This window comes from Sesamum indicum, linkage group LG1 (genome assembly GCF_026168435.1).
Source record: "Sesamum indicum cultivar Baizhima isolate 11 linkage group LG1, ASM2616843v1, whole genome shotgun sequence".
Classification (NCBI taxonomy): domain Eukaryota; kingdom Viridiplantae; phylum Streptophyta; class Magnoliopsida; order Lamiales; family Pedaliaceae; genus Sesamum; species Sesamum indicum.
The window spans coordinates 20,781,506-21,309,974 of NC_142657.1; the positions used below are offsets into that span (position 1 = coordinate 20,781,506).

At 35.2% G+C, this 528,469-nt stretch overlaps 64 protein-coding genes, 5 long non-coding RNA genes and 1 pseudogene across 146 annotated transcripts; 32 read left to right on the plus strand and 38 right to left on the minus strand.

Moving 5' to 3' along the window:
* The first annotated feature begins 631 nt into the window (after positions 1 to 631).
* LOC105169370 (protein RETICULATA-RELATED 4, chloroplastic) lies at positions 632 to 4,651 on the plus strand. The gene is made up of 8 exons (XM_011089762.3): positions 632 to 1,418; positions 2,282 to 2,350; positions 2,865 to 2,996; positions 3,107 to 3,160; positions 3,252 to 3,296; positions 3,691 to 3,830; positions 4,097 to 4,222; positions 4,304 to 4,651. Exons 1-8 carry the CDS (start codon positions 870 to 872, stop codon positions 4,350 to 4,352), a joined length of 1,164 nt encoding a protein of 387 aa, XP_011088064.1. The 5' UTR covers positions 632 to 869; the 3' UTR covers positions 4,353 to 4,651.
* Positions 4,652 to 4,739: 88 nt separating this feature from the next.
* On the minus strand, positions 4,740 to 10,097 carry LOC148789517 (putative disease resistance RPP13-like protein 1). Its single transcript, XM_088886064.1, has 2 exons — positions 9,947 to 10,097; positions 4,740 to 9,648 (listed from the first exon to the last, which is right to left on the minus strand). Exon 2 carries the CDS (start codon positions 9,632 to 9,634, stop codon positions 5,603 to 5,605), a length of 4,032 nt encoding a protein of 1,343 aa, XP_088742190.1. The 5' UTR covers positions 9,635 to 9,648; positions 9,947 to 10,097; the 3' UTR covers positions 4,740 to 5,602.
* A 2,349-nt stretch (positions 10,098 to 12,446) lies between these two features.
* On the minus strand, positions 12,447 to 19,496 carry LOC105170124 (putative disease resistance RPP13-like protein 1). Of its 3 annotated transcripts, XR_016067911.1 has the most exons (5): positions 19,367 to 19,481; positions 19,227 to 19,299; positions 13,088 to 17,204; positions 12,782 to 12,906; positions 12,447 to 12,677 (listed from the first exon to the last, which is right to left on the minus strand). XR_016067911.1 is itself a non-coding variant. In XM_088886061.1 (3 exons), exon 2 carries the CDS (start codon positions 17,189 to 17,191, stop codon positions 13,133 to 13,135), a length of 4,059 nt encoding a protein of 1,352 aa, XP_088742187.1. In that variant the 5' UTR covers positions 17,192 to 17,204; positions 19,227 to 19,496; the 3' UTR covers positions 12,701 to 12,906; positions 13,088 to 13,132. The 3 variants fall into 3 exon arrangements, 1 of the variants encoding a protein (XP_088742187.1); XR_016067909.1 differs by having other exon boundaries at positions 19,227 to 19,496; XM_088886061.1 differs by lacking the exon at positions 12,447 to 12,677 and having other exon boundaries at positions 12,701 to 12,906; positions 19,227 to 19,496.
* A 430-nt stretch (positions 19,497 to 19,926) lies between these two features.
* Positions 19,927 to 26,824, minus strand: LOC105169380 (glutamine--fructose-6-phosphate aminotransferase [isomerizing] 1). The gene is made up of 11 exons (XM_011089773.3): positions 26,463 to 26,824; positions 25,153 to 25,325; positions 24,684 to 24,792; positions 23,908 to 24,059; positions 23,629 to 23,790; positions 21,638 to 21,998; positions 21,308 to 21,558; positions 21,108 to 21,222; positions 20,760 to 21,015; positions 20,507 to 20,675; positions 19,927 to 20,407 (listed from the first exon to the last, which is right to left on the minus strand). The coding sequence occupies exons 1-11, from the start codon at positions 26,686 to 26,688 to the stop codon at positions 20,324 to 20,326; spliced, it is 2,058 nt and encodes a 685-aa protein (XP_011088075.1). The 5' UTR covers positions 26,689 to 26,824; the 3' UTR covers positions 19,927 to 20,323.
* A 642-nt stretch (positions 26,825 to 27,466) lies between these two features.
* Positions 27,467 to 30,942, plus strand: LOC105169387 (uncharacterized). Of its 3 annotated transcripts, XR_016065999.1 has the most exons (4): positions 27,534 to 27,695; positions 29,061 to 29,339; positions 29,807 to 29,865; positions 30,206 to 30,942. It is a non-coding gene; the product is annotated as an uncharacterized LOC105169387 (long non-coding RNA). The 3 variants fall into 3 exon arrangements; XR_016065996.1 differs by lacking the exon at positions 29,807 to 29,865 and having other exon boundaries at positions 27,537 to 27,695; XR_002286607.2 differs by lacking the exons at positions 29,807 to 29,865; positions 30,206 to 30,942 and having other exon boundaries at positions 27,467 to 27,695; positions 29,061 to 29,452.
* A 2,102-nt stretch (positions 30,943 to 33,044) lies between these two features.
* On the plus strand, positions 33,045 to 35,977 carry LOC105169396 (Plasma-membrane choline transporter family protein). Of its 2 annotated transcripts, none has more exons than XM_088880089.1 (5): positions 33,045 to 33,256; positions 33,331 to 33,666; positions 33,848 to 34,759; positions 34,907 to 35,140; positions 35,291 to 35,977. In XM_088880089.1, exons 1-5 carry the CDS (start codon positions 33,239 to 33,241, stop codon positions 35,465 to 35,467), a joined length of 1,677 nt encoding a protein of 558 aa, XP_088736215.1. In that variant the 5' UTR covers positions 33,045 to 33,238; the 3' UTR covers positions 35,468 to 35,977. The 2 variants fall into 2 exon arrangements, with proteins under 2 accessions (XP_088736215.1, XP_088736403.1); XM_088880277.1 differs by having other exon boundaries at positions 33,049 to 33,256; positions 33,851 to 34,759.
* A 1,079-nt stretch (positions 35,978 to 37,056) lies between these two features.
* LOC105169407 (Acyl-CoA N-acyltransferases (NAT) superfamily protein) lies at positions 37,057 to 39,602 on the minus strand. 2 transcript variants are annotated; one of them, XM_020697393.2, is made up of 3 exons: positions 39,143 to 39,602; positions 37,614 to 37,927; positions 37,057 to 37,203 (listed from the first exon to the last, which is right to left on the minus strand). In XM_020697393.2, the coding sequence occupies exons 1-2, from the start codon at positions 39,440 to 39,442 to the stop codon at positions 37,658 to 37,660; spliced, it is 570 nt and encodes a 189-aa protein (XP_020553052.1). In that variant the 5' UTR covers positions 39,443 to 39,602; the 3' UTR covers positions 37,057 to 37,203; positions 37,614 to 37,657. The 2 variants fall into 2 exon arrangements, with proteins under 2 accessions (XP_020553052.1, XP_011088104.1); XM_011089802.3 differs by lacking the exon at positions 37,057 to 37,203 and having other exon boundaries at positions 37,541 to 37,927.
* Positions 39,603 to 42,369: 2,767 nt separating this feature from the next.
* Positions 42,370 to 43,293, plus strand: LOC148789518 (protein BPS1, chloroplastic-like). The gene has a single exon (XM_088883291.1). It carries the CDS (start codon positions 42,370 to 42,372, stop codon positions 43,291 to 43,293), a length of 924 nt encoding a protein of 307 aa, XP_088739417.1.
* A 2,911-nt stretch (positions 43,294 to 46,204) lies between these two features.
* LOC105169418 (serine/threonine-protein kinase-like protein At3g51990) lies at positions 46,205 to 48,288 on the minus strand. Its single transcript, XM_011089813.3, has one exon. It carries the CDS (start codon positions 48,078 to 48,080, stop codon positions 46,581 to 46,583), a length of 1,500 nt encoding a protein of 499 aa, XP_011088115.1. The 5' UTR covers positions 48,081 to 48,288; the 3' UTR covers positions 46,205 to 46,580.
* Positions 48,289 to 51,328: 3,040 nt separating this feature from the next.
* On the minus strand, positions 51,329 to 65,447 carry LOC105169428 (transducin family protein / WD-40 repeat family protein). Its single transcript, XM_011089822.3, has 22 exons — positions 64,906 to 65,447; positions 62,614 to 62,677; positions 62,382 to 62,504; positions 60,569 to 60,665; positions 60,447 to 60,483; positions 60,231 to 60,336; positions 60,086 to 60,143; positions 58,675 to 58,772; positions 58,420 to 58,539; positions 57,883 to 57,922; positions 57,123 to 57,232; positions 56,922 to 57,049; positions 56,267 to 56,816; positions 56,054 to 56,146; positions 55,098 to 55,283; positions 54,800 to 55,013; positions 53,812 to 53,924; positions 53,536 to 53,721; positions 53,296 to 53,421; positions 52,934 to 53,216; positions 51,921 to 52,159; positions 51,329 to 51,835 (listed from the first exon to the last, which is right to left on the minus strand). Exons 1-22 carry the CDS (start codon positions 65,223 to 65,225, stop codon positions 51,746 to 51,748), a joined length of 3,381 nt encoding a protein of 1,126 aa, XP_011088124.1. The 5' UTR covers positions 65,226 to 65,447; the 3' UTR covers positions 51,329 to 51,745.
* Positions 65,448 to 66,425: 978 nt separating this feature from the next.
* On the minus strand, positions 66,426 to 70,106 carry LOC105169439 (uncharacterized). The gene is made up of 3 exons (XM_011089832.3): positions 69,658 to 70,106; positions 67,673 to 67,984; positions 66,426 to 66,802 (listed from the first exon to the last, which is right to left on the minus strand). Exons 1-3 carry the CDS (start codon positions 69,813 to 69,815, stop codon positions 66,733 to 66,735), a joined length of 540 nt encoding a protein of 179 aa, XP_011088134.1. The 5' UTR covers positions 69,816 to 70,106; the 3' UTR covers positions 66,426 to 66,732.
* An 802-nt stretch (positions 70,107 to 70,908) lies between these two features.
* Positions 70,909 to 75,175, minus strand: LOC105169450 (putative glycerol-3-phosphate dehydrogenase [NAD(+)] 1, cytosolic). The gene is made up of 5 exons (XM_011089841.3): positions 73,815 to 75,175; positions 72,524 to 72,745; positions 71,600 to 71,847; positions 71,271 to 71,410; positions 70,909 to 71,177 (listed from the first exon to the last, which is right to left on the minus strand). The coding sequence occupies exons 1-5, from the start codon at positions 74,482 to 74,484 to the stop codon at positions 71,057 to 71,059; spliced, it is 1,401 nt and encodes a 466-aa protein (XP_011088143.1). The 5' UTR covers positions 74,485 to 75,175; the 3' UTR covers positions 70,909 to 71,056.
* A 2,218-nt stretch (positions 75,176 to 77,393) lies between these two features.
* LOC105169458 (uncharacterized) lies at positions 77,394 to 78,204 on the plus strand. The gene has a single exon (XM_011089851.3). The coding sequence runs from the start codon at positions 77,409 to 77,411 to the stop codon at positions 78,024 to 78,026; it is 618 nt and encodes a 205-aa protein (XP_011088153.1). The 5' UTR covers positions 77,394 to 77,408; the 3' UTR covers positions 78,027 to 78,204.
* Positions 78,205 to 80,876: 2,672 nt separating this feature from the next.
* LOC148789519 (uncharacterized) lies at positions 80,877 to 87,026 on the plus strand. Of its 3 annotated transcripts, XR_016066839.1 has the most exons (5): positions 80,877 to 81,387; positions 81,486 to 81,777; positions 84,086 to 84,469; positions 84,731 to 85,772; positions 86,018 to 87,026. It is a non-coding gene; the product is annotated as an uncharacterized LOC148789519 (long non-coding RNA). The 3 variants fall into 3 exon arrangements; XR_016066828.1 differs by having other exon boundaries at positions 80,889 to 81,777; XR_016066848.1 differs by having other exon boundaries at positions 80,891 to 81,777; positions 84,369 to 84,469; positions 86,018 to 87,025.
* Positions 82,986 to 85,388, minus strand: LOC105169465 (cytokinin dehydrogenase 6). 2 transcript variants are annotated; one of them, XM_011089855.3, is made up of 5 exons: positions 84,782 to 85,388; positions 84,386 to 84,513; positions 84,035 to 84,295; positions 83,659 to 83,921; positions 82,986 to 83,562 (listed from the first exon to the last, which is right to left on the minus strand). In XM_011089855.3, exons 1-5 carry the CDS (start codon positions 85,386 to 85,388, stop codon positions 83,241 to 83,243), a joined length of 1,581 nt encoding a protein of 526 aa, XP_011088157.1. In that variant the 3' UTR covers positions 82,986 to 83,240. The 2 variants fall into 2 exon arrangements, with proteins under 2 accessions (XP_011088157.1, XP_020553574.1); XM_020697915.2 differs by having other exon boundaries at positions 82,986 to 83,583.
* Positions 87,027 to 101,961: 14,935 nt separating the features above from the next.
* IQD11 (IQ-domain 11) lies at positions 101,962 to 104,599 on the plus strand. Of its 2 annotated transcripts, none has more exons than XM_011089861.3 (5): positions 101,962 to 102,255; positions 102,340 to 102,654; positions 102,945 to 103,160; positions 103,644 to 103,775; positions 103,860 to 104,599. In XM_011089861.3, exons 1-5 carry the CDS (start codon positions 102,181 to 102,183, stop codon positions 104,481 to 104,483), a joined length of 1,362 nt encoding a protein of 453 aa, XP_011088163.1. In that variant the 5' UTR covers positions 101,962 to 102,180; the 3' UTR covers positions 104,484 to 104,599. The 2 variants fall into 2 exon arrangements, with proteins under 2 accessions (XP_011088163.1, XP_011088170.1); XM_011089868.3 differs by having other exon boundaries at positions 102,343 to 102,654.
* A 5,458-nt stretch (positions 104,600 to 110,057) lies between these two features.
* On the plus strand, positions 110,058 to 115,127 carry LOC105169482 (uncharacterized). Of its 2 annotated transcripts, none has more exons than XM_011089879.3 (3): positions 110,058 to 110,319; positions 112,690 to 113,888; positions 114,681 to 115,127. In XM_011089879.3, exons 1-2 carry the CDS (start codon positions 110,208 to 110,210, stop codon positions 113,739 to 113,741), a joined length of 1,164 nt encoding a protein of 387 aa, XP_011088181.1. In that variant the 5' UTR covers positions 110,058 to 110,207; the 3' UTR covers positions 113,742 to 113,888; positions 114,681 to 115,127. The 2 variants fall into 2 exon arrangements, with proteins under 2 accessions (XP_011088181.1, XP_011088189.1); XM_011089887.3 differs by having other exon boundaries at positions 112,726 to 113,888.
* A 1,048-nt stretch (positions 115,128 to 116,175) lies between these two features.
* On the minus strand, positions 116,176 to 123,543 carry LOC105170148 (glycosyltransferase-like KOBITO 1). Its single transcript, XM_020696106.2, has 11 exons — positions 123,140 to 123,543; positions 121,919 to 122,068; positions 121,160 to 121,212; positions 120,785 to 120,893; positions 120,568 to 120,702; positions 120,356 to 120,400; positions 119,884 to 120,071; positions 119,553 to 119,694; positions 117,331 to 117,377; positions 117,065 to 117,152; positions 116,176 to 116,971 (listed from the first exon to the last, which is right to left on the minus strand). Exons 1-11 carry the CDS (start codon positions 123,485 to 123,487, stop codon positions 116,687 to 116,689), a joined length of 1,590 nt encoding a protein of 529 aa, XP_020551765.2. The 5' UTR covers positions 123,488 to 123,543; the 3' UTR covers positions 116,176 to 116,686.
* A 3,858-nt stretch (positions 123,544 to 127,401) lies between these two features.
* Positions 127,402 to 129,209, minus strand: LOC105169497 (protein JINGUBANG-like). The gene has a single exon (XM_011089899.3). The coding sequence runs from the start codon at positions 128,948 to 128,950 to the stop codon at positions 127,694 to 127,696; it is 1,257 nt and encodes a 418-aa protein (XP_011088201.1). The 5' UTR covers positions 128,951 to 129,209; the 3' UTR covers positions 127,402 to 127,693.
* Positions 129,210 to 137,503: 8,294 nt separating this feature from the next.
* LOC105169506 (protein kinase STUNTED) lies at positions 137,504 to 143,214 on the plus strand. Of its 2 annotated transcripts, XM_088882483.1 has the most exons (10): positions 137,504 to 137,879; positions 138,137 to 138,216; positions 138,783 to 139,545; positions 139,640 to 139,888; positions 139,984 to 140,144; positions 140,226 to 140,305; positions 140,378 to 140,525; positions 140,611 to 140,760; positions 140,853 to 141,063; positions 143,075 to 143,214. In XM_088882483.1, the coding sequence occupies exons 1-10, from the start codon at positions 137,666 to 137,668 to the stop codon at positions 143,134 to 143,136; spliced, it is 2,118 nt and encodes a 705-aa protein (XP_088738609.1). In that variant the 5' UTR covers positions 137,504 to 137,665; the 3' UTR covers positions 143,137 to 143,214. The 2 variants fall into 2 exon arrangements, with proteins under 2 accessions (XP_088738609.1, XP_088738612.1); XM_088882486.1 differs by lacking the exon at positions 143,075 to 143,214 and having other exon boundaries at positions 140,853 to 141,429.
* LOC148789520 (uncharacterized) lies at positions 143,093 to 143,637 on the plus strand. Its single transcript, XM_088882490.1, has one exon. The coding sequence runs from the start codon at positions 143,093 to 143,095 to the stop codon at positions 143,393 to 143,395; it is 303 nt and encodes a 100-aa protein (XP_088738616.1). The 3' UTR covers positions 143,396 to 143,637.
* A 635-nt stretch (positions 143,638 to 144,272) lies between these two features.
* CHR24 (chromatin remodeling 24) lies at positions 144,273 to 156,964 on the minus strand. Its single transcript, XM_088884233.1, has 25 exons — positions 156,620 to 156,964; positions 156,401 to 156,505; positions 156,210 to 156,314; positions 155,468 to 155,572; positions 155,229 to 155,348; positions 153,667 to 154,571; positions 153,449 to 153,579; positions 153,306 to 153,360; positions 152,764 to 152,892; positions 152,514 to 152,621; positions 152,349 to 152,404; positions 152,167 to 152,257; positions 150,903 to 151,025; positions 150,719 to 150,796; positions 149,358 to 149,564; positions 149,211 to 149,282; positions 148,120 to 148,200; positions 147,921 to 148,039; positions 147,539 to 147,650; positions 147,014 to 147,082; positions 146,259 to 146,353; positions 145,937 to 146,065; positions 145,614 to 145,679; positions 145,395 to 145,524; positions 144,273 to 144,662 (listed from the first exon to the last, which is right to left on the minus strand). Exons 1-25 carry the CDS (start codon positions 156,720 to 156,722, stop codon positions 144,540 to 144,542), a joined length of 3,417 nt encoding a protein of 1,138 aa, XP_088740359.1. The 5' UTR covers positions 156,723 to 156,964; the 3' UTR covers positions 144,273 to 144,539.
* A 4,259-nt stretch (positions 156,965 to 161,223) lies between these two features.
* Positions 161,224 to 164,386, plus strand: LOC105169528 (Major facilitator superfamily protein). Its single transcript, XM_011089939.3, has 2 exons — positions 161,224 to 162,043; positions 163,142 to 164,386. Exons 1-2 carry the CDS (start codon positions 161,779 to 161,781, stop codon positions 164,191 to 164,193), a joined length of 1,317 nt encoding a protein of 438 aa, XP_011088241.1. The 5' UTR covers positions 161,224 to 161,778; the 3' UTR covers positions 164,194 to 164,386.
* On the minus strand, positions 164,298 to 165,168 carry LOC105169536 (dirigent protein 22 pseudogene; annotated as a pseudogene).
* Positions 165,169 to 166,101: 933 nt separating this feature from the next.
* Positions 166,102 to 168,145, minus strand: LOC105170165 (protein trichome birefringence-like 38). Of its 4 annotated transcripts, none has more exons than XM_020696543.2 (5): positions 167,848 to 168,145; positions 167,590 to 167,761; positions 167,204 to 167,379; positions 166,921 to 167,079; positions 166,102 to 166,580 (listed from the first exon to the last, which is right to left on the minus strand). In XM_020696543.2, the coding sequence occupies exons 1-5, from the start codon at positions 168,114 to 168,116 to the stop codon at positions 166,232 to 166,234; spliced, it is 1,125 nt and encodes a 374-aa protein (XP_020552202.2). In that variant the 5' UTR covers positions 168,117 to 168,145; the 3' UTR covers positions 166,102 to 166,231. The 4 variants fall into 4 exon arrangements, with proteins under 4 accessions (XP_020552202.2, XP_088732186.1, XP_088732174.1 ...); XM_088876060.1 differs by having other exon boundaries at positions 167,204 to 167,333; positions 167,590 to 167,772; XM_088876048.1 differs by having other exon boundaries at positions 167,204 to 167,336; positions 167,590 to 167,772.
* A 1,082-nt stretch (positions 168,146 to 169,227) lies between these two features.
* LOC105169544 (uncharacterized) lies at positions 169,228 to 172,302 on the plus strand. The gene is made up of 5 exons (XM_011089963.3): positions 169,228 to 169,384; positions 170,572 to 170,671; positions 171,291 to 171,412; positions 171,539 to 171,660; positions 171,793 to 172,302. Exons 1-5 carry the CDS (start codon positions 169,379 to 169,381, stop codon positions 172,091 to 172,093), a joined length of 651 nt encoding a protein of 216 aa, XP_011088265.1. The 5' UTR covers positions 169,228 to 169,378; the 3' UTR covers positions 172,094 to 172,302.
* Positions 172,303 to 172,557: 255 nt separating this feature from the next.
* LOC105169554 (cytochrome C oxidase subunit) lies at positions 172,558 to 178,860 on the minus strand. The gene is made up of 7 exons (XM_011089975.3): positions 178,147 to 178,860; positions 177,351 to 177,685; positions 176,375 to 176,527; positions 175,447 to 175,539; positions 174,913 to 174,971; positions 173,251 to 173,344; positions 172,558 to 172,899 (listed from the first exon to the last, which is right to left on the minus strand). The coding sequence occupies exons 1-7, from the start codon at positions 178,793 to 178,795 to the stop codon at positions 172,684 to 172,686; spliced, it is 1,599 nt and encodes a 532-aa protein (XP_011088277.1). The 5' UTR covers positions 178,796 to 178,860; the 3' UTR covers positions 172,558 to 172,683.
* A 799-nt stretch (positions 178,861 to 179,659) lies between these two features.
* LOC105170173 (pectinesterase inhibitor-like) lies at positions 179,660 to 180,220 on the plus strand. The gene has a single exon (XM_011090821.1). The coding sequence runs from the start codon at positions 179,660 to 179,662 to the stop codon at positions 180,218 to 180,220; it is 561 nt and encodes a 186-aa protein (XP_011089123.1).
* Positions 180,221 to 186,913: 6,693 nt separating this feature from the next.
* Positions 186,914 to 193,165, minus strand: LOC105169563 (uncharacterized). Of its 3 annotated transcripts, XR_016067662.1 has the most exons (6): positions 193,037 to 193,165; positions 192,859 to 192,944; positions 192,291 to 192,331; positions 192,145 to 192,190; positions 191,075 to 191,161; positions 186,914 to 187,223 (listed from the first exon to the last, which is right to left on the minus strand). It is a non-coding gene; the product is annotated as an uncharacterized LOC105169563 (long non-coding RNA). The 3 variants fall into 3 exon arrangements; XR_016067661.1 differs by having other exon boundaries at positions 192,145 to 192,331; XR_016067660.1 differs by having other exon boundaries at positions 192,145 to 192,944.
* A 5,781-nt stretch (positions 193,166 to 198,946) lies between these two features.
* Positions 198,947 to 207,199, minus strand: LOC105169574 (uncharacterized). 3 transcript variants are annotated; one of them, XR_016066727.1, is made up of 7 exons: positions 206,755 to 207,199; positions 206,153 to 206,549; positions 205,535 to 205,607; positions 204,180 to 204,225; positions 203,110 to 203,196; positions 202,150 to 202,229; positions 198,947 to 199,257 (listed from the first exon to the last, which is right to left on the minus strand). XR_016066727.1 is itself a non-coding variant. In XM_088883400.1 (6 exons), exons 2-6 carry the CDS (start codon positions 206,266 to 206,268, stop codon positions 199,253 to 199,255), a joined length of 327 nt encoding a protein of 108 aa, XP_088739526.1. In that variant the 5' UTR covers positions 206,269 to 206,549; positions 206,755 to 207,198; the 3' UTR covers positions 198,947 to 199,252. The 3 variants fall into 3 exon arrangements, 2 of the variants coding, with proteins under 2 accessions (XP_088739526.1, XP_088739520.1); XM_088883400.1 differs by lacking the exon at positions 202,150 to 202,229 and having other exon boundaries at positions 206,755 to 207,198; XM_088883394.1 differs by lacking the exons at positions 198,947 to 199,257; positions 202,150 to 202,229 and adding an exon at positions 202,786 to 202,990.
* Positions 207,200 to 207,597: 398 nt separating this feature from the next.
* On the minus strand, positions 207,598 to 208,081 carry LOC148789521 (uncharacterized). Its single transcript, XR_016064092.1, has 2 exons — positions 207,977 to 208,081; positions 207,598 to 207,880 (listed from the first exon to the last, which is right to left on the minus strand). It is a non-coding gene; the product is annotated as an uncharacterized LOC148789521 (long non-coding RNA).
* A 79-nt stretch (positions 208,082 to 208,160) lies between these two features.
* MIA40 (Cox19-like CHCH family protein) lies at positions 208,161 to 210,804 on the plus strand. Of its 3 annotated transcripts, XM_011090013.3 has the most exons (3): positions 208,161 to 208,348; positions 209,422 to 209,583; positions 210,060 to 210,804. In XM_011090013.3, the coding sequence occupies exons 2-3, from the start codon at positions 209,534 to 209,536 to the stop codon at positions 210,514 to 210,516; spliced, it is 507 nt and encodes a 168-aa protein (XP_011088315.1). In that variant the 5' UTR covers positions 208,161 to 208,348; positions 209,422 to 209,533; the 3' UTR covers positions 210,517 to 210,804. The 3 variants fall into 3 exon arrangements, with proteins under 3 accessions (XP_011088315.1, XP_011088322.1, XP_020547569.1); XM_011090020.3 differs by lacking the exon at positions 209,422 to 209,583 and having other exon boundaries at positions 208,164 to 208,348; XM_020691910.2 differs by lacking the exon at positions 208,161 to 208,348 and having other exon boundaries at positions 209,423 to 209,561.
* Positions 210,805 to 212,217: 1,413 nt separating this feature from the next.
* Positions 212,218 to 214,948, minus strand: LOC105170180 (U-box domain-containing protein 24-like). The gene is made up of 3 exons (XM_088883300.1): positions 214,241 to 214,948; positions 213,846 to 214,146; positions 212,218 to 213,671 (listed from the first exon to the last, which is right to left on the minus strand). Exons 1-3 carry the CDS (start codon positions 214,946 to 214,948, stop codon positions 212,218 to 212,220), a joined length of 2,463 nt encoding a protein of 820 aa, XP_088739426.1.
* Positions 214,949 to 216,994: 2,046 nt separating this feature from the next.
* On the plus strand, positions 216,995 to 223,257 carry LOC105169607 (Early-responsive to dehydration stress protein (ERD4)). Of its 5 annotated transcripts, XM_011090066.3 has the most exons (11): positions 216,995 to 217,364; positions 217,758 to 217,901; positions 218,374 to 218,437; positions 218,891 to 219,103; positions 219,179 to 219,370; positions 220,651 to 220,770; positions 220,888 to 220,949; positions 221,151 to 221,430; positions 221,678 to 221,956; positions 222,322 to 222,555; positions 222,920 to 223,257. In XM_011090066.3, exons 1-11 carry the CDS (start codon positions 217,078 to 217,080, stop codon positions 223,073 to 223,075), a joined length of 2,031 nt encoding a protein of 676 aa, XP_011088368.1. In that variant the 5' UTR covers positions 216,995 to 217,077; the 3' UTR covers positions 223,076 to 223,257. The 5 variants fall into 5 exon arrangements, with proteins under 5 accessions (XP_011088368.1, XP_011088351.1, XP_011088359.1 ...); XM_011090049.3 differs by having other exon boundaries at positions 220,651 to 220,949; XM_011090057.3 differs by having other exon boundaries at positions 219,185 to 219,370; positions 220,651 to 220,949.
* A 708-nt stretch (positions 223,258 to 223,965) lies between these two features.
* Positions 223,966 to 227,273, minus strand: ANNAT3 (annexin 3). The gene is made up of 6 exons (XM_011090079.3): positions 226,993 to 227,273; positions 226,643 to 226,788; positions 225,727 to 225,954; positions 224,946 to 225,158; positions 224,772 to 224,861; positions 223,966 to 224,335 (listed from the first exon to the last, which is right to left on the minus strand). The coding sequence occupies exons 1-6, from the start codon at positions 227,066 to 227,068 to the stop codon at positions 224,132 to 224,134; spliced, it is 957 nt and encodes a 318-aa protein (XP_011088381.1). The 5' UTR covers positions 227,069 to 227,273; the 3' UTR covers positions 223,966 to 224,131.
* Positions 227,274 to 229,206: 1,933 nt separating this feature from the next.
* On the plus strand, positions 229,207 to 231,760 carry ANNAT4 (annexin 4). The gene is made up of 6 exons (XM_011090092.3): positions 229,207 to 229,363; positions 229,931 to 230,103; positions 230,206 to 230,421; positions 230,576 to 230,797; positions 230,949 to 231,020; positions 231,140 to 231,760. Exons 1-6 carry the CDS (start codon positions 229,318 to 229,320, stop codon positions 231,350 to 231,352), a joined length of 942 nt encoding a protein of 313 aa, XP_011088394.1. The 5' UTR covers positions 229,207 to 229,317; the 3' UTR covers positions 231,353 to 231,760.
* A 573-nt stretch (positions 231,761 to 232,333) lies between these two features.
* LOC105169643 (annexin-like protein RJ4) lies at positions 232,334 to 234,386 on the minus strand. Its single transcript, XM_011090102.3, has 6 exons — positions 234,228 to 234,386; positions 234,015 to 234,160; positions 233,489 to 233,710; positions 232,966 to 233,178; positions 232,746 to 232,835; positions 232,334 to 232,670 (listed from the first exon to the last, which is right to left on the minus strand). The coding sequence occupies exons 1-6, from the start codon at positions 234,298 to 234,300 to the stop codon at positions 232,467 to 232,469; spliced, it is 948 nt and encodes a 315-aa protein (XP_011088404.1). The 5' UTR covers positions 234,301 to 234,386; the 3' UTR covers positions 232,334 to 232,466.
* Positions 234,387 to 238,283: 3,897 nt separating this feature from the next.
* On the plus strand, positions 238,284 to 255,766 carry LOC105169651 (agglutinin-like protein). Of its 3 annotated transcripts, none has more exons than XM_020692806.2 (9): positions 238,284 to 238,649; positions 246,000 to 246,363; positions 246,454 to 246,583; positions 251,477 to 251,792; positions 251,934 to 252,017; positions 253,069 to 253,773; positions 253,859 to 254,010; positions 254,872 to 255,262; positions 255,362 to 255,766. In XM_020692806.2, exons 1-8 carry the CDS (start codon positions 238,626 to 238,628, stop codon positions 255,227 to 255,229), a joined length of 2,133 nt encoding a protein of 710 aa, XP_020548465.1. In that variant the 5' UTR covers positions 238,284 to 238,625; the 3' UTR covers positions 255,230 to 255,262; positions 255,362 to 255,766. The 3 variants fall into 3 exon arrangements, with proteins under 3 accessions (XP_020548465.1, XP_011088416.1, XP_020548467.1); XM_011090114.3 differs by having other exon boundaries at positions 253,087 to 253,773; XM_020692808.1 differs by lacking the exon at positions 238,284 to 238,649 and having other exon boundaries at positions 246,222 to 246,363; positions 251,464 to 251,792.
* Positions 255,767 to 256,477: 711 nt separating this feature from the next.
* LOC105169657 (ATP binding microtubule motor family protein) lies at positions 256,478 to 263,349 on the plus strand. 6 transcript variants are annotated; one of them, XR_016062319.1, is made up of 17 exons: positions 256,490 to 256,706; positions 256,830 to 257,027; positions 257,993 to 258,095; positions 258,210 to 258,253; positions 259,639 to 259,668; positions 259,745 to 259,867; positions 259,964 to 259,989; positions 260,108 to 260,189; positions 260,864 to 260,905; positions 260,983 to 261,016; positions 261,148 to 261,223; positions 261,296 to 261,503; positions 261,582 to 261,673; positions 261,945 to 262,059; positions 262,134 to 262,313; positions 262,688 to 262,818; positions 262,927 to 263,349. XR_016062319.1 is itself a non-coding variant. In XM_011090135.3 (16 exons), exons 2-16 carry the CDS (start codon positions 256,914 to 256,916, stop codon positions 262,733 to 262,735), a joined length of 1,317 nt encoding a protein of 438 aa, XP_011088437.2. In that variant the 5' UTR covers positions 256,491 to 256,706; positions 256,830 to 256,913; the 3' UTR covers positions 262,736 to 263,349. The 6 variants fall into 6 exon arrangements, 5 of the variants coding, with proteins under 5 accessions (XP_011088449.2, XP_088731260.1, XP_011088429.2 ...); XM_011090135.3 differs by having other exon boundaries at positions 256,491 to 256,706; positions 262,688 to 263,349; XM_011090127.3 differs by lacking the exons at positions 262,688 to 262,818; positions 262,927 to 263,349 and having other exon boundaries at positions 256,485 to 256,706; positions 262,134 to 262,576.
* A 141-nt stretch (positions 263,350 to 263,490) lies between these two features.
* RPB5E (RNA polymerase II fifth largest subunit, E) lies at positions 263,491 to 265,513 on the minus strand. Its single transcript, XM_088875136.1, has 4 exons — positions 265,126 to 265,513; positions 264,732 to 264,908; positions 264,192 to 264,305; positions 263,491 to 263,937 (listed from the first exon to the last, which is right to left on the minus strand). The coding sequence occupies exons 1-4, from the start codon at positions 265,393 to 265,395 to the stop codon at positions 263,836 to 263,838; spliced, it is 663 nt and encodes a 220-aa protein (XP_088731262.1). The 5' UTR covers positions 265,396 to 265,513; the 3' UTR covers positions 263,491 to 263,835.
* A 1,112-nt stretch (positions 265,514 to 266,625) lies between these two features.
* On the minus strand, positions 266,626 to 274,449 carry LOC105169688 (NagB/RpiA/CoA transferase-like superfamily protein). 4 transcript variants are annotated; one of them, XM_020693701.2, is made up of 10 exons: positions 274,099 to 274,445; positions 273,855 to 274,009; positions 272,693 to 272,980; positions 272,345 to 272,474; positions 271,108 to 271,215; positions 270,878 to 270,980; positions 270,680 to 270,805; positions 267,948 to 268,141; positions 267,568 to 267,696; positions 266,626 to 267,014 (listed from the first exon to the last, which is right to left on the minus strand). In XM_020693701.2, exons 1-9 carry the CDS (start codon positions 274,149 to 274,151, stop codon positions 267,606 to 267,608), a joined length of 1,248 nt encoding a protein of 415 aa, XP_020549360.2. In that variant the 5' UTR covers positions 274,152 to 274,445; the 3' UTR covers positions 266,626 to 267,014; positions 267,568 to 267,605. The 4 variants fall into 4 exon arrangements, 3 of the variants coding, with proteins under 3 accessions (XP_020549360.2, XP_011088482.2, XP_011088474.2); XM_011090180.3 differs by having other exon boundaries at positions 266,626 to 267,022; XM_011090172.3 differs by having other exon boundaries at positions 266,626 to 267,025; positions 274,099 to 274,444.
* A 1,221-nt stretch (positions 274,450 to 275,670) lies between these two features.
* On the plus strand, positions 275,671 to 281,130 carry LOC105169715 (uridine 5'-monophosphate synthase). 3 transcript variants are annotated; one of them, XR_002287063.2, is made up of 9 exons: positions 275,672 to 276,240; positions 276,930 to 277,272; positions 277,825 to 277,908; positions 278,499 to 278,581; positions 278,660 to 278,747; positions 278,829 to 279,083; positions 279,436 to 279,560; positions 279,924 to 280,144; positions 280,902 to 281,130. XR_002287063.2 is itself a non-coding variant. In XM_011090223.3 (8 exons), the coding sequence occupies exons 1-7, from the start codon at positions 275,801 to 275,803 to the stop codon at positions 279,562 to 279,564; spliced, it is 1,422 nt and encodes a 473-aa protein (XP_011088525.1). In that variant the 5' UTR covers positions 275,671 to 275,800; the 3' UTR covers positions 279,565 to 279,594; positions 279,924 to 280,274. The 3 variants fall into 3 exon arrangements, 2 of the variants coding, with proteins under 2 accessions (XP_011088525.1, XP_011088510.1); XM_011090223.3 differs by lacking the exon at positions 280,902 to 281,130 and having other exon boundaries at positions 275,671 to 276,240; positions 279,436 to 279,594; positions 279,924 to 280,274; XM_011090208.3 differs by lacking the exon at positions 280,902 to 281,130 and having other exon boundaries at positions 279,924 to 280,274.
* A 1,519-nt stretch (positions 281,131 to 282,649) lies between these two features.
* On the plus strand, positions 282,650 to 288,157 carry LOC105169704 (putative ADP-ribosylation factor GTPase-activating protein AGD11). Of its 3 annotated transcripts, none has more exons than XM_020692718.2 (10): positions 282,650 to 283,009; positions 283,135 to 283,252; positions 283,843 to 283,938; positions 284,598 to 284,682; positions 285,671 to 285,746; positions 286,284 to 286,447; positions 286,533 to 286,764; positions 287,046 to 287,162; positions 287,270 to 287,365; positions 287,600 to 288,157. In XM_020692718.2, exons 2-10 carry the CDS (start codon positions 283,204 to 283,206, stop codon positions 287,708 to 287,710), a joined length of 1,026 nt encoding a protein of 341 aa, XP_020548377.1. In that variant the 5' UTR covers positions 282,650 to 283,009; positions 283,135 to 283,203; the 3' UTR covers positions 287,711 to 288,157. The 3 variants fall into 3 exon arrangements, with proteins under 3 accessions (XP_020548377.1, XP_020548354.1, XP_011088498.1); XM_020692695.2 differs by having other exon boundaries at positions 282,662 to 283,009; positions 283,879 to 283,938; positions 287,548 to 288,157; XM_011090196.3 differs by having other exon boundaries at positions 282,665 to 283,009; positions 287,548 to 288,157.
* Positions 288,158 to 289,735: 1,578 nt separating this feature from the next.
* On the minus strand, positions 289,736 to 291,252 carry LOC105169736 (uncharacterized). The gene has a single exon (XM_011090233.3). It carries the CDS (start codon positions 291,031 to 291,033, stop codon positions 290,137 to 290,139), a length of 897 nt encoding a protein of 298 aa, XP_011088535.2. The 5' UTR covers positions 291,034 to 291,252; the 3' UTR covers positions 289,736 to 290,136.
* A 3,645-nt stretch (positions 291,253 to 294,897) lies between these two features.
* Positions 294,898 to 296,713, minus strand: LOC105169745 (protein SENSITIVITY TO RED LIGHT REDUCED 1-like). The gene is given in 3 exon segments (XM_088877551.1): positions 294,898 to 295,055; positions 295,057 to 295,838; positions 296,311 to 296,713. Coding segments are annotated over 2 exon segments (831 nt in total). The 5' UTR covers positions 295,743 to 295,838; positions 296,311 to 296,713; the 3' UTR covers positions 294,898 to 294,910.
* Positions 296,714 to 299,476: 2,763 nt separating this feature from the next.
* Positions 299,477 to 312,092, plus strand: FY (Transducin/WD40 repeat-like superfamily protein). 2 transcript variants are annotated; one of them, XM_011090255.3, is made up of 19 exons: positions 299,477 to 299,862; positions 301,029 to 301,120; positions 303,235 to 303,303; positions 303,498 to 303,602; positions 304,499 to 304,594; positions 304,677 to 304,759; positions 304,836 to 304,907; positions 305,170 to 305,267; positions 305,614 to 305,673; positions 305,759 to 305,819; positions 305,913 to 306,000; positions 306,232 to 306,295; positions 306,904 to 306,982; positions 307,830 to 307,919; positions 309,283 to 309,371; positions 309,694 to 310,226; positions 310,299 to 310,544; positions 311,390 to 311,502; positions 311,707 to 312,092. In XM_011090255.3, exons 1-18 carry the CDS (start codon positions 299,583 to 299,585, stop codon positions 311,495 to 311,497), a joined length of 2,313 nt encoding a protein of 770 aa, XP_011088557.1. In that variant the 5' UTR covers positions 299,477 to 299,582; the 3' UTR covers positions 311,498 to 311,502; positions 311,707 to 312,092. The 2 variants fall into 2 exon arrangements, with proteins under 2 accessions (XP_011088557.1, XP_020551223.1); XM_020695564.2 differs by lacking the exon at positions 311,707 to 312,092 and having other exon boundaries at positions 311,390 to 311,658.
* A 778-nt stretch (positions 312,093 to 312,870) lies between these two features.
* LOC105169771 (two-component response regulator ORR3) lies at positions 312,871 to 314,825 on the minus strand. The gene is made up of 4 exons (XM_011090283.3): positions 313,813 to 314,825; positions 313,629 to 313,717; positions 313,448 to 313,525; positions 312,871 to 313,349 (listed from the first exon to the last, which is right to left on the minus strand). Exons 1-4 carry the CDS (start codon positions 313,922 to 313,924, stop codon positions 313,077 to 313,079), a joined length of 552 nt encoding a protein of 183 aa, XP_011088585.1. The 5' UTR covers positions 313,925 to 314,825; the 3' UTR covers positions 312,871 to 313,076.
* A 1,422-nt stretch (positions 314,826 to 316,247) lies between these two features.
* LOC105169780 (SNF2 domain-containing protein / helicase domain-containing protein / F-box family protein) lies at positions 316,248 to 325,747 on the minus strand. Of its 4 annotated transcripts, none has more exons than XM_011090294.3 (9): positions 325,170 to 325,746; positions 320,020 to 322,632; positions 319,718 to 319,931; positions 318,825 to 319,106; positions 318,682 to 318,741; positions 318,448 to 318,578; positions 318,061 to 318,175; positions 317,587 to 317,758; positions 316,248 to 316,598 (listed from the first exon to the last, which is right to left on the minus strand). In XM_011090294.3, the coding sequence occupies exons 1-8, from the start codon at positions 325,646 to 325,648 to the stop codon at positions 317,594 to 317,596; spliced, it is 4,059 nt and encodes a 1,352-aa protein (XP_011088596.1). In that variant the 5' UTR covers positions 325,649 to 325,746; the 3' UTR covers positions 316,248 to 316,598; positions 317,587 to 317,593. The 4 variants fall into 4 exon arrangements, with proteins under 4 accessions (XP_011088596.1, XP_011088622.1, XP_011088613.1 ...); XM_011090320.3 differs by having other exon boundaries at positions 320,020 to 322,667; positions 325,170 to 325,308; XM_011090311.3 differs by lacking the exon at positions 325,170 to 325,746 and adding an exon at positions 323,535 to 323,794.
* A 321-nt stretch (positions 325,748 to 326,068) lies between these two features.
* Positions 326,069 to 329,814, minus strand: LOC105170188 (protein NRT1/ PTR FAMILY 5.4-like). Its single transcript, XM_020692706.2, has 4 exons — positions 329,546 to 329,814; positions 329,229 to 329,446; positions 328,052 to 328,566; positions 326,069 to 327,144 (listed from the first exon to the last, which is right to left on the minus strand). Exons 1-4 carry the CDS (start codon positions 329,616 to 329,618, stop codon positions 326,283 to 326,285), a joined length of 1,668 nt encoding a protein of 555 aa, XP_020548365.2. The 5' UTR covers positions 329,619 to 329,814; the 3' UTR covers positions 326,069 to 326,282.
* Positions 329,815 to 335,061: 5,247 nt separating this feature from the next.
* Positions 335,062 to 355,274, plus strand: NRPD1B (nuclear RNA polymerase D1B). 2 transcript variants are annotated; one of them, XM_088878916.1, is made up of 21 exons: positions 335,062 to 335,412; positions 336,689 to 336,732; positions 337,873 to 337,965; positions 338,340 to 338,466; positions 338,602 to 338,717; positions 339,261 to 339,314; positions 340,894 to 341,061; positions 343,484 to 343,642; positions 343,731 to 343,886; positions 344,336 to 346,063; positions 346,161 to 346,336; positions 347,118 to 347,190; positions 347,292 to 347,416; positions 347,913 to 348,067; positions 348,231 to 348,505; positions 349,545 to 349,718; positions 349,810 to 349,950; positions 350,031 to 350,276; positions 350,728 to 352,496; positions 352,964 to 353,078; positions 354,579 to 355,274. In XM_088878916.1, the coding sequence occupies exons 3-21, from the start codon at positions 337,885 to 337,887 to the stop codon at positions 355,068 to 355,070; spliced, it is 6,330 nt and encodes a 2,109-aa protein (XP_088735042.1). In that variant the 5' UTR covers positions 335,062 to 335,412; positions 336,689 to 336,732; positions 337,873 to 337,884; the 3' UTR covers positions 355,071 to 355,274. The 2 variants fall into 2 exon arrangements, with proteins under 2 accessions (XP_088735042.1, XP_088735064.1); XM_088878938.1 differs by having other exon boundaries at positions 339,267 to 339,314.
* A 1,754-nt stretch (positions 355,275 to 357,028) lies between these two features.
* LOC105169806 (glycoside hydrolase family 2 protein) lies at positions 357,029 to 369,781 on the plus strand. Of its 4 annotated transcripts, none has more exons than XM_011090349.3 (18): positions 357,029 to 357,126; positions 358,383 to 358,527; positions 359,082 to 359,321; positions 359,416 to 359,562; positions 360,585 to 360,663; positions 361,337 to 361,520; positions 362,741 to 362,806; positions 363,763 to 364,041; positions 364,921 to 365,127; positions 365,240 to 365,543; positions 366,456 to 366,615; positions 366,715 to 366,823; positions 367,233 to 367,368; positions 367,454 to 367,509; positions 367,591 to 367,890; positions 367,978 to 368,100; positions 368,484 to 369,152; positions 369,421 to 369,781. In XM_011090349.3, the coding sequence occupies exons 2-18, from the start codon at positions 358,398 to 358,400 to the stop codon at positions 369,592 to 369,594; spliced, it is 3,363 nt and encodes a 1,120-aa protein (XP_011088651.1). In that variant the 5' UTR covers positions 357,029 to 357,126; positions 358,383 to 358,397; the 3' UTR covers positions 369,595 to 369,781. The 4 variants fall into 4 exon arrangements, with proteins under 4 accessions (XP_011088651.1, XP_011088633.1, XP_020548911.1 ...); XM_011090331.3 differs by having other exon boundaries at positions 357,039 to 357,126; positions 358,377 to 358,527; XM_020693252.2 differs by having other exon boundaries at positions 357,047 to 357,126; positions 358,361 to 358,527.
* Positions 369,782 to 370,467: 686 nt separating this feature from the next.
* LOC105169824 (uncharacterized) lies at positions 370,468 to 378,176 on the plus strand. 2 transcript variants are annotated; one of them, XM_011090370.3, is made up of 9 exons: positions 370,468 to 370,585; positions 370,733 to 370,978; positions 372,131 to 372,415; positions 373,528 to 373,587; positions 373,679 to 373,888; positions 374,703 to 374,821; positions 374,898 to 374,995; positions 377,652 to 377,776; positions 377,868 to 378,176. In XM_011090370.3, the coding sequence occupies exons 2-9, from the start codon at positions 370,751 to 370,753 to the stop codon at positions 378,009 to 378,011; spliced, it is 1,269 nt and encodes a 422-aa protein (XP_011088672.1). In that variant the 5' UTR covers positions 370,468 to 370,585; positions 370,733 to 370,750; the 3' UTR covers positions 378,012 to 378,176. The 2 variants fall into 2 exon arrangements, with proteins under 2 accessions (XP_011088672.1, XP_011088681.1); XM_011090379.3 differs by lacking the exon at positions 370,468 to 370,585 and having other exon boundaries at positions 370,592 to 370,978; positions 377,871 to 378,176.
* A 1,493-nt stretch (positions 378,177 to 379,669) lies between these two features.
* LOC105169843 (phosphatidylinositol 4-phosphate 5-kinase 6) lies at positions 379,670 to 385,703 on the minus strand. Of its 3 annotated transcripts, XM_088885848.1 has the most exons (9): positions 385,213 to 385,703; positions 383,686 to 385,009; positions 382,703 to 382,870; positions 382,240 to 382,405; positions 381,751 to 381,870; positions 381,463 to 381,656; positions 380,955 to 381,100; positions 380,769 to 380,847; positions 379,670 to 380,396 (listed from the first exon to the last, which is right to left on the minus strand). In XM_088885848.1, exons 2-9 carry the CDS (start codon positions 384,861 to 384,863, stop codon positions 380,111 to 380,113), a joined length of 2,337 nt encoding a protein of 778 aa, XP_088741974.1. In that variant the 5' UTR covers positions 384,864 to 385,009; positions 385,213 to 385,703; the 3' UTR covers positions 379,670 to 380,110. The 3 variants fall into 3 exon arrangements, with proteins under 3 accessions (XP_088741974.1, XP_011088702.1, XP_011088692.1); XM_011090400.3 differs by having other exon boundaries at positions 381,751 to 381,867; positions 383,686 to 385,703; XM_011090390.3 differs by having other exon boundaries at positions 383,686 to 385,703.
* A 1,383-nt stretch (positions 385,704 to 387,086) lies between these two features.
* On the plus strand, positions 387,087 to 390,823 carry LOC105169861 (hydroxyproline O-arabinosyltransferase RDN2). 2 transcript variants are annotated; one of them, XM_088886058.1, is made up of 9 exons: positions 387,087 to 387,414; positions 388,146 to 388,792; positions 389,067 to 389,134; positions 389,216 to 389,417; positions 389,565 to 389,662; positions 389,769 to 389,838; positions 389,924 to 389,995; positions 390,109 to 390,222; positions 390,685 to 390,823. In XM_088886058.1, exons 2-9 carry the CDS (start codon positions 388,385 to 388,387, stop codon positions 390,751 to 390,753), a joined length of 1,101 nt encoding a protein of 366 aa, XP_088742184.1. In that variant the 5' UTR covers positions 387,087 to 387,414; positions 388,146 to 388,384; the 3' UTR covers positions 390,754 to 390,823. The 2 variants fall into 2 exon arrangements, with proteins under 2 accessions (XP_088742184.1, XP_011088713.1); XM_011090411.3 differs by having other exon boundaries at positions 387,087 to 387,317.
* On the minus strand, positions 389,932 to 390,939 carry LOC148789522 (uncharacterized). The gene is made up of 2 exons (XR_016067906.1): positions 390,808 to 390,939; positions 389,932 to 390,304 (listed from the first exon to the last, which is right to left on the minus strand). It is a non-coding gene; the product is annotated as an uncharacterized LOC148789522 (long non-coding RNA).
* Positions 390,940 to 393,957: 3,018 nt separating this feature from the next.
* On the plus strand, positions 393,958 to 396,326 carry LOC105169868 (aspartyl protease AED3). Its single transcript, XM_011090424.2, has 3 exons — positions 393,958 to 394,458; positions 395,214 to 395,688; positions 395,794 to 396,326. The coding sequence occupies exons 1-3, from the start codon at positions 394,006 to 394,008 to the stop codon at positions 396,198 to 396,200; spliced, it is 1,335 nt and encodes a 444-aa protein (XP_011088726.1). The 5' UTR covers positions 393,958 to 394,005; the 3' UTR covers positions 396,201 to 396,326.
* A 1,288-nt stretch (positions 396,327 to 397,614) lies between these two features.
* On the plus strand, positions 397,615 to 400,372 carry LOC105169877 (Eukaryotic aspartyl protease family protein). The gene is made up of 3 exons (XM_088885771.1): positions 397,615 to 398,148; positions 399,057 to 399,531; positions 399,717 to 400,372. The coding sequence occupies exons 1-3, from the start codon at positions 397,681 to 397,683 to the stop codon at positions 400,073 to 400,075; spliced, it is 1,302 nt and encodes a 433-aa protein (XP_088741897.1). The 5' UTR covers positions 397,615 to 397,680; the 3' UTR covers positions 400,076 to 400,372.
* Positions 400,373 to 403,516: 3,144 nt separating this feature from the next.
* LOC105169886 (sequence-specific DNA binding transcription factor) lies at positions 403,517 to 405,504 on the plus strand. The gene is made up of 2 exons (XM_011090442.3): positions 403,517 to 404,210; positions 404,943 to 405,504. The coding sequence occupies exons 1-2, from the start codon at positions 403,635 to 403,637 to the stop codon at positions 405,357 to 405,359; spliced, it is 993 nt and encodes a 330-aa protein (XP_011088744.1). The 5' UTR covers positions 403,517 to 403,634; the 3' UTR covers positions 405,360 to 405,504.
* A 1,371-nt stretch (positions 405,505 to 406,875) lies between these two features.
* Positions 406,876 to 408,980, plus strand: LOC105169897 (ARM repeat superfamily protein). Its single transcript, XM_011090452.3, has 2 exons — positions 406,876 to 407,967; positions 408,564 to 408,980. Exon 1 carries the CDS (start codon positions 407,032 to 407,034, stop codon positions 407,956 to 407,958), a length of 927 nt encoding a protein of 308 aa, XP_011088754.1. The 5' UTR covers positions 406,876 to 407,031; the 3' UTR covers positions 407,959 to 407,967; positions 408,564 to 408,980.
* A 769-nt stretch (positions 408,981 to 409,749) lies between these two features.
* Positions 409,750 to 412,879, plus strand: LOC105170202 (disease resistance protein At4g27190-like). Of its 2 annotated transcripts, XM_088880079.1 has the most exons (2): positions 409,750 to 411,813; positions 412,025 to 412,176. In XM_088880079.1, the coding sequence occupies exons 1-2, from the start codon at positions 409,920 to 409,922 to the stop codon at positions 412,039 to 412,041; spliced, it is 1,911 nt and encodes a 636-aa protein (XP_088736205.1). In that variant the 5' UTR covers positions 409,750 to 409,919; the 3' UTR covers positions 412,042 to 412,176. The 2 variants fall into 2 exon arrangements, with proteins under 2 accessions (XP_088736205.1, XP_088736204.1); XM_088880078.1 differs by having other exon boundaries at positions 409,752 to 412,879.
* Positions 412,880 to 412,902: 23 nt separating this feature from the next.
* On the plus strand, positions 412,903 to 417,321 carry LOC148789523 (disease resistance protein At4g27190-like). Of its 3 annotated transcripts, none has more exons than XM_088880074.1 (2): positions 412,903 to 415,026; positions 416,250 to 417,321. In XM_088880074.1, the coding sequence occupies exons 1-2, from the start codon at positions 413,133 to 413,135 to the stop codon at positions 416,288 to 416,290; spliced, it is 1,935 nt and encodes a 644-aa protein (XP_088736200.1). In that variant the 5' UTR covers positions 412,903 to 413,132; the 3' UTR covers positions 416,291 to 417,321. The 3 variants fall into 3 exon arrangements, with proteins under 3 accessions (XP_088736200.1, XP_088736203.1, XP_020550601.2); XM_088880077.1 differs by lacking the exon at positions 416,250 to 417,321 and adding an exon at positions 415,322 to 415,496; XM_020694942.2 differs by lacking the exon at positions 416,250 to 417,321 and having other exon boundaries at positions 412,909 to 416,182.
* Positions 417,322 to 419,067: 1,746 nt separating this feature from the next.
* On the plus strand, positions 419,068 to 422,371 carry LOC148789524 (disease resistance protein At4g27190-like). Its single transcript, XM_088877766.1, has one exon. It carries the CDS (start codon positions 419,255 to 419,257, stop codon positions 422,219 to 422,221), a length of 2,967 nt encoding a protein of 988 aa, XP_088733892.1. The 5' UTR covers positions 419,068 to 419,254; the 3' UTR covers positions 422,222 to 422,371.
* A 2,394-nt stretch (positions 422,372 to 424,765) lies between these two features.
* On the minus strand, positions 424,766 to 439,858 carry LOC105169914 (dol-P-Man:Man(7)GlcNAc(2)-PP-Dol alpha-1,6-mannosyltransferase). 3 transcript variants are annotated; one of them, XM_011090470.3, is made up of 21 exons: positions 439,713 to 439,857; positions 439,535 to 439,620; positions 438,968 to 439,009; positions 438,822 to 438,867; positions 437,782 to 437,868; positions 436,381 to 436,436; positions 435,830 to 435,947; positions 433,358 to 433,416; positions 432,667 to 432,738; positions 432,112 to 432,175; positions 431,918 to 432,021; positions 430,775 to 430,846; positions 430,237 to 430,323; positions 430,081 to 430,148; positions 429,004 to 429,072; positions 428,850 to 428,932; positions 428,051 to 428,150; positions 426,220 to 426,285; positions 425,811 to 425,904; positions 425,644 to 425,738; positions 424,766 to 425,122 (listed from the first exon to the last, which is right to left on the minus strand). In XM_011090470.3, exons 1-20 carry the CDS (start codon positions 439,750 to 439,752, stop codon positions 425,661 to 425,663), a joined length of 1,491 nt encoding a protein of 496 aa, XP_011088772.2. In that variant the 5' UTR covers positions 439,753 to 439,857; the 3' UTR covers positions 424,766 to 425,122; positions 425,644 to 425,660. The 3 variants fall into 3 exon arrangements, 2 of the variants coding, with proteins under 2 accessions (XP_011088772.2, XP_088741297.1); XM_088885171.1 differs by lacking the exon at positions 433,358 to 433,416 and having other exon boundaries at positions 435,924 to 435,947; XR_002287226.2 differs by lacking the exons at positions 424,766 to 425,122; positions 425,644 to 425,738 and adding an exon at positions 426,364 to 426,405 and having other exon boundaries at positions 425,807 to 425,904; positions 439,713 to 439,858.
* A 4,904-nt stretch (positions 439,859 to 444,762) lies between these two features.
* On the minus strand, positions 444,763 to 451,031 carry LOC148789525 (dol-P-Man:Man(7)GlcNAc(2)-PP-Dol alpha-1,6-mannosyltransferase-like). Of its 5 annotated transcripts, none has more exons than XR_016067436.1 (7): positions 450,890 to 451,031; positions 450,712 to 450,801; positions 450,145 to 450,186; positions 449,999 to 450,044; positions 448,927 to 449,013; positions 447,966 to 448,045; positions 444,763 to 445,073 (listed from the first exon to the last, which is right to left on the minus strand). XR_016067436.1 is itself a non-coding variant. In XM_088885183.1 (7 exons), the coding sequence occupies exons 2-7, from the start codon at positions 450,751 to 450,753 to the stop codon at positions 445,037 to 445,039; spliced, it is 315 nt and encodes a 104-aa protein (XP_088741309.1). In that variant the 5' UTR covers positions 450,754 to 450,801; positions 450,890 to 451,031; the 3' UTR covers positions 444,763 to 445,036. The 5 variants fall into 5 exon arrangements, 2 of the variants coding, with proteins under 2 accessions (XP_088741309.1, XP_088741312.1); XM_088885183.1 differs by having other exon boundaries at positions 447,966 to 448,026; XR_016067437.1 differs by lacking the exon at positions 447,966 to 448,045 and having other exon boundaries at positions 450,890 to 451,030.
* Positions 451,032 to 456,730: 5,699 nt separating this feature from the next.
* On the minus strand, positions 456,731 to 463,002 carry LOC148789526 (dol-P-Man:Man(7)GlcNAc(2)-PP-Dol alpha-1,6-mannosyltransferase-like). 3 transcript variants are annotated; one of them, XR_016067418.1, is made up of 7 exons: positions 462,859 to 463,002; positions 462,681 to 462,770; positions 462,114 to 462,155; positions 461,968 to 462,013; positions 460,896 to 460,982; positions 459,934 to 460,013; positions 456,731 to 457,041 (listed from the first exon to the last, which is right to left on the minus strand). XR_016067418.1 is itself a non-coding variant. In XM_088885146.1 (7 exons), exons 2-7 carry the CDS (start codon positions 462,720 to 462,722, stop codon positions 457,005 to 457,007), a joined length of 315 nt encoding a protein of 104 aa, XP_088741272.1. In that variant the 5' UTR covers positions 462,723 to 462,770; positions 462,859 to 463,002; the 3' UTR covers positions 456,731 to 457,004. The 3 variants fall into 3 exon arrangements, 1 of the variants encoding a protein (XP_088741272.1); XM_088885146.1 differs by having other exon boundaries at positions 459,934 to 459,994; XR_016067419.1 differs by lacking the exon at positions 459,934 to 460,013 and having other exon boundaries at positions 462,859 to 463,001.
* Positions 463,003 to 468,631: 5,629 nt separating this feature from the next.
* Positions 468,632 to 474,903, minus strand: LOC148789527 (dol-P-Man:Man(7)GlcNAc(2)-PP-Dol alpha-1,6-mannosyltransferase-like). 3 transcript variants are annotated; one of them, XR_016067332.1, is made up of 7 exons: positions 474,760 to 474,903; positions 474,582 to 474,671; positions 474,015 to 474,056; positions 473,869 to 473,914; positions 472,797 to 472,883; positions 471,835 to 471,914; positions 468,632 to 468,942 (listed from the first exon to the last, which is right to left on the minus strand). XR_016067332.1 is itself a non-coding variant. In XM_088884793.1 (7 exons), exons 2-7 carry the CDS (start codon positions 474,621 to 474,623, stop codon positions 468,906 to 468,908), a joined length of 315 nt encoding a protein of 104 aa, XP_088740919.1. In that variant the 5' UTR covers positions 474,624 to 474,671; positions 474,760 to 474,903; the 3' UTR covers positions 468,632 to 468,905. The 3 variants fall into 3 exon arrangements, 1 of the variants encoding a protein (XP_088740919.1); XM_088884793.1 differs by having other exon boundaries at positions 471,835 to 471,895; XR_016067333.1 differs by lacking the exon at positions 471,835 to 471,914 and having other exon boundaries at positions 474,760 to 474,902.
* A 5,693-nt stretch (positions 474,904 to 480,596) lies between these two features.
* LOC148789528 (dol-P-Man:Man(7)GlcNAc(2)-PP-Dol alpha-1,6-mannosyltransferase-like) lies at positions 480,597 to 486,869 on the minus strand. 2 transcript variants are annotated; one of them, XM_088885123.1, is made up of 7 exons: positions 486,725 to 486,869; positions 486,547 to 486,636; positions 485,980 to 486,021; positions 485,834 to 485,879; positions 484,762 to 484,848; positions 483,800 to 483,860; positions 480,597 to 480,907 (listed from the first exon to the last, which is right to left on the minus strand). In XM_088885123.1, the coding sequence occupies exons 2-7, from the start codon at positions 486,586 to 486,588 to the stop codon at positions 480,871 to 480,873; spliced, it is 315 nt and encodes a 104-aa protein (XP_088741249.1). In that variant the 5' UTR covers positions 486,589 to 486,636; positions 486,725 to 486,869; the 3' UTR covers positions 480,597 to 480,870. The 2 variants fall into 2 exon arrangements, 1 of the variants encoding a protein (XP_088741249.1); XR_016067410.1 differs by lacking the exon at positions 483,800 to 483,860 and having other exon boundaries at positions 486,725 to 486,868.
* Positions 486,870 to 492,511: 5,642 nt separating this feature from the next.
* LOC148789529 (dol-P-Man:Man(7)GlcNAc(2)-PP-Dol alpha-1,6-mannosyltransferase-like) lies at positions 492,512 to 498,791 on the minus strand. Of its 6 annotated transcripts, XR_016065351.1 has the most exons (8): positions 498,669 to 498,791; positions 498,491 to 498,580; positions 497,924 to 497,965; positions 497,778 to 497,823; positions 496,895 to 497,003; positions 496,705 to 496,791; positions 495,744 to 495,823; positions 492,512 to 492,822 (listed from the first exon to the last, which is right to left on the minus strand). XR_016065351.1 is itself a non-coding variant. In XM_088879999.1 (7 exons), exons 2-7 carry the CDS (start codon positions 498,530 to 498,532, stop codon positions 492,786 to 492,788), a joined length of 315 nt encoding a protein of 104 aa, XP_088736125.1. In that variant the 5' UTR covers positions 498,533 to 498,580; positions 498,669 to 498,791; the 3' UTR covers positions 492,512 to 492,785. The 6 variants fall into 6 exon arrangements, 3 of the variants coding, with proteins under 3 accessions (XP_088736125.1, XP_088736117.1, XP_088736135.1); XR_016065344.1 differs by lacking the exon at positions 496,895 to 497,003 and having other exon boundaries at positions 498,491 to 498,576; positions 498,669 to 498,783; XM_088879999.1 differs by lacking the exon at positions 496,895 to 497,003 and having other exon boundaries at positions 495,744 to 495,804.
* A 5,529-nt stretch (positions 498,792 to 504,320) lies between these two features.
* LOC148789530 (dol-P-Man:Man(7)GlcNAc(2)-PP-Dol alpha-1,6-mannosyltransferase-like) lies at positions 504,321 to 510,529 on the minus strand. 4 transcript variants are annotated; one of them, XM_088880033.1, is made up of 6 exons: positions 510,437 to 510,527; positions 510,259 to 510,344; positions 509,693 to 509,734; positions 509,547 to 509,592; positions 508,477 to 508,563; positions 504,321 to 504,665 (listed from the first exon to the last, which is right to left on the minus strand). In XM_088880033.1, exons 1-6 carry the CDS (start codon positions 510,474 to 510,476, stop codon positions 504,661 to 504,663), a joined length of 306 nt encoding a protein of 101 aa, XP_088736159.1. In that variant the 5' UTR covers positions 510,477 to 510,527; the 3' UTR covers positions 504,321 to 504,660. The 4 variants fall into 4 exon arrangements, 3 of the variants coding, with proteins under 3 accessions (XP_088736159.1, XP_088736158.1, XP_088736150.1); XM_088880032.1 differs by lacking the exon at positions 504,321 to 504,665 and adding an exon at positions 504,672 to 507,595 and having other exon boundaries at positions 510,437 to 510,529; XM_088880024.1 differs by lacking the exon at positions 504,321 to 504,665 and adding an exon at positions 508,158 to 508,357 and having other exon boundaries at positions 510,437 to 510,529.
* A 5,753-nt stretch (positions 510,530 to 516,282) lies between these two features.
* LOC105179905 (dol-P-Man:Man(7)GlcNAc(2)-PP-Dol alpha-1,6-mannosyltransferase) lies at positions 516,283 to 522,549 on the minus strand. 5 transcript variants are annotated; one of them, XR_016067596.1, is made up of 8 exons: positions 522,405 to 522,549; positions 522,227 to 522,316; positions 521,661 to 521,702; positions 521,515 to 521,560; positions 520,638 to 520,746; positions 520,449 to 520,535; positions 519,487 to 519,566; positions 516,283 to 516,593 (listed from the first exon to the last, which is right to left on the minus strand). XR_016067596.1 is itself a non-coding variant. In XM_088885507.1 (7 exons), exons 2-6 carry the CDS (start codon positions 522,266 to 522,268, stop codon positions 519,553 to 519,555), a joined length of 231 nt encoding a protein of 76 aa, XP_088741633.1. In that variant the 5' UTR covers positions 522,269 to 522,316; positions 522,405 to 522,549; the 3' UTR covers positions 516,283 to 516,593; positions 519,487 to 519,552. The 5 variants fall into 5 exon arrangements, 1 of the variants encoding a protein (XP_088741633.1); XR_016067591.1 differs by lacking the exon at positions 519,487 to 519,566; XM_088885507.1 differs by lacking the exon at positions 520,638 to 520,746.
* Between the last annotated feature and the right edge of the window lie 5,920 nt (positions 522,550 to 528,469).

The following is a 528,469-nucleotide window of genomic DNA, read 5'->3' on the forward strand; positions in this document are numbered from 1 at the left end:
TTTGCAAGTAAACGAGCTACTATCGACAACTATATCGGATATACTGCTTAATACGTGCAAGTAAACATGGACTAAATATAATAATTGGACCAATAAAGTCAAAGTACAACAAAATAATATTACGATAAACACATATTAATTGACACAAATAATTCATTATAATAAATTTATATTAAGTAAGACAAACACCTAGATATGATGCTTGTCCAAATTAGATCGATATTCCATCCAAACTAAATTAACCCAATACAAAAATGAGCGAGTCTGGCCCAAGCCATCTATTAAATTACATGTCGTTCTTCAGCTCCAATCATATTACCATATTCTCATCTCATCTAATATTCTGAACAATCAATGCCCACCACATTGCTTCTTCTCTTTCCTTTTTTTTTTTTATGAGTGTGGGTCCCACATTCAAATATAATATTAAGATAAAAATCGAAATTTATTTAGTAACATGTAAGAATAAAATTCTGTATAAAAGTACATTAAATATGTTGTAAGAATATGGAATGTCGATTGACTAATATTAAAAGAAAAAAAAAGATGAATTATTATTATATTATTGGGAATATTAAAACAAAAAAAAAATATTTGGAGTGGAGGGGTAAGAGTAAAATATAGGACTGGCTGAGGTTTTCAGATGGGATCATCAGTTTTGTTTCGGTTGCTTCTTTTTCTCTTCCTCAGTCAACTGTCGTTGTCTTAACACCGTTTCTCCTTTCTCCACCACCCAACTGCCACCCTCTCACTCTCACCCTACTGCACTCCCCCACTCCCCCCCCTCCTTCTCTCGCTTTCTGATATACGTACAGTCAAGAGAGGAGAGGGAGGACAAGCAGCCCACTGTAGTTGCCACCACCTTCTTGATGGCGACCGCAGCTTTCTCACACCTCACAGCCCAGTTCACCGTATCACCAACCGGGCACCACCGCAGTAGTTACCAAAACCCGACCTCCCTGAATTATCCATTCTTGGCTACCCATTTCTGTAAAGCCTCTCTCTCCTGCACTTCCTCACCGATACTTGGCTCCCTCCACTCTCCTCGCCGCCCTTCATTTATCACCTTCTCTGGCAGTGGCGGTGGAGGCGATGGATCTGATGGAGGTGGCGGTCGTGGTAGTGGGGGTGGTGGGGGAGGGGATAGTGACGATGATGCAGGGGAGAGAAACAGGGCTGAGGCGATCATGGCATTGGCAGAAGTGGGCAGATCGTTGGATAGCATTCCCAAGGACTTGGCTGCCGCCATTGAGGCAGGAAGAATTCCGGGATCCATTGTTTATCGGTTTTTTGAGCTCGAGAAGTCTCCATTTCTGGGCTGGTTGCTCCAGTTTGGAGGCTTTAAGGAAAGGTTGCTTGCAGATGATCTTTTCATGACTAAAGTTGCTATTGAGTGTGGTGTTGGGATTTTTACTAAGGTTTGTGATTTTCTTTAGAACCATTCATATTTCGATCAAATTCATTCGCTTGATTTGATAATAATGTTTGGTTCATCAATGTCATGTCCCCCTTGTAACTACACTATGATAAGTAAATCTTGGACCAACACAATGTAAATAGCAGTAAGATACAGTTAAATTTTGACCCTCTGTTGGAAAGCTTACGGATCCTGGTCCTGCCACTCCTTTTGTATTATTTACTGGTGGATCTTGTCTTTGGTGTAAGGACAACTTGAAGTTGCTAGTATTGAAGAAATTTGCAGTAGTGAATTTCTGGTTTACGGCTGAAAGATGGGATTTTTGGAAAATTAGCTTATTACATTGTTTCTAGATCAGCTATATGAATACCATGTGATTGAATTGAAAGCATGCTGACTCACATGCATCAATGATATTCCATTTTGAAATGGTCTATCATTTTGTCTAGAGCTAACAGGACATATTGGAATTTGAGTGATACTATATATTAGTTGAGAGAACACAATACTATAATTTGATGTGGGATCGTCTATGATAAAATAGCCAAAGCTAGTGAAATGAAATAAGGAATTTTCTCTTTAGTCTGTATGTATATCAAAATGAAAATCGTGCTCTTTTCAAGTTAGTGAGGGGTTCTATAGAAGTCCAAGATTGATTGCCGGGGTACCAGGTGGTGGTACTTCAATTTGTTAGATGTAAGCTCTTGTATTCATTTTTTTGTCAATTCTCCTTTTGAGTTTTGATTTCTGAAATTTTGTAACTGAAACTTTTGCTGCTCCGCACCCATGTTCAGGCCTTTGTAAAATCTTGATAATTAATCCGTGAAAGCATGTGCTTATTGGTATAAATTGCCTGTATGCCAGACTGCTGCAGAGCTGGAGAAGCGTAGAGAAAACTTCACCAAGGAGCTAGATTTTGTCTTTGCTGATGTGGTATGGCTGCTTTCATGTAGTCTATCTTGAGCATTCGAATGGCTTATCACCATATTAAATTACTTGTGAAAGATTTGTTATCGAACATATTCCATATTCATGCGACGGGCTTATTGGAACATTGTCTTGTCAAACTAAAATTTTCTGCCAGAAGTCTGCATAATTTGTTGTCTTGCAGAATAATTTGGACCCTTAACAAGTACTAGTGAGATGTACACGCATGGCATGCATTATAAGTGTTTATGTTTCTCTGTATTCAATATCTATATGATTTGGTTTTCTATCACAGAACTTGTTGTGAGATGTACTTCAAATGGATATCTAATGGTTGAAGGAACAGTTTCAACATAGAATGCTGCCTTTTCACTTAAAATTCTTCAACTATGCATGTGTCCCAGCATACCCTTCTCTTACTTTCAAGTGTTATTTTGGCCGACTTTTTTGCTGTGATTCTACTTTTTGGTTTTCTTTTATTTGTGTTACTTCTCTAATATTCTTGTAATCTATGTCTTAGGTAATGGCCATTGTTGCAGATTTCATGCTTGTCTGGTTACCTGCTCCCACTGTTTCTCTTCGACCAGCTGTAGCAATAACTGCTGGGGGTCTCAATAAGTTCTTCTATGGCTGCCCTGATAATGCATTTCAGGTTATGTCTTAACATGCCTTCACATGTTGCTTGATGATGAAAACACTTATTTCAGAGAGTGAAGCTAAAAGTACATACAGATTCCTAAATAACTTTTGCTGTTGTTACAGGTTGCCTTGGCGGGTACATCCTATTCTCCCCTACAAAGGGTAGGAGCTATTGTGGTAAGTTGTTTGTTAATTCATTTATAGATTCAATGACCACATTTCTTTAATATGGATGAAATGAACCTGAGACTGTTCTCATCTGACGCAGAGAAATGGTGCAAAGCTCTTTGGTGTTGGGTCCAGCGCATCATTGGTAAGTTAGCACTTCAACTAATGCAGAAGTTCTGGATATGGAAGCTGATACTGAATTTCATTGGTCTGAATTTTCTGAATTTCCACTTTAGAATTAGCAAATTTTATTTAAACATTGACAGCTCAGTGATGATAAGACTCTTTAGTCATTTCATTGCGCATGATCCTAGCCTTAAATCCTGGGTCTACTTGTACGCTCATAGCTAGTATATCATATTTTGCAGCCCTTTATTCTTCAGCAGTAACAGTCTTGAATTTTTGCATCATCTGTCACCACTATTTGTGATATGGAGCACCTTGTAGAGCCCATTGTGAATCTTGTTCTTACCTCAAATATGTTTTGCTGTACATAGATGAAAGAATTTCTTATTAAACTCATGTTGTCTATTTTGCAGATTGGCACCGGTGTAACGAATTTGCTAATCTCTGCACGAAAGGCTATTGATAAATCTTTTGCTGGTGAGGCGGAGGACTTGCCCGTTTTACCTACTAGTGCTGCATATGGTGTGTACATGTCAGTATCAAGCAACTTAAGGTACTTCAAAATTTTTGCAGGAAATCTATTAAGACCCATGTTTGCTTAGCTACTTTCCAGAATATCTGTTGTTTCTGTAGACATATCGATACAGCATTTGCATCTCCGCTGATTGTTTCCCTCCAAACAGGTCTTAATCGTATCAAGATAATTATCAATGACAGGCATAAAAACATTAAAATGGCAAATTGCTTAGTGAAGGAGTTCCTATTAGAAAGTTCATAAATTTTTGCCATGCTCCTTTATCTAATACTTATGTCGTATAGGTACCAAATTCTTGCTGGAGTTATTGAACAACGGATTTTAGAGCCTTTGCTACACGAACAGAAGCTCATACTGAGTGCACTTTGTTTTGCTGTACGAACTGGCAACACCTTTTTGGGGTCACTAATGTAAGATTTTTGTGCTTTAATCTGAAAATACAGCACTTCTTTTTACTTTTACTTCTGGAATTCACACGTCTGTCCTGGCAGGTGGGTGGATTATGCACGATGGATCGGAGTCCAGAGGAGCCGTGCATAGAACATATATGGCATAGACGTGGTAAAGGTGGTTTTAGCTACTGACTGCATTTTTCTCAGATTTCATCTCCATGTTTTCCTTTTCATTTTATGTTTGAGGTAAAATGTTTGTTAAGGCTACAATCAAGCAATCAAAGATTTGTATTCTTCTGCTTAATAAGTTCTTTCTGCTTGAGGAGTTGACATTGCTCCTTTCTTTCTGTTGCGTAAAATAAGATGTAATCAGAATTGTTTGTTCTTGTCTACATTTAAAGTAGAAAATAGCACCTTTCTTCGAGGGCCATTGATGTCCTCCAGTCATGGACCTGTTTCTCCCAAAGTATGCTATTAAAATCTGAATAGTTAGTTTTCTTGAAAGCATGAAACAGGAGAAAGAAAGAAAGGAAAATAACATAAGAAAGGAAAGAATGATCAATAACTTCTAACTTCACAGAATTTGACCAAACTTGCTCAACAAACATGCATCAATCTGAACTAACAAAGCATACATAGTGCAGTTCCCAGAATTACAAACAGATTGGGACAAGAGCCCCAGGAAAAATAAACTAGCAATCAAGCAACTGAGAAGCAAGCCCACAAAGAAAACTACCAAAAGAAACAGAATCCGAAGTTACATCTTATCAGTTGACAATTCTATGCAGAAACATTATCAGCAGCTAAACTGAGGTACAACCTCAATGTCTGAAGTGACATATGAAGTAGCTTCAATCAAAATTCAAGTACCAGGCAGTGCCAAGCAGAAGAACCACCCAATAACTGTGATCGCGGCAACCTTAGATCCGCAGTCAAACAGTTATATTTATTTTATCTTTTATGTCTAGAGCTAACAAGTTGATGCTTACATCAAATAAAGAGATTTAACAACAGGAGTATTTTGAACCTGCAGTTCACATCTGAAATACAGGTTATTCCTGTCTCCTGTCCTTCTTATCATGATAGTCCTTCCCCTTGGTGCCTGAAGCTATTGCAGCTAGCGACTACTGCTGTATGTGTCCCAATGAATTCACTAAAAAGAAGTAGTCTTCATCCACAAACCCACCAGTGGCAGATTGAACTGGGGTGTCCTTTCATACCAGCAGCACAACTTAAGAGAACATCAAGTAACCTAGTTTTCAACACTGTTCAAGTATTGGATACTCATAAACTAAGGAACATGTAAAGTTCACATATGAATCAAGGATTGCATGTGCATAACCTGACTTAGCAAGTCCAGAAAGGCTACTGTGCTTCTTGAGACAAAAATGACTCAACTTAACTTTGCTTATAAATGTAAGTGCCATCTATCTCCACACAAGGGATTCCAGCTATCTTGGGCCAATAATCACCTTTGTCTTTCAGACACCGTTGTTTCAGAAGTGGACAGTCACTTATTTCCAAATGCCAAAGCTTCTCAAGAAGGTTTTCACTTGGCAAGACATTAAGACTAGTACAATTCATGATCGACAGATGCTGCAGAGAGGTCAAATTTTCGAGTACACTAGAAAGGGAACTTAGTTTAGGAAATCTTGCAACAGAAAATTTAATTAGAGAAGGAGGAAAGAGACCACAATCAGCAGCAAGTAACTGCAACTCCTGAAATCCACCACAGATGGAGAATTCTCTAAGAGAGGTTAATCTATGCAAGCCCCAATGTGATAATGGCTTCAGTTTCCTCGAATCCCATATCCGTAGTGAAGATAAATTTGGTGGAAAATCACATTTCGGAAAAGTCTTCAGCCTGCGGCAACTACGTATCTCAAGTGAGATGATGGACAACATATTTCTAATCTGCATTGGCAAGGCCCTGAGATTTGAACAATGTTCGACTGAAAGTGCTCTCAGGTAAGGAGGCAGGCCTTGCTCTGGAAAGTACTCCAGACCACTACAGTTTGATAAGTGCAGTTCAGTAAGCCGTGAAAAGCTATGCACCTGCTGGAGTAGAGTACTGAAGTTCAGCCAATCCCAAATGCTAAGCTCTTCGAGAGTGATTCTTCTGTTTGGTGGAAACATTTCTCCAGAAACTGGCCCCAGTTTATTGCAGTTCTTTATTGAAAGTTTTTTAAGCCTATTGGGGAAGTTACCTGCTGACCAATTCGTCAAAGAAGGGCATTCCTTAATCTCCAATCTTTCAAGGTTAGAGATGTCTCTGGGCAGGGCCTCCAGGGCCTTGCAACTGAGTATCTCAAGGCGTTTGAGGACAGGAGGGATGCCATTTTCTGGAAAGCTGATGATTTTTGGGCAGTTTTTGATAATCAACTCTCTCAAAGACCTGAGATTTCCCAAGTCAGTTGGAAGGGATGTTAAACTTGCACATCGAAATAACTCCAAGATTTCAAGATTGCAAGGCAGTTGCAGCTCCTCTTCCCCCAATGACACAAACATGGAACAGTCTGCAACAACAAGGCGCCTCAGATGGCTGAGATGCTGTAATGAAACTCCATTTGGCCACATGGATAGCAAATCATTGCAGTTGCAACACTCCAGAACTTCAATTGTTGCCATGGACTGCACAAGTTCCCTTGGTAAATGGGATAGCCCTGCAATTGACTCAACTTTCAAGTAATTCAAGGAGTCAAGATTACATAGACTTTCTAGCAATACCATGCTGCATTCCTCAAGATCCAGCTCATGAAGAACGGGAAGGCTCAGAGGAGAAACTCTGACTAACTTGGGGCATTTGAATATTGTAAGCTGATGAAGAGAAGGGAACTGCATCTGGGGTTCATCTGGAAAGCAAGACCACTCCTCCCATTCTGGCAGGTGATCGAATCTTAGAGTCTCCAGTTTTGAGAATGGGAGGTCTGCAGCACGTTTTCTGCAAAACTCAACACCGATGTGTTTGATTTTGGGCATTTCTCCTATGCGCAAGCGTTTGAGCTCCGGCAGCAGTCCAAGTGGTGGTAGAGATGTGCATTTAGTACAACCAATGAGGGTTACACAAAACATTTTGGAGAATGATGGATCACCAATCCAACTAGGAAACCGCACACCTCCATAGAATTCAATCTTGAGTTTTCTCAAGTTTTCATGGGGTTGTAGCACATCCAGTACATGTTCTTCTAAACGAGCATTACGAGGATCATCTGTGTCATTTCCCCATGCTAATTGTAATTCCTCGATTTCCTGCTTACGCCTCACACTTGCTTCCTTCGCATCCTCAACATTCGACACATTTTGCAGCTCTGAGATTGCAACTATTCCACGCAAATGTTTGAGATTTTTCAGTTCCCTTAGTCCCAAGCCGCCAACCTTGCTCAGAACAATTTTAGGTAGCGACTGTAGGCTTCCCAATTTTCCAATTTCAACTGGCAACTCTTTCAGCTGATCAGTGTTAGAGTTGTCAAGGTGCCGCAGGTTAACTAAATCCCCCAAAGTTGGTGGCAACTTAGAGATAAAGCGACAGTTACGAATAGATAAAGTTTCTAAGTTATACAAATCACTTAGAGAGTCGGGCAATGAAACAATTGAAGTCCCTGATAGATTAAGGTACCTTAAATGAATTAAGGTGCAGATGGGACCTGGCAACTCAGTGATGGAATAGCCACTCAGGGATAGCACTCTTAAGCTGTGCAATTTTGGCAGCAGTTCAAGTAAAATCCTGTTTGACAAGTAGAAAGGTGGCCAAACATGAATATTTTGGACAGGCATTGGCAAGAATGTCCTCAGACCTTTGGCTCGGTAAAAGCCCTTGAATTTTCTGAAAACTTCATATTCATGTCGGAGGAATGAAGCATGCCGAGCCTTCTCAGGTATTTTGTACTCATCATTAGTTTCAACTTTCTCGTCAAGCTTATAGCATATCCCACCAGCAACAAATTGAGCCAAGTCATTAATAAGATCATGCATAACAAAATGTGAACCAGTGCTGCTTAATGGTTGGAAAAAAGACCTTGACAGCAGCTCGTTGAAATACTCAAAGGCCAACTGCTCCTTTGTTTTCTGTTCTTCCGGTTCTGGAATAAAACCTTCTCCCATCCACAAAAGAACTAGTTCATACGTATCAAACTCATAGTCCTTGGGAAAGATAGAGCAGTAGGCAAACAATGGCTTCAAATGTGCAGGAAGATGATTGTAGCTCAACCTTAAAACAGGAAGAATATTATTTTCTCTTGGTAGATTCCATATCTTGCTATACAACACATCTTTCCACTCTTCAGGACTTCCTTTAGAGCGTAGAAGACCTCCAAGTGCCTTTGCTGCCAAGGGCAAGCCTCTACATTTCCTCACTAGGGCTTCACCAATTCTTTTAAAACTCGGATGTTCGTCGAAATTACTTTTCCCAAGTGCATGCCGAGCTAAGAGAGATAGACAATCATTATCAGCCAATAAGTTCACATAATAAGAGGGAACAGAACCCACCATTGCTGCAATATTAGCATTGCGAGTAGTAACCAGAACCTTGCTCCCAGGGAGCCCAACAAGAAAAGGGCGAAAAAATGCCTCCCACTTCACATAGTCCTCATTCCAGACATCATCCAAAATGAGAAGGAACTTGTTCATGGAAAATGTCTCCTTCAGACTCTCCTGAAGCAAATTTAAGTCCTTCGACTCAGGACTACTCTGAGTTACTGCATGGAAAAGTGTCTTGGTGATGGTGAGTACATCAAATTCTTCGGAAACACAAACCCAAGCTTTCAGATCAAATTCAGCCGTCATTAACTCATCATTATAGATGAGTTGAGCAAGAGTTGTCTTGCCAATCCCACCCATCCCCACAATCGGAATGATACTAACATTTTCTTCATTGTGCATCATTAGTTTAGATACTTCTTCTTTATCTTTATCTCTTCCATAGACATGGGGTGCAACCGACGTGCTAGGCAATCTGTTCGTGTTTGATGGGCCTCTAACATTCTGACTCAAGTTCAAGTCGTTCCCAGTCTTTTGAATATCTTCCAATCTGCTTGAGATCTCCTCAATCCTGGACCTCATCCTTTTCTTGAACATAAACGCACCAGGCGTGCAATCTTTGCAAGAAGGTATAAATTTCCATATCTTTCCTGATCTTTCCTGAACGCCCTCTGATTTCTCCTTCAAAGCTTGAGTAGCGATCTCATCCAACACATCATCCAAGTCAAAAGCCAAGTCCCTGAGGTGCTCCAACCACAATTTCACAGCCTTATCAGTCAGTTGCTTCTCCTCAGCATCATCAATCACCGCCTGGATAATTCCAAGTGTTTGACTCCACTTCTTGAGCAACTTATATATTCTCTCCCGCCGGGCAAAAGCTAATATCAGCCCTGAGGCCAATCTATCAAACAGCACCTGAAGGAATGCCCCAAGAAAGAGCTCTCCCACTGGCATTTTCTTGTTTTTCCCTTTGTGGAAACAGATAAAAAAAAAAAAAAGGAAACCCAAGAATCAGATGAAAATGGTTCCCAAAATAGAATCAACAAAACAAAGATTTGAACTTGTGTTTTTCAAGAATGTCAATTACATCTATTGGTTGTGTAGGTATATCGAATAATGGGTGGGCAAGAACAGGATAAAAACAGTGTCATAGCAATGATTGGTGAAGATTTATACTAAGAACAAAGCGATCAAGAACGGCAATAGCATATAACCAACCACATAAGGACAGAAACATTGATGTACAATATATAAATTAGTACTTACAAATCTGTGGAGATGTTTCCTGTGAAGTTCCTTTGGGTGCTCCTTCCGGGAAACCAAATGTACAGAAAAGTAGAGGCGTGGAAACTTGAATTTCTATAATGATAATTGATACACAGACTCAGACCGAGACAGCAGATGTAGAGGCAACAAGTCTTTTTGTATTTGTTCAATTTGGCAAGTCAACGTCTTTCTTTAATAATATTTGATCATTTGTAACTTTGTCTCCTTTTTCTTGTTGTAGTTTTTTATATTTTTATTCTTATGAAAATTTCCTGTTACTTTCAAGATTTTTCAGTTAAATTTAGGGTAATTGTTTTCATTTCTTTTGAGAAAAAACTTTAGTTTATTCATTGCTGTAAGTGAAGTTCATCAAACAAAAAAGGAAATGTGCAAAAAACTCTTCTTCACAGTATTTGTATTTTTTTTTTTGGGGGGTGTTTTGTTTTATTTTGTGAAAATCAAAAGAAAAAAACAAGATAAATAAATATGTATTGGAGATATTATGTATGTTTGGATTTATTTTTAAAATGATATAAAAATATTTAAAATATGTATTGCATGTTTAGAAGAGGATGTTTCAATTTCTAGATGTGGGAGGATGTTGTGTTTTGGAAGACAAAAATTACTGTTCATTGTCAAATCATGTCTCTTTTATATATATTTATATATATGTACAAATGTTGTATGTTTAATGTTCATATGATTTGGAGATAAAAATCATTGTATATTATAAAAAGGATTAAATGCAATTTTTGTCCTGTAACTATACCCCAATCCCGTTTTAGTCCTTTATCTTTTTAGGGTTTGGATTTGGTCCTCTATATAATTGAATTGCTCAATTTTAGTACTATTTTGGCCGAAAAAATACCAAAGCCGCCGAAAATTTACACGTGGCTCCTACGAGGACATTTAAATTGAGGCTGGAATCTTATTGGTTGAGATTTAAATGACTTGGCAATTTTTGAATTTAAAAAAAATAAAAAAAATTACATGGCTTCTTTTTTCACGTCACTGAAAAAGAAGATGAATGACGAATCGGCGGCGCGACGGACAACGACGGCGAGAAGATGAAAATTGCAAGATCTTTGCACACAGTTGATGAAAAACAACGGGATTGGTCTCAAACAACTCGTAACGACGAGAGGAAGCCAACAGTGGTGGTCCGAGACCGTGGGTCGGCGTGACGACGGAGAAAACAGCGGTGGAATGTGGTTTCGCGGCGGACGACGATCGAAAGCTTCAAGTGGATGTATCTTTTCGCCTAGTTGATGAAAATTGATGAAACTAGTAGTATTAGAACTGCAATGAGCAGGCGAATCTAACGGTACCAGTTCGCGATCGTGGGTCGGCGTGACGGCAGAGAAAACGGCGGCGGAATGTGGTTCCATGGTGGACGACGATCGAGAGCTTTAAGTGGATGTATCTTTTCGCCTAGTTGATGAAAATTGATGAAACTAGTACCATTAGAACCGCAATGAGCAGACGAATCTAACGGTACTAGTCCGCGACCTTGGGTCGGCGTGACGGCGGAGAAAACGGCGGCGGAATGTGGTTTCGCGGTGGCCATGTAATTTTTTTTTTAAATTCGAAAATTGCCAACTCATTTAAATCTCAAGCAATGAGATCCCAGCCCCAATTTAAATGTCCACGTAAGAGCCACGTATAAATTTTCGACGGTCTTGGTATTTTTCCGGCCAAAATAGTATTAAAATTGAGCAATTCAATTATAGAGGACCAAATTCAAACCCTAGAAAGATAAAGGATTAAAATGGGACTGGGCTATAATTACAGGAAGAAAATTACATTTAATCCTTATAAAAATCATATAGTTTTTATATTTATATATGTGTGTGTTTCTATATATATATATATATATATTATATCAAGAGTCCAAAACCAAACATTCACATAGATAAATTGTAAAAAAATGCAGGCAGATATTGAATATGTTTTGACCTATTTCAAGAATCCCCAAAAAATGAAATTAAACAAAGCTGTTTTTGGAAGTTTCTCCATAGAAATTTTTCCTGTACAAAAACTCATGAATAATTTTTTTTTATTAATTTTCGTTATTTTAAATAAGTTTCTCAAAGAAAACTAGCCTTAATTTTATAACACAATTGAGTTTTATATTAAAGTTTTGCAAAATTTCTTTGATTTGAAATATTTTCAAGGTGGATAAGTCGCACATAGTTTATATCAAATTTAAACTTTATGTATTTTGATGGATTGATCCTTAATAAAATACAAAATTATTCTTTATGCATGTTTAAATATAAGCCATCAGAGAAATAATTAAACCCAAAAGCTCATCATCCATTATAATTATTGTGAAAAGTTATTAAATACATAATTTAAAGTCAGAAAGTCATTATTAAGTTATTAAAGAAATAACTCTATAATACAATATCTATTAATTTAAAAGCAATTATGATTTATCTCTGGGTTATGTTAATTAAACAAAGGTCACCGAATTGCTGTATTTTATATCACGAAGATATGAAGAATAAAAACATATGATCGCCTTTCAGTTAAATTTATAAAAATATTTCATAGTACGACTAGAGTCTTTTTATGTTTTAAATGCTCATAAATGCAGCTACAAAAAAAAAACACTCACGAAAACTTGTTCATTTATCCTGGTAATAATACAGTAAAGATGAGCTATCGCAGTGGATTTGAATGAACAAATTCAGCACAGAGAACAACTGCATCCAGGAGAGTCATAATCCTGGAAGTGGAATAAACCAAGTGTAAGAACAGTAAGAGAGCTTGCTCTAAATTTTTATAGCAAAAATAACTATTACAACCTTGGACATGTATGCAGAAACTTACACTTATTATATCCCGTACTTCTTGCTTATGTTGTCTGAGGCTATCGCTAAAAGAAGAGACAACACGATTCATCTGCAGGGTAATTTTCTTGTCCAAGAATACAAGTTTAATACCACGGTAGCAAACTGCACATACAAGACATGAAATCAAATTATAACGGACAAGAGAACTAGAAATTCTGCAATGTATCTCCATGTTCTTAATTGAATACATGCAGAGACAAAGATCTCAGTTAACACGAAACGTACAGAAATGAACTTGTTGAAAGGGAACACAAGGTGAATTATCGTTTGATAATGAGTATACCTGATTCAGCAGCATGCAAGCAAGTCATTTTTAGTGAGTTGTAACTCAGACAAGACTTTGTCTATAGACATAAGTTCCATCTATCTCCACACAAGGAATTCCAGCGATCTTGGGCCAATAATCGCCTCTGTCCCTCAGGCACCGTTGCCTTAGAAGTGGGCAATCACTTATTTCTAGATGCCAGAGCTTTTCGAGCAGGCTGTCGCTCGGCAAGACATTAAGGTTTGCACAGTTCATGATAGATAGATGTCGAAGTGAGGTAAGATTTTCAAGCACCTTACAGAGTGAAGTAAGGCTTGGGAATCGGGCAACAGAAAGTTTTATCAGAGAAGGGTGAAAGAGACAATCATCATCAGCGAGTAGCTCGAGCTCTTTAAATCCACCACAGATGGAGAATTCTCTGAGTGAAGTGAGTCTATGCAGGCCCCACAGTGCTAGGGGCTTGAATTTCTTGGAATCCCATATCCTAAGTGAAGACAAGTTTGGAGGTAAACCATATTTTGGAAAATTATCAAGCCTCGGACAACTCCTTATCTCAAGCGACACAAGAGATTTCATGGCTCGAATCTTCTTCGGCAAGGACTTGAGACTTGCACAATCTTCAATAGAAAGTGCTCTTAGGTTTGGTGGCAAGCCCTGTTCTGGAAAGTGCTTTAGACCATAACAACTAGATAGATAGAGTTCGACAAGATTCGAAAACCCGTTTAAACGCTGGAGAAGATTACTGAAGTTCATCCAATTGCATAGACAAAGATCTTCCAACAACATGCTGCTGTTATCAGGAAACATTGTCTCCGAAACGGGGTCCAGTTGAGTGCAATTTTTTATTGCAAATTTCTTAAGGGCAATAGGAAAATTACCTGTTGACCAGCTCTTGAGAGATGAGCAGTCCTTAATCTCCAGTCTTTCAAGGTCAGATATGTTACTTGGCAGGGACTCCAGGGCATTGCAACTGAGTATCTCAAGACGTTTAAGCATGGGAGGAATACCGTTCTCTGGAAAGCTGATGAATTTAGTACAATTTTTGATAATCAGCTCTCTCAATGACCTGAGGTTGCTCAAGTCATTTGGGAGGGAAACAAAATTTGGACAGCTAAACAATTCAAGAACTTCAAGGTTGCAAGGCAACTGCTGCTCTCCTTGCCCCAGGGATACAAGTTGCGAACAGTCTGCAACAACGAGCCGTCTTAGGTGGACAAGATGTTCAAGTGGAATCTCAGTTGGCCATACTGATAGCAGCTCGTTGCAGTTGCAGCACTCTAAAACTTCAAGTGCTGCTAGGGATTGCGTAAGTTCCGTTGGTAGATGAGAGAGCCCAGCAATGCCCTCGACTTTCAAGTAATTTAAGGAGTCAAGACTAGAGAAACGTTCTAGCAAAACCTTGCTGCATTTCTCAAGATCCAATTCTCGAAGAAGGGGAAAGCTCAGTGGAGAAATATTGGTTAATTTGCTACATCTGAACATTGCAAGCTGGTGAAGATGTGGGAAGTTTATCTGGACGCCATCAACAAAAGCTGTCCATTTCTCCCATTTTGGCATGTTATCAAATCTTAGAGTCTCCAGTTTCGCAAACGGAACCACAACACCGCTCCCATAGAACTCAGTTCCAATGGATTTGACTTTTGGTATGCCTCCTATCCGCAGGTGTTTAAGCTCTGGAAGCTGTCCTAGAGGTGGTAAAGATGTGCATTCCAAACAGTTGCTGAAGCTTATACTCGACAATTTGCGGAAGGCCGGATCGCCGATCCAACTTGGGAAGTTTGATCCTCTATAGAATTCAAGCTTGAGATTTTTCAAGTTGTCATGAGGCTGAAGCAGGTCTATCACTTCTTCTTCTGAAATTCTATTCTGGGAAGTATTAATGTCATTTCCCCAGGTCAGTTGTAATTCATCAAGTTCGTCCTTACTGATCAGACTAGCCTCCTTTACATCTTCTATGTCTGTCACGTTTTGCAATTCAAAAATAGCAAGTGTTCCCCGCAACTGCGTCAAATTCCTCAGTTCCCTTAATCCCAAGTCACCAACTTTGCCCAAAACAATTTTTGGTAAAGTCTGCAGGCAACTCAATTTACCAATTTCAACTGGCATATCTTTCAGTTGATCGGTGTTAGAATTATCAAGATGCCTCAAGTTTGATAGATTTCCCAAGGTGGGGGGCAACTTAGATATAAAACGACAGTTACGTAAAGACAAAGTTTGCAAATGGAAGAGATCACTCAAAGAGTCGGGCAGCGTAATGATTGAAGTCCCAGACAGATTGAGGTACCGTAAATGTATCAAGTTGCAGATTGAACTTGGCAGCTCTGTGATAGAATAGCCACTTAGAGATAAAACTCTCAAGCTGAGCAATTTCGGCACCAGTTCAACTAAAATCCTGTTTGACAAGTAGAAAGGAGGCCAAACGAGTGAATTTTGGACAGGCATCGGTAAGAATGTTCTCAAACCTTGAACTTGATAGAAGGCCCTAAATTTTCTGAATAGTTCATATTCATGACGAAGAAATGAACCATGGCGAGTCTTCTCAGGTACTCGGTACTCCTGATTTGTATCCATTTTCTCATCCAGACGATAGCACGTTCCTCCAGCCACAAATTGAGCCAAGTCATTTATAAGGTCATGCATCACAAAGTTTGAATCACTGCCACTTAACCGTTGGAAAAAGGATCTTGACAGTAGCTCATTGAAGTACTCAAGACCTAAGTCTTCCTTTCTTTTCCTCACATTTGGCTGTTCCAGAAAACCTTCTCCCATCCATAACAATACCAGCTCATTCTTGTCAAATTCATAGTCCTTTGGAAAAATGGAGCAATAAGCAAACAGATGCTTCAAATGTGAAGGAAGATGGTGATAGCTTAATCTTAAAACTGGAAGGATGTTGTTTTCCTCTGGTAAATCCCATATCTTGCTATGTAGCACATCTTGCCACTCTTGCTTAGTTTCTTTACAGCGCAACAGACCGCCAAGTGTCTTAGCGGCCAGAGGTAAGCCTTTACACTTCTTCACCAGTAGCAAACCAACTTCTTTGAACTCTGTTTTCTCATCAAAAGATGTCCGAGCATGTTGAGCCAACAGAGATAGGCAGTCATCATCAGTCAATAGTTTCATATGGTAAGCTGTACGAGGGGAACCCACCACTGACGCAACACTATCATTACGAGTTGTAACAATAATTCTGCTCCCAGGTCGCCCAAACTGGAAAGGACGAAATAGATGGTCCCACTTCTCATAGCTCTCATTCCAAACATCATCCAAAACAATAAGGAACTTGCTCTTTGATAACTTTTCCTTTAGACTCACCTGAAGCATATCTAAGTCCTTGGACTGACTACTCATGTCAGTCACCGCCTCATAAATTGTCTTGGTGATGGAGATCACATCAAACTCTTCAGAAACACACACCCAAGCCCTGACATGAAAGTTTTGCTTAACATTTCTATCATTATAAACCAGCTGTGCAAGAGTGGTTTTGCCAATACCACCCATTCCAACTATTGGAATAACTGAAACATTATCGCGGCACACCTCATCCCCAAGCAACATCTCAATTATCTTTTCTTTATCTTCATCTCTACCGTATACATGAGACTCATTTACCAAAGAAGTGCTTGGCAACCTAATTACTGATGATCGGTTGGATGACCCTCCTAAATTCTCTCTCAAGTTCAATTGAATCCTTTGATTTGCAGTAAATTGCAGTCTATTTGTGATGTCCTTTATCTTTGACATCATCCTATAATTGGACAAAAGTGCACCCGGCGTATAACTGCTGCAAATAGGGATGAATTTCCAAACCATGCTGGTTTTATTGTGCTGGATCCCCTTTGAATCTTGAATCAAAGCTTGAGTGTTGATCTCATCCAATATGTCATCCAAGTCATAAGCCAAGTCCCTGAGGCCCTCCAGCCATACTTTTACGGCTTTTTCCATTAATTGCTTCTCCTCTGCATCATCAAGCACGGCTTGAATAATGGACAAGCTTTGACTTAACTTCTTGAAATGACTTTCGACTTTCTCCCGACGGGCCAAGGCCATAGTTGCAGCAGAGGCCAATTGCTGAAACAATACCTGAATGAATGCAGATAAAAAAAGCTCCCCCACAATCATTTTCTTGTTTCTCCTACATGGAAAGGATAGAGATTGGAGAATCAAAACTTAGTTCACAAAATAGAAACAAATAGAATATCAACAATTTGTGGGTAATGTGTCTGGATGTGACTTGAACTGAATAGAAATTACAAAGTTATAGAATCACAGTTGTGGCCATTAGGACATTATTACATTATATATAAATTAAATAGTGATCAATAACCATCATTTAATAGGTCATAAGTAACAACTATTAGCAACTCTAAAGATAGGTGGAACCCGTACCTAAGACCTCCGAGTCTTGAACCTTTAGCTTTGCTACTTGAGTTAAGTTTCATTGGCTTATGGACTTTATCTCTACTATTATAAAAGTGTCCAAGTCTTTTGGCATTTTGGATATACACATTATAACCTTGATTAATATAATTACATAGTAAAAGGAACTGGACTAAATAATTATAAATATTACATCAACTCTCCTTTCACATTATAAACTCTTTCTAAAAAATTGGTAATATGTCTTTTTTCTATCTTAACTGTTTGTATAGTTTGAACTTTCAAATGACAACAGCTTGATATAAAGATAGATTTTCAAAAGCTCTCCAACCATATAATATGAGCATATTGAAGATTTTGTATGAAAGAATTATAGTGATTTAAAGTACAGTATTCCACCACAATAATATATTCACAATCTCATTTTTTGTTTCTCCTAATATTCTCATTATTTATCCTATTTATATTATAATTATAGAGAAAAAAAAAAGTAATTTATTACCAAAGAAGAACACAAAATCAAAAGGTTAATTACAGGAGCTTCACTCCTAAATAAGAATGAATTAATAATAAATTTAATAAAATACTTAAGATTAGAAGTTATAATCAAGATCATATTGGTACCAAAGTTTTCATCAATCAATTATTGATAATGAGTTTCATAATATGCTAAAAATACACATAAAATGCTAAATTCATAATATTTGATGGAGTACATTCAATTTGCCATCTTTTTTATATTTTTAAAATAATGATGTGTATACCTTTTGATTTCTAATTTAATTTTAGATATCCATTGAATTTACCATGATATGTTCATTTAATATGTTGTTATATTCCACCTTTGTTTCAATTATGAAGGTGAATGTTTCTTTAAACTTTTGTGCATACTAAAATGTATCCATTGACTTTTCATACAGTAATAACTCTTGAAAGGCGATTAAGTTAGTTGAAACTGCAAAAGTGAATTTCCACAATTTTATTTATATTTATATCTAAAAATTCTTTTGGATTTATGGCTCATTAAAAATTGATCAATTATAATCAAGCATTAAATTAATTATTTTACCAAGCATTAATATATCATAAACATGTATAAATATCTATATCTATATACCATTTCATTTTGTTTCTTAGCACTTTTATTTAATAGTGATAAACTTGGGATGGAAAGTATTAATTTGGCATGTATAAATTCTTTTTAAAAAAAATTCGTGGTAAGTATAAATTGTTCATGTGCATAAGTACTAATAGAATTCTATAATAAAATCATATTTTTATAAATATCTTACAATAAATCAGTTAGGACAGATTTTTGTTTGAGGGAAAAAATAATCTATATATTAGTTTTTTCTCCCAATTCCACACAATAGTGGAGATAGCGAGAACTCTTTCACAAGAGCCAACAGTTTATTTGAGAGTGAGCTAGTTATGCAGGGAGGGTATTTGTGATCATAAAAGTTGCTATTTTTGTTTGTTCAAAATGTAAACCTCAGTTTTGAGATTTGGTAATAATCCCATGACACTCAATGTCAGTTATGAGTCCAAAGAAGTGAAGTAGAATTCAATCCCAACTCCAATTCCAAGAAACCAAACATGCTCGTCTCATGAATTTTGGTGCATGTTACTCAGACGAAAAGATTGATGATGGTGAGAAGAGAAGTAGAGTCCCATAATCATATTCATATCCAATAATTCCTTGTTAATTGAAAACTCAATAGCAACACAGCAGCACAATCGGGGGAAGGGGGGGAGTAACTAGGTATTTATTACTTACAAATTTGTGGAGGCGAGTGCGTGTGCAGCTTCCTTCCTTCCTTCCTTCCCCTTCTGTAGCTGAGCTTCTTTTCCTGGAAAGAAATGATTTGGAATTATTAAGCTACAAACAGTCAGACTGAGACAGACAGACCGACCCACCTCAGAGGGAGGAGAGATAAGACAGAGGTGGTGGTGTTGGATTCTTTGATTCTTTCTATTTATCACAACATTATTATTAGCTAATGAGTCATAAATAATACTCAACTCAACCTCCCTTATCTCCCAACTACTTTCATTTGCTTTGGTTTCTCTCTCTCTCTCTCTCTCTCTCTCTCTATATATATATATATATATATAATCATCACTAATAATTTGATAATATTGACAATTATTGGTAACAAGATTCATAAATAATACTTTTTTATTTCTACATTTATCACTTAGAGCCATCCCTTTCTTATTATTTCTAAAATTGGGAAATCAAATGTATGAGTTGTTAAATTACGAGCAATACAACCACATGAGTTGTTAAATTCTAAAATTAGTGTTGTCTGAGAACTTTTCATTTGCTTGGAAGTTGATTCCGCGTTTTTATCTGAAAACGTGGTTGCCATGACTACTTCTTCTTGCATGGACAGAGAACATTTGCATGCCAACCTGCAGAGTTGAATGCTTCACACAACACTGTCCTCAATAATTGCCACTTCTCCCTCGCAGCCTAAGTCAAAAGTTTTTCATTATTGGACAGCGCTATTGGTAGCGTTATGTTTACATTGATCCATACCTAAGTACAAACACAACATTTTTCTTTTTTTCTTTTTGCAAAAAACAAAGGGCGACCGGGAACGTTGCGTCTCTGTTTCCTGCTGTCAGAAGACAGTTTAGTTTTAGACAGACACAGGATCACGTATGACGAACTACGGTTCCAGATAGTGTTCTTTACATAACAGTTAGCGATCTGTCTTAACAAGATCAGTTGATGTGTGTGTGCAGGAGAAGCTCAACGAAAACATGGGCCTTTGTCACACTCCTCTATCGATCCCCGAGTCGAGGTTTGCTGGAGTCTTGTCTGTTGACAAGGTTTAGAAACCAACTGCAAATCATATGGATCGTTCCTCATTGAGTTGTCACGCTTTTTGCTAGATTCCGAGGCTGATCGACGTTGTATCCCCGTAGAACAGTCAGATGATATGCCAAAAGCTGCAGTGATAGGAAGAGTGTAAGAATAGTCGTGAGACGGTAGATGAGATTCAAGCTATAAGCTAACTGTTCTATGTACAAGTTTAATTACTAGTTTACCTGCAAAGGCACTATGTTAATCACAGGCTGTAGGCAGTCCTCAACCTGCGGAACTTCAATTACACGGCAAGATCCACCGACGCACACAGATGCTGCATCACCTTTAGTACACATCACTATTAGTCGACCTTTCCGAGCATGAAGTTGCTGAATCACTGACTGCTGCTTGCTGTCCATGAAAAGAAGTATAAGTAGCCAGCATTAAGAGTTACATTATTCTTAGCAACAGTTCTTTACTACAAAAAATTCTAACCTGAAACAAGCATCACGGGTGGCGATGACAACTATAGGGAGAGTTTCGTCGACTAAAGCCAAGGGTCCATGTTTCATCTCACCAGCAAGTATTCCTTCACTGTGCATAAGTGCCACTTCTTTTACCTTCAAGGCACCTTCCAAGGCTGTTGCATAGTTGTATCCTCTTCCAAATACAAGAAGGGATTGTTCAGCAATCAGTAATTGAGCAAGATCTTTCATTTCCTGGTCGAGCTTGAGAACTTCTTTTACTTTCTCTGCGATTGTAAACCAGGGGCTAATATCAGTACCACATAAGTATCATTTCCATGCATGCAGCCTGTGGGGCGAGCAATGATGTTAGACTTACTTGGCAAGTCAAATAGGCCGTCTATTATCGCTTCCCGTCTTGCTTGACTAGAAATTGTGTCATCTCCAATTGCAAGAGCCAACATAGCCATGACAACAATTTGGCTTGTGTATGCCTGTTCAAGAAAGTACACAACAAGATGAACTAACTGAGAGTCGGGAGATTAATTATTAAAGGAAGAGAAAACATGCAAATTTAACCTTGGTACTAGCTACACCTATCTCGCATCCAGCATTTATGTGAACTCCACAGTGTGTATTCCTAGCAATTGCACTACCGACAGTATTGGTGATGCCAACACATAAAGCACCATTTTCTAATGCATATTCTAATGCCTGCAAAGTATCAGCTGTTTCTCCCGATTGACTAACAAAGACAGTTGTATCTTCTCGGTATATGGGCCCCTGCCTGTCCACAAGATCACTAGCAATCTCCATTGTAACAGGAATACCTTCAAGAAACACATTAATTTAGTGAAAACTCTAGTGAAAGTATTGCAGTTTACAAAATATATTGGCAACCATGCTAACCAGAAAGTTCTTCTAAAATGGGCCGTGCTGCTAAAGCTGCATTATAACTTGTTCCACAGCCGATGAAAACTATCCTTCTGCTTCTCCTTATAGTTTTGAGGTGATCCTTTATCCCTCCCAAAAGGACACTCTTGGCTTTACAGGATCCTCCACGTATAAGCCTTCCTCTCATTGTTGTTTTAAGGGATTCTGGTTGTTCATGAATTTCCTTCTGCATGTAGTGCTCATACTTCCCTTTGTTTATTTGCTCAACCTCCATCTCCAGAACTGAAAGTGCACGTTGGACTGAAGCAGGCCTTACTAGAGTTTCACCCCCTTTACCTTTAGCATGGTCAAACTTGAAAATGGATGCACCACCATCCTGGAGCCAATGAAGTTCTTTCATGTGTAAGTGGCTCAGAAAGTAACTATTTGTTTAACATTGATCGTCTACATAGCATGCTTCTAAAAGCACTTTCCCGAAACAGAAAAGGGAGACAAACCTTACATTACTATACTTGTAATGATAGCAAATAATTGCAGTGACTTGGTACTTCCCAGTTATAAAAAGTAATCAAACTGTATAAATTCCTAGGTTGATGATAATAAATCATCCAATTTTCATACCTTTAGTTGGAATCTCTTTTTAAGTAAGAAACTGGAAAACATTTGTAAAGTTTGACCACGAACATGCAGGGAATAGCTACTAGTTTTTCAGCACATGAACCAGAAATCAAAATTTCAATTCCGGAGGCAATTAGTAAGAAAATAATTTAATTATCTAGTGAGGATTTAAGCAACTCTTGTCTATGGAAACTTTTAATGTGCAGAAATGAAAAAACTTCTACTGCATACAAGGTTGGAATAGGCATAGGGTTCATGAAACATGAGAGACTTTTCAACATTGAAGACAAGCAACCTAAGGCCTGATCAGGTTGATGAAGGTAAAGCATGATAAACAACAATGGGGATTAACAATCGAACAATCCGCTATTCTGGGATCAAAATAGTGTAACTTTTATTTTCCAAAAATGCTCTCCATTTCACTCTACCAAAAATCTAAATACTACTCAGGATCAAAGAGCCAGCCCCTTCATGCAGTATATCATGATTGTTGGCTGCCAATCATCACTCCTAAGGTCCATTTTCCTTACGGTCCCAATACCAGTACCGTCCACTCCAGACTATACTGAAGTGCTGGCGGTATCATATTACTGCAAAGTTTCATTCTCTTACAAACCTTTGGTGCACACAAAAAGGGTTTCCTTGATAATGGGGGAGCTACTATTAGAGAAAAGGGTCATTGTTGGATTTTTTATTGAAAAATAAAAAATAGTCATTTGGAAACATTCTTATCGCTTAATAACAAATGCTAGCCTCCTCTTGGGATTACTCAATCAAGCATGGGTGGTTTAGCATCCAGAAATCCATAATATAGGATTCACAAGTACAACGAAACATGAAGATGAAGTAGGCTTCAATATTGGTATAAACCAAATGTGCCCTTAACCCCAGGGATATAAGATGCTATACGATCGAGAAATGGCACAATAATCTTTAAAAGTTGGTCTGCAGAAGGACAACATTGTTAGATTTACTGATGGCATGAAAACCATCAAACTGTTGATCTAAACTCAGGACGTAGAAAATGTTTAAAAGATAAATTTAAGTGGAGACACGAAACCAGGTAGGGGAAAAGAAAAATAGAAACAGCAACAGAATTCCAACACAATAAACCCTTGGGTTACTAGGTCTATGAAAGTTGGAAGATTCAATAAGACACAAAACATGTGAAATTTTGTGAACTAATGTAATGCATGTCTGATCAATACATCTTCAGGAAAGCCATAAATATGTAATGGTAAGGTAAGAAAGATAATTGAACTCGCCAAAGCTCTTTATTTGAGAATAAAGCTATCAACTTCTACAATAACTAAGAGCACCGGGCTGATACTTTTTACCATTTAAATCAACTAAGCTGGATATTTTTTTAATAATGTAATATGAAGTACCTTGAGATGAACAACTTCACCATCCTCAATCACCAGCACCTTCTTTGTGTGCTCCACCAGAGCACTGGGGTCACTTGACAAAAAGAGTTCCTTTGGTTCCCCATTGCTTGAAAGAAATTTCGAGTCATTGAAAGATGCTCTGTTGTCCTCTTCTGTTAATTCCTGCAATAAGAGCAATGTTATTCTCCAAAACAAATTTACTTAGGATTACCATCCTCACATTTTTTCTTGTCTTCATTTTGTAGAAAGAGCAAACTTGTGTTTCCAAACACAACTTACTTTAACACCAAGGAGCAATGGACTACCACGTTTGCATGCAATCAATTCATTGGGATAATGCCGGCTTTTGAAAATGAGGGCATATGCTCCTTCCAGATGCCTCATTACTTCGAGCACAACTTGACTGAATGTTACACGCTTGTCACCTACGCCTAACAGTTGAATGATTGGCAGTTTGTCAACTAGTAACAAAAGATTTCTCGTACAAAAGGATAAAGTAAGGGAAAATATATGGTAAAGAACAAGCAACCTGTGAAGTTCTTACAAGAAGAACCTCAAATTAATTCATCAACCAATGAGAATAAAATAAGGGCTCTGCAAATGAATATGATATTATTCACCAAATGAAGACAGAATACATGGAAAAACAAATAAGTCGAAAAACCCCGTATTTTGTCCTGAAGTTTAATGAAAAATTCTTTAGTCCTGGGTGCCATTATAAACTTATGCTTCTGATGAACAGTAAGCATGTCAAAGAAATAAAACACGTTTATTGGAACACACCAATAACTCCTTTAGAAAATATACATACCCAAAAACTGTAAACATTGTTGCAACAACGAAAGGCCGTCCTTAGTCGTATGGATGTTCTTACTTAATGTATATTATCGTAAGAAACAGTCGAAGACATATTCACTTGAATGAGTATTCATAGTTGTCCCTTGTTGCTCTATGTAATTAACAATTATGCAGGGAACGAATACAGAATAATCAAATGAAAATACACTAGATTTAATCCAATAATTATTCTCTTTACAGTTGCGAGAGCAAGATACCTTCTTCATTTGCATTATCAAAGACAAACTTTGCAAGCTTTGGGATGACTTCCGTATCAGTGTCAGATTCAAAGGTGAAACCATGTCGAACTAGCGACTCTTTTAACACCTAAAATCCATCATATGATAGCATAATTCAGAAACACACAATCTAATTAGTGTAAAGAAATGAAAATCATATTTCAAAGCACGAATACAATCATTATCCAAGTCCAATTGACTTAGTAATAATTCACGGAGACGCAACAACCAACAAAATTTTACCTGGATGAGGACACAAGAAATAGAATGTAAGGAGATAGAATAACACTATATATACAGAGAGGAATTAAATATTAGAAACGGTCATAAGTCTAGCAAGCAACAATGTATAATCTGGATAAACAAGCATCTAATATATCTCAAAGCAAGTACCAACTTTCAGTTCTAGTAGCATTATAAACAAGCATCTAATATATCTCAAATCAACCTCATAATTGGTTATGACTCCATTGTGAACAACCAAGAACTCATTTCCTGCATCAGAGCTCTGAGGATGACTATTCCTTGGGGCTGGTTCTCCATGTGTAGCCCATCGAGTGTGTGCAATTCCAGCATGAATCAAGAATGACTCTTGCAAATTTAAATCAGTAGCAGCAACATCTGAAAATATGAACTGAGAGTAACTAACACCATGGAAGGTAAAAGTAAACAGGAACATGGACTGAGAATACTTCGATATTACATAAAAAAGATTACGAGCTTTTACATAACAAGTAGGGAAAAAAATCAGAGCTACCAGATATTAACATCAATAAATACCAGATTTTCTGAATGTTTAATAGATAACCATGCAAGTATTTCCCAGTGTACTTGAAAAGAATAATAGTGAGTAAAAATTTCTAAACATATCCTTAATGCATTCAACCTCTTTCACACCATATCAATTACAGCACCTGAATTGTGTGAATTACTATTTCAGGTGCCTACAACCTGCCCTAGGTTGTAAAATCCCGAACTTCTCATCAGATATATATTCATGTGAGAAACATGTGTCTGTTAGGGTGATTTTACTATAAAAGCATGAATGTTGTCATGCTTACAACTAAAATTAAGATGTAAACATCTATGAATTAGAACTATATCCTGACAGCATCATAAGTGCATTGCTTTGAAAATGAATTATTAACTTAAAACCTACGCTAATTATAGACTTCTTTGCACAGCATATTTGGCATCCGAGCAAACATATCTCAGAATCATTATCCATTTTAAGTAATATCTAAATATGAAACAAGTTACACTAAGAACATAACAAGTGCAAATAGATAAACTCCACTGCCGTGGTATAATGATAGAGCTCAACACCACTAACACGAGGACTCAATGTTACATAACTCCTTTTACAAACTCTCTCATGATTTTAAATGATTATGTAGTATCATAATGATTTCCAAGTACAATCTCTCGTTTTCCTCCAATAATTTGACCTAATGACTACTATTTCATACACTAACTAGCCAGTTGAAATATGATCCACTCAAACAGCCGTGATCCTCATCAAACAATAAACTCCAATTCAAAATCATATCCTGCGAGTTTCAGCCACATCTTGTTTGTATAAATGCTAAACCCATATCACAGCCACTCAACAAATGTAGTATCCCACAACTTTCAACTGTAAAGTCGTCCCAATCACTGCAAATAGAGTATTCACGTAAATATTCACCAAACCTAAAATAGAGCCCACATTTTGTCTTTCCAATCCAAATGAAACCAAATAATTTGGAGGAGATTTACCTTGGTAGACAGATTTGACGAGAGACTCGATGTTCCCCTCCTGCCGAAAGACAAGAGACGGAGGGGCAACACCGGCATTTGAGGAGGTTAGAGAAGAATCAATGGAAATTCCGGCGGAATCATAGCCTCTGTACTCCAAGCGCCGGAGGCCATTGAAAAGTACTTCCAGAATGTAGCGCCTTTCTCTGCTGATGTTGAAATTCAGATAGGCGAAAATCCCGCACATACCTGCGACTCCTTGGATTGTTTGCTTCTGGGAATGAGCAGGCAACGAGAATGTGGAATAAAATTATGGAGGGAGATGAACGGAAGGAAGGGATGTTGAAAATACCCAACTGGATGGTGGTGTTTGGATTTGGACAGAGTACGCTGATTTTGAACAGGTCAGTTAAGGTGGTGGGTGTTCTGACCAATCAGGCTCTAATTTGTGTCCATGTGGCGAAACATGTCAGGTGACTTGGTAACTTGCAAGTGTTTTGCTTTGGAATTGTCAGTTGTTGGAAGTTTCCAACATAGAAATAAAAATTCTATTTAGTATTTTTTATTAAATAAGTAAATTTTATCATCAATTAAAATTAATTAAAAATTTGGATATTAATAAAAAAAAGTATATTTATTATTAATTACCTTATTACATGTCAGATGAATATTTTTCTGACCAAACTACTTGTAGGGGTCAATATATATTTTATCACATGTATTAGCGTTTGAATATGTATTAATATATATATAATAAAATATAATCCTTGAGACTATCCACCTAAGCATCGCATATGCGCAGATGTGGATAGCCTCAACGAGCTCTATTTTGCCAAATAAAATTTAACACTTTTTAAAATTAAATTTTATAATGTAACAATAACTGATTGATAGAAAACTTAAAATTATAATATCAGATAAATTATATTTCGTATATATAAGATACTATAATTAATATAGTCACTGGATGCTTAAAACATATAAACCATAATATTTGAATATTATATCTAGATAACAAGGAAATATTTGATTAGTATATATGGAAAAATATATATATATACTTATTGATAAAAAAATATATATATACCTCTGATACTCGGAAAGGTACTTTATTCGTAGCGACCCCATGTTCGGATTTGTATTTAAAAATTCACGTAAAATTTTTGCTCAAGTATTTGAGTATATCTGTCGCTGATTACTGAAGGAAGGAGAGTGGTTCCCTCAAAGATGACAGAACAGATGGATGCCGACAAGGTAAGCGTTATCGTCTTAATGTCTGGTCATGTGTTTCCTTAAGTGTATATGTTTATTTTGTTGGATTTTGTTCTTGGGTTGTGGTCAGTTAATAACTTGTGTGGTGGTCACCTGATATACGTTCTACTCCCTCTGAAACACAATTTCCCGTTCGTTTCCCCGATTGTGCTGGTTATTGAGGAAATGGGTTGTGATGTGATTGAGTTAAATTCGTTAAGGGAAAAGTGATCAGCACAGTTGATTGGTAGGGAATTTGGATGAATCAGGAATAGGTGAAGAATTTTGAGGGAGTCCTGAAGAAAGGATGAACTCGAAAAGGGGGTTCAGAGCTCCGATATAAGTTCTACGGTGTTCCTTGTTGTGCATTATATAGTGAAACTGTTAATGGAACTATTCAAATACCTATGAAAGTCAATTCTGATTAACTCAATTTCACCTTCCAACAAAGTGTTTTATGTTGCTTTTGCATGCATCAGATTTTATGGCTGTGACTGAACGTCCAAGGATTTATATGATTATTTACTATGTTAAATGACTTTTGATTCTGCTGATACATTAATCTGTCTTTCAGTACTGAGTCATTAATAATCTTTTATGATGGAAAAACATTACCATGGATGGATAAAGAGAATGGGTGAAAAGAATAAAACTATACAAGCAATCCTTCTGCTACGTTGCACATGCTTGGAAGCTTGATATCATAAAACAACTAATTGACTTGACTTGACTTGCAAAATGGAATAGCACATTGACTGAAATGCAGAATTTCTTCTTTAATTAAGAGAACACCTGAACTTCTTAGGGGCTCTTCAGATAAGTGGTGCAACTGATTTTTGTTCCTGGCCCTAACTTAAAGCATTCTTATATGCTGTAGAGATTGCTCTGATTATTAGGTAAACCTTCAAGCTCCATTATATTTCCCAATTGAATGAAAAGTGGTGTAGAACTTTGATGATATATCTCTATAGGTACTTATAAGGAAAAAAAGAAGATATTATGTAAGATGCCAAATTCCAGGATGTGTTTTTGATAACATATACAAGTGATGAAATCCTACACAAATAACTTGGAATATAAAGTAAAAATGGCGACAGCGCCCTCAAATATAAAGTAATCATAACGCCTCAACCCTCCCCCAAATGGCCAACCACCCTTCTCCCTCTGTTCCTATTTCTTACTCTCTGCATCATTGCCAAAACATACACACATGCATAGATATGTTTATACACACTCTTATATATATGCATGTGTTAATATGTGCCTGTGGATGTGTGTTTTTTATGGATATATATGTACTTGTGTGTGAGATTGTTTAGAGGTGGCATCATATGATGAGGCTGAATTTTGGTTGGCCGTGCAAGGTAGGTCTGGGATCAGTGTATAAGCAGTGGCCGACAGTCATGACTGGGATCTATTGCATTGTTGCTGAAATCTTAGGAGTGCCGAATATTAATGCTGAATAGTGGAGATTCTAGACTGGGTGGGGTAGTGTTTGTTGGCAGCTGTGAATTAGCATTGGAGGTGGATGGTAGCTGAGGCACTTGGAAGAAAGAAAAATGGGGGAAAGTAAAAAGAGAGGTAAAGCGAACACCATTCGGGCTGGGCGGAGGTTGGGCCAGGTCATGATTTGGAATTTTGGACGATGTATGTCTTATCTTGTTATTTGATTATACTAAGTATGATTGATAGCTGATAGTTTCTGTACCAAAAATTTTGAAATTGCCCATCCTTGATCTTATTGATTTTCTTATTCTATCCTCAAAGCCTTTAAGTTTTACTAGTTTGACACTTGATTTACCGTGTTTCGAAAATTAAGAATGGCTGGTATAAAAAACCTATTAACTGCTAAAGGTGTTACCTATAATTTTCTTGTACATTTGTTTGCAACATTATTCTACTGTTTCTTTAACTAGCATCTCTCTGATGGCACATGGTTGTTTAGGCAACCATATTAACTTTGTGGTGTGTTCTCGTATATTCTATCAAAATTCATGTGAGACATTGTTTCGTGTTGAATTAATATTTAGATGAAATGATGTTGACGTACTTGCTAAGTACACCTTATGTGAGGTATAAGCCATCAGCGTGACACTGGAATAACATTGTTGTAGGAGATGACAATTAGGGAGTTGCGCCAGTGACTGGAAAGATGGGCAATAAGGACTGTTTGGTAGGCAATTAAATAAGAGAAGTTTTACATGTATGATAGTTTTCTAGCTCTATAAGTGGTTTAGCCTAGAGAGCACAACTCTTTTATCATATGCGTACTGCATTCAGCTTTCAAAATAATAGAGCTTCTTGTCTGAACTTTAAAGTTTTGGGTAACAATTGCTTATCTTTGAACAAATATGCTGAATCTGATGTTTGGGGATGTGTTTTATTTGGTTGTTATAGCAGCTTCCTTTAATGTAGCTAAAAAGCTATGGAAGTTCCGCTTTGCTCCTCTCTTGTTTGAAGTCTTCTTTTTTAGATAGTGCTGTGACAGCCTTTGTTTATGTAATTTCAATAAGGAGTTAAGCAAGTTCATAAACTACTGCAATGAGGTTAAAGCGGCTACTTTTGCCAACAAAGATGGTGGTCAATTAAGTGTCGTTAAACCACAGCCAAATTCCACAAGCAATGCCAAGAAGTGGATGGTAATATACTGCAGATGTAAGATCATGACACAACAGTTTGCAGACACAATTTTGACGTGAGAGGGAGTAGTACTCCTCTTTTGTTACTGCTCCTAAAACATTCACTTGTTTGCTCTTGATTTACTTAGTAAACAGGTTTTTGGTGGTTTATGCCTTAGCCACCCAAGCACAGGCGACTTACATTTAAAAAAACAAAGGGAGATCTCGGCTAAAAGTGCTTGATCCTAGAGGCATTTCTATGAAATAAATTTTCATCTGGCCTTTGGTTCTTGGCTGTTAGCTAAAGGGGCTCTGGTCGTCACACTAGCACAGTTTTAATTCTCTCTACCCAGCTAAAGTGGCTTTGGTTTAGTTCTTTCTGGTGGGATTGTAGGGAGCCACTTTGAATTCCCCTTTTGCAAGAAAAAGAAAAGAAGAATTCTTACAAGGTACCTTATCTATTGAGAGAAGATGCTATTAATATTGGTGGAGATTGAATTTTCCTTTTGTGTTCACTTTATGATATATGTATAAATTTTAGTGTAATTTGGGAATAAAGGATGTAATAATTCTGCATGTTTCAAATGTAAGAATAGTATAATTTGGAAATTATTGTAAGATTAAAACAATAATAGAGTAGAGATGCAATAATATCTGGGCCTGACATGTCTGTTTGGGTTCAAAATTAGTTGTACACCTGTGGACGACAAAGACTTGAGAGAAGAAAGGACAAGATGAGGTGGAATCCAGTCATACCATACCCCCACTTACCACTATAAATGTTTGTTTTCTTGTTTCTCTCCCTCTGTTCTGTTGATGTTGGTTGCCTCCTCTTCTTTTTTTTTTTTTTTCTTTTTCAATATATATCTATACTATATACATATATAAAAAAAATCTCATTTTTACTCCGAGATAGTGATTTTTTACACCATAATACTAATTTTTTAATCTACAAAAAATGTCTTTATATATTTTCAACCAGTCCTAATATCGTTAATTAATTTATTTTAATTAATTAAATATGATATGTTGGTTTATATATTTTATTCTTATTTATAATATATTTTATTTATTATATATACATAGGGATGACGTGTCATAATAACTAGTATTATATATATATATATATATATATATGACGCCTTAGGCTTAGCACCATTTTCAATTAGGGCTATAAAGGAGCTGAGCTCGAGTCAAACTCGGCAAAACATTCTGACGAGCTTTTTCTTTTCTTTTTTCTTAATTTTTTATTTATATTAAAATAAAATAAAATTAGAATATTTATTTATTATGTTAGATTGACAAGCCCAAACTATTTTTAACAAAAATATAATTATAATTTTCTTAAACTATTAAATATTAAAAAATTAATATAAAGCAAAAAATATAGTAATAATAATGAACTTACTAACTTGTTAATTAAATTATTTTTATGTAGAGATAAAATATATAAATTTAATACCACATTTTTATCATTAGCTAAATTTAAAATATGTGATATTAGTAATTATAATATATGGTTGATTTTAAATATAAAGTATTGAATATAAAATTAAATATTTAAAAAATATAAAAAGCTCTCGAGTCGGAACAAAATATTTTAAACTCGAGTCGAGCTTCAAATCAAGTATCACGAGCAAGCTCGATTCTTTATATCACCCCTATTCTCAATACAAATATACTATATACGACGTAGTAGTTGTGTGTACGTATTTATCACATTAAATGAAAAGAAAAAGAGCCATAGATATTTGCAGGTTTGCAATATTATTTATTTTTAATGGTACTAATAAATGTTAATATGCAAGTTTAATTATGTGAAAATTGAGAGTATGGTATTTGTAAATGGATGAGGATATATTTGTCATTTCCGTAAAATGAGAATGAGATATATCAAAGCGGGTCCTCCACAACCATCAATCGTAATTAATAATTATTTTTAGCGATCATCATATTATAAATAATAATTCAAATACCATATTAAAAAAAATCCCTTTTGAAAACAAAGTTTGAGAGTTTAAATGATGAATTTATGCCTTTTTATTTATCTAAAGTTGATTTAAGATTTTGAGAGAAGACAATTTGTGTAACTTTTTTATATTTTTACCAAACAAAACACAAAATTGATTCCGACAAGTTGACCGTTAAATATGAGAAGACCCAATAGCCAACATCCCACCCACCATTTATTCTTTATTTCCCACATGTGATTCAGCAAAATTACATCCTTGCCCTTTTCACCTACCCCCTCCCCACTTTCTTTTCTTTTTATTTGAAATCTTACTGTATTTTGTATTTTATGAAAAAAGGGAAAGCAAATTAATTGAGTTGAATAAAGAAAAAAGTGAAATTCATTAATTGCAGTCAGTCTACAAACACAATTAATTACTTGGATATAATGTATATTATTATATTTATTATATAATTAATTTAAATTTAATTAATTTCCATCCTAGAATTTTCCAAAGCATCCATTTTGCGGTGATGGCATAGACAACTCATTTCGTCCACCAATCACAGCAAATTTACTTTCAAACTCGAACAACACCATAAAGAAATTTGATCCGAATATCCCACGTGTACTTAAAAGACGTGCACACTATAAGCAGCCGCCATGGAGCTCCACGCACCGGATCACACCTCAGCGCCCGAAACTGTTAGCCACCAAAATGTCAACAATCTGACAACATTTCGTCAAATTCCACTGCCTTTGGGTGCGTCCACACCACCGCCGCTTCAACTGCGCGTGGTCTACAAAATCGACATGTGTCTGAAACAGCATCAGGAGGTAAGATGCACCCCAAAAAGAGAGAGATGGGTGTGGCCTGTGGGGGGTGAAACTGAAAGCTATGGCATGGTAGTAGCCAATTGCACCAACCAAAACAATAACAACAAAATCTAACGCCCGCCACCAGCGCCACCATTCCAATGGGTGCCACAGAACCCGTAAGTCTGTTTGTTAAAACTCTCTTTTGTTGTTCTTGGTTCCCAAATTTAATGGTTTGTGATGTGATGTGTAGGTGGTGTTGAACAGAGAAAATGAAGGAGGAGTGGAGGAGGAGAAGGAGAGAAGAAACGGGAAGACATCAGATGAAGAAGAATTGAAGGATTTGGAGAAGGGAGAGATGAATATGGGCCAAGAATCAGTTCAAATCCATCCTCCAACTGAATTTCACATGTCAAGAATGCAAAGATTGAGCACCACAAACCCTTTAAGACTCGTCATGAATAATGCCACAAGAGTTGCTTCTCCTTCGCCTGCTCACCAGCCTCCTCTCCGTTCTTCTTCTCCTTTGCAGCAGCAGCCGCCGCCGCCGCAGCAGCAGCAGCAGCCTCGTTCTACACCTACCCCACAAGTAAATAATCCCCCCTTCTTCCCCCCCCCCCCCCCCCCCCCACAAAAAAAAATATATCTATATATATATATATGTGTGTGTGTGTGTGTGTGTGTGTGTGTTTGTGTGCTTTTTATGGGATGTTCTTGTTCTTGAAGTGTAATTGGATTTTGCTTTGTGGGTTTTGGTTGTTTTTGTGTAGCAGCCATCAGTGGCCTCACTGAATTCAAGAGCATACACAAACAAGATTTCTCTGTTTTTGTTCATTGTGCATATGGTTCTGGCTGTTGGGCTGGTGGGGTTTCTGATATTTAAGGGTGTCCAAGGCCTGATTGAAGAAGGGCGAGCTCAAAGGAGAGAAAAGAGAGTGTTAAAGTATTTTCTACCTCAGGTTGAGGCTGCTTCTCTGCTTAGCATAACACTGGCATTTATGTGGCAGAAGGCAGTGAGAGTGTGGCCTAAATTTATGGTTCATTTCATAATTTGGAGCACTTTTGCACTGACTTTGGCTGCCGGAATTCTTTTGATTTGCTACCAAAGGCCAGCCACCGACGGCATTGGCGTCCTGTTTATTGCCTTTGCTATTGGGAATGGATTGTACGCTTGTTGGGTTACACAGAGAACTAGTTTTTGCTCCAAGATTTTCATCAAAGCGCTTGAACCGGTGTCAAAATTTCCCGACATAAATCACCCCACTTATTGGATGCTCGGTGCTGGATTCTTGTGGATGTCGTTCTGGATTTTAGGGGTGATCGGGGCGTTGAATTTCTATGTCCCGCCACTGATTATAATCGCGTTGGTTTTGAGCCTGGCTTGGACGGCTGAGGTGATGAGGAATGTAGCTAATGTAACAGTTTGTAGAGTGATTGCTCTTTACTATCTCAGAGGAATGCAATCCAGCACTGAGTTCTGCTTCCAACGAGCTTTGTCCAAGAACCTGGGGAGTGCTTGCCTTGGATCCCTTTTTGTCCCTACAATTGAAGCTCTGAGGATCATTGCACGAGGCTTGAATTTGCTCGAGGGAGAAAATGAATTCTTGTTCTGCTGTGCAGATTGCTGTCTCAGGGTCATGGAATCCATCTTCCGTCGAGGCAACGGCTGGGCTTATGTTCAGGTAATCCACTTCTTGGAATTGGATCAATTTTCCATTTGCAGCTCCCTAGTTCTCTATTCAGATATTTCAAGCTTCAATTCACTGCTACATTAGTGTCATCACATGGAAATGGAGGCTCTTTATGGTCTAATAATCAACATTGTCCAGATTGCTGCATACGGGAAAGGTTTCGTAAAGGCGTCCCAAGACACTTGGGAGCTCTTTGAGAAGAGAGAAATGGTTGAAATCGTCGACTCCGACATAACGAGTGCCATTTGCTTTCTCAGCGGAGTCTGCAGTGGCGCAATCTGCACAATCGTTGTGGCCGCATGGACGGCTACCGTCCACCGTGGCTACATCGGTACCCTCTCTGTCCTAGCCGCCTTCATCGGTTACCTAATGGTTGGTGGCCCTCACTTGCACCACTTCCATATTTTTCTGATCTCTCAATTCAATAATTTAATGATGTTCGATCATGTGAACTAGTTGAGCATTTGTTAATTGTGCATCCTTTTGTTCTAATTAACATAATTTATTTGCTACTTTTGACAGACTAGGATTGCAATGGCACTGCCCCATGCTTGTGTGAGTTGTTACTACGTCTGCTATGCTGAGAATCCTGACAACAGGCTGTTCGATAGAACGATACCCGACCGTCTCGAGTTGATCAAATCCGGTCGGGACGTCATCATCCCAACTCCTAGGGTTCCCCGTCGATTTCAAAGATAGCCCACGGCTAAAATTTATTCATCGATTAAAATGTACATATACTATTTAGACGATCAAATAAGTATTCCAAATATCGAATCGATCAAGATCGTGTCGTATCATGTTAGAACTGAACTACGTGAGTATCGACGTAGTTATCGGTATTGGAGAAGGGGACATGTGTAGGATTTTAAGTGGTTAAAGATATTTCCCACACAAGTGGTGGGATGAAGGGGGTGGACACATTGAGATTCTTATCAAGACAGGTACAAAGGGATGAAGGTGTCTTTAGGTCATATGTCCTTTGTGGGATTATTGTTTTGGATATACTTTCTAGGAGTTGCACGATTCTAAGCTTGTCCCCACCATTACTTTAGTGTCCTTGTCTTAGTTTGGTTAGACCATTTATTAAATAAGTACGTGGTGATTGCCTATTGGCTATTTTTAATTAATTAATTGAATTATTACATGTAATAATCATCCAGAATGAACTGGAGTGCTAATTGAAATATTTTGTGGAATATTCTCAAACTTGCATTATGACATATGAGAAATTCCCTTTGTATTTGCATTTTCTTTTTCAATGCTGAGTGGCCACCGGAAATGGGATCTCTTTTTTATTTATTTATTTATTTATTATTATTAATATACGTGGCAGTAGATAAATTACAATTATTTCTCAAAAAGAAAAAAGAAAAGAAAATCCATCCGCCATCAATTTGAGATCGAATTTCCGTTTTTCTAGAAATAGTAATCAAATGATTATATTAATATATGAATATACTCAACAATACATCTGATGATATAATTAAAAATAATCAAACAAATTATAATAAACTCACATAAAGTGAAATAAACGTCCACACATCTAGTAAAATTCAAATTTATTTATGTCCTTAATTACTAGGCTAAAACATGATAGGTAGATTAAATTTCTAATTAGTTTCTTAATTATATCACGATGACATCACATATTCTTATAATTTTTATGTTAACCCCTACAAGAAGGGGAAATTCCACTTTACCCTCTTCTACTCTAATTTTATCTTACTTTATTTATTCTTACCCTCAATTACATTACTTTACCCCCCTTTACTTTTATAAATGCTTCAATTTTGCACACTTACCACAAAAATAAATAAAAATTGTAATTTGGTTTTACGAAGTTTATGAAAAGCGGTCAAAGGGTAATGATAAACATTGGGAGGCATGAACATTAATTGATTGAACGAATGTATTATTAGCATGTGACGCACACACGGAACTATATATTCATTTCTAGTGGTTGCCCACTTCAACTTTGGCGTAATAAAGCTATCAAATGGCGTACTGAATTCTACAGTAATATTAAATACTTAAAGAGAAGTATTGCTCTAGGTAGAATGACCTTCCTTTTTTTTATAAAAAATGAGAAGTAAATAGAGTTAAACATCACATATGCTAGTTAACATTAGCATTAGTGGTACTTCAATGTGATTAAAAATCTTAGTAAAACTAAAGTATATATTGATTTAAGTATTGAATACATATTCAAGATTATTAAAAAATATGATATCATATCCCACAGATATGCAATATGGTAGAATGCCCTTCAAAAGTACTAGCGGAGCTAAGAATGAACATGAAACAACTCAGAAATGTTTCCATAACGTAATTTCTGATTCTCGAATCATTTCTACAAAAGGAAAATGTTCATTGCAGCTGAAAAATCATCTGCAGATTAACAATTTACAGAGGACTTCGCTATGCAGCACATCCTTGCAATGAAAGCATAAAACATGTTTCAGATCAACTTAGAACTCGATAATATGGAATGCTGCCACATTCAAATATGCAATGATACCCGAGAAGATAGAGAGAAATTGACGAATATTTAAAAGCTTTCTAAGTTACACCATGAATACCCTGTAGGAGAAACCTAAACAAATAGGCATGCCCAAACCAATTGTTCAGGCTCCAAATAGTAAAGAATAAACTCCAAATGCATGACTACCACTAAAGAAGCCTGCGCCATCACATAGAGACCCAAAATGTGCCATGTGTTAAAGCATGTGTATGTATCACAATTATTTGAGCTTCCACTGACAAAATAAATTAATAAACAAAGGGCTCTTTCAGCGCAATTTTTATTAAATCAAGCAAAGTGTAGAGAGGATTCGATACTCACATACAGCATTAATAACAAAACTCTGACCCCTGAATGAGTTCTGATCACTCAGTTTTGGCCTCAGTTGATCCAGGCTTTTCATCTGCCTTCGTTTCGGCGGAACAGCATCCACCACCATGATGGTGGTGGTGGTGGTGGTGGTGGTGATGCTTCCTACCCTTGAGTTGCTTCCTCATATCATAAGCATCCTCCCCATCCGCATAATATTTGGCCTCCACATCATGGATCTTGTAGCCTAGTGTCTCAGTGTACAAATTAAACGCTGCCCTATTGCTCTTCCTGACATGCAATGACACATATTCTGCAGCATATACCTGTTAGAGGACCAAAACCATGGATAAGTTGACTGTTAGAAGACAGAAAATAACGAATGTTCAAGATTTATTGCAGTTGCTCCAAATTTTCCAGGGAAAAAATAATATGGAATAAGAACCAGAAGGAAATGTAGCAACATTTTTCTACATTACCGTTACCATAAAATGAAACACTCTCGATAACCCTTGTGCCAAAGAATATAAAAAATAACAAATTAATCTTTCTTTTAAATGGAATAAGCTCAAACTTCTAGCACAGACTAGAAATACAGATGGCGTATCATGCTTAAATATAAAGAATTAGATTAATCACAGTGGTGCAAACTTTGGCAGCACTATAAAAGATTATATATGTTTTCTGGCATAGAAAACAATGGATATATTTATCCTGTTTCTTTTTTGATGGAAAAATTCATTGGTATTGTAGAAGAAATATAATCTGTTCCCCTTGTCATCTCAGAAGACTAATATATTTGTAAAAATTCAAAATCAATTTATATTTTAGAAAGGGGTGCAATAGCTTTGACCAAATTCGCTAGTCACTCTCATTCTCACACTACATTCTGGTTTTACAGTAGATGAAATACTTTAACAAGGACCAATACAAAAGGTGGTCACAAAGAAAATTGCCAACTCTCAGTAACTAAGCAACAGCAGTCAGCAAATTAGAAATGCAAATCCTATATAAGACATAATATTTTTATGATCACTCTAATGATACAATAAGTCAATTGAAAAGATTTAGAAACAGCGCAGCATGTTTGTTGCCAAATTTAACTCCCAACTGTTCACCAGCCAATACACGGGAATCTCAAGCACTGGAAGTCAATTTAGGAGTGCAAGAAGCTCTCAACTCAACCATAAATACACAGCTATAAGCAAAACAGAAATTGAAAGTTCAAGAATATCAACGGCACAAAAGATAAAAAAGTTCGCCTCTCATTAGAAAAATTAACAAAAAAAACCCAATAAAACCAAGAACATCACCTGACCACTTATATAGGTTGTTTTTGTGAATTTTAAGAATAGAAACTTGCAATACTTCTCGATTGAATTGGATTTTTCGTCCATCATAATTTACAAACCCGAGATTATTAGTCTCATAAACACTGTAGTAATAGAATTTCCTTAAGCCTGGCTCCGCCGAAAAATCCACCAGAAACAGAAAAGTAAGCTCAAAGACAACATGCATAACAAGAAAATCGATCACGGAACCTGTTCCATTGCATTTTGAGCAGCAGTCATGAGCTTAGTGGCCAGGCCGAGCTTGCGGTGTGTCCTGAGGACGGCGAGCGAGGTGATGTGGCCGTGGCACTCCGTAGTCTCCTCCTCCATTTTGGCCAAGACGTAGCCCACAATCTTGCCGTTGTAATCCTCCGCCACGTAGAGGAGCTGCGGCCATGAGAGAATGTGGTATAAGTAGTATTTCATCTGGTAGTTCTCCGGCAGGCAGAACAAATTGCAGGCCTGCATCGCCAGCAAGTCATCCACCGTTGCTTTCCTTATGCACACCATCTTCACTCAACTGACGCGTTTCCTGACAGGAGCAAAAGAAATTACGGTTAGGAATTAGGGTTTTGGTCTTGGATTTAGGGATTTGGGGAAGGACGGGGAACTAGTTTGTGAGCTTTGTGGTCTAATTATTTTTTTTTTTCTTTGTAAATGACTTAAGTGATAGCGTAATTGATACTCATCTGCCTATTTATAGCACCCAAATTATACAATTTTTAATTACAAAAATCCTATTTTTTAATTTTATTTTTATTAAATAGAAAGTTTTGGCTGATTGCTTTCAACTGCTAAAATTATTTTTTATTAATTATAAATATTATATCTAAAATCCTTCTATATATTATAAATACTTATATCCAAATAAAAAATTATTATTCGATAGGTAGAAGATGGTGAAAGAAATACAAAATATTTTGACGCAATTGAGAAGAAAAGACGATGGACATCAACGGAACGAGTTTGGGACGGATTTGTCAAAACTCAAGACCCGTTAGATTGGATCCGGTTAATATTTTAAATATATTAAGAAATATATTTTAAAAAAAAATAATCCAATGATAACTTTATAAATATGAGATAATAATATTATTGAAATATTAATATTTTTGTCAATATATAGTGCATGTTTTAAATATTAAAATATTAATTTTTTTAGAATATGTGTTACTTATATAAATATTAAAATATTTATAAATTATTAATATTATTATTTAATTTATAAAAATAATAAGTTATATATTACATGTAAACATAAATAAATTACATAATTTTCTTCCATGTATGTACAAATATATTTCATATAACATAAAAAATAAGATGGGATAGGGGCGAGACCGAGTCCAAACTCGCACTGGGATCTATTTAAGGCTTCAAGACCCACCCGTTAATAATACAAATATTTTCTACTCTTTACAAAATTACAAATACACTTTCTAAGGTAAATCAAATTGACACCCACACGAAATGTATTTATCATTTTGAAAAATAGAAATGGGTGTTTATGTAATTAAGTCCAATTCAAAAGAGTAAGGATGTAAATTACCCTTAATCAATTCGTGAATGTTGACCAAAGACTTTGCTGTATTTAATTTCATGTGTAAATGCTACTATTGATGATGACACATTGTAAATATATAGAGGAAATTAATTTTAAATTAAGGTTGTAACATTTAAAATCCTAATCAATATATATTCTTATCTGCATTATTTTTCAACCATATATATTTTTCATTTAAATACATTTTATAATTTTTAATAATATGTGATAAAAAAAAAAATACATAGTTTCATGCAAAGTTCACTTTCAAATTAGCGTGGAAAGGAATAAGCAAGAAGATTCCGATATTTTTTTGTTTTAGCAACGATTACATTAATATTTTAATAAATTGAGTGATATATTAGGTCCAACAATATATTAATATAGCAAAATATGATGAAATATATTTTAAATAACTTATAAAATGAGATAAAATAACTATACGTTCGGCAGAATTCAAATCCATAACCTCAAACTTGTTTATAAAACTTCAATTTTAAACCATTAATCTAAAACATGGTCGATGGGAAAATCTCAGCAAACACAAAAATCTAAGCCCAAGGCAATCTTTGCCAAACAAACACGGCCTAAGTGTTCATTGGCAAATTATAAACTTTGGATTTGGGCTATTTTTTGCTTCATGAATTATATATAGCTTGGGCTCATTTTCAAAAATTGACATTTGGAAGGCTTATTACTTATGGGGATTTGGCTGGATATTTTAAAATATTTAATTTAATTTTTTATTTATTTGTATCATAATTCGAACTCGTGATAAGTCACAACAAAAAAATGATTTAAATACCATCAGAGTATGAGACGTCAAACTAAGACCAAATTTCCAACTTTAAATCACTCCCTATTCATTAATAATGAAAAATTATAGTACGATTTATTAATAAGTTAATATATATTAAAGGAAATTGGGAATATGGATCAAATTTTTATGATCAATTTGGTTCTTTTACTATAAAAAAAATAAACTACTTTGTATTTTATTTACCACATATACTTTAGGTGTACAAAATTCCACTAAGAAAAGAAACATTTAATAAATATAACTTGCGTATCAAATTAAATACGAGATACGGCATTATTTTAAAATAAAAAATCACATGACTTGTATATAACATTAAAAGATTGAGTAATGTCATTTTATAATAAAAAATTCAATCTAAATTTTCCATTAATCAACATGAATGTGGGTTGACCTAATTATAAATTCGAATGTCTATCTAACATGAATTTTTAATAAATAAAACCACCATGATAATTAATATATAAGGTTAAATTTCTCAAGCTAGGACTGTCAAAATCATCATATACTAATTATTTATACAGACAACTTTATGTATAATTTTGTCACTAATAATTATAAGATGACAGAAAAAATTGATATTATTTAATATATATTTTTAGTGATAATTTTTTAAGAGAGTCGTAATTACGTGGGATTTGTGATCCAAAAGATACTAAGTTTGAAAACATATACATAATCTTATCGGAAACAGGGTTTCTTTGAGGCTTCCGAATATGGCATAGCTTGGAAATGAAGCAGCGTAGGCGGGAGGAAGCAAGCGGACCCCCAATGGTCGCCGAATGCGTGTGTCATGAGAACAATGTTATGCAAATTGGACGCGGATAAGAATATTTGACAGTCAATTTGACACTTCTCAGGGGCTGGATTTTGCTGGTTTTCTTTTCTGCCCATTTTGACATTAAACAAATACACTCTTGCCCACAACATTGCCCCATTCAGTACCCCCACTTGTTCCACAAAAACCATCTACTCCAATCTCTCTCTTCTATGTATATATATATATATAATGATCACACACACACATACACCAAAAACATCTACCAAAAGTTTGTTTGATTTCTTGTTTTGTTTGCTATGGTACTCTTAGTAGAGAAACTTGGGAGAGCCCTCAAGTTTGGATCCAGGCTGGAGGATCATCACCTGAATTCCGAGGCCTTATGGGCTTCTTTAAGTGGTTTCAGGTCGAAAGTTTCGAGTTTTGTCAACCAAATATTGTTCAAGCGTGATAATCCAGGGCGGAAGTTCCTGTCCCTGACGGGGTTCAAGGATTGCTTTGAGATGATAGATGTCGGCAACAGGGCTTTCGCGAAGCTGGTGGTGGAAATAGACTACCCGATGAGCCGATGGGGCGGGAGAGCCACCGAGGAGTATCTAAACTACACGTTGAGCTTGCTGGACTTGCTTAACTCAATCAACTCCTCCGTTTCTCATCTCAGCCAGGCCAAGATGTCGATTTCTCATGCCCTGAACCTGATCAGGAATTCCCCGACAGCCAAGAGCTTGAAGAAGATCTCGGGAAGAAGTACTGGAAAAGACTTGAGGTTTGAAGGGTCGGTCAGGATGGGAGAAAGGTCTGTTTGTGAGAAGGAATTGGTGCTTCTCCAGGCTTTGATGGTATCCAAGAAAATCGCGTTCTTGGCGCTTGGTTTAGTCTTATCAGGTTGCTCTGGTGATGCTAAACCATACATGGAAGTAAGAAAATTCGGTGGAGGGTTCGATGATCCCCTGATAACAGTTCTGGATTCACGATTCTGCCACGAGGTGACAGAAATCCAGCAGGGAACTATGGAAGAAGTGGAAGAGGTAAACAGCGCAACGGAGCGCCTGCCTACGGCGATTTCTGCTGGAAGGTACAACGAAGCTGAGGAGGAACTGAAGACGAGATTGGAGACGCTGGAAAATTCAATCCAGGGCATTCAGAAGCAAGCAAATAAGTTGTTCTCTGAAGTTTTAGCTGCAAGAAATAAGTTGCTGGACAACATTAGGCTCACAGGATAGAATCCGTGAGTTAGAGTTAGTAGTTTAGCTGTGTAAGTTGTATACAAGTTGCAAAATATTTGTTAAGTAAATTATTGTGTATATAGATTCAGAAAAGAGATCTCATTATAAAGTCGAGCCAAACACATCCTTTTCTATGATTGTTTGAATTATTATCGAGCATAAAAAATTATGTTCGGATTTAATTTGATTATTAATCTTAATTCGAATAAACATGAATTTGAATCCAAACAATTTGATATTTTATAAGTATATTTATTATTTTTGCATTAGTCGAATCGAGTTCAAACCGAGCCCAAAAGTTTATCGACAATTTTATTCTTGTATTTAAAAATATTCTTGTATGTATGCGTAATTACCCTGAGTAGCAACGACAAAATCGAGAACAAGACTTAGTAGAAGAATGGATAGAACAATGGGGACACTAAAATTCTTCTTCTCCATTTCTCGTTGAATCTGATTTGTCTGTAAATCAAAAATTTTATCCGTGAAACTAAGTTTATGTGCAATGTGTAGGGTGGATGTATAGATATTTATACTTATAGAAAGAGTTAATATGTAATAAGATGGTTTTAAAATTATTGATATACAAATGTAATAATGTATATTTTTTTATACAATTCTAAAAAAAAAATACACTATTGTTTATTAACAATTAAATTGCATTAAGACCCATAATTTAAGTCACATCAACCTTCATCGTCACTCTTCCCAAAACGTGGTTCAGTCGTTCTGCTAATTTTTAACAACATATTAAAATTTAAAAAATCATAAATATTACTAAAAGACACTGTTACTATTACACTACTACTTCTCACACTGATTCTACTTTCAAATTCCTCAAATACCCTTTTTCTTTTTCACACACATAAGGTGAATATATGTGCTGTGCAGGTCACTTTCTATGCTAATTCAGTGGTATTTTATTTGAATAATGTAATACAACCTATCATCACAAAATTGGCAACTCATTCTTTGCTTCTCCTTCATCTTAAATATGAATAAATTTTTAATTATCCTCCTTAAGTTTAGCACAGTTATAAATATTTTCTCATTTTTAAAAAAATAACATATATTCCATGATTTTGACCTCTGTTTAACAACGATTCGACTTGTGTAGTCCTCGTTAAGTTTTTGTCCAATTTTTGTAGTGAATTGATCAAAAATTACTAAAATGGCAGAAAAAGTGTGCACGAGAAATGTATGTGACTAGCTTAATTAAATGTACTTTTCGACCATTTAGCAAATTTCAATCGCTTTTTTTCCTCAGTATGCCAAATTTTTAAAATTATGAATTCATATAAAATTAAAATTACCAACCCCGATATTTACAGTACAAAAATTACGATGTTCAACGGATGATAGCAACTTGACGGGATTACAGGCCTTTGAGGGGAAAGAGAGAGATCAAGACTTTACAGATGGAATTACTGGTTATTGGCAATTTGAAAGTAAGAAGCTGCCTTCAAATATGATCAATCCTTTTTGTTTTTGAAACATAAAATGGAGCAAACTCCAACTTATTCCATTTCTTTCCAGTACTGAAAGCAACAATGCAGTTGACAAATAAGACAGCCCTGTCTGCTTTGTGCTTGTCACACCTCATAAATTATTCTTCAAGTTGACCTATTTCAACATCCGATACAGATTTAATCAATAGAATGACAGGACAAGACGATCAGCGTAACAAACTCTTTTGATGGTATATCTTCTTTGAACTCGATATTTTAAGTATTTTTCGATCAATGTAAAATAATTTGTTTGAGACGTAACTAATGTTTAAAGGGTGAGTTTATCGTTACAGTTCTACCGTATAAGACCTGGGACCGAAAGGTGCATTTCCTTGCATCTTGTGCTGTCTCGGTGGTCTCCACTACCATACTCCGAAGATGAGTGCAAAACAGAATTTTTGCGATAGAATGAAATCCCAAATGGTCCCCAAATGAAGTACCTGCCTATCTGTTTGTCTGTCTTATTCTTGTGTCAAAAGAGAGGCTTTGGATTTGGACAATGGCGATATTTCCTTAACTGACATGAACCACCGGTGGGGTGGGGTGGGGTGGATAAGATGTGAATAAAGACATGGGAGCAAGGGATGGGAGCTTTTCAGTAATTCTACCAAACAACCTTCATATTCAAAATATTCATGAAGAAGATTAATAATGGAATTTCAGTTCATCAGAGACATTAAGAAATTACTGTCCCGGTGTAAAATACGAACCACCACAAACATGACAAAGATGCGTGACTGTTAAAATGCAACCGGCATGCTGAATATGTATGAGTTCGGTTAGAATGCCGTGTAGATCAACACATGGATGTGACTGTTAAAATGCAACCGGCATGCTGAATATGTATGAGTTCGGTTAGAATGCCGTGTAGATCAACACATGGATGTGACTGTTAAAATGCAACCGGCATGCTGAATATGTATGAGTTCGGTTAGAATGCCGTGTAGATCAACACATGGATAGAAGAACGCAACCCAAAATATACAGTAAAACTGGACTCTTCTTGCATTAAACATATTTCACCAACCGCGATAACTTGAAGATCAATCGTCCTCAACAAGGCAAGTTTGACACAAGCGTAACATTCAATTGTGCAGAATGCTTTTGGCAAGCACAATGAAGCAAGATTTCTGAACAATAGCAGAAAGGAAAAAGAAAATGTTAACAATATTTCTCCGTTTCTTGAGGATACATTAGTGCAACGATGGCTTTGCAAGATTAAAAGAAATAGAGGTTGACTGCATATAAATTTCCCATCCAGCAAACTAAAATGTTTATCGATATGGGACCAAATGCACGTGTCGATAAATGGAGAAACTGATCAATATTGCTATATTATGCATAAGCACCAACAGAAGCACATATTTGTAGTGCAGAAGTAAGAACAAGGGATCAGGGAATAAATCAACATTTAATGACAAAACAATTTCATTGACAGGGTTATTGAAATGATGGTAGAAAAGCTGAATATACAACAATCATCTAACAAATTTATCTCACCCAAAAACCAAAGATTAATACAGCAAGCAGCTTGTACAATTGAATACGTGTAATAATTCATCGTTAGCTTGAAACAATGAGGAATGCTCTTTAACTAGTGCACCAGTGGTGCACCAGAATGTATACTTTAGCTGATACTTGTCTGGCTCCACGGATGAGTAATAGCTTAAACGTCAGAGCAATCGGCAAGGGTTGGAAGCAAGAGAAGCTTACACATATGAGCACTGTGTATCTTCAAATCCGCAAGACAGACTTAAAAACTTGCCATTATACTTTCTATGCTGTGATTGCCAATTCTGCAGCCTGAGTAACAGAACTTGATGTGGTAATCTTATCATCCATTCCAGAAGGTGCACTAGAACTCTCCTGAACTGATTGGTTTGGCTTTAATTTAGACACTCTATCTTTACCAAGAACCATGGACCGAATACTAGTTCCTCCAATAAACCTACCACTTTCAAATCTGAAACTCAATACCCTTTTTGTCGGTTCCAGCTTAGATTCAAATCCATCATCCTCACCATGAAATTCAGACTCGCCATCAGGGCTAGCCATCAATTCCATCAAATTGCTCCGAAAGCCCAAGTCCGAGTACACTCTCCGTGGATTTCTCAATGGCTTCCCAAGTTTAGCATCCCCATCATCAAGAATCCCATTTTCACCCCCTGTCCCATTCGAATTCACCTGACTGCTTCTTGATTGAACCGGTACACCCGCAGTCTCCACCATTAAACAAGGATTAGCTAAACCATTCCAAGAATGAACTGGAACCAATTTACTCAACTCACTCAAACATTCCACCACCTCCTTCATTGATGGTCTTCTCTCCCTACAAGACCTCACACATTTTGCAGCCACCACAGCCAACGTCTTCCTCACCATAGGATCCTTTGGAGGCACAACCCTGGGATCATATATAGCCAACAACTTCCCTCTCCTTATCAAGGGAATTGCCCAATCCACAATGGACGGCGGCGAATGTCCCATATCAATAGCCTTCCTTCCACTAATGATCTCCAAAAGCAATATCCCAAAACTGAACACATCAGTCTTGGTACTCAAATTATCAGGGGTCACATAACAAGGATCTAAATAGCCCATTGTCCCGGCAGGCGGAGTTGATCTCAACCTATAGTCATCCACACACCTCAATGCCAGCCCGAAATCGCCCAATCTTGCATTGAAGTTCCTATCAATCAAAACATTAGCAGACTTAATATCACGATGAATTACAGGTGGGTTCAAAGAATGGAGGGTGTCAATGGCTTTGGCAGTTTGCAACGCCAATTTTATCCTCCTCCCCCAAGTGGGAGGCCGCGAATTGGAATGCAAAACATCATAGAGAGTGCCATTACTCATGAACTCAACTACCAGAAGGCGATCTTGGGAGTCATTCTTGGTGAACCCAACAAGATTGACCAATCTGGGGCTCTGGAGCTTAGATAAAATGTCGATTTCATTCTCGACTTCATTTGGGTTGTCGGAAAGGGACATTTTCTGGGCAGCTCGCGAGGGCTTCTTGATGGCCACAAGACGGCCACCGCGGAGGACGCCTTTATACACAAGTCCATGGCTGCCCCTCCCCAAGAGCTTTCTGTCTGAGAAGTTGTTTGTGGCTAATTCAAGATCTTTGTAGTTGAATTCTTGGATTTTGATGGGCTTTTCCTTTTCCTTCTCCTTGTAATGGGAATTCTTGGAGGAAGAAACTGATGAGGTTGAGGCATGGGAATCGGCAGTTGCGATTGATGATTCAGCTTTACACGAGAGATAACCCATCACTAGTTGAGATTTTAGAATGCAAAAGAAGCGAATTGAACACCACTATATATGGGTGTGTGTAATGGGGTTTTGGAATCGAAGTTGCTCAAAGCTGGCTCTTCTAGTGGGAGCAAGGAAGAACTGTAGATGGCAGACCGCTAGAGAGAGAGAGAGAAAGAGAGATTTGTGGGTTGACCATTACTGAAAATGGAATCCCAAGATCTTGTTTTGTTTGCCAGCGTTAATATAGTTGTTCTTGTAAGATTTAGTTATTATTGTTCCACACATTTTCATTAAATTACTCATCCAACCACACTCCATCAATATCTATATCTGACAAAATTAATTTATAAAAAATAGTTATTTTTGAAAAATTAAATATAACTATAGACATTTTAATCGATTCACGTCCTGTCAATCATGATAGTTACTATAAAAATCTACCATTCTGAAAAAAAAAAAAAAACAATTTTCATTATTAATAAATATGTTTGGACTTTGAATTTTAGTGCAAAACTAAGCATTTTATTTTAACTTTTTTATTTTCTTTTTGCACTAAAATTTGAAGTCAGATGCATGTAATGTAATATTATCCAACATAAAGTGCTTTCATTTTCATGTGTGGTTTGATTCATTTCAAAGTCATTAGTTACTGCTTTTCAAAGCCATTTCCCATTTTACTCTTTTTGTTTCTTTGATAATTTGCAACTTTTTGGTACTCATTGTTTTCCCCATCTTCTCAATTTTATAGTTTTTCTTTTGTCGTATTTTGTAAATTAGTTGCATACATTATTGTATCATAAAAATATGAATTATTAACAATTGTAATAATTAATATATTAAGTATAATGTCTATTAATATTTCATAATTAATCAATAACTACTATTAAAATAAACAACAAAACAGACATTGAGCTCCCGTTTGAACGTGTTCACAAACATTTTTAAACTATTTAACTTAAACTGATTAAAATCAAAATTTAAAAGTAGTTTTCTATCAATTTTCTTAACTTATTTATAAGATTATAAATATTGAGTTATTATCCCAACACTCAAAACTTTAAGTTTTTATCATTTTTTTTTTCGAGCACTTTCAACTTTCCCTACAACTTGATTTATAATTTATTTTAATATAAAAATAAAAAATTATTGTAAAAAGTCTTGAACTTATTAATTGTTGTGTGTGTGAGAGAGTTATAGCAGATGCAGAAAGTAGAGTTGACAAGACAATGTAGCAGTAAATATAAATTTATTACCTGAAGTTAATATTTTGTCACACATTTAGAAGGATGTTTAGTTGGTACGTGGAATTGTCTGTTTGTCTAAATTTATTTAAAGTATTTCATAATTACACGCATCTTATAACATATTCTTAGAACTTATAAAGATTAAGCTTTATTTTACAACAAGATCTTGAATTTTTTGTATCAAGGGAAATTGGAAAATTTAGGAATGTTCGTATCGATGATTATGCAATTATGATTAGAATTAAAATAATTTATTAAAATTTTTTTAAAAATAAGTTTAAAACGCCTAATTTTTGTAAAAGAAACTTATAATATCGTTTTTTTTTTTTATCTTATGAGCTCGTTCTATAAAAATTCAACGAAGTTTTACCATTTTATAAGTTTTTAACTAGTTTACAAGACCTTTTGAAAAGCTTATAGGCTCACACAACAAAACGGAATTGTGTGATTTTGTGATCCTAATTTATATATTTATTTTTAAATACACGAATTTATAAGAAAAGACAAAAATTAGATCATAAATATTTGTGATCTTATTATATTATTAGAGTAATCTTAAAAAAACATGTCCTATTCCAAGAAAAACCAAACAAATATGCAATTCGAAGTAATAAATTGTTAGAAAATTAATATTATGAATTATTACTTTCAAAGTATTGCTTTTTCATAGGGATTCTTACTTCACCAAATTCAAGAAAAATAAAAAAAGAAAAGCCCATATTCCTAAGTCTGAGATTGCTTTTTGAGCACTTTTTGCCATCTTTCTCGCAGTTGATTTGAATCGGCAATTGAAGTTTATGCTAAACTATGCAATCATTTTCATTTTGTCAAAAAGTTGATCAAAAAGCAAACTATATTTATAAACAAAGCTAACACAAAAAAAAGCGTGTAATAAACTATATTTTATTTATTATTAATAGTTTTTGGTTTGGGAATGAATAGATGATTATTAATGAATGCATTCATAAAAATAGTGATAAATTTATTATAAGTAGAGATGAGGGAACAACTGCAGGCAACAGCTTAAAGCTTGATTTCACATAATATGAGATTTTTCATAATTATCTTCTTGTAATCTTTAATTATATTTCTCCTTTTGCTTTTTCAATCTGATCAATTCTTTTGTTCTTACCATTGAAGGGTGTGTTGGTTTCTTGAAAATTACATTTAGACAAAATCAAACTAAATAAAATCTTATTAATTAGCTTAGATGTGTTAATTGCACTCTAATTATATAGGCTAAAATGTTGGAGCAAGGTAGAATTATTTGTTAATATTATTTATTTATTGATAATTTATATATAGGTACAAGTATTTGGGAAGGATAGAAGGAGGAGTCGTACTGATAATTTAAATGTGAGGTTCAATGAAATTAATTAAAAACCATCTCATTAATGCACGGCAAAAGTACATCAAAACAAGGTAAAAGAAGCTCCTTTATGGAGTCCTTTTCTCCCTAGACCCCATTTACTTTGTCGGAGGGATAAATGAAATGACAGAATAATTTAAAATTAAATATGAGAGATAAAAATTATCTATATGTGATTTACGTTGTTCGATTAAAACTTTAGAATAAATATTGTCATGTGGGATCAAATTAATCAAAGCCACAAAATTGGAATTTATAAATGATAATATGTCCAATGTACTAGCTAAAATTATACAAAGTAAAATTACTGTCAGTTGGACATGCCTGCACCATAGTAACAATTTCTACGCATCTCCATATTATTAAATAATTATTTTTGTTATAGAAACAGTACTATACTATGACCTTTTTACCTACTTTGTTTCCCAGAGCCTACCACACATGATAAACCGCTATTTTGATTATCAAACAATTATTGTTAAAGATGAGAACATAAAATAGGCTAATTATCTGAAACCTTCACCAAGGTGCAGATGTGCAATGGACATCTCTCAACCCTGTCCAGCAAGAAATCCAGACAAATGCAATAATATTAGGGCATCAAGCGAAAGGCAACAATCATACACAGCCTGGATACAGGTATTAGAACGTTATCTAAGAAGACTACAATATTTTTATTAATCTAATCAACTGACAAAGTACAATCACAATGGCCTAATTGAAAGACATGGTTAGTTTCCAAAGCCAGACTTCCAACAGAAATTACAACAGTTCATGCTTAAATTAAAATGTATCTGTATCTCGGCACTACACATTATATGAAGAAAAATTGGCAAAAACTATCATAGTCCTCTAAACTATCTTTCATTTTGCTGTTCCGGAAGAATCCCAAAGAAAATTATGGCAATATAGATACCATGGGACAAAAGAAGTAGAAAAATGCAAAACAAAAACCTGCATGCTATCTGACGAATATCAATCTTGTGTACAAATGCCACTTGAAAATGATTTGAGAACAAAAAGTTGATGCTAAATCACAAGTTCTGCCAGCACAGATGGTTGATAATTTATCTAAAGTTCTGCCTTGTCTTGATCATTCTTTTGAGAGTTGCTAACCAGAAGTTGCATTCATCCCAATCGCTTGTTGTGAGCAGCACCTATAACACATGATCAAAATGCAGTTGGCTATCAATCAAGCACAAATAAACAAGGAAAAACTACAACTTTTGGTTTATCCTGTACCTGGATTTGAAGCGCACTAGCAAAATCACCACTATCCAGTGCCTGACAGAGTTGTATAAGCTTTTCTGCAGCATTTTTGGATATGTCTCCACTGTTGAGTTTTGCAAACAAGGCACCCAACTTCTTTGAGTTGTCCTCTATTTCACGCTTCTTGGCCGGATTTGCCCGTGGGCCTCCCAATGCTTCACTTGTCTCGTTAAAAAGTCTTGTTAAAGTTGCGATAACAGGTTTCTGTTGTGCTGTTAGCATATTTGAAAAATAGTGCAAGTCAGCCGGAAGAATACAGATCTTTCAGCAAATAAACAAATTTGTTTATCGTCTGCCCTCGAGAGTTGAGTTCAAGCCTCAAACACCCTATCATGAAGATAAAACATAGTGCAACCTAAAAACAGGCACAAGAAAATCCAATCAGTAGGTCTGCCAGGCAAGCAAAAGGGATTTAAAAATGTGCTGCCAAAGTCAGTTTCTTCACTAGGTTCACTTGTCAAGCTCAAGCTTGATCCTCAGAAATTAAGAGTTTAGAGATTGGAATGGGCAAGCACACAAAGGTTTTACTTGCCAAGCCTAAGCCAGTTCTCACTCCTATGTGTTCTACATCAATCGGGATGGGGTTAGAGACTCAACATCTAAATGTTAATACTGGGAGATACAAAGAGAAACAAAGTGATTCCAACTTCGTATATTTTTTTCTTCTTGTTAGTTCTAAGCCCCACATAGTTGAACTTTTCACATTGCAATACGGAATACATGACTGAATTTCATTAGTTGCCTCACGGAGAGGATATGTCAAGCAGCCAGCAGTGGTAAGCAGCACAATGTACCCCCCACATGGTTTGAGAAGAGGATGAAGAATGGAATCCCATGTCTAACCGTACTGCTCACTCCCACAATCAGCAAAACAGACAAATATACTTGTATAAATTAACCTTTTTATAAGATAAACAAAAACCAGGCAGAGCACAGGAGTCTTTCTTGAATTGCTTATAATCCCCAAAATATCAAGGAGAGTTTACCAGGTACATTCGAAGTATCAACAGTCTGCACAGTAGGTGGGGGAGCAGCAGGAGTAACAGGTGCCTTCACTGGAGCAGGTTGAGTAGGACTAGGAGGTTGCAGTGGATTCATTCCAGGTCTTTGCACCCCTGAGCTACTCACCGGCATGAATCCTCTAGATGGTGGAGTAGGAGTCAAAACCTGCGATGTTTTTTGCGCAGGAGGTGGGCCAACTTGAGATGTGTTAGAACCATACGCAGGAACCCCCGGAGGACCAGCTTGATAAGTAGGGTTGACAACCCCCTAAATAATAAATTTTAGGCAAACTCAGTGTTCTGCTCAAATTTACAAGATGAAAAATGAAAAAGGTGGGGTAGCATACGGGATAGAGCTGGGAACCCAAAGTCGATGGTTGCTGATATTGCTCCACATTTCTTAATAAAGGAGGGTTTGCTGGAACAAATTTTGCAGCAGGCTGCGAATTCACAGGAGGTGGAGGAAAGTTCCCCTGCAAGAATGTTGAAACCACATGTATCGTAATCAGATTCTAATATTGCCACACTAGTTCCCAGAAACATTTCAACCAACTTAATGTACAAACTAAATCATATAGGACTATTACCATTGGAGCTGGAGCTGCTGGATTAGGGACAAATATGGCAGGCTGTGTGGCATTAGGCTGCGGAACTGGCTGATATGTCGGAGGAGCATTGTAACCCCTCCCATATGAAACAGCAGGTGGCTGTTGATAATTTTCACCATATGGACTGCTTGGGACGGTTGGTTGCACCTGGGTTGCTGCAGTATCCTGAGGAAGATAAAAAGCAAACAAAACCTAATTGTAAGAATCAAAATCAACCGCAAAAACGCACTATAGATACTAGAACAAGAACAATACCGGATAATAACGTTGAGAAGTGTCGACAAGCCCATAACTCGATTGATCGCCATATGCAGGTCCGCTTTGTAAATGACTAGCCTCATAAGTAACAGTCTTCTCAATCTCCCTTTCTGCATATATATATCAAAAACCAACAGTTGGAAACATAAAGCTTAGCCAGAGGGCGTTAAGATAAATAAGTAAATCACTGTAATGAATGCATTTACAGGATGCTAGAAACATTACATATTTGTTTCTGTTAATCAAAGAACAATATCAAATAAATAAATAGACAAACATATTGAACTAATATTCAGTTAGTTTCTGCAGCTGCAAAGGGGCAAATTAGGAGTTGGATAATAATTTCAGATTAATATGCAATGTTTCCATAATTGAATTCAACTCAACTGTAACTTGAACTTCAAGCAAAGAATTTACGACATACAAGTTTATCTTAAGGGTGCCAATAAGACATACATAGCAACCAGTTGGATTTTAGTAAAAACCAAACACTCAAGCAAAACCTGTTCAGGGAGGATCCAGTTTTTCGTTATTGAACACAGGTATATTCCACCCATGCTTACACTTTTAAAGAAAAAACAGGATATATAAGAATGGCTTGATCATGAACCTCCAGGATTTACAGCCATTCCAATTTTAATACTCCAGGATAATATTTCAAACAAACTCAATTATGAGAATTTGAAGGTCAATATGCTGCTGAAGCACTAGATTGATAAAAGATTCTCTCAACCCCTCAAATGAGATCAAAACCAAGACATTTCAGCCATAGAGCAATTGCATTTTCAGTACAAACACAACTTCTATAAGTGACCATATGTTTCCAGGGGCACATCTTACAGTCCACAAACACAATCATTTTCTTCCTTTTCTTCATGTGTAGGTGTGGCTGGGTGGTGATGGTGGGGAGGGGTTAAGTACCATACCTTTTAGGCTGACTGCAAAAGGAGAAGAATGGATCAAAAGAGATGGCATAAAGACGCACCTTGCTCAGTCGAACGAGCAATACGATCACGTAAGATGACAAGTTCAATAGACAATTCTTCACTCCCAAGAAGATTCAAGTACTCCATTGCTGTAGTTAAAAGCCCTTGGCTTGCTAATATTTCAGCATATTTCTCAACTAGTTTACATATTGAAGCACTAAACCGCTTCTGTCCAGTAGCCAAAGCAAAGATGATAGTCTTCTCCATCAAATCCTTTAAAATAGAAGTAAGACATATAAGTCCGTCTTCTATCAAACATAAACCATCATCAGATAACTTCTACACATATATGCTTACCTGGAGGCGGTCTACATATGGCTTTCCATCATGTACAGCTGAGAGATTCTTCGACCAGATTTCCACTGTTTTGTCAATATTTCCAGCACATATATAACAGAGTGTTGCAGCAGTTGTATCACCAGCAGCCATGAGTCTAGCAGCAAGGGTGTCACATAATAGAGTCCACTCATCTGTCTGTGCAAACTGAATTATAGCAAACAAAGTTTAGAAATGATCTAGACAGAGCAAGTAGCATTAATGCTAGTAACAGAACATCCCAAGAAGAAAGAATTATGTGTCAGATTCATTGTTCAATTACATTCCAACGCAAATGGACGAATATTGTTGATACACATTACACATTGCTAGTAAAATAGAAGCAGACTGGTCAAACATAAATAGTCAGCATAATCCTTGCAGTTACTAAATAGTATAGGTATACAGAGACGTAACATGGTCATTCAATCATTATGAACGCAAAAGATGGGAGAAAATTCAGAGCATAATTTACACGTGATCCTCATTCCAAAATACATATTTACCAATCTTAGTTCGCAACACATGTTCGTTCTAGAAACAAGTTCAAAAGCCCTGATCTAAACTCAACCCCTATCTTACAGTGGATTCAGGTTATGACACTGATTAGAGTATCCTAAACTAATCTCGGACCAAAAATCTGTGACTGTAAATAAAAATTCAACAAAACTACATATGGAATCAACAAGAGAGCTCTACTGTGAAAAGCCATATTTTCTTAAACAAACGTGTATTTGGTAGGATGTTATGGAGCATCATGTATTTACTCCCTAATATCTTCAGCAGGCAGTCAGCAAGTAAAAGAAATTGCGGTCTCAATCTCAATCGTAAAAGCATTAAGAAGTACAGAATAAGTTTTATCTATTTTACACTGAATGCAAGTATATTTTGGAGCATTATAAACTCCAACTTGGTCTGTCAGGGTAGAAGAGACTTACAGTACAAAAGAGAGCAAGTGTTTCCTTCCATGATTTTAGAGGTCTGGTGTTTGCTAGGCTCATCAGGTCATTGTTCACCATGGCAGCAACAACCTGACACAACAGAAAAAATCAAGGAAACCAGTATAGACAATCAGCAACTAGGAGTGGACTCTTTTCAGAAATAAAAGCTAAAGGTTCACCATGGCAATCCAAAGAATGATGTTTCACAACCTTTAGGTATGGAGAATGTCTGGTCTTCAGGTACTGATCACGTGTGCTCTCCCACAAGGAAGCACCACCAACATGAGCAATGACCAAAGCATCTGCCAATTTATTTGCAGAAATGCATTGTGCAACTGCCCCCTTGTAGTCCCCAACGACCAACGCACGTTGAACAGCATCATCAAATGAAGGATCAGAACTCTCCTCCTGTCCATCAATTTCGTGTTGGGATTCCTTTACATCGTCTTCAGTGACAGACTCACCCTTAGAGTCAGCTAGAGGTGTGTCTGCTCTGGGACTTGGGAGATTGTTAAAGAAGTCTTCCCCATTATCAGTCGCAAATAAGGTAGATTCTTTGTTCCCTGAACCTCCTTCTTTAATAGTTGTACTCTCATCAATGCCAAGAGCATTTACTTGCTCAGAGAGATCATTCTGCAAAGTATTGCTCTCTTCAGCAGGCAGACTGAAACCAAGATGGGTAAGCAGCTTCGACCTTGCAGTCCCATCCTCATTGAACATAACCTTCATAAAGCCCCATGTTTCCTTTTCCTCCTCAGATCTGAACAGGAAACAATAGGTTAAAGACAACTCCTGAGATACTCATGTACACCATATCAACCTAATTCATTTTAATGGCACTAAGTCTGGAATAAAGAGCACATACTCAGATTCTTGAGATTTTCTTTCGCACAAAAGTTTCAGTGCTGATCTGTCCCCATTTTGTATTGCAACCTCAAATTCTGAAGATCGAGTAATCAAACCATGTTCCGTAACTAAGTTGTGCACATAAACCTGGAATGGGAGAAATGGTCACAAAGTAAAGATATGCTGGGAAATGAACAATTTGGTACTTCAAGACGTGTACCTCTGACGGTCCAACAGGAGATTCAGCAGCGTGAAATGAAACAAGCTTGCCTCCGAAACCAAATGAAACTCCAGCTTTTCGCTTGTACCACTTTGGGGCCCTCAGAGGTGCTACAGGAAACAGGAGATATAGAAATCAGTATTTAACAGGGTGCAAAGGGGAAACACTTATGCTACTTTTTTCAACATCCAGGAGAGACAGTCTCCTGCAACATCACAAGTATTTGAATCTTTCAGATATCTTTTCTGCTCCTCTATTTTAAACCCTTCTAATAGAAGTGCCACAGAATTCTTCATTACACGCATTTCATTCAGCACCAGTCAAAAACCAAAAAATGCCAGAAAAATCATCTGTAAAATTACTCCCTATAAGCATATAATGCAACTCAAGTAAAATGTAGCAAAAATTACTACTAAAAACATCGAGCGCTATAAATATCCAAAATTTCAACTAAAAAAAACTCCGTAATGAAGGAAGAAACTTAGACAGATATACACACGCAATATTCTTGATTATGAACACTGTGCGAAGCCCTATCTAAACTCAACACTAGAACCATCAAGTGTCTCCGGCGTTCAATCTGGGGTAAGAGAATAAAAAGGTTCCATGAAGTATCGTACACAATACAAAAATGAAATGACCTAATCAATGCATTTAAAAGGTGCTAACAGCTTTTCAGCAAAGTAATTTTCATCCATGTTTTCCACTTGGAGATGGTCAGACAACAAACTGTTTTACCATCCAAGAAATATGATGATACCTGCTCCAACATCCCCCTCTCCACCATATCGACCAGAACCCTGCAGTTAAAAAGAGAACGTGTCAGAAGGCAGAAAGCCAAGTCCACATTTGTTTGAAAGATTATTAGCAAGCCTAAAAAACGAGAAAAAACTAAAAAACATTGTCATTTTGAATTACTATGCAATCATTTCACACAGTATTTATTCAGAACATTAGAAAAATTCAATTTACATATAGAGATTCTTGTTGCGGGCACATCTGGAGAGAAAATCCACATCTGTCTTCAGCAGGACATAAAATCCCTGTATTTAACTATGAAGATTATCTAGGTCCACATGTTTATCTTGATACAGTAGGAGCAGATTTACGAGAACTGCAAGTAACGGGATCAGTTCTATCTAAGTAAATGCTAAGCAATGAAGCTACATAAACGATTACGAAAATGAGAAGATAAAAAAAAAAAAGAACCGTAACCACAATACCATTTACTGCACCAATAGCAAAAAAGCATCATCAGAGAAGCACTAAGATGAGTTCAACGCAGCAGGGAATTTACCTCTATATTATAAATGCCAACTTTCCCATCAAACGAAGATGCTGATATAACTCCAGGGATCTTAGGATACCAATGTACATCAAAATTCCAGTTGGTTCCAGCAGGTAATTCAGCCACAATCTACAAAGTAATTCACGTTGAAACTGTAACATGTGAAATGCTGCAAAAAGAATGAAGGATAACAAAAGAAAAACAGGAAAAGGAAGTCTTCATACAGAACACCTTTAAGGACAATAAAGAAATCAAAATATTCACCTCTCCAGATACAGTATCCCAGCAAATAGTGCGGTTGTCTTTGGCACAGGTAAGCAGATAAGAGCTATCAATAGGGCACCATGACATGGCAATCACACCTGATGCAAGTGAAAATGAGTCATATGAAATTGTCAGCTACAAGAAATTATAAGTAAATCACAAGCCTACTCACAAGAATATTTAGGACATGATTACCACTTAAAAAGTAAATAAAACATTAGAAAGATAAGAAAAAGGAGACAGACAGTGACAGGTTGGTTGATTCCATCAGTTGTCATGAATATGGGGGAAATGAATATAAGAAGGTAGAGAGAGGAAAGATTCCCCAGAACAGCAATCACTCCCTAGATCAGTGCGGGAATAAATCTATTACATTAATCTCTCACACGAAAAGAATCATCTAATGGTGTCAAAAACAGTCCCCTAATCTTTCCGCGGTAGCAAACGAATACAAAAGGAGTAATGCATTCAGCATAAAGCATTTTCATTCCACGTCAAAAAATTTCAGAAACTATGTCAAGTATCTCCGTAACTGAGATCAAATTCCTACCTTACCACAGAACAGATAAGTTTGTTCCAAACCCAAGGCAAAGAAACTTTTCCCTAACCTAAAACAAACAAAATTCAAATTGGAGTAGCTTGAGCTCAAGTTCACTGAAAGTTTTTGTCCACTAACGGAAGCTCATATAATTTTGTGACAAGCAATCATCTGCTTACCCTGTACCATTAACTGAACAGTATTTGGAAGACATTTCACTAGACAGAAGTATAGACAAGAAAAATATACATAATTTGCTGTTCGTTGAACTAATGTAACCTATCTTCCAATCTTACAAGTTAATGGGTCTGTTTAGCAACTTTTGACACTTTTCATGAGAACAAGTGGAAGTTTGTTCTAATCAAACCCGTCTCAAGCAACATATCAGATCTGAAAACTTTTCCTACGTTATTATTACTCCCCCATTCTGAAGTAAAAAAATTAAATTATGTTACCAGGTTAATGAGAACCCAACATACATCAATGTTAAAACTCGCATTTTTCTTTTCTCCAGAAAGGTTTCTGTGAAGTCCAACAAAATAATTAGCAAAGAAAATTCTTATGGCAGTAACACAATTCCGTTTGCCAAGGAAAAGATGGATTAGATACTGAAACTCGGGTACTAGATGAATGATGGGGGAGATTTGGACAGAGTTTTCGCACATTGAATAATGTTATCAATATAGTTAAGCAAAAGCATTTGCCAGCTCTACACCTAAGAACATTGATCACTTCCACTTTGACACCATGATCAAATCAAGGAAAACAACCCACCTCAAAAAAGTTGGGGTAATCAACTAGAAACATACTGGGACCAAAAATTTAGACAGAATTTGTTCAATGTTCGAAGTGAACTCCTCAGATATAACGTACCTTTGGTGTGCCCTACAAACTCTTTTACTGGAGTCATTATATTCCGCATATCCCACAGCTGAAGATGAACAGAATCCAATTACATGAGCAGTATTACTATACGAAATTTGTACCAAGAAGCTAATTATAACCAAATGTACATTACCCTGAGAGAAGGTGAACTATCTTCATCAGAAGCAACAATGAGCTGAGTAGCAACATCAGGATGCCATTGCAAAACAGAGCACCGTCGTCTAACTGAATCCGAGAAACTGCAAAATAGGCATATCAAATATCAGGAAAGCAGGCAAAATGGATGTCTACAGTCAATGGTTCAAAGTGCAACAATCCAGGTTCACATTCAAGGGCAAAAAAAAGTTACCTTATAACTGGCTTTTGCTTCTTCAGATCCCACACCACTGAAATCACAGGAAATGCCTATTAGTCCAACTGAAAATGCAAGATATAGGTGCATAACATCTCAATGAAAAGCATCCTCCTTACCAGTTGTCCCATTAAATGAAGTGGAGGCCAGTATGTGCTGGACCTTGCTATTCCAGGACAAAAATGAAATTTCACCTTGTGTTGCAGATCCACTACCCTGTAAAAGAATTCAAAAAGTTTAAGTTACTATTCTGATTTTGAGCCTGAAACTAATCAACAAGTCGGCGGCAAAATTTAAGGGCATTAGTCTAAAACTCCATGCATAATGAGAGAAAAAAATTGATCTGGGGCAAAACTAGCCATTTATAGAAGGAGAACAAATATCATAGCCTTTGCTAGTACAAAGAAAAAGGCGACGAATCAATATATGAGATAGAGCACTGCATAGGTTTCATGTGAAATAGTAAAAAGGATTTGTGTGGCATTTTGTAATCAAGGAGCTGATTAATTGATGCTCAAACAGCTATTTTGGCAGTATCACGAAGTATGCTTGTAAAAAGAACTACCTCTCTTTGTCTGTGTTTTAAGAACTAAGAACACCATACGCCAACAGAAATTTCCTGCCTCTCTGCTGGTTTCCTTCACTTTATTTCTTCATTGTTTGTCCATTTCTAATCTGTTTACTTGTCTGGTTTTCTTGTGTTTTGACAACTACTGATAACCTCTGTTCGATTTGTCTGATTTGTCCCACTCATCGTTAGCCATAAACTCACAATCTTATCTCTTCACAGGAATAGCTCCCCTACCACCAACCAGCTTGAGATACTATAAAGTTAAACAATGCTTATAAAGTTAAACCTCCTGCACTGTATGGTGATTCTTTTACAGCTCTACACTGATGATTGTTTCACAGTTTGTGTGATTCAATGTTAAACAATGCTCCAGAAGAGGTGCAATACCAATGGAGGAGCTCCCGCTGATGTCTTGCTGACTATGTCAGAGATCACCAAAATATTGCTTAGAGTATAGTTACAAATAATTTATAGGGCCAGAGAATTTCAGAAATACACGTTAAAGTTTGTGGTACTTGGTGTGTCCAAGAAGAAAAAAGGTCTTTTCTATTGTAATCCTATTTTGCCTTGTCTACGTGGTACCAAAACGAATAAAAAACTGTAAGATTTTAAGAATAATATTGGTAAAGTAGAAAACTTAAGTCCATTGTACATTTTTTCATTTAATTTTGAGACGGCACTTATCCTTATTTAGATTCAGTGGTGGAGATCGTTTTTACCACGACAAATGAATATTTTGCCTCACAGCTTGCCGTGCATTACTCCTGTTTTTCTTTAATGTAGTTAGCACTAGATCCACTGACAGAAACATGTATGGATATCTCACATGTTTGAACGGGTATCACCCACTCATTAGTAGGTGGATAAAACAAGCAGTTAACATTAGGATGAACTTGCTAAGGTGTTCAGGCCCACATGCTCTTCAACTCAAAGGAGAACCAGTTGGACTTGAGAAATCAATACTAGTGAACAAAGTATCAGGCACAGCAATCAGACAATTCAAAACCTCTAAGAAAATCTACAAGGGAGCAAAAGGTTCCCTGCTAAGAAGACAGTCATGGCTCCCTGCTAAACCTATAATATAAAAGCCCGTCATACACAACAAAGGACATTTTCTCGGGATACTACTGCAAGTGAAACTAAGCTGCTGTTGTGAGACTACCAAGGAGGTTTGGTTCATCATTCTTTCCTTTCATTTCGTAATACTTCTTATTAACCCTTCATATAACAGATCCTTCTTTTGCTCTTTGAAACAACAACTATGAATCCATTCTCATAAAAGCCCCACAGACTCCCAGTTTTCCAATGAAATAGTTTTAAAAGCCTTAAGAATAGTGGTAAAGCTATTACTTAATGCCTACCTTGAGTGGTGGAAAATGACTTGGCTCTGATGGTTTTGATACATCCCATATACAAATATCGCCTTCATCAGCGCCAGAAGCAAGAAGGTTTGGGGAAAGAGAATTAAACTCCAGGCCACGAACCTGATTGAGACATGATAAAACAAATAGACACACCATCTCATCACTAACATATTTAAAATGGGTTGAGAAAGATGCATAAAAGTACAGAATATGGAGCACAGAAACGTACAGGTCCTCTGTGTCTCGAAAGATTTGCGACAAAAGCATTCTCACTTGTCTCAGAACCCTTTTTACTGGTTTCAGAACCAAAAGCAAGAAAATCATCAAAAGTAAACAGTTGTTAAGTATATCAAGAAAAACTGAAGCAGCAGCCACAGAATATTAAAATTATAGTCAAAAGTATAACACGTCAAACAAAAATAGGGAAATCACATGTTGATAGCATTTATTATTTTAATACAGAGGACGAAATTAAACATAAGTACTTAATGAGAAAATAGCACAACCAAGTCAGACTGCTTGCAACAAGAAGGTATAATACTGGCCCATTAAACAGTTCTAAAGCATCTAAGAAGAAGCTGCAGCAGCAAAAGTCATGCACTGGATCACACACAGAGTTAGAGTTAAGCAGAGTATAGAATAGCACGTGGCAGATGCGCACTAAACAAGCATCATCACTGCAATGAAATGATGAACATAGTCGGGTTTTCAAGAGCTTGGATGAACCAACAGTTGAAAAATGAATACCAGTTTAATATTCCAAAAAAATTACAAATAGCTCAAATTTGTTTGATATAAAATCCAGTTTAACTTTGAAATGCAAGAAAGGGTTTCTATCATTCAACCAATCCTACTTATAAGAGTTCCTTCAATTTCAGAAGTCAATGTCGACCAATAATGAATTGCAATATAATTTAATCTCCTAGAGAAGAAAGGTTACATTTGATTTTATAGTAGACAAAATTTCTAATAATCAATTTTTCACAAAAACAGAAATTGTAAGATCTTGTTCTTAATTACACTCTTATAAAAAAAAGTTCTCATGCAAAGTCCCACAAGTTTCCTGAAAATGCCAGTTTCATTCCTCTAAATAAGGTTCAAGCTACATACCAAGACATCATCACATCCAATACACCATGTTGCATTAATTTAAATACTCCATCACTTAGTCCAATTTATAAGACCAGTGGAAGTGTATGCAGGGTCAAGCAAACATTAAGCCAGTTAATATTTTCAGATTTTCTTTTCTCCATTAAAATTTTCTTGCAACTATTATTTTTAAATGAAGAACATCATTACCTGTACTAGGATCAACTTGCTAACAAACAAATTGGAACTACAGATGTAAACATATTACAAAAAACAACAAAGATCGTTATTTGTTTGTTAGTAATTGTTCTTTTATACAGCATGTGCTTTTCAGTATATCCATCCTTGCTCCCAGCTGTCTATCTTTCCTATGTGTGACCGTCCATATTTTCCTTAAGTCATATGAAACACGAATTCTAGTGTCAAAATTAAATTAACCGAAAAAGAACATGAGCATCATCGCCCATTAACTGCAAAATACCATGACTTTACTAAAATCAATTGGTTCCAAATTTACCAAGAAGCAAATATATACTTTTGATAAATTATAAATATTAGCTGTCCCTAAGAAAGTGGTATAAGTAGTTGGGTAAAGGCTTTTTGTTTCGTAAGATTTAGATCAGAATTGGTTTTCATAGCCATCATAAACCTCGTTACAGTAGTAGGAGTATGCCTAAATTGGCCATTTTACGAGATTTCGAAGAGCAATTACGGCTTTTATGGTATTTTACCTCACACCCTTAGCCATAACAGACCAAAGTTCTGGTAATTGTAATGCGAATAGGAAAGAATTCTAGCAAAGAGGGCCGAGTGGAATTTTGCCTAAGCTAAGCATTGAACTATTTTATAAAGTGACGATGGAAATTTAAATTATCATTATCACAGATACAAATAACATTAAAACGGAAGTTTGGAGAGTAGGAAAATAAAATCATGCACTCCTTTCTTCAAATCTATCCAACTCAAATCAATGCCACATATAATAACTCGGCTAGATAGAAATTGACTAAACTACAATTTAGCATTTTCGAAATCTAAACTGAAGTAGCAATAATCAAATGAGGAGCTATAAAGATTTATTCCAGGTGGTTGTGCAATTGAAGTATGGCAAAATTTAATCAACAAATTTCAAAGTTTCCCAACTCAAGTTTTTGAAGAAAATTAACAGCATCGAGAAGAAAATAATCGAAACCCAGTTCAGTTGCAATATATACAGTTCTCATTTTATCAAAATCAAGCAATCGTCAAAATTCATTATATCAATTATCTGCAAGTCGCAACTTCTAACTAATCAAAAATAACACCAATCATACAACCATAAAAAATGCAGCCATAATCAACACCCCAGAAAACAAATCACGCAATCATTCGGAAAACACGTGCAATTGGCAACAAGATAAACTCCAGAAAGTTCCAAGTAACTGGAATTCACCAGATCAGATGCCTCGGATTCCAAAGCCCAATGTTGCCATCGACAAGGCCACCGGCAATGAGACCAAGCGAATATTCCTCGGAATTTGCGGGGCCCTTCTCCCAGGAAAGGCGATTGAAGCGCTCAGAGCTCGGGATGGTGCCTGCCAGGACCAGCTGGCGATCGTCGGACACGAAATCAAGCTCGAATATATCGAGATTGGCGGAGGAGCTGAATTGCAGATCCACTGCCCCTGCCATCGTTCCCGCAGCGATGTACGCACCGTCCGGCGCGAACGCCGTCGACGCCGATCTGTTCACCATCTTTATACACCCCGCCATTACAGAAACCTACAAGACTAATCAATCTATATATGTTTATGTATTCAAAAGATGGAGATTTTACATATATAAATCGGAGAATCGTGTGTATAGATCTAGGTTTAAACGAGAATTGGAAGTAGATCGAGAGAGAGAGAGAAGAGAGTGTGAGAGTTTTCTCTCTCTAGGGGTTTTTTCTAATTTTTTGTTAATTTAGGTTTGCATTTGCGTCACTCTTTTTATGTTACAAGTTGATTTGGGGGAATGAGGGTTTTGGTACCAGAGTGGGGCAGAATGGGAATTTAGGTACCCCTGTGTGATTTGTCAGCCAGGTTACGGGGATGCTTTCCACGTAGGACGCAAGTGTGACGTGCGGTGGAGGGACGAAATTGCCCCTCCTCCTTATCCCATTTTATTATATTTGGTATTCTTTTTTTTTTTTGTTTGATAAATTATATTTATGACCCCTAAAATTATATCCAAATACATAAATACCTGTTATCTTTTATAAAATTATAATTACATCCCTTATAATTGTAGTCGTAAATCATAATTACATACCTATGCAGTGAAAAAAAATTTGCGCAAACACTATCAAGATACATTACGCCAACACTTCTACCAAGATGTATCTATTATTTTATAAAAAATAAACAACATTCGTATATTTGAATCTAATCTCAAACTATCAAAATAATTTACCGTATTTTTGCTAATAACTTTGAAGTTTAGTGTTTTTTTTTTCCTTCATATTGTCATAAAAACAGTCAATTTTATAATTTATGAGATTCAAAAAACTGAGAATGACATCAAATTCGCATTGACGAGGTGGTGCTGGTACTGGTAGGGCTGCGGTGACCATAGGCGATAAAAATCTGAAGCAGGCTTCAGATCCATGTGAGAGGCTGTCTGCTAATTGGCACATTATGCTACTTAGTCTACAGAGGTAAGCAATAAGCTCTCACTTATGTCCTTACACATATTCTGACTTCAGATTATTGTTCTGTTAGCCAAAAGATGCAACTTTCTAGTCCAAACATGTGGATGATAAAAGAAAACAAGATGTATAATCTGATGGGCATATGATACCAAGAATGATATGGTGTTAAAGCACACCCGATTACGTGCTGTTGGGATATGACACCGAGAATATTATACGGATTCAAACATTTGGTTCATAGTACACAAAGTAAAAACAAAAAGAACTCACTCTGTAACACATAATCGAAATAACATGGCCCCCACATCTATTAGCATCAAAGTATTCACTAGGAAGGTAAACAAGAGAAATTAAGGCTCATTGAATTGTTGGCCAAAAAACTGAGATTCCTGACTGATGTTGCGCATGATTTGATATCAAAGTGCAGAAAAAGGACGTACATACATTTCCATTCTACACAGGCAAAAAACTGAATGTTGAATACCATTTATCGATCCCCTTGAACCTGAACCTTAGGCTAGAGTGAACAGCTGGCAGAGTAACTTGCTAGCAATTTCTATGGGCAACTTCATCAGCAACTTGCATTACCTATTCGGTTGAAGAATTGGTTTGCTTTTTCACAAAGAGTTTGCTTATGTCTTCCGTAACAATATTGCTCCTGCAAAATATTTTATGTTCAATCAGCCGATATTTAGTTATGGATGCCCAGGAGTTGACCAACAATAAAATGTGAGAAAATGATAAACACTTCACCTGGGATATTCGCAGGTTACTAAGGAGTATTTCCTTCAGCTGTCTCATGCACTAAAATATAGAAAAGAACTACTACCAAAAGCAGAATGCTAATGCTCACAGGTCAATAAATACTAACCATGGTGAGGAAGAAAAATATTCAACATCTTGATTGCAACTTAAAATAAAACTAACAAACATTTTATCCACAAGAAAATGAGATACCAAAGAAGTTCAGGCATTCAAAACTCATGATAAAATTTAGAAAGAAAAATCTTTAAACTGCATAACCAAAGAAATTATACTATTGTGTATATATCAAATGGGTGACTGTGAATATCTATAAGCAGCCCTGTCCAGGACACTAGCTTCCAGGCTTGTTTTCAAACTTGCAAACCGTCCTCCAACCAAATGACAGTTCACTAACAAAAAGCAGAAATAAAATATACAACTGCAACTCAAAGTTCTCTCAGAATCTCAGATTTTAGTGAAAATACCTAAAGAAGGATTAGTGAACTCAAACGACCCATACAGAAAAAAATATAGTGACTGATCAACCAGATTAAAAAGCTTGCTATCTATAGCACGAGTACGAATTGAAGTTAACAGGTCTACTGATACACTTTGCTTGATTCAACAAAAGAAGCAAAAATGCGCCTCTTATGCACATTAAGAGCATACTGAAAAGATTACAGTAGAGGAAACAAGTTGCATCAGATGATTATACAAGTACAATTCGCTAAGCCATATGAAGGTGGAAGACCTTTGGCAATAATAAAAAGTATGATAAACTAACCTTCCAGCTAGCTGAGGTGGGAGCAAACGACCATCTACAGTATCTGGAACATTTTTCGAATGAGGTAAGGTCCCTTTTGGAACTTTACTACGAGGGTAGGTAGAAGATGGTCCATTTAAGTCTCTCTTTCGTGCTGCGCTTTCTGCCATAGCAGCTGCAACTCGGGATGAGTGGTCTGAAGCATTCAGTAGATTAGACGACACAACTGGTGAATTCAAGAGGAAAGATGCATCAGGAAGTTTCAGCTCAGAGGACTGATTGGAGACTATGTCTGTTCGTTTACTTGAGGTTGGCTGCAAATTTGTAGAATTCCTAAAGAGTAAAGTCATAAATAAATAAATAAATAGGAGAATTTTCATTGGAGAACAACAAAAGTGAATCATGCTGCATATTCTATTTCACCACACAACCAAGCCAAAGAATCAGGAATAAGAAAGAGAAAATTGAAACCCCAGCAATCAACAATATGCAAAAGATGTATTTACAAACTCAACAGACATCTACAATAATGCTTTCCAGTGATTCACTATGACTTTTCAATTATGATTCACGAAAACAGGGAATTCAGCATTGAAAATAGCAATACATCAACGATATAGCAGTTGTTAGTTTCTTTACATTTTGTCAGACTATGAAAATTCTTGATGACCATATGCAATACCATCACACACACTGTGAAAAGAATGAATTGAGGATAAAGAAAGGACAAAAGTTCATCAATAAAGAAATTAAAGAAAAAAAGGGAAAGACCTGAGGGAGAATCTGGATATGAACATAAAAATCATGCCATTTTGTTTCTTTTCTTATTGTGACAAACCACAGCTTTGCTTGATCATAAAGTGCTTAGAACAAGTGCAACTTATTAGGTGCAGCTATACCACTTCAGATGCTCCATAACCAGAACTTGGCTCAAACATCTTATCCCAAAGGTGGACCATTTTGACCTCTATTTCCAGACATTATGGACCACTGAGCGCCAAAACAATTATTCCAGGAAGACATGGAACATGGTCAAATTTTCTATGTTTCCTCCCATTAGTGATAAACTTAAGTCACCAACAGAAAATAAAGAAAGAACACGATACTGTTGCATATTTATAGATGCTTGTGAACAAACGACTAAGAATTAGTTATTCATGTTATGTTGTCAGCTTGTCCACCTGAGAACTTAATGACAACCCCACTCAGTTACCAAAGAGGCAGCAGTCAAAAACTTACATTAACATATTTGTTATGAAATTGACAAAATTAGTGCAAACAGCTTGGCTTATTTCAAATGCGTTGACATTACATGCTTAATAAGATAGGACTTTTCACAAATGTTAAGAAGTATTGACTGCTGGTGTATTCTAGTCTTTGATATCATGTAAGATATAGAGCAGCCAAGTTGAAGACAATCTTGAGCTAACAATGATTATTTGCAATCACAAGGAATTTTCAGTGAGTGCAAGTTGCTTTACTGACCCTCATTAACTGTAAACAACAGTGTCATGTGACTCAATGCTCTTTGCATTTCTGACATTTTCTTTCTCTCTTTTTTGTCTCAACCAATATATCTAAGATCCAAGACGAACTAAACTGCGTCTTTTCCCTTTGGTTCAGACAGGCAAAGCAATATCCCTACAAATGGTGTTTCAATTAAGAACTCCCCCACCATTTCTGAAAATTTCATGCAAATTGCTCATTTTTTTAAAAGATATCCCCTTTATCAAGAAAAGAGCTGCAACAGAACTATCCAAACACCATACTCCCAAAAAAAAAACCGGAACAATAACTAGAGAGCCAACCAGAAGAATCAAACTTACTATGTCATAAATACATGGAATAATCATCATTAATTCTTCTTCCAAACATAAACCCCCATCCTTCTAACACATACTGACATGAAACCCCTATAAATTTAACTTCAGACATACACAAGCAGAAGTAACAAAATTCCGAAAAGAAGAAAAGGGAAAAAGCAAAACGAAGTCTTCGTGAATCACCTGCTGCGCGCGCGAACTGGGTCTTCGTGGTCCGGCGCAGGAACCCCAGAACGGTGTCGTTCTTCTGGGTTTTCTTTCACCTGCTCATTTTCCTGCTCCCGAGCAGGGGATTGTGGCTCGTCTTCATCTGAAGAAGCTGCGTAATCCACCAGCGACATAGCCGGACGATGAATTCGTGTCTCCTCTGATCCTCGCAAGAGTTGTCTCCGCTTCTTGCGTTGCTTGTGTAATGAGTTGAGTACTCCACTGCTCCAATCCTATGAATGAGATTTCTTCCTTTAACTATTTTTCCCCCTTTGTTATATTTGTCTTCATTTCTTTTCCTTCATCATTTTCCAAACATTGTTGCAATTTGCACTCATTTCCAACCTGACCCCAATCCAACCTACTTTGATCTCCATGTTCGTCTCATTACGTTTATATTGAGTCATCCTATCATACCATTTCTACAAGCGGTCGTGATGATGGAATGATGGTGAATGGTAAATTATAAAATAAATCTAGTTAATAAATTTATAATGATCAAATTAAATTATAATACATTTTTTGTTATGATGCGTGATATATAATAAGTTTCTGATATACGGATGATAATTGATCCAATCATCATTTAATTATATTTGATCATTCAAATAGGTATGTCTAAATCACTTGAGCGAAACAACGCGTCTATTTAGATAAAATATTATGTATTTTGAATGAAATGATGTATATATTCTAATAAAAAGTTGAAGATCGGCTTTTTTAGTTGAACATATTCATTCAATGATATATTTCTAACTTCCGTAAATAAACCATCTCATTTCATTTAATTCAATCGACTTGGAAAGCATTTTAAATAATGTCAAATTATTAGCAATAAGGGCATTTGTGTTCCAAAAATTGTGTGGTTTACCATTTTTCAAAGTTTTTGGCAGTACTACTTTGAGATTATAAGTTGTTGTATTTTCGAAAATAAATTGACATTTTTGTTAGCACCAGAGTGGACGATAATTATTTAAAAAATAAAGAGTCAAACTTTTATCTTAACTTCATAATACAGAGCTCTCAGGTATCATTAACTTCTCACAACAGAATACATTCAAACTTTATATAAAACAAATTCATTAAGATATCTTCTTACTGCGTTTAATACTTTTGAATTTTAACTCGCACGAGCTTGTGTGGTTGTTCTGACAAGTAGTCAAACCTACTTGAGACGTAAATAGAGACCGGGGGGGGGGGGGGGGGGATAAAATGAACTGAAGAACATCCCGAGAACAATCCCATATTTCACTTAATCTTAATCTCTCACAAACCAACCATGTCCCTAAAGTATTCAACACATTAAAACTTGCTACTACCTCAATCCATGAGCTTTTTCCAAGAACAGGAAGGCGGGGTACTTCTCCCATCAGTATTATTTTATAAGTAGAGAAGGTCTATAGATGGCATGCCTTTGAGCAATCTCGATGCGTTCTCGAGGATCGTTCATCGTTTCGTCTCTCAAGGCTTGAAGAATCCCCTTGCACGACAGCTCCCTAAGAATTCATTTACACAGTAACTCTTAGGCTACATTGCTGATTGATTGACTTCAAACATTCACTAGGCTGATTTATTAACACTCCACGTACCTCATTATCAGTATTTTGTACAATGTCTGCAGGATTGGACATAGCTCGACAGGTGCAATGCGATTGCTTTCATTAGGATGCAGGATATTTAGACAAGACTGACTAAGCAGCTCATAGAAAGCTTTTACAGCAGAAACGCCCTGCAATCAGACAGCATGTCGAGAGGCAATTTGAGTGAGATGGATGTATACTACGAGTAGGCAGAAAAAGGAAGAGCACGTTCCGTAATCAGAACATTTTATTCACCAGAAAACTAATGAACTCAAGTTCCAAACTTCAAGATACAAATGCACATCATAATCACTATTTCAAGAACTTGAAAAGCATACCTGAATCATTCCCTTGCCTTTGATGCTGTCTCCCATATCAAGGTTTATTTCCCCTTTAGCCAACTTCTGACCATACCATGCATTTCGGCCTTTCAACAAGGTGACATAAGTGTCAGCCAAGAGAGGACCTGCAAGCCTCTCAGGTTCCTCGGCCAAAAGATGGGTGATAAAGATCATCTCCGATGTACAGTGAGCAAAGTATACAGACTTGCTTGTCGCGCTCTCATTAGTTAGAGCTGCAACCATCCCTGTCCAAACCAAATGACAACATTAAACCGTGGTCCAATGAGCTAATCCAGGTGAAACTTAGCTTAAGAAGACAACCATTGATTCTTGATTTCAAGATAGAACGTTTAGCCATTAGTCTATATTAATTTTTGGTGCCATGCAGATGTTTCTATATATATGACGTCGTCATGCTTCACATGGAAACTGATTTGAAGAGAACTCCAGAAGGGAGTCCATTCCACTATCCTTATAATATAAAAATCATGGTCCTCATTCTTATGATTTCTCTTTTTCTTTCTTTTTTTTTTCTTTTCCAGTCATTCCAGAAACTGTCTTAATTTATCATCTTTAGAGGCGCTGAGAATATATGCTCAAAAGCATGAGCTTGGTCTCCAAACAAAAGACTCTATGATACACATTAGTATGCGTATTCCAACAATTTCTCTTTTTGGGCATCTTTCAGATAGTATTGTGCCTGCTGAAACAAAGAAGTGATTTTCTGAGATGATTGAAAAAGTAGATTAAGCTGTGCGGAGTTGTCAAGATGAGATCATGATGAAGAAAAGCTTCCTCTGGAAAGAAGTTCATGATATGAACAATAATGAATTTATTTTGCATTCAGGCCATACAAGAATACAATATCTGTTTGTCCACAATTTCCGCCTTTTATTGAGAATATGTGTAAAGGAATCTTACCAGCACCAATTGCATATACATTTTTCAGACCCCCCATAACTTCATGCGTAACAAGGTCTCCATTATCCCAAACAATAAAATGTGGCTGTCGCAGAAACTTTGCCAAAGATTTCCTCCATTTCTCAGCTCCACAAATCCGAGCATTAGCATATTCTTTGTTGTAAATTTCTGATGCAATATTAGGTCCTCCAAGATAGAGTATGTTTTCCATTGGAACTCCAGCTGAAAACATGGAGGCATACATGAGAAATGGAAAAGCAACATTAAACCAAGATTGCATAAATTCACCACATGATAAAGAGAGAAGGATCCTTATCAGTTGTCATAACGATCTAAGACAGGATAAAAGCAATATGTGCCAAATAGTACTTTCAAGGAAATGTGAGTGAGAACTTTTTCCCACTCCACACCCAAGGAGTACAAATATTTTCTCTATTCACACACTAAATTTCTCAGATCATATGCAAAAATTAGTGTTCAATCAATCAGGATTATGTTGTCAACTTGCTAGCATCTATCATACACAACAAAATCTGATGGGCAGCCCAAACAGTAAAATAATTGATTAATAGATAGAATAGAATACCAATATAACACTCTGAAGCAACAAACATATTTTAGCACCGGTGCAGCTCCAGAAAATTGTCAAACTTAGAGAGCAAAGTATGTAGAATGCTGGTTGCTCAATATTGTCGTATGCCTTTTAAATTCTTCTCATATACATTACTTGATTAATTTACCTAACAGATATGCAGGTCGTACTTCAAATAGAAAGCAATGAACAGAGTTACGTCCTATATTACTGCTAATGTCCACTAGAGTACAGAATACCTGTTTGTTTTCTATTTGGAACGATTGTGCTTGAAACTAATCTTGTTAGCCACAGAAGGTAGACTAATAAAAGCGTTGCACTGAGTAAGATGCCTGTTCGAGTAGTATCTTTGTAATGGGCTAAACTGGACCAAGGTTAAGTTGCTACTGATTACTGGCCACGGTAGAGGCTAATGTGATTCACTATTTGTAACAGATAGGCCTTTTTGAAATATGGATGATGACACTCATCTCTAGATAAGGGGAGAAGGATGGAAGCATTCTAGCTAAAACAAGAAATAAAATCCTAGACTTATAGGACGCTTTAAAATCAAGCTGATGCCACAGGTAACTAAGAAAGTAGTTTATAGCTGCCCATACAAGCAAATATTGCACGCCAGAAATCCAATCAGAGAAGACTATTTGGCTCATCAGCAAAACTATCATTTTACAATGTGAACAGGGCAAGAAGTAACCTTACTTGCTCGATTGATCATCTGAGTGGGAGTAACTATGCGGGGTTCAGGCTCTAATTCAGCCTCTATTCCTTTTGCCAAAGAAATGATGACTGGTATGGAAATCCTTTCTTTCCAATACCTACTAATTTCCTGAAACACTTCCCTAGTTTCAGTTGATGGCAATCCATTGACAACAATATCAGCATCCCACACAGCCTCTTGCAAGTTAGTCACAACCTTTAAAGGGCAAAGTGGGGTGTCAATCATATTCAAGCAAAAACCATCTTTCAGAATCTCATCTGCATAAAGAATGCGATCGCCTAGTCTTCCCTCAACATACTTCAAATAAGCACATCGCCTAATCAATCTCCTCAACACATCTTCTCTCGAATTGATGACCTCGAATAAATGCTCTGCTGTGGCTCTATCAACAGATCTCCCAGCTCTCCTCCATATCCTGATCTGAACCTTATCGCGAAAAGTCCCATATGCATCTTGCAGCATCGCAAGAAACACACTACCCCATGCCCCTGCACCAACACCAACGATCCTCAATGGATCCCCATCTGATTTCCCAAATAATTGGCGAAGTTCATCAACCTTGTCTTCTGATGAACCATTTACACTTGGAATTGACCCATTCATATGCACATTACCATCAGTAACCCCAGCAGCAGTTCCAGTTGCCCCCATTTCCTATCAAGCAACCTCCAACTTCAACTATAACAATTCAACACAATAAACAATGCCCTACAACAATCTTAAAGTACCCTTTTTGTTACAAGATTCAGTACAAAAAATACGGCAGCAAATCAAAGCAAGCAGAATTTCAATTGAATACTCCACAGGGTTTTGCTGTATGCAACCCTTTTATAGGATAAATCGAAAATCAACAATATGAAAACTCAGCAGAAAGAACACACGACTTTGAGGGTGGGTTTTACACCAAAAACATAACAGCTAGCTCCAACCAGATAATTCAGCACCGCATTGACCGTCCAAGAACCGACTTCCCAACTCTAGAAGTCTAAAACCAAGAAATCCAGAAAACAGTGCATTTCAGACATGGGTTTTCCCTCGCATGAGTTCAGATTACTTCACCATCTCAGAGAGAGGACATCGAAATGTAGCCGACTTTGACAAATCCGTCAAAGAAAGAGAGAGCTTTGGGAAACCAACCCCACCTAGAAAAAGGGTCAGCTTGTAACGAAAACGTGAGAAAAAGAGAAAAGGGCTGACAATCAATCCGTGTTGTCTTGTAGTTGTGAACAAGGGCTGATGTTTGTTGTTTCTTGAGACGGTTCATTTCGTCTAAGAAAAAAAGTTGTTCACGCGTTTATCTATTGTGAATTGTGATGAAATGGATGAATGAATGGGGAAAGCAAGAAATGGGAATTCTTGAAACGTGTGCAGCCAAAATATTTGTGATAGGATCAAATTATGTCAACGATGTAATATCCGAGGTTCGAGCCAGACAATTCAACGATTTGGATATAATACTTTTTTTATGAAATTTTTCTTATTTTATGCGTGAGTGTAAAAATCTTAAATTTAAATAATTGTAACTTATTAAACTAAATAATATTATAAGAGTTTATTTTGTTCAAATTAAATTTATTTCGAGTGTAAATAGTATTATTTGACCTTTTCAAAAAAATAAGTGTGGAATTTATAAAAAAGTATTGATAAAAAAGAAGATAATAGTATAGTACTGGAGAGACAAAATATATGAGAAAATAAAAAAATAGTTATAACAAGACTATAATATTAAATTCACCACTTTACAATTATATACCATAATAACAAAATTCTTAAATCTTAATCCTCCAATCAAAAAACATTGAGCCCTCATTTATATTCAATTATCGGGCTAGAAACCAACAGTTATGAAGCCCACATTTTTTTCTGTTATGGTTTCAAGCTATGCCAACAAAAATAAATAAATAAATAAAAATCTCCCGCCTCTGTTGTGTTGGGAATAAAACTGGTTTATATATATATATATATATATATTTTAGCCACAAATTTTATAATAGTCTAGTTGTTGGCCTTAGCCCTGAATTCCATTATGTCCAATTGAAGTAACATACGAAAGCGATATAAGAAAAATAATGGAAGACGGTCAAACAACACTTTGGTGTTGATGGAAAAATACATACAAACTCATGTATGGCAAATTGTGTTATTCGAAGTGAAGCCCAAGGACACATTTGTCTTAGGACATTACACATATATCTAACATATGACACACTCAATAAAACTAACCTATCACCATTTAATTTATTAATAAAACCAATAAAGTAAACAAAATTTTACTAAATCATATCTGAACACATCACATTTTTTTTTATCATATTTTAATCTATCACCCATAATCACATTGTTGAATGTAAATAAAACTTAAAAATTGTTAATTGAAACCGTTAGACGAGAAACATATGAGCTTTGGCAAGTCGTCGGCATGGTGTGATTCTTTATTTCATAAATAAAATCTTATTTATATTGTACTTATTCCTAAATTCCCATCCTGAGATTATTATGCAATTTAACACCATCAATCCCTGTAATGATTTTGATGGGAAAAACCTCAATTTTCAAGCAAAATATCATAAATACCCTTAATGAAGGGCATTTCAGTCATTTGGGAGCTTAAGATACGCGCCTCATCAGAAGCAGGTCGCATAAACCCATTTTCACTATGGAAGACCTGACTCAGGGAGGGCCATCTGATCGAAAACGCCCATCAACCTGATGAAGACACGTTGCCCAAGCAACAGTATCTACTTGGGCCTATAAATACCCGGCGCATTATTTATGGAGGAAACTGATATTAGCTATTTTTGATCTATTTTCTCCAGTTCGCATATTTTACTCGAACCACTCTAACTTAAGCGTTGGAGGATCGTTGTCGGGGGCGCTTCCGATGAGCCTCAGGTTCGTGTTTTATCCCCAGGACTCAAACACTCGATCTTACGAGAGTGCATGGCCGTGATCGATCCAACCAGTCAAGGTTGCATATTTCGAGCAAGATCAAACTTATTTAGAATTATCATTAATATTGTCACAAACAAAATAAAAATCCATAATTAATGATGTTATCCCTGAATCCCAGTATGCCATTACACCTGATAAACTACTTCTTATCGTTGATAATATGATTGTGATTTATAAGACTAATTATTTTTTAAAGCATAAATGGTGGGGTAAAATGGACCCACCCATTTTAAACTCGACATGAGTAAAGCATAGGATAAGGTGGGGTGATGTTTCTTGATATGCTTTTATTATAATTACAATTTTATAATAGGAATTTATTTACTTTTTATATGAAGGCGTCTATTTGTCTTCTTCAAATTGAAAATAGAAGATGATGCTAACACTAAAATTAATTGAAAAATAAAATCTTTAGATATAAAATAAATTTATATTATTTATTAAGAAGAAATTTCTGAGGTAATAATCATAATTTATAAATTATAGATTGTTTGAAATGCATTTAATTATACTTATTTTTTTTCAAAAATATTTATTATTATTTTACATTATATATTATTTAATATAATAAAAAAATTAAATTTATGCACGCAGAATCTAATTTAACGTGTTCCTATAATACTATGCGGCAGGAGAAAAGAGGATGTAAGTCGCAAAACCCTAATCCCCAAACCCCACCAACAATGGCGGACGTCAAAGCAGTCGACGAAGGTAGTCAATTCCCTGAAAAACGCAAGCTCGATCTCCCAAATCCGGTCAACAATGCTCTAGAAGAGGAGAAGATTGACGCCGATTCCAACAAGAGGCAGAAAATAGAAATCCCGTCCGGAATTGCGGCGGAGTCGGAAGGACGTCTAAACAACAGCGCGGCTGCGGAAGAAGAAGATGGGGAAGAAGATGAAGATGAAGAAGACTACAATGCTGAGCAGGACGAAGATGGAGATGAGGAAACCGAAAATGTGGATAGAAAGGGGAAAGGGATAATGACAGACCCCAAAGGAAAAGGGAAGATGGTTGAGGAATCTGAGGATGATGATTCAGAAGGCGATGATGATGATGATGACGACTCGAGTGATGATTCTGACAGTGATTTCTCCGATGGACTTGATGAAAGTGATATGGAGGATGATCCCCTCGCTGAAGTTGATTTGGGCAACATTTTGCCCTCCAGGACTAGGCAGAAACATGTGCAGCCTGGCGTCCGAATTATCAGTGATCCCGAAAAGGGTAACGATGCTTAATTGTAAACTTCTTGAGGTTAGGTGAAACATTTAGCGGAAACTGTGTAGCTTTAATTTTGACTTGGTACTACTATATGAATTTCATTAAGTTTGGCCAAGGAAACCCGTGTTGTAGTTTTGTAATGCAGTGAGATATTTTTTTGATCAGTTAATGGGATTTCCCTTTTATTGTGACTGAGATATGGTGATCATGGGATAATATGATTTCCTAGGTGATATTGCTTCGTACTAAAAGAAAATTGCTCCTTTCTTTATGCCATGGTGATTTCTATGTTTGAAATTAGATGTGGGGCTCTTTGTTTCATCCGTTCATTAATCAAAGAAGAGGATTGAAGTTGTGGACAATTCATCTGACTGCAGTAAACTGGTGAAAGAGAAAGATTTATGCACTTGGATAATGTAAGTTGAACTGGAGAATTCATCAGTCATGAATATTAAGGAACTCCATGTTCTGGTTCATTTGTCAAAGTGGTCAATCCCAAATTGAGGAGCTACACTGTCCAGATTCTTAGAAATGCGGTTCTAGAAGCCATTTGGATGCCAAACAATAGAATCTGTTGGGGCCTTTTCAAAATGTGTCCAGTTAGGGGCACTGATCAATGAACTCATACATAAACTGATATCCAGTCTTGATGGAGTAGTTTGCTTTTTCGCTGGAAAGGAAAGCTGTTATTGCAATTCATCTTTATTATGTAAGTGTGCTGAAATCTGGTGATGCGGAATAAATGTTCCATTTTTTGTTTGTAGAAATTTCTGTTCTTGTTTGATGCCATGGTTGCCCATGCTAGGATTTGAAGCCACTTTATCTTACAATCTGAAATTGAAACATTTTATTCTTATAATTAATTGCAACAGATCTTTCTGTGTTTACTCAAAGAGAAGTTAAAACTGAAATTCTAAACATACAGAACTAATTGAACACATGAACATGTACTTTATCATTGTTAAAACTTACAATTGAACAAAATCAAGGTTACCTCTCTTTGAATGCTATATTATATGTAAATGTAGAGCTGGCCCACATTTAAGTTTTTTGAAAGTTGATTTTCCTAAATGCAGATGGTAATTCTTGTGTAATTTGTCAATGATAAAGTGTATTATTTTCCGGCACACCTGACTTACATTAAAACAGTACTTAATTGAATTTGAAAGACTAATATGCATACAAGGAACTTAGGAATTTGTCTTGGCATGTTCAGGACAATGCAGGGAGAAGTGACCAACGAGGACAAAATAACTAATGTTTAGTTTGGCTCATTGGTTTCGATGTGTATTTTGTATCTGCAACTAACATAACACATAATTGTTTCCTGACTTTGTCCAGCCATGTGTTTGTGATCAGTCTTTAATTATCAGTTTGAAGAGAGTATACAACCAACTCTAGTAAGTATATGACAACCTCAAGCGAATTTGAGCAAACTGTGAATTTAAGTTACCACTGGTTGGAAACTACTGACAGTGATTCAATTTTAAAAACTCAACTACATAATTAATTAAGTTAAGCTTTATTTCCCTACACCACACAGACTTATATGCACATGGTGGCTGATCCTTTCAGTAAATCTTATTTGTTACTCCATTTGTCTTATAAAGGACGGCTCAGTTGACTTTCTTTTGGAAGTAAGCAAAGTCAACTTCGTGCCTCTTTCTTCTGAAATTGCTATTCATTTATATATGATGAAAGCAAATCATTAATGTGTAACTTATATCTGTCAAAGCAGTTCCATCTGAAAAAGCAAACAAGATTCTTCGAACCTTAACTTAATAAAATAAATTTTAAAATACAATGGTGGATTGAAAGAGAGAAAAAATCACGATTTCTATTCTATCTATATATAAACTTCTTTCCCTATGTAAGATATTGCATCATGTCTATAATCTTTTAGGTTGACATCTTAGAAGTATTAAATTAAATCAAAGGGCAAAATAAGGTAAAGCAGTAAATGTCCTCCTTTTCAGAGTACAAGATGACCATCTTAGGACAATAAAAATAGAATTGTGGACATCCTTTTTATGGAGGGGACTAGGGAGGGAGTATTTTGAACAATGCAGGGGTAATTACTAGGTAGCAGATAAAAAAATTAATGGCCTTTTCCTTTTTATGGTTATAAAATCTTACACCTATCCTCCCTAGCAAACTGAGTTTGTCTGTGTTCCTTTATGAAATTCATCAATGCAAATGGAATTAGCTTTGTTGGAATGTGAATTCATTTTAAACTGTTACTTCAGTTTCCAGTGGCCGTCTTTAACTTCTGCACTTGTTAGTTCAATACATGTTCAAGTTGATTTCTGTTGGATTCTAAGCATGAGCTTGGGATATTTGTTTTTTGAGGTAGAAGATGCTACACAAAGATTTAGATTACCATTGGTTTGGGAAGTGACAGTGCTGTTTAATTATTTATGCACGACAGAGTTGCTAGATGAACTTCATACTTCATAGGAAAGTCGTCAGGGGAATGGGGGGGGGGGGGTTTGTGGTGAGAGTGAGAACAAACATGGCGGAGGCATTTTCCCTCTTTGAAGATGTTGATATCCTTTATTCCTCTTTTGGGTGGTTACTGGTCATATTGCACGATGTGCATTTATTAGACATTACTGCAATATTTCATGTCATACGCTAGGGTTGATGTTGATAACATCCTATTTATTTCCATTTTTAGCCTGGATTAGGCTGCCAATAATGCTAATTCTGCTTGAGCCGTTCTTGCATCTTTTGGTTATTTGTCTCTTGTTTTTAACCTATATGCTTCTTTACTTTTATCATATTGAAATTAAATAGGGATATTCAAGTCCACACATAAAGTGAAAGAAACTTGAGTCATTCACACTTTTATAATATTATAGATTATAGATTTTGGATCTGAAAACTTTCTTCCTTTGTCACAGTTTACCATGGATGTCCTAATTCTTGGCTGTCGACAGCGTTGAAAATAGTGGATCTAGAAGTAGACAATAGAGTTGTAATTTGGATTATAAGGACATATTTAATGATAGAGACATATAACTTAAAAAACACATAAATATTTGTTAACCTCTCCCAAATCTTAGGATGCAATAAGAATAGATAGATTTGTCTAGCTTTATCAGTATTATCAAATTTTGCAACTGTCTAATCAAATACTGACAAAGTTATAGTAATTTCACAATGAAAAAGTGATGTGAGTGTGACACACTGGAACCAATTGGATCTGCAGTTCATGCAACTAACAGAAAATGAGTACTTCTGTGATCTTTTGCTACTCTCGCTGCTCATAGTCAGTTAAGAAGTGTTAGAATCTTCTTGACGTGGAACTTCTGCTCAGGAGCTTTGGGCCCTTTGGTTCCAAGGAAAGTGCTTGAGTTAAGTTACTTTTCTTTTTGTGTATGTATTCTTCCTTAGAAACTTCTTTGAACTGTGATTTATAACTTAATCATGTGTACAGAATTGATGAAATGGTTCTGCTCTTCTTATCGTGTCAGAACTGCTTTCCCTTATTGGTTTTCTACACAAGATCCTGCTGTGCCACTGTCATCATAAAGTGAATCCGAAATACGATATTCTGGAAAAACAAGCAACCACTGAATACTTTACTGTTGAGCATCTATATACTTTCAATTTAGCAATGATTAAAGACTTTGAATTCATATGGTTTTGAGAGTTTTTTGACTTTTTCTTTGGTGTCCATATCGTCGACATTGTTTTGATACTGTCACCACAGAAGCAACAACAGATAGAGATGCTCTACTGGAAGACAAGAATCCTACATTAAAGGTAAGAGTATATTTTTGTGACTTATCTTCTGGTATGCAGTTCATCCTTCCTTATATCATGCAACAGTATAAAGCACATGAATTCTGCATTATGTTAACTTTTACGTTGCATTTTCTATTATATTCTCTAACATACTGTAGGTTCTGGCAGATTCTGTTTAAATAGTCCAGAAGGTTTTATGATAAGTTTAACTTACATCTTCATAAATTGCTGAGTTATATGTTTTCCTGTTACTTTGAGAAGGATCAAGATATTGCACAAGGAACTTTTGTCGCCAATGCTATGTTGGTTCCTGGATTTAGCGCTCACTTCAAAGTTCCATGTGCAATATCTTGATCCTTCTCAGTTTCCTCTTTATTTCCTCACAAAACTCCAAGATCTAAACATTGTGTAAAATTCCAATGTGAATTTGCTTGATGAGGTTTTGATCAACGTTTGATTGGAATCACTTAAAAACTGGGCGGGTAACGATGGTCAAAATTATAGGGTGTTTTTGTTAGATCTTTTGGAATCATAAAGCTTGATTTTGGAATTTCTTTCTCATCAAGTATTTGCTGAGGCACCATGGATAAACAGAAGCATCTGTTTTTGGCTATTTGCACAAGCTCACCATGCTATTTTAGAAATTGCAAGTTTTTAGGCACTTTGTTTTGTGTTATTAAATTTTCAAAACTCAACTTGAAAGCTGAAACCTATTAAATTGGTCACTAGAGCGAGGAAGTGACAATGTAATTGGATTATTTGATTGACTCAACAAGGAGATTCTGAAGAAGGTGCAAAATTACAATTAAAAAATCAAGCCTATGACAATTTTTTTCAGACATCGAGCTTATGGACCTTCTTGTAATTGCAGCAATCAGTGCTTGCTGCATGGTATTGTACTCATTCTTTAAGTAAATGAAGCATAAAAAGAAATTGTGTATCTCCTTATAAACACATTATGCTGTACGAGAAATATGCTGACTCCTGTTCTCTTGTTTTGCCGTGCCCTTGTTTATAATCATTTTTCATTTTAAAGAAAGAAAATAAATCAATCCAATTTACTTTGGCCCTTGTAATTTTTCCTTCCTTTTAAAAATTGAGACTATTCAGGATCTCTGTTTTAGGAGTTCTTGGACTAACTGGCTCTGCGATCCAGTTCAACTATTAACTTTTATATTTTAAATTTAAAAATGAAGCCCTATGATAATGTTTAATGTAAATGTGCATTACTAATTAATATATTTTTGTGTTCAATAGAATTTTACCCTGTAGCTGAGCCTCCTCTTCATACTTACAGTTTGAGAAGGTGCAAAAAAATATTGAACCTCTAATATTATATCAATATACAATAATTCCAACTCAGCTTGTATCCTAAATTAGATAACCCTTAGGCCTGCACAATATGTTGCTGACAGTTCCTCTTAGCCTTTGAGCTGCCTTGAGATTCAATTGTCGTTCCCCTTTTATACCAAAGTTGTCTGTCATAAAACGGATATAGCCTTTTGGAAAATCCTCTGCCCTGGAGCAAGTATTGCTAGAGGGTCATAAGCTGATTTCCTCTGTACGAGGACTTCCCACCGTGGACCATAGTGAGATCGCCACTCTTCCTGTGTGGTATAATACGGCAGATATTGCTTTACTCCTAAGTGGGCCGCCTCACAAAAATTTAAAATTCTTTTATTTATACTTAGTAAATGTTGTAAGCCATTGTTTTCCGTGGACGAGGGAACTGCATGTGGAAGAAATGCCACCAGGTAGAAAATGTCTTCCTCTGGTGTTACAAATGAAGTTCTGTTATCCCACCTGAAAATATTATGAAAATTACTGAATTAATGGAATGAATTAAGAGAGCTCTAGACATTGATTCATGAATGAATGAGTTCCGTTAATAGGACTTACTTTGATTTATTCACTGGGTAGACAAGTACCGGGCCATTATTTGTGTCTGTTAGAATGCTGCCAAAAACACCTTCAGCAAAGCTGTGTATTTTGCTTCTTGGAACAAGTAGATTGAGCCATGGGTGTGGAAGTTCCCAAAGTCCTTTTGACCGTAGTTTTAGTTCTGCAGCATGGACCCTGTCCAAGAATTCCACGTATGAAACTTCTGTAACAAAGAGTGTTGAGGGGATGTAGCTTAATTGAGATAATAAGGACTTAATTTCCTGCATAGATAAAAAAAAATTGGATATTAGCAGAAATTTTTGGGTATGTCTCTGATCCATTCTATATTTACCTCTGAGGTAATAATGAATAATTGGTCCATCATATGCCTCACCTTATTTATTTTAGTAGCCTCATCGGGGTTAAAATTTTTTGTCAACTCCAGGCAAAATAGTGTCCTTCCATCTGATACAAATTGACTGGCTTGCTCTGGGTCTTCTGGGTTGAAGGATGCTCTCCAGTTGTTGATGAGACCTGTCTTGTTTACTATCACCAGACCTTCTATGTAATCAAAGGTGTTCTCTGCAGATATTAAATGCTCTTGGTCTCTCGCAAAAGTGGAGAAATCTGAATAAAGCACTCTGATCCACTTTACCTGTGAACAGTTTAAATGGAAGCTTATCAAGCTGTTTCAGCTATTCTGAAGGGTTGCAGTTATCTTTTGACAGGATTAGAGAATCTTTACCATCTTTGGTGCTGGTTCTAAAGAGATTCTTGCTCGAGTTATTATACCAAACTGGCCAAGTCCACCCAGGACAGCGTGAAAGAGGTCAGCATTCTTCTCCTCTGAACATACTACCACTTCTCCTTTTCCTGCATCAAGCTTATTGATTTTAGAGTGATGATATTCAGTAATTACATAAACTTAAGAGGTGTCTGTATGTTATGTTTGATCTTTCATGAAAACATGGGCCTTTACAAAAAAGCTGGGCATTGCTGGTGTTGTTTCCATAGTACAAAAATCAAACATGAAAACAAACTCAGTTCTGTGATTGCTGATTCTTTTGAGTACTGATCTCTCTTGACTTAGGCTCTGTATTAGCTTCATTATCATGTTGAGTTCAGCTTTTATTGTACAAACCTGTGACAACTTCAAGCTGGTGGACATTACTGATTTGGGGGCCATGTCGGAATGCCTGCCCGCTAATTCCAGCATTGGACAAAGTACCACCAACAGTTAGGTGTAAGTAATCTGTCCAAGATTTGGGCGCCAAACCATATTTCAAGCACTCATGCAAGATATTGATCCACAGCTCTCCAGCTGGGACATCCACATAAGGGAATTTCCCCCTGTGGACCTGCATTTCTTGGCCGCTGAGTGATTCCATGTTGATTACAATTCCTTGTGGTGCTTGTGCTTGTCCTTGGAGCGAGTGCCCATGGCCTCTCGCTGCAACAGTTAGCCCTGAAGCAGGACCCATTTGCCACACATGCTTTATAGTTGCGGCAATGTCAGATACTTTTTTTGGATGTAGAACTGCCGAAGGTAGGAAATGAAACTGGTTCCCGAAATCTGTTGCAGCAAATTCATTTCCATCAAAACTAAATTGCCCCTGAACATGGAGTGCTTTCAATGAGGACACAACACTAGAGGAACAGAGGCAAAGTCTGATAGCCATGCAGCATACTAACAAAATCGTCGAGAGAATACTTTTGGGCTTGACAAAGGACATGGATGGCCGTCTCATGTTTCTTTGCTTCTAGAAGTAGAAAGGAAGAAACAGAGAGAATGTTTTTCTAATACTTGCTGTTTTTTCAAGTAAAAGCAAAAGTTGAGATGTGGAATAATAGCCAAGGGAGAAGAGTTGGGGGGGAGAATTTAAAGAGAGAGGCTTGGGACTTGGGTTGCAGAGTCAACCTACCTTCAGTATTAAGAATCCGTATGAAGACTGCCTACTTGGATGGATAGTTCTTAAGATTTTCTTTTTAGTTCTTTTTGAGGTCTTTCCTTTGCAAGGGAAAACAATCACTATTGCCAAGTTGGAGGAACAAAAAAGTCGCAAGAAAGAAAAGATCTTCAGAGATCTTCCTGCTTTTTCATACAGTTGCCACCACATTTTCACCTTTTCAAGGTTGTCTTTAATCCTTCTTCATTTACCATGTTAAGGATGATCTTGCCATTTATGGAATATATATGTATAGTTTTTTAAGGTTGTAATCCTCTATTTTTTATGGCTCACAGTAATTCAGACCTGATGACTTGGACATGATGATTTTTATTCCTTTGAATACCGTTCTTCATCTAAAAGCAAACATCGCATATCTGAATTGCAGATTGCGTGAGAGGGACTGACGGATCTTCCTTGTATTGTTTCAGCAGGCATGGCTCACCAATAGGTCCATACGACACGTGAAGTCGAAAGAAATGCGCGTTTCGTATCTTTATTGTGTTGGGACCTCCTTGCCTAATGCCATGGCAGCGCAGCCTATGAAAGTTGAAGGGTAAGGTCAGCTCTCCTCCAAAGTCTGCTCTTTGCCTAAATGCTGACATAGTTTTGAGGCCTTTGTTCCCAACATATGGACCATCAGAATATGATTCTTTTTCTTCGCTTTAGACCGCAAACTAACACGTTTCAACTCACTCACCACTTGTACTTTGTTGAGGTTTATCATCTTCAACTGTTGTTTTCTCCATCCTAAATGCCTTAACTTAAACAGTTAAACCTCTCTTTTCAAACATGCCTAATGATGATGACCAACAATTTCTTACCTTTATTTTTGTTTGCATGTGATTACTATTTGCTCTTCTTTTTCCCACCACTGTAGAAAGAAAGAAATTAATCTATCTTGTGAATTTGGGTCAGTACTTGAGGTAGATTCAGTCTGTGATGGGGTGGGATTGTTGCAGAGATATTATTCTGTCCTTGAAAGCACAAAACAAGACTGGTCCCAAAGGGTCAAGCAACAAATCAGTATTATTCCATGAAACAGAGAGCTGGGAGCAGAGTGATACTGATTCTGCCAATTGCCCATTCCATCTTTCAAATTAATTAAGCACAATCTTTTCACTTACTTAGTGTGCAAATACTTTATTCCTTGTAGATGACAAAATACCCATTACCCAAATCTTTCAGCAGTCATACCCCAAGTTTGTCTCCCACCTTCTGTTTGCGTATGGGGATACACTTATCATTCTCAACTTATATAATTTTCAACTAATAATACTCTGTTTGTTTCTGTCTGTGGATCTGTAACCATCACTCTTTCTCTTCAAATCATAATACCACGCAACATCTGTCCATTTTTCGTAGTATTTTCTCGAAATCTTGGATTTTTTTTTTTATTTTTTGATCAAACTTATGTGGGCTATCTACCTTTCGGTTTATATTCTCACAAAAAAAAAAGAAGAAAAGAATTATTGTGGGGTGGGGTGGGGGTAGGGTATTATCTTCTTGGTGGAATAAGTAATTGGGAACTAGGAGTGAGTTTCTTGTGTCCTCTAGTGGAGTTCAGGTGGAAAGTTTAGGAGAAGACTAGGATTGCAGTTAATTGATGCTATTATCTCCTCTCTTTTTTTTTTCCTCTTGTCACTCAAAAAGTGGGGGTGAAAAAATAATTTTATCCTAAAAAAAAAAACAAATCTATTTATGATCCCCAACCCCTTCATTTTTTCAAACCATTTTGCCCAAATGGGACCACAAATTGTAAAAAAGCAAAGCTACTCTACTAGACAACAAAGCATGGTAACCTCAAAACACAATCCCCATCAATGTCTCAATCAAGATTCCAAGATTATAATATTTGCAAGTGCAATTATTTGGGTTAGATTTTGCACTCATTTTCCTCCGATTATGGGCTATAATAATTTTAAGCACAAGAACTAGTAAACCCAGTCACGGTAACGTTGAAAACTCACAACTTCTTCATCTCATAGAGGGTTTTCAACTCCAACTTCATGTATGTAAGTTTCTTTTTACTTTTATAATAGTCTCAACATGTGTTGTTTATTGTCCGTTATTGACAAAATTTCAATGTATTTTTGAATTTATTAATGTACTAAATCGATTTTTAATGAATGATATAAATACATGTTTACATGTGCGTGTGTGTGAAAGGGTAAATTAAATCGACATCCCGTAAGGATTATGTCTGATTACACAAATATTTTTCACTTTTTGTAGAATTATAAATACACCCCTGAAGTTGTAATTGTAATTTACATCCACACTCCCGTCAAGCATAAAAATTTTAATTAAATCGACACTTTTTTAAAGGCTGAATTTGTAATTTTACAAAGATAGAAGTGTTTTTATAATTAAATTTAATTTTAGAAATGTCAATGTAATTTATAATAAAAAAAGAAATAAAGAGTAAAAACTAGGGATTTGATTTGTGGGTAATAACCTAATCTTTGTTTTGATTACATGCTTTCTAGAAGGAGACCGACCATTATTAAACAAATCAAGAAAAGCTTCATTACCACCTTGTACAGGACTCTCTTAATCTTACCCAATTTCTTTAATCTAAAGTTTGATCACTCACACAACACGTATGGCCATCCTTTCCCCCTTTTATGTGTCCAAAATCAAACGCGCACCATGGGGCGCACGAATATGATTGGTGGTTTGAAGATCGCGGACGGACCAATCCTATTGCGGCAAGTGGGGTTGGTGCCACTAAGCCGGCCGCGACGGCCTGGACCGCCACATCATCATGCCATGGCGACAAGAGGTCGTGCGTATCGACGGGTTGTTAGGGCACATACTGATTTCTAGATTAAATCAAAACCTAAGAGGATTAGAAGAAGTAATCCTGCTTTTCTTATCATGTCCCCCCTTTCCACTTTCGTCCCACTCAAATCAGTGTCTTCGTGTCATGTTTTTACCGCATCGATCGAGAAATTATTATTCTGTTCTGAAGTTGGTGTGTAATGTACATGCGTATTTGATACACGCTCGTTTGTATTAATTTTTCTTTTTTAAGAAAAAAGAAAAATCTTTATAATTTATTGTGGTTGATGGATCTGATCTGATGTCTGTGTGTGTGTGTGTGGGAATCTGAAGTAATGTTGTACCTAGTAAGGGGTGGCATTGGCATATGCACATGTCCAGATTTTTGCAGTTGTTGATTGACAAGTTGGATATTTGGCTGTTTGCACTGACAACTGACAAAAGGAATTATGACATGGATTTTGATTGTTTGTTTTAACATTAAACTACCAATTCATAACCTTTTAATCTCCAATTTGTTTTTATTTTCATACCATAATGAGATCAATTTTTCTTTGATTAGCGCAAGATTAAGGCGATTAATTATGGCTCAGATCGAATAACTCACCGAGAATTCTTTTTTTTTTTTTTTGAGAAAATCGATAAAATTATGCTGAAATTCAAGAATTGTATAAAGTTTCGTATATAATTTTCTACCTTTCTATTGAATGTTTTCTTTTAAATTTTGAAAAAGAATTCAGACATTATGGCTTGAATTTTTGGAAACATTATTTACAAAAGGTTAATTTGAAGAGAATATATATATGTGTGGCCACACAATATTGTTGTCCCAAATGGTCCAAATTAGAAAAACTAAATACATATAATGTTTTTCACATGCAAACTATTACAACGTAAGGACCGATCACTTTCAGTCATATTCATATTTAATAAAAAAGAATATATTAAAATATAATTTCGTTCATTGAAACGATATAATTTTATATTTTATTTATTATTTTATTTCCGACAGAAAATCAATGTTCGGACATAACCTTGCAAATTATGTAAAGTTTTGAACTATTACGTACAGCTACCGATGATTTAGTTATGACCATCAACAACACAAACACACATATAACTGTTATATGTATAATTTACTTAGAAAAGTTAGAAGAAATAAATAAAATCATTCAAAAATAAAATTGATATATATATATATATATATATATATGTTTCTTATTTTATGTGTTCGATTTTGAGGTCCCATGAATGTAATACTTTAATTGTAGTTATATATCTAATTTAAAAGTATTGGTTGATTAGTTATTGATATATATATATATATACATATATATAATTTGATATCTATAGTTAATATATGAATTATTATAATTGTTAATAATTACAATAATAATTATATAATTATAATTGATTTATTTAATATAAGATATGGTTAGGTGTTTAGGACCAATACAGTTTTTAAAAAAAATAAAAAATAAAGTCTATTAATTAAACTAATTATATAATAAGTGCAATACACTTGTCATGCGATTGATTATTTTTTTTTAAACTGCACATCAATTATATAACAAGTGTGAAAGACTTACCATGTAATTGATTTAAGCCTAATTAGACTCAAATCGGGCTAAAATTTCCCTCATGTGAATCCATTTTTCCAATAATTACTTTTGGAATAATTAAACTATAAAACCACATTTTGATAAAAATTACAATTTTCATATTTTAATTCCATGGTAATTGTTTTTCATCTAATTGCACATTGTGACTCATTATATATTTTAATTCCATAGTATCATCATCGACGTGTGGGTATTTCTTCCAATTTATGTGAATTTATTGTATTTTATTTAATTATTTTTAATTATAATAATAAATTGATCGAATATTAATGTTATAATTAATTTATTTAGATAAAAATATAATTATATAATCACCATTTAAAAAAATGCAAGATTCTAAACTATGTTTGACATTTAAAGATTTCAATTTCTTAAAAAAAAAACATGTAAATATTAAAGTTGTAATTTAATCATATGCTAAAATGTGAATTAATTAATACTCCTTAATTGTAGGCCACTTTCACGTGACCAAATTACATTGGAAAACTTATGTATTAAATTCTAGAAGTCGCAAGTGCAGTTGACCGACTTGCCCCCAAAATTATTTAAGAACCTTCTATTTACAACATTTAATTAGTGCTGCCACACGTCCCACTATAAGGGTAAATTAGGAATTTGAGCGGTTTATACATTGTACAATCTCCTCTTCTTAAATCAGATATATTTTGAGGGAAGAATCATAAACTTCATATAAAATTAACGTGAATAATATTTCGTGCAACGAAACACTACATTAATATTTATGATAATATATATATATATATATATATATACATGACATAATATATATCACATAATCATTTTGATAGTCAATTGATGTTTTTTTTTTATTTATGTGATACCATATTGTTTTGTTTTAAAAAAATACGAATAAACAATGAACAATTAATAAAACAAAAAATCACATTGTTATCCAAATTAAGTTCGATTGTATCAAATCAATTATAGAATTAATGGGATATACTTATTATGTAATTAATTATTATTATTTAATTATATATTAATTAAATGATAAGTATATATATTATATTTATGTGCAGGGTAGAATTTCCCAAATATTATAATAAGCATGAAATTTGTGGAATTGAGGAGTAGTGAGCCTCCATTTCCATCTCCATCTCCTGTTTGCTTTAATCATCATGGGATGATCTGCATCCTCCATTTTTGCTCAATTTCGACGATTTGACTCCTAAGTCAACCAACATTAATAACCATTACCACCTGTCGGATTCACACACACTATACATATACATATACATATACATACATATATAGTAAAAGTGAGTGGGTTGGACAAGATTAGCGATCAAGAATTAGCAAACCCTAATCAAGAGACAGAGAAGCAATGATGGGAGGTTTTGATGAGAGTAGTGGTTTTTATTAATGTTTTGACATTGGGAGGCTGTTTCGTCAGTTGGTTAGTTCCAAAACAACAATCGAATTAATATGAATTTGAAATTAAGACTGAAAATTAATTTTATTACATTATTATTATTGATGCAAGTTAATTAGGTTTATATATATAGGCTTCATAGTCAAGAATGGAGGCTTCTTGTCTTGCCAAACATATGCATATGCTTCACTAACAGCCGTCAAATGTTTGTCCATTACAACATTCTTTCAGCTTCACAATCATCATCATCATGCATTACAATCAATTAATTATGCCCCAACATCATCATTTTCATACTTTGATCAGCACAAGTTGCAAAGTTTTACTTCCCACCTATATACATTTGATATTTAACAAGTGCAATATGCGTATTTGGGACACAACCCTACAAAGCAATAATAGGCTCCTAGTTCACATTATAGAACATACGGACTGTTCTCTATATTATAAATGATTAGGGTTTAAAAATCAGGGTTATCTGTCATGTTAAATAAAATTGATGTGAAAATTTAAGTATTGGACATGATTATTCAACATTTGCTGTGGTTTTAGTTATCCAATCCTATCGTGCACTTGATTTAAAATGACTAAGTCCTTTATAATTATTCTAAATGCTCAATTGAGTCCCCAAATCTCTGTAGTTGAAATTCCAACAATTTTTTGCATTAATTTAATCCCTCCCCCACGAGAAAAAATAAGAGAAACCTCAAGATTATAATCCCAAGTCCCATGCAAATGAATTGAGAAATTTGCAACTTTTATATCAATTCATAATGAATAAAAAATGCCAACTTCTTAAATTACATGACTAAAATTGTAATTTAAAAGGTTATGGACAAGTCACATGCAATTTTCAGGCTGAATTGGCTGAAAAAAGACTAAGATTGTCAAAATTTTAAAATTACACAATTAAATTGTTGAAAATCAATTCGTACAATACCAATAATGCCATCCTTCTAAGTTACAGAACTAAAATTGTATTTTTTTTTTCAAATTAATAAAATGTGTGACACCAATAGAATGATAACATTAATATTAGTTTGAAGCATTTATATGGGTCCTATATATATATATATGTGTGTGTGTGTGTGTGTGTTTTCCTATATATTAATTCTTCTCAAACTTTGTTTTTCTAGTATATGTTGAATAAGTGGGTTGAGAGTAATATTGCAACTTTAGGTAAAGGGTTGAGATCTTAAAGAACCCTACTTCCAAAAGAAGAAAGAATCTATGGATATGATGATCACAAAAACAAAAAGCAAATTGACAAATACATAATGTATGTGAATATGTGATATTCCTTGAACCCATGTGCATGCTTCCTAACTATTACATTGTCATCCATTCAAAAGTTCAACAACACTATGTGAATATATACCTTCCACACAATGAGGTTGCACTCATTTAGATTCCCTTATTTGAATGATGTTGGAATAATAATATTTGAATACGATTCGTTATCAAATTATTGACTTCTCGTCTACTCCTTGCTTTCTTTCCCCCTCAAGAACATACAAGAAAATGCATTCGTTTGGAAATACGTACGTTCTGAATGGACTTCTTAGATACGAAACTAAGTTTTTTATATCTTTAAGTATTTGTTTGGCTCGATCTAAATTCAAACCGTTTCAAATCTTTCAACTTTCAACTCTAATTTTGAACTATGTTTTGTTTAACGTTGGTAGATTTCAGATTCTTCATTATTTGAAATTATTTCTCCAAATCATTCACTCCAATTCAAATACATCAATCCAGCCGAAGCCTAAAAATTCATTTTCAAGAATAGAGAATTATTTTTTATATTCATATTCAATTTGCTCATTTGGGATATCATGAGGGGATTGCTTGCATTTTTCCCTATTCACTTATACAGAAGAATAAAAATTCAAATAGCCGTCATTAATTAGCTTCTGTAATAATTTCAAACTGATGTGGACATGAGTTGTATAAGGGATTAAAGGGAAAAAATTATCCTCGACGTGTAATTGCTTTTCAAGTCTTGTATTGATAGAGAGAGCATTTTTGGTGTAATTATACATAAGCCCCTATGGTTTGGAAAATTACATCTAGCACCCTTGAGATTTAATTTCATCTAACAAATAAGTTCATTCACTAGTCAAAGTTCACTGAATTTATTGATATTAAGCAAAAAAATTGAATGAAAATTAATACTTACCCTCAATTGACTTATTACTGATTTATTGCATGTCAAACAATTTATTTTCGATTAAACTACCCTTATAATGGTAAAGATAAATCTTTCCACATGCATTAATGCGTAAGACGTAGGAAGATAATTTGGTCATAAAAAGATTTGTTTGACCTACAATAAATAAGTAATAAGTCAACAGGGATAAATATAGATTTTTTTTTTAATATCAACAAATTCGATAAATTTTGATTGATGGAGCAAACGTCAGAGCTTCTAGATGTAATTGTTTGATAGCTTGCACATATTAATTAATTCCATGTCCTATAGGAAAAGATTAATTAAGTTTCAAATGCTTAATAAAGAGTTATCCAATTAAATGTTTAAAAATGAAAATGGAAGGAATAATTAAGAAAAGGAGGGAATTTATATATATTATTTAATATATAAATTCACTTGGGACTTGACATTTGGCAATTAGACATGTGGCACGTGCACGTTTATCCTATGAAATAAAATAATATTTTATTTTTTAAAATTATGCTTTATAATTATTTTATTCTCTTAAAAAGTTGCAAATAATAAAAAAATATTTTTGCTGAAATAAGATGATTTTTTTAAAAATGTAAAAACTTAAAACTGCAAACTTTAAAAGTTATTTTCCATAAGCATCTAGTCGAAAAAGGTATTTTTCTGAAATGTTGCAACTTTAGGATTGAAGAGATTCAAATTCAATGGATATATATTTTCTGAAAAGGTATTTAATTCTCTATATATAAATGAAGTTAAGTGTCAGAATATACACTTCATATTCATAAATTCTTTCACTTCATATTAGTTTTTGAGTTGTTCTTGAAAGGAGTTTTTAGATTTGTTGTTCGGAAAATCTTGGTTGGTTTGTCGTATCCTAAAAAGTGAGTTTGCTTAACCCGACAACAATAATATAGTAGCGGCAAATTTCACTTTAAAAACTGTGAAATCACACTTCAAAACCTCTTAAATATTCATATTGTCTCAACAGTGACTTCCCAAACCATAAGGGGTCTATATACAATTACACTAAATTTCAGAGGAAAGAAATGCAATTATCCTTATTTTTTTGGAGAGAGGGTAGTGAACTTGAATTAAAAAATAATATATTGAGTATTTACTGGTACTGAGAGTGATAGGGTGTATGTATTTATTATGTAAATTATATGTGAAAATTACTTTCATACCCTTATAAATGAATATTAATAATACATACATCACAAACCAAACTTAACTAAATTATTTTTTTATTTTTCTTTTTTTAACGTATGACTCTTTTTGTATCGTTCGTTGTATTTATTATTTTAAATTAAAGTAAATAAACAATAAATTAATATGAGATGGAATAGGTTTACATTCATATTTGTGGGACTCGTGTAAATATCTTTTTTAATTATAAAATTTCAATTATTTATCAATAATTACACAATTAAAAGAGTTCCTTTTATTATTATACAATCATTAAGGAAATATTAAATGTAAACAATCCTAAAATATATAGAATCACTTGTATGTGCAGTAGCAACTATTAATTATGAACCAACATGAAATTTTATAATAATTAAACGTTGTATACTTGAAGCAACTAAATTTCTTTCGGAGGAATGAACGACTGCTATTTTGGAACTTTCAATAGACGTATAGAACGACATGTATGGTCAAATTATTTTTTTTTTGCCTTCTTTTTCCCAAAAAAGGGCGTAGAAATGTTGCGTCTAAAAAATTCTTAAAATAGTAATTCAATTATATCGATAATCAATCAAGTTTGCGTGTGCATACCGTATATATATCAAGCTTGTCATCAAAATTGACCTCTTCCAATAAATCAAACACTAAGATATATGGTGGAAGACATCTTCGCTTTCACGAATCAAATTCATCAAGTGGTTTTGTCAAAAAAGAAAAATTCGTACCCGACGACTCCTTTACGAGTGTCTATGTGTGTTTCTCAACTTTAAATTAATGTATTTTTCTTTTTTATGTTTGTATATGTCGTTCTTGGTTTTGGTTTGTGCATTCTATGTATTTAGATGATGTGCATATTCAAAGGTTGGACCACTTGGGCACTTACCAAATAGTTGGAACTGCCAACTTGTATTTGCATCTGTCTTTGTCCGAAAATATTGTGGATTGTTACTTTAGAATCTGCAGCATTTGATTGGACTCTCTCACCCCAATCCAATCACTACTTACTACTATTATTTTGTGAGTATATATCGATCCGTCGACTCAATTCATACATAATGGATTAGTGTCTAAAGTCTTACAAGTCATGAAATGTTCAAATTTAATGTTTATGAATTGTCAATTTGTCTCAAATTGAAACTTACACGCATATAATTTACCATATGTGTGTAGTACTACTTTGTCCTCTCGAACCACTAAATTGAATATGTAACTTTACCTCGTCTAACTAAGAACAAATAAGTTTAGTTCTTACTGCTGATTCCCACCAGATATATGGGTGGGCATTTGTCTCACTTTATGTAAATTTATTACATTATTTTTAAATGTATATTGATGTATTGGCTGAATATTGAGATATTAATGTAATCATATACTTACCACGTTGAAAATAAAAAATAATGATATAATTATCGTTTTTATTAAAAAAAAAAAAAAAAGACGTATACGTGCTTACACGATTAACAATGCCCTGTTGCTTTACGCGGCTATATTTATCATCGACATATTATAATTTTCAAAAGAGAAGATTTCAAATTTTCGACAAGTCATTTTCAGTTGATTCGAATAATAATTAACACGTTTTTTCTGTCTTTTTTAGTTGCAAATGTGCTACAAGACTTGTACGCGTCTACTTAATGACACAGTAGCAAAAATCATGAAAATTTGAAACATTGAGATCTAGTTATTGGGACCATAATTTGCTGTCACAGATTTTGTTGGTAATGGGACCAATATTTGATTTTGTGTACGTAAATCTTGACCGGAATTTATAGGCATTTATTTTATTTACTAATTTGAAATTTCAATAAAAATACGATATTATCTAATTCAACACCAACGGCCTCAATTATTAGATAATTTTCTATTTACAGAAAACACAACAAGAAAAAAGAACATTACTAACGGCACGGTAAATAATACCATCAAAATTTGCATTATATATATAGCAAGAAGAAACGTAACTATATTTTTATTGTCACTGGATTATTATTGTACACGTTATTCATTACCTACTAAAATGTGAAGCTTAGATTTAAACAAATAAATTTTTTATGAAAATTAGCAAAGTAATGATTAATATCACTACATATCTTCTTAGTACAATTATTACTAAAAATACAAACAGTCAGACATAAACGTATTTGAAAACAAATTCTGGTAATAATTCATAGCATAACATTGTGCAACTGAGAATAGCAATCACATGTGAATTCAGGCAAAAGTGAGAGACAAATGGGCAAATATAGTACATAGGAGCAGATGCTAATTCTTAGTAATCTGAAAATTGAGGATAACTTTGAGTGAGTCCACATAGTTGAAAACCTTTAGCTTTAGCTTTTGCTTTCAAAGCTTAAATTTGAAGCAAATTATGTCTTCTCAAGTTATCCTTAACCACAGCACTTCTTCTTTTGTTTTTCTGGATATATATTATGTTGTCGTTATCACGTAAAAACGAATCACGTGTTATATGGACAATCTGATTAACATACATAAAATCTTGAAAATAACATAGATTTTTCGTTCAGAATTTTTTTTTATATATATATTTGATCACACAAATATGCCATTTTTTTACCCACATTGTCGGTGTACTACATAATTATTCTTCGTTGCGTATACGATTATTCCATTAGGGGTAAAAAAATGAAAAGAAGAAAAGGAAGAATTCCATGGCTAAAACGCTCCCGTAGAAAATTATTTTTAAGAATCACGTTTTTTTTCTTGATGTATTTGTTTGCAGTTAACCTATTAAAATCATGTTATCGTACATGGTAACTCGATTGGACCGAACATGAAAAAGAAGTCTCTTTACTACCAAAATTGTATAAGATCTTGATAATCTCATGATTTTGTTCATTATTTCAAATGTATTCATTGAAAAACTGAAAAAGAAAGATTGTCGTTATAAATGACTTTCAATCTTCAAATAATTGTCCGTATATTTTTATATTATGCATAATAGAGTATATGTGACAAATTAATTTTTGTAATAATCCAATTTACCAATTGAGATCGATGTCCTTAATTCACAGAGTTATTTGGTTTCTTGATAGTGGAAGATACTTTTGATTTGATGACACAATATATAGCGAGGTGGAATCACAAATATTTAGGGTTTGCTCTAAATTGGCTTTTGATTTCTAGTAGGTAGCAAAATATAAATGAAGACACCTCCATTTTACTTTTGGGGTAATTTCTTGGCTAATCCAACGATGGAACAAAATTTTTAAATACAGACACAAATACTGACTTTAGATGTCACTCAAATCTTTTTATTATTCAAATAAAAAATTTAATTATCAGTTCGCAATAGTATATTACTACGATACGTTTTACTTTTTGATCACGAACAAGTCAATTTTATAAGTTATTTAAAAAAATACAATTTTTGACTAATAATTAGAAGAGACAAGTGAACTATAACCACACAAACACAAAGGAAAAAATGACACATTTTTCTTAAGTTGACTACTAGAGCTTAACAATGACAATTGAATACAATGTCCAATCAAGATTTGACCATATAAAACTTTGGTAATAATTTGCAATAAGAAGTGAATAAGATGTTGCCTTCAAAGTTGGGACAAGTGTTAGGTTGCCAAGTGGTGTCCAATTAGTGGGCCTTGGTCTTTTATGCTTTACACATGTGATCCATGAAATTTGACCTCAACTTTTTTATGGGCTTGGACTTGGAATTCTTTGTCAATTTCAAAAATGCTGCTCATCCAAACTTTAATCAAAGATCAAACCCTAAAGAAGACAATCAAAAAGTTTAGTCAAGATTGTGAAGGGCATTATGCAAGTGTCCAGAAATATACAATAGTTTCTTATGTGTATACAATTTGGGTCCACATTGAAAGTAATATGGTACGTAATACATTGACACGAATACGAATACGATAATTCAAACACGAAAATATAAAAATATCTGATATGATATTTTTAAAATTTCGGAGTGCTGTATAATTTTGATACGATTATTTTTATATGTATTTCATAAGTATTTGTGTAAATATTACTTTGAACATACACGCATGTATATTGTCATGTAACGGTACGGTAGATTTATGGGAACAATAGTCAAAGAAAAATAAATCTTTGTAGAGAAAATTAATGAGATAAAAAGTAAATTTAATTATACTTAAAAATAATTTACTAGGTTTAAAAGTACATTAGATATGTCCTCTACATATATTGGACACACTATTAAAGCATGCTAGAAAATTGGTCATGTTAGAATTTTTATTTAATTATAGACACATGTTTAATACGATGTTTGAAGCATTACTTCTTGATACAATATGTGTGATGTTTTGAACTGTCCGTACATTTTAAAATATAATAAAAGAATAAAAAAAATGAAATAGCATCTTTGGTCATTATTTATACTGGTCCCTAAATTGCGAATATAATGAAACTTGAAAATTTCTTTGATTCAAATAAGATTTATCGAAATCAAACCAATAAGTATAACCATTCCATTTGAATTGTGTAAGAATTATATTCTAAGTGTAATACAGTTAATATATCATTAGCTCAACAGACCTGATTCGAATAAGAATTTCCCGTAAACTTGGGAAATATAAAGATGTAGTGATTAAAGGTGTGATGGAAGCAGATAAAAGGGCCATCAAAGATCATCCTACATATAATGGGCCATTAGATGAAGATTTTATTTTGTCCAATTCATTATTGTCATTCTGTTTTGGGCATTATTGGGCCAATCACTGACTATTTTGTTCAAGCCCATAATATTGGCTTGAACTACTTTTTTGTCAGGCTAATTAATATACTCTTATTTTATTTTTTTATTTTAATTACTTTATTTATTTGTCAACTTCTTCTAAACCCCGCATTGCTCACCCTTTTCAATTTCCACAAATTCTCTATAACTTTTTGTTTTTAATTTAGAAATTTTCAATTTCTTCAACTAAAATATATTTTTAAAAATATAAATTACTTTTTATTTAATTATACATATATACTCATGTGAGTGTGGCACACACACTAATTACTAATGGGTGATTGAGATGTCAGTTGTTCACCATATGATAAGGAAATGTTGCATGTTACCCTTTCAACAATCCCACATGTGGAACTATCACTTTCCCTTATTTCTTGCCCCAAAACCATCAAACATTTCATGCTAGTATACACTACTAAATTCTCATTTGTTTGGACCCGGAAATATCAATTAAATAAAATACAAATGTATGTGCGAAAATGTAAGCCAGAATAATTTATGATTTGGTGAGTGAGTGAAGAAGTATCCGACAGCATATGAGAATGAGTGGAGGAGTGGAACATGCTTCCCATTCATCCCTGTCCTGTCTCCATCGATTTCCCTTCTAATCTACTCACAGAATTACGACTACAATAAAATTTTATCCTATTTTTGCAATAAAAGACTTCACACTGTCTTTTTTTTCATACTAATTTCAAATGAGACAATAGGCGGGATGTCAGTATTGCAGTTTATGATATCGTCATATATTCATTCATCGCTTCGCGACCAACTTAGACACCTTATGAAGTCGTCCTCATCTATATATATAGTCATCACTTACTAATATTTCCAGAATAGATATTTATGCTCATCACCATTTTTACTTTTTTTAATTTTTCAATATTGATAATTATGAATGTGACTTTAATGCTCAACATTTCAATATCATTAATCATGATCAGTATCAGCATCAGTATTACTATCAATGGGGAATATTACTATTACATTTCACAATGGAATGGGGTCTCCTTGCACTGCAATGCATTTCCCTACTCTCCCTAAAACCATCTCAACTTTATCACAACTAGGACCTCACATTTTTGGGATATTGCAGTGTTGCTTTTTTGTTTTATGGTGGACCAAGTGCAATGCTCCAGCTCAAATCATTACCATAGATTTGAGATGAGATGGATCCCACCACACCAGGATCCAACGGTGATGTTGGTCCTGTAGAATAATGCATATGTTTATATGAGGAAGCAGCAGTGAGTGTGAGGGCCCTCAACAGCTGTCCCTCTCTTTGATACCACCAAAGCCTGCCTTGTACTGTTTATTACATTCTCTGGTTGATTGCATTGCACATTAGGGTTTCCCCCACCTCCTCCCAATAATGGATGACTGAGGATGGATTCTTTTCCCTCCACTTAACTGTACCACTAACATATCCCCATCTCTTCTTGACTGAGTAAATAAGGAAAGACCACCAGTTCTTGAATTTATGCTATATCTCCACTGTTGTTGGGGCAAAAGGGGCATATGTCATGTGTGTTTTAATAGAAACCTATATCCATCTATCTTCTTCACTACATTAAAACACCAACCCCATCCTATTAGATCAACTCCTTTTATGGTTTGCATTCTCAGTTTATGGACCTTCTCTCAATTAGCATTTGAAAAAGGGATGTCAATAAATCAGTCGAAACCAGCATAATCAATCTTTCCGTTATAATTTTCATGAGTTAATTGCCACAGGCTTCTATGTGAAAACGCTAATAAGCCAAAAACCCCTGGATGGGCTTCTTTATTTTAGGGGGGGGGGGGGGGGGGGGAGGAATGCCCAGTGGGTCGCACTGTCTTTTCTTTTGTGTTTACGGGATTTTTTGTCTATTAGTATTTTAAAAAGGGATAAAATGTAATTAACCCATAATTTGGGTTTATAGAAAAATCATAAACTACATTTACTCAATGCAGTGACAATAGTGAAAATTGGTGAAATAAAATTCAATAGTTTTAAGTCAAACCGCATATCAAGTAACCCATAGCATATTCAATCTTGACTGATTATCTGGAGCTGCAAAGTCTGAATGAACATTAAATTAATCTTAAAACCAAGCTTCAAATATATGGGATCCTGTATAAATGCTATAAGGAACTTTTCGATGAACTAATCATATCTAGAGTCTATAGTAGGAGAATTATAATTGATGGATTTGTGCCGTAGCAACTTTTCATGATAGGGGACTGTATGGTTGATGGCAAAATGATCATGTATGCTCAAAGCATTTTCAACACAAATTTGAACACAGAAAACCAAAGTTGATAAATAAAAGATAGTTTGCAGGAAAGAAGATTAATAGGCCCCATGATAGCAGAAAGATTCTTATGGTATATATAATTCATAGTTTCCCTCCACAAACTAGACAGACCCTCACTTGTTCCACTCACTTTATGATGCAAGGCCCACGTGCCAAACACATGAAACTCATCATAGAAAAAGATGGGGTAAATGAAATTATTGAGGAGTAGATAAAAGATAGCAATTAAAGATGATGGTTCACTAAGAAAAGCTTTCAGTAGTACATGCATTTATTGGTACTATTTTCTGGTTCATATTAAGGAAGCACACACTATGCATACAGATCCAATGTTTGTGACGTAGGTTTTGTTAGTCTTGAAAATCTACTTTTGAGCAGTAGGCGCTCATGGCAAAGAAGAAGACATGGTTCAGTATGTTGAAGAGTTTCTTCGTTTCAGAACCGAATGAAAGGTTGGAGAAGGTAAATATGAATGATGATCTTTTTCAATTACTAATTGTAAGACATGTACCTGAAATGTTGTTCAATTTCTTGAAATGCTGCAAGAAGGATAAGCAAAAGAGATGGATCTTCCGATTGCTTAAGGTGAAACAGCTAGCTCCATTTTCTGCATCGACACCTGCAAGAGAAAGACTGTCATGGGAAGCAGCAGAACAGAATAATTGTGGGATTGTTGCAACGGATGCTACTGATGTGGGACAGGTACCAGTGAATGGTGAATATGCTCATCAACACGAGGAGTGTCAAAAATCTGCTGAAAGCCATGACCATGCTGATATCCCGCAGCCCTCTCACCAAGACGAGGGGGCATCTCAAGAATTGGCTGCCACCAAAATTCAAGCTGCTTTCCGCGGTTATCTAGTGAGTTTTTTTCTAAAAGGTTCCTCATTTTTGGATGGGTATCTTCCTGGTCAGGTGCTTAAGCTACAATTCAGTTGCAGCATTGTTGAAAATTAGACAAGTCACACTGAGGAATATTGTTGTGAGATGAACGCTCAACAGTGTCTTCAGAATGTACTATGTCAATTAAATCCACCACAAACTTGATCCAAGGCGTTTATTTTGACATAATAACTCAATTATGACATTTTCATGCACAACATAATATACACAGATGATATATTGTTCTACTATCTATTTTGGGGTTCCAGGCTAGGAAAGCGCTACGAGCACTGAAAGGAGTCGTCAAGCTTCAAGCTCTTATTCGTGGTTGGGCTGTTCGGCAGCAAGCTATCAACACCCTCAAGTGTCTGCAGTCCATAGTAAACATCCAGTCAGAAGTTTGCTCGAAGAGATGTGAAAGAATTAAGGACAATTCGCATTGTCAAGAATACAAGTCACAGGATTTTAGGGAAAAGGACATTAAAGTAAGTCGTTAACTGTGCTCTCCCGAGTATTCATATATTTACATAAGTAGATCGATGAGATATATGTATCAGCTTTTCTCTTTATATTAGTCTAGCCTTACCAATGAAAGAAAAGGGTAAATATCACCTGTTTCTTTGCCTTCAATGCCCTTTAGCCTGATGCTAACTAGGTAAAAGTTACTAGGTAAGTTGTTCGGAATATATACCTGGTAATATATTACCAGGTCAATGAGGATCACTCGTAAAGTGCAAGAAAAGTTTGGTAGAGATCACATTATTCATCACACATGCTGAATTTCATAAGCATGGGGCCACCGCCAACAGAAAAATCACCACACAGACAATTTCACCATAACGAGATATAGATTTCAGTTTCTCTTTGCTGCATTGTACTTATCAGTTATATAAGTATTGGACATCCTGTTATTCCATTGTCCATTGGCATCAAGATCTGATTATCAGCAATATTCTGCAAATCTGCAGGTTGATCTGAACAGCCAAAAGAGATGGGATGACAGTACATTGACCAAGGAAGAAGTAAAAACACTCTTTCTGAATAAGAGAGAGGCTTCGATCAAGAGAGAAAGGGTCAAAGAATACTACTTGAGCCACCGGGTGAGTTTCTTCTGTTTCACTTTTGAAGATCATTATAGAATATAAGTAACAAATGAATTGTCAACAAACGAGATATATTTCCAGAGATCAGCAGAAACAGAACGCGAGAAGGTATACGGGAGACGAAGGTATTGGTTAGAACAATGGGTAGATGCGCAGCTGGCCAAAAGCGATAATCCAGGGAATTTGAATAGAACTTCATCAGCAAATGCAAGAAATAGAGATGAAGTTGGTGGCGGCCTACCTAATTTAAGATATTTGCAAAAGCAATATCAAGCAGAAATCTCAGACTCTCCTACATATATCCCAAGAAGATCATATCATCATAGGAAGCAGCGGTCAATAGGAGATGATAGTTCATTTGCAGGTTCCCCTTCAATTCCTGCATACATGGCCTCCACTGAGTCCGCCAAAGCAAAAGCTAGATCACTGAGCTCACCAAGACTAAGGCCACTTAGTTTTGATGTCTGTTCTGAGATTACCTCTCCTTATAAGCATAAGCTCTCTCCTATATCATCTATTAATAGTGAGCTTACAAGCAGCAGTTGGGTTGGGAATCATATTAATTCCTCACAAAAATCCCCACGCTTGAAAGGTCTGGCTGGTCCTATAAAATCAACCATGAGCATAAAGGACCTCCGACTTCGGGGGATTTATTACCAAAATGGTATCGGCGTTGCAGATGATGCAAATCCTATGGGGAAATAAATTGTAGAAACTATCTACTTTTGGGTATTTACTAAAGCTTTATGTAAATTATTGAATTTTATATCTTATAATCAACAAAAGATGGAGTATGCTAGTACAGATTTGAGATTTCAAAACTGGTTTACAATCCATAAAGGTTCGATGAGTGAATAATGCCTGTTTATTTTTTAAAGCATCTATCTAACTTTAATTTCCCTGAAAAAGTCTTCAAGCATCAAATATACTGAAATCTGTGTACTATTTGGTGTTAAAGATTCTTCTTAGAAACTAACTCATATGCATAACAAAGCAACTATTTCATACAAGAACCAAACGCGGTCTTCAACATGAAAAGAGGATGTCCTGAGGACTGGTGAAGGGAGCAAAAGGACTCTGAATATACCTCTGCTCAAACTCTAAAGTAATTTTATCTCTACACGCAAATCACGATTTTGCTTTTATCACGTTTGAAATCTATGATTTCAATTGCAGGCCAGACCGCCATCCTAACGGTTCCTCAACTAACTCAACGGCACACCAGGAGAAACGCATAGGTAACTGAAGAACCTCCTTGATAACCATTCTAAAACACGAAAAAATAAGTTGGACGGCGTTAAAAATTCAAATATTTCTAGCAATGTTAATTTCCAAGTTAAAACATACTGAGCAAGCCTAATTAATTAGTAATCTTAAAGTGAGTATATTCTTTGATAAAACAGTACTTCTGAATATAATTAGAGCTAATGTGGAATGAAAAGAAGCCATAGATTCAAGTTAACTCCATATGGTTCATTACAAGGTTTGAATTTTACCATTGGAACTAAAAGTAGTTAACTGCTATTAAGCATGGACATGAATTCATGCCGCTTTCCAGCAACCTAGAGCTCCAAGGCTCTACATTTCTTTCATGGTTTTCTCATCATCCTCAGTTATTGCAAGGATTTAGATTCAAATCATTTCATCAAATGGAAGTGATTGCTAACATTTTTTACTCAAAACAAAAATTAACATTTATTTTCCTGTGTAGTTTTATCTGTAATTTCCTTTCAATAAATTCTAATCATGCAGTACAGTGCAATATCTTAAACTTCCTGAAGTATTTGTTAATGCTGCACATCCAACCTCATATAGTTCCTGACATATTTGGCATCTACAGATGCAGCCAGCACAACTATCGGTTCTTTTTCTTAATCATAATATGTTGAGAGTAGCCATGCTGAGAACACTTGCTGAAGTTAAGCAGAGGTTGAGAATGCATATTGATAGTTCTAGTTGCCATCTGTTCAAGCATTTGAGCATCTTCTTTTAATCTGCATCCTATCACCAACTTGCTTTGGATATCCCATTATATTACTTTTCATGTATATTTGTAAGCATGTTTTGTAACGCTACTTTCTAGTTTAGTAATTTATGGTCAAAGAAACTTAATAATTCTATGACAAGTGAATCAATTAGGTTGGTTCTCATGATTTATTGCCCTTGACAAGCTAAAAGTATCCAATTGCAATTTACCTTTCAAACTTTTGAGATTTGCACTAAACTTCCCAAAGTCTTAGAAAAGGAAACTGTGTCCTATAGAAAAATAAAGTTTGTATAACATTAACCTGAAAGTCAACATTTTGAGGGGTGAAAGTGCAATTTGCTCTTCTATTTAAAGATTCCTACTATATCTCCCGCTTTTTTTTATTTTTTTGAAAGGGACTTTATCTCCCGCTTCAAGAGCAGCCAAGCCATCACCTCTTGTTAGTATTAAACTAATGTAAAAGACAATCATTGCAGTATTAGACTAATTTCCACCACCATTATAATAATCCCACCAGCTTATTAATAACCTTTACCTTATCAAGTAGTCTAGTAATCTTGATTCACACTTCCTTTCGAAACCCTAACTCATAAGCGCAGCAAACATGGCAGCCCACAAAGTAACCCCAGTGCAGCACCCCTTCCAGAATTTCACGCAATCCCTGAAATCAAAGACCATTAAACCTCAGACAATAAAATGCATACGTGCAGTCAGACCTTCCACCGTTATCATCAGCTCAAAGTTGCGTGTCGCCGTAATAGGTGGAGGACCAGCAGGGTCCTCCGCCGCGGAAGCTCTGGCCTCCGGCGGCATTGAGACATACCTCTTCGAACGCAACCCTGAAGCAGCCAAGCCCTGCGGCGGCGCCATCCCACTGTGCATGCTGGACGAATTCTCGATCCCCTCTCACCTTATTGACCGCAAAGTCACCCAAATGAAGATCATCTCCCCCTCGAACCTTACAGTCGATTTTGGGAAGACCCTCAAGCCCCATGAGTTCATCTCCATGCTCCGCCGTGAAGTACTCGACAATTTCCTCCGCCTTCGGGCCAAGGAACGTGGCGCCACCCTCATCAAAGCCCTTGTGACAAATATAGAACTGCCCATTTCAGAAAAATCTCCCTACATAATCCACTACATTTCCAACAATACCCACAGCTCCCTCGCCGTGGACGTCATTGTCGGTGCGGACGGCGCCAACAGCAAGGTGGCGAAGTCAATAAAAGCCGGGCACTACACTTGCGCCATTGCGTTTCAAGAAAGAATCAAACTGCCAGAAGACAAAATGAAATACTACGAAAATCTAGCGGAGATGTACGTTGGAGACGACGTCTCACCTGATTTCTACGCGTGGGTTTTCCCCAAATGCGACCACGTGGCAGTTGGAACGGGCACAGTTTGCTCAAAACAAAACATCAAACAGTTTCAAGGCGCAATCAGAAACCGAGTCAAGCCCAAAATCCACGGCGGAGAGATCATCAAAGTTGAAGCCCACCCAATACCAGAGCACCCCCGACCCACCAGGGTACGAGGGCGGGTGGCTTTAGTCGGAGACGCCGCCGGCTACGTCACGAAATGCTCCGGCGAAGGCATATACTTCGCGGCAAAAAGCGGCAGAATGTGCGGAGAAGCAATTGTTCGGGCGTCGGAAAACGGGGAGAAGACGATCGGGGAAGCGGATTTGAGGAGAGAGTATCTGAGGAAGTGGGATGAAGAGTACTTCTGCACGTTCAAATTCTTGGACATTCTGCAGAGGGTGTTCTATGGGAGCAACGGTGGAAGGGAGGCGCTGGTGGAGCTGTGTGGGAAAGAGTACGTGCAGAGGATGACGTTCGAGAGCTATCTGTACAAGAAGTTGGCGAAGGGGAATCCATTGGAGGATGTGAAAATGGCGATGGACACCATGGGGAGCTTGATTAGGTGTAACATTGTGGGGAGGGAGATGATGGATTCCTTTGATAAAACAATGACTTTGAGAATGTAATATCAAATTCATTCTATGAATTCCATCAACAATTGATTTTTATCATTTTAATAGAATTATTTTTTTTCCTTCCTTAACCTTAAGAACGAGGTTATGTTTTTATAGTGGAAATTATGTGATTTTTGTTTAAACTTATATTTAAAAATAATGTAACACATATAAAATGTGATTATGATAAATTTTCCCTCAACTAACTGGAACAAATTATATAAAATTCTAGAAATTAAAAATTATTGAATTGTCGTAGAGTCATAATTATTTTTATATCATACGTATTGATGCGGTAGGTCTAGCAACATCATATTGATTGATCAAAAGTCCTTTTAAAAATAAAAGTTAGTATTTCAATACTTAAATGAGTAGTTGGAATTATTTGGGGGAGGAGAAGTTGCACTTTTAGTCTCATATGATGAAGTGTATTGTACTTTTTGTCTTATAACTTATAGACTTAGCACATTTAATTCCATAAAATAAATAATGAACTAAGTTCGGAAAGTATATGATCAAAAGTAAACACACCCTTTCATGTTAAATTAAAAGTACAATTTTTCCATCAAAAAAATAGAAAAAAAAAAACTTGAAGTAATGCAAGAAAGTGGTGTAACGATTGGTGTGAAGTGGTAAAATATCAAAGTATAGGCTAAAGTATGCGTGTAGAGCGTAGAAAATGAGCAGGGAGCTCGTAAATTTTTTTCGTGAGAAAAGATAGTATGTAGGTGTCAGTGATCAAAGTTATTCATTTGATTATACTATGGTCTTTATGTATAGGCACATTTGGAGCAAAAATCTGGAGTTAGTTACGGTGATACGCATATCGTCATAAAACTACATATGTTAGCTAACTAACAAAAAATTCGGAAGAGTATTTGGACTTATTTGGACAAAAATATGACCACTTGAATGTGCCTTGTCCACTCAATTTGAAATTGGGGAAGTTTGTTACCTGCTGGTTATCAAGTCAGTTTTCGCAGATGTAGGTGAATTTTTAGTATAATGTGAGTCGAGATGTTGGCAGTGTGTTTGATGTAAAAAATTCATATTGTCTGTTGAGTCATCCTGTTAAATTAGACAGGTCTTAGGGCTGTGCCAGGTTCAATAAAAATGGTTCAATACCTTTATTATGGACAATAGTCTGGATCTACTGGGCTGCTTCGTGAGAGCCCATCTCTAATATTTTGGGCTTTAGGAAAAATATTTGAGATTTATACAATCACTTACAATTATTAACAATTCATGATAAATTCTAAAAAAAACTCTATGTCTTATTTCATTTGTTCGACTACAAGCAGATTATAAATCAGTCACTAATCACGTCATCAAAACTTTCAAATTAAGGAGTACAGATGTTTTCTTAAACTCACTTCAGCTAAACTCTTTAAAACATGATTTTTTTTCAATGTGAAAAGATGACCTTAATATTTACGAAGAATTTGACAGTTATGAAAATTAAATAACTATTACAAAACGCATAACTATCGTAATCAAATAATAATAATTGGGTAACATATACTTAATAAATATCATAAGATCACGATTAAATAATAATAACTTCAATCAAATATCAATTTAAATAAGTATAATAAATTAAAATAAAGTGTTGAAAATAATCTAAAGGTTAAAAATTTAAAGTTGATAAATGTTAATATAAAAAATGAAGGAGAAATATGATCTTATCCATTAGTTATAATTAAAATAAAACTTGAAAAATTAGAGCAGAAAATATTAATTTACTTTTTTTTCCTAAATCTCAATGTTTAAATATTAAATTAAGGTATCTTTTTCAATTTGAAAAATATTTGGTCTGTTCAGTCAGCCGCTTCTAATTTCACTACAATTCTTTTTTACTTAATTATTCATTATGTTATTAATTAAAATCTTAAAATTCTTTCAATATTTAAATTTTATATTTGTACAGTTGATTATATTATAGTTTCAAATATTATAATTACATAATTAATTATCTGGTATTTAAATATTAATTATTTATAATTGTTATCTTAAATTAATTTAAATTAAAAAATTTAAAAGTAAAATAAAAATAAAGAAGCTCTTTTTAAATTTAATTTAAAATAAATAACAGCGAACTCTTCTATTATAATTACAAGTATTATACTTTTTAAAAAATTAAAAACACACTCTAAAATTATAAATATTTTTTTAAAATTATAATAAATTATCACAAAAGATATTTATGATGATATTTATAATTTTAAAAATATTTATAATTACAATAAATTTTAAAAAAATCACTACTAATTTACTCTTTAATATAAGAGATAAAAGTTATATATCCAAATTGCACACCGAACTCTGAAGCAGACAAATCGGGTCGAACAGAAAAAGGCTGTAGTCTAGGTTTGATGCCGGGCCAGAGTCCCAGACGCGCGAGCCTTTGTAACCGCTGTACTTGCGTGTATATATATCGCTGTAAGTCTTCTCTGTTTCCCTGTCTCTGGAGATGGGGAATTGGAACAGAAGATATCAACCTAGAAAGAAGTTCAGACACTATGAATATGAAGATCCCCCTTTGTCTCCGCCAAGGCCTCATGATACTCGATCGTATTCCTCTGGTATGTGGTGGTGTTCTTGACTTTTTTGTAACTTCTTATTCAATGATTTTGTGTTTTCATATAGTTCATTCATAAACTAGAAACACCAGCAAGAACTGAAAGAGAATGCAGCCTTTCTTTAATTTTTGTGTGTGTGGGTTTTCTTTTTATATATTTCGGAGTGAGGATCAGAGTTTCTAGTTTTTCCTCACTTAATCCTTTTTGCCCAGTTACCCGCGTGATTTTTCTTCAATCATGTTTATCTCTTTTAGCTTTTTAGAACTGTAAGCAAGAATTAAGAAAATGTACTGATGTGTCTTTTGGTAACTGGAATTCCTGGTAGCATTTTTTGGTCCTCCTATTCTTTTGGAAGTTGAGTGAGCTGTGAGTCAGCGAGTCATGCTCTGTGTTTGCTTGGAGGACGAATTAAAGGGGATAATAAAGAAAATGATTTTGAAAGTCACTTAGAGCACCCACTCTTTTTAAGAGCACAAGCCACTGCACTAGGGATTCCCTGCTATGGGCAGGAGGAGGATCAGATTCCTGCTTGCTCTTCCGGAAAGAAAATATTTTCCACAATAATTTTTTACATGGCAATATCTGAAGCATCTAATATCCATGCAGGTTGCAGGGATATGAACCTCTCTTTTAAGGATCAATTAGTTGTCTAAATTGATTTAGTGTTCTAAAAGGGTATTTTAAGTAGTAAGTCAGAATTAAAAGGGTATTTTAAGTTCTCAAAGACTGATGAACTTCTTTCTTCATTTCTTCAAGTGTTATCTGGATTCAGTGAATATCAATAACTGAGCACCAATGAAGTTGTTAGTTTGTTTGCTCTCTCTATTTCTCGTCATTTTCCTGAGCTTGAGATAATTACGGAAGGTACCTACATTTACTGGCCTGTATCTCAGAGGACTGAGCACCAATAAAGTTGTTAGTTAGATTGTTTGCTCTCTCTATTTCTTGTCATTTTTTCTGTTTGTTGCGATTGATGCGAAGGAGTTGCTTGTGGTAAGATATTTATTTGTTTTATTGGTAGCTAGTACATACTCTGATGGAATGGTGTTGCGGTTTCATACACTGGAATTTTTTTATGACATCTTTATCCTGAAATGCTGCTTGATAAGTGGGGAATTTGCTTTGACTTGTTGATTTTTCAGCAATCTTTCTAGCTCTAACTCTAACTAGAGTAGCTTGTTTTGATATGTCCAAATTTTTAACCTTTTGGAGCAATGTTTACTTCCTAGCTGGATTAGCTTGTTTTGATATGTGATTTTTTTTTTAACTGAAAAACATGTGTTGCAGAAACTTGCAAATTTTAGTTTGTTATTTATTAACTTATGCTTCTCTGTTTATCAATTTGTTAGCCTCAAAGGTCTTGGTAGATGGTCTAGGATCCATGTTAATGCAGTTAAGCTGTTCACATGTGGTTTGACCAAGCTTCAGTTAATAAAAGTTTGTTTTGTTTTAGTGTCTTTTAGATAATCATGTCATTAAGTGCTCTGTGTGATCTATATGTATCAGTGAATTGATTGTCTGGGCACTTTTCACATTATTTTCCTTGTTCATAAGCAAAGATGATATAATATTCTGGACTTTCATGTCTTCAATTAGTTCAAATTTGATGAAAAAGCTTTGGCCATGTGAAACTTGAGAAGTTGGGAGATTAGTTCCAACGTGTCTAATTCTAACTTGCTTATTGAACTGGGAAAGAGAATAAAATTTGTACTTGAGTTTAATGTAGGTGTGTGTTCTCACTGCAGTTTCCATTATTTTAAAGTCTTAAAAACTGTGAAGGTGGAAGCTTAGTTGCAGAAATAGGTAGAACTGATTTTACATCTGTGTTGCTCCGAAGTCATTGCTTTACACCCCTGTAAGGTTGAACCTCTTTCCTTCTTGCTTTTCCCCATTACAACTCATAAACAGATACTTTGTCTCTTTTTGTTGCTTACTTTTGTATACTTTTTAGCATTCATGACAGTGTGGTTTAGAGACTCGGATATTCTAATTCACAGTTCCATTTTGGAGAAAAAATCATGCACATTCTGTGGCTGCTATTACCTGAATAACATTTTTTACTTTACACATAATGAGAGAGAATATTTGTAAGGTATTTGATGAAAGCATCAATTTGAGTGAGAATATCCAGTTACTTCCTACAACGTAAATTGTCAGAAATGTTGCAAGATTGATTGGTTTTGAGTATGCCGGATTTGAGTGAAGATGGTTCTAGTTATTTCCTTTGTATTTCTACCTCATGGTGAAATATAATTGAAATCTATAATTTCTTGTTGTTGTAACTGAAGTTAACTTAAACTTTTAGAATATGGTCTTTGATTTTCATTGTATGGCTTAAAATTGTGATGTCCTTTATCTTTATTTGTTCTGAAGGAGTTAACAATAATGGAGTGTCATCTTGGGAAATAGATTATTGCCATTCAGTATGGGTTCCTTGGCGTAAGGTTTTGGCATCAAAAAAGTATATTTACTGCCATCCAAGTGTGCTAAATTGGGATGATTCTGCCGGTAAAGAAGCATTACAGAATGCAAAAGAGCGATACTGGGCCTTGATCAATGGCCTTCCCTGTGGCAACCCTTTACCTGACCCAGATGTATACATTGATGAGATTGATTGGAACCCCTATATGGATCCTGATCTGATGGCTGATCTAGATCTCCAAGTATTTGATCCTGATAACGCTCAGAAGATTGACAAGTTGGAAGCTATAAATGAAGAGGCTGCATGTGCAGAAGTAGAAAATGATGAGAATCCATCTACTTGTGATAATCCATGGGAAAGGAATCATGTGCAAGATACTGGAAGTTTGAAAGATATAGTACAGGGATGGGGTAGGTGGGATGATTCCGTAAATTTGAAAAATGACGACCCTTGGGAGCAAAGCTGTAGCAAACCTGTTGATGCCTTGAAAGACAATGGTTGGAGAAGTGGGAATGACTCTTGGGTTTGGTACCAGGGGATCGATAATACTAGGTCAGCTGCAGTTGTTGATTATGGTTGTGGGAATTCTTGCAACTATATCAGGCAAACTGGGGGGCCTGTAAGACAAAAGGGCCTGGGACATAAAGAAAATAATTCTTGGGGTAGGAGTCATGGGAACACCAATGTTGAAGGATCAAGGAACTCAGATAATTGTGGACATTCCAATGGAAATAATTATTCTATGGGTTCAAAAGAGAGAAGTTGGAGGAACAACAGGGATAAATCTTGGGTTCAGCAAGACAACAGGAAAGAATCTTGGGGTTGGAGGGATTCCGCATACCAAGATAATGAGCCAAAGTCTTGGGATTCACAAAGATCTAAGCCAGGTGGGAGGTCCGTTCGTGGTATTGGCCGGAAGAGGGAAGGTTCTCTGCAGCAAACATCAAAATACAAGAGCTCTAGGTATCATGGTGAGACCTATGGAGATAGTCACCAGCTGTAAAAGAGTAAAAGGAAAGTTTTGTGAGACGGCCTGTGTTGTTTTTGAGGTTTTTCGAGGCTGAAAGCATACGTCATGGATTCACTAACTTAGTATTCAACTTGTACGAGGGTCCATTTTGGTTAAGACTTTAGGTCGACTGGGATGAAGGTAAGACTAATTTATATTATTAATTTTGCCTTCTAACTTGTTTGGTTATTCTACTATTGTGTGTCTTCACTGTGGTATACATGAACGTATTATGGCTGTTTGTACTTGGTCGAAAATGTGAACTCCCCTTTTTTCCTGATCTTGCAAATGGAATATGCATGAGAATCTTCGTCCATTTCAAGGTATTCAAGGTTATAATTAAAATTTTCTCTTAAATCCACAATTCGACGACCTAAATTTTGCGTCTTCATTTGCCACTATTCCTCATATGGGTTTCTTAGTTATTATGAGGATGAAAGGAGAAAAAGTAGAAGAGTCATTAATCGAAATCTAAGTTCGGAATTAGAACAATTAACCAACTTGAAATTAGATTCAAACATTTGAGCTTACACACGATATGAGTGACTCAAGGCTCTGTAAGTGCTTAGCATATTTCTCTCTTTCTTTCCTGGTGCACTGAGGTTGTCGAACACAGTTCTAAAGAAGTGGTTGTGAGTGACATAGCTTAGGAGACATCTTTGTATATTAGACGTACCTCAGGGGTGTCTCTAGTTTTAGACAATTCATCTAAACAGTAATATTTTCTAACAAACATTAGCTCTAGGGAACTCTCATATTATATGGGAGGTGCTTGTATATTGAACAAACATCCACATCATGGGAGGTTGCTGTAGTTAACCCAATCATTTAAATCTTCTTGGATTTCGTCCAGCTTTTCCTCCTTGACATGCAAGTTCGTGATAGGTAAATGCTTTAGGATCATGACATTGTTGTATTTGTTTCCTATGACAGGGGCATGCCTTATCACAGAGGATCGGACAACAAAGTCTTACCATAATCTCGAGAGAGATTTTATAGCTCTATCGATCTGCAAGTGAAGTAGCTGGAACTTGGTTGTCTTTTGTCACATCATGTCGTAACACACAGATATGTGGACTTTCGGAAAGATACTTGATGCTGCTAGTAATTCACTGATTGTATGATTCAGAGACTTCGTTTTGGACAATGAATCATGTGGACAAGCAGCCCCTTGAATGCTTCAGCAGTTGCTTTAGAGTCGTTAGAAACAGAGTTGTAAGAATTGACCACCTAGATGTCTCTTTTGTTCACAACTTTTGTGTTGACAGTACTCTTCAGGGTAAAGTGTTTGTGGAAAGGTACAGAAGAGGCAGAGGCAGATGTTTTGTTCCGAGGATAAGTATTTTGGCGTATAGGATTAAAGTTCATTTTCTCTTTTTAGACTGTGAAGGGAGCAGATCTCTCCGGTAAAATGCTAAGGATACTGAGCAGTATGATTTCCTATTAGCAGACTGAATTGGTTTTTGAAGATAACTAAAAAGAAATTTTATGCAAATTTATTCATTTGATTCTTCGGAAAATCATTAAAACCAAATATGATATTCAGAAAGTCTTTTCTGAAGACATGTAGAAAGAAAAACAACTATATATTTCACATACCTTATTTTTATTAATAATTGAAAGAGTAGGTTGGAATAAACCTATTACGGCTCCTTGGAAGTATGAAAGTGACTGTTCTATGGAATTGGGTTTGGACCGTCCCTGCACAGCTTAGTTGGAATGCGAAGAAGGCCTCCTTGGGGGAAGGGAGCCATTAGTGATACTGTTTTGGAAGAGCTAGAATTCTAACTTTGTATCAAGACCTATAGGCAAAGTGACATTCTCAAGTAGATTAGTTTTTATGGGGTGTAGGCCTCCCAAAAGGTAACAAAGTCCGGCAGCTAGAATTCAAACTTTGTACCAAGAGCTATAGGCCAAGAGACAATCTCAAGTGGATAGTTTTTATGGGGTGTAGGCCTCCCAAAAGGTAACAAAGGCGTGCAAAAGTCCTTGAGCCTACAGAGAAGGCAGAAGGGAGCTTGACTGCAAGAACCACCCTTCGAGCAGGGACAAAAGTCAGCTTAGTAATTCAACATTACCGAGTGACAGAGCCATCGCTTAATAGATAAAAGTTATTCAACTGTTACGAAATGCTTTCATCAAAGCTTGAGACGTTGAAGCTGGACAAATTGCCCATCGCGAATAACCAACATACTTCGGGAATAGAGCCCATTTAACATTTTTAAATTCTTGGGCAGAGATCAAATAGGATCACTGGGTATTTTTAGCAAGTCTAAAAAACGACGGTTTCCTACATGCACAGCTGCACTTGTCGCACTATTTTTGGCTGAATCCCATAACAAAAACTACTGGTTTCTACACATGTAAACAAAAATTCACCAACAATCTGGCGAAATTTAACAGGACTTTCCTGTTCTACAGAAGCATAAAAATCCAAGTTTCATGAGAAATGCATTTCAAATGCTGCTTAACAGCAACTTTTGCTGTCAAGAAATATCTAAGCCGAACAATTTGGTCAAGGCAGCTAATATTCACAGCACATTGAATCAAGTAAAAGAACAGCAGGAACTTGATGCATTTAAGATGCATTTTGCACTATACAACAAAATGAACTCCGGTCATAAATCCCCGATTCCTATACATCATTTAATGTCAACATCTCAAGAGCCTTAAGTTGTGGAGCTGAAAAAACACCTCCCCCCCCCCCCCCACCAGCCCACACCCCTTCCTCCCTTCTTTCTCTCTACTACGTTATAGTGTACAACCTCCGCTTGGGTAAATGATCGGGAATAGCCATTGATCGAACATAGAAAAAACCCCAACAATTTGCTTGCTCAAATCTTCCCTACTCCTACTCATCACAATGAGGACAATTCCTGATTCTCCTCTCATTCCATTGCATATTACAGAAAGAAAAAAGCAGCAATCATGTGGGAGAATCATGCTTCAATCTTAAGGTCACCATCCATCATGCCTGGGGGAGATAACGGTGGGATGGCTACTTCTTGAAATATGCTGGATGTTGTTTCCAGAACTTTTCTAGCTGTTGCCTGAGACTCTGTGTTTCGTCCAATCTTTCTTGAATGAAAGGAAACCGACTCAGCAGCTCTAGAGGAATTACTGCTCTCGATGGATGCTAAGAATTTGTCCTTTGATAGAGATCCTTGGGCAGAAGCAATGATAGATCCAAATACACCAGACTCCCTCAAGCCTTGGATAATTGTCTGAAGTATGAGCAAGAGCAAACAACTTCATTAGATTACCAAATGAATAGACTAGTTCAGCAGACTTCTTGTACACCAAGAAGTAAAGCTCACCATGGGAGCATAGATGCGCGTTAGAATTCCCTTTCTCAACAACTTTAAATTGAGAGTTTTATCAGTCCATACAACATGCTCGCGATACCTGTTACAACAATGAGATTGTTAACTGAAGTAAACAGTATAACAACTCCAGAAAATGTTTCAGAAAAACTACAAGCTATTAGAATCGAAATAAATAGGTTTTAGAAAAATCGGTCTTGCTGTATACAACACAAAATAGAACAAAAACAATATAGGAATCTTAATCGTTTGATCATTACCAGTTTAGCATCTCCTCCTCTGTTGCAGTGGAAGCAATTATAAATGCCTGCAAAGAAATGGGCGATAGTTGATACATGAAATCAGACTGAAAACTGTGGAAAAATATCTATTCAACTAAAGAATATCTGCAGCCAACCCTGGTCAAATGGTAACTTGTATAACATAACTAGGAAGTCTTCATAATTTGGACATCCAAAATTGATTTAAAATCCGTAGTACATGCCATAGTATAACACGTTTAATAAGTTGTAATACCAAAACTCCCTAGCTTTAAGTAGGAGAGTATATGGAAGCACAGATAAAAATATTTTCACATAGAAATACAGATGAAAACGGGCAAAACGTCAGTTTCTCCATATATATGACCATGATGTCTGAGGCACATAGAAACAGATTGAAATACTGTTATATAATGACTTCAAGGGCAAATACATTCTCTATTAACAGTTGAAGGCAATAGCTCATGATATAAACCTGCTTCTAGGAATCAAGTTAAATGACTGATACTTGAAGTGAGTGTCCAAAGAAAATACCAATTAACACCTCAAACATGGACATCAATCAAGAGAAAGCTCAGGAAAATAGGCCATTTGCAAGCCTTAACTGAGATGTCTCACTTTATACTCTTACATTAGTCTTGCTAGACTTACTGTAGCACAGCAGCATTTTCTGAAAACTTCTTTTCATCAAATAATGCAGCATATGGCTTGTGTGATGTACGTCAATGAGTAGCAGTGAAATCTGTGGGGTAGAGCAGGGGGAATTTGATCGCAATTTAGTAGTTCAATGATAATCTGGTAATGACTGCCAGCAAAAAGCTGACAGAGGCATTGATCTGTTAAGGCTGAAAACTAAAAATGACCTAGAAACTTTGGCTTTTCGCTTGGATCCAAATACCAATACACAGGCAATTAAATGGGGATAGAATAAGAAGACACTTGAGGTAGGATCATATGAACAGATAACAAGGGCTTCTGACACGTGTAAACAAGGAGAGATTAGAGGAAAAATGGTGATCAGCACAAAGAAATTGAACACTTTAAAAACTTGAGAAGTTAAATGCCAAATAGCTTCTTGCCAGCACATATATTGTCTATCTTCAAATAAAAAACAACACTTCATTTCACATACTTGCACCATTGATTTCTCTTTTATAATATGTTATTTACAACCTTTAGAATCTTCCAAGAAATAAAGAAAGAACATACTTTGAGTGGCAGTGCATACAATTAAACTCAAAAACCTATTCATGCAATCAAATAGGCTTGCCCATGGGCAGATAAACCTCTTCCAGAAAGAAATCTTAGAGCTAGGACTCAAGCATAGCAGGAGATATTGTTGAAGATCAATGTTTTAAGTCTTATGAATTATGCCACAGTAAACACACATTAGTTACGCATTCATGCGACAATAACTGTTTGTCAAATCAAACACTATAGGATTCTGATTGTTCTGTTAGACTTAACAGGTTTAAATAGGAAACAAAACAAAACTTGAAGAGTAAGTGCTGCAAGAATAGAATATGCACATAAAGGAATGTCTTCTAAGACGTTTTGAGTTGATGTTTTGTTGGGGCAATCTAATTGTTTTAGGAACTCGTGAATACCGCTACACAAGGCAGAGCACATTTAGCATTTCTTGCCCCCATCATTCAAATGGAAGCTTGAGTTATACATATTTATAACCTAGACAGAGTTAAACCAGTTCTCAGCATAAGTAAAAGGAGTAGACTCCACTTCGGTATACCTTTCTGATCTTAAGCTTATTTAAAGGAGGTTACAATTTTATTATATTCTTGGATAAATGAAGAAAATTCTAATTACATGTTTGGAACAGACATCTATATGTTTCTATTAAAATTCAAAATAGCAGCAATGGTTGTCAAGTGTACAGAGGCTACCAAATTTTCTTCTGGACTTTGGATGTAGTACCCCTGCTTCCATGATTTTATATTTCTAAACTTACACAAACTTAAAACTAAACAAGCTTGTTAACCCTTGAGGGATTACTGAGAGATTTCTGCTTAAGCCTCATATCAAGAACCTTTAAGCCACAAATGTAAACATATGTAAACTTGAGAGTTCCTGAAGATAGTAGCAAAGCCTGTTACTTCTGTCCTTCATTTTTATTGACCCAAACAGATTGGGTGGCATGATTGTAACCATACCAGGAACATAAATGACAATAACATATCATAACAATGCAATTGTAAGGCACTTACAGCTCTATCAAATTCCAACATAAAGCATCGCTTGACATCATCCTTTGTAGGCTTACAACCACATCGATCCCGTCTAGAAGTCAAGTCAGAGAACTTGGCATATGTATAATGTAAGACGGCAGCCTCTTCCAATTTGATCTCACTGTCAATCATGTACAGAAATATATGTCAAAAGCCAACTGAAAGAATAGCTGTGTGGTTCCCATGTCAAAAGAAGCCAGATAACAAGCAGAAAGATGTAACGGGTACGACGGATCAAATATGCAACAAATAGGGCACCTAATAGTTGAAAAGATGCGAATTATGAATTGTAGCTGAATAGAAAATATACTTTGGAGTTTTCATGTAATTGTGCCATCTGTGTGCACCATTAGGGCGGAGATGATCTTGTATTCGAGCAGCTGATTTCCCATTCCCATAGGTCAAGAAGTAGTTTGGATTGCCACGGGTTGATTCCTTATACATGCCGAAGTACGTGTCTTTTGTTAAATGGTCATAGTTCTTCTTGAACATTGACACCTAGATGACAGATAAAAATAAGAAATCAGCCAGTTCCGAAATATCAAAGAACTGATAAAATCAGCAAGGACGAGTTAAATAATTATGACTTTATTGTCCCGCAATAAAGAATTGTGTTGTTCCTTGATAAACCCCTCAGAAACAAGCTATTACCGACAAAGATATAATTTTGTAGAAAAAAGAAAGTAATTTCTAAGTTGCATTCTAGTGCGCAACTAGGTTAAACAACTCACAGAGAAACTTAATTCATGAAGTGGACAATGATAAGACATTTACATCATTACCTCTGTGAAAGGTTCCTTGATGTCATCTCGTTCAACGCTGCTCTCCTGAAAAGGACATATAATGGTAAGACTTGAGGAAGATCAAAGTTACCACTCTTGTCCTTTCCTATTTGGAAAAAAAGGCTTAATCGAAATAGGATGCAGAAACAAATATTTTACATCTTGGAAACAGGGGCAAAAAGAGAAAAAGAACATAGAGACCAAACTCTTACATAATTGGGAAAGACAACCATGTCTACATTCTCAGGCACATCAAGTAACAATTGCCTCAAAGAATACTCCCTAGCGCCAGCTGGATGCATCAATTCATCAGTATCTAGATGCAGTATCCAGTCCATGCCAGCATCCTGAAATCAGAATAAGCAAAGATTTATCAATTCTTCACGGGACAACACATCTAAGTTCTTCTGGACATGTAATGACTCTTACCCTTGCCATAACTATTGCCATCTCCATGTTTAGGGATTGCTTCACAAAAAGCTCATAATTACAAGGCTTGTAAAAGAAACTTGACAACCATGTTTCATTCCAGATACGGCTGAAACAGCAAAAAGGGCTCATAAGAGACTGATAACCACAGCTAAGACATGGCATATAAAATTTCTGAAGAACCAACTCTAGAGAGCTGATTGTACATTAGCATATAAGAAAAACGGCCAACTGCACAGGTAAAAAAAATATAACTAAATAAACCTTGTTTCACTGCCTTGGTCCAATATATTTGCCTATGCTCTCAAGTAGATGAAGAACAAACAAATTTACTAACAGCAATGTCTAAACAGCCACATAGCTGGTGTGATGTACCTCTTAGCTTGTTGCTCCTCAAGCTCTTTGGTTCTGTATATCACTTTCACTCCCTGCAAGGTTTAAAAATATCCACCCTTACTGATTCTGAGACACAATTATGAAATTTCAAGCGGAGAACCAGTTATCATCAGACTGGAGGAAGCTGACACAGTATTGGTCAAAAGCAATAATAAGATGACCATTGCCCCACATCTAGTCAGGCAACATCATAAGGTCATAACACCGATGGGGGGGAGTTTGGGAAGGTAACCTAATCTAGGTAGATTTTGAATAAGACCACCACGTTTAGCGATTTTTGGACCATCATTATCCATCAGAACATCAAATGTTGAACAACTCCCTATGAATCCAGTTACAAGAGGAGACAAACATGTCATGCATTCCGCTGCCAGGTACGAAGTATACTCATGGTAAAATAATCGGAATTGTATCTGTGTTTTACTCATAGGAGACAAACCATGGACCATGTAGTCATGCACAATAATTCTTTATTAAACTGAACAAGGCCAACAGATTACCAAGTAATACAATAAGCCATCATTTTCACTCACAAAAACAGAGCCCATTACCCATGTTTGCTGTTACATTTCTTATTAGTCTGTGTCCGCACTGCCCTTCAAAACTTCTTTGATAAGTAAGATAGTCCAGAGTATTGAATGGTACAAACAATTTTAGAAGGTTGACTTGTAAACTACAGAGAATGAAAGTAACTTATTACATGAACCAAAAAATCAAGTTAACAGGATTCAAACTCACAGGAATGGATTCAAGAACTTTCGAAATTGCAGGAGATGCGGCCTTCCCTTCAACAAAAAGGAAAAAGTTTGACACCCCGATAACTTTATGATAAAACATCCAAGGCAGAATCTGCTCCAAGGTAGCAGATGTACTTGTCGTAATACATATCTGCAAATAAGAAAGCATGAATCAACAAGGAAACAGTTGTGAACACTTTATTTCAAAATGGAAATTTAGCAAATAGGTTGTATAACAGGATAAATAAATTATGGAATGCCACAAACTAGGCCTACTACATCTGAATTCAATTCTATTTTGACATATTTTCAACTTCTAAATCTAAGTACCCATAATGCAGTTTTACTAGGAAAGGAAGTCCTTAAATTTCTGTTAAGCTATAATGGGAAACCATAGTCAAGCTGCAAGAAAACTGTGAACTATTCCATCACAACTAAGCACATTCTTTTACTATTACCCCAACTTCTATTACACCTTCAGTTCAAGAGACTTATATACAAGTGACCAATTGGAATGAAAACCATGTGATGCTGAATGCATTTGGGAGCCAATACACATCATTCGCCTTTGAAATCTGCAAATTTTTATAAAAAACGCCCCATCGCCACCCACTGTGGCTCCCCCTTTTGGTTCTTGAAGTCAGGCGCTACAACTTGCTGAAGATATTAAGCAAACTTTGATATGCAACTGCGTGTTTTAAGCATCCCTATGCAAAAACAATATGAAAATTAATTTTAAATTCCATTTATCTATTTCGCATATAATTAATGAAGACTTCTATTGGGCGTGTGCTTTCCCAAATAGTCCGCTTCTTATCAAGAAAATAGGAAAATTTCAGCACAGGATTGTGCAATAGATGCATCAATGCAGACAAAAGAACTGATCCACAAAAAAAAAGAATCAGAAAAAAAATGGGGGGGGGGGGGGGAATAAAAGAAAAGGCTATTCCAAAGCATATAATTAACCCCGAAACTAAATGAATCAAAGAAACAGCTCTGCGACCGTTCTTTTTCCTAAGGAACCATTATCCGAAAATTCGAAAACGTCATAAAACATTAAATCGGCTTCCTTCCATCTAACATTCAAAGCCCGCCCCAAGAGTTCAAATCACCACAAAATCTAAGTCAACTCACAAAACAAGCAAAAACCCATTTCACATCAACGAAAATCCGAAAACCCCAGAAGCGGATCAGCCCCCAAAAAACCCAGAAAAAACAAAACCTTGGGCTTAAGATCGGCGTCAAACTTGAACTTCCAGTCCCTGTAATACGGGAACGATGCCACATTGGAGTGTCCCAGCAGCTTGGAGCAATCAGAAGAATGAGAAGACAAGTGGCCAACTGTAGCGAGAGGCGACGAGTCCATGCCTGGGAACTTGTGCGATTCATCAGGAGACCATCGGGAGATGGGATCATCGACGCCTCCGCCGCGCCACTGAAGAAGGAAGGCGAAGACGGCAAGAGAGAGGGGGAGAAGGGTTAGGAGGAGAAGAAGCTTCGCGGTGAAGGAGTGGTGGTTGGCGGCGGAGGACGGTGGTTGGGGCCGAAGGGAGGTGTGTAGACCCGCCATTGGTACAAAAGGCTGGCCCAGGAGGGGTGGGGGAAGTGGAACTTTTGTAGTGGAGTGTGATGGCAGATTTATACCCCCACCCCCCACCCCAAAAAAAAAAATCAATTAACCAATTTTATGAATTAATTAATTTTATGTAACTTATGTTTTAATTTCATGAAAAATTAATGCACCCTTTTAATGATTAATTAAAATTAAAATCTTGGTGTATATAAATAAATAAATCAGATAGGATTTCAAGGTTGTCCCTAAATTTTGGGACATAGTGTTCATGTATGACAACTGAAAATAGGAAAATAAACAAATAAAATTAATTATTTTAAATACGGTTGTACAATTAAATTTTCCTATCTAATTCTTGATATCATGAAAAATAAAATATGCAAATAGTGATTTTCAAGATTTTTTATTCAAAAGTATTATATTTATATATTAATTAATTTTTATTTTTTATTGTCTTGAAAAATTACGTATAATACTTATTCATAAATAAAATGATTATTTTTAGAAGTAAAGTAGACTAGAAACAGTTAATGCAAAATTTCACTAAGTTAAAAAATATTGTTGCATATTAAAAAAAAACTTCATCTTAAATTGTTTTCTAAAATATTACACAACAACAAATGATGTATTTTGGACAAAATTAAATAAAATTTTACAACATTAAATGACATTATAAATTGTGATTTTTTTCCTTTCTTGCAACATATTTTAAATGGTAATAATAAATAGGTAAGCAATCCCTAAAGTATAATTGCATCAAATAAAGTCCATGGAAGTCATCTCTATACTATTTATTAAATATGTTACCTAAGAAATGTTTAATGATAAAAATAGCCTTAAACATATTTATCTATTCACAAGATATTCATTTATTTAATCAATTAATTCTCTTGATATTCTTGTTTTAAATGTATATTTAATATTATTTCATTCAATTATATATTTTATCCTCGAATTTGTATTATAAAAATTTAAATTTATACATACATATTGAATATACTAATAATTACTTTTTTATTTATTATGATAAAAGATGTATTTTGCCTTTTTTTTTCAAATGACTCAAATTCATTCATATTCAACAAAAATACAGTTCAAAATTAGAATTAAATAATTTGTAATCATTCAAATTTATAATATCCATATAAATTCAAATAATCTTTTACTAAGAATTTAAAATTTATAATTTTAAATCATTCAATCCAAATACAATCTTAATTAATTTTTTTTATTTGTAATAAATTTTATTGGCACAAAAATTATATGGCAACAGACATTTTCAAAAATAGTTTAAAAACTTAACAAATTTTCATATTTTTTCGTTGACATTAAATAATATTTATTATATTGTGGTTACTTATATGTATTAAAGTGAATGACATAGACAAGAAAGTGGACAATATTATCAATTACCAAATATATCCTTAAGCAAATACAGAAACAAAAAGAGTCTGCAATTCCAATTTTAAGGTCAAAACAGTCATAATGCATTTTATCACTCATATGGGCTTCCCGGGACAAAACTGTCCCAGTGGTGGGCTTCTCATTATTTAATATATGGAATGGGCCAGAAAGCTTTGAAGTAAAGAATCATACGCCCAACAGGTTCTGATATACAGCCCAATTAGGAGTTGTAAATGAGGCTTATGTTTTCTTTCAGGGTAAATGCTATATTTGACCACGATCATGTAACGGTTGTTAACCATGGTATCTGCAAGCTCCGAACAAGTTGTCTTTCACACACATAGCGGATGTCTATGCTCCTTGGTTCTTGAAGCGTGTCGTCTCCCCTAACGCACCCTCATCTACCACACTAGCATTTCATCCCATACCTCTGCTCTGCTACACAAGGCTTGCACTGACAACTTGTTATCAGAGCCTCATGTCCCCCTTATAATAGGCTTAAATTTGTCATTTCTCTTACTTTTTCTTGGTGGAAAATCTATATTTTTTTATCTATTTTATTTAACATAATCAATAAAAAATTATTTACTATAATTTTTAATTCACAACTATTAAAATTGCAGCCCATAGTCATTATTTTTTATAGTCAGACCAAGAAATGCTTGATGTTGCTTTTTGGAACAACAAAATTATTGTAAAAAATCCTTGCAAATATATATGCTTATGTGGACAGTGGATATCATGAAAAGGGCATGCAGTATCAACTATGGCAAAGATATTTCATGTACAAGACACAATTGTAATAGATGATCATAACAGTAAAATCCTGCTTCATTAATTTATGATATCCAAGTACAAAATTTAAGAAACAAAAATCTTACACAATCTGATTAGTTTTCTAGGTAAGATATCAGATAGAAGTTCCCATGAACACATTTTCGGCCTACGATTCGCGATCTTCCAAAAGACACACTAAAATATATCAATTATGTCCGTTTCTGCAACTTTTGTATTAATCTTCTTTACACAGATTGAAGCTCTTTTCTGTTTTGTTATAATATCAGCAATCATCGGAAATGGGAAACAGGTCGGATCGCCTGAGAGTACAAACAAACAAATACCAAAGTTGTGGAATGGAAATGGAATGTGATGTATGTGTGCAAAATGGGAGCAAATATTGCAAATCCAACTAACATTCAAATCCAGTGCTGCATCTTTAATTACTTTACACAAAGGAAAGCAATAAACACAGTGAATATATAAAGAACACAGCCGACCGTACCGTACGTGCATGAGGGGCCGGTATGAAATAATTCTCCTCTCTTACAGTTTAAATGGGTGGCTATAAATATAAATTTTTAGACGAGCGGAGTCAAATATAAACGGTAACATTTCAACATATCTAATTAAGCAGATCAGTGAGAAATTTCTAACATGTCAAAAGCTGTGTAAGAAACTTCCTTTCAAACTTCCATCTTTTAATTGGTAACCGGATCCTACAGAACTATATATATATATTTTGCAAGAAAAAAGGAGTACGTACTATCATGTCTGGTTCCTCAAAACTTCCCAGATGGTCCTTTAAGACTTATAAAAATCTAAAAGCAGTGTAGAAAAGGAACATTGATTCGTTGCAAGTTTATATATATAATTCATCAGTTGTTGTCTGTTGAAATCATGGACAACATGCTTAATTCCTTAATTTCTGTTCAACGCTCTCCTTTTGTCCTAACCAAGGAAGAATTGGTTTCTGCAGTCAAAAGTAGTACGTTTTTATAATAATTTAAAAAAAGTGAATAGAAAAGAGACATATATATATATATATATATTTCTTTATGCATTAGTATAATTAAGGTAGAAATAATTGAAACCAACCCATGTCCGCTTTGAGCAAGGTTGCTTCTTGCAATGTTTATTCTTTCCTTTCCTGAGAAGGGTTAATTTGCACGTTAATTCTAAACAGTTGGGGTCTTGTGTATATATGTGGTCCTTTGACTTGTATATCAATCAATCAATCAAACAAAACCAAACTGAGAATTGAAGCCGACCACATATATCAGAAATAGTCGAAAAGAAGCTGCTAATGGATCGACCAACGTTTGTGTTAAGTTTTGTTGGTATTTATAATTTTTTAAAAAACGAAAAAGTAGGTGAGTGTAATATACCCTACAAAGTATAAGTCAATATATATCCAACTAAATGTATTTGAATTGATCTTTCTTGATTCCAAAATATTCATCAATACTTAAAAACCATTGGCCGGTGCAAGAGGACAAATTGACCAAGTGCTGATATAAACCAAAAAAAATAAAAAAATAAAAAGGCATGGTATTATGGAGGAGAGATTCCTTAATCCCTGCAGCAGACAATCTGTTAAGGACATAACAACATTGGAGGTACTGAAACACATCTGCCTATGATTGAGGTGCTAAATGATTAGTAGTAGTTAGCAAACTTCCATATTTTCTGGTCCTTTGTCTGACACTGCTCTGTTCACTTCAATCGGAAACCAAAACAAGGAAGCGAGGAACCCTTTTTTAGAAATTGAAATCCAACTCCTGTCACTGATCTAATTTACAGCTTGAAGCAAAAAAACAAAAAAACATGTATGACAAAGTACCAAAACAAAAAGAACAAAACAGTACCTAAGACTTAATCAAAAAGTACAAAACAATCGCTCAATCTTGTTAAGGTAAATATGCACAATCCTGAAGCCAAAAACCAGTACTAAAACAGCACTGCAGACACTGAAAAAAGAGGAAACCAGTACTGCTAGTTCAACCACAGTAACTACTTCTACTACTTTCCCTGCCAAACTGCCGAATTTTTCTCGACTGAAGATGTAATTCTTGCTGCATCGTGAGAGTAATTGGGAACCCACCAAACTCTGAGACTCTTGTCAAGGCTTCCACTATACAGCATGAATCCGCCGCCAACTCTCACCGGCGACGCCTGCAAACACTTCACCGGCCCCTCGTGCCCTTTGATCACCATATGCCTCAACAGCCCTCCGTTGTTTTCTCTCTTCCAAACACAAATGCTTCTATCTGCCGATCCACTGCACAAGTACTCCCCCATTAGGCACATGCACAACACCGCCATTTTATGCGCTTTCACCTCGCAAATCGCCTTCCAGCTATCGAAATCCTTGTTCCCCTGCCACCCCATCACATAGCCGTCGGAGCCGCCTCCGTAGACGAAGCTTCCGTCTTGGGTCACCACCACGGAGTTCAACGAAATGTCCTTGTGACCTTCCAAGATTCCCTTGAGCGAATGCGTTTTGCTCGTGGCGTCGTCCCTCGCCCACGCCTTGATCCTCCCGTCGGCGGAGGCCGAGTACACGATTCCGTTGCTCGAGACAAGGCCGTTTATCGCGTCGTCGTGGGCCTTTATCGACTCCAAGCACTTGAAATCCGAGGTTCTCCACACTTTGAGGGTCTTATCCCAAGAACCGGAGTATATCAACCCGTCGGAGACGGCGAGACATGAGATGCTATCGGCGTGTTCGATCCACAGACGCTTGTGGTGCCGCCTGGTTTGCACGTAGTTGCTCTGTTTCATGAACTTCCCCAAGTAGTCCTTGGTTGTAGGAAGAGTGTCGACGAGCTTGAAGACATTCTCAGAGCTTCTTGAGACCTTCCACACTCTGATTCTACTGTCTTGATGGGCTGTGAACACCTTGTTTCCGGCTGAGACAAGGGCCTTTACGGAGCCATCCCCTTGCCCGAACTTCGTGAACTGCCTCAAATCCGGCTGCTGCCACACGATGATGTCCTTGCCCTGCGAAGCGCTGAGAATGAATTCTCCACACAACGCCAAGCAAGAAACCGACCCAATGTGGCCGGAGAGAACCGCCAACGATTTGTAAGATTGGGAACAAGAAATGGGGAGGCTTGAAATCTTGAAATTGAGATCTTGAAAGTCATATCTAAAAGAAGTTGCGGGGCTTTCATCTGTATCGCTACTGCTTCTGCTGCTGCTTGTGGTTGAACTTGCAGACAGCAATGGAGTGGATAGGGTGGCAGCTTGGGCGAGAGGATACACAGTGTGAAGCATTTCTTGGACGTAGTAATGAGTTTGAGGGCGTTCTTGTTTAATTTCTGTGGGGAAAAAGAGGTTTAATCAAGAATTGGGTGTGTATATGGAAGGAGAGAGGTATCTATTGAAATCAAAAGAATCAAAGAACTATTGAAATCGTTCTATGTATCTGTTAGTGTGTATATATGTATATAAACAGAGAGAGAGAGAGAGAGGAGCGGAGTTGAAAGAGGGAGAAGAAAAGAAAGTCGAATTTCACGGATTTCTTGCAAGAAGGAAAGATTTTGGTATATAAACTATGGTAAACAGTTGTAAACGGAGGGCGGGGTGGGGGTGTGGGGGTGGCGCAACGGCTACTTTGACAAGAACAAAGACTACCCAACCCAACTCAACTAAAGGGTATTTTGGGGGACCCATCTGCCTTCTAAATTCTTCTCTTTGCTGGAAAGCATAAAAAAGTATATATAAATTCAATATTTTAATAAAGAGTTAATTACACTTAAATCATTTTTTAAAATACTAAATTACAAGTTTACCTGAAAAAGTTTCAACATTATACTTATACCCCTCCAAAATTGACCTTTTACACATTGACCACATTCAATTAGAATTTGAATTGAAAATACCGATGTTAATAAAAAAAACGTTACATAAATTATAATTTTTTTTCACCATTTAACATTTTTCATGTATATTTTTATACTTACAAAATAAATATATCAACCACACATTAACGTAACAAAAAATTCTGGTCAATTAGCTCGGTGCTCCTCTGTAGTAAATGACCAATTGAGGTGCACGGCATGCACCGGCAAGCCTACCACATTGGCCGCGACTAGGGCAAACCATTTCCCTAAAGTCATAGGAAAAATTTCAATTCCAATCGATTTAAATTAATTATATAATTAAGTGTATTATATTTTTTTATAAAATTGATTTATATTCTGAAAAATATTTAATTGATCACATAATAAGTGCAATAACATTAAATGTGATAGATTGATGTCGTAAAATCTAATTTTAGATAATAAAATTTCAAATTTTCGCTCGTCTTCCGATGAGGAAATCAAATATATATCAAGTAACAATGAAAATGAATAAATAATTATAAGTTAAGAAATTTCAAGTAACAAATACTACATATGCACATATAAATTGTCCTATTTTTATTTTCTTTATTTATGTATATTCATAATTGAAAGCATAAATAACGTGCCACATATAAGTTAAATACACACATAATTTGAAAAATACCTACTACGTTGTTTAATACGACAATTAGATGTAAAGTGACCCTAATTAAAGCAAATATATAACAATAAATATTCTTAATAATTCATCAACTTTACCTAATAATTGTTCAATTTTATTATTATTATTATTACTACGTATTTATATTGTATATGAATCGTATAAAAAATCAGAACATAATCTCCTTTATTTAAAAATGATCAATTTCTCTACCATAATTAAACTTATACTTTATAAAGTTTTAGAATTATTAAAGTATATATGTCTCTAGTCTTGATATTAAATAATTCAAGGACAATAATATTGATACAAGTTCAGATAATACTAATATTATTCAAACTCATAATTCCCTTTTTTTTTTAATTTGTCAAAATAAACAGCACGCCTAACTTTTCAAGAATCGGGAGTATAATTTAAATAATTTTATGCATGATTTTAATTAAGAAGACTATATATATATATATGTGTGTGTGTAGCATGTCATATGATAATAAATTTATATAATTAAAATTTAAAAAAAAAAAGAAAGAGGAAAATGCTAATTTACTCAATTGATACATGATGGTAGAGATGGATGAAGGGCAGTGAAGTAATCCATAGCTTCAAGTTTGGTTCACTGGACCACAAATATTGTACAAACTTCAATTTCAAAACATTTATGTAAAAATATACCGTACATTATACTATTGACTTTGGTCGGCCCTTCTCACCAACTTTCTCATAAAATATGCTATTTCTTTTATTTTATTTTATTTTATTTCACATGAGAGCTTTTTAAGTATACCTAATTATATTCACCAGCTTCTCACGTGCAGGTCCTTTTTTGTTGTAAGGTCTGAGGGGTACTTTAGGAATGGCACTTTTGGTTCATTTTGATTTTAATTTTGCAATTTAGAATAGTTATTTAGATAAAATAGTATATTTGGTTCAATTTTACGGAAAAAAAAGGGTTCATATATTATGTGGCTTTTTTCAATTGAAATTGTTATTTTTTTTGACAGAAATTGAATCAGATGTTCTATTTAAAAAAAAATAAAAATTATCGTAACTAGTATAAATATAAATAGCAAGAATGCGATGTCTAAGTATTCATTATTATTATTATTTTAATTTTGCTGATATGTAATATGCGTTTAAAAGAATCAATTAAATAGATAATCAATACTAATTTTCCTTATTACACTGATAATTTCAAAAGATTTGATCATTTGACGACCAGCATGAAACAAATTATGAACATAACTAATTTGTTTCGAGGATATAAAATTAACTTTGTTGCAATATTTATTTAAATTTAATATAAATTTGTCGTATAATTAATTCCGCGATGAATTGGAATTGTTGATTGATGTTGTGCTGGCGGCCGGATCTTGTAACCTGCATTTAGAAACCCTAAATTTAAATTTTTAATTTTTAAATTCATCAATTCAAATGCACTGAGTATGAAGAAACTTGAAGACTTACTTCCACATCTTGTACCACGGATCGGTATTCCGCAATGCCTTGCCATATTCACCACCTTTTCAGGCCTAAATATCCTTGCTATATCCGGTACCCACAAAATCATGCAGAAGAGTGAAATGTCCACCTTTCGAGCACTCGTGCAGCAGTTTGTGCTAGGTTTCCAGAACCTAGGCGTGTACTTGTTCATATACATCGAGCATTGCTTAAGAAAATCGACCATGTCGATCCATTGCTGTTTAAAGGCCAACGACGGAGGAGGAGGGTACTGGCCGAAGGCCGAGCGAACATCAATGACTATTATAAGAAGGATCAGCACCACCCCAGTACGGTTGCTGAGAAGGGCCATGTCTTCTCCCTAATGGCCTCAAAGATCTGCACATGCATGCCTCTATCTATAGGCAATGCGGAAAGAATCAACATTGCCAATTTTTGCATCAATACTCTTGCAATTAAACTTATGGGTGGAGAAATGTTATCTATACGTTTCTACGGGATTGGGTTTAAAGTAATAGTGTTTTTCGTGGAAAGATAAATTAAATGTCGATTTGAATGCTTTGTACGAGGTTTTGAAATTTTGAATTTTTAATGTTTTTATTTTGTTTATTGTATGTGTACTGATTATATTACATTGAATAGTTGTGATTATTTCGTTGAAAATGTGGCATTCTTTTTAGATGAAAATGAATAATCATATTATTAGATGTATTAATATGCCACGGAATAATTAAATAAATCACCAAATACTAATAAAATCAATCAATTTTAAGCTCTCATAATAATCGAACGTTTGAGTTTGGGCCAAGATTTATTGGGCTTTCGATGGCTAAATTCAATGGGTCGAGACACTTAAGGCCCTTTTCATGTCCGCCTGTGGGCTTCCTTTGGCCCACAAGCACTTAGAAAAATTACACTGAATTAGCTGTCGTGAAGCTTAACTGCACATTATCAGACCATGAACTCGTAAAGGACGATAAAATACAGTAACATGACTTGACATGAACTCCCGTAGTGCTAAAATCGTGCAATTATTACAAACTTTTGTTTTCTACTTTTTGTTAATTGGATAAGTTAAAAGATTCTATTTCATGGGGAAAAGCGTATTTCTCATATATATAATTACAATTTACAAGTAATGATGCGGATACGTTATATTTATTGATAAAATAATCAAATACCCTTAAAAAATAAAAACGTCACTCATAAACAAAGACTCGCGTTATCCATTCTCGGGTTGGGTAATCTGACTTGACGACCTGACATCCGATTCGACAATTACCTGACAACTCCAAATTGAAGATCACGCCAAGCGGCTTAGATATTATTTTCACAACCAATAGTTAATACTTTCATCCAATTTCAAACTGATTTAAACATTGAAAAATAAAATATCAATCAAGCCTAAGGATATTTTCTTTCTTCATATTTATTTGATATTTCATAATCAAAGATGTGTGTGTCTTAAACTCAGAGAGTCCCCTTCTTGTCGTTTTAATTCCCACCCCCAAGATTAAGGTGGTCTGCTCAGTCCCCTACTAGCAATTGCACATGCTGCAAAAAATTAAAGAGGAGGAAAAACAGCGAACAAAACGACACACCACACATGGGGTTTGTTTGCTAAGTGACGTATAACGTGAATGTGGTCGAATAGTCAAAACTCAAAAATAGCAACTGTTTTTCCTCCATCTTTTTTTTATTATTGCTAAGGTAATATGTTGTCTTGTGCACATTGGCTGGTGCCATAATCATTTTCTTTCTTTCTGTTCGAGTGTGGGGTTTGTCCTAACATTACATTTAAATTTAAGAATTAAGATAATATTATAGTTTTTGTAAGTTTTTACAAGCTACCAAATATAAGTAGTGGTGATGGAGCAGAAGTAATAAATTTGACGACTAGTCCGATACCCTCAAAATGAAAAAATTAATTAAAGTCTGTTGAAAAACAAAAAAAATTTAAGAAAACGTTCAGAAAGTGACCGAATCAATGGAATTTCGTGATAAACTGTAGCCCCTCACGATAATAATCGTACGGGGTTCAATTTTTCTTAAATGGAAAGATGATGCACGCATAGGTAGATCACCCTGTAATTCCTCTCGAATCGAAATCTAAGGCCGTTTGAGGTTCTATCATCAAACCACACACTTCAAGCATTATACTGAAGAGAGCGTGGATCTGGTGTCCTATCCTCTTGGATGTTCCACACCACCATCTTAGACTTCCAGCTTTTGACTTATCAGAATCCAAACACTGCCAAATTACGAAACCGTCCCAATAAAAATCGACTTTAAACAATTACAGAGATAGGAGTGCTTTGCGGACGACGCAAATCTTGTGTCGCATGGTTAACTTATTTATAATTTTTCATACATTTAAATTTAGTTTTTTGTTCTGAAGATATGAATAGTTATTGGTGGACCAGTTTTTTGTTCTGAATCATATTATACTATATATTGAACGAAATCACTTTTCTGATGTCTTTTTTATTTTTGATCTGCTTTTGTTTTCTTTTTCTTTTTAACTCATTAACTTCCACATTTTTCCATCTATTTATCTAAAAGTAGTAAAAAATATTTTTTAAAATAATTATTTATTTTTAAATAATATTTTTTTCTTTCTCCTACTTTAAATATGCCCTTTTAGAATTATTTATTTTTATCATAATAAGGAATATTGTGGAGAAGCATGTGGATGTGGTGGGAAAATGGTTCACTAGGAAACCGACCATTACGTGGCCCATGCCATCAATGGGACCCATTATCCTCATGCAACTCCAAATCAATGCTCAATTCAGAAGGATTTCATGGGTCCCATGTTCCTTTATTCCTTTCTTTTTTCTTTTTTTTTTCCAATTTTTAATTCATGAAAATATATATTGGGTTTGTGTGTATAATTCATATTTTTTGCTATATTTAATTAATTAATTAATTAAAAGAAACGAAGCTTGATTAGTAAATCTTGGAGCCCGAGATTTCAGAGCACAAATGACATATATGGTTAGGCTTGTTTGGGTGGTTTTCGACTTTAATTTTTAATTTTTTCAAAATAATAAAAACATATTTTATAAACATGTAATTTTTGAAACATTTATATCTGGTTCTTATGTCTCAAAAAATTAATCGTTAAAAAACCACATAGTATATGTCTAAGTGATCGATCTTATAAAGAGCTCTTCGGAACAAGTCGTCCCTCGATTTTGATTTTTGTTCTTACACAATATATACGAAGATTATTGTGATCATATTTTCATTAATTTTTTAAGGTTATTTTCATATTTGCAAAATTATTCAAAGAAAATGTCTTATTCAATCTTAAGTGGGCGTTTGGCGGAACTTATTTATAAAATCTTAAAAGGTCATATATTTAAAAATATTTTTTGAGATTATGAGACGTTAATTCTTATATAAAAAGAAGCCATTGAAATGTTTGGATAAAATAAGACTACGGAGTTTAACAATTGTAATATTTTACTGAGGACAACTTTTTAATTAATTTAAAAAAAAATTGAAATCTCCTCAATACATGCAAAAAGTGTGAAGTGAGATATCTCACATAATAATCATAATACAAGTTTGAGTGCACAAACTATGAAAAAAGAGAAAGAGAAATTAAGTTTAAGTAGAGTAAGATGCCTTACTTTTATGTCACTTATGCTTTGTGAAAAACCTTTCTAACAACTCCTCTCAAAAGAATAAAGTTACATAAGAAAGGCAAAGGAATGAGTAGAGAAAATAGCCAAGAATAAGAATCACTTCTCCTCTATGCATACTTCAACATGGTCTTCAGTTCTTCGCTAAAATTAAGAGCGTTTGAAACGAAAAAAATGGGCAAAAGCTGAAATGGTCAGTATACTGACTTCAGGGTATTTATTATTTTTATTAAGTAGAGAGCTGCAAAAGTTAATCAGTGGAGAGAAATTTATAGCTTTTGACTTAAAAGAACTTAGTTCAAACAGTATAAGTTATAAATCACAAATACTCGTTTTAACTTATTTTCAGTAAAAATATACTTAAATGCCCCTTAAATATTTTAGGGGTTGCCACTATATTATTCTTTGAAAAGGGCATCATTGTCATTACTTTTTGAACATCACTTTTATCATAGGTGTGATTGATTAGGATTGCTTTTTACTCTACTTTTGCTTCTTAATAATCCTTCTAGGTAATTGCTTTTGCCCACTTTATGACCTTGTCATAATGTGTTTTAGTTAATATGAACTATGCTTTAGAGAATTAAATAAAATAAAATTAAAAGTTGAATAGGATCTCTTCGTTTATTTTATCGTATTTTACCGTAATCTATCCATATTCATATATTCGACTACATGCAACATAAACTGCATTATTCAGATAATGTTTGTTGGGAAAGAACATTCCCTGAAACGCTTTTCCACTTAGGTTTTGCGAACAATTCTTTTTCTTTTTCTTTTTTAAATTAAACTTGATTGAATCGAATCAATTAAAGAGCAATACATTTATTATGCGATTGATCATTTTTTCTAAACTATACACCAATCACACTATAAAATATATTATATTTTTTATACAATTAATTCAGATTCAATTATATTCGATCTGAGTTGGGTGGATTAACTGCATTGTCCAATCAACATTGGGGAAAGAACATTTTGTATGGACCAAGCAGTGGTGCCGCAACGCTCCAAGTGTCGTGTCTCATCATCGTGCCTAAATTATTTGCATTGAGAGAATATTTCATGGTAATGTTTGTTATGTGTAAAAATTCAATAAAGATTAATGTCCAAATAGTTAGTACATAAAACATAAATGCTCCAACTTAAATACGTAGGAGTCAGAGAGTGAATGAAATTAAAATTAGGGTTAGGCACAGCATTAAATGGTACATGAGACCATCCTAAGTAAGTCTTGGACCATATACTACCTATACAATTATTGTCATTTTTATTGTTCAAAGTTGAATTGGTAAATTGCCTAACCGATTGATACATGTTAATGACCATAAATTTTATTAATATCATTTGACTTTCATGTTTCACTCCTTTCCCTTTATTTCTCATCTTTTTCAATGAATTTCATCATCAAATTTACTTCATACTTAGTAAAAAGAGTTGAACAATGTCTCTTTAGGAAACCAATACCATTTACTAATTCTTATAGTTCTTGATTTTTTATTTTTTTTGTACTTTTATTTGATTTCCTTTCCTTTCTTTTCCCCCAAAAAAAATTAATTGTCTTTTTAAGTAAAATTCATAAAAAGAAAAAATATAAAAGTTATTTCGTTCCGACTCATTTCGATCATAATTTTTTTTCCATGTTTTAAACTTAGAAGCTTATTTTTTTTATTTATTCTTGATATTATTTTTTAAAAGGGTTAAAATGTAGCAAACCCTGTTATAAAAATAATAATAATAGCGGAAACCTTTTTTAAAAAGAATTAAAAATGCAAGCAACTTCGAAAAAAACTAGCAATTGACCCTCTTGTATTTTTGAAAATGCAACAATTTATCCTCCTGTAGTTTTTAAAATGAAGCAATTTATTTCCCTAAATAGTGGGCAAATTACTTTATTTTAATTAATATAGGAGGATAAATTATTATTTTTTTTATAAAAATATAATCTACTCGTTTGGAATAAATTGCATTAAATACATTCAAAATATGTATATTAGATATAACATTTGAAAAAACAATAGTTTAAGAAATATCTTCACAAATGGAAACGAGACATCACTGCCTCCCAACGGTTCGAATTCGAGATCACACTGAACTCCGGAAGTCCGGAGAACAGCCAATAACTAGCCAACGTAATTACGTAATATCAATGTAAAATTCTTTTTTTTTAAAAAAATAATATTGGTGTGGAGGTTCGTTATTATATATTTACCAAACCCACAAAAAGGGAATGAGTGGCCTAGAGAGAGAAAGTAATGCCTCTGCTTTAACACTTTACAGAGACTTAGACAGAGAAGAGAGAGAGAGAGAGAGAGCGTGGTGTTTCACAGCGGAAACGGCGTCTTCTGTTGGTTGATCGGTCATCTGTGCGAGAATGAGACTGGCAGCAGATGATACTGGAGTTGCGGAGGGTAGTGGTGAAGAGAGCACCGCGGCCGCCGTTACTGTCGGGGATGACGGAGGCGCGGTGGTGGTGGTTGGAATGAAGATGGACTCGCGGAGTAGAGAGTTGCTGACATGGGCGCTAGTGAAGGTGGCGCAGAGCGGGGATCGTGTGGTTGCTCTACACATCCTCGATCCTAACGCTGGTGAGCAATTTCACGCTCTCACAAGCTCTGATAATTATGCGCGCGGCCGCAGTGTTTTTATTGCTTCTCACTTTATGGGTTGTGTGGAATTCGAGGTCTTTTTTGTTTTCTCTTGTGTGGAAATGCAAAATTAGTGTGTCACCAGACACCAGTCACAGAGTGACAATCTGAAATCTCCAACTGCTTAGACAATTTGAAATTCTGAGTTTGTTATTTAGATTCTGATTAGTTCTTCTTTGTGATCTTTTGTGGAGCAGATAAATCGACTCTGCTTGCGCTGGTCAAGACTTTTGATTCGGTGTTGGCTGCTTATGAAGGCTTCTGCAACCTAAAAGAGGTATTTATGATATTCTCCTATTACGCATTACATGATTTCTTTTTTATTTGGATTTCTTCGAAAAACATTAGAATCTCGATGTGCATAAAATTTCTTATTTCCAGAATTTTTTTTGCTACAATTTCTTTAATTTAAATGTTTGTCTTTGGTTTGAACAAATTCTTCCTTTTCGCCCTTTTACTTTCTCGTTCCAGAACTTCTCGTTGATCTTAATTACTTTCATTTTTCTGCTCCTTAAAGGCAATGCATTTAGTACTTGAGCCACCACTGTGTTTTTTCCTTTATTGCTTCATCTTTTATTTCATTCTTTTCATTTGGTGGTGGTGGAGGCAGTTTTACCTTGTGGATCTACAACCAACTGGAACTCCTAAATTTTCTAGAGGTCCGAAGTTCCAACTGATCTAGAATTCTAGATGTTTGGACTTTTTGAGATTTTTTTCACCTCTTGTCTGTCTTCCATTATTTTTTGGTGCAAAGCATGAGGGAACTAGAAGTTTATTATTCTAGCTCGGGAGCATTTTTATGTCCTATTTAGTGGACTTAATAAAATCAGCGAATTTATGCAGGTGGATTTAAAGCTTAAGGTCTGTAAAGGATCTCCAGTACGTAAGATCCTAACCCAGGAGGCAAAATCATGTGGTGCAACGAGTTTAATTCTTGGTGCTTCAGGAGTCCATCACAAAATTAGATCAAGGATCTCTGTTGCCAAGTATTGTGCCAAGAATCTACAAAAGAATGTGTCAGTGATGTGTGTTGATAATGGAAAGATTTTATTCCAAAGAGACTCAAATGCTTCCAAAGTCTCGTTGTTTGGAAGTCTTGATGTGTCAGGATCGAGAATGAAAAGGAGGAAGACATTGCCCAAAAGCCCGTTAAGTCTACCACCAGCCCGAGTTTTATCATCATCAAGCAATGGAAGTGAGGATACTTCAATGGCTCTGGTACCCTTAAGAACTCAAAAGTTGCCCGAATCCAAGTCAGGATGGGCAGTATTGCGCAGTGTGTTTCTACACAAGCGAAGAGTAACTGAAACGTCATCTCCTAAGAAATCATCATTGGTTCAGTGGATATTAAAACTACCGAGTCGACAATCCTTTGCAATTATTTATCCTGATCAGAAACAGATTACCACACCTGATAGGGATGACTGTCATTTAGATTTGGACCCCGAGAATGGTGCTATTGTCCTGTACTCAGCTGAGACTAATTCTACTTATTCATCCAACATTTTCCTGGAAGAACTCAAGGCTCTTGGGGAGAAGTACTCTACGACATGCCAATTGTTTAGCTACCAGGATCTCTTGTCAGCAACAAATAACTTCCTACCTGGTTTGTTCTCATATAAGTCTTCACTCCATTAGTTCTCAGCTCCTTTTTTCTCTTTTTTTTTAATGTCTCATTCACTAATCTTGAATATTTTCAGAAAATTTAATTGGAATGGGTGGAAGCAGCCGAGTTTATCGGGGCTGTTTACCAGGAGGCAGGGAATTAGCAGTGAAAATTCTAAAACCGTCAGAGGATGTACTGAAGCAGTTCGTTTCTGAAATCGAAATTATTACGTCTTTGCATCACAAAAACATTATATCTTTACTTGGTTTTGGTTTTGAGGAGGACAAATTACTTTTGGTTTATAACCTTTTATCCAGAGGAAGCCTGGAAGAGAATCTCCATGGTGAGTATATTATGGTTCGTCCTGCTTCTTATGTGGATTCCTTCATTGGCATCACTTTCAATGGCATGTCTTTTGATCTCTACCTTCTGAATTAGGTACACAGAAGTCTGAAAATTTGTTTGGTTGGGAAGAGAGATATAAGGTTGCTTTGGGAGTTGTTGAGGCGCTGGACCATTTGCACAATACAGCTGACTCAATTATACATAGAGATGTAAAATCTTCAAATATCCTTCTTTCAGACAATTTTGAGCCACAGGTATTTTGTAATTCAACTATTCATCATTGACTGACTTCTGTGTACTATAAACTGTGCTAATGCTAATTTTGGGCCTTACAGCTGTCAGATTTTGGTCTTGCTGCATGGGCTTCAAGTTGTTCGCATCATATGAGTGCCTCAGATGTTGCTGGTACATTCGGGTTAGTGTTGTATCCTCACTTTCATCGATAGTCATTGGCAAATCATTGCATAACAGTTTTGTTTTTGCACAGCTACTTGGCCCCAGAGTACTTTATGCACGGGAAACTAAATGAAAAAATTGATGTCTATGCATTTGGCGTTGTACTCCTGGAGCTGTTATCTGGTAGAAAGCCAATTGATAATGGATTTCCAAATGGCCAGGAAAGCTTGGTGATGTGGGTAAGTATCTTGCTTCTCAATTCCAAATTTAATGTTTAGTAATTCCTTTTCCGTGGAAAGTGCTAAAACTGTTACATTGTTTCAGGCAAAACACATTTTGAAGGAGGGTAAAATTTCAGAGCTGCAAGATCCAAAGTTGGTTAATGCTTGTAACTGGGATCAATTTGAGAAAATGGTCTTAGCTGCAACCTTGTGTATCAGACTTGAACCTCAATCTCGTCCTGAAACTAGCCTTGTAAGCAATTTTATTAGCTTAATTTTTCTGTTGAAAATAGTGATGTGTTCCTCTAGTTAATTAAACTATTTCATCTCTTCTACACAAAACAGGTTCTAAAACTCCTTCGTGGGGATCCAGAAGTTGTGGAGTGGGCTAGGCAGGAAACTGAGACTTCTGAAGACCTCTTCAACGTTATCAACGGTGAACAATCTGCAACAAACATCCAATCCTTCATCAATCTTGCGTTGCTTAATTTGGACGATGATTCTGCCTCTAATAGCAGCACTGAGCAGAATCTCTCGGTGGAGGATTACTTGGGAGGTAGATGGAGCCGTTCGTCAAGCTTCGACTAAATAGTTTCCATAAATTCTCTCATGGCTAGAGTGTGTACATACCTCTAGAGCCTTTATTTGTTTGCATATTACAAGGTCTTGGATGAGAGGATCCCAATGTTCTGACCTCCTCCTCGCCTGAATGTCTACACTATACGTATAAAAGAAGGTAGCGGTGTCACGATTCCTGGTGGTCGCATTTTTTGAGATTATTTGTTCATATAGGAAAGGTTAGCTGGTCCCCAATTCACCATCTTAGTTATCTGTATAGTAGGCAGAGGTAACTACCCATCCACTATCACAATCTTAAGTTGTGAAATGTATCATTCGCCATTGCAAGAAAATGGCTATTCTACCCCCTGATTCCCATCAAGTAAATAGCCACTCAGGTGTTCCTTTCTTGATTTTTTCTGCACAGAAGCTAGTTTATGAGTGTTTTGTTGATACAGGTGGTAGTTTCAGGTCCTTTTCTTAACCAAACAGACATCTTGGTTGTGTTCTTACAACTAATGATGGTTAACATCAAAACCTTGACTCTTACTTGTTTAGTGTTGTTTCAGACAACTGATGGTGGGAGTAGGTATTCTTTATGTATGTGTTATATATAGCATAAGACAACATTGGAATCTAAAGGGATATATCTCTACCACCGACTTTCTTTTCAGTGATTGGAATTCCTTACATAACTACTGAAATTTGTCTCCATCTTTAGCAGTCAGCAACATTGCTGTCAATTGACATCAGTAGCCAACCAGGTTTACAATCAGACACGCGAATTATAATATTTTGGTATACGTATGTGGACATTAGTTACAACTGCAGTTTTATTAAAGTTGGTGGAACATGGAAGGAAGTGGTTATTCCTGAGTAGTCGAAAGCTCGTACAGCGTCGTCAACCTTGCTCCATTCTTGCCTTGTACCCACATATTAAGACGATAAGCAGGAGAAATAAGTTGAGAACCGTACTTCATTAGGTGTTGGTCCAAAACGTCCCTAAATCCCTACTTTTAGGGTTTTAACACTTCTGCTCTCTTTCTTCGTCAAATTCTTCACTGTCTTTTTTCTACAATCACAGATTCTTTCATCCAGGTACTCAATTCTCTCTCTCTCTCTCTCTCTGAGGTACTCGAGGGATGGATGGTCTGAGAAGGCACTGATGCTATTGACCCAATGGTCGCAAGGTTGAAGATCATAAACTTTCATACGCCAACGGGCTTCAGGGATGCTTTTATTAACTTAGGTTTTCCAGTCAAGTTTCGGGTTTTCACACTTTGTGCGTTGGGCTGGTGATTCGTATATCTATCTAATAAATGTAATTCTCATGCTTGGTTTCTCCTCGTTCATCTCCATTTGGAAATCCATCTCATTGGAGTTGACGAGTCCTTGAGTAGTTGGATTAGAGGTTCAAATCTAGCATAAGATGTTTGGATTCTCCAGAACTCGAACTCTAAAATATGAGTCGGTCTTGCTTGTTGTTCCCATATGCCTGGATATATGAGTAGATTGTAGATTGAGTTCACTTTGATGATGCGCGCATTTGATTGAGATTTTCAGCATGATAAGCTTCGGTCCCTCGTTCTTATATCCTGGCACGAGTAAGCTGAATAGAACGGACAAAATTGATTTGCATTTTGCATTGGAATCTAATTTGATTTACTGTATTGTGGAATCAATAGTCTGGTTTTAACATGTATATGTTAGATTTGTGTCAAGATTTTTTAAGGTTATTGATAGAAATGAATGGTATGGTTATGAAAGAACTGAGTTGTATTCTGGAAAGGCTGCTGCATTGACGCCTATGGCAGAAGTATCTTGTGAATATCGAATTCATATTGGACATAGTACGCCCATTCATTCTCCTCCCTGCAATACAAATTGGATAATTTTCTGGTGTCCATGTAAAAGTAAAGAAAATATTAACTGATTCGATTTGAATATTTTTATAAGGTTGTTGCTTAGTGATGAGACATGTGAATCATAATTTGTTATTCATGTATCAGTGAGAGACAGGACAAAGAATGGCAAGCCCTCCAGAAGAAGAATACATTGGGCAAGCTGCTGATGGCCATCAAGAAGGAAGCCCTGTGGCTGCCGGGTGGACAGGGAAAATAGAAGAGCAGTATCGCAAAATCAAAGAACATGCAGAAACCTACCCATATGTGTGGGGTTCATATATCCTTGTATATGGAGGATTTGGTCTGTGGTTGACCTACAGGTGGAGAAAGCTTCGTAGAACTGAAGATAGAGTTCAAGTTCTTAAAGAAAGACTACGCAAAATTGTTGAAGCTGAACAGTCTACTAAGTTGGCAACGAAGTCTTAGCTTGCAACCAAGTTAGGCGGGACAGAACTTTGCCTATGTTGTTCCAATGGAAATGATAAAATTTAGTTCAAAGTGAAAGGATGATGTTCCTAAAAGAGGAAGGGTGTAGGTTATATTATATTTGATTATTTCTGAATAAATGTTATAAGGAAAATTGCTATGCTGAATTTGTTTGTGTTAATTCCACCACCTGTAGCTACCAAAAATTTGTGGTATAGAATTCAGGTAACATTTATTATCCATATGCTCTTTCTTGACATTTCAATTTTGAAACTTCTATTCTTTTGTGAGGTCTAAGAGTAAGATTTCATTTTTGTCAAATTAACTGACTTTTCAAAAATTATCTAGTCAATTAAAGTGATATTTTGCCCTTAATCACTAAATCTGAATACTTCACAAAATATACAAAATCAATTGTTTTACTTACGCAATTCTCACCTAAATCTTTTATACATGTCAAATAGGAATTTTCATTGCGAGACGAAAAATCTTGCACAGTTGAGGAATTTATTTATTTTGGGATAGAAACAGACATTTACCAATCACCTTTCTTAGTTTGAAGCAAAGGAGACAGGATTGTAAAAACAGTATGCTGCTTCCATTGCAACAGATAAAACATATTGATCCCTTATCTTTGGAATATTTATGTTTCTAGTGTAGTGAACTGCTCGAATTTGGACTAAGTTACAGAACCCAATTCATGTAAAGGTGCGGCACGTATTTTATGTTAATTTGCTAGTGTCATAACATCATCATCCTAATAATCGGATGGCCTTTTGAAAGATTGAAAGGCAAACATCAAGACTGGTGATAGGCACCCAACAATGCACCATTTGCAATCACCTCCCTTTGATACTTGGGAGGAAGAATATCAGAATTATAGAATTCCTGGTAAATTTATCATTAGCATTCACTTGGAAACATTTGGCTGAACTTTGACAGTCCTAAAGAACCATCAGAATTCTGCAGACTGACATGTGTTGTTACCAAGAAAGAGAGAGAACATGGCACAAAACCAAATGTTAAATCCTCATAGACTAACAAGAAACCTCATGTTGAAATCCTGTGCCATGTAAATCATACTTGAATGATTAAGATTCATGGAAATCATATTTACATGATGCTTCAGATTTTGAAAAGAAATCTATAACTCAATGACATCTTCCTTGTTTCTTTTTGCCATTCGCAACTGATCAAGCTGAAGGTTCAATGAAATTATTTGCCTGTGTATTTTCTCCCCGTTGTCAGGCAGCCTAGAAACTGCAGCCTGGTGATCAAGATATTCAGAAAGGTGACCAATCATTGAAGGACTAGATAATTGAGGAAATTATAATTTGCACAAGCTTAAGAGTTTCTATTCAAACAAACGATTCATGATCAAATCATATTGCCATGTATAAGCTAATTGTCTTAATTTCACACAGCTTAAACTTCTACCGACTTAATAGAAGCAAAACTTGTATCAAACATAACGATGCCAGGTTTTAGTAAAAATTGTGTCAAGGAACTTCCTATCCATCTAAGGAGCAAACATACAGTTGAAATAATGCTATTCGATATAGATGAACAAAAAGTGTTATATGATTATTTTTTGATAATTGGTTTCTTGATTCTTGAAGATAATATAAAGTTGAGTCTGTGCTTGGGAGTTCATTATAAACTTCCATCAGCTTGTGTTCCATATGTATCATGTCATTACCACATAATTCAAACCTTATTTCTTGACTACATTTTTGTATGGATATTTCCGCAATTGAAATTCATGCCACTAGCTTCCACAAATTATCCAAACTCTTTTCAAATTAATGTAATTCACATTAAGATCATAAATCACTTGTTTACAGGAGAAAGTATAGATCCAATCTCCAAAAGAGTAAAGTAGCCACTTCCATGTACTCCTCAGCCTTAGTCCACTGAGGATGACTGAAGGTAGCTCTACATTTTCTTGACAAGGCAAAGTCGCAGTATAAAGGAAATTCATCAATCTCAAAATGCTTACCTTGTCAGCAAAGATCTGAGATAAGCGATTAATTCTTGCTCTGATTTCATCTTCTGATGGTTCCCTAACATCAGGATTTGAATTCTTCTGGATTTTCTTTATATCCTTGGGATTAAAAGCATAATGCGCTCTGCATGAATAAATGACATTTACAGAATAAAGAATCATTGATGAATTATGATTAAGAGTGACAATGAATTTTTTTCCCAACAGAATTACCCATCAACATTTTGTTCAATTGATGATCGTGTTGGTGGATTCCCCATGAATCTACTCCCTCTTAACCTGTAAACAAGGGGATGAGAATGTTCATTCTGAAGATATTGATAATACATGTATCTCAAGTTTTCCCATGATTTAGGGAGACAGACACCATAGCAACAGGCATACACTGAAAAATCATTTCAATAAGAAATCCAGTGGCTGGAGATACAAGGGTCACCTATCAGGTAACTTATGCAGTGTACTTTACATGACTAAACCATGATCAAACATTGAGATTATATTGTACCCAACAATTTGAATTTAGTTCAAGGAATCACCTTCCTGCTTCCTCCTCTATTTCAACTGCTTGTAAAGGTGCTGCCTTGGAGAAGAGCAAATTATGCTGGCTAATTCCGGCTATATTAAGAGTTTCAAGGAACTCGACATGGGCTCTAAGAGACTCTTCCCTAGATAAAACAGTGACTTTAGAATCAGGGAGGTGAGAATTAAAAATGGATGCTTTGTGCAAATTGACTTTAAGACTTAACTGCACCAGAGCAAATGCATTAATACCACTTGTAAGTCTTGAGGTATAACACAACTAAATTCACACACAATTGTTTAATGGACAAAAGAGGATGCATAACAAACAACCCATACATTGTATGCTGATGATCATGTTCTTCAAGCAGCTGTTGTTGAGTGGGAGAAATATCAAATCCTTGTTTCGGCAAGCTGAAAAGATCCCGAAGATCCTGAAAATTTGAACACAACAATGGCCTCATGAAATTGATAGTACATGCCAACAATAACACAAGTTCTTCCCGTCCAAATAGAACGTAATGTAAATTGGCAGTTATATATAAAGAAATAAAAATGACATCAGCTAGCAATACAACTAGCTATTACCACTCAACGGATAAAATCAGGGAAGTAAGATATTGTATCATCAGATTATATACTTTTTGTTTCCTCTTTCGCAACAATATGGGGCTTAGTGTTTTAACTGACGGGCAACAGATTTTTAAAAGTAACAGTAAGGAGTCACTAAATTGTTTCACATCTCCTAGACAATAATGACACACTTGGCAAAAAAAGAGGGAAATTACAGAAGTTATTGAGAGAAGAGAATGATACGGGAAAGATATGAAGAGAGAGAAAATTGGAAGAGAAAAGGAGTAAAAAGAATGATGAGATAATATAAAAGAAAAGGATAAAATGAATGACCAAATCTCTTAGTACACCAAAAGACCCCTCTCCAATAATAACTGAGTATAGATACAGATAAGAAGGGGTGTTATACCAACAACAGAAAGACAGATATAGGAAAGTACTTATCTCCAGAAAGTGGACACCCAGAACAGATTACACACATCCTGTTTCAGAAGAAGGTAAACATTCAATTAAGCAATTACCTGTTGGCTGAAATAACGGATTTGTTCTTTATGTTCAGTTGCACTTCTGAATAATCCTCCTTTAAATACCTGAATCACAGTTCCAAAGCTTATTATAGAACTAAAAATAAGGGCTTAAACTCAAAAATGCAATTGGGCAGATAATGATGTAAGATGCTATTCTGATGTATAGCAGCTCACTAGATCCAGATAGAGTTAAGCAGGAGCTTCGTTTGGCATATTTATATTACACATAGGCACAAAACAAAAGGGCTGGGAGATGGTTTAATGCCATGGGCCGTTCTTTAGGCGAGTACATCTAGCTTTGGCAAGATCAATAAATTGAATAAAAAGCTATAGTCATTCTCTGCTCAAATTTTTGGGTACAAATTGAATAAAAAACTAAATGCAGCAAACAAGTGCCAAGATGCAAATGGTCGACCACGAATGTAACTACAAAAAGCAAATAATGAATACATCAAACTATAAACACTAGGAAGTTAGGTACAGGACTAATGTAACATGCGAACAATGAAATCTGCGAACCTGCTTTCTATAAATTTTCTCTTCCACAGTGCCACACGTCATTAATCTGTACACAATAACATCCTTCTTCTGACCAATGCGGTATGCCCGATCTACACTCTGATTGTCAGTGCTAGAAAGTTTTAAATGAAGTTAATCATTTCTTACAAAATAATTTCATCAAATGTCATGGAGAATAAGGCAACAAAAAAGTTTATCAATCGACAACAGGGCTTTAAGGAATTGTCAACAGAAAAACCATGTAATTCTAGAGATATAAGTAAAGAGAACGATTTCCCAAAATGATCAATCATAAAGAAGACTGCTTTTCATGTTTTCTTAAAAAAATGATATAGATCATCCTTAAATAAATCAGAAACCAGAATAGCATATAAAACCAAACCTCGGATTCCATGCTGGATCAACTACAATAACACGATCTGCATTAGTGAGTGTAAGGCCCAATCCACCAACTTGGGTGGTCAGGAGAAATATTGGGGCTGCATGCCCTTCTTGGAAATCCTACAGAAATGACAAATGGATACAGAAATGATATTTTTGTATGACATTTTTCCATTTGTATTTATTTAACAGAAGCATACCTTGACAATTTTAGCTCTGTCGCTGGCTTTAGTAGTACCATCTATCCTGATGTACTTGTAGTGATTGGATATCAAAGATTCCTGAGTAGCATGATAATAATTAGAGAATTATGACTTTCAACTAAATCGAAAGAGAAGTTCAGATGCATATGGTGATGGCAAATGTGAGAGAAGGAAATAGAAGAGTCTTAATCAAATTTCTCTTCAAACAGTAACTAAAGCATCATTTTGCTAGTAGGATCCGGCCTCAAAGGCCTCTTGGGACATTTTTTTAGTGGAATATTTGAACCTGGTTATAGACTAACTTGTGATTTTGACGAGAATGCCCAAATCTGAACTATGTTTTACATTTACTGACTGAAAAGGTGTCTGGTTTCCAAAGAATCAGACAAAGTTGATGAATGCCATGGAGTCAAATATGGGATCTTGGAAACCAGATGCCACTCTCATGAATCAGCACTAAGAATGCCCATAAGGATGCTGAATGGAAGTGTTAGAATTATCCAACATGTGATATAATTTGGTAATACCAAAGTCAAGCACCTATAACCACATTTCACTGCATCATGTCACATGATATTCTGGACCGAAGTCTAAAGAACATCACTTGTACCCGTATGTGATATTAAGGTGACATGTGGAGCCCTCTTTTCCCACTTTTTGTTTTTGTACCCGTATGCTCTTTTTGTTTTTAGAGGTATGTGCCCCTTAGAATCAAGTTCCATTTCCTCAAATGAAATTTTCTCCCCATAAATATCATCTCACTTGAAGTAATAAAATCACTAACTCTTGAGTTTTAGAGCACTAGTATTTTGACTTTTTCAACATCTAGAACTCCATGCTGAGGGAATATCAGGTTTGGGGTCTTCATCTAAAAAGTTAATCCAGAAAGCAACAACCAGAGCCAGAAGAACTTTTTTTATAAGGATAAACCTAATTTCAGGTTCTAACGGTCCATACAATGTCTAATTAAGCTTTAGTGTCAACCAATAAGAAGACTTTACCACTGACAAGAAATAGAATCTGTGTACAGATTCACATGGTTCATTGTAACATATCAGGAAAACATGTCAAACTAATTTTAGACTGACCTGAATTAGATTTAGCATCTTCCGCGTTTGTGAAAATATAAGCACATTATGTCCCTTTGGAACTAAATCGCCCTGTAGTAAGCATTAAATATAAGGTGTAAATTATCATGCAAAAGTACATTAGGCGTAATTCAATGAATGCCGTACCAGTAAAGATAATATAAATGATATTTTGCAAGAGATATCATGATTCTCGACAATGTCAAATCTCTCTGCAACATCTGCTATGTGCATTGCCAATCTTTCAGCAACACGATGATCTTCTTGGTCTACAATTGAATCCATCCCTTCTAGGACATCTTCAGCAGCTCGTTTTGTCAATAGAAGCGGATGATCACATATTTTTTTCAGGATCTGCTTCCAAGGGAAAAATAATCAACATAAAACATGATAGCATTAGCACACAAAGTATATAGAATGCAAAAGAGATGTATTCTTAGCATGGTCTGTCTAGTTGGACTAAATGCTTGTCAACCTTAGCCTGCATTGTTTCACTAGATAAATAGCTTTAATTTTAAGCCCTTATTGAAAAGAAAGCAAGTCAGTTATCAAAATTCCATCATTAACATAAAGCTTTATGTTTATATCTGCATGCCATGAAAATATTCAGTAGTCTTGCCTTTCTTGAGCATGTGGTTGTCTAAACTATCCAGTAACAAGAATTGGAATATAATACTCATTTTGAAAGTCAAGACGGCTTCATGATTACAGGGATGGGGAGAATGGGTAGAGATAGTTCATTATTGCTCTTATTTGCACTAAATCTGAAAAATGCAGAAGCGGCCGCAAATCCACAAGGAACCAACTGGTAACACAAGTCATTAAAGAACATCATAGTATTCATGGAAAATGATTTTGACGTTTTGCAAAAGCAAATAAAGAACAAACAAATCAGATAACAGCCCCATGATAGCAGTTTCGACAGAACAAAGCCAAAAAACAGTACTTTTTGAATTCAACACAAAGCTCAAGGATCATAGCTAATTCTCACTCATCCTGGACATATCTTATTCAAATCTATATGTTCCAAGGTCAAGGAGGTGAGCTATTTCACACAGTGTCATGAGCTCAGCCTGGGTTTATGTACTAGTGTACTGGGACCAATGAATTTTAGGTCCTTGTCCTGTTATGACTCTCTACAAGTCAGCAGCATCTTAGATAGGTATTGACCATGGCATACCAGACAAACGGTTCCAACAGAAAGGAAGATATTGGTAATTACAGCAGATTCTATATAATGGAGTTCAAGCGTATATAGTTCATAAAATTTTGATGCTTTTCAGTGTCAAAAAGGTTAGCAATGGTACAAAATCGATGTTTTAGAAATCAACAAATAGTTAGTTGGTTATGACAGGCTATATAACAGAACAGGATAAAAAATATGCTTAATGGACAATTAAGTAACTCATGGCATTAATTTGTTTTATGTCAAAGAAACTTCACAGTAGAGATGGAAGAGAAAATGTTTAATCTAAAATCACCAAGAAAAACCACTTTATGCATATTACCGTAAGTGCAGCAAGAGGGGAACCATCACAAGCTGAGAGGACAATCTCACTCTTTAAGAAAGCTTCATAAAGTTGACGCTGGATTCATAAACATAAGTTATATACTTTCTCAATGAACTTTTCAAAATAAAACAGGGCAACTATTTTACGAAATAGTAAAAAATAGAAAGCACTAAACATATACCTGACATCGAGTTAACCTTAGCCATACAATAATCTCATTCTTCTTGGAAAGTGTGGTATCATCATGAAATACTTCACTTTTCAATCGTCTCAGAAAAAATGGTTGAATGCATTCTCTGAACTCCTATCAACATAACAAGATGAAATCAGATGGGAGAACCAGATGGTTATTCACATGCCAATCCAAGGATTCTATTCAATCAAGCAAGAAAAGTAACATGCTTAAGGAGCAATTAAGTGCGCATCTGAAGATGTATATAAATGTGGCTAACTCTTAAGCTCAAGAAAGATTTAGCAAGCAGAAGATCATATCAATGAAATTTGACCAGATGGCAAATTGGCCATATATAGAGTCAGTGCAAGTATGATAAAAAGAGAAAAGAAGAGGCATAAATTGTTTCTACAGAAAGAAACTCGTACTCATAAGAATGAATATGATTTTCATACAAATGGAACGCATATGCAAAGTAAGTTCATTCAGAAGCATTCCTTTAGTTTTAAGACATTGTCAACACTTAACACGATTCAAAGGAAAAATTGCATTTTTAGCACCACAGAATAAAGGGGTACGCGAATTCCTTCCCACACTTTATGAAATTTATTAAAACATCCTACACACTAAGACCTTGCTTTCCCTCCAAGTTTGAAATAACAACCATATGCTTTCTCCATTAAAAACTAAGAGTATCTGGTTTTGCTAATGCTACCAATCAAATACCAATTCAGAATTGTGGAGAGGCCGATGAAGCTAATGTACCAATACGAGAAGCATTTTCCAAATTTGGAGTAACTCCTAATTCCTAGTACTCCCACAAAAGGAAAGTTTGTACTTGCATATCGGGAGAGGCAGATGTGTAAGAATGGCACATATATAGGAGGAATCAATTTGATTTAGTGAAGTTCAAATAACAGCACATTAAAGAAAGTAAGTATTGTGCACAAGCACACGCTAAAAACAAAGGACAAGTGATGGGCTGGCCATTAGGCTTATAGGCGTAGTTATTGTTTATGCTACCACATAACCTTAAATGCAGCCCTAGTTTGGCATAATAATAAATGTAAGATGATGCATGAGTGTCCAACAATGTTAAAGGATGACAATAACCTTCTCCCTAAAACTGAAGCATCAAGACCGGCAAAAGCTAAGGTTTCAAATGAAAGAAAAATTTTTAAATTCTTTAATTCATTGGATATCCAAACACAAATAAACTACTCTTTTTGTCCACCAATATGAAGAAAAAAATATCTAAAATGTGAAGTATCACCCTTGCAACTGCTGAACCAATACGTTTTTCCCGATCAGAGGCATTTTTCTCATTTCCTCTATTGATGAAGTGCTCGTATTTTTCCTTAAACCTGATGAAATGAGTAAGAAGAGAAAAGAATCAACTTATGCCAAAATAACTCAAAACAACAATTGACTTGGAGCTGGTACACAGATTATCACTCTTTCTTGTCGCCTAATAGCTCTGGACAGCAGAAATTAAATAACGCCCACAGTTCCTATAATGAGGAAGAAAGAGAGACCCACTGTCACATATGCTTCTCATATGGAAAAGAAATACAGAGTGAAAGTCAACTGTATAAATAGAAGTCCAAAGGTGACAACTACCTTCAGATTGTTTTGGAGTGGTGTGCCACTGATAATGATACGGTGAAGACAAGGTATCTGAAGCAAACTTTTTGCCCTTTGTGTGCTTGGATTTTTTATAAGATGGCCCTAAAAATTTGGAAAACTGAACATCTTAAATTGAATAAAAATGAGCAAGTCGGTCTTGCAGAGCAGGAAACATGTCAGATGGAACAAGTAAAGCAAAAATATCTTTGCATGTCATAAATATAAATAAGAAAAATGAAATTACTTCATCAAGAATCATATAATCCCATGTTGTTTCATCTTCGTCTCCATCATCATTGTAATGATAATCTCCACATAAGGATTTCGCATTGTTCCGCACAATATCGTACGTTGTTAGAAGAACACCTTTGTCCTATGGTGAAGACACCAGAGAAATAGTCAAAGTCCAAAAAAGTTACAAGAACTATTGCCATAAAACATACGGCAATAAGGATTTGTTTCACTAATTTCATCAAGGTCCAAAGTACCAACTCTTGATTAGAATTCAAACTACATGCCGCAATATCTTAAAATTGAGCAAGAGATCAATTGTGCATTAATTGTGTAATGGAGATAAAATAAAACTCCGGATTTTTGCTGCCTAAGAATGGTACAAGCTTTTACTGTCAGAAACTACTTTATTTGTTAAAACAAGGGAAGATGCTAATTAAGTAACAGTGCCTAAGCCTGAAATTAAATAATTTATAAGCTTAGTAGAGTGACCTAACCATGCTGGTTGTTTCTATTTCTGTTATATATAAAGCATCAAGAGATTAAGAAGAAAACCTGAAGTACATATTGGAGCTCATAGTGTCGAGTTTTTGTACAAGTTGCAAAATACCTGCAAATGGAAGAAAAGGTTCGAACTAAGCATCCCAGGATAAGTTTACACGTCACAGCAACTAAGAAAAGTAAAGGGAATGCCATACTCTCTCGTCTTCTCAGAGAGCCCAACTGTTGATAGCTCATTAATCCAATGGGCTAATAGTGTTTTAGGTGCAACAACCAATACCCTTCTAACCAAATTTGAGTGGAACAGTCCAGCTATAAAGCTACAAATCTGGAAGGAGATGAACTAATGTGGTCAATCATACACAAGATCATATGGAAAATAAGGAAATGATCATTAAAAATTATTTTCTTTTACCTGCATTGTCTTGCCGAGGCCCATATCATCACCCAAAATACCACCTTTACCCTTACAATGAAGAGACCAGAGCCATTTCAATCCTTCCCGCTGATGAGGGTACAGCATTTTTGCTAATTTACGAGGTAACTTGTACGTCAACTTCGGACCACTCAAAGTGAGGTCATCTACATGATCTTCCAATACTGTGACCTCATCAGATTCGTTATCAGATACATCAATAATCTTCTCTTGCCTCCTATCAACTTGTTTGACTTTGTCTTTTTTACTGAAAGCCACATAATCACCGGTATCAAAGCCTTCTACTTCTCTGCTGTAATTGTAAGCTTGAGATTCTGTTGTAGATGCTGATTTTACATGTGCCCTCATAAGTTTATCATTGTTGAGCCCTTCGCACTTATACAAGGTTCTGTTGGCCTTACCAACACAAGTATCATCCTTACCCTTGGAAATAGAAGTTTTTCCCCCTTGGAGTTCACTGGTGACAATACTTCCAACTTTTGACTCAATTGTGTTATCCACACAATCAGATGAAAGCAGGTATGAAGAAGCAGCATTGTGATATTCTGGGACCCCCTCTTTTATGGTCAAGTCATGTAATTTACTTCTTATTGTGTCCTGGAAATCCTCCATGGGATCTACCTTCTTGGGGACCCTTTTCTTCTCAATTGAAAGAATCTCAAGCCTTGCGCTCAAATCATTCAGTATATCCCTGATTTCATTCCCAGCACTCTCACATGTTTTATTCACCTGAGGAGGTGAATCAAAATCTGAAATGCCATCAAATTTTGGCTCTTCATCTCTTATAGATTTCCTCCCTGCCGCAGACGCGCTATCATTATTCTTTGAAATTCTACAAAGGCGACGCCTGCCTTCAATTTTCACCTTCGTTTGCCTTTCTTCTCCTGTAAATTTTTATAGGTCCACAAATCCCAAAAATGAAACACATTGAAGAATGTACAACTTAAGATAATAGACCATATTGAATGAACACTCAAAAAAATTATTCTTTGATGTACCAATTATATGCCAAACACGGCCACCAAGTATCAAGCATGTTATTAGTAAACGAAAAAGAAAAACGTTGACCATGGAGGAAGGGCATAGCACCAGATCCGGCTGGTGCCATGTCCTACAAGTTCTAAACATGCCAAATTTATAGTTTTTTCATATGTTATAAGTATAATAGTAAAAAATCCTAAAATTAAATAAAAAAAAATAATGTTACCTCACCTAACTTTATTTTCTCTCTCTTTCTCTTTAAAGGTTATGCTCTTTTTAATAATGTCATAATTTACACATGACATTTGAATATGTCCAACACCATACGAATGTTTTTTTCTCATTGTGTTTGTAATTATATTTCAAATATCATTCAGCATTGACATACTTCCATATATGTATTTTAGATAAGTAATTTATATTTTTGTACATGAAATTCATAAGAACTGCGTCCGTACCATCTCCTAGAAATTTCAGAAATTACATCTCAACGTCCTATCATGCCGTCTTTGTCCACATATACAACCAGATATAGTGGATGCAAGAAGTGTCAGTGATACCTCGGAAATTAGAAGCATGATCAACACCACCAGATAATAAGGATCTCTTCTTGGAAGCATTATCTTCTATATCAGATAGTTTACTGCTCTCTTGTCCAATATGCTCGAGTTTCATACCAACTATAGAATTCAATGACATATTAAATCAATTAACAAGGAAAGATAAGATACTTTTAAGCACAAAGAGTATGTATTGCAAATGGCGTTTCAATCCAATTAGAAAACTGCAAAATCTATACCGGAAAGATTGGTATTATGTTCAGACGACCCCGAAATAGTCGGATTTGCCTCACAAGAACTGCTGCCAGCTTCAGTAGTCTTGCTACTTTCACGCGGTTCAAAGGCTTTCAGTGAAATTGTCAGAACCACCAAAAAAGTATTAATTTATCTTAAAGAATATGCACCAGATATCACGGGAAGGGGCAAAGAATCATACAACTGACCCATGCTTGCTAGGGGGAGAACACAAAGATGTGTTAGAATCAAACTTTCTAATAGGTACATGAGTCTATATACTGGTCTTTGATTAGTTATCAGCTAAAATTTCAAATATGCGGATGTTCCAGTATAGGCCCATGATTGATTATCTGCTTCCTTTCTATTTTCATGAAAGAGGTAAAAATCAAACAGTAGTAAACATGCAATTATCTAGATAGCAAGCAAGAGGATTGAATACTCCTACCATCCTTATTTCTATATTCTCATTTTGGTTAATGTGAAATTATCAGGTAGATCTCTATATGGCAAATTTTGTGAGTGTGTTTGTATTTTTACCCTTGGAAAAGGTGACTTCAAAGGATAAACTACAGTGAGGCCTTGCTACTTAAAATATTAGACAACTCTTGTCTAAAACAGGACAACACAAAAGCAAAAGAAACATCAAAAACAAAAGAAGCATAATAATGTATGTGAGTGAAAGACAAATGTCTATATTCGCAGAGATATGAGAAAAGAAAGCTATAAAGAGGTAAGAACAGATACCAAAACTGGGGGATGGGGAATCAAAATCAGCAATGCCGGCAAATAGCTGAGGAGAAGAATCCTTAATCTTTGTTGACACAGGCTCTTCAACATTCACCTCTCCTTCTGAATTCATACAAAAGAAAAATAAGTTCCCAAACACAGACGGACATGATATTACATCTTTATAGAATCAAAGGAAATAAGATAACCTTGAAGAGGAGGAGGAGAAGTGGTATCGAAATCAAACCGGGGAACATCATCATTTCCTTCAGTAGATTCAACTGCCTTCACCTTCCACTGCGTATTATCTTCCACTATATTTCCGAAAATCAAATCACAAAAACGATGAAATAGGGGGTAAAAGTATGATAAGCAGCATATGAAAGCACAAACAACCACGAAATCCGACTATCTATTCGTGAAAATACCTGCGCCCGGTTTGGGCTTAGAGTGAGAAGCGGAGAGATCATGAAGAAACCGATTGTGTAGCTGATTGAGACTCATTGCCTGCTTCTTTTTTCCATCCGCCATTGATGGTCTCTGGTATTGGTAGACTAGAATGGGATTGGAGTAGAAGGTTTTCCCTTGCCTTTGTTCTTGACTTCCCGCTTTAGGGTGGAATTTGAAATTTGGAATTTGGGGGACAAAACCCCTGTTTTGATGGAGGGTTTTGTATTAGAAGCTGTTTGGATTGGAGGGTCAGGAGATGGACTGCAAAGGGATTGGAGAATTATTGGAGTGATTGTGTGTGTGTGTGTGTTCGTTATTTGGATCCATCATTTTTTAAAGATATTAACGTTGAGTTACATTTATGTTACTTGCATCTTAAGTTGTTGAATGGATCGTATTGTTCTCAAAGGGTGTTTGGTCCAGCATACAGAATGTACTATTTGGAAAGTATATTTGCACTCTTATTTCTTAAAATTTGATATAATTATATATATATATATATATATTTTATAACTTAAAATTTTATATTTAATAATTTTAAAATTTACTTTCATATAACAAATGAGTCTTTCATTATTAAAAATTCACTGAACTTGCTGTTAACAAAAAACTGAATGAAAAGTACATTTACATTCAATTTACTTATTACTAACTTACTGCAAGTCGAACGTGTGACTAAGCTACTCTTATAACAGTGAAAATATATCTCCTCATATACATTAACGTTTTATTACATATGAGGGAAATTTGGTAATATAAAGATTATGAATTATGTCAATGGTATAAGAAAATAGTAAATTTATTTATGTCTTATGAATTATTAACTATATACACCTTATAAGATATTATAAAAAAAAAATCAACAAAGTATTTTTTTTTTTTTTGTAAGATCTGTAAGATCAAAGGCATTTTATATGAGATTTTATAAACTTTATTTTAAATGATTTTTATATTTTAAAAGCTCTTAAACATCTTATAAAATATTTTGAAGAGCTTTTAAACTTAGCCAAAAATCCTCTAAATGGATGATAATATTAAGGGATAATTACACGCCATCTTCTGAGGTTTGATATAATTACACATAAATCCCTTGTGATTTAAAAAATTACATCTAACACCCTTAAGCTTTGCTTCCGTTTGGCAAATGAGTCCCTCATTTAGTAAAAATTCACAAACATCACATTAACAAAAAAAAGGCAGAAAAAAATCTATAGTAACCCGTAATTGACTTATTACATGTCAAATAAATCTTTTTTATGATCAAAGTACTCTTATACGTATTCGCACATTAATGCATATAGTGGGGTATATTTTTACCATTTAAAGATAATTTAATTCAAAAAAAATTATTTGACCTGTAATAAGTTAGTAATAAGTCAATCGAGGGTAAATATCAATTTTCATTCAATTTTTTTGTCAATATCAATAAATTTGATGAATTTTTACTAATAGATGGACTTATTTATTAAATGGAAGCAAACTTTACGGATGCTAAATGTAATTTTCTAAACCATAAAAGATCTATGTGTAATTATATTAAATTTCAAAGAAGGAGAACATAATTATCCCTAAAATTAAATTAGGAGTAATAATCTATCATTTACTAAGTGGTGTTGTGAGGATCATTAAAATATCTGTATTTTAAGATAATAAAATGGCCCGAATATGATAGTGATAATGCAACTTTGTGCAATGGAGGGTTGCATCGAATGGAATATATATAGTTTACTTAACTCGTGGCACGTGATAAACATTTGATTAAATTAAAGCAGAATATTTGGGGGATATGATAATTTAATAAATTTCATCCAATCTTTGTTTCAAGTTTGATGATTGTTTAATAATTATTTTAATTCATCAATTTTTACTGGGTTTTCTTTCGTTTTTTACGATGAAATTGATCAAAATGTCATTATGAACTATACATTATAGTTTTACTTATTTTATTTTAATTTCGCGAAATCTTTTTATTAAATAAGTAAACAATTCTTGTTTTTACAAATTTAAAAAAGTTCCATCCATCTTGTCCGTTTTTTTGTTAATTTCTTTTTTTAGTCCTCCATCAAATAATTGTATAATTCCATCAAATATCAAAAGGGTATTTGTATTTTTTTTAAATAACGATGGATATTCATAGCTGCACTAAACCTCAGGAAAACTCATTATAATTTATCTCAATACTAATAATACGGGTAAATTACAACGAGCTAAGTTGATTTTGACATAATTACGAATACCCTCTTGTTGTTTGAAAAAATTACAAATATCCCACCGATAATTAAAAAATTTAAATACCTCCCCAATGTTTGATGAAAATATGTAAAATTCTTAAACGGATGTATGGAATTGCCAACTTTACTATTATTGATTTTTTTCTTTTTTATAAAAAAAATTATGAAAAAATAAAAAAAAGTGATTACAAAAATTTTAAAAATTGTAAAACGAATTATCCACTTAGTCCACAATTTTTTTAAAAAAAAATTAAATTATAAGTCATAGTCCACAAGGACATTTTTGTCTGTTCAACAAAAAATTGGATGAAAACATAACAAAGCCAACAGATTATATGAATTATTAGATTATCGTTAAATTCAGAAAGGTAATAATAAAATTTTAAATAATAAAAAAATATATAATTACACCCAACATCAGAAAACTCATTCTAATAATAATAATAATATAAGTGTGGAAGAGGAATGTGTGTATATGAAAAGAAAGGTATAGAGAGGTAAGAACAGATAGCAGCAAATGCCAACAAATACAAAACAAGAATCAGTCCCTAAAATATATATACAAAAACAAAAAAACACATGTGATGTTCTCTTTTTTCATTCTCTCAACTTTTGACTACTTGATATTTTTTCCTTTTAATTATTATTATTATAAGTTTCTCCAGAAACTTTCGACCTCGGGATCTCAAATTTCTCCTTTTTTATGTCGTGCAACTTTAGTTGGAGTAAAAAGACTACCTATTCTATTCACCCTACCATCAAGAGCAAGCAAGCCACCATTAAACATAAATTGGAACGACTGCGTTTCAAGAGAAACTGGCCCTAAACTTTATAGACTAAAATGCATAAAATTCTCTTTTATTTTAGAAAGTTCGTTAAAAACTTTTTTTTATTTTAAATATAGGCAAAACATTTTTTTCTATTTTTTTAGACGTAGTTCAATTGCCCATCTTCATTAAATCTACTTAAAGACGTTAATTTCTTTTAAATAACTGTCATATTCTTATTTAATATATATTATTTTTTAATTAATCTCAATTTTAGATTTAAAAAAATAAAATATTTGAATTTAATAAATTATTTAACTTTATATTATATATAAATAGTTAAAAATTATAAAAAAATTAATATTATTATATATAAAAAATAAAAAATAAAATAAAATCCTAACTATCCACCACCCCTGCTGCCTCCTCCTCCCCTATCACCACCATCCCCACCCCACCACCCCCACTCCGACGCCTCCCTTCTGTTCCCCATTTTCCCCCGACGTGTACGTCAACCCATCGCACCACCCCTGCCCCCGCTGTCCCTTAAAAATGAGGGAACTCCCTTGCCGTCCCTGTTCAGATCTTCGTGATGATGATGTCGCCTAGATAAAGAAATAGGACGATGGCGACTGTGGGGGGGAGGGGGGGGGGGCGGCTTTCGTCGTCGCCTCTCATTTTTTTTAACATCGTAAAAATTAATTTAATTATTTTTATTTTTATTAATTAAGAATAATTTTAGATAATTATAATAGTTAAATATATATTTCAATTAATTTAAAATAATTTTAGATAATTATATAATTATTGTACTTAAATGAATTTAAATATATAGTTTAGTTAATTAAGAATAATTTTAGATAGTTGCAATAATTATTATATTTAAATTAATTTATAACTTATAACTATTATAATTACTTAATATTTATATTCTTGTACATATTTAAATTTAAAATATAAAATTTAGAATATTAGTTTTTGAATGTATTTTTTATTTTGATATTTAATATAAATATGCTTAAAAATAATTATATTTTTACACTAAAGATAAATATAAAAAATAATTAAAAAATCAATTGAACAATAGTAATTTTAGATATAATATAGTGGTATTTTAGTCAATTAAAGATAAAAAATATCAAAATCCATAAAAAATCAAGCCCAAACACACTTCGAACGTATGCATTTCACCTTCCTTAGTTTCTAATGAAAGGGTTTTTTTTTGCTGAGTTTATTAGAATATAGGGAAAATTTAGCCTATTTCTAAAATACAGAAATTTTTTTAATTATTTCATAAAAATATAAGGGAATAAAATGCAATTTAGACAAACTTTATGGACATGATCTTTCCATTTATTTAGAAGGGACGGGACCCCAACAATTCTCCATATTTTATTTAAAAAAAAAAAAAAAAAGGGAAAGGGCCCAATCAATTATGTGAATACGGCGTCGTCTCAGAACTGGACCACATTTGATCCAACGGCACAGATTGAGCTGATCCAATGGTTAGGATTTAATATGCTGTTGAAAAGTGCGAACTCTCGTGGCGGTATCTTCCAGTTCCAGCTCCATTTTGTTTCTATTTCGGTTGCATTTAATTTCTATTTTTGCTGAGTTAATTCCCTTTCAGTTAGTAGGGTTTTTCTATAAATGTGGAGTCCAGAATTGAGGTTCGATCTGGCTATGCATTTGCTAGTTTTTCTTTCTTTGCCAACCCTCTTCTTTCCTTTCGGTTTCAAGCAACACAACAATATTCTGTCCTCGATGCTTCCACCCGCTCGCTTCACCTTTCCCTAAGATTCGTCCAGGATTATTGTTGATGAATTGATCACCTTGGTGTGCGTGTTTATTGCTTTAATGCTTTTTCTTTCGGGGGCTGATTTATTGCTTGCCACTGAGTGCACACGTACTTTAGATCAGCCGTTCTTGTGACCATTGCTGGTGCCTTTTTCGTCTTTAGGTGCAAAAATCTTCAAGATTTTGTGAGTTTTTCGGAGAAATTCCCCTTTCATTGATACTTAAGACGGAATCTTGAATGGTTTCGAGGTATTCAGAAGACCCTTTTGTGTTCTGATTCTGAAGTTAGGCTTTTGACAGGCAAAACCAGAGTTTTCGTGTGTTTGGTTTTTGAATCTGGCAATGGTGTCTGCTGTGAGTCAGAGTGAGAGTGGTAGAAATAGGAAATTGTTGCTGGGGATTGGGTATTTGGTGCAGGGTTTGAGGTGCTTTCCATGGATGGGGGTCATTTTTTTCCTCAAAGATGGGTTGAGAGTGGAACCTTCCACATTACAGATCCTTCAGAACTCTGCTAATTTGCCTATGGTCGCCAAGCCCTTTTACGGCATACTCTCTGATTCATTCTACATCTTTGGCCAGCATCGTGTCCCTTACATAGCCCTTGGAGGTATGAAATTTTCTCCTTTGTATTTTCTTTTTCTCTTTTGTAATTTAATTCAACTGATTAGCTTTCTGGTCCGCACTCCACACTTTTCTTTGTTATTTGATCTCAATTTCTGTTGCTATATGATGATGGAAACGATCTGGTTCCACTTTGAATTCTTTGTTAGATGCTTTATCGTTCGAATTATTTCTGTTAGTCAAGTTTTGCCGAAAATGCTTAATGTTTAGTTTATCTTGGTGGTACATATACTACGATATAGACACGCTCCATAGTAAAGCTATGCAGTAGTATAGTGGTAATTTGAGAGGAGGGGATAACTAGTTGAAAATAGAAGATTTGTCAAGGTACAAGTGTGGACTCTTTTCTTTTTAAACCATGTGTAACTAATTGACATATCAAAGATGTAAGTCTAATTATTGAGAAAGCAATCTTGAACGAGTTCTTTGTGTCCACGGGTAGAATAAGAATGTGCATAAATGATTGGATGCTCATGCTTATAGATGTAGACGGTTGCAGTGACTCTATGTCAATACAATATTGCTTATCATATGGTATTATGTCGAACATAATGTGATGGTATTAATATTATTCCATTTGGTTTCATATTATATTTAATCCTTAAAGTCTAAGATAGTTGACTAGAATAAACGTATTTGTAGGCTTTAATGACCAAGCTATACTATTTCTTCCATCTTGAGCAAACTAGAGTTCTTTTACTCATTTGATCTTGATTCGTCTTCCCTCTGCTATAAAGTGAGACCACGAGAGATTATCTGAAAGTCTCTGGATCGCTGCCTCATAATGATGACAGATCTTAATTTTATAAAATTTGTGTATCTTTGGGACCATAGAGATGGTGATTCTGGAATTCCCCAAGTAAAATCTAGCAGGAACCATAAAAGACTCTCACCTGGTTGGTTTTGGTGGCTGTCAGTGATGCATCAGCCATTTTTGTTTTATTTTTTATATTTTTTTAGTTTCTTAAAAAAATTGTGTTGGTGGGATGGAGGTATGGTGTGGCAATGTGGAAGCTGATACCAGATGAAATCTGAAGATTTTACTTGGATCAATGTATTGTTGGCTGACACATGTGTTTTGCAGCCTTTCTGCAGGCACTGTCATGGATAGCTATTGCAATTTCTGGTAAATCAGGCATATCATTTTTTTCAATCACGTTTTATCTCCTCCTCAGCAATCTTGGTGCTTCCATAGTTGAGGTTGCCAATGATGCCATGGTCGCAGAAACTGGAAAACAACCCCCTTCCTCCAAGAAAACAAAACCATCTTCATCTGGTGAGCTGCAGTCGTTTGTTTGGATGGCCTCATCCATTGGTGGTGTTGTGGGAAATCTTATAGGTGGTGTTGCTATCGACAAATTTTCCACTCAAATGATGTTTTTTGTCTATGGCATACTCCTTTGTTTTCAGTTCTTAATAACACTATTCATTCGTGAGAGCTCCCTGGACCTCCCTAAAAGTCCATCACACGTTGGTTTTAAGAAGCAATTTTTGGAACTCTTGAACGCAATGAAGAAACCAGAAATCCTCTATTCAATAACCTGGTTTGCATTCTCTTATGCTGTGATCCCGGCCTTAACAGGGACCATGTTCTACTACCAAACTCAACATTTGAAGATTGAATCGTCGGTTCTTGGTATATCAAAGGTGTTTGGGCAAGCAGCTATGCTGCTGTGGGGAGTTGTTTATAATCGCCATCTTAAGTCGATCTCGTCAAGAAAATTAATCACTGCTGTTCAGGTCTCCATGGCAATTTTCATGATATCAGATTTTCTATTCGTGAAGGGTGTTTATCAGCAGATTGGTCTCCCAGATTCAGTCTATGTTGTACTTATCTCAGGTGTGCTTGAGGTGCTGTACTTCTTCAAGATCCTACCTTTCAGTGTTTTAATGGCAAAGCTTTGCCCGCCAGGTTGTGAAGGTTCTGTGATGGCATTTGTTATGTCTGCTATAGCACTTGCATTCATCGTGAGTGGCTACTTTGGTGTTGCCTTAGCATCTTATGTTGGAGTAAATGGAGATGATTTCTCCGGCCTGCCACAAGGACTATTAATACAGGCTGTGTGCACTCTTTTGCCCGTTTTCTGGGCATCGTGGATCCCTGAAGACGTGAAGCTGAAAGGAAAGCAGAACTAGAATACTGGTACACGTTCCATACAAGTAGACTCCTTATATGGGTGTAGGGGTTTTGTATGTAATTTTCCTTAAGGGGATGTAATAAAAATAAAATGCGCTTCAGATTATAAATTAAAAGTGAGGGTGAAAATAAAACCAAATGATCTCTCTGTATGCTTTTTCACAAGTACTAATGGAAATTAACTTACTACAACGAAGTTCTGTCCGTACAGAGTACAACTCAAGAATTAAACCACAAAATCAAACAACCTGAGTTAGAACAGCCATATGTAGAAATTGGTCTTTCTCAGAAGTGTACGACGGACACATTGTATTCCACAGAGGCATCCCTGGTCTTGGGATCAAACCAGACAGTGTGTGCCAATGCATATCCCCTGGCAAACCTGAACACCCCACTCCCACCGACGATCGGCATTTCCCTCTCATCATCAACCACATGGTTCCTCCCAAGCATGCTGACGCTGCTTCCATTATACAGCCCTTCAGTGAACACAAATGTCACAATCATCAAGAATGCTATGTCGTTCTGAGCTGCTGATGAGTACATCCCTTGAGCTCTCCCTATGACCTTGGAATCACGCTCTGGACCCTGGGTCAACACATCGTCCATCATGAATGTAGTGCCAAAACCATACCCGTCTCCGATTATCTTCACTGCAGTGGGATTATTGCCACTGACCACATCCTGGAAGTAGAAATGGAGATGGGTCGTTTTCTCCATACGCGACACGGTTATGGATTCGAGCAATTCATTGTGGAAGTCACCATTGGAAGAGCTTATTGAGATTGGGAAAAGCAGGAAGTTGAAGATGAAGAGAATGTAGCTACAAGAAGAGGCCATTTTGTGTAGTTTGTTCATAGAATGGAAGTGGCCAATTCATACGTGATTTATAAAGAGGTCACATGGGTGCTTTTAAGCAATTTTTCATGGGTGCTTGATGATGTGCTTTTTGTAGGGGAGGAATGATTGTTGGCATTCACAAAGACCATCACTCCCAACATATAAAAAGTTAGAAAGCTTGCTTACTTTTGAAGTAAATATTGCTTTTGTTCATTTTAGTCTAAAGACGAGGGAAATGTATGCTTCAAGTTTACTGCTAGATTTTGCTCTGTCTTTCCCACTGCATGCAGCTGGAGGGAATCCATGACTAAATAAATGGCATACCATACTTCGTGGACTTGTATGTGATTTGCTAAATTTCAAGGGGCTAACGGCTCAAATTCCTAACTCCAACCCCTAATCCTTGTCAAACCACGGAATTGTTAAATCATTAAGAAAAGAATTAAGCACTTGTCAAAAATCATCTGACTGATTGAATTCACACCACTTTTTTCAAGAAATCTTAAGAGTTCTATCCTCATTTGATCAGATTTTTGCACAAGCAATCATATCGGCTATGGATCCATCACGCATCACTTTGCGTCCTTTCAAGCTATCGGATGCAGACGACATGCTAGTGTGGGCGGGCGACGATAGAGTGACAAGGTCCTTAAGATGGAAAACTTTGACTAGCAAAGACGAGGCCTTGGCCTTCATCGAACAAGTGTGCATACCCCACCCTTGGCGAAGGTCCATATGCATCGATGACCGTTCCATCGGCTTCGTGTCTGTATTCCCGGGGTATGGGGACGACAGGTGCCGAGCCGACCTAGGCTATGCAATAGGGGTGGAGTATTGGGGACAAGGAATCACAACAAGAGCTGTCAAAATGGCAACTGCTCAGGTGTTTAACGACTTTCCTGAAATAGTAAGGCTGCAGGCTTTTGCTAGTGTGGAGAATAAGGCCTCACAGAGGGTGTTGGAGAGAGCTGGATTTGTGAAGGAGGGATTGCTGAGAAAGTACTCGTACCTCAAAGGCAGTATTCAGGATGTGCTCGTTTTCAGCTTCTTATCAACTGATCATTCTTGATTTTCACAGGTTCTTGCATTAGAAATAAGTGGTTGTTTGCAGTTGGAAAATTCTGGGATTGTTTTTACTATGTTTATGGTTATATAGTACTTGTACAAGTATCAAACTATTCGAACTTGAATTACTTTCTACAAGTAGTCTGAAGTAAAATAGTTGGCGGCATCGGGAGCGTCCCCCGTCTGATCTTGTTGAAGTAGTTGTGTGTAGAGGAGGTGGTTCCATGTGTCGGGGACTCCAGCAACACACCAGTGGGTGCAGTCCATGCCCTTGAACCCATTGTGTGTGCCGGGGTGCCCGTCCTTTCTCAATTGGGAAAGAGTCGTGATGTCCAACAAATGAACTGATGTTGTGTTGCTACTCAGAACGTCTTTCAAAATTTTTGATGCCAAGGGCTCGCCAGCAGGGTAGCTCGACCCTGTCATAGGCCTTGTTTGATTCGAGCAATCCCTCACTCCCGGTTCATTCCATTCCTCGCCTCTGCAAAGCCAGAAATACGGTTAGTGATTGGAAAAATGATGTCTAGTTTACATTAAATGCAACAGATCATCCTGCAAAAACACTCTTACCTGGAAAAGGAAAGGCAATCCAACCCATGAACTTAAAAAAGGAGAAGAGCAATGTGACCTCCCGATGCTGAACTTATGTTAAAAGTTCAGGCGTCACATTGTCTCCTTTTCGTTGTTTAGAAGGATTTCAATTCTGTATTTTGAAAATTTTTATGCTAAAACATAATGCATTTATGAATTATGCAAACTTTCTTTTACAAACTTACTTATTTATACATTAAATAACACGTAACATTGGTTTGTTTTATTACCTGTAGTGGGCGGGAGAGACTCCCGTGAAGAAAACTTTGGTTTTATAAGGATCTACGTCTGATTCCACCCATTTTGCCCATCTCATCAAAGCTTTGGTAAAAGCAACCGTACGATCCATGTCCTCCACTACTATTCCTTCATCTTCAATATAATCCCACCTGCAGTATCAAATCCAACAATTCTTTACCATCTAAATATTTCAACTTACTGAAAATATTCTCGTCTTTCAAAATTATAATTTTATCGCTAGGGATTAAATAATGTTCTTGAGTAGGTACGTACGGTTGCTTAATTCCTCTACGGTGCCACCAAAGCCAAGTGTTGAAGACTAAAACGTCGAATCCCTTCCATATTTCTCCGCTCTTGAGAGAGTCCAGCTTTAAAACTCGACCAAACTCTTCCATTTCAATGTCTACTAAATAATGCGAATTGAAGTATGTAACTGAAATTCCATAGTCCTGAAAAAGAAATCCTTATTCTTGACATATATATATATATATATATATATCATGCAAGTTAAGATGATTTATAGTAGGAATACGTAAATACAATATATGATTGATTATTTTTTTTTTAAATTATATAATAAGTATATTATTTACTTATTATGTAATTGATTCGAGGATGATAAAACTATAATTTGGTGAGTAAGTAATGTGAGGGGGAACCTGAAATGTGAGTGTGGAGATTAAGTCATTGGCGTGGTGAGTGACATTCGATCCATACGAGGCTGTGTAGAGAAGACATGTAAGAGACTGCCATTGATTTAGGGTAATGGAGTCTCCTACAAACATGATTTTCTTCCCCTTGAGTTTTCTCATAAACTTGACTCCGTCAAATCTGTTGGAATTCTTGCAAGAAATGCAAACTCCAGGTCAGTGCAGTTCAACTAAAGATAGAATGAAAAGTAGGGTAAAGGTGGGTACTTGGGTAAATCACAGGCGTTGGGTTGCCATCTGTAGTGGAGGTAGTGATGATCAGATCTGCCATACTTGATGCAGTCAAATTCCTTCCTGATGAAAGGACATGCGGTTGAGTTGAAGAGAGGGTAAGTGTGGTGATCATCATCATACACCCACTCCCCTTCATACACATTGCACCCCCTCTCACCATTAATTCTACTGCACACTAGTACAACATATAATGCTGCACCAGCAAGAATTACCACACCCTTCATCCTCATTATGATCATCATGATGAGAGTGAGAGTGAGAGTGAGAGAGAGAGAGAGTTGATGATGATGATGAATTTAATTATGTAGGTAAACAGGGAGGATAGCTGATTAATTACACTAATCAGAACATGATTAAGGGGTTGACTTCACCTCTACAAATACTAAAATATTATGTTGAATAATGTACTTAACCATATCATTATCATCGTCACATGTTTCATTTATTTAATTGTAATTGCTTATTTCTTAATAATTATACAACTTAAGATGGGGTTTGGATATATGTACAAAAAAATAAATTAATTACAAAAAAGCATCATCTTTTAACCACCAAATTCACTGTGTATAACTAAATTGGTCTCATTTATTTTTGTAAAATTTGATTATTCCATTTATTTGATTTAACTTTCGGCTACGGGTTCAATATTTGAATATTAATTTGAGAAAAAATTGAATATTTTGCAACGCGTGAGCAGTGAGGGACTCATTAAAAGCAAATACATTAGGCAGTAGAGCATGTTCAAATTAAACTAACGCTTTATATATATATATATATATATATATGAAATTTAATTTAATTTATATTCCCACATCGGATCGTGTGTACATCAATCAACATTATTATAAATTATAAAATTATTGGTCTGTCTTTGCACGTCTTTTTGCATGACACGAAATAAAATAATGAGGGTCAAATCTCTTTATTCATCTATTATTTTTTATTTTTCGTCTCAGCTCTAATTTTTAATTTTTCAAACATACTTTATATTTAAATGCGTTTGAGTTTTAGTATGATTTCTTCTATTTGTAGATTTTAATGGAAGCTAAATAAGGTAGATTGAGTATTTCGTTAGTAAGGGTAAAATAGAAAATTTTGTATACTTTAATAATTTGTAAGTAATTAAAAAATATAACATACTCCAATTTATATTATTTTTTTATTACTAAATAAAAATAGTTAAAATCACAGTAATGCAAAATTCATTATTTTGCAGGAGTATTTGAGATCCTTAGGGTATTGATGGGCCTGACATTGTTAAAACCCAATAACAATATGGGCCGAGTTTGAGTTGGGTCGGGTGTATTGTGTGGGCTTAAATTTGGGCACAATCTGGGCTGATTACGGGCCACGAAATAGAACCTGAGAGAACTCAACAAAGGGGTGGGACGTGGTGATTCTGATCGTTTCCGCCTCTAATCAATAACAGTTGCAGGAAGTTGCGAGGAGCAGTTATGCTCACAAGTGTTCGACAGAAGTTCTAAGCATAAACTCTTGAGCTAAAATGGAGGTAATCCGTTCCTTCCCTATCTGTTTATGTATGCAGAAGGTAGTACTTGTTATTTTCTGAAAGAGTTCGACGTTTTTAGACCGTAATTTCATATGCAACAGTGTTTAACTTATTGATTCTTAATTATGAGCCTAGTGCTAAGAGAATTCTGGATTTTAACAAAAAATGTCTGAGATTTGGCGCAAAGGATTGGGTATCTGCTTCATGATTTTTGGAGAGGGAGATGGATTTCTATGATATTGTTTCCTCCTTGCAGCTAGTAGTACTTTCTTACATGATGCTTCTCACCTTGCAGTTTTGACAATTCCACATTGTAGAGCCTATATATCTATGTATTCCTTTGGTAAAGAAACTGATTTTGCGACTGAGCTCCTATTTTCACTCATAAATTAGTATCGTCAAAGAAAATTATCATAAGCAATTACTTTATGCTTACAAGTCACCAGTGCTCCCTTCTTGAATTTTCCTGGGATAGGTAAGTGGTGTAAGGTGCTGGCTGCCAGTGGCGCGGGTGATGATGATAGCAGAATGTGCTGGATCACGGCCAGTTAATGGACAAATAAATTGGCATATAGGTTAAAATTGGACTTTTTTGGATTAGCTGAGCCAATCCAACTATTACATTCATTTGGTCATCATGTTTAAAAGGATATATAGCTCTCCTCTCCAACCAAGTGTTATATCAGCACAACCATTTTGCCTCTACTGACAGGATCAATTTTCATTGTGATTTATTCTTTCTGATTTCCTCTGGAACTCCAGACCTGGTATATCACCATATTCTTGGATTTTCATTTATGATTAATTTGCTACTTTTCAAGTTTATGCATCGGCACCACTCTATATGGAGAGAGACAATATCCTTATTATGTAACTTCTATTAGCAATTATGTTTAGTAACTATATACACATGCAAAATCAAGAAAGCAACAATTGTTAGATATTTAAAGCAGCAAGAAGTTTCCCTGCCTTCTGTCAAGTTGTGCTTTGCCATCAAAACCAGTTCAAGATAGGGAGTGAAGGTTGAACCTAATTGCAATTAATTCATGATATGTTTTCGCATCTGGGAAATGTTGCCTCCTAATCTTGCAATCTCTCTCTCAGTAGGTTCTGTAAATTGTTGGTCAAAGTATTCATTGTTTCTTCAAAACAGGTTCATGAATATTTTCATTGATATATGGATGTAGGGGAGTATTGCTAATGAGCTCTATTCAGAAGTTTTGCAATCATCAAGTGTTAAATTAGATGGAGGATCAAATGCAGTCGAAGCGAATGACAATTCTTATGGTATGTAGTTCACCAGCTACTTATATATTTCAGCTTCTGACATCATTTTGCATATGAATCATTTGTATCTAGATAAAATTTCAGAGAATTGGTGAGACATTTTGGACATGGTTTGTTTATGATCGAAAACTTGGTAATGCCAAACAAAGAAAAGGAGAGAAAACTTGGAAATAATTAGAATAACGCACACAATTCTATCCAACCCACATCACTAGAGTATGAATTGTGGAGGTACCAACCTCATCTAGAATTTTTTTTATCTCTTGAAAGACTTTTAGGTGTCAATTATAGAATTGTAACTTCTATTTTTCTGAGCGGATAAAGTATTTCCTTGGACATCCTTGGGTGCTCAAAATCTGTCTACCAGAGTCTCAACTTGGTATATGCAAGTGATCTAGAATCCTCTGAATTGAGATAAATAAGAAGGTTGGCCGTCTTTCTACGGACAGAGATCAACATTAAAAACCAGGTATGGATAAAGCTGCAAAAAGGAGTTGATATCACAACATGTCAAATGAAATTTGCTTGCTTGATGCTTTGAGTTTGTCTGAATATGTACTTAATTCCGGAGACTTTATTTATAGTTCTAACATTTCTATCCTTTACTTTGTTGGTCTAGAAAATGATCCCGGAGATTTGTGGTATGATGATGGATCTTCTTGTGAAGATTCTGTTGAGAAATTGAATAGAGCATCTGATATGGACAGGGAGTGGCAGAGGAGACGTGATCAATTCCATACGGTATCCTAAAAATTGTATCTGATTGCTTTCTTTCCCACACGGAGTTAATGAAATAATTTGTTTGTCTTTAATGCATTAATTAATTCCTCATTTGTTCCCCTAATGTTGCTGTTTCTGGTGAGCTAGTTAGGCTACCGTGATGGACTCATTGCTGGAAAGGAAGCTGCTGCACAAGAGGGGTTCAATATTGGCTTTAAGGATTCTGTGTTTATCGGGTACAGTTGGGGTCGTGTCAGAGGGATGACGAGGTAAAAGGCAAACACTGTCAACTTGTGATGTTCATGTAAACTGTCATTAACTACAGAATGTTCCTGTACTCACTGTCCATAGATCTTCACTTTTTTATTGATTGTGTTTTCTTTTCATTTCTACCTTTCAAGTGCAATGGCTTGCCTACCCAGTGAGTTAAGGGAAAAATTGGTCGAAAGAGAGGAAGCAAGAAACAAGTTCAAGTGCTTGCATGAATCTGTGCAGTCTCTGTCAACAACAGATGCATTGAAACTGTTTTATGAAGACCAAAAGAGGAAGTCATCAAACCAGGAGGAAGCTGAACCCAGTTCCACCACGATAGAATTAGATCTTCAGAATCCAGATGTCAGTGTTCTCAAGACTTACAGTGAGCAGCTGCACTCACTTCTCAGCGAAGCTCCTTTGTTTGAAGAGACCTTTAAAATAAACTAGTCAAGATTTTTCCGTTACTCCTCAAATATATATCGAAAAGCATCTCAAAGACTTCGAACATAATTTGACTCATAGCCGTTCAGCAGAAACTGATCTGGTAGTGTATAAAATTACATTAATGAAGACAAATTCTTTCTTCAGGATCAGACTTTTGATTTTGTATCTGAGATATTACAAGATATTGCTAATTACATCCACATTTCCATTCACGTTGTTTAGCTATATTTTGATAAAATGTCATATTTGAATAGCTAATTATCTAGCCAGAATGGGTTTCATACCACTGACTTGGAAGTTTACATGCATATTCTATTCTCCCGTCTCTACTCAGTATCTGAATAATCTCCTCAAGCTATGTGGAAAGAGCAGTTCATCATACCTCCTGATTATTTCAGTATCTTATCATTGTCCAAAAGATTTTTCGCCTTTTGAAATAAAAACATTTTCACCAACACATTCCGAAATTCACTAAATACTAATATGAACACTTTTTGTAGGAAGAAAGTATAGATAACTTGGTATCGATAAATATCACGAACCGAAAGATTATCTAGGACCTATTTACACTTCAAAAGAAAAAGAAAATATATTTATTGGAACCTAGAAGCAGCAATTAGTAACACAATAACAACGGGAGAAACCAGAAAAACAACATAGGGGAGGGCTTGACTCAATCCACCTTCATCCACCTGATCCTCTTTCAATGAATAATTTGTCTTTTCTTGTAGAAATGCTTCAAAATAATTTTGATAACCAGTATTGAGAGACGAACGGGTCGAGCTGGTAACCTTCATCATTTCCATTGCCTGCCAAATACGAAGTGACTGTGCCATTATTACTCCAGATAAGCCCTTGATCTTTGTACCATAAATCAATAAATTGAAGCACCGTATACCTTGAATTTGTAATCTTATTTTTACTTAGGATTACGCTTCAGCGATATTTTCTGCTCATGACTTAGCAGTTCAAGAAATACATATGTATTTGGTTGCCATTTAAGGTCATTATCTTACAGAATTATTCAGTTCCTTGACAGCCAGAAATGAACAGTAGAGTTCGGGTCCAAATTCAATATAACAAACAGCTCCCATTTGAGTTCCATTTCTTGCTAAGACTCTCATTTGTTACATATAAAATATTTAAGTGTGTTAATGTACCTGGAAGCTAAAGAAAAATTGCCTAGCCTTCTTGCTCACTTGAGGACTGGGGTGAGACTGAAGCTTCTCGTACATCATGCGTGCTTCATTGGGTCTGTCATTCAGTGTTTTATATATGAAGCATCAGTATGGAGTACCAAACTTAGGGTGCAGAACGAAACAGACAAAAGGGTCTTATGAAGAACAGAATGAATTATGCACAAAAGATCTAGTTCCATAAAATTCCAATCAAGGATATAAAAGAACAATTACATAAAGTGATGTACTCAAGCTTTAATAGGGTGAACATTCTGGTGGATAGTGCCAAGTTTGGCCAAGGGGTGAGTCTAATTCTACATCAATAAAACTAGAACTTTGAGCAACTTAGTTGTGTTGGGGGCCTGTAAAGAGAACTAGAACAGTTTCCAGGAATTAAGTTTATTTGATTAATCACACCACTGGAGGGATGGGGCCAGTGGGCTTAACAATGCTTATTTATTGAGGACAGGCAAAACAGATCTGATAAGATAATTTCGAATTAAGTAGAATATAAAGAAGCATAAGGAAACAAAGACGTGAAAGAAGAATGAAGAGAAAAGAAATAGCTTTACCACGCAAGGCTTGAAGCAAATTGCCATCAACAACATATCGTTCTTAGTATCTGTCTACAATATAGGGATACTCCTATGTTTCATAAAGGATGGAATCAACTTAGGAAAGATAAACATGAGTTATGCCAAAGCAGAAAGTAGAGGATGTAGTCCTGTAAGTTTTGACCAAAAAGCTTCTCTCTTGCATATGAAACTAAGAGTGAAGAGGTTAGATTTCCAAAGCCCTTTCATTTGCACAATGTAAATTCACCAATCAAGCTAAATTTGATAAAGCTGAGAGTGGAGGTAAAGTTCTACCATGCAACTGCTTAGTATTTTAAGCAGCACAATTTGAGGAAAGCAACGCTCAACAATTTAGATAGTTGAGATTAGTATAAGTTTGATGAGAACATCCTACAAGAACAGTTCTTTTCATTAACTGAAGTCATTCTCACCACCTGAAGTTTGTGCTAGTAGTAGAGGTATTAACTAACATCATCTTATTGGATACAAAGCTCCATTTTTTTTTTAAAAACAAGAAGCAACCATTTCTGGTAGAGTTACTAAATTTCTGTCAGCTTGTCCTTGAGGGAAAATTTTGTGCAATATCTTGAAAACAAGTTGAAGCATGAGCCATAAGAAATATCTGACAGACTTAGTAATAAAGAAAATCTGTCTTTAGCATCAAACAAAGGTAGTTATGATTTTAGTTTAGGGAAAAAAGAATAAAGTGCCTGGCATCTTAATGGAGATTCGGTATTGGAAAATGAAGACACATGATAATGTTTTTTCAATCATCCACGGACATTTCATCTTAATAATAGAAATGCTTGGGCATCAAAATGAGGGAAGCTTCTATATTAGTGTATCACCGAGAGATATTGAAGTGATTTTGGCACATTTGGTTTCCATGAAAATTTCAACTTCCTATGACCGAAAGTTCTTTTTTTCCTCTTTTTCTTCCCATTTTCTCCAAATTCCTGACGTGCATCAGCCGAAGTTATTTTCACTCATCATCTTGTTGAATTGTCCTACATACATGTTCACGCCAGTAGCTGCTAAAACAGAATATGTATTAAAGAAGAAAATACACCTGCTGAGTGAGTCCTGACATATAGACCACTGCAGAGCTGCTAATCCATGAAGTTCACTCTGCAAAAAATGTGTAAAAACATTGAATACCAAAAAGAAAATAAAATGCCTAGAGCTAGGAGGAATTAACCGCTAAACATTACAAGGTAAACATGATCAATAAGAAAAGCTGTGAGCTATATTATCTTTCAAAGTTCAAGTGTCCAAAAATAAAGGTACATTGAGGTGAAAACTCATACAAATTCAAGCACGGGTATACACAACCATCAGAATCAGTGCAAAGCCACAAGGTAAGCACACAGGAATCTTGTTTAATGTTGGTTCTGTGGGATGTTTATGCCCTTTAAAAATGAAGAGAAGACCCATATCATTGCTTCACAAAACTTACCAGCAAACTGAATGACAGCAAGTGCCAGAATACACTATTATAGCAAGATTAGGATGATTCTCATCTTTGAGGTTCATATATGTTTGGGGCCAAGGACATAAATGCAAGTTATCACAGATGCTAGTTGAACATCTATCAATATGTCACCTGGAAAGCCAACTTTTCCATGACTTTTTCATAAAAGGGTAATGCCTCCTCCAGTTCGCCAAGGTCCATCAGTGAATCACCATCCTTCAATGCCTAATTATGACAGCACTATAACTAAGAAGAGAGATATGATTATAATTCCAATTATGAAAACAACGTAAACGATGCATGTGAAATTAAGAGATCCATACATATGCATACTTAAAATGCTATTCTATGTTACAGAACCATCCTGAGCACAAATCTGACGGACTCAATCTACTAAACATCAGAAAATTCCCTCGCACTCCATCCGAATTATATAACCTTTGCCATGAAATATTTGTCAATGTTTAGGCACAAATCAGAAATCTATGATATAAATACTTTCCATATTTTTAAGTTCAATGGTTTGACATTGTGACACTATTATACTTCAATTTGAAAATAGTTTTACATGCTTCCAGAAAACAGAATGATAAGCAAGTAAAGAAAAGATTGCATCTGGGGCCCATACCCTTGATGACTCGAGAAACATGAGCCAAAGATATTAACAGAGTACCCAAATTCTTTTGCTTAATATCAATTACTACTATTACACAACGATTTTTTCCTACAGCACAAGTTCTTCCCATTACCAAGCTGAAGTTGGTGTTTGATGCTTCAAATCTCTGACATTAGCCTCAAGTTAAGCTGAATCCGAGATATAGTTGAATTATGTTGTAGAACATGTTTAAAGACTCTAGTTTGAATATCATTGGAAATGGATCAGCTTGTAATTCCTCAAGGTACTCCTATGTTCAACTTATACTCTACTATAATCTTTGGAATCCCATGCTGTCATACATATTTCCATTTTACAACCTGTTTTTCATGAACTCATAGCACCATCAATATTAAGTTTTGTTAGCGGCTTTGTCTAGAAGAAAAGATTTCATTCTTCGTGTACCTTTTCACATTCAGATTTCAGCTTTGGGTCAATCTTTAGGCCAATTTTGCTCTTGTAGGCAGCTAGCAACTGCCTTGTACGTGCTTCTTTGGCAGCTCGCTCATCTGCTGTTTCAAGCGCCTCCCCAGGACGTATGGTTCTCCCGCCACCATACTTGAAACCAGCAAAAAGACAAAATAATTAAATTTCAGATGCTTACTATACAGAATGAAATACTTTGGAGGAAAACAATATAGATCAACAGCCTAGTGCATATTTATCGAGCAGCAGTAAATATGATGCCGTAAAACATATTTGGCATTAGGTACCTTCCGAAAACTTTAGATCTACTCTCAAGACGATACGACATAATACTAGATGTATAATTGGAACTTCCAGTAAATTCTTCAATTTGAAGAAACCGACTTTATTGAACTGTTTATGAACAGCTTTATGAATAATATTCTTTATCATTCTCGCAATTCCCCATCCTTACGAGCACAAATGCAGAAAATGTTTTGGTGGGCATGCAATTGCTAAAATTCAGTGGATTTGTATATTTGTAAGTGTATACTTTCAGCATTTAAAAGAGCTAGAGTTCCAGCATCAGCAATAAGAAAAACTTGAAGATGAAAACTAAGGAGCTGTACCTTTGTGTCTTCTACAAATCAGAATCAACATTAGTACAGGACGAGATTAAATTCTTCTTTGGTAGATAAGTTGATCTTAAACCTTAGCTCGATAAACAAATTCGAACTGCATTATTATTTTCCAAGAGAAATACAAACTAATTTTACTGGGAGTTACTTATCATCCAGGATACACAAGATAAAGCCAAATAACATATTTAAAGTTTATTGGACTGATAAGTGGTTAATTAATTATGTACCTAACTATACATAGTGTTCAAGAGCACAAACATGGAGAGTATGAAGTAACACCAAAAGTCTACTATTAAGCCTTTTCAGTCGGATCATAAGAAATTGATGTATCTTACTGTTCGCGAAATGTCGCTTGGCCTTGGAAACACTCCCCACGTGGACACCTTTGGCTTATAGAGTTCAGCATTATCCTCTTCAACTGGGATTGGCTTTGACGCTGCTGCACCAAACTTGCTCGTATCTCCAACAAGTATCTCCACTTCAGGCAACTCCCCTTCTGGAAAAGGGTCTGAAATTGGAACCAAGCCAGCAGGCAAACTTCTACCACTCTTCTTATCCGAGAAGCCAAGCCCCACAAAATCAATGCTCGAAATTGAGAAATCCTCCTTTTTACCATCATCCCTAATTGATTGCTTATCTCCAGGACTTCTCTCATTTACTCGATTAAATCCTATAATCAAATGCACATAAAAATTCAGGCTAAACCCATTTCATCTGTTTGTATCAGAAGTAAAAACTCAGAACATTAGCACAATGTATATCTCAGCTAGAATATTTGTTAATACAAAAAGAAAAGAACCACCTTGTCTTTCCTCCCACTAATTTCTGCTTATAAATCTTTTAATTACACTAATCAGAATGGATAATCAAGCAGAGAACTCAAACCAAATGACAATTGTTAATCTTATGCAGAAGTTAATAAGAATCAACGATTCCTAAGTAATAGTCTTTGACTACGTACTGGTGCTGGCATACTTATCCAAAACCAAGAATTACTCTCAATACAATAAAGGAATTTTTGCAGAAACAGAAGAAACTTAAGTGAATGTCTAAATGAGACATTGTTAAACCAATCAAATCAAGAATTATCTAAATTCCAGGTAAAATAACAATTAAGTTCTCCAAGAATACCTGAAGTTAATGTTTCACTTCCCTCATCTTCCCCACCCACAACACCCTTATTCTTCCTATACTCCTTTGCTTTCTCTAATGATAATTTAACCGCCAAAGGAACCTCCTTCTGTCCACCATCATCCTTGACTTCATCAGCTTTCAACCCATCATTTTCCTCCATTTCAGCCGACTCCACACCTGAACTTTGAACAATCTCTGGAACAGCCTCTTCACTCTCTACAAGACTTTTGCTTTTTTTGTACTCCTTTGCCTTTTCCAGTGCAAGTTTAACAGCCAAAGGAACCTCTTTACTCACATCCCCATCCTGAAGTTCATCAGAGATTGAACCATCGCCATCACTTCCATTCACTCTAGCATATGGCTCTAGAAGTGGGTTCTCAACAATCCTCGGAGCCGGATTACTGGACTGTGTGGAACTCTTGTACGCCTTAGCTTTGGCAAATGCAAGTTTAACCGGGTCTTCTTCCTGGGGTTGGGTTTCCGGTGAATTTTCTTGAGAATATGGTGAAGATTCTGCAGAGGAGGATGAGATTTTTGAGTTCTTGAAGGTGAGGAACTTAGTGGGCTGTGAAGAGAAAGCAAGAGTGTTGGTCTTCTTGATGGGAACAAGGGAAGAGAAGAATGGAGGTTGTGAGAATGAGGCCATTGAATGAAGATGAGTACTTCTTTTTTCTGGTTATTTTTGGTGCTGGACTTCAGCTACATAACTCACACCGAAACAATAAACAAATAAATACAAAATCAAGATATTATAAATCTAAATGAAGGTGATAAGATTTTTATTTTACTTTTAACTTAAAACAAATAAAAATAACCAAATAATAAATTCTAAGTTTATTAGCTTATCATTCCTAATAATACATAAGAAAATAATATATATGTATTCTTTTCAAATATCTTTTCTTATTCTTTCGAAAGCTTATATACAAATGAATTACATAGTAATATTTACACACCATCAAAATTATAATTATAAATATTATAATTACAAACATGATGGAGATACAAAAGGGTATAATAAGCATTATGAGGGAATATCAAGACGTGTAAGATGTGTATGCATTCATACTACATGTATTTACAATAGACAACGAATTATTATTGCTTTTACGTACATATATTTATATTGTCACTACAGATATATTACTAATTATTATAGTGACAGTATTATGCATAATTTTGTGTCACCAATAATTAATTATATTGTGATAAGATCAAAATTATGATGGTTTGATATGTATCTTCAATGTCAATTTTCTAATGGACGCGGATTGATATATTGTGATTAATATTATCTTTTCATTTGTAGTATGCAAAATCCCCGCAAAAATAGGAAAACATTATGAAATAATAAATACTATTCCTTGTAAATATGTATAGAATTAAAATCCAGAATCCATGTTCTCAAGTTTTCCCAAATCAAATCCTTGTTTGTGCACTATCCAAACAGAGGCTAGCCAATGCCCCTATGCACTCAAAAAGTCACACACAGTACATAATATCACTAAGCATGGCTGCAGCCAAGATCAACTCATTGCTCATCTTAATTGCATTGGCTATGGCTCCAACTCTTCACCAAGCCAATGCTGCCGATATCACTGCAGGACTATGCGGACAGACGACTCCCAAAGCGGTCTGCGTGTTGCTAGTTGAGGCCGATCCACGAGCCAACCTCAAAACCAGCCCCAATGGCATAGCTACTATACTAAGAGACAAAGCCTCAGCCACTGCTTCAGCAACTTCTGCTAAGATCTCTAGCCTTTTGAGGGGAGCTACCAACAGACGTGAAATCGCGGCTCTTAAGTCATGTTCTGCTGGCTATAATAGGGCCATTTCCAGCTTGAGGTCTGCAGATTTTAAGGTCATAGACCGTCGGACGTATGCAACGTTGGTGGCGGCCATCAGCAACGCTAACGATGAGCCCCGCGATTGCGAGCTTTCGTTCCAAGAACCGCCGGCTGTTCGCTCTCCTATATCGGCAGAGAATGAGAGGTTGAGGGAGATTTGTGCAACCACTTTGGAGATTATTAACCTTCGAGTTTGTAGGACTCCTTTTGTTGATCTATTTTGAAGGAATTAAGTAACATATGGACGAGTCATTATTACATTGTTTTATTTACATTTTTATGGACAAAATAACAACAAATTTTCTTAGTTTATATATATAGTTATTTTTAATTTTTCAGAGGTATTTTTTAGGAATAATTTCTATTCTTTCAATGCATGATTAATAAATTACATAACTTTATTATTAAAATATAATTATGAATCAAAGAATTCCTTTGTTCAGCAGGTAAAATGAAATTTGCATAAGTAGGCTTGACTGACATGACTCATTCAAATAGTTATAACTTCTTAAAGATAAGTCCAAATAGCAATCTATTCTTTTTTTGTTAGTAATCTAACCATGCAACTTTCTAACGATGTATCACAAGTTGCTACAACTCTTAAATTTGCTCTTCATCGGCCTATAAATAAAGGTCATTGTGCATTTATGAGGGTATCAAGTATTATTCATGCAATCAGTCTTTTCTCTTGATTTTCAGCAAGCTTCTCTCCCTATTTTGCTCTCCAACATTATTTCCACTTTAAATTGGTAATTTGTCAAGTCGTTTCAACTATTTTATTATTACTCTTATGTTATTTCAAAATTTTTAATTATCTTTTCAGTAAATCCATTATTGATGTAAGCATCAAAATTGTTTGTAGGTTAGTCCTCATTTTCAGTGAAGATCCTTCAACCATTGTGATATGTCGGATCTTGGTACACATTATAGGCGCCATTTGTGGGAGATTTGAGCTAGAGATGTAAGAAATATCCAACTTAGAAAATGGATGTGACAATGGCTTTTTTTAAGGAAACACTTCTGTCCTTGCTGCAGTAGGTTTTGTAGTTCCACTTCCAGAACAAACACTAAGGCATATCAACACCCCTGCTCTCACTCTTGATCCGACAGCCTTACCTGCTACAACCAATCCCTCTTCCTCTAGCAACTTTTCTAGTTCATCGTAAGACCATCAACTTAGCCCTTCAAGGTTCCCAAGCTAAGGGAGCAGTACAATCTTCTCACCAGGAGAGGCTCAACACACAAGGAAATCAAATAACCGACAGGCCAACTCCAGCAGGACAGACCTACACTAGTTGATCCCGTCTGCAAGGAGATGGCCAATCAAGAACCTCCATAAATCTAGTGTTCTCTCAAGAAAGAAGTGGTGGAACTCTGCCCAGCTATTGGAGCGCGTATTCCCTTCAGTGCAAATATTATGGCGTAAGAGCTCCTAGCTCACCTAAAGACGCCCTAGCACCAACTTGCTTATAATGGCACCACACTCCCTGCTAAGCACATCCACGATAAAAGATGAGATTATGAAGCCACCTCTTCTCTAAAAAATAGAAGGGGACCACGAGGATAGTTGAATCCCATCGACCCAGCACCGAGCATTTCACCCCACTTATCACTAGCTCAGCATGGATGCTAATGGCCATAAACAAACACCCTATTTTGTAGTGGTCCAAGGGTGCAAAGGAAGGACCACAACTTCCCACATCTAGATACTTTTCAAATACCACGTGGAGTACAGACATGAAATGAATAGATGTCACCAACTGAGATAGGAGATAGAAAGGTTCATCCAAGTAGGTTACCTAAAGAACTACATCTACAAAAATTAGCATTGTGAACTGCAAAAGAAAAGCTCTAGCCATAGATATTCCTGTAGAAACGAGGATCAACCTGTTGATCCCTCTAGGAGGCAGTGCCGAGTGCCATAAGGATAAGGCTCATACTAAGGAGCAAAACACGAAAACACACCGGCCAAAGAGGTGATCTACATGATAGTCGAAGACCTACTGATGGGACTCCATGAAATCTAGGCGTGCACATCATTGTGCTGCCCAAATGATAATGGAGATTGACCATAAAGTACCAGCAAGGGATCCCGCGATCCACTTTGGACTTACTAATACTCAGGCAGTTCATTAAGCCCATAATGGTTCTCTCGTTATTTCTACTGCCTTAGCTAACTATACGATTCAACATATTTTCGCAAATTTTGCAGCTCAATAGATATCCTAAATTATGAGGTCTACCGACAATACGTAGTTTTTTTCCTCACCCGTCAGTAAAATAGAATTCACATTTTGGGACTATATAAATACAAATTAAGAACGTAGATGACGTGTGAACTAATTATGATAGTTGTATTTTGTGGTGTTTTATTTGCGAATATACACATATATATATATATATTTTTTATTTATAATCTTGCATATGAGAAATTAACTGTGTTTGTTGTAACGATGAGATTACGTATGTATATTCAGCAAGAATTGTATTATGTGCATATTTTTATATATAAATTAGGGTTTACTTTAAGTATAATATTTAGGGGAGATACAATTGAGTGCCATTAGAGGGTGCTACAGGGTGTTGTAAGGATAGTGCTAAACAAAGAATAAAAAATTTGTATTTTCACAAAAGTACAGTGCTAAAGATGTATTTTTCGAGTTTCACATATCAACATGCTCGTATAGGGTACGCTAAGGGTAATGGTGAACTAAATTAACTTAAAGAACTCGTATCTTTTACTATAATTTTTTCTATTTTTTACTCTTTCTGATGTATTTCCTTAATTTCTGATGTATTAACAAAATTAAAGATGTATTTCCTTAATCCATACATTAACAAGCCCCTGGCATGGTGTCAAGGGCCGCTGCACTCTAGGTACCCTTAACGCACACTCGGCTATGCAACCACTCAACCCAACCGACCAACAACTTTCGTCGACAGACGCTGGACTTGCGCAGTCTTAGAGTTTTAGGCGTAGGTCTTTTGTCTTGTACATGTTGTAAGCTTGTAAATAGTTTTGTTTGCTCAAGAGGACGTTTTGGGTCTTGAGGTGCGATGTTCAACCTTTTCTGTATCTATTATTGTCAATAAAAAAAATCTTGTTAAAATTATTATAAGGGGGAATAAGTTATCGAAGCTTGGTGTAATTATCAAGGTGATCCCCTTGCGCTAGCATCATTTGTACAATGTATATGCATTCCGCATTCATAAATCCACATTCTAAAACATGTGTTCAATTTGCTGCTTATTATTGTTGCTGATGTCGCATTCTATGTTGATATTCTTGTCGGCACGCGGTGCTAGTGTCGGCGGGAGTTTTGTTATTGTGTTGCTATTAGGCAAAAGTAGTCATTTACTATGGACTGCTAACCACACGGTGTCGTTTCCTTTGCATTGCGGAAGACACCTCGTGAGAAATGTTATTAGAGTCTCGGTGCCTTCATGGGATCGAGGCGGATTGATGCGACCCAAGTAAATTCTACTGCGAGAATGGCTGGCCAAGATGCTGAGAGCCCGAGATCAGCGGTCCCACCTAGTGGTCCAAGAAATAGCAGAGCATCATAAGAAGACGGGTTTGATTTGGTAGAGATATATGTCCTCACCTGCTTGATTTGCCAACAGGATAAGGCAGACCATCAGAAGAAGTTTGGTTGCCCAATCACTAGCCATCCAAAGAGACTTTGCAGAGTGTCTCTATGGACTACATTTTTAGATTGCCTAAGGTGGGAGACTTAGGCTCCATCATTGTTGTGGTAGACCGGTTATCCAAATATGCCACTTCTTTCGCAGCCACAAAACATGTCACGGCGGAAGGGATGACTCATCTCTTCTTCAAGCATATGGCCAAATATTAGGGCTTGCCCAAGGATATCGTTAGTCATTGAGACTCCCATTACACTATCATTTTATGGATCGAGTTGTTCAAACTCTCGGATCCAAACTTTCAGTGAGCTCGAGCTATCACTCGCAATCTGATGGCTAGAGTGAATGTTTCAATTTTATGATGGAAAAATACCTTCGGCACTTTGTCCGCGGTACTAAGAAGGATTGGATGAAGCTCTTGGATGTTGCTCAGCTGCGTTTTAATGCCCAAAAGAGCTCTTCCACCAATAAGAGCGCTTTTAAAATTATGACTGGGAAACAACTAGTCCTCCATCACACCCTCGGCTTCGCATAAGGTGTGAGATCCTCTCTCGCTCGAAGTTTCTCTATGGAATGGAAACAGAATAGTTGACATCGCCACAAGTTACCTGGAGAAAACTCAGAAGTAGATGAAAAAGTATGCAAATAAAAACCACCGCTATCGAGTTGAATGTAGGAAACCTTGTGATGGTGAAGGTCCAAGGGGGAGAAATCCTTGGTTTATACAAAAATATATCAACCCTTTACATATCATCAAGCGTATTGGAATGGTGGCGTACAAGGTAAAGTTGCCTCCCTGGTGAAAAATCCACAATGTCTTCCATGTGAGCTAGTTAAATAAATATTCAACAGAAAAGGAGGACGACGCCCGTAATCAACCCAGATGCTCACCACTTGAATTGACGAAGATGAAGGAGAAGATGGTTGAAGCGATCATGAATCACCAAGTTACGAGGACCACAATGCGCAATTATGCATAATACTTGGTGAAATGGAAGGGATGCAGCAACGAGGAGAACACTTGGGAGTTGGTGACGAAAGAGTTGTATGCTAAGTTAAGCAAATGTGGGTAGATGAGGTAGTTTTTTATAAAACAAAATAGGCAAAAATTTCTAGCCCAAAACCCTCCCCAAAAGGAGGGGTCCAAATCTATATCCGAAGGCATGACAGAAACCAATGACCCCCCTCCCCTATAAAAGAGTCATATGAATGATAGCGGGAGGACCAATGGAGGCAATTCACACCATGCCGAAACGCACGGATGAGAGAGGCACATGACATAACCGTGAAAGAGGTATTGGATATGGAGGCGATAAAGGACACCCCCTCATCCAATTCGGACAAACTAAACGATCGGCGCCTAAAAGCATTCCATTATGATTCTCTGATCATCACTGCATTATTAGCCAACTATGAAGTAGGGTGAATTTTCATAGATTCAGGGAGATCGGCGAACATATTATTTAATGAAGTCTATGACCAGATGCAGTTGGGGAACATCCGCGTGATAAAGCTGAACACCTCCTTGTATGGTTTCGTGGGGGAGGTGGTGCACCCTCGTGGCATGATCTAAATCCCAACAGTTATATACTTCAACATGCCCTCAACCTAGGGTAAGGATAGTATTGAACCAATTGAATAAATCTCCTATTTTTGTGTCTCTGAGCTAGCTGCTTAGCTTCCCTCCACATACATATGGGAACATATTTGCATCCATATGGCGGCCACGCTAGCCTTTTCTCTAGGCCTATGGTAAGCCTCCCGACTCCTTCTCCAGGCCTGACTAAACAGACCTTCCTAGAAGACCCCAACTTAAGCTCCTTTTCTTCCGGCCGAGTGTATCCTTGGGTTTCGACTACCCTTTCTCGATGATAGCCCTCTCCCTTAGGCTGTGCAAATTTTTGGGGCGTCATTTATAATAGGACAAAAATAGAACATAAAAAATGTATGTTTCGAATAGTGCACATTATCACGCACTAAGAATGGGATATGGCGTGTGACGTGTTGAACGAATTCGTATTTTCTAACTACAAATACATTTAGTTTTTAATTCACTTAAGAAAATAAATGATTAAAATATATAATGCATAATTAGAATGTTAAATATGTAATTTAAAAGCCTCGCACATCAATATACTCCTAGCATAGGATGGGTTTAGGATAGTATTCAACAAATAAACTAAAAAATACGTATTGCAAATTTCACTACATTTTACTCTTATTTAGAGAAAATAAATTATTAATATATATAATGAAAATTATTAAAGTGTTAAAAATCAAATTTTCAAATTCTACACATTAACATACCACTAGCATAGGGTGCCCAGAATGTTGTGGTCAACAAATAAACTTAAAACACTCGTACTTTTGATTATAAATTTCTCTATTTTTTACTTTTCTTTGTGAGCATAAATTAATGAAGTATATAATGTAAAAAGTAGAGCATTAAAGATGTATTTTCAAACTTCACACATCAACATGCCCATAGTATGGGATATGCCGAGAGTAATGCTAAACAAATAGACTAAACAAACTTATATTTTTTATCCTGCTTAGCAAAAATAAATCAAATAAATTCAACAATACAAAAGACTAGAGAGTCAAGTATGTATTTTTCGAACTTCACACATCAACACACCCTAAACAAAGGGTGTTCTGATAGTGGTGTTGAAAAGAGAGATTTAAAAAGCTCGTATTTTTTACTACAATTTTCTCTAGTTTCTTACTCTTTGTGAAAATAGATTAACAAAATATATAAATAAAAAAATTAGAATATTCAAAATATATTTTACAAACTTGACACATCAATATGCGTCCAGTAGAGACGTGTGCTAGGTAGAATTGACAAACATATAGATGAAAAAGGAACTCGTATTATTCTACTACAAATTTTTTTACTTTTAATTCACATTAAATAAGATATATAAAACAAAGAAAGCATTAAAGATGTATTTTTCGAATCTCGAATTTGTCCATGCCCCAATGCTGATGGTACTTCAGAACGAATAAACTAAACAAGTTTTTTTAACATTCAATATTGTGAAACATATATAAATTGTACAATTAAAAACTTATGTATTATCTATAATGTTATTTATATTCATACCTTGTAAAAAATAAAAATATTTCTCAATTTTATTAAATTTTCTGTTATTGCCATTCAGTATAAATTAAATATTTCTAAAAAAAATTATGCTTGACAACATGCACATTTTACAAGTTGGTAGAAATAAGAAAATGTACGAAAGTTAGAAATTTTACTTATTTGGACATAAAACGAATAACAGTCTTTATTGCTTTAGGTATACAAGTACAATCTTTCATATCATATAAAGAATGCTGAAATTCTACAAACAACGAGTGCTAATTTACATTTAAAAAAAATCTTCTAAAACCCATTAGGCATATTCGGAAGATAATCTGAAACAGGTTCGTCGCTATGAAACAAGTGCAAGATAGGTTCGTCGGGCGAACACTTTTGTTGATATCAACTTCAATGGTGTCGTATGATACGCCACTTAGACTGCATCAGTCGATGACCGATATTAGCTTAAACCATGCTTCCTTTGCTCTAATGTCAACCTGAAGAAAACAAAAGGACGAGTTTTTATGAGTAATACACAACGCAATTGTAGCATAGAATCTATGGTCTATCCATACTCGTTTATTAAACCTAAGGGCGCTAGAGTCTATATTTGGTTTTTCAGTTCTATGCTTATCTAAATAACATCGTCTCACTAAGAATAGTACGGAAAACTAAAGGTCGAAATAGGGATTTAAACACTCAACTAAAACTGCTTCACTTTGATTGCTTAAAAAAATGCATTTTAACATCATCTAGAACCAAAGTACTGTATCTCTCTCTTCCCCATTGTCATTTTCTAACAAAAAAGCAACCGTTGTCCCTATCATTCCCTCTACAAATTTTTTCCCCATATTTAAAATTCAAGAAATGACAAAACTATTGGATTTTTCTTTGTACGCTACAAGAACTCGATGTGTGACTAATTTCTACTGAACCTTCACATTCTCACCATTCTCATTTGGAAGACATAGGATTATGAATTTTGAGACAACTTTAAATGTGTTGGATGCGGGAGACATTAGAGTTGAGGCCTACACGGGAGATCATCCTCCACTATTTTTGTTGATTTATTCTTGATTCATAAATTGTGTTAGGTTCCCATGTTGCTGCCTCAAAACTTTTTGTTTGTCAAAACATTTATGATTCTTGTACAAATTTTACAAAACCACCATATTTGTTCACATTATTGACATCTGGACTTTGTAGGTGCATCACAACAAAATTTATTGGAATATTATTATTATACAAAAACAAATTAATTCACTTGTGAACTTAGAAAATAAAATAGCACATACTAAATTGATGAATATTTGTCTAGATGCCAAGTATATTTATTATTATCATAATACCTGTGACTACGTATCTTAAAAAGCTTTTTCAACATCTTGACAAGTACAAGCATTAATAATACAAATCTTTTGTTATCATTTATCACAAGAAAATTAATTATGCACTTCTTTGAAAACCAAAAAATATATTTTACATCAATCCATTTTTCCAAAAATAGGAAACGACGTGCATCTTAAGTTTTTCAAACAACTAAAAAAAATATTTTAAATCAATTATTAGTTACAAAAGTAAAAAGTTTAACACATTTATCAGGAAGTGAAAAATTACGACATTTCATGCATTTTCAAAAAGCAAGTAGATGAATAATGATTAAATACATTCCAAACTTTGTCCATTTATACTTCGTTTTCTTTGAAGAGAAATTAGTACACACTTCATACCGATTTTGAAAACTTCATTGGGTAACAAAAAAACATTTGGTATGAGAGAACAAATCTTTGAGTAAAAAAGAAAACTAAATTGTGGGTAATATAAATAAAAAGAAAAAAAGTTCTCCATTTTAATAATAAAAATAAAAAAAGTTCTCTATTTTAATAATAAAAAGGAAAAAAGTTCTCCATTTTAATATTTATTAAGTTACCAAAAGTTTGTGTTCCTTAAAAATCATTTAACAAAATTTGAAATTACAAATATTTACAAAAAATTACACATCTTGGAAGAGAAATTTAAATTTGGCATCTAGACAACCATTCAACATTTTAGCATATAGCATTTTATTTTCAAGGTTCACAAATCAAATAATTCGTTGTTGTATAATATAAACTTTCCAACATATTTTTCTATGATACACCTGCAAAGATGATGATGTTAATAACACAAACGACTGTGGTTTCTGTAAAATCACACAAGGATAATAAATGTATAACAACAAAAAATTTCGAAACCACCACATGAAGAAAACCCAACTCAATAAATGAATAAGGAATAAGTCCACAAAGAGAGAGGAGGTTTGTTCTCCAATTTAAGTCTCAACCCAATGCTTGCATCCTCCACATTTTTTAGCAACCTCAAAATTCAATGATCCCATTATTTCCAAATCAAAATGGTGACAGTGAGGGATTTCCACAGAAATTAGTGCAGTAAACTCGAGTTTTGTAGTTTACAAAGTGTAAAATCAATAGTTTCAACCTTTCTCGATTTAAAAATATGGGGAAAAAATCAGGAGAGAAGAATGAATTAGGCACTGGTTACCTTTCGTTAGAAACATGAAGAGAGGAAGATGAAGATACAACTACCATTAGGTTCTAGAATGTCGTCAAAATGCATACTTTTAGCAACCAACGTGTGTTTCAGTTGAGTGTTTAAATCCGAATTAAGCCTTTTGTTTCCAGCACTATGCTTAATGAAACGAAGCCATTTAGTTCGCACATAACTTGCCAACCAATATATTCTAGCCCCTCTGTGTTTCAATAACGATTATAGATCACCTACCTATACATACTTATATGCTTGACTTGCATAATCAAATACATTGGATGTTATATGCTAACTAATGCTTCACGTGAAGAACCAAATAAATGCATGTCACATGTATTACTAGAAAATGATATACCAAGTAAGGTGAAACCCTTTTATAATTGTATGCTACATGCGTTGGGCGCAAAGAAATAGCCTCCATAGTACAGTTCAGGCATTCTTTGAAAGGCATAAGCAACAGAATTATGAAAAAACTAACACACGGAAGAAAAGAACATCGATAAATCATTCAGGCATTCTTTGAAAGGCATAAGCAACAGATACTGCATAAGGAAGAAACCTTTTCGGATGCACATCACAAAAATAATTCTGTGGGTTCATCAACTAGGGGACTAGCAATTGGTTTACGAAGCTTCATCACAGTCGAGTTAAGATCTCTTAAAGTAAAGCTCAAATAGAAGAAACAGAGAGGGGAGGGATGGCACTTAGATTTCAGAGAATCACATTCATGCATCAAGACCCACATAGGTGAAATTGATTGGTATCAAAGATAATACTAGGAAAAGCATATACATCACTTACTGCTCCTAAAATAGATCGCAGATTACGTTACCTACGTACCTTTCCAAAGATTTCAATAAGGACAAAGAGTGGCATGACAATGAAACCCATAGAAAGGGGGCTGCATTAACCATGATCACCTATAGGCGAAATAACCGACATTTTCCGACCACAAAATCATTTCATAGCTATAAATATAATAAATTCAAAAGAAAAGGAGGTCATCACATCCACAAAACTGATAGAAAATAGAGATTTTAAAAACTCTAAAGTTGTCGAGACAAAGCAAAAGCTAGCCAAAAAAGTGAGTTAAAGATTTCTCAATGTGAACTATCCAATTGGTTAGTATAGAGTTACCATGAATTAAGTGAAGTATCATAAATAATCAATTCAGTGAATATAGTATACAACATAATAACCCAATCAGCCACATAATTCTTCAACCGTTCACTCGTGATAATTACTAAAATCGATTGTCTTCAGATTAGAAACTTTTCCTATATGTTTCCTGAGTAAACAGAAGATAAATCCAGTATTCTATCACATGTGCAAAATTCAATCAAATTGTATTATGCCTCTACGGCTCTACATTAAAAGCGGAATGCTTTGTGAAACCAGTTTCTACCTTTATGACCCAATATTAGCATGCCCACATTCTTCCAACAGGTTATGTTTGCATAAAGTAAATCCCTCGCCAGTCACCCAAAGGTCCATTGGAAAAAGTAAATGAATCAGGTGCATATACAAGCACAATTCAGAGTGAAAATAAGCACCTACAAAGACATTGTCTTTTTCTAAACGGTCATTGGAACTAAAGTACTTCAGTACACACCATAAGTGAATCTACAAAGATCTGAAAGATACAAAAAAAAAATACATACAACATGTCGCAATGCACAAACCTATAGAGAAAAAGGAGAATAATAACATCTCATGTTCCCAGGTAATATCTTGGCAAAGAAGTGTAGTATCAATTAAATAAAACATAAAGAAAGGCACATGCCACAGGATAAGGTATTACCTGCGTAAAGGCTGTATATTTTTGGCAAGTGTAATAAACTTGCTGCTAGGACAAATGGAGAGGCTAAAATTGATACGAACAGGGCACCTGTACAAAAAGTAATTGTTATGCTAGAAGAATCATAACCTCACTGGGTGACACTAACGTCCCTATATTATTTCTAAATACGAAGGTTAGGCTTCCTCATAACCAGGAACTTCTATGCAAGAAGCGGCAAAAAGTAAAACATTGCAGTGATCAATTTCGAGAATCTTGAGGAGCCCCCTTCTAGATCTCAAATTGACAGGGCCCAGATCCTGAGGGGGAACATTAAATTATAGTCAATTTGAGTCTGAACCAAACGCTAGAACTGGTATGGGCCAGAAACTACACCGCACAAGATAAGAGAAAGTCATTTACACACAAATGCATTTGTTAAAAAGTCAAATAGATAAAGGAACCTAAGAGAAAGTCATTACACGCAAACGCATTTTTTAAAAATCTAATAGATAAAGGAATTTTGAAACCAACGACACAATAGAGGGGAAAGGACAGCCATTTGCTTGAAGGGATTATATTTGCAAGTCAAATATTCACTATGTCCTAGTGAGTGTTCCACTGTCTTGATAGCAGAGGGTATATCAGAATTACTGTCTAAAATGATGGGTACAATTTTTGGGTGGATAAGTGGCTCAAGAGAGTCTTAAGTAGTGCTACCATCTAGGAGTTGCCTATGGTTCAGAAAGTCGCAGCAAATTGTGTGCCGTCCAAACCTAATTTCTATCACTGTGATGAAATTCATTACGGTATGTAGCTTCTCGTAATTCAGGTGTTTTTCCATGAAACTCATGTATAGAAATTCAAAGGATTCCCCACGAACGTTCCCCAGCTGAGCTATGAACTCAACATTAACAACAGTAAATGGGCGAGATGCCTGGCGTAATCAAAGTCTTGAAGTTTCTACAGTATATAGCTATGAGTATCTAATCAAACAGAATTTACTAAGCAAGCAACTGATGGAGCACCTTCAAACTACATCTAATCAGGAACAATGCATGTTACCATTGGAGTACTAGTATAAGAAACCATACCTATAAATGTACGAGGAACAACTCCAGGAAATTCCAAGTGATCATACTGACATGGCCCACAAAAACAAACACAGACAAACAAAAATTAATAGAATACTCCACCAAAACAGTAAATTTTTGTAACCAAGCAAAAGATCTAGTTTTACCTTCTCTATCTGATGCGATGTTATAATATGTCGTGCATTGCCTAAACGATAGAAGCACACATCTTTAAGATTCTTGGTCCTCAATTTTCATCAAGACCAAACAAATAAAAGAAACCACTTATATCCGAGAAAAAAGTAAAGAAACCCAAAATCCTCAAAAACCCGAAAACAAAAATCAAACAAATATTTGACCGAACACATTGTTGATCCGATAAGAGATCAAGAAAAGAAGTTTTGAAAACCCAAAACCCCAAAAATAAAAACAAATAATCCGCGAATTACATAACAACTGTAAGATTCTTGGCCATTTCTCAGTTTTCATCAAGACCAAAAAAATAGAAGAAATCCAAATATTTCCAAGAAAAAAGTAAACCAAAACCCAAAATCCTGAAAACCCGAGAACAGGTTCAAACCAAATATTTTTCATCGAACATATTCTTGAAAAAACAAAAATTCTGAACATCCCGAAAAGAAAATCAAGAAGATATTTCCAAGAAAAGAAGCGTTGAAAAACCCAAAACCCCAAGAACCCTGACATAAAAACAAATATCCGCGAATTACATCGCACCTGAACATTGAAGCTTTCTCCGACCTTTGTGTAAGGTGCCATGAACACATAAAAAGCGGCGATCGAACCCAACAACAGATCATAACCTTATTGCAAACCATTCGCAAGCAAATTCATTAGCAATTTAAGTAAACAGCCAGAACTGAAACGTGATTAAGGTTGCTCTGAATCGTCGTACCATAAAGTTGCATGAATTTGGAATTGAGAGCCATTCTCATCGCTACGGAGTGCGAATCCAGAATATGGTGGTGAAGATGGCATGACTCATGAGTGGTACACGCTTTTAACAATCGCCCCCAACTTATCCGGTTAATTCAAATCGTACCGCAAAGTTACCGTATTTAAATTACGTTTAGCCCCTTCAACTCTTCAAATTAGCATTGTCCCCCTTCAGTTATATTTATATGACACACTACCCCTCTCAAATCTAAAAATAGACACTTTAACCACTGTCTGTGAATGGCCTGTTAAAAAAATAAACAAATTTTGAAAGTAAAACAACAAAGATATAATATGAAGAATTCATTGGGAAACTTTTGAATCGATATTAATATAATTGTCTGTCACCATGAGAAACTAAATATCATTATTGGCCTTAAAAAGGAGAGACATATTTTCTTTTTTATGGTATAAAATAAATTCCATTAATATAAATAAGAAAAAATGCAAGCAACTCCCTAATGATATCGCAAATGAGCCAATTATCTCCTTATGAAAAAATAAATAGCGATTTACATCCCTATATTTGTTAAATACAACAATTTACTTCCCTATATTTTTTAAAATGAAGCAATTTTATCTCACTGTATAAGGAGGTAAATTACTTCATTTTAAAAAGTGAGGGAAAGTAAATTGCTATATTTTTTTTATAGGAGGGTAATATGCTCATTTTCAATATCACAACGGGTAAATTGATATTCACCCATATTAATAATATGCAACATGTTGCCAAGATAGCTAATCTTTCTCATTGAATCGGAGGAGGAGAATGTGTTCGAGAATTGGGTTCTTGGGGCGGGGGGAGGGCTGATCTTCTAAGTTAACGTGGTTATGTTCTTCCTCCTATGACCTAGTATTTATATATTTATTTATGGAGAAGCATTGGAAGTAGTGTTGACTCCACCGTTGGCGGTGGGGTGGGGGTTGGGGTATGGTGGGCGAACTGATATCATAGGAAATCAAAATCTAAATTATGCTAAATATTTTTTGATAAAATAAAGAAAAAAAATCTTACTAAAATAGAGTAAAATAAAGAATTTATTGGCGTAAATTAAAACAAAAAATCACTTAATTTAAGAATGTAAATCATGTTCATAAATTAATAACTTTTGCTATTAGAATATTACAAATTTATATTAAATTTATAGGTTAATTATACATAGACGTCATCTGAAAATGCGACATTAAACTTTAACTCGTAGAGGTTTTAAACTTATGCTTATGTTCCCTTAAAAATTTCTTTCCTCGCACCTAACAACTTTTTATTAGGGTTTTCACGAAAAAAGCTGAAAATCTGAAGCTAACAAAAAAAATTACATAAAATTTTAATTTTGTCCTTCATGTAATATTTTTATGTATATTTTTATACTTTGAAAGGGATAAAGATAATATATATATATATAGATATATATGTGTGTGTGGGGGGAGTGAGGTTAAAAATATTATATTTTTTTCTTATAAGTACAAAATTATTTATATAAGAATGTTAAATGCGCAATAAATTTTAAAATTTATGTAAATTTTTTTCTAACGTCGAGATTTTTTGTTCAAACCTAACAAAAATGGATTCAGATGTAAGCAATGAATTTTTGAAGAAGCGTAAGTGTAATTTTAAAACTTATTAGGAGAAAGATATAATTTTACATTTTTAGCTTAACCCTAAATCTATTTTAATATTTAATATAATGATAAGATAATTATTTTTCCCCAGGTTAATTGAATATATTTTAACTAATCTGGTTTTTTTTTATTATTATAAATAGTGTTTATTTTAGTATATTTGTATTATTAAAATACTTCGATAACTAAAAATCAATCGGTTCTAACTCAACAATTGCAGTTTCGGCTTTGAACCGGTTAGTATCGGTGCCAAGGCACAAAAATATTATATTTTAAAATTTTAATAAAATTAAATTATAAACCAAGTGTTTTTACAATTATACTTGTAAATTTTTAATTTATATAAAAATTTATTGCCCTTGGATTTACTTACCTTTTTTTTAAGTATATGAACTAAAGAATGAAGTATATGTCATCATGCCACTATTGTAGCACCCTCTAAAAGACTATGACTATATCTTCCCTAAATATCATATTTAATTATATATGTAATTGTGCACATAATGCAATCCCTGCGGAGTATATATATATATATACCCACACACACAGGTAATCCCGCCATCACCACAAGCGCAATCGACTCTCCATTCACAAGATTATATATACACATATAAAACATAACAAAATAATATTTTTATAATTAGTTTGCACATCACCCATATTTTATGACTTTCTACACTCCAATAACGTGATTTTCATTTTTACTATTGACTATGAAGAAAACTGCATAATAGCTCGACCTGACTAAAATGCAAGGTTTGGACTTAGCCCTCGCTGGTTAAAATTTATATCTGAAAAAATGTTAGCAGATGAATTAGCTTGCAACTCAATAAACAAAGAACTTGCGCTATCTTACATCAAATATAGTCCGGACAAAACAAAATGAACAACATATATATAATATAGTTAATTTAATCTCAACATAATCAACTTTATCACATATCACAACCAACTCATCACAAGACAATACTCCTCTTTTCCTAATCTGTTTACCAGAAGGTGATGTATTTTTCTTCTCCATCAACTTAATTTCACCATTTATTATATAATGTTTTAGTAAATCCCCTTGACATGTTATGAAGGGCCATCAATCTCATTTCGCATCATAGCTTTTTTCATATATCATAGTTTTTTTTATATCGCATCATAGTCTTTTCTTTTCAACTAGTAGACTTAATGCAAATAATCGGTCCAACAGGCCAAGTCCAAATGGCCCATGAGCAAGGTATCATGCCCATAGCCCATCTATTATACTAACATGGCAGGCTAATAAGCCAAATTCAATAGGATAACTCGCCAGATATTAGAGATGACAAGTTATACGTATTTCTAACACCATGAGACATATCATGTCAAAAATTTTTCAACAAACTCCTAGAGTGATGGTGGCTGACTTGGCATCAACAGGTAAAATGAAATTTGCATAAGTAGGCTTGACTGACATGGCTCATTCAAATAGTCATAACTTCTTAAAGACAAGTCCAAATAGCAATATGTTCTTTTTTTGTTAGTAATCTAACCTTGCAGCTTTCTAACGATGTATCACAAGTTGCTAAAACTTCTAAATTTGCTCTTCATCGGCCTATAGATAAAGGTCATTGTGCATTCATGAGGGTATCAAGTATTATTCACGCAATCAATCTTTTCTCTTGATTTTCAGCAAGCTTCTCGCCCTATTTTTCTCTCCAACATTATTCCCACTTTAAATTGATACTTTGTCAAGTCGTTTCAACTATTTCATTATTACTCTTACGTTATTTCAAATTTTCAATTATCTTTTCAGTAAATCAATTTTTGACGTCAGTATCAGAACCGTTTGTAGGTTAGTCCTCATTTTCAGTGAAGATCCTTCAACCATGGTGATGTGTAAGATCTTGGCACACATTATTGGCGCAATTTATGGGAGATTTGAGCTAGAGATGTAAGAAATATCCAACTTAGAAGATAATCGCTTTTCTTAAGGAAACACTTCTCTCCTTGCTACAGCAGGTTTTGTAGTTCCACTTCCAAAACAAACACTAAGGGATATCAACACCCCTGCTCTCACTCTTGATCCGACAGCCTTGCCTGCTACAACCAACCCGTTCTTCCTCTAACAACTTTTCCAGTTCATCGCAAGACCGTCAACTCAGCCCTTCGGGGCTCCCAAGCCAAGGGAGCAATACAATCTCCACACCAGGAGAGGCTCAACACTTAAGGAAATCGAAGAACCGACATGCCAACTCCAACGGGACGAAACTACACTAGTTGATCTCGTTTGCAAGGAGAGTGCCAATCAAGAACCTCCATAAATCTAGCATTCTCTCAAGACAGAAGTGGTGGAATTCTGCCAACGGGTAAGGAAGGAGGTCCCGCTATTGGAGCGCGTATTCTCTTCAATGTAGATATTATTGCGAAAGAGCTGCTTGCTCACCTCAAGACGCCCTAGCACCAACTTGCTTATAATGGCACCACACTCCTTGCTAAACACATCCACGATAAAAGATGGGATTATGAAGCCACCTCTTCTCTCCGAAATAGAAGGGAAGCACGAGGATAGTTGAATCCCATCGTCCCAGCATCGAGAATTTCACCCCACTTATTACTAGCTCAGCATGGATGCTGATGGCCATAAACAAACACCCTATTTTGTAGTGGTCCAAGGGTGTAGAGGAAGGACCACAGCTTCCCACATCTAAATACTTTTCAAATACCATGGGGAGTACAAACATGATACGAATAGATGTCGCCAACTGAGATAGGAGATAGAAAGGTTCATCCAAGCTGGTTACCTAAGGGACTGCGTCTACAAAAATTAGCATTGTGAACTACAAGAGAAATGCTCTAGCCATAAATATTCCCGGACACGAGGATCAACTTGTTGATCCCTCTAGGAGGTAGTGCCGAGCGCCATAAGGATAAAACTCCTACTAAGGAGCAAAACACGAAAATGCAACTGCCAAAGAGGTGATCTACATAATAGTCGAAGACCTACTGATGGGACTCCTATGAAATCTAGGCGTGCACATCATCTTGCTGCTCAAATGATAAAGGAGATTGACCATAAAGCGACCAGCAAGGGATCCCACGATCCACTTTGGACTTACTAATACTCAGAGAGTTCATTAAGCCTATAATGGTGCTCTCATTATTTCTATTGCCTTAGCTAACGATATGATTCAACATATTTTTGCAGATTCTGCAGCTCAATAGATATCCTATTTTATGAGGTCTACTGACAATACGTAGTTTTTTTTCCTCACCCGTCAGTAAAATAGAATTCACATTTTGAGAATATATAAATACAAATTAAGAACGTAGATGACGTGTGAACTAATTGTAATAGTTTCATTTTGTGGTGTTTTATGTGAATATATATATATATATATATATATATATATTTATAATCTTGCAGATGAGAAGTTAACTGTGTTTGTTGTAAAGATGAGATTACGTATGTGTATTCAACAAGAATTGTATTATGTGCATATTTATATATATAAATTAGGGTTTACTTTAAGTAAAATATTTAGGGGGGGATACATTTGAGCACCATTAGAGGGTGCTTCAGGGTGTTGTAAGGATAGTGCTAAACAAAGAATAAAAAATTCGTATTGTCACAAAAGTACAATGCTAAAGATGTATTTTTCGAGAGATAGTGTTGTTGAAGAGAGAGATTTAAAAAGCTCATATTTTTTACTACAATTTTCTCTAGTTTCTTACTCTTTGTGAAAATAGATTAACAAAATATACAAATAAAATAATTAGAATATTGAAAATGTATTTTACAAACTTGACACATCAATATGCGTCCAGTACAGACGTGTGCTAGGTAGAGTTGACAAACATATAGATGAAAAAGGAACTCGTATTATTCTACTACAAATTTCTTTACTTTTAATTCACATTAAATAAGATATATAAAACAAAGAAAGCATTAAAGATGTATTTTTCGAATCTCGGATTTGTCCATTCCCCAATGCTGATGGTACTTCAGAACGAATAAACTAAACAAGTTTTTTTAACATTCAATATTGTGAAACATATATAAATCGTACAATTAAAAACTTATGTATTATCTATAATGTTATTTATATTCATACCTTGTAAAAAATAAAAATATTTCTCAATTTTATTAAATTTTCTGTTATTGCCATTCAGTATAAATTAAATATTTCTAAAAAAAATTATGCTTGACAACAATGCACATTTTACTAGTTGGTAGAAATAAGGAAATGTACGAAAGTTAGAAATTTTACTTCTTTGGACATAAAACGAATAACAATCTTTATTGCTTTAGGTATACAAGTACAATCTTTCATATCATATAAAGAATGCTGAAATTCTACAAACAACGAGTGCTAATTTACATTTAAAAAAAAATCTTCTAAAACCCATTAGGCATATTCGGAAGATAATCTGAAACAGGTTCGTCGCTATGAAACAAGTGCAAGATAGGTTCGTCGGGCGAACACTTTTGTTGATATCAACTTCAATGGTGTCATATGATACGCCACTTCGACTGCATCAGTCGATGACCGATAGTAGCTTAAACCATGCTTCCTTTGCTCTAATGTCAACCTGAAGAAAACAAAAGGACGAGTCTTTATGAGTAATACACAACGCAATTGTAGCATAGAATCTATGGTCTATCCATACTTGTTTATTAAACCTCAGGGCGCTAGAGTCTATATTTGATTTTTCAGTTCTATGCTTATCTAAATAACATCGTCTCACTAAGAATAGTACGAAAAACTAAAGGTCGAAATAGGGATTTAAACACTCAACTAAAACTGCTTCACTTTGATTGCTTAAAAAAATGCATTTTAACATCATCTAGAACCAAAGTACTGTATCTCTCTCTTCCCCATTGTCATTTTCTAACAAAAAAGCAACCGTTGTCCCTATCATTCCCTCTACAAATTTTTTTCACCATATTTAAAATTCAAGAAATGACAAAACCATTGGATTTTTCTTTGTACGCTGCAAGAACTCGATGTGTGACTAATTTCTACTGAACCTTCACATTCTCACCATTCTCATTTGGAAGACATAGGATTATGAATTTTGAGACAACTTTAAATGTGTTGGATGCGGGAGACATTAGAGTTGAGGCCTACACGGGAGACCATCCTCCACTATTTTTGTTGATTTATTCTTGATTCATAAATTGTGTTAGGTTCCCATGTTGCTGCCTCAAAACTTTTTGTTTGTCAAAACATTTATGATTCTTGTACAAATTTTACAAAACCACCATATTTGTTCACATTATTGACATCTGGACTTTGTAGGTGCATCACAACAAAATTTGTTGGAATATTGTTATTATACAAAAACAAATTAATTCACTTGTGAACTTAGAAAATAAAATAGCACATACTAAATTGATGAATATTTGTCTAGATGCCAAGTATATTTATTATTATCATAATACCTGTGACTACATATCTTAAAAAGCTTTTTCAACATCTTGACAAGTACAAGCATTAATAATACAAGTCTTTTGTTATCATTTATCACAAGAAAATTAATTATGCACTTCTTTGAAAACCAAAAAATATATTTTACATCAATCCTTTTTTCCAAAAATAGGAAACGACGTGCATCTTAAGTTTTTCAAACAACTAAAAAAAATATTTTAAATCAATTATTAGTTACAAAAATAAAAAGTTTAACACATTTATTAGGAAGTGAAAAATTACGACATTTCATGCATTTTCAAAAAGCAAGTAGATGAATAATGATTAAATACATTCCAAACTTTGTCCATTTATACTTCGTTTTCTTTGAAGAGAAATTAGTACACACTTCATACCGATTTTGAAAACTTCATTGGGTAACAAAAAAACATTTGGTATGAGAGAACAAATCTTTGAGTAAAAAAGAAAACTAAATTGTGGGTAATATAAATAAAATGAAAAAAAGTTCTCCATTTTAATAATAAAAATAAAAAAAGTTCTCTATTTTAATAATAAAAAGGAAAAAAGTTCTCCATTTTAATATTTATTAAGTTACCAAAAGTTTGTGTTCCTTAAAAATCATTTAACAAAATTTGAAATTACAAATATTTACAAAAAATTACACATCTTGGAAGAGAAATTTAAATTTGGCATCTAGACAACCATTCAACATTTTAGCATATAGCATTTTATTTTCAAGGTTCACAAATCAAATAATTCGTTGTTGTATAATATAAACTTTCCAACATATTTTTCTATGATACACCTGCAAAGATGATGATGTTAATAACATAAACGAATGTGGTTTCTGTAAAATCACACAAGGATAATAAATGTATAACAAAAAAAAATTTCGAAACCACCACATGAAGAAAACCCAACTCAATAAATGAATAAGGAATAAGTCCACAAACAGAGAGGAGGTTTGTTCTCCAATTTAAGTCTCAACCCAATGCTTGCATCCTCCACATTTTTTAGCAACCTCAAAATTCAATGATCCCATTATTTCCAAATCAAAATGGTGACAGTGAGGGATTTCCACAGAAATTAGTGCAGTAAACTCGAGTTTTGTAGTATACAAAGTGTAAAATCAATAGTTTCAAACTTTCTCGATTTAAAAATATGGGGAAAAAATCAGGAGAGAAGAATGAATTAGGCACTGGTTACCTTTCGTTAGAAACATGAAGAGAGGAAGATGAAGATACAACTACCATTAGGTTCTAGAATGTCGTCAAAATGCATACTTTTAGCAACCAACGTGTGTTTCAGTTGAGTGTTTAAATCCGAATTAAGCCTTTTGTTTCCAGCACTATGCTTAATGAAACGAAGCCATTTAGTTCGCACATAACTTGCCAACCAATATATTCTAGCCCCTCTGTGTTTCAATAAACGATTATAGATCACCTACCTATACTTACTTATATGCTTGACTTGCATAATCAAATACATTGGATGTTATATTCTAACTAATGCTTCACGTGAAGAACCAAATAAATGCATGTCACATGTATTACTAGAAAATGATATACCAAGTAAGGTGAAACCCTTTTATAATTGTATGCTACATGCGTTGGGCGCAAAGAAATAGCCTCCATAGTACAGTTCAGGCATTCTTTGAAAGGCGTAAGCAACAGAATTATGAAAAAACTAACACACGGAAGAAAAGAACATCGATAAATCATTCAGGCACTCTTTGAAAGGCATAAGCAACAGATACTGCATAAGGAAGAAACCTTTTCGGATGCACATCACAAAAATAATTCTGTGGGTTCATCAACTAGGGGACTAGCAATTGGTTTACGAAGCTTCATCACAGTCGAGTTAAGATCTCTTAAAGTAAAGCTCAAATAGAAGAAACAGAGAGTGGAGGGATGGCACTTAGATTTCAGAGAATCACATTCATGCATCAAGACCCACATAGGTGAAATTGATTGGTATGAAAGATAATACTAGGAAAAGCATATACATTACTTACTGCTCCTAAAATAGATCGCAGATTACGTTACCTACGTACCTTTCCAAAGATTTCAATAAAGACCAAGAGTGGCATGACAATGAAACCCATAGAAAGGGGGCTGCATTAACCATGATCACCTATAGGCGAAATAACCGACATTTTCCGACCACAAAATCATTTCATAGCTATAAATATAATAAATTCAAAAGAAAAGGAGGTCATCACATCCACAAAACTGATAGAAAATAGAGATTTTAAAAACTCTAAAGTTGTCGAAACAAAGCAAAAGCTAGCCAAAAAAGTGAGTTAAAGATTTCTCAATGTGAACTATCCAATTGGTTAGTATAGAGTTACCATGAATTAAGTGAAGTATCATAAATAATCAATTCAGTGAATATAGTATACAACAGAATAACCCAATCAGCCACATAATTCTTCAACCGTTCACTCGTGATAATTACTAAAATCGATTGTCTTCAGATTAGAAACTTTTCCTATATGTTTCCTGAGTAAACAGAAGATAAATCCAGTATTCTATCACGTGCAAAATTCAATCAAATGGGATTATGCCTCTACGGCTCTACATTAAAAGCGGAATGCTTTGTGAAACCAGTTTCTACCTTTATGACCCAATATTAGCATGCCCACATTCTTCCAACAGGTTATGTTTGCATAAAGTAAATCCCTCGCCAGTCACCCAAAGGTCCATTGGAAAAAGTAAATGAATCAGGTGCATATACAAGCACAATTCAGAGTGAAAATAAGTACCTACAAAGACATTGTCTTTTTCTAAACGGTCATTGGAACTAAAGTACTTCAGTATACACCATAAGTGAATCTACAAAGATCTGAAAGATACAAAAAAAAAAATACATACAACATGTCGCAATGCACAAACCTATAAAGAAAAAGGAGAATAATAACATCTTATGTTCCCAGGTAATATCTTGGCAAAGAAGTGTAGTATCAATTAAATAAAACATAAAGAAAGGCACATGCCACAGGATAAGGTATTACCTGCGTAAAGGCTGTATATTTTTGGCAAGTGTAATAAACTTGCTGCTAGGACAAATGGAGAGGCTAAAATTGATACGGACAGGGCACCTGTACAAAAAGTAATTGTTATGCTAGAAGAATCATAACCTCACTGGGTGACACTAACATCCCTATATTATTTCTAAATACGAAGGTTAGGCTTCCTCATAACCAGGAACTTCTATGCAAGAAGCGGCAAAAAGTAAAACATTGCAGTGATCAATTTCAAGAATCTTGAGGAGCCCCCTTCTAGATCTCAAATTGACAGGGCCCAGATCCTGAGGGGGAACATTAAATTATAGTCAATTTGAGTCTGAACCAAACGCTAGAACTGGTATGGGCCAGAAACTACACCGCACAAGATAAGAGAAAGTCATTTACACACAAATGCATTTGTTAAAAAGTCAAATAGATAAAGGAACCTAAGAGAAAGTCATTATACGCAAACGCATTTTTTAAAAATCTAATAGATAAAGGAATTTTGAAACCAACGACACAATAGAGGGGAAAGGACAGCCATTTGCTTGAAGGGATTATATTTGCAAGTCAAATATTCACTATGTCCTAGTGAGTGTTCCACTGTCTTGATAGCAGAGGGTATATCAGAATTACTGTCTAAAATGATGGGTACAATTTTTGGGTGGATAAGTGGCTCAAGAGAGTCTTAAGTAGTGCTACCATCTAGGAGTTGCCTATGGTTCAGAAAGTCGCAGCAAATTGTGTGCCGTCTAAACCTAATTTCTATCACTGTGATGAAATTCATTACGGTATGTAGCTTCTCGTAATTCAGGTGTTTTTCCATGAAACTCATGTATAGAAATCCAAAGGATTCCCCACGAACGTTCCCCAGCTGAGCTATGAACTCAACATTAACAACAGTAAATGGGTGAGATGCCTGGCGTAATCAAAGTCTTGAAGTTTCTACAGTATATAGCTATGAGTATCTAATCAAACAGAATTTACTAAGCAAGCAACTGATGGAGCACCTTCATACTACATCTAATCAGGAACAATGCATGTTACCATTGGAGTACTAGTATAAGAAACCATACCTATAAATGTACGAGGAACAACTCCAGGAAATTCCAAGTGATCATACTGACATGGCCCACAAAAACAAACACAGACAAACAAAAATTAATAGAACACTCCACCAAAACAGTAAATTTTTGTAACCAAGCAAAAGATCTAGCCAACGTGTGTTTCAGTTGAGTGTTTAAATCCGAATTAAGCCTTTTGTTTACAGCACTATGCTTAATGAAACGAAGCCATTTAGTTCGCACATAACTTGCCAACCAATATATTCTAGCCCCTCTGTGTTTCAATAAACGATTATAAATCATCTATACTTATATGCTTGACTTGCATAATCAAATTCATTGGATGTTATATACTAACTAATGCTTCACGTGAAGAACCAAATAAATGCATGTCACATGTATTACTAGAAAATGATATACCAAGTAAGGTGAAACCCTTTTATAATTGTATGCTACATGCGTTGGGCGCAAAGAAATAGCCTCCATAGTACAGTTCTGGCATTCTTTGAAAGGCATAAGCAATAGAATTATGAAAAAACTAACACACGGAAGAAAAGAACATCGATAAATCATTCAGGCATTCTTTGAAAGGCATAAGCAACACATACTGCACAAGGAAGAAACCTTTTTGGATGCACATCACAAAAATAATTCTGTGGGTTCATCAACTAGGGGACTAGCAATTGGTTTACGAAGCTTCATCGCAGTCGAGTTAAGATCTCTTAAAGTAAAGCTCAAATAGAAGAAACAGAGAGTGGAGGGATGGCACTTAGATTTCAGAGAATCACATTTATGCATCAAGACCCACATAAGTGAAATTGATTGATATCAAAGATAATACTAGGAAAAACATATACATTACCTACTGCTCCTAAAATAGATCGCTGATTCCGTTACCTACAGACCTTTCCAAATATTTCAATAAGGACCAAGAGTGGCATGACAATGAAACCCATAGAAAGGGAGCTGCATTAACCATGATCACCTATAGGCGAAATAATAAACGACATTTTCCGACCACAAAATCATTTCATAGCTATAAATATAATAAATTCAAAAGAAAAGGAGGTCACATCCACAAAACTGATAGAAAATAGAGATTTTAAAAACTCTAAAGTTGTCGAGACAAAGCAAAAGCAAGCCAAAAAAGTGAGTTAAAGATTTCTCAATGTGAACTATCCAATTCAATTAGAAAGACAACTACGTGAAAGCAGATTGGGTTCTGGAAAGTCGAAAAAGACAAACAAACAGTATGTGACAACACACTCCTCCATTTATGAAGGGTTAAGATAAGATATAGCATTTTCACACTGTAATTTTACTTTGTTAAAAAATGACAGAACTTAAAACTTAGAAACCAAACTTGCCTGGATGTAAAGCTTCTTCCAAGCACATTCACGCGGCTTTTTAGGTGGCAATAGACCCCACCGCATACAATATCTACAAGCAGCAAATATTTATAAATTTTCTCATTGAAGTTCATAGATGAAAATATATATGTAGACGATTGCAAGTTTCTAGGATGCACAGACCAGACATAGCTGCCCATGGAAAACAGCAGAAAGGGAGTGTCTTATCAGATTGTTCATCAACATACAAGTGCAATACGACCAAGCAGAACATGAAAAAGATGTCACAAGAGAAATAATCATGCATGAAAAAAGCATTAGTAGAAAGGTAAGAAATCCCCTCTGTTGGACCAAGCTCTGTTTTTCTTTTTCTTTTTACTCTTTTTGGTTTGTGGGTGGGGTGGTTGGGGCTGGTGAAAGGGGAGCAGAGGAAAGAGTACTAACAGGCGACGGCACAAGGATTCGTCCTCAGAGGCAAAATTTAGGAATCTACAAACCATTGAGCAAGAAACAAGGAACTGCAGTTCCATTATAAGAAAAGTATAAAGTATGTCAATAAAAAACCACTCAACAGAAAACAACAAACCCCAGGTTGAATCACACACATTGTGCAAAATATTGGACAAATCCAGATACCTCAGAAGAGAGAAATTTGAGGATGTGAAACAACAACTCAGGAGGAATCCGACTGAACATCCCCGACTCAATCCTCCAAGGCAACTGTCTATTCTCAGTGCTACGTTTTCCATCATTTTTATTGTTGCCGCAACTGTATTATTCTTTTTGGGAGGTGATGGTGCAGCTTCAATTTCACTTTCCAGCTCAACCGATGACAAAGATGACGACGATAATGATCTTACAGCCCTCAATAATCCTTCATCGCTAAGTTCACCCTCCTCAATTCTAATTTTCTTTGCTTCTTGTTGCTCATTCTCCTCCTTTTCACTTAGCTCACCCTCTTCAATACGCAACCTCTTTCCATCTCTTTCTTCCTCTCATGCTCATTATCGTCTTCCACTGTCTCCGCCTTTTCCTGAAACACAATACCGCATAGTTACTTGCATGGACAGGCAATTTTTGTCATAAATTTTTTTCCTAAAGAATTGTAATTTTCTAGTGAAGGGAATTCAATCCAATTTCCAAAGGCAACACAAGAATTCACAAGAAGAATAATCAGTTGTACCATATCAAAAATCAAAATCTGAATAACAAAACTGAAAATAAGAAACCGGGGTGACCTCTCTGAATGCCAAGAAGCCAGGAACACAAGATGATGAATTAACGAGTCATTTTTTGAGAAACTCCAGTGAACCCCACCCACGTACTTGAGGACTGCGAAAAAGCAAGAAATTGAGTGAATCTTGGATTGGCAATTTCAGAACCTCAGGGTCCTCTGCCATTGTCACCTTCAATTCTTGAAATCAAGAAATCGATTTATGGAGTTTCTTGTTTGGGTTAATCAGAGACCACCATGTAAAATCTTGAGCGGAAACGATGGAAGGAGAGGGAAGAGTGCTCATTGAAAACTGTAGAGCAAGAATCAAGAAAGAAATTTTCTGTAGTTTTCCGTTCAGTGTTCTTCAGAAGAGGCGAAGTGGAAGTGTCTTCTTCATGGAGATGGTGGAAATCAGAAGAAAAAAGAAAGAGGAGACTGTTCTTATACCGCCCACGAATGTTGTTTCTGATATTTATGCTTATATTCCCTCTTTATTTTTTTGATTAATTCTTTACTTTTTTTACATTTTATTATAAATACTAAACAATTATTATTCATATAATATTTATAGGTAAAAAATATTATACATTTTTTACATATGAAAGTATCAAATATTCAGGACTATTTTAATATTTATATGTTTTTAGAATTGAGATACATGATTTTTGTCCTAAAATATTATTAGTTAATTTGTTTTTTTGTTGAATATATTATGAAACTATATTGTTTATATAAATTATAGTAAATAAGTTTACATGATATTTTTTCCTAAATAATATTAGTTAAGGTATTTTGTATTGAATAATTTTTTAAAATTATTTATGTAAATTACAACAAATAAATTATATAAATTAAAATAAATAAATTTTTAATATTTAATATGTTTATATTTAAATATAAAAACACATAATTAATTTAATTCATATATTAAAACTTATAAAATAAAAAATTCAAAAAAAGAGAAAAAAAAAAAAAGATGTAGAGCTATAGCATCATCGTCTTCGTCAAGCACTCCCCACGCTGCGTGTATCTGCTTCCACCTCGCAAGCTCCCTCACCATTGATCTTTTCACTTATTCGCAACTGAATTGGATTTTCCTATCTCCACGACCAATTTAGGCGGCAACGAGCGTCGTCGCCTACCCGGATCTAGGCACGAGGTGGAATAATTATAAAAGGCCCAACAGTCATTATAATAACAATAATTTATATCAATAAGGGTATAACGAAAATTTAAAAAAATACCGTTAAATAAAACAAATGATTAGAGGAGCGTGTGCAGGATTTTTTTTGCATATATATTTAACACAGGAATTTTTAACTGAATTTTCATAACACATGAAAATTTTAAGAAACCTTTGAAATAAAATATTTATATTATATATTAAAGGAGAGCATCTTTTTGGTATTTTTTTATTTTTAGTATGCTTTTTTTTTTCTACTCACTAATTCTGGGCCCTGCTGAGAATTAAAGAAAATAAGTGCGGGCAGTGAGACGAAACAAACACAAGCCCGCCTAGCGAATCAATGTTCGACCTCCTGCCTCTCTAAAATCACATAGATATTTCTCTTGCTCCAAACTTGACGCATCAGGATCATTGATTGCTTTTGCTCAAGGTACAACATATATAGTTTACTGATTCTCATCAATTGGCTGGAATGCAATGTTGTTTTTCACTTTTTTTTTTTTTTTGGGGGGCGGGTGTTAATGTAGGGATCACATTTTTGCTGGTGAAAATTTATTTAATTGTTAATATCTCTGATGAGCGCAGTAGTGAAATATTGTGCCGATGGGTTTCAGTCCTCATTTAGGAGGGATTATGAGATATTTTGTGCTTTTTATGGAACGGGTCACCAGCTGTTCGATGAATTGTTCATTAGAGGAGTATTTTCAGTAACTTCACATTTGATTTTCGGGTGTCTGCGGATAAATCTTAGTATTGTTTGAAACTGCTGGAAGGGATGAGTAGTTATAATCCATCGGCTGGTGATAAGTTTGATAGAATGAGCTATTTGCTGGATGACTGAGAAGAAAAGAGGGCCATGGAATAAGTCATGTCTTGCTTCGCGATAAGGTGCCATAGCTTGTGAGTTGTGAATCATGGCTTGCAAGTTTACAGTAGAGCTAATTCCCCCTGATAGGAGTTTTACAGAATTTATTTTTCGTAAGACTTGCCTAGTTGCTTGGAAATATCATTATCATAGGTTTGAGATTGACTTAAAATTATATCAGTTGGTTGCTTACTTGTTTTTCGTCGAGCTTCGGCTCATAATCATTTGCATTCCCGATGATGATTTGATTCAGAATTTCATTCCTGGGTGTTGGCTTGCCTAGATTAAATTAGATATCAAAGCGTAGAAGTTGTTTCCACAATATGGAAACTAATGCCCCCAGAAGTTTTCTACATGCTGAAATCAACTTTGTAAAATCAATTTTGGTATTGCCACGCTAGGTCATTGGTATTCACAAATTCCAGTATTTATTTGGGTCCTGGCTAGTAGGTAAATTATATTGTACTGGCAACTAGATTTCACCTAGGTATTTTGAAGTTTGATTTAGTGAATGGAATTTTTCACATTCCCAGTGTTCATATTGCACGAGCACCTCTTTCTGAAACTCAAACCACAAGGAAAACCTATAACCTTCACCTCTTCCTTTGTCCCTGTTAATTAATTCCTGATCATAATAGGTCATAGGTGCTGCCAAGCATCAGCAACATCCTAAGATGGGTTGTGGGGAATTGCTGATTACGAACTGAGGATGTTCAACACTCTTTATGGTGTGGTTGGAAATTTTGTTGGATGCATGAATTACTGACATCATCAAAGGGTAAACTTCAACTTACTGCCTGGTAATATCTTAGATTCTTGTTCAATTCAAGAACAAAGTCTGAACTGACATTTAGAACCGGACCAATTCATTTATTGTTTTTTTTAAGTTTGGCTAGTTTCGGTGCTGTGTTTTGCTGAATCCGGAATTTCAATCAAACGAATCTTTGATTTGGTCAGTAGTCCAGTTACCATCTGTAACCTCTGCTTCTGGATGGAGAAAGTGCAATATCAAATAGATTATGTAGCCAGTTTCTTCTTGAATATTTGGCTAATTGTTCAAAATTAACCGTTTTGGCAAATATTTCTTCCTTCCAAATTTCGTCATCCATCTAATTTGGCCTTTGTGGACACCTAACTAAGTGGTTGGCCGTCTAAATACCAACTTAAACTGCTCATACAGCTTCAGAAGCACCACTGGAGTACATATCTTTTATGATTTTAGCATTCAGATCTCATTTATTTTTGGATGTCATAATGTAAGTCCTTGATCCTTCAGGTTGGTAATGGGGCAAGCACAGAGCGCTGTGGCCGTAGAGGATCAAAGCAGTCCAACAACCTCAACTTCCAATTCAACAGAGAATTCCACACAGCCTTCACTCGATTCTTTAATTGCTGAAGCTGCTGCATACGGTGATGAAGACGACAATGGATCTCTGGAAGCAAAGGCTCAGAAAGCGTTAGAATGCCCTTGCATTGCTCACTTGCGAAGTGGCCCATGTGGCGTCCAGTTCTCTGATGCTTTTGTTTGTTTTCTCAAGAGCACAGCTGAAGAAAAAGGGTCCGACTGCGTGCATCCCTTTGTGGCTCTGCAGAACTGCATAAAAGCAAATCCTGATGCGTTTTCTAATGATATTTTAGAAGATGACGACGTGAAGAAAGAGGAAAAGCCAAGCACAAAGTACACTATCCGACCTCCCCTTTGGTCTGAAGAATCAAAAGCTCCAAAAGGGTAGCCGCTTTTGTTATATCTTCTAGCTAATTTTCTATTGTTTTATGGCATTACAACATGGAAGTTGAATTCTTGGCTAGTAATGCTTTCTTTCACTCATTTGCTCTCTTTGCTAAGCAAATATACTTGAAAAGCCATATTGTTAACAACGGATTGAGCCACTTGAAATTGGTCAGGTTTCTTCCCATCTTTTCGTGGAAATAAGTTGCAGTCAAATGTAAATTACTATACAAGTTATCTTTTCACCCTTGTTTAACATCTTGGAGATGAGGAAATTGACATTTTATTTTCATCAAGGAACAGTTAGATACGTACATACAATCTATTATTATATCTAAATTTCAGATTTATAAGTTGGTATAACAAAAGAAGTCAGTATATAAAATAGGCTAACACGAGGACCAACATCTGAAATACTTAGATCTCCCTATGAACTGTTATATTGAAAATACTTACTAATACTGACAAATATGCAATGTAGTGAACAAGATGGAAAAATCTTTTGAAGTAGCACTTTCATGATGTTTCTACTTTAACAGCCCCAGACGTACGGAAAGATCATCAATTTTGTTATATGTTGAAATCATCTGCAGAGTTTCCTGATCATGTGGTGTTAATTAAAAAAAAAGGTTCTTACTTTGAGGCGATTTATTATTGAGTATTTGAAAAGAAAACCCAGAGAGAGAGAGAGAGAGATGATGTTTATGTATACTCCACCAATAACCACAAATAATTCTTTCATTCTATATAAGTTTCTAGAAAATACAAAAAATTCTCGTGTGATAGAAACGGCAAAAGCTTTTTCCAAAGATTTAGAAAAAAAAAATTAATTCGTTACTTTACTTATATATATATAAATTGCTTAAATTAAATAACTGAAAAAGGATGTGAATGCAATCTATATAGATTGGAAAAATATATATTTGGATTAATTTCATTAATAAAATTCTAAGTCAAACAGCCTAAAGTGATGGAAACATCCTAAGAACAAGCTACATTTCTACTTTAACTAGGAAAAGATTCATGATATGTTTCACATTCTATTGTTTTTTACATTAATTAATTGATTACAGTTAATGATGGTGCTAATTTTCTGTTTGAAGTTTGACAATAATTTTAGTTGAGAGAAGCTTCCATAAAATACGTTGGAGCTGCGTGCATGCTCCTTTTTTATGTCAATACTTTATTTTAGGGTAAAATACATTTTGCCCTCTAAACTGTTGGTTATGTACACCACCAACCAACATCAGCACTACGTACGTACGTGCATGAAAATCCCACAAAATATTATGGAGCAATATGTATTTTTGGGTCGTTGCATGGACCAAAAACTTGGATGCTCAGCTGTTTGATTAAACGGTTGTATAATTAATTTTAAATTATTTTATTATGAGGAAGTTAATTTTTAAAAAAATATGATCATGATATTTAAATTTATAATTAATTATATAAATGTAGATTATAAATAAAATTTAAAATTAATTTAATTTTTAATGTCAATAAAGGAATAAAGATTATTATGGTAATTAATGAAAAATAATTTCAATGGGCTTAAAAGCTAGATGGAATTTTTAATCCATAATATCAAACAATACATAATGATGCTATGGACAGTACAACATATGTTTTTACACATGCAAAGATGAGAAAGTGCCAAAATTGAGTTTAACACAGAAAACATAACAACCAAGAAAGAGTTAAAACCTCAATACTTAGTAGATTGAATTTGAAACTGTTGAAGTTGTGCCAATAGCTTATCTACTCTTGGTTTCAGCATAGGATCACCCTTCTGTGCTACATCAGTGAGCACCACTTGTGCAGATTCACCACACTCTGCTCTGTGACTCTCCACTCTCAACACTCTTTCCAATATATAAAGTTCTTTCTCTTGAGATTTCAAGCTTCCAGACTCGACAACTTTGATAACAAGACGAACCCCCGACGTTTTAATTATGTAATCGCATCCCCTCTCCCAAATTTCATCATGCAAAAGAGTCGAAATGCAATTGAGAACTGCTTCATCTGCACCTCTTTCGTTACCGTCTAGAACTTGAGCTAATGGGGGCATAGCTCCGGCCTTGACCAAGCAAAACGTGCTTTTAGCGGAGCAGTAGCCATCGTGAACTTCACAGAGAGCATCTTCCGGAGGGGGTATGCAGAGCCACTTCATTTTTCGGGACTTACTCAAATGAAATGAGTTTTGTGATAATTGAGCTAAACAAAATGCAGCATTGCTCTTAGCATTTTCTGAGCTGATTGAGAGCAGTTTGAAGAGAACAGGAATTACTCCATTCTCAACAGAATAACGCTGTAGTCTTTTATCAGTAGGAACCGTGAAACGAGTGAGTATACCTGCGATGCTCTCAGCCAACTGCATTGTTGTAGATGTGGGATTCGCATGGATTGAACTCATAACGGAAGCCATCACGTGCATTAAGTTCGATTCCTTTAGTAGATCAGTGATTTTCCCATCACTTATAGGCAAATTGCTAAGTATCCCAAGAGCAGACGCCTTTTCAGAATCTGATGTTGCTGACATGACTATTCTTGCAATGATGTTTATGTTTGTATACCCCAGTTGATCTGTGAGCTCTTCTTTTGCATCTTTAGACAGAGTGTGTACTAATTTGAGGGCACCGCTCCTGATTTTAGCATTCGTATCTGTGAAAAAGGTTACGAGCAGCTGAATGGCTCTGTTTTCCTTCATTCTCTTCCTAACCTTAGATGCATTTGGATGTGCAGCAATGTATATCAGTGCTTCCAAGAGATGATTTTGAATAACTGGACTAGATAGAGTTAAAAGCGAGAGCATCTGATGAGCAACGTCTTGTTTGACGAGTATACACCCAAATTGTGCTACCTTTGCAAGAATTGCTGATGCTGGTTCCCTCAACGTCATCAGCACAGAAGTTACAGTGAAAAGGAGCTGGAAAAGTGATGAAACTATGCCTGAATCGATCAAGACACGGATATTCTGCTTCAAGTTGGATAAACTTTGCAGTGCGTTTAAGGCTGAGAGCTTGGCCTCAAGATTACCCGTGTTGAACATTTCAACGAGGGGTTCAATTGCTCCAGCTTCTCCAATGGTAGCTTTATTCTGGTCGGTGAGCTCCATTCTTGACAGTGCCGTTGCCATTAGAGCCTTACTCATGTCTGAACCTGGAAAGACGACACAAGTTGAAGTAAGAACTCCATTTCAAATTCTTGATCCTTCGTTTTTCTTAATGCTTTTTTGGGCCGAAAGACGTCAAATCCTGTTGGAGGTTCTAAAACCAAAAGCAACTGAATAATCATAAGGAGGAGTGCAAGAGGGAAAAGTGAACTAATAGTTACCTTCCTTTAGGTACTTAATCAGAGGTTTAAAATAACCGGCCTCAGCCATATGAAGAACATGTTGAGTGTTGCTTGATATAGCATTTAGAAGTTCTTTTGCATAACACGAAGCCTCTTCGTCGTCTCCCTTACAAATGGCAACTATAGTAACAATACAACCTTGGATTCTACCCATTCTTCTTCTAAATCCTGCATCTTCCGAGAGACTCAACAAAAGCCCCAGCGCAGCCCTCTGCTCCTCCACGTCCCGTCCCAGCAACTTCACTAGTCCTGATAAAATCTGCCAATCCTTCATCTTTTCCTGCACGCTTTCAAAAAATGCAACTCGTATAACGACTAAAAGTCAAAAATACAAAAGATCAACTCATTTGTACTATCCAGACATTCTAGAGTACCTTGCTTTCGACATTCTTGGTAACAAGATATCTTAGTATATAAATGATGGTCAGTCTTTCGTCTCGTCTACACAAACTCAATCGTTTGCATAAAACCTTGATGAGATCTTCATAGTTAACTGTATCGTTCGAGATCAAACCATCCATGATCAATGAATTCAACCCTATTAGTCCATTCTTAAATTCTTCTGCATTCCCATACTTGATCTGCACCATTGCATCATCAATGCTCAACATAGCATTTCCCTTTTCTGCTTTGTCCTCACTGAAAAATTCTGATTCTCTCTCCGAACTCACATCGAACCTCACGTTCATCATTTCCTTGCACAAGGCCTCCATCTTTTGCTTGGTAGCCATCGGCACCTCACGGCCGGCGAAGAGCACGACTCCTAATGACCTTCCGAGATTCTGAATCAAATACTCTACGTGTTTGGCGGTGGAAGAGTGGATCTTGTCACCGTCCATCACTTTTTTCGCGTGTTTATAATCAGCTTCGAGTGAGTTCATGGCTCTGGCAATGGCGGGCAGGTCTGTTACATCGAGGCTATCCTTCATTTCATCAAGAATCGAAGAGAGTTTCTGGATGAAGACTGAGAATTCTATGGTGGGCTCTGTTTGCATTGAAGATGATGATCTTGAGTTGAGGGTTGAAGAACCAAATTCAGAGGCGCATGAAGAATGTTGCTCTGATGAAGCTGATTCCTCCATGTATTCGAGGCTATCTTGAAACTGGATTAGTAACACCGGAAAGTGATCAAGAAAAGAGTGCTGCTTCTCTGTGTGCCTGTAGATTTTGTACCATAATTGAGGATTTTGGTTCCGGGTTCTTGGGAACAGATTCTTTTGTTGTTTAGGATCGAGAGAGAGAGATTTGTATGGTTGCAAAGGTAGGGGGAGCTTTCATATGATTTTCAGTCCAATTTCAGTTTGACTTGTGAGGGTGATAAGTTAATTGGGTGGGGTGAGAGACTCAAAGGGCTTCTACTTTATAAATGAAAAGGTAAACTACAATTATTTTAATAAAATTTGACATAATTATAAGTACTTTTTTATTATTTAAATATTTTTTAATTTTAATATTTGTCTAACAACAAAATTATTTCATTAGATTTTCTTTTGGATTATAAATTATAATTATATATATTTTATAATTTTTTAAAATATTGTTATAAACTAATATTCTTTGTAAATTATTTATTTTACCCACTTTTCAATTTTTTTATAAATTTTTAAATAATTTTTTTTGAAAAAAAGTAAAATAATAGTACGTACTTCATCGTCTTTAACTATATAATTATTTTTCATTTGAGGTGGGTATTTGTAATTTTTCAAATAATGAGAGAGTATTCAGAATTATGCCAAACTTGAGGGAGGTAGTTGTAATTTATACTAAAAGAAAAACTTCATTTTATTTAGAGTAGATTACGAGAGTCGCTATAGTTACAATTACTTCTCATTGTTCGTAATTTTTTAACCAACGAGAAAATACAGATAATTCTAATAAATATCTCGTTGTAATTTACTCGTTCATATATCGAGCTTTAAAATAAACGTAATTCATAAAAATATTTTTCTCTAATTTATTTCTTGAATTAATTAACTCCCTCACCACCTTTGCAGCTTAATTTTTTCAAACTTTTCAACTTCAGCTTTTTCTCACTTTTTAATTTTAATGTTTAGACTCTTCCAACTTTCAATACTACTTTTAACGCTTTTATTTAATTCCTTTAAGATGTTCACACCTTTCCTTCTGGATTTTAATTAGAATATATATATATATATATATTAATTAATGTGTATAAAAAAATATGCTATTAATTAATTTATATTAAATCAAATAAAAGATATAATAAAATTTAGAATAAAAAATCATGTCCATCTTTCTAATTTTCCTTTTTGTTATTTCGTAGACCAAAAATAAATGTATTTTAGTTTGTAACACAGGTACTTTAATATTTATATTTTATAATTTTTTGGGACAGTATTTTGTTACTTTATTTATTTAATTTTAATTTTTTTTATTAGAGTTCACCTTCACTAGCATAAAGGTAAACTTTGATGAAAAAAATTAATTATAAAATAAAAATAATGCAAAATTAAAATGTTATTTAGAAAATTAAAATATAAAATACTGCAAAGATGAGCTAATAGGACTAATAATCCAATTTTAAAAACCCATACGAGTACATATATATTTTTGGATTATTTCGTCCCCTAATTTCAGATCGTTCTCGTTTTAGTCCCCTAACTTTAAATCATATCTTCACCACATCATCTTTTTCAGTCAATCACAATGCAAACCCCAATTTAAAAAGTCACATGCCTGGTATGTGACTTTTTCCGGTGAGTGACTCAACTTCCCGACCAAATTTATACCAAAATTGAGATTTTTTTAGTTTTACGAGATCAAAATGGACCCTAGTAACTTAGGAGACTAAAACGAGAATGACTTGAAATTAGGGGATGAAAATTGCGTTTAAGCCTATATTTTTTTTATGAGAATAGTGAACTTAAATAAAAGAAAAAAATTAAATCATAATGATTAAAAATGATATAAATAAAATATTAAAGTAGGAAAATGGCAGATAACTTAAGAGGGTTAAAAAATATATTTGAGCGAAATTGTTGAATCCGTAGATGATAAAATTTGTGCTAGGAGCCAAAAATGCATGCAAGAAGCATGCAATGACGTTGAGTGGAGTGGCCACCCTCTAACTCCGCCACGTTTACTACACTGTTTGATGGATCGATCAAAACTTCAAACCAACCACAATTTGCATCTGCAGCCAATTATAACAAATCCTGCAGAGAAGAGAAGGTGAAGAATTGATTGAGGGATGAATGCAGAGAGCTTGGCGGTTTCAGCTTCCATCAACATTGGCTTAGCTCTGTTGATCCTAACTCTCTTTTCTGTACTCAGAAAGCAGCCTTCTAATGCTCCCATATACTATGCCCGTCTCCTCTCTCAGCACCACCAAATTTCCTTCGACAACCGCTTCTTTGGTTTTCGCCGCCTTATTCCCTCCGTCGCCTGGATCCGCCGTGCCCTTCATGTTACTGAGGACGAGATTCTTGATACCTGTGGTCTTGATGTCTTGATCTTCATTAGGCTCTTTAAATTCGGGTGACCCACATCATTTATGCTCTTTCTATTCCAGATTTTATTGGGAGAATTGTTCTTTTTTAATTATTCTACCATCTCAATTGTTTCTCACTTGATGTAGATCAATTCCATTTAATTCTTGGCTTCCCCCCCCCCCCCCCGGTTTTTTTGTTGATTTATTTGAAAATTTTATCCTTTTCAAACTAATCAATCGTGTCATGAGCTTTTTAACTTATTCTGCATTATTAACATCGATCTGAAGCTTCTCTCGCACGTTAAAGCATTCCCAATGTGAAGGGTAGACAGGAACTTACGATCTAGGGCATTTCTAGAAAGTCTTAAAAGAGAAATGTATTTTTAGTGGCAGGTGCAGTGCAGTCTGCGACTTTTATTCCATATCAAGTATCATTGCAGGATCAATTTCTTTTTGGTTTGCTCTGTAGTTGGATTACTGGTCCTGGTTCCTCTTAACTATATAGCCGGTGATGGACAGCCATCGAGACGTTCTCATTCCATGGATGCTTTCACCATATCGAACATTCGCAAGGGCTCTAACTGGTAATATTGCTGGAGATGTGGAGTTTATGTTCTTACATTCCTAAAAAATTTCACTTTTATGTCTCTGAAAGTATCATTACAACATACTTTCTAAGATTGAGTATTCTATTATTGAGTTACTTGCTGTGTGAAGCATATGCAATATGTTTGAAACCACATGCTCTTGTTCTCCTGTTCCTGCTCAGAATACTCCTATCACTCATTCATTTAGCTAAGAAAGTTTTAGCATGCAATGATGTTTTGCAACCTTCTATTGAGTTGCCAGTGTTCGTGCTTGTAGTGAATATGTCATCTTGATTATATTACAGTCACCAGAATCACTATTTTTGTTTTATTATTTCTATTTGGTTTTAGGTGAAAGTGAAACCATAACTACTTTTCAATGTTGTTCAATTTAGCATGTTGGTCGAAATGTGCAGTCATACACGTCTATTGATGGATGCTTATTATCTCGGTGACTGATGTTCGACAGGCTTTGGGTGCATTGTTCGTGCTTGTACTTTGTGTCGTGTTATGGATTATACCTTCTTTACAAGGTAACCATTTTTTTTTATACTTCACTTTCTCATGCATAGGCTCTTTGCTGAAATCTGTAGCCCATGATTGTTCTCTCTTTGTTACTTGATTTGCCACATTCAGATTACAAAGCCACTTGTACAAGTTTCCAGAAAACCCAAGGATAAGATGACAATGTTATATAATGTTAGATGTTAGAAAAGGATGTATTAATATGATCATTTCTGCACTTCTTCTGAGCACTCTTTAGCATTTGCTTATTTTTTCCATGGTCTTGCTCTATTAGATGGTGTTTTGCGTAAGATACTGCTATTACCACAGAACTGTCTTGAATTTAGTTCAGACATTGCTTGGCAACAATTTGAGCTCTTTTAACTCAATTAATAAACATGCTTTCCCAGTTATGTTTTCTGAATTTGACTGCCGTATAAGCTGTTACCAAAATGTGACTTTGTTTCCTCTTCTATTTCCAGGAGTATGATAATATTTTGCTCATGAGGATTCATCAGCTACATAATTTGAGGCATCAACCTAATCAGTTCACTGTTTTGGTCCGAGAAATTCCATTGTGTGATGAACACAAGGCTCGTGACTGCTCTGTAGACCACTTCTTCTCGAAATATCATCCGCATTCATATCAGTCTTATCAGATCCTATATGATGGAAAGAGTCTCGAGAAACTATTGGTGAGTTTGCACTGTCTTTGCTGTTCTTTACCAATATCAATAAATTTTCAAGTGTATTTATTCAGACGTATGCAGAGCCAGGCAAAGTCTATGAGGAGAAAGATTGAGAGCTTAGGGCATCATTCACTGACTGAAAAAAACAACAGAAACTCCCCTCTTTCAGAGGCACTGAAAAATGATGCGGAAATAGAGGAACTGAAGGAAATGCTTCAAGAACTTGCAGAGAGGATAAAGCACACACAGAGTAAAGAAGTACTTCAGGAAAAGGTAAATTTATCACTGCTACTGGACCTTGGAAAAGGTAAAGTTTAAGCCTCAGGTATATTGTGTTGTCATTAACTATGATAGACTCACCTCAATACAATCTTTTACAGCTGTTAATCGGAATACAGAATATTTTCGCTACAGTAGGTCTGCTTCTGTCTATAGTCAGGCATGTGCAAGATGTTGGCATACAGATAGTATTCTTGGTGTGCGCTCTTTCATTGCATACAAGAAATGTATCACGCCCATTGAGTGAGGATATAGATAGCAAATTTCATTGTTCTTCAAGAAGAATGATTAGGATCAGCCTAGACCTTGTGGTTTATGGTCCTTTCAATCAAATTCTCAAAATACTATTTACAGATAATAATGAAAATTGCCGTGGTGACTTTTTCAGGAAGTATAATCTCTGATAACTATTTTTTGTCACTCTGTGTCCACTGAGCTTTACTAGTACTTGAATTCCTGGGAGATGGGTTACCACAATCAGGCACTAATCCTTTTGATATGCAGTAATAGATTCTACCGTTTAAAAAAAAGAAGAGATCCAAAGATATTAAATTTACCATATTATGCACAAATTGAATTTGTCACCTACAGAAGTACAAATCTTTTTGCCTGCTGTCTTCTCCATGCTTAAACCAGTGCAAACCCCAAATCAACAAGTTGGCAGTTACTAAGTCTATAACATGATGCTAAACCAACTGCAGAAGTAGTATCAAGATATCTAGAGCGTAAAACAAATTTACGGCTGTAGTTTTGAAGGTCTCTACATATGATTCTGTGCACGAGGAGGAATGCTTACAAGTTCCTCACTGTAGAACTGGTTATAGCATCTACTGAACATAAATCTGGTAGAAAGATTCGGATGATTGGATGCATAAAAGCTTCTCCACTTGACACCCTGGCTAGAAGATGTGATGAATAATTCCATTTAAACTACAAGAGCTAAGATAACGAAATATGGTTGAAGCTAAGGAACATTGATACATAGGTGAGCAGAGGACCATCTTTGAAACCGACTCCGTTTATCAAGTCTTCAGACAATCTTTATTTAAGTTGACCTGACATGTTTCGGAATCTGAATTTTATATGATCTTTTATGCACTGCAGCCTAATTGGATTTCGATAAGGAGTTGGCTCTTTTATCCATAACTATATGGGTTTCCACAATGCATGCTCATAGCACTTGCCAAAAGCTATTAAGCATAGAGAGTTACTAGTCATTGTCTCAAGTGCGTAATGCAATTATTACTTGGATTGCATTTTTTTCCATTTTCCAGGAGTTGCCTGTTGCCTTTGTCACATTCAAATCACGGTGGGGTGCTGCTTTGGCAGCCCAGTCTCAACAGATCTCAAACCCTCTTCTATGGATAACTGAAATGGCTCCAGAACCAAGAGATGTACTATGGAGTAATTTGGCAATTCCATTTAGATACCTGCCTCTTTACAAATTTGGGGTTTATGTATCGGCATCACTACTTACAATCTTCTTCGCTGTACCTGTCACGGCCGTTCAGGGAATTGCAAAATTTGAAAGATTGAAGAAATGGTTTCCTCCCGCCATAGCCGTGCAGTTGATGTAAGATTAAATGATCTTGGTGAAATGCTTTACTATTTTCTTTAGTTAACATATATTAGCTATTGCCTGTGCCTTCAGCTTTAAGCTTAGAGCTTCATCTGGCTTCTTTTGAAGATCTTGAGTTTCATTTTTGCCGAATAAGTAAAATGGGAACAAAGCTTAGCCAAGTATCTAACCTCTGAAATTCTTTTACCTTGTTAGACCTGGATTAAGGTCTATTGTGACAGGATATCTTCCGAGTGTCATTCTGAGTGGTTTTATATACGTCGTTCCATTTGCTATGATAGGAATGGCAAGATTAGCCGGTTACATCTCAAGGAGTACGAAGGATATAAAAGCATGCAATATGGTTTTCTATTTCCTTGTCGGAAACGTTTTCTTCTTAAGCCTTTTATCAGGATCATTACTTGATCAGATTGGGGAATCTTTCAGCCATCCAAGGGATATTCCTGGTCGTCTTGCCAGTGCTGCTTCTGCTCAAGTAAGTCGGTCGACACTTGTAGTTGTGATTTCACTTATTAGTATGATTTGCAAAGGGAATGCAACAAAGAGCTCTTGGCAGCCGCACCATGAGTTGCTGATCTGATCTTAGATTTTCTTTTCCTTCATTTTGTACTAATAGGCGGATGCATTTATAATATGCTCGGCTGAGCATAGAATCTTTTTCATTAGGGATTTATATGTATAACACCATGTTTTTTTTGTCTCTTTTCTCATTTTACGTTCAGGCAGATTTTTTCATGACGTACATCCTGACCAATGGGCTGTCAGGATTTTCTCTGGAGGTTCTTCAGCCTGGATTGCTTATCTGGGATGCAATGAAGTCAAATACATGGGACCGAGGGAAGAAGAAACAACCTTATCTTTATTCACTACCTTATTACCGAGTAATTCCTTCTGTTGCTCTTTGCATATTGATTGGCACGGTGTATGCGGTTGTCTCACCATTGCTTCTCCCATTTCTTGTTGCCTATTTCTGTCTCGGCTACATTGTGTTCATAAACCAGGTTAGCTCTCTGCCCTGAAGTATAAAGTTATCCTATAGTTTTCTGCGATATATCATATCCCTATCCAACTCTTTCACTTATAATTGACATATCCAAGGCGATATTTATTCTTCGAAGTCACAAACAGAAAGGGATTTTCCTCGATTAAGTTTTTTATAGTGAAAGTTATCTTGACCTTTTATCATTATTTTTGTGCATCAGAAATATTGCTCAAGCAAACTACGAGTATTTCGTTGAGTAACATGTTGCCTTTAAAAATTAACTATGTTTTCTTTGACTTCCAAGTTTTCCAGTCATTCTAACAGCGTAGGATATTAAAGAATACTGATCATGCTGGTGATAGAGATTTTTGTTGAACATTGCAGACTCAAGATGTGTACATAACTACATATGAAACATGTGGTCAATATTGGCCTTACATTCATCACTACGTTCTCATTGCAATCGTTATCATGCAAATAACGATGATTGGCCTTTTTGGATTGAAGTTGAAGCCTGCAGCATCTTTTGCCACCATACCTCTCTTGGTTTTCACTATATTCTTCAATGAATACTGCAAGGCCCGTTTCCTTCCTATGTTCAACCACTGCTCGGTTAAGGTAAAATTTTTCTTTGTTTAAACATAACAATTTTATTGCTGTTTCGTTGACTTGATAAAGCACATATCAGACATTTAAGCTCTGATCTGATTTTTGTTGATTTATGTGCTATGAATTCAACCTTTGTTGATTTTGCAATAGCTAGGGGTCAGGACGTAATTTATATTAGAAACAAGGAAATTAGACATTCTCAGAGAGAATTTTGGTACGCCCACATTTCAAACAACACATGTTGGCTTTTCTTTTGATGTGCTATTAGGTTGAACTAATGCATTACGTTGGGTAGTGTAACAATTTAATACTAGATGTTTTACTCCCATCATTTTCATGATCCAAACTATATTTGAACCGACTTTTTTGGCAGGACGCAAGGGATAGGGATGAATACGACGAGAAGACGGATTTGATGGAAGCTAATCTTCAAAATGCCATCGACGCGTATTGTCCTCCCTGTTTGCGCCCTCTTGATCTTGAAGACATGGAATCAAGTCGGTTGCAGCCATTGATATCCCCCAGATAAATCATTCTGCCTCATCTTTTACATTCCTGATTGTGCATTGCCTGCTTCAAGTTTGATTGGAGTTTGAATTTTGACACTGTTAGCTGCTGCTTTTAGAGCCTCAAATGTTTTTGTAGACTCGCAGAGAGAATGTTGAGGATATTTGATCCTACCAGCTACTCAAGATTGATTTTCTTTTATCATTTTTATTGGTCGGAGTGATTAATATCTAACAAAGATTATAATACAACAACTCCTACTATGCAGTAGACCACGCACATGGTGCGATTCGAACCCATCCTTTAAGATGATGGAGCCTTAATTTCGCTTACTGAGGGTTTCGCTGGCAGTAATCCATGGTGTTACTCTGTGAAAGTTGTGTTTATCTATATATCCCAACTTTTTATGAGAAAAATGATTTTAGTATTAAAATTCACGATTATATCAATGCGGATTGTGTTTAAATTTTAAAACTGTCTTTATGCTTTTTTAATTGAAAACTTCTACTAAGTAGGCTCTAGTTTTTAAGGCAAAATTATACTTTTACGTTTATAGAATTAGGTATTCAACATTTTTAATTTTTTATTTTCTGGAGTTTTTAAAATGATCCAAAATTTGAGAACATCCGACGCATTTAATCCTATATATTACAATATTTTTAAAATGATTCCAAAATAGAAAAAAGTCAACATTTCTAGTTCCATAAACTCCTTAGAGAATTAAATGGGTCGGATTTTCTTAAGTTTGAGACAATTTTAGGAATTTTATAAAGTAAAGGACGATATATATTGAATTTTTTTAATTTTGGAATCATTTTGAAATACTATGAAACGATTAAAAATGTTGAACAATCCTATCCTACAAAATTAATAGTGTATTATTTTGTCAGTTGTTAACTAACGAAGTTAAAATGACACCGTAAAACATGCTTTATTTACAACCAACAACGAACAAGAAAACCATAAATTCTTCAACTTACAGTACCAACATGAACCATTCCTGCATATTCTAATTTAAACGCACTCTCAAAGCCATCAACTCAATAAACTGCACACAGATAGGACAGAACAAAAAGAATCAGATGTTTGCTCCAAGCAAAGTCACGAGGAAGTCCTTATAGTCTCCGGAAGTGTCGTCTATGATGGCATTGTCCATGCTAGATTTGTTGGTGTTGAAATATTCTGCCCTGACATTCATCAAATCGATTTCAGCTCGACAGACGATAGCTCTGGTCAGTGAATCTTCGTCAGTCCCCAGTCCTACAATCGACGCTTTTATGACCTGGACAGTCCAAAGCATAAAGACATGGTTATTTCAAAAGAGAACTTCAAAAAAATTTCTTTCTTAATTTAGATAGTTAAAGGTCGGTAATCCAAATTTCATGTGTTGCATGTTTTTGAGATTTCTCCTAAACATTTAAAACACTCCAAAATCCATGAGTTTGCATAGCGCTTTTCAATAGACACTAAAAGAGGGTGTCAGAATTGCATGGTATTTCCAGAATATAAAGACATCGAGAGAGCGAAAAAGTCGTAATCACCTCAACTTATTTGCAATAACTTCCAACTTATGAGATTTATAAGCACAACCTGTTGTTTCAAACACTCTTAGTTTATACTCAGCCAAAAGTTATAATTACTAGAAATATTTTTTTGTGGAACACCCCCCAAGTAAAGTCGACATTATGGAACATAAGTGGAAGATGCTTTTTAATTACCTCAGCAAAGTGTTTCTCAGGGGAGTCTATGCACCAAACCACCACTTTCATAACAGACTCCAAAATGCCCTTTCCGCAGGCCATAATCTCCTGTGAAATGAAATTCCAAGCTGTGAAAATCGAAACAAAGGAAGACGAAATTTATCAATCATCTGCTACAAAGAAAAGCCAAACCTGGTCTATGGATTTCCCGTAGTTATTTTTATAACACAGAAAGGTTTGTGCAAGCTGAAACATATTCCTTGTGCTGAGAACTCGTACAACCTCATCATCGTCTAATTTCTTTGCTTCAATGGCCTTACGCAGTATAGCTGCCTCCATATTGGCCATATCATAATCTACATGTTCTTTATCATATCTGTAGGAACTCACCAAACTAACCAAGATCTGTTGATAGTAGGGTCCAAGTGAGAAAACAAAAAACAGACCTTTTTCATTTTTTCCAAAATACGTCAGTTCAGTGTGTTCTCACTTATGTTTGTTTATCTTGTACTGATACAATAAACAAAACCAAACATATTAAAAATTCTCAAAAACACACTCATCTCTTTCTCTTTCTATTTTCTGAAAATTTTCAAACTAGAACCAAACAGAGCCAAAACCTTTAATCTGCATGACAGTATGAATTATTATAGTTTCAGGGTAATTACACCAAAACTCCTAGGATTCATTTTGAGAAATTTTTTAGTCTTTAAAAATGACAATTGACAACTATATTCCACGAGATCATAGTCAAGATAATGGATCCAACCTCTGACGACCAGATGACCAAGCAAATTTATATACAATAAAACAACGAGCACATTGTAAGAATTTCTAACTCTTGATTGCTATGCAACTGAGTAATATCTGTAAGAAAGTACATAAGCTGAAAAAAGTTGAGAGGAAGAATTAGAACTGTGTGTTTGTTTATTTATCTCTTGGCTAAATTAAGAATAAATAAACTGCTGTACACCTTTTGAACAGGAGGAGAGACGTTGGATATGATGTCTTCTTCAAGCGAACAGTTGAAAAGAGAGCAATAAGCTTGCCTTACCGCAACCAAATGGTGCGGTGATGAAGCACATGCTATCTCTACTATTACTTGTAATTGGATTATGCTTTTCTTTCTTGACTTTAATGCCTCATTTGCAAGCCTTGCATCTCTTTCAGCAGGATCATATGTCCATAAGATTACCGCTTTCTGTATTTCATAAAACATTAAAATCAACCATGCACCAATTGAATAGGTAATGAGTATTCTATCAGATACTAACACCTGGAGATTGCTATTTTGCCCTTCAGAAAAAAATCTGATCTGTTTGGGATTAATGTTGATTTCTACATCTATGTTATAAGAATAGGGAAAATCAGTGCAAACTCTCTAAAATAAGTTTTTATATCCGAAAAATCCATTCAACCGATGTTTCTTTCCAAACAAACAACTACAGACTTTTACCTATTTCTGGATGAAATACCCTTGAACTTCTCAAAGACTTTTTATTTATGATCTTCAGTTATCAAAGTTTTTTCTTTTTAAAATATGAATTTATTTGTAGTAAAAACTTAATTTATGAACTTTAGTTAATTTAGTCCATCCAATTTTAGAAAGTGAAACTGTCTCTTCTATAAATTTTACATATGAAAGTTCAAGAAAATATATTTCTCAAATTATCTTTAACACAAATCACTAGGAACAACCCTAAGAAATTCTATCAAAAGACTATCAGATTCACTAATTTTTTAATTCAAGAAGGCCTATCGAGGGTAATTTAACAAAAAGATTAACTGTAGTTTTCTGGAATGATAAGTTGATGGAATGGATACTCAAATCAACCGCATAGAGGGACCTTTTGCAAATTAAAATGGAAGTAAAGGTTACAAATGTGTACCCTAAAATCACCAGATAACTCAGAGATAAGACAATCAATAAGAGACTTATTGTAAAGCTGCTGATACGTCTCTCTGATCTTCTTCCTCTGGCCTGCATTTCTGCGCCCCAGAATCCTTATTACCGCCTTCTCGTCTGTTCCCAGTCCTATATACAAACCAACAAAAAACACCAAAATACATCGTAACTGATCCTATACTTCACTAACAAAGCCATCCACACTGTAATCCTACACAGAGGCGAAAGTCTGAGCATCGCGTAGTGTGTGTAAAGAAATAAAACACACCATAAACAAACACAAAAATGGGGGGGGGGAGTGTGGAAATTAATAGAAGAGGAAAATTAGGGTACCCTGGAAAGCATTATTGAGTCTTTCACAGTCTTCAGCTGGAGATGGAACGACGTCTGGGATTCTGAGTGTCGCCATTTCTTCTTGCGATAGTTCTTCAATCTCCCCTTCTTCTTCTTTCCTTCTTTGTCGAATTTATGGGAAAATTTTCGAAGGAAATGGGAATGTGTCACTGCTGTGGCGTTTGCAAGTGTTTCGGTTTCGTTCTGAGTTTCATTATCAGTTTCTTAGTTTCAACTGTTCTCCCCGGCAGGGCCGGAGAAATTAGACTTGCGGATGAAACTACTCTTTTTTTTTTATTGTTGTTGGACCTTTATGCCCCTTCCTTTTCTATCATTTCCTTCTACCTCCCCAGAGTCAATACTTACATTATTTAGAACAAATTAGCTCCTCTAAAACATGATACAAATACAGAATTGTCCAAAATATCCGTTTGCACCTAAATTATAATTTTACATATTATTTTAAAAAAAATAAAAATTTTTATTTTATAATAATATTCGTTGAACATCAAACTTTAACATTATAATAATACCAATAATATTTCAAATAACGGAAAATTTTATAATTACATCAAATTTTATAAAAACCGAATATAATTTATCCTATTATTTTAAGCTAGTTTTTCTATTTAAGTTTTAGTCTTATCAAATCTAAAGTTATATTTATAAAATCAAAGCATATAAAGGAAGAAACAGAACAATCATTTATAAAAATTTGAATTGTTGTGTCTTTTCATCTTGTTGGACTTTATAATAGTTAATAATTAAAAGGGAGCACCCACACTTTCATCTGACACGACAGGACATAAATAATACACCACTGCTACCATTTTTTTTTATGTAATGTGATTCACATTTCTGTGTTTTACAGCTGGCAACATAAATTGTTCATATATACATATAAAAGTCAAATAATTAATTATTGAGAATTGATTATATATAGATAGGTTGATGTGTACGAAGTGTGAATAGTTATTTACAAAATTAATTTTATTAAACACATAAACGTGCTTAGCTGTTGGGTAGCTGTAATAGAAAATCAATCAATCATATATTTCTTACTTTTGAAAAGTAAAGTACGTATCAAATATCATAGTCATGTTAGAAATTTTTGTTATGGATAATTTTATTTTTGGTTTACTAAGTCACTGATTATTTGTAATTTTCATTTCATCTCGACGAGAGAAAAAAAAAAAGAATAACATAATATTGATACTATCCAGATATTGTTTTTGTTTTTTTTTAATTGGCATACTTCTCATTGCAGGCAGATGAGAAGGTCGAAGGTTGAATATATCCAAATAATTGGCGATTGTTTTGTAAGAAAAGTCGGGGCTAATTAATAAAAGTGGTGGGGTCGTAATTATTAAATGAATTTTTAATTGAATCAAATTAATTATATAATAAGTGACATATATCTTCACGTAAAAAAATATAACAGTAGAAAGTTTCCTTGTGATCTTCAAATATAGGAAAATGCTGCCTCGAATTCGGTTGTGATTCACACATTGCCCTTCATGAGATTTGGGCTCAATTTTTAATAATAATTAATTTTATATCTTAATTTATGAACCGTTAGATCTTATTCGATATACATTTTATAGTGGAAATTTATAGAGTAGAAATCAACAATCATATTTCTTTAAATATGAATTGAATTGAAGGATCTAAATTATAGTTGAAGGTGGATCCACTAATAATGTGGACAGGGAAGTTGAAGATGAGATGCATATGTAACATCGAACATGATAATGTGGATAATATTTGTTGTCCACATCTTAGTTGTCCTTACAAAATTAATAATATGTAAAATGAAGCTTAGGTGTGTGGACAAGGGAATATGAGGCACATGAGTTTTCATGTTTTTTATGCACCACATCTATCACACTGGAAGCCCACCTCCCCTCATTTTCCAATTTATTATATGAAAATATAAAAATCAAATGGAAGCTTCTTCTTACCGGATATGTGTAATAAATATGAAATCACACTATGCACATTCCAATAAAATACTTATATGTAATTAAGAATAATTAATTTAATAATACTCCTAAATACTTTTTCTGTCACCGGATTGAATGAGTCACTGAGACACTCATTATTGTAATACATAAGACCAATTAAATCATTATTTACTACAAGAAAAAGGGGACTTGACTGCCATGTCTCCATTACCTTGGGGTATTTTGGTATTTGTAGCCATTTGATGGGCCAACTTACACGAATTGAAGTACCTAAAATAACCTCGCAACGTGGTATAAATCCGTCACTGCCAATTCATTATCCTTCAGACGAACCCAAAAAGGATCTCCCAAAGTTTGAGCAATGGCAGCGTCAGACGACGTCGAATCTCTCGCCAGAGCTTTCTCAGGTTATTTCTCAATTTTCACTATTTATTTTTTTCATAATTAATTCCATCTTGCATTTTTCTTTTCTCTATGTTTCTTTTTTATTTTAAGGAAAAAAAAAACCTCTATCTAATTCTTATAAAAATGGCTTACATGAATATTCTCAAATAATTACACTATCGACTCTAACAGTATATTACTGTCTGAAACTTCAGCTTGTGACCACGATTAATTAATATTTATCATGATATTAATTATAAACAAAGCATTTTAAATTAAAATTAATATTTTGATCCCGAAACAATGATCAATAATTAGTGTGCAGTCCTGAATCCTCGTGAGGGACAATCTAATAATTTGGGTACAATACTTGTTTGTTGGAGATCGCATGTACGGATATTGAATATGTATGTAGAGTGTGTGCAGTCGTAAATTAAAATTAATTACAAGCATAGTAAAAGATGATATGTATAAGATGGTACCTAGAAATTCAACTACGCTATTTACAATTGTAAGTTTTTGCGGGACTGGACATCTCATCTGAAATTGTGTGTGCTAAATAGTTACTAATTATGAGGTAAAAATGTCAGGTGTTGGTGTGGATGAGCAGGCGTTGATATCCGTTCTGGGGAAATGGCATCCGGAGCAGAGGCAGCATTTCAGGAAAGCCACACGCGATTTCTTTGTTGAAGATGAACGCCAATTCGAGAGGTGGAACGATCGCCATATCTTGCAGCTCCGCCACGAGTTTTTACGTCTCAAGGTACCTACTTACCTACCTTGTTAATTTCACGTCAACTACATTTTATAAGCTCTCAAACATCGTTTCTGAACCCATCTAAAACATGATAAATTATAATTTGAGGATGCGATCGTGGCGTGGACCATGCATCCATGGGAGAGAGACGCCCGGCTGTTGAAAGAGGCGTTGTACAAGGGGCCTCAATACAATGTGCTGATAGAAATCGCCTGTACCAGATCGTCCGAGGAACTCTTGGGCGCACGAAGAGCCTATCACTCCCTCTTCCATCACTCAATCGAGGAAGACGTCGCGTTCCACGTCCACACCCCCGAGAAAGAGGTCACTTAAAATTTATAGAAATATTACAAATTTTTGGCGAGGAAAGAATTGCTTATAGCATATTTAATTTGATTATATATATATATTACACTAAGAAAAAGTGCAGAAAAAAATTAGAACAAAAGCTCTAACTATGGTTTTGTGTGTTGGGCAGCTTTTGGTTGCAGTTTTGAGTTCTTACAGATATGAAGGGCCAAAAGTGGATGAAGAGACTGCGAAATTAGAGGCGAAGACCCTCTCAGATGTCATAGGGAAGAAGGGTCTTAATAAAGAAGATGAGGATGTTGTGATCAGGATATTATCCACCAGGAGTAAGCTCCATCTCAAGGCCATTTACAAGCATTACAAGGCTATTACAGGAAACTACTTAGACGAGGTACGAATCTAACCATGTTCGTTAATTCTGACACTCAACTAACGGGCGAAAAAATGGATCATTCCCTACACTATAAATGACCACAAGACGGTCCGGTCAAAGTATTTTCTTCGTAGTTTCTGAATTGTCTTGGTTGTTATTTATGTGAAAGGATATCGAGGGAGACTCGCGTCTAAAAGAGACTGTCCAATGCTTATGCACGCCCGAAAAGTACTTTAGCCAGGTGAATTAAATTTCACGCCCTTTAAAAGCATTGTTCTGGATCGATATAATTTATTTATTTTTTATTTAAAATGATTGTATTATTATTATTATTTTTTTATATATATAAATTGTTTACAGGTTCTGGATGCGTCGTTGAGATACAACGCGGACGAGATAAGCAAAGAAGCGTTGAGTCGAGTAATTGTGACGAGAGCGGACGCGGATATGAAGCAAATCAAAGAAGAATACCATGGGAAGTACGGTGTAAGCCTGGGGAAGAAGATTGAAGAAGTTGCCAATGGAAACTACAGAGATTTTTTGCTGACTTTGATTGCAAGATCAGGAGAGTAATTTGAGTAGTTGTTGAGAAAGTTCTGCTTGAACCTCGATCGGCTCTAATTGGAATCCATTTTGCTCCGGTCATCTTTTTTTCCTTGGTCTTTTGCTGTATGATTGCTTCTGAGTATTGTTTGAGGTGAAAATAACATCAACTTTGGCTTTGCAATCCGCGCCGGTTTGAGAACGTGTGCCGCGATGCACGTGCTCTTTCTAATACTTTTCTTGATGATGTTAGACAATGGATTATTTGTGCTGAACTACCATTTTCTGTTAGCTCATGTGGTATATATCGCTTATGTCGGATCCCTAAACCTGTCGGGGGTGAAACTTTATAATGATTCATGATTGTATTGTACTCTTATACTTTTTTTCTATTTAATAAAATTTACATTTATCGGAAAAAAAATTATTTTTTGGTCATTTTGAGTTGGAAGTTCCAATTTTGAGATTGTTGGACATCTTACAATATATTATTGCGATAATTACAGTGTTTTTTCATAAAATTTGGTTTAATCATACATGAACTCGATAATAACGGTTAAAAAATTCATAATCATTTTATAAATTTATTATTTTGCCCTTTCTTATATATCACACCAACATTTTTGAGGTTTATTCACATTAAGGCACATCTTTAAGGTATGTTATATTACAATTATCCCTTCATATTTGTTTGTTTGATATAATTAGACCCCTATAATTTAATATTTATTCAAATAAAATAATCAAATATTTAAAGGACTTTTGACAATAGGTCACTAAAGTAAATTTCTCGAATTCAGATTTTAAGTCCATAATATACTTAGATTTATATCAATTTTTGTCATTATTTTTTCTCCTCCTAAATTTCACTTTTCTTATATTATATTTTTATTACAAATATATATACATATAAAGGGAATTACTGCTACCTCCCCTAAAATTTTTGACATAATTAACCTCAGTAACCTATTAATCTAAATTAAGATTTAAACTCATAAAACAAGGGAAATATAAAAAGAAATATAATTATTTATTCCTCCGAAATCGAATAGCGAAAACATAATAGGCATCCATAGCCACCATTTTCAGTTCACAAACTCAAATAAAACATAGAAAATTAAATTAAAACAGTCCCCAAATTACATTAATCTTGTTTTCCGAGCAGAGTGAGGAGGAAGGCGTTGTAGTCCCCCGAAGTCTCTTTAGCAACTGCATGATCAAGACTGATATTGTTCCTCTTCTGGTAAAGCTGCTTAATCTCCTTCAGGTCTTTCTCAGCTCGCGTTACCACCACGCGTGTCAGTGACTCTTCATCGGTACTGGGGCGGTTCAGAGCTTGGCGAATTACCTATAGCCGCATCAATAATGGAGTTACTTTAATTCTTCAAGATAATGCAATGGATGTCCTGTGGTCAGTAATTACCTTCTCATAGTACTTTTCATGGTCAGTGAAGCAACGGATAGCAGTACGTAAGGCAGACAAATAGTCACTACACGGGTCGCCTCTCAAATGCTGAAAACAAAATATATATATATATATATATCAGCATAAATATGTGAATTTATTTTTTCCTACTTTTAATTTTAAAATTTTGAAATAAACCTCATCAATAATGTCGATTTTGTACCATGATCATCTTTACCTTAGTAATCGATGCACCATGATCATCTTTATAGTGATTTAAGGTTGCTAGGATTTGGGCTTTGCTCCTTGTCGATATGATTCTGACAACTTCGTCGTGACTGAAAGCTTTTTCTGTAATAGCTTTATGGAGAATATCAGCCTCAGAATTTGCCAATTTTGTAGTGATCTCTTCTCCTCTGTACCTGTAAATGCCCACCAAACCAACCAAAAACTGCACACAACACACTCAATATTACTAAATTATTCAAAATTACTACCCCTTTTTTTTCCATCATTATTTCAGGTTATCAAGTGCAATTGACCCTCCTGTAAAAATACTAATAAAAAAGAAAAACATCTAGTCGAAAAAGCGATACGGGCTCGTAATTTTTTTTTTTAAAAAAAGAATAATGGAAACCATTTTCATCATTTGGTGGGGCCCAAAATATACTTTTTTTTTAAAAAAATAAATAAGAATGGTCTTTAGGAAAATAAAAGAAACTATAATTCTTTGAGGGCAATTATTATTAAAAAATGCACACCTTGCGAATGTCGCCTGAGGTGTGTTGAGCCAAGTCTTCTTCCAAGGAACGCTTGTAGCGTGCTTGGTAAGCACGCTTTGTAGCTAAAAACTCCTCCGGCGAATGAATGCATGAAATTTCAATGATTACGCGGTAATCAGGCACCGGCGTCTTCTTGATTGCGACGTGCAGGAGTACAGCATCTCGATCTTCTGGATCCAATATCCATCGATACACAGCTCTCTAGTTCAAATTCAAATTGCATCATCAAAAATCGTTAGTGTTATTCTATATTAACCAGAAATTACAAATTATACGGTAAATAAATATATTATTTATATCATCAATATACAATTTCAAGAAAATAATCAATCATATCGATTTAGTTCGGTCAAACTTGACTTGAGTAGGAATCTTTGCGTTCACCGAGCGTTACATACCCTTAAAAAGTATGTGTCAAGCATTCAATTACTCAGTGTACTGCACATTAATTGGGCGTCAACATCTACAAAATCCGAAATTAATTATAAAGAGAGATATATAGTACCTCAAAGTCTCCGGAGAGCTCAGACTCAAGGCGCTTGACAAGATCTTCCTGGTACAAGTCCTCGTACGCTTGTCTGATCAGCTTTCTCTGAGTCGCATTTCTCCTTCCAAGTATTGAAATCACGGCTTTTTCATCAGTTCCCCATCCTGCAAAAATCAAATATTCAAACGTGTTGATTTTGATGAATGAATCATTACATATATGTAAATATACCTTGGAAAGCTTTTCTGAGAGCTTCAGCATCAGCAACAGGAGAAGGGTGCTCAGGGAAACATATAGTAGACATGTCTTTTTGCCTTAGAACAATTTCTTCTTCTTGTTCTAATTGTGCACTTCTTGCTGTGTCTTCATGGCCGTATTTATAGGAGTGCGGCATTTAATGTTGGAAGTAACGCCAGGAGATTTAGGTTACACTACTCAATAAATATACACTGTTACTAATATATTTTTTTTTAAAAATAAATTACAATATACTTGTTGAGATTCGTTATAATTACAAATATTTATTCTTATTTCAAAAGTTATCAGTATCTTTTGATATTTGATGAAATTATGTAATTTTTTGTGGATGCTTGAAATTGTAACTTTGACCTTATTGTATATATTCTTTTATAAAATTGAAAAATTGTAAAAATAGTGGACAATGTAGACGAAAAATTTATAAAAAAAAATAATCCACCCACTCTGTAAAAGAATTTCAAAAAGTTTTTACAAATAAAGGAAATTAAAACCCATGGTCTACAATGAAATTTAGATGAAAAAACCAAATATATAGAGATTAATAAATTTGACTAATTATTAAACTGTCGTTAAATCAGACTGGATATTGATAGACTTTCAAATAAAAAAAAGTGTTTATAATTACACAAAAACTCATAAAAATTTATTGTAATTGTAAATGTTTTTAGGTGGAGGGTTGGTTGCGGAAGTTTGGATGCGTGGTATTCAATGTGTGGAAACTGGAAAGTAGAGTTGAGTCTATCAGGACTCTGACTACATTTTTGGAGTCGTTGGATTGAATTTTTTATTTTTAATTTTATTGCATCTCTTGTTTAATTTAATATGTACATATGGTGTGAGTAATTCTTTAAATAAAATAAATTATGTAATGTTTATATAATAAAATAGAAAATTTGATTCTAGCAGAACTTGACAAAGATTTTTTAATGTTGTAAATTTGATTTAGTACAAGGGAGGACAGAGATTGGAATAATGTTAGGATGAGGACAAAGAATGGGATGTGACCAAATTAATTGCTGCAGCAGGTGGGTCGCGGCCTTTCAAATGTAGCACCTGGTTTTTCTACCGTAGGTGGTCTACATATTCCTTAATTTGTAAGAAATCATTTTATATTTAACGTTATACGTAAAAATGATTGATTACATCATTTAATATATTTAAATATTCAAGAGTCGAAATCTTTTTAAGAATATATTTATAATTCCACAAAAAAAAAATACGATTACAAACAAAATATCCATGTGACATTGTTCAATTATTAATCGAAATAAATTAATTAAAAATACAATCATTAATGTCGACATTAATATTTAATAAAGACTATTACAATATTTATATTCTGCTCAACAACACCTAGACAACAACTCCTACTTCGCCAACTGAGCCATGCCTCGTTGGCGATATTAAGTCTCTATTGATGGATCAATTTTTTAATAAAACTTTGTTAATTATGGTCCATAGAAGGCAGATGAAGTAAGGAATATAATTTGCATCATTTTATTATATTTTTAAAGCAGAATCAAGAAACTCCAATTCTGAATTATTTTTAAAAAATTATATGCTATATTTTCCTCTCAAGATGACATGAGGATAAGGTGCATATAGGGGAAGGTATATGCTGTCCTTCTTCCGGACATTTGCAATTGTTTAAAATTAAATGTTTATTATTTTTAAAACTCCCACACCGCAACCTGCACTGTTGTCGCCCTAGACATGCCATTTTATATAGAGCCTTAACGATATATTAAAATATGTCTATAACGACGACCTATGATCTTATGAAAAAACATGATACAATCATTAGTAAAATAGTTCTTACGATTTTAAACTGTTTTTTCAAATTACCTACGTGGAACTGAAAACACGATTTCATATGGAAACCCAAATTGATGAAATCGTTTCTTTTAGCACGACCCAAACATAGTATTAAAATATAAGCTTGCGGGATTTTCAATAAAACAATCTTAATGTTCTTTTTTTTTTATATATATAATTTTGTAAATAATATGGAATTGTTTGTGTATTTAGATATAATTTTAAAAATACCAACGTGATTTATCCTTATTTATATTTATCGAGAGTTGAGTTGGTCCAAAATTAATATATAATAATGTTAAATAGATTTTGTATTCTTAAACTATGCATTTGGTCGCATTTATATTCCTAAAGTATGAAAGGTAACAAAAACACCCCTAACAAAATAGTTTAGCATTGATAGGACAAAAATGCCCTTCTTACAACCCCTGTACTTTTTATTTTACTATTTAAAATATATTTTATTAAAAAAATCTCCACCAAAACTACTTCTAATGGTTTAAAATTTTACTTTTTTTTTAAAAAAAATAATATTAAAATTTATAACCTTTTATAAGGTTACGTACTCCAAAAAAGATATTATAAGCTAAATATATGCAAATATATTTTACATAGTAAATAATTTATGTCAAAAAAGTACATATAAATATGTGTAAATACAGAATGCATATATGATATTATAGAAAAAGTATGTGATATAACTTATAAATTTTTATTCAATTACATGCCCACATAATAAAGTATATCATATCATTACTCAAAAATTGTATAATATTATATTTTTTAAAAATTCAATATATATAACAACACAAGCAAAAATTATATAAATCTTTTACCCGTTATGTAAACAATATAAAACTATAAATTTATAGAGTTTATACAGATTCTATATGTTATAATAAAAATCATAAGTTTAGGATAGTGTTCATTTTAAATAATTCAAATTATATTTAGGAGAATGATTGTAATAGACATATTTTAGGAGCGTAAATAATAAGGTCATTATCGTCACAAAAAAATTGGTCCATATTACGAGGGACTATTTTGTTACATTTTATGTATAATTTAGGATGCAAAATGTATTTAACCCTATATAATATACCAAAACAATAATTTTCCAAAAATAATAGGGTATAAATGTATGGTGGTTTAAGAAGCAAAGTACGACTCGTATTTTTTTCCCATCCAATAAATTATAAACCAAAATGTTGATATACAAAACGGGGTGGGTTTGAAAATGTCCAATGAGAGTGACCTTCTTCTCAGTACTGACCACAAACCCATTTTGGCTTGTGCAACATACATACCTTTTGATGGAGTCTACATCCACTAATTTGCCGCTAATACAATTCAATTTTTCTCATTTATATTCCACCTTTTTACCCTTAGTTCAACACACACACACACACAAGAAAAAAACACTTTGACCTCCCCCAATCCACACACTCATTGTACGAGATATTATTCACTCTAATTTCATATATGCTTTATATATAATTTTTAAAGAAAATATTGCTAGAGTTGAGAGACGTTAGGGCTTATAAGCTATTCAAATTTATAATTTATAATTGATGTGCGATGCTTGCCTATATTATTAGTTATTTGGACAAGGAGGGGGTTAGGATGGGAACATGGCTTCACTCCGCAGATGGTGTCAAATGTTGGGGCTTGCAATTTGATTGGTGCTCCGTTTGTGAGGATTTTCAATTCTAGCTTTGTATGAGCATCACATTTTGTTCCTGAAAAGACAAGTCGCTGTAAGATTGGATGGGACTAAGACGCTTTCCTTTGTGAAGCGCCTTTTAAAAGTAATTGTTAATCTCATATAAAATAAAAATAAATAATACGTCATACCACAGTGCACTGAATGAGTTGCAAATCAAATCAGATTTCTAAAAAGTTGGTTATCTAATAATATGAAAATCTGGAATTATTTATTATATTAAAACATTATCATGTGAATCCTAATAATGAGTTTAATATTTGTCATTTTGCATGTGAATCCTAATATTATTTGTGAATTAATTTTCCAACGAACACAAGGGGGCATTTTGGTACTTCCTGGGCCTTCAAGTCCATCCTGACCAATGACAGGGCAGCAATAGATACAACGATCCTCGGCCACAACTTTAGATACGGCGCTGTCACACGAGTCTGAATTTCAGCCCCAAAACACACCCTCTTCACGTGGTAGTGGGGCCCACGTCCCTCTCCCGGTCCACTTGCACACCCCCCTCCCCTTCCAATCTCTCCACGCCACTTTCTCTCTCTACCACTTCTCTCTCGAAATCTCTGTTCTTCTCGTTTTTCACTGCCTTCTCTGTTTCGAACAACAGGGAGACTTCTTTTATCTTTTAATTCTGGTACAGTAAAAGTATTGGGATTTTACTTGGTGTTTCTTGATTAATGCCCTCGTTTTTCTGGTTTCACGGCGTGTTTTTGGAGCAAACTTGAGTGGAAAAGAGTTGGCGATGTTTGGGCTACATTTGAAGCAGTACCTGTTGAAGTTGCGTTTTCGTGTATTTGGAGCTTCTATTTTCTCCTGGATTTCTAGCTATGTTTGATTGGAACGACGAAGAGGTTTCTCCTTTCTTTTGTTTTTCTTTTCCCTTCCTTTATATTTCCCATTAATTCTGGATTCTTCTTACTTCTGTTGCTCTACTCTTGGATATATTTTCTTCTTTTGCCTCTCCGTATGCAAAAATTAAGAATATTTCTGTGGTTTATTTGATGCCATCTCATAATTTTGGGCTCTCTTCTTTATTAAGACTGAGCAAAGCCGATTGAAACAAAGTTATTGGATGGTTTTGGTTTGGAAAGTTTGATGAAGCAGAAGCCTATGTTTTACTTATTGTTGCTGTTTCTGTTGTTTAATTTGTTTCCAAGAGAACGGATCGGGAGAATTAGTGCTCGTGTTGCCAGGATTATGTGTTTATATGTTTTAGAAATCAGGGAGCTTGCTTCTGTGACATTTTCATTTCCTTGAGAATGTCTGCGATGAGTAAGAAAAGGTAGTATGCTAAAGCATAGAATTGAAGGAGGACACAGCCACATAACTTGTTAAGATGGAAATAGGACCGGATATTTTGTAAAAGCATAATTAGGAACATAGATACTGCTTTTCAGGACAAAGAGAGTTGTGGATGTTTATGTGAACACAAACAGATTGGAGTGATGACAGTCTGTGCTATCGTCAACCTCTCCACTAATTCAGTAGATTCGCTTGATAACTTTATTGAGCATGCTTTTCTTACGTTATAATCCCATGTTGCTTTCATTCCATGCTAATTGGTTAGAGTTTGTTAATATCGTGTTATATAGTTTAGGATGCTATCAGAAATCCGAGCAGTTGGAATCTTCGGTGCCCCCCGGTTCCCAAGCACGAGCTTGACATTATTGGAGTTGCTGGAGCTCTTCTGGTTAAACCTTTCTGAGTATTAAGCCTAAGTTGTGCTTTAGGGGAAATATAAGAACTGGGAACTATAGATAATGATGAACTTACCTTCAAAGCGAAGTGTACCATTGAATTTATATACTAAACTTAGGGGTACTCTAGGAAATTACAATTATATTCCTGTTGCTCAAATAAGGTGTATCAGATTCCAGATCGTGCTTAGATATTACATGTTAATGCTCTAGTGAATTAGGATCACAGTCTTTACATTAGGATTAAGGGATTGTTTGAGCTTTTCTAGACTAGTTAGTGAATAGGTACAAAGTTTGGAGAAAATGTTACTTCTCACAGTAGTTTACACAACGTTTGCCTTTGACAAAAGAGATAGTGGAGTTGTTGACAGCCTTTCTTGACTTTCAGTAGTTAAGAGTGTTCTTGGTAGAAAGAAAAGGAGGCATCTTTAAGTGTTCGATTAGTTGAATAATCCACCTAGTCCTTATATAAATAGGTAGAGTTTGAGAGGCCAAATGAGCAAGAGAAAAAGGACAAGCAAAACACTGCAGAGATAAAAATTTGTCAAATATAATTGGGTAAATCACATTTTGCCATCCGAACTACGTTTTTACATTTTGCCAAAACTTTTTTTTTTTGGGTCAACTTACCACCTTAACTTTGCGAAATTTCACCTTGCCATATATGACATTCTTTTTGTTGATTTTTTGTCGGAAAAACATCACATGCTCTGCATATGTAAAAAATATCACATCACATAACCTTTAAATATCACATGTGCACTGCATGAGATGTTTGTTTGACAAAAGACTTTGTTGAAAAGTAGTTATAAATGGAAAAGGTCCAAAACTTCGTAAAGTTGATTTGTAAGTTGACATACAAAAAAGTTTAGATGCCAAAAAAATGTGAAAATACTCATAGTTCGGATGACAATATATAATTAACCCAATATAAATTGTGAGGATGTGTGGATGCTAGTTAGCTTAAAATTAGGGCTGAAAAGTACGTTAAATTCTTTGGCATCGTATGGGTTCATGTTTATCACCATTTTGAGTATGCTTTTCGCTTGAATGCACAAGCAGTAGAGGTGGGGAAGAGTTGTCTCCCCTTATTTCTTATTTTTCTCCTTATTCATTGGGTAGCACTATAGATTCAATGTCAATGTTGGGAAGTGGAGATGGAAAAGTGAAGGGTAAGAGAACATGGAAAATGAATTATGTATTGTTTGTATTCAATGTATATACAACGTGAGGAAGTAGAATTAGTCATATCCCTACAATCATTCCTAATTTACATATAAAATCTCTTGCTGAATCTTAACACTTCTGCTCAAGTTGAAGCACATAAAATAATCAGGCCTAGCTTGTTAAAGAGAGAAGCAGCTTGATTCCCAGTTAGTGCCTTTGTAAATACAGACATCTAGCCAAACAACTAATTTTAGGTGTAAGACACCAGTGGAAGGGCATTTAGCCCAGAAGCAAGAAGGTTGATCAGAGAAAGGAGACCCACAAATAGTTTAGGTGTAGAACACTAGTCCATCAGAAACAAGAAACAAGAAGGCTGATGAGAGAAGACCAATACACAATTTAGGTGTAGAACATCATCAGTAATGGCTCGACGGAGTGGGTGATGCCTGCATTGCCAAGCTGAGAAGCAGAGAGATGAGGTTAATATGCTTTAGAGAATGGACGCTTGGATACTCAGGGACAAGGTCATGTAAACTAGTGTTGGCGCCGCCATGCGTGCTGCGGGGAAGAGGAGTGCGGGGCACCGGCGGTACAACGCTAGGATTTTATCTCTCTAGTGTCAGCAAGGTTCGAGTAAGCTAGTTTTTTTTATTCTTATAGGATCTTATTCTAATACCATGTCAGAATTTTAAATATGTGAAGAGAGAAACAAAAAAGACGAAGATATTACGTTGTTCGACCATATGGGCTACGTCCACAAATGGTCAAAGAGCTAAATTATGTTATTTTGTCTCTTAATTTGAGAATATAACCTACACTTATTTATATAGGTGAGTTACATATATAAATCATATAATCACAAGAATCACTTAGATAGTTTTGTGATTCTCTTGTGATTTTACAGTTATTTGGATAATTAATTCATGATTCTCAACACCAACAGATTGAAGAATATCTCGAATCTTATTAGTTGTAACACAAATCCATAAATAATAATAAAGTTCATTAATATTACAACAAATTCTTTTATTGATATTAATATGTTTTTTATAATTATTCTTTAAGAACATTTCATACTTTTGATACATGTAAATTAGGGGGAATTACAATTTTAGTTCTCAAACACTGTCACTTATTCACTTTTGATCCTCATACTATTAGGGACAATAATTTTGAATCTCAAACAATGCATCTTTTAGTTTTGGGATTTTTTATCAATTGGCAATTGATGGAATTACTCACGTACATGGCACATGAGGCAAGGCAGTAGGGGAGGGAAAATAACAACATTTTCCTGCCTAAAAATTGCTTTTGTTCAAGTTTTGACTGAAAGCACCCGTTTATCCCCATTTTCAGAAGTTGTGGACAGCATTGGCAAAGAGAAGCACCGGAAAATGAATTCAAACTTTCTTGTAGGAACAAATTTTGTAACCATTCTCACGCAAAATCAGAAGCTAAGCTCCCTTGTGCAATGGATTTGAACTCCCATTGTTGACATCATGGAGATATCATGCTTGTCCATAATTTTGTTTGAGCTTGAACTCATTTTTGGATGCTTGTTTCTACTCTCTATGAAACCTTTAAAACTTTCGAAAATGGGTGCAACCAAAACATGAAGAACAACAATTTTCAGGGGGCAAAGGGTTGGTATCCCCCCCGCGCCCGGCCACATCTACCTCATGCATAGGGGTGTTCATACGGGTTTAGCAAACTGGTAGGGCTTATCTTGTTAGTTATTAGTTATTACTTAAAATAATAAATATTATTTTGTTTTAAAAATAAAATGATATTTAATATTTTTATATATTTAATTATGTATTTATTATATTTATATATTATTCTAATATATATAATATATATTTTTTAAAAAAATCGGTACTTGGTAAAATACACCGGTACTGAATACCATCGAAATTCTAAAATACATTGTACTCAAAATCGAACTGATTATGATCACACCTACCCACATGATGTGCACGTGAGTAATTCCATCAGTTATAACGGCCAGTTGATGGAAAATCCTGAAAATATCAAAATATGAATTGTTCGACCAAAATTGTCGTCTTGTGATAGTTTGAGGAGTAAAAGCGAATAAGTCGTAATGTTTGACAACCAAATGTGTAATTTCCCCGAGTAAATTACATAACTTTTATTAATATATTTTTTATAATTTTCATACATTTATAATTATTTTAATTCTTTAATGTTATTGATTGCACTTTTGACTCTTCATTCTTAGCACATATATTTATGCATATATACTACATGTGGACATATAAATTTGTTCGACATTTATTTGTACTTGTCAATTTTTCTTTTAGTAGTTAAAATTGTTAATCAATAATCTTTATATTTTTTATATGTAGTTATTATATTTTTGTGATTGCTTACAAAAAAAAAAAGGTTGAGAGTTTCAAAATTTTCACTAACATTTTGAAAAGAACAAAAGTTGTTATATGCATGTAAACATGTTACTAAATTCTGGTATTTTGGAAGATAATATTTAGATTTCAATACTATCTACCTAGCTTATCACATGATTATTGTTACAAGTAGTTAGTGGTCATGAATCTGAAATTCACAAATGCCTACATTTTATTTATTAATTCTTTATAGTTGTTGTTAATATATCTTGGTAATTCAAATTATTCACATAATAATGTAAAAATATGTTAGAACTATGTAGGTAATATTATACTTTGCTAATATTTAAATCCTTCCATAAAATGAATGCAATGCAATTATATTGAATTGTATCATGAACAATTCGATAGTAGTAAAACTATGAAATAAATTAATTTAAATGTTGAGTTAGGATTGGCTTGTAACGGAAAAATGAAAAATTTTACAATAAAAACGAGATACTCATAAAAATACAAAAAATTGATGCCCCTTTATTTTTATTTGAAATTTCACATTCTCATTTCTATCATTTAAAAAACATGCTTCTATTTGTTTTAATATATTTGTAACAATATTTCATTCGTTCTTATTTCTATTGTTTCCAACATCTAATAAATAGAGTTGATATAATTAAGTGGGGTCCACCTATTTTTAATACACTCAATTGAAAATATTAAATTCTTATACTATTTAAAGGAAACATATCTTGCTCATGCATGAGGATAAACAAAGAAATATGTTATATATATATTTTAAATATATTAATCCACACTGGTCTTTCTATACAAAAGAATAGATAAGTTAAAAGTTCTTCTATCAAATGATACTTTTGTTATGAATCTTTATTACATAATTGACTAAGTAATACATGGAATAAAGAATTTACTTACAGTCTACCCTACAATAAGAAATGAATGAAATATAAGTAACTCATCTAATAAGTCTATAAGTTTAACTTTATATTTTTTTGTTAAAGTGAGTTTTAGTTTATTTCATGTATGACTATATTATAAAATATTTTAATGAATTATATTATCTGTTTTACGTATGATTGATATAAAATAATAAAAGAGATAAGTTTTATAAAGTCAAGTAGATCTTTCATTCCCTCATTTATATCATTTAAAATAATATAAATATTTTTTTGACAAGTCTAATTTAGAATTTTAAAGTTACATTCATATGCATGGCTAAATAATATTCATATGGGGAAGGCATAGTTTTCTTTTTTCTCTCAAATAAAAAGACCTCATTGGCGCTAAGCATGAGGGAATGCTAGACGTTTGGTAATTTCTCCTCCAACCAGGATAAAAGATCCCATTGACGCGGCTAATCCCAGGCATATTGTATGGACGTCTGGTTGCACAAATTGCATAGTATCATAAATACCTACTCGAGATATTACCCATCCGCCAGGAGAGTTTATAAACAAATACAGATCTTTGGTATCATCCTCAATACTGAGATATAGCATAAGACCCATGAGTTGATTTGAGATCTCGCTCTCAACTTCTTGTCCTAAAATAAGTAATCTTTCTCGATAAAGTTGGTTGAGTGTATCTCTTAAGAACCGTACATGCACCTTTTGATGCATACGTTTCAAAAAAAAAGAGTCAACTTTTACTTTGAATTGAATTCAAATAAAAAGAAACTACTTGGTCTCCATAATCTTTTCCTTACAAGAGTGTGGGCATAAAATATATGGAACTTATTTGTACTTTTGTAACAACATATAGATGAATATATATATATATATATCTATATACAAATTATATTTGTGTAGCATGGATATCTGTAAACATAAAGATAGATTACATATATACATTCTGAAAAGAAAAATATATTGATATCCATGCATCAAGAAATGTATTTAAAAAATAAGTTAGAAATTTAATATCACATATATAAATCTATATAACTCATGGAATTCGTTATTTTATTACAAAACAAAGACCAAGCTCTTAATGTATGAAAGTAATGTATTTTATTAAAAAATCAAAATTTAAATAAATTTACGTTTTCATCCTTAAAATGATAATATTACAAGGACAACTTTGTCTAACCAAAAGTTCAAAGAATGGTGCTTTTATAATCGAAAAGATAGATATGTGCGTGTCTGTGTGTGCTAGAACAACTTGGTAGCAGAGTATATCTCTATCACTGTGCATATGGAATTTATAACTTATTTATCTGATACTCCGACGCCATTGATGGGAAGTAAACAAAAAATTATCACAAAAAACTCCACCACCTTCCCTTTGAGAAGATCAATATTCGGGGATATAGTAGTTTCGTATTTGTTATACTCCTTACCTCCATCCACATCATCTAAATCTTGGAAGGGACTGGTTAACGTGAGAGAGAAGTCTTGTCATGTTCTGCAGCCAAAGTTTCATAGCGCAGACAGACCCTTTCCAGAATGCTAGGAAATACTGAGATTCTTGTCTTCAAAAACAATTGTCCGCTCCCTTTTTTTCTTGTCTGTTTCTATATTATTTTCCTCTATTCTTAGGCCTCAACTCAATTTTCCCACATGCTCTGCCGATTTAACTGTACAGTATTATAAACTGATTTCCTTTCACTATGAATGGTGGCGTGATTTTGCACTGGCCCTTCTTTCCATAATTTTTGCTTATTTGCTGCAACTTGTGTGACTACAATATGAGCGATTCAATGCAGGAGTATGTCTTTAAATTGTCTAGATTTCATCTACCTGGTTGTTGCAGTATTCTATTTGGTCATTGCTCATTACAGCCTGCATGTAGATACATTTTATTTGGTTTTGGTTTCAATGGGTTATGATGGTCCTCTCCAGTCTTATTACCGGACCCTGGAAAGCCGAAACAGTTGTCTTATTTAGGATTTCAGCCAAGATTTTCACTTGCGACCTAGATATCCGAGGTCTTACTATTGTGTTTCTTCTGTATATTCCAGTTAACAAACATCATATGGGGTGAGGGTGGAGAAAGTGATGATCACATTGTTCCGTATCCTGATCAAATTGAGGAGAAACCTCCAGTTTTATTTGGGGATCCATCTAAGAAGGAAACCAATCAGCAAATTTCAAATGTTAGTCCTGTTGAACAGAAAAAGCCTATTATCAAATCTGAACATGAAGTTGAACTAGATGGCAGTTCCAAGTATGACATTAGTGAGCCTGCAACGGGATTTGGTATGGATTCATGGCCTGAGGGGCCTGGTCCTTCCTCATCAAATGCTGCAAAAGCTGATCAAGGGTCTTTGGGCACTGCTGCATCAAGCAATATAACAAAAGGTTCAAAAAGTGGCTCCTCCAGAGGTGCTGCATCAATTTTATTTCGGAAACCATTTTTTAATTTTGCTAATGAATGCATGCCATATATTAATCCTTTTATTTTATCTTAAGTAGACGATACACCTCAATTTGATAAAGATTCTGAGATATTTGAAAATCCACCCGAAGATGGAGAACAAGGTGATTTCGTTGATTATGGCTGGGCAAATATTGGAAGTTTTGACGATCTGGACAGGATATTTAGGTAACTCAAAATCCTTACATGTCTTAAATTAAGATCCAATTTTCTTAAGCATTATCGTATTGTTTTCTCCAAGTTTTGTTATTTTAGCATTCTATGGTGACACTCTGGTCTACTATTTCATGTAACAATGCGTCATCTTATTTTGTCTGCACTCAAGTCAATGGCAAATAAAGTAGAAAGCTCCAATCGTTATTGTTAATATCCATCAGATACATCCCAATAAAGAAACCAGGAAAACATAGGGAGCTTCTGTGACTTTGCTAACAAAATAATATCCTATGATTTCTGAAGGATTGCGCTTTAGTTCCTTCCATAAAATGTAAAAGAAACCTGCCTCTGATTGCATGGCATTAGCTTGGTGGAACTTTGTCACCATTAGCTGCTTCTGTTCAATGCATCACTGGCAAGGGCTACTGTCTGTACTTTAAACAAAATCTCAAGCATATTTCTTGTTATGGCATCTACTGTTGGTCAAATTGATATTAAACTTGCATGCTACTGAGCTCCACCCAGAGCCTTAAATTTGAAAAAAACTCGACTAGGAGACAGACCCTCAAGTATCTTAGTCAATCAATCTATAAAATGATAGTGGATGCATTACCTGCTTCAACTTTGTGACAAGCAAAATTACATACTGCCATCATAGGTGAAAGGAAAATATCCAACTTCATTATATTTTGCGAAATTTGAAATTTCAGGCACTGATTTCAGTTGAGCAAATACCAGACTCAAGGAGCACAGAATTATTAGGTTGTTTTATGTGGCTGCAAGGGGTAAATTGGATCAGGTGAAAATATAATTTCTGGAGATAGATGACTGTCCATACCGTTTCACCCAGTAAGCAGTTGAATAGTTCAACCATCAAGTCATAAACGCAAGCTATCGGAATTAGTTTAATACTTAAAGAATGCTTTGCGTTCGAAAATGTCTGGAACAGTAAAATGGATGACCACAAATCTGTGCTACTTAATTTCACATTAAGCAAATTTTGAAGTCCGGATGCTTGAATTAACAAATAGGAAAATGGAAAGACTAGTGTAACATCTCAAAATTCTGATAAATTTGAGTTCCTACCACCGACTTATCTTAAATCTCGCTAGAACGGAAGCCTTTTTAACTAACAATGACTATGGGTTTCAACTGCAAAGTAAATCATATAACAGATTCAGGTCCAATGTACTTTGTTCGCTTATATGCCTCAAATGCATGTCCAACAGTTATGACTTTCCTTTTAGCGGTGTCAAAATCTGAATTTGAAGCTGAAGCTAGATTAGTTACTTTTCTTGTTCATAGCCTTTTGATAATTCCGTATTTTTATTCTCTCATCTTTCATGGTAATGCACCTATAGAGCATGAAAAAGTTCCACATTCAGTTTTATCGTATAACTTTGTGCTAGCAACCTATGCTAGGAAATGAGGTTTGTCAATTTTGTGAAACACCGATCATTAGTCTAGATGCTGCCATACTTCTTAAAACAAACTTTACAAATTTATTTTCCTTATAACATTGTTTCTCTGGAGGACTTTACCAGTACCTGGTACCTGATAGCTAGTACTTGTTCCTTCCGTATGCAGGATTAAATAAATCATCTGGGAAATTAAGTGTGCCTAAGAAAGATCATGTGAGTATTTGTTGTTGACTTCTACGTGTACCAACCTCAAAATTATCTAATTAGTCATTCCAATATATCTTGTTTTCTTCCTTATTGAAACTTCAAACGTTATCCCTTCACATGCACTTATATTCACAATTTAAAAATTTGTGAGGTATTCTGTAGTTTAATTAGATCTTGAACCACGTCACTTACTCCTTTTCATTCTTACTTGATGAGCATAAAGAAAATCGTTACAACATTTTACTTTGTTTTATACTAAATTTCACAACCTTTTAGAGATTAGTAAGGTGCACATGCATTCCTTGTGGATAATTAACATTTGTCTTTAATTCTTAAATATATCAAGTTTTTAAAATAATAGTTATAAAGATTATAAACGTGTTACATAGTTCGAATTCTTGTGAAATTTTTTAATTAATAACAATTATTTGTTCATTCCTAATATAATAATTACTATATGGTTTCAAATAATTGGAACTATTTAGATTCTTGTTCCAATGTCCTTAACCAAGTGTTTCATTGTAATGCTTGTGATTATTCTTGTTGATTCTATTTTTTAGTTTCTTTCACTTGAATTTTGTTTAGTTTCATGTTACTAAGTCAATTATTTTCATGTAATTATTGACAAATATAGTTTTTATGAAAAGTTGAGGAGAAACTGCATTTGGTAAAGTGCAGACACCCACCTAACATATGGGTTCATTTGCACTTTGCCCTCCAACCTTTTTTTTTACACTTTCCCATCCAATCTTTTGATTTTGTTGCATTTTGCATTTTTCGGGAAATAATGATGGAATATTCCAGGTGTATACATGCGTCTAAGGGCGATTTTGGGTTTGGTGTAATTATAATGGTTGAATGCAGACAACCCCTTAGCATATGGGATCATTTACACTTTGCCCCCAACCTTTTTACAGAACAAAAAAATAAAATAAATTAAAAATTAGAAAAAATATGGAGAGGTCTGAAAAATGGAGAAAAAAGGGGAAATCCAGTAAATTTTGATGCTAGATGTGCAAATAAACCATTTCATATTACAAGCCAAATGTAATGTTGGCACGGACTGAAAAATGCACACATATGCTTGATGGTGGTGCCTACAGAAATACACATGATTTTTTCCATTTCTTTTTTAGGTTTGATTTTTTTCTTTTTATACAATAGTAGTGTGTTTGGTTTTGTTGTAAAGTTGTATTCTTTTGTGATTTTTCATTTGGGTTGTTGAAGTTCAATTTCTTCATTTGGGTCGGTTAGTTTTTCTTAATTTCTCATCTTTTTTTTTTTAAATCTTTGTAATGTCTAGCTGATTTTGTGGTTGTGTTGAAGCTTTTTGTTTGTGAATGAAGTTTAAAGTTTTTTTGTTTGGTTCAAGGCTTTCACACATTTGATACTGCAAAAAGTTAATGTCTTTTTTCTTTTATCTTGTAATGTGAAATTATTTATCTGCAAATTATGTATTGAATTTTTTCTCCATTTTTTGGATTTCTTCCCCACTTTTTCCTAAATTTTTATTTATTTTATTTTTATTATAATGTTGGGGGGCAAAGGGCAAATGATCTAATTGTCTACATTTAACCCTTACAATTTTATCCAACCCAAAATCACCCTCTAACGCGTGTACACATACGAACGGAGTATGCCAGATGACCATTGTTTTGTTGGAGAACAATATTCCTTTTTCCCGAACTGGGCTTCAGGTACCACAGGATTCTAAACATAGCATCTAGATGTACACTCATTAGTCTATGCATAAACTGACTCATAAAACTTACCGCATAGGCAATGTTAGAGCATGTATGGGAGAGATAAGTTAGTCTTGCAACCAACCTCCATTACCAGCCAACATCAACAAGTTGCCATCATCCTCATTGATTTTATGATGAGCCTGAATATGAGTACTAGCAGGTTTACATCCTATATCCCTGCATATCAAGCACATAGTGTTGTTGCCTTGTTTGATATGGAAATTTCTATTCCAAGGCAATATTTTAGGTTTCCTGAGGATATATATGTATATTTTTTTATATCTCAAACCATTACTTCTTGAATTTAGTTATTTCTTCATGTTTTTCATGTATCATGTCTATATCAACAGTGTATTCAATTAAAACAATGATCCTACAATTAATATGATTGATGTGTATCACTTTGTTTCTAATCAAAACTAACCATAGCTTCTGTAAATCTTAAGATACCATGCAAAACCTTCTTCAAGTGGCATACCTTTCCTTCAAATTATTTATTAGCAAACCATCTCCATACACACTTCTTCTAGTTTGCCATGTAGAAAAGAATCTTTGACATCCGATTGCTCAAGGTCATGCGCAAGATTGGCAGCACATGATAAGCCAACTCTTATCGAATTCATTGTGGCCACAGGAACAAATCTTTGTGGTCATGTTTAAAGAAACTCTTATTGAAGACATCAATTGCTGGAGATCATGTTCTGTTTACAGTGCAGAATAAAAACGCGATTTAGAATGTTGAAAAATGAAATAAATTTTGAGTATGCAAGTTTCTATCAATATATTGTTAACAAAGTTATGCATCATTCTTCCCGCACATCAAAAAGAATGAAATCCTTTCTAGAGATAATTTTATGAAAAAATATACTATTCTTATAAACAAAAGTACATGCATATAGTACTAGCAAATGTGTCTATTTTATCTATTTTTGTTTATTCATATTGGATTTTGTATTTAGTAATATTCCACGTGATCTTATATTCTTCTTTGAAATATATATATAACAAAGAAACTCAAGACAAGTGCAGAACATGCACATTTTTACTAGTTATTAAATGTGTATCTCTCATTGTTTGCTAGTCTACTATCCAATTCATTTGTGTATTTTCTTTGAGTTGTCATTAAGCTCTCAACAAAACTTGGGACTAATTTCAATTAGACAAAGCTTCATGAATTGTGTCCTTGGAGAAGATGGACATTTACAGCTGTACTTTATGGGTGAATCTATGACCACAAAGAAAATTTGAGCTAATTTTCATTCTTATATTTTATGTTATCATTGTTGTTGTATATTGTTCAATATTTTCGTTAAGCTTCCCTTCTGATGGATTCAATAGTCTCTTAATATTTCCCTTCTAGTGGGTTTTCTATGTAGCCTGTAACATGATTGACCATTTAACAATAACCTAGGAGATGTAATTATATGGGGAAGCGAACTTTATTAGAGCTTTATTAACATTTAGAACCTTAGATACAGTATTTCCTGACAATGTCCATCTGACTTAGTATCCTCACAAGTGATATTTTGCAGCAACAATGACCCAATATTTGGAGACATTGGAGTCGGAAATACTGATGAGCTGTGGTCATCTTCCAAAGATGTAACTAGTAGTCCTCTTGGACCTATTCCTTTGTCTGGTGATTCTTCTGATTTGCCACTCGGAGCACTGAGGACGTCAACCGATCGATCTGAGTCTAAAGCTCAATACATGTTAGATCCCAGCCAATCTTTTATGTCTGAGTATGACAAATTGAACGAGATCACTTCACATACTCCACAGGATGTACAGGCAAGCATAGATACTGTAGAACATTCTGGAGGTAAAAGTGAGCTAGTTGAGGAAAAGGTACAAAGGACTAAGTCATATGTTTAGTAGTTTTTTCTCTTTCTTTTGAACTCAAGAGCTTGGTTCAGGTGTCTTCAGCTTGTACATTTACTCATAAATTAACTTTGTGGTAATTATTTGTCTTTTGCTTTCTTTCCTCAGACTTTTGTGACGGGTGGAGAGATCCAAGCATGCCAGCAACTTAATGACAGAACTACTCCAACCCTTGGTGAATTCGCGGAGAAAGTAAATATCTCCACTCTTATTATTGTCGAATGGAACTCTTATCTATTTAAACAAAAAGACATTCTTATGGTTCACTAAAATTTTATTCTCTGTTTGGAAAGCTGCTCTTCTTCTTTCCTTGATCCTCCCTCTTCAACTAAAAAAGCCAAACAGAAAAGAACAGTTCCATCACATTTATACCTTTTTGCTTTAAAAGAGAGGTTCCATGAAAATTATGACATATTTAACTATAGTTGATTTCAGTTGACAGTCCTGTACTTTGTTCTCCTAAGTCAGCAATTTGATTTTCATGGAAAAGTTCACTGGTTATGAACATCAGTTATCCCATTAACTGTATAGTATTTATGCTATTCTGGTAGTTCCTTGTACTATTGGGATTAAAAAATCTCAAATGTTTGGGAACTAGAAATAAGCTGGCAAAGTATATGCTGAAACTTGGTTCGTAGTTTCTATGGGGGAGAAGAGAAGATGGAAAATACAATAGACAATTCCCTCTAATAAAACAAGATTTAGTGATACAGGCAAATCATTCTCATCTTTAAGTAGCTAGTGTAGATTTTGCTCCGTATTATGTAATTGTACTGTAATCTGTTTCTTTTCTATTTATCTTGTTTAGAGCATTTTTCCGTCCAAGTAGGTGAACAGGCAAGTGTGGGATATGGTATTACGTAGTTGGCTATTTTCCTGTTTGATTATCTGACTCTAACAAAAATCTTCAGCATGTCAATTCATTTTTCAAGTTGGAGAATACGTTACGTCTTCCGAAAAAGAATTTGAACGGATGTGTTAAAAATCATGACCAGAGAACAGCATCAATAGACTAAAAGAAATATTGGCTAATGTGAAGCCGTTGGAGCAGAAACATTGAAATCTAAATTCTTATACATCGAAATGTGAAGATTTTTCAGCCTGATCCATACATGGCAAGAAATTTGAGGGAGAATTTTAACGAAACAGTGGTATCTCCTCGGGATGCCTCAACAAGCACACACACTTTTCTGTTGATTTTTATCTTCCAATTTTTAATTGAAACATCAGATTGTTGCTCTAGTTGTCTTCATGTGTTCAGGGTAATCGGCAGAAGAGACTGCTGAAGGGTCAGAAGTTGGACAAAAAAAGCGAAGTCAGACAGCTGCATGACTTAAGTGGTACATGGACCTCATCTGGGAGCCCATTGCAACAAGTTAACATCCAGTATGCAACTTCAATGGTCAATGCATGTCCACCTTTGGCACTAGCTCAGCAGATGACACTTCAGCGGCCGGAGCCTTTTCAACAGAAAAACTTTGCCAGCGCACCTCTGGCATCTCCATTGTACGGGAATATGGTGAACCACTATCCTGCGACTTCTGTCTTGGCACAGTTCCGTCCTGGGGAAGGAAGCCGTGAACTAGTGTCCTCTTATGAAGTTTCTCCGGCCAATGCAAATTCTTTAAAGACTTCAGAGGATGCTTCAGTTAAGCCTCCAGCAATGACTCCAAAAGAAAAAATAGAAAAGCTAAGGAGGCGGCAGCAAATGAGAGCAATACTTGCTATTCAAAAACAGCAGCTGCAATTTGGTAATCAGGTAACAGTTTCAGAACATTCTAGCATGGAAGGAGGGAAAACAGAGGTTGATGAAAGTTTTAGCAGTTTTCCTTCCCTTGAACCAAACTCGCCCATAGAACAGGATGATTCTAATACAATCAGCATGGCTTTTGACAATTACTCAGTGGAGGAATCAGTACTCTATCGGCTTCAGGATACCATTGCTAAGGTCAGTCCTAGATTCTGGCTGATTATTTCTGTCATTTCTCTTATAAGTTCGGGAAACTCATGAATAACAATTGACCATTTTACAGTTGGACATACGGATAAGACTTTGCATTCGGGACAGTTTGTTTCGACTAGCCCAAAGTGCCATGCAGAGGCAGTATGCTAATGATACAAGCAGTGCCAGCACAAGCAGCAGAGATGAAGTGCTCAGCAACAAAGATATAGTTAGCCAAGAGAGGTTAGTAACTTATCTGCAGCATTCATCTTAAAGAATACCAATTATTATTACACTTGAAATTGATTATACTGTCAGTCCTTGGGTCTGTTTACTTGTGATGAAAATATTTGATAATATGACTAAAAGCATATGAACACTTTTGCCTATTTGAATCAATTTAAGAGTGGGTGAGAGTAAAAGCAGATGCTGAAAATTGAGAGATTGTGTGCAAATCTGGAAAGTGTATTTGTTGTCCGTTTCTTCCAAAAATTTGTGAGATAGGTAGTAATACATAGAATTGATCAACAACGACTCAAGATTAGTGCTTCTTTAAATTATTGGGTAGGCTAGAGCAGTTATACTTTGCAAACTCATAAGCATATAGAAAAATTCAACTAAATCAGTAAGATCCCTTTCCACTATGAAATGAATATCACCCCAAATGACTACATAATTGAATTTTATGCAAGGTAGCATAATTAAGATTTGCTTGTCTGAGCAGCTACAATGGACAAATTACCAGTGTACTATCAAGCTTTCATTCTTCACCAAATCTGACCAACTCTTAGTGCTCCAACAATGTCATTTTAGTTTCAATGGACCATGTACTCTGTATGTTCACCCTCATCGACTATCAACGTAAATCAGCCAATGTTTCCTGTTCCTGAAATTATAGGTAGTGCTCTCATCCTGTTTGACCTGTCCTGATGGAAGTTTCATTAGTTCCTCTTCCATTTACTCTTTGGTGGCTTTTCCATGTCTGCTATCCTATACAGGCTGTTAAATTTACATAAACACATGCAGGCATTGGTGTTGGGGTAGAAGAGTAAATTTACTAGCTTGTACAAACTCACTTTTCTTATTCCTTCATTGCTTTCACAGGTTCCCTAAGATTCCCGATGTAGAGACAGATACCAATCCAATAGATCGGACTGTCGCACATTTGCTCTTCCATAGACCAATGGATTTCTCTGGTAAACCTGGTGAGACACCTGAGTCACCTCTATCTGCCAATATCCCTTATGAAAGGAAAGCAAATCCGTTGAAAAGCTCAGCAAAGGGGTATTTTCCTGAAACTTTCGAGAATACTCAGATGACATCCCCACAAGGATCAAAATCTCCAGGCATATTCTCCAAAACCGATCAATCTAGAAATGCCCCCTGCTTCATCCCATCTGAGAATGCACCAAAGAATGAAAATGCAGGCCAAGGACAGAAGATGATTGAAACCTCCAAATGAAGAAAAACTGTGCCTCTAAAATGTCTTATCAGGGTAATTCCTTCCTTTATCTATTCCATCAACTTTACCTTGAATATTATGTCTCTACTAAATGGATCCTCTTGTAATGTGGCGCTTACTTTTCATTGTCAGCCAACTGGATTCTCTCAAACCTGGTTGCGGAATAGTCACATCTGATAAGTCGATGGGATTTATGTTCTAAGTTTCTGCAAAACATGTTGAAGTGTTTGTGTGGTTGCTTTCACATTTCCCCCCGTCAAGATCTGTAAACCTATTATGAAGACCTCGATAGACGTGTATTCATTTTTTTAGTGTCTTTAAGTTTGTATCTTGTCTTGGAAGGCTTAATGCGGTGAAGCTGCAAAAACTTCAACCAAACAAGTTTCAGCTTACTATTTGCAGCTCCTACGATGTGGTGTGTGAATCCAACTTAACTAACATCCTCAGCATCTTTATGTTTTGTCTGTAACATTAACGTAGTTCGCCTGCCTAATGGCTGCTCAATGAATTGCAGCGCATGTTGACGTATTTCCATTACTCGTCTCTCTTTGTTTCATTAGCGTCCTGCATGTCTAGAAGATTTACAGAAGCATAGAGACATGATATTCTATTAACTTCTTGTACTGCATTCATGATGCTGACAGAACTAAGAGGTTGAAAATGCAAAAAGCATATGTTGCACCGATGAAGTGACTGCTGGAAATAAAAGAATGAGCTATTTCTAACATTTATGATGCCTTTTCAATTTAGCTTTAATATAAGTTACTAAACAGTAAGTTTCTCGTAAAAATTAAGAAATAAACATAGTCCAAAGTAACAAAATAAGAAACATCATATTCAATTTCGATAATCAGATAAACTATTCAGGTAAAAGTAAAATATGTCGACTGAGATTTACAATTTTCTATTTATATAGTGGTTCTTATTTTCAAGTTACTATACAGGAGTGAAATACATTTATTAGATTTCATTTTTTTGAATGATTGATTATCGTTCTGTTAATATTTCTATTTTTATTTGGCATTTTCTTTCCAACTACTGACAAATTATTGAGATGCCCCTATGCTTGGATTTCCCAATATGGGTCAAAACCAATCCAATATTTTACGTCTTGTCTAGTCTAGGTGTGATTTCATTGTTTGTGTTTTTGTGTTTTCTTTTTTCTTTTTCACATCGCAAGTGCATGTCTAATCATACATATATATACATATTTCAATCACAAACAAAATGCTAAATATATGCTAAATATATATACACTTATATATATAAATATATATAAAAAATATATGATTCTAGCTTTTGTTTTCCAAATTTCAACGTCAAACATACACCTGTGGTGGGAGTAGGAGAAGTCGAAGTTTGAGCAAAGCCAAACCCGGGTGACGATTTACAGAGCGGGGGCCCAAAAACACAGCAGCCGGAAAGTTCTAGTGGAGCCTCCGGGATTTCAAATCCTTCTCTCCGCATTTCTGCAGGGGTACCTCTCTCTCTCTCTAGATACTTCCGTATGTACCATTATGTGTGTTTACAGGACGCGTGAGTTGTTTTGCAATAGCATTGATGGCAGAGATTTTGATTCTGTAAAGCGTAACTGATGCAGAATAGGAAGTTGTGAATGAACTGATCGCGATCAGTCGGTGGTAGTTTTTGTATGTATGTCTGATCTACACAAGGAAAGCGACAAATGCCGAACATAAGAGTCAGCGCACTATTCAGACCTCTGAGTTTGAAGGAAAAGTTCGAACACGGTGATTCCGTCAGCATTCGCGCCATTGATACTGTATCCTTCATATTCAAGGTAGAAAACTCTTTGTTGCCTTCTTTTTTAAGCTATTACCGCTAGTGTTCTTGTTTTATACGTGAGATGATGGCCGCTGCTAATGCTCTTTTGGATCTTTATATAGATGCTGCAGATGTGTATATGTACGATACTGTATGTATGCCTGCTCAAGATGAGAGTGGATTACGCACCTAAACTCCAGAGGGTTGTCTGATATCATATGTATATGCATGTATCATTTTATGAAGACATGTGTATACTTGACTTTGAGGATTGTAAAGTTATTGGGATCATAATCATGAACTCAAATATTAATGGTTTTTCCCCCAGAAAAAAGAAAGAAAAATCAAGAAGCAAAGCTCAAAATTCTGAAACAATTGATCTGAAGGTGATCATAACTCACATGTTAATGCTTTTTTCAGAAGAGAAAAAGAAACAACAACAAAGAAATAAAAGAAGCACATGTACAAAATTTACAATGCATGAAAACTTAGACAAATTGCTTATTGTCTTTCTTCTGCCAAGCACTTTAACTAGTCATCTTATGATAATATCCCGCACCCCCCCCCCCCCCCGCACACACACACCCAGCCACCCACACATACCCCAACTAGGCATAGGTGGTGTTCTATAAAATTAAAATAAAAAAGTGGGACAGTTTTGAGAAAGACATTTCCCCTTCCCACCGCAATTAATAAAGTCCAACTTCCAATTTCTGTATTTACATATGCAACCTCATTGTGAACAATGTAGACATATAGTTGTACATTGGAAATTTATGTGTATTGATGTTATGTGATTTTGTTAGATGAGATGTGGTGTTATGGCTAAATACTTGTGGCACTATTCAGATCATGTTACACTTATCATTTTCTATAAGAATATAAGATCATATGCACATTGACTGATAATATAACTGATTAAGTATTCAAGGAGAATTCGGGTATTGCATTGTTTAACATGCTTGAATTGATCCATGCTAGGATGAGAAGGAAGAAGAAATTAAGTTCCATTTTGATAGGGTATTCTTTCAAGGATCACAGCAAGCTGACATATATGAACTCCTTGCTTTGCCTATCGTAAAAGGTTCTATCAGAATTTCTTCCACAACATTTTTTTTTTTGTTTGGTATTCAAGTTTTTTCTAAAGCACAGGCTAAAATTCACTTCAAAATCACTGGACATAATTTATATGGAGCAGGTGTCGTGGATGGAGTGAATGGGGCGATTATAACATACGGACAGGTATATTCCTGTGGACTCCTAAGACTTTCAGGTTAACTGGATCATGTTAAATATCCATAATTTCAGATTAATGCAGTAAAGCATTCTGAGGAAAACAGAAGAGCGTCTTGTATTGTTTTCAACTTCCCAAGAAAATATTTCAAGTGACTTGATATTCCTGTTAACAATGAGATCTGTCATTTCTGTTCCTTTGTTGAAAATCCAAAAGTTCAACTGAGAGCAGGTCTAAATAGATCTGGATATATAATAAGGCTTAAACCTGAACCTGATAGTCTACGCCTACGGGTCCAACCTTAGTTCTTGTACCAGATCGTATACTTGTTGGGATGACAAACAAGTATTTCATTCTCCAAACAATTATTACTGAGGAGCAGATTTGAGACTTTTGCGGGAAGCCATGCCAAGGATAATACCTACTAAAGTTGACTTGAATGATCATGAGCTGTTCCACTAGAAATATTCTTGTTATTGCTTCGACTCATATTCCCCAAAGAGTGGATCCCGCTCTAATAGCTCTGAATAAATTAAATACATGCATTAAGATTTACTTTTTATCACTTCTTGATCACCTTATGTCAGCATTAATTTATGATGCTTTGCTGTTTTTTCTGCATTATCTTATAGTTACTAAAGTAGAAGCAACATATGAAATACAATTCTTTTTTTGGCTTACTTTGTCATTACTATCCTCTCAGTGGGAAAATTTAAATTTTGATTTTATTGGGAAATTGGAAGATCTAGTTGGAAGGCGTGTTACTAGTTTCAAATTCAGACTTGTCCTATTCTGTAATTCGCTGTCAGTGAATCACAAAATTGATTTGTCAATGTAATTGCAAGATCACAACACAATATCTAGTTGATTGTTGTGATACTTTGATTTGATTTTGGAGTGATCTCCTCCAATTGTTATTTGTGTGTATGTGCAGCAATCTCAAATAAATCGAGAAGGAATATGTTACAGGCCTTTTAGGCCTTTGTCTCTTGATGTAGGCCAAATGGCAGAACTTCGCGACTGAGATGAGTAGCCATCATGAGCTAACTGTAACATATGAAAGAACTTTCTGACTCATGATTTCTAGTTGTCTTACCTGTTGACTGGTAATCCTTAATATCAGTGAAACAAACAAGAATTATGTGTCTCTCTCCTTTATACCTTTTTGTTCGCACTTTTGTTCTGCATGAATGAACTGGCAGTTCTTGTTGCATGGTTTAGCATATACCAAAATGTCAAATGGTCATTGTGCACTTATTGCAACAAGGTATCTGTATTGGCCTTGTCCTTTAATAAGGTCAAGTATATATTCGGTCCTTTCCTTGTTCTTCCTTTCTACTGATGCTGTTTTAACCAACTTCGTAAACCTTGTTTTGCACATATGTTTTGCCAGACAGGAGCAGGAAAGACGTACAGTATGGAGGTAAGCTTTTCACATTGTAATGTGAATCAAATACCTTCATACATAGTGCTTACGTATCTGTTTTCTTTGGTTTTAGGGGCCAGGCATTATAGGGTGCAATGAGGAACAGAAGGGTTTACTGCCACGGGTGGTGGATGGGCTTTTCAATGCTATCAAACTTTCAGATGATATGACCCGTTACACAATCAAACTATCAATGGTATGAAAATCCTAATTGAAACTACTTCTCCTAGAACTTCATTTTTCCCGATTATATTCCTCATGAAGTACTCATGTTACGATATAATGCTTACAGGTAGAAATATATTTGGAGAGAGTCAGGTTTGCATTGCTCAATAAAGCATTAGCAGTTGCCTTATCTGCTCTGAAGTTGGATATCAACTATATTTTGGGGAGATCAGAGTTCATTTTGAGTTAATGGGTACCTTTCATTCTTTAGGGACCTTTTTGATCTATCAAAGGACAACTTACAGATCAAGGAGAGCAAAGTGCATGGAATATTTGTGAGTGGAGTAACAGAGGTAGTAATCCCCCCTACATCCCTCCTCTGGACTGCTTGAGCACAAGATAAACATAACTTTTAGCCAGAAAGGGGACGTGGTTTGGAGAATAGTTGTGTGCACGGTCATTCTCTGGATGTAGTGTCCTTTCCAGGCAATAAAAGGAAATGGGCCACAAGCCTGTTTTTCGACCTGAAATTCTCTCTTAGCAGCTATCTTTTGCCTGCTAGCACAACCCTGCTGGTCAAACTACTCCATGAGATGGGGTGGTTTTCTAATTGGAGTAGGCGTGAATGGCAGGAATGTTCTGGGTCTTATTTAGGTATGTAGATATTCGTAAGTGTAATATATTCCAAGAGGTAGTAATATTCCCTTTTTGAATGGGATTGATTAGAATCTCAAAAAGGACAACGTTGATAATTTGGATGAGATTTCCATCTATATGATGGACTCATCTGATTATCGAGCACATGATAAGAAATCCAAATTCTATCGTGCTTGGGACAAGGATGGTTTATAGAGCTGAGTGGACTAAATCTTTCATGTGCAAAATAAAAATTTTGAACTGCTTTAAATTTTACTGTGCTGTTAATGATTTTCGGTGTTCATATTTGCGTAAATCTATTCTGTTTTCTGTGTTATTACCTTCATGGCTTTGACATTATAATTTCAAAAGCTTCATTTTCACTTTCCAGATTTCCATCTCAGATTCTGCAGAGGCATTACGAAGTCTTTCTGTAAGATAAAGTTCCTTCTATTCCCCATGATATTAGTCAATGTTGTTGAAATGCCAATGCAGTTAATCATTGTGCAGAGTGGGATAGCAAACAGAGCTGTGGGGGAAACCCGTATCCTTTATATTTTTTACTTGAATTTAGTTTGTATACATTCGTTTCTGTTGTCATGCCCAAGTTTGCACATCAATCATGGATTTTTTTGTCATCTGCTTTAGAAGAGTTTGTAAATTTAACACATATAGAAATGAATATGGCCAGCAGCAGAAGTCATTGTATATATATATTCTTGATCCAGCAGGAACTGAAGAACGAGAAAAGGTTGTTTATTGCCAAAATTTGCAATTGTTTAGATAAATGGAGAGTAAATTATGCATTTGGAAATTATGACAGATATGGAAAGTTGATCCTTGTCGATCTGGCCGGGTCTGAGAAAGCAGAGAGAACTGGAGCTGAAGGCAGAGTACTTGAAGAAGCCAAAACTATCAATAAATCATTATCAGCACTTGGGAATGTAATAAATGCATTAGGTTCACCAGGGAAGGGGAACCATATACCCTATCGTGATTCTAAACTTACCCGGATCCTGCAGGATGCTCTTGTTAGTTCCTCATGTTAACCTCATCATATTCTTAATATTCAGTTAATTATGTGGATCAACTTACCGAGCAGTTCACAGGGAGGAAATTCCCAGACAGCACTGCTTTGTTGCTGTTCACCTAGCCCCTCAAATGCATCAGAGAGTCTGTCAACTCTTCGCTTTGGTGCAAGGTATACAAATCTACTTTTGAACGTTTTCTGAATTCTTCAAATATCAGCCAAGGAGTTAAAATTGCATATAAAACCGAATGAATTGAATTTCTAATAAGTCCATCTACATTAAAACTGTGCTTTCAAATTCGTAGATTTTGCCATTCAACTCCAGTAGTTGGCATCAATAAGTGGTAAAAGAAATATGTTGTGGGAAATAACTGATACTTGTGCATATTTTCTTATATGTACTACTGAAGTTGAGCATTACCTTCTTGTCTTCTTTGAGCAGAGCAAAGCATATAAAGGCGTTACCACATGTCAGTCTTAAGGAAGATGAAGATACCAGTGGTCTTGGAGCCCTGCCTTTGACGAAAAATGAGTCTTGTGAGAGAATATTGGAAAAGGTTGAATTTGTTTCAATTCTTGGCCTGAAACGTCATGGTTACTGTATCTAAGCAACTTTTCCTCATAAAATTAGTTGAGTCAGAAAATGAAGGCCGAAGATGTCGAGCTACTCGAGCAGTTGTTCATTCTAGAAGGAATTTTCTTTGATCCTAACTCAGTGGAAGAAGTGGAATCAGCTTATGATGATATGACATCCAGAACAATTTCAACACTCCACAAAGCTGTCGAAGAGCTTAGTAAAACAGTTGATGAGGTAACCTATTGGATTTCCAATGTCATTTTTAGTGTCTTTGGGAAGCAGAACTAAGGAAATATATACACCAAAAATTTGCAATGGGCACTACAGGTTTGCACCGTGCTTTAAGAACAAGCTGAAGAAAGAAAACTTGACTAAATCATATTCTAATTTTCTATCCAAATGGTCAACCTACAGCATCACATCTCAAGTGTACTTGTCTATTCACCTCCTCTGTAAATGTCCGGCACATCAAACTTGTGCTGGTGGATGTTTTTGCATGTTCTGTACATTGATTTACATTTACTGTCTGCACAACACAATCGGCATCATCTTTCTTTTAGCTCCTAAATCTACACATCTCTATTCTCTTGTTTTTAAACTTTACACAGCTTAAGAAGGAGAACCAGGTTCTTAAAGGCCTCATCAGAAGCTGCTGACACTGTCTTCCAGTCCCTGAGATGATCATTTTCACAACATAGTGGCTTCCCAAGTCAAATAACTCTCTTGCTTCTTTTAAAGAGTTGAGTTGATGCATAAGTTGCTTTTGACACTCTTCAATGTTCTTGTTCTTTTTGAGTTCTCACTTTCTTATGCTCTCTCTGTGATGACCTGTCCTTAATCAATTTAGTATAAGTGGTATGTTAGCATGAGGTGCCACCAGAGGGGTTTGATTAACAAGCTCAAGAACCACTTCCAAGTCTACCATATTCGATCTTCTTAACTCTTGTTTCCATGCCAAGTTCGGATGTCCAGCACTTGTGCTTAGCTACCATGTATTTAGCCCTTCCCCTCGGTCATCTCTCAAGAGTCTCCCGGTAGGCAAGAGTCCATGAAGCAGCTGTTTCCACCATCCTGGTGCAGGTTTAGTTTCCCTCCAGAAAATCATTGTATGTGGGCATCACTCTTAATTAGGTTGTTGTACTTGGAAAGGCTGCTTCTATATCCGAAGCCAACTTCGTATAGAGAAAATCAGTATTCCCTTCAAATATATACAACACTGTAAGATGCCAATGGAGGATATGTTAATGGCATTGTTGTTAAGACTTTCTCAGGATTCCGTGCATTATGCATCTCGCCCGCAGCTTCTGAAGAGAGTGCATGAGTAGGTCTGCCACTTTGGAGTAGTTGCAAGATTCTTATGTCCACCAGACAGCTAGATTTAATTAAACTTTTTTCGTTTTACCCTTACTGGGTTGTTGCACTTGAAATTCAAAATATTGTTTTGGCACTTAAAATGAGATTAAAATTTACAAGTACAAAATGACGCATAGATCATAGCCCCCTTGTTCTGCTAACTCGCTGGAATAAAAATGGCCGAAATACCGTTTTCAGTTTTTCAAAATAATTACACATTCCCGTTTCTATTAATATAGTTAAGTTTTCCAACGAATTGCTTGTAATAACGTTGTTGCACTTAAAATAACGATTGGATCTCCACTGTTAAAATGACCAACAAAAAAGTGATATCCTTTTTCATCAATCGAGAAAGAAATGTACTTCTGGTTCGGCCATCAGTGAGTAGAGCAGCAGGACGGAATCACATAACACAACGATATGTGACGATTAAACCAGTGACACCACTAGAATAAGTTACCTTTACCACCTGGCCACCTGCATCATTTTCAAGCATCCTTGGAAGCTGGCAACGAGTGAAAAACATGTTCATGAGAAACCCATACAACATTATAAATGTACATTTCATGCTTAAGCAACAAGGTGAGTGGGACAACTAACAATCACATAGAAGCACTTTGCACAAGAAGAGTAGCTTACAGGACACATTAACCCGTAAGGAACAACTTAGATTCAGACATCAACCCGTAATGGTTTCTAAATTACCACGCAAGTAGCAGAATCCAAATTTTGACTTTCAAATTTCAGAAAGAAATCAACCTGCTTGTCTTCAATGTTATGTTTCTTGAGAAGCTTTTCCTTGTCCTCAGGAGTCAAAATCTCATGCTTTGTTGCCAGAAAATGCTTTGTGATGTTGACCAGAAAATCAGTAATCTATAAAGGGCAATGAATTAGATTTTTTATCAGCCACAAATTTTAAGGAGAATGAGATGAGAGAAGTGCTTTTCCAACTACGTGAGAATAAATTTAGAGGCTGAGTTCCATGAAGCTATAGCAGAACAAGTCACCTTGCAAAAGTCCAAAGACTGGGTAATATGTTCTTTTAGATCATTAAGTGAATATGATCGAACCAATTAAAGTTAGGACTAAGTTAACAATGACGGCCTCTTCAGAAAACATGCAACTAAAACCAGAACATTGAATCATGACAATGAAGTACAGCAGATCAAAAGGATAAAAGTGGGATGTTTGTGATATTTCTTTCTATACTAGATCTCAACAATCAACACTTCTGTCTTCTGAGTTTTGCTTTACAGCATCATATGAAAGCACTGCAGTGAGTAAATTCAGTGAACTTACTGGAAACGTCTCAACTTTAACTGGATACTCATCCAAAACCTTTTGAGCATGAAAATTCATCTTGCTTTGCAGGATTAAGATCACCCTGTCCAATGTTTCTTTGTTCACAATCTGACTCAGTATACCAACAATATTTCGCTTTCTGATCTCAAAAGTTTCACAAAATATGGCGAGAATCTGTACGTGAAAAAGGATTTATCACTAGTAGGCCAATATACAGTAATGCGATTCAGCAAAAAGAAAAATAAACAAGGAACCTCAGATCTCAAAGACAGATTCTTCGTACCTTCTCTTTACCTTATTACTACCACATCGTCTGTAGTATATATACATCTTGCATGTACATACATATTATATATACTCTTACACCATGCAAAGAAACAGGGAGGTATACCTTCCGCGATGGATCAGAGGCTCGGCAAGCAATGACGCGGAGACGTCCGGCCTCGGGCTTGTCGCCGAATACCTCGCGGAAGTCGGCGAGACAGCGGCAGAGCTCCACCTCCACGTTGGCCACCACGTAGCCTCTGTCCCGAAGCATTTCCATAAGTGTGCGCCGTGCCAGATAGTAGCGCCGGCTTTCTACGCTACCGTTGTCCACCATGCTTAATATGCAGGCGGTGCCACAGCCCAGTCCGCCGTACACGGCGGTACTGTTGGCCATTTGGTTTGATTTTATTCTCTTTTTTGTCTTTATGGTGTGGAGAGAGAGAGGGAAATGGTTTATGTGTTTTGACAGCAGTGGAATGTGAGGCGACGCATTGTACTGCGCGGTAAGACGAATCGAGGTGCGATATTGTTATGACAAAAATGCCTTCTCATTTATCTCTTATACTTTACTCCCTAAATTATATTTTATTAAAAAAATTCCGCCTAAACTATTTATAATGATTAAATTTATTTTAAAATAATATTTAAAGTTTATAACTTTTTATAAATTATGTAAGAAAAAGCATGTGATGTAAATTATAAATTTTTATTCAATTACATGTTCACATATTAAAAATATATCATATTATTACTCAAAATTTAAATAATATTATATATTTATTATATTATATATTTGCATATTTTACAGTGTCTATATATATGGTGGGTGTAATATTTTAAAATTGTATAAATAACTTATTTTTAAAAGAAGTTCAGTATATATAACAACACAAGCAAAAATTATATAAATATTTTACCAATTATGTAAAAAGTATAAGAATTTTAAATTTATAGAGTTTGTACAGATTCTATACTTTGTATAAAAATGATAAAATTTAGATAGTTTTTACTTAAAAAATATTATAATAGTTCAGATTATATTTAGGAGAATAATTCTAACAAAATATTTTAGAGGTGTAAATTATAAGGGCATTTTCATCATAGAAAAAATTGATCCATATCTTATTGGACTATTTTGTTACGTTTTATAATTTAAAGATATAAATGCACTTTGTGCATAATTCAGAAGTGCAAAATATATTTAATCCCATTAATATATGGATACTTCGCATTTCTCACTAAAAAATTATATTGTTTTTTTTGCATTAAACTATAAAATAAAACCTTTTTAAATGGACAGTTATTGGTAGTATACACTTTTATTCTTTCTCAACGAATTTTATTATCGAAAAACTATCAGTCTGAATATGAAATATTCTTTTGTTAAGTTAATAGAACTACCCTTTAACTATGTGCCAAAAACATCACACACCACTTTATTTATAATTTCATATAGTACTTATGATTTTTTGATCGATATTAGTTGTTTAAAAGAATGATAGATGCCCCCCCCCCCCAATGGGAAGTTATCAATCAAAACCATGCCATAACCAACAGAGTAATGAACGCACGATCACTTGAGTGATATATAATCTCCGGACACAAGCATTCAACTCTGGTTAAATGAGCCCAACATTAAATAAAATTAGTAAAAAACAGTAACACCAGCCATGTATATTGCAACACTCGACTTTTCCAGTCATCCACTTTACGTGGGTTCTTTCTGTGATCAAGATTGTCATGGGTATCTTAATACATCCGGCACAGCACCCATACAAGGCGCCTCTGTGGTCTGTCATCATCAAGGCATATAAGCCTACATCTCAGACACTTAACATTTTATTAGTGTATCGACAGCACCAATTCATCACAATCAAATCATCACCAAAAAAAATCATCAGAGGCATTTTCAGTCTTCTGGGGTATGTGCTCTTCCTCTATGCATCAGTTGCTTCCAGCAAGCATCTACTACGAGGTCAACTATTTCACATCCTTGAATTTGATGAAATTTTCCTGTCCTTCTACTATTTAGATTCCACATGCAGATAAGAAAAGGAAATTTGAAGTATCAATGCATCCAACCAATACTACAGTACTAATAACAGACTACTAGGGTCGGAGTTCATGATGTGATAAAAGAATAATCTGACTAGAAATTATGCAGAAGAGCTGAGAAGCTAGAATTAGACAATTAGTTCATTTGAGAAAGTAGTGGGAAAAGGGAGCGGGAAAATTAAACAGTGGAGGGGGCAGTTTTGGCATTCAAGTTCAATATTGAAGAGGCAAGTTGCTCCTTCCACAGTAGTTCATAAGGAGACATTAATGAAATAATTAGAATGTAGGAATGGGCTACAAATAAAATGCGTAGCAGACATCACCATCATTTTTCTGGGAAGCTTAGATACATAAAAGCAGCAATGTTTTCATCGATTTGCTTGGCCAGTCAAGCAATTTTATTTCAACTATTTAAGTCTTGTTTCTGAACTAAAAAGCATTGGATAGTTCTCTATTTTCAGAAATTGAAGCCATTTGCTTTTGAACTAGTTAAATGTAATGAAAGACTCACCAACATGTTTCCATAACCAAGCTAGATTAAGCTGAATTTCAAGAAGCAGATTTCCCTCGCACTACTAAATCATCAGCAGAGTAGTAATCAGCAATGAGCCGGTACATGTATGAAGGGTTGTGACCACCTCTGTAACAAACACACAGGAACTAATAAGAACGGCTAGCAGTGAAACTTTTGCAGATATAATAGATATCTGAACTATAATATTAGAAACTTCATCACATGATACCTGCGATGTCCATTGTTTAAACCAGTTTCATACAGAAGCAATACCACTTATACATTTATCATTTGAATCGGAAAAATCAGAGCCATAACTTACTTGAAGATCAAAGTTCTCCAACCATGTAATTTGAACTTTTGTAGGATGAACTTACGTGTCAGTAATAAATAGGCTAACAAGATTTGGCGGTACATAGTCAAATGCAGGATTGACAACATGGAGAAGAGGTGAACCAGTGCCACTCCCAAAATCCAAACAATCAGAGAATTCTCCAAAGTCTAGCAGCTCAGATGGGGACTTCAGTTCATTCAGCAGGACCTCTGGGTTGTGAGGGTATAATGGGCACAACTGTATAATTAGAAACAAAAATACCGATGAAGCAGATGAAAGCTAGGAACATAATGACGGGAAACTATGCTGCATGACAAAAGCATCTACCAGTATGAAGAATAAGCAACATCAACTCGACCATAAATACAATTATCCACATCCAATTAAGTGTATCAGTTGGTTTACAAATCATGGTGCTGAATAAAGAATTAATAAAGCAAGTGGAAATCTGATACCCTTCAAAAAGCTTCAAGATACTATCACATCATTCTTACAGAGTTTGATTAACCTATAGTTTTCAATAATTCAAGCACAAAAACATGGCTATGGGACTTCTAATATCACATAGAGCTTTCTATCATTAATATCATCTGTTTCACAGGCTGGGGATCAATTCATTTCAAGCTACACATGCAAGAACTTCTGCATAAAAATTCATGATCTAAGTTCTAGTTTTTTAGTAAATCCAAGAAACCTTTCTAATTGCTATCAAGAAAAGGGACCTACTGTTCCATTTACAGCAAAGAAAAGTAAACCACCCACAATAAAGTGCTCCATGCACTTGCAGCAACCAACTGCAAGCACATTGATCATAAGCTAAAATTTGATCAGCTGAGACAACAGTCTTGCAAAATATGCTTGTCGGATTCCACATACATAAAGACAGGAAATTGGTTAAAGAGCCACATGTTTGAACTTCATTGAATTATGGACAAAGACAAAAAGCATGCCAAAAGAACTCCATTGTATAGGGCAGAGAATAATTGCAGTTATAAACAGGCTCATTGTTGATAAAAGTTGTAGGTAAAGGAAAGAAATAAAAAAGGTTTGGGAAGTAGTTCCACCACATTGATCCATCTAATGATTGAGCAGAAGGGTAGATGAGAAATTAAGTATCCAGCAGCATTTAAAACAAACAAAGAAAGCATCAAAAGAGTAACCAATAAATTGCATATGAGATGATCATTCTTGGTTTCCCTTAAGATTAAATATAGAGAACATCTACTGATCTACATATCCTTAATCTATTTGGCGCAGTGTGCACAAACTTGCCCTTTTGTCAGCAAAAGTTTAGTTGAATACATGGTGGCCTCCAGCAAGGAGATCACTCTGACCCCCCAAGTAGTGCAAACTATTTATTTGCATGAGGCATAACCAAGTTCAAGTCAGTTTGATAATTTTGTGACTCAACAATAAGAAACAAGCAGCAGAACAAATTTTGCATGGGAATAAAATAAAAGATTACATGAGGACTTGGAATTAAGAGGTCGATTTGGATTCTCCAAATCACACAAAAAAATCTAATATCTCTCAAAATAAACCAGAACTAATTAAAAGTGTCACTGCTTTCCTTGGGATAAACGGAAGGAGTTCTTTTGGTGTTTTCTGACCTCAAGGCAGGGGAAACTCTCACTCTTCCAAGGGACTGCTTTGAAAGATTTGTAATACAGTAGGAATCTTTTCTTCAATTTTGGCTTTCACTTGTTTAATTACAAGAATTTAAGGACATCTTCTAGCCTCTAGTACATCCTAATGTTGTTTACAATATCAGATATTATAAATCCATTTATTTGCAATTCAATTCAACTTGTGCATTAAGAAAAAGGTTAAAATCAAAGAAGTCATTTTCAAAACCTTCAAAGTTCATAAACAGCCAGCTCATAAATTTTGCTTGTCAAGGAAAGTAAGGACTTAAAGTGTATCAAGATCCATCAGATTCAGCTCGCGAAACTGAGATTACAAAAATATACTCAAAAGCTCGAATAAAAGATTTATAATTCAAAGCTTCAATTCCTAGTATGAAACACACACCAGTCATTTAATAGTGGGAGTACAAATCCCTTCCAAGCATTTTATCACTTTCATGTACTGTTGTAGTTTTGATTGAAGTAGTTCATCATGTTTCATGTATGATTATAGTCACTTGTTCATCAGATTATATCAACAGTGTGTTAAATTTGCTTACGGGTTCATAAATTTGTAGTAAAGAAACTTGAAAGGAGAGCCGATCTTATTTCCACTTATATCAGTTTTTTGTTTCCTTGGAGCAAACATGCTTTTGAGACAAAGTTTCAGTAGAGCAAGAGGTCTGAGTTATGTTATCCTGGTGATGTTTTCTTCTTCTTAAACTATAATAATTGTCTGGTTGCCTGATCCCTATATTTCTATCATCCAGTCTTTCCTTGTCGAAAAAGAAGAATTAAGTATATTGATGATCAGTTGGCAAGATCTTTAGGTTAAACCGTTAAAGAGAGTTAATCATCACCAGCTCTTATTCTTACAAGTAAGAGTTCCAAAGCTGGCTGACAAGACCTATGCAGAATTCTGCAGAAACGATACTTTGGTACGTTGTCTCTAGAATATTCTGTAAGAATCTTGAGGCATTTTGAAGGTTAGTATCTTGTTCCGCTTACTTGCACGATTATGCTGTCCCACATCAAAGTCAAACCTTAGTCAGTGGCAACATTATTGATCCAAACAGCTTTCTTTTCTCTCATGGCAAACAAACTCAAACACTCACCCAAATCAGAGGACTAGAGCTTGCAAATAGAATACCTTATGAACCCCAGCAAGTACAACAAAAGGTACAGCATGCCTTTGAGCTGCCAGGGCTACCATATTCAACCCCACAGGTGCTATGACCCCTCCATTAGCCATGACAGCATGTGCTCCAACTATAACCTTAAATGAAGAAATTCTGGATTAAAGGCAGAAGAATAAACAATTAAAAGGTCTGTTACAAGTACTACATACCATGTTGACACGGGAAATCATGGCAAAAACTGCAGAATCAGTAATAACAGTAGTCTGTAGCCCCCTTGCAGCCAGTTCTTTTGCAAGAGCATGCCCCTGGTATCTGATACGGTAACGAACAACATAAAGAAAAATGAGATTAGCAAGGGGAGAACTTGATAATTGTATAACATATTAACATAAAACCCAAGTCATTTCTCCATGGCAAAAAAATCACAGAAACACTCGACCTGGGAGCACCCTCGGCGACAAACACACGGAATGACCTCTTTTTCTCCTTTGCAGCACAAAGAAACTCCATCACTGTCCTTGAACTGCCTAAAGTCAAGATCACCTCACTGAAACATACACAAGCAAACTGATAGTTTGCAATTTCATATATAAAATGCACGAACAGAAAGATTGCGGGAGACCAAAAAAAATGGATAGGCATCCACACTTCTTGGTTGTAAATGCAATTTTTAACTGGTATGTTTGAGTTTGACACAAGTGAACAATTAAACCACTCCAGCAGGAGTTAAGGATTAAGCCTGACTTGGCATTCCAGAGGCCCAACTCAAAGTTTAGTATGGGATTGAGAAAGAAAAACCATGACAATTAGTAGAAAAGCAAATAACTTGATCTCATAATTCATGAAATGGCAAGAAGTTTTATGCCATTCTCTCATACGAAAGTCTAGCAATTACCATCTAAAATTTGGAGGTTTGAATTATAAGTTGCACAAGTCTGATGCATTAATCCAATCATTGACATGAAACAGCAACATCTTTGGTCACATGGATTTTTGGTTAGCATTGTTTGCATTTTCTATTCTTCTTTTGATTTATAAGTAAACACAATTTGATTTTTGAATTAACAATTTATACATCAAATCATTTTTTAACATTAAATATTATTTGAATGTAGTAATATCTTGTTACCAATATCTACTTTTTAATGGGAAATGGCACAGTACAACATGGAGCAAACTTTGAACCTCTCTGTGCTGCACCAGGAAACCACTCATCTGTCCAATAACTTATTATCCTAAATTAATTTAAGTCCAATTAACCTTGATAGTAAAGGAATAGAAAGAATATTTTTTCCTCATGCCTCTAGTACCCAAATTTCTATATAATACTAAAAAGCCAAAACCAAGCCGTGATGCCAAGGCATATTTTTAGATCATTGTACTTGAAAAGTACTGGTAGAGCCAACTTTTAATTCTTGATGAGTAGATGTCCAGATTACTATGTACAAAGAGTACAGGTAAAGCCCAATGCTCATTTTTCATGAAAGCACGTCAAAACTACCTCTTCAGGATGTAGATGTAGGTTTTACATTAATTATAGACTTTAGTTTACACAGAAAAACTGAAACACCAAAAAAGGGACTACTATCTACCTCAACTAAATACACAAGCACCTGAAAATGATTAATGTGCAAAATGGAACAAATTAACTATTGTACAGGGACGTGAATGCGTACTTATGATGTATATGTTCCACTGCTTGTTCAGCAATCTGTTCATGGCAGGTGGAAATATCTTGAATGAGTTCATTAACTGCCTCTATAACATTGTGTTTCAGTTTCCGAGTCACTGAATTTTTATCAGCAGCTGAAAGCAAGATGCGTCAATCATCAAATTAGAGGACAATACTATTGAAAGACATGACCAGAAATGCATCCCTAACTATTTGTTAGCCACAAGTATCTGAGAAAATAAAAATAGAATGAGTGATTCTATGTTCACATAAAAACTTCATACTGATCACTTATCTTGCATCTGATTACTGATGATAAAGTATTTTAAACAATGAGATCTGGAGAACATACATTTACTTTTTCCTTCTGAATCACCCCCAGAAGAAGAGGTGTGAGGAGCAGCTACTGAGTGAGGTATGTCCTCAAGGAGAGTCTGCAATGAGGGGGGTCTCAAAGCATTTCTTGCAGCAGCAGCAACAGCAGAAGCTGAAAGAACTGGATGATCATCATGCTCAGTATCATCTTCATCATCACTTTCAGCTGCCAAACTTAACCCTCCTACAGCAGCAGTAGTTAGAGAAAGATCTTCTTCACGTATGATATGCAGAACACGTCGTACGACATTGCCAACAGCCAATTCTGAAATTGAAGTCAGCCAACACCATTAGGATATTGAAACTGAAAGCATGTCGAAATGAAATGGGATTTCTTGATATTTGAACAGTCAAATAAGCCTCTATCTACCAAGAAACGCGTAAGCAACAGAAACTATATGCCCCTTTTTGGCATCAAAAACCAAACTTGTATGACAGGATTGTTATCTGGAACCCAACATATGCTAGAATCTGCTTTAATTGGTATATTACAAAATTATAATTTCATAGCCTAACTTTGGTAGTGTTATACGGAGTGTCTAAGGCAATAAGCAATTCAACATTCTTGTTGTCTGGCTATCTACATAATTTCTTCTAGTCACATAATGCCAACTTATTCTTGTTTAATCAATCCTTTTAACAGACTTTCTATAAGTTCTATTTTCATAAAAGCAAACATCAAATGATTAGGGACACCCAGTAAAGACAGTTGATTACTTGAATTGATTTATTACTTATCAAGTACCTAGTTAGGACCCTAATGAACATGAAATAGTCCATGAGCTACCAAAATATACAACGCTGTTTTCCAGATAGAGGGGAAACGGCAAACTTTTTCCCCCGTATGCATCACCAATGTCCAAATAGATTCCAAATATGCACACCATCGTTCTGTAGATTGGTTCCAACAATAAACTAATGTAAGATAACAGCAAACACCGAATGTCCTAAGAAAAAAGGGCTTTTAGTCGCCTATTTTTTGGTAACTATAAACACTAAAACCATGGTCAATACATAAGTACAGAAAAGAGGGGGGAAGAAACAAAAACAAGAATTGGAGTGACAAATAATCAAGTAGCTAAGAGTATTTCATTTCATAATCAGTTTAAGAAAAACGTCGAGACGAAGAGTTCACGTACCAACAGGATTGGCGGCAATAAGCTTCTCCCCGACAGTCTTAACAGCGTCAATAAGAGACCCAGCCTGGTTACTGTGCGGCAGCCTCTGCTGAGATATGAATGAACGGAGCAATTCCGCAGTTAACTTCGCCGTAGCTTTCGAGCCCTCGACTTTACTGCAATTTCACAAAAACCGAAAAACAAACTAAACAAAACAACCCGAATGCAGTCCGGAGGAATCACGAAAAATCGATTATACGTGTACCGTTTCTTCAGCTTGGTCACGCATTCGTTCACGAGGGAATGCACGTCCGGCATGATTTCCTCGGGACAAAATCAAGTCCAGATAAACGTTATAGTTGTTGGATTTGCGAAAATTTAGGGTTTAGGAGTGTGCAGATTGAACCAATAAATTGGAGAAAGGAAGCGTTAAGATTGGCGATCAAATTTATAGCTTAGCAGTGTGGGGGTGGGCGAGGGGTAACGGAGCTTTGAGCAAGTTAGTGAATGAGAGTGTAGAGGTGTTTTTTCAGGCTTGCGATGGGGTTTGGTGATGATTAAAGGTCGGGTACGGATATGATATGTATTTGGAGTCGGAGCAGCATCGTGAATTTGGGCCGTGTTTGCCTATCACCAAAATTTCCAAATATGTTTGTTTGTAATGTTAGACAAAATTCTCTTAAAAACTTTTTCTCATCATCAGAAACTTGGACTGAAAAGTATTCATTAGTTGAATGTTAAGAGTTTGAAGTTAAATTCAAGCTAAGCATAGGTTTGCATTTTATAAGATTGGACTTATTTCTCTTCTAATTTACATTTTTAAATGTTAATTTCAAACAACAAATTAATCTAATTGAGTACGTGCAATTTATAGAGTTAATTCATAGATTATATAGTATGTGTATTTACCCCACACTAAAAAAAACGAGTGAATGTGACTGAGTTTGCAAATAATATATGGAGTTGGGGTTTTGAGAATTAAAACAAATTATAACTTGTCTCATATTAAAAAAAAGAATTCAAGAAAAATAATTTTTTTTTATGTGTATTTACCGCACGCGCTCCATTCGCCTGCCTCCACTTCGAGTATTAGGGTGAATGTCATCATATATATTTTTATAGCAAAGATAAACATCAATATGTAAAATACATCAACTTTACCCAACCCTATTATTATTTTGACGCAATTTACCAAACCCTATTGATGAGGGAAATTACATAATTACAGAAATACCCCCTATTTTTAATCAATTTACCTGCAACCTATGATTGCGCAGGTGGGCCCCAGTACACAGGTGCAGCAGCGGCGGTAGCAGGCCTGACAGGGATGACGTGTCCCGCTCTAATTGGGGCAACGTATCGCACATATAGAGAGTACCGTACAAGTATAAATACCCTCATTTATGATATTTCAAACACGTTTTCATCACTTACTTTTACCGCCATATTTGTGCTCTAATTCGATCTCATTTTCGACCCTACCTTTCTAACTTAAGCATTGGAGGGCCATTGCCGAAGGCTTCTCGGCTAGTCTGACGTTTGCTGTGTTCTCAGGATCCACTCCAGGTAACTTAAAAAGAAGGATTTAGCGATCACGACCCGGCGATCCGACTTTGCGACCCCGATCCGAAAATCTTAATTTTGAGCGACCTACATCACCTATATATTAACTCCCCATATGCCTTGAATTTGTTAATTAATTAAAAAATATTGATATATTACTGTTTAATAATATAGTAATATATGAATTCATTTAAAATCCTAGTTGTATTTAAAAGAAAAAATCCCAATATGCATTAAACTCATTACATGAATTAGTGCCCTGCATTCAAACAAAATGCCCGAAACGGCGAAAAGACAAGCAAACAAACAAGTCCCATCTCACCATTAGTGATGATGAATCACACTGAACAAAACCCTCCTCACTTTCACCTACACTACACTTCCAATGTCATCCTCCACCAACAATGGAGTCGTTAATCCTGCAACTCCACGACATCGCCGCCGTGAAATTCGGCAACTTCAAGCTCAAATCCGGCATATCCTCTCCAATCTATATCGACCTGCGCCTCATCGTCTCCTTCCCTTCCCTACTCCGTCAAATATCCCATACTCTCGTCGCCACCGTCCCTTCCTCTGCCCGCTACGACGTCGTCTGCGGCGTCCCCTACACCGCCCTCCCCATTGCCACCTGCATTTCTGTATCTTCTAATATTCCAATGCTCATGCGCCGAAAGGAGGTCAAGGACTACGGCACCTCTAAGGCTATTGAGGGGGCGTTTCAACAAAATCAAGTATGCCTTATTGTTGAGGACCTCGTTACTAGCGGCACATCCGTGCTCGAGACGGCGGCGCCTCTCCGTGCCGCCGGCCTCAAAGTCACGGACGCTGTCGTTATGATTGACAGGTGAATATATGTGATTAATGGATTGTTTAAGTTCTTTTGCTTTGATTTTGGTGAAAGAGGTCTCATAAAATGCCGCTAATGTTTCATTGTCCGTGTTAAGTTTCGTGCTAGTTTTATAGGGGCATAGAGCCTCATTGTTTGCTGTTAACCTTTTTGTTTATGCATGTGCATAGTTTACAGAATGGAGTGCAGGTGCCGTGTTGCGTGCTTGTATTATTATCTTGTAGTTTCTTGCCTACTATGGTTAACACCGCCTTTAGGAAATTCTACCCACTTGTGCATTTAACTCCCAGGCTGGTGTTTTGAGTCATTGCATTAAGCATTTCACTTTCCTGATGATCGTTATCACGCATCTGTCCAACAGTTCACACATTGAGCTGGGCACTGTCCAAGTGTAGCAGGAAGTTTCACGTTGATTTTATAATGGGAATAATTCTTGTTTATAACAGAATGGTCTGTTGCAGTGACCTGTATTATTGACATGAATTTGCGGATTACTACAACATTTGTGAGCATGATTTTGTTTATGCATGTATGAATGTCCACCTCTATTCAATGCGTCATCAGCCTGGTCCTCTTTCTTTTGGTCACTAACATATTTCCACAGGCATTACTGTTCGTTCTTTTCTGCATGCTCAAGTATCATGTTATATTAAAAGTTCCCGTTTGCTTGCTAATAATTTGGAAAGGGAACAAGGAGGGAGAGAAAATTTGGCAGAAAATGGGATCACACTGCACTCAATGGTGAAGCTGAGTGAAATGGTGAGGATATTGAAGGAGAAAGGAAGAGTTTCAGAGGAGACAGAGAGGATGGTCATTAAGTTCTTGGAGGACAATCAAAAGGTGTCAGCACCATTGGCAGCGCCGGGTGAGAAAAAGGTCAGAGTTAGACTTCCATTTCGAGAGAGGGCAAAGATGGCAAAGAATCCAACAGGATGGAAGTTGTTTGAGATTATGGAGCAGAAAAAATCTAACTTGTGCTTGGCTGCTGATGTTGCAACTGCGGCGGATTTGCTTGACATTGCAGACAAGGTGAGGAGAACTGTGAATGCCAATCCTTGTATTTATTGTTTATTTATTTATGATTCATCTATTATGCATGAACTTGTGTGTGTATGTTGTCTGTTTCAACTACTCTGATCAGTACATTCTGGCACGTGATGGTCCCTGTTTCATAAGACGTCCAGGAATTGATTCCTTATGAAAATAGAAGTTTTACATCCATCCCTTCTGTTGTGCAATCCTGTAAAATTTTGCCTATGTATGTCTAGTTACTGATTGCACGTATAAACAAAAGTCTGTGAACAAAATTTCTATATTCTGGAAACTTCTAGGTAAAAAATAGAAAGATTTTATGTCATCAATGTAAATGAAGTTATAAATACATCTACTGACGATGAATTTTAAGTTGTATAGGAGCTAGAACCCAACATATGGAGCAAACCATTCTTGTAACACTGTCTTATAAAAGATCAGGAGTGATTTTTGAGCAATCATTAAGTTCAGATGGTCTGCCATCGGTCCATCTAGTTCTCTGTTCCTGCCATTGATCTTGCTGACATTTTGATTGGATATTTCTTGCAGGTTGGACCTGAGATCTGCATGTTAAAAACCCATGTGGATATATTCCCTGATTTCACACCTGATTTTGGATCTAAACTTCGATCGGTATATTCCTGTTCGTTAAAAGTCATTGCCACCATTGGAGTAATAAAATAAAGCAACAATTCTATAGGAAAATAATCAGCTTGGAAGGTGGATATTTATTTTTCAGTGTCATAAGATGATGAACCATTTTCGAACATATTGCTCATTGTCATATTTCACATGGACTTAGACTGTTTCACACCTTCAGTGGCCATAAAGGTTTACCTGCCAGAAATAGATAAAAGAAAAGAAGAATCTATGGTATTATGACATCTTAGAGCTATATTACACTATGCATGCCATTATAAGTGCACTTAAAAGTCTGAAAAAGTTTCCGTCACCCAAACTCCACCAGCTAGTCCAAACCTGTTGCGGATGAAGTAAACATCCCATGTTGTTATAATGGTCTTAATAGGATAAAGATTACATATTCTTCACTTTTCAATTATTTTTTAATATTGATAATTTGTTAGGGTTGTTTCCTTTATGCTCATGCCATGCCCAAAAGCTACTTCTACCTTTTGGTGATGAGTTGTCTTTTTCCAACTGGATAAAGTTTGTCAATGAAAAGTAAATCTGGGCAACAACTAATCGTGCTTAACCTTCTGAAGATTGCAGATAAACATAATTTCTTAATATTTGAAGATCGTAAGTTCGCTGACATAGGCAACACCGTCACCATGCAGTATGAAGGGTGAGACATGTTTCTTGTTTTGCATTCTTCGAGATTCCTCTGTTGCTTTGCTTCAGATTTCTCATTTGTGTTTTACAGAGGTATCTTCCATATATTGGAGTGGGCGGATATAGTAAATGCTCATATCATTTCTGGCCCTGGAATTGTAGATGGCCTAAAGTTGAAGGTGTGGATTCGCAATGCTTTTGCTTCAGTTTGGGCCATGAGATAATTAATTAAGTTATTCCATTTCTCATGACTGCTGTAGGGTTTGTCACGGGGCAGAGGTCTGTTGCTGCTTGCTGAAATGAGTTCCTCTGGTACCCTTGCCAAGGGCGACTACACAGCTGCAGCTGTGAAAATTGCTGAAGATCATCCAGATTTTGTTATTGGCTTCATATCTGTCAATCCAGCTTCATGGCCTGGTGGACCAGGAAATCCGTCCCTCATTCATGCAACTCCTGGTGTCCAAATGGTAAAAGGTGGAGATGCTCTGGGCCAACAATATAACACTCCATATTCTGTAAGTAACATATACAGCTTGACATATTACCTTTCTCTCGTCACTACCTCATAAAAGAGCAGTACACAGATGTGCGAATTTGGGTCATGAAAAGGCCATGCATCAATTATTTCAGCACTTGCCGACTTGTATATAAAAAAACTGCAAGTGTGAAATTTCCCTGTTGGACATCATTTGCATCTCATACCTTTGATTGACACCAATCTTTTGAGTGAAAGTATTCTCAACTAATTGTAGGTTCTCTTTGAATAGAATTGGCTACTCATTTAGAAAGTTAATTTATTACCTTGTGCTCCTGTTCCCTTGTTATTGGTTAATCCTAGCTCAGAAAAAAAAAAATACATTGTTTCAGGTCATTTCAGAAAGAGGCAGTGATGTCATTATTGTTGGCCGTGGAATCATAAAGGCAGCAAACCCTGCAGAGGCAGCTAGGGAATATCGGCTCCAAGGATGGGATGCATACTTGGCCAGTTGCAAGTAATAATTCTGGTTTGCTTCTACGTTTGTCTTTGTAAGACCTCTCAGCCAAGTGCTAAGAGTAGCATTTCATGATAGGTCGACTTCATTGCCTGAGAGAAGCCTTGAAGTGGCTTCACTTATCATTTCAAACATTGGGGCTATCTGCTGTTTGTACATGGAAATTTGTTGTGCTTGATCATTTTTGTTTAATATGCAATTGATTTACCAATTGAAACAGATTACATGGTCAGTAGAATGATAGAGTGATTTTCTGATATAAGATTTCTAACTGATAGTCCTGATGGTGTTTGACAAATTGCGGTCAGTATTTGTTAGTTTTAAATGCATATGTAGATGGTCTTGAACTCTCTGATGATGCAGATAAAATGAGCTTCAAGTGTGCAATGGCTTTTGAGAAGACATTCTGGCAGCATAACTGGACATACAGAAAGCATGTAGCAGCCAGGAGTTGCAAGGACAGCGAGCTCATCCGGCTCAACTGCATGAAGGCATATTTGAAATGATGAACTTGAGCTGCCTGCCATTCATGCTCGGCTTATTCCGACTAAACTCCATGAAATTGATAAAGGCTTGATTCTAAGGTAGTTTCTTTCTTCTGGTGGCTGTGATGTGTTATTTCCTCGTGGAATTATGTGAGATCGCATGGCTTGTAGATATCCTTACCTAATGTTTTTTAAGGTGTCTATGCAAGACAAGGTTTATTGGCTTTTATCCAAAGGTTCGAGCTTGATTTTGGGAGTGATACCACAACAAAAGATCATCTTCCATAAGTTTTCTGTAGGCTAGGCCGCAAATAAATAATTTGAACTGAGAAGCTGGTCAGTGTGCGGCACAATAATTTCTGTGACCCCATAACAGCTGCAAAAGATGTGAGAGGTGATAAATTATTGCCCAGGTTGTTGGCATGCGACTGATATCATAAACAAAAGCAGCCCGTGTTCCGTGAAGCCTGAAGCAAGAGAGATTGGGGTAAATATGAAGTGGAATTTTAAGCACAAGTAAATTTGGGCTCTGGGTAGTTGAAGTTGAATAAATTTGTTTGAATTTGAGATCCAAAGAAAGCAAAAAAGGAAAAATGTGGATGTGAGCTTGTAAGGGTTCCACTTTTACTCAGACAAAATTGGATTGGCCATACAGCTTAAATCTCATGTAGATGTAGGTCCATTTGCTAGTCTTTTCCTGCTTCAGCTTAGTCCATATATATATCCTGAATCTTCTAGCATCTCTATCCTAAAAACATGGGTCTCAGTTCTGCTGCACCAAATTAGCCTATCAAAGCGGAATTTGGAGCCCTAATTTAAACAAAATAGTTTAGATGTGGTGGGTTGTTCTTTGCAGGAAACTTCGACAAATGACCCTACTATGACTATCAACCACTTCATACACCCGTATTCCACACCAAAGGTGAATAAGTCTTCATTTGGTGTTTACTTTCTGTTATGATCTCATATTTTTAGATTCTTGAAGGAAGTAGACTGTTTTCAGAAACATGAAAATGAAAATGTGGCCACTGTAAAATAACTCATTAATATTCAGTGAAGTATTTTCTATCACATTTTAGCTGACACATCTTTTAAATTATAATTAGACTGATTGACTTTTTTAAATTCTAGGGATAAAAAAGGTGGTAAAGTACTTTCTTTTAAATATTATTTGAGCGTAAAATTAAAATGTAATTAACATCACATGTAAAGGGTGTTGTGGAAGAAATTAGATATATTATTAAAATTAATGTGGCATATGGTTTTTGAAAATAGTGGAGCAGGTCTAAGGATGTATTTTAAGAACAACATTGTAAATGGAAACACGTTCTACAGAATAGAAATATACAAATTTTATAAGTTGAGATGGAATATGTTTTACCATCAATCACGTTATATGTATTCTCAAAATATTTGCCAAACAGGTAGTTTGAAAATAAGTGAAGCAAATGCATCTTGATAATTCCTAGTCTTCATCAAATATTAAGGGATGCTAACAGTTTCCCAAATAATAAGAGTTTTTTATAATTATGCTAAATTTTTTATCATCATGTCCAATTTACGCAAACACTATCACTTTTTTTTCCCCAATGTATACATACACTCTCAATAAATTTTGAATCAAATATATTTATAATAAAATATTAAGCTCCAAACTATTGGATGTTTCCAAGGAAAATGAAGATAATTTGATAATCTTTTTATCTATATAAAAACACAAAAAAAAAATTTAAATACTATACTGATGTTTACGAGATCGTACTGCCGCAGATATGTTTTGCTAATCCCAAATTATTAGCACGTCTTTAATCGGACAAAATACGTATGTCGATTAATCATATTGCTGTCATATGTAGTCCAACTTGCTTATAATCATATTGATCTCAACAGATATATCAATCAAAGTGGTTTGATAATTGATATTCTTGTTTTGGCATAAGTACAAATAAGGTAATCAATATCCATTAGTTCATCATAATTATATTTTATTATAATCAACTTACATATATCAATCAATATTTATTCTCTTTATAAATTATATATGTTAATTTCATAATAAATATTGTTATATGAATTTGGTTTGAATTGAAATTTTTGTTGTAGTGGCAAAACTTAATCAAGAATATTATTTTCTTCTTATCCAAGTCATCCATGATTATAGTAATAAATATGTTGTTTTCGTCAAAGCAATGCAATTTACAGGTTATTTGCATCCATCTCTCTTGAATTATGATTCTTGATACACGTCGATTTTGACCTATCGAGATTGAAAACAAACTTTTCTTTTATATTTATTGATCGAAGATTCTATTATTATTTTAATTAATAAATAAACAAAAATGTATATACTATATAGTAATTACTACTTTTTGAGGTTATGGGTGTTTTAGTCTTTAAGTACATTTTAATAGAATCTTTAATTAAAAAATGTAAGAGCGGATGTAATTTGTAAATATTAGAATTTGAATGGAGGTGGATATAAAAAACTAAAACATCAAGGGGGGTGTATGCAAATAACCTTGAAAATGGGCATAAGTAACACGCGCTTAAAGTGCGCGTTCGCTTGAAAGACTCAAGTGTATTCACTTGTCAGAGACCGGGCAACCACCAAAAAAGATCTTTTCGCGACCCACTTGTGATTTTTCATGGATTATCCACCACCACTTCGCTTTTTGTTTTGTCGTCCAATACAATACAAATATACAATTACAAATTTCCTTTTACAATACCGAAAACCCGATTTTCAAAGATCAATCGGCTCATATATTTCTTCTTTTATTTGCAAATTCGTCACCTATATTGTTCATCTGCCTGAATTCATTGGTTTTCAGCAAGTTGTCGTTCGTGTATGTAATTAATCCATGCAAACACTTATGGTGGACGTGCGTGCAAGTTTCCAATGATTTAATCTGGAATTTATGTCATCACCAATCTTCATTAACAGCCCATCTTCTTCTGATCATTGTAAGATTTTCGTTTTCCGTTCCCTTTTTTCATTCTAGTGTAATGTTTCTTGGCGATTTTGAGGTGAATGTTGCTAAGATTGAATTTCTGTCGATTTATAAAGTTGCTCTTTTGGATTAATGCAGAGAAGGAGCAACAAAATTGTTTGATCATAGTGTTGCTTCCTGATTTGGGTCTGAATTTCTGGTGCTGAAATGTCTATTGAACAAGGCAATAGGGAAGGGGAATCAGGGCATTCTCGAGGTAGTTTTTCTTTTTTCTGTGGTGAAAGTAACTTATGCTCTCTGGATTTCTTTAATTGGTCTTTAATGAGGGATGCATGAATGGGTAAGCTTAGTGTGATAGGGATGAAGATGTGGGATGTGATGAATGCTAACAATGAATTTCTTCAGTGCTTGAATTGATTGTTTATTTTGGTGCTTTTCTGGTGGAATGATTTTCTTTCATGATTATTAGACTAAAACTTTGAAGTAGATTGTTATTTGGTTATCTCAGGGAAGGGAATGATGGAAACTGTAAATGGCTTCCATCAGGAGTTATTGAACTAACCTTTTCTCTTGTTGCATTTCTAATCGTAGATGTTAATCAACTTTTGTGTGAAATTGTCTGTTTTATCTAATATGTTAACTCCTTAAGTGGAACTGTTTTGAAGTGTTGGTCTTGTTGAATATTACATGTTTTTATCTCTCAGTTGCATCTGAATTCAGAAGTCACTTTTCTTGCTTGGTTGATTCTTGCGTCGGTTTCTTGGAGATACTTTATAGAACTATATGCCATATATTGGCGACATGAGTTTCCTAATTACCAGAATACATGTGCATCAACTTAATCAGGGTCTGGTTCTCGTTCTCGTCTCTATGAACTCCTAGATATGGAAACCTCCTCAGACTGTGATGACAGCCCCAGGAACTGGCAAAATCTTTTTTGCAGTAAGTGAATTTCTAGTTTCTTGTTTCCTGCCTTACTGATTTCTGTACAGCAGATGAAATATAGTTGTTTCTTCATTATTTGTTGTGTGTTTTCTCTTGGCATGCATCAAAGGTCAACATAAACTGTAAATACGTCCACTTTGAGAAAATTGTAATGATCGTATACATGCAACGTGGAACTGGTAGAAAGAGAGAGATACAGTTACACCCGAAGAAACACATAATAGTGTCCTTTCTTCTTCCTCTCCCAATGCATATGTGGTCCCAGATGCTTCTTACTATAGGTCAGGAAATGAAATATTGGATGATATCTAATCAGAACCATACTTGCCTTTGTTATACTCTAAAGCATTTAAATTATAACAAAGATAAAGGCTCTGAGATGACATTTTATATGCACTCCGAACAGAAAGCTATATATGTGTGCTTGATGACTACTGCCGTTGTCATTTGAAATCTAAACTGGCGTATTAAATTTCCATTTGATTCTAGTATTTTGTGATAAATAATGCACCCCTTTTTTCCTCTCCATTTATATGTAAGAGCTTAAGTTTGTTTTTGTGCAAATTTCTTCTATTCCCAAAAGATAATCTTGAGAAGTTAAAATGGCAGCATGCCACTTCTAGATTCTGATTTTACTTACCCTTATTGTGGGTCAGGTCCCGAAATGAGGCTGGAGAGTCTGTTATCTGAAGCTGGCAACGGATTCTGTGCCGATTGTGGGTCCCCAGATCCAAAATGGGTGTAAGTCCCTTATTTACCAATTTTATTCGGTTCCTATATATTTCGTAATGTGCTGGAGAGTCTGAAGTATTTAGCTGAAGTTATATGAGTAGAAAGTTCCATGAAGTCGTATCTCCATTTCCAATAGTATTAAGATCCTCTGAAAATTTACAGATGGGATCTTTTCAGTTTTATGATTCACCTGTGATATCGTCTCGACTTTCCTGTTTTGACAGAGAATCATTCTCTTTGGTCAGCCCTCATGGTTTTGTCTTTAGAAAGAACTTTCTTAGGTAAGAGGATCCTTGGGGTTTACATATCACCCAAATTACCTCATCTCCATCCAATATGGGATAATAGTGACACATACAATATTATAAGACCCAAACTAGAACCTCAGCAAGGAGAGAAAGCATCGTTCTTAGAGATGGCGCCAATTGATGTGGCCTATCTTTATGCATCACAAATAGAAGTCCTAAATGAGGTATTCTTTGTTTGAGTCGAAGCCTCACAAATTTGCCCTGAACCACTCAAGTCTCTTGTGCCTATCTGTATGCAAGATGCTCATCACAATCTTAGCATCATATATCTGGGGGAAGGTATGCCCTTGCATGAGGTATTGTTGGCTTTTCCCTGAGCTTGCAGTCTTACCCTGAGAGAGCACCTAATCACGGAGAGAGGAACCTTGGGGTTATTGTGTCTTCCAAATATGATGTCTCAATCTAATGTATGACCATAATGGCACACTCAACGTCAATCTGTATTTTATAGTTCTATCTAGTTTTTCTGGATATTGAAATCCTATTCATTTCTGCCAGCAATGAATTTAGATGAAAGAACTGATTTCTTTAACTTCTACGAGTTATTTTGGTGAGGTCATGTAGTTATCACTTATCTCATTCTTGCTACTTTCCCCTATACATTTTCCTATAATGAGATCCTTCTGCTTTTCGGTTATACTTTTCTATAATGAGATTCTGTAACTTATATTTCAATCTGTGGTCACCAGATCTTTAAACATTGGAGCATTCATTTGCATAAAGTGCTCTGGCATACATAGAAGCCTTGGAGTGCATATATCAAAGGTCAGAACTCATCACCCATCAATTTGACCCTCAAGATTTATAAAATGTTGTTGAGTTGAGTTGAGTTGATACAAGTGTTGCCAAATAAAAGGTTCCACAATGTCGTCTTCTTGTATTTTTATAGCTTCAAGCACCCTAATTTAATTTTTTCCATCCTATGTAGTCCTCAGGTTTAGCGAAATGCATAATATACACAATGGATGTTCTTGTCCATTTTAAATTTAGCCTCCGCAAACATTTATTACATCATAGGAATTGGTGATCTCTTAACATTTTCTATCAAATGTATTATAAAGAACGGCAAACTCTTTTTAGAGATACTGTTAACATAGTTACTTTTTTCTTAACTTTTTGAATCAGATATTTCTAATCTTTCATGACGAATGGGACAAATGTGTGATGTTGGATCATGGTCGTTAATGATATTGTTTTCTGAGCCTTCTTGATTGCATCCGGTTAACACAAGTTCCTCTGCCAGCACGAATGCATGCTCATATTATCTGAAAACTTATCATCTCTCCCATGTCCACATTGCAGGTTGTATCTGTCAACCTTGATGAATGGACCAATGAGCAAGTTGATGCTTTGATTGAAATGGGAGGAAATAATGCAGTAAACTTGAAATATGAATCTCACCTTCCAGAGAACTATACTAAACCAAAACCAGATGCATCTGCAGAGGAGCGTGCTGATTTCATAAGGTACTAAAATCACAACATATTCTCTGAGATCTTTCCACGATTAGCATTTATTTTTCTGAATTAGATAACTTTTTTGAGTGCTCAGGAAAAAGTATGAGCAGCATCAGTTTATGAACAGCACTTTACACTTGGCTTGCCCCTTTCCATTACCATCATCCTCCGACTGCAGTTCTTCAAGCTCTTATTCTGAATCTGCACTTGAGAGGAAACACAATGAGAAATACTTTCCAGGTGGCCGCATCCATGGTTTGGGGCACGCATTTCGCTACAGCTGGAGAAGACCTGAACACAAGTCAACAAAGAAGTCTCACTCAATGGTAATGGTTATAGCAAGAAATGAGCTTATATATGGAAAAAAGTGCAGTTCTAATTCGCAGTTGCAAATTACACAACGACCAAGAACGTTTATTTCTTTCTTTTTCTCTCTAGATTCTTTCATTGACAAGAAAAGGAAGAGCATTCTTAGAGAATCATCACACACGCGCTTGTTTTAAGAAATTGAAATCTTTTTCAATTATTATGCTATTACAAAAATGTGGTTTTCAATATCTCATTCATCTTTATGCTAAAGTTGTCAATTTCCAATTACTTTGTATAGGCAGGTATGGTCGAATTTGTAGGATTAATTACCGTGAACATTTTGAGAGGCACCAACCTAGCTGTCCGAGATATGGTGTCTAGCGACCCATATGTCATCCTCTCACTTGGAAATCAAGTAAATCTCTTCTCCTCTAATCCTCTTATCAACTCCATGTTCAATTCAGAAAAGTGATCTAAGCTTTCGTTCTTCTTTTAACAAGAAGCATATATTTCCTGTTGCAGTCAACGAAGACACGGGTGATAAAGAACAACCTCAACCCAGTTTGGAACGAAAAGCTAATGTTGTCAATCCCAGATAGTGTTCCTCCCCTGAAGTTGGTATGCTTTTTCATGCATAAAGATCAATGAAAATATTCTCAGTATGCAACTCTAATAAAGTAGAATGAATCTAGCAACACTTGAAACAATTGGTGGCATACTGATTAATGGCTGCTATCATAATGCCATTTATCGATGTTTACATAAAACTTCATGGGTAGAACTTTTCTTAATCTTGGCAGCTAGTATATGACAAGGATACTTTCTCAACGGACGATTTTATGGGGGATGCAGAGATTGATATTCAACCACTGCTTTCTGCCGCAAAAGGTTTGGAGAGCTCCTCGAATAGTGAGCCAATGCAGCATGAAAGCCATCAAGCAAGCGAAGATAACATGCTTGTGAAGGGTAGTATTATCACGTTAGAAGATGGTAGGGTGAAACAGGAAGTCGCTATTAAGTTGCAGAATGTTGAACGAGGAGTGTTGGAGATTGAGCTTGAATGCTTACTTCTTGCTCAATAGCATGCAAAAGAAACCAAGATGAAAGCAACTGTAAGTCTTTCCGGTTTCTCCAGCAAAACTGCAATTCAAGACGACACGTATAGCGTGGCAGAAGTTTTTGAACTCGAGAAATATTGTGTACAGTTCCTATTATCTTCTTTCTTCCTGAGGCCATTTTTGTTCATCTGTGATCTAGATTAGTTGATGGAGAATTTATGGGCGTTTCCACCTGAATTTGTGCATCTGATGTTGCTGTATAACATCAAATTGTTTGCTGCTGTACAGGAAAATTGTGCTCTGTGGATTGATACCAGATAACTAATGTTAGTGAGCTGGGAAATTCTGTCTATTGATGTTATTTTGTGCTAACACCACCTCTACCAGTGTATCAATTCCTCTAGAACAGAAAAAGCCAGTAAAAATTGCGAGGCTAAACGCATGAGCCTAATTCTATGAGCAAAGAACACAGACGATCTGCCGGCGAGCCGTAGCTCAATTGTAGATGAGGCCCTATAACTACAAGGCCATGGATTCAAATTCTATAAACGTGTGGAATGTTATTCTATTTCAATAATAGATATCGTTCTATTTTAATAGTAGGGGACAAAGACAATCTCTAACTCTATTTTCTCCCCAAATTAATTTGTCAAAGTTGCTTTAGTGTTAAAAGGTAAATATTTTTAGTGAGGAATTTTTGATAAATATAATAGTGTGTCTTTCAATGTAGGTAGCTCCTCTTTGTCTTCTACATTGAAGCACTTGTAATGTGGTGCAAGTCTTGTTTCACATATTTCAGATTCCATCCATTTCAAATTTTACAATTAAATATCACAAGTTAGTTAAATTGGGCATCGAAAGAAAAGAAAAACGTGCCTACGTTTCGATGTGCGCAAAGCCGAGCTATGAGCTATTGGAATTGCGTAATCGCATTTTCAGCCAAATAAATTGACATCATCATGAAAACGCAATTGAGTAAAAAACCTTACCGTTAGAAATATATAAGTAAAAGACCAAAACATTTATTAAATTCCACAACATGATATCAATAATTTTTGAAGATTTAATTCTGCCCAACTCACTTTCTTATTTCAAAAGTAAATTGTTTTAAAATAATTCTCAGCGAAAAAGTTTCTTCTTAATAAAAAAAAATTAAGAGAGTAATCTTTCCTCAGAAAACTTAAAATAAGATATTTAACAAAATTTAGAAGAAAAAATCCAATTCGATTATAAAACTAGAAAAGGCTGTGGTCCCTTTTGCTTATTTTATTATAAGAATAAAAAATAGGGAAAGTCAGAACATAAAATAAAAGATTATGGAAATGAGGGGTGAGAGAGAAGCTTCTTCCACAATTTGCACACACGACGTCCAGGGTACACACTACACCATTACCAATACAAACAAATTAAACAAAGTGATGAATAAAAGCAAGAAAGATGATCTATGTTGTTTTTATTATCATTATTACTTTTCTTAATTTTTTATATTTAATATTATTTGAACATCAATAGGTGAAAAATCTCGCAAAACATCCTCAACTTTTATCGCACTCAAAAATCGCATCGTTCGTTCTTATTTAGATGTAAAGCAAGCAACACATACGAAGCTAAAGCAAGAGAAAACATCAAGTCAACCAAGTATAAGCTAGGATATAATTCAAGATTTCAAGCATGCCTTCGTATCTCACCAATTCGCCGTTCATGTCCAGTTTTCCCTGTATCAGACTTCAAGCACACAATTTCAAGTGCAAGATTGCAATCAGCACATGGAATATATATATCCAACAATGAGTAAACCGGGGTGGATGAAGATTCTAATAAGCTGCCCCTGACAAGTTTAATCAAAACCAAACACACACACCGCGCACATTTATGTATTATCATTGTAACATTACCGCATATCTAAGAACAATAACGGCACAGAGTCCTCTAAGAGAAAAAGAAAGTAGATGATGATGCATCGATCATTCTTGACAAAAACCAGAGGTCCAGTCAAGTCATCAACATTATTAATCAATACAATATCGTTATCGTTAAATTCCATCATAAGCTGCAAAAATAATGCAGCTTATCAACCATAAGTGCAAACCTCAGCACCATGGCTACCCAAATATAAGCAGTGAGCTTTACAAACCAACAAGGCGAACAACCGATATTCACCTAAGTTTACAATACAACTACTACTATATACACAGCTGATTTCCTCAGCATGGCATCTGGAAATATATCGTGAATCATAACATTCCAACACCCAAAAAACTATAATCGCGCATCATATCAACACACATTTTTTTCCTAATAGTAATTAAAAGCCCACTCACATTTGCTGCTTCATGAGCAGCAGAGCGGACACCGGACCAGCCCATTTTCGTTGCACTCTGTACACCTTATTGGCTTTTCCTCTTCCTCATCAAACACTTTGCGACTTCCATTGCAATTTGTGCATGGGATAAACCTCATATCATCACATGCATCACAAGGCTTTGGCGGTCGCAGAGGCAAACCCTTGATCAGCCTCACCAGCTCACCAGCCTCAAGCAACTGCTTTACCACATCGGCTCCCCCAATGTATTTCCCCTTAATGAACACCTGAGGCAAGCTCACATTATTTTCGCCCAACACTCTTTGTAATTCTTTCTTATAGGCGATATCCATTGAAATATCCCTCTCATCAAGATTTACACGAAACCCTCGAAAAATCATACGTATACTGTGGCAGTCCTGAAACGTTCTCCGTATTCCTCGGAGGCTGGTGAAGTAAATTACGACCCTGTCCTCGGTGCCGGGCAGCCGGAATGGAGAATCCGAAACCGGAGAAGGGATACTTTTGGAAACGAAATTCGAAGAATCCGATGCTGTCAACAACAGCTTCGGGGGTTTTGTGGATGTGGGCGAAGGTTGGGGACTCGGAGGGTTTGAGGGGTGTTTTGGGGATTCAAAAATCGAACATAATTTTCTGACCTTGCCCTTCAACGAATTCCCGGCGGAAACCATCGAGCCAAAGGGGGAGCTGTAGAGACTCTTGATTGAGCCGGTGCGCTGGAACGCCGGGGTACTATAGAGGTTGTACAAGGGCTTATTGGTAACTTCCACCGCCGCCGCCGCCGCCGCCGAAGACGGAGAACCGAAAGTCACCGACCGATTGAAAATCGACGACGTACTGCTCTTGGTGTCGGCTTTTTGGGATTTATCCAGGTACTCCATTCCTTGATTCTTGCAATCGGCCATTAAAAAAACAACAAAGAATCGATAGAATTAGAGGGGTTTGCAAGGGGCTTTACCGGGGTTTTAAAGATCCAAAGCGGCGGCGGAGGTGGGTGGGGCGGAGCTGATTCCTGGCTGAAAACGGAGACGTGGATTGGAAGAAATTCTAGAGAGAGAAAAAAAAGAAATGAATAGCAGAAGGGAAGAGAGGTTTTGAAAAAGTTGGAAGGAAATGCAGAGATGGTGTCGCTTTATGCCGACTATTGAAAAACACGCAGGGACAACGCGGGGCCGAGGGGGTGGGGGTGGGTAGGGTATATGCTTTCGGGGTTGGGGGGGTATTGGGGGGTGGGGTTTGGGGGGGGGGTTTCAGAGTATTTATATATATATATACATCCTTCCTTCATGTGGAATTAATGGATTTGTTGTTTTATCTATATTTTATCTCTACTTGTTTTAATTAGGGACTGTTTGGTTATTACATTTCCATATTATATTATAAAAATTCAATTGCCACTCCCTCACACCCTTTTGACTTTTATTCCTAACCACTGTATGTGCCACTCCATTTCTTTTTATATTTTAAAAAATTCATCATTATTTTTAAAATAGGTGTCCTAATTAAATAATTAAAATATATAATAAAATTATGAAAATTTATTTAATAAATGAGAAGAAAAAAAAAGAGACGTGAAAGTTGAGAAAAGAGAGACAAAAATGAGAACAATAGAATAATTAAATAAATAAAAATTGACATATTAAAATAATTAAAAATACAAAAAATACACTTTTTTATTTATATAAAGGTATAAATGATAATAATTAGAAGTGTCCTTACTCATCTCTTTTCCGGTGTCATTTGGGAATTGGAGGGCCAAAATTCATAAATAAATGCGGCTATTATCATGCCTTCAATGTAATGTATAGAAAATTTTTACCCCAACTTAGTTTTCTTAAATCAATCAAATCACAAAATAAGTATCATTTTTTTTAAATTGTATATCAATTACATAATAAATGCATTATAATTGACATGTAATCAGTTCAAATTTAATTAAGTAAAATCCCAACAATAATTTTTCTGTAATCGTAAAACTTGGGAAGATAAAAGGTGCATTACCATATTGAAGAGAGAGACTAAAAACAAAAAAGAACGTCAATATATATATATATATATATATATAATATTTTTTCTTTTTTCTTTTTGTCTTTCGTGACAAAGTAGTAAGGAATAATAGATAGAGGAATTAAGTCATATCACATCGACTGCCCGTGTTATGCGTTAAGATTGTATTAGTTCCAAAGTATATTATTTAATTGTCATAATCTTACATTTATTTTTAAAAAATCAAATACTCAAGAAGATAGATACTCCCTTGTGAAGAATCCCGAGACCCTTTCTCCCAGTCGATGTGTCGATGAACTTGTAACATTATCTCATACTTAATTTACACGCGCCCTTTTATTATGTGGGTTCCCCCTTGCCGTTCTAGACACTTGTACACGGATTCCTTTTCTAAGTAGGGTACTGGTTCTAGTACGAGTATCCATAGACTCACATCGATTCCAGAAAAATTGATTATTATAGAGGAGAAATATCCCCTTTATAAACACCTCTAAGATCTCTACCCCAATCGACATAGAATGGTGAACTTATAACATTATGGGTATACATGCAATATATTCGTTTTAAAGTTTAAATCATAACTCCTTGTTCATCCAAGCAAGAATAGGTGGTTTGAGTGTGTTATGGACAGTAACTGAAGTTTTTCGAATTGGTAAATTATGAAAGAAAATTTTATTTTAAAATAAATTTAGTTGAATCGAACCAATATTATACTTACTACGTGCTGGATCGCTCTCTTTTAATTGTATATTAATCCTATGATAAGCGCATTATAATTCAACCAAATCTAATTCGGACTAAAATTTCTGAAAATTACTAGTGTTTGCCCATCCTAATTCATAAAAAATGTTTAGCAGTTATAATAACACTGAATTCAAAAGCAATCATTTGCGCATCATAAAAACCAAAAACAAGTAACTGTTCATTTAAGATATATTTATGATGATAATAATATTGGAGTGGTTTTGAATTAAATAATGGGTGCTGATTCAATCAATTAAATTTATGGTCAATTAACTTAACGTATATAATTTCTGACACCATCTCTCCTTATTCAAATCTTGTGTTCTTCAGCCACTTACTTTTTTGATGTAATTACTTGTATTGTTGCATTGCAGTTATATATATTAATGGGCAATAATGTATCTAATGAATTGGAAAATAATTGGACCAATACACAAAGGAATAAAAGGGGCATCGATCGGACCACAACCCGCATCAATTTTATTTAGTTGGATGAGGGGAAATGGGAAGTAAGAGACAAATAATAGTGCAACTTGCTTTGTATAGATGACGTGTAATTCTTAATAATAATGATTGGTATTTTTAAAAGAAGTTGTTCTCGAACCAATTTTCTTATAATGATCATTACAAGGGCTTTATTAAATTTAATTTGAATGGTTTTTGAGTATTAAATAAATGAAATTCATATACAAGAAATTCAAATTATTTCCTCACCCAAAAATCGATGATAAAAAACACAAATGTGTGATTATAACGTTGAAGAGAGGTAAGGGATGTGAAGTGATGACTTTTGTAATCCAATTACACTGTATATGAGCAATAAAACTTATCCATCAATATGTAAAAACAACAAGGCATGAAGACAACCAATTTTTTTGTTTTATTCACATTTGAATTTGAATTTCTTCTGAATTTGTTTAGAATCGTATTGGTCCCATTTACTTCCCCATTCTCCAAGGCATTCTCATAAATGCAATATGCCCTCCACAAACTGAAAAACTACCAAACCACCGCTGTAAATATACTGTTTTTTAATTTCAATAAATTATATCAATTTTTTTTAAAATTTGATATAATTAAAAATATTTTTTATTATTTAAAAAATTATCAATATCCCAAATATATAACATAGTTATGTATCACTTAGACAATAAGGTAGATATACAACTTTATCCTTACTGTTTTTTTTTTTTTTTTTGCTAAAAAAATTACAAAATCATACAAATTAACAGAGATTCAATATTCGTCAATAATGAATGAAAGAATAAAGTGTCGAGTAGGTACCAATACCATTAGGGCCGTTTACTTGGGCTGACAAGCTTGAATAAGATTATTTATATAAACTAATGGTTTGTTTACTTTATGGGTCGGGGGCTCAATATTAAAACCATGGGCCAGTACTATTTACTGAAGAGGCTTAATAATTCTACACACCTCTTGAGGTGGGCAGCTATCACCCCATTCTGGACAAGGAAAAGTTCTTTGTGTCCATATTTTTGCTTGGTGGATTAGAAAAATTCCTTCGTCTACCCATCGCCTGCCAAGAGTGACTCCCATTTAATCTAATTATTTGGTTTGTGTAATAGAATTAAGCGTGATAGGATTAGATGTGATAAAAAATTAAATGATTACTAATTCTATTTTGCATTATATGATGTTTGGTTTGATGTATTGCATATAGGATGTCTCATTTAATAAATTAAATTATTATTTTATTCGTCAAATTTTAATCGGAGAAAAATGAAAGAAATTGGGAGGAATTAAGTCGTAGGGAGAAAAAAGAGAAAATGGGAGAAAGAGGGGAGAGAAGTGGAGATGAGGAGAGAGAGAGGAGAGGTTCCAAGGGTAAAACAGGCTTAATTCATAATACCACTGTGATTAATAAAACTGAGCCTGATTTTAATATCGGGCTCTAATAATACTAACCAAACATGTGATTAGTCATGATAAACGAACCAATCGGGGCAAAGCAAACATGGGCTAAGAGTATAATTATGCCTACCATATAAATCAAGGTCTTAATCTAAAAACTCAACTGTCATTTGCCAAATGCAATTCTGCCTCAGTAACAGGGTTGAAAAAATGCCAACTTGAACCATGAAAGGCTCGAAAAGAATCATCAGAAAAGGTATTGACCCTAAACTCTTCAGTGAATCTCCTGACAGACAAGATATGGATCTAAACTCTTGCAGATTGATACATGCTGCTCGTACGCACTAAAACTATTCCCAAACAATAAAAGCCGCTTCAGTCGATCCACCCTCCAATTTGCTTCCAAGAGATTGTCATATAGCTCTGCCTCACAATGTGGCATGAAGAACATTGTAGGTTTTAGCGCCCGTCGGCGACCTTGCTCATTGATGGATAGCACGGAACAACCCAGAGATGTCAAGACCTTAAATTCAGTCAAAGAAATTATCGGATCGAATATTTCTATTGCTCCAATCCAATCAAATTTCCTCTTCATCAAAAGTGCAAGACTGAGCTGCAATCGAGGGGGTTCAAATGATTCAATGCTACCAATACCATATATCACCATCTGCACCTTTTCTTCTGAACCCAAGGCCTTGAGAAACCTACTCGTCATTTCAGGACTTTGCATTTGGTCGAAGAAAGAAAGACAGAATTCAGTATTCTCAAGTTTCTGTATATAATTCTGCATCTTTTGCATCAAGTTTGATTCTCTTTTGGTGTCTGTTTCAACATCTATTGGAGCCCAAGGTTGCTTTTCTTTTTGTTTTTCTGGAATCACAAACTTGTGAGAACTAAAATTCCTCTTCCCTCGGCGCGGCAAGACAACAGTCCAATCGTCTGCTGGAGCAGAATTTTGGAGGGGGCAGAGAACTCTCGCAGAAGAAGACATAGTTACAGGAAATGGACTCCTCCACAAACCAGGAGAGGAGCAGCAACAGTCAATTCCACGAGCATGCCAAACTTGAACTTTGTAACAGCAGAAGACCTTATAGTATGAATTCAGAAATCACTAAAACGCATAGCTCATATTCAGAAAAATGTATCAAGGCAAATGAAATATGCAACAACAATATAAAGACAAACGGAGCATCACGTAAAGCTGGTGCATTAGACCTGTGTTACAGATGCTTTTGGCAGATCATAAATGACTAATTAATCATGGAAAAATGCGTAAAGTATATTTCGAATGAACTCATAATATGTATACGGTCGACCATTTTTGGTTGGCGAGCTGGGGCTCGAGTCAACTTCAATTCAAAACAAAAACAGAAAAATATCGAAGAGCAGCAAAAATATGGGGTTACAGAAGAACCTAAGAGCCATAATTTTAAGAGCAAAATATGGGTGACAAAAATTTGGCGCACATATGAAGGCAAATATACAGAGGAACCAAAGATCCAAGGTTTTCGAACTTTGTACAGGCTTCGTTTGAAGTTCGTATAAATCAAACAAGTGACCTTAAGAGATGCAATGGAAACCTGTTCGCTTCGTGCTTGGCCGACACCATAGCAGTCGCCTTCCTTATTGCAGACGACGGCCTCAGATTAGTTCAGACGGCAGAGGAAATGAGAAAAGAAGGCGCTAGAAGAGGAAGACGTCGCTCGTCGCGGAGTTCCCAAAATAGAAGGTTGACGGCTCAAAATGTTCGCCGTGGAGAGAGGAGTCGAATGGTGGTAATCCGCCGGCAAGTAGACCCACCTCTTTTGGTTCCGTCTCCGGCGATTTCGCACCCCTCCTTGTCGCGTATTTTTGCCGGCACCTTGTTTGATTCTTCTCTGCCGTCTGTGGTCCGTTTCTCGTTGCACTGGTAGGTGGATTTGGGGTTAGGGTTAGATTTTAAAATTGGGGGAGAAGAGGAAGAAGGAATGTTTTTTTTTTTTAAAATAAAATTATATTGTTATAAATAAATAATATTAAGTATTATTATTTTAATTATTAAAAAATATTAAAAGTATGATATAATATTTTAATTTATTGTTATAAATATAAGTAATTGTTTTACTAATTGTAATAATTAGTAAAAGTAGAAAATATATATACATTAAATTATTAAAATACTTGCAAAGAATTTTGTATAGTTATTAATATTAATTAAAAAAATAAATATAAGTTATTTTTAAAAGTTGTTGATCTCATTATCTACAAAAAATAATAATAATTAAGAGACGAATTTCTTAAACCAAAGTACAAAACAGCCTCATTATACATATATAATAAAATAATTAAAATTATTCAATCATCATTAATTACTATTATTATTATCATTAGACTAATTCATGAGAATCACCAAATTTTGACATATCATGTTATAAATATACCAAAATATAATATGATATTTTAATTTATTGTTATAAATATAAACTACTAAGTAGTTTATTAGTAATATAATTAGTAAAATATAGAAAAAAAAATCATACTAAATAATTTAAAATTATAAAAAAAATATCCATTATTTAGAATAATGCAATTGAAATACATAAAAATATTTTATAATTGAGATTATTATATGTTTACAATCTGCAATAAATTTATATATTTATAAATGGTTAATACTATATTGATGTAATTATCATTTTACATTGTTGAACAATATTGGTTAATCAGGCCATCAACATTCAAATCAAATCATTAGATATAATCAAACTTATTGAAAAATGCATTTGGTAAAGTTTTAAACTTATTGGATATACGGATGTCGAGATATCGTACTCAAAACATAAGAGTAATTATTCAAGACGGTGTATCGTTGAATCAAGTCATGTGATTTTAAATCATACCGTCTGATATCATCTGATAGATACAATCTTATATATATATTTAAATTGGATATGAATCGGATACCCAAAATTTAAGATGTCGTAATTATTAATCAACAAAGCTGATTAAACAAAGAAAATTACCTCAACAGTCGAAATAATCAACTAATCCGGTTGATTCTGAAACGGCGGATGGCATCCACTTTATTATTTTTTAAAGTTTTTAAAATTTATTTATTAAAATTTTTAACTATTAATTAATTAATAATTAAATTTAAATATTTAACTACTTATAATCATTCATAATTTAAAAATTTTGCATTCAAATTTAAACATTCCAGTGGTTAGGTGTTCTAAAAGTTCAAACCGTATATCGAAAATTCCAATTTTATCGTATTTATACACAAAATATAAACACTAACTTTGAACGAACAATACAAACAAGTTATTCAAATGTTGGTTTGAGAAAAGTGTTCAACATGCATTGATGAGATGCCATCTATTTGAACAATGTGCCTCGATCATTATAAAGCGTCCATCAATATAGACTTGAATTTGATACTCATGCTGTCATCAAGATTGCCACCCGAGATTGTGGCAAATAGAGTTAAATTATGATCCATTTTTCTCGCACTTAAATTGCACCAATAATTAACAATTGTTATGATTTAATGACTTACAAATTATGATTTTTTTCAATCTCTGATAGCAGAAAAGTATTGGGATGTCGGAATTTGAGTTGACACACGACATTACTCTTCACGTGTCTATGCGTTCTAATCAAGAAACCATACTACATGTATATAAAATAAGATGAACTGACCACAAATCCGTTAAACAATAAATTCAAAACTGACAACAATCTCGACAAAATGAAACAACTTCGCTGCAGCCTAATGTGTCAAGGTTGTCGATAATAAAATATTTTTTGTATTAGTTGATTGTATTTTTTTATATGTAAATTTTAAATTTATTAACAATTATAATTTTTTATTATTAATTATTTAATAATTATAAATATTAATAAAATAAAATTTTAAAACTAAAAAAAAGTATACTAATGAAGTGGATCCCATCCACTTGAAGTCGTGTAAGTTCTCATTAAAAAAAATTAAAATTGAACGACTTGCATTGTTTTTGTTAATAATTTTAAAATTGTATTAGTTTTAGTTATTTAAATAAAAAAATTCTCTATTTTTAATTTATTATTTTTAAAGATAAATTATAGATACTCTCGATATTTGTCATAACTATAAATGCTTTTGTATTATTAACAATTACCCACTACAATTTGTCATGAGCTGTTTGTTAAATAATTGTTAATTTTTAAATGTATTTGTAATTATGTTATACCTTATAATAGTATGTTTCCCCTCTAATAAAATATAGCCATCTTGACACGCTGTCTCTGTGTGCATATAATAAATAATATTTTATATTTTAAAGTATATTATAAGTAAAAATAAAATATATAAACAACAAATCATATTTAAATGAAGAGAAAGAAACAAAAAGAAGATCAATTTGAGTATTATCAATATAACAAAATAATTTATATAGTGAAGTTAAAATGATAAGGAGTCCTTTTGTAACAAAAATAATAATAATTATAATTTATTTTTAACTAACTTGGTATTATATTTAATATTTTTTTTAAAAGATTAATTATTTATATTATATACTTTTATATTTTGATAATACATATTTAAATATTTTATATTCATACTCATTATATTTAATTGGTAAAAGAGTATAGTTAAAATATTTAATAAATTTCTTTAACAATAGGGGTAAAAATGTAACTTGGCAATAGAATTAATCTGGCACAAGCAAATTACTCCTGCAGTATCACCAGCACAGTTCAATATTCGTTAACCCGAAGATTCAGAAGTTCCCAAAAACCTTAAAAACCCTAAACTGAAGATCCTCAATCCCTCCTCTTTCCATTTCACATTTCACCATTTTTGTTCCCAATGATGTACGGTGGAGATCCTCAGCATCACCAGCGCCCGCCGCCGGGGCCGCCAATGCCCCCACCGCCGCAGCACCCGAATCCTCACCAATTCCACAACCAACAACAGCCACACGATTTCCCGCGGGGCCCCCACCCCCCGCCGGGTCCGCCTCCGCCTCAGATAATGCGTCAACCCTCTGCTTCCTCCACCACCCTTAACCCTCCCCCACCTGATTTTCACCACCACCAGCAGCATCCACCTGCTCAGCCCCCTTTCTCCATGCAGCCGCCTTACGACGGTGGGAAATGCAATTCTTTCTTTTTTTTTTTTTTGTCGTCTTGTTTGATTTTATTGTACGAAAAGTTTACTTGTAGAGCTTGGTACTATTTCTACAGACTAACTGCCGAAGTTCACAATGCATATCACTTCAGTAAATGCCAGTTTCCTTCGGTATTTTATGTATGTATATATATGCGCAAGGCGCTTTGGTTGAACTCGATCCTGCAATACATTCTTTATGATTTGGCTTTTATAACATTTAATTTATCCAATGGTGACTTTTCATAAACTCTCTAGTGGATGATGGACAAAATAGGAGGAGTCCATACCTAATGTTACTATTTGCTTCTTGCTCTAATTATAGTAGTACAGTTAACATTTCCAGCCTACACAAATGTTTATGCTTCTAGACCTGTGAACTATTTATTGAGGGAACTTGGTTGATGAGAAATGTATTATAAATCATTTCAGTAATCTTTTTCAGTGTGACAAGTGTAACTACACCTCTTCTGCCCTGCTTGCTTGCCACGGTTAGATAATAATCACTCTGATTCAGCAAACATCCAGGGCACGCCAGGAAAATTTAGGAAACTGTATCAGTTACATGCGTCATCTTATTACATAATAAGGGTGGTTTTCTGAACAAGCTTTCTCGCTCATGACATGTTGTGTCTCATTCAGGTCCAAACCCAGACTCCCTAAGAATTGCCTATTACTTTCTTCCTAACTTACTAAAGAAGCTGTGCTTGATGATATAACCTTGAGGAAATGCTTTTCTGCATTAGCTTTTTGCATGACTTAGGAATGGATTTTGCTGTGTGAATATTTTACTTGGATAATGTTAAACCAAATCTAGGCCAGAATTGGAACAGATAAAATTTTGATATTCTTCTGGCCTACAGTTGTCAAGCTAAGAGCAAGGAAACTGTATTAGACTGGTTCCTACCATACTAGTAACTAGATTAAGAGTTTGCTAAACACTTTATCAGCTTTAACAAATTTAATGAGTAAGCTTACTTGCTTGGTCATTGAAGCCGTGTACTAAAACAGGCCATACATATTTACTGGGTGGACAAATTGTAAGCACCAAATATTTGTGTTTGGATGTCACTTGTATCAGAGATGAGCTTTTGTTGGCTTGTTTGGTGTGGTTGTAGTCCTTACTGTGCTCTCAACATGTTGCAGCTCATGCCGACAGTTTTGCTGCAAAAAGAATGAGAAAAATTGGTCAAAGACGGGCAGTTGACTATACGAGCACGGTTGTGCGGTATATGCAGGTGATTATTGCTCTGGATGCTTTTATATGTGCATATAGAGGTCTTGGCAGTTCGGATTTGGTAGTGATGCTAATCTTTCTGGTCCACCTCAACCTTTGTGATGTTGAATTTATTTTGCCAAAGATTAACCTGATCATTGTTGAAACCGCCCTTTGCTGTGTGCTTAGATTGGGACATTTTTATAGTTCTATGTTTCAGCTCAGTTTATAAGTTTTAATCCTAGGTCTTATTCTTATTAAATATTATTTTTAAATTTTCAATTTATAAAATTGGTTTTCAATTTTTTTTTTTACTTCAATTCAATTTCAATGATACTCTTCATTCATCTACTAAAACCTAATGCAAAACTTGAGATATATGCTCAAGTGTTTCCTGAGTGGATTTTGCTTTTTTACTTTGAAATGATAATTAAGAAACTTTAGTCCTTTTATGAAATAAGTAGGTCAAATATTGTTATCCATTGTTTTTTATCTATGTAAAACTTTACTTAACCTTGTTCATATTTATTTCCCTCATATGATTGAATTTGCTTATGAGTGAAATCACTAATCTAACAACATATAACTAGGATTAAATATAAGAACAAATCGCTTTTAGCATAATGTAAAATCATTAATAGTTAAGTATGGTTGATTTAAGTCATTTTGCTTCCAAAATGTTGTCATCATGAGATCTAATCTGAATGAAATCCAAATCCTATGGCTAGGTGTACGAAAGTGGGTTTAAAGATGGGAGTTGCCGGAAAATGTTATAGAAAATGTGATGTGTGTTTGGACTCTTTTAGAGAGCTTTTGTAAATATCTTTTTGATGTTAGTGGTGCTATATCAAACTTTTATTGATTTGAAGATGTAAAAATTTATATTTAATTGATGTAATGACTTTAAAAATATATATAAAAGCAATACATAAATATTATTATTATTTTATGTATATATGTATCTTAACAATAGTTTTAGCGGTAGAGGTCTGAAAAGTGGTGATATGTTTGTTTTTGTTTTGAGAATGGGAAATGCTTATTTGAAAATGGAACCAAAGATTGCCTAATATTTCAAGTAATTGATTGTAATCATCAAAGTTTAGTTTTAGATATTAGTTATACAACTAACTCAAATGCTATATGCAATGTAACACTTAGTATGAGCATATGAAGATATATAATATGTAAGTTATAAATTGTGCTTTGTTGCGGTCCTTTGTGGTTCGAAAAAACTTGAACCAAGGGATACTGTAATTTTGTGTTCTTCTTTTAACCCAAGACTTTCCAATCAACTTGCTCAACCACCAGTTATGTTGAGGGTTGGGTTGATCAGGTGGGCCCTTGTGTGATTTTGTTGTATTTCTCATTTGGATATCCCTGTATTATCTTGATATGTCTGTTTCAACTTGCGTACTAACAGCATCTTCAAGAGTGTAATTAAATGTTGGGGCGTATTAATTTGAACTTTGAAGTACCATATTCCTATTTATCCGTAGACATCACCTACAGCATAGTTTCTAGCTTATTGTAATTGATTATTAACTATAAGCTAAATCCTTCTGATTGTGTATCTTAGGAAATGTACGCTCCCTTCATCCTTATCTTATTCTTGCTGAGATGACCTGGGATGAAAGTCTTAAGGAATAGTCATGCAGGAGGTAGCTTTGTGGAGTTATAATCTTATTTTACTTTGTTAGGTGTGTAGCACTTGAGTAAAATTCTTGGGATATTGAGTGTGATTCTGTATTCGGGTTGTTTGTACTTCCAAGAATCCAAAGATATGGATAAGAAGAGAAGTGAGTGTCCTTCTACATCTTTATCTGTCTATCTTGAAGGATAGATTCAATTGATGTGGGAATTAAACATACAATCTGGTGTACTATATTTTGGTTAGTGAGTTGGGGTACCATCATGCTTTCTGTACTTTTGCAGTTTGTTCTCATATCAAGATATGTTGCCACAGAGAATGTGTAGTCTGAGAACTGTTGCGTTGGACTATGATTATTTGTTGTCTAGTGCATGCTTGTTCCAATTATTATATTAAGCTGGACCACCAGTTGCAATTTAGTTGTGTATTTTTGGAGTCATTAACTCTGAATATCTTTTAATAAGCTTATTTATCCTTCTATGTGGCAGATTCGCATGTTCCAGCGAGACTCAAGGGATAGGACTGTATTGCAACCTACGCCAGCGGCTGCTATTGATGTTTGTTATTACCATCAAGCTTCATTATGATTATATTCAAATATGGGCATCATCTCATCCATTAGATTATCTTTCAAGAATAAAATATTCTTCAATTGTATATGAAATAATTATTTTTGCTGTTTCTTCCACTCCATTTGAGATCCATCACTGATGTTACTCCATATTCCGCTTCTTGTTTATCATTGATGCAGATGTTGCCTACTGTTGCCTACTTAGATAACCCATCCACCAGTTTTGCAGCAAAGTTTGTACATACTTCGTTGAACAAAAACCGATGTTCAATCAATCGAGTTCTGGTGAGCAGAAAAAACCAACCTCTTTTTTTACTGTTCTCTTGGATCTCTGCATCTCTGCCGTTCTGTGTGTTTATATGCAGGCACACATAAACCTGTGATGTCTTTACCTGGATACTTATGTTGGGTACTTCTTATCGTATAGTCCTACTATTTAATTTAATTCCTCTTTATGAATATATTCATACCTTTTGTACTCCAATTCTTTGATTGAATACTGGTTCCTCATGATGTTTGTCTTTATTTCAATAAGGTATCCTAGATTACATCTTCATAACTGCTCATTGTAGAAGCATGTGCTATAGAATCTATTTCATGCTTCACAGGTGTACACTTAGATCTAGAGATTTTAGGATGGGAATAAAGGTAACACAATCATATGAGAAGAATAAAGATTTTAGGCGTACACATCAAAGTTATGGTTATGACAACCTTGATCTTCTTTCTTGCATGAAATTTTAGTATGTATAAAAAATGAGGGTGTGGGAAACAGGAGATGGAATGCTTTTAGAACTGAGATGTCATGTCTGTTAGATGACTTGTAAATGTTTTCTCAGTTTCCTAGTCAAATTTGCTTAACTTCTTGTCATACTGTGGTTTCTCAGCCTCTGATTGCTTCTTCCTTTTTCCGGATAATTTTGATCTAGAGCACAGTTTATTTGTTGTTTTGATGAATATATTGTCATGTTAAATTGGTCAATTGAACTGCAGTAGTATTATTCCTAGGAGCTATATTAACTGAAAGTTGTGGACATGCAAGGAGTTGCTCTAATAAATAGTGTCCTGTTTAGTAATAATTTTTCTAGACTGAGTCCATATCTCTTGGAATTCTAGAATGTGGTGAATACAAGGCTTTCCCACCTCTGGTTTAATGTGTTTGGATCCGAATTTGATGACAGTGGACTCCTAGTGGGAGACGTCTTATTACCGGATCTCAGAGTGGGGAATTCACACTGTGGAATGGGCAATCTTTTAATTTTGAAATGATACTACAGGTATTACACTTTATAGCTTCTTCATTTAGTTTAGCGCTTCAGCTGAGCAGAAAGATCTATAAGTATGTTTCTCAATATGCAGGCTCATGAGCAAGCAGTCAGATCAATGGTATGGAGTTATAATGAGAACTGGATGGTCACTGGGGATGATGGTGGTTCCATAAAGTAATTTCCTGCTTCAAACAATTATTATAAGGTTTCTCCTCAGCTTGCTTGACAAATGATGTATACCTGGTTGCAGGTACTGGCAAAATAACATGAATAATGTCAAAGCTAACAAATCTGCGCATAAAGAATCAGTTCGTGGGTTAAGGTATAATATCGTGCCTAGCTGGTTATATAATAATGACTTTCTCTTTATTCTGTATCTTGGAATGGGCTTCATTTTGCTCCTCCAACATATTTTGTGAACAACCTATATTAGGTGGCAATATTTTCCTGCTTTGACTAATCCCTTTATTATTAGGCTAGTTAAAAATTATGGGCTTGCTGTATTTGTAATGAAAATCATAACAACTTAGTAATATGTGTTATGTAATGCAATTCTAACTTTTTTCCGTTAATGTTCAAACCAGCTTCTGTAGGACAGATTTGAAGTTTTGCTCTTGTTCTGATGATACTACTGTTAAAGTCTGGGACTTTGCTAGGTGCCAGGAAGAGCGCTCATTATCTGGTAATGTCCTCAAATTTCTATTCATTCAAGGGAAACTTTGGTCTTATTTATATTAAGGATTCGGCTGTGGAATGACTTGCGATGTGTGACTATTTGACGAGTGAAGGGAGGCAAAAATTTTATATAGGTTGTATTAAGAATTAAGGGCTATATCCATTTCATTGATATCAGAAGTTCATTTGACTTTTCTCTTTAATATTTACTGATCTGGCACTCATTAATAATGTATATTATGTTTCTTACCTGTTACTTTTAGATGAATAATTATGCAGGCACAAGGCTTTTGATGATAATGGGTGCATAATATAACCTAAGAATTTATCTTGTCTCCTTTGAACTCAGGCAGGCCATGGTTGGGATGTAAAATGTGTTGATTGGCATCCTACAAAGTCATTATTGGTTTCAGGTGTGCGCTTTATTTGTACAGGTATAGTGGGACTTTTCGACTTGCGAGACCCACATTATTTACCTGTTTCATTGCGCTTTCATAGGTGGGAAAGACAACCTTGTCAAACTCTGGGATGCCAAGTCAGGGAGAGAGCTCTGTTCATTGTAACTGCTCATTGTTCTTCCTTTAGTTTATTGATCATAACTTTTAAAGGATCTGTTTAGCTGAATCTAATTGTACACTAATTGTGCTTGCAGTCACGGCCACAAGAATACGGTTCTTTGTGTGAAATGGAACCAAAATGGTAACTGGGTTTTAACATCTTCAAAGGATCAAATTATCAAGGTGGGCCTATTATCTTTGTGCTTCACAATTGACCTTTGAAGGGTTTCCGTTTGCACTTGCTTCTCATTTTCTCTCTCTCTCTCTCTCTCACACACACACAATGATACAACTTGTCTTTTCTTCTTTCTTGGTGTTGGCGGGGGGTGGGATTGAAAGTAAACAATCTAAGTGATAGAAATTTTGCAATTTGCTTTTTTTCTCGCCGGGAATGATGATTCTCCTTGTTTACAGCTTTATGATATAAGGGCGATGAAGGAGCTTGAATCTTTTCGTGGACATCGTAAGGATGTTACTGGTATGAAAGTTCTTGTATTTCATCGAGAGATATCTTATTTTCTCTGGAGAATGCTTTTGATTATGTATTCTATCGGTGGTAAAGACTGCTAGCTAATTAGTCCACTTAATCTCTTTTCTTTGACATGCGGTGTTGAGATCACATAATGACTTTGAGATGTATGGTTGTTTAAATTGTTGCATTCAATTCTTTCAGCAAGCATATAGTTCATCCAATGTAGAGTAGTTTTTGTAGTTTCCTCTTGATGATTGTTATGTGAAAGTTGGTTAGCTTTAAAATTTGTGGTTTGAAGTGAGGTTTGTGGTTTGGGATCTAGCATTAACCTTCTTGGAGCAACTAAAATAAGCTGGAGCTGTATTTAGAGAATTCTGATTACATTATGCTTTATTCATTGTAGGTCATTGTTTCTGATTAGCCATTGTATTTACTGATGCAAGAAAAGGATTTGTGTTTTTTATTGATCTTTGAAAAAATATACCTCTTGCTACACATATATGCTATACATCAATGTTGTTTCTTGGAGTCTCTGATGTTTGTGGACCTAGTTTGCTCATTCTCTGTGGTCTGTGTTATATTTATGACTTGTGCTTATATTTTCATTGTCCTAGCATTGGCTTGGCACCCATTTCATGAAGAATACTTTGTTAGTGGGAGCTTTGATGGATCAATTTTTCATTGGCTAGTTGGGTAAATTTCTTTGCACCTTCTTTCAGTTTTTATCAGTTCCATTTGTTGTCAAAACTCTCGAACATCAAGTCTTTCATATTCTTGTTTGTGTATAACTTTAGTTTTCATACACATTTGTTGGAAGGCTTTCAATAGACCACTTTTAGTGAAAATGCATTGCTATCTCCAATTTGGAATTTATTGTGGTTAGAACCTTGTATTGGGCTTTTGAATTTCTTTCTGGAATAGAGGTCTCCCAAGGTTAGTCCTGTTAAGTTATATAGCTAGACATGTCTAATGTATGGGCACAATGAGTTGTTTCTATCATTTGGTTACATGCCAACATTATTTGAAACTGGGAAATATATAACCAACTCATGGACTTGTTTTATAATGTCGCTTATACCATGTCAAATCCTCTGGAAATGGAGTATCTTTTAGTAGGTTCTTAAGTGCACATCCATCTTCTATACTCGCTCCATCAGAGAATATATTTCTGCGTATTTGAAACTTAAAGCTGGATCATGTATATTTTCACGTGAACATTGGAATCATTTATGGCACTCCCAACACTCTCTTGGAGGGAAGCCATTCTGTAAGAAATTATTTGATGGATGAAGTTGAGAAAGGAGAAGGTTACATGTGGATGCTTTTCTTTTGCTTGTTCTTTTTGCCCATCTTTTCACTTTTCTTTTCACCTTTTTGGAGAAAGAGGAAAAACCTGAGGTATAATCTTGTTTAGAGTGATTAATACTTCAGGCAAACTAATCCATCTGAAGTACTCGCATGATTTTGTTCATTGGCTGTGCAAGTTGGCAGTAAATCTTTGGTACTTGTTGCTCACGACCATCTAATTTTCTATGGACAGGCATGAAACTCCCCAGGTTGAGATACAGAACGCGCATGATAACAGTGTTTGGGACCTTGCATGGCATCCCATTGGATATCTTCTCTGCAGGTGTTAATACTTCTTTAGTTGGGTGTGTAAGAGCCTTTTGGACGTTTCACGTCATGCGCCTATGATGGCTCTAAAATAGAACGGCTGATTTGACTCAATCTCATTTCCTTGTCATCTTAACTCTGATTTTTGTGCACATTATTTCAGTGATTTTATTTTTATTGCTATCTTATGAGTGGTGGAGCTCAGAGGTATGCTTGAATGGGCTGTCATTCTCAGCGATCTAGTCATCCATATTATCTATCCTGTTTATAGTTTAAATCATGATAGACTCCCAAAATTGTTGCAATCATTTTAAACCATTATTATACTACTAAAGTACTACATTTGTAGTGAATCCTGGTTTGGAAGACTACTATCATTTCACTGATAGAACTTTTTTCTTATATTTCTGTATTTGAAGTTTTCCTTCATGCTTTTCAATTATTTCATTATGAAGAAAAGATCCACATTTCAATTGGAATATGTGTAAATTCTTCAGTCTTTCTCTTCTATAAATAATACAAAAAGGAGAAGCAGACCGACTTAATTTGCCAGAGGAGGTAAAGAAAACAGAAGAGGCTAACTTCTAATATTTGTGCTTAGCCAGATGCTTTAACATTCATAGTTTTCACATAGGTTAGAAGCTTAGCAGCACAATGTTCTACAACCAGATCTATTGAAAGTTCAACCAACAATCTTTGGATCCAGTGTTTAATACTTAAGGGGAAAATATGTTTAGTGTGTTACATTCATCTTTGCGTGGTTGGATTTTTGAATTATTCAAGGAAAAACTGATTTTGTTAATTCTTCCCTTTGGGCTTTGGCAAGGTTATTTCCCTTCTGCTGTTTTAATAACTTCCTTTCCCTTCTTGAATGGCAATGTTCAATTTGTTGTGGCTTGTCTAGGTTGTACCCCTGCATTTTGCTTTGGTTCCTTTTCTATGTTCATAATTTGTTTCAGTTTGTCCTTTTACCCGCTTCTGCATCCATCTCTCTCGTTTTTCCTTGTCTCCCTATATGTAATGGTAAACCAAATAAATGAGAAGATAATACAGGGCAAAAACAAAATAGTGACTAATTTCAATGAAATAAATGAAAGGATTAATACTATAAGTGACAACTTATTTACAGACTAACTATATGGTTTGCTTCATATAGAGTATTATACTGGAGTGTTTACAAGGGATTGTCAAACTGAATTCCTCTTAGCTGATAAACCAACCTGAGCTATGTTTTGTTATGCAACAAGTATGAGTACTGTTGTAGAGTCCATATTATGTTCATCTAGATTCAATATATTTAATTGAGTAGCACTACAGCAATATATTCAAGATGCTAAGGTGGATAATTTGATTGACTGACTAAATTGTTGTTGATACAGCGGTGGCAATGATCACGCAACAAAATTTTGGTGCAGAAATAGGCCTGGAGATCCAGCTCGTGATAAATTCAATACGGGATCCAATCAAGGTTTTCTCTAATTATGTCTTCTTAAGGATATTATACCATTTTACTATTTCTGGGTCAGCTTATTGTAGAGCTCTCAATGTTATTACTTGAGTTCATTAAGATCTTTGCTATTCGTATAAGAAGAATCTTTATGATGGACCTCCGATCCCAATTTATGCATTTTGGTGATGTTCTTCTCTGTATGCATTTTTCTGATATTTAATTTGTATTTAGCATATAAACCATAGCATGATTCTCTTACTATTTCAGGAATCTTTACTCTAAGTGAGTTTACTTTTGACTGGTTCATTCATTCTCAAATAATGATTTTGTTTATGAGCAGCTTTTGCTGAGCAGAGCCCTGCTCTGGGAGGCCGAGTTCCTGTTCCTTTCCAGGTGCCTGAGGGCCCCACAACTCCTGGACCATTTGGAGCTGGGTTGGCTCGGAATGAAGGAACGATCCCTGGCATTGGTGTTGCCATGCCACTAACTATTCCATCTCTTGATTCATCTGCTCAAGGAGACCAGAACCCACCTATATCAGGTTCAATGCCCTTAGGGGCTCCTCCTCTGCCACCTGGTCCACATCCATCTCTTCTTGTGGGCAACCAACAGCAGCCTTATCAACAAAATGCTCCACCAGGCCAGCACCAATCCCTACCTCAGCAAATGTCCTCTCTGCCATTACCGCCACCAAATTTGCCTCAGATGCAACCTCCTTCACATTTACCTTTGTTACCACATCCTCATCTACCTCGCCCTCCACATCAGCTACAACCACTTAATATGTCTGCAAATGCACCATCTTCAATGCCAGGATCTTTGCCTATCCAGTCAATGCCTAGTTCAATCCCTGGGCAAATGCCTGGTCCAATGGTAAGAGTTAAAGCTTTAATTGTCTATCTAATCATTTTGATCTAGCATTGATGGATATTTCTCGGTATTCAGGGGATACAGGGTGGTATGAATCAAATGATTCCTCCATTGCCCCAAGGCCACTTTATGGGAATGAATCCTATACCTTCTGGATCTGGTCCACCTGGAAATATGCCTCCAGGCGGAGTTCCAAATGGATTACCTAACATGCAGGGGCAATCAAATCAAGGTGGTAATCAAATATATCAACCAGGGGGTGGCTTCAACAGGCCACAATCTGGGCAGATGCCAATGATGCCAGGAATGAATCCGTACCAGGTTAGAAAAATTGTTTGACTGCTCCAGCCTTTAAAGTTTCTAAATATTCACGCAGTCTTTTTGGATTCACCCGATGTGCTAGGAATATCTCTTTCAGTGCCAGCGTGCCTTTGATATTCATTGTTTACTGCTGGAAGTTGACTGACTTGGTTCTATGTACCTTGTGTTGTGTAATTTTTCATGTCTTGTTCTTGTCCTCTTGTTACATGATTGGGGATGGGGTAGTATTTATTAATTCTCCAAATGGATGGAGATCTATGATCAAGACCTCATTTAACTGTTTGTAACTATGCAGAGGAACTGTAGATGGTATTTATTGATTGAATTTAAACTTTGTCATAAGACTATATGTTTTCATCTGGGAATGGGAGTTTGTATTGAGAGATGATTGTTTTTCCATTTTACATATGACAGACATATCTCATCTGGAAGTAATTCTGCTAACATAATGTTACGCATGAAAAGGCAGATGTAATCACCCCACACCTCCAGAAAGAAAAAAATGTAAAAGACAAAGAAACCACCACCAGAAAGAAAATGTAGAAGAAAAAGAACTTAAAGGTTTTACTTGCCATGTCCGAGCACCCCGACACAGGTCTTGTACAATAGCTAAAAATATTGATTGATCCTGTCTGGCAATTGGACATGGTGTGCAGCTGACTTATATGTGGTTTGCTTTCTGTTGACTGCCTTTGTTTTCGAATTCTGAAATAGCAATGCTGATCTAATTACACTTGTTTGTTATCCCTTTAAAACCTTTGAATGCATTTGTTGTGGGATAGTTTTCTTTTGGGTCATTATTGGTTGTATTTATGTTTGATACATAGTATACTTGTTTCTGGCAGTCTGGAAATCCAAATACTCCTGGAATGCAATCAAGTTTTGGTATACAATCCGGGATTCCTCCACCACTGCCTCCTGGTCCCCCACCACATGGTCAAGCTCATCAGTAGACCCTGTTTGTATATCTTTTTCTTTTCTTTTCTTTTTTCAATTTTTGTTAGGAAAATAGTCACAGGATCCTTCTCCATCTGTTGTATTATAAATTTATCGCTCTGATGAAATTTTGCGGATATAGCAAGATGCGATGTGATGTTGGTGCTGTTCTTTTAAACCAGACTGTTGTGGCTGCTGATCAATTTATGGTTATATTACTTGTCAGGTGGAAATTGAGGATAAATTTATGGCGATGACTCAATAATGGATTCAGATGCACTTCCCTGTGCCCCAGTTTGTTAGGGAAGGAAATCATAGTGTCTTAGAGAGTTTGCACACTAGTGATAGGTGTGGAATCGAAGTAAGAATGACAATGAGCCCCTGTTGCCAGCCATGCCAATTAAATCATTGCGTATAGGAACATAAAATTAAGTAGAGTTTAGTGTATACGGATTTACTGATAGATGTGTATCCTCTGATATAGCTGTTGTAGGTGAAATGTAAGTTATGATAAAACTTCCATCGTAAGCTATATTTTATGAAATAACATGTATTTGTTACTTGGAAATAATTTTGAGGTTAAATGTTTATTTGTTGGAAAATGTTTTGAAATTAAGAGTCTTTTGATTTTTTGAAAATAAGATTTTATTAGGAAAATTCCTAAAGAGGAGATTTTGTCAAAAACACACACCACCAAATAGTTGGATACTGCAGACTTAATTTCAGGCGAGGTGAGTATAAATTATTCAATTTCTGGACAATGCAACTGTATTGACAATAATATATATATATTTGAAATGATCTTGACAACTATGATATATGACAAAGTATATGTTAAAGCGTGCAGCATGTGAATAATTGAGATTTTGTGGAGATTTGTTCAGATAAGGTGTGAGGAAAGCTCACTGCAAAATAATATTGTAACATGTTACTATTAAAAATACGTAAAAGTCTGCACCATGGAGATTCTGTTGGGATTTTCCAACACTCAAATTAATTATTATTCCAACTGTATTGCACACTTTATTAATCATTGATTAAGATACTTAGTTGTTCATAAAACGAGAGCTTTAATTAATTAGGTGATAAGAAAATGTTGACCTCTCCTCTTCATCAATTTTCTTTAATTTCTCTGCAGCATTAATAATAGATAAAAAAAAAAAAATAAGAAGAAAGTTGGAAATAAGAGTATGTAGCTTCTTAATGTTAAAAATCTAATCTCTATATTAAATAGAAAATACGAATTTCCAATTAGATGTTGCACTATTTTTTTTAATGAAATTTTGAAGGGTTGTATAAATTAAAATTGATTAAATCATTCTGAAAAGATTTTATTATATATAGCTCTAATATATGGAGAAGTCTCAAATAAAAGATCAAAATTAATGGCTAAATGGAAAACGACCCTTTTAATTTCTCTTTTTGATCTAAATGAAATTTACACCGGAGGCGAGTGATACGGACTTATCTACTCTATAAATTCAGTAATATATGATTCCACCATCCTATAAAAATCAGTACCATGACTAAAAACCCTAAAAAAAAAAAAAGAGGAAAAAATGTAACTGAAATTTCAAGAAATTAATTTTCACTGTACTATAATTCCAAGTCATGATGATTGTTGTATCTTGTTCTTGTCCTGTCAGGTGAAAGGCATTCTTCCACAGGCTTTCTCTTGTGATTGTGAGCATGATTTTGGCTGCTCTTTCTTCCTCTCATCAAGTGGGGCCTAAGTTTATTGACATCAGATTGCTGAACTGGCTTCAGGAAGAACTCTTCTGCCCCTTGCTCCATGCAGCTGTTGATTCTTGATGGCACATTTTCTGACGACATTATCACAACTGGGATGTCCTTAAACAATCTTGATTCCTGAGAATTCAACATTGTTTCATTAATTAGATTGTACTTCTTTCTTGATAAATAATGGCCATGTTTTTGCACAAGGCATATATTGATTTTGTCAGTACCTTGATCTTTCTCAGGAGATCGTAACCGGTGATTGCTGGCATGCAGTAATCTGTGATGATCAAATTCACTTCTACTTTCTGCAGGTGATGGCAGATTATATTTGATGATCAGCCTCAAATCAATCCTTTTTCAATAGAGAAAATTAAAAATGTTGAATGAAATTTAATATCTCATACGTACATGATGATGGGAGTTTGAATTTGTGTTTTCATCATCATCAAGCAATCCAAGAAATTCTAATGCCTTCATTCCAGAATCCACAGCAGTAACTGCACATACACATATGACAAAACAAATCAGTAAATATTCACAACCAAGTAAATAGGGTTGGTTTCTTGAATTTCAAACTAGTAAAAATACTGACCTTGATATGAAGAAGTCTTGAGGAGTCTCTCAATCAACTTTCTGTCTATGATGCTGTCATCAACTGCTAGTACATGAAACTCATGTGTCTCTGTGGCCACTCCTCCACCCATTGTATACACCAATTTGATCAATTGATGAGTAGTAGTTGTTGCGGGAAGAAGAATGAGAAGTGATGATGATGAGAAAGGCAGAAGAAGAAGAACAGAAATGTTTAGGTGTTTGGTGTTGGTGATGAGGAATGTGGGAATGAATATAAATGTGGGGGAAGAGATACTCAAAAGATATGAACAGATTGGAAAGAATAGATAAATATATCAGCACCACCACCCGCTGAGATCATATCATATCATTCAGAATCTTGAGGATTTTCCAATGTTGATATTTGAATTGCAGAAGAAGGGAGGGATCTTCAATTATTAGAAAAATAGTTATAAGGAGGGGTCTTGTATTCAAATAAATAAAATTATATATTATAAGCACAGCAGTGGTTTGGCCCTTTGGCAACTGCCCAAGGCTCTTTGCCTCTTGACCTTACGCTATTATTATAATAACATCCCACCCCACTGGATATCTCCCATGCATGTGCCCACTAATTTCGACCCTTTGCATTATTTCTTTATTTCTTTTTTTCCCTTAATCTAAAATTTAATATGATAATGCATGGGGATATTGATGTTGACACTGTTACGCATCATCATCATTAATCAGATTTTATTCAAGTGGTAATATAAAGTATTACTGCTTTAAGATAGTTTTTTAGAAACGAGAAAATCAAATAAGATTATATGGTGTGTAGCTTATATTAAAGCATCAGTTTGATTTTGAAAATTCAAAATTCAAAATTCGCCACCTTTTCAATGCAGATTTTTTTGCCATACCATATTTATCACAAGAGCATACTTTGCACACTTTGATACATTAATTCATTCTTCTACAGGATAAATTACACAAAGATCCCCACAGTTTGGTTCAATTATAACTACTTATTGAAAATTATCAATATTATCTAATGTTTGACAGAACTGTGTAATCCGGCAATGTCAAATATCACTCTTATGTTTATTTTAAAAATGAAAAATCAGAAATTAAAATAATAAAATGACCATTTTACCCTTAACCGTATAGGAGTATATGTATTGTAAAGGATCTTAATGTAAATGTTAAAAATATGTAATTTTTTTTCTATTGATCTTTCCAAAAAAAAAAAGAAAAGAAAAAGGGATAAAAATAACATGAGAAATTAAAATGATGGAAAGATTATTTTATCCTTATTCATATGTAATATGTTGGGATTATAAAGGATGTTAATATAAGTTTAAAAAATATGTATCTTTTTTCTTTTAATATTTTAAAATCCAAACTATTCTTCTAAAATTTTTATCTTATCCTTTCCACTACCACCATTTTAAAACTGCTCAAGAAAACCCTTTAGAAACTTCGTCCCTGGTATGAATCTTCCGGGGATGTTATTGGGTCTTCACAAGAATTTAAAATAACCTCTTATTAGTCTATTGGTGAAAATAAACTAAAGAAAACAATTTTATTTTACAGCTTCATTCACTTTTAAATTGCTTAAATTAAATTAATCGAAACCAAAAATTATTAGCAACTTTTCACCAACTTATGCAACTCATTGATAAAATCATAAATAATTTTATTATCTCTCAAATGCTCCAACTCCAACTTTTTTTTTAAAATTTTGAATTATTATTTTCAAACACTCTGAATTTTAATTATTCACATAATTTATTTCCACCGTAAAAACAAAAATTATTACAAACACTCCTTTATTAAACACTCTTTAGTTAAAAGAGTGTTTCCGCAGTGAACTTTTGGTTAAATCCATGAAAGTACCGAGCTGATTGACTAATGTTAGGCAGGCGTAATAGCAGGGCAGGGCAGGGCAGGGCCAGGGGGGGCGATCCAGTTGGCATTATGGCAGTGTGTGAATCCATTTGATATTGTGTTTTTGTTTGATTCTTTCAAATTCAATTTCTTCTATCAAAATGTAGGCATATGTGAACGGAGAAAGATAACACAGTTCGCTATTTGAAAATTAATGGGACTCAGATCCCACATTGATATATTACATACTAGCGTGTGCTGGCACTCACAATTATGTCTACAAAATGAATTAATTTTTTTTTTAAAAGTACTATTTCTACATTGATTGGATAATAAAAAATATTATAATAAGTTATTAAGAAAGAGAGGAAAAATAAAAGAATGTGAAACTGATAAGAGGGAGATGAGTAAGAAACTGGTGAAATAATTTTAAAAGTACGTGGAAGTTGATGAGAGGGAGATAGAAGAAGTTAGAAGAGTGAATTTTTTTTAAAAAAAATGGTGAAATATTTACAAAAAACAAAACAAAACAAAAACTAGCAGACACCAAAACAGAGTTTTTCAATAATAAAAGAGTTTATAAGGGGGTTATATGGCTTTCTGCACTCGAATTTCAATTGCTTACTGAATGAATATTCTTTTGGTAGTTCCAGGACAGGACACCATGATAACAGTGTGATTGCATTCTCTAACATCAAACTAATAGACACGTTGAACCATCAACAATGAGTCTCACATTTGCTGGAATTATATCATATTCAACAATGCATCTGAAAAGCAAAAAATCAATTTCTTCCTTCTATCTAGTCTTGCTACCAATGAAATCAAAAATCAGCAGATGCCTTCTGAATGCAAGCAGCTAACCTGTTGTTGGTTGTCCTCCACCCGGATTGTATATATATGTCAAGAGTCAAAAAGAATCATTCATACAGCTCCGCCCTACGAAGGAGAGAGTTGTGAGTGTTAGATTGACTCCTATGTAGATGGTGGTACCGTGTCCAGATGCAGAAAATAAGACATACCTAGACAATAATGCTAAACTAACAAGAGAACATAAGGATCTTTTCTTTTTTTTTTTGGGAACAGAGAAGAGAACATAAGGATTGCTCCACATTATTTTCTTGGAACGGGAAACTCACAAGAATAAGAAAGAAAATATGGTTCAGAAATTGCAGCAAATAATCATACGGTACACTGCAGTCAAAAGAAATCATACAGTGCACCAGAAGCAGTGTATTAAATTATTTCTTACAGTTCGTCGGCTTATCACAATGTAAACGGTGAATCTTAAATCACAAGTAATCTAGCAAAAGGCAACAGAAATGAAAGTTTCCAAGAGAAGTGAACGCTAAAGGGAATATCTTCAGCTACTTCTATAAGCTGAAGTTCTCAATCATTATGTTTCCGAAACAGGTAATATAAATTGATTACGGACTGAAGGAGGCTATTCATACCCCTTCCCTCCTACATGGAAATGATATTACAAATTACATTTCAAAAATGACCAGATCAAAACTTTTTGTATTATCAGAATCTCAGTTCTAGTGTGGGCATTCTCTTTTATGTTTCCTCTGTTCCTCCTGGAATTCTGAGGGTTAAGTAAGGATGTTTTCCCACCACTTGGTTTTCTGAGCACCATCAAAGAAGACGAAGTTAGACAGTAACGGTCCTTTAAAAGATTGAACTTAAAATGTAATATTCCTTCTACTGACGGTGAATCTTTTCTCTAGAATCTAGTTAGGAAAAGGAAAGGGAAATGAATTCTGAACTGGTTAGTTATTTGCACTATACCATCAATATTAATAGTTTACAAATTAACAAATAAATAAAATTAGCATCGATTCGTTAACCTAATAGCTTATATGTCAACCCCAGAATCAACCGATCAAAAGCATTAAGGGTAAGAAAGTATGAAAGAGATCCAAACCTAAAGATTATAACTTATCCAGCTGTTCTATCGTGGAGCTGGTGCGCACAAAACTAAGGTGAGTCAAGTAATTGCTCTCAGCAAAATCATGTAATGTGCGAAATGACCGTGTCCCGTCAAGACCATTTGTACCAAATTCTTCCTTCAAGAACCTTCTGCATTCATCACCATCCTAATGAGGGTGCACACAGTTAGTTGATGACATTTAATTATACAAATGACAGTTAAGACAGATTATCTATTCTGAGGTTGGGTTAGAACAATTTAATCAGGGCATTATACAAGCAATCAAGGGGGTGTAATAACATCAAGGTGTCTTAGTAACAGACTCCTAGACAGACCAAGGCAAAAAATTTTGTCAAGTGAGGTAGCTTAGAATTCATACATTAAGTCCTTCCCCATCTGTCACAGCTCAAATAGAAGATGCTTTAGTGCTTAAGCATTCAAAAGACAAAATGAGAAGGAGAACACCACCTGTAAAAATTTCAACATTTGCTCTTCGATTGTGCCAGTCATTGCTAATGTCTCCACATGAATGGGACGTGCAGCACCCATTCGATGAGCACGACTAATCACCTGCTCCTCCATGCTGATGAATTTTTATAACAATGAAATCCAATCAATATATGTATAAGATAGAGATATAATAGGTTTTACTGTTCTCAGCAAAGTTAAAACTGGATGCAAAAGCAGAAAGACTTGCAGATAAATAGTTCATGGAAAACAAGGATATTAGCTTGTAAGAAGAAGCATTGACATGCAATTATGCTGGGAGACCTGCCTTAAGCAGACCTAACATGATGTTAAAACTTTATCAAAGTACTGGTTATACTTGTCAAGACATACAGATTCATCTATTACCTTCTATCCCATATAGGTTCCATTAGATAGACACGAGTCACAAAGCTTAAATCAAGACCTAATGCTGCACTTCCATCCATCAAGAGAGCCATACAATTTGCATCATGCTGGAAAGTTGCTAGGGATTTCATCTGAATTCCATCCATCAAGAGAGCCATACAATTTAGCAACTAAGCAGCATCAAAAGTATGAAGCCATCAGAACCACAGGAAATAAGGAAGCAAACAAGATTACCTTATTAATAGAGTGCATGGGACTATACATTCCGGCAAATTGGATACCAGCTATACCCAACTGGGAAAATATTTTGAAGAGATATTAGCTCAGTAATTGAAGAGACTATCAATAAGGATGGAGTATGTCTGAATATACATTACCTGCTGTTCGATGACATGGATATGCTCAAGAAACTGTGAAAAAATAATAACTTTCTCAGAAGGTACATGGCTCCCCTCATTTCTGGCTTTATTGCAAGCCTCCTGATCCAGTGATATGTGGAAATAACTCCTGTTAGAGGAGAAATTAAGTTCATTAGAGATAACCTCTCTCTTGTCTCCATACCCAATTGTCCTATTCATTTCCTGCAATTCTTTTAACCGGCGAACTAGATATGTAACTTTGCTGCTGGATGTTGACTGCCAATCAGGATTCCAGTCATCCTGTTTCAAACAGAAGCATCTTTTAAACCATCACAACCAGGTCAGGGCATATCACAAGTACATGATGAAACAATCATTAGCAAAGTATAATTTGCAGTCACGAGGACATGTAATCTTCTCTTCAGTTCATAAAAGACCACCCAGAAATTCATTATGCCTTTATTTATGAAAAGTGCATCTGACAGTACCTTGCACACATTTGTAACAAATATGAAATAATGAATCCTCAACTCTGTGAACCAAATGTAAGTTAATATTCCATCAAAATGTTAATTGTAACCTTCTCGCGGATGCAAGTGATATTTCCACTCTAAATCAGAAATGAAGAGGACAGGAAAAAGAGTACTTTTAACTTAGAGAAAGAAACTTTACAGGATTAATTCTATGTGATTTAATTGGTTGAAGACCCACATCCTAGACAGTAGCAATTTTCCCATTTCTTAATATAAGAAAATTAAATATGACAAGGTACTTCTTATCTATGAATTCAAAGTTGGATGAGCATTGGCCTAGGAGATGAATGCTACATGCGTCTATGCCTAAGCGACACACAGAAAATAAAAATAGGGAATGGTAGATTATATCAAGTATATACACTAGCTCAAGTCTACCTGCTTATATGAAGGCTGTAACTCAATGAGATCCTTTGGCACAGGCCACTTAGGATTAGGATTCTCTGGACGAGCTAATTCTTCTGGACTTTGCATTTCATATGAGTTACCACAACCAGGAAATGTACACCTTTCACTGTCTAAAGCAACACAATCAAGGCATAATAGATGCCTACAAGGTGTAATGACGGGTAAACGACACCATTCTCTGCACCTAACAATATAAATACCAAGCAAATTATCATTATGCCCCTAAGTTAACTGAAAACAACATCTCCACAATGAGAAAGCCCTGATCCTACCTCATACAATTGCCACCATGCAAGAGACTGTACTTTACAAAAGCATACTCCTCTGACGCAGGATCCAGACCATTATCTACTAGAATATCCATAGTTTCTTGAATATCTTGGCCAGCATCTGTTACTCTGACATGTCCAGCCACACAGCAGGATAACCTCACATTTTTTATAGTCGTAGCTCGAAATTTCCATTGTTTTGGGTTCAATAAACTCTCAACATGAGACGAATCATTCCAGTCCGCCATCAAAATATTACGCCTAACTGTTTCTACCAACTCATTGTAACTTTTTGCATGTTCTTCTGAAAAATCCACAAATGTTATCTTTTTTATGCAAGGTGGGATTGCTTTCAGATCTATTTTCCTTGCACTAATCATGCATCTGTTAAGCAACTGCAGCAAGCGCGACCTGCCCTCTTCCATCTCTGCCTCAAATGGCCTTAGGATACCTGCTTCCCATGATTTCTGATGTTGGCCATAAGTCTCTTCTTTGAGGAACTTTAGCATGGGTTGAAGATAAGATAGCTGACTGTTAGGAGTATTGGGAGTTGGCGTACCTGTCAACAACCAGCGGTTAGTGGCAGTTAGTGACACTGCCATTTGCAATTTGTTTGTCAAACTGAGACTTGAGCCAAGAGTATGCCCCTCATCCAACACGACCCTAAGCCAATGAACTTGCATTAGTACGCTTCTTTTACGGGGCCCCCACTCAGCACTCAAACGATTGAAGGTAGTTATTACAACATCATAGTCCCAAGCCAAACAGTGACCAGAAGGCTTTTTCTTTTGATCACCCCATATATAGACTCTCAACTGACCTGGTCTAACATGCCTTTCAATCTGAGTCCTCCAGTGATCAACAAGATTTGAAGGGACAACAATCAAAGTTGCACTTGACAAATACAACCTCAGCGAGTCTAATGGCTCACAGAGAGCAATCCTAAGGGAATTCAAGTCAAAGGCCAGGTTCACAAGACTCTTGGGATAGTACCACCTCAAAACACCCTTTTCCACTTTTTTTATAAGGCCAAATGCTTGAAATATTTTGTGATAATCACGAGCAACTCTCGTATCAAATAGGGAGGTCCCTACGATCGGGCTCACTAACCCAATTGTTTCCATTTCTGCAAGCTTACCTGGTGAAAGTTTAGCCAGCCACATCAAGGCTTTCTTTGTCTCAGAATTGAGCAATGTATAGTGGTCCTTTAGCACTCCAATGAAAAATGATATGTTCTCCTCCTGACCCCCAGAGGACCCCTTGGCGTGGAAGCCTGGTAGGTATGTGATAGGCTCCCTACAATCCCAGGATTCTTCAGGAACATTACAACTCTGGTAAGAGGGGTCACCATTCATACTACAAAACCATGCTCTGGAAGTATTCGCTAAACATCCATCTGCAACCTTCCGCCACTTGCTACAAGCATCACACTGGACCCAAGTTTCATTATATTCAAGATCGTCTGTTACTGTCTCCTTATCCCTCTTCCTAGTCAATGATATCCTGCAGGCCAAACCAACTTGGTTACCCCGAGACCTTTGTTTGTCATTAGAGGCGTGCTTCCTATTCTTTGAGCATCTCTCAGAGGTAAAAGATGGCTCCTTATACGCAGCTAGAAGATTTCTCCTCGCATTACTCCAGCTCCTGCTGGACTGCATACTGATAGTTGCAGGTGTTGAGCATGCAGGTTCACACAATTTAATTGTTTTGTTAGAACATGAATCAGTGGGTTCCACTATTTGCTCCCTGGAAACAAGAGGCCAGGGTGACTTTGACTCGTAGCCACTACAAATCCTTTTTGGGGTGAGTTCATCTAGACATAATTGTCCCCTCCGAGTTTTATGACCCAAAATGTTCTTCATACTAGACACATTACCCTTAGTTATTTTGTCAGCACGCGCTTCATAATAGCCACACCTCTGATTCCCATCATGCATACACCAGATCACTTGTACTGCATCTGGTGGTTCTGCCAAGGTTCCTTGTGTCTTCAGAATAAGAGAGATAGCAGTGATAGTCTTACCCAATCCAGGTTCATCACAGAACATTCCACCACGAAAATCCCTAATTGTAGGAACTATACCAGCAACAATTTCACCAGAAACCACATTGATATTAAAATCAAAACCATCTTCGGTCCTGAAATTCATACACAGGGGATGTTTTAGGACTTTACAGTCCTTCTCACGCTGTAACATCCACTCAACTGCAGCCTGCTGATGAGGATAAAGTTTAAGCTTCATGCATGGCATGATGGATGCTGCCAAGAACCTTAAATGACGGCACGCCAATGAAATCTTAACAAGGTCAATTGGGCTTAGTATAGTTAAAATATTAATCAAAATATCATCTGACAGCACCCAGATACCAGATTCACACGATGAGACTGCTGGTTTTACTCTTGAATCATCACAGTCCACCTTCTTTGTCACGCAGGGTAAGCTCTTAAAAATTTCCTGGAGTTCAAAAAGCTTTTTCTTCTTAAGATTGTCAGGTGCACTACAATGCCATCTACAGCCAAGGACGTGACAGTCCGTTACACTCCAAATGCTATAATAATCATCACCATCCAATTTGACAGACTTCAGCATCAAGCCTCTAGCTTCCCAATCACAGCTGCCACCAAGATTTATAAACTACATTAGGGTCAGCTGCAAGGTAAAACCATTTACTTCAGGACAATTTTTCGAATGGTCAGTGAATATTAGCAACATATTCAGCCGTGACTGAGATAAAATTGCAGCTAGGGGTCATCTTACAGCACAATATCATGCAAGTCACAGAAGACCATCATCAGTGTCAAAATTGGGCCAGTTGGCATTCGCAAATAGAGCCAGAAAGAAACCATTACATCTGTAACCTAGTCATACGACATTGACCTGGCTTTTCATGCTATTCAATTACAAAAGCAATCCAACAACCACTTCCAATTCCACTAGAGAAGACTCAATAGAACAAACAAGAACAGTAAGATAATCACGAATTTGGACAGAAGTATGTCTTTGTCCCACATTTTGAGATGAAAGCAGGCGTATAATTGTTCTGATTTTCAAGAATGTAAATAAATATGTAAACAATGTTACAACAGATAATATATGTCTACTTATTTCGGAAAAGGCCCAAAAGGTCACATTTGTTCGAAACTCCTATGATTGAATTGAGAGGCCGACGCAGTTTTTATATCTCTTCTTGTGGTGCACTGATACTCCTAAAACCTGTCCCACGCAATACCAGATACTCTTAGGAGACTCAACATATAGCATACGAGGTAAGTGTCTGATACATTTATTAGAGTCCCATAAACTAAGGCCAACCCCTTATTCAACAAGAAGTTGTGTATTCATTCCAAGTCAAAATGAAACAACATGTTCAATGAAAAAATCCTTTTTCTTTCTTTTTTTCCAAATTCCAATTTGTATTTCTTTCTAGCAATGGAAAGACTAAATCTAGTACCTGATCAGTTATTCAGAAATTACAAGCATAATAGGAGCATCTGTCAACAAAAGGAATCGCCCTACCTCAGAAAAGACAGATTGTTGGTACAATTGCTGCAACCAAAAGCACACTGCACACTAACTCAGTCACAAGTAGAATGCTGTGAGACTTGCTGACAAGAGTGATATTCCGTTTCAAATTGGAAACAGAGAAGAGAGCGGGAACTAGAAAGCAACCAACTTCCATGGACGGCTGAACTTAAGTCAAATTTATCGCTTTCTTCCTAATAAGAAGAATCATTTTCTATATGATCTCATGTCAAAAAATTTCAATGCTCCTTTTCGTGCTTCGCTCCATCATAGAAGAAGCCAACTGCACAAAACAAGAACGTATTGCAGTTGTAAGTGATATTTTGGTCACGAGGCCCTACCAATTATAATTACACAAAAGGGGCTCCTCCTTATGATTCTATAGATGGTTTCCAAAGTGCAAGGGGTAAACTCAAACTTCCCTATTCAGGCTACATAATTGCTCTTGAGACATTCCGCCATAAGAACAAGATAATAAAAGAACTCACTTTCTTGTAGCATGCATGGGTTCAAAACCTGTTTTTCCTGAATTCGACTAGATCCTAGGAATAGGTCAAACTAATTGTCTTGCAAGTGCAAATCTGTATATTAATCCTGTGATTGACTTGATCTCTGACCTCTTCCATGACAATCTGAAATGACAGCAGGAGAGAGGGACCTTGATCTATCAATAAAGGGAGCACAAAAAGGGCATTAGATGGTTTCAGTTTTCGAACAAAAGACACTTGAACGTAGGAGACTCATTTCAATGCTCTCCATGACTTGAGCATTGTAACAGTGCTCAAGGCTCATTTGGGCTACGGCTATCATACAAGACAAGGGAATAAAGATCATTGCAGATAATTAAGAACCATTCCAATTTTATACTTAATACAATCCAATGACGAGAGTGGAGTTGCCATGGCATAAGTGAAGATAGAATCATCCCCATAATATCTTAGTGACTTTATATCAACACTTTGAGAAGTAGCCTTAGGCTATTCAATCAAAACAAGCGATCGCAAAATACTACTTGTGTTTATTCATTATCTTGCCAGCACGGTTTCATGATGCGCACAAATATCAAGTGATATCCAATAGCTCAGTCTGGTTGGACCGGGTGTAGAAGACCTTGCCTACCAGTAACCATCAATTTATAGTAGGTCAGTGGTCCTTTTGACCCAATCATCTTGGTTGAAGCCCATGCAAGAATTTAGCTATCGCAACTGAAAACTATCTATCTTCTCGAGGAGTGGGGCGCCACTCACAGTTGCTCCAATGGTTCCTAAATAGTTCGAGCAAGGAGACTTTCCATATGAAGAAAAAGTGCAGCAAATCTACAAGGCTCAAGCAAGAATCCAAAATCCAATATAAAACTCTTTATTAGTATTTTCCACATTGAATACTTAAAGTAGATTTAAATGAGGTAAACAGAGGCAAATATTTCATTTCAGGAAAGCAACAGTTTGTGACGCTGCAGTAGAGCCTACCACCAATCTCTCTCTACAAAAGTACTATTGGATAAACCAAAGAAAAACAAAATTCAACCAACCATCATAACAGCTAAGCTGCCAACAAAACTCGATTCCACCAAAAAAGGGAAAAGAAAATTGCATAAGAAAAAAACAAAAAATAAAATAAAACTCGTACCTTAAGTGTTTGAAAAGAGCGGCAGCAACGGAGCTCGACCGCGGGAACTGCCAACCAGACCACAAATCTGTCGGCAAGTACACATCCACCAGCACCACAGCCCTAACTTCCCTGCTTCCACACTCGGCCTCTGTCCTGTGTGGCAAAATCCTCGTGATTCGGGCCACAATTTTCAAGCACTTGTGCGTTACGAGGGCGTGCAGCTGGTGCACCACGCTAATCGATCCGTGGACCATCCCAATTCTGCTCCAACGCTTCTTGACAGACGGCGTGGCATTGGAATCGCAAGATTCCGGCTTGCCGATGGGGGTCAGGCGAACGTCGCTTTGGGTGGCGAAGTAAACATTTGGGGGTTCGCCGCCAATGCTGCAGAGAGAGTTGAGGGGAATGGAGGAGGAGGCGTCCGCCGGAGCTGTGAGAACGGCACATAGGTAACCGCAGAGTTTATGGTCGGGCGGTAGCTTGGCGTCGTTTTCCATCTAATTTATTTTAGTGAGAGATATTTCTGGTTTTTCGATTCTGTGGATTTTCTGGGAAACGATGATTTGGAGAGAAAGAAGGAAACATTTATACCGGGGGGCGGGGGCAGTTATAAGAGGAGGCTGACTTACAAGGAGGACCTCCTTTCAAATGACTAAACTGCCCACATGGAATCCCATATTAATTTGTGTTACGCCCACACTGTATTAAAATTCCATAATATGTATATACGATAGCTTGTTGTATGATTAATTATTTTTTAAAATTTTATATTAATAATAATATAAATAATATTATACTTGTTATATAATTTGTTCAGATTCGATAAATTCAATATGTATTGGAATTTCTCTTTTTCGCTTCTTTCTTGTGTATCCCAATTTAGAAAATTATTGATTTATAGAGTTTATCGAAATAAATTCGTTCTAATGATATATTATTAAAAATAAAAGATACAAAAAAAATATTGATTTTAATATTTGTCTACATTCTTACCAAACACACAGTTGGACACATTTTAATTTATTTTGGTATCTTCATATCACATTATAAAGTTCACAAACATCACTACTTATACATCAAAAGCATTTCTTCACATATATGATCTTTCCGTAGAAGTTGAAGATGCATTTCCTAATAGGATCCTTTCTCACTAGAATGACCACCTTGATCATGCCCAATCCTCTTGTAGACGAACCTTTTTGCAACACACACATAACCACAAAAATTGGCAGCACTCATTGCAGCCAGAACCCAATAAAAGTACTCAACATTCCCTCTATTAATGTTGTCCCCAAGCCACTCATGCCCACACCTTGAGCTAATCCCTTGCACAATAGTTATCAAAGCACTGCTCAAAAAGCTCCCCACTCCGGTCACAGTAATATACGCGGCAGCACCGATGCTTCTCATCCCCACGGGCATTTGCTCGTAGAACAACTCCTGCAATCCAACGACCGTGAACACGTCAGAAAGCCCACACAGCATGTACTGCGGGAGCAGCCACCAGACGGCCATTGGAACCACTGATTTTGGCTCGTCTAATAGCCCTTTTTCTCTTGCAATTCGCACCCTTCGGCCCTCGATGCATGCTGCAACGGCCATAGTCAGCACTGATAGTAGTAAGCCAGTGCCAATTCTTTGGAGGATGGTTATGCCGGAAGGGCGGCCTGTGAGGGCCCTGGCAAGGGGGATGAGGGCTCGTTCGTATAGTAAAACGGAGGCGAGAATCGTGAGGCCTGTGAAGACTTGGAAGGATGCTGCAGGGATTTGGAAGGTTGGTGTGATGGATCTGTTGAGGGTGCTGCCTTGTTTGGTGAAGTATGTGCCTAGTTGAGCTATTACTATTGCAAACATGAGGCAACTGAACCAGATGGGAATCAGTTGGAAAACTAGTTTTGCTTCCTCTACTTGGTTAACAGGGCACAGCCTCCAGGGGTTCCTTTTTTCACTTGAAGCATCAATGTCGTCTATGATCATTGCTTTGTCCAGGAACCTGGCAGAATTGTGATCAATATGTAATTATATGCTTGTCTTCCAATTATAGGCTTGTAGACCTTGTCGACCACTCCATCAAAAAAATAAATAAAAAAAATTCAAAAATATGCAAGTCGTGAATGATATCCGTGACTTCTATATTTTTGTTACGATTGAAAAAATTGTACTATTTGTGTTATTTTTTATTTTTCTGATTTATATTAATAAATAAGCCAGTACTCATATGTACACAAAAATTACACCATCTATTCTATCTAAAAAATATAAACATAATTTATATATATATATTAAATATAACAGAAGTTTCATTAAGATTTATAACAAAAAAAATCCAATCTAGCTAGCTCTATTTAACAATGACATTAATCTTTTAAAGATCATAATAAAAAAAATTAAAAGCATATAATAAAATATGAATTGTCGATATTATCTACTTTATAAGCAATTATTTAACAAATTAAATTAGAATAAAAAATGCAGACACTGCTCCACAACTGTACCTAATTATGATGGATTAACGGCCGTGCCCACATAGGTGGAAAGAAAATAAAAATTCCACACTAGAAATCAAGAAGATTTGACGTACAACACGCCCTAAATTCTCCATTTTTGGGCTATATTTAATTAACATATAGTATTCATATAAAAAGCCCTTTAATGGGTTGACTTTGTGACATTACATATTTGTTTCACTAATGATTATAAGTAACAACTTTTATATTAGAATAATTATTATTATCACTAATAAATAAAATTTATTATCATAGAAAAATAAATATTTTATTACTTTAATATTACGCATAATTATTAATAACAATTTTGTCATTTAAAATTTTTATTAGTGGGTGTTTTTTAATTTAAAGTAATGATGAAAATGAGTGTGTGTAGATTAGGGAGAAAAATACCTGAACTGGGGCGTACGAGCCAACGCCTGAACCCCGGCACCACCCTCCATGTTCACATCATCTTCATCGCAAACACCACGCCCCTCCCTCTCCGACAACCCCCTCTTCCTCGCGGCGGCAACCACCACTTGTGCGACCCTCGTGAACGGGCTCCCCACCGGAGCCTGGCGGCGATAACCCCCACTTCCAGCCAAGAACACGATGAGCGCCGCTGCCACAGCCACCGCCAGCATCCCGAACCCCAAGCTCCACCCCACATAGTCCTCCACGTAGATCACCACCAACACCGCCGCCGTGGCGCCGCACACTATTCCGACGTACCACCAGTTGAAGAAAGAGCTCTTGGCCGCCTTCTCTTCAGGTATATTCTCGTCAAATTGGTCCGCCGCAAACGTCTGAACGCATGGCTTGTGCCCGCCTTCGCCTATGGAGAGAATGTAGAGCGCTATGAAGAAAACAATGTGCCGAAGTGGCAGAGGAACTGCTGAGACTGCTACAGTCAGCAGAACTAGGCCCTGCATTGAAATTAAATACTTATGTAGTTAAAATTTTCGTTTTTGTAAGCATGTTTTTATGGGTAGGACTGAAACAAAAAAAACGTTAAAATCATTTCATTAAAATCAATAAATAATTTTTTTTGCGATAAATTTTCAACTTGTGTTCGATTAGTTAAAAATAATAAAATCTGCTGAAAATGTTAAATTACTAGTCTCGACTCATGTTTAATTTAATTAATTAAAATTGGTTCGAACTCAATTTGATTATTATATATATAAACATGTAAATTATAGTATGAGATGCAACATTAATTTATTGTAGAAAAGAAAATTAAATAAATAAAAGAAATGTGATGTATTACTGTTCCATTGATCTCATCCACATGAGTGTTTACTTAGAAAAAAAATTAATAGGAAAAACCGAATGATGATCCAATATTTAGTGAAAGACTTTTTAATTATACCAACTTTACTTTTTGAAAATTAATGAATTCAACTAATGAGAGTTTGTTGAAAAGTTGTTCCTAAGAATAAGGAGTCAACCAGACATTGAATAGTGCGAGAAAAAAAAGTTGTGCAGTGCTACACAAAAAGCAAATTAAAGACGTGATTTGTAAAAGTAGGAATGTATATATATATATATATGTATATACATATATATTTGTATAATAATAACATACAATGAGGTAAATGATGGATGAGAGGAGGATAGTCTTGAACCGGCCGACGTAGGAGTCGGCCAGAAAGCCACCAACCACCGGGAAGATGGCGGAGACGCCCTGCCAAGTGTTCACATTCTTGGCAGCGGTGGCGGTGGGCTGGCCTAGCACCTTTGTTAAGTACATGAACAAGTTCCCGGCCACTCCATAATATGCAAATCGTTCTGCCACCTCCACGACTAGTTTAAAATCGATGAAAAAGATTAAATTAGTTACGTGTGTATTTCATCACAAGAATCGAAAAAAAAAAAGTAATTAGAAGAGAAAACGTAACGTACAAATAATGAAAATGGCGGATTTCCAACCACCTCTGGACGTGGAGGGTTGCTTCATTGGGAAATTGGAAGCCATGATGTAACAACGGTGATAGTAGGAATGATGTCTTACTTCCTAGTATGCTTTCTTTTATAGTCGAAGGACACGAACATTGGTAATGGGAGGGTACCCCACATGAGTTGTGGGGGAGGTTGGGGTGGTCAGAAAGCACTGAGATGGTAGTGAGATTTGGGGAGAAAAACACTAGTGAAAGGAGAGAATTAATTTGATTGGGAGGGAGAGTGACAAATTGTGTGGAGGTTCTGGTCTGAAAATGGGGTTTTAGGGGGTGATTGAACGTCAATAGGAGGGGAGCAACAGCAAAAGGAAAGAAAGGGGTTTTGATGATATTGGATGGATGTCTTGTCTATGTTGTTTTTGCTATTCAGAATCTTGGGGAAATTATGAAATCTTTGCATGGTGGACTTTTGAGTACTCCTAAATATCGGCTTCCAGCTCTTGTAGGAGCGTAGGCATATGACTTATGTGCATAATTAGATTCCAATTGTCTTGATTGAAACTTGAGTTAGATATGAAATGTAATAATTTTTATTTTTGTGGTGAAAATAAATTATAAAAATAATTTATAAATTAAACAGTACTAAAGATCGACAGTATTTCAAAATAAAGGTTAAAAGTGAAAAAAAAAATTTGAAATTTGGGTGTTTGGAAAAAACAGTTCAATACTTAAAATTTATTAATAATCTGCAGAAGTTGGCAGACATTGCTCATAACTTTTTGTTTAAATCAATTTAATTTGAATATATCATAGCAAAAGCAGTAAAACCAAAAAAAAAATCTTTTAATAATAAATTGATAAACGCTTAAAATAAGTGTTTGTGAAAAACATCCCTTTAACCGAATTGAAAATTTGGTTCTGTTGCGTGTTTATTCCATAAAAAAGAGAGAGAGAGAGAGAGATTGACGACTGAATCCCTTGAAGATATTGCGTGCGTTGTTATTTGGTGTCTTTAGTGGGAAGTTTGACTTAAGTACTCTTAAGATAAATTAGGAATAATCAATTATGAATATTAAATATTTATATGATCAATAATTACTATTACAACAGACAACAATTATTATTAAATTTAATAGATTAATAATTCAAACCCATAATTTCATGATCATAAATGCCTCAATTTTGCCGATTTAATTATAACTTGTTAAAAAAGAAGTCGAAAATTCGATTTGAGAATAAGAAAAAAGGGAAATTAATCTAGTTACATAGAAGTAAATCCATGGTTAATGGTGTGTAATTGATTGCTCACCTAAGAAAGAAAAGCCAAATCTGCACTGACCGACAAATGCTTGAAACCAGTCAGTCAGACAAGATGCGAAAGGGGTTTTTGGCTAAACAATTCACTTTTCCAAAGTTTTTTAGTAGATATGATGTTAAAATTTCGACTATTTTAATGAAATTTATCATAATTATAAATATTTCATCATTTTTATAAAATTATAAATACTTTTTTGTGACAACAAATATAGAAGAGTATTTGTAATTTCAGAAGAGAGATTTATAATTTTTAAAAAAATGATCGAATATTTGTAATTATAAGAAACCTTACAAGAGCCTGTTGTGAGTTACTCTAAAAATTAAATGTCACACAATTTTACACGGATATGTTAGAAAACTCGTACTTTTTTTTTTGGGGTCCAAAAACATTATAAACTTATGAATATTACATAAGATATAATTTAAAAGATTTATATATGAAAAATGAACATAAATTGATCCGATACTTACTTTATACAGCACTAATCAGCCATTAGTGGTTCACATAATTACAATTATTATACTCACAATGCTTATTGACTATATAATTATTAATTATTTTATTTTGCAAATTACACATGTTTTGTCCACTGCCGACTACCTAGTTGCTTAGTGATGATGGTAATTAAATTTAAATGTCTTCAAATTAACAGAGGTGATTTAGGCCTGGCCGACACCATCCACCCCTATTTGCTCTCCCGTTTCTTTTACGTTGTATTTGGATCGATTGATTTATGTTTTAAAATTTGAAATTCTTAATAATTAATAAATTTATTAACTTTGTTCAGATCAATTTACGACATAAAGAATTTTAAATTTTTAAACTTTTAATTCAAATCAATTTGACGTTGAGTCATTTTAAATCAAATCAAAATCCTCCCACCCGCATCGAATAAAATAAAATAAAATTTGACAATTGGAAAACATAATTTTCTTGTATATGTGAGCTGATCGAATTTCGTTGTGGGCTAAATACAAAATTATCTTAAACAAAAATAATGACTACTAATAATTGTGAGAGTTATATGAATAAATTAGTACTTTTTTATTATATTAATTAATGGTAACAAAAATTATAATTTTTCTAGATAGTACTGAGGATGATATTTTCAACCATGATTTGATGCAATGAATATTTTGGAGATCATACCTCCACCCTACCAACTTTGCAATTATCCTTACAAATGATATGCATCATGGTTTCTAGATTTGCAATATGGCCCTGATTGATAACACAAGGTGCCAAAAATTTTAATAAATAAAAAAGTAAATGAGAATTGTTAGGTTGTGATCCGGGTCGAATTATGCGATATCCTGTGACGATCTCACTGTAGATAGTCTAACTCTTCCGAATCAGATTTTGGGTACCCTGAGAATGAAACACGAACCGTGAGCTCGTCGGGCACGTTCCCGACAATGACCCTCCGATGCTCAAGTTAGGTTGATCGAGAGAAAAGTATGCGATCTAAAAGTTCGAGCTCAATTAATGCACAACAGTTACCTCATTTATGGCGTATCAGAGTCTATTTATAGAACACAGTTGTACGTCGAGTATTGGGCCACGTGGCCTTATCCTATCGGTGTGCGTTCTAATCGAACGGTTGTCATTGTCCGGGTCTTCGTCCAGTCTGTACGATCCGGGTCGGGTCCTCCGCGACCCGCCCGCTGTAAAACACGCGGATCCTGATCGCGTAATGACTAAAATACCCTGAATGAAGGTTAGTTTGGTCTTTTTGCCGGTGAGATGTGTGCATACCCATTAGGTTGGATTAGACGGGATATTCGAGCGTAATCAAACTTAGTACGCCCCTCGCTCTTTCTCTTACACACACTCATGTGCATGTGATCTTTTAAGTGTAATTTAGGCGCGACTGTAATAATAATTGGAACAAATACATGCAAGGGAGCATCATGATCGTGAAGATGGGTCAAGACCTTTCACAAGGCACTAACAGGATATGTGTATATGCAGTCTTTTCTGGGGGCATATATAGCGATATGTGCAGCTAAGCAAGAGACAGTGAGTGTGATGAGATGCATGTATTTCTGGTCTCTGGAATCCCATCAATACTCATCATCAAGGGTCCATACGTACAATTCTGAGTTCAAAGAACAAACATTTCAAGGTGTCTGCCAGCCTGCATGCAACATATCAGATCACAAAACTCGCATATGTGTACTCATACATATATATACATGCACACATTTCCAAGGGGGTCTGAACATGATCAACACCATCCACCACTAGGAGTTGGTGAAGGTTGTTGCTGCTCTGTTTTAATTATTTTATGGGATGTTGAGTGGATGTGTCACTTTAATAATAATAATAATTAAAAAATAGACATGAAAATGTTAAATAAGGGGGCGCATTTTTATTTTGCTAACTTCAATATTTTCTGCCCAAATTCTAATGAAATTGGCTCAAATATAAATAGAAAATTTGCGGACGGAGTGTTAGTGTAATTTCAATTTCTTTTTTTCAAAAAGTATAATTTTATATTTTTAGAGGGGTTTCAAGTGCAATTAATCTTTTAATATGTATTGATATTAGTTAGGTCCACATTCTTGATAATTGCTTGGTCTATTAAGTGGGTGTTTGTTGGAGCTTTTTTCAAGTACTTATGAGTTTTTCTCCAAAAATAAGTTCAAATTAAGTGCTTGCACAAATTGTTTATGCCATTCCATACGCTAAATTTCATAAACTTTGTAGTTTAATTCCACCACGATATTTGGTTTTGTTTTTATTTCATAAAATTAAATCAGATTCGCGGCAGTATTTTATTTTATTTTTATTTTCAATAATTAGATTTTCAGTGAAAAATGTGCGTTTTCAATCTTGTATGAGTTTTTGTGGACACAAGAATATGTTTTGATTAGTTGATAAGTTGTGTTTTATGTTGTTGTAATGTCTAATCAATGATTTTTTTTTATTTTATGAAAATAATAGATTTATTTTTTATTATTAGTGGTGCCAAATCAAATATATATTATATTTAAATTGAATTTATAGGTGTGTGTATTTTATTACGAATTGATAGTGATGTTATGCCAAATCATTATAAAAATAATATACTGTAAGTTTATAAATTTAGTGACTTAAATTATATATATGTAAAATATAAAAAATAATGATTGAGATAAAAATGATAGTAAAATAATTTCAGTGAAAACACCTATAAATAAACAAGTTTTTTACTTACATCAATGTTTCAAAAATAAAAAAATAAAAATAAAATCAAACCAAACAAAGCTAAGATTTGGAAAATTAAATTTTATATACCAAATAGTAGGAGTGAAACATTTACACCAAGTTCAAATTTGAATTTCATACCTAAAAGTTAGTGCCGAATAACTTTTTGAGTAAATTTAATTTTTTCATTCGAATTATATCTATCGTTATATTCTGTTAAACTTTTTATTTTCGTGTCAAATTACTAATTATGCCATACAAGATCATATGTTTGTCGATTTTTTCTACAAGAAAAACAACACATATAGTGCATATAGGACGTGCGAGGGCAATGTAATGATATATTTCCTAATATGTGCACTGCATATGATGTTTTTATGGCAGAAAAAAAAAACTCATGTATGGCAATATGCAAAATTTATAAAGTTGAAATAGTAAATTGACACAAAAGAAAATTTAGATGATAAAGTATAAATATAATTATAACTCGAATGATAAAATATAATTTACCCTAACTTTTGTCTTATATAAACTATGTAAGTGAATAAAAATACAAGCTAAGACGCTTATGAAATTGATATTGTATTGACGTGATATAATAACTCATATTGTAATTATTGACATAAATTATAATAAATTTTTCTGAAATTTGTTACAATTATAAATATTCAATTGAAATTAATAGATATATTGAGACAATATATTATAGAGGTATTTGTTAGACGATTGTTAATTATATGAATATTTTGAATGGGATATTTATAATTCAAACATTAGAGTATTGTGTAATTTACTTTTAGGTTTTTTACCCCCAAAACAAAAAAGACAAAAAGAAATTTCCTAATATATTGACTTTGGCCATCAGGAAAGGACCTAAAAATCCTCATCATTTGTTTAGGAACTCCAAATCCCACAAGGGCAGTAGCGTAATTCTGGGGACCTTCCACAATCTTGACCACAGTCAGTACTGTTTTCCACTGTTAACAAAATTCACCCACAGCAAAAGAGAGAAGAAATATGAATGAGAGCCAAAACCCAAACCCACATAGACATAGTCACAGTCACAGTCACAGAGCAGGAGGGGAGAGGAGAAATTGAAATCGAAAGAAAAGTGAAAATTCCTTTGAACTGCATGCAGAAAAGCGCAAGACTTCAACAGTCTCTACTAAAACCCCTTTCGCATTCTTTCTCTCCCCCCCTCTTTCTTTCTCTCTCTAGCCTTAAAACTTCAAGAATTGGCGGACCAATTGCCTGAAAAGGGTTTTGATTTTTTCTCGTCAGGCGCTTTAAATTTGGAGTCGCATTTCGAAGAGGGCTTCTTGTGTTTGCTGGGTTTTAGTCGCATTTCGCTGTTACGGGAATAGGTAGAATTTGCACATTTGTTCCTGTATTTGCAAGTACATGTAGTCATTCTGGATATTTATGTTTATGGGGTTGTGTAAGTTGTTCTTTTTTAGTTTGTTTGTTAGTAGATTGTTGGGTCTTTTGAGTTATTTGTACTTTCTTCAATTATTATTATTATTATTATTATTATTTTAAAGTTTGTGTTTCGTTCTTCATGGAGGATGAGAATCATTTTCAACTCGCCTTCTTTTGTTTGTGCAATATTCTTGAAATGCAAATAGTTTCGTCTGCTTGCATGTGGATTTCTTTCTCTTTGGACTGAACAATGTTAAAGATCTCTTGTACTGCATTCGACTCTTCTTTCACTTATTCTTGAATGAATGTTTGGGAACTTTAATTTGCATATATTTTAAACACATAGATGCGAATTGGGTTGTCTGTGTATGTGTATAACTGTATTTTTCTCTAATTCCATTCAATTGTTTTGCTCCAGTAATTTTCTAATTTTCTTTTTTTCTGTTTTGTTTTCTGCTTTACGTCTCTTATACCCTCTGTAACCTTTGGAGGTTTTTCCTATGTGTACTCTAATATGAAGTGTATTCTGGTTGTGTTTTGCTGCATGATGGCAGAATTTTAAGCATCTGAAGGCTGGTTTTAGTTTTGGCTTTGTTAAATTCTCGTTGCAACTTTCTCTTCTCTCGTATTTTATGTGTATTTTTCCGTTCTTGTCATTACTGAATTTGTATGTGTGGCATGTGCAAAGTGTACATTGTACATTTATTTAGGTCCTTTTTCTTAATGATGTTTGCTGTTGAGCTAATGAGAAGCTAAGTGTTTGATAACTGTATGCTGTAAATCCTGTGTTGACCTGGTGAAATTTCTTAATTTGGGACTGAGGACAGATATTCATGACAACTCTGTATTAGCTGCAAATTTAACCCCTTTTTCAACTCATTTCTTGATGGGGAAAGTTCCAACTATGCTGTTTCTTTGGGTCGTCTGAATATTCAGTGCTGTTTAGTGGAAAAGAGCTATGAATGCTTTACCTTGCTTTGATTTCTCACCTGTTTGGTGAGTACTACATTTGGTTTTCCAGAAAATTTGAGAGAAGAAAAATTGTAGTTCTCCATCTACCGCGACCATGCGATATACTATCTTCTTGTCATTCTTGTCCAAATAATGATATTAGCTTCTGAGGTTCTTGTTGGTCTTGGTCGCCACTGTTAATTTTACTGTCTTTCTGTACTGACTGTGGTTACAATGTAATCCTTGGTGTTCTTTTTCTCCCCGGCATAGGTGCTAAAAGTTGGACTGGAGAAGTTGGCTTCTGACATGCTGAGGTAACATTTCCAAATATGTGGTTTCCTGTGTTTGTGTTCCCATTTTGAATTACTGTTACATATTTATTATGTAATTATTGCTAGTTACATTTGGAACAAAGTTTATACAGTTGAGGGTATAATGTCATCAAGTACTTAGATGATGCACCTGGCTTTATTAGATACTTAGTCCTTAGCCAAGAAATGCTTTCAAGGATATACTGACAACCTCGGGAAGATGTATCATTATTGGGGTTTTCTTCTTCTTTACCCTTTTCCTTACTGCATTGTTCAATGCCGATTCTGTGTATAATATATCGAGTCAATATAGTTTTCAAAAGCACTGAGACTCACTACTCGCTTCATAAAACATGCTGATTCCTGAGTGGATATACGCAGTTTTCCTCACTCAACTTCTATCTGCATCCACTTCAACCAAATCCTTATTTACCAAATGTAATGTTTATCTCAAGTGCTTCTCTGTGATCAGATCCACTCTCCACCTTGTGCTTTTTTGGCATTTCATAAAACAAATTAATATGCATCATTTTTTTTATTAGAAGACACAGGCGCTTATGTGAGTTCTTTGTTTTGATTCTTTCTGTTCGGCTTTGGCATAGTTTTTGCATTGTGTGTTAATTTTTCTCGGGATAGCATTCGGATTTTCTTGGTAGATGATGCATGTTTGTTATTCTTTTGGTATTTTCAAGTGGAATTTATTTTTTTCTCAATATTTCTGCATTTCTTGGATATTGAGATAATCTGAAAATGAGATCCGTATAATTGTAATTGTTAATAAAAAAATACTATACGTTTTGGTCAAATAGCATTTGGGTGGCTAAATAAGGGTTATTAAGGTCATTTACATTCTTTTGCTTTATGCTTGTGGCAGAATTATGTGACTTTAATACTTAATCTCATTAGGTCCATGATTCCATCATCTTATGTTCTGAATAACTGATGGACAGGATTAGTAATTCTATGAACCAACACGCATATCTTTGCTTAATTTTGGTACAATGTTATGTGCCAAAGGTTTTATGCTTAAAGGTTAAAACTTTGTTTATACTGCACCGAAGTCATGCACTTTAAAATCTTTCCATATTGTTGCATACTTTCATTATAGTTGGTTTCAGAATATATTTTATCTTCACTTTCCAGGTGTTGAAGGAAATGGAAGACTCTTCAGCACCCACAACTTTCGAGGCGAAAATAAAAGGAATAAGATTTGGTTTGGCAACTCGTCAAGAAATTGTAAGTAAATAGTTTCACTTAACTCTCAGCCTTTGATTTTTATACCATCTTGATTTGTTATTATTTTTTAAAACATTGAACAATTTGGTTACCTGCCACATTCGGGAAAAGGACTTCTGATGGCTCTAGTCTTCAGTGTTCTGTCTTTATTCGGTGTATGATGATATAGAGTAGTACTTCTTCATTATTTTACAGCTGACAATTGTTTTTGATGAATCATGAATATTATGGTAGTCGGTAGACATACGAAACCTAAAAGATTCAAGAAAATTCTATTTCAAGTGAGGATATAGTTTACAATAGATTTCCATAATGATTGCTCCATTTTTGAGTTGGTTGGAGAATATTTGATTGTCTTCCTATCTCTTGATTAGTGCAAAGCCTCGATTAGTGACTGCCCTATCAGCCATGCTAGTCAACTTTCCAACCCTTTTCTTGGCCTGCCTCTTGAAACTGGCAAATGTGAATCCTGCGGGACGGGTGAGGCTGGGCAATGTGAAGGTATGCGAATCTATTCCTCATGCTTTCTACTCATGAGAAAGAGAAGATGTGTATATCTATAATGATAGCTACTTAACGTAGTTTTAAACAAGTGCAGTTTCTCTTAACGGTGTCATTTTCCTCCTAACCTTTCAGGCCATTTTGGATATATTGAATTACCAACTCCAATATACCACCCTGATCATGTTGGCGAGCTGAAAAGAATGTTGAGTTTGTTGTGCTTGAAGTGTTTGAAGTTTAAAAATAGGAAGGTATTGTATCTGATGACATACTTTGTTTTAGTTTTGAAACTCAATTGGTCCTAACTAGATAATGCTGTTCATCAAAAGTTGGATTATCTCGACTATACCAACTATTTTTGCTTATGGTAAAGGTTTTCTGCATAACTAGTGCAGTCTTAAAGTCCGTTTATATTTAATGACTGTTAAGATATGGATACTCTATTTCATATAGAATGAGCTCTTGTTTTGAAGTGTTAAGGTGAAATGATTCGTGTTAAGGTGAAATGATTCTTTCTACTTTTTCTAGATAGATTAACTGGAGTTAAGCTTACTCATTAGGAGCTGTGAGTAATCTTGTGATAGTAGTCTATGCTTTTCCTATTTTCTTGTCTATGGTATCCTAATTTTTTCACTATAAAAGTAAAGAGTTCTGGAAGGGTTAATTGTCATTGCACTTCCGCAAACTGTTTTATGTTTTTTGTCTCTTTGGTGTATTATCACCACTGAGATATTACTAGTAATAATCTTGTCTGTATAGTCTCATAACCAGCTTACTCTGTTCATTATTTTTAGTTTCAGGTGAAGAATATTGGTGTTATGGAAAGAGTGTTATCCTCATGCTGTGAGGTATGTTTTTGTACGGCCTTGTGTTTTAATCCTATCGTAGTACTATCATGCATATAAGCACAACTCGCTATGGTTTTAGTGCAAACAATAATTAGTTATACATTTTTTAGGAAGTTTAAATATCTTTCCCATTATGGGTCCAAGATTATGTTGAGTTAATGGTGTCAAATAAAATAAAAGAATTCTGATGATACAACTGTAGAATATGTTACTGAAAACTACAAAGAGCAGATGGTAGGTAAACTTGGGGCTTCATGAAGCCTATGTGTATGCCCTTAGACTTTACTGTAAATTGTAATCCAGAACTTGGGTAATCTAGGGATAATTTATGATGTACAATTGTGTTATATATGGGTGCAACTAGTCTTCCTAGCCTTTGCCTGCCCTGAAAATATGACAACACATTATTCCCACTGAATCTCATTTACATTTCAATTTTTGTGTAACTGGCAGTCTGTAACTTGAGTAATCTTTATGATAAGAAGAAAATTCTTAGCCATTGTGCATTGTTCATCTTGAAACCATGGACTTATTTCTGCAAATCCCAAAAAATTCATGTTCTATTCAGCACTATATAATCATGACAATTAATGGAGTTTGTGAATCTTGTATGCCCTTCATCTTCTATTCTGAACATAGAGAAGCATTACTAGTGGGTCAGATATCACTTAAATAACTCATAAGCAATGGAAGTAATCACAATAACTGAGCCAGGTAACAGGCCAGTTCTCCACACACTCGTTCTCATTTGATCTAGTCTTCCTTCGTTTACTGTTTTCTTGCCTGGTGATTTTCTTTCTAAAGGGCATGTAAACATCATAATTTGGTCCAACTGTTGCTTTGTTGAAGAATGCATTACTTTTCAGTTTCTAGAATACTTTCGAGATCTCAATGTGAAGATTCATTACGTTCTGAAAATTTGGGTAGTTCAGCTAACTGAAATATTGTAGGCAATTGAAGTTTATCAACTACTTCTAGAACAACCTTGTAGCATGCTTCCGTTTTAACTTTGTAACAGTAGTTGTAATATCTGTGGAGGATATCTATGGTCATCTTAGTTAAGCTTCTGTCTGGTTGACTGTTTTACTATTATGAACATTCAATACCATCAAGTTATTCTGTATGCTTCCGACTGCAGTCACTGCGCTTTTACGATGTTGTTGTAGTCTGCTTCCTAATTTCACTTTGACCACTCTATGCCTTTGATTATGTCTTTCATTTGCTGAGAGTCCTTAAAAAGGCCTGGCTCAATTTCCAAAATTTCAAGTTAAGTTCGTCAAAGAGTGTTTTTCTATTTGGACCCATGACACACTTTCCATACTGATCTTTTTTTTGAACCTAGCAGTTATAGTTTGATGCTTGAATATTGAAGGCCTTCTATTTTTTTGTTAAAGTGAGGCCATAATATGTCATATGTGTTAAATAGGAAGAAAAGAAAGGCTTCTAGATAAAATTAGTCTAAAAGAGGCCACGATATGCTAGCTAAGTGGACAAATTTTAAATTAATCTTGTAGTAAATACAGTTTGCAAAAGCATTTAGATAAAACTATTATTGTGCCTCAAGGGTTTACTCATGCAGGAGACTTCACAAATCTCAATCAATGAAGCCAAGACTTCTGATGGGGCTTACTATTTGGAGTTGAAAGTACCATCAAGATCAAGACTTCAAGAAGGGTTCTGGTATTTCTTGGAAAAATACGGATTTCGTTACGGAGATATGTATTCTCGACCGCTACTTCCTTCTGAGGTTCTGCTTAGCACACTCCTTTATATCACCGTGACACTTAGTGTGCTATGTTTTTAATGAATTCTCCTCTCTGTTTTTTTCGTAATTGCATTTGTAAGCTAGTTATATGGTGTGCAGCTGTCATTTATTAGCTTTTTGATTGTAGAAGTCCCTGTATTTGTGTCCTTGTGAGTTTGGATATCGGTATTATAGCAGACAGAGACCAGCCTTTAAAAGGTCAGGAGCATTAGGCGGTGTATAAGCCCCTGGGTGAACTTTGAAATTTTAATGTTTTTAAAATTGAAAGCAACATTTAGAATTTTAAACAAAAGGAATAGTAGGAAAAATATTTTGAAGTAAATATTGAGTATAAAAGGCATAATATACGATAAGAAGAAACTTAAAGTTGCAGCGCCTGGGATATGTAAACATAATAGTAAAAATTTTTTGTTAATACCAAACCAAGGGAATGTTTTTTAGAAGGATCTATCACAGTATCACATGAGAAATTGTAGTTTTTTCTCATTATTTAACAAAAACAAAAATTTGGTAATACGAAGCAAAAGTAATTAGACAAAAGTAAGAAGTTGTAGGGAGATAACTAGTCTGAAAGAGAATAAATCCTTCTAAATCAACATGAAGCTTGAGAAATGTTATGTGCCAAAAAGTTGGAGAAGAGTAGGACGAAAATTGTAGAAAAGAGTCTCTTTATTAATTATTTCATCTTGATTCTATGAATTTGATTAAGCCTATCCTGAGTTGAAAAAAAATTGTTTCTTTTCCTGGTTCCTTTAAGGCAAGGCCCTAGTGACTCGAGGTGAACTTCTTTTCCACATTCCTTTAGGGCATGGCCCTAGTGACTTGAGGTGGTTTGGGTTGCAAAGGCATACGGCCAAGCTTGGACCGCAAAGTATCCGAGCATGCGCCAAAATGCCTGCAAGCATTGCCTCATGTTGTGAGCATTGCCACATGTTGTGCGCTTTGTGCCATGGGGAAAACGCCCTAGGCGTACCCTGGCTGCCTTTTGAAAAACTGACAGTGTCAAAGACCTAAAGGTTTGAAGGTGATTAGAAGCATCATCACAACATTTTGGAATATAAGCATTCACATTATATTTCTAAGAGAAATCTGTGAAGCGCATGGCTACATAGCCACAACAAGAAGATAGCTGCTGTTATGTTGCAAATTTTGTGTTCTAAACATTTTATACAGTCTTATAGTGTGGGTTTCCTGTTTATGAAAGGAGTACAACTGAAGAAAAGATGTACTTTATTCTCAGTTACAGAAGCAAACAGCTGGTCAAACAACTAAATAAGTTTGAGGTTCACTTGAGTTTGAATTTGTCGTATAGTTCATGAGGACTGGATTTGCTTTTTTTGTTGAGCTTGCGCATTTTAGGACTTTCAGATTGAGGCAGTCTTCTAATATTTTCTTACTCCTAGTTTCCAATCATTTACAACAATGTTCACCGTGGCTCTATGTTGAATACAGTTGCATCTAAAAGTTTAAATTGTTAGGGAAATGATTTTGATACTTGATATCTCTAACATGCCCCCCACATGAGAAAAATATTCTTTTTGTGAAGTCTAGCACATGAGATCCAAGTTAGGACCACTTGTTTGGCTTCGCTTTGATTCCATGTTGAGGGACCACCTTATCTAGAAGTTTAAAATATTGAGAGAAGAAACATTTAGCTTTTGTTGGTTTTGTTTTCATTCTCATTTTTCAATTCCTAGTATTTCCAAGTGAGATTTTTGTTTGTTTCTGAGTTGGGTTTTGTGTGAGAAATGAAAAAAGATTTGGTTTGGTATTTCTGTGATAGATTCTTTCTGGAAAGATGTGATAGAATGAAAATATGATTGGATTAAGATGTTTTGCTTTGCGATAGTTTTCTTGTTTTTAATGAAAAAATGTGAGAATGAAAATATGATTAGATTAAGATGCTTTGCTATGGTTTTATTATACAAAAGAATGTGATTGGACAAAAATGTGTCTGGATTAGGATGTTTTTACACGACTTCTTCTGTACTAGAACACATGATAGGTTGTGATAGTATTTTTGGACATAAAGATGTGATATAACAGATTTGTTGGAATTTATGGTCCTATACCACGGCAAATGGCCAACAAAAAACATGATCTTACAATCTGAAATACTATAGAAATTGGTAGTTGGCCTTTGAAATGAGGCCAAACAAGGTTTAATATTTCATCTCTAACAGTCTAATGTGGTTTTGCACTTACAAATACATGTAAAATGAGATCACCCTCCACTTATATTCTTTGGCTTGCAATATTGTCTACTACAATCTTTTTCTTTCCCTTTGAATGAAATTGTTCAGATGTGTGCCATGTTATCTGTTACTTTTTAGATATGGAAAATCCTTAAGCAGCAGCATTGCGAAGCTAATCCTTTTTGTTGCCTTTTCTTGTCACAAAAAAGGTGATGGCAATATTGAGAAAAATCCCCCAGGAGACCAAAAGAAAGCTTTCCGCTAAAGGTTACTTCCCTCAAGATGGATATATCCTCCAGCACTTACCAGTTCCTCCAAACTGTTTGTCCGTGCCTGATATTTCTGATGGAATCAGTACAATGTCTACGGTTAGACATTTTCATCAGATTTAGTTCCCTTCTCGAACCCTTTTGTCTTATCAATATGCTCTCTCATTGTCATCTTATTGATATACAGGATTATTCTATAACATTGCTTAAGAAGGTGTTGAGACAAGTAGAAATCATAAAAAATTCAAGGTCTGGGAAGCCAAATTTCGAATCTCACGAGATTGAAGCTAATGATTTACAAGCAGCTGTGGCACAGTATCTTCAATTTAGGGGCACCGGCAAGGTACTTCTTTCTTTTGTATGCTTTTTTTGTTTCCCATGGAAGATTCAGGAGCTTACTCTTTTCTTTTGTCGTCTAGGCTGTGTCTTTGTATGATTAGCACCCTTTATATATTTGTAAGATTTTTATCTCTGGTTAGATTTATGTAGTTACTGCATGATGCACAACATCACGATGAATGACCTGGTGACTTGTGGCTTTTTGTTTGGTTCACTTCCTTGCTCTTTTTAGCTTGTTCTTTTTTCGGGCTTCTGTATCTTGACTGAGTTCTTGTGTTTTCTGAGAGGTTGCTCATGTGACTCTACTTGTGATGAGAAACAGACCAACCTTGTGCCTACTATTCTGTCCTTTGATGATTATATGGTTATGTCTTGGTTGATGTAACTGTTATCCAGACGATGATATTTTGCTGTGTGTCTATGTTGCACATCAATTCTGACTGACTTCATTAGGCATCTCGTGATGTGGATACTCGCTTTGGGGTCAATAAAGAAATAAATGCATCCTCTACCAAAGCCTGGCTGGAGAAGATGAAAACTCTATTTATAAGGAAGGGGTCTGGATTTTCTTCACGCAGCGTGATAACAGGCGATCCCTTTAAAGGAGTATCTGAGATTGGCTTGCCATTTGAAATAGCCCAAAAGATTACATTTGAGGAACGCGTAAATCAGCACAACATGCAGTTTTTACAGAAGCTAGTGGATGAAAAGCTCTGCTTGACGTACAGGGATGGGCTGTCCACATATTCACTGAGGGAAGGTTCAAAAGGCCATACATTTCTGAGGCCCGGTCAGGTTGTGCATCGAAGGATAATGGATGGGGATATTGTGTTCATCAATAGACCACCAACTACACACAAACATTCCCTACAAGCCTTGTCAGTATACGTTCATGACGATCATACAGTTAAGATCAATCCCCTTATTTGTGGGCCGCTTAGTGCTGATTTTGATGGGGATTGTATCCATTTGTTCTATCCACAGTCTCTTGAAGCTAAAGCAGAGGTTGTGGAGCTTTTCTCAGTGGAGAAACAACTACTTAGCTCCCATACTGGGAACTTTAACTTGCAGCTGGCAACTGACTCTCTTCTGTCACTCAAAATCCTTCTCAGAAATTATTTCTTGAACAGAGCAGCAGCACAGCAACTGGCTATGTTTGTGCCCAGCGTGCTGCCCAAACCTGCAGTGGTGAAGTCTGACAGTGGCCCTCTTTGGACTGCGTCGCAGATCTTGCAGACAACTTTACCTTCTTCCTTTGATTGTTCTGGGGAGAGACATATAATTTCCAAAAGTGAGATACTAAGCCTAGAATTTAACAGGGATGTGATGGCATCCATTCTCAATGACATAGTCACCTCGCTTTTCTTCTTGAAGGGCCCAAAGGAGGTTTTGAGGTTCTTTAATTCTATACAACCTTTATTGATGGAAAGTCTTTACTCCGAAGGCTTCAGTGTTAGTTTGAGAGATTTCTTTCTACCCCGGGATGTTTTGGAGAGCATCCAAGAAAATATTCAGAAGATTTCTCCATTGCTGTATCATTTGCGTGCTTCGTATAGTGAATCGATTGATTTGCAGTTGGACACTTACTTGCGCAGTATGAAAATTCCGGTTACTAATTTTGTGCTTAAGTCTTCTGCAATTGGCCACCTAATAGATTCAAAAAGTGAATCGGCACTGAGCAAAGTGGTTCAGCAAATTGGTTTCCTGGGGGTGCAAATATCGGACAAGGGGAAGTTCTATTCTGAGATGTTGGTCAAGGACATGTCATCTCTCTTCCAAAAGAAGTACCCTTCTTGTGATGATTATCCCACTGAAGAATTTGGCTTGGTTGGTAGACCTCTCTTTCGAGGACTGGACCCATATCAGGAAATGGTTCATTCAATCTCAAGCAGAGAAGTAATTGTCCGCTCAACCCGAGGATTAACTGAACCTGGGACATTATTCAAAAATTTGATGGCCATCCTTAGAGATGTTGTGATATGTTATGACGGTACTGTGAGAAATATGTGCAGCAATTCAATCATCCAATTTGAATATGGAGTTAGTAGTGCCAATATTGCGAGTGAGTTTTGTGCTGGTGATCCTGTTGGAGTCTTAGCTGCAACTGCCATGTCCAATCCTGCATACAAGGCTGTGCTGGATTCTTCTCCAAGTAGCAACTCGTCCTGGGAAATGATGAAGGTAATTAACATTTGTGATAAAGTGTTTTACTTCCTACATGTCTTATGCTCCTTTTGACCAAAATTCCTTATAAAGCTACCTTTCTTTTTGAACTCAGGAGATACTGCTTTGTGGAGTCAGCTTTAAAAATGATATTTCTGACCGCCGGGTAATTTTGTACCTGAATAGTTGTGATTGTGGCAGAAAGCATTGCCAAGAGACTGCTGCACTCATAGTCAAGAATCAGTTGAAGAAAGTCAGTCTGAAGGATACAGCAATTGAATTCCTCATTGAGTATGTCCCTCCCTCTCCTTGTTTATAATTTTCTGAAGTAATAGCACAACCTAACATCATCAGTATCTGCTTTGTGATTTTATTAACATTTTTCTTCAGAATTCTCTCATACCGGTTAATTGGCTTCGACCTCTTTGTTGATGTCAGTTTAATCCATTTCCGACATGCGGCTCCTATCCTGGCAGTTGCACCAACATTCTGTTCTCTGGTTACTTTCATGAAGATGCATAGTTCTAGAACTTGGTGAAGGGGATGGGTCTGGGAAAAATGAGTATACTGGTCATTTCCTTACCATGTAAAACATTGTTACAGAAGTTATTCTTTACATCTCCAAAATATGGTTGCTCATGCTGTAACAGAGTTTGTTTGTATCATCTTGTTGCATATATATATATATATATGTTAACTTATCGCAGGGCAAATTCCTCTTTTTTTCCTTAATTTGTTCCAAATTTGCTTTTCCATAAAATTATTTACAATTGAAAGAAATGAACATTTCAACTGAGTACATGAACTCTGGGCTGATTAGGTTGTTAGGTTCATTAAGGGGCTTAGGTGAAGAGAAATTAAGTAACAGATTCTTCCATGTTTAAATTGCATCATATCCAGATGGAGTTGATTTTCACACTTATTTTTTGGCCTTACAGGCCATATACTCAATGCAATGTTCCTCGTATATTGATCTTTTTCAATAGTGGCTCCAAACACAGTACTACGCCTTTTGAGAAGAGATTCTAATAGGTACATGACATAAATTGATTTTCTTGCTTTCTTGTTACAGATATAGATCTCAAATGGCACATGACAGTACTGAGATTGATCCTGGCCTTGTTGGCCATATCCACCTGAACAAGGTTGTTTGCATTTTCTTGAAGATATTTATTTTTTGTAAAGCATCTGCTGTCTTAACTCTGTGGCTGATCTTTTGCATGCTGGTTTCTGGTTGATTGAGCAGACGCAGCTGATACAATCAAATATTAGCATGCATGGTATTCTTGAACAATGTCAAGAGACAATCAGTCGGCATCAGAAGAAGAAAAAAGTTGGAAACCTGTTCAAAAAAATTGATTTATCGTTTAGGTAATTTAATATTGAAGGTTTAAATCATTGTTTAGTTCATCCTCTGCAATTTGATGTGTGAACCAAATGAACCCCTTAAAAATATCAGTATGGCCTATTAGCGCAAAGATGCGGTTGAAGTCCTACTCTATGATTCAGAAAAGGGTTAACCTTGATCAGAATTTCCTGTCTTTGCATAGTTCAGTAATTTCTGTAAGTGTAATATGGATGTTTTATTCCCCATATTTATAATAACAATTATTGCCTTGTGCAAAGGATGGACGAAACATAATGCATATTTGAAACTAAGATGTAGGTTCTTGAATTACTTAAAACTTAAATATAGTAATGATTGCTCATATATTAGAAAAGATATGAACTTGAATGTTTAGCAAGTATCTACAATGTAAATATTTGTTGAAGAATCATTTTAATTTTTTTATTAATTAAATTCAAACTATCTTGTTCGGTTGGCTAAAACAAAATCATTTCCATTCTTATGCAATACACTTTGCAGTGATTGTTGTTCCTTTTGCCAATCTTCGAAAAGCAAATGGACTGATCTTCCATGCATCCAGTTCTCTTGGCAAGCACGTGGCGACCTTTTAGAGAGGGCTTCTGATATTCTTGCTGATACAGTTTGCCCAGTCCTGTTACAGACAATCATTAAAGGTGTCACAGACAGTTGCTTGCTTATGCTTCAGAACACTTTTACTGTTTCCTATTTGCTATTTAATTTAAATTAATATAATGTATTTATGAAGGATACTACTGTGGATTCTCTGCTCTGAGACTAAATGTAATCATGTGAAGCATATGTCATAACATTGTACAGGTGATCCTAGAGTTTCAACAGCGAATATAATTTGGATAAGTCCCGACACAGCAACCTGGATCAGGAGCCCATGCAAGAGCCCAAAGGGTGAATTGGCTCTAGATATTATCCTTGAGAAAGAAGCTGTTAGAAAGAGTGGAGATGCATGGAGGGTAGTGATGGATTCTTGCCTTCCAGTAATCCATTTGATTGATACACGACGTTCTATCCCGTATGCTATAAAACAAGTACAAGAACTGCTGGGTATTTCTTGTGCATTTGAGCAGGCTGTTCAGGTATCATCCATCCATAGCTAATATAATATATAGTAACTGCTTTTTAGTGCTGGCAATTTGTTTAGACCTCACCCCCCCGGGCATTTTCTTTACACATTGTGTTGATCTCACACACTGATCAGCATATTTTAGCAAGCATTCTCATTTTTAATATGGGTGTTTGCTTGTGTTGTTTTGGACATCAAAGCAGAAATTATTTGTACAACTTATCTGGTTTTTGTGTTACTCTTTCAAATTATCTTGTTCTCATTAATATAGCTGTGCCTGTACATAGTACCTTCTGATTTTGTTCTTAAAAGACATTACTCATAACAGCTGTACTTTGCAGTGCCATGCAGTTAGTCATGGGAACATGTGAAGAAATGAGTTGAGCAAGTTAACATGTTGAATTAGAAATTTTTATCTTCTGATATGAAGTTCATGTGAAATATTCTAGATTTTACAATTGCTGGTTTATTATATTTACTACTAATGTGGCTGCTCTTTCCTAGAGCAAGGACTAGGTATTCTTAGTTCTGTGTAGCATCTCTCTGTTGGTTTCCTCTGTGCGCTGCATATATCTTAGTCTATGCTTTTAATTGGGATTAACAGTTAGCAAGGTCTTCTAATATTTTTACTCTCTTCCTGTCCAGCTATTGTTTAACTAGGTTTTTCCACTGTTTGTTTTGGTAGTAAATAATGAAGAGGAAATAATCATTTTAGAGACGCCTATTTGAGGCAAGAGGGAAGACTTATATCTACTCAGAACTAGGGAAAACATATTGCTTGATGAAATTAAACAAGTGGACTCCAAGGCTGCTACTCTTGTCTTATTCCATGTGTTTGTTGTGGAAAGACAATTCTATGTGAAACTGTGTTCTTCCTTGAATGTTCTTCTTTTGAATGGTAATTTCATGTTTCAATTGTAACCCCTGTGAGAAACTTGGCTTTAGTTACTTAATACATGTAACAGTATTTCTTGTTAGTCATGTAATTCTATTAATTACTCTTTTTTCCCTCAAATATTGGCAATGTACTAACCTTTTGTACTGTTATGTAGCGTTTGTCTACATCAGTGACAATGGTAACAAAAGGTGTGCTCAAAGATCATCTCCTTCTGTTGGGTAATAGCATGACATGTGCTGGAACTTTGATTGGTTTTAATGCTGGTGGTATCAAAGCTTTGTCTAAATCACTTAGTGTTCAAGTACCATTCATGAATGCGACATTATTTGTAAGTAGCTTTACTCATTCCATGTTCTGTTACTATGTATTGGGTGTCATTTTGTCCTTAGTTAAAAGGAATTTCTTTTCCTATTCTGCAGACCCCTAGAAAATGCTTTGAAAGAGCTGCTGAAAAGTGCCATGTCGACAATTTGTCAAGCATAGTGGGTTCTTGTGCCTGGGGCAAACATGTATCAGTAGGTACTGGGTCGCCATTTGAGATTCTCTGGGACACTAGAAAGGTATTGGTTGCTGCAACTCTTCTATCGACCCTTCTTCTGATAAATATACCAGGAGACTCATATTTTTGTTATTTTCTTAGGCTGAGTTGAGCCCAGATAAGGAAATTGATGTCTACAATTTCCTTCATCTGGTGAATAGCAGCTCGAAGCCAGAAGATATGGCCACTAGTTGCCTGGGTGCAGAAATTGAAGATCTAGACCAGGAAGATGATTTTATGGAATATGACCCGTCTCCTGTGCGAGATCCTGGTCTAGATAAGCCCACTTTTGAAGATGGAATTGAATATAGGCTCAATGGAGATGATAATGACGGCTTATCTAAGGAGGTAAATAAATTCTTCTTGAAGTTAAGTTTATATATGGTGTCTCATGTTTAGCTATAGTGTATGAACAGAAGTCGAGCAGGATGATACGCATTCCTCAAACGCTTATGCTTATTATCATTTCCAGCATGGTAGCAGAGCTTACTACTCAGATCTGTTTTGCTTTTACATGCAGATTATGGTTTCATTATATTCATTCTATGCATACTTTTGATTTAACCTTTTGCATCTTATGTTCTTATGATTTGATTTTGATATGATTTGATTGGAAATATTTGCTTGGCTAATTATTTGTATGACTGTAAATGTATCATCTATATCATGATGATTGTAATTCAAAAGGATTGCAAGTGTTTTGGGCATTTTTCTCATATATTAAGCTGAGTGGCCAACCACCACATAAATTTACTCATCCTGCATTGGTAATTAAATTTATACTGACTGTTGTATACAGGACGCCAAGGAGCCTGAGGGTAGCTGGTCGTCCTGGACTAAGAAGGTTGACTTCGAAGAAAATGATTGGACAAAGAAGGCTGGACAAAGCACTTGGGAGAAAAATGTTAATACTGAGGAAAATGACTGGACGAAAAAGCCTGAGCAAAGCACTTGGGGTAAAAAGGTTAATTCTGAGGAAAATGATTGGAATAAAAAGGTTAATTCTGAGGAAAATGATTGGAATAAAAAGCCTGAGCAAAGCACTTGGGGTAAAAAGGTTAATTCTGAGGAAAATGATTGGACAGAAAAGCCCGAGCAAAGCACTTGGGGTAAAAAGGTTAATTCTGAGGAAAATGATTGGACTAATAAGCCTGAGGAAAGCACTTGGGGTAAACAGGTTGCTTCTGAGGAAAATGACTGGAAAAAAATGGGTGAACAAAGTGCTTGGGCTGAAGAAGCTCAAAATGGCTCGGCTTGGGGGAAAAAGGTGGATTCTGATGTTGGAAGAGGTTGGGCAAAGAAAGATGAGGAGAACAAGTGGGACAGATCAGGTTCAAGTGAACGTCGTGGTCAGTCCAGTCACAGTAGGGATTCCAACAAAGGGGGTTGGGGAAAGGCCAGTACACCTAAGACTAATAATCAGTCTAGTTGGGGCAGAGATACTACCCAGGCAGAATATGTCTCTGCAGAATCTCAAGAAGATGGCTCGTGGTCATCAGCTTCTGTTGCTCGGAGAGAGACAGCTCTGGATGTATCATCTGAGCCTGCTGGTTGGAACAAATTGGGATCTGGTACAAGCTCTCTTGAGGTGTTAGACGATCCCTGGGGGGCTAAAGTGGCTAATCAAGCAACCCACTCAAAGCCTTCAAATGCTTGGGGCTCTTCAAAAGATGTGGGTAAGTTCGATTCAGAGCCTGCCACAGAGCAAAAGAAAGAGTCTCCATCCAATAATTGGAGTTCCAGTCAGAAACAATTGAATGACTCCACAGTTGATAAGGTTTGGGGTTCTCCACATGTTAATACTCCCAGTGAAAAAGATATGCAGTCTCAGTGGGGGAAGAAAGGTTCTTGGGAAGCTAAAGTGGCTGATCAAGCAATCCATTCAAAGCCTTCTAATACTTGGGGAGCGTCAGATGACTGGGGTAAGCTCGGTTCGCAGTCTCCCACTGGAAAAAAGAAAGAGTCTCCATTCAATAATTGGGGTTCCAGTCAGGAACAACCAAATGACTCCGTAGCTGTTCAGGGTTGGGGTTCTACAAAAGTAGACACATCTGCTGAGAAAGATGTGCTGTCACAGTTGGAAAAGGAAAATCCCTGGGATAAAGTAGGTGATCAAGCAACCGAGTCAAAGCCTTCTAATGCATGGGGTTCTTCAGCTGACTGGGGTAAGGCTGATTCACAGTCTCCCTCAGGACAAAAGCAAGAGTCTTCTTTCAATAATTGGAGTTCCAGGCAGAAACAATCAAATGAGACCACTGTTGGTCAGGGTTGGGGTTCCCCAAAGGTTGATAATTCCAGTGAGAAAGATGTGCGGCCTCAGTGGGGTCGCGGCAAGGGTCGGGGATGGGGTCGTGGTGGACGCTCCAGAGAAAGTTCACAAGGTAGGGGCTTCACTAATGATGGAGAATGGAAGAACAAGAAACCTCGTGCTGTTGATGATCCCAATGCACCGGCCCTTTTCAGTGTAACAAGGCAGCGTTTGGACTCATTTACAGTTGAAGAACAAGATGCTCTTTCAGAGATTGAACCAATTATGAAGAACATCAGAAAAATAATGAATCAGACGGGGTAAATTCTTTATTTATCTCTAAGCTTGAAATTGCATCATATCTATTTCCAATTTACTAGGGTACAGAATGCTGAATATCTAGACTGAGTAATATTGTCACAACTGCAGAATTCGAAAACTCCTTCATCTTAGTAATGCTAGTACTGTTTAATCCAGGATGTTTGAAATGCTTAATGTGGACTATGTGTTGGGTGGGATTCAGCAGGCATAAAAAAAGCGTCTGTTTTTATGCATATGTGAAAGTCTTATCTCCCTCAAATCTCATGTAGTTTTGGAAATTGGTTTTCTGATCTTAAGAACTAAGTAGGTAAATTCTACAGAACTTTCTTCTTTCATCTTCTGCTTGTGGGAAGGATAAAGAAAAGTTTAGGAAGATAGTTTCCTATGCTGACTAGTTTTTTTGCTAGAATGTGGAGTTTCCTTCTAGTCACACAAAGTATTTCGCTTAACTGTCTCATGTCTGAAGGTACAATGATGGTGATCCTTTATCTACGGATGATCAGACATACATTATCGATAATGTGTTCAGTTATCATCCTGACAAGGCGTTAAAGATGGGAGCTGGAATAGATTATATCATGGTATGGATACTTAATTTGCATTAAACTCACTGGCATTATCATATTTTTGGTGCCATTTCTCAGCTTCTGTGTAAATTGAACTCTCATGTTTTCTGCTGTATTTCCATTTCTTCTGAAAACATTTTACTTGTAATTTCTTAAATTTAAGAATCATTATAAAGAAACTACACTTCTGTTTGAGCATCCCAAATCGATAACTTGAACTTCGACCTGATCTTTTTCACTCATAATTTTCATAATATGGCTTGTTTGCATTAGCATTTAAATGAATGCTAAGAATTTTATTCAATAAATGAATCGCCAGTTGCACTATTGATGCGTTATATTGTTCATACTTTGTGAGGCTGACAGTTTTCTATAACTCACACATACCATAGTTTCATGTTCAGGTATATTAGTTCATGCACCCTCCACAGTTGTGTTTAACCATGGATCAAAAAGGTTTTCATCGTTGTGTTCTTCATTTAACAATCCTTCTTATCATTAACTGGTCAGAGGAGGAACAAGACCTATCGTTTTGCAATTTTCCTGACTGCATCTAAACTACCGTATACGATAGTAAGCCTGCATTTTACGGCCATGAGTCGCAAGTTATTAGAGACCTTTATAATTCCCAGACATATTAGGATTTTGATCTCTGTGCTAGTGCACAACTGCTTCTCACAAAACATAATTTGAATCATATTGGTAGAAGCATTATCATAGTCACTCAACAGAATACACTGCAGGTTTTTATTTGCTCTGGTTACTGAACATTAGATGAAATTCTCCTGCTTGGTGCTTTCTAGATGAAATAATGCAAGCTTTACTTCAGATGGCTATAAGATCACTTATGCTGGAATAATGCCGTTTAATTGTGCTGAGATTTACCTGGCTGTTTGAATAGATTTCAGTAAACCTTTTATGCGTTTCTTATCCCATTTGGCCGATTTCAATTTCCAAAATTACCGAGTCTCTCTAATCCTTGAAATAAGGGATCATCACACTGGCCTCTCTTGTAGTTTAGTGTAATTACATGTCGAGCCCTGTGGTTTGGAGAATTACATGTTGGTGTTTGTTTCCCTCTCAACAAATAGATTCATCCGTTACTCAAAAGTCATAGAATTTGCTCATTTTCTCGAAAAGAATTGAATCAAAATCCATATTTAGCCCAATTGACTTATTGTAGGTCAATTTTATTTTTTTTTGTAACCAAGCTCACGAAATATTTGTTAGACCTATGAAAGTCTATTGGGGTAAGTATGGATATTCATTGAACTTTTCTGCTATCAGCAGATTCCATGAAGTTTACTAACAGATGGATGTATTTGTTGGACGGAAAGAAACATCACGGGTATTAGGTGTAATTTTTCAAACTTTAAGGAATCTATTAAAATTACACCAACCATAGAGAAAGGCGGTGTAATCATCCCTTAAAATAAAGTTAACTTTGGCATTTACCTTTCTAATTTTCTTTTCTCGGATGCTTGTTTTAAGCTGACTTTGGGGCTCATGTCACAGGTCAGCAGACATGGAGAGTTCCAGGACAGTAGGTGCTTCTATGCTGTTTCTGTTGATGGCAGCAAAGCAGATTTCTCCTACCGTAAATGTCTGGAGAACTTCATCAAGGGAAAGTATCCTGACAAGGCCGAAGCTTTTATTACTAAATACTTCAAAAAGTCACAACCTCGTGCTGGCTGGAACCGGGATCGGCCTCCTCGAAGTGAAGCTGGAACCCCCAGCTGGAATAGGGACTCCACTCCTGCTCCAGACGAAGCTGGAACGCCATTGTGGAACAGGGTTCAAACTCCAGTCCCAGACACTCCCGGCTGGAATAGGGACTCCACTCCTGCTCCAGACGAAGCTGGAACCCCAATGTGGAACAGGGTTCAAACTCCTGTCCCAGACGATACTGGTACTCCTGGTTGGAACAAAGATGAGAGTCCTGTTGCTGATGAAGCCAAAGCTCAGACTCCTGCTGCCGAAGAAGCCAAAGCTCAGTCTCCTGCCTAAACATAAATTATTAGCAAGTAAAAGGAACAGCTGATTTTTTTCCATTTTAGTTGCTGTTCTGGTGTTTATTTTGGCTGGGGCTGTAGTTATAGTTCCTACTTTCAAGTAGTGGATGATGATGTACAGTGGCTTTAAGCATTGGGTGGAACCTTTAGGGACTGGATTATGTATGAAAAAATTGTTCTAATTTTTTGGGCTGCGAAATCTTGTTATGTTTTCTTTTTCAAGCACTTGATGTACAGATTTATGATTTACTAACGTGTTTGAAAAGTCAGAAATATGTTGTATTCATCTGTTCCTTTCCATGGTTTAACTGATTTTAAAAAAATAACAAATAAAAGTGAAAAAATAAATTCATCAATTTCACAGGCGAAAAGTCCTCAGTTATTATATTACATATATTCACTCCAAAAAGTTCAACTTTTAAATTTTCTACCAAATTGTACTTTAGTTTATTTTTTTTGGGCCGCAAATCCATTTTAATAAAATAAAGCTCCTCAATATCTTATATTTATATATTAAAGTTGGCTATTTTTGTACTCACATTAGTGCTGAGAATTAAAATATTTGAAGTAATTAATATGTAGAAAAAAGTTAATATATATATATATATTCTATATTATTAAAAGAAAATTTTTTGTCGTATCAATTTTTAAATATTCTAGTTTATCTTTTATTTCATTTTTCCCCTTTAAAATATTTTGGTCAAATTAGTAGTTTCAATATGTTTTTTATAATCTCATAATTATATTTATTCTTTTCTTAATTACTCATTACTCCATATTTTTCTCACCTTACTTCTTCATATTTATTACAATTCATCATTATAATTTTTCTTTCACAAATTATATGTTCGTAAAAATTACATGCCACGATAATTAGTATTTAAAAATAAAATTTGAAAGGTTGGGGTGGTTGGTTGGTGGGGGGGCCTAAACTAAATCCATCACTAACAACAACAATAATAGTACTTAGTAACAACACTGGTCGTAGCAGTAATGAATTGCATAATTGTCATATAACTGATCAGGTATTCTTCTTATTGCGATAAATGCAAAAAAAAGTCCCTATATTTTAGTGAAAATGCAGAAAACCCTCAATTAATATGAAAATGTTCTAAAAGCTCCTTCGTAATTAGTATGAACCAATAATTCTTATTATTTCATAATTTATTTACTGTATTTTATTTTTTATATATCATATATTTACAAACATAAAACATAACTGTTTGAAAGATTTATACAAAATTTGGGTTATCAATCTATAAATATTGAGATTTAGTGGTTATTAATTATCCATATCCAACGGTTCTCATTTATCTAACAAAAATTAATGATCATTAAAAATAATAAAATAAATGGCAAAAAAAGGCATAATGATTCATTCACCTACAAAATTGTAAGCAAACTTTTATTTACCAAAAGAGGGAATTTACGTTATTTTAATATCATAAAAAATCTTTCGTATTTTTATCAAAATACTGGGAGGTCTCATGCATATAACCGTTCTTATTCTTTCCTTATTTTAGCTCTTATTTATAAATTTATGCATGTCTTGATGACTTGGAACTTTTAATATATATTTCTTACCCAAACTTGCTCTAGATATGGACAAGCTCGAAAAAAAAAATATTGAGTTTAGGGTTAAGTATTTTAAGTTATAATCCTCTTATAACTTTTACGACATTTCTATTTAAATATATTGAATAGATAATTAATTAAAATAAAATTCTTATTAATTAATAATTAATAATTATCCTGTATTTGAATAAGTTTATGTTATGCTTTCTAAATGAACACCTATTCAAGTAGATTATAGATTTTTAGTTTGGTTGGGTGTATGCATATACCACACCAAAGGGTTCTTTTTGAAATTAGGGGAAAGTTGAATGACCAATCTAGAATTTCCTAAAAAGTAGATGGCTTAACAAGTAAATGTAGCTCAACCTCGAGCTGCAAGATCATTATTTTAGTTGACATCTGCAAACGAGGAACACACTATAACTGATCCACTACCCTTTCCACTTCAACACCTAGCTCTGAGTGCCTTCTAACCGGTACACTCTCTCTCTCTCTCTCTCTCACACACACACACACACACACACGCACAGCTCATATTTCTTGATGTTTTCAGGGTGCCCATACGAAAATTTGGTGTGATTTTGATGCTGTTTGTGGTCTATTCGGACATCCATTAGATAATAAGAGTTGCTGAATAAAGGGAAATATTTGATGCTAGTGATGCATGCTTCGTTATCATAGTTTGATACTATATTGAGGTACATCCTCGGTGAATAAATGCTAAATCTGCGCCGGTTCGTTTGGCTGTATATAAATATGCAGGTTTGAGTGAATTTGTGTAGTTAAAAAGTTGTGTGGTTAATTATCTTATAACTACAAGTACTGTGTGATTTAAATGTGTAATATTACATGGTACACTAGCGACAGGAAATGATTGGAAGTTTTTGCTTCGTTTGATTTTTCTGTGTCATGGATCAATAGCTAAAGCGTTTCAGCATTAAGATCAAGATTTCTTGTTCTTGGATTTTTAATTATTTCCATCATAATAAATGAAAAATAGTTAAGATAAAGAGATTGTAGTGAGAAATTTTACTACAGCATTGAGGGCACTGCTATAAAACCTTTTTAAATGCATCTATATGAACTCCAGTGGAGTCTTTGGAATTCATTCATGTTTGCAACTATAGTTCAGAATATTTGCTGGTATTGATCATAATATCCAATTATATTATATATGTTGCTGACACCATGATGACTAATCTCCTGATACAATACAAACAATGTAGATTAAAACCCAAAAATAAACCTAAAACTATGTCTGCTACTTGGTGGTTGGAACCAAATGCTTGGAAATCGTGTAGGATGTTTAAATTCATGCATTTTTGTGCCAAGAAAGCATATTCGAACAGTTTTTTGCTTCTTTGAGATCCTTCAGGACAAAAAGCGCCATTTTAGATGATTTGTAGTACTATTACCGCCAAATTGTTATCATCCTTCAAGAAATGGAAAGCATTAATATGTTTCCCTGTCTATCGCTCTGGATTTGCGTGGCAAATCAACGAGCCTTTAATGAGTCCGGCTTCTGGATATAATCATACGCCAACACTTACTGATGCAAATCCAATTGGCATTACCTTGTGCAAACTTATCCTCTTAGTGGATGCATCATCATCATAGAGTAATACCCCTGCGTATGCAACTTAAGATGCCTACTACATATTGCGGTAAACTGTCCCCTTATTGTTATCCCTTTTTATCATTTACCCACAGATCTAATGCTATGCAGCAACAGGTTCTGGTCTTATAGATGGGCTCATTAGTTGGTCAACTTGCTTTACCTTCAAATAGTGGTCACAAAATATGGGAAGATCCGTCTTTCATCAAGTGGAGAAAGAGAGATGCTCATGTTCCACTGCACTGCCATGAATCTGTGGAAGGTGATTGTCTGTTTTTATTGCGTTTACCTAAGTTACACTCAGCACCTAGTAGAAAGTTTTTCCCTGATTTGCAGTATGTGTTTCCAAGTTAGTTACTTTAAGAAGGTCAATATGGTCTTAGAAGCATATCTTTCTTAAGGTGTTACTTATCTAAATTTTCATGTTTCTCTAACTGAAATAATCTACAATTTGTATGTTAGTGTTCTCTTGCTATGTTTATTCCACAAGCTTGTATTTTTCTGTGCATTTTTTAGTTTCAAAGCTTTACCCCTGGTAGCTTAAGGAAGAAAATTTTGACGTAAAATGATATTTGTTTCTACTTTGGTCTAACTTAGCTGTAGAAGTAAGTGAAATCTGTAGTCCGTTCTAGCGATATATTAGAACATACTATTGATACTCAAACATTTAACATTGTGGAGCTCAAAATTGTAACAGTAACTACGAGCAATTTTTGCATTTCCATTACTGTCCTTAATCTTTTTGGTTCAATGTCTTCTAACATTTAACATTGTGAAACCCAAAGTTGTTAAAAATTTGATGCTGTTACTGCTTAGGATCTCTAAGGTACTGGTATGAGCGCAACAAAGTGAGTTTGTTGGTTTCGAAGACGGCCGTTTGGGATGATGATGCTGTTGCTAAGGCACTTGATTGTGCTGCATATTGGGTCAAGGACCTGCCTTTTGTAAAGTCTTTGTCCGGCACTTGGAAGTTCTTTCTAGCCTCTAGCCCTGTTAGTACACCTCCGGAATTTTATGACAGTTCATTTCAAGATGCTTCATGGGCTAGTATACCAGGTAGTATCTTTATATTAAGTTATAATAATATCACATCCAGGACAACATTTTTACATGCATGTTCTCATACATCTAGTTCTGTCATTTTGAACAGTTCCCTCCAATTGGCAGATGCATGGATTCGACAAGCCAATTTATACAAATGTCGTATACCCATTTCCTCTTAATCCACCTAAAGTTCCCGAAGATAATCCCACAGGATGCTACAGGACTTACTTTTACCTTCCTAAAGAATGGGAAGGTGAGATTTCAGGGTGAAACATGAATTCAGATAAGCCTTTCTAGTGCTCACTCTCACCTTCCTTTTTCCTTAATTTGCTCGTATGTTCTGGCAAGCTTTTATCTTTGCAAATGATTATGGGAAACATTAATCTTCTTAATCTTTCCCTTATTTACGATGGATTAAAGAAAATTCATACAGTCTGGTAAGGCAATTGGTTCAAAACTAAATTTGTGTACCAAATACTTTTCAGCTGCCACAATGGTGATTTGTCTTTAATACGACTCAATAACTTTTACGTATAGTAGATTTTGTCACTCAAACTTCTATTACCATGCTCACAGGGAAGTCTTTGGACTTTTGCTAGATTTTAGAAATTATAAAAAAAAAAAAAAATTTACTTTAAGGGGTCCCACTCCACTTGTTTGGCTGCTCACTTGACTTCAGTATTTCCATAATTAATGAACTTTCATACACCCAGTTGATTGTGGGTAAAAATGAACATCTGATCAATATTCCAGCAAGTACTTCTTATGATTCAATTTGCTTCAGTAAAATGCAAAATGAATGTGTTAAACTCAGTATTCAATCCAGCTATTATTTCTGAACAACACTAAAAATATTAAAGCATTATCATTTATTGCAAAACATGATAGAACCAATTGATGGTAGCTTTTAAGGATAAAACTTATTAAAGTTTGAAAAATATATTCGCTGAATCATGAAACGAATATGCTATGTCAGCCATTCATGATAATTGAAAAGTATTGCTTTCGACTAAACCATTTTAAATTAGATCTACTATTATAGGCTAGTATTTCCAGAATTAGTTAATCCTCAATGATAGAGTATAAATGCATTTTATCTGAAGTTAAATGACAGTTGAAGAGTTAGTTTCAGAGGTAAGTATACATCTTATCAAAATATTGGTAGCAAACTCAAACACACTAGCAATTGGTTTTCCTTCAAAATGAACTACATACTAGCACTCTGATATGCTATTATTTTTGGCTGCCAAACATACCATCAAAATGTCTTTGCAGGTCGGAGAATATTTTTACATTTTGAAGCAGTTGATTCTGCCTTTTTTGCATGGGTAAATGGACAACCCACTGGATATAGGTTTGTCGTGCATTCTGTTAAAGCTTTTTAGAATTTCATAGCTATTCAGCAGCTCCATTCTGCATTTGCATTTGTTGTACCAATAATGTTGCCTTTTAATAAGTTGTCTTTGGTGATAGTAGGGTTATTATTTATTATTCTTGCAGTATCTACATAAAATCTTTCTTGAATGGTAACTCACATCAGGGGTATCTATTGAAGTGCAAGTGTATATTTTGTGGCTGACACATCACAAGGAGTTTATCATCATATAAACAGAAACTAGACAAATATGGTATGGGAGCAGAGAAAAGCTAAGAAGAAAAGTTTCTTGCTTTCTTTGTTTTGTTGCTAGAATTTTTTTCTTGACTAGCAGATTCATGGGCTTGTTAAATTTAATAACCTGTATATTTTCCTGAAAGATGAGCAAAAGAGTTGTTTGTTGGTTGCAATCACTGCTAAAGATATATGACTAATGCCCTTGTCAACAGCAATTGACGAAAATTATGTGCAAGTATAAAAGAGGGAATATTAGCTCAGGAAGAAAACTTCCATATTTAGTAGCATATATTTTTTTTTTCTATAACATTTATACATACACAGATGCACACACTGATGTATACATGTGTATGTATAGTATTCTCATAAATATGTGTTGGTAAAACCCGGAAACTCTTCTTCTGCGTATCGTCAGTCAGGACAGCAGACTACCAGCTGAATTTGAGATCACAGATTTCTGTCATCCATGTGGATCTGACAAGATAAATTGTCTGGCTGTTCAAGTGATGCGATGGTGTGATGGTTCTTACCTTGAAGATCAGGATCACTGGTGGTTATCTGGCATCCATCGTGATGTTCTTCTGCTTGCTAAACCTAAGGTTTGTACTCAGCACATGGGGGAGTTATTCATGTTTAGCATCTACATTGCTTTTCCTTAAATGAAATCATTAAGAGTTTTGGCACTAACTTTATGGATGAAATATCTGTGAAATCACGTTATTTACAGCAGAAAGAAAAACTTATGGTCGTAAATGCTAGTAGCTGTGCCACCAAGTCAGTGTTTCTGGGCCTAATCTGGATGAAACATGGAAAAGTTTCTCAAGTTTGTTAGTATATAGACCACTTCATATTTTCCTTTTTTTCCTGGTGATGCCTAGTAGCTGGAGCATGAGACTTGAACCTAGGACTTTTGCTTGGTCTACTTGTAGTAGTATATTGAATAACCACCTCATTGGAAAGTTTGAGCTTGTATAGAAGAGAGCAATTTAATAACTTTAACGGTTAGAAATGCTATCTATGCTTCACTGTGGTGGTACTTGCCTCCACTTCAATGTGGCAGTCCTTGGGTCCAAGCCCCAGTTGCCCCTAGTTGCGTCTCTACAAAGAAAGTGGAAAAAGGGTTTTCTAGAAATGTTCTTAAAATTCAAATAAAGTCTTTCAAAATAAACAATCCAACCTTAGAAGTGTTTTGAATCGTTACAAAGGACTAAAGACAAAGGAGGAACCTTGTGCTAAATGCAGAAAGTAGTATTTATAGTAGTATTTATAGTGTTTCTTAAGTTCGCTAGAGTTACTTGATTTTTACGAACTCTGTTAAGTTTTTTAAGTCTGGATAAGCCATTATTGTTGGTTCCTGGTCTCCACTTGATAAAGCAAGAGCATTCTTAGGAACTTGTTGAGAGTGATAAAGAGTGTTGAATTGTGTCTGTTATGACCAATGTTTTCATGTACTTCAACTCATTGAGAATCTGTGTGATATTATGTCTACTTGACAATTTCAGTTTGCTCAGCTTTCAATCATGTAATATCTATACTTTTTTACACCCTGCCAAAATGAATTTCGGTTTCTAAAAGAAGTACTTAATCAAACTTTACTTGTCATTGTTGCCTTGACTAGCCCACTATTCTGACATTGACTAGCCTTGGTTTTTATATTTCAAACATCTTTTCTCAATTTCTCTGTATTAGTTTCTTTATTATCTTCTTTCAAGAGAGGATTTGCTACATATTTCAGTGTAAATTGTGGACTTCTGATTCGCAAAGGTCGTTATTGACTAGTGATGAAATCATTTGATCTAAGTGTGCAATGAATGTGCAGGTCTTTATTGCCGATTATTTCTTCAAATCAAACTTGGCTGAAGATTTTTCTTGTGCAGATATACAGGTATATATGTCTGTGTTCTCTTCATAGCATATTCCGCACTCACTGAGAATGCTTTCAAGAAACCGTCTTTGGATTACTATCTGATTTGTGCATAGACAATCTATAAAACGAGGCAACTACTTCTTCAAAGGAAACTTATTATCACTTTCTCATGTAGGAAACTCATACAACATTATACTTGACATGGAAATTGAATACCTCTAGAAACTTCTCTTTGCACTGTTTCGATGCATATGATGCAGGAGCTTGGTCTCTTAGAGTTTGAGGAATTTTTCAGTAGACTATCCAATTCTATGAATTATCAACCATAAGTGTTATAATTAAAAGCACCATGAAATGGCTATGATTCCATCTGAAAGGTTAGCGATCAAAACGCAATTTACCTAGCAATGATTAATGAGTTATCTAACTACTGAATGATATAACTAAATCAATTTTTCTGACTTTCTAGCAGCTGAATATCTGAAGGATTAACTAGTTTCCTTTTGGAAATCTATTAGCATCTTCTGGTAACCAGTAACAATCCTTGCATCTGATTCCGAAGAGTCTGAACTCTTTGCCTTATGCATTCGGTAGAAGTAATGAAATAGACAAAAAAACTGGAAGGGAAAATGTTGGAGTATCTTTTCTTCCATATGTGATTAGGTAACAATTGAATACAGGAGAAGGAAGTTTAAGATTACCTGTTACTTCAATGCAAACAGCACTATAAAAGCGGTGAGCTCTTTCCACTTGACTTGGCATAGTAATATTATCTGCCTGGAATGATCCAAGTAGTTGGTTCTACTGGAGACAAAACTCACTATCCTCAACCCCTTTGGAAAATGTAAACCAACTAATGAAATTTGTAGATGATGTCTTGGTTTGTAAAGGCTGTTCCAATGCAAAGTCATAAGCAATTGAAAGGAGCATATGTTGCAAAAGTATGAGTTGGTTTTTGTTACTGTAATTTGCAGGTTGAGGTGAAAATTGACTGCTCAGCATTGAACATTGACAACTCAGTAGAAACTGGGAACTGGTTCAAAATAGCTGAAGATAAGTTCATCACAAGCTTTACTATTGAAGCTGAAATTTTCGAGACGGGGAGTTTGTACACCAGCAATGGACATGCCAATCTGCCATCTACAAGTGTGGCTCATCTACAACTAACTAGTTCAGTTGATTTTTATCTTGGGTTCATAGGATATCAACTTAAAGGGAAACTGAAGACGCCTAAGCTGTGGACTGCTGAGCAAGTAAATGCCTTTTGACATAGATTTTATTCTTAACTTCCTACCTATGCTTTCTAGCTAATTGTTTTACCGTATAACTATTTACCTTCACGTGACTCTGCTTTTGCAAATTGTTTAGGACAAAACGATCTGGTCTCTGTCACTCTGTGCATATAGAGAACTTTAGAGGCATTATGAATCTTCTGTAATTGCTTGTTGTTTATTCTGTATTGCTTATGCTACTGAATCCCATTCACCAAAATTTACACAGAATGAACTCGAGGAGCTAAATGTCGGTTCTGAGAAGCTGGACATTGTAGTTGTATTTAATCAGGAATATACTTCCATAATTCTTAAACATGGAAAAAAGTTATCTTTTAGCCTTTACTGGTCTGAGTAGCAGAAACTTTAGTTGATGCTCTAGTGTCGAACTGAATTTCAGATTGTTTCAGAGTGTAGTGCTGATGTAATGGTTGATGCAACCAGATTATAAAGAACATGTTGGCCTGAAGGTGGCTAGATAATGTAGACGTAATACGAGCAACTTTTTCAGTCCAAGCATATAAATGGCATTGCTAGTGTAACTAGCTTGTATGCTCCTCCATTTCATCAACTTCTCTAGTAGTCAAGGTCATTTTGAATGGAACATATAAAGTTATGCTTTTACATTCTAATTTTGTTTTTTGTTCTTTATTTTACAGTATGTGTGGGTTGCTACTATAAATGGAAATGTTTTCTGTTGATTGCAATTCCTCATGTAATTTGCTGTTGTTTTTTGACATCACTTTATTTTCACTTGAATCCATTATAATTAACATGATTCTTCCTACACAGGCTGATTCAGTTGCGCATTGTTTACAATTCCACTTGTCCGATCTCTTATTACTTATTTGTATTTGACAGCCAAATCTGTATACTCTTGTTGTCACCCTCAAAGATGCATCGGGACATGTAGTTGATTGCGAATCATGCCAGATTGGCATACGAAAAATATCAAAAGCCCCAAAACAAATGCTTGTAAATGGAAAACCAGTGATGATAAGAGGCGTGAATAGGCATGAACACCACCCTTGTCTAGGAAAAACAAACTTGGAGGCGTGCATGGTCCAGGTGGTTGTCCAAGTCTTCTCCTTATCTACTCTGCTTCCAGCATTTTCATAAATTTGAAGTGCCCTCCAGCTTACGTGATTTGTTTTTTCTTTTTTTGAATATATTTATGTAGGATTTGGTTTTGATGAAGCAAAGTAATATGAATGCTGTGAGAAACAGTCATTACCCTCAACATCAGAGGTGGTATGAGTTATGTGATCTGTTTGGCATCTACATGATCGATGAAGCCAATATCGAGACACATGGTTTTCATCTTTCCTCAAATGTAAAGCATCCTACAGGGGAACCAATTTGGGCCTCTTCCATGCTAGATCGAGTTATTGGAATGGTCGAAAGGGATAAAAATCATGCGTGCATCATTTCTTGGTCTTTAGGAAATGAGTCGAGCTATGGACCTAATCATGCTGCACTTGCTGGTATCTCTTAATTAACTACATTTTTTCTTTCTTATTTTATGCTCATAAATAACAAATTACCAGGTTCCATTATCTAATACTAATATGAAACTGACAGTCTGGTCTCTCAATACATTTGGGGAAGGTGGTACCTGGGACCTGATGTTGGATGTTGAGCATCCTGCTTGAGTTATGAGTTGCTCTGCGAATAGCTTCATACTTATGTATGTCCTGCAACATGTAGCATATTGAAAATTAAAGTCTGGGGCATGACAACTTAATTTGAAGTCCTCTTAGAAGTTATCAATAGTTATAAAGAATGTTACTATTGTTGGCATGGTTTCTAAAATCACTCGCTCCCAGCATACCAAGTGCTAAAATGTTGATACATCCTAGGCTGTTTCCTGGGAGCATAAGGGGCAATGATCTTTCCCATGTTCAAGTATGTAAGACACAAGGATATATTACATAGACACCTTTGAGGTTTGGATGTATTACAACAGGCTCCCAATTTGGAGAATGATACCAACACCCCTGCAGTCATGTTTTTCGTTGCAGATGTCCCATGACCACCCAATGTCCTGGAACAGCTCTAATATAAGACATGCAATCTGTGTAATGTAGAAGGTTTTGCAAAACAAAAGTACTTCAAACTTTATATTAAAGTACAATTTGTTGAAATGTTATGATTGAAATTGTAAAACTTCGCTGAATCTGCAGAAGTTACTGTAAGCATACTCTTCTTCACAATCACTCGTGTGTCTAATGATCTGATGGGAGATCGTTTTAATCTATTTGTATAAAACTTTTTAAGTTTTCATATTTTTATAAAGGACATATATTAGTTAAATCCAATAGTTCCAAAGTATTCTGGTGAAGAAGAGCTGATATAGTCATTTTTTGAATGGTTTTCTCTGTTTCACATTCTTTCAGGTTGGGTACGGGAAAAGGACTCAACTAGGTTCTTGCACTATGAAGGTGGGGGAGCCAGAACGTCTTCAACAGATATTGTATGCCCCATGTATATGCGTGTTTGGGACATAGTTAAGATAGCTGAAGATCCAGCTGAAGTACGTCCACTGATATTGTGCGAGTAAAGTCTTGAGTTTTTCACTGAGCATCTCTGAAAATCCCATGAATTTCCCACCCAGTCTCATAGGATATTCTAATTGATCTGCTACAAAACTGACAGGTATTCACATTCGATGGGAAACAGCACCGGAAATATTCGTGAATACTGGGAAGCAATTGATAACACATTTGGTCTACAGGGAGGTTTCATCTGGGATTGGGTTGATCAGGTCCAATTAGTAAATTTTCACTGAGTTTCTGTAACTTATTCCTTATGTTTTGGTCTAAACAAGAAATGAAAAAAAATATAGTTTTCCCCAGAAAGATATATATAATTATCAGTTTCATCTCATTTACTATTTTGTGCCTCAATATTAAGTAATATCATATTGTCTTTATCCAAATCAGAGAGACTGCCCATAGAACAGTTCGAAACAAGTGCTATCCATTTCAATTTGGTTGTTTGCTAGTTGTTTTCATTATTCATATTGGTTCCTTGATAAGGCAGCATGTTTTACCACAATATGGGAAAGGTGTAACCAGTTAGTTTTTTTAATAACATCAGTTTTAGGTGTCCTTGATGGTAGTCTTTAAGTAAGTGACAGGTCCTGTTTATTCTCTTTATCCCCTCTTGTTCAGGCATTACTGAAGGAGGGCGCAGACGGTAGGAAACAATGGGCATATGGAGGTGATTTCGGGGATACCCCTAATGATCTGAACTTCTGCCTCAATGGCCTTGTATGGCCAGATCGAAGTCCTCATCCTGCTCTACATGGTAAAATGAATGCTCATCTGTCATCATAACTTAGTATTATCTGGTCTTGATTCAATTGTTTGATTTCTATGTCATAATTTTCCAGAGGTCAAGTTTGTATACCAGCCAATCAAAATTTCGATAAAGGACGGGATAATTAAGGTGGTATCTCACTAACCACATTGTTTCCTAATTCCTTTGCTCAGAATTTCCTAATCCCGGAAGCTGAAATTTAACTTGTAGATTACGAATACGCACTTCTTTGACACAACAGAAGCATTAGAGTTCCAGTGGATGATGCTTGGTGATGGTTGTGAGCTGGGCTCTGGAACTCTCAGCATACCAATCATAGATCCTCAGAAAAGTTATGACATAAAATGGGATGCTGGCCCTTGGTACACTCTGTGGTGTACTTCAGATGCAACAGAAATGTTTTTGACATTTACTGTAAAGCTTTTGGGCTCAACCCGTTGGGCCGAAGCTGGTCATGTAGTTTCATCCTCACAACTCCAGCTGCCCGTCAAAAAAGAAATTGCTCCTCATGTAGGTGTTCTTTCTGTAGTTGATGTTTGTCTCGGAATTATTTCCTGTTACTTTCCACAAAACGTTTGATAAATATTATTGTCCCAGATCATTGAAGGTGAGCACGGAGCTTTCTTTACTCAAGTTCATGATGATATAATAGAAGTTAATAATAAGAACCTGTGGGAGATCAAATTGAACAGAGAAACTGGAGCTATTAAGAGCTGGAAGGTAACTTATGACGTCAGGTTTCACTCGATTACCAACTATGGTGTACTGCATGCATTTATATTGTGGTCAGGTCGATATTATCATATACAAGCACAGTAGCAAGTGCAACAATTTGTTATGGGGATAACTTCACTCAGACTCGACAAGGTTTGGTATATTAACCAAAACCACTTGGCATTGAAAATTACTTTACACTCCCTTAGTCGCATTTTACATTATAGATTCTCCCTGAAAACCAGCTGGTAGGAAATCTGTAATGTAAAACATTACTGCAAGGAGTGTCAACCTAATTCTTCTAAATCAAGGTTTCTTTTTTTATAATATGGAGAAACCTTGTGCATGAATTTTATTAAGACCTATGATGCTATTGGAACGAATGGCAGGTGGATGGAGTCCTGGTGATGAGAAAAGGTATACTACCATGCTTTTGGAGAGCACCTACAGATAATGACAAGGGGGGTGAGGCAGCAAGTTACCTTTCAAGATGGAAAAGTGCAAAACTGAATAATTTAACATTTATGAAGGAGAGCTGCACGGTTCTAAATGCGTCGGATAATCTATTGAAAGTAGCAGTAAACTATCTTGGCCTGCCAACTGGTGCAGACAAAAGCTCATCTCTCTTTAAGGTTGACTTAGTATATTCAATTTATGGTTCTGGAGATGTCATTCTGGAATGTCAAGTAAAACCAAATCCTGATTTGCCACCTTTGCCAAGAGTCGGGCTCGAATTTCACTTGGACAAATCAATGGACCTGATCAAATGGTACGGGAGGGGCCCTTTTGAATGTTATCCTGATAGAAAAGCTGCTGCACACGTTGGTGTGTACGAGCAGGATGTGGGTAGCTTGCATGTGCCATATATTGTTCCTGGAGAATCCTCGGGAAGGGCAGATGTTAGGTGGGTGACGTTTCAAAACAAGGATGGTTGTGGTCTTTACGCTTCCACTTATGGAGGGTCTCCACCGATGCAAATGAATGCAAGTTACTACAGTACTGCCGAGCTTGAGAGGGCAACACGGAAGGAGGAGCTGGTGAAGGGAGAAGACATCGAGGTATTATATGGCCCTTTATTTCTCTTGAATTATATCGTCATCCATACATAGCCATCTTGAAATTTCACGTTCCCCTTATTAGAAAGTCGGGACTCTTCGTCTTTGGCAATCACACTCGTAACCTGTGGTGTCCTCCATACGGATCCGACCACATGCACGATTGCTTTTACCTCCAGACTCAAAGTCTTGGAACCTCCTACGACTGCACATATTAGGACAACATATCAAAGTACTTTTAAGTTTGTTCGGTCTGTTTTGTCTTGTATAGGTGCATCTGGACCACAAGCACATGGGTGTAGGTGGGGACGATAGCTGGTCTCCTTGCGTCCACGACAAGTATCTTGTGCCTGCTGTGCCTTACTCCTTCAGCATCAGACTATCCCCAGTTACTGCAACTACTTCTGCTCATTCCATTTACAAATCCCAGCTCCAGAAGAACTAGACACAGGACTTGTTTACCATGACCTGCCACATTCTACTGCTTTCCTTACATCCTGCTGTATGGTTCACAGTCTTTTGTTTTCTTCTTCTGTTGATCGATCTTCTGTAATAAGGTGAACCATGAATCAAATCATTTAGCTTTATTATTTAGGTTCCACGGAGAATAATCTGAGAGAGTATTTGGCTAAGCTTGTTTAAAATATTTTATAAGCTCGTACATCTTATATCATGTTTTCAGAGTTTATAAAGTGCTATATATATTACTTTAAAAATAAACTTTGTTTAAATAAAATAAATTTATGGTTAGGGCTAAAACAAAATCAAAATATTCGATACTCGATTGAAATCGATCGATAAAAATTCGTTTGAACTCGATTTGTTAAACTTAACAAATCAAACTTGAACAAAAAATTTTGTTCGGTAACTTTTGAGTTCGGTTCGATCTCGATTTGATTAGTATAAAAATAGTAAAAATATACTTAAAAATATTAAATCACTCGAACTCGACTAAAGTTTGATTCAATTAAAGCTTGTTTGAACTCGATTAGAATAATAATCAAATCAAATTCAAATGTAACTTTTTAAACTCGATAATAATTCAAACAAGTTTGAATAATAATGTGTTCAGTTCGCCTTGAATTATTCACTTTCCTAATTATGGTGCTTATAAAATGATAATAATAATTATTTAAATAATATGACCAAAATTAAATAATGTTTTTTCTTTTGAATTTGGCGAATTGAAAATGACGCTCTTTTGCTATAACCGTGATACTATGAATGTAGTGCATTTTAGGAGCATTCCAAAGTATCTTTCTAGCCGCCCTAAATTGATAAAGAGGTAGTCTACCTCCAATTGTGTTCAACCAAATGCATTTTTATATATATTATATAATTATATAATATTACGTTCAAATAGATAAACTTTATTTATTTATTATATAAATGATGCACAGTAATAAGTCACGTTTATGCCCACACCGACCCTTCTGGTACTCCTCTTCCGCCCTTGTAAAATGCCAAAATTACTGAGATCAGAGATTTCAGACACAACAAAATAGATATTTGTTTTTTGTTTAATTCAACTTGTGGCGTTCATTCCACAGATTAACTTCAAATTTTGCTTATTAATTCCTCAGAAAGAGTAGATAGCAATCATGGCTTTTGCATGGATTTTCTCCACGACGTTCACCATTTTATCCTCCTCGAGATCAACATCATCAATTCCCGATTGTTGTCCATGGAAATTGTCCAAATTCCAGTTCCGTCAATCGAGCCGAGTTGTGAATTGTAGCTGTAAGAGTAGATTATCGGCAGCAGATGAGCTGAAATACGTGCTTCATGATGCCCTTGATTTATCTGGGATCAATACTGCTCATGCGAGGGTATTCTTTTATTTACTATTTTTGTTATGGAACTTTTTGTTGCTTTTAATTTCTGCATTTTCAGTTCTTTTATGTGATTTTTTAAATTTGAAATGTTCGGGTTTGTTGGAGTTTGGATAGACATGGTAAATGGATTGACAGAAATGTAATCACATGATACAGTGTTTCATGAGATCAATTTTTCTGGGATTAATGACATTTTTTGTTGATTCAAATAATTATGTATTTTGTGGTGAATTTCAGGGCATCTCCAGAAGTCTTTTCATGGATAAATCGTTTTTGTTTTGATCAGTACTCGGTAGCTTGATATATTGGCCCTTTCAGTTTTTAGTTTGATGAAGTTCCCTGGAATACGCACTTTTCGAGCTGAGAATCAAATTGATCGCTGACTAAATACTTTTACATTATGCAGTAGTTTTTATGTTTATTCATGACATATATTTGGTTCAGGTTGTGAATTACATGCTTGCAATGCAATACGTACCCAGAGTGCATACCAAAAAATCTTAACAAACCCATATGGATTTTCGCATCAAAGGAACATAACTCAAATTTCGAAAACTAGTACAGATTAGTTGGTATTGCTACGTATTCAAGTTTCCAAACCTTTTTCCTTGTGGCGAGAAGGCAAACCATAGTGCTTTGATCTGATATTTTCTTATTACCTGAGCTTTTATGCTATCAGTATTGTGAAATGAAACAATCGTACCTACATTTTATTGCTAATAAAAGGAATGCTAACAACTTTTCCATTTTACTTATTATTATTTAGGATGAAAGACAGAAAAAAATATTGGAAGTTGTTGTAAGAACATGCATCCATGGCATGGTGTTGTTTTAATTGGTCATTCTTCGACTTTAAAGTTGTCGTATAAAAAGTCTCTGATTATTATGAAGCTGAGTTTCAAATCAGGATTCTTATTCAAGAATAATGTGCATCTGCTGTATTGCCTTCTTTACTCATAATATTTGCATTTTAGTTGGAGGATGAGAACATATGACCATAAGATTGTTATTGTATTTTGAGTAACTGCCTTTCTGAAACCTTATCAAGTAAAGCTTAAAGAAAAAGAAAATATCTTTTCTTTAGTAAAGTTTGACCAACAAAATAGCTGATCAAAACAAATATTTCATTCTATCTCTGATGAACAGGCTGCAAGGCGTGGTTTCTGCTTACAGATTGAAAAACTATCTGACATTGAGAGAGAAACTAGCATAAGTATAAATAGAAAGGTTGACCTGGGGAGAGCAGCTCTTCATATAGCAGCTGAGGATGACTCCCTTGTTTCACACTCTTCTGTTCCGCTACCGGTAGATGATTTTATTGAAAGACTGGATAGCCTCTCGATGGACTATTGCTCTCATTACAGCTCGTCATGTAGATCCTCACCAGAGAAATTTCTTGAGTGTTTAGAGAGATATCTGTATGTTGATAAAGTAAGTTAAACTTCTATTTATAAATAATTGCATTTGATTTTATATTGATCTATTCTATTTCATGTCCTTACACTATGAAGGCTACAACTCATTTATGTCCCCTGATGTTGTTGAATGACCACCTCACCTAAAAGTTTGAATTGTTGAGAGGAGAATTATTCAATATTTGTAGTATAGCCCTTCATGTGTAGGTAGTACTCTTTTCTGTAAAACCTAGCATGTGAAACTCTTTTTAAAAATAAGTGGCAGTAGTGATTTTGAATTCAAGACGTCTTGTTTGCCTTGGTTTTGATGACATGTTGAATGGTCATCTCATCTTAGAGAAGAGAATCATTTAATGTTTGATATTTCTAACAGATATCTTAGGCATTTCCTCTCATCTCCAGAATCTGTTGCATCATTGAAGTGTTGGTTAGATTGAGAAATAGATAAAGGAAGCTTGTATCATGGGAAAAAATGAGTAATAAAAAAATTAAAATTGCGAGTTTGATGAAATTAAATATATGAATTGATCGAGTATGTTATTCCAAAAATTATCTATGGTTTGGATCACATGAGGACTTCTGTAAAGAGAAAAGCTATAATTAACTTCACTCCAAAAAGATAACTCTGCTGCATTTAGGCTAAAATTGGTAATGAATTCTCTAGCTCACGAAATGAAGATGAATGCATGAGACTTTCCTCGGAGTTAAAGCTTAATCTCTAAACTTCGTGCACATTTGTCTTACCTATTACTCTGGGACTTATATATTACAGAAAGTTGTAAAACAATAGATCATTAACTTTTAAATCTTTTTTCTTTTCATTGCTTCCTATGTGAAATTTTCTTGGCTCACTTGTTTAGCTCATAAGAAAAACAGTTCCTCTGACAGGTAGGCTTTTTGGCATCATTTTCTCTTCTTCCTCATAATACATTTGAACTGCCTTGGATGGAAACATAGTGTCTCTTCTTGTTTCTGCTCTGGAAGTAATTTGCTGTGTCAAAGAAAATGAGCATGTTCTGAGATAATTGCTCTCTTAATGCTTCCTTTTTTTATCATCCTTATTACTATTTGTATATTTCATGCTGCTATTACAAATTCCCAGTATAACATGGCTTTATCCTTTTTCAGGGCTTTCGGAGGGCAAATGCCAGAAACCAAGTAGAGCAGCGTGCCCTGTATCTCAACTCAGTATGTGTCTATTCACCTTCCATGACCAATTGTTTTTGGCTTTTATGTGGGCTATGGTTCATTACTCCTGAAAACTACATCTTCTCCACAGGTCTTGACGCATCGTTCAGGTTCTGTTTCTATGCTTTCCCTTATTTACTCAGAGATTCTAAAGATGCTTCGTATGTGGGACGTCCTAGATTTTGATGTGGAGATCTTCTTCCCTCATGATTCATATAGTTCTCCTAGAGGGTATCAAAAACAAAAGAGCAAGGAATCTGATCAACCACATATAATGACATCACAATCTTTATTGGTAGAGGTAATTCTTTTACTTGTCTGCTTGATCTTGTAACTTAGCTGTGCTTCCTTCACAGAATATCACTGACCGAATATCACTGTACGCATATCCTTATGCTCATACATGCATTATCTCGGCTCTCATGCTAGACCTAGAAGGTGGAAATTTTGCAACTCCACTTGTGGGCTATGCCAATCTTTAATCACACACTACTGCTTCTTACATCCATCCTTGCCTAGAAATGGTATGGAGTGTATTCAACATGCAATATGCCTTCCATATTGTGTTTCTGTGGTCCCTGTTAACCTAGAATACTGCTAGATATCCTTGGCTATAACTCTAATCTCGAACCCCTGGTGAGCGGGAACCTTGAAGTTGGCACATCTCAGTTTTCAAGTGACCTGTTTATCCTTTATAGCTCTGAACCAGTTGGCTTTAACAGTCTGAGTTTGCAACCAGTTTAATTTTCTTCAAGCATCAAGAAAGAACGAGAGCAAAATGAAAGATCCTTGATACTCCTGCCATGTTGAAATTTAAATGCTTGGCAATAACCTTAGTTTTAAGTTAATTTCTGTGCGGAATAAACTATGACTCTCATCTTATGATTTTTGCTCTATGATTCTTTAGTTTGTTGTATGACGCATGATCTTTTCTCTTAGTTTCTACTTGGTTTGTCCTAACATCAGATTTTACTCAAGAGATTATGAAAGGACATGCTTGAGCTCCTGTAAAACTGATACCGTATTTTCCTCTAGTTCTCAACCTCTTTGCTTATACATTTTGCATGTTAACCATGATGATAATTGTGATGTACAAATGTTATTGACATCTGCAGATTTTGACAGATTTAAAGTTTGCTTTCTGGCCATTCCAACTTGATCATGCTAGAAGTCCATTTCTAACAGCAGCAAAAGCTGCTCAGGGTTTCACGGATTCCAACAGCACTAAAGAAAGGTACTATTAAGATATTTTAGATGAGTTACTTTTATGTTTCATTATGACCTTTCTATCCACTTTTTCTCCAATGCAGTGCCTTTGAGCTTGCATCTGCCAAGGCTGCTCGGCATAGACTGCAACGAGGTGTTTGGACTAGTGTTCGTTTTGGGGATATCCGGCGTGCATTATCAGGTCAGTTTTATATATTGATTGCCATTTTCAGTCCCTGTGATTGGTTATCATCCACCGCCACCCTAATGCTTCACTGAACATGCTGAATGATTATGCTAACATAGGTTTGGTAAAGGAATTTAAGAGATTAAGAAAGTTTAGAAATAAGTTTTAGAGTGAGATATCAAAAAATTGTGGTTTGTGCTTTATTTTAAGAATCTCTCCTATTGGGAAAGTTTATGCGGAAAGTTTCTCTCTTCCTGCTGATATTCAGAGCCCAAAATTTAGTTCAGACTGTTTCTACTCTTTTTGGCCGACAAAGGAGATAATTTAAACCACAAATGTAATTGCAAATTAATGTGGCTGGGTTTGGATCTTAGACAGCCCCTCAATTTGATTAATGGCAGTGCTGTGAAGTAGAAAAAACATAAATTTTCTGAGCAGGCCTCAAGTTTCAGTAACAAGTGAAATGGACTCTGTGTTCTATTCATACAGTAAAAATGTAGCATATTTTGGGGATACCACAGTTCATTAAAGATAGGGAGCAACATGCGAGTAATATGTAAATTGTTCTTTGGAAAGCTAAGGCAAAATTTGGTTCTATTTCTCAGTACTGTTTTCTTCTCCCAGATTCAAAGCACATTTATTAATACGGGTTTTTGTTTTATTCCACCAAACACATCTCCTCTTTCTTTAATTCGATAAGCGTGATTATTACTACATACACACATACAATATGTATTTCTATTGTTACACAATTTATTGCTTATACTTTATACATACTCCAATGACTACATCAATAGGAAAATATGCTTGCAGTATCTTAATATAGATTTATCTTTTCAGTTATTAATATAATATTAATACATAATTATCTAAAATTTGATGTGACACCTATAATTAGAGAAAAGCTAACTTGATATGACATCTTAGTAGAATATGTCTGTCCAAAAATGGCTTATCGAAACTTATTTTCCAAATACATCCCATCAACTGGTTCGAGCAACACACCTAAATACAACGTTCGCAGTTCTTATCCCAAAAATAGCCTTTTCCAAGAACATTTCTCTAAGACACAAAACACTGAAAGTTCTCTTATTTGGCATTAAATTATTTTCCTATGGACCCTTCTATTACAATTAGTTAAACATCCTTGGAGGTTACTCCTAATTGTAAATACCTTCGCTCTGATGTTTTTGTATTATGTATACATTTCAAATGTTTTTATTTAATTTTGTATTTAGACCCCTCATGGATCATTCTAGTAAAGTCATGAAATGTCCTAATATCTTGGCACATTTTTTAGTCCTACATTAAGTTAATTATCCAAATCCAAACTCATTTGAACACCATACATCTAGATTTTTATTTTGAGCATAATATCTTCTCCTCCTCAATTAACAATTCATTGGTTATAAAATGATAGTGGATAATGTGATTGAAGAATAAATACTGGAGATATGTACTGTTTGTTTGTTTATTTAAGTACTAATATTTTAACTAGAATAATTTAGAATGTATTCATCAATAAATTTTGTGGTAAGTTAGAAACATTTACATTTTAAATGAAGATAGTATAAATTGGATTAATTTTTTAGGGGTTTGTGTAAATTGGGACAAATTTTATCGGAGGTTGTAATCCTGGACATAGCTCATTGCTGTGTATGTGTTGCCAGTTTCACTAAATAATGATGCCAAGGATAACATTGGATTCTCATTAGTAATTTTGGTTGGTGTTAATTCCTTATGAACACTAACTGTTGTGGCATGAAAAGCGTACAACTTCAGGGAGGTGGATGTAGTTTTATGAACCTGTAGGGTCCATCTGTATTTAGACAAAACCACATGGGAGGTTTATTTGGTTATTTCTGGCCTGATTGTACCTAATTGAACTGTGGGCGGGTGATGCATGCTCAATATAATATACCAATAATAACAAACAAGCAGGGTATGTATGTACATGATTGAAGTAGGGATTACAGTTATATATGACTGAAGAAATATTCCTAGAATACATCATAGAAAGTCTTTGCTCTTTTGTAGGGCAAAAACAGTAATGTTTAAGTCCTGCTAGCAATTGAGGTAAGTGTTCTTGGGTCAGTCAATATTTATGGTCCATGGGATATCACACCCATTAGATCATGCTGCTACTGTAACTAATCATGATTGGGGACATGATCTAACATAGGATTGCCCTTGGTTACATGAGAAGGTTATTTGCGTACAAGGCTGTGACAGATGTAACTTTTTGAGTGATAGTGATCAAGATATTTTGCCCAAGTTAGCTGGTATTTATAGAAATGCCTCAATACTGTATGTTTCACCAAGAAATGTCAGCGCAGTAAATTAACTTAACATATGAAAGTTTTGTCTGGTATTTTATGCATTTCTACTAATAATATGTTTCTGGTGTTTTTACCTTCTGAACAACTGAACAACATGACATAAACCATGTCAAGGCTTTGGAAGTCCTATTGAATTGAATCATGCTTCCACATAGCACACTTCATGTTCTTGAAAGCACTCTCAGAAGTTGCTTCTCATTAAACAATTGCAATGTTCAGTTTATTAGATCCTTACTTTTCACAATCATGGTTTCCGAACTCATTGATCACCTGTCAAGATTGCTTACATTGCTCCACTGTTATTCCCATTTTAAAATTGTACATCTTAACAGCATGCGAACGCCTTATCTTACTCAAAACTGATCCAAAGGAACTAAGAGACTATGCTGTTCTCCTGTACCATTGTGGATTTTATGAGGAATCACTGCAGTATCTTAAGCTTTACCAGGACACAAAGGTAGAGCTTCTCAAATCAAGCTAGAATGCATTTTCTTTTCCGCCAATTTACTGAAATAATTGATCATTCACTGATATCTTCCCCAATTCAGCAGCAACCTGATTCAACTAACGACTTGGAAGAAGATGCCGTAGAGAAACTAATAATTCGCCTGAACCTCATTATGATGGAGGAGGGTTGGTCCAGGCAGCCAAACAACAAAGGTATCCTTTTCAACAATTCTGAACCATGGTAATTTTGGCGCCTAAGTCAGTCTTATATGGTATCAATTTTGAACCTTACCTGAGGAAAAATGTTGTAAAGAAGTGTAAGTAGTTATGCAACTGATTATGTGGAGACTCTGGATGTAAATAATAGACTTGACTTGTACAAATGACAAGAATACCAAGCGCTTTAGCTAGTTCCAATCTCTTACTTTACCAATGATTGCAATATTTTTGCAAGTCGACAATGGAAAATTGCAGACTACCCCCTTGGATACTATCAACTGAGGCTGGAGAATGTCATAAGATTGAAAATCTAGCATCAGTTGGGCAGTGTTCAAGTAGATAGTATACAGTATTAATATATTAAGTATTTTCTTCTTGTTCTTCCTTTGGTTGGTCTTTTTTGGGTTGTGTACACTCAAAGCGCATTGAGAAATATTATTTAAGCAAAACAAGTTATGAGAAGGAGCAAATGTAGTTCTGGCGTAAACCTGATTAAGATCGTTTTGCACAAACATACACGGGCAGCTACAAAAAGGTTGTGGTTGGAATATCTTTTCTGCCAAAAAGTTTGGATCATAAATATGTTATCGCCGGGTATAATAATATATTTTTTAAAACCAGTTTAATTTTTTCTTACAAGTCTTTTGTAGACTCATAATTTATAGTTAGAGAGCTTTTGAAACCTAATTTTATATCGAATTGGTTTTCAGTTGAAATTCAAAATATTTAATAAGATTGTTTTAAAAACATACATACTATTAATTTTTAGATGACACTTGGAATACAAAATGACATTTACGTAATTAGTAAAATATATGCGCATTGCACCAGTTTGAAGTGTTTTAGAAAAACTCTAAGCTTGTGTAAAATAATATTAACTATAAAATTTATTAAATCAAGAGATGTTGTATTCTTGTGATGAAGTATCATGGACGAGTAACAACAAATTTTACTGGTGTCAAGTTACATCTCGGTTGATAGATTTAAAATTTTTAGTGCAATTTTTTTAAATTTATTTAGATTAATTCTAATTTAAAATAAATAAAGTTTTCATCTCTAAATTCAAATTATGTTTTGATAGACAGTGACGAATTTCATATAATTCCAATATAGAGTTATTTGACACCATTTTATCAAATCATTCCCTCAAAATTCTTCAATTCAAATATAACCGTAACTATTAAAGTGGATATACTTTTCATAAGTATTCTTTAGGGACAACTTTATTCTTGGAGAAATTACAATTTTAATTTCATAAGAAGGGGTTCAACACTTTTAATTTTTTACTTTATAAATGTGTCGAATTTTTTTAATTTTAATATCATTTTAAAAATTCCGTAAAGCAGATGACCAATTCTGCTGAAACCTTCTATCATATGGATTAAAATTATAATTTTTCCCTTTATTTTATCTTTTTTAGTATATGGAAGAAAATCTTAACCAAATACATTTTTAAGAAACAAAAATGTTCCTACCCGTAAATATTACTGTGTTTATGGTTTCAGTGAAAAACAATCCTTTTCTGTCAGAGAAACTTCAAAACTGGGAATTCAAGCTTTGAAAGAGAGGAGCTAGAAGTTAAATAGGCAGAATTCCACGCAGAAGATGAAGCTTGTAACTGGTGGATAACAATATACTATTACTCTTGCAAAACACTGAAACAGAAAGTAGAGAGGAGTCCATGTTTCTCTGTTTAAATGTGTATATCTCATTGCCATTCCATTTTCAACCTTCTGTACAAGCTTATTCACTGCTGGAATCCCAGAGACTTCTTACATTCTGGGACCAAAAAATATAGGTACACAAAATCAGCCCCGCACTCGAGCTTTCGCCCGCTTCTGTTCCGTTTATACACAGCATTGAGTGCCTCTGCTCACATTGTTGTTCTGTAACTCAATAAAAATGTTTAGCCTATCTCTTCCTATAAATACAATAACAATATGGAAAAGCTAACTGTAACAGCGTGCACAATGGAGGCACCTTTATCCAACAAGGCCGAACTTTCTAGGTAAATGCTTCTCTTTCTTGCGCGGTAAGAGAAAATGGTCATTTGCAGCAAACCAACTTTACAACTGAGGCCTACCAGATGCAACTGGGATGTATATATTCCAGTTAGCTTTCGATTTCAAGCGTCTTCTGTGAAAATTCTGAATATGAAATCACGGAAGCGCTTGGAGTACTGTCGGGGGTCGACAGCAGAAATCGCACTTGGATTGTATTGGAATGACTTGTATGCATGTTCAAGCTTCTTGGAGATATCATAATCTTGTAATATGTCTATTATACCAAATACTAGGACCACGTCGTAATACTCCCCCGTTGGCTCCCCCACCAGCTGAGCCTCACCATTATTCCTCACCGTTACTTCAGCTCGTGCAGGAATGTTTGAACCTAATCTAGCTGATGGCCACCTGCCAAGACTCGAATGAATTATTACTGAGAAACAGGAAGTAAGATGATTGTTGAATTTAAAAAAATCTGATCCTGTTTGAAGATAATGGACAAGTTTTGAGTTATGAAAAGTTCACGTCTACTCAGCTCGCTTATCTAAATTATCAAGAACCAGGCTGTTATGTGAACTTTGCTCAAGTATTCATCATGTTAACTTAGCAACTGAGATGCGGAAGAAATTTTTTTTAGGCTCTACAAATGAACATCTTAGAAAAGATCCTTTAGAAAAACTGAAGTAGTTTGAGAAATTAGGTGTCGAGATGATGAGCGATAGCAGGTCAACATCACAAAATTATCAGAAAAACTTTACAGTTATGATAAATATGGTTTACCTGATAGGATAGGAGGGAGTATCCAAATCTGTCGTGGACAATCGTGGAGCTGCTCCGTCAATAGTTTGGTCTCCGTTCCCTACATAATTGTTGAAAAGTCTCATCATGTAAGAAAGTATTCTTCAGACAATGAGAAAGACACAAACAAGGGGGAGAAATAATGAAAGGTTTTATGCATGTATATACCAATGGGGCTTCGATCTGCGGAAACATTAACATCAGCATGTAGTAGCTTCCCAGAACGAGACATATCTCTGAAGTGAACACCAACCAGAAGACTATAATCCATAATCCTCTCATGTTCAAGAAAGTCGCAGTCTCGGTCCACTTGGCTGCACATCCGAACTTTCATGTTATAGCACATGTAAAAGTCTTAGCCAAAATTTAGAACCTCACAATTCAAATGTAGTTGCAAAAGTTTAATCGAATTCGTCTCATCATTAGATAAATCAATCTTTTCAAGATTATTTATGCCTTTCCCTTCATAGATACAAGCTCTTTCTCTCGAAAGTAATGTCATTCCAGATAACAGCATTTTTCAACCATTTAGATTTTGCAAGAGCAATCAATGAATGTTCTCATTCTCCCCCCACCTCCGGGTGGTTAACTTAAAAAAAAAAAAAAAAAAAAGAATGTTCTCATTCTCTGTCTCCAGACATGTAAATTTGCTACAACGAGACTATAACTTATTTACCTGCAGAATTCTTGGAACCAAGACTTCGGCATTCGGAAGATGTAGTTCAAATCAAGATCCTTGAGGGTGGTTGTTGCTTCAATCTCAGATTCAGGTTTGTCAGTTAAGCGACCATGGGAAGAACCTTTCAAGTCAAAACGTCTGTGGATGGCATATTGAGTACAGAACAAGTTTCCCATTATAACAAACCGCACCTGCTTATAGATCGTATGATAGCGAATTAGAAGCGTCAATAGGATGGAAGTTTGAAATAATTCAATTTGACAAAGGGAGTGTAATCAGTGATACCTTCTTCTGTGCAGCACCAGTCAACTTCACACAGTGAAGACCAAAAAATTTGGTTACCAGGGTATTCTCGCAGGCCCGAACATGGTTATAATAAGCTGAAAGCATTCTTATAAGCACCTGCTATGGGATCATGAATTTAAGTATGTTTCACATAAAAATTTCAGAAGTCTGAAATTACTTTATAAGATGTGTACATTTGGGGAAAATAAGAAATATGCATGGTTGACGGGGTAATCAGCAGCAAATATGGTAATTACTCAGAGACTTGAAGATCTGAATGTTATACAAAGATCAAATAAAATTATTCCAAAATAACTATACATGGAAGACATTTTCGAAACATTTTATACGAGATGATGCTTCTTCAACTTGGCACCTACAGATCAGAAATAGAGCTTTTATCCAGTCAAGTTCACAAGAACCAAGAGACACATACATTTTCATGAAAAATGTCAGTGTTATATCTTGGGAATCCTAATCGGAACTCACTTTTGCTTCGGACTTCTTCATTGTTTTTATCATGTATTTGTCATCGTTGGTCAAGTAGAAGAAGCTTCCGCTTTTTCCAGGTGAGGAAAGCTCCCGAAGGGCATCGTTTCCACATAAGGATAACATGTAATCTGCTGGATCCACCTTAAATAATTTTCTCAGTGTCCTGAAAGCAAATTATCATATCTAATAAGGTAATGGGTTGTGGGAAAGTATGCTCAGTAAGATATATCCATCTTAAGAAATGAAAGAACATGCCCGTATCTACTTAAACACAATGTTAACATTAACACCAGAGACAAAGAGACATACAAAGACATAATTTACATGTGAAAATACAAAGGTTAGGAAAGAAATAGTCCAGAGAATTTCTCTACAACACAAAGGAAGAAGTTAAAATTCTAGAAGACTCATAGATGAAGTGATATTTATTGGCTTGCAATATTATATGACTGTATCTCACCTGAAAACCAATGGGCAGTAATCCTTCCATCTGAATTCACATGATTGGTGCGGCGGAGTATGTTTAGATCCTTGTGGCGGAAATCTCGTCCATGTTTTATCCCTGGGATCAAAAGCTGTAGCTTTGAGATCGAGGGATGTAGCTGGAGCAGGTTTCCCAACAGAATGCCTGGATAACAGAACGAATGAGCTCCAGGCAGAAAAACAATAGCGAAACAGAAATACGGATCAAGCACTACCATTTTGGGATGTGGTAATCAATAGGATGGAGAAATCATTTCTTTCAGGATTCATGTATAACACCTAGGGCGCAACTATAGTGCAGACACTAACGAAAGTCTCACTAGGCTTCAGTGGCTTGTACCTCAAGATTTATGAAAGAAACATTCATGGAGGAACCTTTTTGCAGATTAATAACCTAAGCCTCTAGCAGAAATCTTCCATTCAGCTTCTCTTTAGTGAAACCCAAACTACAAGCAGTGTGTCAAGAAGATGATAAAAAGTTGATTCCTTCAAACAAGCAATTTTTCATTCAAACAGGGGGCACTTGAAGATAATATAGATATTGAGAAAACCATGTGGAACAGAAAGCTTCAGAGAAATGTTCATCTCACAAATAACAAAATAAGATTATACACACGAAAAATTCCAAATAATATAATGTTAGAGTTGTCTTAGTTTACCCTTATTCTCATCACTTATATATGGTTAATAAGATGCTGGCATCCAGAAGCAACAGGCATCTGGAAATGTTACATTACATTGAATAACTTACAAAAACATCCAGGTTCACTACTTTAGTTCATCTTTTTTCCACATCCAGGCCCATGCATATCAGCAAAAACTCCAATCTTACTTTTTTTTTCTGTTTCTTCATATTCAAAACTAAGAGATGTACTAAATATGAAAAGCAATCCATGTTCATCCTTTATATAACATACTGAGATTTAAAGACAAAAAAATGCAACCTAAAGACATGGATACCTTATTCCTAGCTGCAAATTCAGCATAAGCTCATAATTCTTGTGGCCTTTTGATATTGTGAGCCCCTGCTTCTTTGTTGGCTTTAGTACGATATGAGGTCGTGGATACCCACTGGACATATCTAATTCCTGAACTCCCGACCTTTCATCTACCTCTCTTCCTGAATCTAAACATTCACTACTGCCATCGAGACTAGAATCCGATTCGGAGCCCAAGCTATGCTCAGCATTGCTCAGCGACCCATCCACAGACGCTCTCCTCCGTCTTGAATCATTTGTTTTATGACTCCTTCCTGATGAATGCTTCTGCGAGTCCTCCCCTTCACAAGGCCAATTAACAGTTTTTTGTGAAGGGAAAACAGTGATATTCTCTCCAGGATTGATCGTACAATCACTTAACTTCACCAAGTATACTTCTTGAGGATCCCAGTCAAAACTACCCGACTGAGAATTGCATGGATAATAAGTCCCACTCTGCTCCTTTGGGTCCTTACTCCAGACACCTACATAGAAACTTCCATCAACCCATCGGAACGTCCCATTCCCTCTAGGCAATCCATCCTCCCAACTACCTTCATACCGATGGCCGTTAGCCCATGTCATTGTTCCGTTGCCATTCATCTTGCCATGCCTCCAATGCCCAATGTACTGGTTCCCATTGTTCCATAGATACTTCCCATTGCCATGAGGCTGTCCTCGACGCCAATGCCCCTCATAATGGTCCCCATTGGCATAATTTCTTTCCCCCTTACCGTGCATCATATTAGACACCCAAGTGCCTCTATAGGTATCTTCCGATGAGCCCGTATAGGTACCCTCACCATCCATGTAACCGTTCTTGAATTGACCCTCATAAGTGGCACCGCAGGGCCAACTGAACTTCCCTTTCCCCTTAGTCTTCCCTCTGCACCAGTTGCCGACATACATACAGCCATCTGCCCACAAGCACTTGCCATGGCCGTTGGGGCAGTTGTCTGCCCACTGGCCCATGTAAACGTCTCCATTGGAGAAGACCTTCTCAACATGATAAACCTCACCAGGGGGATGAATCTCATCATCATCCACATGGGCAACTGACATTGCTGTAAACAGGCTGTTTGCCCTTTTCTTTGCAGGTGCTTGAGATTTCTTCAACTTTCCTTCCCAGGCGTTGACAATGCCATTCAATGCTCTGCTCATTCTCTTCCAAAATGTCCCACCTTTTCCCTCTTTCTATCTTTCTCCAACCTTAATACCTCATTTTCTGACCTTCTCCCCTTAGCCCAAATCAAAATTTCTTTGTGTCAAGGAAATGAGCTCAAATAGCAAATCATCATCCATGTTTCCTACAACCCAAATGACCACAATCAACTAAAATCTAAAACAACAGACTTGCTTCTCTCTAACATGTTTTCTGGCTCATTTGCTCAAATTGGTATCTTTTTCATGTGATTAAGAAAAAGGCAGCTGCAAGTTACGGAAAACTAACAAGAAAATGGGATAACAACTCCCACCAAAAGGAGAACCTAAAATCAAGAACAACAAGAACCTTTCTTCTCCTTCTGATTTCTTGAAAATGGCTGGCCTTTCTGCTTGTAATTTCCCTCAAAATGGGTGTCAAAGATTTTTCAAAAACAGGAGCTGTTTGATTGACAAGAAAAGCAAAAGACAAGACACAAACCTATTTTCTTCTGAATTTACTCTTTTCGTAATTATGAAAAATTTGTGTTTCTTCCTTTCTTTTTTCCCTGTTTCCTTTACTAAATAAAGCTTTTCACAATCTGTTAATTCTTTCTGAAAATAAAAGATTCAGCAAACACAATAGTATTAATTCTTGGTTTCCGGATTTGGCTCCTAAATTTGCTTACACGCCTAACAAATGGAAGGATGAGGAGAAGACAAAATGTGGGTGTAAATTGTAATGTAATCATTTCTCTCTGTGTTTGCCATATTTTGTTTGGCCCCTTCACAGACAACATTAACAATCACTTTCCCGATGCCAATTCCCATACAAGAGAAACTCTTCCCAATCCCAATACTAATTTTAGTTTCTATATCATTTTCAAACACAACTACTTTTACACCCTCTAAATATATCACTCTCATCATATTATACTAACGAACCCCTTTAAGGTATGATATAATTACAAATAATCTCTTTTTTATTTGATAAATTATCAATATCTCTAATATTTGATAAAATTATGTATCTTTTAATAAATGTTTGAAATTGTCAACTTTACTCTTATTTTTTTAAGAGGTGGATGGAAAAACTTGAAAATTATAAAAAAAAATAATGTCAACATTGTCCATAAAAAAGAATCTGATAAGTAAATATAATTTATAATTCATAAGGGCATTTTGATCATTCACCACAAAAATTGAATAATCAAGCCTAATGAAGACTAACAGATTGAGCTAGTTGTTGGACAACCGTTAAAATCAGAAAGTATTGATAATTTTTTAAATAAAAAGAAAATATTTGCAATTATGTCAAATTTCATAAAAAATTATTATAATTTACCCTAAAATATATCAACCGATAATATAATACTAACTTAATGTGAGTTCACTTTAAACGTAAGGATAATATTCACTGCATGATAAGCTTTAAATAGCCAAATTGTTTACTTCTCTAAGAAAATAATAAAATTCTGTTTAAGATCATATTAACCAAAAATACGAATGCTTATTCGCCTGTTTGTTTGTGTTTATTGATAAATGAGCTGAGTTTGATCCTATGTTTAAAAGAAGGGGTGAAAAGTAAATTAGAAGCTTCGCACTTAGGTTTCCAGATATTTGATGGTCGTAAATTATTCATTTGGTCCAGATATTTTAAATGCTAATTACGATTGTGGCCCTCCACCCTTTTTGTCTTCTCATGCATAATTGCAATTTCTATATAAAAATAGTAGACATTGTATTATACACATATATAAAAATAAACAAGTCTTATAATTTTATTTAAAAAAAGTATATTTATGGAGAAAGAAGGAATTGAAGCTTATAAGTTGTTTACACTCTTCGCGTGCAATGAAGGTGAAATACTTGTCTGTATCTGTCATTAAGATTGAATTTAAATAATAAAGTTTAGAATTGATGAATAATGAGATTTACAGTTTGTTTATTATCAATATTTGTAATCTAAATATGATGTAATGGATTAGCTCAACATGCACACAAGAAAGAAAATTTACAAAATTAGTATCTTATCAGATACTATTTAATTTTTTAAATATACTATTAATTAAATGCATATTAGCATCCAATGCAAGAGATTGTTAGATTAATTGGAGAGATTTCTTTTTATTTCATAATTAGGATAGGTGAAAAATAATTAGGAAAAAATAGTGTCAATCAAAGTCAAAGAAATGGACAACTTAAGAAGCCTCGTGAATCGGTTGCTCGGAATCGGACAACAGACAACACACCCCGCACACGCACACGTTTTCATTTGCTCATCATTGGCGTGTGTGATAGTACGAGGAGGCTCTAACACTTTTGTGATCTTTGCTCTCAGACAAATCTATCGCCCACTTCTACGCATTCTTCTGCTGTTTTTTCTGTCTCATTCGCACTTCTCTTTCTTCCCTTCTCTCACACCATTCCTTCTCCTCTCTCTCTCTCGTTTTCCCTCCCAGTTCTTGATTGAAGGTTAAGTTCTACTCCCATTACTCTTTCTTGGATGATTTTCGGTTTCTTGATTGGCCCGGAACTGAATTTCCGGATATCTTTTTCCGATCTGTGGGAGGTTTGAGTAAAAGCTGGTCTTTTTTGTTAATATTATTGGGCTTCATTTGTATGACTTGTTGTTGTTCTTAGAATCTTGGATGGCTCTGCTTTCTTGAAGTTTATTGACTAGGATTAAGATGGTGGGCTGTTGAGTTTATCTGGAATTAATGATTTTGATTTGACAGCAGTTTCATGGGTTTTGCTTGGAAACTTATGTGAATTTTCATGTTGCATGGTGTTTTTGACCGGTAAATATTGGATTGCTTTACTGATTGGATTATTATTTGGGACCGGTAAATATTGTGAAATTTCATAGGTTTATGGTGTTTTAAGGCCATAGATATCTGATTTCGAAAGTCTAGAGTCCTGACGCTGCAATGCAGCTTCAATCGTTGGGAAGAATCAGGAGGTTGTAACTTTCCTACTCTTGCTGGGATTTATTTTCAACGACTTTTTGCGGAGAGTGGCAGATATATAATCTGCACCTTTTCTGGTTGAATCTGAATATAGGGTCCCAACATTGTATTGGTTTATTTCTTGTATTGTGAAAAGGATGGTTAACATGCATAAGCAAATGAATTCCAGTTCAATTTTCTACACTTTATTTTGACATTTGGGGTTTGGTTGATGAGATTGTTTCTGTTTGGTGTGTTGATGAGGAAATCATTGGTATTCATTGTTGTCTTTGTTAACTCTGGCTGCTTAATGCAATTCTTGCTTAAAGCTGATGGAATCATTGTGAATTTGCAGATGAGTTATTTGTATCTCTACGTTCGACAGATTGAAATGGTATTTGACAAAAAAAGTCACAGAAGGCATAATGAGAGCGAGTATTAGTATGTCCAGTTCTTTTCATTTTGGGGAAAGAGAAGCTGCATGACAGCTTGCTTTCCTTGTGTTCTTGAAGGTATTTGAAAGAGAAAACTAGTTGGTTTTTGGTTCAGGTGGATCATTCTTTGATTCGAAGATCACATTTAGGGAAGAAAAACATGAGGCAAGCGGTACCAGTTTTCTTGGTAATCTTGTCTATTGGCGTTTTCTTCTTGACATATAACTTCATTACGATGATTGTACATTACCGAGACTCCAGTCCTAGAAAATGGACTTCTGGTGAAAACTCGAGTCAGCTTCTCACTGATCCAGTCATTGAGATGCCAGAGCATGCAAAAAGAACAAAGAATCAAAGGCTGCTTTTTCATGTTGCCCTGACAGCCACTGCTTCGCCCTATAGCAGATGGCAGTGTCGTATAATGTACTACTGGTATAAGAAGAGGAAGGATTTGCCTGGATCAGACATGGGAAAGTTTACTCGAATTCTTCATTCTGGAAATCCTGATAACCTGATGGACGAGATCCCTACAGTTGTGGTTGATCCTCTTCCTGAAGGTTTGGATCGGGTGAGAATTCATACTTTGTTCTCGGTTGTTTTCCTGTACTCTATGACATAACACCGGCTTTTCTTTTTGTGAAACCACATCCGTTTTGGCTAAATAGGTTACTAATTCTCAGGTCTATGGAGTTCTTGGAATTTAGCTCTCACTTTCTTTGTAACTGTGAAGGGATGATTGAACCCATTCCCTGCCTATTTCCCATACACGCGAAGTTTTGCTTTTAAATTTATGGACTAGGCTATAGTGGGTTAACTTATTGTAAATGTGATGCTGCATCCAGGGTTATGTCGTCCTGAACAGACCATGGGCTTTCGTGCAATGGCTGGATAAGGTGAAAATTGAAGAAGAGTAAGCTTGCTTCTATCCAAATGATATGAATGGCCGTAATTCTCACGCCAGGTCGAGATCTTAATTTTTGTGCTGCTGCAGATATATATTGATGGCAGAACCTGATCATATATTTCTAAATCCACTGCCCAACTTGGTCTATGAAGGATATCCTGCTGCATTCCCCTTTTTTTACATCAAGCCCTCAGAAAATGTGAAGATTATACGGAAGTTTTTCCCAGAGGAAATGGGTCCAGTAACAAGCATTGATCCCATCGGGAATTCTCCAGTTATAATTAAGAAGGTGATCATGCCGGCCACTACTTATTACCGACGAATATGGTTTCATTTTTTCTCTATATGGGTGCACTTGCTGAAGAGGGCTTGAGTATCTGATCATCAGTTTCTTGGTTATAATAAAGTTTAACGAAATCTGGATTGACTTTCTCAGGATTTGCTGGAGAAAATTGCACCTACCTGGATGAACGTTTCGCTTAAAATGAAAAATGATCCAGAGACAGATAATACTTTTGGATGGGTGCTAGAAATGTGAGCATGTTTGCGAAACATTTCCTTTATGTTTTGAGTCAAAGCTCTCATCGTCAATTTTTAGCAGAATTTCTAACTTTTCTGTTGTCCATTGTTGCACGAAAAGGTATGCATATGCTGTGGCCTCTGCTCTTCATGGAGTGCAGCATAGTCTCTACCGAGGCTTCATGTTGCAGGTTTTGTTTCTGAACCATATCATACGTCATATTAGTCTCGTTCTTTTCCTTGCATTGAGTTGATTTCAATTGTACTGCATTTCAGCCTCCATGGGACTTGGAAACCGGAAATAAGTTTATTCTTCATTACACTTACGCTTGCGACTACAACATGAAGGTAAAGTAATTTGTTCTTCTACTTTTGTCCAATAAAGAAGAGTTCTTTTTCACCTACAAACTATCAGTATGCGCTGCTGAGCCTGAACGTCACGCTAATGGCTTTCTCATCAGGGTGAACTAACTTATGGGAAAATCGGAGAGTGGCGTTTCAATAAGCGATCCTACCTTCACGGGCCTCCACCTCGAAATCTGTCATTGCCTCCTCCTGGTGTTCCAGAAAGTGTGGTATGTGAACGCAATTTGTCTCGTTTGAATCATGCATGATTCAGTTGTTTAAATTATTCTTGATGATGTTTGGTTTCAAAGCCTTATACATAAAAATTCTTCCGGTTAGACATATGATTACAAAATTTCGACGTTGTAGAGTATAGGAGTACAACAACAAAAGAAAAACAGAAAGTTTATGCACACTATGTTTGGATTGAGGGGTGTGGGGTTAGAACTTTCAAATCACTAATAACAAATTCTTTGCATTTGTTTGTGTGACTCCACATTAGAAATGATTTCAAATACGTTTTTGAACCCTCGTATTTCATATAATAATAATGGATTTCAAATTCTTTTAATATGGAGCCATTTGAATCCTTTCAGCCAAATGTAACGTTAGATTTTCGTCCCGTCTATTCGTTTGTTTTTAAGGCATGGTGAGGATGGTCATATAGTTGTGATTCTGTTTGTTGTTTGCAGGTGACTCTTGTAAAAATGGTGAATGAAGCTACTGCCGACATCCCAGATTGGGATACGGCACAAAAATGAAGACAAACAGCTCATTAATCAAAACTTTGCCTTAGAATGAATGCAAATACTTACAGAGTTTAGGTAGAGAGCCCTTGTGTTTGTTTTTTTTCTGCACATTTCTTTCTTACAGTGGAATGCACCCCATCCCATATGAAACTAGTGCCAGTGGTTTGAGGTTGAAGTGAAAATTGGAGGAATTTGAAAACAAAAGTGAAAGGAAAATCCATCTTGAGGCTGCTTCCTCCAATAACTCCTGCGGTACAAATAGAGGTGGACCTCATCATCCACATTCTTGTTCATGCATCATTCTAGAGTTTATTGATTTCAGCATTCAATTACCCCTCACCCTCCACGTGACGTTACCAGCTTTTTCTCACCCATTCATCCATTTCTCCACTCAAACTTCCCTTGAGCCCATGCTGTTCAAAAACGGCCCAACTGGATGAGGCCAGCTCAAAGACCCACGTGTTTGCCCCACAGGTGACCTACATAAGCATCATCTTTCAACAGCTGATATTACTATACTACACATACTCAGTAAAAAATCACATGAAATTAAATAAAACTATATATATATGTGAAAGTACTCCTAACTTAAATTTTTGGATTTTTCTTAAAAAAAAATAAAAAGAATCAGTGATGCAGCATAAGTTGTATTGTCTTATTAGTCATATATATACAGAAACAAATCACATGCAAACCTTTCTCATTCTGTAGTGGTCAGAGCAGTCAGTGGTTTGACACCAAATTTTGATTCTTTCTATGACATCAGAATAATAGTAATTTTCAGTCAAAAGTGAATTTGCTTTTCTCATTCTGGATTCGCATTCTTTTTTTAATTATTTTTTAATGTTGTAGTGCAATAAAATCAGATCACATCTTGGTCTACATAAAATAATTACCACTTTGGAGACATATACATATGGGGGAATCCTAAAAGTGCCCACTATTCTCATATTGGGATCCATTTTTAAATTGCAATATTCATGACTTTTATAGTTATCAAAATTTATTTAAAATTTGTATAGGATGTAAAATTAATATTCGGATCTTACAATTAAAAGGTTGTGAGATTAAGTGACATAGATATAAGTATTTAGTTTATTTTTCATAATAGTACGCCGTTTTCTTTGTTTACTTCAATTTTGTTGGTTGATTTAAAATTATTGATTGTATGCTGGATGTATTGTATTTATAGTACATTGGTTGATTTAAAATTATTAATATAGTTTCATAAAAAAGTTTTTGAAAAAATTGCATTTTTAGTCTCACACGATAAGATGTGTTACATTTTTTGTCCCATGACTTGTGGGCTTAGCTCCTTTAGTCCCATAGGATAAATATTGTAGCATTTTTTTATAATAAAAATTATGTCATATTTGATACCATAGGATACTAATTATGAAACATTTTGTCTTATAAGATATAAACAACTTTATATCCTGTGGGACCAAATGTACCACAATATTTATTCTATAAGATCAAAAATATTACAATATTTATCCTATGCGACTAAAAGTGAAAGCCCGTAAACTGTAAGATCAAAAGTACAATACAGGCTATCGTGTGGGACTAAAAGTATAATTTTTTCAAAAAATTATTATTTTTTCCATCGTTGCCATCCACCACTACATATATCTTAACGACACAATTTACACTACATATACCATTTTTTAAATCATATTGTTTACCAAATTTTCACCCCAACTTCAAATTTGGTAAACTACAAAACTCTGTATATTTGATAATAAAAAAAAAGGTAGGAAAAAATGGGAAAGAATTAATGACTGGTTTTTTTTTTATTTATTTACAGAAGTTAGGAAGAAAATGCCAATTGGGGGCAAACAAAATAGGAAATACATAAAATAGTTTTAAAATTATATCTGAAAAAGTAATTATTACTAAAAGAAATGGTAAAAGTAGAAGAGCAGGTGGAGTTTACCAGGCAAATAGATGCTGTAGCTTTCAGTACATGTGACTCTGACAATAGTCGCTTTTACTCCAACAGCGATTTCTTTTCAGCTACGAAGTCACCTCTTTTCCATACTGTCTTTGTCCGTTGCGGCGTTGCCGACTATTTTACGCAATTCATGTGGATGAATAATTTACACAAACTGTGAAGTATATTTAACTTATATGCTAATTATATTATTAACTTAAATATTAATATTCTTATATGTAACTTAGCAATTTATACTTAAATTGGTGCCTTCAATACTTTTGGTCTGTTATTTTTTTCAAAAAATTTAAATTATTTTATTAGTTTCTCATTTCTCTCTCTTTCTTTAAATATGATTTTAATTATAATCAAATTAAATATGTGCATAACATGAATCGAATGCTAGCATATCAATATTTGATCAATACATCATTATAACTAAATAAAATAAAATAAATTATAATAAATTATTAATAAATAAAAAAAATACCAACAAATTTAATTAGACTCGAATTCATAATATTTTTTATATATATATTTTTAATTTTTTCTTAATAGGATTGCATGCACTTAATTAGGTAGTGGAGCATATGATTACAAGTCTCATGCATAAAGTATGATATTTTGCTAATTCTATTTTTTTTTAATTATAATTGATTGTATAAATATGTGGTAAATCTACAACCATGATTTTTGTAATCAACCAAATTAACCTAATCTCTTCATTAAGCAATTAATTAAACATGTTTTAATTAGTTTAGTCTCATAGCTCGTTTTAATTAGGGGCGAGCTTATAAATTCTTTAAAAAAATTATAAAACGTGGTAAAATGTTTGGTAAATATTTTGTAAAAGAGAGGATTTAAAGGGTACGTAGTTCCTAACTTGTTTTTGTGATATTAAAAGATTACTCCTTCGAATTAATTATCAATTTTCGAACAGCGCCAACAGTTTATAAATTTAGTTATTTTATTTTATCCTAACATTTCAATAACTAATGTAAAAATAAAATTTAAAGTCTTATAAGTTCTAAAAATATCTTATAAGATGTGCGGGTTTAATTATAAAACTTTTTAAACAATTAAGTTTAGCCAACCCTATGTTCCATATATTGTATTAGCCATATACATACCCCCAAAAAATAAAAATAAATAAAATAAAATTACTTATCACATACATAATGATTAATTAAATTTAGTCGCAATTAATTAGTGGAAGCAAGCATTAAATTCCCCAAAAAACACATAGTAATACACATTTCAACACTATAAATTACCTATCTACCAACACTAGCTACCTACATCAAAGAACCACAAATATTATATCATCAAACATGAAGAAGGCTCTTCATCTCTTCTCACTAGCCACTCTATTGATGCTCTCCCTAGCCCAAGCTCTCTTCCCTCCAAACACAAACATCAAAATTTACCATGCAAACACCCTACTCATCTCCCCATTCAGCCCTACAACGCAACTCTCATGGGAACACACTGTGCTCCAAATGCAGTCCAATGACAATGCCAGGCTGCACTACTTGTCCAGCCTCGCCTCCGCCCGGCCCATTGTGCCGATAGCGGCCGGCATGACCATCACTCATAATCCTTCCTACATTGTTAGGGCCAGAATTGGGACTCCGCCTCAGACGTTGCTCATGGCGGTGGACACCGGGAACGACGCCTCCTGGATTCCGTGCACAGGCTGCGTTGGATGCTCCGCCGCCAGTTTTGATTCTGCCAAGTCTTCCACCTTCAGGACCGTGCCTTGCCATGCCACGCAGTGCAGTCAGGTATGTACATATGTAATTAAGTGTCACTAGATAGCCTTTTAGCATGCATGACTTGTTCTGTTCTGTGGCTTGATCATCGTTTTTGTTCTGTTCTTTTGTTTGTCTTTTGGTCCTGTTATAAGGAAACTTTGCAGCAGGCATTGAAATACTAAACGGGATGAAATTTCTTGGTAAATACATATGCAGTGTGTATTTAACTAATTATTTATAATGATAATTTAATGCACTACAATTCTTATTATTAATAATTATGTTGTGATAATATCAAAATAATATATTAATGCTTAAGATATATTTGTAATTAGTGATAATTTACTGTAGAGAATTTTTCTTTTTGTTGGGAAGAAGATAAATTGATTGTAAGTCTTCAGGTACAAAAGACTAATCATATCACTAGCTATTTCTTCCACTCTCCGAGTCCCAATTAACAATTAATAATTAATTCCTTCTAGTTTTTGCCTTGTGAATTGAAATCATTTGCCTGTGTAATCATGTGACCTGCTTTGCAATCAGGGGGCCAGCACTATCCAATCTTCCTTGATTGGTGCATGTAGCAACATAGCAGCACATCTTATATGACTCTTTATCTTGTTACATTATATTACAATCTCCACATGTTCATCCATCAATGATCACTGTGTAAAATCTTTGCACATAGATTAACTATTACTCAGTCTTTTGACAATATCTTTGACCATAATATAATGATCATGCATGATCTATACCTTTATTACTTCAATTTAAATTTCATTCAGGTCCCCAGTCCAAGCTGCGGAGGCGCCACCTGCGGCTTCAACTGGGCCTATGGCGGTTCCTCCTTCTCCGCCAACCTTGTACAGGATACTTTCGGCCTCGCTCCCAACCCCATTGCCGGCTACACCTTCGGGTGCATCCAGACAGCTAACGGCACCTCCCTGCCGCCTCAGGGTTTGTTGGGCTTGGGGCGAGGCCCCTTATCTCTAACGTCACAAACTTCTGAGCTCTATCAGTCGACATTCTCCTATTGCTTGCCCAACCTCAAGTCCGCCAACTTCACTGGATCGCTGAAATTGGGGCCCGAAAACCAACCGAAGAAAATAAACTGTACTCCGTTGCTTAGGAACGAAAGACGATCGTCCCTTTACTATGCCAATCTCACGGCTATTAAGGTTGGTGGGCGTGTTGTCTGCATTCCTCCTACCGCTTTTGCGTTCAATGCCAGCACTGGTGGAGGTACATTCTTTGATTCTGGTAAGTTCTTGATAATTATTGATTTTTTAATCCTGAATTAGATTTTGAAAATAACTGAAGAATTTTACCCCTCACGTTTTTTCTCCTCTTTTCTCGATGGAACAGGTACTATGTTCACGAGTCTCGTGAAGCCGGCGTACACGGCGGTGAGAGACGAGCTCCGACGGCGGATGGGCAATGCCACCGTGTCTTCTCTGGGAGGCTTCGACACGTGCTACACCGTGCCCATCGTGGTGACCACCATAACGTTCATGTTCCCCGACCTAGACGTGACGCTCCATCAGGACAACTTCCTAATCCGGAGCAGCTACGGCACCACCTCGTGTCTCGCCATGATGGCGGCGCCGGACAACGTAGACTCCGTAGTGAACATCATCGGCAGCTTCCAGCAGCAGAACCAGCGCATCGTGATCGACGAGCTCAACTCCAGGGTGTGCGTATCCCGTGAACCATGCAGCAAGCTTGTTCCCCGGCTGCCGGTTAGATCAGGGACCTTCAATGCTCATAATTGAGGAATTTCGATCGGTTTTAGGGTTTTTTTGTTTATAATGTATGGATTTGGGGCATAGCGGTGAAGAGGCTGGAAAATCTGTAAAGACTTTGTTGATATAAAATCAACTGATAAATAATTGCATAAATATTATTTAAATTTAAAGTATAAAAAATATAAATTATAAATAAGCTAAAATTTAAATTTAAAGTACTTAATAAATAGAAAAACATACTGAATATAAAAAAAAATTAATAAATATTATTTTACTAACTAAAATTATTTAAAGTTGTTTGGTTTGGGTGAAGAGTGGAAGTATAAAGAAGTGGAAGTAAAAATAAATATATAACAAATAGTTTGGTATTTGGTTAGAAGGAAAAGATAGAGGTGAAGTAAAATTCGGTATATATGAAATCCATCTAGAGGCCGATTTTGTTTTTGTCCAAATTGAGCGGAAAAGTGGAAGTATAAAGCCAAAAAGACAAAAAAGTAAGTTTTTATTTTTATTTATTTTATTACACATATATATCTATATATGTAATTTTTCTCCAATTTCTTTTCTCCTTCTGGTTGATAATACTGTATATAATTATCAGAGCAAAGATAACAAAATCGCTAGAAATTGAATATTTTCATTAATAAAATTTTTGATATACTAAAATTATATTAATATAGTATTCATTCATTTATTTTTTAATACAAAATAAAGAGAAAGAATTATTCAATAAAATTATAAAAATGAATGTTTGTGGTGAATTAAATTATGCATATGCCCATATGGCATTGTGAGAATGGGGAGTAGTGGAAATAGAAATTAACATCCCCTGCCCAAACCTGAAATTAAGTTGAATTGAATCTATAAAGGTCTGTGTTTTTTATTGGATTTAGATGGGAGTGTGTGCTGTACTATTCCCAAATTCAAACTCAACATTCTCCCTTTCACACTTACACCCAACCATATCAAAACAAAATCATTGCACACACATCTCACATCTCTCATCTCTCTACTCACTAATTTTGCCACTAACCATAACAAAATACTGTACCACTCCTTTGCTCTGCAATCAAAACTCATAATCTCACACTCAAAATACAGTAAATAATTAGGATATATACAGTCTGGAACCCACACATTTGTGCATCCGGATTCATAACATAAATTCACATCTCTAACATTATTTCTATTTGTAATTATAAGTTCATTCGTTATTTAGTGTAAAAGATTTATATAAATATTTCATAAAATACATTATCTTGCATAATTTTATAAAAAATAGAAATATTTATGTATTTAAATTTAAATTTAATGGGTATTATTAGTATAATTTATCTTATATATATATATATATAACACATGAGAGTGTAATAAAAAATTTGGGATACACAAAAAAACACACATTCTCACACTTAAAACCCACACTCCCAACTATAAATAACCCACCTACTTACACTCCCTACTCCATCCCCACAACACAAAAACCAAGCCTCCCTCCTTTGCTCCAATGACCACCACTGCCCTTCTCTTCTCACTCGCCATCCTCTCCTTCTCATTGGCCCATGGCCTGCACCCCCGCAGCTGCGATGCACCCGAGCAGGGCTCCACCCTCAAGGTCTTCCATGTAAACAGCCCATGCTCCCCCTTCAGGCCCAGAACACATCTCTCATGGCAAGACACCCTCCTCCAGATGCAGTCCAACGACAAGGCCAGGCTCCTTTACCTCTCCAGCCTCGTCGCCGGCCGCTCCATCGTGCCGTTAGCCTCCGCCAGGGCCGTGGTTCAGAACCCCACCTACATTGTCAAGGCCAAGATCGGCACCCCTGCTCAGACCCTGCTGATGGCCGTCGACACCAGCAACGACGCCGCCTGGGTTCCCTGCACCGGCTGCGTCGGCTGCTCCTCCACCACTTACAACTCTGCCAAGTCCTCCACCTTCAAACCCCTGAAGTGCGGCGCCCCGCAATGCAGCCAGGTACGTTCATACACATAAGCTTAATCCCTGTACTGCAATGTCACGCGCCGCCGCTAGTGGTGTGGATTTTTTCTTGTCTGCACGGCGGAGGGTCAACGTAGCCCGTGAGGTGAAGGAGAGTTAACAATAGTAATAATTTGATTGAGATGAGGATGTGAGGAAAAGTGTAAAGGTGAAACTGTTTTTGGCATGCTGACAGGTCTGTCGGGATATGTGGTAAAGTTATTTTCAAAATAATCAGAACAGAAACCTTTTTTGAAAGAGGTGATAAAGTTACATCAAGAACAAACAATCATTGCTAATTCTTGAAATGCAAGGACAATATAATTAAGATTTATTAAGTTAAAATCATTCTTAGCCCAATTCTATTATATATTTTGTTTATTTAGTACATACATGTTGTGTAAATTATTATTATTTTTAAATAGAATATAAAAAAAATTATATTTAATTTATTCTTTGAGTTCATCATCGACGATTCTTCTTATGAAAAAGAATTAATATCCGTCTTTAAATACTGCTAAAATTAGTATGTCGTAAATAATTTTCTCTTTTGGGCAGGAATAAATCTGGGTTGCTTCAATTTCGATCGCCATTGCAGTCGGATTATACTCTTAGGATCATAGATTGCTCACAGACATATTTATAAATTATTTGTCAATACAATTGCAACATTTATGATGCAAAGGATAGGTAGGAATTCAAAATTTTGATTTTTCAAATTAAAAAAAAATGTAAATCACGTGAGTTGGGAATTATTTCCTGGGGCCGAGAAGATCCAATGTTAGCTCTGGCCCTTGATTGGGGCACCGCACACTGCAAGTCCCTGTCTTCATTCATTACCCCAAACAACAATTATCTTTCTTGAATTATTACATTTGCAATGATGATTAATTTATTACATTCAGGTCCCCAATCCCAGCTGTGGCGGCGCCACCTGCGGGTTCAACGTGACGTACGGCAGCTCCGCCGTGACTGCCACTCTGGTGCAGGACAACATCACCCTCGCTACTGACTCCATCCACGGCTACACTTTCGGTTGCGTCCAGAAGACCACGGGATCCTCCTTTCCGGCGCAAGGTCTGTTGGGATTGGGGCGAGGCCCATTGTCTCTGTTGTCTCAGGCTGGTGGTATTTACCGCTCCACATTCTCCTACTGCCTGCCCAGCTACAAGTCTGTGGGCTTCACTGGATCGCTGAGGCTGGGCCCGAACAGCCAGCCCATCAGAATCAAGACCACTCAACTGCTCAAAAATCCAAGGAGATCATCCTTCTACTATGTCAATCTCATGGCTATTAGGGTTGGTAGGAGAGTTGTGGACATTCCTCCTAGTGCTTTTGCCTTTGATCCCAACACTGGAGCTGGCACCGTCTTCGATTCAGGTAATAAAATGGCCTTAATCAATAAAATTTTTTTGCTCGAACTGAGTTTGACCGAATTAAATTAATAACAAAAGTGTGATGATGGAGTGTAGAATCAGGCTAGAATTTCCAAACTTTGTGTGGGTTGATTTTGTTTTTTCCATTTCAGTAAATATATGAGATGAGATTCTGCTTTTCCTGAGCAGGCACTGTGTTCACTAGTCTTGTGAAGCCGGCGTACACGGCGGTGAGAGACGAAGTGCGGCGGAGAATGGGCAACGCCACCGTTTCCTCCCTGGGTGGCTTCGACACGTGCTACAGCGTGCCCTTCAACGTGCCCACTATTACCTTCATGTTCTCCGGCATGAACGTGACGCTCCCACAGGACAACTTCATCATCCGCAGCAGCTCCAGCACCATCTCCTGCCTTGCCATGGCAGCAGCACCCGAAGGCAACGTCAACTCCGTCCTGAACGTGATCGCCAGCTTCCAGCAGCAGAACCACCGCATTCTCATCGATGTGCCCAACTCCAGGCTGGGGGTCGCACGTGAGCCATGCAGCTAGATTAGCAAATATGTGGGGTTAATTTGGAATTTTTGTTTGTTTTGGAGTGAGAACGAACTTTAGTGCCGACAGTCGGAAGAATGGAAAGTTGAGAATTACTAAAATCAGAAACATTGATAGTTTTTTAGGGTGGCTGTGGTTGTTGTACTAAGAGGAGTTCGTCACGGGTTGGTTTTGTGCTACTTTGGAAGTAATATGTTGTTGTTGGTGTGGCATTACGTAAAGCGTCACGGGTTCTAGCGACTACCTCGAGATGCTTAATTCCCATTGGTTGTCATAAACGTGTTCTTCTTCTAAGTTCTATCTATGATATAATTAATTATGGGATGATCAGATCACCCCACCCTCTTCACTCAAAAATCGTGAAAAGGGAATGACACCGCGTCTCAAAATTAATTAAAATTCAACTTCTTGTAAGAATAAAAATTATAAATTTTAAACCGAACTATAAAATAGGAAAAGTAATGTTTCAGTCCACTATATGCTTGAAATCTTTTCAATGTTGCTTTTCTGAACTACACCGAACCTAAATGCAACTTTATTTGAGGTTGCAAAAAATTGTACATATAAGAACTGTAGAAGTTTTTTTTTTTTTTAATTTTAATATTATAGCATTATTAAAAATAAACTAAAATATCTATATTTCTAGAATTCAAATTTATAATTTTTTAATTATGAGACCACAACTATCGAAACAAAAAAAACTAATTGGCAAATACCATAAAAGTTGAACAGTGGCTTTGGGCTTGAGAATGGAATTCACAAGCTATGAAAATTTTGAAAATAATTGAAGTAGGGATTTCTTTAGCCCAACATCTCTGCTTCCCCCACTGGGCCACTCTCTATAGCTCTTCAAACTCATGTTTCTTCTGAAATTATTACCACGTAATTTTTAATAATGTAAGGGCAATTAATATGCATGAATGAATTTGAACGGGAAAAAATAAATTTAAGAATAAAAATAAATACATAGAAGGAATAATTTATTAAATTATTTTTATGTTTGATATATACTAAAGGAATAAGAAACGAATTAAATAAAAAAAATCTGAATCTAATGACATTTGATCGTATGTTCAGTCAATCACAAGAAAACTTATAAATAAGAAAATATACAGTGCACACATATGTTCCCCCTCCCTCCAAATTCCATTTACTCTTGGCCTGTCGAGGGAGAAACTACCAATTGAGCACTGTTGTATTGTACGATCTTGTTTTATTAATAAAATTTACATTTACCAAAAAAAAAAAAATTCATTTACTCCCCTAATTTATAGGTTATTTACACAAGTTAATTTTGTCTTTTACATAATTACAAAATATCATCATTAACAATCAAAAAGTGCGAATAGTTTGTGTAATGATGTTGAGATTTTTAGAGGGTGTATGTGTGTAATTTTTTAAAAAGGCAAGTGATGGTTTATGTAATGATGTTGATATTTTTTATGGGTGTATGTAATTATTCAAAAAACATGAATAGTTAGTATAAATAGATCGTAAATCAAAGAATGGTAAAATAAATTATTACCTATTCTTTACAGCACAGTTTACAAGAAAAAATGCCAACTATGATTATTTCTTTTTATTACAATGAGTGTAAAAGTAAAAGAAGTTTGAAGGCAACATCTCTATTTGGTTGAAAAGAAATGACTGTAAAAGCAATTTTTGCTACTAATATTGATGTCAACAATACATACTCACACACAGAACCACATATGTCAACAGTGCATAACTTATCCCACTCAGAAAGTTAAATAGAAAAGTGAGTGCTAAAAGTATATCTATATATATATATATATATGCTACTTTTTCTTGTTGCCAAAAGCATATATGAATGAAGTGTCCTTCATCAAAAGTGGAAATATTATAATGCAAATCAGATTTGATCGAAATCATTTCATTAAATTTACAATTTCAAGAGTAGCGAATCATAAAGTAGAAGTTTTATTTTTTATGTAAATAAAAACTTCACAGCTCTGAACCCCACACATAGATGAAAGGTCGTCGGAGATTGAGAAAATAAAGACAAACAAAAAGAAGGCTATTTGTGTATGAATTGGATGCTGGTTATGTTATCTGTGTTAAACGGTCTTTTTTTTAATTTACTTTTGTATTTACGTAACAGTATCACAACAATACGTGTATGATGTATATTTTCACTTTTGAAGTATAATTCAATTTAGTTATATATTTAATTTTTAAAAGTTATATATGTATATATATACGTATATGTATTTCTTGATATAGAAGGGGTGGGGGTGGGGGTGACAGGGGCACGTGAATGGGCACCACAAGGGATGGGTGGATGTCATGGTTGGCTTCATATCAACGCGAGCTGCCAAAATGCCCAAACTCATCAGACTCCCACAAATGCACTAAACCAACACATACACATACAAAAGGATGACACTAACCTTGAAAAGTAGGTCAGAAAGTTGGATTAGTATCATTACCTCCTTTGACCAAATCCCCACCTTTTCTTCTTTCATTGCCCATTCCCCACTCCCCACTCCCCACTTCCTTTTACCCATTTAACCCACCTTCATTTTTTACCATATAATAACAACACTTTTTTACCAGAAAGTTTTACAAGCACTAGCTACTTATCTATTTATTTCATTAAACAAACAAGTATTCAAGGTCTCCAACTGGGACCTTCGTATCATCTAACAGGGCCCGTATTTATCACAGTTTTAAACTAATATGTATGGTGTACTGCACACTATGAATCACATTTTAAAATAAAAGTGCACGTGAAATCGTACAATTAGACCAACAATTATAAATGTTGACTTTCCACGATTAGGTACAATTTTTGCTATCCTTACTATTACACTCTCTATTTGAGAACCATAATCCAAGCAAGAACTTGAGCATTGGAGAACTTCTGACTTATCCCTAACACAGTTTTATTTTAGATAGTTGGTGCACTGGACTTAGCAAGACACCCCAAACACTTGCTAAAATACCTTGGTTTCAACAGGTCTATAATGGTGAGTGTAAAAGACTACTAATTATGTGTAGTAGTGATGATATGATAGGTGAGAATAAAGAAACAAAAAAACACATACAAATATGACTGTTTTCCCATTTTTACCTCAACCTCTACACAGGTCTAGTGGAACACTACTTTTTTGCTTTATCAGTGTTCCCATTTCTCCAATTGTAGTCTATATTATCCAAATGCTAAGTGGCCTAAAAATATACGTGCTATATGTACAGATTTTTTTTAATAGAATTTATTTTTTTTTTATATATATAATATGTATATTTTAAATTAAAAAAAAATCGTATATCTGCCCTCCTTTTCTCTTTAATACTTCAGTAATACGCTATACATGGGTATGTTTGAAAAATAAATAAGTAACTTGAAATGACCTAATTGTCCCTCAAACTTAGCCCCAAAATGCTAGTGGCTCAGCTCTCTTGGATTACCACACTGTTTAGGGTTGGTTGAGTTCTTATTCCATGTTAGCAGCTAAAAAAGAAAGAGTTGAAGTAATCTCATCAAGGGTGGATGGAATGAGAGTGAGAGGGAGAGGGAGAGGGAGAGAGATCGATGGAGAGAAATGATGATCAAGTACTTCCCAAACATCAAGAAACCTCATCATCTCTCCTCTCTCAAAACCCTAAACTCGAAATCCCCTCAGCCTCAGACTTTCCTAGAAATCATCATGACAGGCTGAAGAGGGATGAGTGGAGTGAAGGCGCGGTTTCCAGCCTGCTCGAAGCTTACGAGGCTAAATGGACCCTCAGAAACCGGGCCAAGCTCAAGGGCCAGGACTGGGAGGATGTGGCCAAGCATGTTTCGGGTCGGGCCAACGGCTCCAAGTCCGCCAAGACCCAGACCCAGTGCAAGAACAAGATTGAGTCCATGAAGAAGAGGTACCGGTCGGAGTCTGCCGCCGGTGATCCCTCCTCTTGGCCGCTTTATCCTCGCCTTGATCTTCTTCTTCGTGGGAATGGTACTGGCCCAGCTGCAGCTTCGGCTTCTGCTGCCAATCCTCCTCCTCCTCCTGTGGTGACGGTGGAGTTGCCATCATCAGCACCGCCACCTCCGGCGCCGGCGGTCTTGGAGCAGGGGAGCGTCGGGCAGGACTCGCATGGTACGAGTGGTGGTGATCGGCTGGTTAAGGTCAGTGGATATTCACTCGCCATGCTTGTATGCAGGGGCTAGAACCGTACTGCCATCCTAGCAAAACCCAACTAGTTCGGAGTAAAATTCACATAATTAAAACACACATATTACGGGGAAAAATCTTATTCAAATGAAATTAATTAATCACAATAAATGTGATATATACCAACCATACCATAAATATTGATATATAATTGATTTAGGTTTAATTGAATTCTCCCATATTCACAAAAAGAAAAACAAAATAAAGGAATAAACCATGAGGGTGAAATTCATATATTGTTAGAAGAAATTATGTGTTAGAAGTCCTAATATATATGTCTTTGTGGCATGATGATGATCAATATTTATAGTTAATTAATTTAAGTGTGATGTATATATATATATATATGCTTGATATATATTAATTAGTTCAACTAAGCATCATCCAAGAAATTAATACTATATAATATATCTTTCTTTCTCATCAATAAAAGTCTATTTTTCGTCCTGGGACAACAAATTTTTATTAATAAATCAATTGGAGTTCATTGTTTTTCTATATATTTTATTTCCAATTCTATATAAAGAAAATTAAGACGAATTAGAATTTGAATGTCTATATCCGAGTTATTAGTTATGTCTTTCTCATCTCTCAATGTAAAAATTGTCGAGTTTTTGTATTCTGAAATTAAAAAAAAAAAGGGATGAAATACATATACTTGAAGTATTAATGCATGCAAAAAACAGGAAGATGGCTGCAATCACGCCGGCGCCAAACTAAGCAATGTTCAAGAATCTGAAAAGAATCCGATTGACGACACAGACAGTACTACTCCAGCAATTTACGCCGAGAAGGAAAATCCCAGCAGAAAACCCTGTTTGAAGGCTGAGCGGAAGGGAAAGGCAATGAAGAAGCGGAAGACTAGGGAAGAGTATTGGGAGATAGGGGACAGCATTCGATGGCTGGCGGAAGTGGTGGCGAGGTCGGAGCAGGCACGAATGGAGACGATGAGGGAGATCGAGAGAATGAGGGCTGAAGCTGAAGCCAAGAGAGGGGAAATGGACCTCAAGCGGACGGAGATCATTGCTAGTACTCAACTCGAGATAGCTAAGCTATTTGCGAGAGGATCAGTTGATTCTTCTTTCAAGATTGGGAGAAGTTGACATGACATGATCCTTACTGTTTTTCTTTTTTACGTGTATTGATAGCGTTTATGTAGTAGAAAAATGAAGGGTTAATTGTTAGTATAGGTAGTTGTAATAGGAGATCATATATATGTGCATTTGAGTATGCAGTAAGTTTGTCTTAGTGTGGGATTGAGATTAAAAATAACTCGACTTAGATTTCATTATAAAATAATTCGACTCAAATGGTTGAGCCATCATCAAAAGAGCTAATTATTTGAAAAGTGGTTCATACTCTAGTCTTAGTGAAGCTCAGCTGAGAAATGAGGTGAAAGAAAATGATGGGCAGGCCCAGGCTGCTGCTAGTTATGGGTTGAGGTTGAGGTTGCCTATTATCAGTCACTCCTGTTTTACAAGGCAGCTGTTTTGTCAACTGAAAATGTGAGATGGACTTTATGCAAAATTAGTTGCCTTGTCAAGTCGGAACCATCTTCAAATCATTTGTTAATTTTATTTTATTTGTTATTACTTATGACTTTATACATTTGAAAAATCCACTTGTGGTAGTAATTTCCTTGTTAATTGAAGACAGTGATGCCATTGCTATTTGTTACATATTGTTATTCATTCTTATTTTGGATGAGTTATATAAATTTGTACTAAAAATATACATGACTAAGCAGATGAAATATTGAAAATTATATACTTTCAATCTTTTTCACACACGGTCAATATAGTATGCGTATCTGCATCATGCAAAAATTGTTGTAATTTTAATGAATCACATGAAGAATTTAATGAATTAGGTTGAGAAAATATGAAAAAATGATTTGTCCCACATAGAAGAATGATGGGAAAAGTGAAAGAATTTGATAAATATATAAAGGATCATGGGGGGTTGATTAAATTGTACACAATGCAATACTGATACGAAACGTATATTTTCTTCAAAATAAGTAGTGCACTCTGCAATTCAATTATTTTTCGAATAACAACTCTCATTGTAAGTTATCTGTTTATTTTTTTTATTGTAAATAATATATCTAACTATTATATTATATTGTTCTAATGTGGCTGTTATTACTTTTGATCTAAATCCAATTATTAAATTCAAAACGTTATTTCTATTATTCGAAATTGAAATTTTTTTAACAAAAATAAGAATAGAGGTTCTTGATACATCGAATCAGATTGTGTTTGAATGAAAATATATGTATATAAAGAAACGCAGTGACAAAATATATTTTATAATTAATAACTCAAATTAGGAGTCAAATATTTGAAATTCTTGGTAAAATGAATTTTTTAACTCGATTCAATCAACGTATTTTATAGACCTTCTTCATATCTATTTAGATATTAATTTAATTGTTTTGTAAAAATTAATTCAAAATCCTCATTCATGAAATTATTCACTAATTTAGACATCCTCCTCGTCCATGGAATTGTTCAGTAGTCAACTGTTAATCCAAAGTAAAAGTTAAAAACCACAAGAAACACACACCTACTTAGACGACCAAACCCCATATTCCTAATAATTGTTCACATTAATTATAATAATCAGTCGAAAAAACTAGTTGGAATACTCATCTCAAAGTCAACATTGTACACCCAACTGAAATAATCAATGTGCTGCAATCTTTCCTCTCAAAGGTTGCAAGAACAGGACAGACTACCCAAGATCGTACGAAGTTTTGAATGATCATCAGCTATGGATGTCGTGAAGAGGAGAGCCGTCAAGAACCTGGTCTCGAAGCTCACCTCTGTCTCGGAACAAACCCGCACTGAAGCCCTCTGCGAGCTACGTTTGCTGTCCAAGAACGACGCCGAAAGTCGGCCTTTGATTGCGGAAGCCGATGCCGTACCCTTAATCGCCGAATCCCTTTATTCCCCTGCCGTAATTCTGCAAGAAAACGCGACCGCCACGCTTTTGAACATCTCAATCTCCTCTAAGGAGCACCTCATGTCGTCGCAGGGTTTCCTCGACGCCCTCTCACATGCCCTCCGCCATCCCGCCTCCCCTTTCGTCGCCCAATGTGCCGCCGCCACGATTTTCAGCCTTTTGAGCCTGGAATCGTTTCGCCCCATTATTGGGCACAAGCGGGATATCATTTTCGGGCTCGTGGAGATTGTGAGGAATCATGGATCGGCTGCGAGGTCGATTAAGGATGCTCTCAGAGCCCTTTTCGGGGTGGCGCTGTATCCGTTGAATCGGGCGCAGATGGTGGAGCTTGGGGCGGTTCAGGCCCTGTTTTCGTTGGTCGTGAAGGATGGGAGAGTTGGGCTGATTGAGGACGCCACCGCCGTGATTGCTCAGGTGGCCGGGTGTGAGGAGAGCTGGGAGGTGTTCAAGAAGGCTTTGGGGATTGAAGTGTTGATGGACTTGTTGGATAATGCGACTGGATCGAGTTACAGGGTTAAGGAAAATGCGGTTTCTGCATTGCTGAATTTGGTTCAGGTTGGGGGAGAGGAAGTTGCAAGTGATGTGAGAGGGAGGATGGAGGCGAGGGTGGTCGATGGAATTCTTGATGTGGCGGAGAACGGGAGCGAAAAGGGGAAGAGCAAGGCCTTGGCGCTTTTGAAAGTTCTTGAGGCTCAGGACGCGCGGTTTGAGGCCTTGACGAGCCACTCTTCATGAAAGTTTGAGGTTTTGTTCTACCGTGCTTGTAGAGATGTGTTTCAGTGTATTTTGTGTCTGTATATCATGTTATAGGATGAAAAAGTTGGTGAATTGAATCACTTTCTATCAGGACTAATGCCACGATGAATCATGTTTGGTTTCAACATACTAACATGCTAATATTATGATCATGATTTGTGAAAGGTTGAGAGATTGCATAAGAAATGTTTTGTTGTGCTTAGAAGAATTACATTTTAACACAATTTACGTATCATCAAGCGATTAAGCTTTCGTTATGTTGCCTGTGCTCGTTCTATGGGTATGATGTTGCTGTATGATTTTGATTCTTGCCGTGTGGCATAGCTACTGAACACACGATCCGCCAAATGAGATAAAATGCTGATTAAACTTGTGGGATTTATTCTGGAGGGTGCTTGATACAATGATATCGTCCTTAATTAGAAACTGCATTTGTTGTCATTGATTCCCTCGTCTGTTTTTGCCTTATTCTAATCTGTCTCGGCTTAAGTTGTCAAACGTATGCTAGATAAGTGCTGTTGTTCTTGGGGGAAACGTCTGCAGCTTCTCCACCATTTTAACTGAAAGCATCATACTTTCTTCAGGCGTTAGGCATTGTAGAAAGAAGAACAGTAATTGAGGAACGAAAGCCTCAGAAGAAAATGTGAAACAAGGGCCTGTCTTTTACATGGAAGCTGGCGGAGGATGAGGCGTTAGGTTAAAGACAAAAGGAAAGGGATCAGCGTCGATAAGAATTGTCTAGTCCTGTAACGTTCTCGCAGTTTTCAACTGAAGATTTAATATTTGGATAGCTGAAACATGGGGAATGAGTTTTTTCTTACTTCACATAGAGAGAAGCATGAGTAAGAAGTTCACGTTAGAGCTCAGAAATTGCTTCTATGTCTTTAGTAAAGGTTCAGACATTCGGAACCATTGGGTCTGATTCTTTCTTAGGGAGTTTTCCTTTTCTGCATTTCTCAAATACATCGATATGACATGAATGCAAGAGAAACATTCATACACCGAATGGAAGGCATAGTTTAGGCGCTTGCAAATAGCCCAAGACGTCGAAGAAATGAAAATAAATCCAACATAACTAGCTTGGGTTGAGTGCAGTGCTGTGAAATTTTTTTACAACCATTCAGACGACCCTTTATACGGTCTGAACATAGGACGAAGCCGGGAAACTGAAGTTTGTGGTTTCATCTTGAAATACCATATATAGGGCGAAATGAAAAAGATAGATACTGCAGTATGCAACTGTGCAGGCAAGACTATGGGAATCATCTCATTCTTGGTCCTGCTCTGGGCATCAGGCTCAGATTCTCAAGTTATACTTGTGAAAATTAAATTTTTTTAAGACAACAAGAACTAATAACGTATCATCTTTAATCTTTTCTGTATAGGTAAAAATTGACCTAATTCCTGAATGTTTTTACAGCCACATGGAATTTGGGAGTTCTTACGATCCTAAAACCCATTACAACCTTTTCTTTTTTTCTTTTCAATATTGCTTACAAATATTTTTCTTTTTGATACTTCTACACCGTACAACAATAAAAGAAGTGCTTGAACAAGATCATTTTTACGCAATAGATGTTCGTAATTTTCATCTATACATGTAGAAAGATAAAATTAAAATAAAAAACAGTGACTATTTCCTCATCTTGAATTGCTATAATCCCATAATATAATTATTTTATTATATCTATTCCTTTTATTATCTATACTATTATAAAAGAAAATTTCGTAATTATATAGAAATTGAATTTCTACTTCCAAGAAAACGGTTCACACTAATGAATGCAACCGAACGTAGACTCATCATCAGTCAACCAATGAAGTCACAGTAATCTCTTTCGAAAGTAGTATAGTATAGCTGTTGGAATTTTCAGATTTAGAAGCGCTCTTCCAACTCCTCCTCCTTCTGTTCAAGGTTTCAGCACCCGAACTACTATTCCATGGAGGTACTTGGTGCAGTTGTTGGCTCACTACTGGCAGAACCCTGTCGTGCTCTATGCACGTTTCTGCGTGCCAAGCTCAGGAATTCCCTCCACTTCACCGCCAACTTAGTAGCTCTGGACAAAGAAACGGCCGATCTGATCGAGTGTCGAAATCAGTTGAGGGAACGTCTTGCCTTGGCTGCTGCAGCGGGACTACAAGCACCATCTCAAGTCAGGGACTGGCTGGGACAAGTCAACAGATTGGAAGACCAAGTGTGTTATTTGAAACATGATTTGGCTTTAAGAGCTGATAACTCTGCTTGTTCCTCTTGTCTCTGTTGCACCACCTTGTCTGATCAGGTCAGCCGTCGGCTTAGGAACGCCAGAAAACTCATTAGTGATGCAGGGGAGTTTCTAGAAAGTGCGGCTGGTCCAGACACCTCTACAGTGAGAAGTGAATACATCCCAGCTCCAATTATTGATGATCAAGCGACAGCGTCAAGAAATATGGCCAAAGTCATGGATCTGTTGAGCACCCAGGAAGTTAAAAGGATCGGCATCTGGGGTATGGGAGGGGTGGGGAAGACTACCCTCATCAAGAACATCAACAACAAGCTCACTACCCCTTCACCAGTTTCAGATTCTTTCTGCATCGTGATATGGGTCACGGTGTCTAACAAAACTCCGGAAACTGAGTTGGAGCTGAAGAAGGTCCAGAAACTAATTGCGGATAGACTAAGGCTGAAACTAACTGAAGAAAGTATGGAGACAAGGGCTAGTAAGTTGCACGCAAGGCTTATGATGGAGAAAACATTTCTCCTCATTCTTGATGATGTTTGGAATCCAATTGATTTGGATATTGTTGGAATCCCAACGCCTGAGGTCCACAAGGGTGGCAAACTAATCCTGACAACCAGATTCTCTAATGTTTGTTTGCAGATGACAGAGGTCACACTCAAAATTGAGGTGTTAAATGAAGAAGAAGCATGGAGATTGTTCTGCAGAAGTGCAGGGGAGGTAGCCACTTCGGAAGAATTGGAGCCACTCGCAAGGGCTGTCACAAAGGAATGCGCTGGACTACCCTTGGCTATCGATGTTGTCGGAACGTCCTTAAAGGGGAAGAGAATGATTCAGCTCTGGAATGATGCTTTAAATGCGCTGCGCAGGTCAGAGCCTCTACTAAGAGGTAGGATTGAGGATAGAGTTTACAATCCTATCAAGTGGAGTTACGACGTACTGCCTGACGAATGCATTAAATCTTGTTTTCTATTTTGTTGCTTGTTTCCGGAGGACTACCAGATTGATGTAAGAACGCTAGTTAGATATTGGTTAGCTGAGGGTTTGCTTGAGGAGCACCATGATATTGAGGAAGTGATGGACCGAGGAGTGGCTATAATTGAAACCCTAACCGAGTGTAGCTTATTAGAGCAGGACGCTTGGTCAACCGTGAAGATACATGATGTCATTCGTGATGTTTCTGTATGGATTTCATCTTCACTGGAACAAGAGTGCTTATCCCTTGTTAGATCAGGAATAGGCCTACACAAGATGAGAAAGGTTGAGCTTCTGACGAAGTCTTACAAGAGAATTTCGTTTATGGATAATCAATTGAGAGAGCTGCCTAATGGTTTGGGAGAATGCCCAACAATATCAACTTTGCTCCTGCAAAGGAATAAGATGCTGGAGGAGATTCCAGAACAATTCCTGCTAGCGTTCATGTCGCTGAGGATCTTGGATTTAAGCGAGTGCGAGAGTATCAAGTCTTTGCCACCTTGTTTGGATCAACTTGTTGAACTTCGGGCTGTGCATTTATATCATTGCAGTAATCTTGAAACATTGCCTCCAGTTGGAGGGCTTGCCAAACTCCAAGTGCTTGTTTGCTGTGGGACAGGGATTTCCACATTGCCCCAAGGTATGGAAAAGTTGACCAGCCTGAAACTATTAGATTTATCACATAACATGCTAACAACTGTTCCTGTTGGAACTATTTCTTGTTTGTCTAATTTGGAATACCTGGACATGAGAAGGAATTCCAAATTGAAGTTTATTGGAGATGTATCAACTCAATTTGAAAAATTGTTGTCCAATGAGCGATTGATTGATTTGTTCATTGGGGTTAACAGCTCAGCTTGCATTCTAGAAACAACCGATGCTCTTCTCAATGGGATTAAGAAGCTTAAGAATTTGGAACTTTTTATTGGTCCCAGCAATACACCCAACATTTCAATTGGTGGCTATTCCTTGAAGCAAGTGCATTTGGGGGAAATGCATCTATCAGGACAACGGATGGAGTGGTTGTTTGCGAGTATGCATGCCATTATTTTCAGTCGTTGCAACGGATTGGGTACCATGTTTGAGAAATTAGTAGCAAACAGCGATGAAGTTGGTGGTTTTGATACTGTGGAGATACTTCACATCTTTGGTTGTCCAGACTGGGTCGGAGTTGGGAGTAATGCAAAGTTTGACATGCTACCAAATTTAAAGGATATATACATTTCTACTTTCACCAATATGTCTTGCATATCGGATTTGGCATTGCCGCTCGGGTTAAAATTTTCCAGGCTGCAGTACATGCGAATCTGCAAGTGTTCACAGCTGAAATATTTAATCTCCCTAGGCACCAAAATACACGCACTGGAAAACCTGCTCGCAGTCTTTGTGAACGACTGTGAGCAGGTGGAAGAACTCTTCAAGTTTGATCAGAATTCCGGGCTGGATTCTGTGTTCCCGAACCTCAAAAGAATTGCATTGAGAGATTGTCCGAGACTGAGGTTTCTGAGTGAGCTGAATATAGCGTTTCCACATTTAGAGGAGGTAGTGGTTGAGAACTGCCCTCTGCTGAAGAAGTTGCCCGTTACACTCCAAAATGTTGGAACCATCAAGGAAATTAGAGGAGAGCTTAAGTGGTGGGATCAGTTGGAGTGGGAGAGTGATGATTTCAAGAAACTTTACATCCCCGTTTTACGCCTCTATTGACTTTTATTATCTATATTATTATAAAAGTGAACCGCGTGTGTAGCGACGTAGTTAGAAATTGAACTTCAACTTCCAAGAAAACTGTTCACACTAATGAATGGAACCGAACATAGACTCATCATCAGTCAACCAATGAAGTTACAATAATCTCTTCCGAAAGTAGTATAGTATAGCTGTTGGCATTTTCAGATTTAGAAGCACTCTTCCAACTCCTCCTCCTTCTGTTCAAGGTTTCAGCACCCGAATTACTCTTCCATGGAGGTACTTGCTGCAGTTGTTGGTTCACTACTGGCAGAACCCTGTCGTGCTGTATGCACGTTTCTGCGTTCCAAGCTCAGGAATCCCCTCCACTTCACCGCCAACTTAGTAGCTCTGGACAAAGAAAGTGCCGATCTGATGGAGTGTCGAAATCAGTTAAGGGAACATCTTGCCTTGGCTGCTGCAGCGGGACTACAAGCACCATCTCAAGTCAGGGACTGGCTGGGACAAGTCAACAGATTGGAAGACCAAGTACGTTCTTTGAAACATGATTTGGCTTTAAGAGCTGATAACTCTGCTTGTTCCTCTTGTCTCTGTTGCACCACCTTGTCTGATCAGGTCGCCTGTCGGCTTAGGGAGGCCAGAAAGCTCATTAGTGATGCAGGGGAGTTTCCAGAAAGTATGGCTGGTCCAGACCCCTCCATAGTGAGAATTGAATACATCCCAGCTCCAATTATTGATGATCAAGCGACAGCGTCAAGAAATATGGCCAAAGTCATGGATCTGTTGAGCACCCAGGAAGTTAAAAGGATCGGCATCTGGGGTATGGGAGGGGTGGGGAAGACTACCCTCATCAAGAACATCAACAACAAGCTCACTACCCCTTCACCAGTTTCAGATTCTTTCAGCATCGTGATATGGGTCACGGTGTCTAACAAAACCCAGGAAACTGAGTTGGAGCTGAAGAAGGTCCAGAAACTAATTGCGGATAGACTGAGGCTGACACTAACTGAAGAAAGTATGGAGACAAGGGCTAGTAAGTTGCACGCAAGGCTTATGATGGAGAAAACATTTCTCCTCATTCTTGATGATGTTTGGCATCCAATCAATTTGGATCTTGTCGGAATTCCAGCGCGTGAACTCCACAACGGTGGCAAGATAATCTTGACAACTAGATCCTCTCATGTTTGTTTGCAGATGACTGAGGTCACACTCAAAATTGAGGTGTTAAATGAAGAAGAATCATGGAGATTGTTCTGCAGAAGTGCAGGGGAGGTAGCCACTTTGGAAGAATTGGAGCCACTCGCAAGGGCTGTCACAAAGGAATGCGCTGGACTACCCTTGGCTATCGATGTTGTCGGAGCGTCCTTAAAGGGGAAGAGAATGATTCAGCTCTGGAATGATGCTTTTAATGCGCTGCGCAGGTCAGAGCCTCTACTAAGAGGTAGGATTGAGGATAGAGTTTACAATCCTATCAAGTGGAGTTACGACGTACTGCCCAACGAATGCATTAAATCTTGTTTTCTATTTTGTTGCTTGTTTCCGGAGGACTACAAGATTGATTATAGAACGCTAGTTAGATATTGGATGGCTGAGGGTTTGCTTCAGGAGCACCACGATATTGAAGAAGTGATGGACCGAGGAGTGGCTATAATTGAAACCCTAACCGAGTGTAGCTTATTAGAGCAGGACCCTTGGTCAAACGTGAAGGTACATGATGTCATTCGTGATGTTTCTGTATGGATTTCATCTTCACTGGAACAAGAGTGCTTATCCCTTGTTAGATCAGGAATAGGCCTACACAAGATGAGAAAGGTTGAGCTTCTGACGAAGTCTTACAAGAGAATTTCGTTTATGGATAATCAATTGAGAGAGCTGCCTAATGGTTTGGGAGAATGCCCAACAATATCAACTTTGCTCCTGCAAAGGAATAAGATGCTGGAGGAGATTCCAGAACAATTCCTGCTAGCGTTCATGTCGCTGAGGATCTTGGATTTAAGCGAGTGCAAGAGTATCAAGTCTTTGCCACCTTGTTTGGATCAACTTGTTGAACTTCGGGCTGTGCATTTATATCATTGCAGTAATCTTGAAACATTGCCTCCAGTTGGACGGCTTGCCAAACTCCAAGTGCTTGTTTGCTGTGGGACAGGGATTTCCACATTGCCCCAAGGTATGGAAAAGTTGACCAGCCTGAAACTATTAGATTTATCACATAACATGCTAACGACTGTTCCTGTTGAAACTATTTCTTGTTTGTCTAACTTGGAATACCTGAACTTGAGTGGGAATTACAAATTGAAGTTTATTGGAGATGTATCAACTCAATTTCAAAAATTGTTGTCCAATGAGCGATTGGTTGATTTGTTCATTGGGGTTGGCAGCTCAGGCTGCATTCCAGAAACAACCGATGCTCTTCTCAATAGGATTAAGAAGCTTAAGAATTTTCAACTTTTTATTGGTCCCAGCAATACACCCAACATTTCAATTGGTGGCTATTCCTTGAAGCAAGTGCATTTGGGGGAAATGCATCTATCAGGACAACGGATGGAGTGGTTGTTTGCGAGTATGCATGCCATTATTTTCAGTCGTTGCAACGGATTGGGTACCATGTTTGAGAAATTAGTAGCAAACAGCGATGAAGTTGGTGGTTTTGATACTGTTGAGATACTTTACATCTTTGGTTGTCCAGACTGGGTCGGAGTTGGGAGTAATGCAAAGTTTGACATGCTACCAAATTTAAAGGATATACACATTTCTACTTTCACCAATATGTCTTGCATATCGGATTTGGCATTGCCGCTCGGGCTAAAATTTTCCAGGCTGCAGTACATGACAATCTCCAAGTGTTCACAGCTGAAATATTTGATCTCCCTAGGCACTATAATACTCGCACTGGAAAACCTGCTCGGAGTCGTTGTGTCCAATTGTGAGCAGGTGGAAGAACTGTTCAAGTTTGATCAGACTTCTGGGCTGGATTCTGTGTTCCCGAACCTCAAAAGAATTGCATTGAGACATTGTCCGAGACTGAGGTTTCTGAGTGAGCTGAATATAGCGTTCCCACATTTAGAGGAGGTAGTGGTTGAGAACTGCCCTCTGCTGAAGAAGTTGCCCGTTACACTCCAAAATGTTGGAACCATCAAGAAAATTAGAGGAGAGCTTAAGTGGTGGGATCAGTTGGAGTGGGAGAGTGATGATTTCAAGAAACTTTACATCCCCGTTTTACGCCTCTATTGACTTTTGAGGAATTTTATCGTAAATTATGATTCTCCTTATTTTTGCAATTGTATAGTAAATTTCTTTCTCTTCATTTGATGAACATATCTCTATATTATTGTGCTTGTGATATTGATATAATTTAGTGGGAATAATAATGAAATGGCATGTTCAATGCAGCTGAGTTGGAGAAGCTTTCTATCGGCATTTCTACCCGCTGAAGAATGGAAAGAAAGGTCAAATGAAATACATAAATATGCCTTACAACCAATGTTGCAAGTGTTACCATCAAAGTGAGATATAAATACACAAAACTATGACATGTAAAGAGATGAGGCACTAAAGCGGGATAGAAATAGCGGACTAACCAACAGAGTTATTTGGCCTCAACTTTTTTCAGAATTAAGAAGTTTGAGACAAGTACAACGCTCTCAGAAACATTCTTTTACATCCATCACAAAGCATTAATACTAGTAGATGAACTCAAGTGTACTGCTCAACACAATCACAGCTGAAACTGAGATATTCAGTGCTATGAATTAGAGTTATTCTTGCAGAAAACTTGAAGCTGCTCTCCCTTGACCCATTGATGATACCGGCTTCGTCTTTGTTCCCTACTCTGTTAAATTATTTGTTCAGGACAGAAAGGAGCTGTTGAATAGTAATTTTGGCGCCCATTGGCGAATTAAAAAAGACTTCTTCGATTCTGCCGAAAGTAAAGCGAATCATTGATATTGCATGTGTGTGAACATCGAAATTATTAATATGAAATTCTTGACTGTTTCTGATTTATCATAATAATGTAATATGACATACTTGACTTAAGTCCCTGAATGCTGTTCATTGATAAAGTTATAACCTATTACATACTACTACACTCACCAGCTAACAGTCTTGCTAATTACTCTTCTCTTGAATACTCCTTCCTTGTTCTAGTTTTGAGCTGTATAATCAGTGCTTGCTCTTCCATGGAGGTACAATCTGCAGTTGTTGGTCCACTACTCGCAGAACCCTGTCGTGCAATATTCACATTTCTGCGTGCCAAGATCAGGAATCCCCTCCGCTTCACCCCCAACTTAAGAGTCTAGACAAAGGAATGAAGGATCTGATTGTACGCAGAAATCACATGAGGGAACATCTTGCCTTGGCTGCCACAGCAGGACTACAAGCACCATCCCAAGTTAGGGACTGGCTGGTGCAAGTCAACAGATTGGAAGACCCGTTGCGTTCTTTGAAACATGATTTGGCTTTAATAGCTGGTAACTCTGCTTGTTCCTATTGTCTCTGTTGCACCAACTTGTCTGATCAGGTTGCCTGCCGGCTTGAGGAGGCCAGAAAACACATAAGTGACGGGGAATTTCCACAATGTGTGGCTGGTCCAAACCCCTTTATAGTGAATACATCCCAGATCCAACTATTGATGATCAAGCCACGGCATCAAGAAATATGGCGAATTTCGTGGATTTGTTGAGCAGCAAGGATGTTAAAAGGATTGGCATCTGGGATACGGGAGGGATGGGGAAGACTACCCTCATCAAGAACATCAACAACAAGCTCACTACTCCTTCACCAGTTTCAGATTCTTTCAGCATGGCGATATGGATTACAGTGTCTAACAAAACTCAGGAAACTGAGTTGGAGCTGAAGAAGATACAGAAAAAAACTGTGGATCAGACTGAAGCTGATGCTAACTGAAGAAAACATGGAGACGGGGCCTATTAAGTTGCACGAAAGGCTTATGAAGGAGAAAATATTTCTTCTCATTCTTGGTGATGTCTGGGGTCCAATTGATTTGGATCTTGTTGGAATCACAGCACCTGAAGTCCACAAGGGCAGCAAACTATCTCGAATTCCAGATTCTCTAATGTTTGTTTGCAGATGACTGAGGTCACACTCGAAGTTGAGGTGTTAAATGAAGAAGAAGCATGGAGATTGTTCTGCAGAAGTGCAGGAGATAGCCACTTTGGAAGAAGTGGAGCCAGACGCGCTGGAATGATGAAGTTTAAGAAATTTGAACTCTCTATTGGTTCCAGAGATGGTGTTTTTATGGTTGAAGAAGGTGCAATTATCTGGAATCCATGTATGGGGAGAACGGATGGAGTGGGTTGTTTGCGAATTCAACTTCCCTTTATTTCCTGTGTTGCCGGGGCTTTTAGATATGATGTTTGAGAAGTTAGTAGCAAACAGCATGAAGTTTTGATACCGTAAAGTTACTTTCCACCAAAGATTTTAAAGATGGGTTTGGAGTTGGGAGTAATGCAAAGTATGACATGCTACCAAATTTAGAGGAGATACACCTCAATAATCTCACACATCTATCTTGCATTTCGGATTTAGCGCTGCAGTAGTGTGACTGATTGTCGAGAGCTGAAATATTTGATCTCCTTGGGCACTATCAACAACAATTTGCAACCTTGTTTTAGGCCTCATTCATGCCCAAAATGCACTATTGCTAATGCTAAGTGATGAAGAATTTAGCTAAATCCAAATACGATTCATCAATAAATACAATAATTATAATTACTTGTAGTATAAATACTATCGATCGGTATATTGCTCTATCTCATTTCCGACTTCCTCCTATTTATTTATTGCTTTCATTTTGCTCTGATGATTACATTTACTTAAGTTTTTGTTGCTTAATTAATTACTTGTAAGAATATTGAGACGACTGCTTATACATACAAACAAACATCGATTACGAATGTAATTTCTTATTTTAAAACTTACAAATACCCCCACCAAATGAAAAATAATTATGTTGCCCTAGAAGGTGAAATGTACATTACCATATTACACTTGACAAGATCATTTTTACGCAATAGATATTCATAATTTCCATCTATATATGTAGAAAGATAAATTTTTTTTAAAAAAAAGTCACCATTTTTTCATCTTGAATTGCTATATTCCCATAATATATCTATTCCCTTTTATTATCTATATTATTATAAAAGTGAACCACATGTGTAACGACGTAGTTAGAAATTGAACTTCAACTTCCAAGAAAACTGTTCACAGTAATGAATGGAACCGAACGTAGACTCATCATCAGTCAACCAATGAAGTTACAATAATCTCTTTCGAAAGAAGTATAGTATAGCTGTTGGCATTTTCAGATTTAGAAGCACTCTTCCAACTCCTCCTCCTTCTGTTCAAGGTTTCAGCACCCGAATTACTCTTCCATGGAGGTACTTGCTGCAGTTGTTGGTTCACTAATGGCAGAACCCTGTCGTGCTCTATGCACGTTTCTGCGTTCCAAGCTCAGGAATCCCCTCCACTTCACCACCAACTTAGTAGCTCTGGACAAAGAAAGTGCCGATCTGATGGAGTGTCGAAATCAGTTAAGGGAACATCTTGCCTTGGCTGCTGCAGCGGGACTACAAGCACCATCTCAAGTCAGGGACTGGCTGGGACAAGTCAACAGATTGGAAGGCCAAGTGCGTTCTTTGAAACATGATTTGGCTTTAAGAGCTGATAACTCTGCTTGTTCCTCTTGTCTCTGTTGCACCACCTTGTCTGATCAGGTCGCCCGTCGGCTTAGGGAGGCCAGAAAGCTCATTAGTGATGCAGGGGAGTTTCCAGAAAGTATGGCTGGTCCAGACCCCTCTATAGTGAGAATTGAATACATCCCAGCTCCAATTATTGATGATCAAGCGACAGCGTCAAGAAATATGGCCAAAGTCATGGATCTGTTGAGCACCCAGGAAGTTAAAAGGATCGGCATCTGGGGTATGGGAGGGGTGGGGAAGACTACCCTCATCAAGAACATCAACAACAAGCTCACTACCCCTTCACCAGTTTCAGATTCTTTCAGCATCGTGATATGGGTCACGGTGTCTAACAAAACTCAGGAAACTGAGTTGGAGCTGAAAAAGGTCCAGAAACTAATTGCGGATAGACTAAGGCTGAAACTAACTGAAGAAAGTATGGAAACAAGGGCTAGTAAGTTGCACGCAAGGCTTATGATGGAGAAAACATTTCTCCTCATTCTTGATGATGTTTGGAATCCAATTGATTTGGATATTGTTGGAATCCCGACGCCTGAGGTCCACAAGGGCGGCAAACTAATCCTGACAACCAGATTCTCTAATGTTTGTTTGCAGATGACTGAGGTCACACTCAAAATTGAGGTGTTAAATGAAGAAGAAGCATGGAGATTGTTCTGCAGAAGTGCAGGGGAGGTAGCCACTTTGGAAGAATTGGAGCCACTCGCAAGGGCTGTCACAAAGGAATGCTCTGGACTACCCTTGGCTATCGATGTTGTCGGAGCGTCCTTAAGGGGGAAGAGAATGATTCAGCTCTGGAATGATGCTTTGAATGCGCTGCGCAGGTCAGAGCCTCTAATAAGAGGTAGGATTGAGGATAGAGTTTACAATCCTATCAAGTGGAGTTACGACGTACTGCCCAACGAATGCATTAAATCTTGTTTTCTATTTTGTTGCTTGTTTCCGGAGGACTACCAGATTGATATAAGAACGCTAGTTGAATATTGGTTAGCTGAGGGTTTGCTTGAGGAGCACCATGATATTTGGGAAGTGATGGACCGAGGATGGGCTATAATTGAAACCCTCAAGGAGTGTGGCTTGTTAGAGGAGAATGCTTGGTCACAGGTGAAGATACATGATGTCATTCGTGATGTTTCTGTATGGATTTCATCTTCACTGGAACAAGAGTGCTTATCCCTTGTTAGATCAGGAATAGGCCTACACAAGATGAGAAAGGATGAGATTCTGACCAAGTCTTACAAGAGGATTTCGTTTATGGATAATCAATTGAGGGAGCTGCCTAATGGTTTGGGGGAATGTCCAACAATATCAACTTTGCTCCTGCAAAGGAATAAGATGCTGGAGGAGATTCCAGAACAATTCCTGCTAGCGTTCATGTCGCTGAGGATCTTGGATTTAAGCGAGTGCGAGAGTATCAAGTCTTTGCCACCTTGTTTGGATCAACTTGTTGAACTTCGGGCTGTGCATTTAGCTCATTGCAGGAATCTTGAAACATTGCCTCCAGTTGGAGCGCTTACCAAACTCCAAGTGCTTGTTTTCTGCGGGACAGGGATTTCCAAATTGCCCCAAGGTATGGAAAAGTTGACCAGCCTGAAACTATTAGATTTATCATACAACACGCTAACAACTCTTCCTGTTGGAACTATTTCTTGTTTGTCTAACTTGGAATACCTGGACTTGAGAGGGAATCGCAAATTGAAGTTTATTGAAGATGTATCAACTCAATTTGAAAAATTGTTGTCTAATGAGCAATTGATTGATTTGCGCATTGAGGTTAACATCCCAGGCTGCATTCCAGAAACAACCGATGCTCTTCTAAATGGGATTAAGAAGCTTAAGAATTTGGAACTTCTTATTAGTCCCAGCATTCATAGTCCCAACAATCCTGTTTTTCCCGGGCATTATTCCGTGAGGCGAGTGAATTTGCATGAAGTGCATCTATCAGGACAACGGATGGAGTGGTTGTTTGCGAGTATGCATGTCATTACTTTCTGGGATTGCAATGGGTTGGGTACCATGTTTGAGAAATTAGTAGCAAACAGCGATGAAGTTGGTGGTTTTGATACTGTGGATACACTTTACATCTTTGGTTGTCCAGACTGGGTCGGAGTTGGGAGTAATGCAAAGTTTGACATGCTACCAAATTTAAAGTATATACACATTTCTACTTTCACCAATATGTCTTGCATATCGGATTTGGCATTGCCGCTCGGGCTAAAATTTTCCAGGCTGCAGAACATGACAATCTCCAAGTGTTCACAGCTGAAATATTTGATCTCCCTAGGCACTATAATACTCGCACTGGAAAACCTGCTCGGAGTCGTTGTGTCCAATTGTGAGCAGGTGGAAGAACTGTTCAAGTTTGATCAGAATTCTGGGCTGGATTCTGTGTTCCCGAACCTCCAAACAATAGAAGTGAGAGATTGTCCGAGACTGAGGTTTCTGAGTGAGCTGAATATAGCGTTCCCACATTTAGCGCATGTAGTGGTTAAGGAGTGTCCTCTGCTGAAGAAGTTGCCCCTTACACCCCAAAATGTTGGAACCATCAAGAGAATTGAAGGAGAGCGGAAGTGGTGGGACGAGCTGGAGTGGGAGAATGATGATTGCAAGAAACTTTACACCCCTGTTTTATACCTTGACTGATTTATCAGGTATTTTTGTGTAAACTGTGAAATTCTCCTCATATTTGCAATTGTACTATAGTTAATTTGAGTGTGTTGTATGTTTTTTCTTTTCTTCGAAGTTTATATGTTTACTCATATTTGATTAATTACACATTCTTTCTTCCCCAAATTTACAGTATTCATCGTGGCTGGAGTTGAACATATGGATTCAATTGAGACTTGAAATATAGAAAATTTGGAATTAAGTTGAGCTAAAATATTATGAATTGGAAAAGCTTGAACTAATCTCCTGTATCTTTACTTTGCTGTCTTAAAATGTAATGACCCTCAAAAATAATTTAAACCTCAATGTAAGAACAAAGTTCGATCAATTCATATATACACTAGTCCAAATCCATACAGCCCAAAAAAATATTAAATAAAAATCTTTTCCAGCCGCCCATTGGAAGTAAGTAGCATCAGCTTTTAATTCTTGAGGGTCAAATGTTCCCACTACTGGATTATTAAAGAATGACTATATCATCCATTGAGAAGAAAGTAAAGGATGATGATATCATTCTCATGCAAATAATGAACATGAAATTGTTCATTGTTTATATTAATTTTGCCCCCTATTATTATACTACAACCAGCAGCTTTGGCCGAGATTCTTGCTTAACTTATCTCTTTCCTGAATAATCCTTGTTTTTCACCTGTAGACTTAGTGGTCTTCGTCTTCCATGGAGGTATTGACTCCAGTTGCGGGTGTAGTGCTGGCAGAACCCTGCCAAGCTCTATTCACTTCTCTACGTGCCTAGATCAAGAATCCCTTTGTAGGGAGGGAAAAACAACTCCTTGTGGTATTTCTTCAAATTTTCGAGACCTATCATATATTAAAACAATGGAATACACAACTATGAACAAGCAGAAAATATCACAAAGACAGTAAATATGATGCACAAGGCTCAGAGAGCCAAATCCAAGTATAGGGATAAAGGTTACAAAGCACCGCACCCGAACAACCCACGGTTACACCACACAGGTACCACTAAAAAACTCCGTTCACTTAGAACACCACAAGATTCCGATCACTGAGATCCACAACTAAGGTTCCCTCAAATTCACTAAGAACTTTTTCGGTAAGAGGTTTAGAAGAAAAAGAAGGAGAAGAAGTCAACAGGTTAATCTGGCCGAGAGGCCAAAGCCTCCATTTTGGGAGATGTGGAGCCAATCGCAAGGGCTATGACAAAGGAATGCGCTGGACTACCCTTAGCAATCGATGTTGTCGAGGCGTCCTTAAGGGGGCGGATAACGATTGAGCTCTGGAATCAGAGGTAGGATGGAGGATAAAAGTTTATAATCCTATCAAGTGGAGTTACGACGTACTGCCCAACCAATGCATTAAATCTTGTTTTCTATTTGCTGCTTGTTCCCAGAGGACTTCAAGATTGATGCAGATAAGCTTGTTATGTATTGGTTAGTCGAAGGTTTGCTTGAGGAGCACCACAATATTGAGTAAGTGATGCACCGAGGAATGACTATAATTGAAATTCTCCATGACTGTAGCTTATTGGAGCAGGACAATCAGTCAGCCGTGAAGATACACGACGTCATTCGTGATGTTTCTGTACGGATTTCATCTTCATTGGAAAAAGAGTGCAAATCCCTTGTTAGGTCAGGAATTGGTATCCACCAAGTAAGAGAGGATGAGCTTTCATCCAAGTCGTACAAGAGAGTTTCATTTATGAATAATCAAATTAGGGAGTTACCTAATGCAATCAGAGAATGTCCAACAGTATCAACCTTGCTCCTACAATGGAATAAGGAGCTGGAGGAGATTCCAGACCTATTCCTAGCAGCGTTTATGTCCCTAAAAGTCTTGAATTTAAGCGGCTACTCTATCAAGTCTTTGCACCTTGTTTAGATCGACTTGTTGAGCTTCGAGCTGTGGTCTTAGTGAATTGCTCGAGTCTTGAAACATTGGGCAAGTACTTGTTTGCAGCGGGACAGAGATCTCCACATTTGCCATTTAGATCTATCGTTCAACCTTAAACTAGAAGCCATTCCTGCAGGAGTTATGTCTGGTTTGTCTAAGTTAGAGTACGTAGACATGACAGGGAAGGAGCAATTGAAGTTTACTGGGTAGAGAGGAGAGATTTCAACCCAATTTAAAGAAATATTGTCCCTTGATCAATTAATTACTTCATTCATTGGGCTAGAGAGCTCTTCTTTGCCTGTAGAAACTACCAGTAATACTCTTGTCAATATGATGAAGAAATTGAAGAAATTCAAACTCTTTGTGGGTTTCATCAGTAGGAGGGCAGAAGCCATTCTTGCTGTTATTAGTATGGTCCAACGTCGCAGTATCGACGATAATATCGGAGGGTATTGTTCCACATCAATCATGACGAATCTTGATATTATCAAACAGTAGGAAGCAGATATGTTATGCAGTGCTTAAAAAATTAGTAAAGTTATAAAAAAAATATGCATCACAAATTACTATAAAATATTACAAACCAAACGTTTTATAACATAAAATATCGGCAAATTAATTAATAGAAACAAGAAAACAAGCACAAGATACAGCAGAAGTCGTTTCTTGATTGTCTTGCCAAGTGCAAAAAACTCAGGGATCATACACAGAAAAAGAAAGTAGTGGAATATGACTTTTTGTTACAACAACCAAACACAGTATTGATAATCCAGACAAGGACAATGAAAGCGGCAGTGCATATAAATGTTGCACAACCTAGACTAAACTGTCCGAGATTCCTGATGATTCTAACTCCAGCTGATTCCAAGGCACTAGAATTAGAAAACATTTGTAGGGTTTGACAAGCTGAAGCTGTAAAGATTTCTGCAGGTTGATCCATGGATAGGTCGTCCCGAGAGGTAGAGGGAGGTGAAGTTGTGGAGTTGTGTGGTGGTGGTGCTATGACTAGCCATTCATAAGAGCAACAAAACAATTAGTAAATATATAGTTAAAGGAGAATTTTAGAACATGAGGCATGTCAAAGTAGTAGTAGAACAAATGCAGCAACTATATTGTCCTTTATTAGCTTTCGAAGGAGGTTAAAAAGGGTGCATGCCTTTAGAAGAAGTTTTATTAAAAGGCAACTAGTCTAAATAGTTTCCGTCATAATAAAATTACAGTAATTTATTATTTTAATAGTTATATTGATACCTCCTGTCAATAATACTTTTAGTAGAGAATGTTGAAAGACTCAAATCAATTGGGGCATTAGTTATGTGAAATTCTAAAAGTTATCAACTCAGATTAGGTAAGAATCACAGAAGCCTCCATAATTCAGCAAAAAGTGGTTCTTAGCAACAGCAGGCCCATAAAATATTGAAGACCTATGGAGTATTCAAGGTAATCACTAGCAACTAACAGATTGCTGCTTTCCAGAAGCAATAGTCTTTCTTTTAGAGCAACTTCAATTTTGGTTGAGCTTTTACCTCTTCAATCAGTAAAATTAGCATCCAGGCCAGGTACGATAGATTACTTCCTCGTTTGCCTCATTTCCATGGACATAAACCTTGGGTCTTTTTACCTGTAGTATATAAAGAAGATGGTTATGCTACGCTAGACCATCCTGAAGGATGGTGGAAGCTTCTCCACTTACCAGTGACATGGGGGGAAATCCAACATGAAGACGCGCCCCAGAAAAACCCTTTGTGCTAAATAGACACTTGTAACCATGGATGAGAGCATGTTCGCTGCAATACAAACAAACCCAAAAAGGGAAAGGCGGCTCTGTTATTATGTTGTGACAGCAAAATGAATAATTGATCCAAAAAGGAAAAACTAAGATCCTTATATCATGTCATGAATAATCAGAGAATCTTGAAGAAAAGAATCTGTGTCCAGTTTAACATATCCGAGTTGTCTAAAAATTGCATAGCCATGTTATTTAACAGATACCAGTATCACTTACTTGACCCAGATTTGGACATATGTTTGTATATGAAAATGTTTATTTGAAGGGTAAAAGTACCTTTCAAGATCATGACAGAGAGAGCGTGGAAACTCACCTCAAAAGGTAAGTAAAATTTCTACCCTGAAATTCTTGCAACAGAATCCCTTCTTCTTTTGAGTACCTGAACCGCAGCATAGTCAAATCATGAACAGAGAGAAGTTTAGAACAAGTAGGGCATCAGAATATTTTCTTGTCAAACCATCAGTTAGACACTTCATTCTTATATCCTTCTGACAGCAGCCTGAAAAAAGTCCAAAAATAGAGGACGGACAGTAGGAGAATTAGGGATTTTTTGGCAGAGAAAGGGTAGCATGAAAGATGAGCGAAGAGAAGGAATATATCCACACACTTCAAAATCAGTGAAGCTGAAAAAAGATGAATGTGCACCATGTCTTCACATGTGTGTGTGAGAGACGGAGAGACTGAAAGAATCTAACAAACCTTTTCTACAAAAATTCTGCTTCAAAAAGTTCTTTTGCCACCATACTTAAGAGAAGAGGAACAGGAGATGATAAAGTTTACAGGTTGCTGGAGCTGATTTATAACTAAAGAGGATTCTAAACCACCAGTGCACTATAGGGAATTCCCAAGAGTGTCTTAATTAGACACATAAAAAGATGAAGTGCTACGAAGTATTGAAAAAACTTGTCCGCTAGATTTCACATAAATGAAGAGTAATAATCAAGTATCACTCAAACAACTACCTATCATCCTAAAATCTATCTATCATTCTAGATTACCAAATATGAAAAATCTATCTAACACACTATGATGGTGTTTGGATTTGTATTTTGAGTATTTTGTTTTGATGTTTTGGAGATAGAGAGAGAAAAACAGAGAAAAACAGAGATAAATAAGTATGTATTTGAGATAAATAGTATGTTTGAATTCGTATTTTAATATAATATAAATAAATGGTGTATGATTGATGTTGGGATTTGGGAGACAAAGGTTAGTGGTGATTGTCAAATCATGTATTTTTTATATATATTTATTAATATAAGTGTGCGTGTATATAGTATTTTATTTGTTAGTGAAATATAGTATATATATGTATGTTAAATAATTTTCTTTGTTGAGGACTTTTTTTAACATTTTAAATAATAATTACAAATTTAATGAATAATTAAATGCATTGTAGTATTGTCTCCAAAATAATTTTGTTAGACTTTATATTTGGACTGAAAATATAATATATAAAATTCAAATAATAAATATTTTGTATTAAGTATGCATTATTGGTATTTTGAGTACAAATATTTAAATAGTGAAAGTTCAAAAATTAATTAATAGTTAAATGCACTATAGTAATGTGTTGAAAATTCATTCGTTAGACTTTATATTCAGAGTGATAAATTTTAATAGATAATTGAAGTAATAAAAAAATTGAATTAAGTATGTAGTATGGTATATTGTCCTCAATATACAAAATTGTTAAAGTATTTCATTGAGGTAGAAAATTTTTACATATTTTTTATCACCAGCATTGATATTAAACATTTTTAATCATTAGTTTCATAACTTAATAATAATTTCTTATACATAATTATTAATTAGATTTAACATACATTATATATTATATGATATAAAATATATATAATACAAATAATTAAAATAAACAAAGAAAACTCATTTGCTTTGGAACTCATAGACCAACAAAAATAATTTAAAAATGTTGCCCTTTTTTGGGCTAAAAAATAAGGTGTGTTTTTATCAATCCAAACATTGATTTTAGTTTTAGCGCATCTCAGGAATGGGCCAAAACACAAATCCAAACATAGTGTATAATTCTTAGATAGACCCACCTCAAATTTCAACAGTCAGACTGAACTATAAACATATATTTAAAAGAAAAAGGAGCACAAAAAGAATGCTTTTGAACATACCGCCACGGTTCATTATTTTCACAGAAGCGCGAGATTCCATTCATTGCTGAGAAGGTGTCGATATGAACCCACACTTCCTTTGAATTGTTTGTTAAATGCCCTGTGAAAACAATATCATGTTCTTGTAGATATTTGCTGTTAGGCTAGCACTTATGATTCATGTCCAACGAACCAAATCCATTCAATTATGTGTGCGAATGAGAGAGAACGAAAGGGGGCCAATAATGTTCACAACTGTGTTTAAAAGGGGAAACAAAAATGAAAATTATTTAATTTGAATCAGTCTGGAAACCAATCACATTTTAATGAGTTCTATATTGATTAAGGGCTTCTGTCGTAAATCAGTTTCTTTTAATCCTCAGAAATCCTTTATGGCTTATGCAATTGATTTCACCACTTGCACATGCCTTTCTGATGTTTACCATACATAATACCATGTGTATATGATTTCAGGGCAATTCACTATCTTTTATTTTGAGATCAAAATTAAATGTTTGAACTAAATTTCAGTGGAGATCACAAATTTTTATGATGACACCATTCTCAATATTCATAATCCAGGCTAGAGTTTCAGTTACGGGTTTCTTGTGACCAAATATCAAGATCCTAAGTTTCTCCCCACGTATATATCCATACAAATAGCAAAACTGAAGCTAAAGAAAGCACTAGCGAGTGACAGTAAATATCAACAGAAGCAGAAAGCATTTAGATACTGTACGGTTAAGGGCTCCCAACAAATACCCAATTCTGTGTAGTGGGTAGGGTAGTGTGTGCAACAGAGGGGGAAGAGAGTGCTCACCCATCTTATGCAAAGCTTTTAGGGCATGACCGCTAGGATAGTTCTCGTACGATGCCATAAATGTCAAGACCGTACACCCTAGACTACATAATGTGAAGTCAGCAGAAACAGGCTAGTTGCTTAAACAATAGAACTAAACATTACTTCATTTAACCTGATCAGGAACAACCCCAGCATGGCAACATGAAGATATTTCCAGAAACTCTTCTTCCTATTGTTATAGCTGGAGAAAATGAAGACAAAGAAACCAAACAAAATGAGTTAGACATAGAACAAGACTTATGAGATATGACGAAGGATGTTCAAGGAAAAAGACCAGAAGAGACAGAATGATAATTGTAAGACATCTAAACGAAAAGAAAAAGTCAAAAAACATCAACATGCCTAATCTTCTGAAAAACAGACAATAAGTTTCATAAATTACTTCATTGACAATGAATTTGTGTTTAATTACAAGGTTTCTAGAGGTATACCAATTGACCAAATCCAAATCATACAAATAACAGAAGGAACAAACCAAAATAATACAGCTAAAATTGGATAAGGAAGCAACATGACAATAGTTATAAGACTAAGGAAATCTAATACGCTCTAGTTTATTCTACATACAGGTAAGCAACAGGTGAAGGACTATAACTAAATAAAAGAAGTCAACTAAATGGATATAAGAACGCCATAAAGCAATCAATATTGATAAGGAGAGAAATATGCTAAGCATAATTGTTTCCGTCCTCACTCTACAACATACACTAGATTTATTTTGATTCTTATATACAATGGTAGGGTGATGGGACATAAAAGTTTCAAGACTGACAAGCCTATATGCTTGATATGATGAGAATGAAAAGCGGAAAAACTGTTGATTCAAATAGAAAAAGTCAATGTCGTCTTTTTACATGAAATAGGCATATTAACTTAACTTCCTTACTGAATGATAACATGTTCAAGTAAAAGAGACGAATATTCATTAGAATGTGTCCGTGCAAGTAAATTAATGTAGATTAATTAAAATGTGTTTGTCTTGAGAAATCAAACTTGATATTTCCAAGGGTTTTCATGCATCATCTGAATCCACTCACTCGCTACATTGCTCAGTTCAGGTTACAGAGGTAAAAATATGAAACTCCCTAAGATAGATACTGGCATCAAAATCAACAGATGTGTTAGCAACAATATAAAGATACTCCCTGAATAGTAAGTTTTTCAATATTGATTAAAAGAAGCCACCTACATTCTGCTAGCAGCGATTGCAGCTGATAAATTGAAGATAGGAAGAGAGCTAATAATGAAACGGAGTTCCTGCAGCAGGAAAATTATCACCAAAAAACTGTCAAAAGAGTTCAAAAGAGGTGAAATGTTGCCTGACTGCAGACTCTGAAGGGCATACCTTATGTGGAAGTTTTGAATAAAGCAAAACAAATGATAAAACAGGAATAACATAGAACCGAATCCTTCTGTCAAGTAAAACACCAAGCTGCAACAAAAATATACCACATCAAACTTGGGCAAAACAAAAAATCCAGCAATTTTATGTTTTGCAAGAAAGTAAGTCCATCAAGTAGGATTGTCTGTTCCATTAGAACTTTTACTTACAAAGCTTCTTAACTCACAGGTAGTTTCCTTGACAAATCAAATCAAATTACTGTAAATTAGCATTTAAAGACACCAGGAAGTTCAATAACACAAAAGCGGGATTGCACTTTGTCTGTTATATGGTATAGTCCATAAGTTTGAACCGAAATTTAGAGATAGGAAGCAAAACAATTTTTTTACAAGCAAAAAACCCTAAAAAAGTTGAGATGCACTTTCTTCAAATCAGAGGTACACTCCAGGTGTGCTGTTTGACATATATAATTTCAAAGGCACCACTAGTCCAAGACTTTACACAGAAATTACGCACCAGGATAATAAAATCTTACACTCACCAGAAAGAGCGGATATGCTGCCAGCAAGGAACGGGGAAGTGCTGATGTGAAGTACCAGAGAAATGAATGTGTCTGAGGAAATGATATTAAGGAAGAACAAATAAACTTCTTAAACTACATACTAAAAGAATAAAGAAGTAACACATAACAATCATCTAACTATCTAAAGAACAATAACTTTTTATGTAACATGTGAAGTCAAACAAAGAAAAGGGATGTTTTTCTTTTGCTTCTTAGATCATATTTCCTATGACTAGCGGTAGAATTGGCATATTAACAAGCAACAACCAGCCGTAGTGGATCCTTATGACCTCAGCCAGCAAGTCACCAGTTTTGATATTGGTCCTAGAGCTGGTTTGTCCCAGAGCATTTATGTCCCCTCTCTCAGGAATAGATCAAACCCTATGTACACTAGCTAGGAGTTCAAAACCAGCAACACCGAAAATCCAACGTTCCTTGTGAATGTGATGATCTGACGAGATCCTGTTTTACACGAGCTTAAGACAATCTAAATGTCACAAATATAGGAAGCTATAAGGTTGCAGATGCCATTTTGTCATCTGAAATTTGACTCGCATCTATTCCCAAGCACCTCTTGCCAAAACTCATCCAACAACTATGCATAAAAGGTGCAAAATAATGATGTTATTAAACATAAGTTAGCATATTCATGACATCATAAACAACGAGTATCACTTTTAACCAAACTACTGCCTCAAGTTTCAAAAATTTGAATCAAGATCCATCGCCCTTACATATGTGACAGGAAGCACAGACATGACACAGAATGCTTTGTCTGAACCCAGCTACGATCTTTTTGTCAATGAACAAGATATTGAGGAATCGACCAAGCTAAAGCACATTAGAGGTACAAACTCAGGCAATCAACTATAATCTCAAGAGACAAAATAAGCAGGCGTCAAGTTCTGGTTGATGATTAACATGGATATACGCAAACAAAACCAAGCTTACAACCATGCATGAATTTTAATTGTGTTACAACATATAAAAGTCCCATCTTATAAGAAGCAATGAACCGGAAAAAGACAAACTGAGCCTGCAGAGACTCTATCGATTCTAGACAAACATTCAATATTCTGCCAGTGATTCATGTTAAAAGATAAAAAGTTTTTCAAAGGATACACCCCATTCAGAACTCCGATTCAAGACTGAGTTGAACCAAAAAACTTCCAGTTCAGGCCACAACAACTTCCTCCATAGGACTGAATCCACCAGAATTGTCAGACCTGCAATTCATGATTGTAATAGTTGACCTCATTGTCACAATGGTATCTGGAGACATAACAGATGCAGAAACAGTAGGTTCAAGTACAAACCTATGCAAAACAAAGCAGTTACTAGGCAGGATAATATAGCTTTTCGTAATGAAATTGACCTAGACTGCAGGTCATCAATTCAAGACAGAGTTAGAGAAACAACTACACCATTGGGCTAGTATAGCATTTCATAGACAGACAGATACCAAGAATAACAGCTTCCTCATGGATAAGAAATCACCCAAGAACACAGTAATGCCAATAGCTAATATTTAGGTAATTTACCCAAGCTCATCCAACCTAAAATAGCTAAAACAACTCTGCAAAAATAACTATTTCTTAGAACTTGTCTTAGTCTTGTAATGCTGCTGCAGAAAAAATATGAGTAATGTAAATGGTAATTTAGCATAAAGATACATCAGATTAACTATCCAGCTCTTTAATAATTGACGGCAAAAAAGGATCTTGTCAAACAAAAGATAATGCAGAAATATGAGACTTTCATTGCCCGAACTAGCCAGACAAGACAATGCAGCCACTATTAAGAGCGCGCAACAGAGAGAAAAAACATAATGGACAAAGAAAAGTATATCTCCACACAATTAGTAAGCATACCAGCAGTAGCTCCAGGCCCAAAGGTGAAACAAGTAACAAGATGTCACATCTGAAAACGATGGTAGCAAAAATCTGCCCATTTAACACAAACCATTCAGTCAGACCAGAAAATGATAAAGATGCAAGGATGTTTCATTTTATGAATCATGTTTATCCACATTATTGTTTTTTCCCTTTCTGATTGAAAGTGCTTAAGAGAACTGGAGATCCGAGGAAGAGGGAAATAAGCAGAAAAGGACAAAACCAGCTATGACATAAAGCACAAAAGGGATCTATGTATTCCACAGAACTGCTTCAGGAACAACCAGAGTTGTTTACTAGCTCCTGGAAGTTAAAGAACGTTAATATTTGAAGTCTAAAATCAGAAGTACCTACCCAGACCAGAAAATCTATGAACTCAACGAGCATAAGTGAGCACAGATAAGGTTGCCTACAGATCAACGAAAAGCTACTGCTAAATAGGTTACATAGCCTATTAATCCAAAAGCTGGGTGAATAACACAAAAGCATTGTAGGTGAGAAGGTATATGAACTATATCTTGGTTAATTGAACAGAAACATGACCTGCAGGGATTAAAAGATCGCAGATAAAAGCGAGAAACGGCAAGCTACTTCAATGCTAAATATCAATAACACACTTGCAAAGTATCCAAAAAAATTTGTGAACTTGTAAGAATATGGTCAAACATACCAAATAGTTTAATGCTGCATAAAAACTTCCCTTAAACCAATAATCATACGCCAAGTTAACTGCAAACAACCAAGTAAGATGAGCCACAAATACTGCCCCAGAACGATTTTTATGTTAAGACATTAAAAAATGTCAAAGTTCTATTTTGAATGAGAACTATAAAACTGGAGAGAAACAAATTGCAATCCCCGAAGACAAAATTGAGTTCATCAATTAAGTGGTCCTCCTAATGAGAGTTTTCCATCGTCAATTAAGTGTTCCTCCTAATTGAGAGTTCATCCATCATGTGTAGGTTTCATATAATAAAAAATCACAACCAAAGAAGTAAAATAAATCCTTGGAATCAAAGTCAACTTAGACAAGCATATCCAGATACTGATTCTACTTAGTAATAATAACAATTAAAATAATCTCTTAAATAGATTAAGTTCAGAACAAGCTGAATAGGAATACATTCTCAGGAAATTAATTATTTAGGAAGCAACTAATAGTTATTTTTGTTGATGTGGATTTTGGTCTAAGTTGGCTGCTTCAGTCAGAATGATGATTTTAATACCATGTATGCCTGGTTTGGAATACATGTGTTGCTAATAGCAAATTGCTGGAGGAGGCAGACACTATGGTAGTCAAGTTGGAATGATCTATGATTTGCGGTGCACCCCTATCACTCATTGGTATGATATGAAAGGTTAGTTAAGTTATAAATATGTTTCCCAAAGATATTTCATTTAATGTTGCAATCTCAATCAGCAAATATCAACCAAGACTTTGAATGTTGCTGAGTATTTGCTCAATGCAAATGCCCGTGATATTATGCGGTCTATGAGTTTATTGTAATCTGCATTTAAAACTCAAAGACCTTCCCATGTCCATCTATACTCTTTACATGAACCTTACAAAGCTGGTTTGACAATTTAAAAGGCAGGTACATGCTTTGCAATCTCAAAGATGTTTATTTTAACATAAAAATTTTAATTGTAAAAGCAGCTAGGTCCAAATCAGATTTGTAGGTCTCATCTAAGTATAAAAACAAGACCTAGGAAGCTCATCTTGACTCCTAACTTCAAACTACCAAGTACCAAGAGTATATAAATTCCATTCTCGCCTAAATAATCCAATTATCCAAGTCAAGAATGACATTAGTTTTCTACATGGAATAAGCAAACCTCAGAATTGTTGCTTGAGACTTAACGATTGAGAGAGCAATTGAACTAGAATAATTTAGGGACATATCTATACCTCAATCCTCCCTGTCATACATATGAGTAAACTGCTGTTCTTCAAAGATCATATTCAATTGACACCAACATCATTCAGCTCTACCAGAAAAGATAGATTTGGCAAACATGAGGCACTCATATTCCGACATGTTTACCATTATAAAATCCTCTTAACTCATATAACCAGGTTAAGAAGTATTTGAAGTCTAATGATCATAAAAATCATAATTGTAGGATACACCACAGGTGGAGCCAGATTAACTACTCAAGAACTAAGGGGATCAAAACAAGATACCTTTTTTTTAATTTTGTCTAAAAAGTTAAGAGAAACCAGATGAGGTCCCAAGCAATTTACTAAATACCAAGGAAAAAAAAATATTAGAACAATTTCGGGAGGGAAGTTGAATCCTTTACCAAAATTCTTTAACCAAACAAAATCAAAATTGCGGCCATTGCAATCCCGCCGGACTAAGTTCTTGGGCCAACTAATTGAAACCCACTTGTGAATCATATCTGTGAGGTCCACAACAAAATCTTCTTCATTACCAGACACCCACAACTAGGATCGCAGTTTTTCAACCAAGGGTGCTTCGCTGAGTAACAAGCGGTAAAACACAATCTTTCTTGGCGATGAAGAAGAGAATTTGGAATGGGTAACCGTACAAGACTTTGGATCATATTGAACAAAATAACCATCAGTTTCCTAAATAACTAATTTCTTAATTCTATCCTATTATTTCTCATTCCTCATCATAATGGTAAGTTCGCAATTTTACTTGCCTTCACAAGGTAGTATATTTGTACAGTAGTCTTCTAAAAAATAGGAGAGGCACCACTAAATGTGATCTCACCTTTGGAGTTTTATGAAAGGTTGCAAAATTTCAAGACAAAAGTACAGTTTTCTTTTCTTTTTCCTTTTCTCTTTTTTTTTTCCCCTCTCTTGTATTATTACACAAGGAAAATGCAATTGTAGCTGGGAATAACAAAAAGTAATGCTATTTAAAAGAGACATATTCTGGACCATCCTTTTAACCAACACAGATGTTTACCTAAAGTCTCCTTTAAAAATAACATTCCATAGCATGAATCAAAGATAACTAAATGATTATGTAACTGATTCCAAATTCTATGTGCCTGCCTCTCTACAGCAACTCAAGACTTCATATTTGGTTCTTTAGATTGCTCAACAGTGCCAAATATTTCTACAAGCACAATTGTTTTCTTAAAAATGGGCCAATGAAGGTAATATTACCTAGACCAAACGCCAATATGTTAGGAAGGGGGCGTGTGCAGTAGAACAGCATGTGAAACTGAAGAGCAGTCAATATTACAAAAAACACTTCAACCTGAGAACCAAAATTTTTCCGGATCTGCAAAAGTTTAGAGGTAACTTTGCATCAGTAACTACCGTACCCAATGAGAACAGAAGTGATTCAGAAGATCAGGAAACTCTGCAAGAAAGAGCATAACTGGAATCCCAGCATCAGAGATCTAATTCATAGCAAAAATGTCCTCAGACATATCAAAATAGTAGAATAACGGATGCAGCTTTCTGAAAGACTATGAGTATAAAAACTCATAAAATGCAGTAAAACACCAACATCTGATGAATTGATGGAATCACTTCTTTCTGGCATAAACATCTTTTGAGGGTATCAAGTAGTAAATTGCATCACATGTTGACATGGTAAATACCTTATCACAGCAATAACAATCACATCGTACGCTCTATAAGTGCAATTAACTAATAACGTATGAGATAATAAGAACAGAGGAGTGATGAAAATTCATTTCAACTTATACCTGAATGCGGAAGAGGCGCAGTGTAGACAGGATAATGCAACCTAACACCAAACGAACTGGCCAAAAATACAGATAATGTGAATCGGCATAGTAATACAGACAAGAAATGGATGCAGAAAGATCAGAAGATAGAACTGGTTAATGTGATCAATCCATCATGCTCACTCATTTAAGACACCGAGTGATCCAAAAAAGTAGAAAGGGCGTAACAAAAATCTGGGAGCCAGAAAATGGTAAATAAAATTATTTTAGGGGTTGAAAATTGTTCAACCGTGGAAAGAAGTGAACATTACGCCCTAGCTCGACCAAAGTACTAAATGATTTCACTTTTACCAGTAACATAGAAATTAATAAAACAAATATGTAGGGAATATGTTTCGAGGATAAATGAGGAAATTTTCTATTTAACAATATCGGCTTTTTGGTTTGTGATGCACAATTTACGATGATACAAGCCTAGATCTAATATTTATAATGTTTTGGCCAGAGACTCTCGTCATAGCAATTCCAATTATTTGATTAGTGCAATTGAATTGCAATTTTTCATCTGAGAAGTTTGAAAAATTGACCCCCACCATTCCATTTTTATCATTTTATCTTGGGGACTTAATAATAAATCTTAATGTGTCTCACAACCGAGTTCATTTAAAGTTTGGTCCTGGAAAGACTCGGATGTTTCTATTTTTGCCTAGAATCCACAATGAAGCATATGGATCCTTAATTGGTTAGTATAGAGTTACCATGAATTAAGTGAAGTATCATAATAATCAATTCAGTGAAGATAGTATACAACAGAATAACCCAATCAGCCAGATAATTCTTCAACCGTTCACTCGTGATAATTACTAAAATCGATTGTCTTAAGATTAGAAACTTTTCCTATATGTTTCCTGAGTAAACAGAAGATAAATCCAGTATTCTATCACATGTGCAAAATTCAATCAAATGGTATTATGCCTCTACGGCTCTACATTAAAAGCGGAATGCTTTGTGAAACCAGTTTCTGCCTTTATGACCCAATATTAGCATGCCCACATTCTTCCAACAGGTTATGTTTGCATAAAGTAAATCCCTCGCCAGTCACCCAAAGGTCCATTGGAAAAAGTAAATGAATCAGGTGCGACAAGCACAATTCAGAGTGAAAATAAGCACCTACAAAGACATTGTCTTTTTTTAAACGGTCATTGGAACTAAAGTACTTCAGTACACACCATAAGTGAACCTACAAAGATCTGAAAGATACAAAAAAAAAAATACATACAACATGTCGCAATGCACAAACCTATAAAGAAAAAGGAGAATAATAACATCTCATGTTCCCAGGTAATATCTTGGCAAAGAAGTGTAGTATCAATTAAATAAAACATAAAGAAAGGCACATGCCACAGGATAAGGTATTACCTGCGTAAAGGCTGTATATTTTTGGCAAGTGTAATAAACTTGCTGCTAGGACAAATGGAGAGGCTAAAATTGATACGAACAGGGCACCTGTACAAAAAGTAATTGTTATGCTAGAAGAATCATAACCTCACTGGGTGACACTAACGTCCCTATATTATTTCTAAATATGAAGGTTAGGCTTCCTCATAACCAGGAACTTCTATGCAAGAAGCGGCAAAAAGTAAAACATTGCAGTGATCAATTTCAAGAATCTTGAGGAGCCCCCTTCTAGATCTCCAATTGACAGGGCCCAGATCCTGAGGGGGAACATTAAATTATAGTCAATTTGAGTCTGAACCAAACGCTAGAACTGGTATGGGCCAGAAACTACACCGCACGAGATAAGAGAAAGTCATTTACACACAAATGCATTTGTTAAAAAGTCAAATAGATAAAGGAACCTAAGAGAAAGTCCTTACACGCAAACGCATTTTTTAAAAATCTAATAGATAAAGGAATTTTGAAACCAACGACACAATAGAGGGGAAAGGACAGCCATTTGCTTGAAGGGATTATATTTGCAAGTCAAATATTCACTATGTCCTAGTGAGTGTTCCACTGTCTTGATAGCAGAGGGTATATCAGAATTACTGTCTAAAATGATGGGTACAATTTTTGGGAGGATAAGTGGCTCAAGAGAGTGTTAAGTAGTGCGACCATCTAGGAGTTGCCTATGGTTCAGAAAGTCGCAGCAAATTGTGTGCCGTCTAAACCTAATTTCTATCACTGTGATGAAATTCATTACGGTATGTAGCTTCTCGTAATTCAGGTGTTTTTCCATGAAACTCATGTATAGTAATCCAAAGGATTCCCCACGAACGTTCCCCAGCTGAGATATGAACTCAACATTAACAACAGTAAATGGGCGAGATGCCTGGGGTAATCAAAGTCTTGAAGTTAATCGAACAGAATTTAACTAAGCAGGCAACTGATGGAGCACCTTTACACTACATCTAATCAGGAACAATGCATGTTACCATTGGAGTCCTAAGAAACCATACCTATAAATGTACGAGGAACAACTCCAGGAAATTCCAAGTGATCATACTGACATGGCCCACAAAAACAAACACAGACAAACAAAAATTAATAGAATACTCCACCAAAACAGTAAATTTTTGTAACCAAGCAAAAGATCTAGTTTTACCTTCTCTATCTGATGCCGATGATATAATATGTCGTGCATTGCCTAAACGATAGAAGCACACATCTTTAAGATTCTTGGTCCTCAATTTTCATCAAGACCAAACAAATAAAAGAAACCACTTATATCCGAGAAAAAAGTAAAGAAACCCAAAATCCTCAAAAACCCGAAAACAAAAATCAAACAAATATTTGACCGAACACATTGTTGATCCGATAAGAGATCAAGAAAAGAAGTTTTGAAAAACCCAAAACCCCAAAAATAAAAACAAATAATCCGCGAATTACATAACAACTTTAAAATTCTTGGCCATTTCTCAGTTTTCATCAAGACCAAAAAAATAGAAGAAATCCAAATATTTCCAAGAAAAAAGTAAACCAAAACCCAAAATCCTGAAAACCCGAGAACAGGTTCAACCAAATATTTCATCGAACATATTCTTGAAAAAACAAAAATTCTGAAAATCCCGAAAAGAAAATCAAGAAGATATTTCCAAGAAAAGAAGCGTTGAAAAACCCAAAACCCCAAGAACCCTGAAATAAAAACAAATATCCGCGAATTACATCGCACCTGAACATTGAAGCTTTCTTCGACCTTTGTGTAAGGTGCCATGAACACATAAAAAGCGGCAATCGAACCCAACAACAGATCATAACCTTATTGCAAACCATTCGCAAGCAAATTCATTAGCAATTTAAGTAAACAGCCAGAACTGAAACGTGATTAAGGTTGCTCTGAATCGTCGTACCATAAAGTTGCATGAATTTGGAATTGAGAGCCATTCTCATCGCTACGGAGTGCGAATCCAGAATATGGTGGTGAAGATGGCATGACTCATGAGTAGTACACGCTTTTAACAATCGCCCCCAACTTATCCGGTTAATTCAAATCGTACCGCAAAGTTACCGTATTTAAATTACGTTTAGCCCCTTCAACTCTTCAAATTAGCATTGTCCCCCTTCAGTTATATTTATATGACACACTACCCCTCTCAAATCTAAAAATAGACACTTTAACCACTGTTTGTGAATGGCCTGTAAAAGAAATAAACAAACTTTGAAAGTAAAACAACAAAGATATAATATGAAGAATTCATTGGGAAACTTTTGAATCGATATTAATATAATTGTATGTCACCATGAGAAACTAAATATCATTATTGGCCTTAAAAAGGAGAGACATATTTTCTTTTTTATGGTATAAAACTATCCCCTTATGAAAAACTAAATAGCGATTTACATCCCTATATTTGTTAAAATACAACAATTACTTCCCTATATTTTTTAAAATGAAGCAATTTACCTCACTGTATAAAGAGGTAAATTACTTCATTTTAAAAAGTAAGGGAAAGTAAATTGTTATATTTTTTTTATAGGAGGGTAATATGCTCATTTTCAATATCACTGCGGGTAAATTGATATTCACCCATATTAATAATATGCAACATGTTGCCAAAATAGCTAATCTTTCTCATTGAATCGGAGGAGGAGAATGTGTTCGAGAATTGGGTTCTTGGGGCGAGGGGAGGGCTGATCTTCTGAGTTAACGTGGTTATGTTCTTCCTCCTATGACCTAGTATTTATATATTTATTTATGGAAAAGCATTGGAAGTAGTGTTGACTCCACCGTTGGTGGTGGGGTGGGGGTTGGAGTATGGTAGGAGAACTGATATCATAGGAAATCAAAATCTAAATTATGCTAAATATTTTTTGATAAAATAAAGAAAAAAAATCTTACTAAAATAGAGTAAAAGAAAGAATTTATTAGCATAAATTAAAACAAAAAACCACTTAATTTTAGAATGTAAATCATGTTCATAAATGAATAACTTTTGCTATTAGAATATTACAAATTTATATTAAATTTATAGGTTAATTATACATAGACGTCATCTGAAAATACGACATTAAACTTTAACTCGTAGAAGTTTTAAACTTATGCTTATGTTCCCTTCAAAATTTCTTTCCTCGCACCTAACAACTTTTTATTAGGGTTTTGACGAAAAAAGCTGAAAATCTGAAGCTAACAAAAAAAACTACATAAAATTTTAATTTTGTCCATCATGTAATATTTTTATGTACATTTTTATATTTTGAAAGGGATAAAGATAATATATATATATATATGTGTGTGTGTGTGTGTGTGGGGAGTGCGGTTAAAAATATTATATTTTCTTTCTTATAAGTACAAAATTATTTATATAAGAATGTTAAATGCGCAATAAATTTTAAAATTTATGTAAATTTTTTGCTAACGTCGATATTTTTTGTTCAAACCTAACAAAAATGGATTCAGATGTAAGCAATGAATTTTTGGAGAAGCGTAAGTGTAATTTTAAAACTTATTTGGAGAAAGATATAATTTTACATTTTTAGCTTAACCCTAAATCTATTTTAATATTTAATATATTGATAAGATAATTATTTTTCCCCAGGTTAATTGAATATATTTTAACTAATCTGGTTTTTTTTTTATTTTTATTATAAATAGTGTTTATTTTAGTATATTTGTATTATTAAAATACTTCGATAACTAAAATCAATCGGTTCTAACTCAAAAATTGCAGTTTCGGCTTTGAACCGGTTAGTATCGGTGCCAAGGCACAAAAATATTATATTTTAAAATATTAATAAAATTAAATTATAAACCAAGTGTTTTTACAATTATACTTGTAAAATTTTAATTTATATAAAAATTTATTGCCCTTGGATTTACTTACCTTTTTTTTAAGTATATAAACTAAAGAATGAAGTATATGTCATCATGCCACTATTATAGCACCCTCTAAAAGACTATGAATATATCTCCCCTAAATATCATACTTAATTATATATGTAACTGTGCACATAATGCAATCCCTACGGAGTATATATATATATACCCACACACACAGGTAATCCCACCATCACCACAAGCGCAATTGACTCTCCATTCACAAGATTATATATACACATATAAAATATAACAAAATAATGTTTTTATAATTAGTTTGCACATCACCCATATTTTATGACTTTATACACTCCAATAACGTGATTTTCATTTTTACTATTGACTATGAAGAAAACTACATAATAGCTCGACCTGACTAAAATGCAAGGTTTGGACTTAGCCCTCGCTGGTTAAAATTTATATCTGAAAAAATGTTAGCAGATGAATTAGCTTGCAACTCAATAAACAAATAACTGGCGCTATCTTACATCAAATATAGTCCGGACAAAACAAAATGAACAACATATATATAATACAGTTAATTTAATCTCAACATAATCAACTTTATCACATATCACAACCAACTCATCACAAGACAATACTCCTCTTTTCCTAATCTATTTACCAGAAGGTGATGTATTTTTCTTCTCCACCAACTTAATTTCACCATTTATTATATAATGTTTTAGTAAATTCCCTTGACATGTTACGAAGGGCCATCAATCTCATTTCGCATCATAGCTTTTTTCATATATCATAGTTTTTTTATATCGCATCATAGTCTTTTCTTTTCAACTAGTAGACTTAATGCAAATAATCGGTCCAACAGGCCTAGTCCAAATGGCCTATGAGCAAGGTATCATACCCATAGCCCATCTATTATACTAACATGGCAGGTTAATAAGCCAAATCCAATAGGATAACTCGCCAGATATTAAAGATGACAAGTTATACGTATTTCTAACACCATAAGACATATCATGCCAAAAAATTTTCAACAAACTCCTAGAGTGATGGTGGCTGACTTGGCATCAGCAGGTAAAATGAAATTTGCATAAGTAGGCTTGACTGACATGACTCATTCAAATAGTCATAACTTCTTAAAAATAAGTCCAAATAGCAATGTGTTCTTTTTTTGTTAGTAATCTAACCATGCAGCTTTCTAACGATGTATCACAAGTTGCTAAAACTTCTAAATTTGCTCTTCATCGGCCTATAAATAAAGGTCATTGTGCATTCATGAGGGTATCAAGTATTATTCACGCAATCAGTCTTTTCTCTTTATTTTCAGCAAGCTTCTCGCCCTATTTTTCTCTCCAACATTATTCCCACTTTAAATTGATACTTTGTCAAGTCGTTTCAACTATTTCATTATTACTCTTACGTTATTTCAAATTTTCAATTATCTTTTCAGTAAATCAATTTTTGACGTAAGAATCAGAACCGCTTGTAGGTTAGTCCTCATTTTCAGTGAAGATCCTTCAACCATGGTGATGTGTAAGATCTTGGTACACATTATTGGCGCAATTTGTGGGAGATTTGAGCTAGAGATGTAAGAAATATCCAACTTAGAAAATGGATGTGATAATGGCTTTTTTTAAGGAAACACTCCTCTCCTTGCTACAGTAGGTTTTGTAGTTCCACTTCCAAAACAAACACTAAGGGATATCAACACCCCTGCTCTCACTCTTGATCCGACAGCCTTGCCTGCTACAACCAACCCGTTCTTCCTCTAACAACTTTTCCAGTTCATCGCAAGACCGTCAACTCAGCCCTTCGGGGCTCCCAAGCCAAGGGACCAATACAATCTTCTCACCAGGAGAGGCTCAACACTTAAGGAAATCGAAGAACCGACATGCCAACTCCAACGGGACGAAACTACACTAGTTGATCTCGTTTGCAAGGAGAGTGCCAATCAAGAACCTCCATAAATCTAGCATTTTCTCAAGACAGAAGTGGTGGAACTCTGCCAACGGGTGAGGAAGGAGGTCCCGCTATTGGAGCGCGTATTCTCTTCAATGCAGATATTATGGCGGAAGAGCTGCTTGCTCACCTTAAGACGCCCTAGCACCAACTTGCTTATAATGGCACCACACTCCTTGCTAAGCACATCCACGATAAAAGATGGGATTATGAAGCCACCTCTTCTCTCCGAAATAGAAGGGAAGCACGAGGATAGTTGAATCCCATCGTCCCAGCATCGAGAATTTCACCCCACTTATTACTAGCTCAGCATGGATGCTGATGGCCATAAACAAACACCCTATTTTGTAGTGGTCCAAGGGTGTAGAGGAAGGACCACAGCTTCCCACATCTAAATACTTTTCAAATACCATAGTGAGTACAAACATGATACGAATAGATGTCGCCAACTGAGATAGGAGATAGAAAGGTTCATCCAAGCTGGTTACCTAAGGGTCTGCGTCTACAAAAATTAGCATTGTGAACTACAAGAGAAATGCTCAAGCCATAAATATTCCTGTAGACACGAGGATCAACTTGTTGATCCCTCTAGGAGGCAGTGCCGAGCGCCATAAGGATAAGACTCCTACTAAGGAGCAAAACACGAAAATGCAACTGCCAAAGAGGTGATCTACATGATAGTCGAAGACCTACTGATGGGACTCCTATGAAATCTAGGCGTGCACATCATCTTGCTGCTCAAATGATAAAGGAGATTGACCATAAAGCGACCAGCAAGGGATCCACAATCCACTTTGGACTTAAATAAGATATATAAAACAAAGAAAGCATTAAAGATGTATTTTTCGAATCTCGAATTTGTCCATGCCCCAATGCTGATGGTACTTCAGAACGAATAAACTAAACAAGTTTTTTTAACATTCCATATTGTGAAACATATATAAATCGTACAATTAAAAACTTATGTATTATCTATAATGTTATTTATATTCATACCTTGTAAAAAGTAAAATTATTTCTCAATTTTATTAAATTTTCTGTTATTGCCATTCAGTATAAATTAAATATTTCTAAAAAAAATTATGCTTGACAACAATGCACATTTTACTAGTTGGTAGAAATAAGAAAATGTACGAAAGTTAGAAATTTTACTTCTTTGGACATAAAACGAATAACAGTCTTTATTGCTTTAGGTATACAAGTACAATCTTTCATATCATATAAAGAATGCTGAAATTCTACAAACAACGAGTGCTAATTTACATTTAAAAAAAAATCTTCTAAAACCCATTAGGCATATTCGGAAGATAATCTGAAACAGGTTCGTCGCTATGAAACAAGTGCAAGATAGATTCGTCGGGCGAACACTTTTGTTGATATCAACTTCAATGGTGTCGTATGATACGCCACTTCGACTGCATCAGTCGATGACCGATATTAGCTTAAACCATGCTTCCTTTGCTCTAATGTCAACCTGAAGAAAACAAAAGGACGAGTCTTTATGAGTAATACACAACGCAATTGTAGCATAGAATCTATGGTCTATCCATACTCGTTTATTAAACCTCAGGGCGCTAGAGTCTATATTTGGTTTTTCAGTTCTATGCTTATCTAAATAGCATCGTCTTACTAAGAGTAGTACGGAAAACTAAAGGTCGAAATAGGGATTTAAACACTCAACTAAAATTGCTTCACTTTGATTGCTTAAAAAAATGCATTTTAACATCATCTAGAACCAAAGTACTGTATCTCTCTCTTCCCCATTGTCATTTTCTAACAAAAAAGCAACCGTTGTCCCTATCATTCCCTCTACAAATTTTTTCCCCATATTTAAAATTCAAGAAATGACAAAACCATTGGATTTTTCTTTGTACGCTACAAGAACTCGATGTGTGACTAATTTCTACTGAACCTTCACATTCTCACCATTCTCATTTGGAATACATAGGATTACGAATTTTGAGACAACTTTAAATGTGCTGGATGCGGGAGACACTAGAGTTGAGGCCTACACGGGAGATCATCCTCCACTATTTTGCTTGATTTATTCTTGATTCATAAATTGTGTTAGGTTCCCATGTTGCTGCCTCAAAACTTTTTGTTTGTCAAAACATTTATGATTCTTGTACAAATTTTACAAAACCACCATATTTGTTCACATTATTGACATCTAGACTTTGTAGGTGCATCACAACAAAATTTATTGGAATATTGTTATTATACAAAAACAAATTAATTCACTTGTGAACTTAGAAAATAAAATAGCACATACTAAATTGATGAATATTTGTCTAGATGCCAAGTATATTTATTATTTTCATAATACCTGTGACTACGTATCTTAAAAAGCTTTTTCAACATCTTGACAAGTACAAGCATTAATAATACAAGTCTTTTGTTATCATTTATCACAAGAAAATTAATTATGCACTTCTTTGAAAACCAAAAAATATATTTTACATCAATCCATTTTTCCAAAAATAGGAAACGACGTGCATCTTAAGTTTTTCAAACAACTAAAAAAAATATTTTAAATCAATTATTAGTTACAAAAATAAAAAGTTTAACACATTTATCAGGAAGTGAAAAATTACGACATTTCATGCATTTTCAAAAAGCAAGTAGATGAATAATGATTAAATACATTCCAAACTTGGTCCATTTATACTTCGTTTTCTTTGAAGAGAAATTAGTACACACTTCATACCGATTTTGAAAACTTCATTGGGTAACAAAAAAACATTTGGTATGAGAGAACAAATCTTTGAGTAAAAAAGAAAACTATAAATTGTGGGTAATATAAATAAAAAGAAAAAAAGTTCTCCATTTTAATAATAAAAATAAAAAAGTTCTCTATTTTAATAATAAAAAGGAAAAAAGTTCTCCATTTTAATATTTATTAAGTTACCAAAAGTTTGTGTTCCTTAAAAATCATTTAACAAAATTTGAAATTACAAATATTTACAAAAAATTACACATCTTGGAAGAGAAATTTAAATTTGGCATCTAGACAACCATTCAACATTTTAGCATATAGCATTTTATTTTCAAGGTTCACAAATCAAATAATTCGTTGTTGTATAATATAAACTTTCCAACATATTTTTCTATGATACACCTGCAAAGATGATGATGTTAATAACATAAACGAATGTGGTTTCTGTAAAATCACACAAGGATAATAAATGTATAACAACAAAAAATTTCGAAACCACCACATGAAGAAAACCCAACTCAATAAATGAATAAGGAATAAGTCCACAAAGAGAGAGGAGGTTTGTTCTCCAATTTAAGTCCCAACCCAATGCTTGCATCCTCCACATTTTTTAGCAACCTCAAAATTCAATGATCCCATTATTTCCAAATCAAAATGGTGACAGTGAGGGATTTCCACAGAAATTAGTGCAGTAAACTCGAGTTTTGTAGTTTACAAAGTGTAAAATCAATAGTTTCAACCTTTCTCGATTTAAAAATATGGGGAAAAAATCAGGAGAGAAGAATGAATTAGGCACTGGTTACCTTTCGTTAGAAACATGAAGAGAGGAAGATGAAGATACAACTACCATTAGGTTCTAGAATGTCGTCAAAATGCATACTTTTAGCAACCAACGTGTGTTTCAGTTGAGTGTTTAAATCCGAATTAAGCCTTTTGTTTCCAGCACTATGCTTAATGAAACGAAGCCATTTAGTTCGCACATAACTTGCCAACCAATATATTCTAGCCCCTCTGTGTTTCAATAAACGATTATAGATCACCTACCTATACTTACTTATATGCTTGACTTGCATAATCAAATACATTGGATGTTATATGCTAACTAATGCTTCACGTGAAGAACCAAATAAATGCATGTCACATGTATTACTAGAAAATGATATACCAAGTAAGGTGAAACCCTTTTATAATTGTATGCTACATGCGTTGGGCGCAAAGAAATAGCCTCTATAGTACAGTTCAGGCATTCTTTGAAAGGCATAAGCAACAGAATTATGAAAAAACTAACACACGGAAGAAAAGAACATCGATAAATCATTCAGGCATTCTTTGAAAGGCATAAGCAACAGATACTGCATAAGGAAGAAACCTTTTCGGATGCACATCACAAAAATAATTCCGTGGGTTCATCAACTAGGGGACTAGCAATTGGTTTACGAAGCTTCATCACAGTCGAGTTAAGATCTCTTAAAGTAAAGCTCAAATAGAAGAAACAGAGAGTGGAGGGATGGCACTTAGATTTAAGAGAATCACATTCATGCATCAAGACCCACATAGGTGAAATTGATTGGTATCAAAGATAATACTAGGAAAAGCATATACATTACTTACTGCTCCTAAAATAGATCGCAGATTACGTTACCTACGTACCTTTCCAAAGATTTCAATAAGGACCAAGAGTGGCATGACAATGAAACCCATAGAAAGGGGGCTGCATTAACCATGATCACCTATAGGCGAAATAACCGACATTTTCCGACCACAAAATCATTTCATAGCTATAAATATAATAAATTCAAAAGAAAAGGAGGTCATCACATCCACAAAACTGATAGAAAATAGAGATTTTAAAAACTCTAAAGTTGTCGAGACAAAACAAAAGCAAGCCAAAAACGTGAGTTAAAGATTTCTCAATGTGAACTATCCAATTGGTTAGTATAGAGTTACCATGAATTAAGTGAAGTATCATAAATAATCAATTCAGTGAATATAGTATACAACAGAATAACCCAATCAGCCACATAATTCTTCAACCGTTCACTCGTGATAATTACTAAAATCGATTGTCTTCAGATTAGAAACTTTTCCTATATGTTTCCTGAGTAAACAGAAGATAAATCCAGTATTCTATCACATGTGCAAAATTCAATCAAATGGTATTATGCCTCTACGGCTCCACATTAAAAGCGGAATGCTTTGTGAAACCAGTTTCTACCTTTATGACCCAATATTAGCATGCCCACATTCTTCCAACAGGTTATGTTTGCATAAAGTAAATCCCTCGCCAGTCACCCAAAGGTCCATTGGAAAAAGTAAATGAATCAGGTGCATATACAAGCACAATTCAGAGTGAAAATAAGCACCTACAAAGACATTGTCTTTTTCTAAACGGTCATTGGAACTAAAGTACTTCAGTATACACCATAAGTGAATCTACAAAGATCTGAAAGATACAAAAGAAAAATACATACAACATGTCGCAATGCGCAAACCTATAAAGAAAAAGGAGAATAATAACATCTCATGTTCCCAGGTAATATCTTGGCAAAGAAGTGTAGTATCAATTAAATAAAACATAAAGAAAGGCACATGCCACAGGATAAGGTATTACCTGCGTAAAGGCTGTATATTTTTGGCAAGTGTAATAAACTTGCTGCTAGGACAAATGGAGAGGCTAAAATTGATACGAACAGGGCACCTGTACAAAAAGTAATTGTTATGCTAGAAGAATCATAACCTCACTGGGTGACACTCACGTCCCTATATTATTTCTAAATACGAAGGTTAGGCTTCCTCATAACCAGGAACTTCTATGCAAGAAGCGGCAAAAAGTAAAACATTGCAGTGATCAATTTCAAGAATCTTGAGGAGCCCCCCCTTCTAGATCTCCAATTGACAGGGCCCAGATCCTGAGGGGGAACATTAAATTATAGTCAATTTGAGTCTGAACCAAACGCTAGAACTGGTATGGGCCAGAAACTACACCGCACAAGATAAGAGAAAGTCATTTAAACACAAATGCATTTGTTAAAAAGTCAAATAGATAAAGGAACCTAAGAGAAAGTCATTACACGCAAACGCATTTTTTAGAAATCTAATAGATAAAGGAATTTTGAAACCAACGACACAATAGAGGGGAAAGGACAGCCATTTGCTTGAAGGGATTATATTTGCAAGTCAAATATTCACTATGTCCTAGTGAGTGTTCCACTGTCTTGATAGCAGAGGGTATATCAGAATTACTGTCTAAAATGATGGGTAGAATTTTTGGGTGGATAAGTGGCTCAAGAGAGTCTTAAGTAGTGCTACCATCTAGGAGTTGCCTATGGTTCAGAAAGTCGCAGCAAATTGTGTGCCGTCTAAACCTAATTTCTATCACTGTGATGAAATTCATTACGGTATGTAGCTTCTCGTAATTCCGGTGTTTTTCCATGAAACTCATGTATAGAAATCCAAAGGATTCCCCACGAACGTTCCCCAGCTGAGCTATGAACTCAACATTAACAACAGTAAATGGGCGAGATGCCTGGCGTAATCAAAGTCTTGAAGTTTCTACAGTATATAGCTATGAGTATCTAATCAAACAGAATTTACTAAGCAAGCAACTGATGGAGCACCTTCACACTACATCTAATCAGGAACAATGCATGTTACCATTGGAGTACTAGTATAAGAAACCATACCTATAAATGTACGAGGAACAACTCCAGGAAATTCCAAGTGATCATACTGACATGGCCCACAAAAACAAACACAGACAAACAAAAATTAATAGAATACTCCACCAAAACAGTAAATTTTTGTAACCAAGCAAAAGATCTAGTTTTACCTTCTCTATCTGATGCCGATGATATAATATGTCGTGCATTGCCTAAACGATAGAAGCACACATCTTTAAGATTCTTGGTCCTCAATTTTCATCAAGACCAAACAAATAAAAGAAACCACTTATATCCGAGAAAAAAGTAAAGAAACCCAAAATCCTCAAAAACCCGAAAACAAAAATCAAACAAATATTTGACCGAACACATTGTTGATCGGATAAGAGATCAAGAAAAGAAGTTTTGAAAAACCCAAAACCCCAAAAATAAAAATAAATAATCCGCGAATTACATAACAACTTTAAGATTCTTGGCCATTTCTCAGTTTTCATCAAGACCAAAAAAATAGAAGAAATCCAAATATTTCCAAGAAAAAAGTAAACCAAAACCCAAAATCCTGAAAACCCGAGAACAGGTTCAACCAAATATTTCATCGAACATATTCTTGAAAAAACAAAAATTCTGAAAATCCCGAAAAGAAAATCAAGAAGATATTTCCAAGAAAAGAAGCGTTGAAAAACCCAAAACCCCAAGAACCCTGAAATAAAAACAAATATCCGCGAATTACATCGCACCTGAACATTGAAGCTTTCTCCGACCTTTGTGTAAGGTGCCATGAACACATAAAAAGCGGCGATCGAACCCAACAACAGATCATAACCTTACTGCAAACCATTCGCAAGCAAATTCATTAGCAATTTAAGTAAACAGCCAGAACTGAAACGTGATTAAGGTTGCTCTGAATCGTCGTACCATAAAGTTGCATGAATTTGGAATTGAGAGCCATTCTCGTCGCTACGGAGTGCGATTCCAGAATATGGTGGTGAAGATGGCATGACTCATGAGTGGAACACGCTTTTAACAATCGCCCCCAACTTATCCGGTTAATTCAAATCGTACCGCAAAGTTACCGTATTTAAATTACGTTTAGCCCCTTCAACTCTTCAAATTAGCATTGTCCCCCTTCAGTTATATTTATATGACACACTACCCCTCTCAAATCTAAAAATAGACACTTTAACCACTGTTTGTGAATGGCCCGTAAAAAAAATAAACAAACTTTGAAAGTAAAACAACAAAGATATAATATGAAGAATTCATTGGGAAACTTTTGAATCGATATTAATATAATTGTATGTCACCATGAGAAACTAAATATCATTATTGGCCTTAAAAAGGAGAGACATATTTTCTTTTTTATGGTATAAAACTATCCCCTTATGAAAAACTAAATAGCGATTTACATCCCTATATTTGTTAAAATACAACAATTACATCCCTATATTTTTTAAAATGAAGCAATTTACCTCACTGTATAAGGAGGTAAATTACTTCATTTAAAAAGTGAGGGAAAGTAAATTGCTATATTTTTTTTATAGGAGGGTAATATGCTCATTTTCAATATCACTGCGGCTAAATTGATATTCACCCATATTAATAATATGCAACATGTTGCCAAAATAGCTAATCTTTCTCATTGAATCGGAGGAGGAGAATGTGTTCGAGAATTGGGTTCTTGGGGCGGGGGGAGGGCTGATCTTCTGAGTTAACGTGGTTATGTTCTTCCTCCTATGACCTAGTATTTATATATTTATTTATGGAGAAGCATTGGAAGTAGTGTTGACTCCACCGTTGGCGGTGGGGTGGGGGTTGGGGTATGGTGGGAGAACTGATATCATAGGAAATCAAAATCTAAATTATGCTAAATATTTTTTGATAAAATAAAGAAAAAAAATCTTACTAAAATAGAGTAAAATAAAGAATTTATTGGCGTAAATTAAAACAAAAAACCACTTAATTTTAGAATGTAAATCATGTTCATAAATGAATAACTTTTGCTATTAGAATATTAAAAATTTATATTAAATTTATAGGTTAATTATACATAGACGTCATCTGAAAATACGACATTAAACTTTAACTCGTAGAAGTTTTAAACTTATGCTTATGTTCCCTTCAAAATTTCTTTCCTCGCACCTAACAACTTTTTATTAGGGTTTTGACGAAAAAAGCTGAAAATCTGAAGCTAACAAAAAAAACTACATAAAATTTTAATTTTGTCCATCATGTAATATTTTTATGTACATTTTTATATTTTGAAAGGGATAAAGATAATATATATATATATATGTGTGTGTGTGTGTGTGTGGGGAGTGCGGTTAAAAATATTATATTTTCTTTCTTATAAGTACAAAATTATTTATATAAGAATGTTAAATGCGCAATAAATTTTAAAATTTATGTAAATTTTTTGCTAACGTCGATATTTTTTGTTCAAACCTAACAAAAATGGATTCAGATGTAAGCAATGAATTTTTGGAGAAGCGTAAGTGTAATTTTAAAACTTATTTGGAGAAAGATATAATTTTACATTTTTAGCTTAACCCTAAATCTATTTTAATATTTAATATATTGATAAGATAATTATTTTTCCCCAGGTTAATTGAATATATTTTAACTAATCTGGTTTTTTTTTTTTTATTATAAATAGTGTTTATTTTAGTATATTTGTATTATTAAAATACTTCGATAACTAAAATCAATCGGTTCTAACTCAAAAATTGCAGTTTCGGCTTTGAACCGGTTAGTATCGGTGCCAAGGCACAAAAATATTATATTTTAAAATTTTAATAAAATTAAATTATAAACCAAGTGTTTTTACAATTATACTTGTAAAATTTTAATTCATATAAAAATTTATTGCCCTTGGATTTACTTACCTTTTTTTTAAGTATATAAACTAAAGAATGAAGTATATGTCATCATGCCACTATTGTAGCACCCTCTAAAAGACTATGAATATATCTCCCCTAAATATCATACTTAATTATATATGTAATTGTGCACATAATGCAATCCCTACGGAGTATATATATATATACCCACACACACAGGTAATCCCACCATCACCACAAGCGCAATTGACTCTCCATTCACAAGATTATATATACGCATATAAAATATAACAAAATAATGTTTTTATAATTAGTTTGCGCATCACCCATATTTTTTGACTTTATACACTCCAATAACGTGATTTTCATTTTTACTATTGACTATGAAGAAAACTACATAATAGCTCGACCTGACTAAAATTCAAGGTTTGGACTTAGCCCTCGCTGGTTAAAATTTATATCTGAAAAAATGTTAGCAGATGAATTAGCTTGCAACTCAATAAACAAATAACTGGCGCTATCTTACATCAAATATAGTCCGGACAAAACAAAATGAACAACATATATATAATACAGTTAATTTAATCTCAACATAATCAACTTTATCACATATCACAACCAACTCATCACAAGACAATACTCCTCTTTTCCTAATCTATTTACCAGAAGGTGATGTATTTTTCTTCTGCACCAACTTAATTTCACCATTTATTATATAATGTTTTAGTAAATTCCCTTGACATGTTACGAAGGGCCATCAATCTCATTTCGCATCATAGCTTTTTTCATATATCATAGTTTTTTTATATCGCATCATAGTCTTTTCTTTTCAACTAGTAGACTTAATGCAAATAATCGGTCCAACAGGCCTAGTCCAAATGGCCCATGAGCAAGGTATCATACCCATAGCCCATCTATTATACTAACATGGCAAGTTAATAAGCCAAATCCAATAGGATAACTCGCCAGATATTAGAGATGACAAGTTATACGTATTTCTAACACCATAAGACATATCATGCCAAAAAATTTTCAACAAACTCCTAGAGTGATGGTGGCTGACTTGGCATCAGCAGGTAAAATGAAATTTGCATAAGTAGGCTTGACTGACATGACTCATTCAAATAGTCATAACTTCTTAAAGATAAGTCCAAATAGCAATGTGTTCTTTTTTTGTTAGTAATCTAACCATGCAGCTTTCTAACGATGTATCACAAGTTGCTAAAACTTCTAAATTTGCTCTTCATCGGCCTATAAATAAAGGTCATTGTGCATTCATGAGGGTATCAAGTATTATTCACGCAATCAGTATTTTCTCTTGATTTTCAGCAAGCTTCTCGCCCTATTTTTCTCTCCAACATTATTCCCACTTTAAATTGATACTTTGTCAAGTCGTTTCAACTATTTCATTATTACTCTTACGTTATTTCAAATTTTCAATTATCTTTTCAGTAAATCAATTTTTGACGTAAGAATTAGAACTGTTTGTAGGTTAGTCCTCATTTTCAGTGAAGATCCTTCAACCATGGTGATGTGTAAGATCTTGGTACACATTATTGGCGCAATTTGTGGGAGATTTGAGCTAGAGATGTAAGAAATATCCAACTTAGAAAATGGATGTGATAATGGCTATTTTTAAGGAAACACTCCTCTCCTTGCTACAGTAGGTTTTGTAGTTCCACTTCCAAAACAAACACTAAGGGATATCAACACCCCTGCTCTCACTCTTGATCCGACAGCCTTGCCTGCTACAACCAACCCGTTCTTCCTCTAACAACTTTTCCAATTCATCGCAAGACCGTCAACTCAGCCCTTCGGGGCTCCCAAGCCAAGGGACCAATACAATCTTTTCACCAGGAGAGGCTCAACACTTAAGGAAATCGAAGAACCGACATGCCAACTCCAACGGGATGAAACTACACTAGTTGATCTCGTTTGCAAGGAGAGTGCCAATCAAGAACCTCCATAAATCTAGCATTCTCTCAAGATAGAAGTGGTGGAACTCTGCCAACGGGTAAGGAAGGAGGTCCCGCTATTGGAGCGCGTATTCTCTTCAATGCATATATTATGGCGGAAGAGCTGCTTGCTCACCTCAAGACGCCCTAGCACCAACTTGCTTATAATGGCACCACACTCCTTGCTAAGCACATCCACGATAAAAGATGGGATTATGAAGCCACCTCTTCTCTCCGAAATAGAAGGGAAGCACGAGGATAGTTGAATCCCATCGTCCCAGCATCGAGAATTTCACCCCACTTATTACTAGCTCAGCATGGATGTTGATGGCCATAAACAAACACCCTATTTTGTAGTGGTCCAAGGGTGTAGAGGAAGGACCACAGCTTCCCACATCTAAACACTTTTCAAATACCATGGTGAGTACAAACATGATAGGAATAGATGTCGCCAACTGAGATAGGAGATAGAAAGGTTCATCCAAGCTGGTTACCTAAGGGTGTGTGTCTACAAAAATTAGCATTGTGAAGTACAAGAGAAATGCTCAAGCCATAAATATTCCCGTAGACACGAGGATCAACTTGTTGATCCCTCTAGGAGGCAGTGCCGAGCGCCATAAGGATAAGACTCCTACTAAGGAGCAAAACACGAAAATGCAACTGCCAAAGAGGTGATCTACATGATAGTCGAAGACCTACTGATGGGACTCCTATGAAATCTAGGCGTGCACATCATCTTGCTGCTCAAATGATAAAGGAGATTGACCATAAAGCGACCAGCAAGGGATCCCACAATCCACTTTGGACTTACTAATACTCAGAGAGTTCATTAAGCCTATAATGGTGCTCTCATTATTTCTATTGCCTTAGCTAACTATATGATTCAACATATTTTTGCAGATTCTGCAGCTCAATAGATATACTATTTTATGAGGTCTACTGACAATACGTAGTTTTTTTTCCTCACCCGTCAGTAAAATAGAATTCACATTTTGAGAATATATAAATACAAATTAAGAACGTAGATGACGTGTGAACTAATTGTAATAGTTTCATTTTGTGGTGTTTTATGCGAATATATATATATATATATATTTATAATCTTGCAGATGAGAAGTTAACTATGTTTGTTGTAAAGATGAGATTACGTATGTATATTCAACAAGAATTGTATTATGTGCATATTTATATATATAAATTAGGGTTTACTTTAAGTAAAATATTTAGGGGGGGATACAGTTGAGTACCATTAGAGGGTGATACAGGGTGTTGTAAGGATAGTGCTAAACAAAGAATAAAAAATTCGTATTGTCACAAAAGTACAATGCTAAAGATGTATTTTTCGAGAGATAGTGTTGTTGAAAAGAGAGATTTAAAAAGCTTATATTTTTTACTACAATTTTCTCTAGTTTCTTACTCTTTGTGAAAATAGATTAACAAAATATATAAATAAAATAATTAGAATATTGAAAATGTATTTTACAAACTTGACACATCAATATGCGTCCAGTACAGACGTGTGCTAGGTAGAATTGACAAACATATAGATGAAAAAGGAACTCGTATGATTCTACTACAAATTTCTTTACTTTTAATTCACATTAAATAAGATATATAAAACAAAGAAAGCATTAAAGATGTATTTTTCGAATCTCGAATTTGTCCATGCCCCAATGCTGATGGTACTTCAGAACGAATAAACTAAACAAGTTTTTTTAACATTCCATATTGTGAAACATATATAAATCGTACAATTAAAAACTTATGTATTATCTATAATGTTATTTATATTCATACCTTGTAAAAAGTAAAATTATTTCTCAATTTTATTAAATTTTCTGTTATTGCCATTCAGTATAAATTAAATATTTCTAAAAAAAATTATGCTTGACAACAATGCACATTTTACTAGTTGGTAGAAATAAGAAAATGTACGAAAGTTAGAAATTTTACTTCTTTGGACATAAAACGAATAACAGTCTTTATTGCTTTAGGTATACAAGTACAATCTTTCATATCATATAAAGAATGCTGAAATTCTACAAACAACGAGTGCTAATTTACATTTAAAAAAAAATCTTCTAAAACCCATTAGGCATATTCGGAAGATAATCTGAAACAGGTTCGTCGCTATGAAACAAGTGCAAGATAGGTTCGTCGGGCGAACACTTTTGTTGATATCAACTTCAATGGTGTCGTATGATACGCCACTTCGACTGCATCAGTCGATGACCGATATTAGCTTAAACCATGCTTCCTTTGCTCTAATGTCAACCTGAAGAAAACAAAAGGACGAGTCTTTATGAGTAATACACAACGCAATTGTAGCATAGAATCTATGGTCTATCCATACTCGTTTATTAAACCTCAGGGCGCTAGAGTCTATATTTGGTTTTTCAGTTCTATGCTTATCTAAATAACATCGTCTCACTAAGAGTAGTACGGAAAACTAAAGGTCGAAATAGGGATTTAAACACTCAACTAAAACTGCTTCACTTTGATTGCTTAAAAAAATGCATTTTAACATCATCTAGAACCAAAGTACTGTATCTCTCTCTTCCCCATTGTCATTTTCTAACAAAAAAGCAACCGTTGTCCCTATCATTCCCTCTACAAATTTTTTCCCCATATTTAAAATTTAAGAAATGACAAAACCATTGGATTTTTCTTTGTACGCTACAAGAACTCGATGTGTGACTAATTTCAACTGAACCTTCACATTCTCACCATTCTCATTTGGAATACATAGGATTATGAATTTTGAGACAACTTTAAATGTGCTGGATGCGGGAGACATTAGAGTTGAGGCCTACACGGGAGATCATCCTCCACTATTTTTGTTGATTTATTCTTGATTCATAAATTGTGTTAGGTTCCCATGTTGCTGCCTCAAAACTTTTTGTTTGTCAAAACATTTATGATTCTTGTACAAATTTTACAAAACCACCATATTTGTTCACATTATTGACATCTGGACGTCGTAGGTGCATCACAACAAAATTTATTGTAATATTGTTATTATACAAAAACAAATTAATTCACTTGTGAACTTAGAAAATAAAATAGCACATACTAAATTGATGAATATTTGTCTAGATGCCAAGTATATTTATTATTTTCATAATACCTGTGACTACGTATCTTAAAAAGCTTTTTCAACATCTTGACAAGTACAAGCATTAATAATACAAGTCTTTTGTTATCATTTATCACAAGAAAATTAATTATGCACTTCTTTGAAAACCAAAAAATATATTTTACATCAATCCATTTTTCCAAAAATAGGAAACGACGTGCATCTTAAGTTTTTCAAACAACTAAAAAAAATATTTTAAATCAATTATTAGTTACAAAAATAAAAAGTTTAACACATTTATCAGGAAGTGAAAAATTACGACATTTCATGCATTTTCAAAAAGCAAGTAGATGAATAATGATTAAATACATTCCAAACTTTGTCCATTTATACTTCGTTTTCTTTGAAGAGAAATTAGTACACACTTCATACCGATTTTGAAAACTTCATTGGGTAACAAAAAAACATTTGGTATGAGAGAACAAATCTTTGAGTAAAAAAGAAAACTATAAATTGTGGGTAATATAAATAAAAAGAAAAAAAGTTCTCCATTTTAATAATAAAAATAAAAAAGTTCTCTATTTTAATAATAAAAAGGAAAAAAGTTCTCCATTTTAATATTTATTAAGTTACCAAAAGTTTGTGTTCCTTAAAAATCATTTAACAAAATTTGAAATTACAAATATTTACAAAAAATTACACATCTTGGAAGAGAAATTTAAATTTGGCATCTAGACAACCATTCAACATTTTAGCATATAGCATTTTATTTTCAAGGTTCACAAATCAAATAATTCGTTGTTGTATAATATAAACTTTCCAACATATTTTTCTATGATACACCTGCAAAGATGATGATGTTAATAACATAAACGAATGTGGTTTCTGTAAAATCACACAAGGATAATAAATGTATAACAACAAAAAATTTCGAAACCACCACATGAAGAAAACCCAACTCAATAAATGAATAAGGAATAAGTCCACAAAGAGAGAGGAGGTTTGTTCTCCAATTTAAGTCCCAACCCAATGCTTGCATCCTCCACATTTTTTAGCAACCTCAAAATTCAATGATCCCATTATTTCCAAATCAAAATGGTGACAGTGAGGGATTTCCACAGAAATTAGTGCAGTAAACTCGAGTTTTATAGTTTACAAAGTGTAAAAACAATAGTTTCAACCTTTCTCGATTTAAAAATATGGGGAAAAAATCAGGAGAGAAGAATGAATTAGGCACTGGTTACCTTTCGTTAGAAACATGAAGAGAGGAAGATGAAGATACAACTACCATTAGGTTCTAGAATGTCGTCAAAATGCATACTTTTAGCAACCAACGTGTGTTTCAGTTGAGTGTTTAAATCCGAATTAAGCCTTTTGTTTCCAGCACTATGCTTAATGAAACGAAGCCATTTAGTTCGCACATAACTTGCCAACCAATATATTCTAGCCCCTCTGTGTTTCAATAAACGATTATAGATCACCTACCTATACTTACTTATATGCTTGACTTGCATAATCAAATACATTGGATGTTATATGCTAACTAATGCTTCACGTGAAGAACCAAATAAATGCATGTCACATGTATTACTAGAAAATGATATACCAAGTAAGGTGAAACCCTTTTATAATTGTATGCTACATGCGTTGGGCGCAAAGAAATAGCCTCTATAGTACAGTTCAGGCATTCTTTGAAAGGCATAAGCAACAGAATTATGAAAAAACTAACACACGGAAGAAAAGAACATCGATAAATCATTCAGGCATTCTTTGAAAGGCATAAGCAACAGATACTGCATAAGGAAGAAACCTTTTCGGATGCACATCACAAAAATAATTCCGTGGGTTCATCAACTAGGGGACTAGCAATTGGTTTACGAAGCTTCATCACAGTCGAGTTAAGATCTCTTAAAGTAAAGCTCAAATAGAAGAAACAGAGAGTGGAGGGATGGCACTTAGATTTAAGAGAATCACATTCATGCATCAAGACCCACATAGGTGAAATTGATTGGTATCAAAGATAATACTAGGAAAAGCATATACATTACTTACTGCTCCTAAAATAGATCGCAGATTACGTTACCTACGTACCTTTCCAAAGATTTCAATAAGGACCAAGAGTGGCATGACAATGAAACCCATAGAAAGGGGGCTGCATTAACCATGATCACCTATAGGTGAAATAACCGACATTTTCCGACCACAAAATCATTTCATAGCTATAAATATAATAAATTCAAAAGAAAAGGAGGTCATCACATCCACAAAACTGATAGAAAATAGAGATTTTAAAAACTCTAAAGTTGTCGAGACAAAGCAAAAGCAAGCCAAAAACGTGAGTTAAAGATTTCTCAATGTGAACTATCCAATTGGTTAGTATAGAGTTACCATGAATTAAGTGAAGTATCATAAATAATCAATTCAGTGAATATAGTATACAACAGAATAACCCAATCAGCCACATAATTCTTCAACCGTTCACTCGTGATAATTACTAAAATCGATTGTCTTCAGATTAGAAACTTTTCCTATATGTTTCCTGAGTAAACAGAAGATAAATCCAGTATTCTATCACATGTGCAAAATTCAATCAAATGGTATTATGCCTCTACGGCTCCACATTAAAAGCGGAATGCTTTGTGAAACCAGTTTCTACCTTTATGACCCAATATTAGCATGCCCACATTCTTCCAACAGGTTATGTTTGCATAAAGTAAATCCCTCGCCAGTCACCCAAAGGTCCATTGGAAAAAGTAAATGAATCAGGTGCATATACAAGCACAATTCAGAGTGAAAATAAGCACCTACAAAGACATTGTCTTTTTCTAAACGGTCATTGGAACTAAAGTACTTCAGTATACACCATAAGTGAATCTACAAAGATCTGAAAGATTCAAAAAAAAAAATACATACAACATGTCGCAATGCACAAACCTATAAAGAAAAAGGAGAATAATAACATCTCATGTTCCCAGGTAATATCTTGGCAAAGAAGTGTAGTATCAATTAAATAAAACATAAATAAAGGCACATGCCACAGGATAAGGTATTACCTGCGTAAAGGCTGTATATTTTTGGCAAGTGTAATAAACTTGCTGCTAGGACAAATGGAGAGGCTAAAATTGATACGAACAGGGCACCTGTACAAAAAGTAGTTGTTATGCTAGAAGAATCATAACCTCACTGGGTGACACTCACGTCCCTATATTATTTCTAAATACGAAGGTTAGGCTTCCTCATAACCAGGAACTTCTATGCAAGAAGCGGCAAAAAGTAAAACATTGCAGTGATCAATTTCAAGAATCTTGAGGAGCCCCCCCTTCTAGATCTCCAATTGACAGGGCCCAGATCCTGAGGGGGAACATTAAATTATAGTCAATTTGAGTCTGAACCAAACGCTAGAACTGGTATGGGCCAGAAACTACACCGCACAAGATAAGAGAAAGTCATTTACACACAAATGCATTTGTTAAAAAGTCAAATAGATAAAGGAACCTAAGAGAAAGTCATTACACGCAAACGCATTTTTTAAAAATCTAATAGATAAAGGAATTTTGAAACCAACGACACAATAGAGGGGAAAGGACAGCCATTTGCTTGAAGGGATTATATTTGCAAGTCAAATATTCACTATGTCCTAGTGAGTGTTCCACTGTCTTGATAGCAGAGGGTATATCAGAATTACTGTCTAAAATGATGGGTAGAATTTTTGGGTGGATAAGTGGCTCAAGAGAGTCTTAAGTAGTGCTACCATCTAGGAGTTGCCTATGGTTCAGAAAGTCGCAGCAAATTGTGTGCCGTCTAAACCTAATTTCTATCACTGTGATGAAATTCATTACGGTATGTAGCTTCTCGTAATTCCGGTGTTTTTCCATGAAACTCATGTATAGAAATCCAAAGGATTCCCCACGAACGTTCCCCAGCTGAGCTATGAACTCAACATTAACAACAGTAAATGGGCGAGATGCCTGGCGTAATCAAAGTCTTGAAGTTTCTACAGTATATAGCTATGAGTATCTAATCAAACAGAATTTACTAAGCAAGCAACTGATGGAGCACCTTCACACTACATCTAATCAGGAACAATGCATGTTACCATTGGAGTACTAGTATAAGAAACCATACCTATAAATGTACGAGGAACAACTCCAGGAAATTCCAAGTGATCATACTGACATGGCCCACAAAAACAAACACAGACAAACAAAAATTAATAGAATACTCCACCAAAACAGTAAATTTTTGTAACCAAGCAAAAGATCTAGTTTTACCTTCTCTATCTGATGCCGATGATGTAATATGTCGTGCATTGCCTAAACGATAGAAGCACACATCTTTAAGATTCTTGGTCCTCAATTTTCATCAAGACCAAACAAATAAAAGAAACCACTTATATCCGAGAAAAAAGTAAAGAAACCCAAAATCCTCAAAAACCCGAAAACAAAAATCAAACAAATATTTGACCGAACACATTGTTGATCCGATAAGAGATCAAGAAAAGAAGTTTTGAAAAACCCAAAACCCCAAAAATAAAAACAAATAATCCGCGAATTACATAACAACTTTAAGATTCTTGGCCATTTCTCAGTTTTCATCAAGACCAAAAAAATAGAAGAAATCCAAATATTTCCAAGAAAAAAGTAAACCAAAACCCAAAATCCTGAAAACCCGAGAACAGGTTCAACCAAATATTTCATCGAACATATTCTTGAAAAAACAAAAATTCTGAAAATCCCGAAAAGAAAATCAAGAAGATATTTCCAAGAAAAGAAGCGTTGAAAAACCCAAAACCCCAAGAACCCTGAAATAAAAACAAATATCCGCGAATTACATCGCACCTGAACATTGAAGCTTTCTCCGACCTTTGTGTAAGGTGCCATGAACACATAAAAAGCGGCGATCGAACCCAACAACAGATCATAACCTTACTGCAAACCATTCGCAAGCAAATTCATTAGCAATTTAAGTAAACAGCCAGAACTGAAACGTGATTAAGGTTGCTCTGAATCGTCGTACCGTAAAGTTGCATGAATTTGGAATTGAGAGCCATTCTCGTCGCTACGGAGTGCGAATCCAGAATATGGTGGTGAAGATGGCATGACTCATGAGTGGAACACGCTTTTAACAATCGCCCCCAACTTATCCGGTTAATTCAAATCGTATCGCAAAGTTACCGTATTTAAATTACGTTTAGCCCCTTCAACTCTTCAAATTAGCATTGTCCCCCTTCAGTTATATTTATATGACACACTACCCCTCTCAAATCTAAAAATAGACACTTTAACCACTGTTTGTGATTGGCCCGTAAAAAAAATAAACAAACTTTGAAAGTAAAACAACAAAGATATAATATGAAGAATTCATTGGGAAACTTTTGAATCGATATTAATATAATTGTATGTCACCATGAGAAACTAAATATCATTATTGGCCTTAAAAAGGAGAGACATATTTTCTTTTTTATGGTATAAAACTATCCCCTTATGAAAAACTAAATAGCGATTTACATCCCTATATTTGTTAAAATACAACAATTACTTCCCTATATTTTTTAAAATGAAGCAATTTACCTCACTGTATAAGGAGGTAAATTACTTCATTTTAAAAAGTGAGGGAAAGTAAATTGCTATATTTTTTTTATAGGAGGGGTAATATGCTCATTTTCAATATCACTGCGGGTAAATTGATATTCACCCATATTAATAATATGCAACATGTTGCCAAAATAGCTAATCTTTCTCATTGAATCGGAGGAGGAGAATGTGTTCGAGAATTGGGTTCTTGGGGCGGGGGGTGGGCTGATCTTCTGAGTTAACGTGGTTATGTTCTTCCTCCTATGACCTAGTATTTATATATTTATTTATGGAGAAGCATTGGAAGTAGTGTTGACTCCACCGTTGGCGGTGGGGTGGGGGTTGGGGTATGGTGGGAGAACTGATATCATAGGAAATCAAAATCTAAATTATGCTAAATATTTTTTGATAAAATAAAGAAAAAAAATCTTACTAAAATAGAGTAAAATAAAGAATTTATTGGCGTAAATTAAAACAAAAAACCACTTAATTTTAGAATGTAAATCATGTTCATAAATGAATAACTTTTGCTATTAGAATATTACAAATTTATATTAAATTTATAGGTTAATTATACATAGACGTCATCTGAAAATACGACATTAAACTTTAACTCGTAGAAGTTTTAAACTTATGCTTATGTTCCCTTCAAAATTTCTTTCCTCGCACCTAACAACTTTTTATTAGGGTTTTGACGAAAAAAGCTGAAAATCTGAAGCTAACAAAAAAAACTACATAAAATTTTATTTTTGTCCATCATGTAATATTTTTATGTACATTTTTATATTTTGAAAGGGATAAAGATAATATATATATATATATGTGTGTGTGTGTGTGGGGAGTGCGGTTAAAAATATTATATTTTCTTTCTTATAAGTACAAAATTATTTATATAAGAATGTTAAATGCGCAATAAATTTTAAAATTTATGTAAATTTTTTGCTAACGTCGATATTTTTTGTTCAAACCTAACAAAAATGGATTCAGATGTAAGCAATGAATTTTTGGAGAAGCGTAAGTGTAATTTTAAAACTTATTTGGAGAAAGATATAATTTTACATTTTTAGCTTAACCCTAAATCTATTTTAATATTTAATATATTGATAAGATAATTATTTTTCCCCAGGTTAATTGAATATATTTTAACTAATCTGGTTTTTTTTTTTTTTTTATTATAAATAGTGTTTATTTTAGTATATTTGTATTATTAAAATACTTCGATAACTAAAATCAATCGGTTCTAACTCAAAAATTGCAGTTTCGGCTTTGAACCGGTTAGTATCGGTGCCAAGGCACAAAAATATTATATTTTAAAATTTTAATAAAATTAAATTATAAACCAAGTGTTTTTACAATTATACTTGTAAAATTTTAATTTATATAAAAATTTATTGCCCTTGGATTTACTTACCTTTTTTTTAAGTATATAAACTAAAGAATGAAGTATATGTCATCATGCCACTATTGTAGCACCCTCTAAAAGACTGAATATATCTACTCTAAATATCATACTTAATTATATATGTAATTGTGCACATAATGCAATCCCTACGGAGTATATATATATATATATACCCACACACACAGGTAATCCCACCATCACCACAAGCGCAATTGACTCTCCATTCACAAGATTATATATACACATATAAAATATAACAAAATAATGTTTTTATAATTAGTTTGCACATCACCCATATTTTATGACTTTATACACTCCAATAACGTGATTTTCATTTTTACTATTGACTATGAAGAAAACTACATAATAGCTCGACCTGACTAAAATTCAAGGTTTGGACTTAGCCCTCGCCGGTTAAAATTTATATCTGAAAAAATGTTAGCAGATGAATTAGCTTTCAACTCAATAAACAAATAACTGGCGCTATCTTACATCAAATATAGTCCGGACAAAACAAAATGAACAACATATATATAATACAGTTAATTTAATCTCAACATAATCAACTTTATCACATATCACAACCAACTCATCACAAGACAATACTCCTCTTTTCCTAATCTATTTATCAGAAGGTGATGTATTTTTCTTCTCCACCAACTTAATTTCACCATTTATTATATAATGTTTTAGTAAATCCCCTTGACATGTTACGAAGGGCCATCAATCTCATGTCGCATCATTGCTTTTTTCATATATCATAGTTTTTTTATATCGCATCATAGTCTTTTCTTTTCAACTAGTAGACTTAATGCAAATAATCGGTCCAACAGGCCTAGTCCAAATGGCCCATGAGCAAGGTATCATACCCATAGCCCATCTATTATACTAACATGGCAGGTTAATAAGCCAAAACCAATAGGATAACTCGCCAGATATTAGAGATGACAAGTTATACGTATTTCTAACACCATAAGACATATCATGCCAAATAATTTTCAACAAACTCCTAGAGTGATGGTGGCTGACTTGGCATCAGCAGGTAAAATGAAATTTGCATAAGTAGGCTTGACTGACATGACTCATTCAAATAGTCATAACTTCTTAAAGATAAGTCCAAATAGCAATGTGTTCTTTTTTTGTTAGTAATCTAACAATGCAGCTTTCTAACGATGTATCACAAGTTGCTAAAACTTCTAAATTTGCTCTTCATCGGCCTATAAATAAAGGTCATTGTGCATTCATGAGGGTATCAAGTATTATTCACGCAATCAGTCTTTTCTCTTGATTTTCAGCAAGCTTCTCGCCCTATTTTTCTCTCCAACATTATTCCCACTTTAAATGGATACTTTGTCAAGTCGTTTCAACTATTTCATTATTACTCTTACGTTATTTCAAATTTTCAATTATCTTTTCAGTAAATCAATTTTTGACGTAAGAATCAGAACCGTTTGTAGGTTAGTCCTCATTTTCAGTGAAGATCCTTCAACCATGGTGATGTGTAAGATCTTGGTAAACATTATTGGCGCAATTTGTGGGAGATTTGAGCTAGAGATGTAAGAAATATCCAACTTAGAAAATGGATGTGATAATGACTTTTTTTAAGGAAACACTCATCTCCTTGCTACAGTAGGTTTCGTAGTTCCACTTCCAAAACAAACACTAAGGGATATCAACACCCCTGCTCTCACTCTTGATCCGACAGCCTTGCCTGCTACAACCAACCCGTTCTTCCTCTAACAACTTTTCCAGTTCATCGCAAGACCGTCAACTCAGCCCTTCGGGGCTCCCAAGCCAAGGGACCAATACAATCTTCTCACCAGGAGAGGCTCAACACTTAAGGAAATCGAAGAACCGACATGCCAACTCCAACGGGACGAAACTACACTAGTTGATCTCGTTTGCAAGGAGAGTGCCAATCAAGAACCTCCATAAATCTAGCATTCTCTCAAGATAGAAGTGGTGGAACTCTGCCAGCGGGTAAGGAAGGAGGTCCCGCTATTGGAGCGCGTATTCTCTTCAATGCAGATATTATGGCGGAAGAGCTGCTTGCTCACCTCAAGACGCCCTAGCACCAACTTGCTTATAATGGCACCACACTCCTTGCTAAGCACATCCACGATAAAAGATGGGATTATGAAGCCACCTCTTCTCTCCGAAATAGAAGGGAAGCACGAGGATAGTTGAACCCCATCGTCCCAGCATCGAGAATTTCACCCCACTTATTACTAGCTCAGCATGGATGCTGATGGCCATAAACAAACACCCTATTTTGTAGTAGTCCAAGGGTGTAGAGGAAGGACCACAGCTTCCCACATCTAAACACTTTTCAAATACCATGGTGAGTACAAACATGATAGGAATAGATGTCGCCAACTGAGATAGGAGATAGAAAGGTTCATCCAAGCTGGTTACCTAAGGGTGTGTGTCTACAAAAATTAGCATTGTGAACTACAAGAGAAATGCTCAAGCCATAAATATTCCCGTAGACACGAGGATCAACTTGTTGATCCCTCTAGGAGGCAGTGCCGAGCGCCATAAGGATAAGACTCCTACTAAGGAGCAAAACACGAAAATGCAACTGCCAAAGAGGTGATCTACATGATAGTCGAAGACCTACTGATGGGACTCCTATGAAATCTAGGCGTGCACATCATCTTGCTGCTCAAATGATAAAGGAGATTGACCATAAAGCGACCAGCAAGGGATCCACAATCCATTTTGGACTTACTAATACTCAGAGAGTTCATTAAGCCTATAATGGTGCTCTCATTATTTCTATTGCCTTAGCTAACTATATGATTCAACATATTTTTGCAGATTCTGCAGCTCAATAGATATACTATTTTATGAGGTCTACTGACAATACGTAGTTTTTTTTCCTCACCCGTCAGTAAAATAGAATTCACATTTTGAGAATATATAAATACAAATTAAGAACGTAGATGACGTGTGAACTAATTGTAATAGTTTCATTTTGTGGTGTTTTATGCGAATATATATATATATATATATTTATAATCTTGCAGATGAGAAGTTAACTATGTTTGTTGTAAAGATGAGATTACGTATGTATATTCAACAAGAATTGTATTATGTGCATATTTATATATATAAATTAGGGTTTACTTTAAGTAAAATATTTAGGGGGGGATACAGTTGAGTACCATTAGAGGGTGATACAGGGTGTTGTAAGGATAGTGCTAAACAAAGAATAAAAAATTCGTATTGTCACAAAAGTACAATGCTAAAGATGTATTTTTCGAGAGATAGTGTTGTTGAAAAGAGAGATTTAAAAAGCTCATATTTTTTACTACAATTTTCTCTAGTTTCTTACTCTTTGTGAAAATAGATTAACAAAATATATAAATTAAAATGTATTTTACAAACTTGACACATCAATATGCGTCCAGTACAGACGTGTGCTAGGTAGAGTTGACAAACATATAGATGAAAAAGGAACTCGTATTATTCTACTACAAATTTCTTTACTTTTAATTCACATTAAATAAGATATATAAAACAAAGAAAGCATTAAAGATGTATTTTTCGAATCTCGAATTTGTCCATGCCCCAATGCTGATGGTACTTCAGAACGAATAAACTAAACAAGTTTTTTTAACATTCAATTTTGTGAAACATATATAAATCGTACAATTAAAAACTTATGTATTATCTATAATGTTATTTATATTCATACCTTGTAAAAAGTTTAAATATTTCTAAAAAAATTATGCTTGACAACAATGCACATTTTACTAGTTGGTAGAAATAAGGAAATGTACGAAAGTTAGAAATTTTACTTCTTTGGACATAAAACGAATAACAGTCTTTATTGCTTTAGGTATACAAGTACAATGTTTCATATCATATAAAGAATGCTGAAATTCTACAAACAACGAGTGCTAATTTACATTTAAAAAAAAATCTTCTAAAACCCATTAGGCATATTCGGAAGATAATCTGAAACAGGTTCGTCGCTATGAAACAAGTGCAAGATAGGTTCGTCGGGCGAACACTTTTGTTGATATCAACTTCAATGGTGTCGTATGATACGCCACTTCGACTGCATCAGTCGATGACCGATATTAGCTTAAACCATGCTTCCTTTGCTCTAATGTCAACCTGAAGAAAACAAAAGGACGAGTCTTTATGAGTAATACACAACGCAATTGTAGCATAGAATCTATGGTCTATCCATACTCGTTTATTAAACCTCAGGGCGCTAGAGTCTATATTTGGTTTTTCAGTTCTATGCTTATCTAAATAACATCGTCTCACTAAGAATAGTACGGAAAACTAAAGGTCGAAATAGGGATTTAAACACTCAACTAAAACTGCTTCACTTTGATTGCTTAAAAAAATGCATTTCAACATCATCTAGAACCAAAGTACTGTATCTCTCTCTTCCCCATTGTCATTTTCTAACAAAAAAGCAACCGTTGTCCCTATCATTCCCTCTACAAATTTTTTCCCCATATTTAAAATTCAAGAAATGACAAAACCATTGGATTTTTCTTTGTACGCTACAAGAACTCGATGTGTGACTAATTTCTACTGAACCTTCACATTCTCACCATTCTCATTTGGAATACATAGGATTATGAATTTTGAGACAACTTTAAATGTGCTGGATGCGGGAGACATTAGAGTTGAGGCCTACACGGGAGATCATCCTCCACTATTTTTGTTGATTTATTCTTGATTCATAAATTGTGTTAGGTTCCCATGTTGCTGCCTCAAAACTTTTTGTTTGTCAAAACATTTATGATTCTTGTACAAATTTTACAAAACCACCATATTTGTTCACATTATTGACATCTGGACTTTGTAGGTGCATCACAACAAAATTTATTGGAATATTGTTATTATACAAAAACAAATTAATTCACTTGTGAACTTAGAAAATAAAATAGCACATACTAAATTGATGAATATTTGTCTAGATGCCAAGTATATTTATTATTTTCATAATACCTGTGACTACGTATCTTAAAAAGCTTTTTCAACATCTTGACAAGTACAAGCATTAATAATACAAGTCTTTTGTTATCATTTATCACAAGAAAATTAATTATGCACTTCTTTGAAAACCAAAAAATATATTTTACATCAATCCATTTTTCCAAAAATAGGAAACGACGTGCATCTTAAGTTTTTCAAACAACTAAAAAAAATATTTTAAATCAATTATTAGTTACAAAAATAAAAAGTTTAACACATTTATCAGGAAGTGAAAAATTACGACATTTCATGCATTTTCAAAAAGCAAGTAGATGAATAATGATTAAATACATTCCAAACTTGGTCCATTTATACTTCGTTTTCTTTGAAGAGAAATTAGTACACACTTCATACCGATTTTGAAAACTTCATTGGGTAACAAAAAAACATTTGGTATGAGAGAACAAATCTTTGAGTAAAAAAGAAAACTATAAATTGTGGGTAATATAAATAAAAAGAAAAAAAGTTCTCCATTTTAATAATAAAAATAAAAAAGTTCTCTATTTTAATAATAAAAAGGAAAAAAGTTCTCCATTTTAATATTTATTAAGTTACCAAAAGTTTGTGTTCCTTAAAAATCATTTAACAAAATTTGAAATTACAAATATTTACAAAAAATTACACATCTTGGAAGAGAAATTTAAATTTGGCATCTAGACAACCATTCAACATTTTAGCATATAGCATTTTATTTTCAAGGTTCACAAATCAAATAATTCGTTGTTGTATAATATAAACTTTCCAACATATTTTTCTATGATACACCTGCAAAGATGATGATGTTAATAACATAAACGAATGTGGTTTCTGTAAAATCACACAAGGATAATAAATGTATAACAACAAAAAATTTCGAAACCACCACATGAAGAAAACCCAACTCAATAAATGAATAAGGAATAAGTCCACAAAGAGAGAGGAGGTTTGTTCTCCAATTTAAGTCCCAACCCAATGCTTGCATCCTCCACATTTTTTAGCAACCTCAAAATTCAATGATCCCATTATTTCCAAATCAAAATGGTGACAGTGAGGGATTTCCACAGAAATTAGTGCAGTAAACTCGAGTTTTGTAGTTTACAAAGTGTAAAATCAATAGTTTCAACCTTTCTCGATTTAAAAATATGGGGAAAAAATCAGGAGAGAAGAATGAATTAGGCACTGGTTACCTTTCGTTAGAAACATGAAGAGAGGAAGATGAAGATACAACTACCATTAGGTTCTAGAATGTCGTCAAAATGCATACTTTTAGCAACCAACGTGTGTTTCAGTTGAGTGTTTAAATCCGAATTAAGCCTTTTGTTTCCAGCACTATGCTTAATGAAACGAAGCCATTTAGTTCGCACATAACTTGCCAACCAATATATTCTAGCCCCTCTGTGTTTCAATAAACGATTATAGATCACCTACCTATACTTACTTATATGCTTGACTTGCATAATCAAATACATTGGATGTTATATGCTAACTAATGCTTCACGTGAAGAACCAAATAAATGCATGTCACATGTATTACTAGAAAATGATATACCAAGTAAGGTGAAACCCTTTTATAATTGTATGCTACATGCGTTGGGCGCAAAGAAATAGCCTCTATAGTACAGTTCAGGCATTCTTTGAAAGGCATAAGCAACAGAATTATGAAAAAACTAACACACGGAAGAAAAGAACATCGATAAATCATTCAGGCATTCTTTGAAAGGCATAAGCAACAGATACTGCATAAGGAAGAAACCTTTTCGGATGCACATCACAAAAATAATTCCGTGGGTTCATCAACTAGGGGACTAGCAATTGGTTTACGAAGCTTCATCACAGTCGAGTTAAGATCTCTTAAAGTAAAGCTCAAATAGAAGAAACAGAGAGTGGAGGGATGGCACTTAGATTTCAGAGAATCACATTCATGCATCAAGACCCACATAGGTGAAATTGATTGGTATCAAAGATAATACTAGGAAAAGCATATACATTACTTACTGCTCCTAAAATAGATCGCAGATTACGTTACCTACGTACCTTTCCAAAGATTTCAATAAGGACCAAGAGTGGCATGACAATGAAACCCATAGAAAGGGGGCTGCATTAACCATGATCACCTATAGGCGAAATAACCGACATTTTCCGACCACAAAATCATTTCATAGCTATAAATATAATAAATTCAAAAGAAAAGGAGGTCATCACATCCACAAAACTGATAGAAAATAGAGATTTTAAAAACTCTAAAGTTGTCGAGACAAAGCAAAAGCAAGCCAAAAACGTGAGTTAAAGATTTCTCAATGTGAACTATCCAATTGGTTAGTATAGAGTTACCATGAATTAAGTGAAGTATCATAAATAATCAATTCAGTGAATATAGTATACAACAGAATAACCCAATCAGCCACATAATTCTTCAACCGTTCACTCGTGATAATTACTAAAATCGATTGTCTTCAGATTAGAAACTTTTCCTATATGTTTCCTGAGTAAACAGAAGATAAATCCAGTATTCTATCACATGTGCAAAATTCAATCAAATGGTATTATGCCTCTACGGCTCCACATTAAAAGCGGAATGCTTTGTGAAACCAGTTTCTACCTTTATGACCCAATATTAGCATGCCCACATTCTTCCAACAGGTTATGTTTGCATAAAGTAAATCCCTCGCCAGTCACCCAAAGGTCCATTGGAAAAAGTAAATGAATCAGGTGCATATACAAGCACAATTCAGAGTGAAAATAAGCACCTACAAAGACATTGTCTTTTTCTAAACGGTCATTGGAACTAAAGTACTTCAGTATACACCATAAGTGAATCTACAAAGATCTGAAAGATACAAAAAAAAAAATACATACAACATGTCGCAATGCACAAACCTATAAAGAAAAAGGAGAATAATAACATCTCATGTTCCCAGGTAATATCTTGGCAAAGAAGTGTAGTATCAATTAAATAAAACATAAAGAAAGGCACATGCCACAGGATAAGGTATTACCTGCGTAAAGGCTGTATATTTTTGGCAAGTGTAATAAACTTGCTGCTAGGACAAATGGAGAGGCTAAAATTGATACGAACAGGGCACCTGTACAAAAAGTAGTTGTTATGCTAGAAGAATCATAACCTCACTGGGTGACACTCACGTCCCTATATTATTTCTAAATACGAAGGTTAGGCTTCCTCATAACCAGGAACTTCTATGCAAGAAGCGGCAAAAAGTAAAACATTGCAGTGATCAATTTCAAGAATCTTGAGGAGCCCCCCCTTCTAGATCTCCAATTGACAGGGCCCAGATCCTGAGGGGGAACATTAAATTATAGTCAATTTGAGTCTGAACCAAACGCTAGAACTGGTATGGGCCAGAAACTACACCGCACAAGATAAGAGAAAGTCATTTACACACAAATGCATTTGTTAAAAAGTCAAATAGATAAAGGAACCTAAGAGAAAGTCATTACACGCAAACGCATTTTTTAAAAATCTAATAGATAAAGGAATTTTGAAACCAACGACACAATAGAGGGGAAAGGACAGCCATTTGCTTGAAGGGATTATATTTGCAAGTCAAATATTCACTATGTCCTAGTGAGTGTTCCACTGTCTTGATAGCAGAGGGTATATCAGAATTACTGTCTAAAATGATGGGTAGAATTTTTGGGTGGATAAGTGGCTCAAGAGAGTCTTAAGTAGTGCTACCATCTAGGAGTTGCCTATGGTTCAGAAAGTCGCAGCAAATTGTGTGCCGTCTAAACCTAATTTCTATCACTGTGATGAAATTCATTACGGTATGTAGCTTCTCGTAATTCCGGTGTTTTTCCATGAAACTCATGTATAGAAATCCAAAGGATTCCCCACGAACGTTCCCCAGCTGAGCTATGAACTCAACATTAACAACAGTAAATGGGCGAGATGCCTGGCGTAATCAAAGTCTTGAAGTTTCTACAGTATATAGCTATGAGTATCTAATCAAACAGAATTTACTAAGCAAGCAACTGATGGAGCACCTTCACACTACATCTAATCAGGAACAATGCATGTTACCATTGGAGTACTAGTATAAGAAACCATACCTATAAATGTACGAGGAACAACTCCAGGAAATTCCAAGTGATCATACTGACATGGCCCACAAAAACAAACACAGACAAACAAAAATTAATAGAATACTCCACCAAAACAGTAAATTTTTGTAACCAAGCAAAAGATCTAGTTTTACCTTCTCTATCTGATGCCGATGATGTAATATGTCGTGCATTGCCTAAACGATAGAAGCACACATCTTTAAGATTCTTGGTCCTCAATTTTCATCAAGACCAAACAAATAAAAGAAACCACTTATATCCGAGAAAAAAGTAAAGAAACCCAAAATCCTCAAAAACCCGAAAACAAAAATCAAACAAATATTTGACCGAACACATTGTTGATCCGATAAGAGATCAAGAAAAGAAGTTTTGAAAAACCCAAAACCCCAAAAATAAAAACAAATAATCCGCGAATTACATAACAACTTTAAGATTCTTGGCCATTTCTCAGTTTTCATCAAGACCAAAAAAATAGAAGAAATCCAAATATTTCCAAGAAAAAAGTAAACCAAAACCCAAAATCCTGAAAACCCGAGAACAGGTTCAACCAAATATTTCATCGAACATATTCTTGAAAAAACAAAAATTCTGAAAATCCCGAAAAGAAAATCAAGAAGATATTTCCAAGAAAAGAAGCGTTGAAAAACCCAAAACCCCAAGAACCCTGAAATAAAAACAAATATCCGCGAATTACATCGCACCTGAACATTGAAGCTTTCTCCGACCTTTGTGTAAGGTGCCATGAACACATAAAAAGCGGCGATCGAACCCAACAACAGATCATAACCTTACTGCAAACCATTCGCAAGCAAATTCATTAGCAATTTAAGTAAACAGCCAGAACTGAAACGTGATTAAGGTTGCTCTGAATCGTCGTACCGTAAAGTTGCATGAATTTGGAATTGAGAGCCATTCTCGTCGCTACGGAGTGCGAATCCAGAATATGGTGGTGAAGATGGCATGACTCATGAGTGGAACACGCTTTTAACAATCGCCCCCAACTTATCCGGTTAATTCAAATCGTATCGCAAAGTTACCGTATTTAAATTACGTTTAGCCCCTTCAACTCTTCAAATTAGCATTGTCCCCCTTCAGTTATATTTATATGACGCACTACCCCTCTCAAATCTAAAAATAGACACTTTAACCACTGTTTGTGAATGGCCCGTAAAAAAAATAAACAAACTTTGAAAGTAAAACAACAAAGATATAATATGAAGAATTCATTGGGAAACTTTTGAATCGATATTAATATAATTGTATGTCACCATGAGAAACTAAATATCATTATTGGCCTTAAAAAGGAGAGACATATTTTCTTTTTTATGGTATAAAACTATCCCCTTATGAAAAACTAAATAGCGATTTACATCCCTATATTTGTTAAAATACAACAATTACTTCCCTATATTTTTTAAAATGAAGCAATTTACCTCACTGTATAAGGAGGTAAATTACTTCATTTTAAAAAGTGAGGGAAAGTAAATTGCTATATTTTTTTTATAGGAGGGTAATATGCTCATTTTCAATATCACTGCGGGTAAATTGATATTCACCCATATTAATAATATGCAACATGTTGCCAAAATAGCTAATCTTTCTCATTGAATCGGAGGAGGAGAATGTGTTCGAGAATTGGGTTCTTGGGGCGGGGGGAGGGCTGATCTTCTGAGTTAACGTGGTTATGTTCTTCCTCCTATGACCTAGTATTTATATATTTATTTATGGAGAAGCATTGGAAGTAGTGTTGACTCCACCGTTGGCGGTGGGGTGGGGGTTGGGGTATGGTGGGAGAACTGATATCATAGGAAATCAAAATCTAAATTATGCTAAATATTTTTTGATAAAATAAAGAAAAAAAATCTTACTAAAATAGAGTAAAATAAAGAATTTATTGGCGTAAATTAAAACAAAAAACCACTTAATTTTAGAATGTAAATCATGTTCATAAATGAATAACTTTTGCTATTAGAATATTACAAATTTATATTAAATTTATAGGTTAATTATACATAGACGTCATCTGAAAATACGACATTAAACTTTAACTCGTAGAAGTTTTAAACTTATGCTTATGTTCCCTTCAAAATTTCTTTCCTCGCACCTAACAACTTTTTATTAGGGTTTTGACGAAAAAAGCTGAAAATCTGAAGCTAACAAAAAAAACTACATAAAATTTTATTTTTGTCCATCATGTAATATTTTTATGTACATTTTTATATTTTGAAAGGGATAAAGATAATATATATATATATATGTGTGTGTGTGTGGGGAGTGCGGTTAAAAATATTATATTTTCTTTCTTATAAGTACAAAATTATTTATATAAGAATGTTAAATGCGCAATAAATTTTAAAATTTATGTAAATTTTTTGCTAACGTCGATATTTTTTGTTCAAACATAACAAAAATGGATTCAGATGTAAGCAATGAATTTTTGGAGAAGCGTAAGTGTAATTTTAAAACTTATTTGGAGAAAGATATAATTTTACATTTTTAGCTTAACCCTAAATCTATTTTAATATTTAATATATTGATAAGATAATTATTTTTCCCCAGGTTAATTGAATATATTTTAACTAAACTGGTTTTTTTTTTATTTTTATTATAAATAGTGTTTATTTTAGTATATTTGTATTATTAAAATACTTCGATAACTAAAATCAATCGGTTCTAACTCAAAAATTGCAGTTTCGGCTTTGAACCGGTTAGTATCGGTGCCAAGGCACAAAAATATTATATTTTAAAATTTTAATAAAATTAAATTATAAACCAAGTGTTTTTACAATTATACTTGTAAAATTTTAATTTATATAAAAATTTATTGCCCTTGGATTTACTTACCTTTTTTTTAAGTATATAAACTAAAGAATGAAGTATATGTCATCATGCCACTATTGTAGCACCCTCTAAAAGACTATGAATATATCTCCCCTAAATATCATACTTAATTATATATGTAATTGTGCACATAATGCAATCCCTACGGAGTATATATATATATACCCACACACACAGGTAATCCCACCATCACCACAAGCGCAATTGACTCTCCATTCACAAGATTATATATACACATATAAAATATAACAAAATAATGTTTTTATAATTAGTTTGCGCATCACCCATATTTTTTGACTTTATACACTCCAATAACGTGATTTTCATTTTTACTATTGACTATGAAGAAAACTACATAATAGCTCGACCTGACTAAAATTCAAGGTTTGGACTTAGCCCTCGCTGGTTAAAATTTATATCTGAAAAAATGTTAGCAGATGAATTAGCTTGCAACTCAATAAACAAATAACTGGCGCTATCTTACATCAAATATAGTCCGGACAAAACAAAATGAACAACATATATATAATACAGTTAATTTAATCTCAACATAATCAACTTTATCACATATCACAACCAACTCATCACAAGACAATACTCCTCTTTTCCTAATCTATTTACCAGAAGGTGATGTATTTTTCTTCTCCACCAACAATTTCACCATTTATTATATAATGTTTTAGTAAATCCCCTTGACATGTTACGAAGGGCCATCAATCTCATTTCGCATCATAGCTTTTTTCATATATCATAGTTTTTTTATATCGCATCATAGTCTTTTCTTTTCAACTAGTAGACTTAATGCAAATAATCGGTCCAACAGGCCTAGTCCGAATGGCCCATGAGCAAGGTATCATACCCATAGCCCATCTATTATACTAACATGGCAGGTTAATAAGCCAAATCCAATAGGATAACTCGCCAGATATTAGAGATGACAAGTTATACGTATTTCTAACACCATAAGACATATCATGCCAAAAATTTTTCAACAAACTCCTAGAGTGATGGTGGCTGACTTGGCATCAGCAGGTAAAATGAAATTTGCATAAGTAGGCTTGACTGACATGACTCATTCAAATAGTCATAACTTCTTAAAGATAAGTCCAAATAGCAATGTGTTCTTTTTTTGTTAGTAATCTAACCATGCAGCTTTCTAACGATGTATTACAAGTTGCTAAAACTTTTAAATTTGCTCTTCATCGGCCTATAAATAAAGGTCATTGTGCATTCATGAGGGTATCAAGTATTATTCACGCAATCAGTCTTTTCTCTTGATTTTCAGCAAGTTTCTCGCCCTGTTTTTCTCTCCAACATTATTCCCACTTTAAATTGATACTTTGTCAAGTCGTTTCAACTATTTCATTATTACTCTTACGTTATTTCAAATTTTCAATTATCTTTTCAGTAAATCAATTTTTGACGTAAGAATCAGAACCGTTTGTAGGTTAGTCCTCATTTTCAGTGAAGATCCTTCAACCATGGTGATGTGTAAGATCTTGGAACACATTATTGGCGCAATTTGTGGGAGATTTGAGCTAGAGATGTAAGAAATATCCAACTTAGAAAATGGATGTGATAATGGCTTTTTTTAAGGAAACACTCCTCTCCTTGCTACAGTAGGTTTTGTAGTTCCACTTCCAAAACAAACACTAAGGGATATCAACACCCCTGCTCTCACTCTTGATCCGACAGCCTTGCCTGCTACAACTAACCCGTTCTTCCTCTAACAACTTTTCCAGTTCATCGCAAGACCGTCAACTCAGTCCTTCGGGGCTCCCAAGCCAAGGGACCAATACAATCTTTTCACCAGGAGAGGCTCAACACTTAAGGAAATCGAAGAACCGACTTGCCAACTCCAACGGGACGAAACTACACTAGTTGATCTCGTTTGCAAGGAGAGTGCCAATCAAGAACCTCCATAAATCTAGCATTCTCTCAAGATAGAAGTGGTGGAACTCTGCCAACGGGTAAGGAAGGAGGTCCCGCTATTGGAGCGCGTATTCTCTTCATTGCATATATTATGGCGGAAGAGCTGCTTGCTCACCTCAAGACGCCCTAGCACCAACTTGCTTATAATGGCACCACACTCCTTGCTAAGCACATCCACGATAAAAGATGGGATTATGAAGCCACCTCTTCTCTCCGAAATAGAAGGGAAGCACGAGGATAGTTGAATCCCATCATCCCAGCATCGAGAATTTCACCCCACTTATTACTAGCTCAGCATGGATGTTGATGGCCATAAACAAACACCCTATTTTGTAGTGGTCCAAGGGTGTAGAGGAAGGACCACAGCTTCCCACATCTAAACACTTTTCAAATACCATGGTGAGTACAAACATGATAGGAATAGATGTCGCCAACTGAGATAGGAGATAGAAAGGTTCATCCAAGCTGGTTACCTAAGGGTGTGTGTCTACAAAAATTAGCATTGTGAACTACAAGAGAAATGCTCAAGCCATAAATATTCCCGTAGACACGAGGATCAACTTGTTGATCCCTCTAGGAGGCAGTGCCGAGCGCCATAAGGATAAGACTCCTACTAAGGAGCAAAACACGAAAATGCAACTGCCAAAGAGGTGATCTACATGATAGTCGAAGACCTACTGATGGGACTCCTATGAAATCTAGGCGTGCACATCATCTTGCTGCTCAAATGATAAAGGAGATTGACCATAAAGCGACCAGCAAGGGATCCCACAATCCACTTTGGACTTACTAATACTCAGAGAGTTCATTAAGCCTATAATGGTGCTCTAATTATTTCTATTGCCTTAGCTAACTATATGATTCAACATATTTTTGCAGATTCTGCAGCTCAATAGATATACTATTTTATGAGGTCTACTGACAATACGTAGTTTTTTTTCCTCACCCGTCAGTAAAATAGAATTCACATTTTGAGAATATATAAATACAAATTAAGAACGTATATGACGTGTGAACTAATTGTAATAGTTTCATTTTGTGGTGTTTTATGCGAATATATATATATATATATATTTATAATCTTGCAGATGAGAAGTTAACTATGTTTGTTGTAAAGATGAGATTACGTATGTATATTCAACAAGAATTGTATTATGTGCATATATATATATATAAATTAGGGTTTACTTTAAGTAAAATATTTAGGGGGGGATACAGTTGAGTACCATTAGAGGGTGATACAGGGTGTTGTAAGGATAGTGCTAAACAAAGAATAAAAAATTCGTATTGTCACAAAAGTACAATGCTAAAGATGTATTTTTCGAGAGATAGTGTTGTTGAAAAGAGAGATTTAAAAAGCTCATATTTTTTACTACAATTTTCTCTAGTTTCTTACTCTTTGTGAAAATAGATTAACAAAATATATAAATAAAATAATTAGAATATTGAAAATGTATTTTACAAACTTGACACATCAATATGCGTCCAGTATAGACGTGTGCTAGGTAGAGTTGACAAACATATAGATGAAAAAGGAACTCGTATGATTCTACTACAAATTTCTTTACTTTTAATTCACATTAAATAAGATATATAAAACAAAGAAAGCATTAAAGATGTATTTTTCGAATCTCGAATTTGTCCATGCCCCAATGCTGATGGTACTTCAGAACGAATAAACTAAACAAGTTTTTTTAACATTCAATATTGTGAAACATATATAAATCGTACAATTAAAAACTTATGTATTATCTATAATGTTATTTATATTCATACCTTGTAAAAAGTAAAAATATTTCTCAATTTTATTAAATTTTCTGTTATTGCCATTCAGTATAAATTAAATATTTCTAAAAAAAATTATGCTTGACAACAATGCACATTTTACTAGTTGGTAGAAATAAGGAAATGTACGAAAGTTAGAAATTTTACTTCTTTGGACATAAAACGAATAACAGTCTTTATTGCTTTAGGTATACAAGTACAATCTTTCATATCATATAAAGAATGCTGAAATTCTACAAACAACGAGTGCTAATTTACATTTAAAAAAAAATCTTCTAAAACCCATTAGGCATATTCGGAAGATAATCTGAAACAGGTTCGTCGCTATGAAACAAGTGCAAGATAGGTTCGTCGGGCGAACACTTTTGTTGATATCAACTTCAATGGTGTCGTATGATACGCCACTTCGACTGCATCAGTCGATGACCGATATTAGCTTAAACCATGCTTCCTTTGCTCTAATGTCAACCTGAAGAAAACAAAAGGACGAGTCTTTATGAGTAATACACAACGCAATTGTAGCATAGAATCTATGGTCTATCCATACTCGTTTATTAAACCTCAGGGCGCTAGAGTCTATATTTGGTTTTTCAGTTCTATGCTTATCTAAATAACATCGTCTCACTAAGAGTAGTACGGAAAACTAAAGGTCGAAATAGGGATTTAAACACTCAACTAAAACTGCTTCACTTTGATTGCTTAAAAAAATGCATTTTAACATCATCTAGAACCAAAGTACTGTATCTCTCTCTTCCCCATTGTCATTTTCTAACAAAAAAGCAACCGTTGTCCCTATCATTCCCTCTACAAATTTTTTCCCCATATTTAAAATTCAAGAAATGACAAAACCATTGGATTTTTCTTTGTACGCTACAAGAACTCGATGTGTGACTAATTTCTACTGAACCTTCACATTCTCACCATTCTCATTTGGAATACATAGGATTATGAATTTTGAGACAACTTTAAATGTGCTGGATGCGGGAGACATTAGAGTTGAGGCCTACACGGGAGATCATCCTCCACTATTTTTGTTGATTTATTCTTGATTCATAAATTGTGTTAGGTTCCCATGTTGCTGCCTCAAAACTTTTTGTTTGTCAAAACATTTATGATTCTTGTACAAATTTTACAAAACCACCATATTTGTTCACATTATTGACATCTGGACTTTGTAGGTGCATCACAACAAAATTTATTGGAATATTGTTATTATACAAAAACAAATTAATTCACTTGTGAACTTAGAAAATAAAATAGCACATACTAAATTGATGAATATTTGTCTAGATGCCAAGTATATTTATTATTTTCATAATACCTGTGACTACGTATCTTAAAAAGCTTTTTCAACATCTTGACAAGTACAAGCATTAATAATACAAGTCTTTTGTTATCATTTATCACAAGAAAATTAATTATGCACTTCTTTGAAAACCAAAAAATATATTTTACATCAATCCATTTTTCCAAAAATAGGAAACGACGTGCATCTTAAGTTTTTCAAACAACTAAAAAAAATATTTTAAATCAATTATTAGTTACAAAAATAAAAAGTTTAACACATTTATCAGGAAGTGAAAAATTACGACATTTCATGCATTTTCAAAAAGCAAGTAGATGAATAATGATTAAATACATTCCAAACTTGGTCCATTTATACTTCGTTTTCTTTGAAGAGAAATTAGTACACACTGCATACCGATTTTGAAAACTTCATTGGGTAACAAAAAAACATTTGGTATGAGAGAACAAATCTTTGAGTAAAAAAGAAAACTATAAATTGTGGAAAATATAAATAAAAAGAAAAAAAGTTCTCCATTTTAATAATAAAAATAAAAAAGTTCTCTTTTTTAATAATAAAACAGAAAAAAGTTCTCCATTTTAATATTTATTAAGTTACCAAAAGTTTGTGTTCCTTAAAAATCATTTAACAAAATTTGAAATTACAAATATTTACAAAAAATTACACATCTTGGAAGAGAAATTTAAATTTGGCATCTAGACAACCATTCAACATTTTAGCATATAGCATTTTATTTTCAAGGTTCACAAATCAAATAATTCGTTGTTGTATAATATAAACTTTCCAACATATTTTTCTATGATACACCTGCAAAGATGATGATGTTAATAACATAAACGAATGTGGTTTCTGTAAAATCACACAAGGATAATAAATGTATAACAACAAAAAATTTCGAAACCACCACATGAAGAAAACCCAACTCAATAAATGAATAAGGAATAAGTCCACAAAGAGAGAGGAGGTTTGTTCTCCAATTTAAGTCCCAACCCAATGCTTGCATCCTCCACATTTTTTAGCAACCTCAAAATTCAATGATCCCATTATTTCCAAATCAAAATGGTGACAGTGAGGGATTTCCACAGAAATTAGTGCAGTAAACTCGAGTTTTGTAGTTTACAAAGTGTAAAATCAATAGTTTCAACCTTTCTCGATTTAAAAATATGGGGAAAAAATCAGGAGAGAAGAATGAATTAGGCACTGGTTACCTTTCGTTAGAAACATGAAGAGAGGAAGATGAAGATACAACTACCATTAGGTTCTAGAATGTCGTCAAAATGCATACTTTTAGCAACCAACGTGTGTTTCAGTTGAGTGTTTAAATCCGAATTAAGCCTTTTGTTTCCAGCACTATGCTTAATGAAACGAAGCCATTTAGTTCGCACATAACTTGCCAACCAATATATTCTAGCCCCTCTGTGTTTCAATAAACGATTATAGATCACCTACCTATACTTACTTATATGCTTGACTTGCATAATCAAATACATTGGATGTTATATGCTAACTAATGCTTCACGTGAAGAACCAAATAAATGCATGTCACATGTATTACTAGAAAATGATATACCAAGTAAGGTGAAACCCTTTTATAATTGTATGCTACATGCGTTGGGCGCAAAGAAATAGCCTCCATAGTACAGTTCAGGCATTCTTTGAAAGGCATAAGCAACAGAATTATGAAAAGACTAACACACGGAAGAAAAGAACATCGATAAATCATTCAGGCATTCTTTGAAAGGCATAAGCAACAGATACTGCATAAGGAAGAAACCTTTTCGGATGCACATCACAAAAATAATTCCGTGGGTTCATCAACTAGGGGACTAGCAATTGGTTTACGAAGCTTCATCACAGTCGAGTTAAGATCTCTTAAAGTAAAGCTCAAATAGAAGAAACAGAGAGTGGAGGGATGGCACTTAGATTTCAGAGAATCACATTCATGCATCAAGACCCACATAGGTGAAATTGATTGGTATCAAAGATAATACTAGGAAAAGCATATACATTACTTACTGCTCCTAAAATAGATCGCAGATTACGTTAACTACGTACCTTTCCAAAGATTTCAATAAGGACCAAGAGTGGCATGACAATGAAACCCATAGAAAGGGGGCTGCATTAATCATGATCACCTATAGGCGAAATAACCGACATTTTCCGACCACAAAATCATTTCATAGCTATAAATATAATAAATTCAAAAGAAAAGGAGGTCATCACATCCACCAAACTGATAGAAAATAGAGATTTTAAAAACTCTAAAGTTGTCGAGACAAAGCAAAAGCAAGCCAAAAAAGTGAGTTAAAGATTTCTCAATGTGAACTATCCAATTGGTTAGTATAGAGTTACCATGAATTAAGTGAAGTATCATAAATAATCAATTCAGTGAATATAGTATACAACAGAATAACCCAATCAGCCACATAATTCTTCAACCGTTCACTCGTGATAATTACTAAAATCGATTGTCTTCAGATTAGAAACTTTTCCTATATGTTTCCTGAGTAAACAGAAGATAAATCCAGTATTCTATCACATGTGCAAAATTCAATCAAATGGTATTATGCCTCTACGGCTCCACATTAAAAGCGGAATGCTTTGTGAAACCAGTTTCTACCTTTATGACCCAATATTAGCATGCCCACATTCTTCCAACAGGTTATGTTTGCATAAAGTAAATCCCTCGCCAGTCACCCAAAGGTCCATTGGAAAAAGTAAATGAATCAGGTGCATATACAAGCACAATTCATAGTGAAAATAAGCACCTACAAAGACATTGTCTTTTTCTAAACGGTCATTGGAACTAAAGTACTTCAGTATACACCATAAGTGAATCTACAAAGATCTGAAAGATACAAAAAAAAAAATACATACAACATGTCGCAATGCACAAACCTATAAAGAAAAAGGAGAATAATAACATCTCATGTTCCCAGGTAATATCTTGGCAAAGAAGTGTAGTATCAATTAAATAAAACATAAAGAAAGGCACATGCCACAGGATAAGGTATTACCTGCGTAAAGGCTGTATATTTTTGGCAAGTGTAATAAACTTGCTGCTAGGACAAATGGAGAGGCTAAAATTGATACGAACAGGGCACCTGTACAAAAAGTAATTGTTATGCTAGAAGAATCATAACCTCACTGGGTGACACTAACGTCCCTATATTATTTCTAAATACGAAGGTTAGGCTTCCTCATAACCAGGAACTTCTATGCAAGAAGCGGCAAAAAGTAAAACATTGCAGTGATCAATTTCAAGAATCTCGAGGAGCCCCCCCTTCTAGATCTCCAATTGACAGGGCCCAGATCCTGAGGGGGAACATTAAATTATAGTCAATTTGAGTCTGAACCAAACGCTAGAACTGGTATGGGCCAGAAACTACACCGCACAAGATAAGAGAAAGTCATTTACACACAAATGCATTTGTTAAAAAGTCAAATAGATAAAGGAACCTAAGAGAAAGTCATTACACGCAAACGCATTTTTTAAAAATCTAATAGATAAAGGAATTTTGAAACCAACGACACAATAGAGGGGAAAGGACAGCCATTTGCTTGAAGGGATTATATTTGCAAGTCAAATATTCACTATGTCCTAGTGAGTGTTCCACTGTCTTGATAGCAGAGGGTATATCAGAATTACTGTCTAAAATGATGGGTAGAATTTTTGGGTGGATAAGTGGCTCAAGAGAGTCTTAAGTAGTGCTACCATCTAGGAGTTGCCTATGGTTCAGAAAGTCGCAGCAAATTGTGTGCCGTCTAAACCTAATTTCTATCACTGTGATGAAATTCATTACGGTATGTAGCTTCTCGTAATTCCGGTGTTTTTCCATGAAACTCATGTATAGAAATCCAAAGGATTCCCCACGAACGTTCCCCAGCTGAGCTATGAACTCAACATTAACAACAGTAAATGGGCGAGATGCCTGGCGTAATCAAAGTCTTGAAGTTTCTACAGTATATAGCTATGAGTATCTAATCAAACAGAATTTACTAAGCAAGCAACTGATGGAGCACCTTCACACTACATCTAATCAGGAACAATGCATGTTACCATTGGAGTACTAGTATAAGAAACCATACCTATAAATGTACGAGGAACAACTCCAGGAAATTCCAAGTGATCATACTGACATGGCCCACAAAAACAAACACAGACAAACAAAAATTAATAGAATACTCCACCAAAACAGTAAATTTTTGTAACCAAGCAAAAGATCTAGTTTTACCTTCTCTATCTGATGCCGATGATATAATATGTCGTGCATTGCCTAAACGATAGAAGCACACATCTTTAAGATTCTTGGTCCTCAATTTTCATCAAGACCAAACAAATAAAAGAAACCACTTATATCCGAGAAAAAAGTAAAGAAACCCAAAATCCTCAAAAACCCGAAAACAAAAATCAAACAAATATTTGACCGAACACATTGTTGATCCGATAAGAGATCAAGAAAAGAAGTTTTGAAAAACCCAAAACCCCAAAAATAAAAACAAATAATCCGCGAATTACATAACAACTTTAAGATTCTTGGCCATTTCTCAGTTTTCATCAAGACCAAAAAAATAGAAGAAATCCAAATATTTCCAAGAAAAAAGTAAACCAAAACCCAAAATCCTGAAAACCCGAGAACAGGTTCAACCAAATATTTCATCGAACATATTCTTGAAAAAACAAAAATTCTGAAAATCCCGAAAAGAAAATCAAGAAGATATTTCCAAGAAAAGAAGCGTTGAAAAACCCAAAACCCCAAGAACCCTGAAATAAAAACAAATATCCGCGAATTACATCGCACCTGAACATTGAAGCTTTCTCCGACCTTTGTGTAAGGTGCCATGAACACATAAAAAGCGGCGATCGAACCCAACAACAGATCATAACCTTACTGCAAACCATTCGCAAGCAAATTCATTAGCAATTTAAGTAAACAGCCAGAACTGAAACGTGATTAAGGTTGCTCTGAATCGTCGTACCATAAAGTTGCATGAATTTGGAATTGAGAGCCATTCTCGTCGCTACGGAGTGCGAATCCAGAATATGGTGGTGAAGATGGCATGACTCATGAGTGGAACACGCTTTTAACAATCGCCCCCAACTTATCCGGTTAATTCAAATCGTACCGCAAAGTTACCGTATTTAAATTACGTTTAGCCCCTTCAACTCTTCAAATTAGCATTGTCCCCCTTCAGTTATATTTATATGACACACTACCCCTCTCAAATCTAAAAATAGACACTTTAACCACTGTTTGTGAATGGCCCGTAAAAAAAATAAACAAACTTTGAAAGTAAAACAACAAAGATATAATATGAAGAATTCATTGGGAAACTTTTGAATCGATATTAATATAATTGTATGTCACCATGAGAAACTAAATATCATTATTGGCCTTAAAAAGGAGAGACATATTTTTTTTTTTATGGTATAAAACTATCCCCTTATGAAAAACTAAATAGCGATTTACATCCCTATATTTGTTAAAATACAACAATTTACTTCCCTATATTTTTTAAAATGAAGCAATTTACCTCACTGTATAAGGAGGTAAATTACTTCATTTTAAAAAGTGAGGGAAAGTAAATTGCTGTATTTTTTTATAGGAGGGTAATATGCTCATTTTCAATATCACTGCGGGTAAATTGATAGTCACCCATATTAATAATATGCAACATGTTGCCAAAATAGCTAATCTTTCTCATTGAATCGGAGGAGGAGAATGTGTTCGAGAATTGGGTTCTTGGGGCGGGGGGAGGGCTGATCTTCTGAGTTAACGTGGTTATGTTCTTCCTCCTATGACCTAGTATTTATATATTTATTTATGGAGAAGCATTGGAAGTAGTGTTGACTCCACCATTGGCGGTGGGGTGGGGGTTGGGGTATGGTGGGAGAACTGATATCATAGGAAATCAAAATCTAAATTATGCTAAATATTTTTTGATAAAATAAAGAAAAAAAATCTTACTAAAATAGAGTAAAATAAAGAATTTATTAGCGTAAATTAAAACAAAAAACCACTTAATTTTAGAATATAAATCATGTTCATAAATGAATAACTTTTGCTATTAGAATATTACAAATTTATATTAAATTTATAGGTTAATTATACATAGACGTCATCTGAAAATACGACATTAAACTTTAACTCGTAGAAGTTTTAAACTTATGCTTATGTTCCCTTCAAAATTTCTTTCCTCGCACCTAACAACTTTTTATTAGGGTTTTGACGAAAAAAGCTGAAAATCTGAAGCTAACAAAAAAAACTACATAAAATTTTAATTTTGTCCATCATGTAATATTTTTATGTACATTTTTATATTTTGAAAGGGATAAAGATAATATGTATATATATATGTGTGTGTGTGTGTGGGGAGTGCGGTTAAAAATATTATATTTTCTTTCTTATAAGTACAAAATTATTTATATAAGAATGTTAAATGCGCAATAAATTTTAAAATTTATGTAAATTTTTTGCTAACGTCGATATTTTTTGTTCAAACATAACAAAAATGGATTCAGATGTAAGCAATGAATTTTTGGAGAAGCGTAAGTGTAATTTTAAAACTTATTTGGAGAAAGATATAATTTACATTTTTAGCTTAACCCTAAATCTATTTTAATATTTAATATAATGATAAGATAATTATTTTTCCCCAGGTTAATTGAATATATTTTAACTAATCTGGTTTTTTTTTTATTTTTATTATAAATAGTGTTTATTTTAGTATATTTGTATTATTAAAATACTTCGATAACTAAAAATCAATCGGTTCTAACTCAAAAATTGCAATTTCGGCTTTGAACCGGTTAGTATCGGTGCCAAGGCACAAAAATATTATATTTTAAAATTTTAATAAAATTAAATTATAAACCAAGTGTTTTTACAATTATACTTGTAAAATTTTAATTTATATAAAAATTTATTGCCCTTGGATTTACTTACCTTTTTTTTAAGTATATAAACTAAAGAATGAAGTATATGTCATCATGCCACTATTGTAGCACCCTCTAAAAGGCTATGAATATATCTCCCCTAAATATCATACTTAATTATATATGTAATTGTGCACATAATGCAATCCCTACGGAGTATATATATATATACCCACACACACAGGTAATCCCACCATCACCACAAGCGCAATTGACTCTCCATTCACAAGATTATATATACACATATAAAATATAACAAAATAATGTTTTTATAATTAGTTTGCACATCACCCATATTTTATGACTTTATACACTCCAATAACGTGATTTTCATTTTTACTATTGACTATGAAGAAAACTACATAATAGCTCGACCTGACTAAAATGCAAGGTTTGGACTTAGCCCTCGCTAGTTAAAATTTATATCTGAAAAAATGTTAGCAGATGAATTAGCTTGCAACTCAATAAACAAATAACTGGCGCTATCTTACATCAAATATAGTCCGGACAAAACAAAATGAACAACATATATATAATACAGTTAATTTAATCTCAACATAATCAACTTTATCACATATCACAACCAACTCATCACAAGACAATACTCCTCTTTTCCTAATCTATTTACCAGAAGGTGATGTATTTTTCTTCTCCACCAACTTAATTTCACCATTTATTATATAATGTTTTAGTAAATCCCCTTGACATGTTACGAAGGGCCATCAATCTCATTTCGTATCATAGCTTTTTTCATATATCATAGTTTTTTTATATCGCATCATAGTCTTTTCTTTTCAACTAGTAGACTTAATGCAAATAATCGGTCCAACAGGCCTAGTCCGAATGGCCCATGAGCAAGGTATCATACCCATAGCCCATCTATTATACTAACATGGCAGGTTAATAAGCCAAATCCAATAGGATAACTCGCCAGATATTAGAGATGACAAGTTATACGTATTTCTAACACCATAAGACATATCATGCCAAATAATTTTCAACAAACTCCTAGAGTGATGGTGGCTGACTTGGCATCAGCAGGTAAAATGAAATTTGCATAAGTAGGCTTGGCTGACATGACTCATTCAAATAGTCATAACTTCTTAAAGGTAAGTCCAAATAGCAATGTGTTCTTTTTTTGTTAGTAATCTAACCATGCAGCTTTCTAACGATGTATCACAAGTTGCTAAAACTTCTAAATTTGCTCTTCATCGGCCTTTAAATAAAGGTCATTGTGCATTCATGAGGGTATCAAGTATTATTCATGCAATCAGTCTTTTCTCTTGATTTTCAGCAAGCTTCTCGCCCTATTTTTCTCTCCAACATTATTCCCACTTTAAATGGATACTTTGTCAATTGTTTCAACTATTTCATTATTACTCTTACGTTATTTCAAATTTTCAATTATCTTTTCAGTAAATCAATTTTTGACGTAAGAATCAAAACCGTTTGTAGGTTAGTCCTCATTTTCAGTGAAGATCCTTCAACCATGGTGATGTGTAAGATCTTGGTACACATTATTGGCGCAATTTGTGGGAGATTTGAGCTAGAGATGTAAGAAATATCCAACTTAGAAAATGGATGTGATAATGGCTTTTTTTAAGGAAACACTCCTCTGCTTGCTACAGTAGGTTTCGTAGTTCCACTTCCAAAACAAACACTAAGGGATATCAACACCCCTGCTCTCACTCTTGATCCGACAGCCTTGCCTGCTACAACCAACCCGTTCTTCCTCTAACAACTTTTCCAGTTCATCGCAAGACCGTCAACTCAGCCCTTCGGGGCTCCCAAGCCAAGGGACCAATACAATCTTCTCACCAGGAGAGGCTCAACACTTAAGGAAATCGAAGAACCGACATGCCAACTCCAACGGGACGAAACTACACTAGTTGATCTCGTTTGCAAGGAGAGTGCCAATTAAGGACCTCCATAAATCTAGCATTCTCTCAAGATAGAAGTGGTGGAACTCTGCCAACGGGTAAGGAAGGAGGTCTCGCTATTGGAGCGCGTATTCTCTTCAATGCAGATATTATGGCGGAAGAGCTGCTTGCTCACCTCAAGACGCCCTAGCACCAACTTGCTTATAATGGCACCACACTCCTTGCTAAGCACATGCACGATAAAAGATGGGATTATGAAGCCACCTCTTCTCTCCGAAATAGAAGGGAAGCACGAGGATAGTTGAATCCCATCGTCCCAGCATCGAGAATTTCACCCCACTTATTACTAGCTCAGCATGGATGCTGATGGCCATAAACAAACACCCTATTTTGTAGTAGTCCAAGGGTGTAGAGGAAGGACCACAGCTTCCCACATCTAAACACTTTTCAAATACCATGGTGAGTACAAACATGATAGGAATAGATGTCGCCAACTGAGATAGGAGATAGAAAGGTTCATCCAAGCTGGTTACCTAAGGGTGTGTGTCTACAAAAATTAGCATTGTGAAGTACAAGAGAAATGCTCAAGCCATAAATATTCCCGTAGACACGAGGATCAACTTGTTGATCCCTCTAGGAGGCAGTGCCGAGCGCCATAAGGATAAGACTCCTACTAAGGAGCAAAACACGAAAATGCAACTGCCAAAGAGGTGATCTACATGATAGTCGAAGACCTACTGATGGGACTCCTATGAAATCTAGGCGTGCACATCATCTTGCTGCTCAAATGATAAAGGAGATTGACCATAAAGCGACCAGCAAGGGATCCACAATCCACTTTGGACTTACTAATACTCAGAGAGTTCATTAAGCCTATAATGGTGCTCTCATTATTTCTATTGCCTTAGCTAACTATATGATTCAACATATTTTTGCAGATTCTGCAGCTCAATAGATATACTATTTTATGAGGTCTACTGACAATACGTAGTTTTTTTTCCTCACCCGTCAGTAAAATAGAATTCACATTTTGAGAATATATAAATACAAATTAAGAACGTAGATGACGTGTGAACTAATTGTAATAGTTTCATTTTGTGGTGTTTTATGCGAATATATATATATATATATATTTATAATCTTGCAGATGAGAAGTTAACTATGTTTGTTGTAAAGATGAGATTACGTATGTATATTCAACAAGAATTGTATTATGTGCATATATATATATATAAATTAGGGTTTACTTTAAGTAAAATATTTAGGGGGGGATACAGTTGAGTACCATTAGAGGGTGATACAGGGTGTTGTAAGGATAGTGCTAAACAAAGAATAAAAAATTCGTATTGTCACAAAAGTACAATGCTAAAGATGTATTTTTCGAGAGATAGTGTTGTTGAAAAGAGAGATTTAAAAAGCTCATATTTTTTACTACAATTTTCTCTAGTTTCTTACTCTTTGTGAAAATAGATTAACAAAATATATAAATAAAATAATTAGAATATTGAAAATGTATTTTACAAACTTGACACATCAATATGCGTACAGTACAGACGTGTGCTAGGTAGAGTTGACAAACATATAGATGAAAAAGGAACTCGTATTATTCTACTACAAATTTCTTTACTTTTAATTCACATTAAATAAGATATATAAAACAAAGAAAGCATTAAAGATGTATTTTTCGAATCTCGAATTTGTCCATGCCCCAATGCTGATGGTACTTCAGAACGAATAAACTAAACAAGTTTTTTAACATTCAATATTGTGAAACATATATAAATCGTACAATTAAAAACTTATGTATTATCTATAATGTTATTTATATTCATACCTTGTAAAAAGTTATTTATATTTATAATGTTATTTATGCTTGACAACAATGCACATTTTACTAGTTGGTAGAAATAAGGAAATGTACGAAAGTTAGAAATTTTACTTCTTTGGACATAAAACGAATAACAGTCTTTATTGCTTTAGGTATACAAGTACAATCTTTCATATCATATAAAGAATGCTGAAATTCTACAAACAACGAGTGCTAATTTACATTTAAAAAAAAACCTTCTAAAACCCATTAGGCATATTCGGAAGATAATCTGAAACAGGTTCGTCGCTATGAAACAAGTGCAAGATAGGCTCGTCGGGCGAACACTTTTGTTGATATCAACTTCAATGGTGTCGTATGATACGCCACTTCGACTGCATAAGTCGATGACCGATATTAGCTTAAACCATGCTTCCTTTGCTCTAATGTCAACCTGAAGAAAACAAAAGGACGAGTCTTTATGAGTAATACACAACGCAATTGTAGCATAGAATCTATGGTCTATCCATACTCGTTTATTAAACCTCAGGGCGCTAGAGTCTATATTTGGTTTTTCAGTTCTATGCTTATCTAAATAACATCGTCTCACTAAGAATAGTACGGAAAACTAAAGGTCGAAATAGGGATTTAAACACTCAACTAAAACTGCTTCACTTTGATTGCTTAAAAAAATGCATTTTAACATCATCTAGAACCAAAGTACTGTATCTCTCTCTTCCCCATTGTCATTTTCTAACAAAAAAGCAACCGTTGTCCCTATCATTCCCTCTACAAATTTTTTCCCCATATTTAAAATTTAAGAAATGACAAAACCATTGGATTTTTCTTTGTACGCTACAAGAACTCGATGTGTGACTAATTTCAACTGAACCTTCACATTCTCACCATTCTCATTTGGAATACATAGGATTATGAATTTTGAGACAACTTTAAATGTGCTGGATGCGGGAGACATTAGAGTTGAGGCCTACACGGGAGATCATCCTCCACTATTTTTGTTGATTTATTCTTGATTCATAAATTGTGTTAGGTTCCCATGTTGCTGCCTCAAAACTTTTTGTTTGTCAAAACATTTATGATTCTTGTACAAATTTTACAAAACCACCATATTTGTTCACATTATTGACATCTGGACGTCGTAGGTGCATCACAACAAAATTTATTGGAATATTGTTATTATACAAAAACAAATTAATTCACTTGTGAACTTAGAAAATAAAATAGCACATACTAAATTGATGAATATTTGTCTAGATGCCAAGTATATTTATTATTTTCATAATACCTGTGACTACTTATCTTAAAAAGCTTTTTCAACATCTTGACAAGTACAAGCATTAATAATACAAGTCTTTTGTTATCATTTATCACAAGAAAATTAATTATGCACTTCTTTGAAAACCAAAAAATATATTTTACATCAATCCATTTTTCCAAAAATAGGAAACGACGTGCATCTTAAGTTTTTCAAACAACTAAAAAAAAATATTTTAAATCAATTATTAGTTACAAAAATAAAAAATTTAACACATTTATCAGGAAGTGAAAAATTACGACATTTCATGCATTTTCAAAAAGCAAGTAGATGAATAATGATTAAATACATTCCAAACTTTGTCCATTTATACTTCGTTTTCTTTGAAGAGAAATTAGTACACACTTCATACCGATTTTGAAAACTTCATTGGGTAACAAAAAAACATTTGGTATGAGAGAACAAATCTTTGAGTAAAAAAGAAAACTATAAATTGTGGGTAATATAAATAAAAAGAAAAAAAGTTCTCCATTTTAATAATAAAAATAAAAAAGTTCTCCATTTTAATAATAAAAATAAAAAAGTTCTCTATTTTAATAATAAAAAGGAAAAAAGTTCTCCATTTTAATATTTATTAAGTTACCAAAAGTTTGTGTTCCTTAAAAATCATTTAACAAAATTTGAAATTACAAATATTTACAAAAAATTACACATCTTGGAAGAGAAATTTAAATTTGGCATCTAGACAACCATTCAACATTTTAGCATATAGCATTTTATTTTCAAGGTTCACAAATCAAATAATTCGTTGTTGTATAATATAAACTTTCCAACATATTTTTCTATGATACACCTGCAAAGATATTGATGTTAATAACATAAACGAATGTGGTTTCTGTAAAATCACACAAGGATAATAAATGTATAACAACAAAAAATTTCGAAACCACCACATGAAGAAAACCCAACTCAATAAATGAATAAGGAATAAGTCCACAAAGAGAGAGGAGGTTTGTTCTCCAATTTAAGTCCCAACCCAATGCTTGCATCCTCCACATTTTTTAGCAACCTCAAAATTCAATGATCCCATTATTTCCAAATCAAAATGGTGACAGTGAGGGATTTCCACAGAAATAGTGCAGTAAACTCGAGTTTTGTAGTTTACAAAGTGTAAAATCAATAGTTTCAACCTTTCTCGATTTAAAAATATGGGGAAAAAATCAGGAGAGAAGAATGAATTAGGCACTGGTTACCTTTCGTTAGAAACATGAAGAGAGGAAGATGAAGATACAACTACCATTAGGTTCTAGAATGTCGTCAAAATGCATACTTTTAGCAACCAACGTGTGTTTCAGTTGAGTGTTTAAATCCGAATTAAGCCTTTTGTTTCCAGCACTATGCTTAATGAAACGAAGCCATTTAGTTCGCACATAACTTGCCAACCAATATATTCTAGCCCCTCTGTGTTTCAATAAACGATTATAGATCACCTACCTATACTTACTTATATGCTTGACTTGCATAATCAAATACATTGGATGTTATATGCTAACTAATGCTTCACGTGAAGAACCAAATAAATGCATGTCACATGTATTACTAGAAAATGATATACCAAGTAAGGTGAAACCCTTTTATAATTGTATGCTACATGCGTGGGCGCAAAGAAATAGCCTCCATAGTACAGTTCAGGCATTCTTTGAAAGGCATAAGCAACAGAATTATGAAAAAACTAACACACGGAAGAAAAGAACATCGATAAATCATTCAGGCATTCTTTGAAAGGCATAAGCAACAGATACTGCATAAGGAAGAAACCTTTTCGGATGCACATCACAAAAATAATTCCGTGGGTTCATCAACTAGGGGACTAGCAATTGGTTTACGAAGCTTCATCACAGTCGAGTTAAGATCTCTTAAAGTAAAGCTCAAATAGAAGAAACAGAGAGTGGAGGGATGGCACTTAGATTTCAGAGAATCTCATTCATGCATCAAGACCCACATAGGTGAAATTGATTGGTATCAAAGATAATACTAGGAAAAGCATATACATTACTTACTGCTCCTAAAATAGATCGCAGATTACGTTACCTACGTACCTTTCCAAAGATTTCAATAAGGACCAAGAGTGGCATGACAATGAAACCCATAGAAAGGGGGCTGCATTAACCATGATCACCTATAGGCGAAATAACCGACATTTTCCGACCACAAAATCATTTCATAGCTATAAATATAATAAATTCAAAAGAAAAGGAGGTCATCACATCCACAAAACTGATAGAAAATAGAGATTTTAAAAACTCTAAAGTTGTCGAGACAAAGCAAAAGCAAGCCAAAAACGTGAGTTAAAGATTTCTCAATGTGAACTATCCAATTGGTTAGTATAGAGTTACCATGAATTAAGTGAAGTATCATAAATAATCAATTCAGTGAATATAGTATACAACAGAATAACCCAATCAGCCACATAATTCTTCAACCGTTCACTCGTGATAATTACTAAAATCGATTGTCTTCAGATTAGAAACTTTTCCTATATGTTTCCTGAGTAAACAGAAGATAAATCCAGTATTCTATCACATGTGCAAAATTCAATCAAATGGTATTATGCCTCTACGGCTCCACATTAAAAGCGGAATGCTTTGTGAAACCAGTTTCTACCTTTATGACCCAATATTAGCATGCCCACATTCTTCCAACAGGTTATGTTTGCATAAAGTAAATCCCTCGCCAGTCACCCAAAGGTCCATTGGAAAAAGTAAATGAATCAGGTGCATATACAAGCACAATTCAGAGTGAAAATAAGCACCTACAAAGACATTGTCTTTTTCTAAACGGTAATTGGAACTAAAGTACTTCAGTATACACCATAAGTGAATCTACAAAGATCTGAAAGATACAAAAAAATAATACATACAACATGTCGCAATGCACAAACCGATAACGAAAGAGGAGAATAATAACATCTCATGTTCCCAGGTAATATCTTGGCAAAGAAGTGTAGTATCAATTAAATAAAACATAAAGAAAGGCACATGCCACAGGATAAGGTATTACCTGCGTAAAGGCTGTATATTTTTGGCAAGTGTAATAAACTTGCTGCTAGGACAAATGGAGAGGCTAAAATTGATACGAACAGGGCACCTGTACAAAAAGTAATTGTTATGCTAGAAGAATCATAACCTCACTGGGTTGACACTAACGTCCCTATATTATTTCTAAATACGAAGGTTAGGCTTCCTCATACCCAGGAACTTCTATGCAAGAAGCGGCAAAAAGTAAAACATTGCAGTGATCAATTTCAAGAATCTTGAGGAGCCCCCCCTTCTAGATCTCCAATTGACAGCGCCCAGATCCTGAGGGGGAACATTAAATTATAGTCAATTTGAGTCTGAACCAAACGCTAGAACTGGTATGGGCCAGAAACTACACCGCACAAGATAAGAGAAAGTCATTTACACACAAATGCATTTGTTAAAAAGTCAAATAGATAAAGGAACCTAAGAGAAAGTCATTACACGCAAACGCATTTTTTAAAAATCTAATAGATAAAGGAATTTTGAAACCAACGACACAATAGAGGGGAAAGGACAGCCATTTGCTTGAAGGGATTATATTTGCAAGTCAAATATTCACTATGTCCTAGTGAGTGTTCCACTGTCTTGATAGCAGAGGGTATATCAGAATTACTGTCTAAAATGATGGGTAGAATTTTTGGGTGGATAAGTGGCTCAAGAGAGTCTTAAGTAGTGCTACCATCTAGGAGTTGCCTATGGTTCAGAAAGTCGCAGCAAATTGTGTGCCGTCTAAACCTAATTTCTATCACTGTGATGAAATTCATTACGGTATGTAGCTTCTCGTAATTCCGGTGTTTTTCCATGAAACTCATGTATAGAAATCCAAAGGATTCCCCACGAACGTTCCCCAGCTGAGCTATGAACTCAACATTAACAACAGTAAATGGGCGAGATGCCTGGCGTAATCAAAGTCTTGAAGTTTCTACAGTATATAGCTATGAGTATCTAATCAAACAGAATTTACTAAGCAAGCAACTGATGGAGCACCTTCACACTACATCTAATCAGGAACAATGCATGTTACCATTGGAGTACTAGTATAAGAAACCATACCTATAAATGTACGAGGAACAACTCCAGGAAATTCCAAGTGATCATACTGACATGGCCCACAAAAACAAACACAGACAAACAAAAATTAATAGAATACTCCACCAAAACAGTAAATTTTTGTAACCAAGCAAAAGATCTAGTTTTACCTTCTCTATCTGATGCCGATGATATAAAATGTCGTGCATTGCCTAAACGATAGAAGCACATATCTTTAAGATTCTTGGTCCTCAATTTTCATCAAGACCAAACAAATAAAAGAAACCACTTATATCCGAGAAAAAAGTAAAGAAACCCAAAATCCTCAAAAACCCGTAAACAAAAATCAAACAAATATTTGACCGAACACATTGTTGATCCGATAAGAGATCAAGAAAAGAAGTTTTGAAAAACCCAAAACCCCAAAAATAAAAACAAATAATCCGCGAATTACATAACAACTTTAAGATTCTTGGCCATTTCTCAGTTTTCATCAAGAACAAAAAAATAGAAGAAATCCAAATATTTCCAAGAAAAAAGTAAACCAAAACCCAAAATCCTGAAAACCCGAGAACAGGTTCAACCAAATATTTCATCGAACATATTCTTGAAAAAACAAAAATTCTGAAAATCCCGAAAAGAAAATCAAGAAGATATTTCCAAGAAAAGAAGCGTTGAAAAACCCAAAACCCCAAGAACCCTGAAATAAAAACAAATATCCGCGAATTACATCGCACCTGAACATTGAAGCTTTCTCCGACCTTTGTGTAAGGTGCCATGAACACATAAAAAGCGGCGATCGAACCCAACAACAGATCATAACCTTACTGCAAACCATTCGCAAGCAAATTCATTAGCAATTTAAGTAAACAGCCAGAACTGAAACGTGATTAAGGTTGCTCTGAATCGTCGTACCATAAAGTTGCATGAATTTGGAATTGAGAGCCATTCTCATCGCTACGGAGTGCGAATCCAGAATATGGTGGTGAAGATGGCATGACTCATGAGTGGAACACGCTTTTAACAATCGCCCCCAACTTATCCGGTTAATTCAAAGCGTACCGCAAAGTTACCGTATTTAAATTACGTTTAGCCCCTTCAACTCTTCAAATTAGCATTGTCCCCCTTCAGTTATATTTATATGACACACTACCCCTCTCAAATCTAAAAATAGACACTTTAACCACTGTTTGTGATTGGCCCGTAAAACTATCCCCTTATGAAAAACTAAATAGCGATTTACATCCCTATATTTGTTAAAATACAACAATTTACTTCCCTATATTTTTTAAAATGAAGCAATTTACCTCACTGTATAAGGAGGTAAATTACTTCATTTTAAAAAGTGAGGGAAAGTAAATTGCTATATTTTTTTTATAGAAGGGTAATATGCTCATTTTCAATATCACTGCGGGTAAATTGATATTCACCCATATTAATAATATGCAACATGTTGCCAAAATAGCTAATCTTTCTCATTGAATCGGAGGAGGAGAATGTGTTCGAGAATTGGGTTCTTGGGGCGGGGGGAGGGCTGATCTTCTGAGTTAACGTGGTTATGTTCTTCCTCCTATGACCTAGTATTTATATATTTATTTATGGAGAAGCATTGGAAGTAGTGTTGACTCCACCGTTGGCGGTGGGGTGGGGGTTGGGGTATGGTGGAAGAACTGATATCATAGGAAATCAAAATCTAAATTATGCTAAATATTTTTTGATAAAATAAAGAAAAAAAATCTTACTAAAATAGAGTAAAATAAAGAATTTATTGGCGTAAATTAAAACAAAAAATCACTTAATTTTAGAATGTAAATCATGTTCATAAATGAATAACTTTTGCTATTAGAATATTACAAATTTATATTAAATTTATAGGTTAATTATACATAGACGTCATCTGAAAATACGACATTAAACTTTAACTCGTAGAAGTTTTAAACTTATGCTTATGTTCCCTTCAAAATTTCTTTCCTCGCACCTAACAACTTTTTATTAGGGTTTTGACGAAAAAAGCTGAAAATCTGAAGCTAACAAAAAAAACTACATAAAATTTTAATTTTGTCCATCATGTAATATTTTTATGTACATTTTTATATTTTGAAAGGGATAAAGATAATATATATATATATATGTGTGTGTGTGTGTGTGTGTGGGGAGTGCGGTCAAAAATATTATATTTTCTTTCTTATAAGTACAAAATTATTTATATAAGAATGTTAAATGCGCAATAAATTTTAAAATTTATGTAAATTTTTTGCTAACGTCGATATTTTTTGTTCAAACCTAACAAAAATGGATTCAGATGTAAGCAATGAATTTTTGGAGAAGCGTAAGTGTAATTTTAAAATTTATTTGGAGAAAGATATAATTTTACATTTTTAGCTTAACCCTAAATCTATTTTAATATTTAATATAATGATAAGATAATTATTTTTCCCCAGGTTAATTGAATATATTTTAACTAATCTGGTTTTTTTTTATTTTTATTATAAATAGTGTTTATTTTAGTATATTTGTATTATTAAAATACTTCGATAACTAAAAATCAATCGGTTCTAACTCAAAAATTGCAGTTTCGGCTTTGAACCGGTTAGTATCGGTGCCAAGGCACAAAAATATTATATTTTAAAATTTTAATAAAATTAAATTATAAACCAAGTGTTTTTACAATTATACTTGTAAAATTTTAATTTATATAAAAATTTATTGCCCTTGGATTTACTTACCTTTTTTTTAAGTATATAAACTAAAGAATGAAGTATATGTCATCATGCCACTATTGTAGCACCCTCTAAAAGACTATGAATATATCTCCCCTAAATATCATACTTAATTATATATGTAATTGTGCACATAATGCAATACCTACGGAGTATATATATACATACCCACACACACAGGTAATCCCACCATCACCACAAGCGCAATTGACTCTCCATTCACAAGATTATATATACACATATAAAATATAACAAAATAATGTTTTTATAATTAGTTTGCACATCACCCATATTTTATGACTTTATACACTCCAATAACGTAATTTTCATTTTTACTATTGACTATGAAGAAAACTACATAATAGCTCGACCTGACTAAAATGCAACGTTCGGACTTAGCCCTCGCTGGTTAAAATTTATATCTGAAAAAATGTTAGCAGATGAATTAGCTTGCAACTCAATAAACAAATAACTGGCGCTATCTTACATCAAATATAGTCCGGACAAAACAAAATGAACAACATATATATAATACAGTTAATTTAATCTCAACATAATCAACTTTATCACATATCACAACCAACTCATCACAAGACAATACTCCTCTTTTCCTAATCTATTTACCAGAAGGTGATGTATTTTTCTTCTCCACCAACTTAATTTCACCATTTATTATATAATGTTTTAGTAAATCCCCTTGACATGTTACGAAGGGCCATCAATCTCATTTCGTATCATAGCTTTTTTCATATATCATAGTTTTTTTATATCGTATCATAGTCTTTTCTTTTCAACTAGTAGACTTAATGCAAATAATCGGTCCAACAGGCCTAGTCCAAATGGCCCATGAGCAAGGTATCATACCCATAGCCCATCTATTATACTAACATGGCAGGTTAATAAGCCAAATCCAATAGGATAACTCGCCAGATATTAGAGATGACAAGTTATACGTATTTCTAACACCATAAGACATATCATGCCAAAAAATTTTCAACAAACTCCTAGAGTGATGGTGGCTGACTTGGCATCAGCAGGTAAAATGAAATTTGCATAAGTAGGCTTGACTGACATGACTCATTCAAATAATCATAACTTCTTAAAGATAAGTCCAAATAGCAATGTGTTCTTTTTTTGTTAGTAATCTAACCATGCAGCTTTCTAACGATATATCACAAGTTGCTAAAACTTCTAAATTTGCTCTTCATCGGCCTATAAATAAAGGTCATTGTGCATTCATGAGGGTATCAAGTATTATTCACGCAATCATTCTTTTCTCTTGATTTTCAGCAAGCTTCTCGCCCTATTTTTCTCTCCAACATTATTCCCACTTTAAATTGATACTTTGTCAAGTCGTTTCAACTATTTCATTATTACTCTTACGTTATTTCAAATTTTCAATTATCTTTTCAGTAAATCAATTTTTGACGTAAGAATCAGAACCGTTTGTAGGTTAGTCCTCATTTTCAGTGAAGATCCTTCAACCATGGTGATGTGTAAGATCTTGGTACACATTATTGGCGCAATTTGTGGGAGATTTGAGCTAGAGATGTAAGAAATATCCAACTTAGAAAATGGATGTGATAATGGCTTTTTTTAAGGAAACACTCCTCTCCTTGCTACAGTAGGTTTTGTAGTTCCACTTCCAAACAAACACTAAGGGATATCAACACCCCTGCTCTCACTCTTGATCCGACAGCCTTGCCTGCTACAACCAACCCGTTCTTCCTCTAACAACTTTTCCAGTTCATCGCAAGACCGTCAACTCAGCCCTTCGGGGCTCCCAAGCCAAGGGACCAATACAATCTTCTCACCAGGAGAGGCTCAACACTTAAGGAAATCGAAGAACCGACATGCCAACTCCAACGGGACGAAACTACACTAGTTGATCTCGTTTGCAAGGAGAGTGCCAATCAAGAACCTCCATAAATCTAGCATTCTCTCAAGATAGAAGTGGTGGAACTCTGCCAACGGGTAAGGAAGGAGGTCCCGCTATTGGAGCGCGTATTCTCTTCAATGCAGATATTATGGCGGAAGAGCTGCTTGCTCACGTCAAGACGCCCTAGCACCAATTTGCTTATAATGGCACCACACTCCTTGCTAAGCACATCCACGATAAAAGATGGGATTATGAAGCCACCTCTTCTCTCCGAAATAGAAGGGAAGCACGAGGATAGTTGAATCCCATCGTCCCAGCATCGAGAATTTCACCCCACTTATTACTAGCTCAGCATGGATGCTGATGGCCATAAACAAACACCTTATTTTGTAGTGGTCCAAGGGTGTAGAGGAAGGACCACAGCTTCCCACATCTAAAAACTTTTCAAATACCATGGTGAGTACAAACATGATAGGAATAGATGTCGCCAACTGAGATAGGAGATAGAAAGGTTCATCCAAGCTGGTTACCTAAGGGTGTGTGTCTACAAAAATTAGCATTGTGAACTACAAGAGAAATGCTCAAGCCATAAATATTCCCGTAGACACGAGGATCAACTTGTTGATCCCTCTAGGAGGCAGTGCCGAGCGCCATAAGGATAAGACTCCTACTAAGGAGCAAAACACGAAAATGCAACTGCCAAAGAGGTGATCTACATGATAGTCGAAGACCTACTGATGGGACTCCTATGAAATCTAGGCGTGCACATCATCTTGCTGCTCAAATGATAAAGGAGATTGACCATAAAGCGACCAGCAAGGGATCCCACAATCCACTTTGGACTTACTAATACTCAGAGAGTTCATTAAGCCTATAATGGTGCTCTAATTATTTCTATTGCCTTAGCTAACTATATGATTCAACATATTTTTGCAGATTCTGCAGCTCAATAGATATACTATTTTATGAGGTCTACTGACAATACGTAGTTTTTTTTCCTCACCCGTCAGTAAAATAGAATTCATATTTTGAGAATATATAAATACAAATTAAGAACGTAGATGACGTGTGAACTAATTGTAATAGTTTCATTTTGTGGTGTTTTATGCGAATATATATATATATATATATATTTATAATCTTGCAGATGAGAAGTTAACTATGTTTGTTGTAATGATGAGATTACGTATGTATATTCAACAAGAATTGTATTATGTGCATATTTATATATATAAATTAGGGTTTACTTTAAGTAAAATATTTAGGGGGGGATACAGTTGAGTACCATTAGAGGGTGCTACAGGGTGTTGTAAGGATAGTGCTAAACAAAGAATAAAAAATTCGTATTGTCACAAAAGTACAATGCTAAAGATGTATTTTTCGAGAGATAGTGTTGTTGAAAAGAGAGATTTAAAAAACTTATATTTTTTACTACAATTTTCTCTAGTTTCTTACTCTTTGTGAAAATAGATTAACAAAATATATAAATAAAATAATTAGAATATTGAAAATGTATTTTACAAACTTGACACATCAATATGCGTCCAGTACAGACGTGTGCTAGGTAGAGTTGACAAACATATAGATGAAAAAGGAACTCGTATGATTCTACTACAAATTTCTTTACTTTTAATTCACATTAAATAAGATATATAAAACAAAGAAAGCATTAAAGATGTATTTTTCGAATCTCGAATTTGTCCATGCCCCAATGCTGATGTTACTTCAGAACGAATAAACTAAACAAGTTTTTTTAACATTCAATAATGTGAAATATATATAAATCGTACAATTAAAAACTTATGTATTATCTATAATGTTATTTATATTCATACCTTGTAAAAAGTAAAATTATTTCTCAATTTTATTAAATTTTTTGTTATTGCCATTCAGTATAAATTAAATATTTCTAAAAAAAATTATGCTTGACAACAATGCACATTTTACTAGTTGGTAGAAATAAGGAAATGTACGAAAGTTAGAAATTTTACTTCTTTGGACATAAAACGAATAACAGTTTTTATTGCTTTAGGTATACAAGTATAATCTTTCATATCATATAAAGAATGCTGAAATTCTACAAACAACGAGTGCTAATTTACATTTAAAAAAAAATCTTCTAAAACCCATTAGGCATATTCGGAAGATAATCTGAAACAGGTTCGTCGCTATGAAACAAGTGCAAGATAGGTTCGTCGGGCGAACACTTTTGTTGATATCAACTTCAATGGTGTCGTATGATACGCCACTTCGACTGCATCAGTCGATGACCAATATTAGCTTAAACCATGCTTCCTTTGCTCTAATGTCAACCTGAAGAAAACAAAAGGACGAGTCTTTATGAGTAATACACAACGCAATTGTAGCATAGAATCTATGGTCTATCCATACTCGTTTATTAAACCTCAGGGCGCTAGAGTCTATATTTGGTTTTTCAGTTCTATGCTTGTCTAAATAGCATCGTCTTACTAAGAGTAGTACGGAAAACTAAAGGTCGAAATAGGGATTTAAACACTCAACTAAAACTGCTTCACTTTGATTGCTTAAAAAAATGCATTTTAACATCATCTAGAACCAAAGTACTGTATCTCTCTCTTCCCCATTGTCATTTTCTAACAAAAAAGCAACCGTTGTCCCTATCATTCCCTCTACAAATTTTTTCCCCATATTTAAAATTCAAGAAATGACAAAACCATTGGATTTTTCTTTGTACGCTACAAGAACTCGATGTGTGACTAATTTCTACTGAACCTTCACATTCTCACCATTCTCATTTGGAATACATAGGATTACGAATTTTGAGACAACTTTAAATGTGCTGGATGCGGGAGACATTAGAGTTGAGGCCTACACGGGAGATCATCCTCCACTATTTTTGTTGATTTATTCTTGATTCATAAATTGTGTTAGGTTCCCATGTTGCTGCCTCAAAACTTTTTGTTTGTCAAAACATTTATGATTCTTGTACAAATTTTACAAAACCACCATATTTGTTCACATTATTGACATCTAGACTTTGTAGGTGCATCACAACAAAATTTATTGGAATATTGTTATTATACAAAAACAAATTAATTCACTTGTGAACTTAGAAAATAAAATAGCACATACTAAATTGATGAATATTTGTCTAGATGCCAAGTATATTTATTATTTTCATAATACCTGTGACTACGTATCTTAAAAAGCTTTTTCAACATCTTGACAAGTACAAGCATTAATAATACAAGTCTTTTGTTATCATTTATCACAAGAAAATTAATTATGCACTTCTTTGAAAACCAAAAAATATATTTTACATCAATCCATTTTTCCAAAAATAGGAAACGACGTGCATCTTAAGTTTTTCAAACAACTAAAAAAATATATTTTAAATCAATTATTAGTTACAAAAATAAAAAGTTTAACACATTTATCAGGAAGTGAAAAATTACGACATTTCATGCATTTTCAAAAAGCAAGTAGATGAATAATGATTAAATGTCCATTTATACTTCGTTTTCTTTGAAGAGAAATTAGTACACACTTCATACCGATTTTGAAAACTTCATTGGGTAACAAAAAAACATTTGGTATCAGAGAACAAATCTTTGAGTAAAAAAGAAAACTATAAATTGTGGGTAATATAAATAAAAAGAAAAAAAGTTCTCTATTTTAATAATAAAAAGGAAAAAAAGTTCTCCATTTTAATATTTATTAAGTTACCAAAAGTTTGTGTTCCTTAAAAATCATTTAACAAAATTTGAAATTACAAATATTTACAAAAAATTACACATCTTGGAAGAGAAATTTAAATTTGGCATCTAGACAACCATTCAACATTTTAGCATATAGCATTTTATTTTCAAGGTTCACAAATCAAATAATTCGTTGTTGTATAATATAAACTTTCCAACATATTTTTCTATGATACACCTGCAAAGATGATGATGTTAATAACATAAACGAATGTGGTTTCTGTAAAATCACACAAGGATAATAAATGTATAACAACAAAAAATTTCGAAACCACCACATGAAGAAAACCCAACTCAATAAATGAATAAGGAATAAGTCCACAAAGAGAGAGGAGGTTTGTTCTCCAATTTAAGTCCCAACCCAATGCTTGCATCCTCCACATTTTTTAGCAACCTCAAAATTCAATGATCCCATTATTTCCAAATCAAAACGGTGACAGTGAGGGATTTCCACAGAAACTAGTGCAGTAAACTCGAGTTTTGTAGTTTACAAAGTGTAAAATCAATAGTTTCAACCTTTCTCGATTTAAAAATATGGGGAAAAAATCAGGAGAGAAGAATGAATTAGGCACTGGTTACCTTTCGTTAGAAACATGAAGAGAGGAAGATAAAGATACAACTACCATTAGGTTCTAGAATGTCGTCAAAATGCATACTTTTAGCAACCAACGTGTGTTTCAGTTGAGTGTTTAAATCCGAATTAAGCCTTTTGTTTCCAGCACTATGCTTAATGAAACGAAGCCATTTAGTTCGCACATAACTTGCCAACCAATATATTCTAGCTCCTCTGTGTTTCAATAAACGATTATAGATCACCTACCTATACTTACTTATATGCTTGACTTGCATAATCAAATACATTGGATGTTATATGCTAACTAATGCTTCACATGAAGAACCAAATAAATGCATGTCACATGTATTACTAGAAAATGATATACCAAGTAAGGTGAAACCCTTTTATAATTGTATGCTACATGCGTTGGGCGCAAAGAAATAGCCTCCATAGTACAGTTCAGGCATTCTTTGAAAGGCATAAGCAACAAAATTATGAAAAAACTAACACACGGAAGAAAAGAACATCGATAAATCATTCAGGCATTCTTTGAAAGGCATAAGCAACAGATACTGCATAAGGAAGAAACCTTTTCGGATGGACATCACAAAAATAATTCCGTGGGTTCATCAACTAGGGGACTAGCAATTGGTTTACGAAGCTTCATCACAGTCGAGTTAAGATCTCTTAAAGTAAAGCTCAAATAGAAGAAACAGAGAGTGGAGGGATGGCACTTAGATTTCAGAGAATCACATTCATGCATCAAGACCCACATAGGTGAAATTGATTGGTATCAAAGATAATACTAGGAAAAGCATATACATTACTTACTGCTCCTAAAATAGATCGCAGATTACGTTACCTACGTACCTTCCCAAAGATTTCAATAAGGACCAAGAGTGGCATGACAACGAAACCCATAGAAAGGGGGTTGCATTAACCATGATCACCTATAGGCGAAATAACCGACATTTTCCGACCACAAAATCATTTCATAGCTATAAATATACTAAATTCAAAAGAAAAGGAGGTCATCACATCCACAAAACTGATAGAAAATAGAGATTTTAAAAACTCTAAAGTTGTCGAGACAAAGCAAAAGCAAGCCAAAAAAGTGAGTTAAAGATTGCTCAATGTGAACTATCCAATTGGTTAGTATAGAGTTACCATGAATTAAGTGAAGTATCATAAATAATCAATTCAGTGAATATAGTATACAACAGAATAACCCAATCAGCCACATAATTCTTCAACCGTTCACTCGTGATAATTACTAAAATCGATTGTCTTCAGATTAGAAACTTTTCCTATATGTTTCCTGAGTAAACAGAAGATAAATCCAGTATTCTATCACATGTGCAAAATTCAATCAAATGGTATTATGCCTCTACGGCTCCACATTAAAAGCGGAATGCTTTGTGAAACCAGTTTCTACCTTTATGACCCAATATTAGCATGCCCACATTCTTCCAACAGGTTATGTTTGCATAAAGTAAATCCCTCGCCAGTCACCCAAAGGTCCATTGGAAAAAGTAAATGAATCAGGTGCATATACAAGCACAATTCAGAGTGAAAATAAGCACCTACAAAGACATTGTCTTTTTCTAAACGGTCATTGGAACTAAAGTACTTCAGTATACACCATAAGTGAATCTACAAAGATCTGAAAGATACAAAAAAAAAATACATACAACATGTCGCAATGCACAAACCTATAAAGAAAAAGGAGAATAATAACATCTCATGTTCCCAGGTAATATCTTGGCAAAGAAGTGTAGTATCAATTAAATAAAACATAAAGAAAGGCACATGCCACAGGATAAGGTATTACCTGCGTAAAGGCTGTATATTTTTGGCAAGTGTAATAAACTTGCTGCTAGGACAAATGGAGAGGCTAAAATTGAAACGAACAGGGCACCTGTACAAAAAGTAATTGTTATGCTAGAAGAATCATAACCTCACTGGGTGACACTAACGTCCCTATATTATTTCTAAATACGAAGGTTAGGCTTCCTCATACCCAGGAACTTCTATGCAAGAAGCGGCAAAAAGTAAAACATTGCAGTGATCAATTTCAAGAATCTTGAGGAGCCCCCTTCTAGATCTCCAATTGACAGGGCCCAGATCCTGAGGGGGAACATTAAATTATAGTCAATTTGAGTCTGAACCAAACGCTAGAACTGGTATGGGCCAGAAACTACACCGCACAAGATAAGAGAAAGTCATTTACACACAAATGCATTTGTTAAAAAGTCAAATAGATAAAGGAACCTAAGAGAAAGTCATTACACGCAAACGCATTTTTTAAAAATCTAATAGATAAAGGAATTTTGAAACCAACGACACAATAGAGGGGAAAGGACAGCCATTTGCTTGAAGGGATTATATTTGCAAGTCAAATATTCACTATGTCCTAGTGAGTGTTCCACTGTCTTGATAGCAGAGGGTATATCAGAATTACTGTCTAAAATGATGGGTAGAATTTTTGGGTGGATAAGTGGCTCAAGAGAGTCTTAAGTAGTGCTACCATCTAGGAGTTGCCTATGGTTCAGAAAGTCGCAGCAAATTGTGTGCCGTCTAAACCTAATTTCTATCACTGTGATGAAATTCATTACGGTTTGTAGCTTCTCGTAATTCCTGTGTTTTTCCATGAAACTCATGTATAGAAATCCAAAGGATTCCCCACGAACGTTCCCCAGCTGAGCTATGAACTCAACATTAACAACAGTAAATGGGCGAGATGCCTGGCGTAATCAAAGTCTTGAAGTTTCTACAGTATATAGCTATGAGTATCTAATCAAACAGAATTTACTAAGCAAGCAACTGATGGAGCACCTTCACACTACATCTAATCAGGAACAATGCATGTTACCATTGGAGTACTAGTATAAGAAACCATACCTATAAATGTACGAGGAACAACTCCAGGAAATTCCAAGTGATCATACTGACATGGCCCACAAAAACAAACACAGACAAACAAAAATTAATAGAATACTCCACCAAAACAGTAAATTTTTGTAACCAAGCAAAAGATCTAGTTTTACCTTCTCTATCTGATGCCGATGATATAATATGTCGTGCATTGCCTAAACGATAGAAGCACACATCTTTAAGATTCTTGGTCCTCAATTTTCATCAAGACCAAACAAATAAAAGAAACCACTTCTATCCGAGAAAAAAGTAAAGAAACCCAAAATCCTCAAAAACCCGAAAACAAAAATCAAACAAATATTTGACCGAACACATTGTTGATCCGATAAGAGATCAAGAAAAGAAGTTTTGAAAAACCCAAAACCCCAAAAATAAAAACAAATAATCCGCGAATTACATAACAACTTTAAGATTCTTGGCCATTTCTCAGTTTTCATCAAGACCAAAAAAATAGAAGAAATCCAAATATTTCCAAGAAAAAAGTAAACCAAAACCCAAAATCCTGAAAACCCGAGAACAGGTTCAACCAAATATTTCATCGAACATATTCTTGAAAAAACAAAATTCTGAAAATCCCGAAAAGAAAATCAAGAAGATATTTCCAAGAAAAGAAGCGTTGAAAAACCCAAAACCCCAAGAACCCTGAAATAAAAACAAATATCCGCGAATTACATCGCACCTGAACATTGAAGCTTTCTCCGACCTTTGTGTAAGGTGCCATGAACACATAAAAAGCGGCGATCGAACCCAACAACAGATCATAACCTTACTGCAAACCATTCGCAAGCAAATTCATTAGCAATTTAAGTAAACAGCCAGAACTGAAACGTGATTAAGGTTGCTCTGAATCGTCGTACCATAAAGTTGCATGAATTTGGAATTGAGAGCCATTCTCATCGCTACGGAGTGCGAATCCAGAATATGTTGGTGAAGATGGCATGACTCATGAGTGGAACACGCTTTTAACAATCGCCCCCCAACTTATCCGGTTAATTCAAATCGTACCGCAAAGTTACCGTATTTAAATTACGTTTAGCCCCTTCAACTCTTCAAATTAGCATTGTCCCCCTTCAGTTATATTTATATGACACACTACCCCTCTCAAATCTAAAAATAGACACTTTAACCACTGTTTGTGAATGGCCCGTAAAAAAAATAAACAAACTTTGAAAGTAAAACAACAAAGATATAATATGAAGAATTCATTGGGAAACTTTTGAATCGATATTAATATAATTGTATGTCACCATGAGAAACTAAATATCATTATTGGCTTTAAAAAGGAGAGACATATTTTCTTTTTTATGGTATAAAACTATCCCCTTATGAAAAACTAAATAGCGATTTACATCCCTATATTTGTTAAAATACAACAATTTACTTCCCTATATTTTTTAAAATGAAGCAATTTACCTCACTGTATAAGGAGGTAAATTACTTCATTTTAAAAAGTGAGTGAAAGTAAATTGCTATATTTTTTTTATAGGAGGGTAATATGCTCATTTTCAATATCACTGCGGGTAAATTGATATTCACCCATATTAATAATATGCAACATGTTGCCAAAATAGCTAATCTTTCTCATTGAATCGGAGGAGGAGAATGTGTTCGAGAATTGGGTTCTTGGGGCGGGGGGAGGGCTGATCTTCTGAGTTAACGTGGTTATGTTCTTCCTCCTATGACCTAGTATTTATATATTTATTTATGGAGAAGCATTGGAAGTAGTGTTGACTCCACCGTTGGCGGTGGGGTGGGGGTTGGGGTATGGTGGGAGAACTGATATCATAGGAAATCAAAATCTAAATTATGCTAAATATTTTTTGATAAAATAAAGAAAAAAAATCTTACTAAAATAGAGTAAAATAAAGAATTTATTGGCGTAAATTAAAATAAAAAACCACTTAATTTTAGAATGTAAATCATGTTCATAAATGAATAACTTTTGCTATTAGAATATTACAAATTTATATTAAATTTATAGGTTAATTATACATAGACGTCATCTGAAAATACGACATTAAACTTTAACTCGTAGAAGTTTTAAACTTATGCTTATGTTCCCTTCAAAATTTCTTTCCTCGCACCTAACAACTTTTTATTAGGGTTTTGACGAAAAAAGCTGAAAATCTGAAGCTAACAAAAAAAACTACATAAAATTTTAATTTTGTCCATCATGTAATATTTTTATGTACATTTTTATATTTTGAAAGGGATAAAGATAATATGTATATATATATATATATATATGTGTGTGTGTGTGTGGGGAGTGCGGTTAAAAATATTATATTTTCTTTCTTATAAGTACAAAATTATTTATATAAGAATGTTAAATGCGCAATAAATTTTAAAATTTATGTAAATTTTTTGCTAACGTCGATATTTTTTGTTCAAACCTAACAAAAATGGATTCAGATGTAAGCAATGAATTTTTGGAGAAGCGTAAGTGTAATTTTAAAACTTATTTGGAGAAAGATATAATTTACATTTTTAGCTTAACCCTAAATCTATTTTAATATTTAATATAATGATAAGATAATTATTTTTCCCCAGGTTAATTGAATATATTTTAACTAATCAGGTTTTTTTTTTATTTTTATTATAAATAGTGTTTATTTTAGTATATTTGTATTATTAAAATACTTCGATAACTAAAAATCAATCGGTTCTAACTCAAAAATTGCAGTTTCGGCTTTGAACCGGTTAGTATCGGTGCCAAGGCACAAAAATATTATATTTTAAAATTTTAATAAAATTAAATTATAAACCAAGTGTTTTTACAATTATACTTGTAAAATTTTAATTTATATAAAAATTTATTGCCCTTGGATTTACTTACCTTTTTTTTATGTATATAAACTAAAGAATGAAGTATATGTCATCATGCCACTATTGTAGCACCCTCTAAAAGACTATGAATATATCTCCTCTAAATATCATACTTAATTATATATGTAATTGTGCACATAATGCAATCCCTACGGAGTATATATATACATACCCACACACACAGGTAATCCCACCATCACCACAAGCGCAATTGACTCTCCATTCACAAGATTATATATACACATATAAAATATAACAAAATAATGTTTTTATAATTAGTTTGCACATCACCCATATTTTATGACTTTAAACACTCCAATAACGTGATTTTCATTTTTACTATTGACTATGAAGAAAACTACATAATAGCTCGACCTGACTAAAATGCAACGTTCGGACTTAGCCCTCGCTGGTTAAAATTTATATCTGAAAAAATGTTAGCAGATGAATTAGCTTGCAACTCAATAAACAAATAACTGGCGCTATCTTACATCAAATATAGTCCGGACAAAACAAAATGAACAACATATATATAATACAGTTAATTTAATCTCAACATAATCAACTTTATCACATATCACAACCAACTCATCACAAGACAATACTCCTCTTTTCCTAATCTATTTACCAGAAGGTGATGTATTTTTCTTCTCCACCAACTTAATTTCACCATTTATTATATAATGTTTTAGTAAATCCCCTTGACATGTTACGAAGGGCCATCAATCTTATTTCGTATCATAGCTTTTTTCATATATCATAGTTTTTTTATATCGCATCATAGTCTTTTCTTTTCAACTAGTAGACTTAATGCAAATAATCGGTCCAACAGGCCTAGTCCAAATGGCCCATGAGCAAGGTATCATACCCATAGCCCATCTATTATACTAACATGGCAGGTTAATAAGCCAAATCCAATAGGATAACTCGCCAGATATTAGAGATGACAAGTTATACGTATTTCTAACACCATAAGACATATCATGCCAAAAAATTTTCAACAAACTCCTAGAGTGATGGTGGCTGACTTGGCATCAGCAGGTAAAATGAAATTTGCATAAGTAGGCTTGACTGACATGACTCATTCAAATAATCATAACTTCTTAAAGATAAGTCCAAATAGCAATGTGTTCTTTTTTTGTTAGTAATCTAACCATGCAGCTTTCTAACGATATATCACAAGTTGCTAAAACTTCTAAATTTGCTCTTCATCGGCCTATAAATAAAGGTCATTGTGCATTCATGAGGGTATCAAGTATTATTCACGCAATCATTCTTTTCTCTTGATTTTCAGCAAGCTTCTCGCCCTATTTTTCTCTCCAACATTATTCCCACTTTAAATTGATACTTTGTCAAGTCGTTTCAACTATTTTATTATTACTCTTACGTTATTTCAAATTTTCAATTATCTTTTCAGTAAATCAATTTTTGACGTAAGAATCAGAACCGTTTGTAGGTTAGTCCTCATTTTCAGTGAAGATCCTTCAACCATGGTGATGTGTAAGATCTTGGTACACATTATTGGCGCAATTTGTGGGAGATTTGAGCTAGAGATGTAAGAAATATCCAACTTAGAAAATGGATGTGATAATGGCTTTTTTTAAGGAAACACTCCTCTCCTTGCTACAGTAGGTTTTGTAGTTCCACTTCCAAACAAACACCAAGGGATATCAACACCCCTGCTCTCACTCTTGATCCGACAGCCTTGTCTGCTACAACCAACCCGTTCTTCCTCTAACAACTTTTCCAGTTCATCGCAAGACCGTCAACTCAGCCCTTCGGGGCTCCCAAGCCAAGGGACCAATACAATCTTCTCACCAGGAGAGGCTCAACACTTAAGGAAATCGAAGAACCGACATGACAAGCCAACGGGACGAAACTACACTAGTTGATCTCGTTTGCAAGGAGAGTGCCAATCAAGAACCTCCATAAATCTAGCATTCTCTCAAGATAGAAGTGGTGGAACTCTGCCAACGGGTAAGGAAGGAGGTCCCGCTATTGGAGCGCGTATTCTCTTCAATGCAGATATTATGGCGGAAGAGCTGCTTGCTCACCTCAAGACGCCCTAGCACCAACTTGCTTATAATGGCACCACACTCCTTGCTAAGCACATCCACGATAAAAGATGGGATTATGAAGCCACCTCTTCTCTCCGAAATAGAAGGGAAGCACGAGGATAGTTGAATCCCATCGTCCCAGCATCGAGAATTTCACCCCACTTATTACTAGCTCAGCATGGATGCTGATGGCCATAAACAAACACCCTATTTTGTAGTGGTCCAAGGGTGTAGAAGAAGGACCACAGCTTCCCACATCTAAATACTTTTCAAATACCATGGGGAATACAAACATGATAGGAATAGATGTCGCCAACTGAGATAGGAGATAGAAAGGTTCATCAAGCTGGTTACCTAAGGGTCTGTGTCTACAAAAATTAGCATTGTGAACTACAAGAGAAATGCTCAAGCCATAAATATCCCCGTAGACACGAGGATCAACTTGTTGATCCCTCTAGGAGGCAGTGCCGAGCGCCATAAGGATAAGACTCCTACTAAGGAGCAAAACACGAAAATGCAACTGCCAAAGAGGTGATCTACATGATAGTCGAAGACTTACTGATGGGACTCCTATGAAATCTAGGCGTGCACATCATCTTGCTGCTCAAATGATAAAGGAGATTGACCATAAAGCGACCAGCAAGGGATCCCACAATCCACTTTGGACTTACTAATACTCAGAGAGTTCATTAAGCCTATAATGGTGCTCTCATTATTTCTATTGCCTTAGCTAACTATATGATTCAACATATTTTTGCAGATTCTGCAGCTCAATAGATATACTATTTTATGAGGTCTACTGACAATACGTAGTTTTTTTTCCTCACCCGTCAGTAAAATAGAATTCACATTTTGAGAATATATAAATACAAATTAAGAACGTAGATGACGTGTGAACTAATTGTAATAGTTTCATTTTGTGGTGTTTTATGCGAATATATATATATATATTTATAATCTTGCAGATGAGAAGTTAACTATGTTTGTTGTAAAGATGAGATTACGTATGTATATTCAACAAGAATTGTATTATGTGCATATTTATATATATAAATTAGGGTTTACTTTAAGTAAAATATTTAGGGGGGGATACAGTTGAGTACCATTAGAGGGTGCTACAGGGTGTTGTAAGGATAGTGCTAAACAAAGAATAAAAAATTCGTATTGTCACAAAAGTACAATGCTAAAGATGTATTTTTCGAGAGATAGTGTTGTTGAAAAGAGAGATTTAAAAAGCTCATATTTTTTACTACAATTTTCTCTAGTTTCTTACTCTTTGTGAAAATAGATTAACAAAATATATAAATAAAATAATTAGAATATTGAAAATGTATTTTACAAACTTGACACATCAATATGCGTCCAGTACAGACGTGTGCTAGGTAGAGTTGACAAACATATAGATGAAAAAGGAACTCGTATGATTCTACTACAAATTTCTTTACTTTTAATTCACATTAAATAAGATATATAAAACAAAGAAAGCATTAAAGATGTATTTTTCGAATCTCGAATTTGTCCATGCCCCAATGCTGATGGTACTTCAGAACGAATAAACTAAACAAGTTTTTTTAACATTCCATATTGTGAAACATATATAAATCGTACAATTAAAAACTTATGTATTATCTATAATGTTATTTATATTCATACCTTGTAAAAAGTAAAAATATTTCTCAATTTTATTAAATTTTCTGTTATTGCCATTCAGTATAAATTAAATATTTCTAAAAAAAATTATGCTTGACAACAATGCACATTTTACTAGTTGGTAGAAATAAGGAAATGTACGAAAGTTAGAAATTTTACTTCTTTGGACATAAAACGAATAACAGTCTTTATTGCTTTAGGTATACAAGTACAATCTTTCATATCATATAAAGAATGCTGAAATTCTACAAACAACGAGTGCTAATTTACATTTAAAAAAAAATCTTCTAAAACCCATTAGGCATATTCGGAAGATAATCTGAAACAGGTTCGTCGCTATGAAACAAGTGCAAGATAGGTTCGTCGGGCGAACACTTTTGTTGATATCAACTTCAATGGTGTCGTATGATACGCCACTTCGACTGCATCAGTCGATGACCGATATTAGCTTAAACCATGCTTCCTTTGCTCTAATGTCAACCTGAAGAAAACAAAAGGACGAGTCTTTATGAGTAATACACAACGCAATTGTAGCATAGAATCTATGGCCTATCCATACTCGTTTATTAAACCTCAGGGCGCTAGAGTCTATATTTGGTTTTTCAGTTCTATGCTTATCTAAATAACATCGTCTCACTAAGATTAGTACGGAAAACTAAAGGTCGAAATAGGGATTTAAACACTCAACTAAAACTGCTTCACTTTGATTGCTTAAAAAAATGCATTTTAACATCATCTAGAACCAAAGTACTGTATCTCTCTCTTCCCCATTGTCATTTTCTAACAAAAAAGCAACCGTTGTCCCTATCATTCCCTCTACAAATTTTTTCCCCATATTTAAAATTCAAGAAATGACAAAACCATTGGATTTTTCTTTGTACGCTACAAGAACTCGATGTGTGACTAATTTCTACTGAACCTTCACATTCTCACCATTCTCATTTGGAATACATAGGATTATGAATTTTGAGACAACTTTAAATGTGCTGGATGCGGGAGACACTAGAGTTGAGGCCTACACGGGAGATCATCCTCCACTATTTTTGTTGATTTATTCTTGATTCATAAATTGTGTTGGGTTCCCATGTTGCTGCCTCAAAACTTTTTGTTTGTCAAAACATTTATGATTCTTGTACAAATTTTACAAAACCACCATATTTGTTCACATTATTGACATCTGGACTTTGTAGGTGCATCACAACAAAATTTATTGGAATATTGTTATTATACAAAAACAAATTAATTCACTTGTGAACTTAGAAAATAAAATAGCACATACTAAATTGATGAATATTTGTCTAGATGCCAAGTATATTTATTATTTTCATAATACCTGTGACTACGTATCTTAAAAAGCTTTTTCAACATCTTGACAAGTACAAGCATTAATAATACAAGTCTTTTGTTATCATTTATGACAAGAAAATTAATTATGCACTTCTTTGAAAACCAAAAAATATATTTTACATCAATCCATTTTTCCAAAAATAGGAAACGACGTGCATCTTAAGTTTTTCAAACAACTAAAAAAAAATATTTTAAATCAATTATTAGTTACAAAAATAAAAAGTTTAACACATTTATTAGGAAGTGAAAAATTACGACATTTCATGCATTTTCAAAAAGCAAGTAGATGAATAATGATTAAATACATTCCCAACTTTGTCCATTTATACTTCGTTTTCTTTGAAGAGAAATTAGTACACACTTCATACCGATTTTGAAAACTTCATTGGGTAACAAAAAAACATTTGGTATGAGAGAACAAATCTTTGAGTAAAAAAGAAAACTATAAATTGTGGGTAATATAAATAAAAAGAAAAAAAGTTCTCCATTTTAATAATAAAAATAAAAAAGTTCTCTATTTTAATAATAAAAAGGAAAAAAGTTCTCCATTTTAATATTTATTAAGTTACCAAAAGTTTGTGTTCCTTAAAAATCATTTAACAAAATTTGAAATTACAAATATTTACAAAAAATTACACATCTTGGAAGAGAAATTTAAATTTGGCATCTAGACAACCATTCAACATTTTAGCATATAGCATTTTATTTTCAAGGTTCACAAATCAAATAATTCGTTGTTGTATAATATAAACTTTCCAACATATTTTTCTATGATACACCTGCAAAGATGATGATGTTAATAACATAAACGAATGTGGTTTCTGTAAAATCACACAAGGATAATAAATGTATAACAACAAAAAATTTCGAAACCACCACATGAAGAAAACCCAACTCAATAAATGAATAAGGAATAAGTCCACAAAGAGAGAGGAGGTTTGTTCTCCAATTTAAGTCCCAACCCAATGCTTGCATCCTCCACATTTTTTAGCAACCTCAAAATTCAATGATCCCATTATTTCCAAATCAAAATGGTGACAGTGAGGGATTTCCACAGAAATTAGTGCAGTAAACTCGAGTTTTGTAGTTTACAAAGTGTAAAATCAATAGTTTCAACCTTTCTCGATTTAAAAATATGGGGAAAAAATCAGGAGAGAAGAATGAATTAGGCACTGGTTACCTTTCGTTAGAAACATGAAGAGAGGAAGATGAAGATACAACTACCATTAGGTTCTAGAATGTCGTCAAAATGCATACTTTTAGCAACCAACGTGTGTTTCAGTTGAGTGTTTAAATCCGAATTAAGCCTTTTGTTTCCAGCACTATGCTTAATGAAACGAAGCCATTTAGTTCGCACATAACTTGCCAACCAATATATTCTAGCCCCTCTGTGTTTCAATAAACGATTATAGATCACCTACCTATACTTACTTATATGCTTGACTTGCATAATCAAATACATTGGATGTTATATGCTAACTAATGCTTCACGTGAAGAACCAAGTAAATGCATGTCACATGTATTACTAGAAAATGATATACCAAGTAAGGTGAAACCCTTTTATAATTGTATGCTACATGCGTTGGGCGCAAAGAAATAGCCTCCATAGTACAGTTCAGGCATTCTTTGAAAGGCATAAGCAACAGAATTATGAAAAAACTAACACACGGAAGAAAAGAACATCGATAAATCATTCAGGCATTCTTTGAAAGGCATAAGCAACAGATACTGCATAAGGAAGAAACCTTTTCGGATGCACATCACAAAAATAATTCCGTGGGTTCATCAACTAGGGAACTAGCAATTGGTTTACGAAGCTTCATCACAGTCGAGTTAAGATCTCTTAAAGTAAAGCTCAAATAGAAGAAACAGAGAGTGGAGGGATGGCACTTAGATTTCAGAGAATCACATTCATGCATCAAGACCCACATAGGTGAAATTGATTGGTATCAAAGATAATACTAGGAAAAGCATATACATTACTTACTGCTCCTAAAATAGATCGCAGATTACGTTACCTACGTACCTTTCCAAAGATTTCAATAAGGACCAAGAGTGGCATGACAACAAAACCCATAGAAAGGGGGCTGCATTAACCATGATCACCTATAGGCGAAATAACCGACATTTTCCGACCACAAAATCATTTCATAGCTATAAATATAATAAATTCAAAAGAAAAGGAGGTCATCACATCCACAAAACTGATAGAAAATAGAGATTTTAAAAACTCTAAAGTTGTCGAGACAAAGCAAAAGCAAGCCAAAAAAGTGAGTTAAAGATTTCTCAATGTGAACTATCCAATTGGTTAGTATAGAGTTACCATGAATTAAGTGAAGTATCATAAATAATCAATTCAGTGAATATAGTATACAACAGAATAACCCAATCAGCCACATAATTCTTCAACCGTTCACTCGTGATAATTACTAAAATCGATTGTCTTCAGATTAGAAACTTTTCCTATATGTTTCCTGAGTAAACAGAAGATAAATCCAGTATTCTATCACATGTGCAAAATTTAATCAAACGGTATTATGCCTCTACGGCTCCACATTAAAAGCGGAATGCTTTGTGAAACCAGTTTCTACCTTTATGACCCAATATTAGCATGCCCACATTCTTCCAACAGGTTATGTTTGCATAAAGTAAATCCCTCGCCAGTCACCCAAAGGTCCATTGGAAAAAGTAAATGAATCAGGTGCATATACAAGCACAATTCAGAGTGAAAATAAGCACCTACAAAGACATTGTCTTTTTCTAAACGGTCATTGGAACTAAAGTACTTCAGTATACACCATAAGTGAATCTACAAAGATCTGAAAGATACAAAAAAAAAAATACATACAACATGTCGCAATGCACAAACCTATAAAGAAAAAGGAGAATAATAACATCTCATGTTCCCAGGTAATATCTTGGCAAAGAAGTGTAGTATCAATTAAATAAAACATAAAGAAAGGCACATGCCACAGGATAAGGTATTACCTGCGTAAAGGCTGTATATTTTTGGCAAGTGTAATAAACTTGCTGCTAGGACAAATGGAGAGGCTAAAATTGAAACGAACAGGGCACCTGTACAAAAAGTAATTGTTATGCTAGAAGAATCATAACCTCACTGGGTGACACTAACGTCCCTATATTATTTCTAAATACGAAGGTTAGGCTTCCTCATACCCAGGAACTTCTATGCAAGAAGCAGCAAAAAGTAAAACATTGCAGTGATCAATTTCAAGAATCTTGAGGAGCCCCCCCTTCTAGATCTCCAATTGACAGGGCCCAGATCCTGAGGGGGAACATTAAATTATAGTCAATTTGAGTCTGAACCAAACGCTAGAACTGGTATGGGCCAGAAACTACACCGCACAAGATAAGAGAAAGTCATTTACACACAAATGCATTTGTTAAAAAGTCAAATATATAAAGGAACCTAAGAGAAAGTCATTACACGCAAATGCATTTTTTAAAAATCTAATAGATAAAGGAATTTTGAAACCAACGACACAATAGAGGGGAAAGGACAGCCATTTGCTTGAAGGGATTATATTTGCAAGTCAAATATTCACTATGTCCTAGTGAGTGTTCCACTGTCTTGATAGCAGAGGGTATATCAGAATTACTGTCTAAAATGATGGGTAGAATTTTTGGGTGGATAAGTGGCTCAAGAGAGTCTTAAGTAGTGCTACCATCTAGGAGTTGCCTATGGTTCAGAAAGTCGCAGCAAATTGTTCTAAACCTAATTTCTATCACTGTGATGAAATTCATTACGGTATGTAGCTTCTCGTAATTCCGGTGTTTTTCCATGAAACTCATGTATAGAAATCCAAAGGATTCCCCACGAACGTTCCCCAGCTGAGCTATGAACTCAACATTAACAACAGTAAATGGGCGAGATGCCTGGCGTAATCAAAGTCTTGAAGTTTCTACAATATATAGCTATGAGTATCTAATCAAACAGAATTTACTAAGCAAGCAACTGATGGAGCACCTTCACACTACATCTAATCAGGAACAATGCATGTTACCATTGGAGTACTAGTATAAGAAACCATACCTATAAATGTACGAGGAACAACTCCAGGAAATTCCAAGTGATCATACTGACATGGCCCACAAAAACAAACACAGACAAACAAAAATTAATAGAATACTCCACCAAAACAGTAAATTTTTGTAACCAAGCAAAAGATCTAGTTTTACCTTCTCTATCTGATGCCGATGATATAATATGTCGTGCATTGCCTAAACGATAGAAGCACACATCTTTAAGATTCTTGGTCCTCAATTTTCATCAAGACCAAACAAATAAAAGAAACCACTTATATCCGAGAAAAAAGTAAAGAAACCCAAAATCCTCAAAAACCGAAAACAAAAATCAAACAAATATTTGACCGAACACATTGTTGATCCGATAAGAGATCAAGAAAAGAAGTTTTGAAAAACCCAAAACCCCAAAAATAAAAACAAATAATCCGCGAATTACATAACAACTTTAAGATTCTTGGCCATTTCTCAGTTTTCATCAAGACCAAAAAAATAGAAGAAATCCAAATATTTCCAAGAAAAAAGTAAACCAAAACCCAAAATCCTGAAAACCCGAGAACAGGTTCAACCAAATATTTCATCGAACATATTCTTGAAAAAACAAAAATTCTGAAAATCCCGAAAAGAAAATCAAGAAGATATTTCCAAGAAAAGAAGCGTTGAAAAACCCAAAACCACAAGCACCCTGAAATAAAAACAAATATCCGCGAATTACATCGCACCTGAACATTGAAGCTTTCTCCGACCTTTGTGTAAGGTGCCATGAACACATAAAAAGCGGCGATCGAACCCAACAACAGATCATAACCTTACTGCAAACCATTCGCAAGCAAATTCATTAGCAATTTAAGTAAACAGCCAGAACTGAAACGTGATTAAGGTTGCTCTGAATCGTCGTACCATAAAGTTGCATGAATTTGGAATTGAGAGCCATTCTCGTCGCTACGGAGTGCGAATCCAGAATATGGTGGTGAAGATGGCATGACTCATGAGTGGAACACGCTTTTAACAATCGCCCCCAACTTATCCGGTTAATTCAAATCGTACCGCAAAGTTACCGTATTTAAATTACGTTTAGCCCCTTCAACTCTTCAAATTAGCATTGTCCCCCTTCAGTTATATTTATATGACACACTACCCCTCTCAAATCTAAAAATAGACACTTTAACCACTGTTTGTGAATGGCCCGTAAAAAAAATAAACAAACTTTGAAAGTAAAACAACAAAGATATAATATGAAGAATTCATTGGGAAACTTTTGAATCGATATTAATATAATTGTATGTCACCATGAGAAACTAAATATCATTATTGGCCTTAAAAAGGAGAGACATATTTTCTTTTTTATGGTATAAAACTATCCCCTTATGAAAAACTAAATAGCGATTTATATCCCTATATTTGTTAAAATACAACAATTTACTTCCCTATATTTTTTAAAATTAAACAATTTACCTCACTGTATAAGGAGGTAAATTACTTCATTTTAAAAAGTGAGGGAAATTAAATTGCTATATTTTTTTTATAGGAGGGTAATATGCTCATTTTCAATATCACTGCGGGTAAATTGATATTCACCCATATTAATAATATGCAACATGTTGCCAAAATAGCTAATCTTTCTCATTGAATCGGAGGAGGAGAATGTGTTCGAGAATTGGGTTCTTGGGGCGGGGGGAGGGCTGATCTTCTGAGTTAACGTGGTTATGTTCTTCCTCCTATGACCCAGTATTTATATATTTATTTATGGAGAAGCATTGGAAGTAGTGTGACTCCACCGTTGGCGGTGGGGTGGGGGTTGGGGTATGGTGGGAGAACTGATATCATAGGAAATCAAAATCTAAATTATGCTAAATATTTTTTGATAAAATAAAGAAAAAAAATCTTACTAAAATAGAGTAAAATAAAGAATTTATTGGTGTAAATTAAAACAAAAAACCACTTAATTTTAGAATGTAAATCATGTTCATAAATGAATAACTTTTGCTATTAGAATATTACAAATTTATATTAAATTTATAGGTTAATTATACATAGACGTCATCTGTAAATACGACATTAAACTTTAACTCGTAGAAGTTTTAAACTTATGCTTATGTTCCCTTCAAAATTTCTTTCCTCGCACCTAACAACTTTTTATTAGGGTTTTGACGAAAAAAGCTGAAATAATCTGAAGCTAACAAAAAAAACTACATAAAATTTTAATTTTGTCCATCATGTAATATTTTTATGTACATTTTTATATTTTGAAAGGGATAAAGATAATATATATATATATATATATATATGTGTGTGTGTGGGGAGTGCGGTTAAAAATATTATATTTTCTTTCTTATAAGTACAAAATTATTTATATAAGAATGTTAAATGCGCAATAAATTTTAAAATTTATGTAAATTTTTTGCTAACGTCGATATTTTTTGTTCAAACCTAACAAAAATGGATTCAGATGTAAGCAATGAATTTTTGGAGAAGCGTAAGTGTAATTTTAAAACTTATTTGGAGAAAGATATAATTTTACATTTTTAGCTTAACCCTAAATCTATTTTAATATTTAATATAATGATAAGATAATTATTTTTCCCCAGGTTAATTGAATATATTTTAACTGGGCTCAATAGCTAAATACATGGCAATTGAATCATAAGCCGAGATCATAAAGAGCATACTGCGAGTAGGAAGTGGAATTAATACAATGAATTCAAAAGCATCAAACCTCTCTTGTTCGGAAGAATTGAAACACATCGACTTGGCATCAGCAGGTAAAATGAAATTTGCATAAGTAGGCTTAACTGACATGACTCATTCAAATAGTCATAACTTCTTAAGGACAAGTCCAAATTGCAATTTGTTCTTTTTTTGTTAGTAATCTAACCATGCAGCTTTCTAACGATGTATCACACGTTGCTAAAACTTCTAAATTTGCTCTTCATTGGCCTATAAATAAAGGTCATTGTGCATTCATGAGGGCATCAAGTATTACTCACGCAATCAGTCTTTTCTCTTGACTTTCAGCAAGCTTCTCGCCCTATTTTTCTCTCCAACATTATTCCCACTTTAAATTGATACTTTGTCAAGTCGTTTCAACTATTTCATTATTACTCTTAAGTTATTTCAAATTTTCAATTATCTTTTCAGTAAATCAATTTTTGACATGAGCATCAGAACTGTTTGTAGGTTAGTCCTCATTTTCAGTGAAGATCTTTCAACCATTGTGATGTGTCAGATCTTGGTACACATTATTGGCACAATTTGTGGGAGATTTAAGCTAGAGATGTAAGAAATATCCAACTTAGAAAATGGATGTGATAATGTCTTTTTTTAAGGAAACACTTCTCTCCTTGCTGCAGCAGATTTTGTAGTTCCACTTCCAGAACAAACACTAAGGGGTATCAACACCCCTGCTCTCACTCTTGATCCGACAGCCTTGCCTGCTATAACCAACCCGTTCTTCCTCTAACAGCTTTTCCAGTTCATCGCAAGACCGTCAACTCAGCCCTTCGGGGCTCCCAAGCTAAAGGAGCAATACAATCTTCTCACCAGGAGAGGCTCAACACATAAGGAAATCGAAGAACCGACAGGCCAACTCCAGCAGGACGAACCTACACTAGTTGATCTCGTTTGCAAGGAGAGGGCCAATCAAAAACCTCCATAAATCTAGAATTCTCTCAAGAAAGAAGTGGTGGAACTCTGCCAACTGGTAAGGAAGGAGGTCCCGCTATTGGAGCGCGGATTCCCTTCAATGCAGATATTATGGCGGAAGAGCTGCTTGCTCACCTCAAGACGCCCCAGCACCAACTTGCTTATGATGGCACCACACTGCTTGCTAAGCACATCCACGATAAAAGATGGGATTATGAAGCCACCTTTTCTCTCCAAAATAGAAGGGAAGCACGAGGATAGTTGAATCCCATCATCCCAGCACCGAGAATTTCACCCCACTTATTACTAGCTCAGCATGGATGTTGATGGCCACAAATAAACACCCTATTTTGTAGTGGTCCAAGGGTGTAGAGGAAGGACCAGAGCTTCCCACATCTAAATACTTTTCAAATACCATGGGCAGTACAAACATGATACGAATAGATGTCGCCAACTGAGATAGGAGATAGAAAGGTTCATTCAAGATGGTTACCTAAAGAACTACGTCTACAAAAATTAGCATTGTGAACTACAAGAGAAATGCTCTAACCATAGATATTCCCGTAGAAACGAGGATCAACTTGTTGATCCCTCTAGGAGGCAGTGCCGAGCGCCATAAGGATAACTCTCCTACTAAGGAGCAAAACACGAAAACGCACCGGCCAAAGAGGTGATCTACATGATAGTTGAAGACCTACTGATGGGACTCCTATGAAATCTAGGCGTGCACATCATCTTGCTGCCCAAATGATAAAGGAGATTGACCATAAAGCAACCAGCAAGGGATCCCACGATCCACTTTGGACTTACTAATACTCAGGGAGTTCATTAAACCCATAATGGTGCTCTCGTTATTTCTATTGCCTTAGCTAACTATATGATTCAACATATTTTTGCAGATTCTGCAGCTCAATAGATATCCTATTTTATGAGGTCTACTGACAATACGTAGTTTTTTTCCTCACCCGTCAGTAAAATAGAAGTCACATTTTGGGAATATATAAATACAAATTAAGAACGTAGATGACGTGTGAACTAATTGTAATAGTTTCATTTTGTGGTGTTTTATGCGAATATATATATATATATATATATTTATAATCTTGCAGATGAGAAGTTAACTGTGTTTGTTGTAAAGATGAGATTACGTATGTATAATCAACAAGAATTGTATTATGTGCATATTTATATATATAGATATATATATAAATTAGGGTTTACTTTTAGTATAATATTTAGGGGGGGATACAGATGAGTACCATTAGAGGGTGCTACAGGGTGCTTTAAGGATAGTGCTAAACAAAAGAATAAAAAACTCGTATTTTTACAAAAGTACAGTGCTAAAGATGTATTTTTCGAGTTTCACATATCAACATGCTCGTATAGGATACGCTAAGGGTAATGGTAAATAAATTAACTTAAACAACTCGTATGTTTTACTATAATTTTTTCTATTTTTTACTCTTTCTGAAAAATAATATAACATCTATAATGCCAAAAATTAGATCATTAAAGATGTATTTCCTTAATCCATACATTAACAAGCCCCTGGCATGGTGTTAAGGGCCGCCGCACTCTCGGTACCCTTAACGCACATTCGGCTATTCAACCACTCAACCCAACCGACCAACAACTTTCGTCGACAGAGGCTGGACTTCCGCAATCTTAGAGTTTTAAGCGTAAGTCTTTTGTCTTGTACATGTTCTACGCTTGTAAATAGTTTTGTTTTCTCAGGAGGACGTTATGCCTCTTGAGATGTTCAACCTGTTTTGTATCTATTATTATCAAAACAAAAACTCTTTTTAAAACTATTATAAGGGGGAATAAATTCTTGAAGCTAATCTACATACTAGTGTCCCTCTCAAAGCGATCCCCTTGCGCTAGCATCATTTGTACAGTGTATATGCATTCCACTATTCATAAATCCACATTCTGAAATATGTGTTCAATTTGCTGCTTATTGTTGTTGCTGATTTTGCATTCTATGTTGATATTCTTGTCAGCATGCGGTGCTAGTGTCGACAGGAGTTTTGTTATTGTGTTGCTATTAGGCAAAAGTAGTCATTTACTATGGACTGCTAGTCACACGGTGTCGTTTCCTCCGCATTACGGAAGGCACCTCGTGAGAAGTGGTATTAAAGCCTTGGTACCTTCATGTGATCGAAGCGAGTTGCTGCGACCCAAACAAATTCTACTGTGAGAATGACAGGCCAAGATACTAAGAGCCCCAGATCAGTGGTCCCACCTAATGGTCCAAGAAATAGCAGAGCATCAGAAAAAGACGGGTTTGATTTGGTAGAGATATATGTCCGCACATGTTTGATTTGACAACAGGATAAGGCAGCCTATCAGAAGAATGGAATATGGCGTGTGACGTGTTGAACAAATTCGTATTTTCTAACTACAAATACATTTAGTTTTTAATTCACTTAAGAAAATAAATGATTAAAATATATAATGCATAATTAGAATGTTAAATATGTAATTTAAAAGCCTCGCACATCAATATACTCCCAGCATGGGATGGGCTCAGGATAGTATTCAACAAATAAACTAAAAAAATAAAATAATTAGAATATTGAAAATGTACTTTACAAACTTGACACATCAATATGCGTCCAGTATAGACGTGTACTAGGTAGAGTTGACAAACATATAGATGAAAAAGGAACTCGTATTATTCTGCAACAAAAATTTTTTACTTTTAACTCATATTAAATAAGATATATAAAACAAAGAAAGCATTAAAGATGTATTTTTAAAATCTAGGATTTGTTCATACTCCCATACTGATGGTACTTTCGAACGAATAAACTAAACAAGCTTTTTTATCATTCAATATTGTGAAACATACATAAATCGTACAATTAAAAACTTATGTATTTTCTATAATGTTATTTTATATTCATACCTTGTAAAAAAATAAAATATTTCTCAATTCGAGATATAATATTATTTGAGAAATTATATGAAGAAAGACATATATTTATATATTTTTCAAGATTTGCAAACAGAAAATTCTCCATAATCTCGAGACATTAAAACTTTCACCATAAAACTATACATATGATCATGATACTATCCTCACAAGTTTGGCCAAAAGACATTATTCTCACTGTGCCATCATCTTCAACCAATTCCAACTCATTCATCTCAACACACTACATTTCAATCCGGCGAATCTGGTGCAAAAGCCCAGTTTCAATTTTTTCTAAATCAACACCGTTTTACTACAAATTACAAATACAAAATTTTGACAGGAAATTACTTCAAAGGGCTAACCAAAACCATTCGTATCTCCAACATCATACAACATATCCAAT

Bases quoted from the DNA above. Each gene is read 5' to 3' on its own strand.
- ANNAT4 (XM_011090092.3), top strand. From the start codon at position 229,318: ATGGCAGCGTCAGACGACGTCGAATCTCTCGCCAGAGCTTTCTCAG. The intron at 230,422-230,575 runs GTCACTTAAAAT...TGTGTTGGGCAG, and splicing joins TCCACACCCCCGAGAAAGAG to CTTTTGGTTGCAGTTTTGAG. The intron at 231,021-231,139 runs GTGAATTAAATT...AATTGTTTACAG, and splicing joins CCGAAAAGTACTTTAGCCAG to GTTCTGGATGCGTCGTTGAG.
- LOC105169428 (XM_011089822.3), bottom strand. From the start codon at position 65,225: ATGGCGGGGTGTATAAAGATGGTGAACAGATCGGCGTCGACGGCGTTC. The intron at 62,678-64,905 runs GTGAATTCCAGT...TTCTGAAACCAG, and splicing joins AATCCGAGGCATCTGATCTG to TAAAAAGGGTTCTGAGACAA. The intron at 55,014-55,097 runs GTAAGCATATAT...TCTATTTTAAAG, and splicing joins CATATGTAGACCGCCTCCAG to GATTTGATGGAGAAGACTAT.
- LOC105179905 (XM_088885507.1), bottom strand. From the start codon at position 522,268: ATGGCACCTTACACAAAGGTCGGAGAAAGCTTCAATGTTCAG. The intron at 521,561-521,660 runs GTAAAACTAGAT...GGGCCATGTCAG, and splicing joins ATCGGCATCAGATAGAGAAG to TATGATCACTTGGAATTTCC. The intron at 520,536-521,514 runs GTATGGTTTCTT...CTTTTTGTACAG, and splicing joins TGTTCCTCGTACATTTATAG to GTGCCCTGTTCGTTTCAATT.
- LOC105169418 (XM_011089813.3), bottom strand. From the start codon at position 48,080: ATGGGTTATCTCTCGTGTAAAGCTGAATCATCAATCGCAACTGCCGAT.
- LOC148789520 (XM_088882490.1), top strand. From the start codon at position 143,093: ATGGCAAGCCCTCCAGAAGAAGAATACATTGGGCAAGCTGCTGATGGC.
- LOC105169877 (XM_088885771.1), top strand. From the start codon at position 397,681: ATGACCACCACTGCCCTTCTCTTCTCACTCGCCATCCTCTCCTTCTCA. The intron at 398,149-399,056 runs GTACGTTCATAC...TATTACATTCAG, and splicing joins GCGCCCCGCAATGCAGCCAG to GTCCCCAATCCCAGCTGTGG. The intron at 399,532-399,716 runs GTAATAAAATGG...TTTCCTGAGCAG, and splicing joins TGGCACCGTCTTCGATTCAG to GCACTGTGTTCACTAGTCTT.
- LOC105169651 (XM_020692806.2), top strand. From the start codon at position 238,626: ATGTTTGATTGGAACGACGAAGAG. The intron at 246,364-246,453 runs GTGCTGCATCAA...TATCTTAAGTAG, and splicing joins AAAAAGTGGCTCCTCCAGAG to ACGATACACCTCAATTTGAT. The intron at 251,793-251,933 runs GTACAAAGGACT...TTCTTTCCTCAG, and splicing joins GTGAGCTAGTTGAGGAAAAG to ACTTTTGTGACGGGTGGAGA.
- LOC148789517 (XM_088886064.1), bottom strand. From the start codon at position 9,634: ATGCCAGTGGGAGAGCTCTTTCTTGGGGCATTCCTTCAGGTGCTGTTT.
- LOC105169574 (XM_088883394.1), bottom strand. From the start codon at position 206,268: ATGATGGAAAACGTAGCACTGAGAATAGACAGTTGCCTTGGAGGATTG. The intron at 205,608-206,152 runs GTATCTGGATTT...TGCTGCTTGTAG, and splicing joins TCAAATTTCTCTCTTCTGAG to ATATTGTATGCGGTGGGGTC. The intron at 202,991-203,109 runs GTAATACCTTAT...TTTTCTTTATAG, and splicing joins AATATACAGCCTTTACGCAG to GTTTGTGCATTGCGACATGT.
- LOC105169554 (XM_011089975.3), bottom strand. From the start codon at position 178,795: ATGGCCTCATTCTCACAACCTCCATTCTTCTCTTCCCTTGTTCCCATC. The intron at 177,686-178,146 runs GTATTCTTGGAG...ATTTGATTATAG, and splicing joins AAGTGAAACATTAACTTCAG to GATTTAATCGAGTAAATGAG. The intron at 175,540-176,374 runs GTACACGAAGAA...TGTCATAATTAG, and splicing joins TGAAATCTGAATGTGAAAAG to GCATTGAAGGATGGTGATTC.
- LOC105169506 (XM_088882483.1), top strand. From the start codon at position 137,666: ATGAGACTGGCAGCAGATGATACTGGAGTTGCGGAGGGTAGTGGTGAA. The intron at 139,889-139,983 runs GTGAGTATATTA...CTTCTGAATTAG, and splicing joins CCTGGAAGAGAATCTCCATG to GTACACAGAAGTCTGAAAAT. The intron at 141,064-143,074 runs GTAGATGGAGCC...TTCATGTATCAG, and splicing joins GGTGGAGGATTACTTGGGAG to TGAGAGACAGGACAAAGAAT.
- LOC105169806 (XM_011090349.3), top strand. From the start codon at position 358,398: ATGGGCTCATTAGTTGGTCAACTTGCTTTACCTTCAAATAGTGGTCAC. The intron at 361,521-362,740 runs GTTTGTACTCAG...ATGAATGTGCAG, and splicing joins TTCTGCTTGCTAAACCTAAG to GTCTTTATTGCCGATTATTT. The intron at 367,891-367,977 runs GTAGGTGTTCTT...TTATTGTCCCAG, and splicing joins AAAAAGAAATTGCTCCTCAT to ATCATTGAAGGTGAGCACGG.
- LOC148789524 (XM_088877766.1), top strand. From the start codon at position 419,255: ATGGAGGTACTTGCTGCAGTTGTTGGTTCACTAATGGCAGAACCCTGT.
- LOC105169886 (XM_011090442.3), top strand. From the start codon at position 403,635: ATGGAGAGAAATGATGATCAAGTACTTCCCAAACATCAAGAAACCTCA. The intron at 404,211-404,942 runs GTCAGTGGATAT...TGCAAAAAACAG, and splicing joins GTGGTGATCGGCTGGTTAAG to GAAGATGGCTGCAATCACGC.
- ANNAT3 (XM_011090079.3), bottom strand. From the start codon at position 227,068: ATGGCGACACTCAGAATCCCAGACGTCGTTCCATCTCCAGCTGAAGAC. The intron at 226,789-226,992 runs GTACCCTAATTT...GTTTGTATATAG, and splicing joins ACTCAATAATGCTTTCCAGG to GACTGGGAACAGACGAGAAG. The intron at 224,862-224,945 runs GTTTGGCTTTTC...TTCATTTCACAG, and splicing joins ACGGGAAATCCATAGACCAG to GAGATTATGGCCTGCGGAAA.
- LOC105169458 (XM_011089851.3), top strand. From the start codon at position 77,409: ATGCGGCAGGAGAAAAGAGGATGTAAGTCGCAAAACCCTAATCCCCAA.
- LOC148789525 (XM_088885183.1), bottom strand. From the start codon at position 450,753: ATGGCACCTTACACAAAGGTCGGAGAAAGCTTCAATGTTCAG. The intron at 449,014-449,998 runs GTATGGTTTCTT...CTTTTTGTACAG, and splicing joins TGTTCCTCGTACATTTATAG to GTGCCCTGTTCGTATCAATT. The intron at 448,027-448,926 runs GTAATACCTTAT...TGGTTAATGCAG, and splicing joins AATATACAGCCTTTACGCAG to CCCCCTTTCTATGGGTTTCA.
- LOC105170188 (XM_020692706.2), bottom strand. From the start codon at position 329,618: ATGGCTTCCAATTTCCCAATGAAGCAACCCTCCACGTCCAGAGGTGGT. The intron at 329,447-329,545 runs GTACGTTACGTT...ATTTTAAACTAG, and splicing joins ATCCGCCATTTTCATTATTT to TCGTGGAGGTGGCAGAACGA. The intron at 327,145-328,051 runs GTATTTTTCTCC...CAATTCTGCCAG, and splicing joins GCTCGTACGCCCCAGTTCAG to GTTCCTGGACAAAGCAATGA.
- LOC105169497 (XM_011089899.3), bottom strand. From the start codon at position 128,950: ATGCTTCACACTGTGTATCCTCTCGCCCAAGCTGCCACCCTATCCACT.
- LOC105170148 (XM_020696106.2), bottom strand. From the start codon at position 123,487: ATGGCGGGTCTACACACCTCCCTTCGGCCCCAACCACCGTCCTCCGCC. The intron at 119,695-119,883 runs GTATATTTTCTA...CATGATTGACAG, and splicing joins AATTACATGAAAACTCCAAA to TGAGATCAAATTGGAAGAGG. The intron at 116,972-117,064 runs GTGAGCTTTACT...CTCATACTTCAG, and splicing joins CGCGCATCTATGCTCCCATG to ACAATTATCCAAGGCTTGAG.
- LOC105170124 (XM_088886061.1), bottom strand. From the start codon at position 17,191: ATGATTGTGGGGGAGCTTTTTTTATCTGCATTCATTCAGGTATTGTTT.
- LOC105169643 (XM_011090102.3), bottom strand. From the start codon at position 234,300: ATGTCTACTATATGTTTCCCTGAGCACCCTTCTCCTGTTGCTGATGCT. The intron at 233,711-234,014 runs GTACTATATATC...AATTTGAACTAG, and splicing joins AGCTCTCCGGAGACTTTGAG to AGAGCTGTGTATCGATGGAT. The intron at 232,671-232,745 runs GTAATTACTGAC...ATGCGGCTATAG, and splicing joins ATGAAAAGTACTATGAGAAG to GTAATTCGCCAAGCTCTGAA.
- LOC105170202 (XM_088880078.1), top strand. From the start codon at position 409,920: ATGGAGGTACTTGGTGCAGTTGTTGGCTCACTACTGGCAGAACCCTGT.
- LOC105169607 (XM_011090049.3), top strand. From the start codon at position 217,078: ATGAATGCAGAGAGCTTGGCGGTTTCAGCTTCCATCAACATTGGCTTA. The intron at 221,431-221,677 runs GTAAGTCGGTCG...TTTTACGTTCAG, and splicing joins CCAGTGCTGCTTCTGCTCAA to GCAGATTTTTTCATGACGTA. The intron at 221,957-222,321 runs GTTAGCTCTCTG...TGAACATTGCAG, and splicing joins ACATTGTGTTCATAAACCAG to ACTCAAGATGTGTACATAAC.
- LOC105169771 (XM_011090283.3), bottom strand. From the start codon at position 313,924: ATGGGTGGAGGAGTGGCCACAGAGACACATGAGTTTCATGTACTAGCA. The intron at 313,526-313,628 runs GTACGTATGAGA...CATCACCTGCAG, and splicing joins ATTCAAACTCCCATCATCAT to AAAGTAGAAGTGAATTTGAT. The intron at 313,350-313,447 runs GTACTGACAAAA...TTGAATTCTCAG, and splicing joins ATCTCCTGAGAAAGATCAAG to GAATCAAGATTGTTTAAGGA.
- LOC105169439 (XM_011089832.3), bottom strand. From the start codon at position 69,815: ATGTCGCTGGTGGATTACGCAGCTTCTTCAGATGAAGACGAGCCACAA. The intron at 67,985-69,657 runs GTGATTCACGAA...TTTACTCTTTAG, and splicing joins CCAGTTCGCGCGCGCAGCAG to GAATTCTACAAATTTGCAGC. The intron at 66,803-67,672 runs GTTAGTTTATCA...AATATTTTGCAG, and splicing joins CCACCTCAGCTAGCTGGAAG to GAGCAATATTGTTACGGAAG.
- LOC105169868 (XM_011090424.2), top strand. From the start codon at position 394,006: ATGAAGAAGGCTCTTCATCTCTTCTCACTAGCCACTCTATTGATGCTC. The intron at 394,459-395,213 runs GTATGTACATAT...AATTTCATTCAG, and splicing joins ATGCCACGCAGTGCAGTCAG to GTCCCCAGTCCAAGCTGCGG. The intron at 395,689-395,793 runs GTAAGTTCTTGA...TCGATGGAACAG, and splicing joins AGGTACATTCTTTGATTCTG to GTACTATGTTCACGAGTCTC.
- RPB5E (XM_088875136.1), bottom strand. From the start codon at position 265,395: ATGGCCAACAGTACCGCCGTGTACGGCGGACTGGGCTGTGGCACCGCC. The intron at 264,306-264,731 runs GTAAGTTCACTG...TGCCCTTTATAG, and splicing joins TTAAAGTTGAGACGTTTCCA to ATTACTGATTTTCTGGTCAA. The intron at 263,938-264,191 runs GTTGATTTCTTT...ACTCGTTGCCAG, and splicing joins ATAACATTGAAGACAAGCAG to CTTCCAAGGATGCTTGAAAA.
- LOC105169407 (XM_020697393.2), bottom strand. From the start codon at position 39,442: ATGGTGTGCATAAGGAAAGCAACGGTGGATGACTTGCTGGCGATGCAG. The intron at 37,928-39,142 runs GTTCCGTGATCG...GTCCTCTAACAG, and splicing joins CTCAAAATGCAATGGAACAG to GTATATGCTGCAGAATATGT.
- LOC105170173 (XM_011090821.1), top strand. From the start codon at position 179,660: ATGGCTGCAGCCAAGATCAACTCATTGCTCATCTTAATTGCATTGGCT.
- LOC105169843 (XM_088885848.1), bottom strand. From the start codon at position 384,863: ATGAGCAGAGCATTGAATGGCATTGTCAACGCCTGGGAAGGAAAGTTG. The intron at 382,871-383,685 runs GTATCCATGTCT...TCTGTTATCCAG, and splicing joins AATTTGCAGCTAGGAATAAG to GCATTCTGTTGGGAAACCTG. The intron at 380,397-380,768 runs GTAAACCATATT...GAGTCTTGGCAG, and splicing joins ACTCCCTCCTATCCTATCAG to GTGGCCATCAGCTAGATTAG.
- LOC105169897 (XM_011090452.3), top strand. From the start codon at position 407,032: ATGGATGTCGTGAAGAGGAGAGCCGTCAAGAACCTGGTCTCGAAGCTC.
- LOC105169824 (XM_011090370.3), top strand. From the start codon at position 370,751: ATGGCTTTTGCATGGATTTTCTCCACGACGTTCACCATTTTATCCTCC. The intron at 370,979-372,130 runs GTATTCTTTTAT...TCTGATGAACAG, and splicing joins TCAATACTGCTCATGCGAGG to GCTGCAAGGCGTGGTTTCTG. The intron at 372,416-373,527 runs GTAAGTTAAACT...ATCCTTTTTCAG, and splicing joins GATATCTGTATGTTGATAAA to GGCTTTCGGAGGGCAAATGC.
- LOC105169465 (XM_020697915.2), bottom strand. From the start codon at position 85,388: ATGAGACGGCCATCCATGTCCTTTGTCAAGCCCAAAAGTATTCTCTCG. The intron at 84,296-84,385 runs GTAAAGATTCTC...AACTGTTCACAG, and splicing joins TAGAACCAGCACCAAAGATG to GTAAAGTGGATCAGAGTGCT. The intron at 83,922-84,034 runs GTGAGGCATATG...TTATCTATGCAG, and splicing joins AGGCTACTAAAATAAATAAG to GAAATTAAGTCCTTATTATC.
- LOC148789530 (XM_088880024.1), bottom strand. From the start codon at position 510,476: ATGAGAATGGCTCTCAATTCCAAATTCATGCAACTTTATG. The intron at 510,345-510,436 runs GTACGACGATTC...GTTTGCAGTAAG, and splicing joins CAAATTCATGCAACTTTATG to GTTATGATCTGTTGTTGGGT. The intron at 508,564-509,546 runs GTATGGTTTCTT...CTTTTTGTACAG, and splicing joins TGTTCCTCGTACATTTATAG to GTGCCCTGTTCGTTTCAATT.
- FY (XM_011090255.3), top strand. From the start codon at position 299,583: ATGATGTACGGTGGAGATCCTCAGCATCACCAGCGCCCGCCGCCGGGG. The intron at 305,674-305,758 runs GTGTGCGCTTTA...GCGCTTTCATAG, and splicing joins AAAGTCATTATTGGTTTCAG to GTGGGAAAGACAACCTTGTC. The intron at 310,227-310,298 runs GTAAGAGTTAAA...CTCGGTATTCAG, and splicing joins GGCAAATGCCTGGTCCAATG to GGGATACAGGGTGGTATGAA.
- LOC105169715 (XM_011090223.3), top strand. From the start codon at position 275,801: ATGGAGTCGTTAATCCTGCAACTCCACGACATCGCCGCCGTGAAATTC. The intron at 276,241-276,929 runs GTGAATATATGT...TAATTTGGAAAG, and splicing joins GCTGTCGTTATGATTGACAG to GGAACAAGGAGGGAGAGAAA. The intron at 278,748-278,828 runs GTGTGGATTCGC...TGACTGCTGTAG, and splicing joins TAGATGGCCTAAAGTTGAAG to GGTTTGTCACGGGGCAGAGG.
- NRPD1B (XM_088878916.1), top strand. From the start codon at position 337,885: ATGGAAGACTCTTCAGCACCCACAACTTTCGAGGCGAAAATAAAAGGA. The intron at 339,315-340,893 runs GTATGTTTTTGT...TTACTCATGCAG, and splicing joins TGTTATCCTCATGCTGTGAG to GAGACTTCACAAATCTCAAT. The intron at 348,068-348,230 runs GTGTCACAGACA...AACATTGTACAG, and splicing joins GTTACAGACAATCATTAAAG to GTGATCCTAGAGTTTCAACA.
- LOC105169482 (XM_011089879.3), top strand. From the start codon at position 110,208: ATGGGGAATTGGAACAGAAGATATCAACCTAGAAAGAAGTTCAGACAC. The intron at 110,320-112,689 runs GTATGTGGTGGT...TTTGTTCTGAAG, and splicing joins TACTCGATCGTATTCCTCTG to GAGTTAACAATAATGGAGTG.
- LOC148789518 (XM_088883291.1), top strand. From the start codon at position 42,370: ATGGTACTCTTAGTAGAGAAACTTGGGAGAGCCCTCAAGTTTGGATCC.
- LOC105169704 (XM_011090196.3), top strand. From the start codon at position 283,204: ATGTCTATTGAACAAGGCAATAGGGAAGGGGAATCAGGGCATTCTCGA. The intron at 286,765-287,045 runs GTAATGGTTATA...TACTTTGTATAG, and splicing joins CAAAGAAGTCTCACTCAATG to GCAGGTATGGTCGAATTTGT. The intron at 287,366-287,547 runs GTATGCTTTTTC...TAATCTTGGCAG, and splicing joins GTGTTCCTCCCCTGAAGTTG to CTAGTATATGACAAGGATAC.
- LOC105169657 (XM_088875135.1), top strand. From the start codon at position 256,914: ATGCCGAACATAAGAGTCAGCGCACTATTCAGACCTCTGAGTTTGAAG. The intron at 257,028-257,992 runs GTAGAAAACTCT...GATCCATGCTAG, and splicing joins CTGTATCCTTCATATTCAAG to GATGAGAAGGAAGAAGAAAT. The intron at 258,254-259,638 runs GTATATTCCTGT...ATGTTTTGCCAG, and splicing joins CGATTATAACATACGGACAG to ACAGGAGCAGGAAAGACGTA.
- CHR24 (XM_088884233.1), bottom strand. From the start codon at position 156,722: ATGGCGGATGGAAAAAAGAAGCAGGCAATGAGTCTCAATCAGCTACAC. The intron at 153,580-153,666 runs GTAAAAGAAAAT...ATCTCCTTCCAG, and splicing joins GCCTCGGCAAGACAATGCAG to ATTTGTAGCTTTATAGCTGG. The intron at 150,797-150,902 runs GTATATGTTTAG...TTATGAATCCAG, and splicing joins TAAGGTTAACTCGATGTCAG to CGTCAACTTTATGAAGCTTT.
- LOC148789529 (XM_088879991.1), bottom strand. From the start codon at position 498,708: ATGAGAATGGCTCTCAATTCCAAATTCATGCAACTTTATG. The intron at 497,966-498,490 runs GTGCGATGTAAT...TCTATCGTTTAG, and splicing joins GAGAAAGCTTCAATGTTCAG to GCAATGCACGACATTTTATA. The intron at 492,823-495,743 runs GTACGTAGGTAA...TGTTTTCTTCAG, and splicing joins TTATTGAAATCTTTGGAAAG to GTTGACATTAGAGCAAAGGA.
- LOC105169396 (XM_088880089.1), top strand. The intron at 34,760-34,906 runs GTAATCCACTTC...AACATTGTCCAG, and splicing joins ACGGCTGGGCTTATGTTCAG to ATTGCTGCATACGGGAAAGG. The intron at 35,141-35,290 runs GTTGGTGGCCCT...TACTTTTGACAG, and splicing joins CCTTCATCGGTTACCTAATG to ACTAGGATTGCAATGGCACT.
- LOC105170165 (XM_020696543.2), bottom strand. From the start codon at position 168,116: ATGATGATCATAATGAGGATGAAGGGTGTGGTAATTCTTGCTGGTGCA. The intron at 167,762-167,847 runs GTACCCACCTTT...GAATTCCAACAG, and splicing joins AACGCCTGTGATTTACCCAA to ATTTGACGGAGTCAAGTTTA. The intron at 167,080-167,203 runs GTACGTACCTAC...TTGATACTGCAG, and splicing joins CGTAGAGGAATTAAGCAACC to GTGGGATTATATTGAAGATG.
- LOC105169736 (XM_011090233.3), bottom strand. From the start codon at position 291,033: ATGGCCGATTGCAAGAATCAAGGAATGGAGTACCTGGATAAATCCCAA.
- IQD11 (XM_011089861.3), top strand. From the start codon at position 102,181: ATGGCAAAGAAGAAGACATGGTTCAGTATGTTGAAGAGTTTCTTCGTT. The intron at 102,256-102,339 runs GTAAATATGAAT...AAATGCTGCAAG, and splicing joins CGAATGAAAGGTTGGAGAAG to AAGGATAAGCAAAAGAGATG. The intron at 103,776-103,859 runs GTGAGTTTCTTC...ATATATTTCCAG, and splicing joins AATACTACTTGAGCCACCGG to AGATCAGCAGAAACAGAACG.
- LOC105169780 (XM_011090294.3), bottom strand. From the start codon at position 325,648: ATGGAAAACGACGCCAAGCTACCGCCCGACCATAAACTCTGCGGTTAC. The intron at 319,932-320,019 runs GTAGGATCAGGG...TTATATTGTTAG, and splicing joins CATGGTGGCAATTGTATGAG to GTGCAGAGAATGGTGTCGTT. The intron at 318,176-318,447 runs GTAATAGATGAA...AAAATTCATCAG, and splicing joins GAACCTATATGGGATAGAAG to CATGGAGGAGCAGGTGATTA.
- LOC105170180 (XM_088883300.1), bottom strand. From the start codon at position 214,948: ATGGAGGAATCAGCTTCATCAGAGCAACATTCTTCATGCGCCTCTGAA. The intron at 214,147-214,240 runs GTACTCTAGAAT...GAAAGCGTGCAG, and splicing joins CCAAGAATGTCGAAAGCAAG to GAAAAGATGAAGGATTGGCA. The intron at 213,672-213,845 runs GTAACTATTAGT...TCGTCTTTCCAG, and splicing joins GATTAAGTACCTAAAGGAAG to GTTCAGACATGAGTAAGGCT.
- LOC148789528 (XM_088885123.1), bottom strand. From the start codon at position 486,588: ATGGCACCTTACACAAAGGTCGGAGAAAGCTTCAATGTTCAG. The intron at 486,022-486,546 runs GTGCGATGTAAT...TCTATCGTTTAG, and splicing joins GAGAAAGCTTCAATGTTCAG to GCAATGCACGACATATTATA. The intron at 484,849-485,833 runs GTATGGTTTCTT...CTTTTTGTACAG, and splicing joins TGTTCCTCGTACATTTATAG to GTGCCCTGTTCGTATCAATT.
- LOC148789523 (XM_020694942.2), top strand. From the start codon at position 413,133: ATGGAGGTACTTGCTGCAGTTGTTGGTTCACTACTGGCAGAACCCTGT.
- LOC105169544 (XM_011089963.3), top strand. The intron at 171,413-171,538 runs GTATCCTAAAAA...CTGGTGAGCTAG, and splicing joins GACGTGATCAATTCCATACG to TTAGGCTACCGTGATGGACT. The intron at 171,661-171,792 runs GTAAAAGGCAAA...CTACCTTTCAAG, and splicing joins CGTGTCAGAGGGATGACGAG to TGCAATGGCTTGCCTACCCA.
- MIA40 (XM_011090013.3), top strand. From the start codon at position 209,534: ATGCATGAATTACTGACATCATCAAAGGGTAAACTTCAACTTACTGCC. The intron at 209,584-210,059 runs GTAATATCTTAG...TTGATCCTTCAG, and splicing joins AAACTTCAACTTACTGCCTG to GTTGGTAATGGGGCAAGCAC.
- LOC105169861 (XM_088886058.1), top strand. From the start codon at position 388,385: ATGAGGCAAGCGGTACCAGTTTTCTTGGTAATCTTGTCTATTGGCGTT. The intron at 389,663-389,768 runs GTGAGCATGTTT...TTGCACGAAAAG, and splicing joins TTTGGATGGGTGCTAGAAAT to GTATGCATATGCTGTGGCCT. The intron at 389,996-390,108 runs GTAAAGTAATTT...CTTTCTCATCAG, and splicing joins CTTGCGACTACAACATGAAG to GGTGAACTAACTTATGGGAA.
- LOC148789526 (XM_088885146.1), bottom strand. From the start codon at position 462,722: ATGGCACCTTACACAAAGGTCGGAGAAAGCTTCAATGTTCAG. The intron at 460,983-461,967 runs GTATGGTTTCTT...CTTTTTGTACAG, and splicing joins TGTTCCTCGTACATTTATAG to GTGCCCTGTTCGTATCAATT. The intron at 459,995-460,895 runs GTAATACCTTAT...TGGTTAATGCAG, and splicing joins AATATACAGCCTTTACGCAG to CCCCCTTTCTATGGGTTTCA.
- LOC148789527 (XM_088884793.1), bottom strand. From the start codon at position 474,623: ATGGCACCTTACACAAAGGTCGGAGAAAGCTTCAATGTTCAG. The intron at 472,884-473,868 runs GTATGGTTTCTT...CTTTTTGTACAG, and splicing joins TGTTCCTCGTACATTTATAG to GTGCCCTGTTCGTATCAATT. The intron at 471,896-472,796 runs GTAATACCTTAT...TGGTTAATGCAG, and splicing joins AATATACAGCCTTTACGCAG to CCCCCTTTCTATGGGTTTCA.
- LOC105169688 (XM_020693701.2), bottom strand. From the start codon at position 274,151: ATGCCGGACGTGCATTCCCTCGTGAACGAATGCGTGACCAAGCTGAAG. The intron at 272,475-272,692 runs GTATGTTCTCCA...TCTTGCTTTCAG, and splicing joins TTCAGAAGGAAAAAGTAAAT to CTGCTGATAAAAATTCAGTG. The intron at 270,981-271,107 runs GTCGAGTGTTTC...TTACCGTATCAG, and splicing joins GTCGCCGAGGGTGCTCCCAG to ATACCAGGGGCATGCTCTTG.
- LOC105169380 (XM_011089773.3), bottom strand. From the start codon at position 26,688: ATGTGCGGGATTTTCGCCTATCTGAATTTCAACATCAGCAGAGAAAGG. The intron at 21,016-21,107 runs GTAAGTCTAACA...TTACAATCGCAG, and splicing joins CGGCCTATTTGACTTGCCAA to AGAAAGTAAAAGAAGTTCTC. The intron at 20,676-20,759 runs GTTAGAATTTTT...TTTCATGGACAG, and splicing joins ACCCGTGATGCTTGTTTCAG to CAAGCAGCAGTCAGTGATTC.
- LOC105169370 (XM_011089762.3), top strand. From the start codon at position 870: ATGGCGACCGCAGCTTTCTCACACCTCACAGCCCAGTTCACCGTATCA. The intron at 2,997-3,106 runs GTTATGTCTTAA...CTGTTGTTACAG, and splicing joins GCCCTGATAATGCATTTCAG to GTTGCCTTGGCGGGTACATC. The intron at 3,161-3,251 runs GTAAGTTGTTTG...CATCTGACGCAG, and splicing joins AAAGGGTAGGAGCTATTGTG to AGAAATGGTGCAAAGCTCTT.
- LOC105169914 (XM_011090470.3), bottom strand. From the start codon at position 439,752: ATGAGAATGGCTCTCAATTCCAAATTCATGCAACTTTATG. The intron at 439,010-439,534 runs GTGCGATGTAAT...TCTATCGTTTAG, and splicing joins AAGAAAGCTTCAATGTTCAG to GCAATGCACGACATATTATA. The intron at 438,868-438,967 runs GTAAAACTAGAT...GGGCCATGTCAG, and splicing joins ATCGGCATCAGATAGAGAAG to TATGATCACTTGGAATTTCC.
- LOC105169528 (XM_011089939.3), top strand. From the start codon at position 161,779: ATGGTGTCTGCTGTGAGTCAGAGTGAGAGTGGTAGAAATAGGAAATTG. The intron at 162,044-163,141 runs GTATGAAATTTT...TGTGTTTTGCAG, and splicing joins CCCTTACATAGCCCTTGGAG to CCTTTCTGCAGGCACTGTCA.
- LOC105169450 (XM_011089841.3), bottom strand. From the start codon at position 74,484: ATGGGGGCAACTGGAACTGCTGCTGGGGTTACTGATGGTAATGTGCAT. The intron at 72,746-73,814 runs GTAAGGTTACTT...CCATGTTTTCAG, and splicing joins TCAGATGATCAATCGAGCAA to CTGGAGTTCCAATGGAAAAC. The intron at 71,411-71,599 runs GTATGCTTTTCA...GTCTGATTGCAG, and splicing joins AAGGCAAGGGAATGATTCAG to GGCGTTTCTGCTGTAAAAGC.